At 42.2% G+C, this 528,608-nt stretch overlaps 8 protein-coding genes and 1 long non-coding RNA gene across 18 annotated transcripts; 4 read left to right on the forward strand and 5 right to left on the reverse strand.

Moving 5' to 3' along the window:
- Nucleotides 1-25,503: 25,503 nt before the first annotated feature.
- Nucleotides 25,504-202,584, reverse strand: Afg2a (AAA ATPase AFG2A). Of its 4 annotated transcripts, XM_048424809.3 has the most exons (17): nucleotides 201,975-202,584; nucleotides 197,890-198,014; nucleotides 196,077-196,234; nucleotides 191,309-191,367; nucleotides 189,269-189,913; nucleotides 188,101-188,230; nucleotides 187,654-187,710; nucleotides 184,800-184,923; nucleotides 182,066-182,321; nucleotides 176,678-176,832; nucleotides 162,861-163,070; nucleotides 157,867-157,920; nucleotides 156,392-156,471; nucleotides 149,558-149,684; nucleotides 78,712-78,876; nucleotides 76,687-76,725; nucleotides 25,716-25,855 (listed from the first exon to the last, which is right to left on the reverse strand). In XM_048424809.3, the coding sequence occupies exons 1-16, from the start codon at nucleotides 202,132-202,134 to the stop codon at nucleotides 76,687-76,689; spliced, it is 2,544 nt and encodes an 847-aa protein (XP_048280766.1). In that variant the 5' UTR covers nucleotides 202,135-202,584; the 3' UTR covers nucleotides 25,716-25,855. The 4 variants fall into 4 exon arrangements, with proteins under 4 accessions (XP_048280765.1, XP_048280764.1, XP_048280767.1 ...); XM_048424808.3 differs by lacking the exon at nucleotides 76,687-76,725 and having other exon boundaries at nucleotides 25,504-25,855; nucleotides 197,890-198,011; nucleotides 201,975-202,583; XM_048424807.3 differs by lacking the exon at nucleotides 76,687-76,725 and having other exon boundaries at nucleotides 25,504-25,855; nucleotides 201,975-202,583.
- A 148-nt stretch (nucleotides 202,585-202,732) lies between these two features.
- Nudt6 (nudix hydrolase 6) lies at nucleotides 202,733-220,662 on the forward strand. 5 transcript variants are annotated; one of them, XM_087899522.1, is made up of 6 exons: nucleotides 202,978-203,080; nucleotides 203,788-203,898; nucleotides 206,639-206,842; nucleotides 212,911-212,966; nucleotides 216,096-216,150; nucleotides 220,060-220,662. In XM_087899522.1, exons 2-6 carry the CDS (start codon nucleotides 203,841-203,843, stop codon nucleotides 220,458-220,460), a joined length of 774 nt encoding a protein of 257 aa, XP_087755648.1. In that variant the 5' UTR covers nucleotides 202,978-203,080; nucleotides 203,788-203,840; the 3' UTR covers nucleotides 220,461-220,662. The 5 variants fall into 5 exon arrangements, with proteins under 5 accessions (XP_048280770.3, XP_087755646.1, XP_087755648.1 ...); XM_048424813.3 differs by lacking the exons at nucleotides 202,978-203,080; nucleotides 203,788-203,898 and adding an exon at nucleotides 202,733-202,753; XM_087899520.1 differs by lacking the exon at nucleotides 203,788-203,898 and having other exon boundaries at nucleotides 202,839-203,076.
- Nucleotides 215,562-272,781, reverse strand: Fgf2 (fibroblast growth factor 2). Its single transcript, XM_085682398.2, has 3 exons — nucleotides 272,448-272,781; nucleotides 231,416-231,519; nucleotides 215,562-220,970 (listed from the first exon to the last, which is right to left on the reverse strand). The coding sequence occupies exons 1-3, from the start codon at nucleotides 272,620-272,622 to the stop codon at nucleotides 220,785-220,787; spliced, it is 465 nt and encodes a 154-aa protein (XP_085538524.2). The 5' UTR covers nucleotides 272,623-272,781; the 3' UTR covers nucleotides 215,562-220,784.
- Nucleotides 272,782-301,895: 29,114 nt separating this feature from the next.
- Bbs12 (Bardet-Biedl syndrome 12) lies at nucleotides 301,896-314,546 on the reverse strand. 3 transcript variants are annotated; one of them, XM_048424662.3, is made up of 3 exons: nucleotides 314,467-314,546; nucleotides 311,773-311,886; nucleotides 301,896-305,585 (listed from the first exon to the last, which is right to left on the reverse strand). In XM_048424662.3, the coding sequence occupies exon 3, from the start codon at nucleotides 305,567-305,569 to the stop codon at nucleotides 303,467-303,469; it is 2,103 nt and encodes a 700-aa protein (XP_048280619.3). In that variant the 5' UTR covers nucleotides 305,570-305,585; nucleotides 311,773-311,886; nucleotides 314,467-314,546; the 3' UTR covers nucleotides 301,896-303,466. The 3 variants fall into 3 exon arrangements, with proteins under 3 accessions (XP_048280619.3, XP_048280617.3, XP_048280616.3); XM_048424660.3 differs by lacking the exon at nucleotides 314,467-314,546 and adding an exon at nucleotides 314,309-314,460; XM_048424659.3 differs by lacking the exon at nucleotides 314,467-314,546 and adding an exon at nucleotides 314,072-314,291.
- A 73-nt stretch (nucleotides 314,547-314,619) lies between these two features.
- Nucleotides 314,620-317,746, forward strand: LOC125393974 (centrin-4). The gene is made up of 5 exons (XM_087899402.1): nucleotides 314,620-314,694; nucleotides 315,852-315,998; nucleotides 316,416-316,544; nucleotides 317,016-317,153; nucleotides 317,318-317,746. The coding sequence occupies exons 1-5, from the start codon at nucleotides 314,692-314,694 to the stop codon at nucleotides 317,405-317,407; spliced, it is 507 nt and encodes a 168-aa protein (XP_087755528.1). The 5' UTR covers nucleotides 314,620-314,691; the 3' UTR covers nucleotides 317,408-317,746.
- A 37,636-nt stretch (nucleotides 317,747-355,382) lies between these two features.
- Nucleotides 355,383-382,449, reverse strand: LOC125394072 (uncharacterized). The gene is made up of 2 exons (XR_007230077.3): nucleotides 382,031-382,449; nucleotides 355,383-355,627 (listed from the first exon to the last, which is right to left on the reverse strand). It is a non-coding gene; the product is annotated as an uncharacterized LOC125394072 (long non-coding RNA).
- Nucleotides 381,031-389,417, forward strand: Il21 (interleukin 21). Its single transcript, XM_048424770.3, has 5 exons — nucleotides 381,031-381,392; nucleotides 381,500-381,535; nucleotides 385,874-386,023; nucleotides 387,941-388,018; nucleotides 388,107-389,417. The coding sequence occupies exons 1-5, from the start codon at nucleotides 381,246-381,248 to the stop codon at nucleotides 388,128-388,130; spliced, it is 435 nt and encodes a 144-aa protein (XP_048280727.1). The 5' UTR covers nucleotides 381,031-381,245; the 3' UTR covers nucleotides 388,131-389,417.
- Nucleotides 389,418-473,343: 83,926 nt separating this feature from the next.
- On the forward strand, nucleotides 473,344-478,299 carry Il2 (interleukin 2). Its single transcript, XM_048424655.3, has 4 exons — nucleotides 473,344-473,557; nucleotides 473,648-473,707; nucleotides 476,091-476,237; nucleotides 477,839-478,299. The coding sequence occupies exons 1-4, from the start codon at nucleotides 473,411-473,413 to the stop codon at nucleotides 477,950-477,952; spliced, it is 468 nt and encodes a 155-aa protein (XP_048280612.1). The 5' UTR covers nucleotides 473,344-473,410; the 3' UTR covers nucleotides 477,953-478,299.
- Nucleotides 478,300-483,677: 5,378 nt separating this feature from the next.
- Adad1 (adenosine deaminase domain containing 1) lies at nucleotides 483,678-515,040 on the reverse strand. The gene is made up of 12 exons (XM_048424837.3): nucleotides 514,894-515,040; nucleotides 514,355-514,534; nucleotides 513,438-513,626; nucleotides 510,828-510,995; nucleotides 508,853-508,921; nucleotides 504,505-504,630; nucleotides 500,594-500,717; nucleotides 497,683-497,853; nucleotides 496,290-496,519; nucleotides 492,860-493,097; nucleotides 487,543-487,675; nucleotides 483,678-483,832 (listed from the first exon to the last, which is right to left on the reverse strand). Exons 1-12 carry the CDS (start codon nucleotides 515,009-515,011, stop codon nucleotides 483,719-483,721), a joined length of 1,860 nt encoding a protein of 619 aa, XP_048280794.1. The 5' UTR covers nucleotides 515,012-515,040; the 3' UTR covers nucleotides 483,678-483,718.
- Between the last annotated feature and the right edge of the window lie 13,568 nt (nucleotides 515,041-528,608).

Here is a 528,608-nt window from a genome sequence, read left to right on the forward strand (position 1 = left end):
GGAGCTGTAGTTACATACAGGCGGTTGTAGGCAGCCTGGTGTGGGTGCTGGGAACTGAAGTTGGGTCCTCTGCAAGAGCAGAAACTGCTGATCACACTGAGCCATCTCTCCAGCACTAAGAAAAAAATTTTTTTAAAGGATTCAAAGACTGAAGAATTGAAAAAAGGACATGAATAACCTACTGTCTCTGGGCAAGAAGCATCACCCTAGTTCCTACACCATTAAAAGAAAAATGAGGAAATCCATGAACAACTTCTTGATTATGAACCATACAACTTGGGAGAGACACGCCACTTTCAAAAACAAAACTAATATAAAATCCAACCACTGTGAAATAGATACCTAAACTGTCTTATGTCCTTTAGACTTACTTGTAGTGACACTACAAAACAGTCACACTAGTCAGCCATACAGGCCAGGCAGTGAAGGCATACACCTTAATCCCAACAGCCACACTGGTTAGCCATAGAGGCCGGGTAGTGGTGGTGCATGCCTTTAATCCCAGCACTAGAGAGGAATGTAAGGCAGGATGAGATGGAAATCACTTTCTTTCAGTACCAAGATTTCATTGAGGTAAGAGCTCTCTAGTGGCTTGGCTGCTTTGCTTTTCTGACATTCAGGTTGAACCCCAATATCTGTCTCTGGGTTTTTATTATCCGTTCAACATCTGCTGTTTGAGTGCTCCACAAAAAGAAATCTTGGCTGTACACTGAAACTCAAAAAGGAAAACTTTGGGGCTGGAGAGATGGCTCAGTGGTTAAGAGCACTGCCTGCTCTTCCAAAGGTCCTGAGTTCAATTCCCAGCAACCACATGGTGGCTCACAACCATCTGTAATGAGGCCTGGTGCCTTCTTCCGGCCTGCAGACATACGCACAGACAGAATATTGAATGCTACATAAATAAATATTAAAAAAAGGGAAAAGTTTGATGAGGTTGAGCCACCTTCGCCAACACCTGGCAGGTGTGAGGGAGGGAGACTTTCTGTGTTAGCGCCACACCGTGTGACAAATGACTGAGGAGAGTGGCCCCAAGAAGATTTATTTTTGCTCACAGTTTCAAGGATTTTGTCCCTAAGTCCTTGTCTCCATCCCTTCCCGTCTTATGGTGGGGCAGAACATCGTGGTGGCAGAAGTGCCTAAGATCATGGCAACTGGAAACTGGCAGGAATCCTCAGGGTCAATTCCTTCGGTTCTGCCTGTTCCAAGAGTCTATTGGGGTTTTTATTCCTCCACTGATCAAGCCTACTGAGGTCAGGGCCTCGGCATGGTGAAGGGACACTCCCCACAGACAGTTGAGTGTTACTCAGCTTCTAGGTTTTTTCCGTCTAGTCAGGCTGACAGCTAGGACAGACCCTCTAAATGGCCTTACATCTGTGTTCCGAGTGACTGCAGTCCGTGTGGTTGACTGAAATCAGAAAGTTGACAATGTGTGAGATAAGCCTTCAAATCTGTATCCTGTGCAGCCTTCATTTGGTTCTTTCTGGACAATTCTTTTTCGGATTCACACGATTTCCTGGCTTTTGTGCAATGTAATTATGATAACATGTGTTTGGCGTTTGTTTATCGTGAGTCATGGACCGTTATGTTCCTGTCCGATTCATGTCTTGTTTGTTTTTAAGTAGAAAATGTTCAGACAGCTGGAACTCTTAACCCTTGGAAGGTCACAGGCTGAAACCGGTCATTTACAGACGACCCCAGTTTCAGGAAGTGTTGGTCACTCACTCTGCCTGGCCCTTGGGAACTCTCCTGTGAAATTGCTTGGGATCCTGAGAATCTAGATAAGGACTACCAAATCTTCAGCAGCGACGCATTGCAAAGGACACATCAGTAACAGTTGCTGGTGCTGACACGATCCTCTGGGGCATGCACACACTCATGCACAGGCTTGCACACGTGCATGCCATGAGCACTTGCCTGGGAGTACACAGTGGAAGTGAGGGGTCCCCGTCAGGTGTCTTCCTCAATTGCTAGCCATCTTGATTGTTGAGACATGGTCTCCCACTTAGGATGGAGATTTCAGATTTACCTGGATTGTTTGGCCAGATGACCCCTGGGATCCATCTGCCTCCACCTCCCCAGCATGAGGTTACACACTGACTGCCAGGCCTAGCTTTTCCATGGATGCTGGGGTCTGAACTTGGTCCTCACGCCTGTACAGCATCTTGACCCGCTGAACCAGCTCCCCAGTCCCCATAAGGGACCTTTAAATTCTGGATGTTTTAATAGGGTCACACGAGCAGTCTGCTTCCATGCTTCCTGGAGCCTATTCTTGGGAAGTGCCTCCCCTCCTCCCCCGGGGAGAGGGGGGTTAGGAAGCCCTTGTAAAGTCTCAGTAGGAAAGAAACCAGGAACCTCCTGATCATTACCAAATTCAGAACTGCATGAATGCCTGATCTACCCTAAAGTCACAGGTCTAAGACACACGGAGCACAGGCAGAAAAGCTTCAACACCATTGGCGTTAGAAGGGGAATGTTGGCAAGGGTGTGGTCAACAGCAGGTGGGTACTCTGCCCAGCCTTGATTTACAAAAGTAAGGCGAAGTCTGATAAAACAAACAAACAAACAACCCACTCCTATCACACCTTGAGGGAGTTTATCGCACGAAGTCACATGCCTTCCCCTAATGTGATTTCACTTGGTGTTTAGAACAACCAACCACTGCCAACTGAAGCCGCCTTGCATGTTCTTTTCGGTTTGGTTTTTGAATTGTTTCGATACAACCCTGGCTGTCCCGAAACTTGCTCTGTAGACCAGGCTGGCCTCACCTCCTGAATGCTGGGATCAAAGGCCTGTGCCACCACCGCCTGGCAGACGTGGTTTGTTCTCGACACAACCTTGTTTTAATGACGTCAGAGCTCCAGACACTCCATAAACACCTACAGCTGCTGAGGGAAGAGGAAATGAGTGTCAGGGCGTACAGCCCGGGTCGGAGGATTCTTCGTGTGCTCATCATGGATTTTTGGTCTGGTTCACGGTCTAGGCTGTATTCCTGTGGACCAGAGAGAAAACGCTGCTTTGCTTGGTAGTAGGATCACGCTGTACCGTGGTGCTCCACATACTTAGCTGCTGGCTCCATGGCAACAGCGGTGAGCAGACTTTCATGTCGCTGGTGGACATGACCTCCACACACCGTACCCCAGTACCTCACTGCACAGCCTCTCCTTTCCTAGTTGGGCCTTCTTGCTACTTGTGTGTGGGATTCTGTGAGATCCTTGTATACATCCTCTTGCCGGGGTTCGCGTGGCCACCTGTCCTGTGTGGTCTGCAAATGGGCAGGTGAGGGACACTGATGGTGTCCTGTGTCATGTGTCATGTCATCCCCTGTCTGCTCACACTGCAGAGCCTCTCGTACCAGCTTCCAGCGGGGCCAGGCATGCTCCAGGAGATGCAGACATGCTGTGGGTATGCCACGAGGGGCTGGAGCAGGAACCAGTTCGTGCTGTCTCCTCCCAGAGAGACAGAGAGTATCAGAGAACACGGGCTTTGGGAAGCGGTAATGTGGGAGGGGACAGTCAGCCATGCTGCTGCGAAGTGGTGACCTCCTGATGGTATATTGGACGTCTGTAGCATGAATTCTACTTGGTCTTAATAATAAAAGCCCAGAGTCAGATACAGGGGTTAATGCTGGAGATCAGAGAAGCTGAGAGGCCAGCCATTAGAGAGACCTTTTACCTCTACTAAGGCTCAGACAGAAGGGGCGATCCTGCCCTCAGAGTGCATCTCCAGACTCCATCTGTCTCCACCAAACCTCAGACGTCCTGAGCTCCTGTCTCCTCCTGCCTTATAGTCCCCTCTCTGCCCAGCCATATCCCTCCTGTCTCCACCTCCCTAGTGCTGGAATTAAAGGCACGGGATCCCAAATTCTGTGATCGCCTTTGTGTGAGCTCTGTCTTTTAGAGAGATTCCTTCTTGTGTAGCTGACTAATAGAGATCTGTCTGCCTCTGTCTTCCGAGTCTTGAAATTAAAGGTATGTGCCACAGCTCCCTAGCCTCTAGTGGCTTGGCTCTGCCCTCTGATCTCCAGGTAAGTTCTATTTGTTCAGACATGAACAAAATATCACTACGGACATCTGTATCTTCCTGCCCACCTGACTGTCCTCTACCTGGCCTCATGCCCCCCAGTACTGCACTCCCCATGAAAATACATCCATGTGTCCTTATGTGGTAACTCTCTCCTAGAATACTGGGTCGAATTAGCTACATGTATTTTCCCCAGAAAAGCACACCCAAGCAGTTCTGAGAAATTAAGTGCCCATCATCCCCATTTATAATGGTAAAGATGAATCTTGGGTGTGAATGACTTAGACCAGCGATTAATGCCGATCAGGGTGCACTCAGCCGTCCTCACCAAACTCAGAATTACTTTTGAAATTCAAATGCTTCCACCTGGGAGACGGAGCCATAAGGAAAGTGTGTTGAGCGATCAGCAGATTCTAACATTGCCCTCTGCATTGCCCTCTTTTCCTCCATCACCGTTAACACTGCACTCTCCTGCTTTTTTTTTTCCATACAGAACAGAACACGAGAAACATTTTCCGTGTACTGATGTACAACTTGCCCAGCAAAAGGGAAAACCCTGCTAAATCTTCTATCATCCATACATCACATGGAAAGCTAGCTTAAACAAACCTGTGAGTCTGCCCTGTGGGTGTACCCAAGTGTCCTCGGAAGACTTAACCAAGGAAGGAGCCACTGTGGGTGCTGGCAGGATTTCGTCCTTTGTCTTCAGCTCCTTGCTGTGTGAAAGCTGGTCCTCACGGAGGGCACCCTGTGTGACTTAATGTCACAAGTGAATTAGTCACGGGCTATTAGGGACACATAGAAACAGATCCATTGTCTCATGACACAGAAGGGTCATGGTGGGTTATTAATAACAGCATTGCTCCCTTTTCTTGCTGTTGGAAATGTAGAATTAGTCAAAGGGGGAACATTTGACAATAAGGAACAGGAAGAAGTACTTCCGGGGCCTGGGAAGGAAGGGATGGTGCCCAGACACCAGGCCTGTGCAGGTGTTCCCGCAGAACAATGTGCCAGCACGGAAGGACTCCGCCCCTCGCAACCCTGACAAAGCTCTGTGATGCCGCCATGTGTACCACTGCGAATTCCCCAGACTGCTATTTTTAGTCCAACTGTTTACATAGACAGGGGACCCGGCCACACAGATGTCAGTGTCTGACTCCGCGATGTTCCCAAGCACACTCGCGCTCCACAGTTTGCAGTCTTTATTTCTCAGCATAGCAAGGTGGGAGCTGGCCTTGCCTTCTAAGTGTGAGGGCTTCGGTTCAATGGCCGGAGGGTGAATGAAAAGCATGAGTAAGTTCAGCATCTAGTTTAGTGAGGAAAACAAATCAGAACTTTGTTTAGAACCGGTGAAGTAAATGCAAAGTCCTTATGAGGTGTGAGAGCCAACTTGGGGATGAATGGGAAGTCCTTCCAGATTCAGGAAGAGAAGCCTCACTCCACTGTCTGTCTCTGGACCTGGACACAGGTACCTCCAGGGGTCACGTCTGGTGCTCTGCCTCAGTCTACCAACTTGGACCTTGAGAACTTGGGAACTTCTTCCCTTTCACGTAGTACTTCAATAAAACACTTACCCCCCAGAAAGAATCACTCAGAAACATAATTCGATTCGGAAACAAAATCATTTGCCGTATGGATCCCTGGCATCTGTAGCCTGTCCATGCCCCTGGATTCCAGGACAAAAGTTCTTCCTTTAGCTTTCTCAAAACAAATCTACCTTGCAATTAACCTCGGCTCTCACTGTCTCTAGACAGTTCCCCACCCCACCTTCTAAAACAGCAATTCCTGCAGGGCTGTGTCCCGACAAGCATGGTGGAGACTGAGCATGCGCTGGAGAGCTTCCCTCAAGTGGGTCGGGAGTAATCGTGTAACATGGTAAGCACATGCTCCTTTTCCAGACTCAACTGAACTTTTGCCAAAATAGCTAACTGCCCGTCCTTTTTACTGACCCACATAAAACTTGGTAGATGCATCACCGTGTTTGAACGGCACACTGAAAAACAAAATTTCACCACAAACCTGACTTTCAAATGACATCACAGCCTCCCAGGAGGCACCAGACTCTCACTGAGGAGTTCTGGGAAGGTGTCCAACCACCCTTAGGAAAGTTGGGGGAGAAGAAAAACAAAAAGCAAGGAAATAAAGAAACAGAACCAGCAACAAAGACCTACTTCCCTTGGCCCACTGACTTGGCCCCAATGACAAAAATGAGTAATTTGAATAAGCCACAAGCGCTCTAGAAAAGTCATAAAGATAGGCCCGTGTCTGTGTGCCTAAGGGCCTGCGGAGAAGCAGGTCACAGACGTGAAGAGGTTTGCAATTTCCTTCTTCTACTCACTCTCTGGTTTGCCGAGTTTTGGTTTTAAATGAGAAAGTCAGTATTGGCACAAGAGAAGCTCCTCCATCCTTCTAGGCAATGTTCCACTGAAAACGCAGGAGAGCAGCACCCGCGTGGAACTCGTGCCCACTTGGAGGAGGTCAGTGATGCGAGGTAGCGGACTCCGAGATGGGCGCAGCTCTCCCGAAATCCCTGACCAGAGAATTTCTCCGGTGGCTTGACCTCAGCCTGGAGATTTACCCTGTGGCAATGACGAGCATGAACCATCATGGCGCATGGACATGAAGAGACCGTGAAGTACTCATCAGCTCACCTACCGAGCAACAGTTCAGGCAAAATCCAAGACAGCTACACGGACAGGAGAGGCAGCTTGTTAGCGCCCTCGCGCACCGCTAACAAAAGCTAGCTAATCTTTGGGTCTTAGCACCAACAGAAAAGGTGTGACACAATCCTCTCGCGTTCTATCCTGGTTCACTCAACTTAGAGGGTTGTCATGAAACTTTAAGGTTAATATAGAAAGGGAAGGGAGCTTCATGGCATATGGAGGATACAGCCATCCCTTGGCCTCTGCCGAGTTATTACTTCTAGGCCCCGTGTGGATACCAAAGGAACACTCAAGAATCGATGTAAAATGGTGCCGTATGTGCATATTCGCACACATATGCTCATATCCTTCAAATCAGCACCATAGTGAGACTAACTCTATAGTAAATGGAGGAGACCCAAAGTGAGCAACGGTCTGAAGAGCTCCCTCAAGGGGCAGGTGGCTGCATGTTGCTCCCTTTGCACAGACGCAGTGCAGGAATTTCAAAAGATAGACTCATAAAGTCTCACCAACATGACCTAAACATAAGCCAAACATGGACAACGACAGACATGTTAATATAAACAGGGAACTCCCGAGAGGGCTCAGCTCTACACAAAGAGCTACAGGCGGTTAAAGAATGTTGAGATGGGCAGAAATAGTTGGTTATTCAGTACCAAATGGTCAGCCCAGAAAATATATATACAAGTAACATTATACAGACTGAGTGGGTTGTAGTTATATATTTAGGAGTATGTATGCATGTATGTACGTAACAACAATTAATGAAGAAGGGCCATGGATTTGGTATATGGAAGGGTTTAGAGGGAGGAAAGAGAAAGGGGAAATGATATTATTATATTATAATCTCAAAAAAGAAATTACTTAAAGGGTTTCTACAAATGACGCCATTCTGATCTGTTGACAGCAACTCTTTCTTCCTCTTCTTTGTTCTGTCTTCGACCAAAGTCAAGACAAGCGCTCTTGATCTGTGTGAATCAAGATCTGTTTGTTACCGGGAGTGGTGGCACACATCTTTAATGCCAGCATTTGGGAGGGAGAGGCAGGGAGATCTCCGAGTTTGAGAACAGCCTGGTCTCAAAGTCAACATCTCTACCTGGGGCATGTACCCTTACACACACACCAAAGACAGAACAAAACAAAACAAACAAACAAACAAACAAAAACTCATTTGTTTCTACAGAGGACCATTCTATGGGTGTGTGCAATGTGACCATGTTGAGCACTTGTCCCTTGACAGGGTGGATAGAATTGGGAGCACACAGCTTATAAAGGCAGCCTACCTTAAATTATTCAGATTGTCTACATTAGTCCATGACCTGGAAAATCACCTCATATGGTCTATTTTACAATGCAACTCTCTAACAGAATTCACTGAGCATTTGTGTCCAGATAAGCTCTGGCAACACCTTCCATACCCAGTGATCACCCGGTTGACCACAAGACTCAAGCCGGTTGGTTCTGTTGCCCAGACACGGAATAAGATAGTAACATATTGGGTTTAAACACGAAACAGCTCCCACAGACACATACGTTTAAGGCTTGGTCCCTGCCTAGCCCTGCTGGTTTTGAGGTGTGGCAACCGAGGAGGTGGGGCCTGCTTGGAGGAAGTGGAGGAAGTGGAGGAATGTGCCCGGAAGAGGTATCTTTTCCCTATGGCGATCTCTCTCCCTCTCCTTCTTCCCCTCCCTTTCTGCCCTTTCTCTTCCTGGATGCCATGCAGTGAGCACCTACGCTCCTCACCCCCTTTAGCCATTCTCCCTCAGCTGAGCAGCAACAGAGCCAGGCAACCATGGACTGAAACCTTTGAAACCGTGAGCCTAAGCAGTGTTTCCCCAGTAACAAAAAGCCATTACGTGGGTACGTCACTAGCCTGGGAAATGTTCAACAATCGCGTAGTTCTCACTGACCGTCCAGCATGGAGAGGTCGAGCAGTAGTTAAATCACTGAAGGCCCTCTGAATTAGTAAGTTCAGGAAATCAACAAGGCCCTGAAACATGCCTCAGAATCTCCAACTGCTTCCAAGTCCTCCTTCGCTGTACGAGCTACCACCTGACAAGATGTGGTAGCCACACTTTCGTTTCTGTGAATTACCAGAAAGTGGAAGCGACTAGGCAAAGACCCTTGTCAGGAAGGGAATGCGCGTGTCCCGGGCCTGTGGTCTCTCGTCTTGTCACATGTCCTGTGGCCCAGCTGGGCACTCGGGGTGAGAGGACGCCCCGACGAGGAAACGCTTGTGGAAAGGTGCAATCGAAACCCAAGTAAAAGTGTCTCCTCGCTAGGCCCTACCACACTTGTCTACAGGCAATTCAAATAGGAACCCCTAATTTCAGAAAAGCTATGATGTTCCGGCTGTTTTGCGTATTGACTTTTAGGGCAACCATTCCTTCTGCGTTCGTTTGTTTTCTGGCCATAGGCATCGGTGTCGGAGAGGCTAGTCAGAACAAGGGCTGAGATAACTGGGCCTGGTCTCTGCCCTTGATCAGAGCAACTTCTGCCCGAGCTTGGCCTTTTTCTGGTCAGGACAGCTATGGCCCCTCAGCAAGGCAAGCTTCCTGAATGCATTGACTGTCTTATAAAGCGCCACACAGATATGTGCACCGGCATGTCCCAGTGGCTAGCCAGGTGTGGAAGTGTGCACGCTCACACATGCTCACCCCCCAAACCGGGGATGAAGAATCTGGAGAACAGGTCCTAACCAGTTTTTATTTTCTCCTCGGAGACTCCTCAGTGGGAGTGAGGCACAGTGGCCCAGACAAGTGAATGTTTCCTTTGCCTCCAGGGACACATGTCCTCGGCAGAGTAGTGGAGGGGAGCGAGGTGGGGAAGGGTGGTTGTTGACTTCCTCCATCCTTGTCGCCCCACAGAAGGGAAAGCACACCGCCCATCATGGCTGCCTGCCAGCCCTGGCTCCCCCAATGCCTGGGTGAAGGAAAAGGCATCTCTTACTGAGCACAACACAGGATGGTTGAACATGCTTGCTAAGTGAAAACCTGTGGCTCCCAGGGGCTGCGGTGAGTGTTGGAGGGACTTGGGAGCAGCCCAAACACGCTGAGTGGACCACAGAACACAGAGACGAATGGGCACGACGTATTTTCTAGATTCCAGTGCTGCTACAGAAAGACAGATCTTCCAGTATGGCACATTGCAGGGGTGCAGAGAGCTGAACCTCACCAAGTGCATGGACCAGGAGTTAGACTCCAGCGATGCTGAAAGGGACCAGGGGCAGCTGGAAAGCCGAGCTGTGACAAGCTATAGTAACAGACAAGCTGATACTTCTGACAGTGGCCTGTTCCTGTGGTCCCATGGTCTCCATGACACCCTGTAGGGTGGTGCTGCTGCTACCCCCATCTTTACAGATGCAAACCCTGAGGTTCAGGCATGCAGCAACTTCTCTTGGTCAGAAAGCTGATCCATCAGTGAGCTGTGGTTGGGAGCCAGACTCTGGGGTCAGGACCCTAGCTTTGCTATCACTCTCTCATCCCATGCTACTTTCTGCCAATCACATAATCTTGTGTCTTAGGTTTCCCTATCTGTAAAGCTGGAGCTAATGACGGGACTTGCCTCCTGGAGTTGGACAATGGAAAAGGAAGGGCTTTACCAGTGAAAGCCCCAGGGTAAATGCAGGGTCAGTGTGGGCCGTGCTGTTTTCTCGTGTTTTCTCACTCTGAGGGAAACTCAGGAAACACTTCTCCAGTGCCAGATACACACAAGCAGGACAGATGTGGTGGGACAAGCTTCAAAGGTCCAGATCACACTGGCCTTGGGGAAAGGAAACACAAGCCCTTGCCAGTTTCATGATGCTCTCGTCACCAAGGCGGCAAAGCAAACAACAGGAACTTCTATTCTTGACTTCAGTTCTGATGAAAAAGAAACTGATGCGCCTCGCGCTACTTCCAGGAACTTGGAGGAGAAATGAGCAGGTCAGTGCGGGTCTGGTGATGAAGGGGATGTCCATCAGGCCAAGCTGACCTGAGGTCTGAATGAGCTTCAGGAGGTTCAGAGAAGTGAGCAGTAGGACACCTCTGCCGGGAATACAGTTCACAACGGAGGGAGTGAAACTCTGAAACAAACAAACAACAAAAATAAAAAGAGAGAGAAGGAGGGAGAGGAAGGGAGGGAAGGAGAGAAAAGAAGGAAGGGAGAGAGGGAGGGAAGGAGGGAGAAAGGGAGGGAGGGAGGGAAAGAGGGAGAGAGGGACAGAAAAAAAGAAAGAAAGAAAGAAAGAAAGAAAGAAAGAAAGAAAGAAAGAAAGAAAGAAGAGAGAGAAAGAAAGAGAGAGAAAGAGAGAGAGAGAAAGAGAGAGACAGGAAGGAAGAAAGGAAGGAAAGAAGGAAAGAAGGAAAGAAGGAAGGAAGGAAGGAAGGAAGGAAGGAAGGAAGGAAGGAAGGAAGGAAGGAAGGGTTGAGGTTCAAACCTGGGACAAATGGCTGAGGTGCCTATTTAACTTATCAAAGAGGACACTGGCTGCCAGGTTCTCTCTGTCCTCCTCTGTCCTGTTTCAGGCTCCTCCTGGCTGGCAACCCCCACTCGCTACCCTGAATTCTCCAGCCCAGAGGCTGGGCTGCCCTTCCCCCATGCCCTTTCCTATATCATGCAGCCATTTTGATTACCTGGTCCTTTTTGTCTACTCTGTGCCTCCTGGCTGCTGCACCTGGTTCCCCTCTCTCCCCTCCCCTTCCCCTCACAAAGTACAGTTCAGTCTGGTCAGGTCCACTCTGGACCCTTCCAGATGTCCCTACCTCTGGCTGTGCTTTTTCACACAGTCACAATAAACCTTCTCCACGATACCTCGGACTGGCCACTTCCTTTTTTATTTCGTTTTCATTCAGTGTGTTCCCCTGAACATTATAAAGTAGTTTCAGTGGAAAGGGGGCACAAGACAGGGGTGACAGAAAAGCTCCCGACCGCTCTGAGTTTAAAGTGCTGTACGTAAGGGACAAAGGACAGCCATTGGGCTGTGCCGCGGGTCGAGCATCTGCAGGAGAACGGGCCATGAGCTGCCATCAAAGGCCAGGCTGGGGTATATACGGTTTATCACTTCGCTTACACTTTGGTCTTAAGAAGTAGCTGCTTGGGGTGGAGAGAGAGAGACTCAGTGCAAAACAGCGCCTGCTGCTTTTGCAGAGGATCTGACTTCAATTCCCAGTGCCCTTGCCTGGGGCTCTTCGGTGGCTCACAAGTGTCTGTGACTTCAGCTGTGGGGACAGGGGTAACAGAGAGAATACAGCAAAGTGCTTGCTTTGGGGGCAAAAAGACTTGATTCAATTGGTACAACTGGAAAAAGTCAAGCCTGCTGTGGTGGCATGTGCTTGTCGTCTCGGTGCTGGAGCTGCAGAGGCGGGAGGATCCCAGGAACTCCCGTCAGCCAGTCTAGGCAAATCAGGGAGCACCGGGGCAAGCAAAGACCCCTTTCGAAACAAACAAACAAAAAGAGAAGATGGGGACTGAGAACAGCAGTTGGGATTGACCTCTGGCCCCACAGAGGTGTACACAACAGCATACACACACACACACACACACACACACACACACACACACACACCACTGGATGATATGTTTCATGTTTTGCAAGTAACAAATGTACTGCTACGCACATCTATAACTTCCTGAGGAAAATGACCTTGAGCCTAAGGGTCTGGAGAGGGATCAGGGATGTTTCTGATGCCAGGACACTGCTGTTCCTGTGACTTGGCTGGTGCCCTCCTTGTGCCCTATGCACTTGCGAGGGAAGGTCAGAGAGAACGAGTCCAGATCCAAACCCTCCATGTCTAGGGCTGAGCAGGCAGAAGGCACCAACACCGGACAGCACACACAGGAAGCCACACTGCCTTCGGGCGCCACTCTCTCCACACCGCCATGTCCCCAGACTTGCTGTAACCTAGAGCTTGTGTGCCGTGGCACCCTGGAGACTCTTACTGAGAACCCAGCTGCTGTCAGCTCTGAATCCCCTCCCTGATCCCTTTCATATGACAGACAAGGATGTCTCACGGAGCACCCCGCAATTGCTTCCTCCCGGCCTTGCCCATCTGATAGCTGTCTTAACTGCACCAGGAACGTTTCTTGTTTGCCTTCAAGGCTCTCCAGTAATCTCTCTTTCGATCTTTAAAACTTTTTGGTCTCTTTCCTCTGAAGTCTAACTGAGGCCATGGGCCACTGGGGTCTCAGAAGGACGGGGTTCAAGTGCTGACAAAGGGAACGAGAAACGTTTCTCTGAGACTTTAGAAATTCTCTGCAGTGATCCCCGCTCCTCCCAAGGCGTATGAAACCAGGAGATAAGCCCATGTAAGGAAAGGATACAAGAGGTGCAGATAGCACTGACTTTAGATTCAAACCAAGTCCAGGATCCCAGCAATTTCTCAGTCGAGCATGCGGGTACCTCCATATAGGTGGCCGCCAGGTGGTAGCCTGGAGACCTGACAGCAGTTTCCTAGCAATGGTCATGGGAAAGGATCTGTTCAGGGATAGGACACTGCTGTTGGGGCCTGGGCAAGTGGGTAAGAAGTATGCCCCTTGGGAAGAAAAGAGGATCAGTTGTAGGAGACACCAGGGATACCAAAGTCAACGGCTCCAGTTGCTTTGGGCTACTAACTACTGGCCATCTGCTCCCTCAGTCAGGATTGCTCCATCATGTTTACACTGAAGGAAGTTTGGTGTGGGAGGTACTTCTATCTATGTGTTGCCTTTATTGGTTAATGAATGAAGACACTGGCATGGCTTATAGCATGGGAGGAGGAAGGTGGAGCTAGAGAGATGCCATGAGCCACCCGAGATAGATGCTGGGAACTTTACCTGGTAAGCCACAGCCACGTGATATACAGATTAATAGAAACGGGTTAAATTAATATAAGATTAGCCAACAAGAAGCTAGAGCTAATGGGCCAAGCAGTGATTTAATTAATAACAGTTTCTGTGTGATTATTTCAGGTCTAAGCTAGCCGGGGATGGCCAGGAACCAACAATCGGCCTCCTCCAACAGCAGTTCATCACCTTGTATGACTCTGCCTCAGGCCAAATCCCCATAGGCTCAGGCATTTGAACACTTGGCCCTCAGTTGATGGCACTGTTTGGGAAGGTTATGAAACCTTCAGGAGGTGGAACCTTGCTGGAGGAAGTGTGTCAGCCGGGGCAGGCTCTGGGAATACATAGCCTTGCCCGTTCTCAGTTTTCTTGAAGACTGACTGCTCCTCTTCCTGATTGGCTGCCTACTGCCATGGCTCCCCTGCCATTACGGACTCCTTACCACCGGCTGCTTAAGCCAAAGCAAACACCTTTTTGGAGGTTGCTTTTGGTCACAGTGTTTTATCACAGAATAGAAAAGTAATGAATACAGGATCTTACCTTCAGGTAGTTAGCCTTTTTTATTTTTTAATTTTTAACAGAAATGAAACTGGATTTAACTGGAAGTAGTAGGTGCAAAAGGAGGGAAAGGATGCTCAGGAAGACAGAGATCCCTTCTCCTTTCCCTTCCCATCCTTTTCCTTCACCTTTCCTTCCATCCCGTGCCCACACCCTCCTGTCTTTTAGAATCGTCCACACCCCCACTGCTTTAGACTCACAGCCGAGTTCACATCTTGGTGGACCGTGCCTTAGCCTCTCTTACTCCTATGCCTCTGCCCTGACTCCCAGCTCTGCTACTTTACCAGTCGTGTATTCTTTGGCAACTCACTTTTCCTCTCAAGTCTCCCAAATCCCACTCTCCTCGGCTTGTCTAACATTACAATCCATTTCATTTAAAATAAACAGTATAGCTTCTGTTAGTTCTCTTAGGGCGTGTGGCTTTTATCTAATTCCACGTTACCCTGAAAACAATTGTGCAGCATTGGTCATAACCACTTGTTTCTTCCGGATACACACACAGGAAGTTTGCCATATTATCTCATCCTTACTAAGGCAATGCTATATGCAGTCTTGTTTATTAAACTTAAAAAAATTGTATTCCTACAGTAGGTTCCAGGAAGAGAAGAGTAATGCCTTGGCTGTGGTACATTTTCCTTTTTCTGTTTTCATATGTGTATGGTATACATGCATGTGTGTGTACACATGCATGAGGAGGCCTGAGGTTGATGTTCAGAGTAACCTTCCATTGATTCTACCTCATTTATTGAGGTGGGGTCTTTCAATCAAATCCAGAGCTTACTATCGTGGCCAGCTTGGTAACCAGAAAACCCCCTTGTCTGCCTATTCAGGCTGGCATTTTAGGTGGCGCTCCATGCTCACCTGGTATTTATTTGGGTTCTGGGGATTTGAACTCCAGTCCTCACACTTGCATGGCAAGCACTTTCCCCTACTGATCCTTGTCCCAGACCAGGAATTCGGCACATTTTAAGTGTGGACAGAGATTTGCAGTAGGAAACACAGTTGGGATGCAGTAATTGCTGTGAGGAAGGGGAGACTCCGGATTGCCTTAAAGACCTGTAAGCAACATCCAAAATCAATTCAAAGTTTCCTAGGTGACCAGAATGGTATTCAGAAAGCCCTTAACTGAACCTGTAGCCTGAAGTATAATCCCTACTCTTTCTCCTAGACGTTTCAGAGTTTCAGTGCTAATACTGAGGTCTTTGATCGATTTGGGATTGACTTGTTCAGGGCTAGAGGCAAGGCTCTAGCTCCACCTGTCTACACACAGACATGCAGTTTTCCAGCTCCATTGGTAAAGATGCCATCTTTTCTCCTGGGTGTGTTTTTGGCATCTGTCAAAAACCAGGTGGCAGCCAGGTGGTGGTGGTAGCGGTGGCACATACCTTTAATTCCACACTCAGGCTGGGCAGTGGTGGCATATGCCATTTATCCCAGCACTCGGGAGGCAGAGGCAGGCGGATCTCTGTGTGTTTGAGGCCAGCCTGGTCTACAAGAGCTATTTCCAGAACAGGCTCCAAAGCTACACAGAGAAACCCTGTCTTGAAAAGGCTGACAATAATAATAATAATAATAATAATAATAATAATAATAATAATAATAATAATAAATTCCACACTCAGAAGGCAGAGCAGGTGGTTCTCTGTGAGTCTGAGGCCAGCCTGGTCTACAAATTCCAGGACAGCCAGGACTTGTATAGAGAAATCCCGTTTTGAGAAACAAAAACCAAGACAAATAAAGGAACTCATGTGTTCATGGCTTTCACCTGGGCCCCTGAGTCTATTCGATTGATCAGTGTGCCTGCTTTTGCGTTCTGTAATATTTTCCCCCATGGCTCTGTAAGGCATCTGGAAATCAGGCATTGCGAGATACCTACCGAAGTGCTTTGTTCTTCAGGATTGTTTTGGCTATCTGTGTCTTTGTGCTTCTATATTAAGTTTACTATGTTTTCAATTTCTGTGAAGAATTGAGTTGGAATTTTGTGAGGATTTTTGCATTGAATTTATAAACTGTTTTTGGTAGGGTGTCCCATTTTCACAATTATTAATCCTATCAATGCATGTGCACAGAAGGCTTCTCTCTCTCCTGGTGTTTTCTTCAATTTCTTTCTTCAGTGCCTTAAAACTGTATAGGCCTTTTTCTTTCCAGGTTAGATAAATCCAAAGGTAACCTGGTTTCTTTCTCATTCTGCTTGTTTTTGGTATATAAGTATATATTCATAGAAAAGAGTTTAATTTGAGGTCCCTGCACTGTGGTTATGCTCACCCCAGAAGCCAAAGGTTGCTAAATAAAAAATCCAGTGCCAGGTGTGAACTACCTCTCCTAGAACCAGTGGTCAGAGGCTATGTACAAACCCCTAGAACAACACAGGCCATTGCCGTTGCTCTTATTTGCCCACCAGGACTTGATGCTTATAGCCCTAAGCTTGATGCTTATAGCCTTATAGCCTTATGCTTTAGCATAAGACACATTGGTCAAGGAGAAAACAAGCTGGCACTGCTGAGGAAGCTTCCCTCCCTGCTGCTGGCCGGTGCTATGCAGGCCGCTGCAGGGTAAATCATCAACGGGCTAGCATGCTTGTGTGAACCCCATGACCTGCAATGACTTGCATGACCAGATTGCCTACGGGTGCAGTACTAGCATAAAAATGATAGGGGTAACTGTGATAGTTTGAATGTAATTGGCCCCCGTAATCTCACAGGGAGTGGCACCATTAGGAGGTGTGGCATTGAAGGAGTGGGTGTGGCCTTTTTGGAGGAAGTGTGTCACTGTGGGGGTGGGTTTTGAGGTTTCCTATGCTCAGGAGAGCACCCAGTGTCTCAATCAACTTCCTGTTGCCTGAAAGATGTAGCACTCTCAGCTCCAGCATGTCTTCCTGGATGCCACCATGCTGTAAGTGAGCCACCCAATGAAATGTTTCCTTTATAAAAGTTGCCCTGGTCATGGAGTTTCTTCACAGCAATAAAAACTCTAAGACAGTAACCAATCATTTTCTGGGTGGAATTTAAGGTCTCTCCCACAGGAGGAAACACATGCCTGGAGCTGAAATCTGGCCACAAACTCATGGCTAAAGAGCTCAAAGACCCCAGGGCAAACCTTTTACCCTGATCCTCCTAAATGGACATGGCATTAACTACCCTCTAACTTAATCTCTATGATTTAGATTAATGCAACTCTCAGATTTTCTCAGAGATGATTCTTTGTGCAGTGAATAACAGTTAATAAAGAAACTCACAGCCAGTCAGAGTGCAGAGAATGAGTTGGTGTGCCCAGCCACACGTGGGCCATCTGTATCACACCTCTCCCCACAGCTCAGGGACCATCAAGGAGGAGGGATTGAAAAGATCCTAAAATCCAGGGCATAGGAAGGACCACAGTAAAATGGTGTGTTCCAGACGCGACAGACTGCTGAACTCCGGACTCCACAGCAGCTGTGCTTGCCTGCACATGATCTCTACAAGATCGAGCCAGTCAGCATTCTAGCACAGGGTGGGGAGGAATTCACGGACTCCCACCCTTAACTAAGGAGCTACGGACGGTTTCTGAAACTCACTCTGTAGTGTGAGTCTTGAACTCGGTGATCCACCTCTGAGTGTTGGGATTAAAGGTATGTACTACCACCATATTGTAACAATGTTTTGAAGAATGTGCTTTTAGTATGTCTACCAAAATCTCATGGGTGGCCCCGCCCCCAGGAGTATATGAGCAGTACAAATTGAAATCTACGGATTATTATGTTTTTTAAGGATACAAAGTCAGGGAATAGAGAGGTGGGGGCAGACTTGGGAGGAGTTGGGAGAGGAATCGGAAGTGAACATGATCAGGATACATTGTCTGGGATTCTCAAATAAGTAATAAAATGTCTTTAAAATAAAAAAGACTTTCAGAGAAAGATCCTCACCTCCCTGAGTAGTCTTTCTAAATTTCTCCAACTTCTTTTCACTGTTTTCTTCTATTCAAACATTTAAGGCAGCGATAAGAAAAAACAAACAAAAACCATGTCAAAACCTGCATTGCAGGGTGCAGGAGGAAACCATCTGCACCCCCCAACCCCACCCACTGCTGTCAGGGGCTGTAAAAGAACTCACTCCCAGTACTGTTAGGGACCAAATGTCCCCTCCCAGAAGAGATGTGGTGAAGTTCTGGCCACAGGTACCTCAGACTGTGACTTTAGAGAAAAGGTCTTCACAGAGGCAATTTAGGTGAAATGAAAGCAAGTATGGCTTTAATTCTACACTGGGTGTCTACTGCCTTTCTAAAAGAAGGGGATGGAGACATAGCAGAGGGCATAGGAGTCATGTGATGTCTGCCTGTAAGCTTCCCTGCGGCTGTAGGCAGAGAGAAGCAGCCTTGGGGCTCCTGAACATGTCCCTCCAGAGCTGTGTGACATGCCCCCTTCATGACGTTGGGCTACTTGCTTCAGGGTTCTTATATAATTGTCCTTTGCATAATTGTCCGTTAGTATGTATGGGTCAGTTAGGATCTTTGATTCATCCTTTGTCATTACGGGGATGGCAGGAACATCCGGTTTTTATTCAGTTATAAGGTCTACATATTCCTGGCTGTCCTGGGATTGCTGTCCTTGGAGTCGTGTAGACCAGGCTGGTCTGGACTTCACAGAGCTCTGCCTGTGTCTGCCTCCCAAGTGCTGGGGTTACGTGTGAATGCCACCACACCCAGCCTCACTTATCCTAAATGCAGTGCACATCTGTGTGATCACCACCAAAGAATTCCCATTTGATGGAACGTTATTTCATGCTAAGGCCCTCCCTTATATACAAAGAATATATAATATAAAAATAAAATATATTTGTATATTCAAAGAATATACAAAGAATTCACATTTGATGAAATGTTATTTCATGTTAAGGCCCTCCCTGATATACAAAGAATATATAATATAAAAATAAAATGTTTGTATATAAAAAGGATTCACATTTGATGGAAGGTTATTTCATGTTAAGGCCCTCCCTGTGTTTGAGTCCTCACTGTTTTCTGCTTTTGCCTTTGTGGTTTTTATTCCTAAAAGTGTTTATTAAACTGTTTAATAAGCTTTAGAATATACAAAGGGCATGAGGGTTCAGCCTTTGGGAACTCTTAGTTGCTAGACGACTGCCCTGTTGCTTTGTCATGCACAAAGTTTCTCACTGTTCCCCAGCAATGGACCTGAGTTCGGGCCCCATCCCTCTGCTCTTGCTGCTCCAGGGCAAAGGCCTGACGAAGACTCCGTGCGGTCACAGAAGGAATTCTCTGGTCTTCACACCATGGGGCTCACAACTGAGGGTCTGTTAGTTTTATCAACCACAACCAGAGGACCTACTTCTTAACCAGAGGACAGAATGTCAAGGGACCCATGCTGTCCAGCCTCTGATGGGGAGAAAAGGAAGCATCAATGTGAACCAGAGCTTACAGATTCATGTAAATAACCCCAAGTGTTCTTTCCTCTCCACGTTTCCCACAGGGAGGCAGATATGCGGCTGATGGGGACAGCAGGTACTGGTAGGGAGAGGGCCTAGTGGGGTGATGTGTGTGTTCAGCGACCCTTGGATTCTAATGCTAGGGTCAAGGTGGTCAAGGTGGCTGTAAGGGCCCTCACACCCTGCCTGTATGCCCAGGAGACTTTGGGAAGGCTGTCGCACTCTGTGTGCTACTGGGTGTTGCTTTCTAAAGGTTGCTTAAAAAGCATGTTCAGAGATAGGAAATGGAGGAAGAAAGTCTAACCAATACAAACGTCAAAATAACATGACCTCTTGGCCACAAATTAGGGGGCTGGAGAAATGGCTTTCTGCAGCTGGGGTATTTGATGTGCCGAATTTGCTGGGCTGGCAGATTAATCACGTTTGTACTGGGAAAGTATTCCCGGACATTAAAGGATTTATTTGTTTGCTAATCTGCTTCAGGCCCCAGAGGCCTTGTTACAAAATAAGGGGGCGGAAGGAGAAGGAAAGGGGCCGGAGGGAGGGACTGGGAACAGGACAGGGTTTCTTCCCCATTGGGCAGGCAGTTTTGTTAACCCAGGAGGCCAGACCTCAAACGCCATAGGAACCGTGCCATGACTGTTTATAAGACAGACAAAAGAGTTCGCTTGTTCTTTCCCCCAATATTAACATGGTCCTGCTCTGTAAACACATAAGCAAGATTACTTCTTCCTTGTTTTAAAAACTAGGATTTGGAAGTGCCTGCGTGACAGAGAAGCAGGTGGAAAAATACACGGAGAATTCTGTGAGATTTATTGAGGACTGCCAGTGGAGGCTTTCATTTGAGGCTGTTCCCTTTCTTCCCGTTTTGTAAAAAACAAAACTCTTTTCCCTCAAATACAAACAAACATTTGCTTCCCTGTTGCCTTTCCCCCTATGGACAGGCTACCAAGTGCACTAGCCAAACAGTCCCCTAATCGCTTTTCCAAAGACTATAACCTTCTTTTGGCAAAGCAGAGATTTTATTTTGTCCCCGGCACCTTGACAATGCTCAGAAAACATAATCCTCCCCTCACAATGGAACCTGAGCCTCGCAATCCAAGTGATGGTATTAAAGGACAGTTAAGCTTTTTCTAGCGAGGCACTTCCTTCCTTGTGGTCCTCACAGAAAAGTCTGCTTTATTTTTAGTACTATCCTGGCTCCTGGTATTGTGTTTGTGCACATAATCCCTTCACAATAACGATAGCTGTCTGGTGGCACGCCCCCCCCCCCCCCCCCGCCAAGGAGCTCAAAGGCCTTTACAGACGTTAATTAATTCTCCCAGCACCCGGGTGAGATGGGAGAGTGTTCCATTCCGATCTCTGTATTATTATTCCCATTTTGTGATTTTGCCAAAATTCTTTTGCCTCCTTCCCCGGTGTGCTTCCGAATGGAATTCATCCTCAGTGCTGAACTGGCTGGTCAAGTCCACAGGGAAGGCAGGAACCAGAGTAAAAGGAAACAAAAGAGGAGTTGGAGCTGCACTGTCAGGAAGGCTGGGCTGCGGGCACACGGGGTGCAGGGTGTGCCGGGTGTGCCGTCTCCCTGGCTTCTCCGCGGATGCACCAGGAAGTAGGAGAAGAGGGATGTACTGACCTCCCCTTCCCCCTGGCCAGTGCAGAGCAGAGTCTGGGAACAATGGTAGACGAGGTGCTCCTTAACTAACAAAGAAGCAGGAGTCAGAGACTTCTTAGATTCCCAAAGGACATTTTGGGAACTGCTGCTTCAGGGTCTCCGCCCTGCTGGGCCAGGTGACCCCTCCTGTTCTCATGGGTAATAGGCTCTCCTAAGGTGGAAATGTGTCTCTGGAACCCTGGTCAGGTGAAATGTACTGATGCCGTTGACTTTTCTCATGATAGAGGAAAAACTCTTTTGAGGGCAAGGATAGTTGGGTTAAAGAACTTAGTCCAGGGCTGGCAAGACGGCTCAGCTGTGGAAGCCTTCCCCGTGCAAGCCTGACAACCTGAGTTCAATTACCAGGACCTCCGGACAAAGGAGACAACAGAATCCTCCAGAAAGTTGTCCTCTGAACTCTAGATGCCCACTGTGGCACAAGCATGTTTGCACTACACAGGTACAAACACAACACTAGGGGTTGGAGAGGTGGCTCAGTGGTTAAGAGCATTGCCTGCTCTTCCAAAGGTCCTGAGTTCAATTCCCGGCAACCACATGGTGGCTCACAACCATCTGTAATGAGGTCTGGTGCCCTCTTCTGGCATGCAGATATACACACATGCAGAATATTGCATACATAAAAATAAATAAATATTAAAAAAAAACACAACACTAGTAACTTTCAGGTTTTTTTTTTTAAGTAAAAGCACAACTAATTCCTCTACAATAAAAACGGTTGAGACTATTGACAAGTGACATCATAATGGAGGGCACAATGGGCTCAGGGGTCCCAAGAAAGGTCACGGAGGCACACAGAGGAACAGATGTGTGAGCACGGGTAACCAAGATGGACAAATCCATCACAGGATTCACCAGGGAACTGGGAAAACACTTGAGGAGGTAAAATTTGCAGAATGAACCTCTGGATAGTATTCGGAAAAAAAGATGTGAATTGTTAGCTCACAGGATTGAAATGGGTCCTTAAGCCAAGTTGTGCTTCACTGAGGGGTTACTAAGTCAATCTGGACTCTAGAACTTTCTTGCCTTTTCCGGAACCCTGCTCTCCCTAGTTTGTAGCCCATCTTTCAAGTACAAAGCCAGCCGTGCATCTTCACATTCTTTGGGGCCTTGTGATCACAGCAGGCCTACCTGGGAAGTCCAGGACTATCACTTGGGCCAGGTGAGAGTGAGGCCTTGCATCCAGTTTAGGATAAGAGGACAGCAGGGTCTTTGTAAGGAGCTCATTCTAACTCACAGAGGAGCATGCTTTGGGGTTTTGCCTTCCAAAAAATGCACTGATGGCTGTCATTTCTATTGTTTTTCATGTGTTAATTTCTACTTTAATGTTCAGCTTCTCCCTGGGGCTAACTCCCCCGCCCATCACCACGAGTGGAATGCTTAATCCAGCCATGTCATTCACTGTATGGTACTCATGAATCCACTGATCTTCACATCCACATAATGGCTTTTCCTTTGACCAAGGGATCATTTAAATTGTTTATGTATTGATCCTATACCGGGTTTCGGTTTCTCTATTATGTAGTTAGAAAGCATGAATCACATATTTCTGCAAACAGCTGTGCTTGAGACTGTGAGGTGCTGGCTGGGGTTTGCCGTTCAAACACATTTGCCGTGGATTGCTATTCTATTTTGGGTTAAGGTATCAGGTCAGAGAACTTTTCTTCCCTTTTTAATAGTAGTGTACTGTTTTACTATGTGGATAAGATACATAGATTTAAATCACCTTTACATTAGGTAATGGAGCTGTTTAGAATATTGTCATTATGTAAATAAGGCTGTAAGCTTTCCCTTTCCCATTCCTCCCCAAGGATTTGCAGAAAGAAAAAGCAGGATTTCTGAATCAAAAGGTAGTGCCTGGAGGGATTATCTTTGTTAATTCTCATCCTTAGTTTGGCCTATTTTTTTCCTGTTTTTGTAAAATACCCCTCCCCTGCACTGTTAAAGGTGGGTTTTTGTTTTTGTTTTTCCTCTACTAGATTATTGGCACAGTCTCTGCTAGGTGCATGTGGGGGACTTCAATCTGTAGTTATTCCCCACTCAAAGATAATCTTAATTCTGTTAGCCACACCTCTCATGATGAGAACTGTGCTGGCACAGGAGTTTAGCTGCCCTACCCTTCCGGTACTCCTTCTCTTTCCACTGAGTCTTAGTGTGCACATGGGTCAGCTTCAAGGCCTAGGGTCAGGAGCTGTGAAATGCCACTACTGAAGCACAGCCGTCCTGTGGTTTTCAAATAAGGAATTTGTGTTTCTGAGATACACCCAGGTTGGCTTGGGAGGAACAAGCAAGTAAACAGAGCACTAAGCTGTCAAACATCCCTGAACTCATTCTAGAGAGTGATCCGGTGTGTGTTCGCACTTCCAGGCAGGACTCCAGGACGGCAAACAACCTAGGACCCAAGGTCTCCACTTTCAGAAAGTTACCTAGTGACAGACCAGAAGATAACTTCATTTCAGCTTTCTATAGTTGTCTTCTGATCAGGATATATCAGGCAGATACTCAAGGCTGTAATCCCAGAACTTTGGAGCCGGAGACAGGAGGCTTGCCTTGAGTTCAAGACCAGCTTGGGTCCTAAAGTGAGATCTAGTCTTAGGCAAAAACAAACTATACATTTCTCTGAAAACTATTTCACATATCAGAGATAAAACTGAGTAATTTTAAAGAAAGATCAGGGTGAGTTATCAGACACGAAGATAAAAGGTGGGAGCTGTTTTTTAAAATTTCAATGTTAGGAAATAGCCAGAAAAAAAAATCTAAATTATTTAAACCTTTTGGAATACTACTGACATCAATATCAATATCCCTGAAATGCCAAAAAAAAAAAAAAAAAAAAGTACAAGGACAAACTCCTGACCAGATGCAAAAAAGTAAACTGTATGAAGCCAAGAAGCTGGTCACTTTTGTGTTAAATAGGCCATGACCTATACTATGTATGCATTCCACCACAACAAACACAAATAGTAGGATCATGCATCATCTGTCCATAAACATGAGCCTCTGGGATCAGAAATGAAACCTTTAAGACAAAGCTTTATAACGGTATTGGTATAAAAAGGGCACAAGTCAAATAAGAATAAAGCTTTGGGGTGGGTTACTGCGCAGTTTGGGTCCTGGAACCTTGACTAGGGGTGAGGGGAAAATGGAGAAAAGACGAACACCCAGACACATGTGGCCAGGTGGGGGTGTGCATGCTGATGGAGGACCCAAAACCCACTGTTTGTTCTGTAGAGCACACGTGAAGGGGCTGGCTAGTCTTGGTAGGAAGTATTTAATAGGTGAGCAGGCTCAGGCTGTAAACACCAGGGAGAAGGAAGCTGCAGTCACTTGTTTACACTGGAAGCCCCAGCAAGTTTAGCCACTCATCTTGAGCATGGCCTGTAGGAATTGCTTTGCCAATTGACTATGGGGATAACGGCTTAGGAATCTTTATCATGGCTGTGTCTATGTCAATGATATAGTCACTCAGAGCTTCCTCATTCTTCAACAATTGGAGCTCTGAAATCTGAAATCTTAATACCACCACTGCCTGGTTCTAAAATCTGTTTAAACTCTTACCTTCCAACTCCTTTCTTTGCACTAACACCACACCACTACTGCCCCACCATTTTTGCAAGAGGGTTTATACAGTATTAAAGTGTCAAGGAATTTAGAGGATATACACCTAGAGGCATCAACACACGTATTTAGGATACAACAGAGTTATAGGTTAAAATTTGTTCGTTTTTAAACTACATTTATTTATGTGTGTGTGTTCATGCATGCTATGGCAAACATATGAAGGTGAAAGGACAGCTTGATGGGTTCTCTCTGTCCACCAGCCACCAACCTCAGGTTGTCAGGGTTGGTGGCAAATGCCTTTACTTGCTAGGCCATCTTGATAGCCCTGTTTGATTTCCTTACAATATTGTAGCAAAAGCTGAGGGTTCTGTTCTGGGCTCAAACTGGTCCTACACTTTAAATTTTCTAAGCCTTTTTGTATGTAATAATTTCATGCTTTCTGGCCATAAATGCAGGTGTCAACAGCAGCGAGAACTGCACTTTACTAAACCTGGCTAGCTTTTGAGAGTGCAGATTTGGGAGAGGAGATGTGGCTTGGCTGGCAGACCTGCCTAGTGTGTACTGGATATGGCCTGGGTTCAAGGTCCAGCACTGCATAAACAGCACAGTGAAAATATCTGTAATCCCAGCACTTGGGAAGCAGAGGCAGCAGACTCAGAAGTTTAAGGTCACCCCCCGGCTATACACAGAGTTGGAGGCCAACCTAGGCATCATAAAATCCTATCTTTAAAGCAATGACCTGGCTAATTCTGGAGTACAGAAATAACTTAAGGGGTGAACCCATGTTGTTGAAAATCAAGATGGTTTGAACTCATGCCCAGAGATATGTTTATTGTACTTGAATGATTCAAAAACATTTAGGTGAGGCTCTTCAATTCCAATGAGGACATTTCAAACATTTACTTATTAAGAAATTGTAAACACTCAAGACAAAATTTGCAAACAAACTTTTCTCTACAAAATATACGCATGTAAGTATGTATTTCTTAGATGGTGTGTAGCCCACTCTTTTCTTGGTAATCTTCATAAAAGCGCATCAGTGACTCTGGGATTCTAGGTGTCACAATGCTCAAGGCTTGAGTAAAATGTTTCTTCATAATGCGGTCAGCTTTAATGTCTTCTTCCAGGGCGAGGAGAGCGGCCTCCTTACAGACGGCTATGATCTGTAATTGAACAAGTAAAACGAGGGAGAAAGCAGTTAAGCACTCTTTTGTCAACAAACTTTTCAGCATATTTATTTGTGGTGTGACATCTAAAAAAACTTTAATATCTGTCTGATATTATACTATAATTACATCTTTCCCCCTTCCCTTTCTTGTCTCTCTAAAACCTACTATGTACCCCACCACCATCTTTCAAGTTCATGCCCTCTTTTCTTTGCTATTTGTGTGTGTGTGACGGGGGTAGGGGTGTGATTCTAAATATGTACATACAACTTGCTCAGACTATAGTCTTATTTGTATGTATGTTTTCATGGCTGACCAACTGGGTGCTCTTAGCATTGTTTAGCTGCTGTGTATGGTTGAGGTCTTGTGGGCTTTTCATGTTAGCATGTCTACAGGTATTGTCCTTGTTCAGGTCACATTCAGGCAGTCATGCTGATGAGACTTCATACTGGGTATAGCTTCTGACACGTGGTATGACTTCTGCATTATAAGCATATCCCTGTGGGAGTTACTCAACTTAAGGCTTGGTTTTTGATGGTGCAATAAATGGACCCAGGGCCTTACATATATTAGGCAAACCCTCTACTTTAAGCATACAAATCAGAGTGTTCTTTCCAGAGTAGACCAGAACCATCACAAAGACCAACAACCAGCATCTACTGTTAACTGTGTGGATTGGATGTGCCACCCTACTTCCATCCCCACTCCCAACACAGGATGGCCAAAGGCAGGCTGCCTGTGAGCTGGAGGGAGGGAACCCTTAGCAGAGGTACCGTGATGCACAGCGGGCCTGCTAATCAGCACCCTTTTCAGGCACAGGGTTTATACACTGCCTTGCTGTATGACCAGAATAGGCAGCATTCCTTTCTCGTATCTCTTTCATGAGCTCTTGACTCCTGGTAATATCAGAGGAGTGGACTGTTTCGTCAGGGAGGGAAGGTGAGCATGTGAGAGGGAAATGCAAGGGAAGAACAGTTCTCTGGATTTCAGAGAGCTGAAACAGGCCCAGGCCACTGTCATTCCAAACTGTATTGATGTAGTGAACAAGCTTACTGGACGAGAAGAGGATTTCAATTTTCAGGGCAATAGGGAAAACAATTAGCAATACCAACCACACCTTATATAGGTGAATGAAAGGCCGGGGAATGGGTTCCAGCCATGCAGCCACACAGTCTGCCCATTTACTGCAAATCGTTCCTCTGGTTAGCTGGGTTAATGGTGCCAAAGTGGTTGAATAGTTTTCTAGGGGATTTAGCAGCATGTTTAGACAGTTTTCAAACACACACACACAAGGCAGGGACTGATTGATTTGAGTGGCCTGGTCAAATTCCAATAATTTAACTATTAGTTCTGGGTGTCATTAATGAGCACATAGCTAACTGCATTGACATGATGTCAATGCTTTTCTGAAAATAGAGTGGTCACCAAATTGCTAAGGCAGAAAACACAGCAAACGATCCCTGGTGATCTCAGTGGAAATTTGAGCCTCCACAAAGGGAGGTGAGGGACCTCAACTAAGAAGCACATCTTTCATCTTGACAAGGCTTGAAGTGTCACTGGAGAAGCAGGAAATGCTGGGTGCCGGAGTATCCCTTCTGCATACTTCATAGCGCAGGGAATATCTCTAGAGTGTGGCTCTTTGATAAGGGAGAGAAAAGTGCTAGACCTTGGGTCCGTAACACATTTTCCTTACCTCACCTGAGTCTTATACCAGAAAACAGAGCCCAGCACGCAATTATTTTGAATATCTCCTATAAGTGCTAGACAGACACCACTTCTTTACTTCTTCATTTACTGTTACCGATACTCAGGTTTTGCACCCCGACTGAAGCATGTACTGAACCACAGGAAACATATGTGATGTGGTGTTGGGAAGGGGAACGTGGTAAGAAAAGAGATGCTAAAAAGGATGCCTGGAACCTGTAAGTTCTGGGTTCTCATGGTCAGAAGGTGGATGGATAGCACTGTGGAACACTGGGGCAAGGGAATCAATGGTCTGGTCTGGCAGGCTTCTTGAAAGCATGCAATGATTAAACTGGGACAGAAAGAAATGACTATCCTGGCTGCTTAAATGCAAATGCTTATAACTTGAGGTTCTTACTATGGATCATTATCTGAGATTGGCCTTGATTTAATAAATTTCATTTATGTTGTGGGATAGAACTTTGAAAGAGTCCACTGGGAAATATCTGGATTAGATGGGATGTTCTGTGGAACCTTTGAAGGAAGACAATGTGAGACAGGTGCTGAAGACAGGGCCTGATGGCCCCATGCTGCTACAGAGCCACGGGTGTGGCCCAGAGGAGTAAACTACAAGCTTTATGAGGTGTTCTGGTAACTCAACTCAAGGTTCTCAGTTCATCTCTAGATAAAATATTACCACAATGCACCAACTAGACACCTCTGGAAGGAGCTACTGCTGTATTTACTACTGGTAAGTTTAGCACTTACTTTGACAACTTTTACCTTGTTTCTTTATCACGATAGGGAATGCTTGAAAGAAGCAATTACATAATCCTTTCTGTAAAAAACCTCATCTTTTGCTTTTCTACCACATTTACTTAGCAATATACAACTAAAAATAGGACAGCATGGATTCCTTAGCCAGGCTTCCACTCCTTAGTCAATACCAAGGGGCTAGCTGCTCCGGGCAGCAACTACAGAAGGTCAACTGCAAGATTCAGGGTGTGAGGAACTGTATCTGTCTTCCTGTCCCCACACACCAGCAGGGGATAGACACAGATTGACTGCCAGGAAGGAAAAATCACGGTATTTTGTGTGGAAAGAAGACACTGTCATCTTGTAAACCCAAGTGTGAAGAACAAAATTTACACTTACACACACACACACACACACACACACACACACACACACACACACGTATCTGATTAGATGAAACAAAAGTGAGCAAAGATAGCTGGAGAAGTCTCTCAGTGGTAAAATCTCTATGCACGAGTCTGAGTTTAATCTCTAGAGCCCATGGTGGAAGGAGAGAACCGACTTCCATGTGTGCTATCGCTTCAGGAACCAAAAAAGAAAATTAGAGTAATTTTGAAAAGAGCTTTAGAAGTCACCAATAGCAGCAAAACTGATGATATTAGTCTCCTGAAGCCCTTAACCCAACCTGCTGACAGAGCAGGCACTGAGGTCCTCTTTGTTTTCACTTGTTCCTCACAGAAGACCTCCAGGAGGAATCCAAAGGAGAAGTGTTGTGATTACCAGCTCTTTTCTTCTAATTTAAATAATGGGAGGGTCTGGAAATGTAAATACTTCACAACCAGGGGTTTCCTCTTCTGTTCTAGAGACCACCCTGAGAAGACTTCCAAGATAGCACATTTCTCAAGAAAAATAAATGTAGCTCAGCTCCATGGACCAAGTCAACATGGGTGATAACAATGATCAGTACTCCATGAATAAAGAATTTAAGCCAACATAAAACACATTCTGTTCCACCCAGGAACAGGTAGAGGAAGGGAAGCTGACGGACTTTGTAGTTCAGCAATGACAGCTGCTCAGTCTGCTCTAACCCACTTATCTTAGTATTTTGTCCCCAAGTGTGGTGGTTTGAATGGAAATGGCCCCTATAGGCCGACAGGGAGTGGTACTTGTTGGAAAGAGTATGACATGGGTTGGGGGGGGAGGCAATTCAAATGCTCAAACCAAGCCTAGTGTAGCTCTCTTCCTGTTGCCTGAGGACCCAATTAATATTTTCCCTTGTAAGGAGAGTTGCTGAGGTCATGGTGTCTCTTCACAGCAATAGAACTTTGACTATGACACCAAGATTCACACGCTGGAGCCTAATCTCCAAGACAGTAGCACTGGGATGCAAACCACTAGATCTCCACCTGCATGGACAGGCCTAATACCCTATAGAAGGGTCCTCAGAGCTGGTTAGATCCGTCTACTACATGAAGACTCAAGTGAGAAAGTTCTGTCTTGGAGGAACAAATCCACGTGCCTGGTTTGGGGTTCCACAAGCACCCAAATAGCCAGTCAATCTAACACAGTACCTGAGATCAGGTAAGACCCAGTGCTTCCCACAGAACTCTTCTCCCCTCCTAATTTTAGCAGACCACCAATCGTTTTATTACTGACCTTATCTGTTTCCTTTTTATTATATTTGATTATTTTATCTGGAGGCGGTGTGTGCATGCTACAGCACAAGTGTGGAGGTCAGAGAACAAAGGGTAGATGTCAGTTCTTTCCTTCTATCATGCGTGCCCTGGGGATTGACCGCAGGTTGTCAGGTTTAGCAACAAGCCATCTTGTTGGTCCTTACTGGTGATCTTCAGCATGGCTATACCAGAAAACTTGCTCAATGCCAACAGTGCAGTTCTTTTCCATTTTATATCCTTTCAAACTCTGTTCTCTTGCATTTCAGAATAGAGACAAAAGGAAAGAGCTGAGGGCAGATGCAAGGGGAACGGACATGCTGAGTAGCTAAGGAGAGGACTACAGAGCCAGACAAGAGCCACAGCTCTCCCTCACTCATGCTTTGTACTGAGCATGTTTGGAACTATCATCAATTCTACATGTTCAGCTATGGCACTGTGGTCAGGGTCTGTAGAGCCTTTACATGTATTGTATATACGCTTGTCAATAATACTTTTAAGTTTCTGAAACAAAGAGGAATCAACAATAAACACTGTTTCTGACCACGCTGTGTTTTGGTCTGGAATGCTACTTTGGCTTCAGTCACTTCTGTGTAAGTTAAATGAGTTAGAAACTCTGTTGAGAACACAAGTGTGTTCTGAGGGTATTTCTTTGGGTTATCAAGATTTGTCACACAGGGACAGAGATGTTTCTGCAAAAAAGTGCAGTGATATATATTAGTTTGGAGAGCTTAAATGGAAGTTTGTTAAAAACAAAACATGCAGATGGATATTTCCCCTGGGGTAGGAACCCTGCAACAGGGAACCTGTCCTTGGCCTTCTTCCTGCAGTAAGCATTGGGAGGATGAGCACATTTTCTCAGATAAAGTTGCCCACATGTCCTCTGGGAATGAGAAATGACAAGGAAAAGCTTTCAATCTAACTACGATTGTATGGTAGTTTATATAATAAAGTCCATAAAAAGAAAACCCAGTGAGACGAGCTTGTGTGTGAGGTCTGGACTGACCACCTGACTGTTTCGACAAAGCACACATGCATTACCCATCATGCCCCAAACCAGACGTCCAGGTCTGTTTTAGTCACTGGGATTCATTTCAATTTTACCCTTTTCCCCTGAGGCCACAGAAGAACTCTGCTGAGAAGACGTGTAGATAAATGGATGACTTTGACTCATAGTCAGGAATATTTGATTAGACTGCTCAGAAAGAAAATCCTTGGCTATTTGAGTTTTCTAACTGCTTTAGCAAAGAGGGTTTTAGAAGCTAGCCTTAATTTCTTCAGCATCCTGCCCTTACCCCCGATAGTGCAGGCTACATATTTTAAAGGAGTTATCAGCAAGCTGTCAGAATGGTGTGTGTGTGTGTGTGGGGGGGGGGGGGGGTGGCTTTGCCAATAGGCTACAAAATGAGTGTGTAATATTCTCATTCAGTTTTGACTAAACAATCAATACCTAAACTTTCATATGTGCCTTGCTGTGAGGTTGAAAACATGTTTGTGAGAATAAGAAAATGAGACAAAAATTATTGGACTGTGCTAAGCTCTTTCTGTCAAATCCAGACTAAGATGTGTTTACTTCAGCAGCTACCACACACTTTATTTGATGTCTATAGAACACAAATTTTCTTTCCATTCATTTGGCAATTAAAATACATCTGCTGACCTAACAAGAATACAAGACAAACGGGAACACCATGTGAAAGAGTGAATTTGAGATGGACATCTAAGAGGAAAACTCTGTTATTAAAAACATCTACAAATTACCAGGTTCACCTAACAGAGAGGAAAGTAGTCAGCAGTGGAGACAGAGGCTTAAGCGAGTACAAATTTCATTTTCTGTGTGCGCTCTGCAGCAGCAGTACCCTTAGCAACACACAGTAATAGAGCTGCAGCAGGCACATGGCGAAGCAGTGCCCCAAGATGAGAAGGCGGTTGGCCACTGAGCCTTGGGAAATCTAATTACTTCACTTCTAGATGCAAAAGGACAAAAGAGGCAATTGTGTGGAATTCTGAATGCCATAAAGAATAAATAACGTTGTACTTCACTGTGGGAGAAAAAAAAATGAAATCTCTTATATATAAACTCTGGTTCTTTCCCCAATCTACCAGAGCAGTAGGGTTTGAACAGGGTGTCTTGGCATAGCAAATTAGAAGCAGGACAACAGCAAAAACTAAAACCAACACAGCTTCTGAGCAGACAGCAAAGGTTTTTAAAAACATGATAAAGAATAAGTCAAGGTCACCACTGTCTAGTAAAAAGTAGTCAATAGAAAGAACTTGACCATGCTTGGCAGTTTCCTGGACTTTATCCCCTGTGTGCTAGAGCCCTCTCTTTTATTGTTTGTTTCAGCTTCACAGTGGAACTGGCTTCTTTTCTGGTGCATTTAGCATCAGAAACGGTAACTTCAGCAGTTACCTCCATTTCCAGGCATGGCCTGGGTAAACCTGCTTCCTGCTACCAGACAAGCACAGGGAAACACAAGACAAACAGGGAAACACACACACATTCAACACAAGTAGGTTGAATGTGTGGGGATGTGGCAGGGTGGCGAACTTGCTTCCTGCCTTAAACACCAAGTGACACAATCAATAAGTGAGCAACCCTGCAGACCTTAGACTGGACAGAGAATAGGTAGATCTGGAGATAATAGAACCAGGTTCAACGGGCAGAAGAGAACAAGGTGACTTTAGATGGGAAAAGTCCTCCCTACCCCACCCCCTCTTTACACTCTGGCTGTCCTAGAACTCACAGAGATCAGACTGCCTCTGTCTCTCCAGTGCTAGGATTAATTCAAGGCGTGTGCCACCATGCCTGGCTACTTTTTTTTTTAAAAGGTTTATTTTATGCCTAAGAGTGTTTTGCCTAAATGTATGTCTATGTACTGTTGTGTGCCTGGTGCCTGAGAGGTCAGAAAGGGAAGCTGAATCCCCTGGAACTGGAGTTCTGTTATCTCTCTGGGTGCTGGAAACCAAACAAGTGCTGCTAACCACCGGACCATCTCTCCGGTTCCTTTTTTAATTTTTGATGGTGAATGAAGTGCCTCTGTTTCGTGTGCTCTATCACCAAGCTACATATTTTTAGTATATCAAAACAAATCTCCACCCACCAGGGTCTTATGTATCATAGTTGGCTCTGAACTTGCAGGTAGCTGAGGATAATGTTGATTCTCTTGCCTCCACTTCCCCAGTGCTGGGGTCACAGGCAAACTCCATCATGCCCTGTTGTGCTGGAGGCCAAACCCTGAGCCTCCTTCATGCTGGGCAAGCACTGTACCACTTGAGTTACATCTCAACCACCACACTTAGTTGGAAAAGTATTTCTTGATAGCTGAACTCATGCCCTTCTTAGTAGCACTCCTCAGGACAGTTTAGAACATACATGGCAGTTCAGCTTCCAGCGTACCGGCGTGATAGTGACTTCAGAGTGCAAAGGTACAGACATACTGCTGCTCCGTGCTGGAGCTGTCGAGCTGCCCCTTCAGGCTTCCGACTGCACTGAAGACAGACCCCTTCCTTCCCTTGCAGCTGCACAATGAACTCACAATGGCCCAGAAGCTGTCTGTGCTACTCCTGCTGTTTGGCAGGAAGAAAGCACACCATCTAGCGAGGCCTAATCTCAGCTTCTTTGTATTTCAAGTGTAGTAAATAGCTTTTAAAAAATCCACCAAAAGAAACAGGCCATGGTGCTTAAAAAATCTTGTATTCTCAGAAAGTGGTTTTGTTAAAAGCGTCTTCTGTCTGGAACACCTGTGACCTGTTGAGCTTAATTGGGCTGCAGCTGGCGCCGATTGTGGCGCTGCCGCTGGAGCACCGGCGCGGACATTGTGCTGTCCTGGCACGCCCACCCCCCTTCTCTTTGCTTTTCACTTTCACAGTCCTGAGACCTCCTTCCCCTGTGTGTTGGAGGGATTAGGAACCCAGTGAGAGTGGTGTCTTGCTGTTCCTGAACAGCATGCTTGGGAGGTGCTTCAAGGAGGCTACCTGGGAGATTATGCTCCTGTGCTGGGAGGGCGGGAGGGTCATTGAACTGCTGAACTGACTGAAAGGCTAGCTTGAAAGGTGGGTCTGGGGCAGCGCAGCAGGCTTGGCGGGAGTAGGGGCAGATGAAGTGGGGCTTTCACAGACACAGGGAGGCAAGCCCGGCACTGCCGCCAGCAGCTCAGGGACCCTCGCTGCCTTGCAGAGGGAACAAATTAATTAAGGGTCGCTCACAGCACCTATCCTTTAAAATGTTTCTTCACTGAAAAACTTCTAAGTGGTGAGGCAAGAACTGAAGTTTAGAGTAATAATACCTAACTATGATCTTATGCTGAATTCCCTTGCAAACAATCTTCACCACTTTAAGCTTGGGCTCAAAGTTATAGAATGCCATGCATAGCACTCCGTTCAAAATAAAGCAAAAATGTCTATAACACACATTCACACCCAATGACAGAGTGGGGAAAACATTTGGTGGTTTAACTTTGATGATTAGAAGTTACTCTGAGGTCTTTGGGACATGGTTAAATAACTCTGCTTTTGGAGCAAAACTTTTCATTATTTTTCACAAAGAAATGCCTGCAATGTTTTTTTTTTGTTTTTGTTTTTGTTTTTTTTTTACACATGATCTGGGCACTTGAGAAGGCTGATGCAGAAAGACTTAGTCTGAGGCTAGCCTGGTCTACACAGTGAGTCCTAGGCCAGCCTGGGCTCAAGACAAAAGAAAACACAAAAGAAAATTTACACACAGATCAAGAATCCTGCAGAAGTTCTGGGCTGCAAAGAGCGGAATACTATTTGTTCCTATGGAATTTCAAGAGTTTCTACTTTCAATGGAACCATCATAACAAGATAAAAGAGGGGTATTTTTGGTTTTGAAAAGAAACTATCATGGAATGAACAGGGCAGGAAACACTCCAGTGCAATGCTAAGATGGACCAGCTGGCAGGAGCCCCATTCTCTGGTCTCTCAAAGAATCTGACTGCCTACAAGGCAGCAGGATCCAGGGAACACATCAGTAAAACCCAAAGCTCATGTTAACGCAAGGTGTGCATAGGGCCTCTCTCTAGTCTTCCTTCAGTGTAGTACTGATGCCTCAGCGAGCAGGTGTTTCATGGCCCACAAATAACTCTGGTTTCAGATTCTAACTAATTGTCTGCTGCTTGAACTGTTTCCACTACCACAATTGTCAAGATTTAGAGTTACCTGTGCTAAATGGCTATTCCCTACAAGTTCTGTGAAGGCCTTGCAGGCTCAGCCCTGTTTTACTTCGAAGACACACTAGGTTAGAACATCAGACCTCCTGCTGTTCATTATCTCTGAAGATACACACGAGCAAGCTTTTGCCTTTTCAGTTGTCTTCAAGCTAATTTTACCTCGAGTATAAGAGAGCACCATCATCCTGGGCACAACAAACACCCCATGATGCTGTGTCATTTATGAGACCTTGTTTGCTGGGAGAGCCCTAAAGCAGGCACCAGAGTTTTTGTTGTTTCTGAGACAGGTACTCTTTATGTAGTCCAGGATTCCCTTATAAATCTGGAGGATCTGATCCTCTATACCAGTATTCTGGAACCGTGGATGGAGGCGGCTGCTGTTGAGGAAGTTTTAATGTGTGCTATGTTCTCATCTTTATTGCCAGTCATTCTCTTTTCTGTGTGCTGGCCTGATGATCAGCAACTGACTGGACACCACTCATTACACTCACTCAAGATGGATGTGGGATGTACTTCTGTATATGTATGACTTTTGTTGGTTGATGAATAAAGTTGTTTTGGCCAATGGCTTAGTAGAGTAAAGCTAGGTGGGAAATCCAAAGAGAGAAACATATAGAGTAGGCAGAGTTAAGAAGATGCCACATAGTTCCTGAAAGAGACAGAAGCCAGAACTTAAATGGTAATACACAGATTAAGAGAGATGGGTTAATTTAAGATGTAAGAGCTAGCTAGAAATAGACCTTACCCATCCACCAAACAGTGTTGCAATTAAGACAGTTTCTGTGTGATTATTCGGGTTTGGGTGGCCAAAAAGCAATCTTGGCTTATAATATAGCACCCACCATCTGACATGTATAAGACCTAAGGGAAAAAAAAAGTGCTTCTAGACCCACAAAAAAACGGGAGTCAATTGGAGCATCTTGGTAGCTACATTTTTTTTCAGACAGGCTCTGTTTGTTGGAGGCGAGCAGAGGCATGGTTCCTTTAAAAGAAGGCTTCCTGATTCAGCATTAGCAGCAAAACCTGTATGGTTTCTTTAAGAGACAGCTTCCTGGTTTGTGCTGGCAGCACCAACTCTGGATCTTTCAGGAGGTCCTGGGGTTTATGAGCAGTGAGTTAAAAGCTGCTTAAAGGCAACATAGACCCAATGCGTCCCTGGAGCTGGAGTGGTGAGCATGGCTAGTAGAGGCAGTGAACATTCTGCAGGACACAGAGAAGAAAGTGACTGACAATATAGGCAAAACAGTCTTTCAAATTTTCTGCTTCAAAGAAGTCTGCCAGACACTATGGGCCTATAGGTTGAATATGGAAGCTCCAACGTTACAGAAGAACTTTGAGTGACTGTCCAGGTAGTGAGATGTCTCTGTCAATTCTAGAGTTTTGAAAGTTGCTTACAATGTACTTCCTGTTTGCTTAGGTAATAGTGTATCCTTCTGGGGACTTTGGTGGAGTTGAAGACATATAAATTTTCTTAGTAATGATAAAAGGTAAATTAGATGTAAAACTTTAAACTTACAAAGATAGGATAGAATGATATTTTTCTTAATTTGACAAATATAAATAGACTGAATATTTTAACTGTAATTCTTGGTTAATTCTTAATGGTTTTAGTATAATTTTACTATGGTAAAATTAAAGCCTTCCTTTGTAATTAGACAAAAAAGAGGAGATGATGTGGGGTGTACTTTTGTATATGTGTTGCTTTTATTGGTTGATGAATAAAGTGGTTTTGGCCAATGGCTTAGCAGAGTAAAGTCAGGTAGAAAATCCAAACAGAGATCTACAGAGAGAGTAGGCAGAGTCAAGGACACACCATGTAGCTGCTGAAGGAAACAGGTGTCGGAATCTTAATGGTAGGCCACAGCCTCAAGGTGACACACAGATTAATAGTGATGGGTTAATTTAAGATGTAAGAGTTAGCTAGAAATATGCCTAAGCCACCAGCCAAAAAGAATTGTAATTAATATAGTTTCTGTGTCATTATTCGGGTCTGGGCCGTTGGGAAACCAAAGAGAAGTCTCTGTTTACACAAGACAGCTTGCTATGTAGCCCAGGCTGGCCTCAACTTCATGGTGATCTTTCTGCCTCAGCATCAGTATTGAGGTTGGAGGTTAGAGAGATATGCTTCCCTATCCTGAAATCATTTTTAGTATGGTATGGTATTTATGAATATTTGTGTTAAGCAGGAGGAGTCATGGAGAATTACTCCATGACACAGGGGCACTGTAAGGAAAAGGAGCCCATCACCCTAGAGTCTAGTTGGAGCCTCTTTCCAGCTGAAAGAGAATTAATACTTGCTTAAAGGTTATTGACACTGAGATAAAATACTGCTTTTATATACTAGTCATTTCATTTAAGATATCAGTGAACCATACTTACAGCCTACATGACCTTCAAGTGTGACCTTACTCTTCTCCCAGACATTCTTGGAAATCTCCAACAAGACTGTGAATTTGGCTTAGAGTGAAGAACACCCTGTTTCCTTCCTTGTGATCTAGATTTTTCCTTTGTCACCTGTAATTCTGTCAGGTACATCACAGGGATCACTTTGTGATCTCATTTATTTCCTCAGCAACCCTTTGAAGATATCAATTTCAAAACCAACCAAAAAAATTCAGTCAAAATCCAATACATGATTGCTGTAAAGACAGTGAGTTGAGACTCATCCTTGAGAAACCAACACCTATGCTCTGGGGTGTGTCTTATTTTCTTTCAGAGTACCTCTCTTTCTCTTAACCCCTGTGCTTAAAATCTGTGTTAGAACTTCTTTTTGTGTATGAGTGAATAATGTATGTATGTATGTATGTGTTCATGTGGGTGTGTGCACAAGCATGTGCCCATGGAGGCCGAGGTTGACACCAGGTGTCCTTTTCCATTGCTATTCAGTGTTGCATAATAACCTTTCTGTACACTGTGAAATGTGTCGTTGCCAAGGTGTCTTCTGATTGGCTAAAAAAAAAAAAAAAAGAGCTGAATGGCTAATAGGTAGGTAGGAAGAGATTAAGCAAGACTTCTGGGCAGAAAGAAGGAGGGGAGAAGAATCTAGGTGCAGGGAGAGACATCAGAGAACATGGAGAAGAAACAGGAGGTGCAAGATGGAAGAGATAAAAAGTCATGAAATAAAATGTAGATCAATACAAATGGGTTAAGTTCATAAGAGTTAGTGGGACAAGCGTAAGCTACTGGATGAACTTTCATAATTAATAAGTCTCCATGTCATTTTTTATGAGCTGGCAGGCCAAAGAAAAATTTGTCTACAATTCAACATTAAGTTTTTAAAGTTGTATTTTATTTTATGTGAAAGGTTGTTTTGCCTGCATGTATGGCTGTGTATCACATGCATGCAATACTCATAAAGGCCAGAAGAGGGCATCAGATTCTCTGGAACTGGAGTTACAGATGGTTGTGAGCCACCATGTGGAAGCTGGGAATTGACCCTGAGTCTCTAGGAAGAACCACCAAGCCAACTCACCAACTCCTCAACACATGTGTTGTTGTGTTCGGCTTCTACATGGGGGCCGGAGATCCGAATATAGGACCTCATATTTACCTGGCCAGCACTTTGCAGGCCACATCATCTCCCAGTCCTTTAAATTTTATTTTAATATAAAATAACTCTGCTTCATACTGGCTTGTCTTGAATTTTTTTTCTGGATTAAAGGCAAGCATCCTGAGCTTGCACTGTCCATGCTATCCCTACTCACAAGACTTCTCTACCTCACTGAGCCAGAATCCACATGCCTGTAATTATTGAGACTGGAGAATACAGAGTTAAAAGAGAATACAGAGTTAAAAAGTAAGTTGAGCAGTTTTCCCTTTCCTAGCTTCTACTTTCTGTGTCCAGAAAATTTCTACAATTATTCATACATAGAAATTAGTGCATTTATTTGGAAAGATTTATATCCTATTTTTATTCAAATAAAAAATGCTATGGCAGTAGACACTAAGATTACAAATTATACATAATAAGGGACTTATAAAACCAAATCAATGGTCAAGGTAAGATTAGAATTTACAAGTGGCAAGCATTAACAACGTGCAATTAGAGATAACCAGAGGGGGAAGGCACACACATGCCTTTTTTTTGCCAATTTGGTAACAAGATACACATTTAATAACCCAGAGTCTCATCTGAAAACTGTTAAGAATTCATGTAAACTTCAAATTATTTTCTAAATGTCAACTCGGAAGGAAAAAGGAAGTCTCCAATTTCAATGAGTTATAACCTAACAGTGAAATCCAGTTCTGCTTTTAACAATAAAAATGATAGTTACTGACATAATTTCAAAGATCATAACAAGCTTCAGGGACATTTCCAGTATTGTCCTGTTTTGCCCAAAGTGGGTTTTGAATGATCTTCAGGTAGAGAAAAGTCTTAACCAAAACACACTTTTCTCTTTTGGCCACTGAGTACAAGTCCATTACTTAATGGACAGGAAACTAACCAGTCTTTCCTGACTGCCTACTCAAATTTATCAAGAATCCTAATAAAAAGGTTTGTTCTGAGGTCCAATGGTGAAGAAGCCTAAGGATGCTTGCTGAGCATACAAGCAGATAAGGAACATCTCTCACAACTAATAGAAAGATGGACTAGGCTATTGGGAATGCGGCAGCTGCTGTCTCTAATGAGTTGAGGGTGAATTTTAGGACATACTGTTTATCTAATTCTAAAAATCTAAACATAAAAAATTAAGTGAATTTGAGTAAATCTTAGGCCTGTACCCATACATGTTATAGCATTTTAACTAGGTAAATATTCCTCAGACTTCTAACCACAGAAAAGAGCAGGGAGGAAAAAAAAAGAGGATCATTGGCAAGAGATCAGTAAACGTTCTTAACTATCTTTTCCATAGAAATATAAATTCACTGGGCACAGGGATCATGATACGACTGAAACTACTGACCTCCAGTGTATTCAACATGTTTTATAAAGACAAGTAAAAAATGCGAAAGCAAGCAGAGATTCTCCATTCCTTCATCAGTCTACCCTGCTCATTTTCCATCACTTCTGGTCTCTCTGAAGTAAGAATATCCATATTTATTTAGCACATACACATTCACTGGCGGACCAGAATGTGATATAGGCGGGCCTTCTGTTATGTGCTATTTTCATTGGTTAATAAAGAGACTGCCTTGGCCCTCTGATAGGACAGACAATTAGGTAGGCGGAGTAAACAGAACAGAATGCTGGGAAGAGGGCAATGAGGCAGACGCCATGGAACCAGCCACCAGGTCAGACATGCTGAATCTTTCCCGGTAAGCCACCAACTCGTGGTGCTACACAGATTATTAGAAATGGGTTAATCAAGATGTGAGAGTTAGCCAGTAACTAACTCTCTAGAGGTAACGGGCCAGGCAGTGTTTAAATGAATACAATTTGTGTGTTGTTATTTCTGGGGCTAAGCTAGCCATGCGGGAGCCGGGCAGGAAGAAAAGCAGGCTTGCCCACAGCTCCTCACTACAAGAATGCTCTGAAGATGTGGTATAATTTAACTATTGTGTGAGAGTGCAAGCAGTTGTCAAGTTCTGGAATTTGCCAATCATTTAAATGAACCAGACTGCCAAGCTCACACCTTTCTGGTAGCAACGCAACATAGTTGTACCTTTAACAAAAGAAGTCTGCCATAAAACATTTTAGTTGCTGAAACAAAACATTCTAAACATCTGAGAACTCCTCATTTTGGTAGTATTTGTAGATTTTGACCTCTTCTATACTTAAATCTTCCCATGTAAGTTATGTTAAATTCAGGGTTAACCTCAGAATTATGAATTTTTAAATCATTTTTAAACCAAGACTTGTGATTTATTTTATCTTAAAAGAAATCCAAATCCTTAAGTCTTTAACTGCACTGCAAATACAAACAGGAAAGTTATACTCAAAAGGTCCTCAGATGTGACCTCACACTGCATGTGCGCATACCCTTCTGCCAGCTGCTCTAGTTTCTGCTTCAACTTCTTTATTTCTTCAAATATATGCAATTAGTTGTTATATCTGTGGTGTGCTAGGATTTAACTGCCAGGGACAGAAATGTAACCTAAACTAAAGAAGTAATTTTTAGGACAGACTGGGTCTACTATAAACTAAGTATGGGGGTGGCAAGCTTCAGAGTGCCAACTGGAAGAAGTGCCCAGAATGCCACCAGGCCTTCTCTCAATTGTTTTTCTTCATGGGGAGAGGTCTCACTATGTTACCCAGGTTGTCTCAACCTCGGGAACAGGGAGGACTGTAGATGCATGCCACTACAACTGGTCCTCATCCACTGCTCTCTGTACTTTCTCCCCCCTCTGTGGTGGCAACTACAACCATGCATACTTCCTATGTTCATTTATTCACTCTTTTCCTTGGCAACCAGAGATATCTACATAAAAAGCAGACATGTGCCAACTATCTTTTTGTTGGGGGAAGTGGTCAAAATAGATTGATTCCAAAGTTCTAAAGTGAGGCTCTTCAGTTTGGAAGTTTATAGAAATTTTATATGGAAACAGTCTTTAAAACGAAATAAGATTACACATATAATCAGAAATGGATGCTGACAGAGCTTAAAACGAAGAATGAAGTGGACAGCATCCCAAGAAAAAGACCTCTGACTGCAAGCTGTAGTTTCTGAGTGTTAAATAACAGCAAATGTCCTTCACAACATTTTACCACTCTAGAAGCCAACCCTGCTGTGGAATAATCCTCTGTACACTGTGAAAATGTGCTGTCAATTTTCTCACTGTCAATAAAAAGCTGATTGGCCAGCCGATAGCAAGGCACAATTTCGAGGGCAGAGAGAATGCTGGGAAGAAGGGCATAGTATGAGAGTCTTGAGCCAGATGCTTGGAAAAAGCAACACGGAAGTTCATAGATAAGATGAACAAACCTGGGGGCGGCACAAGATGAACAGAAATGGGTTTATTTAAGTTAGAAGAGTTGGCTGGAGACAAGTCTAAGCTATTGGTCGAGTATTTATAATTAATATTAAGTCTCTTGTGGTTATTTGGAAGCAACTGCTGCGGGGACACAGAAAAACTCTGCCTACATAACCCACTTTTTTTTCAAGAAGTAAAAGGGAAGATAGAGGAGAGTTAAATTACCAATGACCATTTAGGGAGAGAAAACACTCTATGGAAACCTAGTACTTAACTATAAAAAACTTACACACACGCACATGGCTGTTGGGGCTGGAGAGGGGAGAGAGAGAGAGACAGAGAGAGAGAACACACAGAGAGCACTCGTTCACCTGTGAGCAGCTTTTATACCGACATACTCACAATTGATTTTCATTCTTCTAATCCCTAGGAACACATTGGATTTTAAAAAAAATCCAGAATCAGAATATCTAATTACTAAATACTTTAGTATATAACTTTAAAATAATTAACTTTCCATATTAAAAAGTGTAAAAAGTACTTAATATTATCAGTAATCAGTGATTTAGTAATCAGTGTTAAAATCTTGCCAATTAGCAACAAGCGTTTGAGTTAGGATTAAAATAGTTATAGCATACTGCATTGAGTGAATATAGCTCACATCTAGACTGAGTTTTAGCAGAGCTCACATCTACCGCACTGAGTTAGAATAGCTCACATCTTTCTCTTACCACTTTGTTAAAGGGACTGGTTCATGGCCTATGTATTTTCTCATGTCTACATTAATATTTTTTTACATTTATTTATTTTATGTGTATGCTTTTTAAAAATTTATGTATACAATATTCTTTCTGCGTGTATGCCTGCAGGCCAGAAAAGGGCACTAGACCTCATTAGAGATGGTTGTGAGCCACCATGTGGCTGCCTGGAATTGAACTCAGGACCTTTGGAAGAGCAGGTAATGCTCTTAACCGCTGAGCCATCTCTCCAGCCCCTTATGTGTATGTTTTTGCAAACATGTAGAGGACAATTTTGGGGAGTTACTTCTTTTCTTGTATTGTGTAGATTCTGCCCCCACTGCCCAAGTGTTGCAATTACATGTGTATGCCTTCATGCCTAGTTTTTGGCCATTGTCTCTAAAGGGAAGCTTTCCTGTTCCTAACTCCTTAGGCAAATGTTAGCACATTATCTTACATGCTCCCCTGTCTTGCCTCTTCAGATAACAGTGTACCCAGGAGCCCACTTCACATTATATGTAGAACAGGTTCTCATTCCTTCACAGGTGCAGCCTATTCAACCCAGTCCCATGTAAAAGGCATCTGAGCTGTTTCCAGTCCTTTGTTTCCCTTTTATCTTAAGACTTACTTATATGCCAAGAGTCAAGATATTAAACAAGACAAAGAGCCAAATCTAGTTAAATGCTCCCTTTCACTGAACATGAATATGCCTATATGATGCCCCTTCCCCAAGACAGTGCTTCTCCGGGAACACTGGTTGTCCTAGAACCAGCTCTATAGATCAGGATGGTTGAGAACTCAGAGATCTGCCTCCCAAGTGCTGGAATTAAAGGTGTGTGCCACCAACCCCCTCCTCCCATAACATTTTTATTTATTCTCTGGGAGTTTCACATCATGTATCCCATCAAAATCCCTTCACAGTTCTTCCATGTCTGCTCCCCTTGTGACCTCTCCAAAAGATGTTAAAAAAAAAAAAGTCCACTTTGTTCTGTTTGCTGGAGCATGACTGAGTTCTTAGTGTCCTGCCCCTTACACAGAATTGAATCCTTCTCCTCCCACACCTCCGCCAGCAGCCATCAACTGTGGAGAGCTACTCTTGAGCATCTCCATCACACTTTTTAGTGTTCTCTTTGGTGGCTTCCTGTCTAGAATGTTACTTTTTAGAGGTGGGGGTTAGTGAAGTCTTCCCAACCTGAATCTAGTTTTTATTCACAGTTCATCCAAAATTTTACAAAAGGTAATTTCAAAAATCATCCCCACCTGCCCACTTTCCTCTTTTTCTCACCAGTTTTCCAAGGCTTTGTGCCTGTCAGCTCTAGGCACACTTTGTCTCTACACTTCTCCAAGGAGTTTCTCTCTCTCTCTCTCTCTCTCTCTCTCTCTCTCTCTCACACACACACACACACACACACACACACACACACACGGCACTGACCTGGCCTTTCTCCTAGCATGGCTACTAGAGTTAGTCAGTCTTTAGGGGCTCACCATGGCTGCGGATGGTCTGCTGAAGCAGCCATGCTAATGAGGCTCAAGGTTGTCTCGGGTCAGCTTAGTCTGAGCTCAGAAGTTCTGGAGCAGCAATAATAGGCTTAGAAAGTGACAAGAGGAAGCTCAGAAAGGTACTGCTTAGAACCAGTGTGGCACAACCACATCGACTTATCATGTACAATGGTAATGTGCAGGTGTATCTTCTAACTTTCAGATGATCACACACTTTTGTACCACAGCTATGAACACAGGTAGGCATGTGATGCACAGTCATACAGAAAGGCAAACACCCATACACACAAAATAATAAAACAAAGTAATTTAAAAAGAGGATTTGGCAAAAACTAAAATAACTTCAGCACCACCGAACTATACAACAGTAAAGAGCTGCCTGTGACTAATTTGATGCTTGTGGTTGGTGGAGTTCTACAAAATTGAGTTGCGTTAAACATAGAAAATAAAAATTCTAGCAATTAAATAGGATTAGACTAAATGAATGTTAAATAAAGATCTCAACTTTGACACGATTTACACTCCACAGTGGTATAAATAATTTCTCCAAGTGTTCCAGTATGGATTCAGTGTGAACCTCAAGTAGGCCCCAGGTCCTGACCCACCCACCACTTTGCTGAGCGGCCTTTTTGAGCACTGATGAGCGCTTCTTCAGCAGCTGGCACGCTGGTACTTTTAGGAAGGTACTCTGTCAGTTGTACTTCTGTCTGATCTGTTTGCCAAATCCAAGTGGGCTCTGTCCTGGGACAAGTTCTGACTTGTGGAAACAGAGCCTTCACTCTACGAGCCTAACTAGTTCACTCAAACTAGCAGCAGAGCTAATCTACAGACTTAGCTTTTAGATGACAACCTAGTTGGCCATGTGTGATTTGTGAAGAGGTGTCACTTCTCCAAAGAAGAAAAGTTATGTTTCAGAAATATGCTAAAGAGAAGAAACAACATTTGTTTAAGAAAAAAAAAATGTAGATGGAAAAACTACTGGTATTTAAAAGCTGGCTGACCTTATAAAATAAAATAAAAAAACAAACTAAAAAGTAACTTAATGCTTGGATATATCTTATCTCAAATATTTTACTTCTGATAGCATTTGTAAATCAACTATAAAGTAGTTCTTTTAAAAGTTATATGTAATTGAGTGTGTGTGTATTAGAATGGGGGACAGACTCACACTAGTGGAGGTTAGAGAACAACTTGCTGGATCTGGGTCCCAGGAATGAAACCTGGGTCCCAGGTTCTCAGGCTTGGCAGCAGGTACCTTTACCCGCTGAGTCATCTAATGGGTACCAAAGTGGTTGTTTTAAAAGAATTGCTAGTTGGGCGTGCAATTAATCCCAGCACAGGCGAGGCAGAGGCAGGTGGATATCTGTGAGTCTGAGGTTGGCTTGGTCTACAAAGCAGTTCCAGGACAACTGGAGCTACACAGCAAGTATGTCTCAAAAGAAAAACAAAATTACTCAGAACAGATGTAAATTTAACTACAAAGTAATAAATTAAAAAGCTGATTTGTTTCAAGCTTCAGTATACTAACATAAAAGAAAACAGAACTGTAAACTTTCTACCTCTGAATTGTACTAGCACCATATAACCAGCATTTCCCTTGTGGAGAAGAGTTATTCTACTCACCTGAGCCCACTTATGAAAAACTTTGTGACAAGTCATTGTGTTACACACATGGGAAATGGATTAGAAGGAAAACCTCAACATCTGTGGAATGCAGATGGGAAAATAAGCCACCAATGCCTGTTCAGAATGTGTAACAATGTGGCCGACATGAGAAACATGGCTGCTGTTAAAGGAGAATAGTACTAATGGCAGTTAGGACTACTGAGAGCACCACCACATGGTGGTGACAAGTCTCAAGGGCCCTGGGCCTTTATCTAAGTTTTCCAACAATCCATCATGCAGACAGTATCTTCTCCAGATATAAACACACCTAATGAATGAAAACCAACAAACCAGGTTCTAATAAGGTATTTGAACAGATGGTCCCAAATCCCATAAAAGCTATGTTGTAGCCCTGGGTTTAGATGCATACATGCCCACCTACAGCAACTGTTCTCTCTCTAATCCAGCAGACTGCCCTGAGGTAAATTGAGTAGGGAGCATGTGCTGGGAGCTGAACAACATCCATGAGGAGCTCTTCAGGGCCTGAGCTTTAAAGAACCATGATGATGTGCAGATGGTGTTCACTCCCTGGGAAGTTGTTCTGTGTGACACACATAAGTAGCAGGGGCTAGACCATCTTCAAGCAGTAGAGGCTAGACAACCTTTAAGAAAGTCAGAAGCAGCTGGCTAGGACTGGAGTAGTTTTTCAACTATGCTTATCTGCAGGCTTCTTCTAAGCTTTTATGGTGCTGGCACCTGGGAAAGTGCAGCCACACTGGTGTGTCCAATCTGTGGGTGATGGGTCACATGCAGGCAAAGACTGCTATGAATGGGGCTCAATTCATCAATACAAAATTTTAAGCATTAAAATATTTCCATTTTGTGTGTGATGTATGCATGCTTGTGTATGTATATGCACAATGCACGTCCTTCTCAATTGCTCTCTACCTTATCTTTTGAGATAGGATCTTTCAATGAACCTGGAGTTCACAACCCCCAGTGCTGGGGATAGAGACATGGACCACTACTTTACCTAGTTTTACCTGGGTGCCAGGGAACTGAGCTCAGGCTCTCATATCAGACTCTCATATTTGCATGGCAAGTGCTGTACTGATGGAACCATCTCCCCAGCCTCTGCCATTTTCTTTTTGTGTAAGTGACCGAGCAGTTCTCATGTATGAACTTTGTCGAGGACAATGCTGTGATACAATGTCAAAAGTTTGAGCACACTGAGGAGAAAAGATGTCCAAAAAACAACCGTGGGAACATTTAAGCTCATCTCCATACTAGGGAATGGGGTCTGTATGAAAAAGAAAACAAAGGAACATGAAGCCTGAAGGTCTTCAGAAGGTTACCTGGTAGATGGGGTAAGGACAGGGAAACTAAGGTTAGCTAGGACTGATTCCCAGCAGGAAAGAGCTTCAGTGAGATAGGATCAGCAGTGTGGGGAGGGAGGTGTGAGCAGACAGTCCCCATCAGAAAGGTGCAGGCAGCAGGTGTTCCAGATCCTTAGGAATGTAGGTGGTGAATGAGGAGGTAGGCTGTAACCTCAGAGGAATCTGTCAAAAGGAATATGCCACCCCTAATCCCTTAGGAAGCACAGAATGTTAATTCCAGAATCCACTAACAGAAAAATTTCCAATCATTTCGGCACTCACATACATACTGGTGTGTGCAGTTGTGGAGGTAGAGGCAACAATGGTTCTAAGGAAAGGTTCTGGAACTGCAACTTAACCCAGGCCAGAGGGCACCCAACGAGCACACAAGTATGGCACAGACAACCTAAGCAATAGTGATTCAGAAACCTCAGCTCTTTTCTACTGGCACATACTTTTCCTTTGTATTAATAACCTGTATTTGTTTCACCTTAAGTCGCCCCCAATCACGCTGACATCTACTACTGATTATATTAAATCTAAAAGTGTTCTTAAACAAACGAAAACTACTCACTTCCATTCCTGAGGGCCCTGCTTTCAATTTTCAGGAGGAAATTAAATAATGTATAAATCAAATACTGGGCCAAAGCCCAGACAGCTGAACATCGTTTTGTCCTTTCAAGGCAAAGAGGAAGTGTCTGCTGAGGGAGGGACAAGCCAAAAGAAATAAAGCTTAACCTCAGTCCATGTGAAAGCGATCTCAGATAACTGGGCGTCTGCAAGTAGGTTAAAAATGAGACCACATACTAACACAGAACTTTCCATGAAGTGAAAGACCGTATCCGGATCTAACTCCCACTTGAAAATAAAAATATGCTGGGGAAAAAGGAGCCACCTTAGAAATTCTCCAGAAAGATAGAGGGGAGGGAGGCAGGCAACCACTCCTCTGAGTACTTACTGCAGAATCACAAAGGATTTCACTGTAATTGTAAACAATGCAAAAAGAATGAGATGTGTCCATGTGTGTACACATGTGAAGCCAAAGGGAGGGGAGAAGAAAAATCCAGTGTGTAGGTGAGGGTAGGGAATGGTAAAAAGATCAGTGGATGGCAAAATGATTCTGCGACACAGATCTGGCTTAGGGAAGAAACCCGTGTCTCCTATAAGCACTGTCCCTGCAGTGTGTCACAGGTGAAGCATGGTGCTGATGCAAAGATCAAGTGTGATGCGTTCCCATGAAACTTTATGACACTGATATTTGAATTTCACACATTTTTTAACATGTATTGCCTAGTTTTGTGTGTCAACTTGACAAAAGACAGTCATTAGAGAGAAGGAACCTCAGTTGAGGAAATGCTTTCACAAAGATCCAGCTCTAAAGCATTTTCTCAGTGATCAATGGCAGAGGGACTAGCCCAAGGTAGGTGGTGCCATCCCTGGGCTGGTGGTCATGAGTTCTATAAGAAAGTAGGCTGAGTCAGTCAGTAAATAGCTCTATGGTTTCTGCATCAGCTCCTGCTGAAGTTCCTGTCCTGACTTCCTTTGGTGATGAACAGCAATGTGGAAGGGTAAGCTGAATAGATCCTTTGCTCCCCAACTTGGTCATGGTGTTTGGTTGCAGAAATAGAAACCCTAACCATAAATATGTGTCACAAAATCTGTTGATTTTTCTCCACCTATTTAAAAATATAATTCTGTTTCTAGCTTTTGAAGTACAAAACAGGTTGCGGGCCATATTGGTTCCTCAGTCTTTGGTTACCTCCCTAGGATGTAGTAAAATCTTCCTATGGAACTGACTTGATCTTCACTGAAGATTCTGCATAAGAAAATTTATTCTTTTAATTCTTCTAAATTACCTGAATTAAAAGATGGCAGTAACAGAAGGAAAGAATTATTCGAAAGATATGATTTCCTTTCTAGCATCTCCATACACTAACATAAACATCAAAGTGTATGGATGAGAGATTATGAGGCGAACTACTACTTAACCATTAACACCATAGCATCACTCAGGGGCCAAGACTGATTTAAAAATGTTTCTCACTTAAAGCAGAATCTCACATTGTTCTGGTATTCCTTGTAGCCCAATGATGGATAGAAATAATACCCAGTGTCTTACTCTACAGAAACTAGAAAGCTGGTGCCCAGAAAAATTTTCTTGAACACATGGTGTTTCGATTACAGGGTGGTAAAACCTTTACAGACCACCTGACCTAGCTTCAGAAACCAAGCAATCATAAGATTGTGACACACTTATGTGGCTATGGTTCTTAGGAAGCAAATATTTTTTATATATTGTCTCTGATTAAAAAAACAAAGCACTGTTTTTCTTACTCTGTCTGTCAATGTAGAAAATCTTGTAAAGCACAGCAGCAGGTGCCTCAAAACCATGATGCAGAGAACATGGTGTCATACCTTTACCCCTTTTCTCCTCCCTCTCTCCAACCCTTTCTGTTCTGACCCTTCAGTCATGTATTTGTAAATAATTCTAGTAATTATTAGCTCCTGAACAAATGAGGCTGCCTTCTTTAAGAAACTGTCCTCAGCTACTCCTACCCTTCTTAAAGATCAGCCTTACAGCCTTGTTCTGTAAGACCATCTGGCCCAGGCTAATGGCCTCTGGGGGACAACAATGAAGAATGACTTTCCTGAATTGTTTTTATAGGCCAATCACTCAGGGCATACTGGTCCTCCGTGGGTAGAGTACACTTGCATTCCAGAGGAAGTAGACCATACATTAAAATGATAGCAAGTTCTTCCTCAGGAATGCAGTTCTTAGTTATGAGATAGCAGTTCTAGAAAGATAGGATTCTTTCTTTCAGAATCAACTTTGTGGTCATCTATCTGCTTTGTGACACTAAGAACCCAAAGGGTAGGAAAAGGCTTAATCAGCTACACTGAAGAGATAAAGCTGAGTGAGAAGACTGTGGGAAACTGGCAGTGGAGATGGGGACAGAGAGAGGTCTTCAACTTTCTCACCCACCCTCTAAATTTTTTTTAAAAAGGTGCTAAATACAGACTCCTCATGTATCCTCTGCCCTACACATACAGCACCCTCCTTCATCTACCCTGCCCGACCAGTACACACTGGTTATATCTGAGGCCATACCGATTGTCCCCCAGGCCCACGGCTTACATCAGAGTTCACTGTGTATGCTATTAGACAGCATCAGCTTCACTGTTTCTATTAGTCATACTTTTTGGCCCTGTGCAAATCACTTAAAAGAAATCATCTAAAGAAGGATTCATTATTTTGTTGCCTAGTTTTGAAAGGTTCAGTCAATGGTGAGGCAGGCCCGTGGTGAGGCAGAACCTCCTGGTGCTAAGGGCATGTGACTGGAGGCTACAGACCTCAGGAGAGCCAGGAAGCAAGGAGATGGATAGGAATGGGCTAGGAAACAAACACAACCTCAGGTGGCCGCCTTCTCCAACTAGATACTACTGCCTATCCCGTCCCCTCCCACATCATCAGACTATAAACCTGCTCATAGATTAAAATCACAACTAAGTCATCTCTCACCGATGGGTTCCAATGCCTGAGTACACCTGAGCTTGGGGGTGAGGGCATTTCATATTCAAACCATAACAGTGTCCCAAAAAATGCTTTTTCTCTGGCTTCTTACTCCTTCCTTCCCAAACCCTTCCACTCTCTCTTATTTTTTCCAGAATGCTGTATATTTGGAATCATAGTCTCTATATTGGATCATGAAATATGGCCTCTTTAGATTGGCTTTTATTACTTAGTAACATGCCCCTGAGGTTCTTGTGTGTATTTTCCTGGCATAAAAACTTGCTTATTTATAATGTATAATGATACTGCACTGTTTGAATGTATCACAGGTTATATGCCTGTTCATCTGCTAAAGAACATCTTTGTGGCTTTCACTGTTTTCAGTATTGTTCTTGCTTTGTCGTCAGTGTTGAATCAAAGGGCATCATGTAGATAAAGTTTTAGTGAGTCTTAACCTTTAGAGCAGGTCTGAGAAAATAAGCCCAGCAGGTAAGTGACTAAAACACAGACCTGCCCTCTTCACAGGTTAGTCAGTTAGGCCTAACCACAACTCATGGTGTTCCGTCTCCCTGCTGGTAAGCCTGGCAGTCTAAAGGTCTAATAATCTGTGAGTTCTGATGTTAGCGCAGGGTTGACACTCCAATTCACATCTGGTCTTTTTTGGGAGTCTAGGTGTTTAATGTAGGCCTTTAACCCAGCACTTGGGAGGTGCAGGCCAAGGCAGAGTTTGAGGCAGTCTGGTCTACATGACAATCTTTGGGCCAACCAGGATTATATAATGAGACCCTGTCTCAAACAACAAAAACAAAAGATTCATGTGTCTTTAAACAAATGTTTCTTAAGAGGCGCCAAGGTACCTTAGAAGGAAGATGCATTCATTCCCTATTAGCTTTGTAACTGCTGCTGAAAACAGGATCCAAATCCAGCCTTTATCTATAAAAGTTCCAAGTTTTACACACCAACACTTATGCAACTTTATCTTTCAGTCTTTAAAGATGGCACTAAGTAAAAGCAAGTAAGAGCTACTGTGAGCAAGAAAGTGAATTTTTACAATGATAGTAACATTAAAAGAAAGAAAGAAAGAAAGAAAGAAAGAAAGAAAGAAAGAAAGAAAGAAAGAAAGAAAGAAAGAAACCAAAGATGGAAGTATAAACTTTCAGTAAGGTCTGGAGATAGGTGGCACCAAATGAGCTCTATTTATTTACAAGTCTCTCAAGAAGGCTTGTTCAACAGCTGCCTTCTCTGACTATTTAGAAAGAGCACTATCTCCTTTGCCCACGAACAACTCCCAAGTGTCAGAGCCTGTGACTGTGTTATGGTCCAAGTAGCAAAACACCTGTATTGTCTGAGGAGCTATTTTGTGTAACTTGCTATAGTAGAAATAGGAAAAATTTATATATGTGAGAATATAACTTTATTAAATGAAAACAGCAGCATCTCTCAATAAAGGTAGTAATAATAAAAACAGCTATTTTCATTAAGTGTTCGACATATTACTGACAACCTTTAAAACTTGCCAAAGTATTACTATGCAATTTTACAGTGTTAGCAATGATTTACGCTATCTGTGCAGCACAAAACAACAACAGCAACTAACCCTGCTCCCCACAGCTAGCCTGTTTAGCTTAGCTGTGTATGAAATGTGTGGGGTTTTTTTGTTGTTTGTTTTGTTTTGTTTTGTTTTATGAGACAGGGTTTCTCTGGGTAGCTTTGGAGCCTCTCCTGAAACTCGCTCTGTACACCAGGCTGACCTTGAACTCACAGAGATGCTTCTGCCTGCTGAGATTAAAGAGGTGCACCACCACTGCCCAGCAAAATATTATTTTTATTCCTACTCACTAGATGATCACTTTTTTTAGAATTCTTCTTACTAAAAATTAAGATAATCAGTAAACTTGACTTTGACCACTGTTTCAGACCAGTGCTGCTTGAACTCTGCTCAAACAAATGGATGGGTCTATATTCTGAATTCTTGTCTCACAGTCATTAATAAAGGAATGATATCCTCTCATTACCAGAAAGCCTCTTAGAACATGGACTATTGACTAGGAGTCTAATCTAATTACCATTTCCAGATTAAATCAGCATCTAAAGCTTTGGATCAGAGAACTGGGTAACAGAATACACCAGGGTTTAACAAATCACTAACACTTAAATAACTGATCTGAACCTTGCCCAAGCCAGCAATTACCTAAACTTCTTATAATCCATCACCAGAACTTATAACCAAGGTAAAAGGAAATGACTATGCTTTATTTTTTCAAAAAACTTGACAGTCTTGGTGAATATCCAGATGTCACAAAAGCTAAGTACATGGATGCTAAGATTCTGACAAGATCCAGTGTCAGTGGTATCAGTGGTATAGTCTGCAGGAAGGCAGTAAGAAGGAGAAGCGTGTTTAAAAGGATCGGTCTAATAGGCTAATAGGAGGTCATGAAGTCAATGAAGGTGTGTCAGTCACAGGAAGATTGAGCACCAGCGAGCTTGCTTCTTCCTTTCTTTTGTCTAATGGTTGTGAGGTAAAGTAGCTTGGCTTTGCCACATTTCTGCCATGATTTCCTGTCTCATTACAGGTCCAAAAGTGATGTGGCCAAACAAACTGAAACTAACATGCTGTGAGCCCAAATAAACCTGTTTGTTAAGCTGAGCAACTCAGGGATTTGTAATGACAGAAAGTGAGTGTGAGTGTGAATGTGAATGGCTGCAGCTGTTCTAAAAAGAGCACATGGTACTTCTTCCCAAGTGAAGGTTAAAAAAGATTTTAAAAATTATTATTATTGCTTTTTAAAGACAGGGTCTCTCTATACAGCCCTGGTACTCACTATGTAGACCAGGGTGGCCTTGAACTCACAGACATCTGCTTGCCTCTGCCTCTTAAGTACTGGGATTAAAGGTGTACATTGTATTATACCACACCGTTTGAAATTATAATTTTTAATAAGAAAATTTCACAAAAAAGGAAACTGCATCCATGTGTCTACTCACCCACTCACCCATCATCCAACATTCATGAAGTGCAAAATATGGGCCCAACTCTCAGTCTTGTCTCTTCTTCCTTTTTAAAGACAAGGTCTCATATCCTGCCCCAAACTTGCTATGTAGACAGAGAAGACCCTGAGCTAGCTGGCAGTTCAAGTATGGAGCCACCATGCCTGGTTTATGTGGTGCTAGGGAGGACACAGGGCTTCTAGCATGCTAAGCAAGCACTTCACCACACTGAATTTCAGTTTTCTTTGAATTCTGAAGCATTAACATTGTATTACAGAGACATTAGGTCTGTAATGTGGAAATGGTTCTCAGATGACTGCAGAAAGTCAATCATTAAAACAGACAATTTTTAAACATTCTTTGTGATATATATGACTAGGCTGCACAACAGGTAAGAAAACAACAAAAAGTTAGAGTTTAAATTCATCAGAAGCATTACATGAACAATGTCTCTAGCACAGTAATTACAGAAAGCCAAAGTCTAGTGCTCAAAGTACACCCACTCCTAATTAACTGTAGAGAAACATTTATGAACTCCCACTAGTAGATTTCCACCAATACACACAGGACTGCTTTCTCCTTTCTCTTCATGGAATTGATCCATACAGTGACTAAAATTGCACAGATTGGATATTTACAAAGGAGTGGGGAAAAGGAAACAAAATGTTTGGACAGCTGGAGATAGAAGCTCAGTAGAATGCTTGCCCAGCATATGTAAAGTCATGAATACAATCCCTAAGCTCTTCCTCAACACACACATGCACACACGTATTCATGCATGCACGTACCACAGATACATAAACAGATGCATACAAACACAGGCATTGATCTGTACACACACACATACATGTACACACACAGAGTATGGAGTGTGGAGGACAAAGGTCAATGGTGGGTATCTTTTAAGACAGGGTCTCTCACTGAGCCTGGTGTTCACTGACTGGTTAGGTGGTTGGTCAGCATGTGCTATGCAGAGTTCCTCCTTCCCCCTCCCCCCACCACTAAAGACTATAGGTAGAGAGTCATACAATCATGTGCCCAGCTTTGCATATGACTGCTGGGATCTCAGCTCAGATCCTCCCTCTGTGCAGCAGGCGTTTACCGAGCTACTTCTTCAAGCCTATTAACTTAAGATTCTTGAACAAGGACTTTCTGTGCTCACTTCAGTTCTACAATCCAGATTCTCCCTTCACTCTTCCATGGGGACAGCTCTCAGTAAAGACGTCAACTACCTGCAGACTGCTTAGTACAGCAGACTCAAACCTTCTAGCTGTATGCTTACCTGATTTTACCTCACTTACATCTAGTTTCTAGTGTTTTATGTGTTCTGAGGTGTCCTTCTCGGGTGAATGACTCTTATTTTATACAGCACTTTGAGAGTACTCTACGATACCATTTTTGCTCTAATACAAGGGAATTACTACATTCATTTTATTCTCATACAAAGTAGTTCACTTCAGAAAAGTAGTTAACATAGCTACTGTATTATATTTATAGGCAAAAAGTTACAGGGTTTGTTGATTAACTGCAAATCTGATTTATTTTACAGTGATATAAAAGGAGGGGATTTGATGCTACTATTGTATTCTATAAACCAACAACTTCCAAGGCAGGATAGAATCAACAAAGTCATTGAACAAATGAGAACCACCAGAATATTACTAACCTGAAGAACAACAGTCCTGTGGTATCAAATAGGATGTTATTCCTCAGTTGGGGAGAAGAATATTATAGCTACTTATAGAATAAAGTGTATTAGTTACTTTTCTTGTTACTCTAACTAAATACAACTCAAGAAAGGGGAAATTTAAGAGGGGATGTAGTTTGTATTAGTTACATTTTGTTGCTGTGATAAGACACCATGACCAAAGCAGCATAGGAAAGACAAGAGTTTATTTTGGCTTTGGTTGCAGAGGAATAAGAGTCCATCATGGCAGGAAGCCAAAGTAGCTAGCTAAACTAGTATAGCAGCAGAAACAGGAAACGGTGAGTCCACAGATTCAAATGCAAGCACAAAGCAGAGCGCAAACTTTCTGAAAGGGGCTTGAGGCTTTAATATCAAAGCCTGTTCCCAGTGATATACTTCTTCTAAGAAGCCTGCATCACCTAAACCTCCCTGTACAGCACCAACTGGAATACCTGAGCCTTTGGGGACACTCCTCATTCAAGCTTCTACTTTCTACTTCCTGGATCCTATAATCTCCTAGCCATATCATGATGCAAAAACAAAACATTCAATCCAACTTCAAAAGTCTTCATCAGTCTTTCACAGTATCAACACAGTTTAAAAGTCTAAGGTCTCTTCTGAGACTCAAGACAACCTCTTAATTATCATCTTTTTGTTCATTTAAAAAAAAAAACCAAAGACTAACTATATACTTCCAACATACAACGGTATAGACTATACACTACCATTCCAAAAGGTAGGAAAGTGGGCATAGTGAGGAATACTGGACCAAAGCAAGACTGAAACCCAGCAGAGAAAACATGAAATCCTGTAGTTTTATGTTTGGTATTAAAGGACTTAGATGTCTCTGTCCTTCCAGCTTTGCTGCCTGCCAACATCCAATTCTCTCTATGGTTGGCTCTACTTCCTTATGCACCTCTCCATGGAAAATAATCCCACTATTCTGGCTTCTCCAGCACTTAGGTGTTTCTACTGCAAACCCAAGCTTCACTTTTCACTTTCTATGAAAGCCTCTTAGTGTTTTCATGCGGGATACCATCATGACTAGGTACTGAACAGAAAGATAAGTGTGCCTAATTTGTGAGCTCAGGGAAGAGAACACAAACACGTTGAATCAATGAGATAGGGCCTGTCTGACAATAAATTCTTTCTTGCTCAGATATGTCCTTAAAGATAGTATTCTAGAAGGTATAATCTTGTTCCTTAAGAATATTTAGAAGACAACCAATTGTCATGTGAACCAGAGAGCTTGTTACCTACTACTATGTCGGGAATCACTGACTCCGAGGTTTTGAACAAAGTTTTCACTGTTAGTACCTTTGTCACCTAAAGACAAAACCATTCTAAGTATATAATGCACACCAAGAAAATGTGGACTTCTGGACACAGACTGTGGAACTAGACCTTGGCTCACATCCTGCTTATACTGTGGGACTTTGAGAAAGTTACTCTAAGATGTAGTTTCCTGTTCTATAAGAACGAGTATCCTAATTTTGTACCTTAGCTGTAGTAAGTGGGATAACTTACAAAGTATACACAAAGATTGCAATAAACATCAGTAGTATCTATCATCAGCACAAAACTGGAGCTCAGCGGTTGTAGGGTTGCCTATAGCACTTTCCAACGAAAATCAGACATGAATGAATTTAAGTGGTTATCACGGTGACTCATGTAGGATGTTTACACCTCAGGAGTTATTTTAATACTTGGCAGGTGGATATATTCTTTTTGTTTGAACTTGTCTCCAATTCCTGAAGCTCAGGATATGCTGAAGCCTTTTTTCCCACTAGAGATGACAAAAACTGCTCAGTGGAAGCTCTGAGTTAAGATGACTACACTGCACACAGCAAGACCAAACCAGTTTTGTAGTCACAGCACAAACTGGTGAGACTTGAGAGTGAGCAACACCAGAAACAATGAAATTGTGCACACCAGGTTTTGCAGCTAATGAAAGTCTGGGTGGGCACTGAACACATTTTAAAGGAGGTCTGCAGAGCTCAAGGTAATACTTTGTCATTAGGCTTGGTAGAGCAGGCCTATAATCCCCACCATGAAAGAGCAAAGTTCAAGATCAGCCTGGGTGACTTGTGAGGCACTGTTTAAGATCATCCTTGCCAACTCCTTGAAGAGTTCCACTTGTAATACAGTATGACATTGTTTATATCATGAATCTTGGCATGTAAAATGCGAGCTGGACGGTGGTGATACACGTCTTTAATCCTAGCACTTGGGAGACAGAGGCAGGCAGATCTTTGTGAGTTCGAGGCCAGGATGGTCTACAGAATGAGTTCCAGGACAGGCTCCAAAACTACACAGAGAAACGCTCTGTGAAAAAACAACAAAAAAGCATGTGAAATGCTGATTAAGCCTTTCAAAATGAACGTTAGTAAATTTCATTCATGTGTCAATGAAAAAGAGAATCCTGTCCACACCTCTTGTGGACTGATTCCTCAGACCACACTCTCCTACTCCCACACAACTTCTTTTCCTGACTTATAGCTACGTCCCAGGCCCCAATTTAGGCAGACACCCCTAGCTCAGTCATAGGCCACACCTGCTAGATGATCAGGTAGGCCGCACATGGTCCTTCTCCACTATCTGTTCCTCAAGAAGCAATTTTCAAGGTTGCCCCTAGCACTGCAACAGGCCTGGCCTCCCCTTCCCTCAGCCTCCAACACCAGCAAGCATTCCCCACAAATATACCACACAAGCAGGCCAATGAAGCAAACACACAGCCAACACACTCTCTGAAAATCTAGAGAGGAAACAGAAACCAAGGGACAAACACCTACCCAAAACCCAACAAACCCAGAAATCAGTACCTAGACCTATCACCCCAAACCCAGATGCCTAGATGCCAGTGTGAGAACATACCAGCAATAACCAGTGCAACGTCTCCACCAGAGTTCAGCTAGCCTACCACAGAAGGCTCTGAATATTCCAAAGTAGGTGAAGCACAAGACAAAGACCTCAAAATCAACTTTATGAAGATGATAGAGGTCTTAAAGCAGAAACAAATAAATCTCTCAAAGAAAGCTAGGAAAACAGAAACAAATAATTGGAGAACATTAATTCCTTATAGAAAAACAAGAAACAAACACTAAACAGTTGGAAAAAAAAAACCAAAACTGTTCAAGACCCCAAAAACAAAAACATAAACAATGAAGAAAACAAAAACTGAGTGAAATCTGGAAAGGGAAAATTTAGGAATGTGAACAGGAACTATAGAGGCAAGCCTGACCAACATAATATAAGAGGTGAAAGATAGAATCTTAGGCACTGAAGATACGATGAAAGAAATGGATACATTGGTCAAAGAAAATGCTAAATCTAGAAATTCCTGACATAAAACATTCAGGAAATCTGAAACACTATGAAAAGACCAAATCAAAGAACAATAGGAATAGAAGATGGAGAATCCCAGCTCGAAAGTCGAGAAAATATTTTTCAACAAAATATAGAAGAAAAATTTCCTAACCTAGAGAAAGATATGCTGATAAAGGTACAAGAAGTTTACAGAACACTAAATAGATTAGACCAGAAAAGAAAGTACCCCTTACACATAATAATCAGAATGCTAAACATACAGAACAAAAAAAGAATATTAAAAGTTGCAAAGGAAAAAAGACCAAGTAACATATAAAAGCAGACCTGTTAGAATTACATCTGACTTCTCAATGGAGACTCTGAAGGTCAGAAGGGCTTGGACAGATGAGATCAAGACGAGAACACAGATGTCAGCCTAGATTACTATATTGAGCAAAACTGTCAATCATCACAGAGGGAGAAAATAAGATATCACATAATAAAAATAAAATTTAAGCAATATTTATCTACAAATCCAGCCCTACAAAAGGAGCAAGAAGGAAAAATCCAAACCAAGGAAGTAAAATAAACTCATGAAAATACAGAAAATAATCTAATACCAGCAAAACCAAAAGTACACACACACACACACCACACCACCACCAAGAACAACAACATAACAGGAATTAACAATCACTATTCATTGATATCTATTAATATCACTGGCCTCATTTCCCCTACTAAAAAGACATAAATTAACATATTCAAAGGAAAAATTCACCAAGATGAAATTTCAATTCTTAACATCTACACTCCAAACACAAGGGCACCCACTTTTATAAAAGAAAGACTACTACAGCTTAAATCATATACCGACTTTCACATATTGACAGTGAGAGACTCTCACCAACGAGCAGGTCATTCAGACAAAAACTAAACGGAGAAATTGCAGGAGCTAACTGATGTTATAAATCAACATGGATCTAACAGATATTTAGAACATTTCATCTAAACAAAAATAAGAATGTACTTTATTCTTTGTATCTCACGGAACTTTCTCCAAAGTTGATCATATGCTTAGACAAAAACAAGTCTCAACAGATACAAGAAAACTGAAGTAACTCCCCACATCCTGTCAGTCCAGCATGGATTAAAGCTGGATATCAACAATAACAGAAACAACCCTGACCTTCTAAACTCATGGACACTCAACAGTTCTCTACTGAATAAAAAAAAAAATGGGTCAAGACAGAAATAAAGAAACTAAAGACTTAATAGATTTAATGAAAATGAATACATAACATACCCAAATGTATGGAACACATGAAAAGCAGTGCTAAGAGGCAAGTTCATAGCACTAAGTGCCTACATTAAAAAAAAAAAAAAACAAACCATGGAGAGATCTCATTCTTGTATCATAAAAGCACATCTGAAATCTCTAGAACCAAAAGAACCAAAAGAAGAGCACACCCAAGAGGAGCAGATGGCAAGAAATACTCAAACTGAGGGCTGAAATCAATAGAACAGATAACACAAAGAATCAATGAAACAAAAGAGTCGGTTATTTGAGGAAATCTCCAGGATAGACAAACCCTTACCCAAACTCACTAAAAGATGGAGAGAGGATATCCAGACTACTAAACCGACAGGAGGGCACAACAACAGACAGCAAGGAAATCCAGAGAATCCTAAGGACACAGTCTGAAAACCTGTACTCTAACAAATTGGAAAATCTAAACAAATGAATAATTTTTCTTCATAGATACCACTAACAAAAGTTAAATCAAGATCAGATAAACAATGTAAATAGACATATAACCCCAGTAAAATAGAAGCAGTCATTAAAAGTCTCTCAACCAAAAAAAGCCCAGAACCAGATGGTTTCAGATGAATTCTATCAGAATTTCAAAGAAGAGCTAATGCCAATACTCCACAAATTATTCCACAAAATAAAAACAGAAGGGACACTGCCCAAACCAAATAAAGACTCAACAAAGAAAGATAATTATAGACCAATTTACCTTATGAACACAGAAGCAAAAATTCTCAATAAAATACTCGCAAACTGAATACATCAAAAGATCATCCACTATGACCAGGTAGGCTTCATCCCAGAGATGCAGGGATGGTTCAACATAGGAAAATCAGTAAATGTAATCCACCAAATAAATAAACTGAAAGAAAAAAAAAATCACACAATCATCTCATTAGATTCCTAAAAAGCCTCTGATAAACCCCACACTCTTTCATGATAAAAGTCCTAGGAGATACAAGGGACATATTATTAACATAATAAAGGCTATTCACAGCAAGCCTCTACCCAACATCAAATTAAATAAAGAGAAACTCAAGGCAATTCTACTAAAATCAGGAAAAAGACATGCTTGTTCATTCTCTCCCTACCTATTCAGTATAGTATTTTAAGTTGTAGCTAGAGCAATAAAACAACCAGAGGAGATAAAGGGGATACAAATTGAAAAGGAAGAGGTTAAAGTACCATTATTTGTAGATGATATGATAGTATACTTAAGTGACCCTAAAACTTCCACTAGGGGAACGCCTACATTTGATATAAACTTTCAACAAAGTGGCTAGATACAATATTAACTCAAGAATATAAGTAGCTCTCCTACATACAAATGACGAATGTACTGAGAAAGAAATCAGGGAAACACCTTTCACAATAGCCTCAAGCAATATAAAATGTTTTCGGGTAACTCTAACCAAACAAATGAAAGATCTGCATGACAAAACTTTTAAGTCTTTGAATAAAGAAATCGAAGATATCAGAAGATAAAAAGATCTTCTATGCTCACGCGTCAGTAGAATTAACATAATAAAAATGGCCATCATAATAAAAGCAATCTATAGACTCAGCAAAATCTCCATCAAAATTCCAATAATTCTTTACAGACCTTGAAAAGACAATTCTAATTTCATGTGGGAACACAAGAAACCCAGGACAGCTAAAACAATCCTGAACAATAAAAGAACTGCTTAAGGTATCCCTAATTTCAAATTGTGCTAGAGTTACAACAATAAAAACTGCTTAACACTGGTATAAAAACAGACACACTGATCGATGGAATTGAAGATCCAGACATAAAGTCACACATGTATAGACACCTGATTTTTCATAGAGAAGCCACCAGAAATACACACTGGAAAAAAGAAATCATCTTCAACAAATGGTGCTAGTTAAACTGAATGGTTGTATGTAGAAAAAATGTAAATAGATCCTATCTATCACCCTATATAAAACTTAAGTCCAAGTGGATTAAAGACCTCAATATAAAACCAGACACACTGAACTTGATAGAAGAGAAAGTGGGAACAGTCTTGAACGCATTGGCACAGGAGACAACTATCTGAACAACAACACCAATAACACAGGCACAAAGTTCAATGATTAATAAATGGAACTTCATGAAACTGAAAAGCCTCTGTAAGGCAAAAGACACTATCAATTGGATAAAGAGGAAGTCTACCAAAAGGAAAAAGATGTTTTTATCAACTCCACATTGAGTAGAAGTTTAACATTCAAAAAATATAAAGAACTCAAGAAATTAGACATCAAAAAACCCAAGTAATCCATTAAAAATGTGGTACAGATTTAAACGTAATTCTCAATAGCAGAAACATTTGAGTTTCTGCTATTGCTGAAAAACACTTAAAGAAAAATGAACAATATCCTTAGTCACCAGGGAAATGCAAATCAAAATTACTTAGAGATTCTATCTTACACCTGTCAGAATGACTAAGACCAAAACCATAAATGACAGTTCATACTAGTGGGGATGTGGAGCAATGGGAACACCTTCCATTGCTGATAGGAGTGCAAACTTGTACAACCACTAAGGAAATCAAAATGGTGGCTCCTCAGAAAATTGGGTCTTGAGCTACCTCAAGACATAACTGTAACACACTTGGCATAATAGCTAGAAACTGGAAACAGAGGCATCCTTCAAAGGAGGAATGAATAAAGAAAATGTGGTACATTTACACAATGGAGTATTACTCAGCACTTAAAAAATTAACATCATGAAATATGCATGCAAATGGATGCAACTATAAAAAAAAAGATTGAGTGATATAACTCAGACTCAGAAAGACAAATATGATATATACTCATTAATAAGTAGATGTTAGTTGTTAACTGTAGTGAGCTGCTTTGTGCCGCACCTTAAAGATGGCGCTGACCGCTGCTTTCCACCGCCCCCCCCCCCCGGTGGAATGTGCTTTTAACTGTAAATAACTCCATACATGGCTAAAACTAAGAATCTGGCTTGTTTCTATGTACCTGGGCCGAACCGTATTCCCCACGTGGCTTGCTGGAGTTGGCTACACAGGGACTATTTTAGATGTGGGCTGGCTTTCCCCGGGGTGAGAAGATTATTCAAGGTTTCCTGATTAAACAGCAATTGAGAAGAGTCCAGTGTTGCGTTTTCTTTGCTGGCCAAAGCTACGCGACAGTTAAGTAATGATAATTAAGCTACAATCCACAGACCCAGAGGGATGGTTGTGTGTGTTTGGGATATGCACAGATCTCACTGGAAATGGGAAATAGAATCAATTCTGCCGGTTGACTGGGCCTGGTTGGTGATTGAGGGAGAATATGGGGAGACAGCTGGAACTGAGGAGCATTAGGGAAAATGATGAAGATGCTTAGTGCAGTGGGAACCCTGTGGAATCTATGAAAAAGACCCTAGTGAGGACTCCTCGTAATGGAGGATATAAAATCTGAACTACCAGGCAAGGTTTCCAGAGGTTAAACTGGGTTGCAATAAGTTGGGTTTGCTGGTCAAGGGGTCCCATGGAGATTCCTAAAGAAGAACCCAGGCTGATGCTAGGACAGAAGGATGCTGTCTGATATAATTCCTCATAGTAATCTTCAAAGGTGTCTTCCCAAATATTCATCCCCAGACAGACTGAAAGAAAAATATATTTTCTATGTGTTCAACTTTTCATGGTATTCTAAATAAGTTATATCCTCTGCTGAAATGCGAACCTGTACTTCCACTTTTTATTTTAACATAAATAGTAACATCTCAAGCTATGATTCAGTGTTCTCATTGTACTCTGATCAAGCTTCAGGTTAAAATAATTTGCTTGCCAAGATAGGCACTTGCCCAAGGTTGTAATTCTCAAAAATTCTGAAAGACATGAAAGAATTCCAAATATTTCTTTCGTCTTTAGCTTCATGAAGGATATGTTCTACAAGATTTATTTAAAGACTCTAAGGAGAAATGGGTGAACAAGCAAAACATTAATTTAAAATTTTGAAGTCTAACAAATATTAACAAGTTGACAAAAATAGTTGGATAAGTTACTTCTCATTAAGTTCTTTACAGACAGTGAAAGTACTTTTAATATAAAGACGGTTGGCATTTTTAATATAAAGGACAAATATTTTTTAACACTCAATAGTCATGGCCAAGTTCTACTACCGTGGCCTTTGTATTTCCAAGGTGTAGAGGCGGATTCAATTATGATGTGAAAGACATCTCACAATGATCACAGCACAAAACCAAGTTTTTAAAGCATTGAGCTATCAATTTTTTTATAATTTAACTCCATGTTTTAGTTTTATTTACAAGAGAAGATTGTACCTGAAATACTTTCTAATCCATCTTTTAAATGTTGCTTTTACAGAAGTGTCATGGGAAAAAATAAAGAATTAAGAGGTTAAAGGGCCTGTTATAAGAAACACTGAAAACTCAGGTTCTCTCACCCCAAACATGGTGCTATTTAGGTGTTCTGTGTTCATTCCGTATCATTTTTTTAAAAGGGAAAATAAATTACTATCCTAATGTCCTTCAACAAATGAATGGATAATGAACATACAGCACATGAAATACAATATAGCTATAAAGGAAAATGCAATCATGAAATCTGCAGGTAAATGGATGGACCTAGAAAATACTATCCTGAGTGATAAAGACAAATGCCACATAATTCTTTCTCACCTCTGGTTCCTAGATCCAAATTCTCAAACAGGAAATTCTAAAGGAACAAAGTTTGGTAGAAACAAGGGCTTGAAAGAGCAGGATACAGGTGATATAAAGGGAGAGACAGAAGCATAGAAAGGGAACAGAAGTCTGTGGAGGCCGGTGTGTGTGTGTGTGTGGGGGGGGGGGGATTTAAAAGGAAGCTGGCCCAATTCCACCTTGTCTGATGGTCAGAGTTTGGAGATTGACAAGCAGAGTTGAAAGTCCTAACCTGGAGGTGATTCCTTGGTTCTTTTGAAATTAAGATAGCTCAATGCCATCCTGACAGGTGGTCAGAATATGCAAATGTACTTCTGCTCCTTCTTTTGTAACTATGAGGACACCCAGGGAAGGGAAGGGTAGTGATCTAGAGCAGCTTTGCTACCTAGACAACAAAATGCTAATGATTTAATACCTCAGAGTGATAAAGTCACTGACTGTGAGAGTTATCCTTTTGTATCATGTTGATAAAGTCTTTGTTACCTTCTCTCCCATTTATGTTGGGTATAAAAGCTGTGGGAAAATAAACGCGGGCAAATTTCAGGATTTCAGTCACGGGAATGTCCTCCTGATACTTTCTATGGTTTCTGTCCTGCTATTTTTTACGTGTCTTGATATTCTTTACTTATATTTCTTCAATTTCTACGTCCCTACCCTGGTAAGAAGAAGTATGTCATGGATGGTCCTCGACAGAAGTCAAATGACACTAAGGTTGTTTGATAAACATTTAATGAATCAAATTAACTTTTACACTTACCTAAAATTATACAAAATGCATTTAAGTGTATGCATTTCCATCTATAGCTTAAATGAAGTTATGCCACTTTGGAAGAATGACAATGACCCCCACAATACCACAGAATAACAAAAACCCCAGTATCAGTCATGAGAGACTTCCTCTTTAGTGGTTCAAATGGCTCCTCTAAAACAATACAGGGCCTTTGGATGTAGCCTTTGGATAACCTCTCAGAGGCTGGAGGTAAGCACCTATAGCTGAAAACAACACACACTTAGGAAACAGGACATGGATTAGAACTCTAACGTGAAAGTCTCCTGTCTGTGGTATAGCCTCCGGTGTACCAGAAAGTACTAAGTAAGCAGTCAAGGGAGGGCAGTAATTAACAGTACTATCCAGTTGTGGTAACTATGAAACATTGTCCAGCAGGGCAAGACAGCCACTAAGGTACAACAGAAACACTCACATGGTGGTGGTAAGTACCAGCTGTCTAAGTAAACGTAAGTCTTTAATCCCACTCAACAGGAAGGAAATCATGCCTGGTACTAGAAATGCAGTCGACTTCCCAGGACTTGTGAGGTCATGGATCTTAGAAGAGAATTTACTACTACCATTTTGATCAGTATAATTCCTTAACTAGATTTAAATTTTATCCTTATAGCCACAATTAAGTGTAGCTATCAAACCTTGTCAAAGGATTTTCTCTCCACAGCAAATGAAAACTGTTAAGTCAGGAGCACAGCCCCTGGAATCCATCTCAGCCCCCTGGCCTGGGAGTTGCATTGGTCTGGACTCCAAATCCCAGCATGCCAGTCAGGACCACTTCCACAGGGTATTTAAGTGGGCTCCCAGAGGAGGAACACGTGGTCCAGGGTTTGCATGTTCTCTCCGCGTTTCTGTCTCCCCTGCAAAGCTCTCGGCCACCCAAGAGTGCTGCTACTTAATAAAACATGGGCATTTAATTTGGTTTAATCTAACTTAATTGGATTTCTTTGCACTGGCGGAGCGGCTCATATTAGGATTTTTTCCTAATATAATGGAGGTCCCTGGAGATAACCTCAACTGGATACCATGCAAAGATCAGTGGATTGTGGGAGCCCAGCCACAACAGACACACCTGCAGCACAGCCCATGCATCTTTGGCTCAGGGAACATCATGGAAGCATTCAAGAATGATGAGTAGTGGTGCCTATTCTGGGCTAGGGATGAACACAGACAACTTTCTGGGAGGGATGATATGGGGTGGGGGGATTAAAAATCAGAGTTCCATAACGCTGCAATGTCTCTAACTATTCCTGTGTTTTCTCACCCAATTAAAAAAAAATCTAGCCATATGTAGATTAGGGTGGTGGTACACATCATTTAAAAAGTTACAGAATAACATCAGCAATCAAGACACTCATCCACAGTGAAGAAAGCAATGAGGACGGCTTTAAAAGTAAGGCCAGCAGAAATTTCAACCTTTAATCTTAAAACAGCAATAAAGCTTATTAGAGGAGAAGCAATGAAAGCTGTTATCAAGCCCCCAGAGAACATGAAGAGTGCTGGGGTAGGGAGGCTATTAGAGTGTCACACACTATTACAGATTTGTAGAGAAAGCATCTTTGGGTACTAGAGAAGGTGACAAGGCCTTTATAACTTAAGGAATGACTGAGTCAGTAATCAACACACTGTGTGTATTAAGTGAAATTTAGCTCTAGTTACAAAAATTTGTAAGCATTATTAGCATGGTTCCAGCAAAAATCAAATAAAGAACAACGTGTCATATCAGCATATGAAGTAAACAGAAGCCCAGTAGTTAGAGCATGTTTTTGTATCTTCTGGATGCTGTGTCTCTTTTGCTTCTTGGCTATTAAGTCTGCATCCCCCCGCTTTTGCTCATGGAGGAAACAAAGAATTCTGGTATAAAGGCCTTCTAATGTGGGCACAGTAATTAAAGAAAAATGAGTTCTGCTTCTTTATACACATGGAGATATATTCTATCACATGTTTAAAGGCCACTGTACTTCATGCATGTAGTCCCAGCTCTTAAAAGGCTAAGGTAGGAGGAGCATGTATTTGATTGAGTCTAGCCTCAGATAATGAGACCCCAGTATCCCAACCCCAAAAAGAAGTCTGTAGGAGGTGATGCCACTAAACACTTCTCAATTCTCTTTTAGGTTTCAGTAAGTAGAGGATAAATATCAGTATCTTTTTTTTTCTTACTCATTTTTATTTTTTAAAAAAAAAGAAAAAGAAAGAGAAAGAGAGAAAAAAAGAGAGAGAGAGAGACAGAGAGACAGACTGGCCTCAAACTCACTATATATCTAGTGAGTATTGAATTTATGTTCTTCCTGCCTCCTCCTCTTGAATGCTAGGATCATAGGTATGTACCATCACACTTGGCTTGACCAAATCATCTTAAAACAGGGCACTGCTAGAATTTATGTAGACAATTTCCCCAACATTAGCTCTGACATTATTACAAAAAGTAAGCAACATACAATATAAAAATCAAATACTGGATAGAAAACATTAAATGTAAACAATAAAAATTATCAAAGAGGTCATAAATTCAAGAACGGGGAAGCTGGAAGATTTAGAGGAGAGAGATAAAAATGATATAAATACTTCTCTAGGAAATTTAAAAAATAGTAATAAACATTCAAATTAAAAACAAAACCATGAAAATTTTTGTTTCTCAGGGAGGATTTCATTCAAGATAGAAAAGCTAAAGTAGAGTGTTAAGAGTTAACCAAGTCTGTCTCAAAAACAAAACAAAAAAGTTAACCAGGTCTTAACAGAGCGCGCGCTCCCTCTCCCTCTCTCTCTCTCAAAGTACTCTTTCTGTTGCCCAACAGAACAGTTAACCTGTATTTTAAGACATTTAAAGCCAAAAATTAAACCAAAAGTGATGTCTGGGATTGGGCAGGTGGAACGAGGATAAATAGACATAATGCAGGATTCTCAGGGCAGCAAAGCTGTTCTACATGGTACAGTTATGGTGGACACATAAAATACCTGTCAACACCCAAAGGATCTACAACAACAATAATGCTTATCTAAACTGTAATAAATGCAACATACAGACTAAAAAACTTAAAACCATCATAAGCCTAACAACACATGACATACACAGGACAGAAAAAACAAATGCTCAAGCAAATGCTAGAGGAAGACCGTGTCTCCGTGGAGGGGCAGATCATAGCAGGTATGCCTCTATCATGCCGTTTAGAATCAGCACAATGCCCGGAGCATGATGATTTGAGTTTTGCATTTTGGAACTGTTTGCATGTCTGGGGGATGTTTTTCCAAATTGCAGACACTAAGGGCTGCCTATCATTGCCAAGGTGACTTCCGCAAGAGGAATTTAATTTCTCATGTATCTTGGGACTGGAACACTCAGATCAAGTATGAGCATGACCAACTTCTGGTCAGGCCTCTGGTCTGGCTTGGAGAGAGCTGCTTACTGTGTTCTTCCAACTGTTGCTTTGACGTCCCTTATGGCTTTAATTAACTTAGTATCTTTCTATAGCCCTATGTTTAAAAACAATTAAAAGGGGAGAAGGGCTTCAGTATGAATTCGGTGAGGGTTCAATTCAGCCAATAGGGAATTCTTAGGAGCAATTACCATTAGAAAGAAAAAAGGCAAGAAAGCACCATAATTAGGTACTGATTCCTCTGTTTCCTCACTCTGGGGCTTTCTCTGTGAAGTACTACAAAAATATTCTTTCACTTTACCCTGCTTTTGTGTGTCTATAATATAACTATAAACATTAAGGACATATATCTTAAGTATTCGTTGCCAAAGAAGAAAACCTATGGTTGATTTTCCTGGGTGATTAGCTTATGGATGGTTGACACACAGAGCTATATTTAGACAAATCATTATGGACAGATTAGATTTCAGTAAATGTACATATTTCTCCACACCTACAGTTACGTTGCAGGTCATTATCAGAAAAACTGGTAAAAAATACTACAAGATACTACAGATATCAGTGCAAGGATCACAGTGAAGCTTTTACTTAATTTTATAAGTAAACAAGAAACCTATGTTCTGTTTCTCTTTAAAAAAAAAAAAGCCACCGATTTTGAATTTTCTTAGGACTGGATCAGACTGGGCACAGAAGCCCTATCACCACATCCTGTGTACAGCTCCTGTGGCTCCTGTCAAGTGAGTGAGACTATGTGAAGGGGTGACTTTTGCTACAACTCAAAGAATACCTTGAGTAAATGCTAAAAGGGTGACAACTTTTGCATTCTGAAGAGAAAATACCTCATTCATGAGGACTTCCCATGACAGCAAAGCACCATATGCATTGAATCTACTGGGCTAGTTAACACACAAAAATTATTGTAAACATAAATAATGTTGGAAATATCCAAGGCTCTCCAAGCATTTTAGAAGGATATCCAACCTGTGTTAAAGAACATCAGAAAAAATATAAACAAATAACAACAAAGAAACATAAAAGTTCTGTAAAGAGAAACAAACCACTTTTCTTTCTTAGCTCAAAGCAAAATTATATTACAGAGTAAGTAGACTAAAACTCCGAACAGCCACTGTAAGAGTTTTAGAGGAGATCAAACATGAGAACCTGCCCAACATACAACAGACAAGTGACACAACTCTGTTCGGCCCCTGAACACAGGGTTCAATTCCAGTCTAAAGGAAGAGTGTTGTAACTGAATGCTTATTTTCTAAACAACTATTTTTGTAGAATCAGAAATTCTCAGTTTTATAAAGTTACTAGTTGTAATAATTTTCTGAACTTAAAAAGACTCACATAAAAAGAGAACAAAATTAAGCTCCAAGTCAGGAAAATGGGATTCCTGAAAATATACTGAAAGAGGGATATTTAATAGTTTGTAAAGAAACATTAACTTTTGCTTTTAAGATATAAAGTATCACATATTTTCAACAAGGAAAGACTAAACTAAACATCACAAGTACTGATAAGACAGTTGGAATAAACACTACATTCAACTATGAAATATGAGCTTAGTGACTTAAAACTGAAAACAATACATGTAAAATGATTATGAATATTTAAAAATTCTAAGATAAGATAGAAAAAGCTTAGGGTAAGTTGCAAATTGATTTGCTGATTATAAAGCAATAATAATAGTTTTATTATAAAACACCATGCTTACAAAAAAGAGTACCTCTACAAGAACTGTGCTATGGAATCCGACAAGAACTCTGTGGGCAGGGTTGGTATCTGGTTCTACAATGTCCTCATTCCATAATCTAGGCACTTACACATCATGCAATTTCATGCAGTAAAAATGCTCTTAACACAAGGACCAGTTTTCATATAAAATGGGGACATGCTTTTCATATAAAAAGATTAGAGATATAACTGGAAATTAGCTTCCCATCACCTCAGAAAACCAAATAAAAAGAAATAATAATACAATGACTTGAGTGACAGAGCTAACATACTTTATTACACTTCGTAAAAAAGAAATCATAGGGTCTCATAACTTAAAAAAAATTCCTAAATTTTAAAATTCCTCTGAAGATGGAGAAGCAAGTACACATTAAGCGTACTTCAAGAATTTTGAAGACCTAGCCTGAAGAAATAGAAAATTTGGCACAAAATAAACAAGGGCGAGTATTAAAAAGCTAAGTCATTATCACCACAAGTTTAATCCTCTACAGATACAGGTTTACCTTGAATTCAAGCCTTGAGGTAGGTCCTAATTTGTTGCTGGGATAGGCTTTCCTACAGCAGGGTTTCTGTATCTGGTTATAAAATACTGTTTTAAACTTAGTGCTTATTCGTCATCCACTTCCTTTCTGACTAATACTTCCTGAAAGATGACAGCAGTGTTAAACAGCTGCCAAGCAGCCCACAGTACAGGTACAGCAGCACAAAGTGTTCTGGCAGGTGACTTGTTGTGGTGTAAACACACATCTAGAAGAGCCGCAGGAAAGTTCAAGTGGTGTGTTCTTTTCAGATTAAGTAAAAACTGAGGTGTGGAAATACAAAAAAGTGACTGTGAACTAGGTGCATGTTACAATATATTAAGTTTTAAAAATGAAGTTATAATGAACAATATCATAACCTTCATTTACTTCCTAAGAGACTGCAAGGAAAAAGTTGGCTGATACGTACTTCTATTTATATTATTTATTACACTATCTTCCAAACCATAACTATGAACCTGATCAGGTACTGAAGGATACTGAAGAGAAGAACCAAAGAACTCAGGACACAAAATGAACAAAACTAAATTGTACATTCAAAAAAGGAACTGAGATCTAGGCAAGTGAGAGAGCCACTTCTCTTTATTGTAGAAGTACTTAAGTGTCTTAAGGAGACTTTCATTGAAGTATGAGTGTCTTAAGGCTCTCACTCCTCTGCCATGATGGGGATCTATAAATCACACAAGAAGTATTTAGAGCATCAGTTTCCAAAAGCATCTTAAGCAAGGCCATGTCAAACATCCTTCATTCAAACTTCTAGTGGATTCCTATACAAGAATGATAATCCGTAATAATCATAGAATCATATTTTTAACACTGAAGAAGATCAAATAGACCACATCCTACTCCCCTTATTAAAATATGAGAAGACAGTCTAAGATGGGTCTTAATTTTTACCATGTTTGTTCACTTAACATGTAGACCATAAAGTATAAGAGAAGGGTGAAAAGAGGAGGGTGAGCTGGCTGAAAGTCATTCTGACATATCTACCTCTTGACGAGGGAAGCTTTGTTAACCAATCACCTTTAAGAAGTGGAGCCTAGGTAAGGCATGGCTACCTGGAGCCCAGGAAGAAAAACTGGGATGGACCAAGTGCGTGCTCTCTCTTGGAGTGATTCTTGTCCAACACAGGTGAACTTGGACTTCCCATTCTTGTGGCATGAGTTTTCCCTTATAACAATTAAAAATATAATTGTTTATCTTTAAGCTGGCCTGGTTATTTCCCGAATGGAGCTAGTTTCTACAACCTCTGGTACACAAACATACTAAAAAGCTGCCTTCCTGCTCTGAAGGATGCTTCTGTAATTCATTTACATCAAGGTTGCAAATGAAGTCTTTGCCATAGAAGTTATACTCGAAGTCTATGTTCTATACACATGTTCTATAATTAGCTGGTAATTCATGGCAGTATTGTGAATACATGGCAGGTTTGAGGTGTTAATACAGTTATGATTTCTTTACCTCTAAGGTCATAGAAGGCAAATCTTATAGCCAGAGTGTACTTTATCTACCTGAAATATAAAATATAAATTGGTCTGCTCAATGAACACTTACCATTCTATACAAGGTAGTGTGCTCAGTAATACGACTAACAAAACAAGACAAATGTAAACAAGACAAAAAGTACAGATTTCTCCACACATTTCTTACATAAAGGTGTCAGACAAGAGGTGAAAAGAACTGAAATACTCTAAATGTACTTAGTGATAGACAAGCTTTGTTTTTCAAGGAAACTCAACAACAATAACAAAAACCAAACAACACCCCCAAAACAAAGCAAAACAAACAAACAAAACCCCATATTTACATAAAGATGCTTAGCCAGCTAGCTACGTATGCCACTAGTCTAACAGTAACGTACATCTGGTAACAATCGCACATTTTCCCAAGGACCTCCACCAGGCAGACAGACTATAAGTTTCCTTCTAAGCCTGACCTACTTTTTCTGCCTCATCTTCTATTCCTTGCATATAATTCTTTCTTCCACTTATGTTCAGCCTGGATTGTTGGCCACTAAGAACAAATGTGCTTTTGAGTCCCCTTCTTTACTCCTGTGGCACTCGGCAACATAAACATGTCAGCACAGAATTTAGTTTTTACATTCCTTTTTCTCTAAACTGTAAATATTGTTCATAATGCTTGGAAAATTAAATAAATGAATTAAAACCCTTAGATTCTCAACTTCAAATAGGTTGTACATTTTTTGGGGGAAAGATTAAAAAAGGTAAAAGACAATTATTATAAAGAAAAATGTAAGTTCATTTATACATAGTAAACCCATTTCATCTATGTTTAGTTTGTTAAATTGCTATCATAACAATAGGCAAAACTTCATCAAATGTTTGGAGAGGCCAAAGGTGAACCAAACAGCTACAGAGATTCTACTGTTGAGGCCGAGGCATCAAGACATCATGAGTCTTTCAAAGGGAAGGCAAGATCTAATTTTGGTTGTTTTTGCTTAGCTCTAGCTCTTTTTAAAAGATTTATTTATTTTATGTGCATTGGTGTTATGCCTGTGTGTATGTCTATATGAGGGTGTCTCATATCCCCTCAAACTGAAGTTACAGACAGTTCTGACCTGCTATGTGGATACTGAGACTTGAACCTGGGTCCTCTGGAAGAAGAGTCAGTGCTCTTAACAGCTGAGCCCATCTCTTACATGGAGTCAGGGTACTCAGGTAACGTGAGAAAATATAAAACCAGAGTGCCATTTTAGCGAGTATTAAAGCCAACCAGTAGTTTTGGTTGAAAATGAGGTAAGAATCATCTATACCAAGAGGTAGAGACCTAGCCTCTGTCCAGAGAGTCCAGGGAAGATGAGGTAGCAGCTCATATAAGGCTGTGAACCATGAGCTAAGAGTGAAAAACGTCAAAGAGAAACAGGAGTCCAACAGCTTAGAGAAAAGGCTACTCTAGAGTAGGCGCTCCAGACGCTCTGAAGACATCACGCTGTTAGCAGACTGAGCAAGGAAAGAGCACTGAATTCTGGTGTTAGACTTTAGGATAAAAGCTCTGCGAAGAGCAGAGAGGAGTAAGGGAGATCTCAAACGTGAATGGAAGGCTAATCAGTTATGGCAGTGTTCTTCACAGGGTTCCTCCCTAGAGCTGGGAGAAGATTCAAAGAGGGCGGAGGGATGCTGCAGTGATGTGTTTTGCAAGCTGTGGAGATGGGCCCTGAAATCAGCCTTTTTTTTTTTTTTACTAGCACAAACAGAGAACCTGAGACACAAAAAGGCTTTCCTGTCCTGATGCTCAATTATTGTTTCAATCTAAGATGTGCTGTTAGGCAAACTATTCAGATGATCAGTGAATGCATACCAGATTCTCAGACTTAGTGTGCTAAGCAATGTTACCACAGGAGACTTTGGACAGGGTAAGAAAAGACATTCCTACCTGACAGTTAACTGTTTCTACTTTCACTCAATGGGAATGACGCTAACAGGAACAACAGTGAGACAAAAAAGGGCTTCTTTTGGCAGCTACCACAGCTCATCCACAGTTAACAGACATTCTTGAATTAATGAGGCCCACTGAGGCTCCATTCATGTCAAGGAGGTATGGAAACTTCAAGAACCCTTATTAGACCACAGGGGGTCATAAACTACAAAACAGGTTTTTAGATAAGACATATCATTTAAATATTGAAACAAAGATAAAAGGCTTTAGTTTTTTAAGAAGTGAAAGCTTTAAAAACCAATAAAGTGAATGATACAATAATTAATTCTGTTTTTAGAAAAGTTTAGCTATTGTGTCAACACAAAATATATTACCACTTCTTAACAACATCATGTGACATTTAAGTGGGAGACAGAGGCAAAATTATTATGCCCTGGAGCTAGCCTGGGCTACGAGTTCCCGGCCACGTCAAAAAAAGCTATCTAGCAAGATCATGTCTTAAAATACAAAACCAGATAGCAAATAAGCAAATGAATAAATAATCAAAACTAAAGGTGGAAGCATGGCTTGTGGCTTCTATCAAGTGATCATCATTTTTTTTTTCCCATCAATCAAGCTGAAAAACCTTGTGAAGTCATTCTAACTTGGGGAACCATTTTTACAAATGCCCCTTACTGAGATAACCACTGAAAAGAAGGTGACATCCAAATGCAAATAAGAATTCAACCCAAATGCCACAGACCCCCATGGCTATTGGCCTACACTAGCACTTTCTCTAAAACAGAGGAAATCATCACTTATCAAAACCAGCAAGGAGATCAGCTCTAGTTTACATGTCAGAAATAAAAGGCTTCCAAAACTAGCAGGAAAAACTTCATAAAAGAATGACTGACTGTTAGAAAAAACTTTAAACAAAATCAAAGCAAAAGAAAACAGCTCCCCTACCACCGGAAGAAAAAAAAAGATTTTCTTCCTTCCAAGATTAATTTCCATCTGCTTAAGGCAACACTGTCCCATTAGCCAGAGGGCGGCCAGAAGACAAATAACACCCTTACAGAGGAACTGAGGAGCTAGAGACAGAGTCCCAGACAGCTGAAAACGCCCCATTTCCTTCTGCTAGCAGTTTTCAACCTTCCTAATGGTACAACCTTTAACATAGTTCCTCATGTATTGACCCTAACCATAAAATAACTTTCATTCATTTTCATAACTGCAACTTTGCTACTGCTATGAACTGTAATGTAAATATCTGTGTTTTCCAATGGTCTTAGGGGATCCCTGTGAAAGGGTCTCTTAACCCCCAAAGGTTGAGAACTGGTGTGCTACCACTTCCTCTAGGATGCTACTAGGGCTTATAATAGACGTCATTTTTTTTTAAAATTTTTGTTGTTGTTGGTTTTTTTGTTTGTTTGTTTGTTTTTGCTTTTCAGTTTCTCAAGACAGGGTTTCTCTGTGTAGCATTCCTAGTTGTCCTGGAACTAGCTCTTGTAGACCAGGTTGGCTTGGAACTAACAGAGATCCTCCTGGCTCTGCCTCCAGAGTGTTGGGATTAAAGGCGTGTGCCACCACTGCCCAGCATAGATGTCATTTGCTAAGTCCCCTCCAGGAGGGAACATGGAGTGTCTCAGGACTTACAGGGTCTGCTTCATGACAAGGCTTTCATGGAACGACACTGACTGGGCAAATGAAGACACTCATTTGAAAGCAACCTTACTCAATCCCAGTCATTAAAACAGAATCATCTATACTTCAACCACAGTTATACTGTTTTAACTAGACATGAAAAGAAGAAAACGTTAATAGCTAAATATTTTAAAAAACACAACGTTAAGTGTCAGGAATTTACGCATCTCTACCCCTCATGTGGCTGACCATTGTCAAACACAATCAATCTTATGTAAGTACAAATTTCATTGGGCAGCTCCTGCTGACAAGTGGAAGCCCATTTTTCCCAACTGTAAGTTAAACCTTTTCTTTTCCCTCCCACTTCAGCAAGCATCTGTGAACACATTCTGTACTGCAGGAGATGACCTTACCCTAGGGAGAAAATCAATCACAACAGAGTTCACAAAGCACTGTCTGCGGTATCAGATGACTGAGGTTATCATCTTAAATTCAGTTTACTATAAAAAAAAAAAATCAAACCTAATTTTGGCCTTCAAACACTGTAGCACTGTTGTCATTCTGATAAAAAAGACAGACAAAAAAAAAAGAGAGAGAGAAAGAGAAAGATGAGATCTTACATTTTGGTCTAAATTTAAGTTTTGACTGTTAAATTTCCTGTTATCAGTCTTAAAACTTAAAAAAAAATTTCTTTTTAAATATGTCTGTGAAATTAACTATTTAACCAACCAACCAACCAACCAACCAACCAACCAACCAACCAATCAACCAACCAACCAGACAGATGGATATGTGATCTACCTTCCCATCCCATCAAATACCCCATTGTGGAAGAAGCCAGTCTCTTCTGTTTGTTTTGTACTGAAGTGTGAATATCATGAATTAGTTCAATATGAAAGGCACATTAACACCCTGTTAACTACTCTTCCACCTTGCTCAAATGAGGGATTTATACTTTCTTTTCCTTGTTTTTTCTTATAACTTGACATGTTATATACTCAATGCCAGAAAATGCTGGAATATTCTGTCATATTAACTACAAGCTCACGCTGACCTAATGACCAAAGAGATGATCATAAAGACCGTTGTTTCAAATGGGACTAGGTCAGTGCACTCCAACTGCCTCCTAAGCTACTTGCCACAGCTCCTAAGACAAAGTGGAGAGTAGATGTGATAGCTGTTATGGCTGCATGAGACACTAAAGATAGCTCTATGGAAATTTGCCTGATTATATGTGCTCATCACTTCTGATTTTATAAAGTTGGATGACAACATTAGATAAAACAGGGTATGGGGCCCTTGCCTACCAGCAACAAACAATTAAAAGAATATACATTTTTTTTAATTTAAAACATTAAATTACCAGCAAAATCCACCTGAGTGGTATTTTGAAGCTAATTCTCTGCTGCAGTATACGGTATATATACTTTTCAATATATATGTGTGTGCAGTATACGATATATATACTTTTCAACACACACACACAAACACAAAATGAGTTTGGAGATGTGGTTCAGTGGTAAAGTCCTTGCCTGGCATGCATGGGAGCTGGGTTCAAGTACCAGTAATGGGGGAGGGGGGAGGTGTTGAATAAAGAAAAGTTACAAAATTACTTCATGGAATTTTATTTTGTAACATAGACTAAGAGGAAGACTTTCTAAGGAAAGGAAAAATGCTTATCTTCCATATATAAAAGTGATCTTAGGGTTCTTAAGAGGTTCTGCAGTTACTGATAAGAGTTTTTTAAGAGCCCAGCAGTGGTGACGCACGCCTTTAATCCCAGCACTCGGGAGGCAGAGGCAGACGGATCTCTGTGAGTCGGAGGCCAACCTGGTCTACAGGCTCCAAAGCTACAGAGAAACCCTGTCTCGAAAAACCAAACCAAACAAAACAAAAAAACAAAAACAAACAAACAAACAAAAAGGTTGTTTACGATTAAGAGCAGATGGTCCCTTTCACTATTTTTTGAAATAATCTTTGTGACCAAAATTAGATCTGAATATTTAAAACTGTTCACAATGATAAAAATATTATCTCTCTGCAAAGTCCTTTACGTTTATGATATCCTAATATCCACAAAATACAGCTGAAAAATCTATTCTACTCTCCTAATTTGTAATTTAACAAAAGGAACCAAAGTTCAGTAAAGTGTATGTTAACTGACTAACTAGAAAACAGAGACAGGAAGCTCAATGGAGTCAGCTACTTCCAGTACTATGTTCTATCCACTCTGCTATGTGGTGTACTGAAAAGTTCAGTTTGAAAAATCCTCAGAGCCAGATAACAATGAGATTCAACAAAGGTCAAGTGTAATGTGACTCAGTGGTTTCTTGTTTTAAGATCTGATGGTTCACAGTAATTCAAAACAGGTGTTATTAGCAAGTAGCCTCTCTTTATGAAACTACTTCCCTTCCACCCCCAAGTTTTTTTCTTTTGGGGGTATGTGGAACGTGGGTGTGTGCTTGGGGACTGAACCCAGGAACCCCTTGCATGCTAAGCATGTATTCTACCTCTGAGCTACACATGCATTTTAGGGAATGATCTTACCTCTGCTCCTGAATAAGTGTCAGTCTGGAGAACTAGTTCATCCAGGTCAACCTCGTTACTGATTGGCATCGAGTGGAACTGCAGGTTCAGTATTTCCCTTCTTGTTGCAGCATCTGGTAAGGGCACGTAAATGATCCTGTCAATTCTTCCAGGCCGCATCAAAGCCTATACAGACGAAACAGCAAGGCTCAGAACTGACATTTCATATCAAAGGCAGGCAGAGAAAAGAGTACCTAGTTTTTCAGAAATAGCCAGGTAACTATTATCCTCAATTAACAAATAAGACAAGTACTGGCCACTCTATAATTTCAAGATATAAACAGTGTCAAGTTGATTTCTGGGGATAGGAAAACAGTGGTTTAAGGAAACTTTCTGTACAACTGCCAAAGTAAGTAGGAAATGATAACAATTAAGGAAATGTATGTATGACTTGTACTTTTATATGAAAAAACCCCACATTTTTAAAAACTTCCTTCAATAACTCTTAAAAATACATATTAGGCGATTTACTGTTTCAAAGAGTCCTAAAAATAGCACAGCCATGATAAAAGAATAGGCCCAGAGATTAATTTAGTCAGTTGAACATTTTTTAGCATTTTATTTTTGGCTAATGCCTCCAATATATTATGCCAGACTAATGAACTTACTCAGGAAGCTTACCAAGCATATGTTACTGGCCAGAAAGCTTTGGTATTAGGAAAAATAACAAATGTGTAAAGTATACATGTGAAAAGCTAATGTAGTAACAATTACACATACAAATACCTATGAATAAGAACTAATAAAGATGTTTTAAATGAGTGGGTTTTATGGTATATGGCTTATCTCAATAAAGAAACTGAAATAGATGTGTGTGTGTGTGTGTGTGTGTATATATATATATATATATATATATATATATATATAGGGAATGGGGTAAATAGGACAATCAGAAAAGCCTTGCTGAGAAGGCAATTATACAGATACCCAAAGCAGCCACACAAAGAGATGTGGGAAGACCATTTAAGGGAAAGAGGAGATCAAGTACAAAGGCAAACGAGTGGCACATGGTGGGAAGGAAAGAAACCCAACAGACCCAAAGCATAGTGAATAAAGAAAGCAAGACGTGAAGTCAGAGACACACAAACACATTGTAAAAAATAATCTACTGCTTAAGCTTGGAAGTTAAAAAAATGAAGTGATAAGATTTACATCAAAAGTATTCATGTGAAATAATATTTTAAAAGACTAGTATGTCATAATCAGAGATCTAGAGGAAAAAGAAAGAAAATTTGGCACAAAAAATATCTGTAGAACTAAGGGTCTCAAAGTTTCCCAAATAAGCAAGTAAAACACATTCAGAGTCAAGAAGCTCTAAGAGAGGGGCTGGAGAGATGGCTCAGCAGTTAAGAGCATTGCCTGCTCTTCCAAAGGTCCTGAGTTCAATTCCCAGCAACCACAAGGTGGCTCACAACCATCTGTAATGAGGTCTGGTGCCCTCTTCTGGCCTTCAGGCATACACACAGACAGAATATTGTATACATAATAAATAATTTTTTTTTTTAAAAAAAGAATCTCTAAGAGGATAAAAAGAAGTTGTTTCAAACTGCTAACATCAAACTCAAGAGTATCTTGAGCAGAGGTGTATAAGTGACACTGGACCCACTACTCATCAGAACACTGTCAAGAATGGAGCTGTTTGAGGAGAATTCTGAGTACTTGTGAGAAAATTCAAAAAAACAAACAAGAAAAACTCAGTTCATCAAAACACCGAATTGTTCTTCGAATGGGCTTTCATGCTCCTTGCATGTGTAGTGGATAGGAGTGAGTTTATTTCAGCTGCTATTCAAATGCCTCTTTGGAAAACATGGGTTTTTGTTTTTTTTTTTTTGCCACATGTGGTTTGTCCCTGTGAGTGTGTATACTTTACTCAGGTGATTCTTCGTAACCGGCAGAGTATAAACTGTCTGATGTTCTGAATAAAGTTGGCTATTGGCTGAGACTTTAGACCACCTCAATTTTAGGCCATGGTCCACCTTGCCAATTAGAGTGGTAAACAACTAATGACTTTCTAACCCAATACATAGGCAGTAATGTTTTTAAAGTGCTAAAACAGCAACAAAAAAATCTACCACAAAATTCTATTCCTAACAAAAATAGCCTTCAATAATGGACGAACAAGAGTCTTTTCAGAAAAAAGAAAAACAACAACAAAGGTCAAAGAAGATCTGTATCACAGAAATGGCCAAGAAGCTTTCAGATTGAAGGCAAATGGTACAAAACCTTCAGCAAGAAATGAAAAGTACCATGAAATAAATACTCCAAAAAGGGGGAAGTGCTCCTTCCCCTTTCAAAACCATTAAATTAAATTTACTGCTGGTATAATCAGAAATGATAGTTTTAAAGCTGGTCGTCTGACGAATGCCAGTCAGCCCTCCAACAATGGGAGCCAAGGTAGCATGCAAAAGTTCAAGACCCATCTAGACTACAGAAGTTCAAAACTAGCCAGGATAACTTAGTAAGCCCCATGTTAAGAAAAATGAAAGCGAGCTCCAATGCCCATAACAAAACAACAACAAACCAAATCCAAAAAATAAAACATTAAAATTATACAACCATTTCACAACACAGAAAGAGGTATACACATTAAATTGTTTTATAAGGATAGGCTAGCAACCTCAAACTTGGCAAAGAATGAAAATTACAGAAAAATGGCATTCATAAAGATAGACCCCCCCAAATTTTCAAAATACTGGCAAACAGAATCTGATTTACATACTGGATAAATAATCAAAACTAAGAATTATCTCTGGAAAGGCTGGGTTGTTAGCATTTAAAATTTAGTCATAGCACTTCACGGCATTGATTAAAAAAGTAGAAACGCTACAGTCATTTTGATATGTGCAGAAAAAGCACTTGACAATCAATTCAAGACCTGCTCAAGATGCTAAACTCTCAAGAAACGAAGAGCAGAAAGGATCTTCTTCAGTATGATAAAAGGTATTTTCTGACTGCACACTTGTAGCCAGCAACAAACTTAACACTAAAATAATGAATGCTATCTACCATCTCTTATACTGGAGATTCTAAAAAAGCAGTAAGGCAAAAAGACTGAATATACAGACCATGTAAAGTGATAAAGGACATTTAAAAAATCTTCAGAGGATGTGTTTATATGAAAATTCTTTTAAAAGGTATAAAACTATACAAAGACCACACAGTAAAAGTTTAGTGTTTTTTTTTTTAAAAATTAATTGGTGCTACATAATAAACAGCAAAAGATCTCTTAAATGAAATACACTATAAAACTCAAACACAACTTAGAAATAAAAATAAGCAAAGACTCCTTTACTGAAAAACACAGAACACTCTTGGGAGAAATTTAAAAAGATTTAAAAAACTATATGATGCTTATAGATTAGAATACTCAATGTTACTAAGGTAATTATTTCAAAATTTATCTATAGATTGTATACAATGTCCATAAGATACTTTAAATAAGAAACTGACACCAGGTGTGTTGACACACATCTTTATTGTTATGTTTTCTTCCTCTTTTTGAAAATACTATTTTCTTTGACTAAGCAGTTTCAGAATTTACCTAAGAATCACATAAGAGATGACAATTTCTAAGTGACTGTATGACTTGGCTGTAAGTGCAAGTGACAGCTATTACAACTGTTTCAATTCCACAGTAATCACTTCTTAATTTTCAATTAACCCACAATGCTAATACTCAAGAGTCTGCTAACATGCGTGGGTATTTTAGTGATAATAAAGTCTAATAAGTGCTAATAGGAGTAAGGCACTTTAGTTAAATGTGTATGTGAAACATTGGGCAGAAAAAAAACTTAAAGGTTTATGCTTCTAAATTTTTAACTACGTGTATGTATGTCTGCCTCTGTGTGGATATGTACATGTGAGTGCAGTTGCCCAAGGACTTCAGAAGAGGGAGTCAGATCCTCTGGAACTAGAATTACAAGTGGGAACTTAAAACAGATAGAGAAAGAAAGCAAAGGTTAAGTCTTTCCCTGTTGCCCAAATAACGACTTGGATTGGACATTGTTTAATTGTTGGGGATACAGCTATAAATAGGCTGGTCTTTTTTTTTAAAAAAAAACCTTTTCTTCTAAAAGAAAAAAAAAACCATAAATTCCTTGATAGTTTAAATTTTCCTTTCTAATGCTTAAAAACAAAAGAAAACAAACAGCAACAACAACAACAAACCCAAAAACCATGGCAATGAACACGGCCTAGTGCTGGATCGTCCAGCATGCACCTGTGCTCAGTTCTGTGGAGGTTGCTCCAGGGCAGTGCAGGCTGAGTGCATGTCAAAATGTCTGGGCCTATAGCCAGAGAGGCCTTTTCTGGTTTGATCTTGTCAGTGAAAGTCAGGCTTTAAAAAGAGCAGGAAAGAGCCTTCCTTCCTGTAGAACCATGAATGAGTTAACACCTTTCCTAGATTTTTTTTTTTAATTATTGTTCTGGGATATGAGGGTAGATATATTGAGTGATGAGTACTCTGTGAAATCAGCACAGTACTTGTTGAAGAAGCTGGCCAGGTCTTTTCTAATATTGAACTCTCCCAACTATGAAGTCACACTGGATCCTGTAGCGTCTTCATCAAAACAGGACTAAAAAAACCAATCAGAGAGCAAGCTGCTGCTTCTTTCTTTTTCCACTTTGCATGTACATGTGGTATGTGTGTTTTACAGGTGTGCAGTCACTGAAGAAGGGTCTCCCACTCAAACACAGAGCATGCTAATATGGCTAGTCTTGCCAGTCAGATTTTTCTGGGGATTTCATGTCTGTAATCTCACTGAATGGAGTTAGAGACAGGAGGGCTATCACAACAACCCAGCACTTACATGGGTTTCTGGGGATCAGAACAAGGCAAGAATGCTTTAATTGCTGAGCCATCTTCCCAGACCTTAACTGCATTTTCTGAGAACTCATTCAAGTTTTTGGGCAAGTTTGTATACCTCTAACAGCCTTGGTGTCTTTATGGATGAGAATAAAGGGGTACTAATCAGAGGGGCAGTGTGCATCTGACAGGCATCCTCAAATATTAAATATGCAAAGTTCTCACTTTTGTAAACACTTTGAGGGAGTGATTGAATTCTGCTTCTGTACCCAGATAAAGAATGACAGTATCACTACAAGACTTTGTATGTATTCATGTGTGTACATATATTAGGATTGTTTGTTTGTATTTTGCAGTACAGGAATGAAATCCAGGACTTTGTACATGTTAAGCAAGGGTTCTCTATCAGAGCCAGAAAGCCTTTGAAATGGGCTCCCAAGGCCCCAGTTGTAAGAGTCTACATGACATCCTACATAGCTTACAACACATGACCACTAAAGAAAACATGTTCTTTATAAAACAAATACCTATTCCCTTTCTGATTTGTACAAAAACAATTCAAAACAATGCAAATATTTTTGTAAAGCCTACTAGCAACTACACGGCTTCCATTTCTATTTCACAAGCTCTAAAATTTAACACTTGCAAATTTGGATTTTATCAAATTTACTCAGTATAGAAATACTCATGCAGTTCAAAGTAATAAAATAGATACTCTGAAACCAAAAATGGTGTTATTACACCTGTAATCTTAGTACTCAGGAGGCTGAGACAGGAAGACTGCTGTGAATATATGCTAGTGAGGGCTACATGTAGAGACCCTGTCTAGGGAAAAAAAAAGCAGAAAAATCAGGACCCACTGGCTTGGGTTCACTGAACGTGACAAGAAGCATTGTAGTACAGGGTGTGCACTCTTCAAGTACAGAAGGGAAGCCAGGCCTTCACCTCTCAATCAAAACAGACCAATGAGTCACCCACCGTTCATGGAGAAAACTTCCAGAACAGGGGAGAGGGTAAAGCTTGGTAACAGCTCTGGTCTGTTTCAGAGAAATCTTGGTGTTCTCTCTGTCACTCCTCTTTTTCTCTAAATCTAGTAAAGTAGTATGTGTGGTTAATGCCACTCCCAAGCCTCTATTGACATCATGGCTTCTACTGGGTCCTTCATTATATTTGTGTGTTTAATTATGATCTTTCTTTCCCAACAGACTGCAGGCTGAAAGGAATGGCAGAAACCACACTCACTCATCTGTTCAACCATGGCACACATGAGCCACTTAATAAATGCTTTCTCAGTTAAGCAAGCCAATAAAGCCGCTTGGAACACTAACTGCCTTGATGAACAGTATTCTGCCTGCAGTCTTTTTTTTCCTTGTCTCCCCTTTTCTTTATATGCATGACTATATAAAGTGATTGCTTTCACTGAAACATAAATTTCTTGTTTTCTAATCAAATACCAATCTGCAGCTCCTAATCTTTTCTTCTACTGAAGCTCCCGCTGCAAATTGACCACAGGATTTTCTGCCTCCCTGTCCTCACACACACTTCTCTACTCAGAATGAGATGTCCCTCTCCCCTGCTATCATGCAAGCACAATCTCTTGCATAAAAGCTCAATTTTACGTGTTTTCCTTTATAACAAATTCTCTGAATCTTTGTGAGTATATAACTGGACTTTAAACTTATACTCTAGCAGGCTACATTAAAAGTGAGGGCAAAAGATCCACCTAACTGAATTAACATTCTAGTTGAATCATTTAACAACTATATTTTCAGAAAACTCATTCCAACCTCTTTCTAATTCTTCACTTACAGCCTTCAAGTCAGCAGTCCTTCTCGAATCTGCAGTCTAACTCTAGAGCATTAGAGTGAGCAAGGAAAGTGTTTGTACTTTCCTTGGAGATTTCCATTTGAAAATAAAGGAAAAGTATCATCTATGGGAGAAACATGCTTCTTAACTCTTAGAACTGGAGGCACTGCTCACTAGCATTTTATTTGTTTTTTCTAGAAGTCCATCATTAGTCCAGAAAGCTCAGCAGAAAAAGGTGTTTAATATAAAGCTTGAGGATCTGAGGGTCCCCAGATGCTACATGGTGAAAGGAGAGAATTGACTCCTCTAAGTTGTCCTGTCCTCCACATGTATACACACACACACACACACACACACACAGAGAGAGAGAGAGAGAGAGAGTCTTAACCACTTTTCTATTCCTATGGCCACAATCAAAGCAACTTATAAAAGAGAATACTTGAGGCTTATGATTTCAGAAGGATGGAGTTCATGACCATCATGGCAACAGGCATGGTACCAGAGCAGTCTGAATATGAGATATAAGTACTAACATCTTGAGACACAACCAAAAGGCGGCAGAGGGAGATACTGGGAATGACTGGAGTCCTTTGAAACCTCCAAGTCCACTCCTAGTGACACACCTCCTCCAACAAGGCCACCCCTAACCTTCCACAAACATTTCCACCCACTGGGGACCATGTATTCAAACATATGAGCCTATTGGGGTCATTTTCATTCAAACCCCACCACCAATACTACCCCACATAAATAAATGTAATAAAAACTTAACAAGTATAAAATCATTATTGATATATTAGGTAATTAACATTAAAAACAAATTATTATAACTGGCTCAGAAAATACAAAGTAAGAACTTCTAAGTTAAGATTTATTTATTTAAGATACTCTGGAAACAAACAAAAAGGTCAATGAGATTTAAAATATCCACAAACATTTTCTACTGACAAGGAGTTAGGCCATAAATCACAAAGTGAAGATTACGTTGTTGAGAAGGCCAGGTGCTATGCTACAGAGGGAATTCTGTGAGCAAATGAACTTATACAGCAGCATGCAGTCCGTTCAGGGAGATATTCCACACCAACAATGGGCAGAGCAGGGCCAGAACACTTCCAAGAGACTGCTTCCTTCAGCTTCAGAAAACCAAGACAGTAATGGATGATGATTTCTATCTATGATGATGAACACATCTGGGAAACACTGGTAGAGGATCATGGAGGTACATTGTAGGCAGGTGGAAAAAATCCATAGGCATGAATGGCATTAGACATTAGGCAATCTCATGATTCACAGACAATTGTGGAGGATTTTTAAACAGGTGAGAGGTTTGGTTTTTGGTTCTATATGTAGTACGGAAGAAATACAGAAATAAAGCACAACACCATTTCAGGGAATAGGATTTAATTCATTACCAGACACTCCCTTCTGACCATACCTCTTCACTGTGAAAAGGAGATAAAGACACAGAAGCCTTCCTTCCTTTAAAGAAACTGGTAATTCTGCAAAGAAAATAGTGCTTGCCAATCAGAACCCTCATTAGCCACTTCACCTTCAATGTTAGTGAAACTTCCTTAGTACTGATATTCACGATACAGCACTTTAGGCAATAGCTCTGTCCAGCCAGAGGTTCCCAAAGCAGATCCACTGAGAGTCTACAATGTGCCAGGCATAGCACCAGGAGCTAGGGTTACATTGTTTTTGGAAAAACAATTTTTAAGAACGGATTTCTATGTGTCAACATCTGAGCATATGTTTGTACTAAAACAAATCAATCAATCTGTAGATTTCTGTCTACTGCTGGACTTGCTCAGGTCTGTAAAAACCCCATAGTACTCTGCAAGAAAAGACTTGATGCATGTGAGAGCAGGTGTTCAGAAGGAATGCACCTCAGAGCACTGCAGCCTTAAGGGTGAAAACCGAACAAGAGCAACTCAGTCTCCGATCTTCCTTTATTAACCTGACATGTTTTCACCTACATCCTAAGGACAGGTCCTTTTATAGAGTCAAGGTACCATACATCTAGAATTATTTTAATTTTTCCATTATATAATGGGAATCTGATTTTTGAAAAGCTATAGGAGGAGGAAAACGATGCCACTAATCTTTCAAGTATCCCTATAAACTTCACATTGTTAAACAGATTTCCAGAAGGTAGGAAGGAGCAGGAAAATCCCTCACAGGCTGTTAGTGGAATGAGTTCTCGGCTTAGCTCTCCACCACCCTCCATATTCTGACAGCTCCCAGAAGATAGGACTATTCTCCAGGAGTATCTGCTGGAGCAGTACTGTTCATACTCCATGTCCTGTCCTCCAACAGACTCCAGCCACTCCTCCAAACCACTGATGCAAACACGAAGAAGATGCCTTTCATTTTCTGTATCTCTTCTACACAATCACATTTCTATTGCACATGGTACAGAAATGTATTTGGGTCATGTTCTAAGGCCCACTGGAGAACAGTTATTCAAAGGACATGCTTGTTTCAACTTTAAGAGATGGATGAGGCTGCATGCATCTGCATTACTGACATTCCCACGGGTCTCTTTACCTCTGTGTCCCTATGCACACACAGCTGAAGACCAGCAATGAGCGATGTTCTTTACACAGCCATCCTCTGTTTTCTAAAGAAGGGCCTCTTGATGGCCCAGAATGCACAAATTCAGCTTTATTGGTTGGCCACCGCTCCAAAGAATCTTCCAGGCTTCTCAGTATTGAGACTGCAAGCAAATACCACCATGTTCAGTGGTTTTTGTTGGTTCTTGGTATCAAAGTCATGCCTCACAGGTTTCTGTGGCAAGCACTGGGCCATCTCTCTCAAGCCCCTAAACTTTGATCCAACTAAATTTTATTATGTTACTTTTTCTAATAATTTAAGTTTTTAATGCTAACGTCAAACTTTTGTTACATTAGCAAAAGTAACCTGAGTTCTTTTTCTTTGTTTTATTATAATTATTTAGAAAATATATAGCTATGTCCTTATATTAATACACTGTGTATAACAAAGAGGTACATATTAAAATGAGCACTGCCGAAAACTAATTACAAACCCAAATTGCTCTGTTTTTTTACCCTACTGTGTTCACATCCAAGACTCAGTTTCCAAGTGAAGTACAGACCAGAGCAAATGGCTTCACCTCTGTGTTTATAGAGCCATGCCATGATCTACACAGTCTATCATACTATATGCTATGGTTAAGAGGGAAGAAGGGGTGCAGAGTTATGATGATGGACAGCAAAAATACTATTTGGCTATGAAAATCTCCAGACTCCAAATGCTATTCTAAGCATTTCGCAATCCAGTTAATAGTCCCAAGGATGGGGCACTATTATTACTCCCACTTTACAAAGTGCCTAACTTGCCTAAAAGATACTTTTAAGTGATGAAGCCAGGACTGCAATGTGTCTGTCTTGCTCTAGAGTCCATATTTAACTATTGCACCACAATACAAATGAGTGAAGGCTCAAAGCCAAAGGAACAGAGATTCTCACACAAGCAGATGTGAGGTCTTTAACTCAAGGGGAAGTACTTTTCCTTCACTTGATATAAAAGTCATTATAGAACCACAGGGCATTACACCAACTGAGACAAGCAAGAGCCAGAAGGTAAAACTAACCACACTTGATTTAAGGAATGGAATAGATCAAGCATGATGAGCAATTAATTATAATAATGCCACCAAGCTTCCACTGCATATTCCAACTATGTTAAATTCTTTCCTGTGGTGTTTATGCAGTTTTCTCCACACACGCAGAAATAGTTTATAAAGAAAAAAAAGGAAGCCTAAAGAGATGAATTGTCAAGTCCAAAAGGACATGAGCAAGAGATTGAATACACCTTGATTCTGTGTCCTCAGCCCTAAACTGTACCTTCCCCATTCCAAGGTGCTATCACCTTAGACTGAGCGTTAAGTTAAAATATAATTTCTTTATAAAAGCAGGAGAAAAACTGTCTGTAGACTAGTTAGTATCGTCCCCTATTTTTCCTAAGAAGTGTTATACTTGGAATTGCATACTTCATCCTTTTTAGAGATGGGGCTAATAAAAGAACACTTTTAGAAAAGGCAACAATCCTAAGTGTGGAACACGTATAGTCTCAGAAGTGTCTGGCAATAGACTACCTGCTACAAACCTATGGGCTGCTTCTGTCATGTACCTGGGCTAGCTTAAAAAGAGTCTATGTTTAAAATCTTTTGAAGTTTCTTTTTGCGGGGAGTGAGGGGGCTGGTGGTGGTGGATCCAGACAGGATTTCTCTGTGTAGCCCTGGCTGGCCTCAAACTCAAAGACATCCTCCTGTCTCTGCCTCCCAAGTGCTGGAATTAAAGACATGCACCACCATCACCCAGCTATTTCGAAGTATTTTAACATATTCACACTAGTATGTATACATGCAGAAATAATGACAATAGATTTTTGCAATATAAACACAGAAACACACCCTGTGTGTGGAAATGAAGAAATCATCTTATCGCATAAAAATGTACTCAGAAGTAAAATGAATCTTTCCTTTCCAGCAACAGAAAGCTACCTACCCTTTAGTAGAGATGTTTCCTGTTTTTAAAGCAGTAGGGAAGGAATAGTTTCCAAACTAAATACTCAACTTGGCATGCTGGTGCTATGGGGGAAGATGATTTTTACTAACTATTTTTCTTTTTGCCTAAATTTCAGTAAGAAAGAAGAAATAAGTTTCTTATTCTTTAAAAAAAAAAGTAGGAAGGGCAGAAGAGAGAGCTGAGAGAGAAGGGGAGACAAGTGTTATCTGAAGGGACAGATGCTAGAGGCCAGTGACATTCTGACAGAAGTAGTGGCAAGTAAACATCTTCTGAAGTTGGAGATAGTGATCTCTCTCCCTCTCCTTCCTTTCCCCCTCCCCGTGTGTGTGTGTGTGTGTGTGTGTGTGTGTGTGTGTGTGTGTGTGAACTCTAGCCAAATACTTCAAATCTTCAATAGGTCTGGAAGCTTTGAAACTGTATGTGTTACAAACAACACATTCTCTTAATAAGGCATTTAAAAACATCTTCTACATGGGTCATTATATTAACACTGCTCAGGGCACTAAAATTAATAGGACTATGGATATGAACATTTCCACCACACAGAAATTTGTGAATGGATTTGTTTTTCATTAGTCAGTTTTTCTTCTTGATGTCATTTCAGTGATCATTTACTTTTGGTTCACTTAAATAAGGTTTTTATATAAATATAAGGTTTTCACTTAAAACTACAGCTTTAAATATTTATCCACTTTTACAAAAGGTCAACAATTTCTATCAAAAGCATTCTTTTGTATACTCACCAACTACCACATGGATACAGTGCTCAGCTCCCTTGGCTGTGGCAGTTCTCAGCTTTCCAGGTTGTTCTCTATTGGTGTCTACTGTTACTAGAAGTCTTGGTCTAACATTTCACCTTGTCTCAGCTACTGCTCGACCGACTCTTACACTAACAACTGAAGACGTGAATAAGTGATAGCTTTCTCCAGACTCTTTCCTCATGCAATGCAATTTCTCCTTGGAAATTGCAGGCCTGTGTGTCAAACTGCCTATCTGACAGGCACAAAGTTACTATAAACACACAGTTCACAATTTTCCTGCAACTGTGCCATTTCTAACTTTCAGAAAGTTGTCATTTCCATCAACTCACTCAGCAACTGTGCATCTAATGTTTCATTATCTATACCTAAGCTTTGTGAATTTGAGGATCTCTACCCACTTTATTCTACTTTATGTTCTCACATCGATCTGGTGACTATTCTTGTGTCATATCCTCTAAAGCTGAATTATAGTTCTGCTCATTAGGACTGTTCCAAATGCTTAAATAATATTTGAAATCAGACTTCCAGTCATCTATATCACACTGGTAACCTCTGTCTTTTCAAAAGTTGGAGGCTCTGAATAGAGTTTCATTCTGTACCACATTTTGCTCTTGGCCAATAGTTTATTTATACTTCAGATTTTGCTTTAAATCCACTGGCAAAGTCTTCCATCTGTTTAGAGGGCTCCAAGTTTTGAAAGGACAGAGGTCAGACACAGTGATATCAACACTTGAAAATTTATATTTAAATATTATTTAATCATTTAAGTAATCTCAATTATGTAAATAAGGACAAAGAACAAATAGTGAAACATTTCACTTGTGGGAGACAAGGCAAGCTGCCACTTAAAGAGACTCACAGAGTGAATGGTAGCTGCCAAAGGCTAGGAAAGAAGGAACATGGAGAATTGGTAATCAACAGGCACAGGTTCAGTTAAACAAAGTATGTACTGTCCCTTAAGTCACCAACACCTTAGAAATTTAAAAAGTTAGACCTCATATCAAGTGATTTTTATTACAGTAAGTTAACCAAAAAATATTTCTCTTTTTCAATATTTGAACACAATTCATTCTAATGTGCCCATACAACTTTCCTCATATAGGTCCAGTATAGTATTTGTTGAAGAACCTCCTTTTTTACCATCTCTGGAGATTTTGTGGCTGTTAATTTATTCAATAAATCTGAGACACTGGGAGAATTTCAGCTTCAACGAGAGGTTCTATCTCAAAAATAAGATGGAAAAATTTGAAAATAAAGTAAAAATTGTTTTTGTTTTTTTTTAAAAAAAGGCAACTGGAAAAAAAGAATGGAAAGCAACAGAGGAAGACTCCTGACAATAATCTCTAGCCTACACAAGAATCTGCATGTGTGAATGCACTCTATCTACATGTGCACACACATGAACATGTACATAGACATAATAAAGAAAAGCAAAAAAAAAACAAATTTAACATGATTTAATATGGTGCTAGATTAATAAAACCACCTCTGTCAAAAAGAGATAATAATGCAAGGATCACCTCTTAGAGAAACTGAAAGTTTATTTTTCAAGGCAAAATGGGTAACTTTCCATAGCAAACACCTCTAGATACTTTTAAAGTTCATAGACAGACCAATGTGTAGCTCAATAAAGTGAAATTCTTATTTTCTTGTATTAGTTGCTAGCTTTTATCACACGTAAATAAAAGTCAGATCATACAGCAAATCTATGTAGTACTTTCTGTAAGACTCACAGCTGTACCTCACGGCAAGAATGTTACAGAAAGTTTAACGTCTTCAGGGGCAGATGTGGAGATGGTAATCTTAGCCGAGAATCTAATACATCACCCCCACCCTCTGATTTTCTTATTCCTTGCTTTTGAAAAAGAGGCACTTTAAACAAACTTTTTCATGCACTTGCATGCACACTGCAGGCCATCTTACACAATACTTCAGATTTTACTGTCTTGTGTAGAGGAAGTCTGGTGTCAATTCAGGGTTTACTTTAAGTCCCAAAAGAACATCTGCAGCTCCAGCTGTTAATTATGCTACTTTCTTCTTTCTCAATAATTCAGAAATAGACTTTTATTGCCTCATATTACATAAGATGAGGTAGGGGAGTCCATAATGCTCAAAATTACATGCTGCATGCTAGGATAGTTTTTAACCCCTCAGAGTAGATGACAGTGTACTATTTTAAGAATTTTATGATTTCTTAGAATAGCCAGAGAAAAATCACTTTTGTTTTAAGTTAGAGGTTCTGGAGTAAGCAAGAAGAACATGACTCACAAGGACACACCTTCAGGTCAAACACTGCTTCTGTCAGCTCCTGCATTAAGGCTTTCCTTTGTTATTTCACTGTTTTTTAAAGTGTCTATTTGGCTTACAATTCCACAGCACTGTTCACCATAGAAGAAAGTCAGGATGGGAACTCAAACAGGGCAAGAACCTGGAGGCAGGGGCTGATGCAGAGGCCATGGAAGGGTGCTGCTTACTGGTTTGCTCCTCATGGCTTGTGCAGCCTGCTTTCTTATAGAAGCTGGGACCACTAGTCCAGGGATGGCACTACCCACAATGGGCTAGGAAGGCCTTGCCCCACCAATCACTAACTAAGAAAGTGTCTTACAGGCTGGCAAACAACCTAATCTTATGAGGGCATTTTCTCAATCGAGGTTTTTTTCCTCTCAGATGAATACGGCTTGTGTCAAGTTGACAAAAAAAATTAGCCAGCCCAAAATCTGAATATTTTGTTACATTGCTATTTCACATTTAATCAAGTGATTTTTTTTTCCTCTGTAACTTTCTGGAAACAAAACTGTAAGTGAATAGAGAAATGTTTTTCTTTTCTGACTTCAGTAAGAGAGTTACACTGCAATGTGAGATCGAGATGCAGGGTGCAGGGTTGGTAGCCTGAGTTCAGACTCTCAGAACCCACTAAGTTGAACACTGTAGTGCAAACCTCGACACGTTCAGCATGCTCTAATGGAGATAGGAAGTAGACAATCTCAGGAAACTTGTAAGGAAAGTAAGGACTGACACCTAGGGTTGTCACCTGACTTCCAGGTACAGGGTCTCAATATGAACATAGACTAAGACTAAAAACAGTCCTCAATGGCCGGTATCGTTCTAACCTGTGCCAACGATGCTTTGGCATCTCACTGAAGCTGGTCCACTTTTTGGGTCCATTGATCTTTCCAATCCTGGTCAGCATTTACTGCTGACAAAAAGTCTGGGCCTCTGTGAAAGCATGTGACGGCAGAATGGGAATATGCCTGACATTTACACTCAAGACTTTATCATTACCTTCCTCTCACATGCACAAAAGTTAAAAGTTTCATTGTTAATAACCTGCAAGGCTATGCACATTTAGTTAAAAAAAAACATTTTATCTACTTAAAATCACACTTGTACAAAGACATTTAATTGTGTGTGTGTGTGTGAGAGAGAGAGAGAGAGAGAGAGAGAGAGAGAGAGAGAGAGAGAGAGAGTATTTGAATGAGATGTCCTCTGTTAAATCTCAGACTTCTGAATACTTGGTCCCTCATTGGTGAGTATGTATTTGTTCTGCCATCAAGTATTCTAACCCACAAAGAACCATAAAATCAAATAAACACTGTCTTTTATAAGATAACTTGGTCGTGGAGTTTTATCTTTTATCACAGCAATAAAAAAGTAACTGTAGAATATATGCATATGGGTATGGGTGCCAAAAGAGGCCAGAGGCATCAGATTTCCCTGGAGCTGGAGATACAGGCAGTTGCAAGTGACCTGACCTGGGTGCTGGGAACCAAACTCTAAGCTACTGTAAGCGGTACACATTCTTAACCATTGGGCCATCTCTTCAGTCCCTCTTTTATTTTTAAAGATTTAGTTTTAATTAAATGTGTGTTTGTGTAGGTATGCTCATATGAATGCAGATTATTTATTCTATGTAAGTATGTGTACACGGAGGTCAGAGGACAATTTGTGGAGTTGGATCTCTACTTTTACCTTTCAGGGATCGAACCCTGGTTGTCGGGTTTGTACTGTAACAATGTTTAACCCTGAGCCCTATCACTAATACAACATTTGGTTTTAAAACAATTTCATGGTTTCTCTGAACATAAAGTTAATTCATATTTATCATAAAGGATATTAATATGTGTTAACAGTAAAAAAAGGCTCCATTAATATTTTGAGAAAAGTTTTCTCCAAACATAGTTTTATATAATGCATTTATAACTTTGTACATACATGGTTTGTGTGTGCCTGTGTGGCTTTTTCAATTGTTTACTACCTAATTTTAGACAAGATCTCTCACTGAACCCAGAGATCATATGACACAATTAAGGCTCAAAGAGGTATAATCCCTTGATCAAGGTCAAGTATAGGGCTTTGAGAAAGCCCTGAGGAGTGAAGTCCTCTCAAGAATGTATACTGTTGACATAGGCACAGCCATAACAAAGACCAAGGGCTCACACTGATGTTAAATAGGCAAAGCTATTCCTGTTATGTGCCAGGCTCAAGAGAGATGGACCCCCAGAAAATGTAAATAGTATGAGTGAATGCTAAGAAATCTGAAGGCCAGAATGTGATTTGACACTGAAGAAAATAATGTTTTTGTTTTGGTTTTTAAATCTAGAACTTTTGAGTGAAATAGAAGTGAATTTTCAATAGAACTTTCTGGTATACATCGTCTTAATCCACATGTTCCTTCCCCATCACCTCATTTCCCTACTGAAAGACTCATTTCTTTTGTAACCTATGCCTCTAGCAGGATGGTATGCTTGGCGCAACAAGCAGACTTTCTTTTGAGTCAAATTCTTCAGTACATGAAATGTATCAGACAGTAAAAGAAAAACAATCTACAAACTTTTCAGTACTTTTCATCATCATCACTTTTCTGCGAATATATAGAAAAAAGATATAGTTGGGGTAAATAACTGTACAGTATATGAGAAGAAAGCTTAAGTTAGACTAAAGAGTAAAAGTTTGCTAATTCTATGTCACACAATGGCACTAACAGACAGGAAGTAAAGCCTACTGCAGAGCAGAAAGGGAGGCAGGACACTAATCTACCATATCAACATTAGAACTGCTTGAGACAATGCAGAAAATTTTCTTTGCTGTGTTTCAAGTTTTATAATAGCTCTTCCATACTATTACCCAGGTTAGGAGACCTCAATAAGCACACAAAACTATGCCAACTTTTGCAAAATTAAAAGTCACTGGTTCCTATTTTCTAATTGAAGATACTATGATAATAAGTACATTTTAAAATTGTGCAACATTATTCATGCATTTTTTTTTGTTATACTGTACTTCATCCAGTTAAGTGAACAACATATAGCAGACAAGTACATGTAATATACGTCCTGTTATCCTCAGGAGAGAACGCCACCCGATCTTAAACTATGTCTCTCAACACTGCAACTGTCAGGAAATAATTTATAAGTATATTCCTCGAATGTAACATAACATTTTAAACAAAAGGACACAAGGACAAACATCTCAAGTTACAGTCTCAATAGAATCGGAAAGGTTGAGTCACAGTCTGTCAACCAAGCAAATGCTCCTTTAGAGTTAGGATCTGTACAACCTTGAAGGTGACCATAACAATATGGCACAGTGGTACTATAGTGAGTCAAAGTATGTTAAATGCGGGGCTGGAGAGATGGCTCAGCGGTTAAGAGCATTGCCTGCTCTTCCAAAGGTCCTGAGTTCAATTCCCAGCAACCACATGGTGGCTTACAACCATCTGTAATGAGGTCTGGTGCCCTCTTCTGGCCTTCAGGCATACATGCAGACAGAATATTGTATACATAATAAAATAAATAAATATAAAAAAAAAGTATGTTAAATGCTTTACAAATACCACCTTTACATACACTTCATCATTACCACAATCTTACATTTGAGTCAGTATTGTCAATGTCATATGGCTACCAAATTAATATGAAAATTGAATCAAGAATATGATTATGAAGTTCATGATCTAATACACACCACTAAATTACTTAACATATCAGTATGCTGTTACTATATTCTAAAAAGTTATCATTTTGAATAAAATTGAACAAACACAAATTTAAGTTAATCAAACCATAAAGCAAGAGGATACTGTCATAATTACCCACAATATTTACCTCAATGGGCACTGAAAAAGAAAAACAAACTTCAATTTTCTTCTTTCGGTTTTTAAATTTTTTTTAATTATTATTCTATGTGTATGGATATTTTACCTAAATGACTGTGTACCATGTGTGTAGACCAGAAGAGGGAATCAGATCCCCTGGAATTGGAGTTACAGACAAGTATAATTATGAGCTGCCATGTGGGTGCTAGGAATTGAACCAAGATCCTCTGGAAGAGCAGCCAGTGTTTCTGCTGAGAAATCTCTCAATGCCCTCAATTACTTTCTTCCACAGTTCTTGGCTCTTTCTACTAGTAAAGGGCTATGAATATTTTTTCACATTATGTTTTTTTTTTCACTGTAGGGGAGACAACACTAATTCAGAATGAGTACCAGCTACCCTAACATGTAATACTCCTCGCAACGTGGCTACTAACTGTTTAAAAATAGACTTGCAGAATTTCTGAAAGTTTAAAAAGTGCCTCTGGCAATGTAGAGGAAACAGTTTAAGCACCTAATTGGGTCAAATTTTAAATATATCCAGACACTCACAAAACTCGAACAGTTCTAAGTCATGACTACTTCCCAAGCAACTGGAAGGTCTATAAGTCCTTATGAGAAAGTCAATTGTAGCAAAGTAGTGTAACTCAATGAGTAATGAATTCTTTAGAACAGTGGTTCCTAACCTGTGTTTCATGACCTCTTTGGAGATCAAATAATCCTTTCACAGGGATAGCATATCAGATATTTATATTACGATTCATAACAGTAGCAAAATCAGTTGTGAAATAGAAATGAAAATAATTTTACGGTGGGGGGGGTCACCACAGCATGAGGAACTATAATAAAGGGTCACAGTGTTAGAAAGACTGTGAAAAATAGCTTTAGAAGATAAGGCAAATATATAGAGAGCAATATTGAAAACCTGCAAACATCCAGCCAAGGATGTATATTTAAAATACACGATGGACTCTCAAAACAAAAGTAGATGAATGAACAGCTTAGTTAGCAAATGGGCTAAAGCCATAAAAACATTTAAACACCTAGGAAATATAAGTGGTGTATGTGTGTGTGTTTTACTTTTTGGAGATAGGTCTCAGTATTCCAGACTAGCATCAAATTCATAACAAACTTCTAGCCTGAGCCTTGTAGGAAATGTGATTAAAGGCTTGAGCCATATGGCTTTTTCTTTTTCCTCCCCCTCCCTTTTTCCCCCCCAGTCTGTATGACTCAGGGTTAATGCAACCAACAATTCTGGAAATCAGCAGAACTCACAGAACTAAAAGTCAAACATCCAGGTTTTGCTCAGCAAAGCATGATTGTAAAACATACTTGCAAAGTCCTGAGCTAATTGATAAACACTGGCAAACTCAAGTGCAACATATTTATAGGCTATTTTATTCCCAATAAAATAGTGTTTGTATTTAACCAGTGATTGAGAAATTCTACTGCCTTAATGAAAAAGTCCAACTCATGAATTTGGAATAGGACCTGCCAAATAAGGATTATTGTTAAATATTAATAAATTAATAAGACTAAGTTGCAGGTATGTGAGGAACTGCTCGGAGTAAATTTAACGTAGTCCCCCCAAATTTCTAACTTGTGGGTGAACATATAGCAAATGTTATACTGTTTACAACAGAGTTTCTTGAAATATTTAAATATTATAATTACTTCTTAAATACAAAAATGCTCCCACCATGACTTATATTTCCTGATTTGGTAAAGAAAACACCAGATAGAATTTCAAATGTATCTTCATTTTTTTCCCCCTTCAGCTCATGTGGTTAAAAACAGCTTAGTGTTCTATTAGTGTTTTTCCTCTGGGTACTAGGCTGTCTAAAATGTACTTTTAAAATGTTCTACTTTGAAGGTAGAATATTCACCAAAAAGCTTATGATTCAAAATTATGGAATGAGAAAGTCATGTGAGGATACTGGATCATTGCTTTTAGGATGAAACTCAAAGTCTGTGATTTATTTACTGTTGAAAGTAACTGACACCTTGTCATAGCTCCCCTGCCTTGGAGAGGTTAACAAGCTATCCGAGCTGCAGACAGGCAAAGAGCAGCTCTGTCAAGAGTACAGCGTGCTTGGGCAGGAACTTTCTTCATACGTGAACTAACAGGCTTGCTTTCTCAGCACGACCCAAGTCAAACAATGAAGGAGCCATTCCAAACCCAGAGTCACAACAGACTGAGAACACAGTACTTAGCTGAGTAACCAGTGGCAAACATATTTCCAAAGAAATGTTCTAACAGATTTTGCTTATGTATCAGCCCCCCAGATGCTCTCAGCTCTGTCAAATCAGGATTTATAAGGACTGTTTAAAATACAAGCTGATAAGTAACAGACACTGCTATTCTGAACACATAAGGCCCCCAGGCTCTCAGATGATTCTCAGGGAAGCTGTAGAAAGCAATGCAACTTCCCTCTTGACTCAGTGCCACGGGCAATGCTGCCAACAGGACTAATGAAGACAAACCTAGCCTTGCTTCTGCAACAGAGAAACCTGCCCCATGTCTCATTCTCATGGAATCGCCATACTGTTCCTTGAACAAACAAACTTGATTCTACTTACAGCATTCAATCAAGAAAATATTTGGACTTCAGAAATAACAGTCTTAGATGCAAAAACGTTTTTTATTTGTGGCACGCTCAGGAAAATTATACTAAGTTACTATAAGAACTACCAACAACTCCCATATACATGTAAGAGGCACTATGTGTTTTAAGATAGGCACAGAGGAACTGGGGATGGTGAGATAAATCACTAGCATCTCTAGAGAGAGAAAGCGTGTGGGTTTCTGTCAGGTCAGACTGGCTGTCGCCACCGACACTGACAGGAACAGTTGGAGTGATGCTTTAGCAAAGGCAAGGGATGCAGAGAAAGCAAGAGAGAGAAATCCTACACCAAATGCCCTGTTGGCAGGGCTTTGCTTTGTTTTTCTTTCCATAAAGAAATAAGATGTTCATCTGAATAAGGTATTAATCAACTTGAATTTTATTAGTTATATAATGTAGATTATAAAACTGTGGACACAATAAATATATAATCCCTCGCTTTACATATATTTTGAAATTTCTACTATTGATATTTCACCTACCAAGAATTACTTAATAGTAATTTTTAATGAACAATTTTTAATGAACATTTTAAATAATTTATTTTAGTGTCAGAAATTTTTAATGCTGACTTGACAGAGCTTTGTTTTTGTGAGAGGTTGTAGAGTGATTCTCATCAGTCAACAACAGAGATTACATTCTGAGGTCAGAAAGCAAGTATAAGAAAAAGGAACAATTTTGATCAAATACTCAGCAGTTTGCCACATTTATTTCTTTGCTTTTTACTTGACTGACATGATTAGAGAACTGTGCCAACCGTTCATGTGTTTGTTTCAGTTTCTTAACTATCTACTCAAGCCACTATATGTTGTTTTAGACTATACAAGAAAGTAGAAATAAATAAAAGAAGCAAATGAATGAAAGAATGAGAAAAGATAAAGGTTTTTTTTTGTTTTTGGATTATTTTCCCATTTGCTCTTTAGGAACAGCAGTGTCATGGAAAGCATTCTGAAAGAAGATGGATAAGTAAGGAACATTATTCTGAACTCAGGTTTCCCATTTTACAACTACTACTTGGAGCACACAAACCTGTCTTGCTACAATCATGAAAAGAGGTGATTTTGTATATAACATAATGCTTCAATCATCCACTTTGAATTTAACATTAAAAATAGAAACATCACTCAGAAATTCAAATAACCAAGACTGTAATGAAAACGTAACCAAAATTCTTTGTATTCTTTATTTCCTCACAGAGGAAAACATCTTTTACAAAATGGCTCAATTGAACACAATTTCAGGTATTGTACAGAAAGGTACTAGAAAAACTACGGTGGGGATTCCACTGCGTCTGTTCTCTAGGCCTCATCCATACTTGCTCTCTCCTTCCCAGCCCTGTTGTTTCCTATGGTAGCAAGCAGATGGCTGAGGATACTTCACAACATTGGTCAATAAAGCTGAGTGAGGATGACCTTGAACGTCTTGATCTTTCTGCCTCAATCTCCTGAGGACCAGGCCTATAGATGTGCACCACCACTCGGTTTATGCAGTGCTGGAGCTTGACTTCACAGTGTTGCACATGCCTGAAGAGCACTCTACTAGCTGATCTACACTCCGACAGTATACTGCTTGTTAAAAGCTAGGCACAGTAAAATCTTAAGTGTATTTACACCAATGACAGCCTTACTGAAAATCAGCAACACTGTGTTTATCTGCAGATCTTATAACTCCATAGAATCATGTTTCAGCAAAGTTTTACTAAAATCTTCAGGTTTCCAAAACCTCTTATATTCACAAGGAATTTATTTGTATTCTCAGAAGAATTAAAGACTGAACAAGCAAAGAATATAAAAATAAATGAACCATGCATTTTTTCCAGATAATGACTATATTTATTTCTTATTTACTAACATGAGTAAGACAAACATTACAATTTATGTTTGAAGTTAATGCTGACTTTAACATTATTTAAACTGTTTTCTTACACAAGCCCAAATCAAAGGTAGAATGTAAAAAAACTGGATTTGAATTTAAAATTCCCTTAAAAATAAAATCCAATTTAGAGTAAGCTCAAAATGAAAAAATAAAAGACTCAAATTGTTAATGATTTGAAGAATCTAATTACTTTGAAGAATCTAAGCTTGAGGTTGGGGCTCTGGCTCACTTAGGAGAGTGCTTGGCCAACATGCCAATGCCCCAGTTTGATCCCCAGCACCACATAAACTAGTGGAATGGTGCACATCTGCAATTCTAGTACTCCAGAGAAGGAACAAGGAGACAGAGGCATTCAAGACCCACCTCAGTTATATTTCTAGGACTAGAAGCAAGCCTGGGCTACATGAGAACTTGTTTCAAAACAAAAAGAGACAATAACACCAAACCCTGATGAACTAACAAATTAAGAAAGCTAGCATAGAATGATGGTGCCCAGGACTAGAATAAAGGGTTACCTTTTATGTGACAGCAGTTCTAATATTTGGAAGGAGCTAATAAAGGATGGAAAAATAGCTCCACTTTCAACACACTTCTAGGTCCAGGAAGAAAAAAAAAGGCATCACGGCACAAGGCCATCTAGGTTAAAAAACAAACAAACAACCCCCTACCCACCAAAATCAAGCATGGAGAAGACTGCATCTGCACTACAGAGAGCAGGCACACCCCCACATTCTACAGTCCATAGCTGCATGGGGAGATGTGTAAATAAGTTAGTAGCAAAAAACCCCAGACTGATTAAGAACATAAAAATGCAGTACTTTAAAGATGTTTTTGTTGTTGTTGTTTGGAAGTCTAACTCTGGCACTGTTTGTTGCTTTGGAAGTCTAACTCTGGCACTGTTTGTTGCTTTGGAAGTCTAACTCTGGCATTGTTTGTTGCTTTCAGAGGACTGGAATTTCATTTCCAGAACCCACATCTAGTGGCTCTCAAGTGTTTGCAATTCTAGGTCCAGAGTATTCAATATCATCTACTGGTCCCTATAGGAATATCATTATGCATGCATGCATACACACAGACTCATAAATAAAAATGATTGAAATGTATAATTTTAATGTAAAGGGATTATAAAGACAAAAATAAAAACCGTAAGGTAAAAGATTGCTAAATTTAAATATAGTGATGAACTCTTCTATAGTAAAAGACAACATTAAACAAAGAACAAAAACAATAGGATAAGAAAACAATTATCTTCATATATCTGGAAAAGTATTACTAACCATTAATATACAAAAAACCTCAAATTGATAGGAAAAAGTCATTGGAAAGAAGGAAACAAAAATGGCAAAGAGAATGGGTAATGTTTGGGGACAAGGAGCATTAAAAAAATAATCTTACCTTCCCATCCAGGCTGTGGGAGCACACACCTTTAATCCTAGATTTGGGAGGAAGAGGCAGGAGGATATCTGAGTTTGGGGCAAGCTTAGTCTATGAAGCAAGTTCCAGGACAGCCAGGGCTACACAAAGAAACCCTGTCTCGAATCCCCCACTCCATCCTATCTTCCCTATTTGAACACAAGAGTAAAAGTGGGGTCAGTGGTCAGGGTAGATAGACAGATAGACAGAAAAAGAGTGGGCGTGATGTGAGAGATATGGATAGATATGAGGATAAGACTATAGAGGGTCTGTGATCAAGCATTAAAACACAGTATTAATTATGATTGGCAGATGTAGCTCACATCCACAGCTATGAGGATTTTACCTTCAAATTACATAATCACAGGTGCTAGCTTCTGATTTCCTTCTCTGGCATGGGATATAGTAGGTATCAGAGAAACTGTGGGGCTCTAGGTTGTTCCGAGAGTTAAGGCAGTCAGACGCTTAAAAGAAATCCCACAATAGCTCAGAAATAAGGAATAGGCATTTATTAAAGGGTAAACTCACAAATTAGAATTTTCCACTTGACCAGTTGAATCATGTGACCCAAAGGAGCAGCGGATCGTGAGGCTAGAGATAATGGGCCAGGCTGTGTTTAAATGAATAGTTTCTGTGTAATTATTTCGGGTGAAAGTTAGCTGGGCGGCCGGGACAAAGGCCTCCACTCCCTTCAACACTAGGTAGCACCAGAAACAGCCAATAATGGGTCAAAATGAGCATGACCAAGTCCTTTGCCCAACACAATCCATCAGTTAAGAAGTTCCTTTAAAAACAAATATTCGTTTTGTTATGTAGTCCAGTCTGACCTCAAATCCAGGATCTTCCTGCTTCGGCCTTTTGAGTGCTGGAATTCCAGACATGCCCCACCACACACAACTAGCTGAACATTTATTATTATAGTTGATACTTAAAGAATGGAGCTAGTTAATATGTGAAGACAGGCTTCTGCATGGTACCATTTTTATGAATCACAACACAATGAACAGTGTATTTATTGACTGAAGTCACCCTATGCAGTTAACTACAATTGATGTAGCTACATGAGAAGTTAAAGTACTTCTGAGATGGCTAGGTAAAAGCATTGCTTAGTGCAAAGCATCACGGTATGGAAGCTTGATGTGGGATTACCCTCTGTATGCTATGAATGTTACTTATTATCACGGGTTAATAAAGAATCTCCTTGGGCCTGTGGCAGGGCAGAATAGAGCCAGGCAGAATAGAGCTAGGCAGAAAAACTAAAATGAATAGTGAGAGAAAGTAGGCAGGGTCAGAAGACACCATGCAGATGCCAAAAGAGACAGGCGCTGGAACTTTACCCAGTAAACCACAGCCTGTGGTGATACACAAAAAAATAGAAATGGGTTAATTTTATATGTTAGAGGTAGTTAAGAAGAAGCCCTAGCAAATAGGTCGAGCAGTGCTTCAATTATAGTTTCCGATTATTTCAGGTTTAGGTGCCCAGGAAGGAATGAGCAGTCTCCACCTACAAAATGGCACCCAAATGTTCGGCAATGTACATTCACATAAAGCCTAAGAAAGCTTAAAAAGAGTGCTTCTAGACACACAAAAACAGGAGCCAAGCACAGCTTCTTGGTAGTCGCATTATTTTCAGATACGTTCTATTTGCTGGTGACAAAGATACACAGCTCCTCGAAGAGAGGTCTTCCTGATTCAACAACAGTAGCAAAAAACCACAACAGGTTGAAAAGGTAGCTTCTTGGTTCATCCTAGTTGCAGAAACAGCTCTGGCTCTTTCAGGAGGCCGAGCATTTAAATGGGGTCTGTGAGCAATATGTTACAAATTGCTTAATGGAGACATAGACCCACTGTGTCCCTGGAGTTGGGGCAGAGAGAATGCCTTGTAGAGTTGGTGGAAAAAAAGAACCTCTGCCTGGTGAACTGGGTGGAGCAAGCAGGCAAGGCCATGAAGCTAGTGCTAGCCACACCCACTAAGCAATCAAATATTTTTAAGAAAAAGAAGTCCACCTGGTCAAAAAATAATTACAGATATGTAATAAAGACAGATTCAGATGAAAAAGACCTCAAATGAGTCATGGTGTTTGATAAATGTACATAGGCGTGGGAGAGAGAATAGTTATAAAAAGAAGTAAATTGTTTGTTTTTTAAAGTAAAGTCTTTGACAAGCCATAGATTAAAGGAGTAAAAAAGTCACATAATGATAAGAAATAAACAGAGAATCTGGATTATGTGTATTATTGTTTCATTTGAATTTCTTGACTGTGAATGAGCTAAGTACAGAGAAACATTTCATTGTACAGAAATGCTAAGCTAAACTAACATACCTATTTTAAAGATATCTTGACTTCAAAATTTTGGTCTAAGGATATAGTGCTTTGGAAAAGAGGTTGTTTTTGCTTCCATAGAATATGAGAAATATTAGTTTTTCCAGACTAATGTGGTTTGATGGACCAAGAACCGCCCCACCCCAGAAAGGTCTCTGTAAACCACCTAAAATACTTCGCCCAACAAAAAGTAGAAAGCAGTTTGGAAAGAACTACGCCCAAGTTTTCAAATACTGTTTATAAATGTTTGTTTTCATTTAAAGGGGGAAATGATATAGAGTTGAATACTTTGCATTGGTATGGATCTTGGTTTACTGATACAAATTGAAGGTTAATTTTGTTATACATATATTAACACTTTTGTTTAAGGTATTGTGTTTGTGTAACTCATTTAAAAATGTAATGTATAATTAAAAAATACAAATTAATAGTCATTTATAATAACCAAACTTTTAGTCATGTTGGTTAGGTTTTCAAGATGTACAGAGATATATTTCATATGGATTAATATTCTTCAAAATTTCAAAGACTTATAGAATATGGCATTTAAAATATTTTAAGAACCTAGACTTTCCTTCTCAGTGAGAAACATCTGCTTCTGACTGCACCAATTACTTCAGAGAAGCTGGTGGGCATTGAAGAAACTAGTTATGGAATTTGCCTTCAATGTGACAAATTACCTCTTGCCTGGACTGCTTGATGGTATGCTGTATAAACTGGACATGCAGGATCCACAGAAAAAATGATTGCTGAGCTTGCCTAAAGAAGGTAAGACAGTCCTTCAGGGTTCCTGCTTCATCAAAGAGTCTGCAAGACATACTACAGGACACAGAAAAACGTGATTGACAGACTGCCAATATAGGCAAAACTGACTTTGAAATTTTATGCTTAATGGAAAAGTCTGTCAGATATTATGGGTCTGAAGGCTGAAGATGAATGCACCAGTGGTCCAGAAAATTTTGGGTGACTGTCTAGGCAGCAAAATGTCTATATCAATTCTAGAGATTTGGAAGTTTCTTACAATTGCACTTCCTGTTAACTTAGGTAATATTTTTTTAAAGATTTATTTGTTATGTATACAGTGTTCTGCCTGCATGTATGCCTATACACTAGAAGAGGGCACCAGATTTCATTATAGATGGTTGTGAGGCACCATGTGGTGACTGGGAATTGAACTCAGAACCTCTGGAAGAGTAACCAGTGCTTTTAACCACTGAGTCATCTCTCCAGTCCTAACTTAGGTAATATTATATTCCTCTGAGGTCTTTGATGGAATTGAAGAATAGGTAGTTATAATTATAGCTTTCCTTAGTTATGATAAAAGATAAAGTATATATAAATACAACTGTAATTTTCACTTGATACCTGTTTTGTTATATGCAATTTTACTATGCTAAAGTTAAAACCTTCCTTTTTATTTAGACAGAAAAGGAGAGGTGATGTGGGATTCCCCTCTGTATGCCGTGAATGTGTTTTATTATCATGGGTTAATAAAGAAGCTGCTTGGGCCTTGGCAGAGTAGAATAGAGAAAGATGGAAAAACTAAACTGAATGCGGAGTCAGGAGTTGCCATGTAGCTGCTGAAGAAGACAGACACTAGAACTTTACCCAGTAAGCTACAGCCTTGTGGTGATACACAAAATAATAGAAATGACTTAATTTAAGATGTAAGAGTTAGTTAATAAGAAGCCTGAGCTAATAGGTTGAGCAGTGTTTTAATTAATACAGTTTCTGCATGATTATTTCAGGTCTGGGTAGCTGGGAACAAACAAGCAGCCTTCGTCAACAGAAGCTGATTTTAAAATCTACACTTTCTAGATGATTTCAGGCAATAATGGACAGAGTTACTGCCAACAGGTAGAGAAAGGAATGAACTGTGATTTGGAAGCATGGGTCTTCAAGAAACTAGGCTGTCCTCATGTGCAAACTGGCTTGGTTTCTTCTTATTATAAATGATACGTTGTAAAAAAAACAAACAAAAACCAAAAACAAAAAAGGAAAAAGGGAAAAAATATTAAGAGACTCCTCCATTATGACTATGCATTATAGAAAACATGACTGAAAAATTTATCTGTAGCACCCAATTTCCTTTAACTCTAGTCAATTCCTCCTTCACTCCTGTGCATAACAGAATTATTAGCCCCAGCTGACCACTTATCATGAGAGAAAGTCCTTTCAGTGGAGAAGAGAGAGAGAAGATAGAGGCACTCCTCAGGCGTGTCTCATTCTGTTGTTCTATTAAACAAGCACAAGAAAGATAGAAATCTAGAAAACTGATACTTCAAAGTCTTCTATTCATCTCTGTGAAATCTGGCCTGACTATGAAATCAGGTGAGTTTAGATAAAGAAAGTAGATTGCTTTAAGTCCTTTATCATTAGTGCTAAGACAAAGAGTAGACAAAATAAAACGTGACATCTACTTTTCTGAAATCAATTTTTATGTTGGTGTGTCGCCAAATGTAATTAATGAAGAAGAGATGTATCTCCTACATTAGCAAAAAGAGTGTTCCACAGAACAAGGCCTGGAACTGCTATTAAACATTTCAATCAACATGTACTTTTGAAAGAACGAGTAATCAATATGGTGATAATATCACAGGCCTAAGAACAATTCATTTATAATATTCAAAAATCTTAGTAAATGAATAAAATATACTCAAATCAAATTAACAAAATTCAACTAGGCAGTAAGTCAGAACAGAAAAAGCAAAACAGAGAAGTACAAAGAAGAGTCAAGGGAGCAGCCATGATCAGGGATCTGGGGAGAAAGACAGAAAGCCAACAGAATGGCAGCTTTTTCAACATCAAGGGACAAAGCACAAGTTCCCTATTTGTGGTTTAAAACTAGAAATAATTAAGACCAGTGTAACCTGGTCACTAGGTTGGAAAAGCCAATCAGAGAAAGCACTTGAGTTAGCAGGTGTGTGGTCTACAAGTTTGGAAGATGACAAAGAACAAACAAAGCAGACATAAACATTCCCAGGTAATAGAGTTTCTCTAAGTGGCAGGGAAGTAAGAAACCAAATACCAGAAAGCCATCTTTCTCAATCCAACAGTATTGCATGGGCCAGATAAGCTGCCTTGAGAGGCCAGCTTGTCTGTGCACAGAAAGATCCTTAGTAGGTGCCATAATACACTATGTTGACAGCTAAAAGTATCTCTAGATATTCAAGAAAGAGGGGCAATCGTCCCCCCAGTTACAACCATTTCAGTAGAAGAAAAAGTACTAATTTTAGAAATCTCTTCCTCTCAGAGGTGATGCTTGTACTAACCATTTTCTTAGTAATTCGGTATGAATAATATCAGACCACCAGAGTTCATAGGACAACCTGTGGGGATCAGTTCTCTCCTTCTAACATGATGATTCCATCATACTGGTTCCAGCCTTTCAGGTTTGGTGGCAAGTGCCCTTACTTGCTGAGCCATTTCACTGGAGCTGTCTTTAATTTTTAAAATTAAATTATCGTTCTCCCTCCTCACGTGTATGCGTGCGTGCATGTGTGCGTGTCTTTACATGTGCAGACATGCAAGACAGGAGGCACATTTCTATTTTTTTTAAGTTTTAAAAGTAGCTAGGTGTTAAAACATGCCTTACTGTATCATGAACTTAATCTCAAAACAGACCTGCTCTGATTGCCTCCTTCATCTTATCTCTGCAGAGTGTGTTCCTGCTGTGCTATGACTGCACATGCTGCATACAATGATGGTAAATGGATGACCATCTGAAACACACATGTAAAGATAAAGTGTGCATTTCAGAATCTGTGGTAGGAGCACATTCACAGCCCTTCATTTATCTGTGCACAGCAATATTAAACTGAGCACATCCTATGTCAAGCAAGTCAAAGTATTAAGGTTAATAGATAAAGACAAATTTGGTCATTGCCCAGATGGAGCATGCGGCTTAGTGACAAAGACATGTAAGAGAAATGGACAAAAAAATAAGCAGCATAAATAAAGGAAGTTACCACAAATCTACTCACAAGGTATAAAAAGGGAAGGGAGTTGCTATAGAAGGCAGACTCCTAGCTAGGAGTGGTAGCATGCACCTTTAATCCCAGTTCTAGGTGAAAAAGGCCAGCTTGGTCTACATAGTGTTTCAGCATGACCAAGGCTATATACAAAGACCATGTCTCAAAAACAACAACAACAATAATAAAAGAAATATAAAACTTAAAAGATTTATAAAATGCGTGAGGCGTGTTAGGCAGGTTAACGGGCAGGACATTACAGAAAAGGATCAGTAGTACTATGAACTCAGGAAAAGTCAAGAAGATGGAATTGCCATTCTTTTCTGAACCCAAGGACAGGCAATTGAAGATTTAAATTTTTTTATGTAACTCTGAAAGGCACTAAGACCCACTTTATTATACAGTGAAATAATGAAATCAAGGGAGACGAGGATTGTCTTTAAGAAGTTTTAAATTCTAACTCCTAGTAATTAGCTATTTAATAATGTTCTCTGGAACTCAAATTAAAAAAAAAATCATCAAACTAAAACACATTCCAACACGTGGACTCTGAAACAGGATTTGTATCAAAAAATAAATATATAACCCGGTAGGAAAATCTGTGGCCAGAAAAAATTTTAATAGTTTTAATAGTTAACACTATTTTCTGTTATTTTAATTTACTATGGGTTTATACTGGATTTTGCTCAAAAACCAAGTTAGGATACCAACAAGCAACTTTTTTCTTTTATTGAAAAATACATTTTTTTCATAGAATATAGCCTGATTACAGTTTCCCCTCTCTACTCCTCCCTGTTCTTCCCACCTACCTTCCCATCTGGATTCACCCCCTTTCTGTCTCTTATTAGAAAACAAATAGGCATCTAAAGGTTACTAATAAAATAAAATAAACAAACAAACAAAAAACAACTACCACTGGAATAGGAGAAAACAAACAGAAGGAAAAGAACACAAGAAAATGCCCCCAAATCAGGTATAAATGCAGAGACCCATTCGTTTGCAGACACAGAAATCCTCCCCCTCCAAAAACAAACAAACAAACAAAACAAAACAAAACAAAACACCCCAAAAAGACAGAAGCTGTAATAAATATGCAAAGGACCATGGTATAAAAGAGAGAGAGGGAAAAAAAATAATTTTGGAGGGGCTGCGGAGGGAGAAAGAGTCCCTGACAAGACCTTCTGAGACAAGGAATCTCCAAAGATGCTGTTGAGTTTGTTTTCTGTTGGCTGTCTACTGGGCACACCTAAGAGTACATTGGTTCCCCCAGAAAGAGGTGCAGACCTGTGCTACACATGCATGGGCAAACAATTTCTAATACTTTCTTGTATCGCCTCTTCTATTCAAAGGTTTTACTTTTCTTTATATTTAAGTGGGCTACCAAGGGATGATTAGAAAGACAAAATGTATGTGGGCTGATGTACGCAGTACTTCTTAGCATTTGGTAATACCAGGGAGAAAACCAACGAATAAGACAGTGCATGGAGATGGAAACAAAACATGGATTTCACTGATCATGCAGAAAGAGACTGAGTTTCAAAAAGATGTCAGTGAAGCTGAAGCCAATCACACCAAATGTTCAAACTTAGTCTGGAGAAAAGCTGCATCAAGAAATAAGGCTTCAAAATGAGTAGCTAGAAGCATACTATAACATACTCAAGTTTAAAATATATATCAGAAGAAGAGAAGATTTTGCAGAAATCATATGTGGTCCACACAGCCTCAAGTATTTATTTATTCACTCATTAAAGAAACAAAACAAAATAAATGAACAAAATCCCCTCAGAGTTTCTATGTGTAGCCCTGGCTGCCCTGGAACTCGCTCTGTAGTCTACGATAACCACAAACTCATAGATGGGCCTGGCGTGCCCCACTTGCTGGTATGTGGAATGTGTACTTATCATGGGGCCCTTTACAGAAGAGTCTGTTGGCCTCTGTTTACCAGAAAAACATCTTATGAAGGGTGAGACTACAGAGCAGTACCCACACTCCTGTGTGTAGGACAATGAAAAACTTCTTTATAGAGTATTAGTATAAAGTCAATTTCTCTTTCAAAACTCTTGAAATATTTTAAGACAAACTGAATATGGATTTTAAACACTTTACTCTCAATAATTTCTCTGAGTGGACAAGCCATATTTACTACTTATAAAGTACAGATCACAAGAATCAGGATTCTCCTACGAACGCATAAGGATTCACCATCTATAACAGAAATCTATTTCGTCCTCAGAACAGACTGTCCTATGCTCCCTGCTATCCCAAATGTGCTACCTAAGAACCACTAAGAATATGAAACCTGTCTCCTACTACTAAAGGCTGAAGGAGTTTTGGAGAAAAGTCAACCTTAGCTCCCAAAATGAACCTAAAAATAGCTAAGGAAATGGCTATATCGCCAAGTTATTCATTGTTTTTTCCCCTTCCTTTGGAGTTACATGGTTTGACTGCCCTACACTCTTTGTAAAACTCCCCTGGGGGAAAAAAGCAACACCATTTTAGACTCATGATTTTAACAGAACATACAGTGGTTATAAGCTTTTATAAATAAAGTTACAAGAAGATGATGTTTATTTTGTTTGTTCATGAATGTAAAATTGTATCAAGTTTTATCCTGATAAGCAAATAACTTACATTATGTTCTACTTAAAGTGAGTGTGAGTCAGTTAGTCAGTCATTCAGTCAAGGAAACAACTGGTTTGCTCTGCACTTCTCTCCTGACAGTCCTAGGAAAAGATGCCATGGCCCTTGTCCAGCAATGCATGCTAGCTTGAAACAAACAAACAAACATTCATAAAAACTCGCTCCCAACACGTTCATTTGTTTTGGTTTCTTCCTGAGCTTTAAACTGGGACAAATGTTATAGCTGATGTTATATAAATGTTATATACAGTAGATGTAAACGATATATTTAAAAAAGAAAAATCTGGTGGGTATGCATACAATCATGACACCATCATTTCCCTTTGTTTCATAAGCTCAATGACACATCTTTTAATGGCAATAACCTTAGATGTCCAGCATGGGGGAAGCTGTCTGCAGAAATGCATAGAAGTAAAGGAGCAGGGCGAAGTGCTGGCCTCTACTCTTGCAGCACTAGTTTTCTACAAATCTTTGTTGCAAATAAAGTATGTCAGTCATATTATATGTCTCCAAGGAGATATAATTCATCTCTTTATTATCATTTTTAAAATTACAATCTTGTTTTGTAGCACAGGCTACCCTCGAAGTTTGAATACTTTTCTACCTTAGCTTCCAGGGTATTAGAATTTAGGTGTATGTCATTATGTCTGGCTATATTAGTTACTTTCCTATTGTGATGATAAAATGCTATGATCAGGGCAACTTATAAAAAAATTTATTTGAGATTACAGTTCCAGAGGCATAAGAATTACCATCATGGTAGGGAAGTGTGGCAATAGGCAGAATGGCAATCATGGAAGCAAGGATCACATCCTTGATTTGCAAGCTGAAAGCAGAGAAAAAGAGGCCAGGGAGAGAGCAGGCAAACTAGAGATAGAACATGACTTCCAAAAACATCAACTGGGGATCAAGTACTAAGAAGTCTGCGACTAAGGAACATCTCAAACCCCCACAACTGCCTTCTTTGTAATATTTTAAGAGATAAACAAGCTGTCATACTACATACATAATCTGAGCACGCAAAAGCTGTGGCAGGAGAATAACAAGTTTGCTGCTAGTTGGACTACACACTAGGTTCTAGGCCATCCTGGGGCTATAGGAAGACACCACAACGACTTCGCTCAAAAGTGCCTTTACCTACTGAACCATCTTGCTCGTCCATGAACATATTTTTAAGAAACAATATAGTATCTTAAGAAAACATACATCTTGGGTTAAAGACATAGCTCAGTTGGGAGAGAGCTTGTCTAGCACTAACTCTCATTTCTAGCAGCCTAAAAAAACCTGGTCTCAGTAGTCCAGCATGTCTGTGACCCCAGCACTTGGATGGCAGAAGTATTTCAATGTCATCCTCAGCCACCTAATGAGTTTCTAAGTTTAAGGTCAAGCTGGAATTATATAAGATCCTGCCTGGAAGGGAGGAAGGATGGTAGATTTTATACAGAGTAAGATTTTACAGCTTTTATTTTAATAGACAAAACTACAGAGTAATTCACCAGTTACCAATCAAAAGTACTGCTGAAGAATGTGAATAAAGATAAGAAATAAGGAACAGAATCTAGATTTAATTTTTTTTCTTTTAAAGAATTCTTTTTACTTCATGTGTATAAATGTTTTGTATATATGACTACATGTATGCAACGGGTGTGCATGGCTGGTATTCAAAGAGACCAGAAGAGGTAACTTGGATTCCCTAGAACAGGGGTTACAGATTGTTGTATGCCACCCTGTAGGTGCTTGGAACAGATTCTCTGAAAAAGCAGCAAGTACTCTTACCTGCTGAGTCATCTCTCTAAGCCCTAACTAGTTTTTAATCCTCAAAGGGAAATTTCTGTGATTTCCTCCTATATAATATTACCAACTAAGCAAGGTTTGAAGGGGGGAAAAAAACCTAATACAGTATACCTTCCCCTGTCTTGGCTATAAAACAACACAAATTAAGAGAAAAAAAATTTGTAAGAAGGGACTAGGTTTAGTGAATTAGAGCACAAGATCTGAAAGCATGATATGGATTTGAATCCTCAGTCAAACATAGCTGTGTGTTCTTATAACCCCAGCAACGTGGGGTGGAGACAGGTGGAGCCTAGGCGCTAACTGGTCAGCCAAACTAGCAAGTACTGGGTTCAATGAGATAACCTGTCCTGTCTCAAGGAGATAGACAGTAAGTAACAAGACACCCTTTCCAAAACACCACCAATGAAGAATAATAGCAAGATACTACAGGAAGGCAACCCTGGATGTTCATGAATGGGGACTATTCCTCTGAGACCAGCAGTCAATATGGCTGAGACACTAGAAAGTCGAAGGAAAGGTCCTGAGGAGCCACAGTGCTGCAAACTACATACTACCTTTTAGCAACCGAGCGGATGTGTTCAAGTCAAGATTCCTTTCTTGTCCGGAAGCAGCAATACAATTACTATCCACAACCCTGACTCTATTTATGAAAGAAACAAAAGGCAATTCATTGGAGACAATCAGAACCTTAGTTTTAGACAATCACATCTAAGACCACACAAGTTTTTCCAAAGAAGTAAACAATGACATAACATGGCTACCAGCAACAACTTCAAGTTTTATGAAAAGATCCTTTACTGAATTATAATAAGCTATGTTTCTCTGAGCTGAGTTTGGTTTATTCTTACTTCTTTCTTACTTCTTCATTTGATTTTAAACTTTCAAAGCTTTTGAGTATGGTTAAAGTTATGTTAAGTTTCCACATGAAATATTAAAGCTTCATCTTTTCTTTTCTTTTTTTTCTTTACTAGTGGGCATGTTTTATTTCGAGAAGCACCAACATGCTTATCATTACTGAAGTTCATTCCTGCTAGGGGAAATGAGAGATTTGGGAAAAGCTAAAAGCACGCTCTTCTTCTCTACCAGGCAAGAGGCAGTAAATACAGCAGATGCTAGGCCACAAGAACCACCCTTTTCTGTGGAAGTGCAGACTGGCTTTGATGTTGGCTACCGAGATATTCTTACCTCTGTCGTACAGAACATTACAATTACAAGATAGATATCAATCCCACTTCCATGTGATAGAGAAACTGAAGTACAAAGAAGTTCCTATGATCACAAAAGGTAAAAAAACAATGTTATCATATGGTGATCTTGAGATCATTTAGTTTCAGCTTGACTGCTAATCATTTCATGATCTCATCCAAACCTCACTATATACTCATTAAATAGACAGGTGATAATGGGAAGAAAGTAAATGGTAATTGAATAAGCTAAGAGATGTCTCCTTGCATTAACTAACATCTGGAAAAGGAGCAAAAAAAGCAAAAATTTCAAATTCAAGAAGACAAAAATAAAGTACATCATCTTTATTTTTAGGAGATGGGATTCCCTTGGCCAAGATCTTGGATAAAAATAAATCGGGTCAATATAGTGTCACCAGTCAAAGAAATTGATGTTTTCTCTTTGAGTTACTTGCTCTTTTTCAGATGCACTCACTCAACAGTTTAATGTGTAACTTTCCCATCAAAATTCATTTTTATTATCTTCTCTGTTAGAATTGCTACGAAAACTCAGGTAACAGCATGTCAAAGAGGTCCAGGGCCATATGATTTGTTCTTTGTAGGTTGAATCTGACAAAACAAATCCTCTTTATAGTGTTTACATTTTCTAACTAATTATACAAGTACCTTCAAATCACTTTAACTTGCCTCCTTATATACAAGCAAATGCTTAGTGAGTTTCATGAAAATAAGACACACCCATTTATTTGTGTGGTTAAAAGGTTACAAACACCAAAAATTCCTCTAAAAAACACTAACTCAAGATCCAGTTTCCTGCATTATGAAGTAAAAGCCTTCCCAATGATTGGGAAGTCTTCTCAGAATACAAGAATCACTAATTCAAAGGCACACCAGATGTAGATTAGGGAAAGAAGGTAATTAGTGCCTGCCGCTTTGTTTAGGGTTCTCAGTGCCAAGAACTTTGGTCAGAACATATGCAACCAGTCCTTGCACATTGTAATTAGAAGAAGGAACGGATGCAACTCTATATTATGATTACTAAAAACACCAAGAGTCATAACTGCTGAAAGGAACTCATCAACTTTCCCACCACATCACCTTCCAGCTTTTTCTTTGTAAATACTTTCCTAAGCATTCTTTAGAAGAATTTTGATGTATATATTGCTCACCTACTGTTCAATATGAATGCCCAGGACGCAAATAAAGCAAGACTTGTTAACTTGAAAAAAAGACTTGGTACCAGTGAGATTGATGTATTAGATTGAAAATGGTGAGCATTAAGGCATAATTATTTGCTCTGTCTGTACTTCAGATTTTAAAACAGAGAAAAACTATAACAGATACAATTCAAATTGGCTTCTCAAGTTTCAAATTGGTCTCTGTTACTTATCATTCAGCTGATCTTTGAAATAATCTATTTAACTGGCACCAGTGGTTTAAAAACCCTTTCACTATCCTCAAACCATCATGTCAAACTGCATCCTTCCAAGACAGCGGACACATCCTGTGTTGACTTATTTTATCAATGGCAGGGGCAACAGTCCACATAACATGGTAAAGTTAGAGCAGGAAGTGGTGGAGCTGTGTATGAATTCAGGTATGCCTGAGGTCAGTCAATTGTTTTACAAACAATGCCATGGTGACCTATTATAAATGAAGTTTGTTGTTATTTGTATTCATTTTAAGACAGATTTACTATTAAATACATGAGCATCTAAAAGTCTAGGTATGTCTTTATATTATGATTATTAGAGAATTATAAGTGAAGTACCCATGCAATAATACAAGTCAGTTTAAAGCTATTAGTAGTCCATTGACTATTTTTTCTTTCTTCTTTTTTTTTTTTTGTAGGATTACCAATAGATGCAACACATTCATAGTTTGACCTTTTGAAACATTTGGTACTGTCAACATTCTCTTCTCATATACCATTTTCTGTATTTCTGATAGCCAGCTCACATTGATAGTGAATATTTAATGTTAAAACGTGTGGTAAGAGAGACAGCTTAGCAGTTAAGAGAGCCTGCTGTGCAAGTATGAGGATCAGAATGACCCCAGTACGTACACAATTAGATGGGTAGGGGATGGGACAGTGACAGGACAGTAATGGGACGGATCATGACAACTGGGAGCCAAGTACTTGTTGGCTCTAAGACTCATTTAAAAAAATAAAAAGGCAAACTTTAGGTTCAAGGAGAGACTCTGCCTCAAATATAAAGAAGGATATTGGACATCCTTCTTTGGTCTCTGTGCACAGTACTTCACATCCCACCCCCACATTCAAATACAACATACTCAAATATACAGTTAAAGGATGGATGGATGGATGGATGGATGGATGGATGGATGGATGGATGGATGGATGGATGGAAGAAAGTGAAGGAGAAAGGAAGGTTATATACAACTTACAAAAGAGTTTTTATGTATGAAGGTAGTTTAATATATTTAAATCTTTTCCTACACGGCAAACCTTGCAAGTACCTAAAGATGAGAATTCAAATTTATTACAGGACTCCTTTATCATAAACATAAACTAAATATTTGCTATTTGGCACAGACCACTTATCATGTTTCATTCTGGCTCTCTGGAATTAACTGAAGAGGGTGCTGTCTCTTCTAGATAATTGTCCTAACACCTGAATTTATCTGACAATCTTTTCTTCAAGTGTTTTCTCTCTTCTAGATACTCAAGAACTGTACAGCTAACCTGGATAAAGATGCTACTTCTCTTTACCACTCAAATAATGATGACTTTCATTTGGATTTACACTGAGCTGCTATTGTTTTCCTTAAAATCAGAGATGAAATGTGAGTTGACCAGCAGGTAGTACAGACCCTTTTGTTTTTATTTAACTTCTTGTTTTCATCTTCTAAATTAACTACTAATGACTTACCTCTAGCCTTTAGTTTCTGGCTCTTCTAGTTTAGTACAACACTTAATAGCTTTCATAAAATGAGTTTAGTTTAGAAATTATTTTCCAATGGCCTACTAAATTTCAAACTGTTTCCCAATGTAATTTCAGCTTATTTTCCAGCTTTATCAGCTACAGTAACAATTATCAGCTATAGTAACAATTCTGACCACAAAACTCAGAATATACACCACTCTCTAAACATATTTGTTTTCATTAATAGTGTAATGACTGACTAACTCTCTCTCTCTCTCTCTCTCTCTCTCTCTCTCTATCTCGCTCTCGCTCTATCTCTCACCATCAGTTAGTAGGTACAAACAAAACAATCTACTATGAACAGCTACTGGCATTATCACTTCATGGCAATTACATATCCTTGTTTGCTAGCTTAGCTTCATAAAAAGTTACTGTAAGGTTAAGTAAGTGCTTTACACAGGCATTAAATCATTTCACATTGTTTGTAAGCTTCAAGATTTTGATAAGTGCTCTCCCATTTTCATCACTCATTCTATTTCTTTCTTTTGTGTGTATGTGGTTGGTAGCAGAAGTTATTAGTAGGGATGGACCTCACAGCTTAGGAAAGGAACCAATTCAACCACAGCCCCCTCCCTCGACTTTTACTGCGCTCACTGTTGAACAAAACCAAAAGGCAGAAGCTCCAGACATCTTGCTCTCTTCTGTACCTTGTCCTTTGTCTTAGTCTCCCACAAAGGGAGACACTTAATTGGGGTGGCTCTCTTACAGTTTCAGAGGGAGCATGGCAGCATATAGGCACACATGGGACTGGAAAGGTAGCTGAGAGTCCTACATCTTACAGGCAACAGGAAGTTGGCAGATACACTGAAATACCGGTATCCTGAGCATAAGAAACCTCCAAGTCTGCCCTCACAGTAACACATTTCCTCCAAAAAGGCTACACTCCGTCCAACAACACCATACCCACTACAACAAAGCCATGCCTCCTAACAGTGCCATTCCCTATGAGATTATGTGTGCTAAATACATTCAAACTACCATATCTTTACTATCTGCACCTCCTAGCCCAACAGCCTCCAACCTTTCATTTATCTTACTGTGCTCCCTCACAAGCTTGCTCGATCTGAGAGCCCTATTGCTTCTCTGCTGCCTTCCCTTCAGGAAGGATTCGACCCTACCTAGCCTTCTATGTTCTGTATCTAAATGAAATAGTGGAGTACATTTCTTATCTATGAGCACCTAGGACTCAGATCAACACACATTATGGTATAACTAGGTGACTTTTTTCTTTATAATCTATAAACAGTGATTCTTATAAGTAACGGATCACAACTGAAAACACATGTGTGACTTCAACTTGACTGCACTAAACTATTACAACACTTTCCTATAAATCCATGCTAACTTATCAAAGCTGGAATTGAGGAAGAAATATGAATTTACTAGAAAGAACTAAAAGGAACACCTGATCCACATGGTCAAATGACCGAACCTAAAATTATGGAGTTAAAAAGCTGTAGATGAGAGCCAAATTACTTCTGGCTATCTATCTTAATTAAGGCCAATCATTCTCCACTTCTGTATTTGACCTAACATTCTAGAGATTATAAAAATCTATAAAATGTATTCTTAGCAGAACATAAGCTTTTGCCAATCTAACAGCTAAGAATGCTTTTGCTCTGTTCTAAACCCCATACCTGTGGTCCCTACCAATGTATTTGTTAAATGCCTAGATTTATGATTTGTTGTGTAACTAAACTCATATAACCACTCTTACAGTGGAACATGCTTTGGGCAAACTTAATCCCTGTTCTTGGATCATGGTTACTAATATCTAGTTCAAAACTACACTGTATTTATTCCCTTGGAGGTCAAGGCTATTTTGAACAGACAACTGGGACTTTGTGAGTATATACACTGGAACACTGGATTAAAAACTTAAAAACAAAAAAACACCTACTAACAAATTATTTGCACATCTGTAAAAACTATCTCTTCAGAATCGTGGAACAGCTATCAGTAAGTGGCATGGAAACTTGCTTCTTACTGGAGAATTAACTGCCTGAATTCTGAAAGCAATCTGTCAGAATGACTCTTCTTCCCACAGCACAAACGACAGAATGCTGAAGCAGGGAAAACAACACTCACTGATTCAATATTAACATCAACTGAAAACAGAAGGGGTAAACAGGATTTCCAAAGTTTCTTTTAATGCTATCCTGTACTTTATTAGTATTAAATAAATTTTGAAATCTACACCTTTGTAATTAGAGCAGCTGAGTTTGAAGTCTGCTCTCCTATAGGAATCTGGTTCTCTTGTGCTGCAGTGCTGAGACACTTTGGCATTCTTCCTGGCTGACTTCCTTCCTGATTGTGGCAGGCAGGCTATAGCAGGCATTGTTTTCTTTGGAGGTTTACTGTGCTAAAATGTTGTGTCTGTGTTTTTTCCCACTGACATAAAGCAACAGTTGCTGTGTTTATATTCTACCTGTGTGCTATATTTCTTGACTCAGCTATCTTTGAGAAGCTACTATACAATAGTTATTAGCACACCTTGAATTTGAAAATGAAATGTTGAAAGGATGTTTTATTCATCCCTACTGTTATCAAACTACATGGAAGTTAAGACTACACCAGTAAAACTGCATTTTTATAGTATGTTTATATGAAATTGCATCAAGAACCAAGATTGGTCTTTTGGAAAGACTCCCCAAATTGAAATGTCAAAAGTTGACGGATATGGAGACAGATGGAGGACAGAAATTAATCTATGATCCAGGTTAGTCATTTTCTTTGCCAAAGTGGTTTTAGACAAGTTCTTTCATCTTCTCATCTTCTCAGAGCTGTAATTGTCACATTGATGTAAAAACGAGGATTCAGACTGGAAGCAATTTCAATCTGTTCTTTGCTGTAACACGCCAGCAACATCACCCATCACTGCTGCCATTCAGTTCCTTCCCTAGCAGTGCTGTGCATTAAGAGAAGGCTGTGGTGGGGCTGGTTTATGTGTCCATGAAGACCCCAGGTGTACCTGATAAACCTAGAGGAGTAAATGTCCCTGGGGGCTAGAGTCTATTTGAACTTCTCACTGTTTCTACTGCTGGGGACTAGTTCAGGTCCAGTTTCCAAGACAGGAAAGGATTTCCACAACAGCATACTTCAGTTTACCATGAATGAATGGGCTTTGTTCCTTCAGAGTTGGTGATGTTTACTTACATTTGATGATAAAGGAAGCTGTCCTTCTTAGTAAAAACTACATAGCCTGTGATGTTGGAATATGTGAGCTTAACTAGGGATTAGTTTTATGTTAATAGGATGTGCCTGAGTAATACTTTGTTATATAAATCAGGCGTTAGAATTCTTTTCAGGGTGACTTAATCTTAACAGCAGCTTGAGAAAACAATGAGTTCATTACTGTGCCCATCAGGCAGGAAAAGTAGAGCTCTTTCTAATAAAAAGGCTCTTGCAAAAAGCTTTTTATTTCTTCTTTCCAGAACATTCTTTCACAGGGGTTCTTCACCTTTTTATTGTTAACATGCCCTTTTAAAATCTTGGAAACTGAAAGGTATAGCCAGTAACAGAATATTATACAGCTAAATTCAAAAAAGAAAACCCCATATCCTTTTCCTGGGATCTAGAGTCTACTCAAGAGCCTCTGCTCTATTCACTTTTATCATTAACAGAAAAGACAAAGTTTAGGGTTCCACACATCAAGTGAGCCTGAGGGGAGGGAGAAGGAATATAGGCAAAGGAGATCAGTGGAGAGAAAAAGATTAAGGCTGCGCAGTTTCAAAGTACTCAGCCATACCTTCTGATCCCCCTTTCTGAGGTCTCTGCCAGAACTTGCTCTAACTTTTTACCCCCATTAACAACAGCAAACACCCATGCCAGCACCAGACTTTATCTATGTTCTGCTTTGTGTTCCTGGCCACTGTAATCCTAACCCACAATAACCATGCCACAATCTAAATACTTGCTGATGTCAAAGTTACACCAGCAAATCTGACTGTCACATTTTTAAAGGACTTCCACAAGGATTCAGAACATAAAGCCTAGACCAATTCCATGTCAGAATCTAAAATAAATGACTTCAAGTCCAACCCCCACCCCACCCAAGAGTCACTGCTCTTTTCTTAAACGTCATAAGCACAGTCTTTTCTGCGTGCCTGTCTACTGGAATTCTGGTCTTCTACAGCCCCACGAGAATTTCTCATTTAGATCTGATTCTCTACCTCAAGCTGCAAAACCTTCCAAGTTCATCCTGAAATAACAGTTCCAAAGGTCTAAGAACCACATGAACAGGTTTAATCACAGTGGTCTCATTTCTTTGTCCTAATTTCTGCTTTCATTTTTCTTGTTACTGTGATAAATGACTTTACTGATAGCATTAACAACAAAAAAACAACAAAAACCCACCTTAGGACAGGTAGGATTTGTTTGCTTATGGTTTCAGAAGGGAAGGTCTGGCAACACAGCTCCTATCATGATGCAGAGGCAGGGCAAGATGATTTTAAGAGGAGGTTCCTTTGTGCTTGTTCATTCTGCATATTCTTTGAATTACTGCTATATACCGCATTGCTATTTCTACGAAAACTTGAGGAATTACTGCCTGAAGCTTGTTTTCTGATCTTATTCCCACTCCAGTGCCAGAAATCTAATGTCATCTTTGTTAAATCACCAATTCAGTGTCCTGCTTTACTGTTGCTGTTTGTCTCTTCTCTGAGGGCACCACTAACTGCAAACAAGGTCACTGCTAACAGCTCATCTGTTTACTGTTCTTTATTTTGCATTGTCTCATCTGCTATTTAATAGTGAATATTTCATTTTCAATTGTGATTTTTAATATCTAACAGTATCTGTCATATGATCCCCTTTCAAAAAGCAAGAGTTCAGAAAGGAAAAGTGAAGGAGGGTCCTGCCTTCTTTGTGGCCTTTCCTATTTTAATTTTTTTTAAAGGCAGCTTCACTTCATCTCAATAAAGCAGACAGTTTCTGGAAAGCATTGGAATGAAGTAACTGCAACCTCCCTTCTACCACATTCCTTAAAATGAATTGCTTTAATGTCAACACTGAGAGAAGATTCCTGCATGATCCAAACTGCACACACACCCATTTATTCTTTATCTTCACCTCTTTAACATGCTCTCATATTAAGACATTATCCTATTATCAGATATTCCTTAAAAACTGCCATAGGCAGGGCACATACAAATCAGGCTCGAATCACAAATAAACTCGGTAAAGAGACCTCTAGTAGAATCTAACAATAACGACAGTACAGAAAGCTACCATTGATCAGAGACCGACTCTGTTCTCCTCTCATTCAGTCTTGTGATCAAACACTTGACAAAGAAAAAATGGACAAAATGACAGCATAGATGCTCAGTAGGATATTGCATGACCTGAAACCTGTAGGGTGATTTTTTACTTTCTTTTTTCTTTTTATTTTGTTTAAATAAATTATTTTTATTTTATGTGCATTACTCTTTTGCCTCTGGGTACGTCTGAACGTAGGCATCGAATTCCCTTGAACAGAAGTGACAGACAGCAGTGAGCTGCCATGTGGATGCTGGAAATTGAACCTGGGTCATCAGGAAGAGTAGCTAAGCCATCTCTCCAGCTCCTTCAGGGTGATTTCTTATCATCATGAGACACTTGGCTACTATGCCTAAGAAGCACAAACTGAACAAAGGTCATGCAGAGGTGCTTGCTCCAAGGTGTAACAGGGAGTTGCCAAGATGAACCTGACATAGACACATAGGTGGATTACAGCAAACATTTTAGCATACTAAGTTTCTAATAAAAAGAGAAAGCAGAAGCTGGGGAAAAGATGCAATGGGCAAAGCATTTACTAGACAAGCATGAGGGTGAGAGTGCAGAGTCTCCATTCATGTAAAGTTAAGACAGGATTGGTGACCACCTTCAATCGCCCAGGGAAATCTGGGTTGCCAGAATAGCTGAATCTGTGAAACTGGTTTCAACTGAGACCCTACCTCAATATTTAAGACAGAGAGTGACTAGGGAAGATTCCTGTTATCAATCTTGGACCTACACATGCAAAAGGATCCATGTGCATCCATTCACCCACATGTGAACATGTATATAAATGTGACATACACACACATACACACACGTACAAGATAAAAGGAAGCCCTGAGTAACAGGGCTTTGTTACTCAGACAAAAATAAAGTTAATTCATTTTCTGAAAGATAAAAGCAAGCAGGAAGAACACTGGAATATTTTTATAAAGTAAGATAAGTACATGGTCAATACTGTGAAGACAATTCAGCATTTGTAAGTTATTCAGGACAGTATGTTTAAGAAATGTCTACTTTTACAACTAGTTGTTTAAAAAATTCTCAAATTATCCCTTAAATTTATTATTTTAACTATGAAATGTCAGCTGTTGTCTTATATTATTGGGTGATTTGGCCAAAAGAAGCTTTCTCTTTTCAAATGTGCCTAAATGCACCCATCACAAGTCCACACTCAAAGCATTCCATCCCATCTTCCTTTCCCTTTAAAAATGATGGAGACCTGGGCCAAGGAGATGGTTTGGAGGGTAGAAGCGCTTCGCCACCACAATCTTTAGCACCCACATGGTGGAAAGAAACAACTGACTCTCTTTTGTTCACTGACCTCCACCATGACCATTGTGGTATGTGTGCACACAGATAGATGCCCTCTCTCCCAATAAATAAATGTAACAAAATTTTTCTAAAGATTATATATATTATATGGATGCTATGTTTCTTTCTTCTTATGTGGCTTGCACTTCAGTTAAATGATTATTGCCAAAATTACTGTCAAGAAGAGAGGCATTTAGGGCACTTTTTTTCTTTCAGCAGTTCCCAGTCACATAACCTCCTCCATCATTAGTTTCTTCCAGAGAAGTAGACATTTACATGGGTGCTCCTGGAGTTGTAGTCTACAGGCTTAGAGAAAAGCACAGTGACACATATCCATGGTATGCATCATGACATCATACAAAGTAGTCCACTGCACTACTAAATATGCTCAATACTACTGCTGACCCTCCTCCCTCAGCTTCTGGGAGGGTCTACTGTTCCTACAATCTCTTTCACTATGTACTTTAAGCTACTCCCATGTATTTTCATGGCTTACTATCTCTGCTCTACTGGGGTAAAATGTAAACCAACATTATTTTTAGAAGCGTGTGTGTGTGTGTGTGTGTGTGCGCGCGCGTGTGTGTGTTCTGCACTATCATAAGCTTTTGTCAAGACATATTCTTTTTACTGAAAATTGGAACTGTCAGCCTCCTATCTCAAATTAGAAAAGCACAGTAAACTAGAAAAGGTTAGGCTACAAACAATGAGTCAGTGAAGTCAAGTCTCATTACTATAGTCAGCCATTCTGGTAGAAAGTAGAAAGAAACAAAAGACACTAATGGCATATACAGTACTAAAATTGAATACAGCAGTTGCTCTAGTCTGGCCAATGATCACCTTCGTTGTTCTGTGCTTTTTTGTAACATCCACCTTTCCAGTAGATCTGCTTCCAAAACTCAGTTTGTAACCACCCACTGTGCACCATGTCCCAGAAAAGTCTCACTGCAGCCTCTTTCTGCTCGACTCCATTCTCCAGAAACTCACAGTTCCGCTAGGAACCCTGCATACATGTAATTTGTTAGCAGTGCTGAGAAAGAACAGTGTGCAGACCTAAATAAGAAAACTGAGATTATTGTTTCTTTATATATGTGTGTGGTTAAGTAACTATAAAGGGTGTGATTTCCAGCTTTACACTTCAACTTAAATGGAAGAGCTTTACACAGTCTTTCTAAAGCATTCACGAGATTTCAGTCCACAGTGACATTCCATCTTAGCATAACTCATTTAAACCTGGCTTAGAAAACTTTTAAATGCCTCTTTTTTTCCTTGAATTTGATTTGCGGATCTAAAGCAAATCACACGACAATGGGAAAGGCAGGAATGGGAGAGGAAGAGAACAATGTTGTTGCTAGGCCAGTATGGAGCTACTAATAGAATAAAAACCCACGGAAAATGTGGATGATGAACGGGATTCTTCAATTGTCAGTCTTCCTTTATTTTACCTAGATACTTTCCAGTCTATTCTACTCAAAGTAGACTTGCATCAACACAGGATAGCTAAAAATAAAAGTTACTCATCAAGTTAAGGTGGTCAGAAGAAACAATCCACTGAAGCACTTGCCAAAAGTTGAAAAGCTCACATGAAATTGGACTTCTAATATAATGAAAACACCACACATATGGAATTTCAGACAGTCTGAGCAGCCTGTCATTAACTTGCACACTGAGAGAAACAGGTGCTGAGAGGCCCCAAAGGAATATTTGTAGTTTACTAACAGTGATTGCTCTGAAAACAGCTGATGCACACTGAGATGAAAACTTTCAGTAACACAAATGAAAGATAAAGTGAAACATAAGATGAAGTACAATTTAATATTCAATTAAAATACAATTTAAAACTCAAACAAGCATAAAATCAGGTATTTATCCATGATATTTTCATTCTCCACCCCCTACCAAAAGAGAATCAATAACTACTATGTCTTACAGATGCACTTTGTAACAGTCTCTAAGCTCACTGATTCACATGAGTTGCCTCCGCGCAATTCTCCGACACTCCTGCCAAGGAGCTATTCTTATTTTATAGACAGTAATCCTCTTCTCACACAAAGTCCAAACTAGAACTAAAATCTAGCTTCAAGTGACTGAAAACCCATTTCTAGTGTAGACTATCTATATAAGAAAAAAACAAGCAAAGGAAGCTGGTCATGCTGTGCTGTGGAAAGCTACACTGTTCATAATTAGTTTGGGCTATTTAATTGTTAGGAGGTTTACACTAAGAGGCCATCTAAATTAAAGAATGAGCATTACTTGTTCTTGGGGACTGTATGGATAAATGGTCACAAGAATGAAGACTGGCTATTTATCAAATGAATGGTGACACTGCAATTCAGGGAGGACAGGATCCCTCAACCGCAATCACCTTCTAAGGAAATTGTGACATAATAGACTAAGTCATAATCCTATGAGAATCAATTCACATCATTTTCTGTTGAGGAGCTCAATACAAAGAAAAAAGAAACCAGAATTCTAACAGTAAAATGCACAGGAATATGTAGACTTAACATTCCCAACAACAGAAGCTAACCGCAGAGTCGATCTGAAAAGTAGAATTTAAGGGCAGTTGAAAAAAGGCTTTCCTCAAATGTGCACATCATGAAGCCACAGTACAAATCCTCGCTCTAACACATTTTAGATGGAGGACCTGGAGCAACAAAAGCTTTGCCTCTAGGATTCTTATCTGTTAACAATAATCTCACACTAAATTAAAAACAAATCTTAAGAAGGAAGACATGGATATAAGGTATTTTCCATTTATTTCTATACTATAAGCTGAAAATAAAACCACACGAATTAGAGTCCCTAATAGAAGGCCAGGGCAGGGAGGCTGAAGGGCACAGTGGACAGAATGCAGCCAGTATTCCTCACGTGCTCTTCCTATTTTCTTGACCTAGATAGTTGCAAGATTTTTATACGTTATTTCTAATAAAAGATTCTTAATGCTAAGTTACCCTTGAAAGCTTAACTATGAACATAACTACAAAACTAATAAAAGTGCACACAAAGAGATATGACAAAAAGGATTACTGAAAAATTAAAACGGGAAGATGAAAATTATTCCAGTCATTCATAAGAAAATAGAAAACAAAAAAATTAGAAATAAGGGGATAAGCAGAAATAAGTAGTAATATCTTAGATATATACAGGCAGAAATCCTAAATATTAGCATAACACAAATAAAACTGCAACATAATCACTGTGTTAGCAGCCCTGTAACAGAACAGTCTTCTCTTTGAAAGACTTAAGAAAAAGTACTGCAGCTCCAACACTTAGGATTCGCTGTAACAGTTTTAGCAGAATGGGCATTCATATTTATTATGATGAATAATATTCAATGTATTTGAAGTAAATAGAGGGGTGTAAGGCCAGTGTTCTCAACCTGTAGTCTGGGACCCCATTGGTACACCTCTCTCTCCAAAAATATTTATTTATGGCCCATAGTAGCAGCAAAATTATAGCTATAAAGTAGCAACAAAAATAATTTTATGGTTGGGGGTGTCTCACAACCTGAAAAACAAAGGGTCGCAGCATTAGGAAGGTTGAGAACCACTGGTGGAAAGTATGTTTCTTTATATATATATAAAATCTGATCATGTTAAGTATGCAATAATTTTCTAAAATTATCGATAAGCATTTACAATCCTGCATCTGGACATTATTACAGATCACTCTCTATTTTGCTATGCTTTTGCTTTGATTTCTATTTCTCAGACTGGACCCTTCCTGTCTCAGCTCCCAGAGAACTGGTATTACAGGTACATGGTGTGTCATCAGGGCTGGAACATGCTACTGAGTTGTAAAAGAAGAGTTGAAGTAGAGATCATTATTAAGCAATGAGATAAGTTACTGAAGAGAGTTCATAAGGAAGAAGAAAAGTAACTACAAACACAGGAAACTGGACATAATTCTAGTTTATAATTTTTTGCTAATTGCTTAAAAAGTCTAGCCATAACCAATTTTCAGTCATTAAAAAGAATCTTCAATACAATTTTAAGTGAATTATTAACTATCATAATTCAACATATAAAAAGTCATTCATTAAACATTTTTAAGGTTAAACTTACACAATTAATTTTAATAAGATAAATAAAGTTTCATCACACGAAACTTGAAAAGAATATAACCTATATGTTAAAAAGTACTTTCCCATTCCCATGTTATTTCTCTGGTGCAAGTTCTAAATTGAAGTAGTAGATGCTATATTCTTTAAGTCTGCAAAGATTTATCAAAAGTTTCTATGCCAAGAGAACAAAGAATAGCAAATTCTTACTAAAATATTTTAATGTCTACCATAAGATTTCGACCAATGATTTCAAAAAAAAAACCTACCAAGAAGATGTATTTTCAAACACAATGCTTTTCCCCCCTAATTAAATTCATTTCTGAACTATGTGCATGCAAAGTTAATAAATAGAAGGAAACACAAACAGAGCTGTCATTTGAAAATTACATTCTTAAAAAGTTAAGGGCTATCATTTGTGGAACACAAAAGGGATTTTCTTCTCAGCAACATTTCAAGACACAGCTCTTTCCTGCCCATAGCAGACAGGACTGCATTTGTCTGGGACCCACTCAAGTGTTTACACAAAGGCAGTTTTCCTGAATCTTCTTATTGTATATACAAAACAGGAGATACAAGGGTACCTCAAGTATATGATAAATTCTGTTTAGAATAAACTTTTTCTCCCTCAGAAGAGCCAGACTAACATGGTGGAATGTTATCTGTATCACTAGTAGACAAAAACTGCGAGGAAAGCCTCGGGAAGAAAACAAATATGACCAAAAGAATCAGCCATATTAACAGTGTTATGCCACAGCTTCTAAAAGACTATGCCCAAATTCACAGGAAAAAAAAAGAAAATACTATAATAATTTTAACAAAAAAGGATTAATATAAAAAAGTTGCTAAGCTAAAAAAATGTATTCTAAGTAGTGGTCACCTACTTAGAAATAAAACAAAACAAAAACTAAGAAAAAACCAACACCAAAATCTAGTGGTTCCACGGGACTCCTCCCTGCCCCCACTGCTGCCGCCCTTTTGTCTCCTGGGTCCTTGGAATACCAGCTGACCCTGTTTCAATGCTGAGGAGTTCTATCCAGAGAGGTGAGTGGGTGCTGGCTGGGGCAGTCTGTCCCGGAAGACTGCACAGCCCCGCCATCAGATTCTGTGGCAGGGTCTTCGGTGTTCCACGGGACTCTTACCTGCCCCCACTGCCACCGCCCTTTTGTCTCCTCTGTCCTTGGAAAACCAGATGTCCCTGTTTCAGTGCTGAGGAGTTCTATCCAGAGAGTGCTGAGGAGTTCTATCCAGAGAGTGCTGAGGAGTTTCATCCAGAGAGGAGGAGATGGGCAGGCGCCAATGCAAGAATTCCTCCAACAACATGAAAGGCAACATGACATCACCAGAATCCAGGGATCACAAATCTAGAAGAATTGAACACCCTACTCCAGAAGAAATAGAAGAAATCGACTCTAAGCAGATATTTATGAAAATAGTAGAGGAACTTAAACAGGTGGTGAAAATCTGCCATAAAGAATTGGAAGATAAGTATAACAAAAAGATTGAGGAAATAAGTAAAGAAATGGAAGAGAAATATAACAAAAAGATTGAAGAAATGAGTAAATCCGTGAATGAAATTCTCGGAAACCAAGAAAAAACAATCAAACAGGTAATGAAAACAGTTCAAGATTTGAAAACTGAAATGGAGGCAATGAAGAAAACACAAACCGAGGGCTGGCTGGCTATGGAAAATCTAGGTAAACGAACAGAGACTTCAGAAACAAGCATAACCAACAGAATACAAGAGATAGAAGATAGAATCTCAGACTCTGAAGACACCATAAAGAAAATAAACACTCTGACTAAAGAAAACAGCAAATTCAACAAATTCTCATCACAAAACATGCAGGAAATCCGGGACACAATAAAAAAATCAAATCTAAGAATAACAGGGGTAGAATAAGGAGAAGAATTGCAAATCAAAGGTCCAGAAAATATATTCAACAGAATTATAGAAGAAAACTTCCCCAACCTAAAGAACGATATCCCTATGAAGGTTCAAGAAGCAAACAGAACACCGAATAGACTGGATCAAAAAAAAAAAAATCCCCTTGCCATATAATAATCAAAACACAAAACGTTCAGATTAAAGAAAGAATATTAAGAGCTGCAAAGGAAAAAGGTCAAGTAACTTATGAAGGTAAACCTATCAGACTTACACCAGACTTCTCTATGGACACCATGAAAGCCAGAAGGTCCTGGATAGAGGTACTGCAGAAACTAAGACACCATGGATGCAAGACCAGACTACTATACCCAGCCAAGCTATCGTGCACTATCAACAGAGAAAACAAAATATTACAGGATAAAAACAAATTTAAACAATACGTAGCTACAAATCCAGCCTTATAGAAAGTAATAGAAGGAAAATCACAACCCAAGGAATCCAACATTCCCAACACCGTCTACCATAACTCAGACATCTAGCGACCCTTCACAAGCACAACTCAAAGAAGGGAAACACATACACTCTACTACCCAAAAAAATGACCGGAGTCATCAATCACTGGTCATTAATATCACTTAATATCAAAGGACTCAACTCACCTATAAAGAGGCACAGACTTAGAGATTGGATACGAAAACAGGATCCAACATTCTGCTGTTTACAAGAAACACACCTCAACCACAAAGAGAGACGTCTACTCAGAGTAAAGGGTTGAGAAAAGATTTTCAAAGCAAATGGACCTAAGAAGCAAGCAGGTGTGGCCATTCTAATATCTAACAAAATTGACTTCAAACTAAAATCAATCAGAAGAGATGGAGATGGACATTTCATACTCATAACAGGAACAATTCATCAGGAGGAAGTCTCAATCCTGAATATCTATGCCCCTAATATAAAGGCACCCACTTATGTAAAAGAAACACTTCTAGAACTCAAGGCAGTCATCAAACCACACACACTAATAGTAGGAGACTTCAACACTCCTCTCTCACCAATGGACAGGTCAATCAGACAGAAACCTAACAGAGAAATAAGAGAATTATTGGAGGTATTGAATCAAATGGACTTAACAGACACCTATAGAACACTCCGACCAAATAGGAAAGAATATACCTTCTTCTCTGCAGCCCATGGAACCTTCTCAAAAATTGACCACATACTCGGTAACAAAGCAAACTTCCACAGATACAAAAAAATATTAGTAACCACCTGTGTCTTGTCAGATCACTTAAGAATTCAACAACAATGCTACCCCCAGGAAGCCAACAAACTCATGGAAGCTGAACAGTCAACTACTGAATCACCCCTGGGTCAAGGAAGAAATAAAGAAAGAAATTAAAGTCTTCCTTGAATTTAATGAAAATAAAGACACAACATACTCAAACCTATGGGACACTATGAAAGCAGTGCTAAGAGGAAAGTTCATAGCACTAAGTGCCCAATTAAAGAAAACAGAAAAAGCACACATTGGAGACTTAACAACACACTTGAAAGCTCTAGAAAAAAAAGAAGTTGATTCACCCAGGAGTAGAAGATTGGAAATAATCAAACTGAGGGCTGACATCAACAAAATAGAAACACAGAAAACAATCCAAAGAATCAATAAAGCAAAAACCTGGTTCTTGGAGAAAAAAAATCAACAAGATTGATAAACCCTTATTCAAACTAATCAAATGGCAGAGAGAGAACATGTAAATTAATAAGATCAGAAACGAAAAGGGGGACATAACCACAGACACAGAGGAAATTCAGAGAATCATTAGATCTTACTACAAAAGACTGTATGCCACAAAATTGGAAAATGTAAAAGAAATGGACATTTTATTAGATAAGTACCATATACCAAAGTTGAACCAAGACCAGGTGAACAATTTAAATAGACTTGTCAGTCGTGAAGAATTAGATGCTGTTATTAAAAGCTTCCCTACCAAGAAAAGCCCAGGACCAGATGGTTTCAATACAGAATTCTACCAGAACTTCCAGGATGAGCTAATACCTACACTCCTTAATGTATTTCACAATATAGAAACAGAAGAGTCATTGCCAAACTCTTTGTAAGAAGCTACAGTTACCCTGATACTAAAACCACACAAAGACACAACCAAGAAAGAGAATTACAGGCCAATCTCACTCATGAACATCGACGCAAAAATTCTCAACAAAATACTGGCAAACCAAATCCAAGAACACATTAGAAAAATCATCCATTATGATCAAGTGGACTTCATTCCAGAGATGCAGGGCTGGTTCAACATACGCAAATCTATCAATGTAATCCATCATATAAATAAACTGAAAGAAAAAAACCATATGATCACTTCATTGGATGCTGAAAAAGCATTTGACAAAATTCAACACCCCTTTATGATAAAGGAGTTGGAGAGATTGGGGATACAAGGATCATACCTAAATATAATAAAAGCAATATACAGCAAGCCGACAGCTAACATCAAACTGAATGGAGAGAAACTCAAAGCCATTCCACTAAAATCAGGAACACGACAAGGCTGTCCACTCTCTCCATACCTCTTCAATAAAGTGCGTGAAGTTCTAGCAATAGCAATAAGACAACATAAGGGGATCAAGGGGATTCGAATTGGAAAGGATGAAGTTAAATTTTCGTTATTTGCAGACGATATGACAGTGTACATAAGCGACCCCAAAAACTCTACCAAAGAACTACAGCTGATAAACACCTTTAGTAATGTGGCAGGATACATGATCAACTCCAAAATATCGGTTGCCCTCCTATACACAAAGGATAAAGAAGCAGAGAGGGAAATCAGAGAAACATCACCTTTCACGATCACCACAAATAGCATAAAATATCTTGGGGTAACTCTGACCAAGGAAGTGAAAGACCTATTTGACAAGAACTTTAAGTCTTTGAAGAAAGAAATTGAGCAGGATACCAGAAAATGGAAAGGCCTTGAGAGAACAATAATCAAGTTTATATGACAAAACAAAAACCCAGGATAGCCAAAACAATCTTATACAATAAAGGAACTTCTGGAGGCATTATCATCCCTGACTTCAAACTCTATTATAGAGCGACAGTATTGAAAACAGCTTGGTATTGGCATAACAACAGAGAAGTCGACCTATAGAATCGAATGGAAGATCCGGATATTAACCCACAAACCTATGAAAACCTGATTTTTGAAAAGGGAGCTAAAGGTATACAATGGAAGAAGGAAAGCATCTTTAACAAATGGTGCTGGCATAACTGGATGTAAACCTATAGAAGAATGAAAGTAGATCCATATCTATCACCATGCACAAAACTCAAGTCCAAATGGATTAAAGGCATCAACATTAATCTGTCCACTTTGAACCTGATAGAAGAGAAAGTTGGAAGTAGTCTACAAGATATAGGCACAGGAGGCCACTTCCTAAGTAGAACCCCAGTAGCACAGACAGTAAGAGAATCAATGAATAAATGGGACCCCCTGAAACTGAGAAGCTTCTGTAAAGCAAAGGACACTGTCAGTAAGACAAAAAGGCTGCCTTCTGACTTGGAGAAGATCTTCACCAACCCCTCAACAGACAAAGGTCTGATCTCCAAAATATACGAAGAGCTCAAGAAACTAGACACTAAAACTCTAATTAACCCAATTAAAAAATGGGGTACTGAACTGAACAGAGAATTCACAACAGATGAACTTTGAATGGCCAAAAGACACTTAAGGTCATGCTCAACCTCCTTAGCGATCAGGGAAATGCAAATCAAAACAACTTGGAGATAACATATTACACCTGTCAGAATAGCTAAACTTAAAAACACCAATGATAGCCTATGTGGAGTGAGGGGAACTCTCATCCATTGTTGGTGGGAATGCAAACTTGTGCAGTCACTGTGGAAATCAGTGTGGCGGTTTTCAGAAACTGGGAGTCAACCTACCTCAGGACCCAGCAATTCCACTCTTGGGAATATACCCAAGAGATGCCCTATCATACTACAAAAGCATTTGTTCAACTATGTTCATAGCTGCGCTATTTGTAATAGCCAGAACATAGAAACAACCTTGGTGCCCCTCAATAGAAGAATGGTTAAAAAAGGTGTGGAACATATACACATTAGAGTTTTACTCAGCGGTAAAAAACAATGACATCTTGAATTCTGCATGCAAATGGATGAAAATTGAAAACGCTTTACTGAGTGAGGTAACCCAGATCCAAAAAGAGGAAAATGGTATGTACTCACTCATAAGTGGATTCTAGCCATAGTTAAAGGTCTTTGAGCCTATAATTCGTGATCCTAGAGAAGCTAAATAAGAAGGTGAACCTGAAGAAAATCATATAGTTATCCTCCTGGATATTGGAAGTAGACAAGATTGCCAGGCAAACTTGGGTGCACGGGGGGTGGGGGGGATGGAAGTAAGGGGAGATGGTTAGGGAGAAGGGAGAGGGGAGGATTGGGGATGGCTTGGGGGAATGAGATGGGGGGAAGGAAGGATGGATATGGGAGCAGGGAAGTATATATCTCAACTAAGGGAGCCATTTTAGGGTTTGCAAGAGACTAGAGGCCTCAAGGTTCTCAGGCCCAAGGAGAGGTCCCCAGATTCTTCCCTGGGCAGCAGAGGAGAGGGTGCCTGAACTGGCCTTGGTCCATAACCATACTGATGAATATTCTGCTTATCACCACAGAACCTTCATCTGGCGATGGATGGAGATAGAGACAGAGACACATATTGGAACACTGGACTTAACTCCCTAGGTCCAAATGAGAAGCAGAGGGAGGGAAAACGTGAGCAAGATAGGCAGGACCAGAGGGAACCTTCATCCGATGATGGATGGCGATAGAGACGGAGACCCACATTGGAGCACTGGACTGAGCCTCCTAGGTCCAAATGAGGAGCAGACGGAGGGAGAACATGAAAAAGGAAATCAGGACCGCAAGGGGTGCGTTCACCCTCTGATACAAGGGGACTGATTGAATGAAAGCTCACCAAGGCCAGCTGGACTGGGACTGAACAAGCATGTGATCAAACCGGATTCTCTGAATGTGGCTGACATGGGGGCTGACTGAGAAGCCATTGACAATGGCACTGGGTCTTGTTTTGTCTGCATGGACTGGCTGTTTGGGATCCTAGTCTGTTGGATGCTCACCTTCCTAGACCTGGAGGGAGCGGGGAGGAACTTGAACTTCCCACAGGGCATGAAACCCTGACTGCTCTTAGGACTGGAGAGGGAGGAGGAGAGGGAGTGGGGGGGGGGGAGTGGGGGGAATGGGAGGGTATGGGGAGAAGTGGAGGAAATGGAAATTTTTATAAACAAATAATAAAAAAAAATGGGAAAAAATCTAGCACATAAATAGACAGTTAAATTAAAAAGAGGAAATTGACAAATGTAACAAGAAAAAAGACTATGTTTTGCAGCTAATCATATTTAATACAGTTCTAAGAGATCCAGCAATAGAGAGTTCTGAATTCTGTTCATACATACATTATAGATGCAGTTCACGTCCAATATAGAACAACTCTTCTAGAAATAAAAACTTAATGTTTTCATAAGCTAGCAGAATGAAATTTTGCTTTCGCTACCCCGTGCTGATTCAAAATTTCTAGAACTATACAAGAGATAAAACTGAGATTCTCTTTTGAAACAGTTTTTCCTAATTGTTGATTTCATTAGAATTCCTAAGAAAAGTAAGGGCTTAATATTTCATGTTAAAAAATTATGTGATAGTAATAGCATTTTTTTTAAAAAAAATTTATTTATTTATTTAGTATAATAATATTCTGTCCCAGGCCAGAAGAGGGCACCAGACCTCATTATAAATGGTTGTGCGCCACCATGTGGTTGCTGGAAATTGAACTCAGGACCTTTGGAAGAGCAGGCAGTGCTCTTAACCGCTGAGCCATCTCTCCAGCCCCAGTAGCATTTGAATGTTTTATGTCTTCATTCAGTGGGCAAATAGTCAGATAACAGCAGCTATCTGGGAGTTATTCAGAACGATTTTGTCTTCTGACTTCAAGAAAAGCAAAGGATAAACAAGGTCAGAAAATCAATGAGTGGACACCACACAGAAGCAAGGGGGAAAACAGATATACCAAGTGAGAAAAACAGCAAAGCAACACCAAAACCTCAGGACAGAAACTAGGTAATGTCAAGGTTATTAAGTGTGAACAACAGGTGTTTAGCTGTTCAACAGGTCTTCAAGTAAGTAGGGAGGAAATAAATAAGCTCAGCAGGTGCAGGACCCCTGACTGCAGTCACAACTGTTAAGGTAAGGAGGCAAGGACAGGGTGGTACACGTCTGTCAACAGTGAGAGCCAGGAGAGCTAGACTTGAGCAGTCCAAAGAGGATTTTAAGTCGTTCAGCACGCAATGCTGTCATAGCAGACACTCTTTCAGAAATAATGGTATGAAACAGAATCATGATAAAGTGGAAGAGGAAGAAACCAGTATCAGAGAAACCAATACAGAGCAACCACAATAACCCTGGGAAAGAACTGAACCAGAACAGCAGCATGATGGGGAAGAAAAAATGGAATATGTTTTAAAGTAAAAAGGACAACCAGTGACCTAACTGGATTCAAATTTGTGTCTAATTACTACATTATAATGACTATTAATAAATTCAATTGAGATCAAAGAGCAGAGTTTACAGAACAGAAAACTGTCATTGGAGCTAATGACAATTCTAGGGATGGGTAGAAAGCAGTACTGAATTTTTCTATAATCACTGGTGTCTTTGCAAGTATACTTTTAACACAGTTAGGAAAATGAAAGATTTTTAAATGGACATAAGCTACAAAAACTAAACAAAATGATTCATCTTGGGGAGAAAATGTCTTCAGGGGCAAAAGAAAGAGGAAAACAACAAAAAGCAGGCTGCTGCCATGTTCTACAGAAGACATCATACTCACAGCACTGTGAAACAACAATGCAAACACTGCTGATGCCTGCATGTAGAACCTGAGTGTTCAGAACACTAGGTATTAGAACAAGCTTTAAGTTTATGGATGAGATGTGCTCACTCTCTTGCTTCCCTTGAAAACAGCCCTGGTCATGTTCAGTCTACTTTCCTTCTATTGTCTGATCTGGACTCCTCATATGCCTCTAGATAGTCTCTCTCCTAAAACCTTCGCTTTAACCACCATAGACCAGCCATTTCTGTAGTTCTTTACTGTTCCCCTTATGCACAGAGATTCCAATTTTTTTGTTGTTGTTGCTGTTGTTTTTGAGACAGGGCTTTTCTGTATAGTTTTGGTGCCTGCAGAGAAAAAAAATTTAACATTTAAAAAAGTAAAATGTCTTCAAAATATTGTTTAATTGCAATGTACCTATCATGGTATATCTTCGATGTTTTTTATTTCTCATCTCTAAGTTCTTGACAAAATATATTCCTTTCAAATCTGGCTCTGAGGTGGTGGGAATTTTACAGTCCATCTGGCCTCTCAAAATAGAAATGTGTTGCTAGCCCTAGGCTAACCTGATCCACTGTTCATGGTTTTTGGGTAACTGATACAGTAATAACTTTGGCTTCTGTGCCTGAATTAAAATCATTGAGGAGTTAATTTTTACTCTGAGGTTACATCAAAAAGCATTAGCCAATAAATCAAAAGAAAATGTCTGTATCCTGTGGTTTTTAAAGGATGATCTTTTGAAAGTATATAAAACATAAGATAAAGATGCTAATGTTTGGCAATAGAAAATTTAGAAAATATACTATTTTGTGTATCCGTTTTTATGCTAGTACTGTATAATTTTAGCCTATCATATAGACAGAATGATTCCTTATTATTAGTCTCTGCTGGGAGGGAAAATGAACCTAGAAAAACAGAAATAACTAAGACACACAGACTTAAATGTGGTATGTAAATATATAAAGTATAAAAACTTCACATCTTTCCTGGTTAAGTGGAAAACAGTAAGTTTAAAGTCAGCCTGGGTTAAAGAACACAAGCCTGTCTCAAACACAAATCAAATAAGCACCTCCTTAAACCAAAGAACCATCAGTGTTGTCTGATAAGAGACTCTTCAAAGTAACTCAAGAAAAGAAGACACACATGGACATGCATATACATGTATGCATGCACGCACGCACACACACACCAGCAGAGGGCTGAGGTCCTCACAGATGAATTTACATCATTAGTGTGATGCCTGACTTGTTATATCGTGCTGGGATAAAAACCTAGGTTCTCAAGATCTCACAGCAAAACAAAATTAAGTCATCTTTACTGCCTGTCTGAATTTTAATTTTAATCTCAATGACCTGAGGCAAACATAAAGGAAAATTAACAGGAGAATTCAACAAGATATTTGCTTTTTTTTTCTTTCTTTGGGTATAGGGGGAGATTATAATTTCCTTTTTGCAATTATATACACACATGGCATGTTATCTTTTAGCTTAATTATTTTAAACTAAGAGGAAAATTTTTACTCTAAAGGAGGCTCTAGGGTTTGGTCAAGCTCTGACTAGTTATTTAGTAAATAAATAAAGACATAAGATGATCTCAGATATTAATGAACAGTGTCTACAAGTTCCTCTTTGTAAACTTACTTTGATAAATCCAGTGTCAATGTTTTGAGTCTAATGAAAAGACTCATCACATTTATTATAATTGATCTTTACTTCTTTTCTGGTGGTAAATTTCTACCACGAAGGGGAAAAGTTAAATTTGTGAAGAATAAATGTAAAGTGTAAAAATGAAGATATTTGATTAAAAATATAATCTAAGTATAATATTGAAAAAAATCTTCTAGTTTTTCCATTGTATCGTTTTCATATGCTGTCACAGACATTCATATACAAACTTTATGACCAGAAATGTTCACTTCTTTCTCTGTGGTTTTCCCTCATTTTCATAATGAATAGTAACACATCCTCTCTATTATCCTGTTAAATGTGAAATCTGGGGGAGTTAAAAACTTGGGTGCTCAAAACAACCACAGAACACCAAATTTTAGGATAAATCAGAATATAAGTATGTTGAGGAATGCTATTTTAAGGTGTGTGTGACTTTTGTTTATGCTTAATGTTTAACTCTGTGAAGCTGTGATTCTTTGTCTAAAACACCTGATGGCCCTAATAGAGAGCTGAATGGCCAACACCAAGGCAGAAACAAGATAGGTAAGGCTGGCAGGCAAAGAATATAAATAGAAGAAGCAAGGAGAAAAAAAGGCGAGGAGGACTCAAGGGGCAGTCACCAGCCAGCCAGAGTAAAAGTGAAAGTGAAGATACACAGAAGGAAGAAAAAGGTAAAGCCCAGAGGCAAAGGTAATCAGGTTAATTTACATTAATGAAAGCTGGCAAGAAACAAGCCAAGATAAGACCAGGCATTCATAAGAGTAAGGCTCTGTGTGTGATTTCTTTGGGAGTTGAGTGGTACCCCCTCCACCCCCCGCCAAAAAAGCCAAAAGAATAAAACACTATACTAGTGCTCTTTGGTCACATTCCTGTAAATCACAACGAAGGAAACACATTAAACAATTAATGTCTTAAAACAATGAAACTTGATTAAATGCAGTACATGAACTAAACATCTGACTTAAGACAACAAGAGATGACAAAATGAAGTAATGGCCAACTCTTGGCTCACATGTAATCCCTGTTAATGATACAAATAAAATAGTGCTTAAAAAGTTCCAAATAAAATCAGCTTTGATTATTTTTTGCATGTGTAACATGGTTATATAAGGTCAATTGCAAGCTCCTTGAGGGGGTGAGCAAGACAAAAAGCAAATGAGATCTGTCAGACTGCTTTAAGAGAAGTTCAACAGTGGTAGCGCATGCCTTTTAACCCTAGCACTCAGGAGGGAAGACAGGCAGGTCTCTGAGTTCGAGGACAAGGCTCCAAAGCTACAGAGAAACCTAAGTACTAACTTCAAAATGAATTTATTACTCTCTGGAATTAGCAACTCATTTCTACTGTACAACTCTCAGATTATTTTAAAGTATGCTACAGTATAGAAATTTAAATGTTAAAGCAATGAAGGTTAAGAAATAAGTAGCATTGTGGTAATTAATACTGAGAAACTAACACCATATGATTAAAATAAAAGGCAAATTTCGACACAAGTCAACTTACATTACTTACTAATTTTTCACCTACGGAAACTAATCTCTCTAAACAGTAATTTTCTTGTTTTCATAACTGAAAAACAAGTTTACTTACCTAGAGAAGCTAAATAAGAAGATGAACCTGATGAAGATTATTTAGCTATCCACCTGGAGGTAGGAAATAGACAAGAGTCCCAGGTAACCTCGGGTGCATGGGGGGGTGGGAGGATCGATGGAAGGGGAGAGGGTTAGAGAGAAGGGAGTAGGGGAGGAACGAGGAAAGCTTAGTGGCCTGGGATGGGGGGGAGGAAGGATGAATATGGGATCAGGGAAGAATATATTTCAACTAAGGGAGCCATTTTAGGGTTTACAGGAGACTTGATTATATATGGGATCCCAGGTCCAAGGAGAGATCCCCCAGATTGCTCTCTGGACAGAGGAGAGGGTGCCTGAATCGGCCGTGGCCCATGACCATACTGATGTATATTTTGCTTATCACCATAGATCCTTCATCTGGCGAAGGACGGCGATACAGTCGGAGACCCACATTGGAGCACCGGACTGAGCCCCCCGAGGTCCAAAGGAGGAGCAGAAGGAGGAAGAACATGAAAAACGAAATCAGTACTGCGAGGGATGCTATCACCCACTGATACAAGGGAACGGATCTGATGAGAGTTTACCAAGGCCAGTTGGACTGGGACTGAACGAGGACGTGATCTAATCAGATTCTTAGAATTTGGCCGGATTCTATGACTGTGGCTGGCCCGAAGTCTTTCTGAAAAGCCACTGACTATGACACTGGGACCTGTTTCCTCTACATATACTGGATTTTGGGGATCCAGTCTGTTTGGACGCTCACCTTCCTGGTCCTGGAGGGAGGGGGAAGGAACTGGAACTTCCCACAGGGCAGGAAACCCTGACTGCCCTGGGGGACGAAGAGGGAGGAGGAGGGGGAGTGGGGGGAGTGGGAGGGTGTTGGGAGGGGGGGCGGAAATGGAAACTTTTATAATTTAATAAAATTTACTAAAAAATAAAAATAAAAAAATAAATTGCTCTATCTCTAGATTGTTCTAATTATTTTCAAGAACAAGTTGCTATATAATATCTCTAGATTGGTCTAATTATTTTCAAGGACTCAATTTCATGTTTTAGGATATTAATAAGTATAGTAATAAATATACTTTGGTTATAATTAAACTGTACTCTTGTTTTCCATAAAGAAAGTTCTGATGGCTTATGGGACATATATTAGTGTGCATTGTATTACTATGATAAACACCATGACAAAACAGCATGGGGAGAAAAGGGATTATTTTGACTCACAGTCCATCATGAAGAGAAATCAGGTCAGGAACTGGCCATGCAGGAATGCTGCTTACTGGCTTGCATGCTCTGAGCTTGTTCAGCCTGCTATCTTATACAACCAAGAACCACCTGAAGAGCGGCATCCCAGCCCACAGTGGGCTAGGCCCTCCCACTATGAGAAACTGTGAGAAACTGCTCACAGACCTACCTACTGGCAAGCTGATGGAGGCGTTTTCTCCTCCCAGATGACTTAAGCTTCTGTCAAGTTGACAAAACATTATCCTTTCTCGCTATCTGAAGGACATGGGTTTAGACCACAAAGGTGAACATGAAACATCAATTCATAAAACCCTAGCTGCAGAATACTATTCTCCTCACTAACTTGGCAGCTAGATAGGCAAAGTGATGGATTACCAAAATATAATAACAACAGTAATAGAAAGAAAGCTAACTTCCATGAGACACTTCATAGCTAACGGTGGTAAAATTCTCTACTTTTTATTACTTCCTCAGAGCCATCGTGGTTAATGTAAGCTTTAATCATAAGCATTCAATAAAGTATTTCTGAACTACTCAAAGTATAACATACCAAACAATCTCCAAGAAAATCACTACATATATATCATGTAACTTAATTAAGGGATAAATTAAAAAAATAGGAAATACAATTTTTTTTCAATGAAGTACACATGACACAATCTAGTTTGGTAAAATTATAGCTGATGTATGAAAAGCGGATGCTTTCCAAATGCAATAAGCTAAGAAGAACATGTAAGGCAGGTCTCTCTCCTACTAACTAGTGCTATGTGTTTTAGGTTCTAAACGTATCAGTGAACACAAGAGTCCTTCCAAGTAGAGTCAGATATCCTGTATGCTAACAAATAGTGTAAGAACCTAGGAGAGCCAGAAAGAGAGAAGAGGTTACAACATCTGCGTAATGTCAGGCACTTGCTGTGCTTCAGATGAAGAAGCACTGCTATGCGAGCATGCACAGCTCTTTTCCTAAGTATCAGCTTCCTGTGAGCTACTGTAACTGGTTAAAAAATAAAAAGTGAACATTTTGTACGGCACGGTTGGCTTCCTTTCTCTAGAACCTTATTTATTGCACATCACACACAGGTACTAAACAGATATTTGGTGAATGATCTAATAATAGCCAGAAATTAAACAGTTCATCCAAAAAGTTATGGTCCACAAGACTTCACTTTCTTTGGTTCTGGAAACTGTATTCTTTTTTGTCTTAAAGGGCAAGCAACTACATAACTTTAGTTGTCAGCTATACAGTCTATATAGGAACTATTTATCATTGTCATGATTCATGAAAATGAGATACAACAGTATATGAACAAGTGTGTCTGAGCTCCAAAAATACCACAAACATGGGCACCAACTACAGTGGTGTGCCAATTTCTACTTAGCTTGTTTGATATGTAGCTCACTGCTTTCAGTCTTCTGCTACATTTTCCTTGGAGCATAAACAAAACTTATCAACTGTTTTAGAAATGCTTACTCATAAGTTGCCAGATATGTAAGGTCACAGAAATAGAAAAATGGCTACAGAATTTCACCCTTCCTCTGCCTTTCACACCCCCCATCTTTTGTCCTTTGCCTCACACTGTATGTAGGTCATCAGGTAATACAATGTGAATGTTGAAGATTATATTGACATTTTACAGAAGTTTAGAATAAATCTCACAAAGTTATTACACTCATAAAATATCATGCCTCTACCAACGTCTGAAAAGGGGGCAGAAACTTCATTAAAGAGGAAGCAGAGTGTCAAGTCCTCAAATATGGTATTAATGAAAGAAATTTTTTAAAGTCCAATAAATATACTTGAAATGATCCTGCTCACCTTGCTCAGTGCTTTTTATTGTGTTCACATTTCTAATTAATTAATACCTGTTTTAAATGTACTATCATAAATACTTTTCTGCATTTTAACACACAAATTGAGGGATAAGAACAGACATCTTAAAGGCAATCTTACAACTGGCTTGCTATTTTATTTTTGCTTTCTAAAAACAAAAGATAGCCCTGAGAAAGCTTGCTACATAGGTCACACACTTCACTCTGTATCACAGACTGAAAGCCATGGAAGGTTAAACTGTTTGCTACTCACTATTCTAGTTCCCCTGTCCTACCTGCTCTATAAAATTAGAAGATGATCTTGCAGTAAGCTAGTGGGGAAAGAAGAGAGATACTGTATTATACCACACACAACATACAAGAATGCAATCAAAACAAAACTAAACAGACTCATGTTACAAAGACTGGTAAAATCTCTAGTTCTAGTCCAATGTATTAACAATGCACACCATTCTCTAAGAATCTTTGTAACATTACAACTCTTACGACTTGAGAGTCGAACTCCGGGCAGTATAGTTTGAAAGAAAGTGCCTTTCTTGTAGACAGATGTAGCTTTGAACTCAGTAAGACAGGTAATGTGAGGTCTGGGTAAGCAAAAATAATCAAAGGCTTGGAGAAAGCTAAGGAGTACAAAGCCTCACCTTCACCCAATTTGCTAAAATTTTCTTTGCTGTTTCAATTTAAAACTTTTTTGTTTAGTGCCAGGCAGTGGTGGTACATGCCTTTAATTCTAGCACTCAGGAGGTAGAGGCAGGTGGATCTCTGGGTTGAGTTTGAGGCCAGCCTGGTCAACAAGAGCTAGTTCCAGGACAGGCTCCAAAGCTACAGAGAAACCCTGTCTCAAAAAAAACCAACCAAACAAACAAACAAAAAACACTAAAATCAAACCAAAAACAACACTTTTTTGTTCAAGAATATTTCCTTACTGATAAAATTTATTGATATAATTTGTAATATTAGAAAGCCTGCACATTCTTGTGCAAGAATCTCAGAATTCTGATACATATACACAGCCTGGAAATCATCTCACACCCAAATCACAGGATTATTTATATAATCTCAAAAAGGTTTGGTGTACCATTTTGTTACAAATTCTGTAAGACTCAAATCTAATTTTTTGTTTGTTTTTAAGAGACAGGATTTCACTGTGCAGCCCTGGCTGTCCTAGAACTAGCTCTGTCAACCAAGCTAGCCTTGAATTAACAGAGATCCACGTACCTCTGCCTCCAGAGTGCTGGTACTAAAGGTGTGTGCCACCATGACCTGGCTCCTAGATCTTATTTTTAATTTATATGCATGAGTCCTTTACCTGCATGCATGTGTGCACCACATGCACACCATTCCTTGGCGATCAGAAGAAGGCACTGGAGTCCCTGGAACTAGAGTTACAGATCTTTGAACTGCAACGTGGGTACTGAGAATTGAATGTAGGTACTCTGGAAAAGTAGCAAGCATTCTCACTGCTGACCCATCTGTGCACCTCCCCCACGTCTATTTTTAGACACTAAAAGTCCTGCTGTTTCTGAATGTCACATAAATGGAATCAATAAGTACACATTGGTGTGCCTTTTACATCTGAATTCTTTCATTTAGCCTAACACATGATAAACTGATTAATCACTTCACCATTCAACTTTGCCCTTTCCTAAAGCTCACATCTCCTTTATCTCTAATTCATATAAATCGAAACATAAATCTCTCACTTTCTGTTACATAAATTACACAGTGAACACATCAACACAGAGGGATTGACTATTCTGAAAGCAGAGCAATTTCCACTCAAAGCATTTCAAGTGAGGATCACCACCTTGTGTTAAAACAGAGTAACTGCAACACCAAATCCATTGTCAGAAACCTCTGATCTGTTCATATCACTAATATATGGCAAAGTCTGGAGCACTAACAGTTCATGATTATAGTGCATCAAAATGTCTAGATAGTCAAATGAGACTGTACATATTAAAAGAAGCTTCTTAAAATTACACGTTCACCTTTAATATTTCAAATATTCCATACACACACACAAAATGAGTACCACACAGAAAAAAGCATTTCATTACTATTAATATTCTATTAAGTTTGAAAACATTATCAAATTAATTCTACTAATGATTCTAAAATATTCAATATATGACTTTGTTTCCTGGCTAATTTCAGTTTTCCTGTAACATCAGTTACAAAATTCAGGAATCTCGGAATATTTGCAATAAAAAGGAAGGAGTTTTATTTAAATTTAAAAGCGATCGAACTTTAAGCAATTATACAACTAGCTACTTTTGATCTAAATAAAAATTGTTTTTAAATTTGCAGTTTTCAGGATAGCATATTAAACAGAATCTAAATCTTGTAAGCTCAACAAACAACCACGAAAACATAAAATATGTAGCTTTTGACAAGTCATCTTTGCAATAATTTTAAATAAAAAAGTTAAAGTGTTCTACGCTCAATCAAAGGGTTTTTTGTTTGCTTGTTTTAACACAACCACCAGCTTAAGGGTAATAGTTAAAGAAAGAAAAGTCACTTTTCCACCCCTAGATAAGACTTGTTTTTTTTAATGAAGTCTTTAAAAAGAAACTTATAATCTTAAGTATAAAAAGGTAGTATTCAAAATGAAAACCTTCCAACCAACCAACCCATAACGACAATGAAACAGAAAGCACAAACTTTGCTATACTACACCATTTTGGGTAGCATTTGGAATGTTTTATTATTATATGTTTCAGTTAAAAAAATAAACTGTAGACTTTAATGATGTATAGGATTGTCTACTGCATTTTCAAAAGACACAGAAAACTAATAAGCTGTATACTTTTCATGAATACTGGAAGCTAAGTTCACTGCATGTCTTTCAAATTCTTCCAAAGTTGATGTCTCTTGTCGATTTCAAGCAACTCTATTTCCTGCAGCCACTGTTCTGATCCTGGCCATATACATTATCTGAATTTTGATGTTAGATTGTGTAAAGGCCCTGTGGTGATAATGTGTATCTTCTAAAAACTACATGAAAATAACCTTAAACATCCATAACTAGGAGGAAAATGCACAACAAAACTAAACTAGGGTTCTACATCACACAAGTCAGAAAGACAATCCTAAGAAAACAACAAACACCGGAAAAGACAAGGGCACAGGGGCACTTAAACCCTGCTGGTGGGAATGTACAAGTAGCACAGGCCACTTTGGAAATCAGTATCCAGGCTTCACAAAACTAAAAGCAGAACTAATATGATTTGCTTCACGCCTGGGAACATACCTAAAGGCAGTTAACTAAGGTTTCTATTGCTGTGGTGAAACACATGATCAAAGCAACTTGGGGAGAAATGGGTTTATTTGGCTTATGCTTCCAAATTACTGTTCTTTATTAAAGAAAAGTCAGGACAGGAACTCAAACAGCAGGAACCTGGAGGCAGGAGCTGATGCAGAGGCTATGAAGGCATGCTGCTTACTGGCTTGCTCCTTCTGGTTTACTCAGTCACTGTTGGTAGTGTTATCCCAGGGCAGGTGGTCCTAAGTTTTAAATCATTAATTAAGAAAAAGCCCTACAAGGTTGCCTACAGCCCAAATTTATGGAGGCAGTTTCTTAATTGTGGTTCCCTCCTCTCAGATGGCTTTAGCTTGTGTAAAGTTGACATAAACTATCCTATTCGAGCACAACATCCATGTTTACTGCTACACAACTCAAGAGTAATCAAGATATGGACCCACCTTAGCAATATATCAACAGATGAATGGATAACAAAAACCACGTTTACATACACAAGGGAAGTTTATTTAGCTGTAAAAAAGAAATGTCATTTATAAGACAATAGACAGAACTGGGGATCATGGTATAAAGTGAAAGACTCTAAACTCAGAAAGACAAAGATCAATGTGACATGCAAATTTAAATACAATGGCAGGGCAGGAAACAAAACTGGACAGTAGCAATTACCATAACCAAGCATTCAACATGTATAAGGGAAAACACTAAAATGAAAACTACTATTTTATAAGCTAAAACAAATGCAGTAAATTTTAATAAGCTTACACATGTATTTCAAAAAATAAAGAATGCTGAAGATAGAATAAAAATAACGAAAGATGTTAAAATCTGAAAAGGAAAAGACTGAGACAGTACAAAGACAAGACACATTTTTTACAAATAAGGAAGGGGAAGGGAAAAGGAAAGTGAATAAGAACAATTCACACAAAGTGGATCAAGGCCATCAACAGATATATGCAGAAGTTCTCAGACTTTAAATAGCATTGGTTTTACAGTAGCAGATGCATAAGTAGTAGTTCTAGCTAGCAGTCTGAGTCCAGAATGTGAAGTCTACATATGAATGGACACCTATCAATGTAGATTAGAAAAAAGGATGGACTATGAGTTGGAACTTTACATCAGGGCTCAGTGCATCAGGAGAGTTACATAGTGGAAAAGCACACTTATCTCTAAGTATATCTCTGTTCATATGCTGACATCACAAGACAATATTGCTCATCAAGACAACTAAACACAGAATCTCAACTTTCCAAACTTAAATATCTAAATGTCAATTCTTAGTGATCACAAATATCAAAAAGTGAATTCCACCAACTCTCAATCTAAGTCCCAATGCCACTTTAATAAGAGTCATTAGTAAATACTTATTATTGTCACATAATAAAATTACACATATAAGGATTTTGAGGACTTGCCCAGTTGAACACTAGCCTAAGAAATTGTATTGTAAAAAGATGAAGTGCTAAGAGAACAAGAAGTGGTGTAGTGACCTTGAAACTATTACAGCCGTCCAGTAGAACACCACATCAATGCTCCTAGTACAGTCACTTTTCTGTGACAGCCTACTACAAGCAGAGCAGTGTATCACTACTCATGTAAATCACCAAACAGATCTCAATTCATAGAAAAAGGGAAGGTAAACTGTCTTTTGACAGTTTGTTACACAAGAAAACTTTAATGAAAGCTGTCACAAGGCTAATAATAGCAAATGCTATTTAGTTGCATTCAGAAGAACACAGAGAAAATTTACCAAACACTCAAAATCCTACTTCACGAAACAGAATTAACATTGAAGGCACTCAACAGCAGGGAACCAAAGGTATCCATAGGAGTTAGTGATGACAAAAATGAAAACCTTAACAGGTTAAACAAAAACCACAGTATTTCTACTGGGGGTGGCAAGAGTGGAGAAGGGTCTGAATGAGGTAATCTTTGAGGGTTGCATCACCACGTTCCATACTCCTTGATAAAATTTATTCCTACCTTTCATACAAATCTGTGAGATATTCAGCACTCACACATATCCTACAAATGTTCAGACATCAGCTGGCTTGTGCAAACACAGCAGCAGTAAAGGAAAGCAAGTCCACTTACCTTCTGTTGACCAAAGCCTTCACTACACAGCCAAAGGCCTAATTGAACTAAATAAAAATGCTCTTCTAGCAGAAAGGATCCTTCTTACCTTTAAAGGCTCTTTTAAAAGTCACAATTTAAAAACTGCAGAGAATTACATCTGAGGTACATATTGTGAGAACAGAATTCATTACTATTTTCGTTCTAATACAGTGAAAGCAATGGTTAAGACAAGATTTCTATAAAGTTATAGTAGGTACATGATTCTCTCAAGTACGAAATGGTTTAGACATTTACCATGACATAGAGGAAAAAGCTAAAAAAAAAATCCTCAAGAAGCCTGAACTAGCTAAAAAAAATGCACTGAATATTTAATTTTCTAGAGATATAAAAGAAAAGTTTGTGGCAGCAGTGAGGGAGTAGAGGGGATGCTGGAGAGTTGCAAAATACTTTCATTAACAGAGTAGCTCCCTGGGTGGCCTTCGACCTAGCCATTCTCCCTATTTTTCATTGTAATTCTCAATGAAAGGGTATGACATTCTGCGCTAGTAAAAGGCTGGCTAGTCCATTCCAACTCTAGTTCATCTACACTCAAGAGAGTAAAACCTGGGATCAGACTTTTCTAATACCCTTAGTGGAAGTACAAATGTGTCATGCATAGTCAAAATTCCACTCAAAACTTTCCTGAACATTGGGAGACTAGTTCACCAAAAACCCTAGGTTTCTCTTGTCCTCTAACAGGAAGTAGTAAATCTGTAGCATGTAACTAAAACACTTAACAATGTATTAAGTGTTAAGAGGACCTCCAATGTCCTCTTCATGAAAAACTCAAAAGAGTGATACAACAAAACAAACTTAATACAATACAATACAAAAAGACACAAACCCAATAACTACAATACCCATATCACCTCCTTTCTTACCTTGTCAATTCTGTCTGGGCGATTAGTAGCTGCCAAAACAGTTACATCTTTTAGCTGTTCAATCCCATCCATCTCTGTTAACAGCTGAGCCAATACACGGTCTGCAACATTCCCAGCACCTGAAGAACTAATAGTTTGAAAACAGTTTTAAAAATCTTCTTTCCTATCCTAAATACACTTACTATTTTAAAAGTTCTTTATTATAAAAGAAAAAAAGATATGTTTGCAAATGTGTGCTTGAAAAGTCCTTAGTAACTGAATTATTATATCAAAAACTATATTCCAATTGTTTCCTTTCCTATAACATCAAATATGGTGATTTTTCTAAAACTAAAATAGTAAATGAAACTAGGATTGGGAAGCGAGATGTAAGATTACTTTAACCAGGTCCTCAAATACACAAAAAATTTAAGGCAGTCAAAATTTATATCTGCAACATATCTATTGACAGGGATAGGTACTGAAATTAAGTTTCTTATGATATAGACTCATTGCTCAAAAGAAGGCTGAAAACTCTGCATATCTCCCAGGAATGGAATGTCTCTATCTCTCTAGATGCATAATGATGGAGGAGGGTTATCTGTCTATTGTGTTATTTTCATTGGTCAATAAAGAAACTGCCTTGGCCCTTTGATAGGACAGAAAATTAGGTAGGCGGAGTAAACAGAACAGAACGCTGGGAAGAGGGCTGTGAGGCAGATGCCATGGAGTCAGCCACCAGGTCAGACATGCTGAATCTTTTCCGGTAAGCCACCACCTCGTGGTGCTATACAGATTATTAGAAATGGGTTAATATCAAGATATGAGAGTTAGTCAGTAACTAACTCTCTAGAGATAATGGGCCAGGCAGTGCTTAAATGAATACAATTTGTGTGTTGTTATTTCTGGGACTAAGCTAGCCGTGCGGGAGTCGGGTGAGGCGAAAAGCAGGCCTGCTCGCAGCTCCTCACTACAGCATAGAAATTACCAAGTATTTTAAAAACACAGCAGCAGGTGGGTGGTCACCACAGTCCTCATTTCTGAACAAACTGGCTCATTTATGAAGTCATTCACAAAGCCAGTTCTACAGATACAAAACCCTTAAATCAAGTAAGAAAACTCTAAGAGAACCCTTTATCAAGATCAAGAGATAACAATTCTCATCCATATTCACACTGATTTCTTCAGATCTACTCAGAACTATGAATTATCTAATCTACGGAATGAAATAGCACTGTGTGTATATTAACACACAGATATCCAGTGAAATGTACTGGGGAGGAACAGAAAAGAACAGAGTCTTCTGTCCTAGGATGAATATCATCTTCACACATTTAACATATGCTAAATGTGACAGAACATTTAGCATATCACCATGTATAGTTACTGACAGGACTCAGATTTCAACATACAGTAGAAGCTTAAAAACTTGACTGACCATCCACAGGACAGAATCAACAGACCCACAGCTTACAAGTGGACATGAGGTATTGTACATAAGTATTGATGCCAAGTGCCAAGTTGACTTCAAGTGGTCCTTTGCAGTATTTAAACTCTTCAAGATCAGAGAGTATGTGAAAATACTAAGTCCTAGTCCTTTCGTATTAGTTGACTATTAGGTAAATAGATCTGCAACCTAACTCTAGTTAAAAGTAAATTTTGAACAGTTTAAATAGTCTATATCCTTCACAAAATTCTTCACAATACAAAATTTCCACGAATCTTTTGCAATCAAATAGCAACATTAGCAAAAATTCCAAGAGTTCATAATTACTAGATAAATAGTCAAAGCAGAAAGAACAGATTAAAGTATAAGTCAATAAATTTAAAAATTAACAGCAGAAAAATGAAATTCAAATAGTTAAAAATATCAGTAACAGCCATAGACATAAATTAAAAAAACAAGATTTATTTGGATATTCTGTTACAGCACACCAACTGAATTAATTTATTTTAAAGATTAAATACAACATGGAAGGCCTCCAGCAGAGTATTCAGCACAAAGGATATACCAGTAGGTAGTAGTTACAAGTACCACCATAATTACCATCCTCACAATCTAATAAAGATACATGTCATCATTTAAAGTTACCCTAAAGAATCGAAATGGAATGTGGTCCATAAATGTATGTATGTATGTATTTATGAATGTATGTATGTATGTATGTATGTATGTATGAATGAATGTGTGTATGTATGTATATCAATCACGGATAGGAGCTGGAGATTTAACTCAGCTAGTTTTCTTGTATGCCAAGACCTCCTAGGGTTGATCTTCAGAACACACAATCACACACACACACACACACACACAAACACACACACTCAAGAACCACGGAAAAGAGGAAGGACAGGAAAGGACAGGAAGTAAAGGACAGTAGCAATGAGGAGAACATAATGTAAGATTTTCAGAATCTTAGAAATAACACACTTCGGGGTCGACAAAATCAAATCCATATTGCCAGTTTCCACTGGCAATGTGTTGATGCATGCCTTTAATCCCAGCATTTGGGAGGCAGAGGCAGGTGGAGCTCTGTGAGTTTCAGACCAGACTAGTCTACAGAGTGAGTTCCAGGACAGTCAGGGCCAAAACAGCAGCCCACATTGAACAGAGGTATGACCTCCAAAATATACAAAGAACTCAAGAAATTGATCATCAAAAGAATCAAATAAAAAATGGGCTACAGACCTAAACAGAGAACTCTCAACAGACAAATCTGAAACGGGTGAAAAACACTTAAGGAAATGCTCAACATCCTTAGTCATCAGAGAAATGCAAATCAAAACAACTCAGATTCCATCTTACACCTTAAGAATGGCCAAGATCAAAAACACTGATGACAACTTATGCTGGAGAGGATGTGGAGTAAAGGGAACACTCCTCCACTATGGTGGGAGTGCAAACTGGTACAGCCTCTTTGGATTTTAGTATGGCAATTTCTCAGAAAATTAGGAAACAACCTTCTTTAATACCACTTTTGGGTATATATCCAAAGGATACTCAACCGTAACGAAAGGACATGTGCTCAACCATGTTCATGCAGCATTGTTTATCATAGCCAGAACCTGGAAACAAACTAACTGCTCCTTGACCGAAGAATGGATAAGGAAAATGTGGTACACTTACACAATGGAGTACTACACAGCAGAAAAAAATAACGACATCTTGAAATTTGCAGGCAAATAGATGGAGCTAGAACATCATATTGAGTGAAAATAACCCAGACCCAGAAAGACAAATATCATATGCACTCACTCATAAGTGGTTTTTAGACATAAAACAGGAAGAAAGAAAGGAGAGAGAGAGAGAGAGAGAGAGAGAGAGAGAGAGAGAGAAAGAAAGAAAACAAAAAACACAGGACAGTCAGGGCTACACAGAGAAACTTTGTCTGAAGAAAACAAATCAAAACAAGAAAACAATTGCCAGTTCCCTTAAAGCCTTCATTATGAAATAGTAGAAAGCATCCCTTAATCTTGCTATGGAAGCCATCAATCCAGTACTGAGAAGAGTTCCTCTGACATGCTTTCTAACAACCAGCACGGATAAAATGGATGTATTCAATATACTACAAAAAAGCCTTCATTCCTGGGTGTTTGAGGAAACCACTGTCATCGACTTATAGAGTTCCTTACACTTAGTTTCCTTTATTCAATACACTACTAAAGGCCTTCGTCCTGGGTGTCTGAGCGGACCACTGTCATAGACTTATAGAGTTCCACACATTTAGTTTCAACAGTTTATTTCATGCTCAAGTGCTCTGTGAGTCCTCGAGGAATGACTTATTTTGAAAACCTAAGGATTTATATATAGTATATACTTTTCAGAGTTTTGCAATGTAAAAGTAAAATGTAAATCCCTCCAAACCTGACAAAGTGTTTTATAAGACTATATACTCAGATACAGTAATGCTTCCCTCAGGAAATAAACTATGTTTAAAAAAAAATTCCTACTCCCTTAGCTTCTTGTTGTTTAACTTCAACAGTTCTCATTACTTAGCTAAAAAAAAAAGGGTGTGTGTGTGTGTGTGTGTGTGTGTGTGTGTGTGTGTATTTTTAGGAGGATAATTCTACCCAGCATTTGCATGTAATGCTTCAAGATCATACCCTTTAAGCTTTTAGGTTAGTTTCGGCACATAACATTTGGACCTACTAACTTGGGCATTTATCTACTTTTTTTTTAAAAAAAAGAGTATTAGATTTCTCTATAGCAAAAACATTTTTAAGTGCAAAAGAATGACCCTTGGGTAGAAGGTAATACAATGCCTTTTCTATAAAATAAATTAGTACTACTCATGATTGGATGGCATCTCTTTTGAAATGTTTTCTCTTTGGCCCAAGAAGCACAGTGCTCCAATTGAAGAGAGGCTCAGAGTTTAAGAGCATATTCTCTTACAGAGAATCTGGGTTCAGTTCCCAATGCCCATGTCAGGTGGCTCGGAATTGCTTTTAACTTATGTATTCACAGACAGATATACACACACACTCATGCACATACTTGAAAATAATACAAATAAGGTTTAAAAAGAGCACAGTCCTCATTTCATTGCTAACCTTTATCCTTTAATTACTAATCAATTCTGTGTATTTAGCACAAATGACAAAGGTTTTCAATTCAGGCCCACTTCTCAATTTAGTTTGCAAAAATACCTGGGATTTTTTGCTGTTTTAGTTCTGTTTTCCAGTTTTGCTTAGCATTCTATTCTTTCTTTCTTTTCCCTTCCTCCCTCCCTCCCTCTTTTTGGTGGTGGTGGTCAGACAGGGTTTCTCTATGTAACAACTCTAGCTGTCCTGGCTCTGTAGAAGAGGCTGGCCTTGAACTCATAAAGATCCATCTACCTCTGCCTCTCAAAAGCTGGAATTAAAGGCATGCACTACTACCACCCAGCACATTCTGTTCTTTTTTTCTTTGGGGGGGGGGGGGGGAAGGGGGCTCTGATAGGGTGAATTACTGCAAAGCTTCTAAGAGAGTCTATACCAAAAAAGAAAAGGTTTCATAAACAGAAATGCTACAATAAAATTTCATAAGAAGTCTATCTAAATACAACAGAAAATCTGTTAACCAACGACAGGAAAGCCTATGAGCAGAAGCTGAACTCAGGGGCTCCTAAGTACCCAGATGAATTAAAACCACAAGCTCCTCCGACCCTCTGGCCCCTCATTCTTATTAGTCAATATTTTGATTACTTGACTGTGTGCCTGTGGTTCTCTTGAGGATTTCACAACTATAATCTAGGAACTTAATTTAATCTAACTATGCAAATGTCCTTTCAGATTAAAAATTTTGTGGTTCTACGCTGTTATATAGTACCTATGGGAAACTACTTAGTATTTTTATTTAAATCACATATATTTAGAAACATATTATTGACATCTCTTGTTACTTCTACACAGTAGGGAGGGTTAACACATCCAATCACTATCTTATAGGAAAAAGTTTAAGAGTACGAGGGGAATTCTTCCATTCTTAATACCCATATCATTTCTGCCTTTATTTCCACATAACCACTTAGACCTAGTCTGAGAACAACTTGGTGAAAACATTTCATAGGCCAAGAAAACAGCTTGGTAGACTTTTTAAACATCAGTAGGAAACAAAATCCATAAAACTCACATCCTAGGAAGTCAAAACCAACATTAATGAAAAGCTTAACTACAAACATTTAAGTCACTAAAATAATGAAATACTATAAAACTTTATTATCTGCTAGGGAAAGGCAACAGGGCATTCAAAACCATTCAGCAATAGGAAGTACTAGTTAGAAATTTATAATATAGTAATTCCTCTTTCCTTTCATAAGTCAAGACTGCTGTGCAAATTATTCTCAAAAGACATACAATAGCATGAGGCATTTAATACAATCAAAGGGTTATATTAAAACACAGAACAGACACAGGCAAACAATACACAGACTATGCGGCTAGCCAGCTGTTTTCCCACTATTGTGTATCTGTTGTGGATATCTTCGTACTACAGAACAGAAAACCTGTTAACAGAAACTTGACATGTACTAACTGGTTCTGTTACAGAAAGTATTTGTTGGGCAAGAGATTTAATTCAGGGGTAGAATCTATGCACAACAAAGCCAAAGTCTTAGGTTTGGTTCCCAGCACCAAAAAAAGTGACAAAATGATGCACTGAAATCTATCTTCAAGGAAAGCTCACTGCCATGATAATTATTAAGCTGATTTTTGGAAAGCTGATAAATAACACATCTGAAATGCTCCAGGACTTAAAACTCTTTGAGCATCTTGTCATCAAGGTCTAAATAATAAAAAAAAAAAAAAAAATCCCAAAACTTGAAAGAAAAAATCCTGAAATTTAAGGCATTTTTGGTTCAATCATTTTAGGTAATTTACATTCTATTTAATTACAACAGTTTATTCTAAAGAATTCTAAAATCTATATTTTTCTTTCTTTCAAGCCTTTTATATTTCAACACTGTTTAAAAGATGTGCTTTATCAATACAAAGCAAGAAACATGAAAATGGTTTTGTGTGGGTCATATAGTAACAACTTATATAACTTACTTCTATACCAAATAACTGTATTTAATTAAATTTTTGTTTTAACATTTAACTATATGTTTATATCAATACTATTATTTCTAATATATATACTAAGGGAACTTTATAAGCAAACTAAAAATTAATTCAAATGCTTCAATTTTATCAGTTTTTTCCAATTGTATAAAAATTACTATACAGAGTGATTAGATGAAAAAAGTACATAAAGGAGAAATTAACTGCACAGATTCAGAAATGATTTCTTCTAGAAAAATATAGTATTAAGTAAAATTTTCATCAAAATGATATTAACTACTATTACTTAACATGCTAATATTTAAGAATTCTTACCTGCCCCTTTCAACTGCCAAAGCATCAAGTTCATCAAAGAAGATAATGGAAGGTGCCACTGCTCTTGCTTTACGGAATATCTAGAGGAAAGAATACCAAAGTAGACAAGATTAACAAATGCTAGAAAATTCCAAAGTTGGTTTCCTTCTGAAAACCATGTAGAATCAAATCTATCATGTACAAAACTACTAGCCTGATCACGTCATTTATACCTCATAACAGGTTCAGAAAAAAACACTTAGTGTCTTACGAGTAACTTCCTTAGTGGTGAGCAGACTACCAATTAATACATTACAGGAGGAAAACGTTACATAGTCAGAGAAATTCAGCTAAATACCAGCTCCACCAAGTACTATATGAGCTTCAGCAGACCTCAATTTCCACATCTAGAAAACGATGATGGTAATAAGTCATATAGATCTCGGGAAGATTAGGAAATGAGTAACAAACAGGGGCATAAAACATTTGGCTCAATACCTGAATCTTAACGAATAACACTATCATAAAACATATTAAAATAAAAGACATATAAAACGCTCATACATCTCAAAGTTAAAATCATTTTAAGAATGTACAGGAAAATGGTTGACATAAAACCCAGGTAAGAAAAATGTTTAGATGTTAAGGACTATAGACTGGACTGAACGTAAGTCAGTGTCTTACCCAATGGAACAGTCAATAAAACAGTGTATGAAAACGAGCTTGGAAAAAGGCAGCATGGGAAGAAAAAAAAATCCAAATATGTATCTCTTGTAACTTAGACCATTATTTTTTGTTCATCTGTCACATGATCATAAAGATACAGGGACCAATTCAACATTAGTAAATACTGCTATTTTTCACGCTATTATTTCAACAAACTACCATCATCTATATTTTAAGCAGAAAAGACAAAACGTAATTTTAAATAGTTTCTTGTGACAAAATATTTGAAACCCCATTTCTCCTGATTAGCACTGAAGTCTTCACAAACAAGAGCCAATATCCCATTTTTATTTGTGTGTTCTATGAACAAAGGGGGAAAAGTAGTAAAGTTGGACCAACTTTAACAGCAAGAATGAAAAAGTCAGGAGCTAAATTTAAAAGTCAGTCAACACAAGGAAGATACACCGCCTAAACCACAAGGCAGAAGTAAGATAAGTTAGTAAGGCCAAAATTTCAAATACAGTGCTTATTCAAAATAAAAAGCTACCTTATATAAAAGCTTAAAATTTCATATAAGACTGACCGCCCTTCAGAAAGATAGACATTTCCTTTTACAAACATGGGAAGGGATGATAGTTATTAAAATTAATTTTGGGGAAAATAAAAGTTAGGATAGTATGATAGGTAAGAACAAACAAAAATATTAAAGAGTACTCAAAATTGCATTTTAAATCATAAAACAGCATTTGATTGAAGATTTATACCACTTTCCATTGCTCAAAACTAAGTAAGAACTACACAAAAGAATGGAAGTGTGAGTCTCTCCTTACCTCTCTAACTGCTCTTTCAGATTCACCAACATACTTATTCATTAACTCAGGCCCCTGTAAGGAAAGAAGCCAGTGCTTTAGTGTCTTCACACAGTCACCCATATTTTCTTTTTATTAAGGAGTGGGAAAAACCATAAAGAGAAAGTAAACAAAAAGCAAAATAAAAAAATCAAAACAAAACCCCCCAACGCACCACTTTTATTTAAATTAGTTCCAAAAGCATACTTATTGCCCTTAGGTGTTATTTATGCCTCAAATATTAATGCCACATGTTCTAAAGTCACACATGAATACAAAGGAGAGGCTGTGACAAGTATGTTTGATAGCAAGTTGCTCACTGACTGTCCACCTATGGGTAGTTGTATGATATACCAGGCATGGTGTAAGCACCAAAGATATAACGGGCTAATTTAGAAGACCAACAAAGAAGTCACATGTATAGATTCCTAAACCCAGTCACATCTATTTATTACTTTATACCTAAATTTACTAGATAAAGACCTATCTGGCAAGAAGTAAAGAATGCAGAAATAGTCTTCTTATAATTTCATGACAAACCCTAAAAACTAAGCAAACAGAAGATCCAAGTAATCTATGATAAAAAGTCCTTGAATGTTTCCAGTCTCAGCACTGCCCTCAACATGGCAAGGCCATACAGGCACTTCTTAGCCACTTAGCCACACCCTTATCGAGGAGTCTCAAGACCATCCAGACCGTTAATTACCCCAGAAACACATTCTCATAACCACCTTGTGGTAAAGGCTCATAGTGTCTAGTCACAATCTGCTGCCCCTGTCTGAATTGCTTTTTAGTTAGCTATTTCTTTCCTGTCTCAAGGTATTATATAAGAGAAATCGAATTCTATCAAATTGTACTAATTGATTTTAACAAGAGAATTTCTAACCTGCCTTTTCAAGCAAAAATTAATCACATTAAAAATAACACAATAGTACAGTTATTTATACATTTTAGGCTCTGGAAATAACAGTCTAGATATTATTCTTCCTCTTCATTTTTGAAAAGAAATCCCTTAAAAATATGAAATTTATTGTTAGAAGTCTGAACCAAAACATTCTGTCTAAAGTTGTCTGAGTCTGCTATAGATTTATCTACTACAATTTTAAAGAACTCATCTCTGTCTGAAATACTCAAAACCATCTACAATATCAGCGGTTTGACTGCTGCAGAGCAAACATGGACTTCAATATATTAAGAAAATTCACGAGACATTGAGAAAAAAAACCTGTAACATACCAAAATAAGGCAATTTCAAAATATCTAGTACTATTAAGAACATTCATATGCAACGGTCAGGACTTCTACATATATAGATACTCTAAGGAGACCATTACATACATACAAGGAAACATGTGAAAGAGGATTACTAACGCACTAGTTACGGCAACAAAAACAAAATCTGAAAAAAAAATCTCATAATAATATAAAACAGGTAAATAAATTTGTAAGGTGCTCATTAAGTGGAGACCAGGGTGTCGAGGACTGAGTGAAGGACAGGAAGAGAAAGATGCCAAGAAAAGCCAGCAAAGAAGCTGCCCTAAGACCAAAGTACTGCCCTGCACCAGTGCAAGCAATGAGTGTTCAGAATGTTCTGATGGAAAATTGAAGGATGGTGTGACATTCCTAACCTCCCCACTGATTAGTAAGACCATTTTGCATGGTTTTATCTGGCAAGATTATTTCTATAGTCCCAGAAAATGACAAAACATAAGTACTGTCCTTTCATGATATGGCAAAGAGTGCTTTTCATTCACACGTGCTACATTATTATCTTAAATATGACTACAGAAAGGCATTACCAAAGTGAATCAGACAAACCTCAAGCCCCAACCAATGAAACAGAATTAATTAGTACAATGGGTTTTTGTTGGAGGAAGGATTTGGTATGAAGTTTGAATGTCAATTTTATTCAGTTTAGGGCAAATAATTATGCAACGTGTGTCCTGACAAAAATCAGAAAGAAAAATATTGGAGTCACCATTTTTATTGGATGTACATGCTAACTCAGTATTACTACTGTTATTCTGGTAACAACTATCTATAAAAGTAAAGAATATGACATAAAATACTAGTATAATGAAGATAATTTTTTAAAAAAGCAATGTAAACCCAGGCATATTATTACACATCTTTTTAATCAAGCTTAAGTAAGAGCATTTAGAGAATATTAAGAAAGGTCTTCATTTTTTCATAGGTAAGGGTTCTAATCTTCAACTTCAATATCAGTGCTGGAAAGAATATGATTCTGTGATGCATCCTCTCTGCTGAGTAATATGTCAGTGTCTTAGCACCACTAGCAGAAATATAAGCATGACATAAATCCATTGTATAAATAGACTTGAAAACATACAGGAAATGTGAAAGCATGCCAAACAGTTGAACCGTCTGTGGACCGTCTGAGGATCCTTCATACCTCATAGTAGTTATGTAGAAGCAGATCACCAGGAGCCCAGGAAAGAAACAAAGGAAAGGGGAGGGAGAAAGAAGGGATGTGGGGGAGGGGAGGGAGATGAGAAGGTGAACAACACAGATCTGAAGTTAACCTAATTATTTAGCATTATGAGAAAAACTGGGCCAGAACAATTCAAGTCAGGCATTACTAACAAGTAATGGCAGCAATGGAAGACAGGCCCAAAAGAGTCTGTGATTGTGTACTGAATTACAGGCTCCTGAACCTCAGCCAGATGAGTGCCAGTACGATGCAACACAGAATGCTAAATTGCTATGCCTCATTGCTCTAGAATTCAATCTATCAGAGCAGTTTCAACACCAAGAAAGGTTACTTTGAGGTTGAAGTTCAAGCTGTTAAATACACTATATTCTAGTACAAAGTAACAAGTTCATATTCAGTTTTAAAGACAGCTCTTATATTTAAAAAAAATAGTTCACAATCTGCTACCACACTTTTTGATCAATGAGATCATCCCCCTCTCAGGAGGAATGTCAGTTCTTGTAAGAGTTTGACTTTCTGGAGGATGAGTTGTTACAAGAAGAAGCTCAGCCACTGACTCTCAGTCTCTGGCTACCTGCTTTATAATGAACTTTATAATGAACTTCCCTGTGCTTTTGTCAAGATGCCTAACAATACTTCCTCCAGAATTTTAGCCTCAAAATTGATATGGTAAATCAGGCATCAGCTTGCTTCCGGCACTTTTCATAATAATTTTAATCTTAAAAAAATGGATCATAATCCTGCTTTCATCATGGTATCTCTATATAAACATATATATGCATGTCATAATTTTAACTATAAATATTAAATACAAAGTGAAGTAAAGGGCCAAAGTCACACAGGCTAAATGGCAATATGGGGTTCATAGCTCATAAATGTTACAGTTGACAGAGAACTGCTGGGGAACATTATTTTAAGGTGTGTGACTTTTGTTTATTGCATTTGTTTAACTCTGAAGTTGTGATTTTTTTTTTTTTGCCTGTCTAAAACACCTGATGGTCCTAATAAAGAGTTGAATCACCAATAGCAAGGCAGGAACAAGGACAGGCAGGACTGGCAGGCAGAGAGTGTAAATAGAAGAACTGAGGAAGAGAAGGAGCAGCCAGAGGAAAGGAGAAAAAGAGGAGGATGTTAGGAACCAGCCACCCAGACAGCCATGGAGTAAGAAGGAAAGTAAGATATACAGAAATAAGAAAAGGAAAAAGCTCAGAGGCAAAAAAGGCAGTCAGGATAATTTAACAAAAGCTGGCAAGAAACAAGCCAAGCTAAGGCTGGGCATTCACAACTAAGAATAAGCCTCTGTGTGTGATTTATTTGGGAGCTGGGTGGTGGGCCCCAGAAAAAAACCAAAAGAGTAAAAAACCAGCATACTGCTACAGAGAACTGCACCAAACTTCTCACTGGGCAGGTTTTACTCAAGTAAACAAAAGGACACAGAAGCTGAGTAACAGGCTCAAAGTCCCAGCAAGAGCTAAAAGCGATAGTGTGCAGGGCTGCACTTCACACACAATGCTGTTTCTGGAACTCTTCATATCCAGAAAGGAAAAAGGTAATGTCTCTTTCACTGCATAAAGTGCCAGTGCTGCAACTTAAAAGGCAGTGAACAGATCAAGTTGTAAGGAAGACTTCTAAATCTAAGTAACTACATGGCTAATTTGAAACTTCTGTGCTATAAATAAGACACCCATTTGTACCTAACTATCCAGTTGGGATGAAAACAGTACAGTCTGGATACTGTTAAGATCACAGGAGGTTTTTGTTTAACAATTTTAGTTACCAAATAACCTCAGCAACTTGGTTCTGACACATTTAACGCACTAGACAAAAAAAAAAAAAAAAAAAAAAAACCCATCCAAGGGATAGAATTACACAAAAGCACTGTGAGCAAAAGCACTGTGAGGAAAGGATCCACACACACAGAAGACCATTCCCGAGAAACTCCTTAAAGAGCAGGAAGACAGACAGCAAGTCTGAGTCAGACATGCTGCAGGCAAGCTCTGAAAAGGGAGAGGGATTAGCAGGAAAGGGAAGGTAATTTAAACTGTTCTCTCAAAAATGTATACTTCTGGGCTGGAGAGATGGCTCAGTAGTTAAGAGCATTGCCTGCTCTTCCAAAGGTCCTGAGTTCAATTCCCAGCAACCATATGGTGGCTCACAACCACCTGTCATGAGGTCTGGTGCCCTCTGCTGACCTGCAAGCATAATGCAGACAGAATATTGTACACATAATAAATAAATAAATATTTAAAAAAAACCAAAAATGTATACTTCTTAACCATTCATTTGGGGGAGGCAAGACAGGGAAAGACACATATCCTCAGAATTTTGATTATACCAAGAATAGCTCTAATTAAACTGGGTATTTGCTCCAACTTATGTTTTTATCTTCTCTACCTATTATTTTACTGTCGTCTATCTCAGATAAAGAAATCAAATCAACTGCTGCTTATAGAACAGGCATCATACAGGATGTAATGGAAAGAAGCCAGAAGAGAGAGTAGCCATTGAAACTCCAATATCTTACCTTTACAGCTAGAAAGTTCAGCCCGCTTTCATTGGCCAAAGCCTTTGCTATCATTGTTTTAGAGCATCCAGGGGGACCATACAAGAGAACTCCTTTAGGTGGCTGAATACCCATTCTGATGAAAGATTTAGGATGTTTCAAGGGCCATTCCACAGCCTGTTTCAATTTCAGTTTGATATTTTCCAGTCCTCCAATATCTGACCAGGATACCTACAAAATAAAATCGTTTTTTATTCTTCTTATCATTAATTTTAACAAAACATTTGTCTTTGAAGGACAAATGAAGTCTCTTTAAGTAAATATATTATGTTCGCAGCATTAGGCTAACATGTGCTTAATAAGTATAACATGACCTTTATGATATTCATCTCAAGTTAGTCAACACAGGACTCCTGCTCAAAATAAAAGTAACATCTCATCAAAATATCTTATTTATTACTGGTAATTCCGCATGAGTACTGTAGTTATACCATTGCTCCCCTCCCTCTCCATCCATCTCCACTGTCACCCCCCCACTGCCTAATACTTCTCAAATTCACTGCCTCTTCCTCTTTACTTATCATCATTTATACATACAAAATTATAAATACAACTTGTTGGGTTCATTTGGTGTTGAGTAATATACACATGTGTTTAGGGCTGACCATCTAAAAGCCAGTTGATTCTCCTCTCATAGCCATTGTCTACAGCTCTTCATCTGGCGGTAGATCCTTGTGAGAACCCCCATCCATATGAGCATGTCAACTGATAATGTACTGCACAAAGTACCACCAATTTAACAAAATGATTTTAAAGACTGATGTTATCCTAGTTAGGAGTTCTACTGCTACAAAGAAAGATCGTGATTCAAGAAACAAGTTGGGAAGGAAAGGGTTTATACTGCTATAGCACTGTTCACCTTAGAAGGAAGTCAGGACAGGAACTCAAACAGGGCAGGCTCAGGGAAGCAGGAACTGATGCAGAAGCCATAAAAGAATGATGCTTACCTGCCTTCCCTGGTTTGCACAGTCTGCTTTCTTACAGAACAGAGACCACCAGCCAAAAGATGGCACTACCCACTGTGGGCTGGGCCCTCCCCAGTTGATCACTAATTCAGAAAACGCTGGGTGGATCTCAAGGACACATTTCTAGTTTGTGTCAAGCTGAAACACAAAACCAGTCAGTACAAGTTTTGTCCTTTGGTATAAAGCATCTTCACACCTGCTTCTTTTCTCGACTAAGAAATAGCTCTGAAACAAAGCTAGTTTGTTTTTGTTTTTCTCCAGGGGAATAGGAGGGAGAAGGCCTTTGCTATTCTGGTACTCACTATGTAGACCACACTAGGTTGGAATCCATAAAGATTTGTCTGCCTCAGTCTTTCCAAAAATTCATGGTTTTGGAGCTCATAGTCCCTTTGGATGAACCAACAATAACTACTCTGCAAAATGGACTTAGTAAAAAAAAACTGCCTTCTCCACTCCTGTCTCTGTGCCATAGATTAGTCAGCTCTCAGGCACTATCACAGAAATGTCGCACAACTAATCAACACTCAAGAGACTGTCAGTAAAGTGCTCATGCATAAATAAGACAATATCTACAACACGTTGACTCCCCTGCAAGGTTCAGGTACCAGCAATGGGAAGCAGACAGAAATTTTTTAGAGCCACAGGTCAGAGAGAACCAGAGCACAACAGTGTTTTGACTGGGATACCTAGATCTACTGCATTACTTTCATCAATTGTCATGTGAGTTCGTAAGCAGCAGCTGTGGTTGCCTACCAGAACTGGCAGTTAGCTAACTTCTAGCATCAAGGGGAAAAAGGTTCACAAGACCCAACTTCTAACTGAAAAACTATGGATCATTGATGGCTTTTGGGGAAGGAAGAGTCAGTTTTCTTTAAGGGTACAGCCCCTGGTAGAAGAGCCATAACTCCTGTGGTTGACCCCATACCCAATGGGCAAAATAAACTGGATACCTTGGATTATATATATAAAAAAAAGAGAACATGGAGTTAGGAAATGGAGTGTGAAAAGGGGAAGATATTGGAGGAGTCATGGAAAGGTTATGTGGATTGAATATGATCAAAATACACTATAAGAAACTCTCAAAATTTAAAAAAGGGTCATATTCAAAAAATATACAAAAGATGACACTGAGGCACTGTGATCAGAGTGTACATTTACTTAAAGTAAAATAAACACACAAACACACACACACACACACACACACACACACACACACACAAATCAGTCTGCCCCTGCCTCTGTCTCAGAGTGTTGGAATTAAAGACATGCACCACTGTACCTTAATAAAGTATTCTTTATAAATTTACATATAAATACAGGTCAGGACACACTCTATGCACTAGATAAAGTACAAAGGAAATAGGAGAGTAAGCTATAAATACAAAGTTTGAAAAACAATATACATGTACAAAACTAAGTGCACTAAAAGAAAAAGAAACTTCAGGAACTCCCCAGGAAGAAAACATCAATTCCAGCTGGAAGATCATTTGCAAGCTTGAATGAGAGTAAGATGTGACAAAATGGAGGGAGGGAGGGAGGGAAGGAAAAGGGTGGAAGGGAAGGAGAGAGAGAGGCTCAAATGAAGGAGGAAGGAAGGAAGTTACAGAACAGAGGACCATAAAGGCTAAATAAAGCAGATCAATATATTTTGAACATACTGAGATGTCACTGAAAGCTTTTAATCTGGATATAGTCTTATCTAAACTTCAGGAAAGCTTCTACAAGATTCATTCAGACAAAAGGGCTAAGGGATGGAGGTGGTAAAACACTCAGATGATGTACATGCCAGATTTCAAAATGCTTAGACAGTATTTGCTGAGATCAGTAAAAGTCTCAAGAAAGGCAAAGACACAGCTGTCTAAGTCTGGTTATAATCTGTGTCTCATGCTTTCTGAGCATGTAGTCACTATTAGATACTTTAAAAGCAGGTGGTGCTGGAATGTAGATTTGCATAAATTCCGCTGTAGACCCAGAGACATATTAAACAGAAACTTTGGTAGGCTGTTTAGGCATAACAGATTCATTTTATTCATGAGGCTGTGGCTGTCAGCACATTCCTAGTTCAAAAACAAGCACTTCTTGTTTCTCCCAGGGTGTGCTTCGAATACCAATGAACCATTTATACCAAAGGTTCATATATTTGAAAGTTCAATCACCAGGGAACGGCACTATTTGAGAAGGATTAGGTGGTGTGGCCTTGTTGGAATAGGCATAGCCTTGTTGGAGGATATATATCACTGTGGGTGGGTTTTGAAGTTTCAAAGGCCCATGTCAGGTCTAGTCTATGCCTGCCACCTACAGATCAGGATATAGGTCTCAGGTATGGTTCAGTGCCTACCTGAGTGCTGCCATACTGCCCACTATGAGAAAGAACTAACCCTCTCAACTGTAAGCAAGTCTACAATTAAATGTTTTCTTTTATAAGAGTTGCCTTGGTCTTGGAATCTCTTTACAGAAACAGAACAGTGACTAAGACACGCTGGAAAACTCAATAAATAATATGAATGAACTTACTTTTGCCTCCCTAACCCCATTTGCTGATTTTACAAATTATTAAAACTAAAATTAGCCTTGATACTGGTACACATAAGCCTAGAACCTAAACCAATGACTGGCAGAATCACACTTACCATTTACCAGAGAAGGCAACAATTAGTATAAAATAGTGTGTGTTTGGCAGAAGTACAACAGGGTTGTTACACCCTGATGAGCAGTTCCTTCCTGTACGTTCTATTTTTTGATTTGTTCTTTTTAATTTTATTCAAACCTATACAAAAGATGAACAAGTACACATAAGAACTATCTTCTAAATGACTCACCATTTCCCACATTTGATTTAGTGAACACTGTTTTTTAAAGAGGGACTTTGGGTTCCAGCCTCAAAGTCTTCTTCAGGGTTCAGATTGGATGGCACAGCAAGTAAAAGGAACCTTTTTCTTAGGATATTTAAGGGCAAATGAACTCTCTCATGCATGTGCTATTCTGAACAAGTCTCTTTGTTTTTCTGCCTCCATTCTCATTCTCCTGTCCTACTTCTAATTCCTCCTAGCTTCTGCTCCTCTAGCCTAAAAACTCTTCTTCTTAGCAGGGCAGTGACAGTGCACGGCTTTAATCCCAGCACTCAAGAGGCAGGGGCAGGCGGATCTCTGTGTGTTTGAGGCCAGAGTGATCTATAAGAGCTAGTTCCAGGACAGCTGGGGCTGTTACACAGAGAAACCCTGTCTCAAATAACGAAACAAAACACAAAAAGCAAGCAAGCAAGCAAACAAACAAACAAAAAAAAAAAAAAACCCTCTTCTTCTTACAGGAGCCTTGAAGGAATAAAAGACGATTGTAAGAGTTACCTCTCATTGGCCAAAAAGCACATTCCTAGAGTAAGCGATAAGGAGCTGAGCCACTGCCATGGCAATACAAAGTTCCAAAGTTACAGGAGTTTTACCAACCAGACTGAGGGGGTGAGAGGACCACACAGTGCCCAGTGACAAACTTTGAGACCCAAGTCTATTGCCAGCAGACTGGCAAGTGAAGAATAGGCATGCTTTTCTTAGGGTGCATTGTGCAGTCACCTTGTTAGACACCTGTGACTCTGACTTTGCGCACAGCCGGAAAGTTTTAAACTGATTGTATAAAGTTAGTTTGAGCAAAATGAACAAAGCAGGGTTTTAAGTGTCCACAGCCCTCGTGGAACAAATAGATCTGGTTATGAAGTATATCCTAGTATATATTCTATATATCAAAATCATGAAGTTTAATGAAAAGCCATCTTCCTGACCATCCACAGATACATGTGCCCATAAGATTGAGATGTAATAGTGAGATTACATATACACATCACATGAGATTACGCACTACAGTGCAGGTATTGGGGAGACCCCAAGCTGCCTTAGCAAAAGTGAGCAACAGTTTCCAGAGTCAATGGTCCTGCAAACCTTGCCTGGACAGGAATAACCTCCATCAGAGAGTCACTCCTCTGGTAGGTTAACATCTAAATTATCAATTGTCCATATGTTGCAGTATTTCCATGCCTTCTGACAGTTTTTTTCTATACACAAAACAGTAAACATACTGGCATAATCAGTTTTTGAATTTCTGCAGATCTTTCTTAAAAGTAAGTTGGAGAGATCTCACTTTTTTCTAGATATATTAATACGATATTGCTCGGTTAATTTGATATCAAGGCATGGAAAGATGATCTCACCAGAATGCTTTTCAGTTCAATGCTTTGCCAGCGGATACATATATATGCGCATGCCTCTCAGCACACGTACACACTAGAGAGTGTGAAGAGTAAATGAGCTGCACTGCAGCACAGCATACATGTGCAAGTCAAAGAAGAACTTCTTCAACTTCCAAGAACAAAAATGATAATGTATTCTGAACCCTGCAAGTCATTCACTTTTGACTCTATAGTTACATGTACATAGCAAGAACATCAACATATTCCAGGAGCAGAATCCCACGCCTTGGAGCACAGGAGTTATACATTAAGTTTTCTTACTATGCAGCAGAATAAGAGCTTATGCCAATTTAGGAAGTACATAAACAGATAAAAGATTTTAAAGGTTAATACAGAACAGCCTGCTTTGTAATAGATAACCTTCAAAATAGTTCAAGCCAGGCAGTGGTGGCGCATGCCTTTAATCCCAGCACTCGGGAGGCAGAGGCAGGTGGATCTCTGTGAGTTCAGGCCAGCCTGGTCTACAAGAGCTAGTTCCAGGACAGGCTCCAAAGCTACAAAGAAACCTGTCTCAAAACAAAAAACAAAAAAAACAACCAACCAACCAAACAAAAAACCTTATTTTATATTCATAAAATGCAGAGGCAGGGTTTGTTTTCTCCTGCCTATAAACCTGTCTAGCAATACAACCTGATAGTCTCCAGTAAAATTTTGTCTTCAATATATCCTCAGGATGCTTGGTTTCCAGAAAGTCTTTAATAGTTTGTTGCTCCAACCTGTAGTAATTTGGAGTAACTCTTCCTTTTATTGCAGCGTATCTTGGAACTAGGAACAATGTGCAGATAAGTCTTACCTGGTTTTGGATATATTCTATGCAGAAGGGCAAACTGTGTCCTTTAAGTTAACTTTTAAAGAAAATCCCATTTATCCTCTGATGCCTATGCATAACTGGGCACACATATGATTAAATCAGATTTTCACGGTAAATAATACAGTGAATATAGGTTTATTCTATAACCCAAACCTATCAATTAAAACATAAAACTATCCTGATCCTACCCCTAATTATTATTACACTTAATTTACCTTTATATTCTTTCTAACTTGTATTATGACTGAAACTTATAAGCGATAAATTCAATTTTTAAAAATTATTTTGTATATGTCCTAAGGGTCACAAGAGCACAGTATCTTTAGAAATCTATACGCTGCAAAGAAAAGATAGTCTCAGTCGAAATAAAGAAGATATATTTTAACTCTAGTAACCAGCTTAAATTTTTTGCAATTGTGAAAACTATGAGAAAATATACAGTTGAAAACTAGCTGTACAAGACTTTTATAGAAAGAGATGAGAATGTTAAATAATCATGTCCACTTTCTTGCCAGACTATAAAGATAGCTGACAGAAGAATAAGCTATAAGAAATTATGGAAGAATCTAAAAATTACCTGTATTTCTGTTTTAAAAGTTGTCATTACCAGCACTGGGGTGTAATACACATTGACAATTTTGTTTTTTGTTTCTTTTTAGTTTCATGCTTTTTAAACATACTATTTTCTAAACTTGAGAATAGTTAAAAGAGCTTAAATCTCGAAGATACTACTCAAAGTAACTTTGGATCTTTTATTCCATCTCTTTAAATTTCTTTTTAATTTAGAAGATAAAAATAGCACCTCAGATTTATTTTGAGATTTTAGGATAGCATATATCAAATTAATTATATATGCTGGAGTATTTACTAAGTATCCCTATATTCAGATGTCTGAGAGACAGTCACTATTATGTTTTGAGAGACCAGTGACAAAAGACAGAAAAGTCACTGTATTTGTAATTTCATGAGTAATATTTAACTATTATAATTATTCTACATCTTTGGGGCTTTTTTGTGTGTGGTATGTTTGTTATAATCACTACAATCCTTAAACTAAGGAATGTCTTTTGATTGTCGCACTTCGAAGTCAAAAAATTGATTCACATTTCTATGTACTAAGAAAATAATTTAAAAATAAAAAAGTCTTAACATAAGCTTTCACAGTTTACTTTTGCAGTAGCAAAAATCCTAAGGAACAGAAAGAAGTTGTGGGAAAAGCCGGTTGTGCCAGAAGGATTAATGCCACCATGAAATCATAAAGTACTGAAACTGGCTGATTACCACCTTAACTTCAGACAATAATATTAACTTTCAATATTTCATCTTTCAATAAATACTATGTTAAGCTTTTTAGGTCTGTCTTAGTAAGTAAGTCTCTATGGCTGGGCCATTTCTTCTTTTGCTCCTATCCTGGTCAACATGGCTTTAAAATATATTTAAATGCTAATACAGTTGCGAGTAAAGAAACAGCTGTGGGAAAACAAGCAGATAAGTGAGAGAAAACTTCACAACATCTTTCTTCCTAAATAAGCACTCTAGCAGAACATTTTAGTTACATAGCCACACAAGCCCAAGAACTCAATAATCAGATTAAAAACATAAAACAAATTTAAAAAAACAAAAACATTTAAAGGACAAGTTCCAAAGGGGAAAGGAAAACTAAAAGAGCCTTGGGGTTACTGAGGGGACTGTGACAGCTCCAGAGAGATTGCTCATCTTTAATCTGGAGCCAAGGTTCACAATGTCAGGCACAAAAATGCTCTTAAAGGTGGTATTTTACAGAACATGACAAAAGTACTTCACACTTTGTCGTTTTGCACTAATAAGTGCCAACATAAATGCAAAAGACAGGCAGTGGGTTAGTACCTGTTCTAAAGCTCTTCAGGGGCCAACATTAACTTTGCAACATTAAAATACACAAATCTGTCACAAAAAAAAGTAAACCTAACTTTTAAATTCCAGAAAAATCAAAAAACAAACTAAATCTCTAGATGTTTCTTCAGTAGAGATAAAGCAAGAAAATGCAATGAGAGAGTGTGCTCTTTCATACCAATGGATAAAGTAAAGAAGGAAAGCCCCACACCCTACAAGCAGAGCTTTCTAGTCCATAAGGATAGCAATGATGCTTCCCCAATAAGAGCCTGTGTTATAAGTTCACTGTGATGCCAGGAGGCTTCTTTAGATCTCTCTCCTGTTCTTAAAATACACACACAACACACTCTCTTAGCAACAGTCACTAAGAGTGTGCTGAGTACTATAAATACATATACAGGTGTAGTATATGCCACCTGTACTTCAACACTTGTACAAATACAAGGGATAACTATCAGGTACTGAAGACTAAGTTTTCCACTCATAATGTGAAAGTGAAGCTATTTGATTTCAGCACAGTAAAATTAGAATTTCAAGCAACAGTAACAGTCTTCCCACTAACTTTTGTACTGTCTCTCATTTCACCTAAAAAGGTATAAAAAGGCAGAATGAAGGTGTCAAAACCTTAAACTATTTCATAAGATTGAAATTACATTCTTGTTTTTGGCAGTGCATATTTCCTGGTTAAAATTAATCTATTTCCCAAATGTGTTTTCCTGTTCAATTTATTACTCAAAATCATAAAAACGTAAGAGACAAACTGCCAGGAAGACTAGAGTCTTGGGAGTGATAGAAGACACTTTTCTGTCTAGACAACAATAAGCAAAGTCAAAACAAAATTAAAAAGGTCTGCTAAGAATCAACATGGACTTAGCAGTTTCTACTGGGTGTATCATCTATTCCAAAAAAGTAAATCTCATAAAAACCTTCAATTCAAGGAGTCTGTTGAAAGAGAAAGGAAGAAAGGAAAGAAGGAAGGAAGGGAGGGACGGAGGGTTGGTTCATGGCAGCTAAAAAAAAAAAATAGAAACTCAAGATTCCTCACAATTATCCTGAGGGCACATGAAGAATGAAACATAATTACAGTCAATTAAACTGTTTCATTCAAACTTTACAGCAGGAAAGAGCTGCTAATGAGTTCATCTGATGAAATGCAACTGAAAAGTCACATCCAGAGGTAGGCTCACCTGAAAAGGAGCCAGAAAAAAATACTTGTAAGACAGGACTCAATGTTTACTTCCTAAGTGACATTAATTTGATGGCCATCTCTCTCAAGTTGATGTGGGCTTATTGAGCTGATGGAGCTTTACATTTAGCCTAAAGGCACTCATGTACCTTATGATCATAACCCCAAACTTCAAACAGCTCTCACAGTCCCAGGCAGGCCTTAAGCTTTAAGTCTTTCTCTATAGCTTTTCTCTAGACTACCCTAGCACTGGGTCAGTCTTCAGGGTTCGGGCTCCAGGCCTGTCTCTATGGATTCAGGCTCCAGTCCTATTAGTCCATCATCAACTCCAAGTTCCATAGACCCAGTTTCTAGGCCAGAACTCACAGAACAAGATGTTAGATCTACTCATCTGCTGATTCAAAAACCAGGCCAGAACATATGAGGCTTGAACAGCAAACTAGTATGTAGAACATGAGATCTCCTAAAAGGGTCAACTGGTAAAGATGTTTTTTAAAGAAGTTAATCTTCAAAATTCTATAAAAATCTATAATCTATAAAAATCAAGAAGTCTACTTCCTTGCCTATACACATACCAGCAAAAGGTCACAATAATCACAAATAATTAGAAAAATACCACCAAAGGCAAAATAAAAACAGGATTCAGCAATGTTTACTTCCTAAGTGACATTAACTATATGGCCATGTCTCTCAAGTTGATGTGGGCTTATTGAGGTATTAAGAGCTTTACAGTTAGCCTAAAAGCACTGATGTACTACTGGGCCTTTATCTTGTACTGTATCTGAAAGAATTGGATATCAAGAACTGGTGCGGGAGAATTGTCTGTAATCTGTCAATCATATTTTAAATAAATGCTGGCCAGGCAGGAAGTATAGGCAGGAAAACCAGACAGGAAGTAGAGGTGATGCAATGAGAACAGGAGAATTCTGGGAAGCAGGAAGCTCCCTCCACTATTCCTGCCCAGACCACCAAAGAAGCAACATGTGAACTGACAGCTGAAAAAGGTACTGAGCCACATGACTAACATAGACAAGAATTATGGGTTACCATAAGATGAAAGAATTAGTTAATAAGAAGACTGAGCTAATGAATGGGCCAATCAGTTTATAACCTAATGTAGACTCTGTGTGATTTTCTTTGGGGCTTGCCAGCTGTGGGGTACTGGACGGGACAGATACCCAAACAAGCAGACCCCTTCATGTTACAAATGGTGCCCATGTGGATAACTGAATCCACAGAAAGTCTGAGAAAGCTTGGGAAAGAGTAGAGTAAAGCATGTTTTCTTGATAGAAGCAATTTCTCAGATCTGCTCTGCTTGCCTCTAGCAGGCAGTGCAGACCTGCCAAGAAAATATGCTTTTTTTTTTTAAAAGAGGGGGAAGTGGTGCAGGAGAATTATCTGTATTCTGTCAATCATGTATTTTAATAAAACACTGATTGGCCAGGCAGGAAGTATAAGCGGGTTAACCAGACAAGAAGTAGAGACGGGACAATGAGAACAGGAGAAGGCTAGGAAGGAGGAAGCCCATTCCTCCATTCCTGCCCAGACCACCAAGAAGCAAGATGTAACCTGCCCAGATGTGAGAGGTACCGAGCCGTATGGCTAGCATAGATAAGAACAATGGGTTAATATAGGCTACAAGAGCTAATAAGAAGACTGAGCTAATAGGCCAATCAGTTTATAACCTAACGTAGACTCCATGTGATTTTCTTTGGGGTATGCCGGCTGTGGGATACCGGGCGGGACAGAAACCCAAACAAGCTGACCCTCATGTTACAAAGAACCACAAGATGGCTCAATGGATAAAGGTGCTTGTACACAAACACATGCACACTAAACAAAACAATAATAATACTGGGAAACTCAAACTCATAAACAAAAACCTCAAAATAGTCATGCTACAAAGATCAGTGAATTATTATAGGAGACCATAAATAAACAATTGCATAATATCAGGAAAGCAATATGTAAGTAAGGGAATTCAAGAGAGACACTCTGAGAAAAGAGCTGAACAGAGATTCTAATGCTGAAGAACATAGTGACTACAATCCGTAAACTCTGAGAAGTTAGATATATAGAGGAAAAGTCTAGGGTGGACACATGGATATCCCTGGGAAAGAGAAAGAAAATAGACTTTTCAGGTGGACAGGGGCAAGTGGGAAGGGAACAGGAAGATCAGATGGGAAAGTAGAAGGAAGATAGGGTAGAAAGAAAGAATGCAGGAAGAAACAGCTGGAATTGAGGGGCATTTGAGGGTTGATATGGAAACCAAGTGCAGTGGAAACTTCCTAAAATACACGAAGGTAATTCTAATGAGGTTTCCTAATAATGGAGATACAGAGTCTCGACTAGTCATCTCTGTTACCAAACAAGAATCCAGTAGTGAGACTGGGTTGCATTCAACTGAGTTGTTGACCAAAAAGGTCACATGGAAATCCCCAAACAACCAAGGCTGTTGTTAAGACAATGGGCTGCACTCCACAAATGAGAGGTAAGCATAGTCACAAAAAAAGAAACCTGTAACAGACACAGATATCAAGAGTAAGGAATCAAAAAAAAAATCCTCACAATACAAAGAACAACAAAAGAACAAAGGAACCATAATATAGAAAACAAACAACATGGCAGCAATAAGCCCATATCTAGTCTAGTAATAATTATTATTACTAACCATCCAGATCACGTTTTTCTTCTCTTTTCTTTTTTGAACATCAGGCATTGCTGGGTCATGAGGGACATTAACAAAACCAACACATAATTGGTTCTTTCTTTTCCTGTGAAACTATGCACAATAAGCCCTGAAGAATTTGATCATTAGTTGATAATGAACAAATTTGATTAGACTCACTGATGTTTTCCAACAAAACTAAACTTACAACAAAATGTTTTATATATAACCTAACCTAGCAATTAAATTTTACTCTTAGACCAGATGGTGGTGGCATACACCTTTAATCCCAGCAATCAGGAGGCAGAGGTAGGTGGATCTCTGTGAGTTTGAGGCTAGTCTGGTCTCCAAGAGCGAGTTCCAGGACAGGCTCCAAAGTTACAGAGAATCCATGTCTGGAACCTCCCCCCAAAACAAAATTCTTTTTTACTTTTGGTCATCATCTATTCAAGAAAAAGGAAAACTTACATTCATAGAATACCAGCCCATACCAGCTTCAAGCACAGCAGTAAAACTGGAGACAACCAAGATGTCGTCAATAAATGCATTTATTATAGAATATTGCTATAGCTTCTATCTTAAAACTTTCTTCAAAGACCAATGTATTAAAGGCTTCTTTCCCAATTAAGCAACCTGGGGCAGTGGTGGAAATATTACAGGACAGAGCCTAATGAGGGTTTTAAGTCACAAGGATCTGCTTTTCAGATGGATTGCAGTCCTTTCTCACTTTCAATTCCTAACGTGTACAGGCAAGAAATGCTCTCTATCATGCACTACTACCACTCTGCCTCATCACAAGTCTGAAAACAATGAAACCATAAAACCTGAGGTAAGGCATGAGGAACTGGCTACATAGATCAAGTATGTAAGACACAAGCATGAGGACCTGAGTTTGGACATCACTTGTGACATAACTTCTCCAATATAAAAGAACAAACTGAAAAATGTAACTACTTAAGAGTAGTGGTTCTCAACCTTCCTAATGCTGTAACCCCATACAGTCCCTCATGCTTTGTGGTGACCTCCAACCATAAAATTGTATTGCTACTTCATAACTGTAATTTTGCTGTTATGAACCAACACGTAAATATCTGATATACAGGGTATATGATATGCAAACCCTGTGAAAAGGTCTTTTGAACCCCAAGGGTCAAAGATAGAGAACTACTGATTTAGAAGAATTTCCATGGAATTATGTTAAGTGAAAAAGCTAATTCTAAAAGGTTGTGTCTCATATAATTCCATTTATATATCCATTTAACTTTTTAAAGTTAAGCAGGATGAGGACACTTTGGTAATTCTGTGATCACTTGAATATGATAAACACAAGTGTTTCCATCTGACAAAACCCAATATGCCTCAATACACCAAATACTCAGATTCCAACTGACAGTGAGGAAGTTCAAGTCAGAGGCAGCAGAGTTTAGCAATGTGCATACTCCATCTGTTTGCAGGATGCTATCACCAGAGAAAACTAGGCAAAGGATATATAACACAGGGCCTCTCCGAGTTATCAAAGAACTTCCCTGGTGATGTGGGACAACTCTGTATTCTGTCAATTATGTTTTATATAAATGCTGATTGGTCAGTAGCCAGGCAGGAAGTATAGGCAAGACAACCAGACAGGAAGTAGAAGCAGATCAAAGAGAACAGGAGAATTCTGGGAAGGAGGAAGCCCATTCCTCCCCAGTCCTGTCCAGACACTGAAGAAGGAAGATGTGGCCTGCCCCGATGAAAAAGGTACCGAGACATGTGGCTAACATATACTAGAATAATGGGCTAATAAGTTTATAACTTATGGAGACCTCTGTGTGATTTTCTTTGGGGCTAAACAGCTATGGGACCTGGTGAGAGGACAGAAGCCCCAACAAGCAGGCCCTCATGTTACACCCTGTATTTATAACTATCTCAAGAGAACATTTAATTTTAAATGTCTATTTTAAAAAGGTTAGCCTAGTTAAGTCAGTCATCCCGGAGTCTCAGTTTCCTTAAGAACAGTATTCAAATAGTAAGGGTGGCATAGAGTATAAATTACTTACATTTGGGACATCAATTGCTACCTCTCTCATAGCACTAGGTCTGATGTCATTCATTCCTTGTAAGAAATCATTGAGGGTAATTTTCACCATACCAGCCACCTTGCTATCAGGGAGATTAGGCTGTTTCCTCAAAACTCTTCGCAAGGCATACAGACCTATGAAGAGGAAAATAACACAAAATTGATCACTTATTCTGTAAATACCAACTAAATAACAATACTACTAACCCCAAACTCTGTGGGTATTATAGCATTTACAGTATTTTGTACTTATAGGTATGTATGAAATGGAGAGAGGAATTAATGGTGATGGGGACAGAAATAAAAGGAAGATTAAAACACAACTCAAGTGCTTATATTAGGCAGTAGAAAGATGACAAACTGAAATTACATACTAGAGAACAGGTATTTTACAAGCATAAAACGATTTACAAATAACATTTACGAAGAAAATCAAAGAATAGCATTGATAGGGTGTCATTAAAACAAGTACAACAGTCGCATGCCTTTTGCTACTGCCCTTTTCCTGAATGCACTAAAATCAAGCCATGATTTTAGAGAGACTGGGAGAAGATCTGGAAGGAGGTAGAACACAAGACAGAAGATGACTTGAGAGTTAGATGCACATAACATAATCTGTAATGAGAGATAATTTTACAAGGGTACTGAGGGAGACTGAAGATGAAAAGAAAAGGTAAAAGGCTGGCTCAAGAAAGTTTATGGTATGGAGAACAGAAAAGCTAGAAAAGAACTAGAAAGCAAATGGCTTTTGGGTAAATTCATACCCCAAACATCAGGTGTCAGATGTAGCAAGAATAATAACCCAGAGACAGATACAGGGGTTAAAGCTGAAGATGAGAGAAGCAGAGCAGTAAGCCACTAGAGAGATCTTTTACCTCTATCAGTGCTCAGACCAAAAGGGGCGATCCTCAGACTGTCTAGAGTGCACTGCGTCTCCACACTCCAGTGTCTTCCTGTCTCTTCCCCTATGTCGGCTCAGCTATATTCCTTCCTGTCTCCACCTCCCTAGTGCCAGGATTAAAGGTGTGTGACTTCCAAACACTGGGATTAAAGGTGTGAGCCACCACTCCCTAGCCTGTATGGTCAACTAGTATGGCTGCTTTGCCCTCTGATCTTAGAATACAAATAAAGTTTCACTACACTTAAAATCTATTCAAATAAACACATTGAATCCCTGTGGATCTGGATAAAGAAAGCATGTCTATCTCTTCCAGCATAGCACTAATAGTAAATAAGACAGATATGTACAACAGGCTAACTGTATCTCCCCTATTTAACTTCTGAAGAAACAGAACTCAAGAGGTAGAATGGATTGCCCTACCTCTTAGCTGATAAAGTATAAAACTACCATTTTAACCCAGAGCTCTGCAAGCTTTCTTCTAGTAAACCATGTTATTTATTTCCCTGGTCTTTAAAATGTGGAATTTTTATTAACTCAATATTTTAGTTCAAATAAAGATTAAATTGGTAGAATTCAAAATTTGGTGAAAAAATATCAGAAACAGGTTCTTTCAGGCACAAAGCAGATGCTCCAAAAATTTCTGCTAAAAAAAAAAAAAGAAGAAGAAGAAGAAGCAAGTAATAACATCTCACAGCTCTGGATACCATAGGTTAAGAATTTCTGAGTCACAAAAATCAGATTGCTATTAAACCAATTTAAGTGCCATAACAATAATATCAATGGAAATAAGTTTTAATTCCTTCTGTTTTGTGATGCTATTTTACAAGGACCCCAGTTTGATATGGACACGTTGAAACAATGTGTAATTAACATGAATGCTAAGATAAATTCTCAGCAATATAAAGCAAATTCTTCCTTTCTCTATTAAAAAAAAACCAACAGCACACTCCTTGGAGAAATAAAGTTCTATTTCATAATATAGTCAGGCAGTCTTAAAAAGTAAATTTATAAATCTCTATATATGAGAAACACTGCTGCTAAGCATCTTCCAACATTCAGAATAGTTTACATAATTAATATTTTATGTTTTCCAAAAGAGGTTATTCTGCTTGTCTATGTTGTTACTTTAGAACATTATAAAATAAGGGAATAAAAAGCTATGCAGCTGGTTAGTCAGAAAGGCCATCAGAAAGTGTCAGGATAAGGCAGTCTAGGTTGTAAGCAGAATGTCCATTTGAGATAAAAATACTTCAAAAAGCTGCTCTTTGCTTACAAGGGTTAGCTACAAAACAAAGTCTTGGACAAGTTGTGCACAGCACATCACACTACCTCAAAAATTAACATCTGAAATAAGTTTGACCTCCAACTATCAACATTAAATATTACAACTGGTAGGACATCAAAAGATCCAGTTGTTAGGTACATACTACTGCAGTATTTCCAATTTTCATATTTAGATAGTAACCAACTTAAGAGACAGACACAGAGAAGAACTAGATCAGAAGTTACAGCCAGTGTGGCGTTAAGTACTTCACAAGAGATGCAGCCTCAGTCCTACAGACTGGGACAGCCTGGAAATCCATATTCTGTATGAGGCCACAGCAGGCTTAGTAAGTAACTCAAGTGTTTCTGTTATCTCCCCCCTTTCTCTTACCTAACCAATGTCATGGTTGCAACAGCACCTCAATATCATCTCCCCTAAGCTACTCAATTCACAAATGGAGAAGAATAAGGCTCAAACTTGACTAAGATCACAAAAGGGATTTTAAATGCAAACCTACCCAACCCTTCCTCAAAACCTATTCACTGTCTGGAAAGAAGTTCTCAGCAGTACAGCACTGGCTGCTTTTCCAGAAGACAGGGGTTTGATTCCCAGCAGACACACGGCAGCTCACAACTATCTCTAACTCCAGTCCCAGGGGATTTGACATCCTTTTCAGGCCTCTCTACAGGTACCAGACACATGTGATACAAACAAACATGCAAGCAAAACACCCATACATATAAAATTAAGTATTTTTTAAAAATTAAGAAGTTATTCACTTGTTATCCTGCCTCTAAGAAAATTTCTTGTAGAAACATTCTGGCACTGTTCTTAAAAGTTTGTTTATTCTGCTATATGAAGATAAAAATGACATCAATGGTGTAACATTAATTTAACAGACTGGTAATTCTACCATCAATCTTTCTAAAATCAATCTATCTTCTCACAGTTGAGAAAGTTAATAGCCTAGAGTAAAACAGATCAGGTCCTAGGAAAGACAGATCAGAAAATATTTGTATATATTTTTTCTTTTTTTTTTAAACTTTATACAGATTCTATTATTGAACTGTATGTAAAGCCATACTATCCTGGCTGTAATGTGTTCTATTACATGACTTCTAGAGGAACTGCCACAAGCTTCCCTCAGAGGGCTGGTGTAGAGAGCTGAACAGACATTTTCTCTTTCTCAATCCATTTGAAACTCCTCTTTTTTCTTTAGGGTTCATGGAAGCTACCTTTTCTATATAACCACATTGATGACTACTTCATTATTGAACTAATAGTTCTTTATACATCTCTTCCTTTGTTAGATTCTTTTTGGAAAGCAAGAAACATGCAGCCTCCCTTAGTACAGCTGAATAAAGTATAAAGTCAGAAAATATCTGATAAAGGACTGGAGACTAAATCCCTGTCTGGGCATCACAGGCAAGCCTACAGATCAACAAAGGAATCCAGACTCTTAATCAGCACTGAAGAGACAAAAGAAGCAAGGTTATCCACTGATACATCTGTTTCATGGATCACAGGAAATTTATTTCTACATCAAGACCCATCGCTCCCTATAAAACTACAAGCAGCACAGAAAGAAAAAAAAATGATCTTCCTTATGCCCTATCATACTAAAGAATGTTTCTATTTACCAACTCCCCCACCCAGTAGTCCTCCAATTTGGAAATTATGGCAACTTTGAGAAAATGAAAAAATTATTTTTTCCATCAAAAGAAAGAAATTCAAGCACTCTAATCTGTCTCATCTGAATTTATTTTCCTGTATTTCCTTCTTTTCCCATACTTACATGGGACAGGTAAAAAGAATAAAACAAGTGGCTGGAGTGATGGCTCAGCATTTAAGCATCTGCTACAGAGGACCACAGTCCCCAGCATACCCATCAGTTGGCTCACAACTACCTGTAACTTAGGTCCAAAGGATCACATGCCCTCTTCTGGCCTCTGAGGGTACCAGTACTCGTGCCCATATGCAAAAAGACACAAACACAAAATTAAATATAAAATAAATCATTTTTTAAAGGGTTAAAAGATTAAAGAAATCTTCAAAGCATAATAAATTATATAAATATAAAAATTGGCTACACAAAAGTTGCCTGCCATTCAAAATTAAAGCTCAAAATAATGAAATTTCTCATTTCCATTACAAGAATTAAACCTTTTATTAAAAAGTACGATATGAAAATATAAGGTGGATGTTAAAACATATATGAAAATATAAGGTGGATTAATTGACATAATGCCACAGTAGAAAAAGAGTCTAGTATAGGAAAAAATGTAAAAACATGCCGTACCTGGGGATACATCTAAGATTACAGACATGCCTGATCTTTAAAAGTTTAAGAGGATGAAATCCTTCAGAAAAACAAAATGGACTTCTTTCAATAAATTATTTGTTGAATCAACTATTTCTAAGTTACCTTGACTTAAACATACTTTCCATAGTTGAAAATACTCTAAACTATTGCCCAGAAGAGCTTCAAAAGTAAGTACAGGGGCTGCAAAGACGGCCCAGTTGGGTAGAGCATGAAGACCCAAGTCTTGAGTCCTAAAACTCGTGTACAGCTGGATGTAGTAGCACGTGTTTGGAATCTCAATACTTGCAGCAGCATGAGACAGAGAAAGGAGAATAATCACCAGAAACTCCAGGGCCATCTAGCCTAGAAAAAGGGAGCAGACACTTGACGGCTTCCTTTGACCTCCTCACATGCATGATGCACGTGTGTACAAACATTCTCTAGTATGTCCTTTTGACGCTCTTATGCAGGCAGTGGATGAGTTAACTAACAGCCCTCACACATTTTCAGTTAAAATGTCTCTGTAACACACATTCTTGAGTTTTGATATGATGGTTCTAACACAAACACCAGACTACTCTGTAAATAAACTGTAACTTCCTGAGTTCCAAAACAAAGTAATAGCAATGTCACCATTTCTAATACCTACACATCTTTCTATGTTTGCAAGCACACACATGTTGAGGAAAATTCCAAGAGTATGTTCTACTAGAGGTGATGAACTTGAAAGGGTAAAAATCAAAGTGTTTTTTCTTCATAGTTGTCTAAGTTTTGTAAATTTTTATTTAATACATACACTTTATGACTAAACAAGATACAGCTATTTCTAATAAGAAGCAACCAAATTATCAGTATATACATAAACTGTCAATAAAGACTCATCAGAGACAATCACTCTCACCTGCCTCATTACACAAAGCCTTCAAGTCTGCACCAACATATCCATGGGCATTATTTGCCAGCCTCAGAAGCTCAGCTTTAGTGAGCAAGTGTGGCACCCTTCGGAGCAGCTTCTGGAGAATATCAAGCCGGTCCTGGGCATTAGGAACCCCGATCTCAATCTCTTTATCAAATCGTCCAGGTCTTCTGAGTGCAGCATCTAGCGCTTGAGGGCGATTTGTGGCCCCAAGAACTAATACCCGTCCTTCACTTCCTTCCTAACAAAATAAAATAAGAACGAATTACATATTTGCTTTAAGAAAAAATAGAGATGAAAACTGACTCTGGAAAAGAATGACTAGGATGGTCTAGAGTATTAAGCATTAATCTTATGCTTCTACTAAAAAATTTTCAAATTTTATTTCTAATAAACTTTTATTAAACACTTATTAACTATTTCAAAGTTTGCTCTAAATGCTTTTTACCTGATAAAGCTTTCTAGTAGTTAAGTAGTTTTTCCCCTACTTAGAAGTGAAGGCTACAACCTGAATAGTATTCATAGAGAACCAGGCTTAACTACCAACTTATCTAAAAATTCTTTCTCACACAACAACTGTTTTCTTTCAGAGACCAGAATTTTTAAGAGTGTGCTGTGAAATAATCTTTTTATAGACTGCAAATATGTATTACTCTTCTTGATTAATAAAATGCTGACTGGCCGGTGGCTGGGCAGTGTCTCAGGAGTCGGAGGAGATGCCATGAGAAGCAGAGCGAGCAGGATGGTAAGTACATCTGTGATGTAAACGAGCCTCAGGGCAGCACGTGATTATCAGAAATGGTTAATTTAACTTCAAAGAGTTAGCTAAAAAACAAGTCTAAGCTATTGGTCAAGTATTTAAAATTAGTATTAAGTCTCTGTGTGGTTATTTGGGAGCAGCTGCCAGGACACAGAGAAGTCTGCCTACAAGAACAGGTCTTTTCCTCCTACCATGTAAGTTGTAGGGATGGAACTCGGGTTGTCAGGCTTGGCAGCTAGTCTATACCTGCTGAGCCAGCCATCTTGCCAATCCTGGCTTTTAATTGTAATAAATTTTTAAATTCCAGAAAATATGGAACCATAACCAATATCCCTGAATCTGAAGATAAGGTTGAGAATAGCAAATTATAAAGAACTACGATCACCATGTTTAGTAAATTTCAGACATTATCCAATGTTTTAATCAGATGATCCAAGTGTAATTTCAGAGATAAGAATTAATAGAATCTAGTGATTTTTCATAAGAAAAGAAAAAAATATTATCAATTAATACCAGCAGAAAATGTATAAACTACTATGAACTTATAAATTTAAAAGTAAACATCCAGGCGCTTTAAATGTTTGCAGAATAAAATATCCGTGTCTGCCGGGTGGCGTTGGCGCACACCTTTAATCCCAGCACTCGGGAGGCGGAGACAGGTGGATCTCTATGAGTTCAGGCCAGCCTGGTCTACAAGAGCTAATTCCAGGACAGGCTCCAAAAGCTAGAGAAACCCTGTCTCAAAAAAACAAAAAACAAAAAAATCCGTGTCATGTGGTTCTAGTCCTGTCAAAGGCAAGAACACATTCCACATATGGCTTGTCCCAGTTGCGAAGAAAAAGCCACCAACAGCCCCGATGTCTAAGATTCTCCAACACTGACCCCAACACACCTTTCTTACCAAAGACCTTAGATCCAAATATAATGCAGCTCTTTGTATTACAGTCATCCAGAACCAGACACATGGCCTGCTTAAAAAAAAAATCTGACTGAATACAAAGATTCACATTATTTTCACATATTCATCTCCCACCAATGGGAAATAAAAATCAAACATTCCTTTTGCTTTTTACAGTGCAAAAGGAAGGTGTGGGACTATGTGCTGTCTAAGATTTCTCTTGGTGCTAACATACTGTGAAGCTAAGAATGTTGGCCATTTTCAATCTAAACTAAGAAGTACATTTTTCTGGTTAACAGATGTCAAAAGTCTGAGAGAATTTTCCTTCACTCCTGTTCCATATTAGTCATTTTCTGAATTAGCACATCATAGCTTTGACTAATACACAAATATAAAGCAGGCTGTAGTCATGGCACTTCAGAGGCTGTGAGAAAAGAACTGAGTTTTTAAGACACTTGAGTTATACAGCAAGGCTCTACCTCAAGAAGAGAAAGAGACTCACGAGTTACAAGAATAACTCAGTTTTTAGGACACCTTGGGCTACACAGCAAAACATATCTCAAGGCAAAAAAAAAAAAAACCTCATGAACTTATTAAAATTTAGTTTATTGAGACATAATCTCACTTAGACAAGGCTGGCCTTATATTCACTACATACCTGGTCTTGGAATGATCGTCCTTCCTCAGCCTCCTTAAGTACTGGGACTATAAGCATATACCAGGGAAACTTAAAAAAATTCACTATAAGCATATAATATCCAGGGAAACTTAATAAAATTCACTAAGATCTAATAAGGAATCTTCTTTACTGACATGTGTCTTGGGTTTTAAATTAATATCACATGACACACACATGCAAATATATCATGGTTAATTATTTTATGTAACAGAAAAACATGCCAGGCTATGTGGGCCTCTTAGTTACTAAGCAATTTACGGAAGCTAATTACTTGAGTGTTAACCCAGCTTCATGCTTCGTTTTCCCTCACCCTGAGATACACACCCAGATACATTTGGTAGGTGTTGCTATTCCATACTCTAAATGCCAGTGTTAGACTTACTGAGCCAATGCCATCCATCAATGTTAAGAGTGAGGCTACAACTCTCTTTTCCACTTCATTCTGAGCACCTTCTCTTTTAGGGCAAAGTGCATCCAGTTCATCAATAAAAATAATTGATGGGTGCCTAAAAACAAATGCATTACATTTCAATTTTATTTATCAGTATTAAAAACAAAATCACTCAAATGCTAAATAAAAAAAAAACTTCCATTATTTCTAGTGCAAAGTTATCAACCTCACATTCTAGCCTATTTGCCTTTCATAAAAGGTCTCTGTGTGACCTGGGGAAGGGTAAGAGTAAGTAAAAGAAAAACCAGACTATTCCAAAGATTCAAAGTAGTGGCGAGATGCTTCAAAGACATAGATAAAATGACAGGAGATATAGCTCCAGTCACTTGTCTCTGAGCCAAAGGAGGAAAAACAGAAGAACCACCTGCAACCCCCACTTTCAAAGGGAGACTAGTGAAAAGACACAAGCAATGGTCCTACACTTTAGAACAAGCCCAGAGCTTGCACAAATCTGAAAGCCAGTTGTGGTTGCCAGGGATACAGCATTTCTTTCAGCAGATGGGTCAGCAAAGAGAAACCCCACTTTATCTATGACACTAAGGGCAAAGACTGGGGAAGATCTTGAGACCTATTATTCGGAACTGACGGAAAGTGAGGCAAAGCCCTAAGAGGCAGTTATGGAAAGACTGAGATCAAATACTAACAAGCTGAAGCAGCTCTGCTCTGGCAATGGAGTGCACAGAGAAAGACAGGCCTGCCTCGGGCCAAGAGTAGAATTTATATACTTGTAATAACTCTGGCATGTCATACCATAGCCCTGAGCCTAATAGGTAGACCAACTTAGGGCATATAATGAAGCCAAAAAAGCCCTTGGTCAAACACAACACAAAATGGGGGAAACTGAAAGCATTTCCTCTAAAATCAGGAGCAATACAAATGTATTTACCCTCACTACTCCTTTTCAACATAGTACTCAGACACAGGTACAGCAGTAAGCTAAGAAAAACAAGAGGGGCAGCTGGGGCTGTAACTCAGTAGTAGTCTGTTTGCATCCATGAAGCCCTAGGATCAATCATCAGTATCATCAAAAAGGAAAGAGAAAGGAAAAGGGAAAAGGAAAGAGGTGCAAACGAAAAGGAAAAAGTTCCAAGAATCCCCACTCCCAAATTACATAATCCACATATAAGAACTTAGAAACTACAGCAGGCAACTTAACACATGGTGAGCAGCTTCAGCAAAGTACCAATACAAAATTTACAGGAAAACCAGTACCTTTCTATACAGTGATAACAAACTTTCCCAAGAATCAGAACAACTAAACAAACTCACATCCACTTACAGTGATTTAGACAAAGAAAAACAACCTAGGAAAAGAATCTAGCCAAGGAGGTGAAAAGACTATATGAAAACTTCAAGACACTGAAAAAGATAAAGGCAAGAGAATAATATGAAAGACCTTCCATGTTATGGATTGACAGTTAATACTATTAAATCGTTATAAAGGTCACTAAAAGCAACCTATAGATTTCATGTACTCCCTATCAAATTCTAGTGACATTCTTCATAGAACTAAAAAAAAAAAAAAAAAACCAAAAAAAAAACCCTAGCATCCATAGAAAATAAGACTCCATAATGGCTAGCTATAAATGGCAACACAACCTAGAATCACTCTAGAATTTCAATGAGATCTAAATTGAATTGGTCCATGGGCATGTCTCTGAGGAACTCTGTCTGAAGTAAGTCCATAGGAAAGACACCATTCCCTACATGTCCTGAAGCGTTAAGAGTGGAAAACTCAAGCTGAGTACAAGCAGGCAAATGTTTATACACTCATGTCTCTCTGTTCTTGACCACAGACATGACATAAACAGCTGAGCTGGTCATAATGGACTACAACCTAGAACTGTGAGCTTAAGGAAAAAATAAAAATAAAAAACTCCTTGCCCCACTTAGTTGCTTTCTATCTGAGTATTTCACCACAGTAGCAGAAATAAAGGTTACGACAGACCTCTGTGGCACACTATCACATCCAAAGTCATAGTAAACGCTGGCGCTCCCAGGCTCTAATCTCAGACTACTTCAGAACCACAGTGACAAAAACAGCATGAACGCCTTGCAGATGAACTGGGCTTGATACTTCAGTACCCTGGGGGCTTACAACAGTCTGCAATTCCTTTTCTAGGGGATCAGACGCCCTCTTCTGAGGCACTGCAAGCATGTGGTAGACAGACATACATGCAGGGAAAACATTTATACACATAAAAATAAACAAATCTTGAAAAGCAAAACAAAACAACAACAAAAAAACCCAGCATAGTACTGACATAAAAACAGACACACAGACTAATGAAATAAAGGACATAGCAATACTCATACAATTTTTAACAAACATGTCTAAAACAACTGCTGGATTTAAAAAAAAAAAACTGGAAAAGTAAATACCCACATGTAGAATGAAGATATTTCGTATACTACACCAAAACCTATGTAAAGGTTTCAAAACTATTAGACCTGAATCCTGAAAATGCTAGAGGAAATAATGGGCAAATACTTTTAAGGGTCAGTACAGACAAAGACTTTCTGGAAAAGACTAACAGCACAGGAAATGTTACCAAGAACCAATAAAAGCTAAGTTTCCTTCACTGTCTTAATTCTTCTACTTTATGTCATGTAGTAACTTCTTTACCAAACTTCCACAAACAGGTAACATTTCCTTAAGTCTCCCATCAATCTTTAAGGCCATCACTATCTTTTGTGCTACTCCTTAGTTTTACATAAAGTGTCACTATTTTTCACTAAAAAGAGTTTGAATTATTAATTCCAAAACAACAAATATTAACAGTACCGTAGAGTGGCTTCAGCAAATATCTGGCGTAACCTTGCTTCAGTCTCACCATAGAATCTGTAAGGAATAAAAAACATGTAGTGTTTTACATTTCTTACTATTTATAAAACTTTTTCTATAAAAGGTGGTCTGAATTTTCAAGTATTTCTAAAATACTTAAAATTACTTTCAAAATTTATTTTCAAATTCTGTGCATACTATAAAGCAAATTTAGAAGGGCATATATAATATCAGCATTTGGAGAATGAAGACAAAAAGATCGAAAGTAAAGGTCAGGCTAGGCTACGTAGGCAAGACCGTGCCTCAGAAAAAGAGGGGCAAATTTAAAATACTCAAAAACAGTTTAAAGCATGGACTATCTAGGCAAACTTATAACAACTATTTAAGAAACCACACCTGAAATATATAAACTTAGTAGTGAACATTTACTTTAAATCATATACCTACTTGCTTATAATTTCTGGACCATTAATTACAGAAACGTAAGCTCCAACTTCATTAGCAACAGCCCTAGCAATCATTGTCTTCCCTGTGCCGGGAGGACCATAGAGTAACAACCCTCTAGGTGCTGGAATTCCTACAAGGAAAAAAAAAAACACAAAAATACCCAGTGCATTCAGTATAATTATTCATTTTCTTGTTAAATTGCCATACAACTTCCAACGTAAGTTAGAAATGGAATCCTACCTCTCCCTACTTCCCAGAAAGATGCACTATCTATCCCAAATCCTGAGCCCAGAAATGACTTTCTCTGTCTCTACAAATCACACAGTGAGGGAAACATGAATTTTTTTGGTGTTTTTGTTTGTTTGTTTTTAAAAACAGAGCCCTTGTCTTGTGCCATCTCAGGCAGCACAGTTCAGCAATCAGAACACAACATAATTTCTTCCAACTTGTACTCTTAATATAAAAATTACTAAAAAAAAAAAATACACAAATCCATGAGTTCCTTTAACATATGTGAAGATTCATAATAAAGGGGAAAAATGGGTGGTACTACATAAGAAATAGAAGCAAAGAATTTGTACAACAACATGCAGAAGTAGCTCTGAGTTTCCTAGGAGTGAGTTACTTTGTAAACCACTTGCTTTAAGGCAGACACACAAAGAACTAAATTTTCTAACAAGGTTTAACTGAACCATGACTCTCTGCTTATTTCTCTAGACATTATGGCTTATCTAGCAGAACAAGATACTTTTTAGCCAGGTGATGGTAGCACACACTTCATTCCCAGCACTCAGGGAGGCAGAGGCAGGCGGATCTCTGTGAGTTTGAGGTTAGCCTGGTCTACAGAGCAAGTTCCAGGACAGCCAGCTGGAGATACACAGAGAATCCTGTGTTGAAAAACCAAAAATAAAATAAAATAAAATAAAGGTATTTTCTGAAGATCCAGTCCACCAACAAGCAGATAATATGCTAACACAGTGGACACACCTGTCACTCATACAAATCACAACTTAAAAGACCAACCATCGAGAAAAGCCATTTAACTATCATCTCCCAAAAGTACAACACACGACACAGAAACTAAGGACAAGAGGATGAGAAATTGTATTGGAGAGTGGGGCTAACCAACTGCCTGGAACATGGATATAGTAAACTAAAGGAGACATACCGTAACTCTTGAAAAGTTCAGGCTGCTTGAGAGGCAGTTCAATTATTTCTCTTATTGCCTTCAGCTGATTGTTTAAGCCTCCAATCATGTCGTAAGTTACTTTGAATTGGCTATCTTGTTCTTTTGAATTTGTACAAATTTTTTTAAGATTGATTCTTGTTGTTGAAGAAATAAAATAAAATGTATCAGTATTGTTCTTTGACCCTGCACTGGTAGACTTCAGTAGTTTCTCTTCACTGATAGGTCGTGTATTTCCTTCTCTGGATGAATCAAAACTACATTTAAGACCTGTGGCTTCCTTTAGTCCAAGTCCACTGCCATCTCTGGGGCTCTGTGTAACATCCAACAAAACTTCACCAGCTTCATTCATAATTCTGTCATTAACGGATTTACAGGGGGTGCTCTGTGACACTGGGCTCTGAGGTTCTTTCAGATCTAACTGGCTTAGCTGGAAAGATATATCCCCGTCACTGCTTTCCACGCTACAATGTCCAGAGGCCACTCCCTGGGTGTCAGTGTCAGAGGCACTCTGAGGCTTTCCCAATGTTGTACCATCTGTCCCTTTTACTTGCAACACTTGTAACTTGCAGAGTCGTCCATAGAATGTACAGTATAGGAAGTTGCCTGGTAAAACAATCTTGCCATCTAAAAAACAATTGATTAAATATATAGACATTAGCATAATTTTCCCATTTAACAGTTTTAACAGCAACTTACTTGCTATTAACAAACCAGGAACATTAATAAAGAAATTGTCACAAAAAATAGAGGGGACAAATTCCCGACACAGTATCAGCTGTATAAAAAACTCATTCTTTCAAATCCTATACATCAATAAATCTAAAATTCTAGAAATCATAGCAAAAAAGATCCATTTTTACCAACTAAGCTTAAATGGCACACTCAAACCAACACTGCAATGCTTCTCATTGAAAAATGTACAAGCACAAACGTTAAAAATCTCAGTTTAGTCACTTATGTGGTGTACATACACATACGCAGACAAACATTCGTACACAACACAATCACAATAAATAAGTTAGTCTTTAAAAATTAAAAAAAAAAGTCTCAGTAAAGTGCTTACTGAGCAAACACAAGGACCTGAGCACAGATCCCTAGCATCTTTATGCACCCCTGTAATCTCAGTCCTGGGGAAGCAAACAGGAGGCTGCCTTTGGCTTGCTCATCAACTAGTCTAGCTGAACCCACCGACTTCAGGTTCAGTCAAAGACTCTAAATAAATAACGAAGGTGGGGACTGAAACACCCAGTGTCGACCTCTGGCCTCCATGTATACTCAAGCACACACATGCATGTACACACAAGCATGTACTTACTGGTGTATGAAGAAGAGAAGGTCCTGAGTGACTGATGCCTTGAGTCAATGTGTATTACTGACATGTGCACAGCTATGAGAAGGACTCCAAAGTCTCAAACCCATTTTAAATTAGCAAAGTTATTTACCTTATGGACCAGGTTCAGAAGGAGGATAGCAAAGCTTTCCTAGGGGTCCAGGTGAGAGTGTGTTTAAACTAGCAACTGCAGCTTCCTCTTCCTCCCAGATGTTTACAGCCTGAGACTGTCTACCTACAGACACTTCCTCCTGAGATTAGCCCTCTTTGTTGGACCTAATAAAATACTGAGATTTCTGCCTGGTGGAAGTAGCAACTGCTACTTCATCAGAGTGAGCACATTAGACCCAAGCTTTTCTGTATATGTTTGTGCTTGTCTTTTCTTCATCCCCTTACCCCTATTTAGGGTGTCAGAACCCAAACCATTGCGGCACAATACACGCATGCCCCCCCACAAGGGAGGGGGTGACGGAGAGGGAGAGGGAGAGAGCGTGAGAGCGCTTTACTTCTACCACCAGCTTTGTCTTCAAATGGGTATTTGAAGAATGAAAATAGTCTGGGCCGGAGAGATGGACAAAAATAAGAGAATAGTCACTCAGTTATTTTTTTTTTAAAAAAGTCTACAAGTACTGTTTGTTGCTCCTTTGTTGCTTAAAACTGAAGAAGACAATTTAAAATACTATTCTCACCTAATTTTCTCAGAATACAACCAGTCAGTTCTTCTTCATTAATTTCCTTATCTTTGTCACTACAGAGAGGAAAGAAAAACAAACAGAAATCAGCATTAGGTACATTAAAAACTAAACCATAGAAAAAGTGCCATGCATGGCTATTATAGACCATAAGAATAATTTGTCTAAAACCTAAAAGCAAAAGGCACAATTTAGACAGTTTTTAAATACTTTTCAGACACATTTCTTGCAGGAAAATATCTTCAGTTTGATGCTACAGAAGGTTAAGGGCAGTGATCTTCAAAACATAAGGTAATATTCATTAGGAGACCCCGAAACCATAAAAGCCAATCCCATATGAAATGTCAGAGCACACGGCATGGAAATGGTAAATTCTGTTCTGTAAAACATTTTCTTATACATGTATACTTCATGTACATGTATCATATACATGTGTATGTATAGCTATCCATCTATCTAGATACATTCATGAACAAATATACCATGCATGTTAAATCATAATGAGAAGGGTATTTCTGTGTGAATCAGTCAAACACATCTGAAAACACACTTGCCTAAACTGATTACTCCATTTCTGAACTTGCCTAGAACAGAGAAAGGGTTTTATTCATAGCTAACTTCATCCCTTTTGCATTAATTTACACATTAGATCTTCAGGAAAATCAAATCCTGTATAGTGCATTACCTGAAGAGGTGCAAGTAGGGAAAAATAGGTACTGACTGCAATGAAAATTGATTCTGAGGGATATGCCTAAGGAAAACAGAGGGCTCATATATTTGAATGCTTCTGTTGAAGGGTCTCTGGTTAGTAGAACAGTTTGGGATCGTCCTAGTAATTACTGTCTCCACCAGAAGAGCTGTATACAGGAAGTACAGGAAGTAGGCACATCTAATACTACTGCACCTACTTTTAAAAGCCTGCTTACGAACAGTTTTCAAAGGGCTAAAGAGACGGTTCGGACGGTATCTGTTGCCCAGCACCCACATAAAAGTTGGGCTTGTAACCCCAACACTGCAAAGGAAGATATAATAGATGAAAGCCTTGGAACTTTCTGGCCAGCAAATCTACCCAAAATGGCACACTCCAGATTCAGTGAAAGAGAAATAAATGGAAAGATAGACACAAACAAACAAAAATAGAGTGAGATGATTGAGAAAGACATCCACACTTGTACACAAGTGAGCACACCTCCAACCCCACATACATTTGTATACACATGCACACACACCCCACAAAAGAAATATTTTAAATAATGAAGTAAATAAAGTCTTCAAACACTCTCTCCCTCTTCCATGTGTCAGCAGGAATGTGTAAACAGAGGAAGCCACAATTGTTCAACTGTCAGGGACCCATAGAACAGAGGTAGTTTTGTGCCAGGGGAGACTGACTAACAAGCTCATTTAATCAAAATATAAACTGTATTAATATGGCCAAGACTCCTACCTGTGAATGCTATGCTACAAATTCATTTTACTGAAGATTAATTTTACATGCAGAATTCACAGAGTAATTGTGGTTACTATGGATGTACCACAGCACCCCAAAGTTTGAGTCACCCGTTAACTATATCGTCAACTGAAGTAGACTAAGGTGATATTCTCTGCCTTTCGTTTCAGCTCTGACTCAGAGGTAATGTAGGACGAATGTGGTACAGTGCAAAATCTAACTATGGGGCCAGAGGGGGTTTGAACTCAACTCCACATGGAGATAGCCTTGGACAAATTTCTTAACATAATGGTGCTCCCATTCCGATGCAGTATACACAGAATCCTATCAGAACTAAGTATTCAAGATCACAGTCTATATAAGAGATACATAGCTATACAAATTCCTCACCAAGAACAATGGTTCTGTCTTCTCTCTCAGTGTAAAGGAAACCTCAAGAGAACATAACTACCACAAATAAACAATGAGAATCAACTACATACTTAGTTTAACTTAAATTGAATTCTATTTGTAAAGCACCAATTCAAGTTATACTTATATTACTTTTAAGATTTGTTTTTTAATATATGTGTATTTTGCCCTCATATATGCAGACACACAATCTAAGTGTCTGATGTCCGTGGAGGCCAGAAGGCACTGAATATCCTAGAACTAGAAAAACAGGTGACTGTGAGCTACCACGTGGGTGCTGAGAACAAAACCTGAGCCATCTTACAAGAGCAGCAAATACTCCAACCTTACTTATTACTTTATTAAGTGACTAAGAGACAGTTACAAATTTGAAGAACAGGTAGAGATAAAAGTCATTTCCTAGAAAGAGCTCCAATATCACTAATAAAATTCTTTGGCTACCCTGATTTAAATGACTGATATTCCTAAGTGGAAATTAACTTTCTTGTTTACATTCTGCTGCCCTATTTAAAATGTAATTTTTTTAAGAAATTAAAATTTAAAAACCAAGATATCATTTAAGTTCAGTCTTTTAAAATCATTCAACACTGCTCAGCCCCAATAAGATGAGACTAGTTCACAGACAATGACCAGTGCTAACTCCAGTCAACAATGACTACTTCTTGTGTCGCTATTTCAACACATTCGGATGATAACCTGCTTTAACAGCAATAGTGCCACCAAGTACTTCATGAAACACACAACTTACCCATTTCATTTGGCTCAAAGGGGTAAATAAACCAGTCACAGACTTATGAGCCCAGCAATTGAGAGTAAGACAAGAGGATCATGAGATGGATGCCAGTCTGGGCTACCAAGTGAGATCCTGAATCAGGGAGGGGTACACAGATGGAAATAGATACCTTGAAAGGCATAACAAGAAAATAAAAATCAAAAGAATAAATGCCATGTTCGTTCATTCTTACAAATGTGTGCAAGTGATGTGTTCTTAGCTACTTTTCTACTGTGGTGATAAAGCACCATGACCGAGGCAACTTATAAAAGCAAGCATTTAATTTGGAGGTTCCAGAGGGCTAGAGTCCATGACCATCATGATGGGAGCACAGCAGCAGGCATGTTAGCCATGGTGCTGGAAAAGGGGCTGAGAGCTCACAACTGATCCATAAGCACAAGGCAGAGAGAGAGCTAGCTGGAAATGGTGTGGGATCTTGAAACCTCAAAGCCCACCCTCATGACGTACTTCCTCCAACAAGGCCAAACCTCCTAAGCATTCCTAAATAGTTCCACCAACTGAGGACAAGTATTCAAATATATGAGACCATGGGGGTCAATCTCATTCAAACCATCATACATGTATAAGCATCTAATATATAAAACTGATTCTCAATATTACATTCTTTGCTTTTGCTATCTAAAACCATGTCCATTAAGAGGTTACTGTTTGTTCTGAAAACAGTTTCCTGTTTTCAAAGGGGGCAGAGGGATGATGCCAAAACCCAAGCTCAGAATATACAAAAAAGAAAACATTTTAAACTCAAGATGACAACTAAAATTTTTTTGGATTCTTACGCATACATTACCTAAATTACTACTAAGCTGGTATTAATTATCAAAAGGCTCTTTTATTAAAGCAAATTTAGGTCAGGCTTTCATTAGCAATCAATCTAACTCAAAATTCTATTGCAGGATGGGCGAGACACCCTTCAGCAGGAGGAATTTAAAACTCTTGAAAGTAACAGGTCTTTTGTTTTTACTTGGTTCAATGTGAGCAAACAAGTTCTTTGCTTGAACTATCATAGTTAAAATTATCTCTTGAGCTGCCTACATATATAAAAAGGAGGTAGGAGCAAGTCAGACTGAGCTAAAAAGTTGAAGTAAAACTGCCTCAATACACAGACAAATAAAAACACATGGAGACAGTTCAGTTGCTAAGAGAACTTGCTCCTATTCTAGAGTCCTGTGTTCAGGTTCCAGTACAACCACCTGCAATTCCAGTTTCAAGGAATCCTATTCTTTCTTCTGGCCTCGGCAGGCACCAGGCACAGGCACACACATGATGCACATACATACACACAAGCAAGATCTCATACATTTCATATTAGAAATACATTTTCATATTAGAAAAATATTCTACAGTGGCAAAGAGAAAAAAATCGATTTCTTAGCTATTCACAATAAGCTGTAAGTGCCTTGATTTAACTGCAAGTTAAGATGAAAGACACTGCTAAGTATTCATCAGTTATAATCCCTTCACTTAAAATGTCAGGTCTACTTAACTACAGGGCATCAGAGTTGCTTATACATAAATTGTATCCACCCATTTGGCCAACGTTATCATAATATATCACTACTCATTTAACATGTGGCTATCAAGGCTAGAAATGGGAGTATGAGTATATGCAAAGCCCTGGTTTCCACCCCAAATACAAAGGAGAAACTTTCCAGTATCTACTGGCTATGCCAGGTGGATCATAAGTTCAAGGTCAGCCTGGACTATATGGTAAGACCTTGCTTCAAACAGACAAATGGGTTACAAATATAACAGACATGTTGGATTTTAAAGATTTGATTTAGAAAAGGAGCCAGAGTGTGTATGTGTGGATAAATCCATTTCTTCATCTATTTAGAAACCCAAAATGAACATGCTTATATTTCTCTTTTTATTTGCTAGCTTGTATGTCGTGTACCACATTTGTACCTCGTGTTCCCCAAGGTCAAAATAGAGCTTTGGATTCAATGGAACCAGAGTAATGGATGATTGTGATCCATCGTGTGGGTGCCGGGAACCAAAGCTGGGTCTTTGCAAGAACACGAACTCTTGACCACTGAGCCATCTCTCCAATCCCCTTCACTACATTTCCTCTGGGCAGCTTTGAGCTAGATAGTCACCAAAGAAAAGAACCAAACCTCAGTGCCAAGTCCATTTCCTGAGCCTGAAGCACAGCTCCCAAAAGAGGCTGGACTCGGATGGTCTCTCCAGCTTTCACACCCACGTTCTTCTGTGCCATTTCGCTCAAGCCTACTTTGCCTCCAGGAAATCCTGCAACCGGCCAGGCTGTATAAACCTACTCAGAGAAAAAAATAACAATATCAGAAAATCAGTACATATATATAAGGAAGGAAATGTTAAGCACATCCACTACACAGAAAACAATCATTATTCCCAAACAGTAGCTCACACAACCTGTAGTGCGATAAACTGCAATTCAAAACTATAAAACTAAATCCTATGTAAGTTTGCAAATTATTTTTAATGACTATTATATCTTCTCTGAAGATCAGAAAGCTCATAGTGAGATGACAGAAGGCAGACTTAAAAAAAAGACAAAAGCATTAATAGACGGTAATAAGGAGAAAAATATTAAAAGCAGAATAATTTGTAATGAATGTAGCTGGTACTTCCTCTCCATGGCACATTGCAAATAGTGTAAGAGTCTCAGCCGGGTGGTGGTGGCGCACGTCTTTAATCCCAGCACTCGGGAAGCAGAGGCAGGGGGATCTCTTTGAGTTTGAGGCCAGCCTGGTCTACAAGAACTAGTTCCAGGACAGGCACCAAAGCTACAAAGAAACCTTGTCTCAAAAACAAAACAAAACAAACAGAGTCTCTTTAATCCTGGGTCTTAGGGCTGGAGAGATAGCTCAGTCTGTAAAGTGTTTGCTATGCAAGTATGAGGACCTGGGTTCAACTTCCATAACACAGGGAAAAAGCCAGATGTGGTGGCTCACATTTGTAATCTCAGTGCTGAGGAGGACACAAGCCAAACAGCACAGACGTTATCTATGAGTTCCAGGTCAAATGACAGGACCCATCTCAAAAAGTGAGGTGGGGCAACCAAAGAAACATCTGCCGTCTCTACATGCATAGGAACACATGCACACACATACTCATAAAAGAACACACAAACATCTCCCATGGATTAAAGAAGCAGGGGACAGGGGGGTGGGGTTATGGCAGAGGCAGGAATTGGCAACAGGCAGTCAGGCTGCTGAAAATCTGGGGAAAGCTCTGGTTTTGGAGTCCTCAGATTCCACATGACATCAAGGAGAAATATGGGCAAATCCAGGGAGACTCAGTAAGTATTTGTATGTAGGGCAGATGATGTTCTTACCTCAACACCACATTTCTGCACAGAAATGTACTTAACGACTAGGAGAAACAAAGCTTAAAGCGACATGTGTCACTACCTTCCTGTAAAAAAAAACCATAAAAGCAATGGCCCTTTCTCTATGGTATTTAACTGACTACTATGTACATAACAGACTTATTTTTCTAAAGATTTATTACTTTAATTATGTATATGTACATATGTGTGGTGTAATGTGCACATGGGCTGGTGTTCACAAAAGCCAAAGGCATCAGTTCCCCGAGAGCTGGAGTTATAAGCAATTGTGAGCTGCCCAATGTGAGTGCTGGGAACTGAACTCAGATCCTTCGGAAGAACAGTGCACATTATAACTACTGAGCCATCTCTCCAGCACCCATACAACTGTCTTTAAAAGTACATTTTTTCTGGAGTCAGCAAGTGGTTCAATAGGCAAAGACACTTACCCCCAAGCCTGACAACCTGAGTCTGACTCCTGAGACAGACATCATGGAAGGAAAGAACCAACTCCTGATTCACATACACAATTAAAAACTTCTGTCCACTGACTCCTGACTATTCAATGTTAAAACCAGAACGATTTCCAATGCTTCTAGTAAAAGGATAAGGAATTTTACCTCCTGCTTTCCATCCAAACTGGTAAGGAGCACTGGTCGGCCTATACATATGTTTGCAGACTTCATAGTATTAAGTCCAAGATGAACAAGGGAATTCTGGAATGTCTTAGGAACTTTGCCATCTACTATAAAAGAAAAGAGAATTTATTTTATACTATCTTATAACTGAAATTAAGGCACTTTTAGAGTAAATGAAAATCCTATATTCATATAAACATACTAATGAGTTTATCATATCCTGAAGAAATCCTCTTTTTTTAAACATACTAACATAAAACCAAACTTTTTGGAATGCTTACTGAAAAAGTGTGAGAATAACCTACAAAGTTTAACGTAAGGAGAAGAAATCTCTTGGCTCATTAAGGACATACTGTTGCTGGGGTCTATTAACTCAGAGTAGAGCGCTTCTCTAGCATGGCCAAGGCCTCGGGTTCCGTCCTCAGCACTGTCACAAACAGCACCAACTACGATAACTAACTGTATTTCCAAGAGTCTCTGCACTTTCTACAGAAAGAACCAAGTCAGGTGCTAGATTTCAAAGACTACAACCGGAACGTGTATCTGGCTTCAGAGGCTTGTTTTCACTTCTGAACCACATAATCCAGGATTTTAAAACCTTCCTTAAAAAAAAAAAAAAAAAAAAAAACAAAAAACAAAAAACCCACACTTCCCTGCTAATGGAGCTCATGTACAAATTTTCAGCCAAGTCCTTGTGTCTTAATATAGCACTATTATACACTTCTCTGCTTATAACATCCAAATCTACTAAAGCTGAACACAGAATTCTACCAGTCCTTTTTAGTAGGTGCATTCATACACAGGGTAGTAGAAGATAATTTTAGGGAATCTATTCTTTCCTTCATACCATGCAAGTTCCAAGGATCAAACTCGCACTCACAGCTTAGAGCAGCTAATAATCACATTACATTCACAATCAAAAGGAAGCTATGAACACACACAAGAATTTACTGTTCTCTATTCTGACTGTGGATGTAACGTGGACAGTTCTCTTAAGGTCCTGCCACTGTGACTTCCTGCGATGATGAACTATAACCTGAAATTGTGAGCCATAATAAATCCATTCTCCTTTAATCTGCTTTTCCAGGGTATCTTATCATCGCAATGAAAAGGAAACTAAGACAGCCTCCGCATGCACCACAGGCACGCATCACTACATTATAACTCTGTGTTATGGGCCTTACTCGATCAGAAAGAACCTTGATAGTTTTTGGCTACTGTGGGCCAGTGAGCTCAAGATACACCTGTTTCTAGGTCCCAATTACAAGACACACCCAACCATACTTGGCTTTTTAAATGGGTGCTCGGGATTCAAACTCAGGTCCTCGTGCTTGCAAAGCAAGTGCTCTTACCCACTGAATTATCTTTCCCGCCTCCACATCCAGCTTTTTACACGGGTGCTTGATATCTGAAATCTGGTCCTTACGTCTGTGCCACAAGATCTTCACCCAGTCATTTCACCAGCTCAGAAAGTCAATTTCAAACAACCATCTACCCTTGCTCCACTGCCTCAAGGAGTTTGTAATCTAGTAGGACTAGCTATCCAATGAGTTCTGAGTAACTGTATAGTTACAAACTAAGACCATACAAACTCAAATTGACTGAGAGACCTAGCAATAGCGACCTAGCCTATTTTGTGTGATCTGACCTAATTTGGAAGAATTAGAGAATGCTAATCAAAGAAAGTGCTGTTAAAATTCAGGTATGGAGGATGCGGAAGAAATAACTAATTATGAAGAACAGATTATTTTTCTTAAGGGAAAAAGCAAGCACAGATGCTGTGGACAGACAGGGGTATGATCCATTCTTCAGAGACTAAAAAAGATGAGCGACAAAGAAAGTTGCTTAAGGAAGGCAAAAGCCATGCGTGGCAGTGTACTGCATCAAGATTTCAGTCATAACCCTAATAAAATAACCATGGAAGCCCATGGGGAAGAACAGTAGTGTCACATAGGATTTCCAAAACATCATTCTGACTACAAAGTAGAAAAAAGAGTAAGAGAACAAAATTGCAAACAGAAAAATCATACAAAGGCCATTGCAGCAGTTCAGGTGAAAGATGATGGTGTCTGGGTTTGAAACAGGAGCAGCAGGAATGCTGTGAGAAGGAATACAGAAAATATCTGGATAAGACAATTCAGTAAAGGAGCAGATATAGATGTGAGAAAGCTGTGTTATGCTAGCCCTTAGATTCCATTTCTTTTTTGTTTTTTTCAAGACAGGGTTTCTCTGTGTGACCCTGGCTGTCCTGAAACTCACTCTATAGACCAGGCTGACTCAGAGATCCACCTGCCTCTGCCTTCTGAGTGCTGGTTTTAGAGATGTGCGCCACCACCCCCCCAGCGGTTTCTTAATGATTTAAGGACTAAAGTTTGTATTACTGGAAGAAGTAGACTTAGGAAATTGATTCTACAGGGACTTTGAAAAACTAAGGGAAGAAGTAATGGATAATATTATTCAAGATATAGTCTACAAACTACTTGTTACAAGTTCATAATAAGGTTAAGTACAAAACCAATCATTTAGAAACTTTTACTGCAAGCAGATAAAATTTTGTGTCTGTGAACCCAATAAATATCATTAGTTTGGTTTTTAAATTTATTTTTCTAATTGCACTATTTTACAAAACTGTCAATATGTGACCTATTGGCCATTTTTAACTTTGCCACAGGAAGCGCTTGAGAAATTCTGATATAAAAACCAGAATGCTTTACAAAAATTAATCAAAACTGAAGATGATATAAATGAGAAACTTAACTTTGGATAGTCTCGCCATAACTTAGAGAAAAAAAAAAGAGGATATGAGACTTAAAAAGAAGCTTCACTATTTCGGAATCAGATGGAAGAGGTTAAACCTGCAAAGAAAATGATCACCAAGGCACATGGAGAAAAATTATGAAAGTCTAACGATAAAGTAAGCAGCAAAGTGCTTTGAGGAAAAGACCTACAATGCCAAAGGCTACCGGCATCAAAAGGCAAGTATTGAAAACCGTCCACTCGACTTGCCAACACAGACGAGCTGTGACCATTAGAGAGCAGTTCCCAAGGGACGATGGCATGCAAGTCAAATAGGACCAGGAGAATGGGATTGACAAGGAGGCAGAGAACACTCCATTTAATGAGCAGGCAGTGAGAAAGGTGTGCAGAGTGTGGTGGCAGGTTCTGAGAAATCGTGGAACTTTCGCAGAGGTTTGAACTAGAAGAAACATGAACGTATGTACATGACAGTGGGGAGGGTCGAGCCTACAGAACAGAGCTAGTTGTATTCTAATTTCTATGTCAGAATAAAAACACTATGCTAACGCTAAGATTGTCTTTAAAGTCTTACCGGACATAAAAACCATGTTCCTAGTCAGTCTCCTCCAGTTTTGACTTTTCAGATCTTTTCAGTCTGTTCATTCACCCAAGTCAACAAAACTGATCTAAGACTACGGCTCTGGAATCAAAGAGATCTATCTGAACTCAAACATGGACCCTGCCCCTAGTAGTTGTGGAACCCAGATGGAACTCCGTGAGCTTTCTCTACTCTGTAAAACGGCCATCGTTCCGTGCTCATCCATCAGCGCTTCTGCGAAAACTGGATGAGCTCGTGCGTGGGACACTGACCACTAGTGTGCAATTCACCAACAGCAACAACTAGATATCAGAACCTGCGTGGGCAATGAAGAAACCCCCGTCCTTCCTAAAGTCACGACGCTGTCTGCTCGGCAGCACCAATTCCCCATCAAAAACCGCTATCTGGCTTTTTAGCGTCAGCCTGCTGAGTAAGAACCATTTCTGTAGGGTTAGCTGGGCAGTAAACTCTCCAAGCAGCCGAGGCCATGTCGAGCGCGGCCACAGCGGAGCTGCCAGTCTCGCTCGGCAAGGCCCAGGGACTCGCTCTCCGGTGCCGCTGCCCGAGGAAGCAGACGAAGGACGAATAGTAAGAGGAAAATTCGGAATATTGTGCAAAGAGCGTCGGAGCGGCCGGGCTCGCCGTCGCCCGCGGGCTCCCGGGTCACGCCCACCTGCACACGCCGCACCGCCCTCGGGCGCCTCAGCCTCGCCGCTGCCCGCGCTTTCCTCACCTTTCTCGAGGAAGTTGGTCACCACCAGCATTCCCGGCGCCGCCACGTCAGGCCGGGCCAGTGGACCCGGCGTCCCCGAGCGAGACGAAGCAGCAGACAGCGAAGGCGACGTGCCCTCGGCGCCCTCCTTCTGCCGCTTTCGGTTCTTCTTGGAAGACATGACCGCAGGCTGTCGGTAACAAACCCGAGCCAAAGCCGGCTCAACGTGCGCGGCTCGGGGAGAAAACTTCCGGGTCAGAGGTCAGCGGCTCGGCGCGCTCGTCCGTAATGCTCCACGTAGAGCGCAGCCCGCGAGTCTGAGGCGGTGAGAGAGGGGCTCTCGTGACGCTTTCGTAAAGGACGACGGGCGTGGAACGGGAACCTTCGCTGACGCTATGAACCCCTGAGAAGCGGACTGCGGATGCTCCGCCGCTTTGCCGAGACCCGAAGCAAGTGTCGGCTGGCTTAAAGTAGCCAAAAAAACTCACGAAAATTTCTCCCCTATGTCCGGAGCCACCGAAGACACTCCACGGCCGAGTCCGCCGAGCTCTGTCCGCCGAAGGAGAAGCCCGGCTCAGTCTCGGCCGGTGGCGACACTTTTCTAGAGTTTACGGTCAGCCCTCCTCCCGGCGAGAGGGGCGGAGCGAGCGCCGGAAGACGCCGCGGCGAGATGGGGCGGGGCGATCGCCGGAAGAAGAGGGGAGGCTGTGCCGGACGACGAAGAGGGGGCGGGAGGGGGCGGGGCGTTTCGCGGACAGACTGCGGGGGAGAGCCAGGAGGCGTGGGCGGGACGATGAGAGGTTAGCGTGGCTCGGCGAGATGGGCGTGGGCGGGACGAAGCGGGCGTGGGCGGGGCGGGCGGGGCTGAGGCGTACGTCACGAGCGTCGGACGGGTTAGGCGCAGCAATGAGGTGGCTGCAGGGAGCCGGCTGCTGGCGGTCGCCGCTGCTCCGCGCCGGCTTAGCTTGGCTCCGAGCAGGGGCGCGCGCAGCTTCAGGCAACCCGCGAGTCGAGGGCGAGCTGCAAGGCGAGCTGGACAGATTTGGGGGCGTCTCGGTGCATCTGGCGCGGCACCGCGCGCTGCATGGGGTGGACGCTGCCGCCTTCCGGAGGCTCTTGCAGGGCAAGTGCGGGTCTCGGGCCCCGGAAACTAGGGCGGAGCGTGCGGGCTCTGAAGTGAATGCTGAAAGGACACCCCGCGGTCCTCTAGCTGTGACCTGGAAGTTCCCTCAGCCACGTCCGGGTCTAAACCCTGGGTCCTCGTCCTTGCGATTGTCGCTGGTTCGCTGCACCCACACTTTTAACTCTCAGTAAATGCTGATAAGCTCACTGTTTAATACCTTGCATCCTTAGTTTTGCTGGCACTTAGATTCTGTCACGGTCTTTGCTAGGCAAAACCGTCTCCCAGTCGGGGTAGATAGGAGCTGACAGGTCAAGAACCAGTGCTTGTTTCTACCCGCAGAGCTTTGCCGTTTCCGATAGGAACATATGATGAGCCCAAGTAGCTGAAAGGAAGCTTGAGTGATGGAGCCCTAACTTTGGGATAAGTGTGGTTTATTCGAGCACTCTGTTTTTCTTTTTTTAATATTTATTTATTATGTATACAACATTCTGCCTTCATGTATGCCTGCAGGCCAGAAGAGGGCGCCAGATCTCATTACAGATGGTCGTGAGCCACCATATGGTTGCTGGGAATTGAACTCAGGTCCTTTGGAAGAACAGTCAATGCTGTTAACCACTGAGCCATCTCTCCAGCCCCGAGCAGTCTGTTTTTCAAACTGAAAACACAATATGGAAGTTCGGCTATGGAAAGGTTTTTTTTGCACACAGCCAGGCAACCACAGATGAACCTTACCCTGTGAGCAGCATGGCAAGTGAGCATCTCTAATGCTGTGTCACCTTCCTCGTCAAACCAGTCTGCTTCACATCATCTTCTCTCCTGCTAGTAAGTGCTGAGAAGCCCCAGTAGGAGAATCAGATCCATGCATCCGCTGGATTTGTAGTGCCGGTGACCAGTGCTAACAAGCACCACTCCAGAAAGTGGGCTGGATTTGGAAACATGTCCAGTGTTTAAGTCCCAGATTGTTCCACGAGCTTTCCCAGGCACTAATCAGATGACCGCTGGAAAGACTTCTTAGTGAATAACGCTAGCCAGCCCTAGTTACTGGGTACGGATGATCAAAAGACACCCTGACTGAAATCCCTCAGCTATGAAGTACAATTTTTCTGCATTTCTTTAATAAAACATTTCACTATAATTATCGTTTTAAGACTCTAACAAATAGGAGTTCATTTCATCTTCATAACCTGAAGCGTACATGCTCATCCCAGTTGATGACGGCGCCAAGGCACGGAGGCAGTGTGTACCTTCCCCTGGCTCTGGGTCTATGTTTTCTCCACGCTGCTCTATGAGTTACTTGTAGTTTGTTGTGATGGAGTCATACAGAGCTAACCGGCAGTGCCTGTAAAGAAGAACTAATCAGAGAAGAAAGCCCAATAGGATGCCTGTCTCTTGGAGGAGACTCAGCATTGTGTTAGTGATGGCTGCTAAAGCATGTTTGCACGAGAAGGTCGCTATTCCATCACTGCTGTTTTGTTACGGACAGCTCAGATGTTAGGATTATAGTGTGCTATAACCCTATATATTATAGCCCTACGTAGACTATTCCTTGGCAGAGGAGTTTTGAGGCAGGTATATGTTATCGGTAGCTCAAACTGCCTATGCTCTGATGACCCTCCTACCTCTGCTTCCAGAGCACCAGGATTACAGAAGTAATTATCATGCCTGGCATCGCATACGATTTGCAGTGGTGGTGAAATAGCCCTGCTTCTGCTTCGAGGATTGCAAGTTCATGACATTTTAACTAGAAATAGAAAGCTAGCACGCAGGTTAGGTGGTGTGCAATACATTCTAGCGAGCCACACAGACAGAATGTGTTTTCCAGTTCACGCAATAGTAACACCTGCGGAGTGGTTAAGAAAGACTTGTTGGAGAAGTCATACAGGAGCTGGGCTGCCAGGAACAGGTACAAGATGCGGAGATGCAGGGAGGAGCCACGCCTCTTAGAGGGGGAAAGAAAGGAAGGACAGCATTCTTGACAGGACGTGGTCTGAGATTTCCAAGTCTGCTGTGAGGAATGAGCATGAACAGGCCTCTGAACAAAGCTCCGTGGGCACTGGGTTCAGTTTTGAGATGGTTTGAGGTAACAAGTGGAGAGAAAAAGTTAAGACTTAAGCGAGGCCAGAACTGGGCAGCCTCATATTTTAGTTGAAGCAGTGGTAACACAGATGGTCCAAGGTGAAGTTTAAAGGGAAAATCAAAAGCCACAGCTTTAGAAGGTAGCCTTTTCATTTGGTTGGAAGGATTGCCTGGGAAGGAGCACGGGGTGGGGGGGTGGAGAAGTGGGGGACACGACTGTATGGTAGAAATGTTCTCAATGGAGATGTTGGTTATGGTATCTGCAGAGGTCAGAATTCTTCAAATGCACCTTGCTCTTTGTCATTATACCTCAACTAAAAAGGATTCAGTTAGAGAAAACAAGGTAGAAGAATCTGAATCTGATTCTATAGCTACAGTTCATGCTGGATCAAATCAAGAAGTCTGTTTAAGGACCAACAACTTGTCACACTGTTAGGAAAATGGACCTCCAGAGAGGGTGAGCCCATGGTCCTTAGCAGGGAGGAGCTTGCATAAGCAAGGCCAAGGAAGAGAAGAGAAAGGCAGGTGACCAGGAAATGGATAATGACATACCTGGGAACAAGTAGAGAGGGTGGGATGAAGGGTGGGGGAGTGGTCAGTGATTGAGAGGCTTTGCTGAGGTCTCAGCTGTGACGTGGGATTTCCCCACCAACAAGTTACCTGTCTTTCAAGGTCTGAGCTCTTGGGTGACGTTAAGCATCTGAGACACCTAAGGCTCAAGTAAGTGAGGCCCTCCCCGCCGCTACTCCTGGCTTAATCCCACAGGAAAATAAAAAAAAATTTAAAGATTTCTAAGATAGAAAACCTATCTATATTCAGAATGGTGTTTATAATAAAGAGAGTAAAAGTTAGCTGGGTAGAATGTAGGATACATGAGGGAAGCTGCTGCTGTTGAGAAATCCACTTCCACTGTAGGAATTGTATGGATAGACTGCTTACTATGTAACGTATTATAAAGGGCATAATATAAGCTATAGACATTATGTGAAAGTCAAAAATCACAAGAAAAAGAACTTAAAAGCTTCTTCAGGCTAGTAATAGGGAATTCTGACTTTTTTTTTACTTCTATTTTTAACCACCTTGCAGTTTGTAAACCAAAAAGGTTTACAGGAAGGGTTAAAAAATTCATTATCATTATGAATGTTAAAATTAAGGGCATTGAAAGAAACAGAATGGGCTGGAGATGTGGCTCAGTGGTGGCATGCCCTGTCGCACATGCAGAACCCCAGCTTTGATCCCCAACACTGGGAAGAAGAAACTAGGAAAGCATCAAGCCCGTATTTATTTGAAGTCAGTTCCTTTGTCCACTCTATGATGACTGAACGCCTGTTGTGTGCTGACCTGTACTTAGGAGGTATGGTTATAAACACCAGCACGGTGATGGGCGAAGAAGAATCGCATAACTGGGCTGTAGTAATGCAGAGAGACATGACTGCTCATGTCCCAGAAAAGATTTACAGATTGTCTTCCTCCCTCTCCGTTCTAGCTGCCGTCCAACGGTGGCGATCTGAAGGAAGGGTAGCTGCATGGCTGCACGTCCCCATCCTGCAGAGCCACCTCATCGCCCCTGCCGCTTCCCTGGGCTTTCACTTCCACCACGCAGAATCCGATTCCTCCACGCTGACCCTCTGGCTGGGAGAAGGACCCAGCAGACTGCCAGGATACGCTACACACCAAGTAGGGGTTGCAGGTCAGTTTCAGAGCCTCGCCGACCAGAAATACCTTTTCATAGGTTTACCATGTCTTCTGGCAGCTTAGCTGCGAGTTTGTCTGTGGATGCTGGTTCAGTGAGCACTGTGTGACTGTGGCATCGTGCTTTTAAAACAATAAAGGCTGTCTGTCCTGTGAGTCACAGGGTGGCACACAGAACGAGGGGAGGAGCGGGCTTCCCAAAGGCCACAGTTAGCATGCTCCATACAGATGACTGAATGCCACTTCTCAGGGGTGGCAGTGAATTGGGATAAGGAAATAAAGCATATGTCACCCCAAATAAACAATGATATTCTCCAGAAAGTAACTTTTTTTGTGTGATTCAAGTGTATTTCAGTAGAACATACGTGTCATAGTAAATTTGGAGCATCTTCAAGGAGGCAAGAATAAGTTTTAAAAGATAAAATTGAGGGAATTGAACTCGGGTTCTGGAAGAGCAAGGAGTGCTCTTAACCTCTGAGCCATCTCTCCAGCCCTTGGCCTCCTTTTCAATTACACATTTTTTTGAGACAAGGTCTGTGTTACCCTGGCTGGCTTGAAACTCGCTATGTCTGTCAGGCTAGCCTCCATCCCACAGCATCCTCCTGCCTATGTTTCCAGGGTGTTGGGATTGAAGGCGTGTGCCACCACACCCAGCCAGTTGTTTTTATGTGTATGAGTGTTTTACAGTATGCATGTAAGCACACCACATGCATGTCTGAAGCTGGCAGAGGACAGAAGAGGGTGTCAGATCATATGGAACTAGAGTTCCTGGCAGTTGTGAGTCCCCATGTGGGTTCTGGGAACTAACCTTAGGTCCTTTGCAAGAACAACAGTAATCTCACAATTGACCCTTCTCTTCAGCCCTCAGATTTATTTTTGTGTATGAATGTTTTGTTTAACAGTGCCTGAACCCTGCTTTGCAAATCTTTAAACCCAAAATCACAATCTCCCAGGTCTTCCTTGCATTATATGTTTGTAGTACATGAGATATTCTTTCAGCCAGGATGCTGGGCTCAGTGTCCTTGGGTTCTTTGAGACACGGGCGTGCTCAGAACACACACACACACACACACACACACACACACTCAGAGCCATCTGCTCTGTCTTCCTAGTGGATATGACCTACCTTTCCCATGCTCTGACTGGAAGGTGGGGAGCAGGGTGACAGCAAGAAGCCAGATTTCCCTACCCGGGATAGCCAGAGAAACAGGGCAGGGGTTAGGTCTGTCTTCTCACATATGCATGGTGTCTTGGCCATGGTATCACTTTATGGGCCTCTCTGGAGGTAGGCACAGTCAAGACAGCTGTCAACTGGAACTTGGCCCATGTACCATCCTGGCTTAGCAGCTGCTCCCTCCTAACCCACTGCTTCTCTCTAGGAGCCAAGTAGAGATGTATTGTAGCATCATGGCCAGAGTCTCATACCCTGGGGGGAAAAAGATAAAATTGAGACTATTAGAGCAGGTACTTAAAACAGTAATTCCTGCACACAGACAGTAAGGATAATGGTGGCATCAGTCAAAGACTGAGCGTGTCCACATGGAGCGCTCTTTGCGCTGGCTTCAGCCAGCTCTGGTTCCTGCAGTCCTTTGTAGTCGTTACTATCAGGCATTCATACTAAGAACTTTTCTGCCTAATCTCCCAGCTTTATTTCCTTTTGTTAGGATTGTCACAAGGAACCCCATTTTGATTATGACAAAGTTCATGGTTGTTTCACACATCCTAATATTAAATATACACTAAATGTGTAAAGTTATGCAGGATAACTTCTAGGTAGAGCTTGAGGCCAGGCAGTTGTTTGACTGTTACATCCTAACACTTTGACATTGTTTTTGTGCCGAATGGTAGTGGTTTGAGAGAACAATATAACTAGTGTAGAGTCTTGAACTCCCCACTGGCTTCAGAACAGCAAAGTCTCATTGCCAACAGCATTGAAATCGCCTAGAGGGTTTGCCAAAATGAGCGGCTACCTCCATCCCCAAGATCCTGACTCCTGCTGATTTCTCTGCGCCGGCTGTTGTTGCTGCAGCTCTCAGGACCATCCTTTGTGACCATGATTAAGGGAATTCTTAGGTTTCCAGAAAAAAAATAGAAAGGAATTCTTAAATAAATGAAAGAACAATGCAGGTTAATGATTACCTTAGTAATCTGGGTTTTGCATGTAATCTGTATGTGGTCTTAGGCTGGTTTGCATATCAAAAGTATTGTAAGTGAGCTGGTGAGAATGTCCAGTACTATATACTCTAGCTGTAGCCTTCTTCCCCTGCAGCAAGTAGACATTCAGAAACTTTCCGTGGGCTCTACCTCAGAGGATTCTACCCAGTCATTTGGTGATAGGCTGATGCTTCCTTGGAAGTCATGCAGAGCCGTGTGTGTGTGTGTGTGTGTGTGTGTGTGTGTGTATGTGTGTGTGTAGGCCACCTTGGGTGCCATCTGCCTTGTGTTTTATAACCAAGAACAACTGATTTGGCTAGGCTGGTGAGGTCGCAAGCCAAGAGGATCTTCCACCTTCTAGCACTGGGTCTACAGATGCACTGTGCCTGAAGCTAAGGATCTGGACCCAGCTCCCTGTACTTGCATTGGAAGCATTTTGCTGACTTCAGGAAAGCTCTCAAATTTCCTATCTAAGATAGGGACCTCCTCCATGCCTATTCCACCAGTCTATGACACTTTATCCAGATCTGTTTCTCTTTATACCATCCAATGCAACCCAAAGTTATATATGTACTTACTATCCTCAACAATATGCAAACTTCCTGAAGCCAGACATTTTGTTCACCATTGTTTCTTCAAGTTAATACAGAGCCACGTACAAAGTAGTATACCATGAATGATGGATAGATGGATGGGTGGGTGGGTGGGTGGGTGTAAGGATGATGAATGGTGGATGGATGGAAGGATAGATAGATTGATGGATGAGTGGATGGATAGATGGGTGGGTGAGTGGATGGATAGGTAGGTGGGTGGATGGATAGGTAAGTGGGTGGATGTTAGCCTCCGCACTTTCTGTGGATACCCAGGCCTAATCCAGGAGCGCGCTTTCCTGAACCAGGGCCACGAGAATGGACGATTGTCCTAAGGGTTTAAACAGACAAACACAAGAGACCTGCTCGCTTGCCAAAGAGCAAAAAAGCCCTTTATTAAACTCAAGTCGGATATTTATACCAGGAGGCAAGAGGGTTCAAAAGGGCATGGCCCCCTCCCATCAGGAGCAGTAGAATAGATTGATACATTCCCAGCGCCTCAGGCAGAATCAGCTACAGGGGGAGGGGGGGAGGCAGGCGTGGGAGGCGTGGGAGGCGTGTAGGGCCCCCGCAGCTGCAACCTTGTTTACAGGTGGAATTACCATAACAAAGACAGCCAAGTTCTTTCTAAGCTACCCTCAAGCCAGTGCTAGTGCAGAATCTCCAGGGGCCAGAGGTCAAACAGCCCTGGGAAATGCCAAGAAAGAAAAGGGAAAAAGACCTCGGTACCTACAGGTGGATGGATGGGTGGGTGTAAGGGTGGGTGGGTGGATGGATGGGTAGGTGGGTGGGTGGGTGTAAGGATGAATAATGGATGGTGGGTGTAAGGATGATGGATGGTGGATGGATGGATGGAAGGATAGATAGATAGAGGGATGATGGATGAGTGGATGGATAGATGGGTGGGTGGGTGGGTGATGGATGAGTGGATGGATAGATGGGTGGGTGGGTGTAAGGATGAATAATGGATGGTCGATTGATGGATGAGTAGATGAGTGAATGGCTGGATGGATAGATGGGTGGGTAGGTATAAGGATGCTGGATGGATGGATGGATGGATGGATGGATGGATGGATGGATGGATGATGACATCGTTAAGTACAGAACAGTTGCTGTCCATAAGAGTGCCCACTTGAAATGAAGCGTGACTATTAAGCCCAGCTCTCCCACAGATGGCTGTGTGAACTTGGTCTCTTCTTAGGACACTCATGTGACTGTATGACAGATGCCTGAGCTACTGCACAATGTCTATCTAATGTTCTAGAAAGGAATTTCTGTTTAATCCCAGTCTTGTGTTGCTTTAAGCTTTGTCCTGTGACCAGCAGGGGCCGCTCCAATTGTGCTTAATATCTTCTCACTCTATATTTATGATGTTAGTGAACACATTAAAGAAAAGAGATGCTAGGGAATCACAAAATCTTCAGATCTAAAAATAGGTTTCTTGGCATTCTAACCCTTGAGAAATCCAATTAGACTTGCATCTTACGACCCCTCCCTCACTGGAGTTAATTACAATTACTGGTGTCCTTTCCTGCCTCCAAGTACCAAGTACAGTGTTTCATTTCAGGTATTTTTTTTAACGTTGAATTTTTAAAATAAATTTTATTCATAGCATGTGTGTGTTTTCATGTCTGCCATGTGTGAGCAGATACCCTTAGAGACCAGGGAAGGGCATCAGATCCCGGGAACCGGAGTTACAAGTAGTTGTAAGGCATCTGAAATGAGTGCTGCGAACTGAACTCGGGGCCTCTGCAAGGACGGTATAGGTTCTTAACCTCTGAGCATCTCTCTGGCGCTTAGTTACAAACAAGCTTGCTCCTTCACAAGCGTGGCCTCTCTGACAGTCTGTGTAGCTTACCTTCAGTTTGTCTCCCCTCCACACACACAGCAGACTGTGAGGTCAGGGTCAGGAGGTGTTCCGTGTTTACCACTGTATCCCCAGCACCTGGTAAAATGCCTCCTGCATAACAGGAGCTCAGTTAATGCACAAAGGACTTCTGTCTGTGACTCAATGAATGTTGAAAGAATGGGTAAGTATATAGAAAATGCCTTCACATATGGATATGGTTAACTTAGCCCATGTCAAGAAATCTAGTACAGATCATTAAAGTGTTATTTATGGTTTTGACCCAGGATTTCCCAAATAAAAAATACTAAAAACAGGGGCTGGAGAGATGGCTCAGCAGTTAAAAGCGCTTGGTGCTCCTCCAGAGGATCTGAGTTCGATTCCTGACACATACAGGGTAACTCACAATACTCTGTAACTCCAGTCCTAGGGTATCCACCGCCCTCTCTGGCCTCCTTAGGTACTGCATGCACATGGTACAGACATACATGCAGGCAAAACACCCATACAAATAAAATAAAAAGGGAAGAAGTATTTAAATACTAAAGAAATATTTGGTTTGGGTCCTAACATCTAGTAAAGTCCACAGTGTACTGAGAAGTGTGCATGAGGAATGGGTGAATGAAAGGGCTAGATTGGAACTTAGAGCACACAGAGAGAGCAAAGCTTTCCATGTATGAGTGTGCTAGAAAATATATGCGCACACAGTAAGGAAACGGAACTGGCCTCAGACAGGTCTTGATGAATATCAAGATAGTCGGGATCTCTCTCAGGAAGCAGAGGCCTGCACTGTGCTTCAGGAGTAAGAATTAGAGCAAGAAGTACAGTTGTGTCTTCAGTGCTCTGAGTCCTGAGGGATGAATGCTTGTGTCAGGTTAGAGACCCAGCCCCCAGGTGGTGCATGAATAGGTGAGGCCTGCACAGATGGCTAGGTCCCGTGGGCAGAACTTCAGCAAGGCATTAGAGCCCCGTCCCCCTGTGGGGGCTCTCTATGCGGAGCAGCCCTTCCGAGACACTACATGTATCGGCATTTTGATCCTGGACTTCTTAGCTTCTAGATTTGTGAGGCAGAGAAAGTTCTAAACAATCAATAGATGGTGTCTCACAACCGTTTGAACACCAAAGAAAATTATTAAAGTATGAAAAAGATGTTCATGAGACATAGACATTCTATAGTAAAAGTTATGCAGATGATTCTAGTACAAGTTTAACATAGGCTGTAACTACTCTGGGAATTCCAAATTGTTGAGGGCAGGAAGGAAAGAAAACAAAAAGGGAGAAAGGAGGAGAGAAGAGAAAAAGAAAGAAAACTGGTCAACTGAGCAATGCTCTCCTTAGCGGAGAAGTGTTTTACAGTCTTCTTGGTTGAGGTATCTGGACCTTCAAATATGGGTGGGAGTCTAATGACCACAAGTGACTATGGGAGGAGTTGAAGGTGAATGGAATTAATGTTTTGCAATTATTTTTCCCCCAAAGGTGCTGTGTTTGATGATAGCACCAGAAAAGTGCTGGTTGTACAAGATCGAAATAAAGTAAGTTGTTCCTGCCTTGTAGATTGCTTTCTAGATATTCTCCCTAGGGAAAAAGATCATGTAGAAGAAATGTTGAGCTGGCTAAAGGAATGCTGAAAGATACTTTAATAGTTATTTGTGAGCAGTTATGGAACACTTAGATTGTCCCGCGCTACCGTCTCGCCCGCAAGAACGACGCGGGACACTTAGGATTCTTCTGCAGTAAAGCTTTATGCGTCTTGAGAGGGAGAGCATAAGCTTACATGGGGGAGACCCCGAATGAGGGGAACCCAGCCCTTATAAAGGAAACAGTCCTCGCTTCTGACGAGTCACTCTTGGATTGGTCCACTGCCCATTATCCCAGATGATGCCTTGGGAGTAGGCAGGGACGCAGCGGTAGAGAGTTACAAGCACGTGCGCTGGGATTAAAGGCGTGCGCTACATCACCTTGAACTCACAGAGATCTGCCTGTCTCTGCCTCCCAGGCATTGGGACCAAAGGCGTATACTACCACGCCTTGAGGTCACAGAGGTCAATCTGCCTCTGCCGCCCAGGCATCAGGACTAAAGGCGTGTACCGCCACACCTTGGGGTCACAGAGGTCAATCTCTACCTTTGTTCCTAGAAGCAATGGAGAATGTGGTCCGGCCCTCCACATTAGATATTTAAATCGAGTCGAGATAGAGGCCTGTAACTGCCAGTGAGATCCTCAGTGTCATGCTTACACATGACTATAGGATATCATAGCTGACAGTGTTTAACTGGGAAGACCCATTACTGAGGGAGCATCCTGAGCATTGCCAGGCGCTCTGCCCCCAGTATGGCGAGGACAGAGATTGGGGACATGCCATCCTGACAGCCCTGCAGATCAATGTCTAGACAGTTGTAGAATGGATTATTTGCCGTAAGAGCCTCCAGAGATGCTTCAGAGGATGTGACATTTCAAACTCAGACTGGTAGAATTTCTTACTCGGTACACGATCCAGGCTTTCCATCCTTCTGTGTCCAGCTCTGGCCTGACATGAACTTATGAAGCATGCTATGCCTCACTTTGCTAGCACAGAGATCTCCCACATCTGCAAGGATACATTGTCTTTTGGGTCACACTTTGAAATGATTCTGGAAGCTTTGCTTTTCTGGAAACTCATATCTGTAATAAGAATGAACGATGCAATAGGGCACTTAAGAACTTGGTATTATTACAACATTGGCTGCCCATACACCGTCATCCTGTCCTCACAGCAAAGACTGTCAGTGTCTACGATTTGCATTTCAAACCTAAACCCATGTCTGGCTCCCAGGGTCCCACACATGGGTCCTACCACGTCTGTCAAATCACATTCCCTGCTCTCTAGTCATTACCATTAAATGGATATATTTATGTCCAACCCAAACATAAACCTTACTAAAGGCTAGGTCCAGTACTACCTTAGGAACTGCGTAAGTTTATGTTGGTGGTAGAAAGTGTTGTTTGGGCCAGAGATGTGACTTTAAGTCTCATAAGTTACTTAGAATAATTTCAGATAGCATTTCTGAGAAATTACAATGCTGTAAGTATATATAATAAGGAAAATGTTTAATTTTGTCCAGCAGTATTTAAGGAAGCATCAGAAAGTGTGAAGTTAATGCTCTCGCTGGGCTGGCTGTGGCTCAGAGGCAGCACTGGCCCCAACTTGATTCCCAGCATCACTGACATCAATGCCAAGCGTGAAAGCATTTCTTTTTTTTGATTATTTATTTAACTTTAATTTATGTGCATTGGTGTGAAGGTGTCAGAGTCCCTGGAATTGGAATTACAGACAATTGTGAACTGCCACGTGGGTGCTGGGAATTGAACTTGGGTCCTCTGGAAGAGCAGCCGGTGCTCTTACCCACTGAGCCAACTCTCCAGCCCATGAAAACATTTCTAATTGTGTTCTCTTAATCTTTGATGCTTCTAGTAGCCTGGACTCCCCCTTTGACCTTTATGGACTGTTGCTGGTCTCTCAGGTCAAATCCCACCGCCAGCATTCCTGACCACAGTGATGGTTTCTGCGTGGCATCCAATGTGACAGCCACTGGTTGAACTCTGCCTTCACACAGACAATTCTAATTTCTCAGTTTATTTTTTCTATCCTTTAAATTTTTAAAAAATTATTTTTAATTTTTATTTATGGGTTCTCTCTCTCTCTCTCTCTCTCTTTTCTTCCCTCCCTCCCTCCCTCCGTGTGTGTGTGTGCGTGTGTGTGCCACATGGATGAGGGCGCCTGAAGAGGTCAAAGGTCAAAGAAGGCATCAGATTCCCACAAGCCAGAGATAGAGGTGATTGTGAGTCTCACAGAAACACACTTCCAGGAAGCCAGAGGGCACAGCGTACAGTGGAAGGTCCACAAAGGTTTTACGTATGAAGAGTATGAAATCTGCTGGTTTATGAGGTCACTTCATTCTTGAGATTTATTGTATGATGAACACTTACAGCAGAATTCTACAAGGAGACAAATCATGTCAGCCTTGAGTAAACTGTCTGGTGCCAGCTCATAATTATCTCACTCTGTCCTTATTGCTTCTCGAGAGCAGGTACCTCCTTAGCATCCTCCCACCAAAAAAAAAAAAAAAAAATTAGAAAAACACAAAGAAATGATAGTCAAGAAACCAAAGTAACTTTATTCACACTACTCATAAAAAGCAATAACATTTTACATAAAACTATCAACACGCAGAAGTCTTGAGTAATCTCTGAACAGAAACAGATACAGTAAATGCATGTAAAAGTCTAGAGTAGCAAACCTTGGTGGTTACATTTATTCTGTACTCTACTTATAGCAGCATCTGTAAGATCCTATTGTTCATATTCAACTAGCAGCCAAGTTCTGTAAAGTACACAAATCAATAGATATTTCCCTCCAAAGGTTCAGTAATACAAGGTTATCACATTAGCTGAATAACACCACTTCTGCTTCCTGAAGAGTAAGAGGAAAAGAGTTCATCAACCGCCATCATCCTCAGACGAGAAAAAATGCAGCAGTAAGAAAGCTGGGGAAATGGGGTAAAATAGACAAGGTTTTACCACCGTAACCAGCTGCGGGGGGACTAGGGTAGAAGCCGGCAGAGAGAGGCAGGAGAGAATGAGAGCGAATCATGTCATGAGCTATTTGTTTACTTTGTACTGCAGTTGAAAAATATGTGGAAGTTTCCAGGAGGCCTGTCAGAGCCCGGAGAAGATATCGGTATGTATTTATATATTCCTGATATGATTGAAAATGTTCGGAAAATTTGTATGTTTTCTTTCCTGCTTTGTAGCTAAGAATAAGAGTTTAAATTTTCTAATTGGATCAGACCAAGTCAGAAAATTTTAGGCAGATTTCTTGAGTGCTGATGCACAGTGAGCGTGAGTTTTCTGGCACAAGTCAGCCCTAGGGGAGCGTTAACACCCTGTCCAGGGTGCTCTGGGGCCATCGGGGAAGGAGCAACTTGAGACGTTTGTCAATAAAGTTCATTATAAAGCTTTTTCAAATAGGGCTAAAATTATTATATTTGAATTCTTGACAACATTATGGACACATATGGGTAAATAATAATTTAAAAATGAACTTGAAATATAATAAAGCCAGCTAGAAGGAAATAGTGATACAATTCTCTTTTAAAAATTTTGACAACTATTTATGAATAATCTAAAACATAATAAAATACCTTATGAGGAATCTCAAGTGAGAAATGACGTATCTCCCCTCCCACCAAATCAGCTTATAGGGAGATAGGACGGAAGCTAAGGACTCAGTCACTGATCTACAAAGTATAGAATTAGGCTGTTCCTTAAACCATTAGGTTAAGTTCAGTATTATCCTGATCAACAAATAATATATTAGATATTAATATTATTTCTCAAAGATCTTTCCTTTAACATGCACATTCCTCATTTCTCTTTAACCAGCACTGTATGGAGCAGTCTCCTGCGTATGTTTACATTTGAGTGTATGTTCATGGAGTCTGAGTTTACACGTTACATAGATTCAAATGCCCTGTATGTATTTACATGGCCAGCTCCTAACAACCCATAAGCACGTTGATGACATTCAGATATGTGAAACAAACCTTGGTTTTAGATTCTCATTGACTGCTGAGTTCTCTTGCGGGCAGTCTATTGACATCGTGTACTCTGGGGATCTTGGCGTGATGGCACATGCCTATTTAGGCTAGTACTAAGGAGGTTGAGGCAGGAGGATGGTGTGTCAGGCCACCCTGTGCTACTTAGACCATGTCTTCAAAAATATCTGTATTTTGTAGGGGTGCCAAATACTGAGAGCCAAAGCCATTTTTCTGTAAGGCCACCTTCTTCATTTTCTCCCATTGCCTATGTGGTATGTTAGTGTGTGTGAACAAGGTAACTCAAGTCTAGCTTTCTCACCCTGCACAGAGGGGAAGCCGTCTGCTGCCCCATGTGCCTTTCCTTCCTGGGACCTGCCTTTTCAAATGAATTGAAGTGGGTTTTTTTTTCCTTTGAACTCCAGTAGATCCTAAGAATTTCAGACAGACTTAGATGTAAATGAAAAAACACATTTTCAAGTTAAGTATGTATAAATTCAGGTTTAAGTATAATTCCAGAGTCTTACCTTTAAGCCTAAATCATTTTAAATGTCCTACTAGTTTCTTTAAGTATTTGCGGTTAACAAAATAACTTATCTGAACTAAAACTAAAGCTGAAGGTGGTATTCACCGTAGCCTTGGAACTCTCTTCTACAGCCTGTTTCTACTGATCTCCAGGACAAAGTACAAGTACTCTAATGAAGAGGTCAGATTGTTTAGACCACCTGGAGATTAGATTCTTGGAACCTCTGTTTAGGAAAGCATGAACTGCCCTTTTGGAATGCTGCCATTCTGAACAGTTCAATATTTACTGTTTGTTAATTAGTCAGTTAAATACCAGTAAATAAATGCTAGTTCATTTGGGAACTCATTTGTTTGGAATCTTTCATTCTCTGATAATGGTAGGTAGGTAAAACATTGATATGCCAAGAGTTTTTTAAGAAATTGAATTGGGAAAATGCAAAACAAATCGAAGTCCTTAAGTATAGAGTCTAAAGGTGTCTTATACAGTTCAAAGGAACAAAATGCCTTCCTAAAATATAGTATTAACCATGGGTGAAAAACAAATTCTGCTTCAGCTAACCAGAGATGTTCAGCAGGGCCCAAGAGAGCTCAAAGAGACCCACATGCTGAAAGTTTCCCATCACTTAGACCATCTCAAGACATCTTTCATTACCTCCTACAAAACAGGAGAAATTGGAACCAGTCTGACAGTCAAACATGTACCTCTTCCGCAGCAAAAATGAGCTTCTAGATTCTTCACACACAGTAACTGTTATTTCAGCTGAGTTTAGAGTCTGTTAAAAATAATTGGAAAGAAACAACAGTTTATCCTGATAAATTTAAATTCACGTTGAAACTGAGGGGGAGGCTTCCATTTTGAAGTGTAAGGGGAGGATGTCCCACATCTCAGAAACAAAAGTACTGGCTTGCATTTTCTGGTTTCGGCTAGTTGGTGATTCAACTTAACTGATTCAAGTTAAACTACCCAAGCAGTGTCTATCCTGTCGCCACCATGCACTGTAGTGACTGCTAAGCAGGACTCCCATTCTCCTATTTACCCTGTCCTGTTTCTGTCATTTACAGACAGCTGGTCAGATTAGTGGTGCTAAGAAATGAGCAGGATCCCCAAGGTTATTTTCCAGAGCATTTAAAGAATACATACATACATACATACACACATGTATATATGTAAATATATGCATATTAAAGACTATATATATTTAAACAAGAGTTAGAAGCCACTATATAAACATTTAAGACTAGTGCCACAATTTTAATAATAAATTTAATAATGTATTGTATGCTGGATGAAAACTATTTTCTTACCAGAGACTTTGTGAGCCTAGAATGTTCTTTGATGCCACTGTTCCCTCCCTCTCATTATGTGGTACCAGGAACCGAACCCAGCATCTCACACATACCGAAGCAGGTATCTACATGGTGAGCTGTGTGCCTTGTCTTGGTGCTTTCAGTTATGAAATGCAGTTTCTGACCATGCTTAACCTATGGACAAATCTCAGTCATGGGGGAAGGTAGTATATAATTAAAGAATGGTGGGTAGATGTCTTGTGTTTTAGACTAAGTTATTGTTCCTGTGAGCCTTTCTAGGACTGTTTCTTAGAAACAAGAGCATGTCTTAGGGGCGGGTATGTGTCCAGGGGCAGGGAAGACAGTCTATGGTTTGTGTGCATAGGAACTATGTGCTTTTGATAGCTCTTCATTGCATCGACATTATCAGTAGAATTACTGGCAAGACAAACTTATATGCTACTTGGTGAACATCCAGCAAGGCATTAGAAGGTGTTATACAATCTATAATAATTCTAAAGAGTACCAGAAAAACAATTAGGGCAGGGAGCATCAGAACTAGTAAAGTCCATTCAGGCAGTCTTCCTGGGTGTCTAGATAAACTGGACATAAACCTATGTTAATGGCAATAAAAGTCCTGCCATGGAAATTTATATTCAATTAAAAATATTTACAAAATGTAAAAACCCTTGTTGTATTATAAAATTATGTGTATTTCTAGCCTTATGAAAATGTTTGTTTAAACATCTATTGCATTTTGGTGTTGAGGGGTTGAATCCCAAGTTCTCTGGAATCTGATCTCAAGAGAAAGCAGTTTCCAAATCAGGCAAGGCTCCACCGGCGACTAGGAGGGGGCATAACCATGGTGAAGGGCCTTGCCCTGTGGAGCAGTGGGCTTAGACCACAAACAAGTCAGAGTCAATTCACAGCTCACTCAAGTACACTCAGCACTACAGATTCCTGAAGGATTTAGCAGAAGGGTAACTGCCACTGTGTTTGCAAGTGTCTTCTTGCCTTTGGGAAACAGAGCAGGAAGAGGTTAAGAAGATGTGGTAACGCATGCATAGCCTCCAAGGAGGCCCTCAGTGTCTTAAAGGCGTCTTAAATACAAAGTACATCTCACAACATCAAGAAAGCAGTTTGAAGACAAAGTTTTGCTTTTAACCTTCCAGATTTTCACTGAAAACCTTTGACAGCATCTCTAGGAACGAAATCTCTGTTTGTTCCTCTCTTTCACGTAGGTGACACGGCAGTCCGAGAGGTGTTTGAAGAGACTGGGGTGAAGTCAGAATTCAGGTCTCTGCTGAGCATCCGGCAGCAGCACAGGCACCCTGGAGCCTTCGGGAAGTCAGACATGTACCTGATCTGCCGCCTGCAGCCGTGTTCCTTCACTATCAACTTCTGCCAGCAGGAATGCTTGACGTGTGAATGGATGGATCTAGAAAACCTGGCCAGGACTAAAAACACAACCCCCATCACCAGCCGGGTAGCTAGGCTATTGCTGTACGGACACAGGGAAGGGTTTGACAAAATTGACCTCAGCATGGAGGAACTCCCGGCAGTGTACACAGGCCTGTTCTACAAACTCTATCACAGGGAGCTGCCGGAGAGTTACACAGCCACAGCGGGGACAGATGAGTGAGCCAAAGGTGGACACGGTCTGCGGCTAATACCCGGCACCAGCTTTCTCACATACATGATTTCCATGATGGAAATTTGTAAATGCACATAGTTTTAAATCCTCTTTTCTAATCAAGAAAATAAGTGAAAAATATTGTGGCTCTAATCATCACTGGGTCACAACCAAAGCTATAAAAGGGAGAATTCTAAACTTTTTCCAAAAATTGTTGCTTTTCTTTACTGAGGTAACGGTTAAGTGTCTTACTGTTACATAATGAGTTTTTATCCAGGCGTCCAAACTTAGTTGCGTACATTCGTGTCTCTCGTTAACAGTTTCTAAAGTGAATCAGCTCTTAGCAGACATCGGGAGAAACAGTATGGCCTTCTGCCCAGGTCCCGTTTTGGATCCGAGTTTATACTGCCCAGTTCGTTTCAGTGCCACATACCAACCGGAGTATTTCCTTGACCGGTAAGTATTGTAGTTATTAGATTCCAGTCGTTCAAAAAAGAAACACTCTTCTGTAACGCACTTCTGAAAAAGAAGGACAGCAAGATAACCAAATGAGCAAGGCTATAGGTGAAGATGTGGCGGGACAGTAGGTCGGCACCTCCTGAACAGTAGTAGCCCAGGGACCACGCCAGCCCTAGGATCAGGCAGCTGGGTAGGAGCAGCCACATGGAGGGAAAGGACCAGACTGCCCCAGACTCAGAACTTCACACCTACTCAGGGACCCGCAGGAGGGTACCATGCTGTACAAGAACCACCCCAGGAGGCTACATGCTGACTGAGAACCACCCCAGGAGGGCCACATCCTGTACCTAGAATCACCGGAGGCAGGTCACATGCTGTACCTAGAACCACCCCAGGCGGGTCACATGTTGTACCTAGAACCACTCCAGGCGGGTCACATGCTGTACAAGAATCACAGGGAGGGAAGTTCCTCCAGGTTTATTTAGTATAACACAGACTGAGATAACTTTATAGAGAGATAGTCATACATACGCGTATAAGAAGGTTGGTAATATACATTTCTCTGACAGAGCTTGGAAGCAACAACAGCTCTAGAAGCAGCAAGCACACTAAGTCATGTATGATTCCACTTTCTAATAAAAAGATCAAGACTCCTTGGAGAAATAAGTCACTCTAGGTCACACTGGGTCGGGGGTTACATGTGAGTCTTGGTGCCCAAGAAGTAATGGAGTGCTCAAAATAAACACATTGAGAGGTATCAAGAGCACAGAGCCAAACGCAAGGGTTCTCAAACGTTTCAGCAACAAAATCAGTCTTTGGTTAAATACTTATCAAAATAATTGAAATAAAAAATAGAGAATAGACAAATGCTCTACATAAAGAAATTTCAAATAATTTATCTAAGTAACACTTCTCACCCTCAATGATATAAAGCAAAACCACCATATTTCACCCTGTAAGAGTGATTGTCTACATAGTGACACCTCCCCTAGGTGTGAACTGCTGCATGGTGACTTCCTACCCGCAACACACCATCCCCTAGGTGTGACCAGCTGCATGGTAATATCCTACCTGCAACACACCATCCCTTAGGTGTAAACTGCTGCACGGTGATATCCTACCTGCAACACACCATCCCCTAGGTGTGAACTGCTGCGTGGTGACTTCCTACCCGCAACACACCATCCCCTAGGTGTGACCAGCTGCATGGTGACTTCCTACCCGCAACACACCATCCCCTAGGTGTGACCAGCTGCATGGTGACTTCCTACCCGCAACACACCATCCCCTAGGTGTGACCAGCTGCATGGTGACTTCCTACCCGCAACACACCATCCCCTAGGTGTGACCAGCTGCATGGTGACTTCCTACCCGCAACACACCATCCCCTAGGTGTGACCAGCTGCATGGTGACTTCCTACCCGCAACACACCATCCCCTAGGTGTGACCAGCTGCATGGTGACTTCCTACCCACAACACACCATCCCCTAGGTGTGAACTGCATGGTGATATCCTACCTGCAACACACCATCCCCTAGGTGTGAACTGCATGGTGATATCCTACCTGCAACACACCATTTCCTAGGTGTGACCAGCTGCATGGTGACTTCCTACCCACAACACACCATCCCCTAGGTGTGAACTGCATGGTGATATCCTACCTGCAACACACTATCCCCTAGGTGTGAACTGCATGGTGATATCCTACCTGCAACACACCATCCCCTAGGTGTGACCAGCTGCATGGTGACTTCCTACCCACAACACACCATCCCCTAGGTGTGAACTGCATGGTGATATCCTACCTGCAACACACCATCCCCTAGGTGTGAACTGCATGGTGATATCCTACCTGCAACACACCATCCCCTAGGTGTGACCAGCTGCATGGTGACTTCCTGTCTGCAAAAAGCCCCCCCCAGGTGTGGATAGCTGCCTGATGACTTCCTACTTGCAACACACTATCTCCTATGTGTGAACGGCTGCATAGCGACACCCTTCCTGCAACAACCTCCCCTAGGTGTGAACTGCTGCATGGTGACTTCCTTATGATGCCCCATCCCTTAACAATGAACTCCTTCTTAGTGACTCCCTTTCCAAGGAAAGGAAAGACTAACTTCAGAGCGGAGACACCCACTCTCTCAGCACACCCACTCTCTCAGCCAGATGATGAAGTCTGTACTTCTGCGGTTGTCCTCTCAAACTTTTGGGACTCTGTCTAGCCACAAGAAAAACACCAGGAAATCCCAAACTGGAGGATCCTTAAATTGCCTGAATGTCAAAGTAGTGAAAAATAAGGAGAGTCTAAGAAATGGTCACTGTCTAGAGGAAACTCCAGAGACAGGATGACCAAAGCTGGCTCTGAATAGGATCTTCAGGGAAAAATTAAAGTTTTGTAAGTCAGTGTGGACTTTAGCTACTGGTATCACAGTGTGACAGGCAGCCAGCTGCCCTGGTGCGAGATACATAGTGGACTATCTTGCTGACTTTCCTGCAAACTTAAAACTGTTATAAAAGCAAATTGTATTTTTAAGAAAAGTTTACCCTGACGTGATCATTATACAGTATATAACTACACCAGACATGCACTGTCCCCCCTAAATGTGTAAAGCCACACGACAAAGTTAAAACACAAGTGATACAAAAAGACCAATCCTAGACCTGCTAATGTTACCAGGAAAGAACTCCTCTGCCTGGAGGGACATCTTAGTGGAGAAAGTATTGCTAGGCAAGTATGAGGACAAAAGTTGAGAAGTCCAGAACCTACATAAAAGCCAGGTGGAAGTGGTAGTCACCTGTAAGCCCAGCACAGGGAAGACAGATTCCCCAGAGCAAGCTGGCTAGCTACACTAGCAAACTCGCTCCAGATTCAGCAAGAAATCTTGTGCCTTCATTATTGTTTCTATTGCTGTGATAGCACACCATGACCAAAAGCAACTTTGGGAGAAAAGGGTTTATTTTAGCTTATAGTTCCACATCACAGTCCAGGACTGTGGGAGGTTGGGAGAGGACTCTAGAGGCAGGAACTGATGCAGAGGTCATGCGGGGGGGCTACTCACTAACTTTCTCCCATATGGATTTCTCAGTCTGCTTTATAAGAACACCAAGGACCACCAGCCCAGGGCCAGCACTGCCCACAGTAAGCTGGGCCCTTCCACATCAATCAACAATCAAGAAAACACACCATAATGGGTTAATCTGTGGGGGGGGGCATTTTCTCAACCAAGGTTCCCTCTTCCCAAATGACTAGAGTTTCTATCAAGTTGACATAAAAGTGCCCTGACACCCTGCCTTGGTACATAAGGTGGACAGTGATCAAGGAAGATACGAGATGTCAACCTTGGGCCTCTGTCTGCACGTGCACACACTTGCACCACCCACACCACCTCCATCACACGTACACATGCAGAAAATAATTTCTCCAGGGGCTGAATGTAATCATCCCTAAAGAGTATGAGCTACTTTCCCAGCTGCTGTCGCTGCCTGCACAAGATTAACACAAGATCAAGCCAGTCTGCATTCTACGCAGGAGGAAGGAGGGGCTTGCCAGCCTCCACCCCTGACAGTGATGACTTCTAGGGCAGAGAACCAGTTTTCCTAAAGGGTGTGACCCCTGATACTCCATTGTATGACCCACACCCAGGAGTGTATGAGCAGCACAAATTGAACTCAGTGGGTTTTTAAGAAATACAGTATAAAGTTGGGAGGGGTGGGAAGGTGGGGATAGATATTGGAGAGGTTAGGGGAAAGAATGGGGAACGAATATGATCAAAATATAAGGAATTCTCAAAGAATTAATAAAACTAGCATAGTAAGAGAGTAAACTGCAGCTAGATGGTGGTGCACACCTTTAGTACCAGCACTTGGGAGGCAGAGGCAGGCAGATGTCTGAGTTCGAGGCCAGCCTGATCTACATGACTTAGTTCCAGGACAGCCAGGACTGTTACACAGAGAAACTCTGTCTCGAAATAATCAGAGAGAGAGTGAGAGAGAGAGAGAGAGAGAGAGAGAGAGAGAGAGAGAGAGCAAACTGCTACTTGGTGGCACCCTTCCTATAAAATCCATGTGGAATTTTGATTTAGTATATCTGTTATGGTATCCATGCCCACCACATAGTAAGTGGTCAATAAACATCTCCTAAATTAATGAGCAAATAAAATATTTTAGATAGGTCAAAGCTACACTGATGTTGCAGAATCTGAATAGGGGAGAAACAGAGCCAGAGAAAGCCAGCTTTGAGTTGAAATATAGACTGTGGTTTATCTGTACTGACTACAGACTCTCTGGGGAAACTCAGATGGCTTTTTCCAAGAGTCTAACATCCACGACGGCTTCCAGCCAGTCAGGCAGCCTGGGTTTCAGCTTTGCCTCACCCCCTAGCTCATGTGTACAATTTCTGAACAAGCTCTGTCCCTTCTCCAGGCCTCACTGGATCGGATGACATCCAGAGTTAGAGAGATCTGTGACACAGCAAGATGCCCTGCGGCTTCCCAGTACCTCTCCTGTGTGCATGTTGGCTCTGGTCCTCTGCTCAGTTGTAGGTTTGAACCTTAGAGCCACTTCCCCATGCTCTGTTTTCTGAGTTATTTACTCATTTACAGTACTTTGATTTCTGCAATTTTGGCTTATGAAGACGTTTGCTCAATAGGAATCTCAAAATGCATTTGATTGTGCCAGTTCTGAGAATTCAAAGCAGATGTGGTGCAAGTATCCCTGTTGAGGATTTCAAAACTAAATAAAAACCACAAATGGGAAAAATTAAGAGCCTATGTGGTCTCAATCTTATAAAAAGGCTGTGGAGAATTGTTGGGAGTGGCTTCTGAGAGCAGTGATTCTTACTTGACCATACTTTCTGCATTCAATCAAGCAGTTCATCTTTTTACAATGATGCAGCTTAAAAAAAAAACAACTCTTGTTTCTGACAGATTTGATTAGTGTAGACGTTCAAGCTGCATACTGAACCCTAAAACACTATTTTCCCTACTTTTTTGCATTATAGAATCCATCTCACTGTTAAAACCCCTCAAGTATGCCAGGTAGTGGTAGCACGTGCCTTTAATCCTAGCAGGCAGAGGCAGGTGGCTCTTTGTGAGTTCAAGGCCAGCCTGGTCTACAGACAGGACAGCCAGGGTTACACAGAGAAACCCTGTCTCAAACAAAATAACAAACAAAAAGAAACTGAGTAAGAAGCCTGCCATGTATCAAAAAACTACAACTCTATCTCCAAATACAGGCCTTTGCAGTGGGGTACAGCCGCTGTTTGGACATTCATATTTCCTTGCTTTGAAAAGAGGAACATCTCTTTTAACAAATGTTTTCCAGGGCTGGAGAGATGCCGGCAAAGAGTTTGCCATGCAAGCATGAGGACCTGCATCTGAGCTCCAGACTCACATTTAAAAAGCCTGCCACTGCCAGGCATAGTAGCACCTGTCTCTAATCACAGTACTTAGGAGACAGAGGCATCAGAGGTCAGCCTGATCTACAAAGGCGATGTGGGATGTCCTTCTGTATATGTGAGACTTTTATTGGCTGATAAATTAAGCTGATTTTGCCAATGGAAAGATAGAATAGAGCTAGGTGGGAAATCCAAACAGAGATATGGAGGAGAAGGCGGAGTCAGGAGACACCATGTAGCCACCCAAGGAAAAAAATGTCTGAGCATTACCAAAAAGTCACAGCCTCATGGTGCTACACAGATCAATAGAAATGGGTTAATTTATATGTAGAGCTAGCTAATAAAAAGTCTGAGCTATTGACCAAACAATAGTAATTGATATTAAGCCTCAGAGTGGTTAATCAGGAAAAGGAGGGTGGGACAGAAAGCCTCCAGCTATATCTGCGCCAACGTGAGGCACATACATTCACATGACCTGTGAAAGTTTAAAAAAAAAGGGGTGGGTTCTGGAGTTCATGGACAGAGCTAAGAATAGCTTCCTGGTTTTGTTTCTTGTGCAGGCTGTGATGCACAGATGCCACAGTATTCAAGCCTAAGCACAGCATTGCAGATTCCTGCTAATGGGCCAAGCAGTTTTATAACTTATGGAGATCTCTGTGTGATTTTCTTTGGGGCTTGCTGGCTGTGGGGAACTGGGCAGGACATAAACCCCAACAAGCAGGTCCCCTCATGTTACAGGATGGTCCTTAATGATTCCTGCTTCATAGGAAAAACTGCCAGACACTCTGCAGAACACAGAAGAAAGCAACTGATAAACTTTGCCAGTACAAGATAGAACAGATGTTCAAATTTACTGCTTCATTAATAAATCTGAAATATACTATGGGCCTATAGGCTGAAGTTGGATGCCCCAACATTACAGAAGAACTTTAGGTGACTCTCCAGGCAGCTAGATGTCATTTCTAGAGTTTTGGAAGTTGTTTACAATGCACTTCCTGTTTAGTTAGGTAATATTATATCCTTCTGGGGTCTTTGATGGAGTTAAAGACTAGACAGTTATATACTTTTCCTTATTAATGACAAAAGATAAATAGGTATGAAACTTTAGACTCACAAAGATAAGATAGATGATAGAGTATTTTCCTTTGTTTTGCCTAATACAAATAGACTAAATGTTGTAGCTGTAATTCTTGCTTGGTAACTGTTTTTGTTATATGTAGTTTTACTATGTTAAAGTTAAAACCTTCCTTTTTAATTAAACAGAAAAGGGAAGATGGTGTAGGATGTCCTTCTGTATATGTGTTGTTTTTATTGACTGATAAACAAATCCGATTTGGCCGATGGCAAGATTGAATAGAGCCAGGCAGAAAATCCAAAAATGGAGGAGAGAGAAAAATCAGGGGGACTCCATGTAGCTGCCAAAGAAGAAAGATGTTCAAGCATTACCAATAAGCCATAGCCTCATGGCACTACAAGGATCAATAGAAATGGGGTTAATTTATATGTAGATCTAGGCAGTAAGAGGTCTGAACCATTGGTCAAACAATTGTAATTGATATTAAGCCTCAGAATGGTTAATCAGAAACGGGTTTCTGGGTGGGACAGAAAGCCTCAGCTACACATAGGCAGTCCCAGGCTAGCCAAGGCTATGTAGTCGGACCTGATTTTATATGTGTGTGTGTGTGTGTGTGTGTGTGTGTATGTGTATGTGTGTGTGTGTATGTGTGTGTGTGTATGTGTGTGTGTATATACGTGTGTGTGTATGTGTGTGTGTGTGTATATATATGTGTGTGTGTATGTGTGTGTATATATATGTGTGTGTGTATATATGTGTGTGTGTATATATATATATATATATATATATATATATATATATATATGACAAAAAAGGCATGGTGTCATGTGCTTGCAATCCCTGCATTGTTGAAGTGGAGGCTGAGGACCCTGGGGCTTTCAGTTCAGTCAGCTTAGCCTACTTGGCAAGCTCGAGCAAGAGATCCTGGGCAAAACAAGGTGCACAACTGTCTATTGACTCCAGTTCCAGGAGATCTGCTTCCCTTTGTGGTCTCCACAAGAACTGCACACAGTGATACATGCACAAGCAAATCAGACCATTGTCATGTAAAGGTGCCGCAGTCCTTTCTTGTACCTTCAGCCAGCAGTGAAGCCAGCACAGCTCTCTGAGTGCCGTTGCCTCCAAGAGGATGTGTTTGGGAGCGGATGTTAGGTCCCAAAGAAACTCAAGACAAACAGCTAATTGGGGAGCCTATTAACACATCAGAGTGGACCCTGGCTGCCAGGCTCTGTCTGCACCACAAGACCAGCTACAGAATCCTGGCTCTCAACTCTTCTCATCCCCTACCCCGAAACCCCAGCCCTGAGCTTCCCTTCCCTTCCTCAGCTCCTCTTTTATAGAACCCAGCCCTTTTGGCCCTGTGCTCTTTCCCTCCTCCTGGCCTCCTTCTTGGCGCTCTCAGTCCTCGTGCTCTTGGTTCTCCACTCTTGGCTCCTGGTCCCTCCCCTCACTTGCTCCCCCCTCTCTTCTCTTCCTTGCTTGCTCTCTACCCTCCCTCCTCTCATGGCCTGGTCTATTCTGCTGGCCGTGTTCAGTCTGGACTCTTCCAGATGCCCCCTCCGTCTGTTCTCTTCTCCTACGCACAATAAGCCTTCTCAACTATCCCTAGAAGCGGTAATGTCCCCATTTTCTCTCAGTGGGTGACATTCACAGCAATCCTGTGTTGGCCTCACACACACAGGGTGACATGGGGCCAGCTAGAAGGTGGCCAGTCTTAAGCCTGAGCAAGCACAAGCTTACAACAGCTTCTCCAGACACAAGGCCCACGCACATCCCCAAGTGATGGTTCCCCGATCGGGACCCTGGAGTTACTCCAGAAGTCATTACTGTTGACACTCAGTATGGCAGATCAGACTCAGGGAGAAGGGCCCCTTAGCAAGGCCATCGGCACCTCTCCTGCTGTGAGGGACAGCACCTACTTCTTCACTAGAAGACTCGGCCCACCCTGACCAGCAGAGAAGAGGGACTTTCTGAGACTGCACGGCAGCCAGCCATCTGAACTAGATGCTGAGTCCAGAGAGTAGCTCGTGACTTGGCGGGGCAGAGCCTCGGATGGGGGCTGGAACACACGCCAGCTGTTACCACAGCTGATCTGGCTGGTGCCCTGCTCAGAAGAGCCTGAAAAATCTTGAACTGTCCGTGTGTGTGTGTGTGTGTGTGTGTGTGTGTGTGTGTGTGTGTGTTTAACAACTGGATTTTGTCCCAGCTGGGAGTTTGTGACAGTTTCCTAAACTTTCCTAAACTGACTTTTACTCTATCAACTTAGTGGCAATGTGTCGCATCATGAAGAGTTGTCACACACTAAGGGGACAGAAATCCAGAAAGACTCAGTAGGGCAAGACGGCCTTCACCTTGCAACGCCTTTGCTGAGGAAGGGACTTGGAAACACTGCCTAGTTTTAGTACATTAGGAAGTTTGACACCCATTTGTCAAGAGAAACAGAAATCTCTGCGATTTCTGTTGAACACAACTCCATGTTCAACGCTATCATCTTTGATTTCTTTCCTCTCATTTGTGACCCAGTTGTCACAGAGATGGTGGTGGCAGGTGGGTGGCTTCCATCTCCAGAGCTCTTGACAGCCATGGTGCTTTCTAATCATTGCAGACGAACCAGCCAACCCACCTGAGTTCTTGAGACCGGTTCCTTTCATGATTGCCGTCTAGGCTCCCCAGGATCCAGTTACACGCCAGGTTAAAACAAAGGGAAGGATGGAGCCTCAAGGCTCCCGGGCTAGTGCTGTCCACAGCCAGTTATGATCAAAACAAGGCCAGCCCTGCAAACGCTGCTTGTGTTTTGGTGGCGTCCAGAGAGTCTGCAGTTCCTTTATCAGGAAGAAACTTTGGTCCTGTGACTGCAGAGAAACCGCTGGTAAAGCCTAGGAGGAATGTCCTCCAGCACAAAACAAGGCCACGGAGGCAGGGAATGCAGAAGAATGCAGATAAGGGGGTAAAAGATAGCTTGCTGGAGGCTGCTTAGTGTTCTCTCCAACAGCTAGCTTCGCCATATGTGAACGGCAGCGGGCAGCATAAATAGTGCTTTAATGTGAGCCCAGAGTCATGTGCCTCTGTCTACCTCACCCTCCTTCCCCGGTCCCTACGAGATGCCCTCGATTGTTCTGGCCATAGCAGTGTTTCCTCTTTAACTCTGATTAGCCTCTCAGGCTCCTCTAAGCCACTGTGCCAGAGTGCTCTCCCCCAGAGGCAACCCCTGCTGGCCCGGGGAACTCTGTAGCCTCAGCAGGGAGCTTGGTTAGCATGATGTAAGACTTGACAGCAGGCTTGGCTGGTTGCCTTGCCAGCCTTCTCTGGTCCCTTTAATTGTGTTCTGTCCTCTCCTGTTCACACCCCAGCTGTGGTGAGCAGCATGTAATTTGAGAGATATGCTAAGTGGCCTCTTGGATCCACAGGTTCAGCTCAACCTCTGCCTGGGATCCTTTTCACCTCAGACCCTGCGTAGAAGCCACCTCCCTGCATTCTCCACAAGCTGGTCCCTGTCTTCCCTAAACTACTTCCAACCTTCTCCTGTATGTATACTATGTATATGTGTGAAATACAGAAGGAACTCAATAAAGCACCCACACACTACTTCCTCTGCCTTCCTGCACAGTGGACCCATTAGGGGCAGAGAACGCACAATACTTGCTTTGAAAGGCTGCTGTCCAGCGCATCTGCCATACTGTACACTACAGGCATGGGCTACTCTAGTAGAGGGTCTTAAAACACTTTTAGCTACCAAACGACTATTGTGGGCCCAGCACATTGCCAGCCTTGTCGATTATCCTGCCAAGGCCAGCTTGTAGCGATTTGGAGTCTGGAGTCAACGGGACTGCACAATGCCTGGCCTTGCCCTCACGTGAACTGTGTATCCCTCCCTACTGGAGTCCCAAAGTCTGTGAAATGCAGAGAATGCTGTTACCTAGGGGAATCCGAAGATTAAAGTGATGCACATAAAACCTAAACAAAGACTCAGTTCCAATGCTAGTAAAGAATCGCACAAAACAAATGAAAGAAAACCCCAAGAAAGGACTACTCACAGAAGCCAGCAGCCGTCCATCTTCCTTCATAGCAAGGTACCGGTTTGCACACACTCCCTTGATCGACACAACCCCTCTCTCTTCTGCTTGGAGCTGTAGTTTGACTGTAAGTAACACAGAAAAATTATCTTTATGGCACCAGAAAGTAAAGAGGGAATATGACTATACACGGAATACACACACACACACACACACACCACAAACATACACAACACACACCATACCACATAGCACACATACACAAAACACACATAGCATACCACACACACACATAACACACATAAACAAACACACACCATACCACACACACAAACCAATATACTCTATACATACATAACACACCACACATTAACACACATCACACACACACACATGCCACATACCACACCACAAACATCACACCACACACACATCATACAACACACACACCATACACATCACACATAAATACACATCATACAACACACACACCATACACATCACACATAAATACACATCACACAACACACACACCATACACATCACACACAGATACACACACACACACACACACACACACACACACATACATACACGCACACCGTGCCAGCAAGGTACTGATCTAATGTGAAGATCAGCAAGTATAGAAGGAGCTGAGAGGATGTCACTTGAGCTGGGCTACAGAGGACAAAGGAGGGAATGGGTGGAGAACAAGTACCCTCGCTGGCCTTCTTTGACCCTGTTAACCATTCATGTTTTTAAACAGTCACCATATGCTCCAGCTACTCTACTCCTGGGCATATCCGCAGAATGCTTGACAGCCGACCACAGAGAGCCTGGCACACCCGTGTGTCTGCTGCTGTTTACTACAGCAAAGAAACTACCCAGCCTAGGTATCCTCATCAAACAGATGGATATTATTCTGCTGTAAAGAAGAAACCCATGAAAATCTCAGAACAGGTGGAGTTTTAAAGCGTAATGTTAAGTAAGGCCGCCCGGACTCAGAGAAAACCCTCCCGCTTTCCCTCCCATGCAGACCCTGCCCTGTGGTTCTAAGTGTGTGTACAAAAGGAGCAGGCCTGGGGATAGCATTCACAAGGGGGAATGAGCAGGCACTGGGTGATGAGGAAAGACCGGGCACAGCGGAGGCATCAGAGAGGACAGAAGGCTAAGTTTCCTAACTTCAGGTCGGTCCTCATCTTTTCCCCGGGGTAGACATGTGAATGAACACGCAGCTGGTACTCAGTGTGAGACTCCACGCGAAGCTCTATGGCTTCAGCATGGCCACTCTAACCGGACAGAACTGGGAAAGCCTTGAATGGCTTTCTTAAACCGGCTCTGTGGTGTTTCTACTTATGAGTTAATTAGAACAAAGTTTCTGTTGGGTTTTTGTTTTTAACAAAATAAATGTATTTTAAGACTACGTGGAAATGAGGACATTTGCAAGATGTCTGTGCAACTGCTTAAACAATTTTAAAGCCGTGATTGACCAATTTCTCACAAATAAAGAGCAATTCAGTCCACTGCTGTTCCTGGACGGTCTCCCTGGCTTCCTCACATCTTATTTCTACCTTTTCTTTCCATTTCTCAATGTATTATTTTTCCTCTTGAGGGACTTTCTGTTTAGCTATTCTTATTTTATAAGTATCGGTGGAAATCCAATATGTTCACACATGATTCGCCCATGCAGTGTGGCCTAGCACACTACACTACATTATGTAGATTTCAGGAAAACAGAACGACGTATTACCTGATTTTGATAATGTGGTTTGGACAAAAAGTTATCCAATTAATTGAGAGTAAAATGAAGTTAAACACTTCTATTTTGCCATTTCAAGGGAACATTTGCCTGCTAGGACAGCCTTTCCAAAAATGTATTTTGGATAACAAATGTTACCTAAAAACAAGTCCTGAGGTTAAATAAATCTTTGTGAATTCTTTTGTTTGTCTTTCAAGACAGAGTTTCTCTGTGTGTAGCCCCGAACGTTGTTGAGTTCTTTCTGTAGACCAAGCTGGCCTTGAACTCACGGAGATCCACCTTCCTCTGCCTCCCAATTGCTGGGATTAAAGTTGTACACCACCATCACCCGGCAATTTTGTGAATTCTTAACAAAGCCCAGACCGTGACAAAATACCAGAGAGAAGCAAACTAAAGGAAGGAAAGTTTATTGTTGCAATGATCTGTTCTGTCTCTTTAAGAAACAAGCCACGCCCACTCCCCCGACCCCAGTCCACTGAGGCAGGCAGGCCTTCCTTTCTGCTTGCAGCCTGAGTCCCTTCCTTTTCTGTCTCCCTCTCGAAGAAGCAGCTTCTGCCTCTCCTCTCTCTCTGTCTCTGTCTCTGTCTCTGTCTCTCTTTCTCTCTCCCCCTCTCTCCCTCTCTCCCTCTTTCATTTCAATTGTAGCTCAAGGTTTCAGGGGGTGTAGTCCTTTGTACCAGGAAGGTGTGGTGGGCAGTTCAGTGAGACAACGTGACAGCCACCTTGGTAGATCAATAGGACCAGAAGCAGGGCCAGGCCCTCTCCTCCAGTGACCCACCCATACCAGCAGAGTCCCCAAACAGCACCCAGCTGGGGACAAGATAGTCAAACATGTGAGCCCAGGATGGCCATTTCAAACTCAAAATAATACCAAATTTTACTGCCAAAGTTCTTACAACTCTGCCCAGTAAAAACCTATGATGTAAGTCATTATAACAGGGTCGGGTACAGAGTGTTCATCAGATGTGTTTGGTCCCAGGAAAAAAGGAAGTCGTAAGTCCTCCAGTACAAACAGCCCACAGGTCCATCTGGGCACTACTTACAGGAGTAGAAAACCCTAATGACATTTCAAAATTTTAGAAGCCAATGAAATATGATTGTAAGGTAAATTTAATTTCCCTACTGTTTATAAGTAGCTAACGAAGCAGCACAGAACAGCTTCTGAAAGACTCTAAAATAATTATTAAAATTGCTAGATATGACTATGTTTCAGTGATTATATCACACAGTTGTTCCGATCAGAAAATCATTATATATACAAAATGAGACCTAATATAGGAGATTAGTATTAAAATACTCCTGCAGTCTGTGTCTGACTGTATGGAGGAGGTAGGGGAAGTAAAACACAATTGATGTGCTTCAAGTCTATGCAAAACATGGTATTTCATGATTCTACTCTATCTTATGTGTGTTTGAGAATTCATATTCTAAAACAGTAGTTCTGCTGGGTATGTCATTTCCAGCTCTCTCTGTGCAAGTCACCCCTGGCTCCAGAGAGCATTGGCCCAGTAAAGCACAAAGTTCCCCGGGCCAAACTCTTCTACTGAGTTTAAAAGATAATATAAAATGAAGAGAAGACTATCAAAACACAGAACCTAAACATGTAATAGGAGTGGGAAATCTCACACTATCACTGGGAAAAGCAAGGGAGGTAGATTTTAGTGCTCTCATGTTCCAGTGACCAGGCTAGGTCCGAGGTACTCCAGAACAGGTGACCTGCAAAGATTTAGGCTCTAGCTTGTGCTTTGTGCCAGGTTGTCACCAATCCGCCCTTCTGCTCCTGTCAACAAACTCAGCCTCAGTTCCAGCTCACCCTTCCTAATGTGCATTTCCACTCCCAATGGTGACTGTGGATGGATCAGTGTTAGCCTCAGGGTAAATGTCATCACTCAGGGTCACTCACTCAGCTTCCTTCAAAGACCTCTCAGGTGACACGTTCTTAGATGCTGTCAGCCATTTACCCACTGAGCAGTGGACATTAATGTAGAGACTTAAAAAAATAGCCGGCTCCGTCATTGAACTGTGCTCAAACCGAAACATAAGTCCAAGCACAGATGGTCCATTCACAGTAGCTGGTGCACAGCCGTGATCATCCCTTTTACCCTAAGGGGATATCCGCCTTTGTCTTTGGTGGTGAGGTGTGTTTCTTGGATACAGCAGAAAGATGAACTTTGTTTTCTAATCCAAGCCGTTAGTCTGCGTCTTTTAATTAGGGAATCGAGATCATTAATGTGGAGAGTTGTCAGTAAGCAGTGTTTACTGATGCCTGTTATTTTGCTGTTATGGTGAGGGTGAAAAGATGCAAGCAAGTTGAAAGTGAGAATAGATGTGGAAGATGTGAAATAAACGCCTCCACCCAAGCTGACGTGGCAACACATGACAACCCAGACCAAGGCAAGAGGCTCAACCAGAGATGATCAATACAGTGCACAATGGTATGAGGTCAGACATTTTACACAGGCAGTGTATGGCAGAACGCTAAAGTATTTGAAACAAAAACTGACATATAGATTAAATGCATCAATCTTATGACATTATCAATAAAGCTTGGCCTTTTAGCTAGGGTGGACATCATCTAATACATCTTTATCCTGTCAGTACCACAATTTCAATAGGATGTGTAAAAATACTAACCCCACCAGGATGGCAAGCCATCCTTTCTGATGTGCCCACTGTACTTTGAATGGTCCAAATTAATGATTCTATCCAAGAAGTTTTCTCATAGAATCAACATGATATTCAGTGACACTGAAGACCGAGGGGATGCTTTCAGTAAAAGAGCTTGACCTAACACAAGGACCTGTGCTCCAACTCCAGGACCCGCATATAAACTGGGCGTGGTGCTGTGTCCTTGTAATCCCAGTCCTGGGGAGCTGGAGACAAGCAGGTCCCTGAGTTCCAAGGCCAGCCAGCCTACTTTACTTGTTGAGATCCAAGCCAGTGAGAGACTTGTCGCCAAAAGAAGATGAGACAACAACTCACAGCGGAAAAGATAATTTGGCTCAGACTCAAAGGGTTGAGTCAGCTGATGACCCAGTGTGATTTTTCTGCCGCCGTCAGAAAACACTGACCAAGAGCAACTTAGGTGGGGTGGTTTGAAAAAGAATGGGCCCCACAGGCTCATAGAATTGAATGCTTGGTCACCAGGGAGTGGCTCTATTAGGAAGATGTAGCCTTGTTGGAGGAAATGTGTCACTAGGGTGGGCTTTGAGGTTTCAGAAGCTCAAACTAGGCCTGGTGGCTCATAGTTTTCTCCCTGCTGCCCAAGGATCAAGATGTAAACTCTCAGTTACCTCTCCAGCATCGTGTCTACTTGCCTGCTGGCAGGCTTCCGCCCATGACGATAATGGATTAAACCTCTGAAACTGTGAGCCAGCCCCAATTAAATGCTTTCTTTTGTAAGAGCTGCCGTAGCCATGGTGTCTCTTCACAGCAATAGAATGTTGACTTAGATGTCAGGGGAGGAAAGGGTTTACTCTGCTTACAACTTATGGTCCATCCTTGAGGGAAGTTCAGGCAGGAACTGAAGCAGGGACTATAGAGAAACATTACTCACTGGCTTGCTCTCCCTGACTTGCTCAGTCTGCCCAGGGGTGGTACCACCGTGTTAATCATTAATAAGAAAATGCCCCCCCACAGACTAATCCAATGGAGGAAATTCTCTCTCCCCAGCTAACGCTAGTTTATATTAAGCTGACAAAAACAGGCCAGCACAGTTAGCTCTGTTGCTTTGTGGCCATAAGGAGGCAGGATATCGTGGCAAAGAAGGTGGGATGGAGTAGAGCCGCTCACCTTGCGTCAGTGGAAAGCTGAGAGGCAGCAGAAAGGGTGACCAAGAAGAGTATGTGACCAGCCTCCTGTCACTGGGTCCTAGTCTCCTGCTAGTCCATTCAGCCATGGAGTCGTTCCTTGGTGAAGTCACAGCCTTCAAGATCCAGTCACCTTTTCTGGAGCCCATGAGCTGGTGACCAAGCATTTGATACATGAGCTGACAACGGTGGTGGTGGTGGTGCTGGGGGTCTATCCAAACCGTGACATGGATAAGAGATAGGAACGCTGCACATCAGAAGATGCCTAAGCTAGCCTGAGATCAGAGGTTTCCTGGGAACTGAAAAAACTGGATGGAAAGGGAAGTAACAGTTGCTCAGGAAAAGAGACAACCAACAAGAGAGCATCTCATAGAAGACACATGGCAGAAAGGATGAAGCTAGAAGACCTGGCCCACACTGATGGAGTATGAGGCAGTCAGGCCTGGCTGCATGAGATGTATGCTGGGATCAAAGGCTGCTCTGGATTCTGTGTCAAGGAGCTTCCTAGTATGACATGAGATCAGGAAAAGAGAGTTCAGAAGAAACAGTGAGGCTGAATGGTAGTCAACACGTATGAGAGGGTTCATGAGTGGAGACAGAGGAGAAGGGGAAGGAAAAGAAGGAAAAGGGAGGCAGAGAACAGGGAAGAGAGAGAGCTCAGAGGAGCGACGTGGGTACATTTCTGTTTGAATAGCTGGGAGAGGGCTAACGGTTAGGTGACTAGAGACGGCAGAAAGACATTTCCAATGACACTGACATCAGAACACACATAGGAAATCCCAGATGTCAGTTACAGAAATGTGCGCCTCACACAAGACACACTGACAGTGGAGGTTGGGTTCCTGGGGAGCACAGGCTGCACCCAAAGCAGATGGGGACTGTAAAGTGGGTGACACCTCCCAGAAGAGGGAATGAGCAGGATCTGCAGAGCTCACGTGTGTGAAAGGAACAGAGAGAGCTGAACCTACAGGAGAGAAGTCGTTCGGTCGATCTGGGACAAGAGTACAGTGCACGCCACACACACATACATACACATATACATACCACATGCACCACACACACATACACCGTACACACACACATACACCATACACACACACACACACCACACACATACATACACGTACCACACGCACATATACACACCACACATACACCATACACATACATACACCACGTCCATACACACACACATATACCATACACGCATACATACACTACACACATACATACACACACATATACACACCATACACACATACACAGTGTACACCACATACACACATATACAGTACACACACCACACACATGCAAATCACAAGTAAACCATACACACCATACATATACCACACATACACATCACACATATACACACATACCACATACACTCACACACCATACATACACACACCACGCCCATGCATACAGATTTGGAAACTAACGAAAAGGCATGATTATTTGCAGATGGGACCATTTTCTACGTTAAAAATCAAGAGGCTCAATTTCATAGCGGTCGGCTGGCCTGGGAGCTAGACCAGAGAAGCTGACACCAGTGGGAGGAGAGGAGAACCCCAAATAAGGCTGGGGTTAGTTCACTCTGTTACATCCCTGTCTTTCAGTTTTGGAAACAGCAATCATTGCATAAGAGACCAGTCTAGAGAAAGGGTTAGGAAAGGGTACAGAGCCACTGTGAAATCACATGATGCTCCATAATCTAAAATTATTCCAAAGTAAAGATTTTCAAGATCAAGTGCAGAATGAGCGGAGCTAGTTAGCAAGACTGTCTACCATGACAGCAGGTAACGGCCATTCTCTGCACACATCCCAGACTGTCGCTTAGGAAAATGATAGCAGCAACGGGCTGACGAGGACTCCGAGAACAAAGCTGCTGAGGCTGAGGACCCGAGTTCAAGTCTAGGACCTACATGGTGGAAGGAGAGAAATGACTCTCAAAAACTGTCCCTGTCTGGCCTCCATAAGCACACTGTGGCTTGTGGCTTGCTACGTAAATAAATGTAATTTCTTTACAAAATAAAAATGGTAATAGCCAAGTGTCTAGGGCTTGCTTGGAGAAAATTGTTACTTAAAAGTCACTCCTCTCCCTTGGGTAGCATTGACCTGAGAAGTCAAGAGTACGAGTCGGGAGTGGTAAGGAGCCCACTGAAGTCAGGATCCTTGGAGACCTCAGAGACCCTCGTCACCACAGCTTGGAAGTCGACTGCTAGCCTTGACCTCCGCAAGGCCTTTGGAACCATGACCACAAACAACCCTGAGGGGGGGACTAGACTGCAACAACCAGAAACATAACCCGGAAGGATGTCGGACACAGGAAACTTGAAGAAATGATGAGGGTAGATTTTAACAAAAGCCTGGATTTGACAGCCGGGCTGGACACTGCAGCAGCATTGCCCCTTCCTTAGCAGAGGCACCCTCTCCTCTCACCCTCCCACCTGCAGAGAGAACACCTGCTATGGCGGAAGATTGTCTGGGGAAGTGGGGAGATGGGAAGAAAAGAGACAGAGGACTTGATTTTAAGCACCATAGCCTGCTATGTTAGCTACTTTGCTTTATTATTTGGGGAATTGCTATTTGTTAGGAAACCTTACATTTAATCGGGGGCAAGAGACTTTGTAGGAGAGAGCAAGTATGATCTACAAACCATGTCAGGGACATTCTTTTTAATGTTTCTTTTCTGGCCATACGTGGTGGTACACACCTTTAATCCCAGGACTCAGAAGGCAGGTAGCTCTCTGCAAGTTTGGTGTTAGCCTGGTCTACATAATGAGTTTTAGGCTAGACAATGCTACATAGTAAGACCCTTCCTCCTCTCCCATCCCACACATCAAGAAATCTGTGCATAATCTTATCATAGGAAGTCCCATTGTCATTTCTCAGCCAAGGACTTTGAAACCCAAGCAAAACTTCTCACATGGCACACAAAGACAGTCTGAAAGCAGCTAAAACTATATATACATCAAGGTCACTGTCTTGACCCTACAGCGACAGGCCGTATAACACAAGACATCCTCACTGCAAAGCACACCCACACACTTGTTCTTTCCTCGTTCAGAAAGACGCTGTGTCTCGCTGAGTGGTGGCCTGTGCTGGTGCACTTGAGTCAACAGATAACTAAACCAAGTTTGCTTGCCTCCTTGGAACGAAAGTTCATCAGTCCCTGATAACTAAACTGTACAGCGCGGCCACCGTTCACCCGGGAGCCACTGTGTGTCTTTGATCAGGATCTGCCACTGGGATCCCTTGAACATGTGAATAACAAAGAGTGAAAGCAGGCCAGACCACTGCTGCAGAGGGAAGCTGTCAGCGCTGTGCGTGTGTGTGGCATGCACAACAACACGCATGTGTGTAAGCGGATCCGGCTTAGAGGCTTCGCAAGGCTCCTCTCAGTAAAAGGCTTTCTAAAAACTCTTCATTGGTCTACCATCCCAAACCCTACTCATGACTCAACCAGAAAACTAAATTTTATCAATCATATCAGACACACAGAACGTTTATTTTAAAAATTGTGTTTGCACACAAGGTAGAGTTGGTGTCATAGAGGAAAACAGGGGAAGAAGGGACCAGAGAAAGGGGAAAGGAAAGCCAAGCAGCTTAGAAATCTGAGTTCTCCCATCACTGCCCAGCCAGAACATAGGAGTTTATGTTAACCATTAACTCTTTCTGGTTATCAACCCTAATAATGACAAAATAAAATGAAACTATCAATGATAATAATCTACATAAAATTTTAATCAAAATTAGCACAATTTAACATGCTTGAAATTCTGAATCTCCTGCCATAATTATCCTACTTCTAGGGTACACCATTTAATCTATACATTAAAATACTGTGACACTGTTTATCTGATTCATGCCAAGAACAAGGCCATTACAGGCCATTCTGACCAATAAAAATCCACAGAAAATCAGTTTCCCACAGGAGCGCCTCTGTCAGGCTGTCCCTCCCTTCCCTACAGTAGACACGCTCAGGCTATCTGTCTACAGAGAAAAACTGGTACAAGTCTAGACACATGTCTGAGGAGGCCCGACTCTTTTCTCCTTGAGACAAAGTCTCACTAGAGCGGCATCCCTCCACTAGCACAGTGGCTTGTGTGCTATGACAAAGGCTCTAGACCGCCAGTGCCAACATCTAATCAGAGTGTGGGATCCCAAAGCTCTGGATGCAACACAGAGTCAAGCAGACACAGTGCAGAGAGAGACAAGAGAACCCTGGTCTGTCTCACAGTCACGAGCTGTTGGAGAATCCTTCCTTTACTTTCCTTTTCTGTAAATTGTGTTTAATTATGTATACACATGGAAAAGGGGTTTGGATGTGCATGTGAGTGCCCACAGAGGCTAGAAGAAGGCATCAGATCCCCTGGGGTTGGAGTTGCAGGAAGTTGGGAACTTCCCCACCTGGGGATAGAACTCAGGTCTTCTGGGAGAGCAGCAAGTGTTCACAACCACCAAGCCATCTCTCCAGGCCCTTCCCTTACCCTTTCCTCGGTGACTAGTTCAGAGACACGAGAGCCCCAAATGCAACCACCATGGACTCTCTCTGGCCCGCTTTGTGGGAGTCATATAGTTTAAGTGAGAGAATGCTGTCAGCCTCTGGCAGGGGCATTTTATGGCAAAAAAAAAAAAAAAATAGCTGTAATATTGACGCCTCAAGAATTTAGACTTCAGGACCCTACGCTGTCTTCTGGAAGGGCAAAACAAGGCAGTGCCAAGCACAGGAAGCTAAAAATAAACACCTGGCTTCCCCTATAAAAGTCATTAGTCCTGTATGTGTTCAATGGAGAAATGTTTCTAAAGCGTTTCTAAAAATACGTGGCCCGGGAACCACTGTAATGGGAAACAGACTGTAGCTGCCAGGCATGGTGCTGGGGAGTTAGCTGAGCGGCATGACAGCGTGCGGAGGGGCCCCCGTGATGGTGGAACTGTGGTTTCGGTGCAACGCCCTCATGGGCTTGTGTATTTCAACACTCGGTCCCCGGCTATTGAAGAGGTTGTGGGACATTTAGGGAATGGAGCCTCGCTGGAGGAAGTGGGTCATCAGGGTCCGGACTTGAGACCGTAGAGCCTGGCCGCACTTCCTGTTCACCCTCTGCTTCTTGGGTGTGGCTGCAATGTGACCATTCATCCTCTGGTCCTGCCACCATGCGTTCCCCATCTTCTCATGTCTTCCCTGCCCTACGAACTGTATCTCTTCAACTGTGAGCCAACAGAAACCCTGTCTCTTAAGTCGCTTGTTTCTGGGTATTTTATCATGGTCACAGAAAAAGAACTAAGACAGGAGTAGTCTATGTATGTCTTCACTGTGCTGATGTCAGCGTCGTGGCTGGGATCCTGGACAACAGCTTTGCAAATTCTTACACGGGGGAGCTGGAGGGCAGGAGATGAAATCTACGTTATTCCTTACCACTGCATCTGAATTCATCTTCGGCTCTCCCAAAGTTTAAAATTTAACATAAACAGTTAGTCAACTGTTCAAAATCTCTATTTACAGTTTGATAATCAATGTTTTTGTGTCTGGGCATCAAGGTCTACAGATTCTTTGAGAGCAGTTATGTTACACGAGGCAGGAAGTTTCCTCTAGGTGTTATTTTTCTACTGGCTTCAGTTTCCATTGAAGGAGAATGGAAGGAAGTGGGGAATCAGGGCCAGAGTCACACCCAGACCAAAGGCTTTGCCCCCATGGCCTGTAGATTCTTTTGCCCTAGAGCCATTGTTGCCCAAAGACCTCAGCCAGGCTCCGTTTAGATAGATGGGCCCTGCTATCAGGTCCTTAAACACATGCTGGTCACAAAAGCACAACATAATGCAAAACCCTGATGAGAAGTTTTAGTTGATTAAATACATTTTAATGATTTCATCTTTCTTATCATCATAGGAATATGTACAAAATGAATGTGTCATTGTGGGGTTTTTTTTTATCTCTCCCAATGGTTTATTCTACTTACTAAGCCCTCAATTACTCAGAACTCACCATGGATTCTAGGGTCTCTGCTTTCACCCAAGACAAACGAGGGCCAGGCAGAAGGGACTGTGTTTCAGACACCTCTCTGCCCCCATGTGTTGTTATGTTAGCTTCAGGAGGTGCAGGGTTGTGGGTTAAGGGTCAACAAGACGACTCTCTGTGCCTCAGACAGCTGGGGGTTTAAAAACTCTTATTAGTAACTAACCCCAGAGGACTTCTCTGGTGGCTCCAGAACATTTGATCCCCACACATTCTTCACACGCAGCACACAGCATGCTTGGGCTACCCAGAAGGCAATGTCTTCCGGAAGAGGCCTTAGGAAGCTGTGGTGGACACTGGCTCCCTTGTCTGAGAAGCCCAGCAACAGGAGGCCCTGAGCAAGTCAGCAGTCCTCACAGGAATAAACCGTGTGAAGTCGGAGTGTTAGTCAGGGTTGGCAGCTACCAGCAGCTGAGGAATATATTCGCTGAAAACAATGGCTGGTATTTTTAAAGTTTCATTTCATGACATAAATTAATTCTTGAAAATTCCTTGCCAACCCCGTTGGTTGTCTCAGCATTCAAGGACACGAAAGCGAGTCCAAAAGCGAGTAACACCTCCAAAGAAGTTGAAAACTTTGGGATACTCACTGCAACTTTATTTATGCTACAAGGTGACTGCGGGCATGATATCTTTATATTAATCACAGACAGAACAAACTGGTACATGGAATAAAACTCAGAACTAAAAAGAAATGAGGGACTAGCTACAGAAAGCATTAGAACCATGCGGAAAGGGAGGGAGAGGGGTTGTGGCCTTGGGAGACTGGGGTAAATATGCAGGGCTCAGGATTCCCAGGACAGTGAGATGACCTCATGAGACATAGTGACAGAAATGGTGTCACCTTGCAAATGTCCAAAGCCCTGCAATGCACAGCACCTTCGCTGACATGAAAGGCAGACTCAGTGTCGGTGATGAGAGTGGGTTTACTGTGACCAAGGTTGAGTGCAGTGTAGGATACCAGTGATGGACAGGCTATGGATGAAGGCAGGGATTGTGAGACATCTCCAGGTCTTCCTCCTAATGTTGCGAACCTGAACCCTCTCCTAAAAATCAATGGCTCCTAATTGACTTAAAATAGAGCAACCAAAGCACAGATGGGGCCACACAGGAAACACTTAACAGTGAAGAATGCTTGTGGTTAAGACTTAAGAGTAGGAACGCACAGTGGGAACTCTGACACCGTAGAAAACAATATCCAACTGACAGCCCCCGATGGGGTCCAATCACACACACACACACACACACACACACACACACACACACACATCTGTTATTGGCATTTAGCTTGTGGTCACCAATATGTTTGAAACCTCTTCATTAAAAGCTAGAATATCTTAAACTCATAAGAGGCTCAGAAAGATATTAGCCAGAAACACAAGCTGCAAGCAAATATTTCTGCAACGGATCCAATGTACCCAAGAGAGGACCGACTCCAGCCTGTTCCTGGCAGCTCTTTCTTCCCTTTTGAAATGCTCTTGGACACTGCCACAGTGCCTGAGTCTTCTCTCAGGGTTAGGTAAGGGTTCCGGGGAGATAATGCAAGCGGTTTGGCTGGCCCCGGACCTCCCCTCGGGTAAGTGCCAGGTAGCTGGGCTGTTTGTGTTCCTGGCACTTCCTTCTGGATTAGAACCAACATTCATCTACAAAACTCAATGCAGGCGGCTCCAGAACAGCGGAGTGGTGGGTGCGGGAGACAGGCAGAGGCCAGGGTAGACGGGAAGCTGCCCAACGTGTTCCAGCAACTGAACAGCCATTCTGTGTGACTGGGGAAATCATTAGGAAAACACCTTCCAAAGCAGCCTGGAGACAAGAGAGTTTTATTTGACTCTCATGAAAATAGCCCTGCAGCACGTCCCTCAATCACGGACGAGCCCCACTCTGGAAAACCCTGCTCCCTGCCAAGAGCCCGAGGTCCGGCTCCAAGATTTCCGAGGCCCTTGCATGGAAAACCTTCTTCGTCCTTCCTTTCGTGAGAGACACTGGGTAGATGCAGGGGAGAGCCTGAAAACTATTTTCTTGCCTCAAAGTCTCCAGGAAGAAATGGCCCCCTCTTTGGCAGGGCTGAACTAACCATTCTCCCTTCTGTTGCAGCGGCCTGGGATTGACTGTCAGGAGGCTGCCTCCTCATGCGGACAGCTTTAAGGTAGACGCCATCTTGTCTTTGGCTGCTCCTGAGTTGAACACACAGCTGACGCTCACAGACTAGGACCAATAGCCTATGGTTAAACTTGTTAGACTTGTACTAGCCTGTAGGTCTACTTGGTAAAGTCTTGTATTGTTCTATATTTATCTTGTCTTATCCTGAAGTCTCAGAGATCTACGAGAGAAGAGGCAGGCCAGATTGCCTTTCCTTGTCCCCCAGCAGCGGGAAGAGGCACTCCTGTCTGCAGCATCGCTAGCCAAGCCTTCATGGACCGGGGACTAAGGTACACAGCAAGTCTGCGTGAAGAGGAAGAGAATTTACAGGCACAGAAGCCTCCCCTTGCTTTGCCTCAGTGTTGCCTGCTTGTGTTTGTAAGAGCTCGACTCTGATTTGGCTTTGGCTATATCCTCCACACAGCATCGTGTACCTCTGTGGACCTAGCTCAGTACCACGGCACACTCCCCCCAGAAACAGACCCGCTGAGGCAGGAGACCGATGGTCAGCAGAAAAGGTATAGGAAAGCTGGAGCCATCTTACTTCTGGCCTCCTTTTCGGCTTCCTCCTTAATCCTTAGTAACAGGCAAAGCCATAACAGAACCTTCCTTCACACTCGGCCTTCAGGGTTGTCAGGCAACCTGTATCCTAGCATATTCCTGAACATGGATGCTCGTCAGCTTTCTTAAGTAACTTCCTTCCCATTGTGGTTTGAATGTGAAATGCCCCTGTAGATTCACATGTTTGAACACTTGGCTCCCAGCTGGGGGTGCTGTTTGGGAGGTTATAGAACATACATAAGGTGGAACCTTCCTTGGGGAACAGGTCATTGGGGGCGGGCTTTGAGGACTTACAGTCTGGCCCTACTTCCTGTTCTTCTTCTTGTGTGCAGATGAGGTATGATGTCACCTTCCTGACTGCCAGGTGAGGCCTCACACCCCTCCTTTCCCACCGTGATGACCCTGTCCCCTCTGGAACTGCAAGCCCCTATTAATAAATGCTTTCTCCCCTACATTGTGGTTTGCTGAGGTACTCTATCCCCTCCTCATTCTGGCTCTGGGGCATGGATAACATGCTCTAGCTTTGAATTCTATAAACAGAGTAGAAAAAGATGAACGAGGTTTCTGAGGTGTGGGACAGGAAGAGTGAGTTTTATATAATCAGAACCATAAAGACACTTCAGGCTCTTTGAAAGAATACCATTGAACTGAAAGCATTTGAAGAATCGGTACTGGGGATTACAGTTCTGCTCAAGTGTTAGAGAACACAACGTGATTTTGATGGTGCCAGAGAGTGTCCAACACTGGACGGAATGCCTGGCTTCCATGAAGTCTGCATGTTGGTAAAGAATGAGAAGGTGAAAGGGGAGTTCATGCTGGTCATGTCAAGAGCGACACAGGACAGCCTGGAGTTTCCGCTTCGACGGCAGCACCGCTCGTTAGCCCTTGGTACATTAGCAGTGCCTGTAATGGAGCTGCCACAGCTGTACCCACATAGAGATGCTTTCAAACAGGGAAGGGGGCCTCTGAATGGCCCCCGACAGCCTTGCCCTGGGGCTGCACCAAACCAGAACCCCTGGGCTTTGCAGTATTGTCGTCCTCCCCACACTTGACATGGTACTGACACACTGTGGGATTTAGTCAAAGGGATGAAGGCAGACGTCGTGTGAGCATCCTCACTCTCTGAACCTCTGCTCTTCAGATCAGACACCCTGTAAGGACACTCAGGCCCACCTCAGAGAAAGGCCTCATGAGCAAGAAGAGCCTTGGGCTCCCATTGCCCTCTCAAGGTGCCAGACATAAGAAAAGCCATTTCGGATGTCATGGGGAAGGGCATGTGTGTTTGCGGCTATGTAAGAACCCTGGGCCAGCAGAGCTGCACCTGGCACAGCTGAGCGCCATCCACCCATGATTAACAATGAAATGCTTACTTTAGGGAGCTGGGCTTAGAGATCTCTGTTACCCAGAATTGTCTAATAGGGCACTGGGAACTGTGAGGCACCAGACTCTTAGAAGGGAGATTCCAGGATAGAAAGTCCAACAAGTATGTATCCTAAGGACTCTGTTTGGGTTATTATCTTAGTTACTTTTCTATTGCTATGGCCATGATGAAGAAACACCATGACAAAGGCAATTCACAGAAGAATTTATATAGGGCTTATAGTTTCAGAGGATGAGTCCATGACGATCGTGGTGGGGAGTATGACAGCAGGCAGACAGGTGTGGTGCCGGAGCAGCAGCTCAGAGCTCACCTCGTAAGACAAAACCCATGAGGCAGAGAGAGCGATCTGAGGATGGTGAGCCTTTCAAAACCTCAATACGTAATTACCCACAGTGACACCTCCTAATCCTTCCCAAACAGTTCCACCAACTGGGACCCAAGCATTCAAATATACAAGCCTTCAGGGGTCAGTTTTATTCAAACCACGGCGGTTATTAGGCTGACATCCATGGAAATGTAGTAGCTGCACAGGTGAAGAGGTGAGTTATGACAGCCTCACCAGAGGAAAGCCAGTGAGGCCAGACAAGTGTGGGCGGAAGTGAGGGCAGGGCAGCCAAGCAATACATTCCACCTCGGCTCCCCCACCCAACTCTGCCAAAGACAGCAGCTCCCCGAGTCCCATGAACCCGCATTTGAGATGATGGTCTCGTTTCAAGACTTTCCAATACAGAAGCACACTTAATACTCCCAGGCAAGCCCCAGTGCCTCTCTAACGTAAGACCATTCTTTTCTGTGACCCGTTTCATTCCTTTCCCGACACTTGTGAGCCTTCAAAGTCCAAAGTCCCTATGTCCCAGCCCAGAGTCATGCAGTTTTTCCAAAACCATCAAGGAAGCAGGAGCCAGTTTGGTAAATTACCACGCTCAAGACCACAGTGTCCTGGGGTCAGAGCTGAGCATTTTCACCTTCCTCAGTGGCTGGGTATGGAACAACAGCCAGTTGCCTCCATGAGGCATACCATGCTACCCTTCTTGATGGTGTCTTGAGATACCATCCATTAAGGATTAGGCCTCCTGGAAATTGCAAAACCTGTGCCTTGGCTTCTATCAAAAGGATAAAAAATAACGAGGATATAGAGAAAGTGAAGCTCTTATGCTGAGGAAGGAAATGTAAATTTAGCTCAGTCACACAAACAACTGTACAGGAGTTCTCTAAACACTAGACCCTCTGCCCCATAGAATGCAGTGATCCTACCAGAGACCTCTGCCTGCAGGGAGAGTCAGTGTGCCAGAAATGCCATCCCTAGCAAGTTTATTGCAGCGCTGTTTACAACAGCAAGAGGCGGATTTGCCTCAGGCGTCACTGACAAAAAAGATATATAGATGCCATAGTCTACATATATGAAAAACTCAGGTAACAAAATCCTGACATTTGTAGACCTTACTCAGAGCACGTGAAACAAACACGTGCAGCAAGTCATGTGACATGCCGGAGGCGTAAAGATGGAGAGAAGCGACTGGTAAAACCATCACCTCACCTAGTTAACATTCCTTCCTGTTAGGAACGCCACCCTTCTTTACCAGACAATTGGGACTATGCAGTTAATCTGTGCCGGCCACAGGTACCCGAGAAGCTAGCCCTTCTACCCAGCATCCAGCTCTACCCCAGTAGCCATGGCCTGCGTCCTTCCATGCTCTTCCAGGTCCCACGACTACTGTGCATCTTTTTGTTGTGAACATGTACTGAAATGTCACTATTTACTCCATAAATATGTTCAATTATGCGTCAATTTTAATATGCTTTTTAAAGAATTATACTACAAAGAAACATAAGAGCATGCTTTGACCCAGGCAATTGTTCGCCTTGGTCTTTGGCTGGGGTTGGGAGGACTGAAGAGAACCCCACGACTTGAGAGGCATCCTCCCACTGAGGCGGCCTTCTTGACCTGACTCCATTTCTAGAGTGGGCAGAGGCAACTGCTGGAGCTTATAAAATTTTCTTAAAATGCCATAAAATAGGCGCAGGAGGAGAATGGCAAATAGCCGCTGGCTCCACTACAGACACTTCCACCCTAGCCGAGGAGCCCGAAACCACAACGGGGCGGGCGGGAGTAGGGGCAGGGGGCGGGCTCTCTTCCCTCCCCTGCTGTGAGAACAAATCACTCTGTTTTCTTTCACTGATCTCCTCCTGTCACATTTGGAGCCACTGTGAAGACAGAGCCAAGAGCACTAAACACGGAAGGCTCAAGAGCCTGAGCAAGCACGCTTCCACCCACATCCCGCTTGCTTGCTCTTCACTTGTTTTCCGTGCCCCCAAACCCCAACTACTACTCCCAGGTCTACTTCCCTTAACCTGCTTATCCCCAGTTTAAATCATCTTTTCCGATTCCTCCAGACAATATGTCTGCTATCTGTAAGATGCCTCTCTATCCTGCCCCACTTCTCAAATCATCCTGTCTGAGACGCTCCGCGCTGAACTATTTCAGGTGAGAGGAAATTTCACCCCTGCAAATAAATTATCCTAAGACCAGAAATACATACACACGTAGAATGTTGCTCAATTCACACCTTGTATCCTATTTTCTTAAGACTGTCCTGGAGCATCCTACTGTCTGGATCCAGGGCGATGGTCATTTGCATATGAAGAAAGAAGCAACCAAGAAAACAAAACAGTGATGAATGGGGGCTGGGTGGGTGGGTCTACTGTTGTTCGGAGTGCATATTAGTTTGAATATTAAAAGACAAAAAACAAAAAACAAAAGCAAACAAACCTCAAAAGACAGCTAGCACACCCAAAGGGATCAGACTAGGCATGCCTTAGAAAGCTCTGCACACCCAAGCTCCCCATGCAGGGTCCACGAGACTAATTCGATCTTTCACTGCTTAGCTTAAATCTCTGAGCCAAGGACCTAAGGTCCCAGCCACCGATGGTCACCAAAGACTGACCTGGGACAGTGGATCCGATTCACTGTTTTACACAAATGAAAATCAAAGAGAAGGATTCTCATATGCAAAGTGGGGCAAGCTTTATTAAGAGTTATGGAAAAAAATAAAAGTGAGAAAAGCTTCTGAGTGGGAGGGGATAGGAAAAGGCTGCTGAGTTTCCTTCATCTGGTGGTTTTTGTAGGACCATGGCTGAGCTGCCTGAAGACTGAGGTCATTTCTATTGAGATTGTTCTTTTCCTCTGAGCTATCACGGGCTGAGTCAATGGGGGGGGGTCCTACTATATAGTAGGCCTGTCCCACAAGCACAACAAGGGCATGCTCATGCATTACTCATGTGTCATCCACTCAGTTATGACTGGCTGCAGACTCCTCTGCCCACCTCTGACTCTGGTTTATTGACTGTGACTATCTCTTGGCTGCCAATCACTCGGCTACCGTTCCTCCCTTCCCACCTTGCATGTGGCTTGCTGTCAATCAATCACATTAAGCTCTCTGGCACTATTAGTCGTGACCTTGACTCCCGGATGGTGATTAGACTCTTGGTGTAGGAGGTTCTTCTGTTCATGTGTTGCTTTCATTGGTTAATGAATAAAGAAACTGCTTTGGACCTGATAGGGCAGAACTTAGGTAGGCAGAGAAGACAGAACTGAATGCTGGGAAGAAGGGCAGAGTCAGAGAAACCATGAATCCTCCTCTGCCTCAGACAGACGCTAGTTTGAATTTTGCCGGTCAGCCACAGTTATGTGGCGATACACAGATTAATAGAGATGGGTTAAACTAATATGTAAGAGTTAGCCAATAAGAAGTTAGAGCTAATGGTCAAGCAGTGTTTTAATTAAAACAGTTTCTGTGTGGTTATTTCAGGTGTAAGCTAGCTGGGCAGCCGAGACAAACAAGCGGCCCTCTCCCTACAACAGACTCTGGCTGGTGTTGCCTTCTCTGATGCTGCAGGCATCTCAAGTGCTGTTAGCTATGTGGAGCTCTTTGGTCTCACAACTACCAAAAAGCAGCTGCAGGGTTCTTAGTTATCGCCTTGCCTAATATGGCTTGGAGTTCCTGAAACAGGGCTGGCTTGTTGTCAACCATCCTAACTACACCTCAGACTACTGAACGAGCTGCACCAGAAGCAATGTATTAAAGCAAGACTATGTAATAAGGAATAGGACCTAGAGTGTGTTTCCCAAAGGGGAAAGTTCGCACGGAAGCCAGCCAGCAAGGCTGCCGTCACTGGCCTTGCTTCTTAAAGCCTGTTTGCCTTTTATGGTCCGCGTGTGTATCTCCCATGCAGCTGCAAGTGCCTTTGTTTCTATCCCCAGTGTTTACAATGTTCTCACCTCAGGCCCTGTTCTGTGACTCCCACTGTACTCTCTCCCTGCCTCACCGCACAGCACTAACCCTATCCACCCCATGTGGAGACAGCTTAGATGCCCACCACTAAACTGATGGACAAAGAAAACATGGAGGATGTGCACAATGGAGTATTCTTCAGCCATAGAAGAGAACGCAGGATATCTGCAGGAAAATGAGTTGAGCTGGAGATAGTTACAGCATAAGGCAGATAAAGGTGAGCATATTGTATTTTCTCTCATTCGCTGAAGCTAGAGATAAACAAAAAGATGAAAGCAGAATGGGACTGTAAAGGAAGAGAAAGAATAGCCCAGGGCTGAGATGGGAGAGAAAGGAGAGCCCAGGGCTGTGATGGGAGAGAGAGGAGAGCCCAGGTGTGTGTGTGTGTGTGTGTGTGTTGGGGTTGTAATTAAAGATAATGCAGGGGATATGAAAGTGCATCATATTCATGTATGAAACTGTCACAGTGAAGCCCATCATTCTGAGGAATAAACACATGCTAATAAAAACCGTGGAAAAGATGGTTACTGGACCATACCCCATCAGAGCACCAGGGCCAAGACCCACCATCTGCACTTTTTAGACTCATGGGAAGAACTTGTAAACCTGGAAGCAATCTACAATTTTCACGTTCCAATAGGATCCATGCTGGACCCCTGCCTGTGACACTGCAGATCGACGGTGCTGCTGGCGGAGCCTCTTCCTACAGCTGTGTCCCTTAGCTCCGAAGGGGCAGTGTCTGCTCCTCCCTTCCGTCCATTCAGTGTGACTCCAGCTCCATCTTTCTCTTAGAAACCACTGCCTTCCCGCTTCCCATCCCTGCAACCTAACTCTGTGGGCTGCCACTCAGTCCCTCAGCTTTTTCCTCCTAGTAACTACAATGTTCAGCTAGCGTCACAAGGCCACCTGGCCTTTTCTGTCCTACGCTAGCATAGCTGAGCATAGTAGAAACATATTGGCAATAATGGGTGTCCAGGCTGGTGTGATCAGCAGCGTGGGAGACCTTCAGGCCATTAGGGACCCTGCCCTTGACAGCATCAAGGTTCATAGCTCACTGGCCACTCTCTTTTCACCCTGGCCTAAGGCAAACAGCGGTGTTTCTCACACACTCCTGCCACAGCACGCTACCTTCCGACAGCAGCAGGACAAACAGTACCAATCAGCCCATCATGGACCGGGACCTCTAAACTGTCAGCCAATGCCAATCTTTGTCCCTCATGTATTGACCTTCTCTGACTGTTGCAGGAGCAGGAAGCTGACTAACACAGGCAGCCTGGGCTAACTCAGTTTCCTCTTGGGACACTCAAGTCTAGGTCTATTCTGACCTTGTGTGGGCTGGCCTCATTCAGCCAAAAAGACCTGACTTAAAAGGACAGACTTTGACAACAATGGCTCTTGGGCTCGGACCACCTCAGACCCCCTCTTGTTTCCTTTCCAGGCTGCCTCTATAATCTCTATAATCTAATACACCATTCCTTTAAATGTACCTATCCATCCATTACTCTGTTGCCCGCCTCTCTGCAGAACTGTAATTAACAAAGACTTCCTGTAAGCGGAGCTGTTCTGCAATCAGGTGCCCAGACATGGGAGAGATGGAGGAGCATGAAGTATGCTTCTTGTCTACTTCTTGGTCCCCTTCACCGGGTGACTGAGCAGAATACTTGGGCCAAACCTCCACGTGTTCACTGCTGCCTAGCTCTCCACAGCACATTCCAGTATTCCAGGGTAATGTGAAGCATTTCCCCCACGGCTCGCCCACTGTTCAGCCATCTCAGAACATCCCACACATCTATAGAGACATTCTCTCTGGAATTGCACATCCGTGAGCACAGAGGAGTTGCCTTTACCTCTTCCTCCCTAATCCCAGCTCCCTCCAAAGTTATCAGACTTTGATTGCAGCTCAGTATGTGCCCTTTCCATGTCTCCATCTATGCATTTATCGTGTGAGCACATAGCTGGAGTGTATATGCATTTCATAACGGGGTGGTGTTTTCAGAACTAATCCTCCCTTGAGAGCTGGAGAAATTTCCATCACAGAGCAGATGCAGGTGAATATGCACACTGCTCTGCAGGAAGCAATGGTCTGGCAGACATACTCATCTCACCAGGAACTTGCCAACTCTGCCGCTCCCACCCTCCGTCCAAAAGCCCAGGTCTAATTGGCCACCCCTCTGATAAGACTTCATTACTGTAGACTGTAAGAGTAGACTCGCTACTGCCTTAAGATGAACACTGAGCCACTCAGCAAGGTTGGCTGGGCCTATACCAGTCCAGTACAAGAGTGGTCTTGCTTCTCACCTCACTTCAGCATCCCAAATGCATCCGAGTTTCTGGAATACAACACATTTAACCCTACTTCCTGAGCTTCCTGAGCCTTCAGGCCCTTACCCACCCTGTGTGCCTGCTGACTTCCAACACTCTGCTCAGAGGGTGTTCCTATCTGAACCATGCCTCATTTTCCCCACTGGAATGTACCATTTTAGCTGGACATGCACTTTTAATCCTAGTGCTTGGGAAGCTGAGGCAGGAAGATTTCAAGTTCAAGGTCACTCTGGGCTACATAAGAACACTTGTCTCCAATATTTTATCACCTTTATTGACTCACATCTCTTTCTTGCCTTGTCAGACAATACATACAAGCCATAAAGTCCTTATCTTATTTGATTTTTAAATCCCAAGTATCTAGTGGTGCATGTAATAATAATGGACAATTTCTGGTTACAAATAACTAATTTATTTTGTATTTTTAAAATTGAAGTATGACTTGTTTGATCCCAAATAACATTTAAGGTGAATTTGAAAAGATACTGATACTAAAACGACATCAACACTTTTAAAAGTAATTTTTCAATACGGCAAGAAGAAAATAAAGGGTTGGAGGCTGGGAAAGCCAGGGGCGTCATTATTACACTCCCTGGGAGTGAGTCACATGCTTGGCTTTCTGGCAGCCAATAGCTAAAGCAGATGCTTACCAGAGACCATCAGGTAAAAGGCCCCGGTTGCTAGAAGTGCAACTAGACCTGATTTGGTTATGAAACAGAAAGCTCTCCCTAGGAACATTGAGAGGTATTACTATGTGATGGAGGAAATAGCAGCTGGAAATGTCTTTAATTTTTTTGGGGTGTGTGTGCAGGGTGATATCTCTAATCATGAGTGCAACATGTAGCATTAGCTCAGGTAATGCTGGTACACTGGTACACTTCTCACCTTACCCACCTTTCGCCACTTCATGTTGAGAATGCAAAATTCTGTGTAGTAGTGGTGCATGCATCCCAGTGCTAGGGAGGCAAAGGCAGGCAGATCTCTGTGAGTTCAAGGCCAGCCTGGTCTACAAAGGGAGTTCCAGGACAGCCAGAGCTACACAGAGAAACCCTATCTCGAAAAACAACAGCAACAGAAACAATAAAAGCAAAATGCAAGCTTCCCAGCTATTCTGAAAGATGGCACAAGTGTTCTCAGCCACCATCAATATGTGCTATGGACACTAGAAGTCGTTCTTCCCACGAGACTGCATGTGGTATCTGAGTGTCAGGCCCCTGCACACCCTTCCTAGCAAACCCATCTCACAGTTCACAGAGAACCACGTTTCCTGGGGCTGTTCATCATGGACTCATTCACCATGCAGGCTCACACCAGCACACAATCTAATGACTCCATTTTCAGAGTGATGCAGTTCCAAAGATTAGCAGAGACAGCCAGCTGGGAGCGAGAAAGCTGCTTTTTCACATCTGTGGCCCTCTCCTCTTACTGGAGTTTGGACTGTGGATGACCATGAGAACCTGGTAAGAGACCATGCACCTGCTCAGAGAAATGGCTTGCATCTGTTTTCAAGGCCTTGAGGCCACCCGAGGGTAACCCTTGTTAAACTCCCAAGCTGGGAGAAGATGCAACCTGGTGCAACCCACCCTCAACACCACTCTACCGGAGGACCCTATAGAGGTTCTGTTCTTTGGCCTTGTGGGAAAGCAGAGCGTGAGCTTCCCCTGTCAGCCAGGGGTGTGTTAGGCTCCTTCCAGAAAAACAGTGCTCCCTCCGGGAACACCCGTCCCCTTGTGGAAGCGGTGCACAGGCCCTGGTTCTCCGGAACTCTGAAACACAAAAGCTCTCCAGTTCTACCTCATTAAACACGGCCAAAAGTAACTTAGGTCTGGAAAATATTCAAAGTAGGTGTAACCAAAACAGATATCCCAACTGTTTTTCCTTTAAATTTCATGAACAAATGGAGAAAAAAAAAAAGCTACCCTGGGTAACACAACCCCTTGTGGTGCCTTCCAAGAAAAATGAATTGCAAGACGTATACACAAACAACCAAAGAAATGGCCTGTATAGGAATATTACTTTGCTGGTAAAATTGGGTGGAAACGTCTAGCAAAAAAAACCACTAACTTGGATTTGCAATAACACCCTAAAGCCTGTCTGGGGTTCTGGGTTGAACCCTCAGTAAGAAAAACAACAGGGAAACATCAGCTCCCTGTGAACCCAATCAAACTGGAGCGCTCCCAGGTTGTTGTGTGTGGAGGGCATTGATGTCGTTTCTTCCTGCAGCAGGGTTTCTCATCCCAGTATCTGTTCTCTCCTCACGTCCTCTCCTTGCTAAGGTATCCACAGGCTTCCCCATCCCAACAGACTCCCTGGTATTTCAGGCTGCAACCAATCTTCTGAGAGGCCAGAGGCTGGACTTTTGAGCCTGTCTTCTCCTTGACTCCTACAGGGAAGAATATTTCTTCTCTCTCTCGCTCACTGTACCCCAGGAGAAGGGTTCACTTCTCCTGGAGCTCAAGGATGAGCTCTGAAAGGGAAAGGAGTTAGTTGACTTCCTGGTGAGATGCCTGAAGGTTTCTGATTGGTGAAATGGGAAGTGCTTCCATTCAAGGAGGAGCGGATAGTCTCTTCCAGGGTCCATTCAAGAAGAAGAAGATGGCCTCCACCAGGGTCCATTCAAGAACGAGAAGATGGCCTAACAATCAAGATGGTCCCTCACAGACATTCTCAGCGCTGTGCTGGAGGCCCTACCTCCTAGACATCAAGTTAACAGTTACACAGAGACCTAACGCTCCAGAAAGCCACAGAGGCTAGGCAAGGTGCAGCTGGGCCAGATGCCCTATAAGATGGCCCTCAGGGGCTGTTGTGTAAAGCCGTGCTGTGAGGGAAGCCTGGCTGTAGGGGAGAGCCTAGGGTATAATAGATGCCCGGGATGCAGGCCATGTGCCAAGGAGAGGTGCAGGTACTAAGTGTAGCTAAGAGAAAGGCCATAGGCTTTGGGCGGCAGAGCAGGACGGGTGGGACCACCCAAGCCTATTGCAGTCCTGGACACCAGACAGGGGTCTGTTTTCCCTGCTGGGTTTTATTTTGCTGAATGCAGTCTTTCCTTGCCCTGCCCGTTCCTCTGTCTTGGGCTTTGGCCTCTAATCAGTGTTGGAAGAACACGACTATGACAGTTTTTGAAGTTGGACTGAATGCACATTATGACATGAGATGGCTGGGAGCCCATGGCAGCCACAGGTAGGAGGTTAGGATTTGAATGTGGAATGCCCCACGGGTCCGTATGCTCAAATACTCTCCAGCTGGTGACACAGTCATGGGAAGTTGAGCAACCTTTAGGAGCTGAAGCATCCTTAGATGATGTGGGTTGCTGGGGGGTGGGGCTGAGAGGTGTTTTATGGGTTATAGCCCTAATTTTGACCTAACCATTCTGTTTCTCCCCATGTGCCTCCAAATAAGCAAACAGCTTGACTTTCTTGCCACCACAATCACAGGCCACTCCCCCCACAATGCATCCTTGCCCTGGTATACTGCATGTCCCCAAAGCGAGAGCCCAAAGTCTTCCTCCCTCTGGCTGCTTTGCATATGGCATTTTGTCACAGTGAGAAGTAGTCAACACACCAGATTGCACGAGGTCATGAGTTCAAGCAGTTCCCAAAGGCAGTGGCGGTAGAGTGGGCGTGGCCTTGTTGAAGGGAGTGTGTCACTGTGGAGGTGGGCTTTGAGGTCTCCTATGGGCTCACAGCACACCCAGTGCCTCAGTTTGCTTCCTGTTGCCTTCTGAATCAAGATGTAGTGATCCCAGCACTCAGGAGGCAGACGCAGGCAGACCTCTGTGAATTGGAAGACAGCCTGGTCTACAGAGGGAGTTCCAGGACAGTCAGGGCTGTTACACAGAGAAACACTGTCTAGAAAAACAAAATAACAAAAAAGACGTAGGAATCTCAGCTCTTCTTCCTGCATACTTCTGCCTGCATACTGCTATGCTCCCCACCATAAAGATAATGGAATGAACCTCTGAGACTGTAAGCCACCATCTCAATTAAATGTTTTCCTTTATAAGAGTTGCTGTGATCAAGGTGTCTCTTCACAACAATAGAAACCCTAAGACACTCTAGTATAATAAATAGATAAATAAGTTAGTATCACCATTTTAGCTCTTATACATTTAGTGAGAAATGTGCTTCCAATGGCATTATCTAGATGACATTAGATAATGAATAAACACTTTAAAATAAGAAATCAGTCTGGAAATATCAATTTTGCCCATACACAAAAGGCTGAGGAACAAAAGCCATGACCTTGTTACATCAGATTTAATAGTAGAAATAGGAGTAACACCATAGTCAAGAAATCAAAATCAAAATAGAAAGAAAACCCAAGGGCTATATAATAAAAACTTGAGGCTTTGATGGGCATCGATAGGTAACATCTAAACAAATGAGGTGGGATCTGGCCTAAGAAGCTAACACATGAAGCTCTCCTGAAGGGAACATAGTTCTCCCATAGAGCACAGCTCTGAGAAAGGCAAATATCCCATTGCAGCTGATGGATGTCGCCACTCTTCCACGTCGTACCTCAGTGACTCCTCATGCTTTATGCTTTCCTCCGTATTCTCACGCCTACCCCTAGAACACTGTGCTGTTTACTACTACCGCCCACATACTCGGTTTCCTGTCCTGTGCTTCTGCCTCCTAGGGACCCACTAGTGGCTAGGGGATTGTGCACCAGGGTTTGCCTTGAGAGGGTCATTTGTTCTTCTGAACAGAAGAGAATCAGGCCCGGCTGTAACCACTAGTCAGGGTATCTGAATAAATACTCCAGCAAAGCATAAAGCTCAGCTACTAAGATGGTGCTAAGTTATATTTGTGAGCTCAAACGTTAAATCCCAAAGGACCCGAGTACTGCAGCAATACGACCATATTTGGGGACAGGGCCTCTAAAGGAGTGCTTACCTCCAAATGAGGTTATGGTGACAGGACTATGAAGCCATTTGCTTATCTTGGTGGATCAAGAAACAGAGGCCAGGATGGAATAGGAAAGAATCACTTCGCAGTGCCACACCTCCTTCTCCAAACCCCTACCCCATAATGGTTCTAGAACCACCCCCAAAAAAGTACCACCAGATGGGAACCAAGTGATCCAGCACATGAGCCTGTGGGGACATTACACATTCAGACCACAGCACATGGTAAGTGTTCTACCTTGTTCTGTGTTTTTTAAATGTCAAAGCAAGGTCTTGTTCTATGGCTCAGGCTGGCCTTGAAGATGCTGGGTAGTTCAGGATGACCTGGACCTGTCTCGGTCTCTGGAGTAGCTCAGTGTGAAGGCCTGAGCCTACCTGCCTGACTGAAGCTGATAATTTTGAGGTGAGCAAACACTCATGCTACTGATGATGTTACCTGAGGAAGTGGAACAGAAAGACATAGCAGCAGGTTCACCGGGCCTGAGGGATAGATGGACCGGCTCCATGTCCAGGAGAGGTGAATGCCTACTTGTCTTCAGCTCTTATAAGAATGGTGTCCTCATAACAGGAAATTGGGATGTCTAGGGACACAGGGGTCTGTACACCAAGTGTGAAGGTGGGAAGAGGGCACCTGACCCACACCCAGGAGAGTGGTCTAGGAGCAATCTAAATCAGTCAACACCTTGATTCAGACTTCCAGCTTACAAAATTTGTGAAGGTAAGTGTGCATCGTCTAAGCTGGCGTTTTGTTGTGGCCTCAGAAACTAGCACAAATGGGGCGGGTTGGGCAGCAAGGACGTCGGGATTTGGGGCTAGAAGTGGAATGGCATGGTAAGCGGGCAGATGCCAGCATGAGGAAAGGCCATGCAGACCAGACATGGGTGGCTTAATCAGGAAGCAAGGATGGTGGAGACACCACCCTAGGGACTGATCCACAGGGAAGATGGCAATGATATCATACATGGTAGAAGACGCCGAGCAAAGAGCAATTTGCCTTGGGGACGTCTTATGGGTGCAGGCAGTACAGCTTTTTCTTGATGTCTCTTCGTCTGTCTTGGGCTTCCCTTCCTTACAGACACCTTCAACACATTTGCATGGTACAGGAAACTGAATAAGGGGGATCCAAGTGTGTCTACTTTCAAGTTATTTTGAATCGCTTATAAATCTGACACCATGTTTTTATAGTAAGGCTATCTCAAATTCCTTGAAAGACTCTTACTATGCCTTTACAATAGCCATTAGTAACTTTGCATTTTTGCAGGACCATCCTACCCAGGGTTCTCACCGTCCAGATCCTGGCTTCAGCGTTCACTCCATGCTCCTGTAGCTTTGCTCCTTAATTATTCCTAATTTTAGAATGGCATTTGAAAGCTTCAGTTCCAAGGGTCGGAGAGATGGCCCAGGCGTTAAGGGTGCCTGCTGCTCTCTGATGAGAACGAGAGTATGGACCCCAGCACGTACACTGGACAGCTCACTAATGTCCGTAACTCCAGCTCTGGAGGCTCCTGTGTGTCTTCTGGGGGCACACCCGCTCACACAGACACAGACACACACATGCAAATTAACAATAAATCTTATTTTACAAGGAAAAAGAGTTCTTTAGAAAACAACTCATCAATAGTGAAGAAATATTTAGTACTAAGACAGCTATTTCCTAAGAGAAGGAACGTGCAAGAGCCAAATGACCAGAGGCCAGACGGTCGAATCCTCCAACTCTGGCATACCACAGCCCCAGAATTACTTCAAACCAGTTCTTAAATAGAGCCAACAGTTAAATTAGCTTAACAATTTCTCCCATCCAAAAGGCAATGTCAAAACTTCAAAGACTAAGGATATATATTTGGGTATCTACCCCTACAAACTCAGACAACCTAAAAGAGAAAAGTCATCTTTGCTTCTGGAGGGCACTCCCATGCCCCGTGTTATGATCTTCACCGGACAGACAGCCACCTGGGCCTTCATCCTCAGCCGGCCCCTGAGCCTGGATTCTTACTTGCCATACTCCTTAACATGGATATAGTTTTCAGTATGTCAAGCAAAATCAGAAGTTGGATCTCACTGCTACAAAACCAGCTTTTATTTCTGTTCATGTGGAACTCTGCTGTGAGCCTGTATTCTCAACAGGAAGATTCTAGAATGCACAATCCATCACTTGCTATCATAGAAACTATGGCTTGAAAAGTCTAAAGTTAAACAAAACAAAACAAAACTCTTCTTACTTGTAAAATGAGGAATAATCTTTGACTTAAAAGTTTGTATTTTAGGTTTAAAAGATTCTATTTCTAAAGATGAAACAGAGCATGCCCTCAAATTTTCCATTCCGTCATTCATTCATTCCTCAGTTATGGTCCTGAGATGGAGTAGTGACAGTTGAACACCTGGCCCTTCCTCCCCCTGTAGGACAGAGGGAATCTGCTACTCGTGTGTAGGAATCTCCATTATCTGAACAGAACTAGGTAGATCCATGAATCCATCATGACTTTCATATGAACCTCTCCAAAAATCAACATGTGTCTTGCCTTCCTGCCCTTTAATTGTTGAGGCACCTTCTGAAGATTGTTTCTTCACACATTCGTAAACTCGACCAAAGCAAGGCTACCTTTCCCATCCCACTTAAATTATATTCCAGTTCTGCATTACTGGGTTTTGAATAGCTGATAGAAATAAGAAATAAGGTTACGAGGTTTCACATTCAAAATGAAAGTTTTAAACATGGCTCACACAAAGGATCTATAAACATCTATTTCTAGTCAGCTGTAGAGTAACAGAAAACACCAACTATGTAAAATGCAAGAGCATACCATCCAAGAACCCAAAGCCAAAGGGGCCTGCCCCATCCAGTGAGTCCCCACCATCCAGGGAGTAAATGACACCGTCCCCAACATAGATAAGCAAACGCAACATCCGAGTGTATCCTATGCACATACCACCTTTGAATGAGACCAAGGCTAGAAACCGCTGTGAGAAAAGTTTCGCACACCCCGCCACTGTCCCCTGCAAAGGAACTTTGTTATGAAGGAGCTGCTCTACCCATTCACGCTCTTCCGGTTCCTGTTTGTATAATGACCCTTACAAAACCTGTGAACTGTTTCCTGTTTGTAAAATGATTCAGCACCAAGAGGAGGCAGAGGAGACAGTTATTCAGGGTGGTCACTCAGCCCTCTCGCCCCCACCCTCCCCTGCAGACATCCCATCACAAAGAGGCTGACTCACCGTCACAGCCGCTTGGCAGATTGTTTGCGGATTGTTATGATGAATACTGGCTCATAAATCTGAATGGAGCTCTCTGTGCCATTTCCTCGCAGCCCAAAAGGATACCAGCGGCCGTGCCAGATGTCCTCAGCCTCCTTTCTGAAGTGGTTCTGGTTTGCCACTGGGAGGAAAAGTGACTTAGGCATTGAGGTGCCCGAGTCAAGTGTGCACCCCGGGTCTGCGCTCCTCGGTCAGGTTATGGGGAAGCACTCAGGACCCGAGCGCAGAGATCTGTGAGCAGGCAGTGGAGCCGAGCTTCACGATCAAATAGAAACATCTCTCCTCCAGAGCTGAGGAGACAGTCTTCCTCAGTAGCAAGTGACAGGGACAGAGGACCACTTTCCCAGCGTTGCTTCCTCAGACTAATGAGAAAGATGTCCGCACAAAAGAACGGCGGGGCTGCCCTGGCCACTCACATTTCACACACCTCACACGCCACAGTTCTGTGGGGGAATGCTCGCCTGGGATGAGGTAAAGAAAGATGAGGCAGAAAGGGAGAGAAAGAGAGAGAAAGTGAACGCAGAAGGAAAGAATTCCAGGGACAGATAAGGGAGATAAGAACGAAGGGAGGGAAGGCAACGGGAGGGGAGCTTGGCTGAACCCTCGTACACCTCACACTGACCCTGCCTTCAGCTGCTGAGGTACAAGGAGCCTCAGGGAGTAACTGACCCTCAGACTCCCAGAACATGCGGGGCTCCTGGGGAACATCGAGAATTACCTTCGCGTTTTAAAAACCCCATTATCAGCTCAATCCAAGGGCGATCTATGGCAGGAACTCAGTGACCCGACTGAGTTGTGAATGGTGCACAGGACTTGGCTGGGAGGGAAAGGTGACGGGGTCCAGGTATAGAGGTCATCTTGGCCAAACTAAGAAAGGGACGTGACCAGGAAGTCGGAAAGCAGGCGAAAAGCCCAGACTGGCTTGTTAGGTAGAACAGTTAACACGGCAGACATCTTTGCGTGGTCACTGTGTGTGAGGGTGGATAAAGAAACCTGACCTACTCCTTCCCCTCAAGGAGCTCACAGACCCAGCTCAATAGACAGACACAGACCATCAGATACGGAAAAGGAGCCAAGCACTATGGGAAAAAGCAGATTCCATGAGGTCTCCCCAGGAGGACAGAGGAAAGGGCCATAGAAGACTGTTGAGGTATTAAACAGGATTTTCCCAGAGAAAGTTAAGAATAGTGTGTGTGTGGGGGGGTGTGAAGGTGAGAGAGGGAATTGAGAAGAAAAAGAGTCTTTGGAAAACGAGAATTGCATTAGAAAAGACCAAATATGGAAAGAGATGGCTCTACCATGTTGGAGACATCAAGGGACCAAGCCTGGGCACCTGACAGGGACAAAGATGCTGAAGGTCCCAGAATTTAAAATGATTTTGAATCAAGGAGGAAGGGAGTCTCAGTGAGAAACTGTCTGATCAGAGGGGTCTGTGGGCGTGTCTGCGGGTCTGTGGGGCGACCTTGATTACGTTAACTGCTGTGAAGGCTGGGTCACCATTCTCTGGTCTAGGTCCTAGACTGTGTTAAGAGTGTCAGGAAAGGGAGCTGAGCAGCAATCCTGCAGGCCTCCACTTCTCTCTACCGGACTGTGGATGCGATTTGATTAGTTGCTCTCGGTTCCTGCCATGTTTAGCTTCTTGCTAACCTGGAATTTTGAGCTAAACTAACCTTTCCCTCCTTGAGTTGCCTTTCGTCGAGTAGTGTAACGGAGCAGCTGAAACGGAACTAGCACAGCCATATTTGAGACTATCAGCAGGGTGAGTTAAGTTCCAGGAAAGGAGTCGGAGATAGGAAGCGTAGGGTTTGCCACAAGGCTGAGTGTCAGACCCACGCATGTGCACGCATGCGCACCTGCACACTGAGGAAAGCGTAAGGCAGCTGACAGCTTTCTGGCCTCTGGAAAAGCAGCTTAAGTAGACATGGAACTCGGTGGGGAAAGGAGCCCACCTGAGGCAATGATGTGTTCACTGAGGCTGTGCTGGGGCGTCTGTCCTTAGACGGGAAACAGGAGCTGGTATCACAGGCTGTGCTGGGGCGTCTGTCCTTAGACAGGGAAACACAGAAGGAGCTGGTATCACAGGCTGTGGTGGGGTGCATGCCCTTAGACAGGGAAACACAGAAGGAGCTGGTATCACAGGCTGTGGTGGGGCGTCTGTCCTTAGACAGGACAAACACAGGAGCTGGTATCACAAGAGACTAAAAATGACATGCTGAAGAAATTCTAGAACATACACAGAAAGAAGGAGGGAGGGAGAGCCACAGCAGAGACACGGGGAACAGGCAAACTACCGAGCAGGCTCAAGAGAGCACGCAGGAAGATCAGCTGTGCAGGAGCATCCTGTAGCGTCATGAAAGCAAAGGCTTCCTTAGAGGCAGGCGATAGGGCCACATGTCACAGGAGGGTGACAAACTGGGAAAGGCTACACGGCTGAACTGGAAGCAAGCCTCTCAGTGATTGACACAGAATCCTAGCACCAGAATGAGCTTAAAGGAGTTTATCAAAGGAAAATCAAGTAAAGTGGAAGAAAGCACAGAACTCCGGGGTGTGAGCCGCTGAGAAAGAATCAACAACTCTCAGACCCCTGAGGAAAATTTATCCTACAACACATAACTCAAAAACAAAAATCCTAAATGCTGCTGGCTATGGTGACTCATAACTGCAATTCCAACACTTGGGGAGGTTGAGGCAAGGGGATCACCAAGGGTTCCAGACCAGCTTGTGCTACAGGGTAAGACTCGTATCTCAAACAAAACAAAATGCTGGGGCTGGACAGAGAGCTCAGCGGCTGAGAGCACTCGTTCTGTTTCAGAGGCCCAAAGTTCAGTGGCCAGCACTTGTCGCACACATCTGTAGCTCCAGCTCCAGGACATCTACCCTCTCTTCTGGCCTCAGTGGGCATGCAGGTACATGACACACACACGCACGCACGCGCGCACACACACACACACACATACACACTCACACACACGATATAATCTGATATTCCATCAGATACAAAACATAAATCATAAATGCTTTTAAAGAAATCAGAACCGCTAATAAAAGTTGTAACATTCATTTTCACCGAGCAATGTGTTATCTTTCCATCGACGACCCTTAGAAAAACCAGTCTCCAAGATTCCCTAAGTTTCCCCACTGTAACAGTGGTAGATAAAATTATCTCGAGTGAAGTCTCAGCAAGTGTCTGAATGCACATTGGAGACTATAACTCTTGGCGGAGCAGACATCCCTGGGGAATGATTGCCTCTATTACTCTCCGACACTCAGGATGTATGAATCAAACCCATCTCGCAGAGGATGCGGGGCCCCTCCCAGCATTCTCTCACAGGGCCTGAGTTACAAACAAAGCACTCTAAGCTCACAGAACCCGGCTGGATCACTGCTCCTCTGGAAATACTTCTTTTAGACAAACCATCCCTTTAGGGGTCTGAATTATTAGTAAAACAAATTACTATTATAAACGAATATAGGGTTAATTATTAATTGAGAGCATTCTTTGTGATAGTTCAGTTGCACCTGGGATGTAACCCTTACTTTCCACCTGTCTTCCTTTATATTGTTAATATCCACAATATCTTGAAAACCTGAAACTTTTACTGAGGAATTCTCTGGATAATCCAAGACAGAGGTTAGACTGGGGCCAATAGCCCCCTGAAAGGACACACACACACACACACACACACACACACACACACACACACTCCAGGTTTCTGTAAACAGGTGGACAGGCAGCAGGGTCACAGCAGGCAGGTCGCCCTGCCTGTGTCAGAAGAGTAACAGAGGTCGGGCAGGATGAGACATAAGTTAAACACTGGCTACTGGCTCACCGTTGCTACATTTCCTCTGGCTAAAATCTCAGACAAGGGTTAAAGAGAGTCCAGTGTGACTTCTAAGAGCCACAGGCTGCGGCTCAAAAGGAAAGTCACAACCTGTTCTCAACCCCTCCCAAGTTCCAGAGGATCCCCAGACACAGTTAATAAGAATAACTTCGACAGGCGGATAACCGGCTGCTGAGCTAACTGTGGGCAGGAGGAGGAAACACCCAAAATCGCAGCCAGTTCTTACTCCCTAATGCTTAACTGGAGTCCTGTAGGTGTAAGAATGATTTCTAATTTGTTACTGACATGAGTGAAGCCATTTTATGTAGCTTGAAAACCATTTTCTGTGACTTGGAATAATGTAATGCCTTCAAGATAGGCGAAAACTACAAAGTAGCTCCAGGATGAGCCAAGCCCAAGACAGACTTCGGTATGCATGCTAATGAACCGGCCCCACGCTGGGCACTTCAGTTGCCCAAAACTACAAAAACTGGAACTCTGTAGACAGTTCCTAAGATTGCACTGCCATGCTCCCGAGACACACCATCCCAAGCCCCTGTGCAGGTTTCCATTGGCAAGGGGACTTTGCGACTGGCCACTGTGTGACTCTGGCTTGCTTAGTTCGCACATACACACCCACCAGCTCTAGTCCCTGTGCCACGCTCTCAAGGACCTCCTGGGACCTCCAATGGTGCCATCCTCCTGACCTGTTACACCTAAAGGACCTTTTAGTGGCTTGGCTTTCTCCCAAAACATTCTCACCAGAGAGGATTTCCCCGTGAAAACCTGCAGGCTTTTCTACTGGGAACCAACCGGTAGCGCCCTACTTGGTGAGATGTCTGTTTACATGAGATCGCCATGACCTTTATAAGAACATGGTATTGTAAGAAAGGTTTGGGTGAATAAAGTAGATCATCTTCAACTGACAAATGCCCTGTGGACATCCTAATTACCAAGCACATGACAGCCCACTGGCCCAGACTCTGCATTATTGTTTTGCTAAACACACACACACACACACAACACACACACACACACACAGAGACACATACAGTATAAGTACTAAATGAATAGTGACAAAAGTATAAGACCAGATCCTTGATATTAAAACATAGGAAATGAACACAGACACACACACACGCACAGGGAGAGACACAAACACACATACGCACAGGTTTGTTTGCACAGAATATGCTAATGAGGTTAGGATGTGTGCTCCAGATGTGCACATTTCATGATCACAGGCTTTTGCCCCAGGCCAGCCGCCTTACAAATGTGTCAGGGCAAAGAGGCCCGGGAAGAGTGCTGGAAAATCAACAAGGACAGGAATTGAGAAAAGGCGAGAAGACTCCCGACATGTGCAGCGGCCATCCCACTGTTAGCATCCCCTGGGAGAGGAGGCTGTGTTCTGTAGCAGGGACCCTAAATGCCTCTGCCAGCCCCGCTGATGACAGCTTCCCAGCATCTCTATGGACTTTCCTTTGTGATGTACAAAGCTTAGATCTGGTTTGTTTACTGTATCTACAAGACTCTGTTTTCAAACTGAACTTTAAAATCATGTCTGTCCGTGTTGTATGACATAATCAGAGAACACTCAGATTGCTGTGGTGTCAGAGGTCTGGTTATATAACGGATGTTTTATAAATCCAACAAAAGCCCTCAGGGCACATCAGAGGGGGATGCTGCCTTCTCTAGGCTGAAGTCACTTGGCATCGAGTGCATCTTTAAAGAGTCCTAAGGTGTGGTAATATCTGTGACTCATGAATTGTCCTTTCTCTTTGTGCAGATTACATGATTTCCAGGATTCATAAGCTCCAAGAGTCTGACCTCATTTGTTTACTGCACACAAGCAGCATTACAGTAAATACCATGCTTATTAAGGCAAATTGGCAGGAACCACTTGCCAGATATGACCAAAGGAGGGGAAGGCCAAAACATTAAGAATCATTAATGAAAGGATGCATTTACACAGGGCAATGGAAAAAGCTAAGACTGCTTTGCCCAGAATCCTCAGAAAACAGCAATATTGGGCTCTGGAATCAACTGGTCCTCAGTGTCCTGAGGAAGCTTGGCCACAGGCATCCAGAGGGTACCAGGACTACCGAACGGGAGAGAGCGAGGAGGCTGTAGAAGCAGGCCAGCAGTCAGATGGGCAAGAAGCTGGGTCAGGAGAGTGAATCAGGGGGTAACTCAGTCAACTGGCTACCACTCCAAGCCTCTATAAAACGAGATCTGTGAATTTCACAATCCATGTTTTTATTTTTGGTGCGGCGTGGAGTGTGCGCAGTGGGAAAGAGTGCAGGGAGCAAGCTGACCTGGCCATCACCCCCACTCCTCGTGGGTGTGGGCTAGCCATCAGCCTCTGCCCATCTCAGGTCATCCCCCTCCCCCGCCCCCATGCCTGGAAGCAGAGAATGGTTCCCAAGGAGCAGTCGGGATTAGCTCAGGGTGGATCCAGCATTTCTAACTGCGTTCATTTCCTCTAAGGGAGAGCATCTGGGATAGAGCCACTGCTAGCAGGTCCCTAAGCAGCCCGCATCTCGCACTCCTCCACATGCCGGACGTGCTGCTTGGGATAAAAATGTTCTCTCCCTTGGGCCATCTCACAGGAGAGCTTCAGAGCAGACGCGATGCCAGGCATCCCCAGGGGCATGAGAGGAGGCCTGCTGAGATCGAGATCAAGGATGCCAAAGGAAGGCGTGTGCACACCACGGGAGCTGGAGGAGCAGACTTGCAGCCGCTCTCAGCACCTTGCTTTCACCCCAGCTCCCACAGCAAATACAGATCTTCTGGGTCTATAAATGAAAAGATGCAGAAAGCAGGCCCCTCTGGGTGAAAGAACGTGAGGATTGGCCAGGAGTGGCGCACCACTGGCCATGGGCAACTCTGTGACCCTGGACACACCCGTGTTTGGTTGTCATCTCTGGCCTCCCTTCAGGGACATTTCACCCCTGTCCCGACCTTGCCAGCGCCCACTGTGTAGAGCACAGTCTTCGAAGCATGCTTCCCACAACTCCATGACTTTCACAATTTCTTTCCGAGTCTCTGTCTTAGTTAGGGTTACTATTGCTGCGGCGAAACACCATAACCAAAAGCAACTTGGGGAGGAAAGGATTTATTTGGCTGACATAGCTTGGATCACAGTCCATTGTGGGAAGCCAAGGCAGGAACTCAAATTGGATGGGAACCTGGAGGCAGGAGCTGATGCACAGGTCACGAAGGGGTGTTGCTTACTGGCTTGCTCAGGCTGCTTTCTTATAGAACCCAGGACCACCAGCCCAGAGGATGGCACCACCCATCATGGGCTGCACCCTCTCCCATCAATCACTATAAGACAGTGCCTTACAGGTCTGCTTAGACCCGACCTTACAGAGGTATTTCCTCAAAGGGGAAAACACTGCCAACTCCAGCTGCTGTCAACACCAGCCAGCAGCGGCACCATCAGATTGTGCCCGTCTTCCAGAGCTTTCTGCAACTTGGAAGAGATACCCAGGAAGGAATACATCTTGGATGATATAGTTTTGGGCCAACTGGACACTTTGAGGACTGAGAACACAAAGAGTTGAGAATCAGAGCCATTACTGCAGCGGGAAAGCAGCTGCTTTTATTTCTCCGTTTGTTTGGGGGAAGTGTGCGGTTGAGGAGATACCGCCAATTTGCCCTTACCTACGCTATCCTGTATCTGTCCCTTGAGCCTCATCCTGATCTACTCAACCATCAGTGTACCTTTCACGTGCTAGGAAAATACACCGTACATAAGGTCATGTCCACGGGAGACCACACAAAAGGGATCTACTAGGTATTCTTTTAGGTTGGTATTCTTGTTGGGAGAAAGATGTCCTTTAGGAGAGCTAGCTGTCGGCACACATTCTACTCCTGACTGCCAGACTGTCTTAATTGTCAGCATCCTGTCTTTGCTAATGATAAAGTCAGGAAGATCCCAGACCTTAGTTTTGGGATGTTTTAGCTGTGTGTATGTCCTGAGTGCAGCATGATGTTTAACATTATGGGTCCCTACCCACTGAAGATCCAGAATGGTCCCCACTAACCACACAGGAGTGCCATTCACTAAACACCCCGAGTACTCCCTCACTAATCACTCATCCAGGAGTGCTCCCCCACTAAACACCCAGGAGTGTCCCACATTAAATACCAAGGAGTATCCCCAGGAGTGCTCCCCCACTAAACACACAGAAAGGGTTCCCACCAAAAACCCAGGAGTAACATTCATTGAGCCCGATGAATATACCCCATTAAACACCAGGAATGCCCCCAATAAATCCCAGAAATACCATTTTAGGTTATGAAGTCTACAAATGCCTCTAAGAGTTGCCAGATTACTCCACTTGAGAATCACGGAGTTAAAGACTACAAAATTGGAGGGATGGCTCAGCAGTTAAGAGCATTTGCTGCTCTGTAAGAGGACTTGGGTTCAGATCCCAGCACCCACATGATAGTAGCTCACAGTAATCCTAATTCCAATTCCAGGAAATCCAATGCCCTCTTCTGACCTCCACAAGCACTGCATACAGGTGCCACACATGCACCCAAGCAGGCAAAACCCTCACATAAATAAGATAAATCTAAATGGTAAAATTTAAAAAAATTACAAATTGAGCTGGGCATAATGACACAGGGCCAATCCCAAGATTATAAAGCCTACAATCCTGTAAAAACTCAAGAGGTAGAAGGCCAAAGCAGAAAAATCTATAGAAAGAAAAAAGAAAGAAAGAAAAAGAAAAGAAAAAAATGGTACAATAACCCACGCGATACTCGGGGGAATGCACAACTGTTTTTTGCAGTATGGCAATATGCTATGCAATTCAGAATTATCCCTACTCACCTCTGTCTTATAAGGTAAACAGCTTCAAAGAAAGAATAATCCTGCAATTAATACAGCATTCAAAAACAAGAGCATTAGGTAAAACTCCAAACAGAACCCAGACTGGAAGATATTTCTTCTGCCCTTAGTCATGACAGGCTTTCAAACAACACATGCCTTGGGAAAGAATAAAACCACTTGGGACACATGTGCAGCTTGTCCTAGCAGCTGAGCCAGTAGCAGACAAATCTCAAAGCAAAGATACTTTTTCTTTTAAACATCCACTCTACACTAACATAGAGACCCAGTGCTAACTCATACCATAGCTTTCAAGCATCTTTTCCAAATTACTGTGGGCCCAAAAAAAATACATGTACAATCTCGTAGTGGTCTCTACGAAGCGAGAGGTGGCAACAAGATGTCTCACTGTGTGGGCACAGCAGCGGTGACAGAAAACACTGTGCCACATTTCAAGGGAGATGAAAGCATTGGGATAAGGTCTGACCACAAAAAATGTAAGTGAGGAGACGAGGATTTTTAAAAACCCATTTAAACATCTCACAGTGTGCGGGAAATCACCCTATCTCATTAATATGCCCAACTTTTATATTTTATATGTCGGTTAAAAATTCTATTATTATGTTTTAAAAGTATTCAGCAAATATGAAAGTGTATACTGCATACGCAGGGCAGCTCCTTTTGTTCATGGGGCATTCTGGTCTTCCTGTTCCTTACATAGCAAATAGAATTCCCTAGCCATCTTAAGATAAAGTCAAAGCTCCTGAACGGAAAACCTCAGGACCTGGGAGCTAGGAAATCAGGCTCTTGGCCACTCTTCTTTCAGGAAAAAGAAAAAGAAAGAAAGAAAGAAAGGAAGGAAGAAAGAAAGAAAGAACCCCCCAACCTCCCCCCCAAACTCTTATTAGAATGCAGCTTGCAACCCCCTCCCCCTCCCCTCTGTGTAACAACCCTAGCTGCTAGTCCTGAAACTAGTTCTTGTAGATCAGGCTGGCCTTGAACTCACAGAGATCCACCTACCTCTACCTCTTCGACTGTCGGGATTAAAGTCCTGCACTACCACCTCCCGGCCTAAGCAGACGTTTTAATGTTTGTTTTTAACCTCAGGTCACCTCTCTCACCTCCAACCCTTAGATACCTAAACTAGCCCTCTTGGACCTTTTCCAGACAGTGGCTCCCCAAGTGTGGTTTCTGGGGGGGCACTGTTGAGAATACAAACTCAGAAATCCAACCTGTTAGAGGAAATACTGCAGGTTATGTCCTGCAGCCCTTACAGTTGAGCCTACTGACTTAGGCCTGTTTCTAAGGTATATTTTTATTCCACAAATTGAGGTTGTAATTCTTATCTCACCATCACTCCACCACAAAGCCTGTAACCCCACTTCAGCGCTGTCTATGGATCTGCACTTCACACTGAAACAAGATCTGTCGCTCTCTCTAAGGAAGCCAAAGGTTGGTTTGCTAGTCTTTTGTCTGTTTTGACTTCATTAGCTTCTCTCTTTGGAATAACCTAGAGAAGCTGGGTGCTGGAAGAGAGTGATAGCTGTGAGGACAGGGTCCATATCGCTCTGGTCACCAAGTCCGAATTGAAGTTCAGGGCTCAGTTGAAGAACATGTCCTCCTGCCTCTATTTCCCTGAGTGACTGCAGAATGCCAAGGAGTTCTAGAGCCCTTGAGGAGACACGCCTACCCCCACCCCAAGAGCCGCGGACCCCTCGCCTCAAGCGTCCTAGCAACCCTGCTGCAGTGGGTGACCCGTGAGGGACCAGAGGCTAGGGAGCCAGCGCCCCTGGAGCTGCTAAGAGGTGCACAGCGGGGACTCTAATCCTGAGGGCACGGGAATGGATCTGCTTCCCGTGCCTAGGGACTGAAGGGCGCCTCGTCTCAGTGTCCTCAGGTCCCTGAAGGAGAGGGAGCAGGTCGGTCTAGACCACGGGTGGGAGGTGACGGCTCACCGTGTGGGTCGCTCTTCTCGCGGACTCCGTCCACGCGACCGTCGGGGTGGATGCGCAGGAAGAAGCCGCCGTTCTTGCAGTAGAGCCGCTTGGGGTCCTTGAAGTGGCCGGGCGGGAAGGCGGCGCCGCCATCCTCGGGCAGTGCGGGAAGCGTGGTGATGCCGCCGGCAGCCATGGCCCCTCCGCTGCCCCGGGACCCCGCTGTGGCTGATCGCGGGGCTCCCCGGCCCCGACCCCGGCCTCGGCCTCCCAGCGCGCCTCGCCCGTGGGCAGCCAGCCTCCCGGTCCGCGTCCCGCCGCCGCACACGCAGTCCCGAACAGGACTCTGCCGGAAGCCGAGAACCCCTGTGTGCCACAGCGGCCCGGGACCGCGTCACCCCAAGTCCCCGCCTGCACCCCAGCCCCGCGCGCCCCCGCCCCGCGCGCCGCCTCCTCCCCACGCCTGGCGCCTGAAAGCTTCAAGGAATCTGTCCTGCTCTGAGGAGCTTTCTCTAGGCGACTGCGCTGACGCAGCTCCTAAAGTTTAAATGCAACTTTCTCGCTTGCTTTCTGTCTTCTAACGCGGCGCTGGCCTTCCACCCGCAAAACAGCAGAAAGGGTCTGATCCCGGGAGGGATCGAGTCAGGCTTTGAAAATCTCTAGTCCCTGCAGAATGTAAACTGTGGAAAGATAGGGTGCAGGAGACAGAAGCCGAGAAGGGGGCGCCTGGGTTCCCTTTCTGGGCGCCTAACCCGAGACAGCGTGGGAAGATGAAAACGACTTCGGAGTTCTCAACACGTAAAAGCGCAGAGCTGGCGCTTGCCCTGCCTCAGTTGTTAGATGTTTCTTGGGAAGAACTGAGTTTCACAAAATTACAGTTAATTGCGATTGGTGATTTTCAGTAGATCCTAAAAGGTTGTAGATTCAGATTCTCCGCACTCTGTATTCTGAAACGAGGTGCTTCTCACCCCTAAGTCCTTCTCTCCTGGGGACACACCTTTCCAGTGAAGGTGATTATCAAATACCAGTTGGAAAATCTGCACACCGCCAGGTCTCTGCTTGAAGCACCTGAGATGTGCGGTCCACGGTGGCACACGTACAGAAAGGTTAAGGCCGGGAGGGTGAACAGGAGTAACTGCTCCGAGGACTCAGACACAGCTGAGTACCCTGCCTTGGGGAAGTGCGGGCTTAGGGAAGCTTCTAGAGGTGCCACTGTATGCTAGCTGTAAAAGGGCATCCTGAAGAGCCGTTAGTCTCCACGGATGTCTTGACTCAAGTGTGTGACGGGCATTAGAAATTTCCCCAAAGCTTTAAGATCAAACCTTTTCTCCAGCAATCAGAGGAGTGTGCGCAGGATCGTTTTCCCCTTGCCTCCTGCTAGGCTCGTGGCTGAAGCCCCCATGGCATGAGACAAATTAACATGAGAAAATTACTAACTTATCTAATGTAAATCTGAAATCCTGAAAAGGAAACAAAAGCCCCATGCTACACAGGAACCTGTGTCTTTCGGTTGGGACTTGTGTATAATTGTGGAGAACAGTGATTGAAGGGAGTGCCATCTAATGGGCATAAGCTGGTGTAGTTATTTTTTATTCTTTCTTTCTTTCTTTTTTTTACTCTTTATTCTTTTGGGGGCCCACAATCCAGCTCCCAAATAATCACACAGAGACTTATTCTTACCTGTGAATGCCTCGCCTTAGCTTGGCTTGTTTCTAGCCAGTTTTTCTAAATTAGATTATCTCATTTCCCTTTAACAACATTTTGTCTTGGGTCTTTTTACCTCTCTTTATTTTATATATCTTGCTTTCCTTCTCACTCTGTGGCTGGCTGGGTGGCTAGGAGGCTAGCCCCTCACATCTGCCTCTATTTCTCCTTTTCTCCCCTCTTCTATTTATTCTCTCTGCCTGGCAGCCCCGCCTATTTTTCTCTCCTACCTAGCTACTGGCCGTTCAGCTCTTTATTAGACCAACCAGGTATTTTAGACAGACAAAGTAGCACAGCTTCACAGAGTCAAACAAATGCAACCTAAGAGTTAAACAAATGCCACATAGAAGAATCCAACACATCCTAGTATCGTTAAACAAGTGTTCCACAGAATAAACAAATGCATCATATCTTCAACTAATGTTCCACAACAAGCTGGTGTGAGGAACTTAGCAAGTCTTCGTTGTTCTGGCTCTCTGTGACCCTGTCCTCAGAGATGGGAACTCCCTGACCTGAAGGTAGAGGGTGGACACCTCTCAAATGCGGGTTTTAAAACTGAATAAGAGAACACTAAGGGGTTGTGAGAGTGCCTGTTCTGCTTTTTTCTTTTCCTTCCTTTGTTTTGTTTTGTTTTCAAAGCCGGGTTTCTCTGTGAAGCCTTATAGTAGCTGTCCTAGAACTCATTCTGCAGACCAGGCTGGCCTGGAACTCAAGGATCCATCTGCCTCTGCTTCCTGAGTGCACCAGCACTGGCCAGTCTTGCTGTATGTAATACTGGCCCTTCTTAAATGTTGCTGTATTCTTAAATGATGAGGTGCCATTTGGGGACAACATCCTCGACCCCATCAGCTCTCTGACATCTGTCTCCAGAATGCATTACTCTCATCATCACTGAGGATCCACTGAGACAAGCGGTTCCCTTCCAGATGTTGAGAATGGCCTAGGGAATGTATAATAGGACCATACCCAGCACTACATCTGCAAGGCATACAAGATAAGGGATAGGGGGCTGGAGAGATGGCTCAGAGGTTAAGAGCATTGCCTGCTCTTCCAAAGGTCCTGAGTTCAATTCCCAGCAACCACATGGTGGCTCACAACCATCTGTAATGAGGTCTGGTGCCCTCTTCTGGCCTGCAGGCATACACACAAACAGAATATTGTATACATAATAAATAAATAAATAAATAAATATTAAAAAAAAGATAAGGGATAGTAATTCCACACAAATTTCAGGAACAGCAATGCCTAATAGTTAACTGGCTGGTGTCGGCCATGGATTTATGGAATTACATTCCATTCCACACCTAGTTCCCTCCAAAGTCAGGAAAGGGGGTGTAACTGGAGTTTTCTCTCCCATTTGCCAGTTCCTGAATATCCACTCAAAGGCTTAATATTAATTACAATTATTTGGTCAATGGCTCAGGCTTATTACTAACTAGCTTTTACATCTTAAATGAACCCATTTCTGTTCATCTATGTATTGCCTCGTGGCTGTGGTGTTATATGGCCCTGACATTTGTTATTTCACATCTTGCTTCTCCAGTGGCTGCTGGCATCTCCCAGACTCTGCCTTCTTTTTCCTTTTATCTTTGCCTGAGTTTCCCACCTGGCTCTATTCTGCCTGGCTATTGGCCAAATTAGTTTCTTTATTAACCAATGGCAACAAAACATATTTACAGCGTACAGAAAGGTAATCCATATCAGGGGGGAATATCTATTCAAATATTTCCTCATCCTAAAAATCCCAACCATGCTGGTTGGTGGTGGCACACACCTTTAATCCCAGAACTCTGGAGGCAGAGGTAGGTGGATTTCTGTGAGTTTGAGGCCAGCCTGGTTTATAAGAGCTAGTTCTAGGACAGGGTCCAAAGCTACAGAGAACCCTCTCTTGAAAAATAAAAAACAAACAAACAAAAAATACCAACCATATTTTAGAAAATGGTTAAACTAATTCTATGAAAATCCAGGTTTCCAGGATAAATTGCTTATAGTCAAGAGCAACTTGAAGTTAAAGCATGAATGGTTATCAATAGGAGCACATTCAATGAAATGACTTAAGTAATAAGTATTAATTGGTGAGTATAGTAATTCACTTAAGAAAGCTTTGTGAGTCTGTCATTACCAGATATACTTCAATGAACTACTGTTGCTTTTTTAAGAAATGATTTCTACATGTACTGAGAAACTGGGGAGCAAGTGAAAAATATAAGATGCCCTGCCATGTATCCCACACAAGTCATTTTTTTGAAGTGACCCTCTTTTCAACATACATACAGGATGTCCACTGCCCAGGCAAGCTATATTTCAGAAATACCTGCCTCTAAGCATCCACAGAGGAAGAGTTCCCATCAAACTGTGTTTATACTCTTTGGCTTTTAAAGACACACCTAATACAAGTACCATTGTTTTCTACTTACATAGCTTATGTTAACATACAGATAATAAAGAAATAAAATAATCTGGTATGAAATCTTCAAGAAAAACATAAAGCTCCCCTGTCAGGGGTTACTGTACAGAGACACTCAGAAAGGACCAGTCTAGACCTCTCCACAATACAACTTCCAGCAAAAGCCAGGTTGATGGATTGGTTACAGAAATCTTTATTATACACCAGGAAGGTTAGAGAATACTAGAATCCTCAAATATTCTGGGCTCAGGAAAACCTGGAAAGATTCTACCAAGAGCCCTATGGTGCTTGTGAGGTTGTCTTAAAGGAAAAAGAGCACAGCAGTATGCCGAGGGGAGCCTGTGTGTGCCGAAGCCTGCTTGTGTGACCATATGTGCGTCAGAACCCTTCATGGTGTATGTGAGCATGGAGGTACAATCACTGTTATTTAAGGCTAGGTCAGAAAATGAATATTTGGAAAGACAGCAAAGGAAATGGAGAGAGAGAGAGAGAGAGAGAGAGAGAGAGAGAGAGAGAGAGAAGACATCAAGCAGACGGTCCAGAAAATAGAGCTCCCATGAGTCACCTGTAGCCCTCTAGCCATGTCCTATAAATTGCCAGGGATACACACACACACACACACACACACACACACATTCCCTTTCTCTCTCTCTCCCTCTAATGACTTCTGAGCTTCCTCTTATCCTTTCACCTAGAAAAACAAAATGGTTCCCCTTATATTCCGAGAGACTTTGGTATCTCTCTATTTGCTTTTTGCCTCGCTCATCCGAGGTTCATGTGTTTGACGTTCAGTTCCACAGTAGCAGTGAAACAGAGACAAAGACAATGTGTGGTGGCTTCGTGCCTGGTCTCAAACCTTCACAAGGGCACAGGGGACTCCTCAAGTGGGCAGTGCCCCAACCCTTTCCATGGACCTAGTATTCTAATATGGGTTTCTTATTTTTTTAACTTAGTATTGTATTTATTTTTAAAAAGATTTATTTACTTTTATTTTGTATGTATGATTGCTTTGCCTGAATGTCTGTTTGTCCATGCAACACGTGTCTGCCTGCCGTCCAGGCAGGAAGTCGTGAGCCACTGTATGTGGGTGCTCAGAACCAAACTTGAGTCCGCAAGAGCACCACTAAGTGCTCTCTCCAGCAGCCCATACATTTAGTATTTTATTAAAGGAACAATTAAAACACAAGCTTAAAGCTGTGTTCCTTTGAAATACTTCATTGAAAACTTGAGTTAGATTGATTTTTATCTTTTATGCCAGCTTTTAGTTACTTAAGATATATTTTTGCTTAAAAAAATCCACAGGCAAAAACAAAACAAAACAAAAACCCAAAAGTTAACAAATAATGAGGATGCCCTTGGGTCCATCCAAATCCACCTCTTCTCTTTGGTTGAGCTCCTTTTTCCGAGTTCACTTCACACCTTTCTCTGTGTGTTTGCAACCATGCTGCTCCCACAGGAAACAAGCAACGCGGTGTGTGCACACAGAGCTGGCCCAGGGCTGTCAGCATCTCTCAGTGGCTGTCACTCATTCCAGCTGTGTCTTAGATGTTCTATGGCTCTGCTCGGCTCACTCTAGCTGCCAGGTACCTAGAGCACAGCATGGCCATACACTGAGGCTCCAGTGCTGATCCCCATGCAAGCTACACATGTGTTTGCTACGATAATGTTCTTGGTACTTGTCTCCATGTGCATGGACGTTAAACATTCTTCCCCAAACTTTGCTCAATAGAGTCATCCAATCTTAAAGACACTGTCAAGTCCAGCTCTAAGACCAACCACGAACACAACTTCATGTCATGTCCAAGCATCCACACTAGAAAGCTGAGGATGCTAATAAGTAGACAGACGACAAAATTAAAGTTGAAAAGCCATTCCACAAATTGGAAGGTTAAACTAAAATTAACAGTGTGGATCTAAGAAGGGCTCTGCAGCTAAGGTTAAAAGAAAAGACTTGGTCAGGGGAACATGGCAGACACCTGGTAAGCAGAGACCAAAAGGAGCTGCCACACCTACCTATGCAAAGAACTAACATTACCCAGCTTTGTAACTGTTGTTTTCAGACAAGATCTTGGTGAGGGAGAATTGTCTGTATTCTGTCAATCATGTATTTTAATAAAACGCTGATTGGCCAGGCAGGAAGTATAGGTGGGTCAACCAGACAGGAAGTAGAGGCGGGGCAATGAGAATAGGATAAGGCTAGGGAGGAGGAAACTCCCTTAGCCACTCCTGCGCAGACCACTGGAGAGGAAACATGTAAGCTGCCCAGCTGGAAAAGGTACTGAGCCATTATGGCTAACATAGATAATGATAATGGATTAATATAAGTTACAAGGACTAATAATAAGCCTGACCTATTGGGCCAATCAGTTCATAATCTTATGGAGTCTTGTGTGTGATTTTCTTTGGGGTTTGCCGGCTGTGGAGTACCAGGCGGGACAGATACCCCAACAAGCCGGCCCTCATGTTACAAGATCTTGTGTTTCTAAGGCCGGTTATGAATTTGCTAAAGAAGACCTTAAATTCCCTGTCCTGTTGTTCCCATCTCCCAAGCGTTGATAGTACAAGCACAAGCTACCATTCTGAGGTTGATACAGTGCTGGGGGTTGAACTCGGGGCCTCTGGCATGCTCGATGAGCACTCTACCAACTGGAGAACATCCCCAGACAATACAGAAATACAGATGGCATTAAAGACAGAGGTGCTACGTGGCCACCATGCAGGATAAAGAGCATGTACAGGTGCCTATGTAGCAGCAGGGTCTTGTTCAGGGACAGAGTGATGCTGCACAGAGCAAGAGAAAGGAATACTCCTGCTGCTGGTCTCCAAGCAGAACATGCAGTCACCATGACCCTTCCAGGGCTCAGCCTTTTGGGACAAAAGGATCCCAACCACTGCAGGCTTCTTCCATCTCTACAGTTCAAAGTTCTGTTCCCTGAGAGACATTTTTGCTTTTCCAGACATGTCCCAGACATCAGTAGCTGCACCCTGACCACACACGGGCAATCCGCACACCAGGCTCAGGAACATGACAAACGCTGGCCATCCAGACGGTGCTCCTGCACAGTGTTTGCCTTGACACAGGGGAAATGGGGCTTTTTTCTTTCATCACTACGGAAGCGCTGGCTTTGTCTGGAGTCCAAGTTTACTTTCCTTCAGCCAAAATTATGACTTTGTTTGTAATTTTCCAGCCAGTGACCTCAGTCCTGACCTACAGCAGTCACCCACTCCCCACCGGCATAGAAAAGGTCATTTAGTCACCTCAGCCTGCAGTCCTCGGGAGAATACAGTATTCCAGTTCGGTGCAGTCTTCCGAAGGCCGAGGCCTTCTCTCAAACCACCAGAAAAAAATGAGTAGTAATTTTTTGAAAGTTGGAATAAGATTTGGCGAGATTTGAAAATTTCATTTTTATTTATTTATTTTTTTACATTAGGAAAGTACATGTCACTAAAGTATCTGAAACAATATACTGTTGGGAAAGTTACTATTTCTTAATGAAATTATAGTAAAAGTTCAATGAGAGCCATAGGCTAGGCTCATGCACATAAGAGAATAATACGCAGGACACACTGATGGCCACAAGGACAACTGTTTAAACCCCAATCTTATAAATACATGTGGACAGCTAAAATCATTAATTTTCCATTTTTTTATTTGCTATAGAATATTTGGAAGTCTCAGAACTTACCTGTCTACTTTGAGAAATATTTTGAGAAGAACTGACTATCAAAAACATGACAGAAGACTGAAAAATTTAAAACAAGGGCCTAGAGAAATGGCTAATTGAATAAATTGCTTGCCATGCACACACAAGTGTGAGGGCTGGAGTGCGATTCTCATCACCTACATGAATGTGAGGTGATTGTGATGGTCCACCTGTAATCTCAGGGCTTTGAAGGAAGAGAAAGAGGATCTCTGGAGCAGGCTGGCTGCTGCATCAGCCATACTAGTGAGCTCTAGGTTCAGGGGAAAGACTCCACCTTAGAAAGATAGAAAAATGACAAAGACAACACTTTCAACATTAGCCTTGGACTTCCATATGCCCAAATACGCGCATGCACCCATATACATGTGCCAACACATAACATACATACACGTATGTGTGTACATGCACATGCACACTTTAATTTTAAGTAAAATTAAGAGTGTGTATAATGTATCAGTTAAAAGGCTAGCACTTAATTATACAAGATTGTAGCCAGCTATTTACATCTGTTAGCACAGGGAGGCAGGGGAAAGAAGGAAGTAATATGTGCTTTATGTGCTCTATGAGGAAAGCTCACTAAAAGGTGATCTCTTTGTGGCAAGGCTCCTGGACCCTGGGTAGCCACTCTTTACAAGAGTAGTGAGTAGCAGAAGAGCCAGTGATTGCAACTATGATTTTGCAAAAGAAAAAGAAAATGTTCTTTATTTCATCTTAATAAAAACCAAGGGTTCAGTACTTACTCATGGCTATGCAACAGCATTCCTTCAGGGGATTAAAGTGATGCTCGAAGAACATTACTTTCTGTTGATCTAATCTAAGAAGACAGACTTCAGCTAACTTAAAGGGGAGGGTGATCAATGTGTCTCTCAGCTCCTCTCACTGCCGGCTCTCTTATGTCCAGTTATACGGTCTTTTATGCCGATAAACGAGCTGACATGAAGGTAAGCTAAATGCCTCTAGCCAAAAATTGTTATTGATGCATTTTGCTGGCAAACCTGTCATAGATAGATGAAGAGGAAATTACAGAAATATACACGTAGATTTTATTTTGCTTTGTTTCTACAAAATTTAGTCCTATGAAATACACCATTTTATAGCCTTATTTTCCATTTATCAATATATTATGAAGATAATATATTCTATATATTATGATGTAGTTTTCTGGGTAAGGGAGATGACTCAGTGGTTATAGTGCATGATGCTCTTCCACTCCCAGAGGGCGTGAGCTTGGTTCCCAACCTAAAATCAGACAGCTCAAACTACACAAAACTCCCAGGAATCTGATGCCCTCTTGTGACCTCGTGGGCACCTGTACTCACATGCACATACCCACACAACCCCACACACACTTAAACATAATTTAAAATCAATACAAATCTTCTTTAGAGGTGGGTGGTGGTGGCGCATGCCTTCAATCCCAGCACTCAGGAGGCAGAGGCAGGCAGATCTCTGTGAGTTCGAGGCCAGCCTGGTCTACAAGAGCTAGTTCCAGGTCAGGCTCCAAAAGCTACAGAGAAACCCTGTCTCGAAGAAACAAAAAACAAACAAAAAACCAAAAACATAAAACAAAACAAAACAAAGAAATCTTTAAATGCAGTTTTCTGTAGCTTTATTACTGAATCTGCTCTGTATTCTCGAGCCTTATTCAAAAGCAGGATGTGAAGTTGCTTCCTCTGTCTCCCTTCAACACTAGATGTTGTCTTAGAAGCTGTCTTTGAACAACTTCATACACAGGGGCAGTTCTTTAATGATTTTATGTAGATTTTTAAATTACCGAGGAAAAATTAAACATTTTTCTTGTATATGTATGTATTTTTGTTCTGTAATTTATTAGGTTTAAGTCTGGCTAGTTCTAGGAAACAGTTCTGTTACCCACGGAGGGCCCAAACGGAGACAGGCGTCATCTCAGGCTAAAATCACTCAGTATCAACTTGCAGACTGGAAGGGAAGAGCTGCCAATTCTGCAGAGAGATGGGCCCTGCGGTGGATATTCAAGAACAGAAAAGAAACCCAAAGGAGAACAGATTAGCTGTGTTTGCATGGCGGTAACCACTTAAGGGAGGAAGGGATTATTCTGTTTTACAGTTCAAGAAGATGTAATCCATCACGGCAGCCGTGGTTAGTTGCTTGGTTCCCCCTGGAATCCCTCCCACCTGCCTTGGTCTGGGACTCTCTTCCAACAGCTACAACCCAAGGTCAAATCCTTGCTTAGCTTATGCTGCGGAGACAATGTAACCAACCAGGGCAGAGTTTCCTCAGCTTCTGCCATCTAGGACCCAACCCTCCCGCATCCCTTCAGTACCCTCTCCCTTCCTGGAGCCCTTGGCTCCTACTACTCTGCTCCCTGTAACACCAGGTCCCCCTCCTGGCAGCTCATTCTCATCAGCCTTCAAACATCTGTGTTGCTTATCTCAAAACAGCCTTTCCCTTCCCGGAGCCCACTCCCCTTTCCAGACAATGCCCCATTTTCTGTTTCCTTCTACAGCAAAATTCCTCAGGCATTCTCTAATAGCTGTTGTCGCTCCCGCCCATTTATTTCCTATTTTTAAGTGTTTGATTTCATTTATTGCTTAAGCAACTTCATGACAACAAGATAATGAACACAATAAATACTTCACTCACATTCCACTCGCCTAAGACAACAATTATTCATTTGTTTGTGCACTGCTGCAACCATGGCTAAGATTATTTTTACAAAAATATTTTAGTATTCTTCTTATTTAGCCTTATAGCCTCCTACCTCGCAACTTAATTTGTAGAATTAGTATTTTAAGGATCAAATTTTAAGTTCTTGTCTACAGGAAAATGGATGCAATTGGAGATATTGATATTAAGTGAATTAAGGCAGTCTCAGAAAGCTAAATAGCTCATGTTGTCTCTTATCTGGGATCTCTAGACTTTTTACAAATACATATCCATGTACTTTCATATGAACATACGTATGTATCATTGGAAGGTGTAACTGAGAGTATCTAAAGCAGGGCCATGACCCTTTAGCCTCACATTGTGGTGACCCCCAACCATAACATTATTTTCATTGCTAAATCATAGCTATAATTTTGCTACTATTATGAATTGTAATGTAAATATCTGTCTTTTCCCACAGTCTTAGGCAACCCCTGTGAAAGGCTGGTTCCAAAGGGGTAACGAGCCACAGGTTGAGAACAGTTGCTCTAGGAGGAGAACGAGGACCAGCAGGAGGTGGAGATAAAGGCCAGGGTAGCAGAGGATGGAGAGATGCTCGATGCACAGCGATTTGTGCAAAAATGTCCTAATTTATCCCAATACTGTGTACAATGAAAATAGATTTTTGATAGGACTTTTTGTTAAGCATTAAATTTCATCAAATGGGTATGTGGATAACTCATTTCCTCCTCCTGATATTTCTGGCCATTTAAGTTCTTTTTCCCAAAGTTTATGTACTTTAGATACATAAATGACATTTGCTTTTTCACACATATTTTAGTGGAATAAACTAAATAAAATAAATTTAAAAAAATAAAATAAACCCTATTTACTTGGACTCAAGTATTTACAACTCATGTGTCCCAGGTTGGCCTCGAACTTGCTATATAGACAAAGCGTAGCCTGGAACTTCTGATCCTTCGGCCTGAGCACTAGGGTTACAGGCATGCACCATTGGAACTGGGTTATGCAGTACTGGCGTGCTAGGCACAGGAGCTACATCTCCAGCCTAGAATATTTCCAACAGTGGTCTGCACCTAAGCTGTAAGCGCCAACAGTTCACTGCTGAAAAGGTATTGAGATCCCTATGTAGTATCACAGTCCGCTGGAGCCAGCACCAGGAGAAGTGCTTCCCTGTCTTCTTAGGTATTTTCTTCTGCCCCAGCCTTCCTACCATGACTGCCATCTTGGCCTTAAGACCAGAGGCAGTCACCCTGTCCATGGCCCTGCATGGCCCACACTTCTCTCTCTTGAGCTCCCAAGGTTCTCTGACCAGCATTGCTTTGGAAGCACCACCCGGTTGAACCTGCGTATGCTCATTTCAACAATCTTGCAGTCATAAAGAAATACAAGTCCTTACCTTCCAGGTACTTCTGGACTCCTTCAAGGGCCTCTCACCCAAAGCACCTATTTAACCAAGGCCCACAAATCACTGACCTCCCTGTTTTCCCTTCCATATGAACTTGGGCGATGGATATTAGTTGATGTGCCCCAAGCAGTCTAGCTGCTAGATTCTAGCAGTCTATTGTATCTCCTTGGTTTGAGAGTGGTTCTTTTGAATGGACATTCAGTAACACCACCCCCAACATAAATTTCATGACTTTTGACTGATAGGAAAAATCTCGCATGCTGTTGAGTTCTACTAACATTGTCTTCCAGTCTCTCATCATCATGATTAAACCCATGCACTTCTGGCCAAAGGAACAACTTTGACCACTTTGGGTTTTGACTGTTTATCTAGTTCTGGGCTGCTTTCTCCACTTCTGTTGAAATAAGACCTCAGAACTTCCCGCTCATCCTCTTGATTGACCAAATCTGGAGTTGATTACAGGACTTCAATCCCAGACACAATTACAGGCTTCCATAGAGAGTCAGAGTGTAATTCCCAATGAACCATCATCACCCACTTAGAGCATTGCAAGCTTCATTGTTCACTGGTGTTTTGGGAAATTTTCATTTTTCTTATCATAAAATTGTTTTCCACTTGATGGGATCATTTCTCAGAGTGATACCTGGTCATGCACTTTCAGAGGACATGCCAAGTCGAAGACTTTACTTTGCACATACATGTTGGGGATAACACTTGCTGATGTAGGAGTACTGCTAAGAGCTATGTGTTGGGCACATAAATGTAACAGTCTGACTCAGTGAGGTCACATAAACAAGTCTGTGACCAGCCCACTGTCTTTTCTGGAAATTTACATTTGAAAGCGGTCTCTTTGCTTAGAAGCATGAGGTTCTTGCATGATGCTGAACAGCATTTCCTTCACTTGCTGGTTGATGTTACTGTAAGGAAAAGCTTCCTTTCCTACACCCATTTATCCGCCTGCTTGTATACAGCATAGACTCACGACTGTTTATTCAGTTAGGCGATGTATTTTCCTATCATTGTTTAAAGACAGCTGAATTATGCCCAAATTGCCTAGCCCCTCAAGTTGGCTTTGGGTTCTTTTAACATTCCAGTCATCCATTTAACATGGCTTGCTAGTTTCTGACACCATGAAACTCATCTGAATATGACTTATCCTGCCCCATCCCTGAAAGTAAGAGGTTTGTGTTTGTGAGATTTTGAGATGTTTGTTCTTATTTGGGGGGGAGTCTGCATGGGACAGAATTTAGACACAGATGTGGATGCGAGATCAGCTCTGCACTATTGAAAAGATTTTGTTCTCGGCCTTCTTAATGGGGAATGTGCAGGCGCGCGCGCGCACACACACACACACACACACACACACACACACCTCACACTTATTTTATGGACAACACTAAGTGAAACATCCAGTTTGGATCTTATACACATTATACTGTCACCAGTGTTCTCCCTCTCTATATGTGCAGTTCTTTATAACAGTGAGAAACGCTACTCCAAATGTTGTTACGTGTTTGCTCTTCAGATCTCTCCACAAGGAACCAATCTCTTCTCCTCAAAACTTTTCCCAAATGTGCTTCTTCCTCACCCCACTGCACCTCCATGTGCTAAGGTGGGCGACTGTCCCCTTCTGTGGGTGTTCTCTTCATCTAGCCTGGGCACAAGGGTGCCATCCTCGTACCATGGAGAAACCCTTCTCACCCCTCTCAGATTCCATCTTCAATATAGGCATATTTTGCTCACACAACTTCCTGATATGAAGGCTTTTCTCAGACTCTCTAGCTGCTTTTAGAATCAAATTATTGAGGCAATGTCTTGTATTGTTGTTATTATTTCTACTTTTATTATTTCTATTTATTATTCTTTGTGGATTTCACATCATGCTGATTGCTGAATTGTAGAATATGAGGGGATGGCAGGGTCAGCTCTCCTGTTTTCATGCCCTCAGGGCTGGCTCACCTGTACCCCCCCCCCCACCACAACAGGGTCAGCTCTGGTGTGCTGCGCAGGTGGGGTGCTGGGCCTGTTCTCCTTTGTGTGGCAGCTGAAGTGGGGCAGGGCTAGTCTCACTCCCATGACCCTGGGGCCAGTTCTCTCACTTGCCACAGGTAGCAAGGGGCAGAGCAAGGAGGACATCTTTCCTTCACCCATGCCACTACATGGCAGACAGGGGTGGAGGCGTCAGTTTTGTTGCTCTCCCGCCCTCTGGGCTGGGTTTCCCTGCATCCCTGACAACAGGGTCAGCTCTTGCACAGCCTAGATGGAGAGCAGAGGCTGCTTTCTGACGAGCTGCAGCCTGTGAGGTCAGGGCTGGCTCTCCCACTCTGTGTTCCTGGGGCTAGCTCCCTCACCCATGCTACCACATGGCAGATGGGGGGAGGCGGGAGGCTGGGTTCAGCTCTCCTACTCTCAAGGGCTGGCTCCCGTGTTCCCAGCCACAGAGTCAGTTCTAGTGTGCTTCCCAGGTGAGGTTCACGCCTATGGTGAGGGGTGGGGCCGTCTTTCCTGAGTGGAGTGTCAGGGCAAGCTCTCCCGAGGGGCAGGGCCAGCTAGCCTGCTGCAGTATCCAACAAGGAGCAGGGACAGCCATCTCAGGGACAGTGAAGGGTGGGGCTGGTTCAACAAAGCGTAGTTCCAAGGACCCCCGTGCTAAAATGGGCCATGGGCATTATCACAGACCCCAGCTGCACAACAGGACCATGGGCCCAGACATGGCACTTTGCAGCAGTTCAGGCCCAAACACCGCCACGACCCAGTGGCAGCACAGGTCACCCAGATCAGCACAGCTCCAGCAGAAGCATGGCCCCCGGGGAGCCAACATGGTTCCAGGTGAATGACCAAACTGCGAGCATCTACAGAGCCCTCACTGGCAACTGGAGTCACAGACACTACCCCAGTCTCTGCAGGGCCTTGAACCCAGAGACCCAGACATGGAGCTAGGCAGTGGTCCGTGCCTGGACATCTCCAAGGCTCCAGGTGGCAGCATCAGCTACCCAGAGCAGCATGGCCCAGGATATGGCACGGTCCTTGGTCTGAAGTGACCAACCAGAACCCGGTCATCTGCAGGGCCCTCTGTGACAATGGGAATGCTGGATCAACTCCGACCAGACCCTGGCTGTTGTAGGACCACAGGTCCAGACATGGCATGGTCCCGGATGACAGCACAGGCCCTTGGACACCCTCATGGCCACAGGTTGCAGCCCAGACACCAGGCATCTATATTGCCTTTGGTGGCTATATGAACCACGGACATCAATACAGCCCCTGGTTGTAGAAGGACCACAGACCCAGACATGATTCCAGGTGGCAATGCAACTACCCCACCCCTGGCATGGCATGGCTCCCTCAGCAGCTTGGCTCTAGAACACCAATGACCCCAGGTGGAGGCTCAGAACCCTGGCATGGTCTCAGAAATCACAGACATCAATGCAGACCCTGGCTGTGGCAAGGCTATGGACCCAGACACGGACCTCGGCGATAGCCCTGGTGCGGACAATACTATGATCCCAGCCTTGGCCACCCAAACTGGCCTGGCCCTGGTGGCATCACAGCTTTCAGGCACCAACATGGCCTCAGGTGTCAGTCCAGTCCACAGGCCCGGGCACTGCTCCCAGTAACAATAGGAGACACAGACATCAACACAGGCCCCCTTATCTACTCCAGGGTCCGGGACCAAGACCTGGCTTTGGTCACAGCCCAGGCCCAGACATCTCCCTGGACTCAGGTGACCACCATCTGTCCATTCACGTCATCCCATTCCCCACCACCCTCCCCTTTCCAGACCCACCTCTCTCCCCAGCCCACCAACCATTCCACTTCTCCTTCCCTTCCTCCTCCCCACCCTGTACTCTTTCACTACAACAGTGTCTGACTGCCCAGCACCAGAGTTCTTGGTTGGCTCACAAGCATCTTTGGTTGAGTACTTCCTGCCCCAGCCATGAGGGATGGCACAGAGCTGTTGCCTTTCCTCTCTCCCATGCCTGGGCCTAGAGAGACCGGGCAGCACTTGGTATTATGGTACTTCGGTATGATGGCTCCTGGTTGGTCGTGACCCCCATCCCCAGGCCAAGAAGTCTGGGGAGGTGTCAACTATGTCCTCTGCTAATTCAGGCTTAGGGCAGAGGGGAGTGGTGATGGCTCCTGGTTGATTATGACCCCCATCCCCAGACCAAGAAGTCTGGGGGAGTACCATCTGTGTCTCCCATTGATTTAGACCTGGGAGTGACCAGCAGCTCCTGGTTAACTGTGACCCCCCTTACACACACCAAAACTTTTGGGGGAGCATTATTTAGGCAATATCTTAATCTGCCTTGTGTTACTGTCATGAAATACCTAAGGCTGGATGATTTTTAAGGCTCACAGTTAATTACTCTGACACCAATGTTTGGTGAGAGCTTCATGGCAGATGGCACCACATAGCAAAATCATGCATGTGAGATAAAGAGATTGTGTGGCAAGAAGCAGCAATGTATTGGGTGAGAAAGTCACACCTCTGTACAGCAGCCTGCTCTCTCCTAGTAAGTCCAGTCCCAGAAGAACTAATGTCCCCAGAAGGACATTCATCCCTCCCAAGGTAACCCAATCTCTCCCACCAGGTCCTACTGGGTCTTAAAGGTTCACCACCCCTCATGGCCCCTCTAGTTGGGACCAACATGTGGACCTTTAGGAAGCTACAGTATTTACACTAGAGCAGGTAGGAAAGGGAGAAAGAGGTAGGCAGCAAAGACGGTAAAGTGTCATGTGGGTCCCTGTAGTCACAAAGGTGTGCTCCAGTTACCACCCTACTTGACAACTTTTATCCTGTTGTTTATTGCTTTGTTATTATCAAAGCAAGAAACACAATTTGTTTAACAATGACAAACAAAAGAAGGACAGGAAGAGTTGTTTAGACACAGACTGTTGTTTAGAGAGGACTCTGTACTCAGGTCCAGCTTGCTATTGCCATCTTAAAATTAATTTTTGAGCAAGAGCATATTTTAAGTTTGCCTCTATGTTCTTTCCTAAGAAAATGGGCATGCATTTTTATTGACTTTTAATATAAAACTAGACTATACATACATTGTTACTTGTCTTTTTGTTTATATTTTTACAGACACTGTGAATAAGGCCCTTGGCACCTGGAGTGCAGTGAAACTTCCTTACCTTCCTCATTATACAATGGGCATGCTACACTAAATGAGCTATCACATGTATAGTTAGCATTCTAACCCTCTAAATGCTGATGTGATCAGTAGCTAAAAGCCAATTTAGAACTACCCTACTGAAGATACACTACTAGTTAAAAGGACAAAATGTTTAAAAAAACAGCATTTGTTTAGAAACAAAAACACTTATGTAGGAATAAGTTGGCAAAGTCTTTCTGATCCAGCTTTCTAGAGCTGAGAGGAATTAGGTGTCCTCACTCTACCCTGGTGATTTTCTGGAACACATTTGTTCATTTAAATTACAAAGCCTGTTCTTAATTGTACAGTAATTTCTATTTATAAAACTGGAATCAAGCAATGCTCCCTCACGGTAAGTGTGCTATCAGAAACACAGACAAACATGTTTGTGTCTTTCTGTCAAATCATGTCAGAATTTATTTATTGATGGGTATTTTTAAAGATTTAAAAAATACTATGTCAATGTCTGTGTTTCTGTGTGGGGGGTGCGCACATGAGTGCAGGCACACACAGAAGCTCCAAGAGGGCATTGGGTCTCTTAGAGCTGGAGTTACAGGAGGTCATGAGCCACCCAATGTGGGTGCTGAGAACTGAACTTTCCACTGCAAGAGCAGGATGCGATCTTAACCAATGAACCATCTCTAGCCTCCAGAATTTATTGAATAGCAATTAATTTAAAAGGTACAATGGTTTTATTGGTTGTACTCTTCCATATAATCCCAACTTCCTGGATATGTTCTTTTATTTTAATCTTAATTACTAATATTAACTCTTGGGCCATACATTACATATCACAGAGTAAATATATCTATATTACATCTGTAGGTTTCACAACGGTTTCAACGGGAAGAGGCCACAGCAGAGTTCAAGGAGCACCAACAGGCCCAAAAAGCAGAGCAGAGGAAGCTGACAGAGTCCCCGTGAGAACGTCAGGCAAAAGAGCCCTGTTAGACATCTGCCAGAAACTCTGCTGCAGGATCAAAGTCGAGCCGAGACTCGGGGTCTAATTAAACAGCAGAGTCAAGGACTGCGGATGTCACAGACGCAAAGGGCAGCACTGGGTCCAGATGGACAAGCTGGTCGGCAGATGGACAACGGCAGGAATGGAGCCAGCCAGAGCTCTCTGCCTGCCGTTCCTCGACAAACACATCAAGTTCTTAGATGACATATATGTGTTGGAAACTGCCACTGCAGGACCATCTGTCTTCCTCTTCACCGAGGTCAGGTGAGGGAGTTGTATCCCTTCCTTGGTTTGGAACACTACATCCATGTGCTCATATGTCCCTAACTGACTTAATAAGCTTATAAGTCGGCAACTTCTTCCAGAAGTAAGTTCCCAGTCTGTGCCTCCTGGGTGGTATTTATATACTACGGTGCGGGGCTGGCCTGTCTCTATGTTTACACTCGAAATGGAGCCACGTTGCTTGTAACATGGAGTAACTCAGGGCAAGGTGCAGCCTGAAAGCCAGCCACAGTTCTGATTGGAAGCTTTACTACAGCAGCGGCAGCTGAATGGCAAAGGGCTAGGGAGTAACAGAAGGACTGACTGGTGCTGGCAAATCTCTCAAGAGAGTGAGTGGTGAAGGAAAGAAGGGAACTGGAGTGGAAGGGAGTGGTTTGAAATACTGAAGCCCCAGGTATGCTGTAGGCCTGGGGAGAAAACCATAGGAAGGAGAAAACACACATGAAGGTGTCAGCAGGAGCAGAGAACGGGACAGGACTCTACAGTGTAATCAACAGCAACCTGAGGGACCTCAGTTCACGTAGAACCAAATCTTTGGCTTCAGTTTTCTACAGAAAACTGTTTCAGGACAAGCCAGTATGAAGGAGAGACTTTGAACATAGATGAAGGGTTAAGAGAAGAAAAATACTTAGAACACACTCTTAAGGGCATTCGAGTGGGCTTCTCTAGCTCTAGGGCCCTTTTCGGTTTCACACACACACACACACACACACACACACCCTACCCTGGGTCTCTGGGTGAGGCCTATGCCTGCAGCTAGTCTCTGTAGCCAAATGATGACTACTCCGTAATCTCTTCAAAGAACTTGTCTGCTGAAGATTCTCCAAGGGATCTGCACTGCCTTCTACATCTCTGGCTCCTCCCACCCTTCCTGCCCATAAGTCTTGCCACTTTTAACACTGCCTCTGCATAGAGGGACAGTTTGTAACTCTTCTAGGCATGGGGCCTGAGTCAGGCCCATGATGCAAATCTCACACCAAGCCTCACAATTTTTCTGTCATTTGTATCCAAACTTCAGCCTCCTGCAGAGTCCACACTAAACAATACTTGATCTGTCTGAGTTTTTCCATTTCTCCAAGCAAATGGCATCATCTTGAACTCCTACACCAAAGTCTTGTGGCTTCTATTCTCTTCTAGTTTTGTTTCAGTCATTTCCATCACTACCCTGCAAGTTCTTGGAAGCAATGTCTTGATTAACCTGACGACCCTCTTCCTATATATAACTGGTTACTCAGAGGCCACCGCAGCACACACTGGTGGAAGGTAACTGAATCAGGAAATACCCTCAAGTACACAGGACACAGGGAACCTGAGTGTGGGAGTGAGGGGCGGGGGGCGGGGCAAGATTCATATTCTCACAAATGCCTTTCACACATATTTGAAAAACTGAGTTAACGCCCACATCACACATTAATTCAAGATCCTGTTAGCATCACTGACAACACATGTCTAGTCCAGTTCAGCAGCTGATGAATCAGAATGCAGAGAGTTTGTATCACTCAGACAATGCTGATTTCCTATCTCTCCTAAACTGGCCCTTTGTTTTGTGATTTGTCTGTGTTCGAGTTCCTGTGTGCATGAGTATGTAGCGACCGGAAGGTCCCTTCCTCTGCTCCTCTCTCTACCTTCTATATCGAGATAGGGTCTTTCGCCGAACCTGGAAATCACTGACTGGCTAGGCTGGGTGGCCAGAGAGCCCCCAGCCTCTCCTGCAGCCCCTCCCCTTCCCCCAGCATAGCACTGGGTTAGATGTGCACTATGCTCAGCTTTCATGTGGGTACCAAGGATCCAAACTCAGGCCCTAATGCTTGCACGGCAGATACTTTGCCCAGAGCCATCTCCCCAGTCCCCGAACTGCCTCTTTTCTTGAGAATTAAAAAAAAAAAGTACTGGTATTCAAGAAGATTTAAAGTATTATTAAAAGTAACCCTCCATAAAAATATTTTTTGTTTAAAATAAATAAAATAAGAATTGTATGTATTTTTCCATTTTATTTAAATGTTACCAATGAGTTTTCATGAGTGTTGATTTTTACAAAGCAAATACCAAGCAGATGAGCAGGGGTTACTAACAGAAAATCTGGCTACCAGATTATGTAATATCCAGATGGAAAATGTGTATTTCATTTTATTGTGATGTGGTCTTTACACATCTTTATCTCATTTCCTGATGAGTCCCCCCACTTTACTTCCCATTCCAGGTAGACAGTAGAGCAAGAACCAAGAGTAGGAAGCAGAACCATTTGGAAGGCCATAATGCCAGTCTTCCCAGAAGGCCTTCCTCATGGCCTGAGGTTATGGCAAAGCATAACCAAACATGCTTTAAACCAATGCTGATATGTGAGCCATTGTATCACGTCAAGGCTTGCTCCAACACCAGCGAATGTTTACAGTTGAGGAGATCAAAATGGCCAGACGTCAGGAAAACAACAACAAAGCAAACGCAAAGGACTTTTAACAGGAAAGAATATCCTAAGCGAAAGAACCCTGGCACTGTTCCTCCATACCAGTCTTGTCAAGATAAACAGAAAAGGGGCGCAGATGAGCTGAGGCCCCAAAGCTGAGCACCATGCACATTCTCTAGCCAAATGACAGGTTTCAAACTCTGGCACTGTCCAATGCTCTCAAATATACACCCAGGAAAGCAGCAGGGAGAGAGGTCAATTTCCAGTATAATGTTAAACAGTTTTTAATAATCCAGAAAGAAAAGCACAAACCTGAGATTACTGAAATCACCCAGCAACACAGCAATAGGCCAATTTCAGATGCTGGCTTTCTCCTTCTGCATGTTTAATATACAAAGTGTGTGTTTTCTGGTATCATATCTAAGAATCCTCTGGGCCAGTGGTTTTCAGCCATCCTAGTACTGTGTGACCCTTTAATACAGTTCCTCGTGCTGTGGTGACCCCCCCCCAGCCATAACATTATTTTCTTTGCTACTTCATAACTGTAATTTTGCTACTGTTATGAAGAGTAATGTAAATATATGAAGTTCAGGAGATCTGATATGCGACTTTCGTGGCCCACAGGCTCTAGCATTAGAGACAAGCCAAGTGCACACAACTACCCGTGTCTGTGGTCATCTGACATGCTCTGGATGTTGTTACTTTCTTTCACTCACACAACCCCTGTCTACCAAAGATTTGCGTTTAAACACAGTAAGAATAATCCTAAAGTTGTGCTAATACTGTGTTGTAGGGCACTTAAGTGCTTAGCTTGAACAACTGGTACAAAAAAGAAGACAAACACTCTGCTAAAAAGTTTTAAATAACAGAGTATTCGTGTTAGATGTACTGTTAGCGTGTTAACACTCCTTAGAGAAAAAGATAAAGACACAATAAAGGGATGCTGAAATGTGGATAAAAATGACCTAAGTAGGAATTACCGATTCCTCTAGTCTCAGTCTTCTTATCTGTAAAGGGGGGAGATTAAAGGAGGAAACCTAGTTTCTTCTCGCTATGAAAGCATTTCTTCCACAGGCCATCTGAGGATCAAGATGCACTGCTCTGTATGTGATTCTGTTTTCCTTAAATTAAAATAAAATGTATCATTAATAAAAGAGTTAACAGTTTTGTCAATCAGTGATACAACTATTAGAACAACTAACAAGCAGAAAAAGTTAATATTATACATTCTTATGTTGATATCCTGGCCAAGGGGAACAGAGAAAGGTTTAAATTGCCATGCTTTTTTTTTTAAAAAAAATAAAATAAATAAAAACTTGTATATAACAATAAAAGGTATAGTATACAAGTGGTTAACAGAATAGAGTTCTGGATATTCATGACATTTCAAAGGGAATGCTTTGCATTTAAAGTAGATTATGAAATCAGTGGCAATGTGAGAGTCAGCTCCACAGACAGAAGCAGGAGTCAGCCCTGAACAATGTTGAGGCGTACAAATACCTCTCCAGAAGGAAGTTATTTTCCAGAACTCAGTATTTTATCGTCATTTCTGGAAACTGAAGCTCTTAGAAATACGAGAAGAGCCAGAGAAATATGAAAGGTGGTATGAAGTTGGGAGGAAAGGAGCAGAAAGAACCAGCCCCAGTCTGGAAAAGTCATCAATGAAGAAGGAAGCAGAGTCTAGGGCTGTCAAATTAGCACCAAGTGGGCAAAGTCATGGAAACTGTTTCTGGTTTATCACTACTAAACAACAACAAAGTGTGGGAAATTTCTAAGCAAGAACCCTAGTGTTAGGTATGGATGTGAAATGCCCGCACAGGCTTGTCACTTGGTCCCTGGTGGTGGTATTGTTTGGGAGGTTGTGGATCCTTCAGGATATGGGATATATCTAAGAAAGTGAGTTGGTTGGAAATCCAGCCTGCAGGGTTATAGTTCCACCCCACTGCTAGCCAGTATCTCTGGGTTTTGGTTAGAAAGAAGAGTTCCAGCCACCTGCACCACAACTATGAACTCCACTGTATTTCCCCCACTATGGTAGTGTCAAATCAAACCCTCCCTCAAAATGCTTCTTGTCATGCCTCTGTGGTCATAGCAATGAGAAAAATAACCCATATACCTGGTGTGGAAATCCAAGCATCTTTGAATTTTATCTTGTTCTTGTTTTGATTTATAGAATTGAAAAAGTAGAGTTAAAAGCAGGCTAGATTAAGTCTCAAATATTATCTGACCAGCTTCCCTAAGGTCCTAAAAGAGAACTGATTTTTACAAAGTAAGCTGTTCATCTGAGTTCAGAGACATTCTGCAAACTTCTCCGTGAAACGTTCTGACATTACATGCTGTTTGATGTGGGATGTACTTCTGTATATATGTTGCTTTTATTGACTAATGAATAAAGCTGTTTTGGCCAATGGCTTAGCAGAGTAAAGCCAGGTGGGAAATCCAAGCAGAGATACAGAAAAATAGTAGGCAGAGTCAAGCAGACACCAGCTGGCCACCAAGGAAACAAGACAAGTAGGAAATGAGGTAAATCCATGGCCACGTGGCAATACATAGACTAATAGAAATGGGTTAATTTAAGGCATAAGAGCTAGGAACTTGCCTGAACCATTGGCCAAACAGTGTTGTAATTAATATAGTTCCTGTGTGATTATTCTGGTCTGGGCAGCTGGGAAATGAAAGTGCAGTCTCTGTTTACAAATGACGCCCAAACATTTGGCAAGAATTTCCACATAAAGCCTGAGAAAGCTTTTTCTTTTCTGTTTTGTTTCATTTTTTTTTAAAAAAAGGATTCTAGACAGACAAGAACAGAATCAAGTGCAGTTTCTTGGTAACTGTTTTTTCTCTAGTAGGCTCTGTTTGCTGGCAGCAAGTAAAAGCATGGCTCCTCTAAGAGAGGCTTCCTGACTCCGCTTTAGCTGCAAAACGTTGCAGCTCTTTTAAAAGGCCCTGCCACCAAATACTTAAATGGTGTTAATGAGTAGCTGGCAGTATGCTTCTTGGTGGTGGCAGGGACCTTGAAACCCCACAGTGTTGTGGCAATAAGCATGGCTCCTGCCATTACCTCTACCATAAAGCTAGACTCTTAGGAAGCTAAGAAATGGACAAATCCAGCCACCAAAGCCACAGCTTTAACCCTAGCTTAGCAAATTAAAGACTCATGTGGTCAGAAAAAGATAAAAGATCTATACAATAAAGACAGATTTGGATGAAAAAAAACCCTCTAAACAGTTTACAGTGTATTTAAAAATATATGTAGGCTTGGGAGAGAAAAGGAAAAGGATAGAGAAAGTCCTTTTGAAAAAGAAATATAGTTGGGCATGGTATCACATGTATTTAATCCCAAAACTTGGGAGGCAGAGGCAGGTTGATCTCTGTAAGTTCAAGGCCAGTCTGGTCTACAGGGTGAGATGTGGAACAGACAAAGATACATAGATAAACCCTGTCTCAAAAAACCAAAAATTAAAAAATAAAAATAAAATAGTTAAAAAAAAGCCATGGAAAGAGGGAAAAAAATCAGAGAATCTGGATACTGTATGTTATTGTGTTTCCTTTGAATTTTTTTGACTGTAGGGAGACATTTGATTCTGGGGGCTGCTAAGCTAAACCAAAATACATATTTAAAAGGTATCTTGATTTCAAAATTTGAGCCTAAGGATGCGTTACTTTGGGAAAGAGGGTCTACTTTCCACAGAAGATGGAAACCTGTGGATTCCTTTCAGGCTAATGTGGTTTGATGGAAAAATACCCCCCTCAAAGGTCTCTGTGAACCTTAAAAATACTTCATGCAACAAACAACAGAAAGCAGTTGGGAGAAAACTATGCTCAAATTCCCAAAATGATTGTTTATAAATGTTTATTTTCATTTAAAAGGGGTTGGGTGTAAATGGTTAATAGTCATAGTCAATCTCTTTCTACAAAAGGTGGGGCATATGATACAGAAATGAATATTTTACATTGGTAAGAACTTTGGTTTATTGATACAAATTTATGGTCAATTTTGTTATATGTATATTTCTACTCTTGTTTAAGGTATTATGATTATACAGTTCATTTAAAAATGTAATATATAATTAAAATACAGAGTTATAACCATCTATAATAATCAAACTTTTAGTTACATTAGGTTTTCTAGATATACAGATATATTTCAGTTAGATAGATAATCTTCAACACTTCAAAGACCTACAAAACATGGCATTTAAAGGTTTTAAAAACTTCGACTTTTCTCGACAGTGAGACATGTCTGCTTCTAGCAGCAACAGTTTTCAGAGAGGTCGCTGGGCACTGAAGAAACTTGTTATGGAATTTGCCTTCAATGTGACAAGGCTTGCCATTTGGGCAAGAAATTGCTCTTGTCTAGACTGCTTAATGGTGTGCTGTACGAACTGGACATGCAAGACCAACAGAAAAGTAACTACAGAACTTTCCAAACACCAGGATGTTCCTTTAGGGTTCCTGCTTCACAGAAGAAACTGCCAGACATTCTGCAGGACACAGAAGAAAGCAGCTCATGAACTCTGCCAATACAAGACCAAACAGATCTTCAAATTTCCTGCCTCACTGAAAAGTCACCCAGATATTATGGGGCTATAGGCTGAAGATGGATGCCCAAACATTACAAAAATACTTTGAGTGACTGGCAACAAGATGTCTCTGTCAATTCAAGAACTGTGGAAGTTGCTTACAATGCACTGCCTGTTTACTTAGGTAATATTATATCCTTTTGGAGTCTTTGATGAAGTTGAAGATTAGACAGTTATAGTTTTCCTTAGCTATAATAAAAAAATAAATTAGATACGAAACTTTAGACTCACAAAGATAGATGATAGAATATTTTCTTTAATTTCTGCCTAAAACAGACTAAATATTGTTACTGTAATTCTTGCTTGATAACCATTTTGTTATATGCAATTTTACTATGTTAAAATTAAAACGTTCCCTTTTATTTAGACAGAAAAAGGGAAATGATATGAGATGTCCTTCTGTATATGTGTTGCTTTTACTGGCTAATGCATAAAGCTGTTTTGACCAATAGCTTAGCTGAGTAAAGCCAAAAGGGAAATCTGAGCAGAGACACAGAGAAAAAGTAGGCAGAGTCAAGTAGACGCCAGCCAGCAAGCTATGGGGGAAACAAGACACGTAGAAAATGAGGTAACACCACAGTGACATGGCAATACATAGGCTAATAGAAATGGGTTAAGATGTAACAGCTAGCTAGAAATATACCCAAGCCATCAGCCAAGCAGCGTTCTAATTAATATAGTTTTTGTGCAATTATTCCGGTCTGGGTGGCCAGGACATGAAAGTGTGGTCTCTGTTTACAGTTACCTACTATCTAAAGTTGCTATCATCTCTCAGGAAACTTTCTGTGTTATATGTTAAAGTGGAATCTGGGTCAGTCTCTCCTTCATTATCAGGAGGAAGTTGAATTTCTTTAAATCATTCCTTGTCTTTCCAAAGCACAAATCATGAATATGTAGGGCAAAATGACCACAAAGCTAGTTCATCTTGTACCCACACCAGGTAAGAAGTCTGACAGGCAGCTCCTAGAACTTGTCTTGTTTTCCTAGTTTCCTTCCTCCCCCCAGACAGCTGTTAACCCCGAGTCTAGCCCTTTGGCTCAGAAATTATAAAAATGGTCTTAGTGAGTTTATATATATATAAAATATATATAATATATATATATTAAATTCTCCACCTTAAATGCTCATTTCAATGGTTTTTAGCCCATCTACATCTAGCATATAATCCTAGAATGCTCCCATCTCTCTTCTGACCCCCTGGAAGCTGGCGTTTATTAACACGTGGCCATCATTACTGGGCACTCTTCTGGGTGTTTTGCCCAACCTGAGGCTGGTGCACTCCACATGCTCTCAGCGCCAACCTGTTTCAAAGGAAGCCCACGGAGCTCAGTGAAGGCTTTCCTAACTGCACTCCCAATGCAATGCCAGGAGTTTTCTGGTTTTGTTTTGTTATTAGTTTGTTTGTTTGTTTGTATGCTTTTTTATTCCTTTTGTTACACACTAGTAGTAGCCACGGAGAGAACAAACTATTTCTGTGAGGCTGGGGATGTGGCTCAGCTGGCAGAGCTCTTATCTGGCATGTACGCGGCTCTGGGTTCCATGTCCAGGACAGCACAAAGTGGACATAGTGGTGCACACCTACACTCCCAGCACGTGCAAGGTGAAGACGTGAGACCGGCGTAAGGTCTCTTCATCCTTACCCCTTCATCAAATGTGAAGACCCTAGGATACCCACAATGCTGCCTTAAAAACAAACAAAAACAAAACCCCCAAATCAACTGTATGTATTTCCTCCCTAGAATAAGAAAGGTCATTGGCTCTGATCAGCTGTAAAAGCAGGTAACCCTGCAGCACAATCAGGCTAAGCTACTGCAGAAATCCTGGCTGCCCAAGAGGCTCCGGCTCAAGAGTCAGGCTCTGGGTCTGGGTTCTGAAGTTGGACAGATGCCCCACCAGATCCTTATTCTCCTGAAACATGTTAGGAAATCTGTGGTTATTTTACTCAAGCAAGAGATAAAGGAAAAATGTATTATATCTACATTTGTCCCCTTTTCCCCCCTTGGAGACAAGATCTTTCCATGTATCCCATGTGATCCTCCTGCCTCAGTCTCCCGAGGGCTGGAATTGTACTATTACACCTAGCTTGTCTTAGGTCTAATATGACATTTATTCCGAAGTGGAAACATATTGGGAAATAGCTTTTCCCCACCTCCTACTCAAGAGGTCAGCATAGGAAACAGTTCTACCCAAACCACACTGCTCAGTACTGCTAATAGGTCAGGAACGTCTTAGCTTTCTTTAATTCATGCACCATGTATAAAGAATTTTCTTCAGAACACCAGATAAATACACTGGAAATTTTTCTAATGCAATTACCAAGATGGAAAAAAAATTCAGAAAAGGCAAACAAATGTCAGAATAGTCTGAAATAGGCTGAATGATGTGTTGCGGTCAAATAGGCACAACTTCACATTGACACATACAGACGTGGACGTCAGAGGTGGCATTCTGCTCTTAGGAAATATTCCTGCTATTTGCTACTGTGGGCGACAGCCAAGGATAAGGTTTAGCTCTTTACACAGTACGGATGCCCTTAGCTCACAATGAGCTATATCTCGATGAACTATGGCAACTGGAAGCTTTGTGTGCATTTAAACATCTCACCTGCTTACCATCATAACTGAGCTCTCCTAACCATGCTCAGAAGGCAAAACCATTTAACACAAGAGACCATTTTAAAGAAAAGAATACATCATGCAATTATCAAATGCCTGCTGGAGGGGAAGACACGGCTTTGCAGTTAAGAGTACTTCTGGCTTTTCCAGAGAACCCAAGCTCAGTTCCTAACCTCTAAATCTCACAGCATTAAGCTCACTCACATTTTCAAGACTAGTGTTATTTAAGGGGGAAAAAAAGGCTCTATGTTTTACTCCCTTAAATGAGCTTTACTATAAAAGCTATATATCAGCATCAGAGCTGGAGGTCAGAGTAAGAATGATGTGGTCAACTATCATTTCAAGGCCTGGGAGTTTGAGGAAACTCGATTCACTTTCCCAAGCCAACGCTTGCTAACGGCAGAGGAAGGCCTACCAAGCAGGGCACAAAGAACTGCCCACAGGACCCCGGTTAGTGAATGCCCTGCAGACTGGTGCTACCCTCATCTGAAACAGTCTCCTTTCGTTCTAGGCGTTTTAAACTTGACGACAAATTTGGGGATCACAGGAGAGGAAGTCTGCCACCTACAGGTCAGAGGAAAGAAGGCCTCACTAGGTCTTTTTAGAACTAAGTACTGACAAGTACTGAGTGTTCTAAGAGTGACTTCAGGAGAGTAACCGGGGGCAACACAGAAAGAGGCTTTGGGAAAGGATGCTGCCTTCACGTTTCTGCTGTGTTAACTTTTTCATTAACACGTGGCACTGCGTTCGTGGTGGCCATAAACAGATAAATAAATGAATAAATGAATAGCTAAACGTTATGAATCCCTGGGTAAAAAGAATAGAAATGGTAATGTGGGCTCTCTTCCATACCCCTAGCATTTCCTTCTCATTGCTACAAATTATCTGAAGGAATAACCAAAACCTAATATTGTGGGTAAATTCTAGAAAAGGTTTAGGTTCTTAGTCTACCAAGATAAAGTCCAGATGAATTATGTATATAAAAGCTTGGGAGAATTAACAGCCTTTATGAGACTGCAACAAAGTCTTACAGCTGCAAAGATCTTTCTACGTCTTCTGATGTGGGTATCTGTTTACTGTGTGAAGATGTATTTGCTATGACTGGTGTGACAAAAGACTGAACAGCCAATACTAGGCAGGAGGTATAGGTGCGGTTTCTAGAGAGAGAAAGGAAGAGGAGGAATCTAGGCTCACAGAAGGCAGGGGACACAGAGAGGAAACAGAAGGTACAAGATGGAAGAGAGGTAATGCTACATGAGAGAACACAGATGAATATAAATGGGTTAATTTTAAGTTATAAGAGCTAGTTAGGAACAAGCCTAAGCTATAGGCCGAGCTTTTGTAATAAGTCCCCACGTCACTATTTGGGAGCAGACTGGTGGGACAGAAGACTTGTTACAGTCTTCCAAACCAGGACTGGCTGAACAGAGAAGAACTCACATAAACAGTGGTGAGTCACTGTGCGGGAGTGATGGTGGCACCACCGAACTCTTAAGAATATTAGGTAAAACACTGAATACATTAATCTACAGAAGTAGACAATTTGTAATATATACAGTTGATGCAAGATTAATAAAAACTCAGGGTCAGAAATTGGGGTTCAACCTGAAGATCTGAAAAGCAAAACAGCCAGTCACTGGCTCTTACCTCAACCTTAGTCTGAAATGGTGATCCTGCCTCCTAGAATCTCAGCATGAGACTGTGTGAGAGCTGTCTCTGCCATCTCCCCTCCTCACCCCCATTTTATAGCCTTCTCTAGGGCTGGGATCAAAGGCATGCACCACCCTATGGCAACTAGTGTGGCTACTGGGACTAAAGGTGTGTGTTACCATAACCTGGTCTATAAGGCTGACCAGTGGGACTGTTTTACTCTCAGATCTTTAGGCAGTCTTTATTTATTAAAATACAGTTGAAATGTCACTACATACAGTGATGTCACCGTATCAAAATGTATTTACACAGACATATAAATTTAAGAAGCCTTAGAAAACCATCCCCTAAATGTTAATAATGATTATACTGTGGGGATTGAGGATGAAAGACTAAAAAGACTAAGACAGTGCTCTAAAGATGTGCTTACAGAATAATGGAAAGAAGGCAGGCATGGTGGAAGTATTTGGGATGGTCTGGAACATGTGGCCTTTTGGAGAAGGTGTGTTACATTGGGTGAGGTCACTGCACTATCCCTTCAACTCCCCACCTCCTCCTAGGGGACCAAGATGTAGGCTCACAGATGTCTCTGCACTATCCCCTCAACTCCCCACCTCCTACTAGGGGACCAAGATGTGAGCTCACAGATGTCTCTGCACTATCCCCTCAACTCCCCACCTCTTAGGGGACCAAGATGTGACCTCACAGACGTCACTGCCACCATGCTTTTGTTCTGTCATCATGGGCTCTAACTCTCTGAACCACAAATCCAAATTAAACTCTTTTATAAGTTGCCTTGGTCTGTCTTATTACAGCAATAGAAAAGTAACTGAGACAGCATCTTTATACTTACTATAGATGCAAAAATATAAGGGCTTGACCAATCTTTAGCTAGTCCATGTCCATGTCTGGTTTGACGTAAGCACTGTTGAAGGATGTAATCATTCCTGTTGGACAAGTAAGCGGATTTATTTCTGCTTTAGCAGTAAATATCACACACGTTCAGCATTTTCCAGGTCCTGCCACTGGCCCTCTGTGCTGCTCTTGGGGGACAGAAAAGCCAAGGAACTGATAAAACCAACACAATACTCTGAATGCAGATTCTGCTGTGGTTGGCAAAAGCGCTCTGCTTCTAATCTAGGTGTATCCTGTAGCACCTGTAAAAAAGCTAATTTGTTAGCTTATAAATAGGGCAAAATTCAGAACTGTAGCTATTGATAGACATCAACTCATTCTTGGCAATTGCTAATAATTTAGATGCTATGATCTGACTATAAATATGTATTACAACTGGAGAAATGGCCAAAAGGTTAAGAGTGCTTGCTGCCCTTGCATAGTTGGGTTCCCAGCACCAACACTGGTCAGTTTATAAACCTCCAACTGTGGTTCCAGGGGATCCTGTGCCCTCTTCTGGCCTCCTTGGACATGCACATGCATGTACACGAGCTCCCACACATACACACCTTAAAATTTATTAAAACGATATTGCTTATTTCCCAAAGATTTAGCTAACCCTACAAAAATAAAACTCCATCTAATTCCTGTGAATTTATCTGTGTGTGTTCAAGTCCAGTAATTATTTCACTGTCTGTCTGAAGCACTAAGAGCACTAAGTTCAATGCTCGGTGCCATGCTTCGGTCTTTGGGGTAACAGTATCATAAACTCTTGGAACTAGCTCCAGGTTATCTGAAATACCTGAATGAAAAAGTTCACTACTTAGTTTACTGTATTTACTCAAGATATAAGATGAAGGGGAGCCAGAGTTGGTGGCCTTTTGCACATGATGTTGAATGCACGTGCTGGCTTCCACTGCTGATGGGCGAGTGGCAGTGTTACACATGACAGCTGACAGGTATTCATGCCACCCACTTGCCATGCACTTCAACACAGTTGGTCTATAGACGGACAGAGATGAGGCCATCCAAGAGGAAGAATCAGGAAGCCATCCTGAACAAGCATTATTCTCTTTATTTAAAGGTTGTTCAGCAAGAATTTGAAGATGACTAAGACATAAAAATTCAACAGCACCACCTCCAAGGAAGACCTTCTCCTCTTTTAGGGCATGAGATAAACGATATACACAAGACCAAAATCTGTCTTCCTTTGCTTCCATCTGAGCACTTACTGGGCTGGTGAGTACAGCTGTAATCAAATTAATTCTTTCTGTTTTTAACAAGATTGCCATTCTGTTGCTCCTGTTCACATCATGAGGACTTGTCCAGGAGGTCACGGAGACCTCAGAGCCCACACAGTCTTCGTTCACTTGTGTAACATAGGCTACTGGTGTTGCTCTTGTAGCCTCTGCAAACGCTTGCAACACACTGCCATTCACTGACCCAATCACCAGTCGCTTACTGTGCAAGCATTTTTCAGTTAAGTGTTCAGATACATTTCCTTGTACCAGGACGAGGCTCACATTGAACTGGGTTAACACCTGCAACACACTTTTTGCCCACAGTTCTTCTGCACTATCTTCTGGAAGCTTTCCACTATCTAACTTAGTCTTAATATTTACGGACTTATTAAATCCCAGGTGGCGGTAACTCTCTGTGAGGTCACCCTCGATGAGAATCACCCGGAAAGGTTGATCCTGCAATTCCTTTATCAGAGTAAGACTAGACATGGGTACAACAGTGACATATCCTAAACAAACACAAGAAAAAGCTTCAGGTAAGCCGGGGAGACAGCAAGTGAGGAGTCTTGATGCATCAAACATAAATGGTGCCTTATAGTTGTCTTGAAGGTACACACTCTGCCACTGCAGCCTCACAGCTGCTTCTGCCAATGCCATGCTGCTGTGGTCTCCATGGCTCAAGCCGACTGCTAACTCCACCAAATCATTACACCTAGAAGCTTTGGGAGTTGACCCACACTGTTCTAGAAATCCATCAGGTCTGCTTATCCTGTGGCTATTATCTGCCCTATTAAAATGCCTACTGTGAGTTAATGCTGACTTTCTGCAGAAGGAATCTGCAAGCAGGCTGTTTCGCAGAGTCTGTGGTATATTTTCTTCCGTTTCAACCTTAGCCTGAGTTTTGAAGAATTTGAGTGATGCAGCATGTCTCCCAGAAAGACTGTAAGACGACAGTAACTGAGATGTAGCATCTTTGAAATCACGCTTTTCCTGTAACAAGCCGGGACCTGAAGGACGCAAGTTGACATCAACTGTTTCAAGTTTGTAAACTATACTTGAGTTGTCCATGTGGTCAAATACATTGCATATGGGTACTTGAAGGGAAACTACTGCTTCAATGCAAGAGTTCAAGCCTTCGGACATTACTGACACTATTACTGTAGTGGGAACACCCAGATGGAGACATTCTTCAACAGCTCTGCTCCAAGCACCAACAAGAAACAAGAGAGTGCTGGTTCCAATTCTATATGCACCATTCTGTGCTTGAACTGCTTCATTGAGAAGCTGCCCCACTGCACAGGTTAAATCCAAACCTTCAAGAAGTCTGACTGTTGAGCTGATTAACACACTTTCATGACACTCTGCATCTGTAATAAACTTGGTGGCTTTTACTGGGCCCAGGAAACTTCTTCCTGTTTGTGCGAATGATGAAAGCTGCTGAAGTCCCACGTGCCTTCTTTTGTTTATGATGCTGCAAGCCATCACCACGAGTAATTATCTGCAAATAAAACAACACTTGAAACTTTCCTGGGTGACTGATGACAAGGGCTCTATAAAGAGAAGAAAACACAGCTCACACTTTTGGACAGAGTTTCAATGACTGTGATCAGTGTGATGATGCAGAAGAGTAAATCAAGGGCGTGGGACAGGGTGGTGGAGAGAGGGCTGACCACTCCACAAGGGAGAGGAAATAGGAGTACCGGCAACAAGCAAGGTTTCCAGAAGGCAATCTGCAGAATGAGACTTAAAACATTTGTGCTATGATTCTTTTGAGACGGGGTTTTACTATACAGGATGGTCTTAAATCTGTGATCACCCTGTCTCCACCTTGAAAGTGCTAGAATTACAGGTGTGTTCCATCATGTCATCTGCAGGATAACTGTGCAAACTGAGCAAGAGGGTGGTAGTGAATGTACAACTATGTTAAAAAAAGAAAGAAAAAAAGAAAAGGAAAAGCACTGTGTACTAGGAGCCTGGTATTATGAGAATATGGCGTACACGGCAAGGAGCTGAAGGACTTAAGGCTCCAGTAGAGGAGGAATTGGGTTATGAGCACATTTCATGTTATGTTAAGAAATAAGCTTTATTCTATAATGGAAACCACTTGTGTTAAGAATAAGAACTCACTTGATGTAGCGTTTGAAAGCTTTTTAAACCTGAGCCCGGGCTTGAATTTTGCTCTACTGCTAACAGGCAGCTAGCCCTTCAGTTTACACATCTGGGAAATGAGACTAATCACAGAAGCTACTTCACAGCTAGCATGAGGAGACAGTGCTCGGAAGAGTGGAGAGCACAGTTTTATGTATGTTCAGTTATGCTGCCATCCTTGTGAAGGACCCCAACTTCATTGGGGTCACAGTTAAAACTGTGGTTTTAACTTTAACCACAGTTATAACGCTCTGCAAAGGTTTTCAGATAGCAAGCTCCATTAAGGCCTCCGGAGTCAGGACCTCCAGAGTGCTGAACAAATAACAGGCTTAATTCAGGACCTCCACAATGCTAAAGCAAAGACACCTGAGATTAGAGCGAGGACAGCCTTATCTGGCAGCAGGACAGGAGATTTATGAACTGACATGAGTAGGAACAAAGACTTCAAGGGAGGAAGAGAGGATTGCGAGGCCTGAGTCACGTACAGAGCGGGCCTCTCACGAGTCAGGGGCTGTGCAAATCAGACATCTAGTCGCCAGCCAAGCTAGGAAGGCAGGAAGAGATAAGAAAAACAGGTAGCACAGCCCCCTCCTTGGTATCCAGGTGGGTCTGGACAACCCCCTCCTTGGTATTTAGGTAAAAGGTCAAGAATGTGCCACCCAGCTTAGCCTTATTTGAACTGACCAATGAAATGAAAGCTTTTCTGCTTCTGTACCCGCGCTTTTGCTCCCCTATAAAAACCCCTCATCCCCAACCTGCAGGCGCGCAAGTTCTTCGAGAGACTTGTCGCCCAGGTACCTGTGTATCCACCAATAAACCTCCTGCTGTTTGCATCCGGCTGCGTGTTTTCGACTGATCTTTGGGCACGGGGTCTTTCCCGAGGGAAGACGCCCACGAGGGAGTCTTTCACTTGCAAGTTTGACTGACTAGCTAAGTACCAGACTCAAAGGAAAACAGCCACTTAATCTTCTAAAATTATGAAGCCAGATAATGGGGAGAAAGATTTGGGAATTGATTACATTATGAAGAAAAAAGGGTACTATTTAAAGGGAAATCCAAAGGCCATTGGAATTATTCAAGATAATATTTTAGAAGTCACCTCCAAAATGAGTATCATCAAGAGAAAGATTATTCAATACTAAAAAGTTTTTAAACAATGGTGCTTTCTTAATTTTTTTTAAATTTTTTTTCTTTTGGTTTTTTTGAGACTGGGTTTCTCTGTGTAGTTCTGGCTGTTTGGGAACTCATTCTGAAGACCAGGTTGGCCTCAAATTTATAGAGATCTGCCTGCCTCTGCCCCCTGAGTGCTGGGATTAAAGCTAGGATTAAAGGTGTGTACCCAGGTAACAATGGTACTTTCTAACTGAAAAACCATCTACAATAAAACTACTGCCTGAGGAGGTGTGAACTCCATTAGGTGAGGAACTGAAGCTAGATGACACTATAAGGCTTTCACGATTCTTTGAAAATTTTTAATCAGAATCTTGTTCTAATACGGATCGTAACTCTGGTAACTTTGTTTCTGAACTAGCGACACTCATCTGTGAAGGGAAGCGTGCTCCAGTCCACACAGCTTTTAGGCTGGAGCACAGGTTTTATTACTCCAGAACAGCTTCCTACAGGCTTTCAAGGACTAACAAAAGTAGAAAGGATGGGCAGGCCCTGCAATAATTATGGCATTATATGAACTTACTCCCAAGTCCTTTTTTTTTCAATGAAATTTTCTGTGTTATATAACAAACAGTTACAATATACTCACACATATTCCTTGATAAGATCAAAACATGATATTAAAATATACCCTCGGACTCAACTTGAGCAATCCTTAGATTCATCGTATCTATCTGGCCTTACTTTTTCTGTCCTTCACTTCCTTCCCCTGTACTATCATCTCCCTACTAAACTCTAATTCTATTTGTCAATGATTTCAATCATTCTATTGATCATATCCTTCAATCCTCTGACTCTCTGACTTCATCTTACTTACCTTGAAAGGCTACTGATCTTGATAAAATGAAGCGACCTTAACTTAAAGAATACAATTTAGATTTAGCACATCCACAATGTTATATAACTGCCACCTCTATCTTGCTCCAAAAGATTTAACAGTCACAAAAGAAAATCTGAAAGCTGCTAAGCAGTAACTCTGTTTCTTTCTATAACTGGTAATCGCTAATTTACTTGCAGTCTATTTTGACCTATTCTTGGTATTTTATATAAAAGGAATCATGAAACATGTGACCTTTCTACATTTTATTTAGCATATTTTTGGAGTTCTTCCACATTTATTACTTAACAATAATTCACTTAGTGGGATAATATTCCTTGGTAGGTACCACATTTTATACACCTATTTACCACTGCTACACATTTGGGTGTTTCCACCTTTTAGCTACTGAGCTTGTGTGCTTCACCTGCTGTGAACTTTTCTGTACACGTACATTTTTGAACCTGTTTCTAGATCTTTCAGCTATAAATCTAGAAGTAAAACTCCTGGGTCATTTGGTAACTCTATGTTTAGCTTAGGGAACTGCCCAGATGTTTTCCCAAACAGAAGAGCATTGCCAGTAGCAATGGACAAAGGTTTTGATTTCTCCACATTCTTACTGTATTAGTTTTCCTGGGCTGCTACTCCAGATTACAGGAGGCTACAATACAGTCATACTCGCGAGAGGACGGCACTGCAGGGCGGTGCTTTCTCTCAGGACTCCAGGGAAGGATACTTTTTTTTTTCTCTTCCAACTCCTAGTTGCTCCTGGCATTCCTTGGCTTTTGGTTGCATAACTTTAATATCTGGCTGCTTCAATTGTCCTCTTTGTTAATTAAAACACCAGTTATTGCACTTACAGCCTATCCTGACCCAGTATGACTTCATCTCAACTAATTGCATCTACAAAGACTACTTTCAAACAAAACCACATTCTGGGTGGGTATGAGTTTTGCGTGTTCGTGTGTGACAGCACTATTCAGTCACTAGTATGTTCAACAACTCTGCTTTTGTCAGATTTTAAACACACTAGTGTAGGGCCCTGTCCTCCCTGTTTCTTGAGGCCAAAACACAGGATGCAAGTAATGTTTATGCTAACCAGCTAAGCTTTTTGCTAAGTTTTGTCCTTGTTTTTGCTACAGCCTGGTACATTAGCCTAAGGGATCTATATTGCTTTAAAATGGTAATTTCCCAACCTGCCTAAAAGAAGCTCAGGGCCAAGGTCCATCTAACCTGTCTGACATTGCCTTGAACCCTTGACCACCTGCCTGGGGAGAAGCTCCCACAGAGGCCAGTTTCCCCAGCCCCCTCTGGGTGGGAGGAGTTTTCCTTTACTAGGGCCAAAGGTATTTAACCCTGGATCAAGTTAAATAAATTGGGCATTCTCTTCTTGAGGATGACTGGAACGAACTCTGTATCTGTGTGTGTGCGTCTTGTGTTTCAACCCCTAGGACAATATGGAACTCACGGAAGATGGATGGCGCGAACGGCGACCCCTACACACTAGCAGATGTGAAAAGAGTTCATTGTGGTTTTGACTTCCATTTTCCTAATGACTAATGCTATTAAACATCTTTTCATGGGCCTAGAACATGTGTCTGTCTGCTTTGGAGAAATGCCGACTGAAGTTCTCTGCCTATTTTAAGAGCGGGCTTTAAAAGATTTCTGTTGCTGAGTTGCAAGCATTCTTTACGCATCAGAGAGCAAACCCTCAGGAAACAACAGCTAACCTCACACCTGTGGATCCAAACAACCACGAATCAGACAGTGTTTGAAGAACACAAAAATAAACTGCATCTGTTTTGAACATGTAACTTATATTCTGTCATCATTCCTTAAGCAATGTATTATAACAACTATGAAGCTAGTGTTACTATTTTCTTAGTTTCTTATTATATTAATTTTAAGGATAATATATACCTAAGTATGTGTGTAGGCTAGATTTAAGTACTCCACCATTTTATGTAAATCACTTATGTACGTGTGGACTTTTTTCTACAACGGAATCTTAGAACCGTTCCCCTATGGACGCTGACGGGCTATGCTATCTGATTTGCATACAATCTATTGTTCTATAGGACACCTCTGCTGTTTGATAATGCTCTTTCACTCAGAAAAACATGTAACTTTCGGTTAAGTTCTGAAGCCTGGAAATTTCTGTTTCAAATACTGTTCTTTTAGTGTTGGTAAAATTTATCACTTATTTGTGGATGCTGTTGCTCATGTTCTTGGTGTTATATGAAGAATCCATTGCCAAATCCAAGGCGATACATATTTAGCCCAGTATTTTCTTCAGAGGTCTATCCTTTATTTAGCTTACTGATTGATTTGAGACTAACTTTTGCATATGGTGTGAGGCGGGGGTTCCAGGTGTCTCAGTACCTCCTGTTAAATGAACTATTTTTTCTCTTGTATGTTCTTAGTACCTTTATCAAAAATGAACTTGCTATACATACGTGGATTTATTACTGGGCTGTCAATGCAATCGCACTGGAGGATGTAATCATTTTATGCCAACACCACATTGTTGCAAAAGCTGTAACTTTCAATTAAGTTCTGAAGCCAGGAAATTTCTGTTTTAAATACTGTTCTTTTCTTTATATTTATAATTTTCCATAATCTGATTTTTGGGGACAGTGGTCTACTTCTCCCTTCATGAATATGCAGTTGATGGAGAAAAATTTGTTGAAAGGACAAGTTTAAAAAGTCTGGCAGTTTTTCACTGCTAACAAAATTTGAGTTTACCTTGGATAAAATGCTTGAAACATATCATAAATAAAATCACAACAAAAATATAAGGTTGATACTAAAATAATTAACCTATTTGTGGAAAATGAAGCATGATATTGGGTACAATGGGTAAAATCTCCTCACATTAAGTAAAAGGGTAACCCCCTGTAACCACGGTCCAAGTTTACACTGTCAATTCCTGCACCAGCTACATTTTGCTTCACTTTCATCCCAACTCATTCTCTCTTCTTTAGACTCTTCGTTTTCCTCTTTCAAATCCTCTGACTGCTTCGAAGCCCTGTGGAGACCCTTGCCTCACCGCAGTCTATGCCTTTGAAGCCCTGTGAAGACCCTTGCCTTGTTGGGGTCTATGTCTTTTACGGGGGTGGGGGTTGTGATGGAGCTCTGCTTATGGTCTCTTTCTAGATCACGATTAAAGACACTGCTCTCTGAGTGGAAAACTATCTGGAACAAGAGGAAAAACCCATAGGTATCTCAAACTCAGTCTGTTTGGAATTATGTTACAAAGGTTTGTCCAGACACAGGATAGATCTCAACCATCTACAAGGAAAAAGTCATATATAACAGATATCAAAGTTAATACTCAAAAGAGGTCTTTTAGCATTTGAATCTATTTCCAGTTTGAGCAGTAACTGAAGAACCTGCCTTAGCAGTCCTAACTTTGGAAGAAGTCCTAAATGGTTCTGAAGAGGTTGCAATGGGCTAATCACTAACACAAACTCAAAATAAGGCTGGGAATAAAAAGACGGTAACAGTGAAGAGGATGAAAAGACGGGCGATTTCAAAAGTGATTAAATACCTCTGGTAACTGTTCTCGGCACTGCACCACCACAACCCGACTGTCATCCTGCGGTGCCCTGCACTGATGCCTCCACAAGCAGGTCAATGTCAGAATACTGTTTCCTTAATTTATCTGCAATGAGAGGAAGAATCAGATTATTTAACTGGGACGTTGACTTCAGAAATCTTCTTTCGAAAGACTGTACCTCGCCTTGTCTAAATATTCAGGTTAGAACACTTGGGCATGCCTTTCAGGGGTTCGACTTTATTTCTTGATGGGTGTAACTAGAATTTTCATCATCAGGGCCAAGTTTGTTCACCTCCAGTCTACAGCTAACACAGCAGTCTAACCACAACATCTCCTGCTTGGAAGCTCTCAGAATAGTCTTCAGCCCTTTGTCCAGCATCGGCGCTCCCATGAAAGGGAGTCACACCCCTTCTACGCTAGAATCTGAGTCTCCCTCACTCACTCCAAGTAAAGGCCATGTCCTCACAGCACCAAGACCCACGCTTCCTCCTCCCCGACTTATCTATTATGCCCTGCTCAGGCCTCCTGCGTGCTTTCAGAATATGTAAGGCATGTTCCCTACCTCAGGATTTCTACATGTCTTAACTATCTTGAAATCTACTGCCTTAACTATCTTGAAATGCTTCCCCAAATTTTCTTTTCAGGGAAGTCTATCCTGGTCAACCTATTACAAACCACAAACCTTTTCCCTTCCATATGCCAGATACTGCTTATCTGTACTAAGGAGATAAACTTTCCTCTTCTTCTCTGAAACTTTACAAAATGAGCACTGTACATTTATGATGCACAGGCCAGTGTTTTCTGTTGACATGATTTTCCAGATGACAATTCTAGTCACTGAGACATTCCCGGTATCTAGAACACTGCTGACAACTTAGCATAGCATTCAGCAAACATTTGGCAAGTGCCAGCTCATCCCAAAGTTGAGTATAAATATTAAAGGCGCAAAAGGATGTTTCAAGTAACTTTGGATCCCTTAGTTGGGGCCCTTTGATTGCTTTTAAAGGGGCCTCCTCCTTCAAATGATAATTAGAACTGTCTCTGGGAAAAACAAAAAACATAACTAAATGATCAACTGCTCCAAAGTAAACACCTACTTTTTACTAAGTTTTTTCAAGCTCACCAGTAGCCATCATGGCACATGACAGGTAGAATACACTGGGTAAATTCAGTAGTTTAATAATGCGCACGGAAAGTCCTCCAGAGCGGAGGGACTCTCACCCAAGTCTCAGGCTAACACGACCCCCCAGGAACTCACGAAAGACCATCCTTGCTGCAATCACATGAGGTTTATTGACAGGACAGGAACCAGTGCACTGGGGCCGAAATTCATCTCCCACGCAGGGGTAGAGCGTTCCACCCCGAGTAACTGGGAGAAAGAGTATTTAAGGGAAGAAACCATTCAAAGGGGGTAGGGAGGGCGTCATTGGAAAATTCCAAAAATACCAGTGATCATTGAAAAATTCCAAAAATACCAGTGATAATCACAAGGGGGTAACTCCCTGTTTCTCAAGATTATAATCTAATTTTATCTTCAGCTAGTTCCTGAAACAGAGTCACTGACCGGCTCATCTAGATTTTTGATTCTTCTCTCCCTGTTTAGATTTTTGGCTCTATATTTTCTATTTTCTGCTAGAGGGGTCTGGATTTATCCAAGTCTTTCAGTATGGCTTTACTATCTTGCTTAGCTATTATTAAAGTTTTATGTACAGAAGAGAATGGTCACTTTTCAAGACTGGGGTATCCTAATCAAGATCTAGAAATTAGAATCTGAACTTAGCATTACTTTTTTTTTTTTTAAGCTGGGTGTACTGGCAGGTGGATCTCTTTGAGTCTGAGTCTACTTAGTGAGTTCCAGGATAACCAGAGCTTCATAGTGAAACCCAGTCTCGAAAAATAATAATAAAATTTAAAACTAGAATATCCAAATTCCTAAAGCATAGTGATCTAAAATTTGTTTAACTGTAACAGTCATATATATATATTATTTGTATATAAGTAATATATGTACATATATGTACACATGTGCTCATATATATATATATGATATATATGTGATATATATCATATATATATATATTCGCTTTTGGGTTTCAGAAGTTTTTTTTTAAAATTAGTGTTAAATAGTACTTTGAAAACTTGGCAACTTTCCAGATGAGATACAAATGGATTACAGCTAAATGACTTAACACTACCTCATTCACAAAATATTTTGAATTTGCATCATCTGAATTCACACTGAGAAAACTTAAGACGGGAAAAATGGCTTCTAATATCAGGATAAACTTACCTATTCCCCCAGAAGACCAAGGAGAGATTTAAAGACTACAACCTGTGTCTGCGAGGTGAGACGGCGGCTTTGGGGGGAAATGTGCCTGCTTTACTCAGGACACTAGGAAGCGATTGCTTCGCATTCTCCCGCCGAGGAGAAAGCCTGGCTCTAGCCACCCTCGGTCCCCGGGGACCCCGCGAGGACTCCGCGCGGCGAGCACCACCCCCGTCCCCGTCTGCGAGCGCCACGCAGCACCTCGGGTTTCACGCCGCCGCGTCCCTCGAGCGGCTCTGAGGCGGGAAGGCCGTGGGACGGTTGCTCCAGTGTGCGGAGGGTCTGAGGGCACGCGAGCCAGGGCTCTCGCTCCCACCCTCCCTGCCCTTCCGGCCCGAGGGGCCCACGACCATCCTCACCGCGCGCCGCTCCACACAGCGCCGGAACCCAGCCAGGCCAGCGGCGGCTTGCGAGCAAAGCACTCGTTCCTTTCCATTGGGCGCAATGCCCGTCAATCACGGGAGCAAGTGGGAGGGCCTGCGCACCCTGCGCGCCCTTAGCAACGGCCCGCCCCCAGCGCCAGCCAGGAAAGGGAGGGTGGCTGTTGGGCTGCCCTGGCTCAGGCTGGGGAGCGGGTTGGGGTCATGGTGAGTGCTGCGGGACTCAGGTGTTTTTCCCAGTTTTCTGACTTTCGTGCCAGGATCCTTGGATGCCCTGGGGACAGAGGACAGAGGACAGAGGACAGAGATAGGTCCCCCTTTTCGTTTATCCTTCAATGCCAGTAGTGTATAGGAATGGTCCACATAAAGATACACCGCCCGGGAGACACAGGGGCCGGTGCCCAAATTGAGGAGCTTCAAGATAGGGATGCAAGAATGCGGGGCCACCAACAGCCAGTGGGCCATCAACTCAACGACAGATGGGAAGGGGCCATTGACTCAGTCCTGATGGTCAGGGTTCCACCAACTCAGGCCACTCACAGATAAGGGACCACTGACTTCTGAGAAAAGGCAGACTCAGATGGCTGCCCTAGGATCTAAGAAGACTACTCATCAAAATTCGCAGCTCTAGAACCAAGAATCCACAGCAAATAACTAATATAAAGCAGGCCACTTAGATCCACAGTCACTTCCAGGACTTTCTCACTTCCGCCTGCAGAAAGAAGAATCTATAGTGGTTCTGTGGCCCTGCTTGGTGATAGAATGAAGCAAACAGCAGAAGGACCTTCACTTCCACATCATTAAACCAAACATTCTCATCCAGATCTGTGGAGTGGCTGTTCACCAAAACCATGGTTTTTCACTTTTGGGCTTCTGTAGCGTAGGACCCTTGCTAGTGGAGAGTAGGGGGTGATAACTGTGTTCTCGTAAACATTCCTCTGGCAAACACTGTGCTACATATGTGAGCACACCTTCCTCAAGTTAATACTTTTCCGATAAACTGAGACTAACTGCTTTGTGAGACAACGCCACACAGTCCTGTGCTGTCTTCCTTAGCTGCTGCTTCTCTCTTCAGAGGCTCTGGTTTTATGAGGAAAATCTAAATGATAAAGAAATAACACCACACTTTCAATCAAGAGATTAATAACCCTACCTAGGGGGTTTAGGCAGGAGGATTGAGAGTTCCAAGCCAGTCTGGGCTCCATAGGAAAACCTTGTCTCAAAAGACGGGAAAAAAAAAGATATTAGTAACCACAATCATTAACAAGGTGGGGGGGGGAAGCTCATTCTATAGGAGGGAATGGGATACTTGAATTTGCACATTGTAGTAATATAGTTTCCATCCACTTGTATGCTTATTGCAGGCATCCAGCTATCGAACAACTTTAGACCAATGGAAGAAAAAAGCAGCAAAAGTAGAATTGAGTGATGACCAAAAAAGAGAAATAAAAGAGGCCTTTGACTTATTCGACGTGGATGGGTCTGGGACCATAGATGTGAAAGAGCTGAAGGTTCTGGAATTATTTTCAGGACATTTGAAAAACCACGTGTGTGTGTGTGTGTGTGTGTGTGTGTGTGTGTGTGTGTGTGTGTGTGTGTTTGGCTTGTGGGGATGGAACCCAGGGCTCTCCCACTAGGCTTGCCCATAACCTGTATCTGTGGTACTCTTTACACCTTAACGGCAGTCTTCTGGAAAGTATGTATGTTTACCTGCCCTGAGTCAACAACACAGTATCTTTTAACGTTTTAGTTGTGCCCTTGGTTGATGGGTACGTCAAGACCCAGAATAATCAAGGTTGTGTACTCTGCCACAGTAGGGTTGGCTCTATGCTCAGATTTTGTTAGAGAACAAAGAAGCTATTAATTAGTAACTGAAAAGCTCAAAATGAGATCACGGCATATTAAAATAAATTCCCTTCCTGTTGCAGATTGCAATGCGGGCCTTAGGATTTGAGCCAAAGAAAGAAGAAATTAGACAAATGATAGCAGAAATCGACAAAGAAGGGACTGGCACGATTTGTTTTGAAGATTTTTTTGCCATTATAAGTGTGAAAATGGTATAGTCACTCTACTTTTCAAAGAAATGCTCTCAGAGCCCTATGCATGTCTGGGTATGGAACATAGAGATTTCATGGAGGGGTTGGAAATGGGTGCTCACGGGTGGGTGGGATATGATAACACTGCAAGAACGGATGTTTTCAGGGTGGTAAAGACCGTAGAGAAGACTTCTCTCGGGAAATACTGACATAGGGCAAAATGGAAGGAGCCCAAACTTGAAACCTTGTCCCTGGCAATCACTGAGTGCCCACTTTTGCCACTGCCCCTGAAAACAGCCCTGGATAAGCTTGCTGTCTTATGTGCTTCAACGGCGGGTGTGGGCTCGTCGGAATAATTGTGAAAGAGCTCTAGGCTGAGAACTCAGCCTCCTGCTACAAATACGCACATACAGCTCTAGAATTACAGACCTACTAAGTCCAGCGTGATAGAACAAATAAACAAATTAACCAATGACATTTCGTTTCCTAAAGAATGAAAAGGATGAGAAAGAAGAAATCCTGAAGGCTTTTAAATTAATTGATGACGACGCTACTGGCACCATATCACTGAATAACATCAAGAGGGTCGCCAAGGAACTGGGGGAAAACGTAACAGAAGAAGAATTGCAGGTAAATCTTGTTTACTTTGTAATTATGACGTGTGTGTGTGTGTGATTTCACACGTTTTGTGTAGCTTAGTTGAACTGACACAGTCAAGCAAAAATTCTCGCCGCGTTTCCATCGTTATGTGTTTTCAGTGGTTTCCGGCTACCGTGTCACGTTTCGTGTTACAGGAAATGCTCGATGAAGCCGACCGTGATGGTGACGGAGAGATTAACGAGGAAGAGTTTTTGAGGATGATGAAGAAGACCAGTCTTTATTAGCTCTGCTTTCTGGCTTCGAGGACGTGTGCACAGTTTGCCTGTTAAGTAGTTCAGTAATGTAGTACTTTATAGCTCATTCATCTCCGTTTCTAGTTTATATGCTCAGGTTAGTCCCTTGGTGTCTAATCCATGCAAGAAGTTATGTGTCCCCACCAATGAATGCCATTAAGTCTGTAACAGTAAGAATAAAAAAAAAGCATGACTTATTTGAACCTTGACCCCCCCCCCCAAAACAGTATTTTCACATGCTATTTTTAAAGCTCTAGGTTCCAAAGACATTTAAATTTTTATTTTTCAGTTTAATAAACTTGGCTCCCTGGTGTGGGAAGTCCTTCTGTATATGTGTTGCTTTTATTGGTTAATGAATAAAACTGCTTTGGCCTATGGCAGAGCAGGATAGAGTAAGGCAGAAATTCCAAGTAAAAAGAGGAGGAAAAAAGGCAGAGTCAGGGAGACGCCCTGTAGCCACCGAAGGAGACAGAAACACCGGAACCTTGCCGGTAAACCACAAGCCTTGTGGTTATACACAAAATAATAGGAATGGGCTAATTTAAGATGTAAGAGTTAGTTAAAAAGAAGCCTAAGCTATTGGCCAAGCAGTGTTGTAATTAATATAGTTTCTGTGTAGTTATTTCGGGTCTGGGCAGCTGGGAACAAGCAAGCGGTCTTTGCCTGCAGCTCCCACATCCCAGTGAAATTGTTCATAACAAACCTGAAAGCAATATTTTCCATTGTTTCCTTTTGTGTGACTTTTTTAAAAAAAATTGACAATTTGTTTTGTTAATAATTTCTTCAAATATGTAAATTATTAATAAAACTACGGATATTCAGTGTTTCTAATTTTCTTCTAGTAATTACGGCTGTGTTTTGAAGGAGACTTTCTACCCCAGTTCAAGCAACATGGTAATGGGTTCTTTAAGAGATGAGGCCATTAGAGTTCCCCCTTTATTAATGAGGTTAAGACACCTTTAAAGAGTCTGCAAGCCTTATGGGATGACTCAGCAGGTCAGACACTTGTCACCATGCCTGACAACCTGAATTTGGTCTTACAGTGTGTGACCTCAGTGTTACAGTGTGTGAGCGCACATAACACATAAATATAATTTAAATTTATTATTAAGTGTATGGGTGTTTTTACCTGTATATAAGTCTGTGTACCACTTGAGGGTCTGGTGCCGGCAGAGGCCAGAAGAGGGCTTTAGAATTTTAGGTTTTGAGTTGCTATGTGGGTGCTGAGAATTGAACCCCAGCCTGTGTTCTTAACTGCTGAGTCGTCTGTCCAATCCCCATAAATGTAATTTTAAAAAATTAAGTATACTTAAAGAGGTGCTTGCACCCTTGTGTTCTGTCGTGGGTGCTCATAGAGAAGTCATCACAGACTAACATCAGTCCTTTTGTCATGGACTACCTAGCATGTGACACTTGGCTGTGAACAAAACTGAAGGACAAACATAGTTAGGATCACCCAGGAACTATTTTGAATGCTGTTTAAGGTGAGTTCTGTAGACAGAAGTTTCTGTCCCACCAGCAGCTCCCAAATACATACTGAGGCTTAGTTGCAAATGCTTGGCCAATAGCTCAGGCTTGTTTAGCTAACTCTTACATTTAAATTAACTCATTTCTTTTCTACCCTCTGTCATGTGACTCATGGCTTGTTACCTTATTTTCTGCACATCTTGCTTCCTCTGTGTCTGCTGGTGTCTCCTCTGACTCTGCCTTTCTTCCTCCCAGCTCTCTGAGTTTGGATTTCCTGTCTAACTTCATCCTGTTCAGTCACTGGCCAATTAGCTTCTTTAGTAAACAATCAGAATAATATATATTCGCAGTGTACAGAAGGATTATTTCACAGCATTTACCCACTTTTGTCTAATTAAAAAGAAAGGTTTTAACCTTAACAAGGTACAGCTATATATAAAACAAAACATTTATTAAGTAAGAATTGCAGTTACAACATTCAGTCCATCTGTATTTGGCAAAATTAGAGACAATGTTCTATTATTTATCTTATCTTTGTGAGTCTAACATTTTATACCTAATTTACCTTTAATCATTACTAAGGAAAACTTTAACTATGAGTATCCAGTCTTCAACTTTGTCAAACACCACAGAAGGGTGAAATATTACCTGATGACAGAGACATCTGATTGGATAATCACTCTAGGTTCTTCAGTACTATTGGGTCATCCAACTTTGGTCTACACACCTGGTATAGCTGACAGACATTTCTGAGAAACAGGGAATTGGGAAGGACTGTCCTACCTAGTCTTGGCAAAGATTGTAGTCTCTTTTGTTTCTTGCAGGTTCAGTTTGGACAATATATTGCCAGCAATTGAGGAAAGAGCCGTTTCTTTTCCTGAATGACTGGCTTTTATCTTAAAGAAAGCAAACTCTATATGGAGTTTCTTTGATGCCCATCATCTTCCCTGAAGTAGATTGGTACTGCCAGGAGCAGATATGTCTCATTGTCATGAAAAGCCTTAGGTTCTAAAACATATTTTGTAGGCCTTTGAAGTGTTTGAAGTCTCTATATATCTGTCTAGATATATCTGTTTAACCTTGAAAAGATTCCTAACATAACTACAAGTTTGACTATTATAGATGACCATTAGTCTGTATTTCTTAATTATACATTACATTTTAATACCCTAAACAAGAGTAGAAACATATATACAGCATAACAAAATTAACCTTAAATTTGTATCTATATACCAAAATCCATACCAATGTAAAATATTTAAGATTAGTAGTTGGTTTTTTTTTTAGTTTAAAAGTAGATTCAATAATCTACCATTGGATCCTATCATTTCTCTCTCCCCTTTTCTTTTTAGAATTAGATCTCTGAACCTAATCTCTTCAATTTAGCTTTTACTCTTTTTTTTGACTAAGACAAATAAAAACTTGTAACTAACCCCTCTTATGCCATAATAAACATCCATAACATATTTTTGGGGAATGTGGGCATTGTTCTCTAGACTGTTTCCTGTTGTTTGGGGGTGCTGGTAATCTTTGGACCCTGAGAAAATTTAGGATAATTGTTAAGTCTTGACTGCAGTATTCTGTGAGGCTGGATCATCTTAGTCAGCAACCTTGAAGCTGTTCTGGATGCTAGATCACCTGGGTCATTTGTTTTTATTGGTGTCTGGTCCCCTTGTTCTGAAAATACATAAACTTTTAAAGGTAACATACATATCTGCACTAATAGATGTATAGACTGTACATTGTAGATTATTAAGCCAAAGATGATTTTTTTTGTTATGTGTTTGAGCAGGTAAAATACACATCCTGTGCCTTGTAGTTCTTCTAGGTTTATTTCTTTATTTGGAGCCAGGATTTCATGGGGATTTTTCCTCAATAAAACCTGATCATCTTAATTTTGAGTAAATCCACAATCTTTTATTTTCTGTGGAAATAAAAGCATAACCCCTTCCCCAAAGTAACATATCTTTTGACTTAAATTTTGAAGTCAAAATATTTTTAAAATATGTCGGCTGGTTTAATCTAGCACCTTTTATAAACCAGTGTCCCTTAGCAGTCAAAAAACATTTAAAGACAACACAATAGCACACAGGATCCAGACTCTGTGCATTTTTCATCTTTATGTGACTTATTTTTTTCTATCACTTTACTCCTTTTTAAAGGACTTTACTAATATTTTAAAATTATATGCTTCTTTTCTATAACTATCTATACCTTCTCTTTTCTCTCCCAACTCCATGGATCTTTTTTTCATCAGAATCTCTTTTTATTGTGTATCTGTAATCTTTTTCTGGCAGAATGAGCCTTTAACCTGTTGATCTGCATGGCTAGGACCAAAGCCTCTGCTTTGGTGGCTGGCTCTGCCCCTCTTGGTTCCCTGGGAACCTCACTTCCTTGTGGAGCGATGCCATGTTTATTGCCCCAACTCTGGGGAGTCTTTGAGCCCATGCTGTCACTGAGTAGTGCACAGCCTGGTGCTCATAAATTCCATTTAATTGTTCAGTAGCAGGGCCTCTTAAAAGAGCCGTACTGGTTTTTGCCACTAGCATGGAGACAGGAAGCTGTCTCTTAAAGGAAGCACGTCTCTGCTTACCACTAGCAAACAGAACCTGCCTTTAAAAAGTCAGTTACCAAGAAGCCATGCATGACTCCATTTTTGCGTGTTTAGAATCCTTATTTAAACTTTGGCAGATTTTACGTGGTAATTCCAGACCCACATTGGAATGCCATTTGTTTGCAGAAGTTTCTGCCCCACCATTAGCTCCCAAATAAACACTCTGAGATTTATATTAATTACAAACGCTCAGCCAATCGCCCAGGCTTGTTACTAGCCAACTCTTAGACTTAAATTAACCCATATTTCTTATGGACCCTTTGCTATGTGGCTTTTGCCTCATTTTCTACATATCCTGCTTTCTCTGTATCTGCTGGTGTCTCCTCTGACTTCATCCTTCATCCTCCCAGAATTCTGAGTTTGGCTTTCCAGCCTAATCTTATTCTGTTCAGTTATTGGCCAGTCAGTTTCTTTATTAAACAGTCAGAATAATATATATTCACAGTGTACAAAAGGATTATTGCACAGTAGAGTCCCATCTAAATTTTTTTTTACTGGACTCAACTACCAGCCAATTTAAATCAGATCCAGTATGGTATATAACATATTTTTTTCTCATTATGAAACCTAGTTTAGCCTTGGGCTCATGATCTCCTCCTGCCTCATTCTTGTAGGCATTTGGATTGTAAATTTGTGTACCACACCACATTTGATGTTTAAGAGATTAAACTAATTTTCCTTTGAGTGTTCATGGTTGAGCATTGAGCTTTATTCTACTTCCAGCCATTTTAATGAAGGTTTGTAAACTGACCATAGTCTATGGATTAGTTCAGTATCTTCTGATCCAAAGAGAAATGTAAATGTTTTAGAAAAATAATTTGTCTGGTACCAATGTACTGGAGTTGCTGGGCGACAGCTTGCAGGAAAAACCTGTTAGGAGAGTGTTTATCCCTCCAGGGGCGGTGGGACCTGGGGTTGCGGAGCCTAAAAATAAGGTGTGGGCTAAAGTCCCATGCAATAGCCAGCTTTGTTCAGAGCATCAGAGAGTTTTCTCTAAGGGTTAAGAAGAGTCACCTGAGTAGAGTGTGCAGTCACAAGGGCAAGCTGGAAATGATGGGCAAGCCACACGTGGCAAAAACATGTTCCACAGAGGCAGCATATAAGCAAATACCAACAGCCAGTTGTAAAGAACAGTCTGAAGTGAGCTCACTCCTGTGCGCTACACCTGGGAGGAGCATGAAAACCCATCCCAAGAGCAATTCCATGTTCTGAAGAAACTGAGGTGGCAAGACTTGTTTTCTTGGAGTTTTTTCATAAGCACCCAGAATTCTTGCATGATTCCGTTCTTGGACTGTGTTCCAACAAGCCAGGAAGGCAGGACTAAGTCCCCTTGGCTTAGAAAATGAGTTCCATTCAAACCTCTCCTCACTTGGCCTTGTTTTAGCTACTCTGAGGAAATGTTCCTGTGGAGCCACAGCGCGGTGCTGATAACTTAGCTGAAGTCCCTCCTCCTTCCACCCTCTGGGGAACTGGGATCAGGGAGTCTGAATGACTAGAAGTCAGACCCTAGACCCCTAACTCTGCTGCACTCACCAGATCCCGAAACTGGAGTTTTCTCTCTAACAAACAATGCCGATAGTTTATACTTCCAAGGGAAGAAAAAAACCAGAATTTTGTTATTTGGAGCAAGAAAGGAAGGGACACTTCAGAAAATGACTATAGTGAGAAAAAATGAAGCTAAACAGAAAAACATTTTTAAAATAGTATTTGTAAATTCAGTGGTAGGGAGGTGTGATGTGGCAGTAAGAGTCAAGACAAATACTTGGAAGTTCAGTGGTGTGTTCTCTTCAGAACATGAGATACTTAATGTCTTGTATCAAAACATTCTCCCTCAGTTTTACCTGGTTTTCTTGGGACAGTTCACTTTGGCTTGATTTATTTTTTAAAACAAGGTTAGTATTTGTCCAATGAGTAAAACCACGGAGAGCGACACTAACAGCATTAGGTGAGCACAAGTTTCAACACTGGAATTAGTGGCTTTGTTGAGCGCGCTGGGGGACCAAACTCTCCCACTAGAGGGCATTAAGGTCGTGTCTCAGTGCCCAGTGAGGGTGTGGCCTGATTTATGCTCATCAGGACAGCTTTGTTAAAGTGGTGATGCTTTTAGAGACAGACCAATGTGAAAACTGTAACTCATCCAGTAAGCTGCATTATTCTTTAACCTACTTCCCTGATAACTGATCATTTATGCAAATGCCGTCAACTGTTTCCCTTACAATCCTATTCTATCCTATAATTATAGTCACTGAATATTCAGGGGAAAATATTTGACAATTTGAGGCAGAATTTCCCTCCTAACACACTTGCAAAGATGCCTGCTGTTTCCTCTGAGTGTAAGTAGGAGGAACTAAATTACTTGATATGAATATAGCTTTAAAGGAGTTTCATTAGACAGTTGACAAGCACATGATTTGAGAAAGCAGGGAGATGTGTGAGCTTTATTTGCCACACTTCTGTGTTATTTGAATTTTTATGAACAAAATTTTTAAAACTGTAAGCTAAAAAGGAAAACTCAATTACATGTACAAATGAGGCTAAAGCAATACTTATTAAAGTGAATTTTAACATTTAGATATATAATCTGCCTAGATATGGAGAAACAGAGCACCAGCAGGTCATTAGTAGACATTCCTCAACAGCCCAAAAGAAGCGTGTGTTACACTGATCTTCAGGGGGGCTTTTCTCTTTCTCTGTATGGCACTGGGAGAGAATAGGAGCTATTTTTCATTCTAATTTTGAAATGAGGAAATGAGAAGTATTGTAAATAAATAAGCTATTTATTTAATATAAAATTTAAAAAGAAATATATTTGATTCGGTGTTATTCTAAATATACCAGTTTATTTGACAATTAAACATGTTTTCCACATTTCATAAATGAGTTAGAACTTGGCATGGTGGTACATACCTTTAATTCCAGCTCTCAGGAGGCCGAGGCAGATGGAGCTCTGTGAGTTCAAGGCCAGTCTGGTCTACAAAGCAAGTTCTAGGATAGCCAAAGCTATTACACATAGAAACCCTGTTTTGAAGAGAGAGAGAGTTAGTAAAAGGATATATAACTCAATTCGAAGAAATCTAACAAGTACAAAGAAGAAAGAATATAGAATTAAGAAACATTCATAGTCAAAATATATTATGTTCATCATAAGGTTCTTTATATTAATTTTAAGCTGATGGAAATATATGCATATGTAATATATATATATATATATATATATATATATATATATATATATATAATTTTTGAGACAGGGTTTCTTCTTGTAACATCCTTAGCTGCCCTGCAATTAGTTCTGTAGCCCAGGCTGGCCTCAAACTCACAGAGATCTGCCTGCCTCTGCCTCCTGAGTGCTGGCATTGAAGGCGTGTGCCACCACAACCTGGCCAGTATATTACTTTTTAATAAAAACCTGTAAGTACTTTTTAACTTCTCTTAGACATGTATCATGAACATATTAAATGCCAAACCATGTAAATATGATAAAGTCCAAATGTACAAATGTAAATAGCTACCGCGTAATCCCACCCACAGACGTCCAGCAGGGCATTCAATGTGATATAAGAAGGAACATCGCCTGACTGTTCTCAATGCTAACCCGAGTGACAAGCCTCCTTCCCAAAGCACTGGAGTTAAACCATCCTTGCCAGAAGGGGATTATCATGGCAGCATCTGAGTGGAGAACTCAGGGAATCCTGGGACAAGAGTGAGCCTTCAGCGTTGCCATGATGGGATTTTAAATGGAGTCTGAATAAATAGTTAAGCAGGAAAACAAACTTCGCTTTTTCCCATAAATAAAGGTTCTGGTGATGGAACTTTGGGACATACTAGAAAATCAGCCAAACGTGAACAATAGGAAAAGATAATGATCTAACGAGCGAGAGCCCATTTTTAAATCCACATTAGCTAAGCTTGTGGTAGGTGTGATAGATAATAATGTTTAACATCATCTTCTCAATAAACTTGTAGTATGAACTTAAACATAAGCTACATATTTAGATGTAATCTCTCGGCATAATTTAGTCATTCTTTGAGGCATCCTTCACTTCATGAAATTGAGTTAAAGAATCCCACCAGGTATCTTACATGGCTGATTCTAATTGATGGCAAAATTCTGAGGTGTCTACTATGTCAAACATGATGGGCAAGTATTTTACTGGTAAGCGTATTCTTAAAGTCCTTGTGATTTTTCTTGCCTATGCAAGTATATATCTAGAGATTATAAACTATTGTTTTATTCATGTCAAATTTCACACAACATCATTTCTCAGAATCCTTTCCATTTTACCTTTTCTGGATTTTATAGTTTCTTTACAGGGGTATGTGCTATAGAATTCCTCTAAAGTGCGGTTCAGAATTCTGTTAGATGAACCACATGGCTCACTTCACACTATCTGATCCCCTTTCTCTGATTTACAGAGGTGAATATGACTTCTCCTCGTGACAATGAGGAGGGTTTATTTGTCGTCTGAGGTGCTTGAAGGTGAATCGAGACAAGATGGTTTCTCGTGTTTCAGTCAGGCAGACAGTCTATGAATCAAAGGGACTTTTTTCCTTAGATGAGTTGAGCAGTCTCTCTTCATTCCCATGTGTCACCATGTTCCTGGAAACTCTTACTCGCTAGGTGACACTTTACTCAGGTAGGTTCTCCGCCAGCTCGGTGTGACTCTGCGCAGGATCTCCCACAACCAGGCTAGAAAGCTGAAAGTGTTGCTCCGGTGTCCATGGCAACTATCTGAGGGGCCAAATACAGGATCATCGATTGATGTAGGACCAGGCAGGGAAGGAAGCGAGTGGTTGAGGAAAACCCCTTTTAGTCACAGACTTTTTTTGAGGAGGTCAAGCCCTCTGAAAATTTAATGGAAAAGTACCCAATAGTACCTTTATGTGAAAAAAAAAAAAGAGGCTCTGAGTGTTCTTGAGGGAATTTCACACTATGTGTCACAGTGGATCCATTTCCTCTCACCTCCCCTCTTCCTGCCTCTGTTCATACCTGGCAGCCCACCGGCCTTCTCTTTACAGTCACTGTGACATTTTTCTGGGTTGGCAGGAATGGCTTCAGCATCTGCCAACTAAAAGATAAGGCTGTTTTGGGGTGATCTACATATATGTATGATCTTAGTGAGGGACCAACAAATGCTGCCAAGTTGCACTATGCTCCTTCCTGGGAGCACTTGGGATAAAGCCTCAGAGTTGGCACCAGTAGCTGAGCCTCCTTCCAGCTCTTTCTAACCTGAAGCTCTGTGATTTAATCACTGGCACTGATTGCCAGAAGTTCAAAGCGCGTCTGTCGTACTCACACACAAACACGATTGTACCACGCTAAAGACTGAAACGGTGCTCTTCTATCATGCTTGACTTGAAGTATCTACGTCACCACAATGCCCTCCTCGGGGGGGGGGGGGGGAGAAAGGTGTTGTTCCAAACTGTCAGGCAAATGTGTGCAGTGCTGGCAAAAGAGATTCCGATCTAGGCTGTTACACCTTCAGGGGAAAATTACCAAACAGGACCATTTTTAGAAATCGAGGTGTTTGGCTGTTGGTGGCACCTTGGTCTCTACTCCAAGCTGACACCATAAAAATATCTCAGAGCTTTGAAAGAAACTAAACATATTGGAGATGGTATTTTTATTACAATCATGATTAAGACATTCATTTTGAAGTCTCCAAGAAGCCAGTAAAAATCTAGGCCCTTTATATTTTCTTTAACAAGGGGAAGGTCAGAGAGATAAAGAGAATTAAGGCGGTTACCCGCCAGAGCAAAGTTACTTACTATTACAACATAGTTGATTTTTTATTATTAACATAATTTTTCATTGATTCCTCGGGAATGTCACAGCATGCACCTCAGTCCCACCCATCTCCCTGTCCCCTCCCCCGTATCAGCCCTTCCCCCTTGTAGTGTCACCACACCCCCAAAAATGAAAACTGAAAAAGAAATAATAAAAACGAGATAAAAAACAAACACAGCTTTCTTTGTAAATGTTCATGTAGTGTGTTGTTGGTCGGGCCCAAGGCCTCTGGCCTCTGGCACAGCAATGCTGGGTACTCATCCAAACTCCTCACAGATATTCTGCAGTTGCTCCAGTCATGGAGAACCTGTGGCTTTGATTCTGTAGGCCCAGTCCCTTCGTGCCCTCCAGCAGGTCATAGATGGGGTGGATGTTGGGGAGTGCCAGTTCCAAGTCCTGGATGTGTGTCTGAGTGGTAGTTGGGTGGTTCTGACCCAGCCACTGGGATCACTCCCTTTAGGTGAGGGGTGAAACCAGCTCTCCCACTTTCTCACACTTGTGAGGGGTAGGGCCAGCTTTCCCAAGTGCGGGGGTGTGGCTCTCCTATTAGGGACAGGGCTAGCTTTCCTGTGGGTCATCTGGTCATTATCCCAGGGTGCTCAAGAGGAGGGATCAGTTTTCTGGTGAGAGGGGGGTGTTGGTCAGCTCTCCCTGGGCCCTTCTATTTCAACACATGGCTCAACATGTGATTTGCCAGGGCCCCTGTGGTAACACAGGCAATAGACATCCACACAGATCCAAGCTTCAGTGGGACCATGGACCCAGACATGGCCCTCAACAACAGCTTGGGCCTGGTTGTCACCATGGCCCCAGATAGCAGTGTGGGCCTCTCAGATCAGAATGGGCCCAGCAGCAGCCTGGTCCTTTTGACTTCAACATGGCCCCAAGGGGCAGCAAAAACCCTAGGCAGTCACACTGTCTTCAATGGTAATGGACTTCAACATAGACCCTAGCTGTGGTAGGACCACAGACCCAGACATAGTCTCTAGCCACAGATTTGTCCCTGATGTCAATATGACCCCAGATGGCAGCAAAGGCCACCACCATCTGTAATGGCCCTAGTGGGAGCAAGACCCTAGGCACCAATGTAGCCTTAGAAGTTGCCCTAGATTCTCAGCATCTGCCACATCCATGGCTATCTCGCCTGTGTGACAAAATGCCTCTCAGGTGGTGGCCGTCTCGAAATGAGGGGCTCGTGCTTCTTGGAGCTTGGCCCCCGGCGGCTCCCTGGCTGCCTACTCGAGCTGTGGTGCCTGATCAGCCTCAGCGACCGCGTTCACTTTGTTTCTGGCGATGGTTTCTTGCAATGGCTCTGCTATTTTCTTCTTCTGTTCTATTTTTCTCTTGACAAAAACCTAATCTGTTCAAGGAACCAGGAAATATTCCCAAAGACTCCTTGAATATGGAGGAACTGATGCGCCAGTCCCCTCCCTTGATTCAGGCCATTAATGTTCTGATTAAGACTCCGGCTCGCTCTCTGGGGGAATTTATGGATACCCTAAAACAGAAAGAGCTCATGATGGTAGAAAATAGGTAAATTATGAAGGAGAACATATGGAGTGGCATGAGTTAACATTTATGGAGAGGCTAGCCAGAATGAGAAACCCCTGGTGCATTTTAGAAAGGAAAGAGAGGCAGGCTATTCTTGACAACATGAAGCCAGCCATTCAGTATTGGAGCAAACCCTGGGGGCGGAATCCTGAAGAATGGTATCTAGGTTACCTTAAGGGCAGATATGATTTAGAGCCATGAGAAAGCGCAGTTGGTTAGTGGCGTGAGACGAATTTCAAAGAAAAGCTCTGCCCACCTGGCCCTGACCACAAGACTTGCTGAGAATAATCGATTGCCTGTAATCATTTTTTTCTATGTAAGCTTTTGTGTCTGCCAACTTCCTTCTGTAATCTCATAAAAGTGATGCTTGAATTTTAGTAAAGTTGCAGCAGATTCAAACCTCATTCGAGTTGTGTCTGTCTGTCATTCGCCGAATCCTGGGTTCTCCTTAGCCTTCACCCCTGTTCCCCCTCGGTCATCGATCTCCAAGAGAGTCGGTCCGCGGCAAGCATCTGCACTGCCTTTGCTTCTAATCGGACGTAGACACAGATCCCAGCCACAGTAGGTCATGAACCCAGACATGGCCCTCGGCAGCAGCTCAGGCCTGGACAACACCATAGCCTTGGGTGGAAGCTCAGGCCACTCAGGTCGGCCTGGCTTTAGCAGCAGCAATGCCCCTTAGATCCCGACATAACCACAACAGCCTAGAAACCGGGCATCAACACAGACACCCCCCCCCCCCCCGCCCACACACATTAGGATCACAGGCCCAGACATGGTCCTCAGCAGCATCCCAGGCCTGAATGTCACCATGGCCACGGGCAGCTCTGCAGGCCACTCAGATCAGCATCAGCCCAGCCGCAAGGTGGCCCTCAGACAACAGCATGGCCCCAGGTGGCAGCCCAGACCTCCGGGATCTGCACAGCCTTCAGTGGTACCAGGAGTCATGGATATCAACACAGACCTTGCCTGTGGCGGGGCCACAGACCCAGACATAGTCCTTGGCAGCAGACCAGGATTGGAAGGACTGGGTGTCACCGTGGCCCCAGACGGCAAGCAGGCCTTGCACGCCAGCCTGTTGCTCACCACTTTTGTCTCTTCCAATCTGTCTCTCTCTACAGAACACACGCCATTCTCCGCCATTCTCCCCCCTCCTTCCCTTTCTGTCTCTCTCTATGTCTCTGTCTCTCTCTGTGTCTTTGTCTGTGTCTGTCTCTCTTTCTCTCTCTCTCTCTCTCTCTCTCTCTCTCTCTCTCTCGTACCCCACCAGATATTTGCTCACCATAATGGCTCGCTGCCTTATGGCACCAGGTGGCCCCATGGTTTCTTCTTCCCTAGGGCAAACAGCTCCAGGTGGGCGTGTTTGTCTCCATCTTCTTCTGCTTGGTCCTAATGGCTCTAAGCAGCAAGCAGGCTTGTGGAGTCTCTCCCCACACTTGATTTTTAATATACGCTTTAACCTCTCTGTTAACCTCTCTTAGAGCGAACATTTCTTAACTTCATTTCAGTTTATAATAATTTTCTAGAAACACTGAATAATAATAATATTAAATAATAAAATAAAATAAAAATAATAATAAATTGCCTTTGTAAGTCCCAAAGGGAAGTTCCTACATAAATGGGCCAAAATTGTGCTCGTAAGTAAACAAAATTCTTCCCCAAAGTTATTTTCTGTGAAGCAGTTAAGTTGGTAGATGCATTTTTCTTAACCACTCAGCCACTGTGATGTCAGAAACAAACTGTCCCCACAGGCTCCTGTGTCGAGCACTTGGTCCCCAGTTGGTGGTTCTGTCTTGGAAGTTGTGCTTCTGGAAGTGGGGCCTACCTGGCGGAAGTGGGTTGCTGGAGAACTCACCCACCTGGAGGTTTGTAACCAGCCCCTGCTCCTGGTTCCTCTGGGATTCCAGAAGTTCTAGATGTCGCATATACCCTCAAGCCATGTACCCACCCCTTCCTTAAGTTCCTTCTTGTCAGGAATTTAATCAAGATGATGAGAAAAGAAACGAATACAGTTACTAAAATGGAATTGCCTGCCTATAGCTCTCATCTGCCTAGTATGTTCTGATTGATGAGTGTACATATTGGTGTGCACATGTGTGCACCTATGTGTACACACACATACTCCGGAAACAACCTGCTTTTACTTTTGTTCTCGGTGTTGTTTTACTTGCTTGGGTACATGTTTCCTGCCTTTAAAAACCCCAAATGTCAAATATTTGACTAGTCTTCCTAGTGTTTGCAACCGCTTGCTGATAGTTGTAAGAAAGTCCTGGTTTGATGGAAATATTTATAAATTAACATTTCTTTGTAAAACTGCATTCCAAATTCTATAAGACAATGAAGGTGAGCTCACCGTGATATACAAAGTATTTCTGTTACAACCAGACTCTCTAAGATCCATGCCCCACACCAGTCTCTCTCTGTCTTCTTCCTGTGCTGCTGGGGAACAACGCTTCTCACACACTAGGTAAGAACTTCACCACCAGCCCTTGATTTTTTGAAACAGTGCCTTGCTGTGCAGCCCAGGCTGGCCTCCTGCCTCAATACTGGGGTTATGCAGCCCCAGTCAGATTCTGCTGTGTTCTCTTTCCTTTCTTCGTCCCTACCACTCTTGGGACGCTTACACTCTCCACAGCAGGGAGGGCGAATGTGTCCACACAGCAGAAGCCAGCCTCCGCCACCACATCAGCACCTCCCACCCTGACTGAAGGAGAGCTAGGACCCATGCAATCATGTCGCTAGAGACAGAGCTTCCGCTGATCCAGTAGTGGGGGGAATTTTAAAAGTTTGATCCACTGAGCCCTCTCTCTCCATCTCAGAATTGTAATAAATAGAATAAGCCATGAACTTTCCCATCAAGTCAAGTTAAGAGGAGGATGGATGTTCAACCGCGGGAACATGTTGGGAGCAATGGGAAATAGATACCCATTCTGATCAGCTTAAGGGAGTCCCAATGCCTGGGACTTGCCCTGGATCTGTCCTCCTCTCCTCTCTTCTAACTGTATTTAAGTAGAAACGAGGGAAGCCAAATAAATAGACTTCTTTTCGACTGACCATGGCTTCCATTCATTGTTTGCATGGACTGGTGAAGAGTTTCAAAACCCTTTGCAAATGAGGGACTTATTCCGGTCAAGCTATTTCAGTAGCGGTTTTTCTTAATGAGGTTCATTTTTGGCGTCTCCCAGTTGGTGTTATTGAGCTACCATGACACGTCTCACTGTCAGCTTCCTCCTCCCCGCCACACACACGTTCATTCATTGTAGACGTCACCTGAGAACGCAGTGCCACACCCATCCTTCAACAGCCAAGCCAGCGGGCGTGACACGTGAAGGACAGCGTGGCCTTTGGACCTTGAGATGCTGTCTCTCTCCAAACCTCTGCCCCCATTTGAATCTTTTGGGAGCTAAGCAACAAGTCTATCTGGGAACAAGTCTCTACCATGGGGATGGAAATGTCGGTCTCTTCTTGGAGGCTGAAGACACAGCAATGCTTTCCTTTCCTTGGCTTCGGAGAGGAAGGGGCTCCACTTTCCCTCTCAGCCCTGTTGGTGGAAGAAAGTTGGGGGGGGGATACCATGGGCAGAAGGAGCAGTTCAGCCACCTTAGCCTGGGAGGATGTGCTTGGCTCCAGGGCATGGCAGATCTTGGCATTTGAAATGTGGGATACTTGTTGGGTTTTGGCTTTAGTTTGAGATCCTAGATGCAACTCCAGGGCAGCGAATAAAGTCTTATGTTTGTTACTAGAGCTAGGGTTAGAGCCTGAGCCCCGGCAGCTCTAACAAACCAGATTTGGTCACGTGTCCTCAATAGGCCACGCAGAGAGGAGAATTATTGGAGAGAAACAGAAGAAGATTTATTCAATGTGAAAAAAGCAACATAGAGATTTAGTGACATCTCCCCACCCGCACCCCCAGTCCATCTTCAGGGTTCTAGATTAGAGTAAGGTTTCAACAAAAGGCAAGAAATAAACATAACTAAGCAGTCCTTCAGGGTGAGGTCTGTTGTCTCAATCGCTGATGGGAGAGGAAGGGGTCCAAGTGTTCCTTAAAAATATGTTCATTTGCTGGCCTGGGGTGGTGTACTCCTTTAATGCCAGCACTGGGGAGGCAGAGGCAGGCGGGTACCTGTGACTTTGGGGCCAGCCTGGTTTACAGAGTTCCAGGACAGTCAGGGCTGTGACACAGAGAAACCCACTCCAACAAACAAACACAAACAAAGAAACAAAAACCAAAAGACCAAAGAAACCCCAAACAAACAAAACTATGTTCATTCCGGACAGGACAGCCACACGTCCTGTCTTCTCAAGGTTTCAGCTGCTTCAGAACGGGGTTCCGCTACTGACTATTGAGACACACTTTTCTCATCTGTGAAGTCGTCACTGGGGACTGTTCCAGGGTTATTTCAGCAAGGAGATGGATAAATGGGTGTCACCTGGCATCCACACCAGAGGTGCTCATCACTATTAATTCTCTTCTCCACCTCAGTCCTTCACTCCCAACCCCACGGCTTACTTACAATCATGATTGTGCACGTGCACACCCACGTGGCTCTAACTGTGTGTGTGTGTGTACGGGTGCAAGGCTAGGCTTGTGATCCGCCTCCCCTCCCCCTTGGGTCGGTGCCCTCTGTTACTGCTGCAGCACACACAGTTGAGACGAAATCTTCGACATTAGTAACAACAGTCCTACATTCGCAGATGACTCATCAAGTTGTGAGCTGCGCTGGCCACCAGGTATGAGCTCCACTTCCTGAGATGCGCGGTGTAGGTGCACAGTTACCAGAAACCCTCCCCAGCCCAGTCATAACAGTCTCCGTTGCTCCAGCAGTGACTAGGATGAAAGAGAAGAAAGACTGAAACAAAGAAAGGTGATTGTTTTTATATTTTGCCATCAAGAACACCCTTTGAGTTAAAAAGAAATCTCTCAACTGAGAACAAACAAATTTAAATAAAAATAAAAGTTTTGATGCTGATTTCTAAACTGAACTGGGTTTGTAGATAAAAATCTACAAAGCAGAACATTTACCCTCAAAATTGTCATCTCTGCATGTAATATTCATCTCTCGAATTTTCACACCTTCAAAGAAGGTAGATTTTTTTTATGACCTGAATACACTCAGAGCTCTTTGAGGTGCATGAAGTCTATGGCTATAGGAAGAAACACATAGTTCAATTTTTCATTCAATGAACATACAGAAGAACAATTATGTAGTTAAAGAGTTTATGATCTTCTGTTTCATTGTCTTAAAATCTAGAGGCTAAAGTTTAATAGAGAAGAAATGAAATCACACACACATACACTACACACATACCACACACACACACATACCCCACACACACACATACACTACACACACACACTACACACACATACACTACACACATACACTACACACACACTACACATATACACTACACACACTACACACACACAATACACACATACACTACACACACTACACACACACAATACACACATACACTACACACACATACACTATACACACACTACACACATACACTATACACACTACACACACTACACATACACACTACACACACATACACTACACACACTACACACACACTACACACACTACACACTACACACACACACTACACACACCACACACACATACACTACACACACACTACACACTACACACACACTACACACACACACACCACACACACACTACACACACACACCACACACACACACTACACACACACACTACACACACACCACACACATACACTACACACACTACACACACACTACACACACACTACACACACTACACACACTACACACACACTACACACACACTACACACACACACACCACACACATACACTACACACACACTACACACACACACACACTACACACACACACACACACACACACTTTCAGTTTCTTCCTCTGCTCCATAACTTGGCCCATCTCAGCATCATCAGTTTTTAACACCCCAACTGTAAAGCAGCTTCACTGGGCAGCATAGCCAGCTTGTCTGAGCAGAGTGCAGAACTCACACACGCCGTGAGCTCCACTTAGAGCTCCACAGCAAGGGCAACAGAAACCGGAGACTCACTGAGAGCTGGTCCCCAAGACTCAGGGAAACTGCCTGAGCTGGACCCCAGTGACGGGACCTCAAAAACAGCCTGCCTGCAACTTATACATCAGGCCACATAACTGGCTGGGCAAAGGCACCAGAGACAGCCTGCTCTGAATGGTTGGAGCAGAAGGCAGAAAGAACTCGGCTGTTCCGCCCACCATCTCCCTGTCCCAGGATGCTAAGTGCCCTGTGTACCCTCCTGTTAGTCTCAAGAACATTTCCACAAAGAGACTGGGCCAACCTGAGGTCATGCCCAGCACAATCCTGCACCCACTGCCATTACTATCTCCATGGTTACAAACCATCTCATGAAGGTCTGCTGTATTTGTGCACCAAGAATTAGGGAGGTCTCCCCCAGTTTTTCCATCTGTAGGATCCACAGAGTCACGTTAAGCGACTGGTAAGCAAGTAGGCCTCCATGACTTCTGCTAAGGTTCCGCTTCCTTCCCATGTGTGCATGCCCCACGGCTACACAGCCTGTGTTAGGGTGTCTATTGCTCTGGTAGAATAACAATCAAAAGCAACTCCGGGCGGAAAGGGTTATTTCACTCACACTTCCATAGATAAGGCAGACCGGGGCAGCTCCAGTAGGGTAGGAATGTGGAGGCAGGAGCTGATGAAGAGGCCATGGAAGGGTGCTGCTGACTGGCTCAGTCTTCATGATTTGCTCAGCCTGCTTCCTTACACAAATGAGGACCACCAGCCCAGGGTTGGCACCACCCACCATGGGCTGGGCCCTCCCACATCAATCACTAAGAAAATGCTCTAGCCCAATCTTGTGGAGGCATTTTCTCAGTTGAGGTTCCCTCCCCTCAGAAGAGTATAGCTGGGTCAAATTGGCATAAATCTAGTCAGAACACAGCCTGAAAGTATCCTATGAGAGGCAGAATTTTTATTTTGTTTGTAAGTGGAGGACAAGAGGAAGCAAGCCTCCCTCATAGGTATGCCCGATTTCAACCCATAGAAAGGACCGCTGCAGCTTTGGCAGGCACCATGTGTAGACATGGCCAGGGAATCAGATAACAGCATGGTGGAACTCAGGCCTCGTCAATCACTGATTCCCAGCTCTCAGTTCACCAAGGAAATGTAGTTCTCTGGATCAGGACAGCTTTCTCAAGGCGGCTGGTTGGGGGGGGGTCAGCAAGCTTCATCTAACGGGTGTTTCTAAGTTGTTTACTGTCATTTCTGAGTAAGAATTTCCATACAGGGTAAGCGGGGAGCTGTGGACACTGATTGGTCCTCTCCACTGGCTTGCAACTTGTGTGTGTGTGTGTGTGTGTGTGTGTGCATGTATGTGAGTGTGTATGTGTGTGTATGTGTGTGCATGTCTGTGAGTATGTATTGTGTGTGTGTGTGTGTGTGTGTGTGTGAGAGAGAGAGAGAGAGAGAGAGAGAGAGAGAGAGAGAGAGAGAGAAAGAGAGAGAGGAGCTAGCTTACACAATGGTCATCATCTTCCTGACTTCCCCTAATGAGGGAGCTAATTCTCTAATATATTCTTATTTTATATTTGTCCAAGAATCTTAATTTTATACATCAGAAAATAGCCTTTAAAAATAACCTGCAATGTCCTAACATAAACACAAAGGCAGAGTGTTGACTGTGGTTGGCAAAGCTGAGGCTGCCTGTGTTACTATATTCCTAGTCTAACATATTCCTCTCCTCCCTCTTTCTTCATCTATTTTCCTCTCTTCCTTCAGTTCTTCCTTCCTTCTTCCTTTTCTCCTCCCCTCCCTTCCTTCCTCCCTCTCTTCTCCTCCCTCCTCCTTTCTTACCTCCCTCCCTCCCTCCCTCCCTCCCTCCCTCCTTCCCTCCCTCCCTTTTAATTTACTTTTGGACAGTCTTTACACACAGGCCAGGCTGACCTTGAACAGGCAGTCCTCTGGTCAGCCTCCCGAGGGCTAGGCTCACAGTCCTGCCACCACACCTGTTTGTTTATCTCACCGTCATCATCACTGTCTGTAGCTCTGCTAACACCACACCACTCCAGAGCTGCTGTGTTTGAAGTCCGACTCTCCACTGCATGCAAGATGAACACTGAAGTCAGGGAGGCTGTGCCGGAGGAAGACACCTCTTTGATTTTACAGAGGCAAACCTGAGTTACAGGCACTCAAGATGCAGCAGGTGGCACCCAAAGACTGCATGATTCTCTTTCTGGGGACAACTGAGCCCAGAGGCTGCAGCAGGGCATCTGCAAAGGGACCTCAGTATTAATTCTTCCCACATACTCACTTTCTCACGTTTCCCTGTCTTTGGGACCCGAAAGCCATTTGCCTTTGTCCTTATGATCTCTACAGATTTGTGTGCCAGAGGGTTAATTTTAATTTAAAATTTTTATGTGTATGTGTGCATTCATTTTCGTATGCCATACCTATGTGGGTGCCCGCAGAGGCCAGAGGAGGTCAAAGTCCCGGAGCTAAAGTTCCAGGGAGTTGTGAGCCACCTGGTGTGGATGCTGGGAACCAACTCAGGTTCTCCAGGGAGCAGTGAGTATTCTTAGCTGCTGAGGCAGCTCTCTAGCCCCTGTTGGCCAGAGTACCTGCCACGCCACTGCCTTGGATCTCTCTCACTGAGCAGTCTCCTGTAAGGAGTGTGTTCTATGGGGGTCAATAAACTAGACTGCTTTTTTTTCCCCCTGATTCTTTGGTTATGGTGATACGTCCCAACCGTGAATTTATAAGACTTGAGGAGAAATTATATGTCTACACAACAAAGCATGCTCTCTTTGAGGTGTATTAATGGAAAGGAAGTACTAAGGGTGAGAAGCATAAAAAGATTGTCCGCTGCAGGTCTTTTCGGACTCTTCCCCTAGAAGCAGCAGACGTGTGTCAAGGTCAAATCCCACTTACAGACACTGGCTTCTCAATAAAAATCCCAATTTATAAATTTCATAAATCTTGTAAGGAGTAAGTGAATTACTATTTTTGCAGTCTTAAAATATTACGAAGTGGGAAGCATTCAGAATCTTGATGAGTTGCTTTAGATTCTGACAGGGAACACAGAATACGTTGTTAAAAGCAAATGAAGATTTAAAGTCTGTTTAAATTTCCCTGTCAAATTTTAAACTATTAACACAAAAATAAAATTATATTACTTGAAAAAGTTGTATTATTTTCCAAACTGATGCCTGGGAGTTATTTTCTTTCAAGGTAATGTTTGGATCTGGCGCTGGCTTAATTGGCTTTTGGGAAGGAACATACTTCACCACCTAAACAATGTACTGAAAGATTACAGTCCAGAGGAGGAAAGAGAATAAGGGGGCCTCTTTTTGCAGAGATGAGAGTGGGAGAGGAGTCGGGAAGGGCACCCACAATCTCAAGAGACCCACCGATCAGATTAAGGCTGGATCACTATCTATCGCTGTCTTAAAACCACCAGAAAATTTGGTGGTTTCACACAACCCTTATTTTATCTGCTCACAGTTCTGCGATCTCAGCTGCCATGAGCCCTCTTGGCAACTCTTCTGCTGGTTTTATCTGTCACACCTGTGCCTGAAGTCACCTGCAGTTTGGGAGTCTAAGGGGCGGTTGAGGGGGGCTTACTTATGTCTGGTGGTTCGTTGAAACTGTTGGCTGTGTCCTCTCGGGCAGTCTCTCCTTAGGAGGTTTTGTCTGGGCTAGCTCCCATAGCAGAAGAGAAGGAAAGAAACACTGTGGGGCCGCTAAGTGAAGAGACGTTCAGAAGGTGTAGCCACCGCCTGCACAGAGTTCTGTTGGGGGGGGGGGGTCTGTGGCAAGGTAAGCCAAAGGAGAAATGGCTCTGCCACTGGGATCAGGTTGTCAAAGACCTGGGCAGGGTGAAGTTAGAGTCACTGCTACAACCTTTGCTAGCCACCTTGCAGCAAGTCCTTTTCCTCTGTAGGACAGAGGAACAAAAGAAATGGAAGGGGACCAGCCATACATGGGGTCTTTTTCCTCTGTACCCTCACCAGTTTTATAACCGTGTCTTCTAATTATTAAAAATAATAATCAATGTATTGAATCACGATCCTTGGTTACATATGGCACAATTATGCATATATGGCATAATTCCAGAATTAAAAAAAATATTTCCTATAGTTTGTCTCTTAAATGTCTCCCAAAGATTCATGTCTATCAGGCTTGGTCTCTCTCCCCCAGTGTTATTGGGGGAGGGAGAGAAACCTCTTAGAGGTGGGTTCTGGAAAGTTAGGTCTCTGGGGCATGCCCTTGAAGGGGAGTTAGGACTTTGACTCTCCTGCTTCCTGGCTTCCGTGACACAAATAATCTTTCTTCGCTGTGTGTCCCCCACTCTGACGCACCATGCTACCAACAGCCCAAAGCAACAGGAAACCCTGCGGGATGAATCCTCTGGAGTTGTGAACCGAAGCAAACCATTCCTCTTTGCAAGTTGCTTGTGTGTATGTGGCATGTGTTTCTAGGAGAGAATGTTCATGTGGGTACACGTGTGTGGATGCCAGTAGTCAGCTCCCTGGGTGTTGCTTCCCAGGAGCCATTTTTTAATACAAGCTCTTTTTCTGGCCTGGAGCTCAGGAGTAGGCTAGGCTGGCTCCAGGCACCCATCTGCAGGCCCCAGAGATCTTCCTGCCTTTCAAGAGCTGGGGTTACAAGAATGTACCACCGCTGCTTCTTTACCGCCATCGCTCTTTCTTTTAAACCTGGGTTCAAGCAGAGTTAACCTAGCTTATCATTAATAAAAATCACTTCTAACCCATCCGTCCCCATTGTTGAATGTGGACTGCTTCCCATAGGTTCGTGTTTTGAGTGCTTTGTCCCTGGCTTATGGGATTATTTTGAGGGCTGTGGAGGCTTTAGGAGGTGGGTCTAAGTGGTGGAAGTTGGTTACTCGAGGAGGACCTTTGGGGACAATACATTCCCGGTCCCAGGCCACTTTGTCTGCTTTCTGGCCCAATGTTTTGTGAACGCCCAGTGTCTCATACCCCTATTGCTACGGGTTGAATGGCTTCATCACAATGAAGCTCCTCACTGTGGTGACAGAGAGCCCCCAAAATTGTGAGCCAAATAAATCTCTCCCCCTTGAAGTTGCTTCCCTGAGGTACTTGTTCCCAACGATGTGAAAGGTCACAGAAAATCAACACAACAAAATGTGGGTATTACCGTGAACAAACTGACCATGTGGTTCTTTGAGCTCTCAAGTGGGCACGTGGGAGGGAAGCGAGAGAGTTTGGCAATCTGAATTAGGGAAGCCCAAGGGTGCCGCAGCTTCACTGAATGGGCCAGGATGGTGGGAGTTTGGGAAACCAGAGGACTGACAGAAATGAATGCAAGAAAGAACACCATGGGGCTTCAGATGACAGGAAGGATCCAGAGGAACCGGACGAAAGGTCATTAGTGTTATTCTGGGAAAGAACTTACCTGTTTCCAGCTGTGTCCTAACAACTGCTTGAGGGCGAATGTAAAAGCAACGGGCTAATGCACCACGCAGTGTCCTCATATGTGTCTGGCACAAAGCTCCCTAATCTCTGCCCCAGTCTGGCCAGCAGAGACACTGTCCTGATTTAAAACAAAATAATACTAGCAGCAGTAAAGCCTACCTCAGTCCTCTTGGGTAAATCCTACCACTCTCCGGCAAGGAGGAATTGGAAGCAAAGAAAGAACAAGCAACTTTCCCAGCATGAAACGGGGCAGGTTATGAAGCCATGGGCTCATCACCCTGTACTGTGCCTCATGCCTAGTCAAGCCGTGGAGAGAACTCCACTTCCATTATCCTTCATGCTAACAGGCGAACATGCAGGCATGTCAGAATGTTTGAAAACTGTTGAGAAATAGATTAAAATGAGAGCAACACAGCAAAACACCCAGTGTAATCATCTCTGTTGTGTGGCGTCCCCGCTTCTTTACAGTATTACACCTAAGTGACTGATCAGACTGGTCAGCAAAGTGAGGAGTCATTAAACATGGCGTATGAACACCCAGAGTCGTGTATTTGGCTGCTATGCCCGCGCTTGGAGCCACAGCCTCCTCTGAGGCAGAGGCGTCTGTGGAATTCAGAGGTGTCTAACCACACTCGGGCTGCAACATCCTATTATCAGAAGCCTCATTTCTTTAAAGTGGATAAAACCTTAAAGGTTGTGTCTTCTTGTGAAGAAATCTAAGCTCAGAAACTTCCTGGGGCTTTGCATACTTTACCTCCCTGCCCCCACCGTGCACATGCACGCATGTGGTATGTGTGTGTGTGTGTGTGTGTGTGTGTGTGTGTGTGTGTGTGTGTGTAGGTCAGAGGCTGTCTTGGGTGTCGAATGGCCATCTTTCTTTGAACACAGTCTGTTTTTGGAATTCAGAGCTTACCCACTAGCCTAAGCTAGCCAGCCAGTGAGCCCAGGTATCTGCCCCCACCCCACCAGGGCTGGGATTATGAAAGCACAGTCTTATGATGGCTTTTTACGTGGGTGCTGAGGATCAAACTCAGGTCTTCCCTGAAGTTAAAGGTGAGAGCAGAAATGCCTGACGCTGTGCTCAGACACAGGAGGAGCAAATTCCACTGAGGGACCCAATAACAAACATAGACTACCTAAGGAGCTCACTGGTTGGCTATCCACCAATAATGATTGAGCCTTTGTCAAAATCTGGTGGTCATCTCTACACATGCAAAAAAGACCAACTTCCCTTCATGATAAAAGTCCAGACAAAAGTAGGAATAGAAGACTATACCCTAACCTAATGAAACTGTATACAGCAAACCCATCACCAACACTACAGTTACAGGGAAAGCCGAAAACGCTTTCTCTCAAACCAGGAAGGAGACAACAATCTCTTCCTCTCCACCCATAGTCAACATCATGGGAGCCCCCTGACTAAGTCTATTCATTTCTGTATTCCCAACACAAGGTATGGGGCCGGTCTCTAGCGAGACCCCCAGATGCTTGTGGAACGGAACACCCTTCTCTTGAGTCTGGAGGCCCGGAGCCTCTCTTTGTCATCTCTGCCTCCAGCTTCAGGGAGGAAAGTGTGCACAGACATGATGCGCACAATTCCCTTCTCCTCCCCTTCTTACATGCCCATGCTCTTTACAGGCAACCTGTTGCATGACAACAGCCTTCTCACTCTCTGGGGTGAAGACAACAGCTTATCGTTTGTAGAAGAGGAGAAAGGATAAATGAAGCCAAATATAACATCCATTTGGATAGGTTTAATTTTTGTAATGGACTTTGTGAAGCTTTGGGTAAGAACAAACTTTAATGTCCCCTCCAGTGGAAGGAAAAGGAGGAGGAAGAGAGGGTAGAGAAGGGAATGGATCAGAGAAGCAGTCGAGGACGCAGACAGAGAAAAAATGATGAAAATGAACAATCGGTCTTCAAGAGAAATCTAAACCAAAAAGTGGCACCTCTCCAGAACGAATCAGGATTAGTCAAGCCCTTTTCTAGTAAGACGGTCTTCTGTTGAGAGAAAAGCAACCACAAAGGTTTGTGTGTTTCCCCGCTCATTGTCTGAAGCGCTCGCTGTCTTGTACTTTGTGCGCCGTCTACTTCAGCCTTATTTAAGCTCTCTACGACAGACCTTCTCCCATGGAAAGCTTTCTTAGTGGTGCCAGTGAAACACTTCTCCGATCTTTCAAGTCCTTAATGTTCCTCAGCATTCAGCATCGAATGGATTGGCTAAAAACTGCTCCTTGCGAATGCTGCTGAGAACCGCAACAAGACAGGCATTTTCCATGGACTGGTGTGATGCTTGCAAGGGACAGAAAGGGACACTGTCTACTATAATACATAAAAAAGTCCTAAATTGGGAGCCACAAGACCAAGACCTCAGTCTAAGCTAGAGTCACCGAGTCATCTCAAAGGAAGCTGCCTGCTGTCCGTGACCCTCAGCTGTCATTTTGCCCACACTGACAACTGTCTCTGTGAGCAGGAAAGAGCATTTTATGAGCCTCTTCAAGCATTGAGGCTGTACCTGCATGGATGGGACTCAGGGAGGCATGGCAGTCATAGAATTCATAGAGAGTTTGTGGGGGGAAGACATGAGAGGGTCAAGAGGGTATCACCAGGGTCTCGTCCAGGAGACCTCACGGGGAAGAACTATAGTGTCCTGTTGGGCAAAAAAGAAAGTCTAGAAATCGGGTGAGCCCCTGGCGAGGATGTGGGAGGAAAGCACAGAATGTGGCTGAACCAAGTGAGAGCTCACCACATAGCCTGGGGGTCAGTTCAAGCCCTTTGGTGGCAGATGACCGGCTACCAAGAGTGCAGAAGCAGCCGCTGACCAGTGGGGGCCCGGGGGCTGTGGTCTACATACCCAGCTCTCCCAAGTGGCTTGTTTCAAGGGAGGGCCAACTCTTCAAGAACCTTGTCTTGGAAGAAATAACTCTTGCTATCTCGAAACACTCAGAACTGGGTGGTGGTCATGGCACCTGCCTTTAATTTAAGCACTCAGGAGGCAGAGGCAGGTGAGTTTCTGGAGTTCAAGGACAGCCAAAGTTATGTGCTATCTGTCTAAACCAAACAAACAAACAAACACAAGAACGGGTGAACAAAAGTACAAAAAGCACAACTTCCCCAAATTGTGGGAGGGACCAGTGTGCACAAAGGACCTCGTACAGGGCTCAGCGTGAGCGAATCAACAGTAGCCGTCCTTGTGCTCTGCCGTCGTTATATCGATAATTATAAAACTGGAGAACCTGGGGAAGATAAAGTCACGGCCAAGGAGAGCTAACGGGGTGATTTCCGAATTACTCTAGAGAGGATTGGAATGTCTCTGGATACGAGAACACAGTCATAAGCTGCTGTAGTTCTCGGGGTTCTTCTTCTACTGTACCTTCTGATCTGCGCCTGGTGGGAGTGGGCGAGGAAGTGAAGACGTGAGGCTGGGGCATCCAGCCTACTCCCAAGCTTGCTGGCATCTCCAGTGCACAGCTGGGGCATCCAGCCTACTCCCAAGCTTGCTGGCATCTCCAGTGCACAGCTGGGGCATCCAGCCTACTCCCAAGCTTGCCGGTATCTCCAGTGCACAGCTGGGGCATCCAGCCTACTCCCAAGCTTGCTGGCATCTCCAGTGCACAGCTGGGGCATCCAGCCTACTCCCAAGCTTGCTGGCATCTCCAGTGCACAGCTGGGGCATCCAGCCTACTCCCAAGCTTGCCGGTATCTCCAGTGCACAGCTGGGGCATCCAGCCTACTCCCAAGCTTGCTGGCATCTCCAGTGCACAGCTGGGGCATCCAGCCTACTCCCAAGCTTGCCGGCATCTCCAGTGCACAGCTGGGGCATCCAGCCTACTCCCAAGCTTGCCGGTATCTCCAGTGCACAGCTGGGGCATCCAGCCTACTCCCAAGCTTGCTGGCATCTCCAGTGCACAGCTGGGGCATCCAGCCTACTCCCAAGCTTGCTGGCATCTCCAGTGCACAGCTGGGGCATCCAGCCTACTCCCAAGCTTGCCGGTATCTCCAGTGCACAGCTGGGGCATCCAGCCTACTCCCAAGCTTGCCCGCATCTCCAGTGCACATTAAACTACATGTTTCTGTTAACAAATTTTATCTACACACACATATGTGTTAATGTGTTTTACTAGAAATCCTAGCAGAGGAGGCTAAGGAGTCCTCCCAAAGACTGGGCAAGAACTTGGCCCTCAATTCTCTTCCTCAGTCCTCCCTGAGGCTGTCGTCACTCCTCCCTCCTACCTGAGCAGGCAAGAACAGAGACCTGGGAGGCTTGAGCCAACTGGGTTGGAAACCCAGAGGTGTCATCCCCAGAGTCTCCACGTTTATCCTCACGCCTTTTCGTTCTGACCATGTCACAGCCTTCTGTGACACCCTGTCACTAAGCATCCATGTTTCCTAAACACTCCTTATTCACTCCTTATTCGGAGGTGAAGTTAATTCTGCATGGTGCTCTGGTGTAAAACTGTCCTCTTGGGAAGACGGACCTGAGTTTTTGGAGTGGTTTTCCTGTGAGTACTCACCGCTGGCTCCCAGCTACACTTGTCAAAGTTCTGAATGTGGGTGACTGGCACAGAGTGGCCTAACCTATTTTTCTGTGTGAATTGCTCTTCCTCCCTACAGGAGAGAGAATAAAGGGAGACCACCACGTGTCCATTCAGGGCACAGATGTGAAAGGCAGAAGACTGGAAATGGTTCATCTGACTGGGTGGTGGGGACGCTCTTGTAAGACACAATCTTCTTCTGTCTCATTGACAAGCGGATCATGTACTCATTAGCATACAGTCTAAGCCCTGTTCATTAAGTTGGATTATCTTTCATTTGAAAGACTCACCCAAACATAGCATGATATTAAGATATCCATCTTCCGTGCCGACAATCTCTCCAGTTCTGGGTATTTTAAAAATGCAGCTAGCCAGGCAGTGGAGGTGCACACCTTTAATCCCAGCACTTGGGAGGCAGAAGCAGGTGGATTTCTGTGAGTTCAAGGCCATTCTGGTCTACAGAGTGAATTCCAGAACAGTTTTGATCCAAAGTTTTACAGAGAAACCCTGACTCAAAAAAGAAAAAAAAAAAGAAAAAGAAAAAGCGGGGCAGTGGTAGCACACACCTTTAATCCCAGCATTCAGGGAGACAGAGGCAGGTGGATCTCTGTAAATTCAAGGTCAGCCTAATCTACAAAGTGAGTTCCAGGACAGCCAGAGACACACAGAGAAATCCTGTCTTGAAAATCCAAAAAAAGGACAAAAAGAAAAAAATGCAGCTAGTCAGAAAAAAATTCTAGTTAAATCAGTAAGATATGCCTTTTTTTAAAAAAGTAAATATGTTCAATTTATATCCTATTGTATTTTATTGATTCTTGTTTCAATACTCCACTTCATCAGAAAGTATCATTTAAGCATTCTGTCATTTCAAAATATATTCATTTTTAGTTAGAAGTATTTCTAGTTAACTAGAATTAGGTCATGCCAAACTTTCCAAAATATTGCACTTGAAGTTTTGATTGACTGTTGACATTCCCCAAAACATTAATATACAGAGAGAGTGTAGTCCTGATCAATACTTTTAGTCATTTTTATTCAGAAAAGAAAACCTCCCACAGTTACTGGAGGTTCTGATGGGCCCTAGAGGTTCGCAAAGTGATTGCTTTCAGAGAGAAATGTTCAAGGAATGTATGAGTCGTTTTCCAGACAATCACCCACTCCTTTCTCTGAGAGTTAACAGGTTCAGAATCTCACAAGTGAAAACATCACTTTTTCTTCTTGTTACGGAGCCTGGGGCGTGAGCATCATGCCCCAGTGCAGCAGAGACCTGTAGGCAAAGCGTGAGATGCCAGAGACCCCTCCGCCGCTTGCGTTCAGTGTCTCCCCACCCCTTGCTCACGGAGGGGGTGTGTGCTCCCAGACAGCCACCTGCGCAACTTTCCACTGCGTGGAATCCCACCTCCTTAATCAAAACGAAACAAAAGGTAGTGTCGAGGTCCTTGGACCTTAAAAGATTTCCTTCCTGATACATTATCTTGTTAACCCATTGCATCATTCAGAAAACCAAATACCCCAGCTCAGCACACAGGAAATGCAAGAGAAAGAGGAAATAGAAAATCCAATGCTATACACATGTGTATAGCCACACACCGAGAACACAAAAAGTCAGTTTTTATTAGGCGTGTCTAAGGACATTTAGTGCATTTGAAATCATAAACCTTGTCAATTAATTTTCTAATTTTTCAGAGAAAGTAATAGATGGTAGAATCCTACCTTGGTGGCAGAATTACGTCACAGGTACACACTCCCATGCACAGAACATGTATGTGGCTTGTTCAGCTCTCCGTCATAGATGCTATCTTCCTGTGATCCCAGGTTCTGCTGGAACAAGGGAGACTTAGACACATCGTGGAATAACTAACCAATAGCACAGTATCCCCGTGACTCTCAGTCTGTTTAAATGCCTGACAAATGGCAATCCCAGCAGCTTCTGACAGTTGCAGTCTTTGATATAGGCCCAGCTCTCAGGATTTCTCCCTTCTGGGTGATGATGTGAGGAGCTTTTGTATGCTCTGAGGCACCACAATGGAGATGGGCATCCTGGTGCCAGAAGAGCTGGTGTCCTCTGAGAGTGGGCTGCCTGGGTGCATGCCTGTTCTGAGGTCTGAGTGTTGTCTGTTCTGGGCTCTCTCGGCTTGGTGTGATCTCCAAGCCGATCTCTAGCTTGGCTTCAACCTGGCTTCAGAGTCCTGTTGGACAGCCAACACCATCAGCTGCCTTCTGTAGCCCTCTTCCTGCCAGCTGGGATTTCTGAGTTTTGGGCTGTTTAAGTGCCAAGGGAAACTCAGGAGAACTGGTCCAGCCAGGACCGCAAGCCACGAGGACAGTGAGAGGCGCAGAGAAGCCAGCAGCTCCTTCCTGTCTGGGCCTTCAGCCAGGGAGCCAGGACTTCTCCTCGCTGGCCTCTCTTCCCTAGCCAGGCCCATTCACACTTCTTCCCACCTTCTGAAGTTTTCTGCTGAGTTCCTCTTCTCTAACACTAATCTCAAGAGAAGGCTCTTCACGTGCTATGACTAGAAGGCTCTCAAAGCCAGTTTTGTTTACAAATGGCAGGTTTTCTTGCCTCAGCCAAACAACCCTATTTTTACTTTTTTAGTAGAGCAATTAATTTGCAATTGGCCCCATGTACACAAATTCCTAATCTAATCTTTTCCATTCCCCTGTCCAGTGCCATTCCAAGAGTCTGTTGGCCAATAAATAAATAAATAAATAAATGAATCACATTTTAGTTTGAAAGTTAGCAAGTCCTAAAATTGGAGCCCTCTCCGCACATGGCTTGGGTTCACTCTGATATGCATGTACAGATCTGGGAAGGGTTTGAAATTTTGGCATCTGAAGGAATTGTTTTTCACTGTGTTCTATAGGATTGCTTTCCTTCCACTTCCTGTTTGGATGTCCTAAAATAGTCTATGACCTAGATTTCAGCATCATGCTCTTGATGTTGCCATAGATTTCTTATAACTCAAAAGACTTCAAAAGGCTCAACACCACACACAGCATTTGGGAGGTGTGCTCAGAACTTGCTGCTAAAATGAGAATCTGAACCAGTTATTTTAGAACTCCGTAGGTTATAGGTGAGTCCCCAAGGCTCTGCACACAATTTTCTTTAAAAAAAAAAAGCCCAAATCTGTCAAAACAAAACTACCAATGAATTACTTCTATAGCCTTTAAATTCAGGGATTTTTTTTTTTAAACAGAAGTCCCGTTAACTTCCTGGAATTGCATGTGATATTTTACATCTACAATAATTTTTCACATCTATTTACCTGCCATAGTATGTATGTGGAGGTCAGGGGACAATCTGTGGGAATCAGTTGTCTCCTTCTACCATGCGGGTCTTATAGATGGAGCTCGACTTGTCACTGTGGAAACAAACACCTTTATTTACGAAGCCATCTTGATGGCTCTATACATCTACATTTTACGGGAGGAAAATAGTTCTCATCAGCTTCTCAAACATGGGACTTTGCTTTCCAAAAGGCCTGATTTTCTTCTACATTTTCTGCTCAGTTACCTAGAGTAGCAAATTATTTTATTAACATAGATAACCATAGAAAATTCTGCTTTGCTGTGAGAAACCTGCAAAGGGTTCTTACGTCTGGGAAAGAGCTTAGCTGGGAAAGTACTCCCACTTACGCATGCCGGCCTTGTGTTGAGCTTGAGAACTCACCTTTAAAAATAAAAAATAAAGACTGAACATAATCCCAGCCCTGACATGGAAACAGCAGATCTAAGAGACTCACTGACCCCACCAGCCTAATTTACTTCATCTCAAAAACAAGGTGGATGATTCTCAAGGAATGACATCCAAGGTTGTGTAGCTGACTTACACACAGACACACACACACACACACACACACACAGACACACACACATGCATACACACCACCACCGCTACTATCACCACCATGTGCACACACATATTAAAAATAATTATTACAAGCAAATTATTAATTTGTTAAAGGTTAAAAAAAAGTAGTTATCTACACTTTCCTTTAAATGTCTTTAAAATCAAATGGAATTCTGGTTCTTTGGTACCTTGTTTGTGACTAGACAGAGAATAGCACACTATTCTGGGCAGCAAGGTCCCTCCTGGCCTTTGTAGGTTGGTCTTGGCCACTTGGTCTTCGCTCTCTACTTACGCCAAACCCAAGGCCTCATATCCATTTTCCAGTTCGTGTTTGCACAGCTCCGTGCTGTTCAGAACCCTCCCTGGGCACGCTTCTCCCTCCCCTCATGTTGTTCCTTCTTCCCTTTGTGGAGCCAGTTCCTGTCATGGCGCTGTGTGTAACCGTGAACACTCTGGATTATAACTGTTCACGTCTATGTTCGAATCTACTGCTGACAGTGAAGAGCCGGGCAAACACACCCATCTCGTCAGCCCAGAGCTGGACGTTGTGAGGGAGGCAGAGAGACACCACACAGATGTGGGGGGAAAGCTATAGAACTTGAGCTGAGCGTAGCCCGGAATAGACTTTAACTCTGTACCGTGAAACTCATCTGGGAGGATATGTAGATGGATAATGGCTGCTGAGTATAATCAGATATTATAAAACTCTTTTGTTGCTATAAAGGTGAAAACCAAAAAATGTATGAGAGACAGTAACGTAAAATAGAAACGGGTCCCTTCTTTGGTCCCAAGAATCCATTCCTGCTCTTCTAAGACTACAATGAAAGATCTTGCCTGCATCATCCAAAACCATTTTCAGTGTCTATGTGCGTGTACACATAGATATCCACATCACATCAAAATACATATTTAAGTTTATGTAACTAGAGATAGGTATACTGGAAATGCACACACACACACACGTGTGTGTGTGTGTGTGTGTGTGTGGTATAAGACTATTATCATTCAAAACAAAGTATAGATAACTATATAAAATTTATTTCTATGTGGTCTCTGTGTATATGTGTGTATGTATATATGTTGATCTATCCTCTCTTTATATATACATATATGTGTGTGTGTGTGTGTGATCTGTCTATTGCAGTCATCCTTGCAGATGTATCCCCAAATGACCAGATACTCATGTCTCTTATACAACTGCATATACTGCCATATACTTTGCATATACTTTATGTACATCCTCCTGTGTTTGAAATCATCTCTGGATTATTTACACCAGTTGTACTAGTCTATATTGCATTGAACTGCACATTGGGGGTAAGGCAAGAAGAACTTCAATGGTGAAGAGTGCATGTTGCCCTTGTAGAGGATCTGAGTTCAGTTCCCAGCACCCCCGCATTCAGCTCACAACTGCTTGTAAAGCCAACTCCAGGGAATCTGATGCGGTCTTCTGGACACGGTGTGAGTGCATGCGGTTGGTGTACATGTACACAGTCATGTGACACACGCACTTAAATGACAACATAAAAGTCTTTAAAAATCTGCACATGTTTAGTACAGACTTGGCCTTGTCTCAATTTTTTTTGACTGGTGGTTGGTTGAATTAATGGATGCAGAATTCATGGATAGAGGTCTCCATGTGTCTTTGCATGTATGTGCATGTATCTGTGTTTGTGTGTATATATATATGTATGTATGTGTGTTTGTGTATATGTTTGTATTAATATTGTGTATATGTGTTTGTATGTATGTATAGTGCACATGTGTTTGTATGTGCATATATGAACGTGTTTGTGCTTGTATATGTGTATATATTTTTGAGTTTATATGTGTGTGTGTGTGTGTGTGTGTGTGTGGTCAACTGTAGATCTAGCATTGTACTTAGTACTGGGTGTTAGTGGTGGGGTGCCTCTACACAGATGGTCGTGCTGATTTTGAATGTCGGGGAATATTATTTTAAGGTGTGTTGCTTTTGTTTATGCTGCATTTGTTTAACTCTGTGAAGCTGTGAGTCTTTGCCTGTCTAAAACACCCGATGGTCTAATAAAGAGCTGAATGGCCAAAAGCGAGGCAGGAGAAATGATAGGTGGGGCTGACAGGCAGAGAGAATAAATAGAAGGGGAAACGAGGAAGAGGGGAGCAATGAGAGGACAAGGGGAGGAGGACATAAAGGGTCAGCTACCCAGATACACAGCAAGTCACGGAGAAAGAAATAAAGAAAGGTATAGAGAAATAGCAGGGTGAAAGCCCAGAGGCAAAGGATCGTCGGGATAACTTAAGAAAAGTTGACAAGGACAAGCCAAGCTAAGGCTGGGCATTCTTTACTAAAAACAAGCCTCTGTGTGTGATTTATTTGGGAGCTAAATAGTGGGTACCTCAAAAAGACAAAAGAGTAAAACGTCACACAACGTTTGATCACATGCTAAAGCTGGTGAAGTGAATCAGCTATCATCAGTCCTTGTGTGTGCAAAGACAGTCACTGGTTTATCAGTGGTACCCAGAACTCCCAGAGTTGGCAGAAATCATCTCGGTGCAAAGTTTTCAAAGGAAAACCTGGCTCCTTTGCTGGTGACTGCAGGTTGAGAACAATTTATTGGTTTTCTGCTGTCCAGCATAGACCCCTCTGGCATCTGCTGATTTGATCAGAAGGTATAACGTCTCCACCCACGTGGAAGAGAACCTCTCTTCTAGACACCATTTTGCAGTACCTCATTCATCTCCAGGGCTTCTAAGTTCCCCTTTTACTTGCAATATACTTTTGAACTGTCAGACTGAAGCAAGCCACTTAGAGATTTCTGTGCTTAGGCCTGGGGGAGGAGAAAGGTGCTTACTTTATGTGCTGGTACACTGACACAATCTGTGCAATTGTTGCTCTGCTGGAGAAGACATAGGAACACTTTTTGGGAGTGCATAGTGCAAAAACAAAATCGGGGGGCTGGGGCATAGCTCAGTAGGTTTGGTCTCCATCAAGACAGAGAGGGAAGAGGAAGAGGTGGGGATAAGACTAAAACAAGGGACCACAACAAAGGAAGATCAAATGTAAGACTACGGAACTCAACTCTAAAAACTTTTTTTTTCAGTGCTGAGGATGGAACCCAGAGCCTCATGCTGGATAAGCTCTCTACCACTGAGCTAAAGTCTGAACTTCTAGAGAGAAGAATCATTAAAATTGCCCTGTTTATATGGTGTGTGTGTGTGTGTGTGTGTGTGTGTGTGTGTGTGTGTATGTGTGTAAGGGTGGTGGACAGGATTTTTGATTCCTTGGGAAGAACTTTCTAACACAAACTTCTCTAAGAGTGGAATGGCCCTCTTTGCGAGGTGGCAAGAAGAACGGCGATTTACCTTCCGGGCGCTTTGCCATTTCAGTGTGACTGGTTAGTATGTGGGCAGACTGTCCTGTGGGCTCCCTGTAGTGGTGGGGTTATTCTGCTCAAAACGGTGTGATGTGACAGTAGCCAGCCACGGTGCTTCTTGAGCGCTTTCAAGACGGGAGACTGACTTACGGATTTAACATAACTTGAATTAGTTTATCCTTAGACAGTTGCAGTGGCTCATTGCGCGCTCTGCGCCAGACACCACGTTAAAATTGCTCTACCTAAGATACGTTTCCGCGTTAGAAGAAATATCCTTCAGAGAGAGAAAGGCTCTTGATATTTCTACTTATTCTACATAAGCAAAAATCAGATAGCAGTCTAAGAGTGACTAGCGGACAAACTCATGTCCTCTCAGGAAGCCCACATGGGTAGAGACTCCACAGCACGGCCAAGACGGGAGCCCGGTGTGTTTAGGAAGCAGGTAGGTGTACCGAAGCGCCTGTCCTCTCCTGTCTGGGATGGAAAGGAAGCAACTCTGGGCTCAACAACTAAAGGTTTGCTGCTGCCATTAAAGAATGCTGGAGAGATGGCTCAGCGGATAAGGGCGCTGGCTGCTCTCCCAGAGCTCCCGAGTTCAATTCCCAGCAACCACCTGGTGGCTCACAACCATCCATAACGAGAGCTGGTGCCCTCTTTCGGTCTGGTCTGCAGACAGAACATTGTACACATAATAAACAAATCTTGAAGAAAAAAAAAAAGAACGCTGTCAGACTGCTCCCTCCGTGGCGTGCTAGGTTTTTCAATAATGGTAGAGATTTACTCCGATGCGATAAAGTAACCTCAAGATTCATGTCGCTTTGCCAGAAACAGGAAGTTATTCTTGAATTTGTTGTTTCAGGTCAGAAAGAGACTTCAGAGATTATATAACCGAGCCCTACATTGGAGAGAGAAGAAAACAAAAGCCTAAAGCAGACTCGTGACTTGCCAAGATCATGTGTGTTTTTTTTTCAATGGACCGTTTCTTTTGCGTAAATAAAGAGGTAGCACACAAGAGATAACAACTAATGGGAAGACTGGCCTTTTCCTTAGAAATAAAGACAAAAATTGTGCCTCTTAAATGCGGGGACCATCGAAGAGGTCCGAGGGTGCTCTCTGGGTTCCAGCATTCTGGGGCTCCAGAGACCCTTTACTGGAACCTGGGTATTAACAGGACTGGACTCGGGCGCGTGCCCGCCTCAACAAGGACATCACCAGATGTGGGCAAGGAAACACTGCTTCCTGTGCGTCGTTCACACTGGGGCCGTGTTCTCCCCAAGAGACTCAGCGTTCCCAGAAAGGGACTTCCCAGGACCCTGTACTTGCGAGCTGCGCTAGCCCTGCGCTACACCAGCCACCAAGAAGAAAATTCTCCCCCCACTGAACCACCCTTAAACCTCCCACAGAACTGTACAATCTAAACAAACAGCTTGTGTTTTCAGTTTGTCTCCTTTAAACCAAACTTCACCCACGTGAAACTGGCTGGCATGCTTCAAACAGCAAAGTCTGCTAGGTGCTTTCTGAGCTGCTTCTGACTCACGCCTTAGGCACCTCTTGATTCTCTGAGACACGAGGACTCTCTGGTCAATGGAACCAATGGGTCCTTGCCATAGCCCCGTTGTTTCTCCATGATTGTGTAAGCCTTCCCCTAACTCCTGGAACGGTTAGGAATCTTGAAAACACTTCTTTGGAGGATTGTTTAATGCAACACTCAGATTTTTGAAGTTCAGAAATTTGATAAAAGCTTTTATCATGTGAAGAGCTGTGACATACTCTATACTCAGATTTCTTCTTACCATTGCCAGTTGATTTTCATGGGGCCGCTGACCTTCTGCTGGCATCCTTTGGACCTAGGACAATCCTCTAAGACCGGTAGCTTCTCAGTAACTCCTTCTTCCCTCTACCTGGCAAATATCATCTTAGTTTGCTCTCTGTCCTACCTAATGCATCATCTTCTCAGCCAGGATTCTCTCCTCACCGTACCCTCTTGTTTGTGGCCGTTTTCAGAGGGTCCCTGTGTAGCATCCCACACCCCGGTCCCACTCACCACAGCCATTAGCTCCTCCAAGAACCAGCTTAAAGATGCTTCTTATAGAAAGGCTCCTTACCTAAGCTATCAAGGCATGGGATAATTGTACTTGTTCATCGGTTGTCACACTGTGTCACCATCTCCAACCTTTCTAGTAGCTGATGCCCCTTCGTCACTGAAATCTAGCGAGCCATGTACTATAGAAGTCAAGCATGTGCTTCTAGGCCTGGCCCACAAATGCCTCTTCTGCAAGCATCCACACTCTTCCTTCTCCTAGTAAGCATGTCAGCATCCTAGGTAATCTGGAAAGTTCACATAGAAGCTGGTAGAGTCATTGGAGAGAATGGTATTTGTCCTTAGTCACAACTCAGAAGAGAACTGACTGGGAACTGACCACCACTGTGTTCAATCACTGAGATCTGGATTAGCATTTACTCAGATTGGTATGTATTATTATTTAATTCTTTTTTATTTTATTTTATTTTATTTTGAGACAGGGTTTCTTTGTGCAACAACCTAGCTGTCCTGGAACTAGCTCTTGTAGACCAGGCTGGCCTCGAGCTCACAGAGATCTGCCTACCTCTGCCTCTCAAGTTCTGGGGTTAAAGGCGTGCACCACCACCGCCTGGCAAATCCGTATAACATCTCTATGAACTGGACAGCATTCCCATTAACGATGGGAAGCAAAGAGTGTTTAGTTACACTGGTGCTGCTGATATTTGGACGGCTCTAATTCTTCATGTAATCGCTGTTTTCTTTCTCTTCCTTCTCTCCTTGCTGTCCCCCTCGCCTCCCTTCCTTCTTTCCTCACAGAGTGTCCCATATTTAAGGACTTGCCTAGAATGAACCTTTTCATGCCCCTAGGAGGAGATGCATCACTTCCGCACACTGCCAACAGATGGCAGTAACGGCCCCTTGTAGGTTAGCGTACTCAGAAAACAAAATCAGGAATGCCTGGAAGAGACCATAAGCTGTGGATGCATAGAGCCACACGAAGTCCTCTGTCTATGCTTTGGGAAGTCTTCTTGAGAATTATAGTTTTCAGGTTATTCGGACAACCGGGACATCTATAGTCCGCTCTTCTCAAGTGAGCAAGTTGGTCCAGAATCATTTAGTAATCCGTTGGCTCCTACTAAATTCTGACATTACATTGTGTGCACACGAAGACATATAGAGAGTGGGACCCCTGTAAGGAATGGTGTACTCACATTGGTCTGTTAATCTCTCCCTAGGGGGACAGAGTAGGAGAGACAGGACAGTTATTCTCAATAAAAAGTACGGTGCTGCGCTGAGGTCAAATTTAAACGGTGGTTTTAATTGTGATTCTCTATGTTAAAAAATTCCTCCAGTAAACACCTGTAATCATTGAATTTAAAAACAAATAGATATAAAAATGAAACAGACAGACAGTCTAGACTACATCCGCGATGATCAGGTGAAGGTGAGGACGGGCTTGGAAGGGCGGAATGGCTGTTGAAATGATCCTGTTGTCATTCACCCACACCGTGGCTTTTGGAGACGGTCTTCTATGTCACTCACCTGCAAAGAAGAGACGTCAATACATCCACACCCTCGCATGAACCAGAGGACTTGGGAAGGAGATATTGGGGGTGCGAACAGATAAATTAGATGGAAGTATGTTAACATGGGCCCCAGCCATTCGGAGGAGTTATATGATATTTACCGTCACTGTGTTTACATAGGTTACTTTCTGGTGTCCATATAATAACATGTCATGAAAGAAAAGACTGGTGAGACCCTGTGTGTGTGTGTGTGTGTGTGTGTGTGTGTGTGTGTGTGTACACGTGAAACCAGAAACCAGGAAAAAATCTTGGCTTAATCTCCCTTGGGCATTTACCCACTGCTTCTAATAGTTTAAATGCCCAGTTCTGGCTTCGTGAACAACGGTCACTGCTTCCTCAGTGCACCTATTAGGAGCTCTAGGCAAAAGGATCGGTGGCTTTTCCTCCTTCAAACATTGCTCATCCCCCTCCATTTTCTCTCTTGTGTGCATTCTTTGAATTCTTCTACACCAGCTTCACCTGAGCACGAGGCTTACACCCCCACATGTAATTCACTGACTCAGTCACCCACACAGTTACTCATTACACGCCCTTGACATGCCTATCTCTACAGACGCCTGGGCTGCCTCTTGGTTCTCCATTCTTAGCAGCCGTGGTCTGCAGCTCTGCACACACATTCAAGTCCAAAGCAGTTAGACCAACCCCATGACCAAGGTGACTGGTGTTTAGTAAGGATCAGTCTGCCCGGCAATGGCACTGGTGGACAGCTGAAGGAGCCGGTGATAACAGAAAAGCCCTTTCCCCTTAGGTTGCTTCTGTCACGGTGTTTTTATTTTTTATTTTTATTTATTTGTTTATTTTGGGTTTTTGAAACAGGGTTTCTCTGTGGCTTTGGAGCCTGTCCTGGAACTAGCTCTTGTAGACCAGGCTGGCTTCGAATTCACAAAGATCCACCTGCCTCTGCCTCCCGAGTTCTGGGATTAAACGCGTGCACCACCACCACCCAGCTTTGATAATGGAAAAGCAAGGATAGAGTTTGAAAGTGAATTTTAAAGCTAGACCACCATATCTAACAAAACTGTTGACCTAACATTTAATATCAGAAGATATCACAGCCTCTTTCATGGACTGCTATGTCTGCATTGAGGCCAGGTGATGATTGGCTACTGTGCCCGTTAGGTAGGACATGTGTCCCTGTCTGCCAGAGGCCCCATCGCCCTCATTTACCCTAGCTCCCTGCCCATTTGTCATTTATGATTCCTGGGAAGATCGTGGAGGCATCTTCTGTCCCCAGATTTGCTGGTAGTTGTGAAGAAGGAAGAGCAATCTACATTGCGTCCTGAACTTTTGGGTACAATCTGCAAAGGACTTGCTTTGGGAGAAAATCCTCACGGATCTGAGTCTAAGATCCACTGCTTGCTAATGGTTTAACTGAGTAGTCCCCTTGGCTGCTGTCAACTTGAATTTTCTTTCATGAAATACTCCCATTTCACGAAACCTTGAGGTGTGGCTCTGAGTTGCCATGCGCAACATATTCCCCGCATATTGGCTACTAGAACCCTTTCTGCTCCCCCCTTGACGTCTGCATTCTCGGAAACTAGTGAGTTAACATGCAGAGCAGGCGTGAGTGTGTATTAGCTGGGGACACAGGGCAATGCCAGCCCACCAGACCAGTTTAAGAGTCTTCAAGAGACTCTTGGATATCCCAGTGAGTGAGGGCGACCTCAAATGGCCTTCTGAAACAGCTACAACCAGGACTCCACGCTCCTCAAATGTCTTCTTTCTCCGTCACGATAGACTATGAGAGACAGGCCAGGATCTTCATCAGAAGCATCTCACTCTACCCGCGGGGCTTCGTCTTCAGGGCCGTCCACCTCCAGTGACCCGATTCTTCACCCATCTGGGAACGGCAGAAGGCCAGTGGAGGCTGCATGCGCATTCTGAAACTTCTTTTTTCCACTTTATGAGAGCAAATTGTGCAATTTGAGGTGATGCTTAAATGGTGGATGTGCAGCTTTCACATCATGAGGATGCAGGTGCTGAGTATCTGGTGTGCACTGCACTCCTACGCAAAAGCCAGCACTGAAGCTAGGCCAGCACATTCTGATCTCCACAGAGTGTGGAGGGGAATCACGGTGAGGGTGGATGCACAGAGCAGGGGTCAAGCCCTGGACTCAACGACAGGAGGTTTCAAAGCCTGGATGACAATAAAAAAGACAGCAAGTTTTCCTTAATTCAACTTTCCACTTCCAAGATTTTTACCCTTTCCCTAGTGCCTGTCCTCACACCCTAATGGAGAAAATTCTGAAAACTCATTAAGGATGTGCTAGATTTTAAAAGGAATGGTTTGGTCCTAATTTTCTTGGGTCAGGAATGTTTTCAAATGCAGAAAACCTTCCCTGACCCAGCATGCGTTAACTTGCCAGCTCACTAAAATTACCTAGAGAATCTAAAAGGTCATGGTTTTCTGGACCCCAACGAAAAGCAGTTAAATTTGTCTGGTTCCCGAGAGGGAAGGGCATGGTGACTGTATACACAGTGAGGGCTGAGGTTAGGTGCCTGGAATGGACCATAGTGGAGAAGCATTGGAAGGAAGGATAAAGAAACTTGGCTCCCCAAACACCCGACAGAAAGCATGTACGCTAAAAGCTGAAAAGAAGGCGAGCAAAGATCTCAAACATCTTGCGACTGATTGCTGACTCCAGATCATTCTTGTCCTTGCTTGGAAAATTAAACGTGCTTTGAACAAGATGCTACAAGGCTCTGGCATGACCACTTTTCCTCTTACGGTGCCCTGTCACCCAAGTTCCTTTCCCTCACCTCTTGAAAGTGTAGCTACGAGCTATCACCCACTCTCCACAACATGGCTCCCGACAATCGGTGACGTAAACATTCACACCACACTAGCATTCTAGTCTGCCAGTCCTCTGACCTTGACTCTATCAAAGGTTTTGCCTACCAGGATTGCCCAACATTTGGGTACTGTTGGGTACTGTGACATGATGCCGTCACCTATAAAGTTCACATGGGAGAACTGGAGTTACCAAATCGAGTTACCAAAAGAAATAATAATATTTGCAAAATAGTCCATGTTTAAGTGAGATTACAGTTCTGGTTTGCACTGCATTTGTAGGTATCCACTGTCTCGAGTGGAAGCACCATCCATGCTTCCCAGGCCATGGCCTCTATGTGGTCTTCCTAACCATTGCCGGAGTGGCTTAAAACCCAACTCCAGCTACCCAGTTCACCTGCCACTGCCTCCCGTCCCCACAGTTTCTTTTCTCTGGTATTCCGTCTTCAAACACCCTTCATTCTGCTTTCAATGTAGTGCTCCTCCTGCCTGTGGGTTGTTCCTGCCTTCCCATGTTCCCATGTTGCCGCCCCACCCCCACCTCTCTCTCTCCAGTGTTATCAGCTCATTTCTCAACTCATTTCCTCTACTTGGTAAAAGCACAACCATAGCTAAATTTATCTCACACCTACAGCTGAGCTTGACCGGAGAAAAAGATGCAGCCATGCCAAGTGGCTTCCATAAAATGGTGTAACCACCATCCTCAAATGGGCGGGAAGACAGAGGCGTCCGCTATAAGGCTGTCTCACATCCTGTCTTCTCTTTCTCCTTTCTTCCATTTTCTCTTGGGAGATAGAAGCAACCACAATGTCTTTAATTTAAAAAAAAATTGCTAAAGATAAGGTTGCAATATAGAGCCCAGAATGGCCTTGAACTCACAGGGATCCTCCTGCCCCAGCCTCCTGAATTCTGGGACTGGAGACATGAGTCCTTACTCCTAGCTGCCACATTGCTGTACCAGCATTGTGTGGTCCCTGCTGCTGCCTGTGCTCTCAACTCCCTCTTCACTTCCTTAGGTGTTTCAAGAGTTTGCCCCACTCTGCTACCTTCGACTTCACTTCTTGCAGTCACTCCCATGAGCACACGGGCGCTATTTTTCCATCTTGAAGACGTTTGACCACTGTACCTTCTCTAACATTTTATTTCTGTGCTCTCATTCCGGCAAACTCTTCAAACCAACAGCTCCACAGCTGTCTCTCTTCCTTTTCTTCTATTCCTTCTTGACCTCCTGCCCCAATGAGTTTTATCCTCACCTGGGTGGCTCCTTACATCCAGCTCCCGTTCCACCATTGTCCTTCTCCCAGTGATGTATGCTCGCTCACTGAGTTCTTTGGGTTCCTTTTTTGATTTTTCTCCTGTCTGTAGGCAATCTTTTTTCATTTTCTTTGCTGATGGCTCTTCATCACCACCAACTTGTAAAGGTTTAAACTCTAAGGCTTGTTGCGAACACTTCCCCTATTCATAATCTACACAGAGTCCTCTGGTAGTATAAAAACAATTCAGATTTGAACATCAGATGCAGGCGGGTCACATTTCCATTTCCAGCCCCAAAGTCTCCCAAACTTGAGACTTGTGCATCTAGCTTGTCCTCAGAGCCTCAACTGTCAATCCCTTTGTCAGGGATGTCTGTTCTCCTGGCAGGTATAACATTCTCACTGCCTGTCTTCATCCAACTAGAAAACAGTTCCTAACTCCATTCCCCTTTCTCTATGATTCTGGACCATTTTATCCTAGACATTTGACAGTTTCTGGTTATACTTCCTATTTTGTATTATTAAAGATTTATTTTCTATCTCTATCAGTCAGACTACAAGCTCGGAATGGATAGGGATTCTTTGTCTTTTATTCTGGCACAAAAATATTCCATGAACATTTGTTTAAAAATGAACAAATGATGCAAAACACTAGATTATGAAAATTAGCGAGAGAAGAGGTAGAAGTGTTTGCGTTTGCATGTTGGGTGACTCTATCAATTACTTTGCTTATTGCTGTAATAAAAAATCTTCTAATAAGCAATTAAGGGCACTAAGGGTTTATTGTGGCTCTCAATGTGAGAGGACTGGAGTCTCTAGGCAGCAGGAATCTGAGGCAGCAGTCACACTGCACCGGCAGCCAGGAAGCATGAGTTCTACTTTTGAAATTCTGTTTGGAAATTCAGCCCATGAGATGGTGCTGCCCACACTCAGGAACTATCTTCTCCCCCAGTTGATCCGCTCTGGGTAAGTCCTCATAGGCAAGTCCAAAAGCGTGCCTCATTAACGCCCTAAGCATTTCTTAGTCTGATCAAGTTGACAACTGATCACCTAGCATAGTCACTACTAGCAGAGAAATGTACAGGCATTTACAGAACCTCCTCACTTGCCTTGAGGGATGGAAGATAAAAGTGACCCTGAGACCCAGTGGCTGGAAGAAACCTGGGCGGGTAGAGTTTGCTCTGTTGAACATTGGTCCTTGAGAAGAAGTGGCGGTCTGGGACAGGATGAGACTGTGATGAGTTGTACCAGAGTTCTCAGCATGGATCCCTTAGGACTCTGCCCATCCTAGCTCCGTGGGAAACTTGTGCAAGGTCACATACTCACGTTGGGAGACAACAGCACAAAGCATATTAGACAGACTGAAAAGGGCCCCAGTAGCCTTGTCTTCACTCTCTTCCAAAGCATAAGAAACTGCATTGAGCAGGGCTTGATGCAGCGGCAGAACCAATAGGATATATATTAGTATTACAAAGGGGTTCTATTAGATTGGCTTATGTAGTAGGGGCTCGGTGGATCAACAATGGCCGTTGGATACTAGAGAGACTAAGAACCTGGTAGCTGCTCAGTCCACAAAGACTTAGCAATCCCAACCTGGCGGTGAAAGCCTGGAGCCCCAGAAAGAGGTTCTGGTGTTCAATACACAATGGAAGGATGGAGACAGAGATGCAGTGACATGGTGGTGGCAGCTTTAGAGCCAAGGGTGTTGGAGGGAAAAGCAGGCAGCTAAAGCCAACGTTTTCTTGGGAATTGACAGTTAAAAGGTACTACTCAATTTGGGGGTAGGTCCCTGCCCCTACTAGTTGCTCCTCTCTGGAAATACCACAGAAAGTATGACCCTAGTCTAATTCTAAAACCTGTCAAAACGAGACCAACTTTCACAGTATGACAGAAAACTTTTGTGATCACTCTTTTCTATGCAATACACTTTCAGAAACTAAATTCAACAGAACAGGCTGAAGTAACACAGTTATGACACATAGGGTTGGGTACACCTCCTCTACATGCAACCAACCCACCCAGGTACTTATATGAAAGAGTGTTAAGGTTTGAGGAGAGAGAGAGAGAGAGAGAGAGAGAGAGAGAAAGAAAGAGAGAGAAGGAGAAGAGGAGGAGAGGGGAGGGGAGAGGAAAGGAGAAGAGGAGAGGAGAGGGGAGAAGAGAGGAAAGGAGAAGAGGAGAGGAGAGGAGAGGGGAGAAGAGGAAAGGAGAGAAAAGGAGGGGAGGGAAGGGGAAGGGAGGGGAGGAGAGGAGAAGAGAGGGGAGGGGAGGGGAAGGAAGGAGAGGAAAGGAAAGGAGAGAGGAGAAGAGAAGGGAGGAGAGGAGGGCAAGGAAGGGGAGGGGAGGGGAAGGGAGGAGAAGACAGGGGAGGGGAGGGGAGGGGAGAGGAGAGAAGAGGAGAGACAAGGAGAACAAGGACTGAGGTTGACTAGCCCAAAGCCGAATGTGATCTAAAGGGAAACTGAGGCAGGTTGCATTGTTTGAAAAACCACCAGTAGAACTTGTGCACCTCTGGATTGGCTTTGTCATGGTCAGAGTCACCACATGTTTTGGTTACCTCTTGGTATATATCAACTTCCTTCCCCTTGAGACACTCCCTCAAGGGAGGAGGGGAGAAGTCAAGCACTGGTCATGGGTGCATGACCAAACCAGCTGAGGTCAGCTGGTTGCATTAGCAAGCCACCCACAGTCTCGCAGAGGGGTGAAGGATGGTGAATGGCGGTTTTGCTTGTTGCTTTCAATGCTGGAGATCAAACCTAAGAACCCAGGCATGCTAATCAAGACCTCTGTCCGCGAGCAAACCCCGGTCCTGGGATGGTTGCTGTCCTAGTTAGGTTTACTATTGCTGCGGTAAAAAGTCAGGACCAAAGCAGCTTAGGGAGAAAAGTATTTCTTCAGCCCACACTTCCATGTTACTGTTCATCACTGACGGGAGTCAGGACAGAAGCTCAACAAGCCAGGAACTTGGAAGCAGGAGCTGGTGGAGGGGCGCTGTTTAGTAGCTTGCTCATCATAGCTCGCTTCGCCTACTTTCTTATAGAACCAAGGACCACCAGCCCAGGGATAACACCACCTAGAATGGGCTAGGCCCTCCTTCATCAAGCAATTAAGAAAGCGTGCTCCAGCTGGCTCTTATGGAGACATTTTCTCAACTGTCCTTTCCCATGGTTGTGGTGTGTGTCAGGCTGACAAAATTTTCCAGGACAATTGTTTCTAACCACTAGGTTTTGGAGCCACTGACTATAGAGACAAGATTGACTGATGTATTGTCTTGTGTAGAAAGGATACCTGGAATCCCCCTGAGACATGATCTCTTAAGAATCCATAGGGGCTATTGTTGAGAGCTTACTGAGGTATCCTTATAGGCACCCATCTTTTAATTCAGGCAAAACCCTCAAAAAGGCAGCAAGTGTCTACCAGAGTATTAGAGTAGTATCTGGCAGGATCAGCCTGGTTAAAGAGTATAGGATGAATTATCATGTTATCATAAGCATGAGACCTGAGTCAGGAGTATGTGGCCATTGGGTGAGGAGCGTGTGGGTAGGCTACACGCGGTAGCGGAGTCAAGTGATGCTACAACTCTATCGGGTGGGGTTGGATGTGCTGGTTCTCTGGAGATATAGATTCACAATGGCTGCATGATGATGATAACCCTAATGGCTGATTTATTATTATTATTATTATTATTACTATTATTATGTTATTGAGCTCTTGAAATCACAAGGACTATGGGTTGATGATGACGGCAGCTAACGGTTATTGAGCCCAGGGATGGACAATGATTGTGTGATGCTGATGACGATGACAATGATGGCGGATAGTTATTGAGTACTTGACATCACGGTGACTGCATGATTGATGATGATCACTGATGGCCATTGAGGATTTGCTGAGCTTCATCTAGTCCTTGTACTGAATGCTTTCTACACACCATTATAATTTTATGAGCTGGGTACCAACTAGAATCATCATCTCCATCTAACAAATAAAGGCAAAGCTCAGAAAGTCCTTCAGAGTCCACTCATGGGACATCATACAGTCAGGCACAAAATCAGGCAGCCAGAACCCGCAGCCTTGTCTCCTGACCTCTGTGCTACAGAGCCCCAGTCTGTATTTGGGTAAAAGATTAACTCCTGTCCTGCCCTCTGATTTGGCATATGGACCAGTGAGACCCAAAACTTTTTGGGTGTTTTTTTAACTAAGAAGATTTGAAGGTATTCTTCCTACTCTTAGTCCAAGCTATCAAAAGCAGAATAAAACTCAAAGCACTTTTGCAAAGATTCACAGAAGACCACCACGTGCCTCCCGTGCTTGTGAAATGATATGAGAATGGAGTCGGACCTGGCTTTCCAGCCCAGGCATTTGTCTTCTTCTAAGGAGACATTCTGTTGAAAATGACTTTTTCGCAGACCTGCAAGTTGTGCCCTAAGAAACACCCTGTTTTCACACATGCCAAAGTATAGGCATAAGGATGATTAGTTGTTACATGAATACAACTTAAGTAAACAAAGATGCTGTCACTCTACACAGACACGTAAGACTCCAGATACAAGGGAACACAAGTGTCCAACTTCATGGTACCAAGTCATCTATGGGAGCTGGTTGACACAATTACTTCAGCCATAGGAGGTGGTTGACAGAATTACTTCAACCACAGGAGGTGAACATCACAATCCCTCATCTATGGGAGGTGATTGACACTTAGTATGATTTAAAGGAGAAAAGGAAACACAATCTATTTTCTGCACATATTTTTTTAAAAAAATGAAAAGAAGCATTCTTAAGACATTCCTTTACTCCTGTAAGTTAAATTTTCATGGGATTCAAACTCTGGGTTGCTAGTCTCCATTTGAAGCACTCCGTGGTGTTTGGCATTATAAATTTTTTTGCTTCAGCAGAAGCAGAGGCCAACCAATACCCTCCTCCTCTCTCACATCCTCCCCTTCCGAGGCCCACACCTCTGCTGACTGTAGCTGTCTGAACAGAGGGCTCCCGAAGACCACCCTTCTCTCTGCTTCTAATGAACAGTGAAACAGCCCCGGTGAATAATTTCCTTACTGCTTCTGCTGCTAACAAACACTAACAGCAAGCACTGCCCAGATCAAGCTGCTCCTGACAGGGAAACTGTCCCTGTTTTGTTCTAGAGCAATCTTCGGAAACTACTCTTTAGCAGGAACAGTTTCTAACTGTTCAAGGTACTTGCCCGGCTTACTCAGGTGACCCTCTCTTGTTAATGAGCAATGAGTCTAGCTCATACCCGGAAACTTTATTTTATCTGGAATGCCTTAGCAAGCTTTCTCTGGGTCAATGTGACAACAGAGGAGTCACCACCCTGCATTGTCTGGAAGCAATGCTTGGTTCATAGACACCGAATCTGACTGTTTTGCAGAACCCAGCACTGAGCCAGAAACTATTTTCTTACTCTATATTTCTTTATATCCTATAAGCACTTGCTGACTATACAAGCTGATCATTCATTCAATCATTCACACGTAAGGATCAAAAGATCTCTTCATGCTGTGCACTGTGAAAAGACAAGCATTGAGCAGAACAGTAGGACCGGTCTTCACATCACCCTGTGACATGGCTTTCCAGCCACGAACCAAGAGAGAAAAATGACCACGGAATTTTTGCCAACATTGTCAAGATGGATTCCTGCAGATAAACCGTATGGTCTTGTCCCATAGCGGTGCATCACTGGGTATTCCCAGATAGGTATTTTCAGAAGTAACGAACTCAAGTTTCCATCCACATCTTGCCAATATTTTACACTAATACTTAAAAAAAAAAGTAAACCTTTCCCCCAAATTCCCACACCTACATTTTATTTGCTAAGGCTTCAACTAACGTGCTAGCTAATGGTCCTGATTTCTACTGAGATCCTGCAGACCGAAAGCATGTGATGTGCTGAGATTGTACAATGAAGCATGGGCTGCAAGTTGGCAGTGTGCGACAGAGGCGAGGGAAGACAAGTGTGACCTAGAGAGACACCTCAAGTCATGCGGTTCTCATCTCGACTGTCATTTCACACACAGACCAGCTCACTTTCCTTTTCCCCAGCAGATGGATTGCAGGTTAGTTTAGTCTTTCACAGAGTGACCTGATAGCATCTAGAGACATACCGAGTCTGTGTGGCTCAATCATGTTTGCCTGATGATGTAATGCTTCCTATTTATTGTTTTAGGTAGCAGGTTGCTTTTCTTTTGTTTTTAGGTTAGTGCCCTTTGTTGACTGAAAGCTGAGCGGGGAGTTCACGGATCTTCAACTCGCTGTTAAAGAAATTCCTTGAAAGCATTGACTTCTGGTTTTCAGAACAGCACTCAGTCTGCCCATGACCGAGCTGTTAGGTAAGGGAAAAGGGGTGGCAAGGATGAGGTCTGGTTTGGGTTCCTGATTTGGCTTGTCAGAGGGGAAAGAGGATGTCCCCGCCTCCCCAGACTGGGATGTGAGCTCGGTCTCCCCACACAGGGATGACAGTTGGCTCAGAATCCCATTTTTGGGGAAGTCCACTCTCACGGTAGTGTAAATTCCTAAGTAACAAATTGACTCAGCATGTTCCTAAGCCACAGACATCTTAGGTGACAAACGCCAAACACGTCATTTGCTCATCTGCTTTTGATAAGTGACAGGGAAACCATGTATTTTCCCCACCTCATGCACACATGAACCGGAAGTACACCATGCTTCCCTGTCAGTCTTGTTCTTAATCATTTCTGTAACAGCCAGGGTGCTCTGCTTTTGTGGCCCAAGCTGTTCACGTTGCCTTCCTCCCCGTTCCTCCAGGCGTTGCTATGACAGGTACACGATTGTCCTGGAACTTTTTTTTCTTGCCAAATAGACTCTTCCTGACTCTCACGTAGCCAGGGAAATTTGCTTCATGCGTCATTCCCTGGGATGACCAATGCTCTAGTCGTAATGACCCCAAAGCTCACACATCCAACCTTAGAGGTGACAGCCATCACTAGGACACTCAGAAAGGATGATTCATGAAAAAGATTCTTTTTTTAGAATTCCTGTTAGCTATGTCATTGAAGGCTGGTAATTTTCACTGTGAATAGTGCAGGTAGACAGAGAGGCTGAATAGATAGGAAATAAACAGAAATGGTCAGTGATAGGCTGTTTTATATGATGCTAGCAATGTGTGGCTGGTCCTCAGGACAAGGAGGTTCTTCCTAGCCTGTCTTTGCCTTGGATGCAAAATGACCAGAAGTAACCTTAGACAAGCTCACAACGCTCTTTGAACCTCTGGGTTTTCACTGTAAGTGTGTGTGTGTGTGTGTGTGTGTGTGTATGTATGTATGTAGGCTCATGCACATGAATGGAGGAGCATGCATGTAGAGGCCAGAGGCTAACACCTGCATCTGATGACTTCCTCAGTTCTTTATTTCTTATTTATTTATATTATTATTATTTTTTGAGACAGGTTCTCTCACGGAAACTTATTCCTCACCAGGGTATAAGATGCTAGCCAAACAGTCCTCGGCATCTCCCTGCCTCTGCCCACCCAGCACTGAAGTTATAGACATCCATGTTACTGGGCCTGGATCCTGGGGGTTATAACCTAGGCTCTCATGCTTGCAGGGCAAGGACTTTATCAGGGGAGCCAACCCACCAGCCTCTGGTTTCTTATCCTCAAAATGGATGGTGATTATGACTGTCATTGCCTCACATATGTTGGGATTGATTAGTTTATTGTACGTCATTGACCTAATATGCACTGAGTGCTAGAGGCAGCCTGGCTTCAGAGATAGAAGTAGATAAACGTGGTGTTTAGGACCTAGTGAAACACAGAAGTAGCCCAAACACATGTGGGCACGAATAACGCTTGCCATGCTGCATGTGAGCAGTAAGTGTGAAAGTGTCTGTCAGTAACCCATGATACATGATGGAGAGGAGACCCAGGGACACCATAGCTTGTCCGTGTGTGGTTAGCCAGAAAAGACAGCTCTACCGTTCTGAGAGGGCCTCTGTACATGGGCAAAATGAGTCATTCTAATACATTTTTTTTTCATAGCAAGTAGCTGTCCGAACTAAATCTTACACAGGACTGGAGTGTAAAGTCAAGGGATAGTCGTAGCCCTCCGAATTAAATCTTACATAGGACTTGGTGTGCAGAGGTAGAAGAGATTTTGCTGTGGTTTGGGCTTGGGCAGGAGGGAGGCAGGCATAGACCTCTGCTTGTTACTTCTCTTAGTTCCTTCAGCGCAGCCTCCAGAGTCTACTCAGGACAGCGATTTGTGCGCTGTCATGTAGTAAGATAAGGAAACTCATACATGTCCTGTCAATGCTGGTGGATTAATGTCTCCCAACCTGGCCACCGTCTAGAGTGGAGATGCTTCTTCCCCAGTGTGTCTAGGGCACAGAACACACCATGTACTTTCTCACTTTCCCTCTCCTGTCTCCGCTGTCTGACAGACTCTTTCAGTGTGACTAAGACCACTCTTCATCTCCCCCAGGGGATCTCAGGTTTGAACCCCCTCGAAGTATGCTGATTGTGCCCCCTCAAAGGGCTACCAGCCCCAGAACTTTTCAATCTAATGTCATTCTTTTGCTACCCCTCTCCCACCCACCAGTGAATTCTGGTACAGGAAATCACTCTCCAGTAAAAACGTCAACGGTAGTAACTATATTTTATATTCCAACTGTGGACCTGTGGGGGGGTATATACCTTTCATGTAAGTGTCTCTCTCGAATTATATAAAACTTAGCAGATAAGTGAAAACAAAACCACGCTCGTCCTTATCCTAAACAAACTGTACGGAAATGTTTCCTCTCTGTGGTCCCTGCAGGACTAGTGGGTGACTGACGGATAGCTCTACCGCGTCTGCCGTGGAGAAGAAGCTGTGGAGCAGCTTTGTGGACAGTTCAGAACGAGAGCAACTCCGACTTTTAAATAGCAACTAGTTACAGACAAGAGATGCTTTCTAAAGTAGAAAGGGCCCCTTAACAGAGTCAGCAGCTAGGATGACCCCATGCTGTCTCACGTCTAGAAACGCAGTAGGCGTTACTTTCTTACTCTCCCCAACCTGCGTCTATCGAGACAAACAATCTTTTCTACTTTTCTGTTAAAAGATCATTAATTCAAGGTGGGGAGAGGGAACCCCATATCTCAAATCAAAATTCTCTCTTCCCTAGAAAAAAAGCAAGGCTCAATAAATTTTGCTTTAAACAAACATTTAAGATAAACATTTGGATGAGTAATCTAATCAGTGACAATTCAAGTGTGTCTTGGTTTCACACTGTGAGGGTTTGAGGAAGACATGAAGTAGGATGGAAAAACACAATGGGGGGCAGTAGTAGGGGAAGCCTGGAGGCAAGGGATGAGAGGGGACACCAGAGCTTCCCAGGCTTGTGTGTGTGCATGCATGAATGAGAGAGAGAGAGAGAGAGAGAGAGAGAGAGAGAGAGAGAGAGAGATTGGGGGCATGGTTTGCTACCTATCATTATCATTCTCCTTGATTACATCTGGTTTCCCTAGGCTGTTGGAATCAATGATGAATATATATATGTATATATATATATATATATATATATATATATATATATATATATATCATTCTTCTTTTCTTTTCCTTTCTTTTTTTTTTTTTTCAAGACAGGGTTTCTCCATATGTAGCTTTGGAGCCTGTCTTGAAACTTGCTTTATAGACCAGGCTGACTTTGGACTCACAGAGATCCACATGCCTCTGACTCTCGAGTGCTGAGATTAAAGGTGTGTGCCACCTTTGCCTGACTTTTTCCATGTTGACCAGAACATCCGTTAAATTAAAAATTGCTCCCTGAGCTGGAAATAAAGTTCAGTAGTTCAGTGTGTGACATTTAGTACAAAAGAATTCAGGATTCAGGCCCAAGAACATGAGAAAAAAAATCTGTTCCCCGAGAACAGCAGTAACCATTAGGTGGACGGTCTGAGAGATGGAAGACCAAAGAGTTTCTCATCCCAGTCTTGCCATTGAAGTTGCTGGCCGTGCACTCAGATGGCAGACTTGGCAGCTTTGGCTAAATAAGTGACATGAAGCGGCTATGGTGACCATGCCTTTGGTCCCAGCACTCAGGAGGCATTTTCTTTGGCTGATGCTACAGTCAGACCCCACCCTAGAAAAGGAAATGGGCCATTCTCAACACCAGACAGAAGAGGGGACTAGGAGAGGCCAAGACCCACCTTGTGCGTGGGCGTGTGTGCGTCTCACTGCTACGTCATTAGAATGTAGGCATATGTCACTAAGATCTAAGGAGAGAGATCCACATGGCTGCTGGGGACAGCCCTCTGGACCAGATCTTCTGCAGCAGGAAGAGACTTCCAGAATACATGTCAGTGACAAATAAGAGACCTGTCCCCAGAGAGCCCATCACTGATGCACCCTCCCAAGGTCCCCATGAGAAAAGAAGCTCTAAGCCCTAGGAATGAATACAGCTGTACTTGAACAGCTGGGCGGGGTGACTTTTCTGCCATACCAACCACCAGACCCAAGTAGCATGATCCCTCAGCAATAGGGACTAGAGGGTGTGGAGTTAGAGAAAGCTTCTGCTCCCCTGGAGTTAACAGTGAAGGGAGACCGCCTTACTGGCCTGCTTGGTGTGATCCCAGGAGACCCTGGAGTGGAAAGGGACGTCCTGGTGTGAATACACAAGAGAGTGATCCAGAAGTTAGAGCTGGGTTCTGGGAGAGCTGACCTCCTTAGATTCGAGGAGCTTGCAAGTGTACAATACACTTTTTAGATGCTTCAGTTAAAAGTGATCAAGTCCGTATGAACACATGCGCAGAATCTGGGGTAAGAAGAGAAGAGAATGAAGTCTATCGGAAGGCAGAGTATGTATAGAGTATAGAGCCAGGACCTTAGCAAATTCTGGCGAGCTTGTTCAGACTTCTCTCTCTCCAGTCAAGCATGAATATTTCAGGGATTTCTCGAATATTGTTGGGAAGTGTAAAACTTGCCTGGAATTATTCTAGTGAAAATGTTCCCAGGTGTACACAGGCCTACAGAAGGCCCAGGCCCACCTAGAACATGCATGGTATCTTCATGAATTCCTCCTCTGCAGGGTCAGTCCATATCATAAGGTCAGATCACCCAACCCTCGGGAAGCTCTTTCCAGGGCCAGGAAAGCAAGACATAAAGGTTCACCCTGCGAGTCCATGTAAATGAAGGAAGAAATGAAGTCTGGCAACTAGGGGTGAGAGGAAGAGCCTGCAGATGGGGTGCAGGAGTTAGGTGCCCCCAGCCCGACAGCGTAGAAATCTGCAAAGTTTTCCTCAATGGCTCAGCTCACACGGTTCATTCCATTTGCTGTCCCTGGGTGGAACTAACCTGGCACCTTCCCTTGGCCGTATTTTCGCCCTGTTCTCTAAGCATGACTGTCACAGAGAGTGCCTGAAATGTGGCCATGAATCTCTTCATAAAGTTTCTGTCTTCTCTCTTTCAAGCTTTCAGAGTGACATCCAAGGAAATTTGCCGCCTGACATTGATGTTCTAAGCAGTCGTAAGAGTAAGGACACTGTGGGCCAGTGTCAGGCCCAGGCCAGGCTTTCCAAGCCCGGTTACCCCAGCTTTTGCTGGGCCAAATCTCTGGTGCTGTTGAAGTTGGCAAAAGGCTCTGTCTGGAGTCTGGGAGATAGAATAGCAGGGGCAGGATGATTTCTCTGAGAAGCCAGCCGATGAAATTGAAGACCATTCTCCCCTACGATAGGAACACCAAATTCTGAAAATGGCTTCAGGAGGCTTGTGAATGTCAGGGAACACCCCAGCCAAGACTGCCAAGGAGGGGCTATAATTCCAGCTGCTTGAGAGACAGGGGAGGATGATGTCAAGTTTAAGGCCAGGTTGGGCTACTAGTGAGCTCAGGGCTAGCCTGGACTCAGCTAGCTAGGACAGCTTGGCAAGATTATATCTCAATTAAAAACCTGCAAATGGGCCTGAATATGCGTCTATGGGCAGTAGAGTGCTTATGCACAGGACCCGGGATTCAATCTCTAGAACTGAAGAAAAAAAGGGATAAAACAAATACAATCCTTGCCTTTGACCTGGATTTAAACAGTTACTGATAAGACTTAAGCGTGACGCTTCAAACAAAATACAGTCAATTCTACTATAAGATGGCGTGTGTGTGCAAAAGTCACTGTGCCATGCAAAAAGAAAACCATTAAAACCACAGGCTTAGGAGAAAATAGGGTTAAGGAGCAAGACTAAAACCTGAGACTGAAAGAGAGGTAGGAGCTTGATATAAAAGATTGTAATATAGCATAAAGGATTTAAGCGCATTAAACCACCATGAAGCAGTATATGCTACAAGCATAATGTGCTTTATCTAAAGGAGACCGACTTTGGCCCCCAGGTGCAGGCCTCGGAAAGGGTGCCACTGTGGTTCACGACGGTTGTGTGGAAGTCTGGGACACGGAAGCCCTTGGCACCAAAGTCGATGGGCGTGGCTTATCACATCAGGGCCGAAGCCTGAGGCAAGCGTACTCGGTGCCGTTTTCTGAGCTGCTTTCTGTTAATAGTGCTGACTACAGTCACCCTCTGCTTCTTACAGACAAAAAGCACACACGAGACAACGCAAAATTCATGCTGTATTCCAAGTATTCTCCCTCTCATCCCATTGAGGAAAATGCTCATTTTGCAAGCAGGTGTTACAGCAGGCTTCCACGTTACACAAATGACTGCGGATCCGTGAGCCGAAGCCGCTGAGAGGTGACAAGAAGCAACGGGCTACATTTTAAGTAGATATGTATCTTTGCCTATATAACTAGATAAATCTGGCATTACTACTCACAGAGTGGTAAATTCAAATAAAAGACAAGGCTAGTTCCGTGGCCTGGAGCATACCGCGGGTTCTGCCGTAAGACTTCTCAGAACCGAGAACGCGAGACTCACGTTTTCGTCTCTGACTCGCACACGGCATGGCAGCAGCGCGCAGCTGTCCTCTCATAGTCGCCCTTCCTTGTTCCTCTGTCCGCACGCTCCACAAGCCCAACACTGCCACGGTCTGTGCTGGTTCTCCTCCCTCCCATAGGATTTTTCTACCTTTTCCCCAAGAGTAAACACTATAGGACTGGGACATAATTCTGTTGTCAGAGTGCTTGCCTAGGGTGCGGGAGACCTCAGATTCCACACCCGGGCTGACATATGCCAGGTATGGTAGCCACACCTGTTAATCCTGCTGCTTGGGAGGTGAAATCAGGGGGACCAGAAGTTCAAGCTTATTTTGGGGTTATATAACAAGTCCGTGGCCAGTCTGAGATATTTGAGACCCTTGTCTAAAATTAAACAAAATCTGTGCCAAGCATTTTATTTTCCTTTTGCTTCCACAGCAAATTTTCACATACTCAATGACCCAGTAAAAAGGCACAGATGAACAGAACGAATGAAAACAAGATCCATCCTTCTGTTGCATCCAAGGAACAAACACACCTTAAGATCAAGGATAGACATCACCTCAAGGAAAAGGATTAAAAAAAAATATTCCATGCAAATGGACGTAAGAAGCAAGATAATGTAGCCGCTTTTAATATCCAAAGAGAATAGATTTTAAACCAAAACCAATCAAAAGAGATGTAAAGGACACCTCATACTCATCAAAGCAAAACCTACGAAAGTGACATTGCAATTCTTAACATTTGTGCCCCAAACACAAGGGTGCCTGAGTTTATAAAAGAAACACCACTACAGCTTAAATCACATACTGACCCTCACACTGAGAGTGGGAGACTTCAATACCCCACTCTCACCAATAGACAGGTCATCCAGACCAAAAAAACTAAACAGAGAAATGTTGAACCTAATTGACATTATGAACCAAATGAACCTAACAGATATTTATAGAATGTTTCATGCAAATGAGAGATTATACCTTCTTCTCTGCACCACATGGAACTATGGCCAAAACTGCCCACATACTCAGACACAAAGTAAGTGTCAACAGATACAAGAAAATTAAAATAATGCCTTAATCTTACCTGACTATTAATAAGGAAGTAAATAAGACTGATAAACCCTTAAGCAAATTAATGGAAAGGCAGAGAGGGAATATCCAAACTGACAAAATTAGAAAGCAAAGAGGGACATAACAACAGACCCCGAGAAAATCCAGAGAATACAAGGGCATATTTTCAAAATCTGTACTCCATCAACTGGAAAATCTAAAAGAAATGGATAGCTTTCTCCATACATATCACTTACCAAAGTTACACTATGATCTGAAGAGTCGTTTAAAAAGACCCACAATGCCGAGTGAAATAGAAGCCGTCATTAAAAGCCCAGGACCAGATGATTTTCGTACAGAATTTCAAGGAAGAGTTGATGTGCATGCTCTTCAAGTCATCCCACAAAATACAAACAGAAGGAAGATTGCGCAGCTCATTTATGGGGCCACAGTTACCCTGATACACAAACCACACATGAAGACAAAACAAAGAATTACAGACCAATTTCCCTTATGAACAATAAAATGCAAAAGTTCTCAACCGAATACCTTCATACTGAATTTAAGAACATATCAAAAAGATCATTCCCATCATCAAATGGGCTTCATCTCAGAGATGCTGGAACGGTGTAGTACTCATAAATCAATAAATGAAATCTACCATATAAACACACGGAAAGACAGAAATCACATGATCATCTCATTAGATGCAGGAAAAGCCTTTGACAAAATCCAATACCCTTTCATGATAAAAGTCCTGGAGAGATCAGGGATACAAGGGGCATACCTAAACACAACAAAGGCAATTTGCAGCAAGTCTATAGCCAACATCAACTTAAATGGAAAGAAACTCAAAGCAATTTCATTAAAGTCAGGAACAAGATAAGGTTTTCCACTCCATATCTATTCAGTAGAGTACTTGAAGTTCTAGCTAGAACAAAAAGACAATTGAGGGAGATCAAGAAAGGGGATACAAATTGGAAAGGAAGAAGTCAAAGGATTCTTAGTTTCAGATTATATGATAGTGTACATAAGGGACATAAAATTTACTTTGGGAAACTCCTAAATCTGATAAACACTTTCAGTCAGGTAGATGATACAAAAATTAACTCACAGAAATCAGGGGCCCTCCAATATATGAATAACAAACGGACTGAGAAAGAAATCAGGTAAACAACACCTTTCCCAATAGCCTAAACTAATATAAAATATTTTGAGGTAACTCTAACCAAACAAATGAAAGACTTATATGATAAAAAACTTGAAGAAACTTGAAGAAAATATTGAAGAAGCTATCAGAGGATGAGAAGATCTCGCAAGCTCACAGGTCAATAGACATAACATGATAGAAATAGTCACCCTACTGAAAACAGTCTAGAGATTCAGTGTGATCTCTATCGAATTTCCACCACAATTCTTCATAGATCTCAAAAGAATAATCTTCAGCTTCATATGGAAACATGAGAAACCCAGGATGGCTAAAACAATGCTGGCTAATAAAAGAACTGACAGAGGCAGCGCTATCCCCTTTTCAAGTTGTTCTACAGAACTGCGGTAATAAAGAATGTGTGGTATTGGCTTAAAAACAGGTATGCTGATCGATGAAACTGAGTTGATTAATGAAACAGACATAAGTCCACATGCCTATGGAAACCAATTTTTGATAAAGAAGCAGGAAATACATACTGAAAAAAAATCTTCAACAAGCAGTGTTGATCGAACTGGTTAGCTACATATAGAAGAATCCAAATAGATCCATACTTATCACTCTGTGCAAAACTCAACTCCAAATGGACCTAAGACCTCAACATAAAATCAGACACACTGAACCTTATAGGAGAGAAAGGGGCAGTAATCTTGAAGTCACTAGCATATGAGAAAACTTCCTGAACAGAACACAGATGGCACAGGTACTAAGATCAACAATTAACAAATGGGACCTTGTGAAACTGAAAAGCTTCTATGGGCAAAAGACACAATCAGACAAAGCAGCAGCCTATGGAATGGGAAAAGATTTTCACCACCCCCGCATCTGATAGAGGACTAATATCCAAAATATATAAAGAACTCAAGAAACTAGATATCAAGAAAAAATAACTCAGTTAAAAATGGACCACAGTAGCTGTGTGGCAATGGTGCACGCCTTTAATCCCAGCATTTGGGAGGCAGAGTCAGGTAGACCTCAGGGAGTTCGTGACCAGCCTGGTCTACAAAGAGAGTTTTAGGACAGCCAAGACTGTTACACAGAAAAACCCTGTCTTTAAAAACAAAACAAAACAAAACAAAACAACAATAACAACAAAATAGGCCATAGAAACAAACAGAGAACTGTCTTTTGAGGAAACTCAAATGACTAAGAAACACTTAAAGAAATGTTTGGCACCCTTTGTCATCAGAGAAATGCAAATCAGACTGCTCTGAGATTTCATGTTACACTCATCAGAATGACAAAGATCAATAAAACAAGAGACAGCTCATATTGATGAGGATGTGGAGGAAGAGGAACACTCACCCATTGCTGGTAGGAGTGTAAACTTGCACAGCAGCTGTGGAAATCAGTGTGGCAGTTCCTCAGGAAGATGAGAATTGACCTACCTCAAGGTCCAGCTATATCACTCTTGGCCATATACCCAAAGGATGCTTGATTCTACCACAGAGACACTTGCTCAACCATGCTCACTACTGCTCTTTTCAGAATAGCCAGAAACTGGAAACAACCTAGATATCCCTCAGCAGATGATTAATAGATAAAGAAAATGTGGCATGTTTACCCAATGGAATATTACTCAGCCTTTAAAAGGAACAAAACCATGAAAATTGCAAGTAAATGGATGGAACTAGAAAAAAAATGATTCTGAATGAGATAACCCAGGCCCAGAAAGACAAATATGGTAAATATTCATTTATATATGGATTTAACCATTAAGTCAATGATAGCTAAGTTACAATCCATAGACCCACAGAGGTTAGGTATAAACTAAGGGACTAGTGGAGGTCATACAGATTTCTTAAGAAAGTTAAATAGAATAGATTGTTATGAATGGATGGAGGGTACCTGGAATGGGAGGATCAAGCAGAGAGGGAGAAGAGAGAGGGGAATGAGGGAGGGAATATGGGAAAAGACAACTGAAATTAAGGGCCATTCAAGAGGTATTATGGAAACCTAATACAGTAGATGTTTCCTAAAATATGTACATATATGAAAGAGATCTAAATGAAATCACCAAGTAATGGGGTAGATAGAATCTCAGCTGGATAGCTCATAACTTCAAATAAAGCTTCCGTTATGGGGATTGAGTTATACCTATTTGAGCTGTTGGCCAAAAGGTTCCCATGGGAACTACCAAACAACTGATAGTATGAATATTAAAAACCCAGAGACAGAATTGGGGTACAACCTGAAAACCTGAAAAAACAAAGCAGTTAAGCCACTAGAGAAGTCTTCCCTCTACCAAGGTTGGACGACCGCAAACAAGGCAGACTAAGCCTCTCTCTCCTTTCATTTTATATTCACTCTATTGTTGGGATTAAAGGCATGTGACTCCCTAGTGCTGGGATTAAAAGTGTAGGCCACCACTACCTGGACTGGTTTCTGCACTGATCTAGTATTGCCCAGGTGGCCTTGAACTCCTAGGGATCCTTCTGGTCCTGTCTCCCAAATTCTGGGATTAAAGGTGTGTGGCACAATTACCTGAACTCTAGTGGCTTTAGCTTTGCCTCTGGTCTTCAGGCAAGATTTATTTATTAAAATGCAAACAATATACCACTCTGTAACCCAGGCTGTTGCTAAGACTATACTTTGTGCTTCACAAACTGAGAGCAAAACTCCATGGTTGAAGACAGGAACATGGAGAAGTTGAGCTGGTGCCTACAAAGAAACTTCACCCCTAACAGACGTGTTAGTGTCTGTGGTATAGGAAGGCACTCTTCATGCTTCCAAAGGAGAACCATAAGCACCAACCCAGCCACAGATACTTTGATCTACAATAACGTCCTGCCTACAAGATATACTAGTGCAATGTTGACACAAATCTTATGGGAGTAACCAACCAAAATTTGGTTTGACTTAAGGCCCAATCCATGAGATAAAACCCATTCCTGATATACTGGTTGGGTAACCAAGAACCTGAGTCTAGATAGCCCAGGGACCTGGGCTAAAACCAAATGTTACTGTTTTGAAGCAAATAAGCAACAAAGAGCTCCTAACAATAAAATGACATTCTCCCAATGACATTCTGCTATACTCATAGATCAGTGCCTTGCTCAGCCATAGTTGAAGAAATTTCTCCCTACAACAGAACAAATGCAGACATTCACAGCCAGACAGTACGCAGAGAGTGAGGGACCTTGGAACCAAACTCTAAGTGGGATGTCTCCATCAGATCCTCTCCTTAGCCTCAGGGAACCTTGCAGAAGAGGAGGTGGGAAGAATGTAAAAGCTAGAGGACAGAGAAGAAACACGGCCTGACACACACATGAATTTAGAGGTTGTCGTAGCATACACAGAGCTTGCATGGGCCTGCAAAAGGTGGGGACCTAGAGCTGAAAGAAGAAGTGGACACATGCCCTGATCCCTAACCCAGAAACAATCTCCGGTTGATAACCACTTTCAAATGAAAATGTAGTTTCCTCCGAGGGGGTCTCACTGGGGAACAAATACTCTTCAGGGCAGGCTGCATGCCCAGCCGTAGATGGCCAACAGGAAGTGAACCCAACATCACCTTTGCAGGTTCCTCGTCTCATACGGTCACGTCAGGGCTTTTCTTCTCTTTCTTAAATTTTATCTTTTCTAAAATTTCTATTATTATTACTTTTCCCTCTCTTTTTTCCCTTCAGGTCCTTTGCGTATATATGGTGTTTTTATGTTTATGTGTTTATTTTAGCACATAGTTAGTGTTTTGTGGAATTCCTGAGTGTGCAAACAAGGGGGTCTCTGTTTCTGTCTGTTTCTTATGCCCTGTCTTAGAACCTTTTCCTTCTGTTTGCTTGTTTTGTCGTTTTCCAATATGTTAGTTTTTGCTTTATTTTATTATAGTTTATTTCATCACTATCCCTTAGATGTCTGTTTTTTTCTAATAAGAGACGGAAATGGGGTAGATCTGGATGGCAGAGGAGGTGGGGAGGATCTAGGAAGAGTAGGGGGAGGGAAAACCATAATCAGGATATATTATATGAGGAAAAAAAATCTATTTTCAATAAAAGGGGAAAATAAAGTAATATCATATTGCTAGCCAAACAAAAACAAACCAAAAACAACAGCAAAAAACAAACCAAAGCAAGTATCTTGCATTTCCAAAGGTCAGGAGTGCGAAATGGGCTGATGGGACAAAGTCAGCACACGGTAGGGCTGCGTTCCTTCTGAAAGTTCTGTTCCAGTGGTTCTCAGCCTTCCTAACACTGTAACCCTTTAATACAGTTCCTCGTGTTGTGGTGGCCTCAACCATAAACTTAATTTCGTTGTGACTCCATGACAGGAACTCCCTTGTGATTCACAGGTTGAGAGCCGTGACTCTAGTCAGTCATACCTCGGTTTCCCGACTTCTGAGGACACGAGTCTCCCATGACTCTGGCCTGTGTGCCACACCATCTTGCTTTGGTAATCACATCTGCTTTGATCATGACCGTTTGCCTTCTTTCCTGTGAGTCCCATGATGCTAACCTGCTCAGTGCTGCCGAACTTTCTCTAGGGATTCCCACGGGAAGGTCCTAGGTTGGGATGTAGGAGCGAGGCGCTTGAGTCCTGCTATTGGCAGGCGGCTTGTAGCAAGGGCTAAGAGGTTTTTGGATATGATGGAGGATTTGCATTGAGACCAAGAACAGTGCTTTTCTGTGGGCAGCCTGACTTCAGGTGTTCAAACCACCACTAAGAACATGCCACACATGTGATTTACCATTGATCCAGCCCTTCTCTCTGTGGGCCTGTATGTTCTTTCCACCCGCATCCAGGATCAGTCAATGTCATGGGACTTTATCGTGTATTTTACCTAGCCCTTTCCTTTGGCTTGTAAGCTTTAAGGCTCCTATCTTCCCTTTACCAGAACTTGCCTGGGTAATACGGCAATTCATTGTTAGCATCTAGATTTGAACTCAGGAACTCTGCTTTTGAAAATGAACTCTTAATCACCATGGATAGTGATTTCAGGAAAGGACATCCATTGAGGTGGATTGGGAAAACAGATAGTAGAAAAGACCACGTGGGCAAAGCAATGGAATTTAAGTGGAGAGCCTTGGTCCTTATTGGTTAATAAGCTTATACGGCAAATTCCTTATGGAATTTAATGATTACAGGAAGTGCTTCTTCACCGTACTGTAAGAATGTACAACTCTTGATAAGATCAAGGCTTGAATAGCTATTCCATGAGAAAACTTCACAGTCCAAGCTTCAGAGCAAGTCAGCTACAAACTCTAGATTGGCATAATAACATTCTGGAATAAGAGTCAACAGTCAAGGGGATTATTTTATGGATTATTAAGCCATTTGACTGTGGCTTAAATGTCCGTGAGCTAGAGTATTATGCTCAACTTATCCCAATGGCTGAAGGGTCACAGGACAAGAAATTCAGAAGAGGCAGGTGCTAAAAACCACTTCTGGCCTCTGAGTCTTTATCAGCCTCTGCCTGGTCACAAGTGCAGCTCTAAGCCTGATGACGAGACCCGGTGAAGACAATGCCCTGCAGAATGCTTCCGCACTTCATGTTTGCAGATACTGTTTGAACCCGGACAGATAGGAACATTTGCCTTTTCCATTTGTTAAACTGATGCCTTAAATACAAACAATAGACACCCCAGAATTTGTGGGTCCTTACTTTATTGAAGACAGAGTAAGATCTTGATGGAGAAGACCCTGTCTACAAGTTCATGCAGTTTATTATATTTACAAACCAGATTATTACATCAAGTGTCAGGGAGCACCAGAGTGCGTTTTAAAGATGCATTGGTGAAAACTGGAAGCAAATCCTGTTTTAACACCTGGAACCTGATAAGGATCTAAAGTCTTCTTGCTAGTTAGGAAACTACCTTATCACTTAATTTTCCCTAGAAGTTAACCTTGTCCATTTTTTGCAATGGGATACAGGATGGTTGTTCAGTCAAGAGGCGCAGTCGTTACCCTATGAAAAGTTCCTGCAGAAAAGGCCAAGCTGGCCCTTTACTCATTGTGCAAGTCTCTTTCTGACTGTCAGACAAACCAGGTAAGGTGCCAGGGATCAAAGTGTTTGTGTTTACGTCTTTGAAATCTGGTTGTGTCTCCTGTGTGCCACACACACACACACACACACACACACACACACACACACTTCTTGGTGAGTACTGAAAACTGGAATTCACCCATGTCTCTCTTTTTCCTGTCTAAGATGCAGATGGGGCACATTCTGTGGAGTCTGTCCATCCCTGCCCCCACACGCACACGTCTACCTAGCCAATGGAAAAGAAAAACGACTTACTCACACTCATCCACTGTACGAAGATTTCCAGGCTGCAATGGGAGGGCTCTGCCTCTCCTTGAAGGATGAATAAATAGGTAGCTGCAGAGACAACCTGTCCACAGTCAGGCTGAAGTGAAAACCAGACCCAGGCCCTGCTCATCTGGTAGCTGGAGACCCAGTTCTGGTGGTATGGAGAAGACCCTTCTCTGTCTGATAGTCATCTGCTTGGGGACAGTGGCTCATAAAACAAGCCCCCAAGGGCCAGATCGCCTCCTGATTAGACTTCGTCACCTGATAGACATTGTGGAACAGCTGAAAATTTATGTGAATGACTTGGTAAGACCATGCTTGCCACAATGCAATTTAAATAATATTTCTCAACTAATGCAAAAGCAGCCTTTTGACTTATATCACTAACTCAGAACTAATTCTCTTTCGGCTAGGATCCTGACCTTCTGCCAGCTCCACACGATGTAAAGGTAAGATCAGCTGAATTAAATACTGCAAATGTATTTTATGCAAACTTTAAAGTCTCACGAAGCTCTAAAATGATGATTTAGGTGGATACTTCTTTTCAATGATTTGGGGGATTAATAATTGATTGGTAAAATACTTATTTGCATTTTGGCTATGTATCCAAACATTTACCAGCAAACCATGCAATGACATATCATATTGTAGCCTCTAAGCCTCTAAGAATGCTCCTAACCAATGTTACTAAGACAAACCCACAAGGATTAAAAAAAAAAAAAATTCTGTGCTGGGATCAGTTTCTAAACAAGAAACAGATAATCATATTTTCAGAACCTTAGGCGTGAAAGCTCTGTGACCCTCTTTGTAATCTCGTTTAAGATAAGAGGCAACATTTGCATCTGAATAACAAATCTTTAAAAAGAAAGAAAGATTCAGATTGTAAGGAAGGCACAGAGACTGAGTGCGGAAATCAAAAGTCTCTGGGTGCAATTCCCGTGTACCTTGGCCTCAGTGAGTCTTCTGGTCTTTAGCCTTTGGCGAGGTCTTTCAAAGAGGTCCCTTCCAACAGCTCAGTCCGCCTCGGGTCCTAGTCCCTCGGAGGAGAGGCTCGGCACACAGTGCAGAGGGGCTTCTGCCAATCTTTTCCCCAAGAACTTCTTAGGTCTGATCTTCGGCTTGGTACCAAACGTTGTGAATGAAACTGGGGAAATGCTCGCTCTGCTAGACTTTAACAACATAAGTTAGGAAGCCCAGGAAAGGGTTGCCAGTAACTGGAGCACCACATAGGTGCATTCGCAGAGGAGTTATGGTAAATGGCAGTGTAAAAGGTTAGAAAGTGGATGAGTCACAGCCTCTGCTCGCCCTACAGCTCGTTCTAGCTCGGAATGCGACCAGCGACCACTCTTGGGTTTACTAGGGCCTTCCTAATCAGCCACCGCTAAAATGAAAGTAGCACATGCGACTTATTGAAAGGACATTTCCAATAAGCAAAAAAAAATATTTCTTATTATGTCTGTGTCTCAGCCTCTCACGCACTGTGTTGATGGCTGCGGGTAGAGGGCTTTCCGGGGTTTCCTGCCTGCAGTCTACCCTTCGCAAAGTAAAAATTAGGAAAAGTCCTTGTTTTCAGCTGGGTTGACCCAATGACTACTTTGTGCATGTGCTTTTTTAGTGAAGGTGTCTTTTTAAGTCTGAATTTCCCAGTGGCTACTTTAATGTTTATTACCATCACATTGCTAATGCGCAGTGCTCACACGAGTTGATCGGATATCTGCGATTGTATACATGCATGCATCTTGACCACCGGCCCTCTCACCCTCTTCATCTGCCCCCTCCCAGCCTCTAGTGATCCATCTTCTATGGGAGGATTTTTAAAAATCTTACATCTCCCTGAGAAGATTGCATCTTTCTGATGATCTGATCAGGCAGTGCTAAGTGGATCTCTAACTACCATCTCCAGACTATGCTGGCAGACAGACTCAAGGCAGAGAGGAAGGCAGTGAGAACCACGGAAGTTGTATAGCAAGTTTTCAAAGCCAGCATCCAAAGAAGGAGCTGGAGCAAACTCTACCAAGCTACAGAGATCTGTAATGGGCACCCCCTCTTTTGTTCTTTCTTTTCTTCTCTCTCCAGGGGTTTGCTGTCCCTCGCTAAGTAGGCACTTGACAGTATGTAGGGAAACTTTGGTTGGCACAATTAGGAATGTGGATGAGAGCACTACCAGCGTTTGGTCATTAGAGGTCGGGAATGCTAGTGAATGTTCTAGAATGTGTAGAATGAATCTGACAGCCAAGTAATCAGCAATGCTGCCATTAGGAACCCCCATCTGTGAGCAGAGCCAGTCCGTGAGAGCGAAGGCAAGTCTCCTAACAGCTGGTGAGAGACTTTGTGCTCAAGGGCTATGGCTTTCCTTCCAAAAGATAAGACTCTAACCAGGTCAGAAACAGGCTTTAAGAAATTAATCTTATTCTTTTCAGATATCCAGTTGCAGAGTTAGCGAGCCAGTGCGGCTTTTATTAAAATCTCTGGCTAAAGAGGGGCTGGCTCCGTAACTCCTTTCTGGGGCTTCTTTCTGTACCTTTCATGTAGAAACCATGCAGGTTTAGAAAATTCCCCCACATTCTCCGGCGAGAGCCACTGAGGACAGCATCTGGGAGCACTTGGCATTGTCCTCTGACTCTGAGCCTCCTGGGAGCCCTGAGACTCTAGATTCCCTCCAGGTCTCCACACAGCTCCACATTCCTCAGGCAGCAGGCTGGGCCTGCTTCCTCACGGCCTTTCTGCCTTTGCTTCAGCTGATTCTTGTACCTGATCACACATTTCCTGTAGGACAAGAACCAAAGCAGGGCAGTGTCTGTCCGTGGTGGCTGGAGAAGGGTGGCAACAGCCGTGTAGCCACATCCTGAAGTCACATCTCCGTTCTAGTCTGTCTGTGGAGCTTTGCTGGCTGGGCCTGGTCACTCCTGGCAGGATAGTCTCAGGGAGTTTGCTCTTAGGACCCCTCCCCAAGCTCCTTTGGAACCTAATTTTCTTTCAGTGTACAAATGAAAATGTCAACTCAGCAAAATGAACCTCTGTGAGAAATGATGGTTTCTCAGATCATCACGGGTGAGGCAGTTAGCATTTTCAGTTTCAGCTGGAAAATTTACCTCTTTAAATATGAATATTATTTTTTTCCAGTAAGTTAAGCCGGTTGTGGTCAAAAAGAAGAGAAAAGAAAAAACTTCAACAAACATGAACATGTGGTTTTCAAGGAAAAAAAAGTGCTATAATTAACATTTATAAATAGTTTCTATTAAATAAGCATTTTGGCAAACATGGGAAGGCCAGCACCTTGCCCTGGTGACAGGCAAGCTACCCTGATAGAAGGAACTAGATAAGGCCTGCTGGGCTTGCGGCTACCTATGCAAAGCAAGGCGGATGGGCTTGTGTTATTAGTCAACATTCATAGCGGGCGAGTGCGCAGCTTGGAAAAATGCAAAGCAGGCGGCTCTTTCAGCTGATTGTCCCTGAGAAGACGCAGGCTCTCTCCGCAGCTGGGAAGGAGGGAGGCCTTTGGTTGGAAGTTAGTGGCTTCCGTGCATAGCGGTGAAGAGAAGATGTGCCAACTTCAGGGGGAGAACAACACCTCACAGACATTTGCTGAAGGAAGCAGCAGTGTGGGCGAAAAGAACCCCGGAAGGAGCTCTTGGAGGAGAGTTAGGCCAGTTTCAGGCGTTGCCCTTCCAGAGCCAAGGCTGTATGTAGCTCAGCAGGTGAAACTCTTTCCTGGTGTTGCCTTCCAGGGGATTCCGTTGCTAAGACGTGGCCTTCTTTACTGCCCAGTACTGATTTGGCCAAACCAAAGAGAAGGCTTTGCTCCCAAATCTTTCTTCTTCTCCGATCTCTGTGGTGCTGCTCTGCCGAAGAGGCCCTCCTTCCTTCCACTGGCTAAGCAAGTCTTGCTTTCTGTATTTGGATCTTGATGCATGGGGAACCCTGTCCTACCCAGACATGATGTGACTGGGGTTTGCTAGCCTGAGCAGGTGCAACGACTCTCTGGGGTACTGCAGTGCTCTTAACTCGTTCACCAACTATCCCACAAATAGTAACCGAGCAACTTACGGATGACCAGGCCGGCAGCAGGCACTACACCAGGCATATCACCCATGGAGACTCCTGTGTGCATAGTGGACAGAACTGGCAGATTCTTAGCCAGACTGTTGGGTCGCGTTCCCAGAGTTAGTTCCCACTGGTCACAATTACAGCCTCAGAATTCAGCAACTGGGCTCTTAAACTAATTTCTGTCACAGATAGAAAGACTGGTCTGTTAACTCAGTGGTAGACTGCTTGCCTAGTAAATGTGTGGGGGTCCTGGGTTCTCACCACACACACACACACACACACACAGACACACAGACACACACACACACACACACAAACAACACACACACGCACAATCCCATAAAGCTCGTGCCCACCACTTTAACCTCAGAGGGCATCAGCACAGCGCCGGGCACAGGAAATTGTGAAGGGTGAGGCCCCTGCCCATCTCTGTGCAGCAGGAAGAGGCTGCTTCTTCTCCCAGACACTGGAGCTGTGTGAGTGGAACTTCTGTCTTCAGCAGAGTTTAAGTGGAGATAGAACCAGACCTAATGCAGCCACTAAAACAAATGTCCAAGATAGGACACGCAGAAACTGCGGTCTGGATGGTCATTTTTAACCTTTGGAGCAACATTCATGAACATACGCTAATTAGTCATCTCTTTCAGGTTATTAACACATGCTGATCATCTCTTTCAGGACATTAACATACGCTAATCGTCTCTTGGAGTATTCACATATGTTAATTATCTCTCCTTCAGGAGCACTGTGAGCGGTCAGCTTTTGCCTGTTTTCAGAAGGCCAAACTCAAGCCAGCAAGCCCGGGAAACAAAACGCTCATCAGCGACTTGGTCACTCAGCTGAGGAGGAGGCTGCCGGCCACGAAGGGGAGGAAGCCGAGGAGCACAGCTGTAAGACGGTCCTTTGCCATCTCTCGTCTTTGCAGTGTGTTGCCTGTCTTGTTTTAACTTATCCGCTCTGGCATCCTGGGCTCCCCCCCCCCACACAGCTAGAGCCCTTCATAGAAGGCACATTTTCGTGAGGTGCTGTCACCTGCCAAGGCTTCACACTCTGTTTGGAAACCCAACTAGCTGCCACTCCCTGGCAGCCAACGGAAGCTTTCAGAGGAAAGAAACCGTTAGACAGAGATGTTAATATTTTCCTTTCCCTCCTGTGCTGGCATTGCTTGTGCCGTTGTCATCAGGGACTACATCCCAACTTTCTGACAAGAAAGGAGATAGCCTACGAGATGCCAGGGTTAGAATATTACTGTCCCAGGCAAAAGCAGAGTTAGCATTGGATTTAAGGGGGACACGTGGAGATTTTCCAGGTTCCTCCTTTGGGACTCTGAATTCTTCTTGACTGTCTTTTCTTTGACCAGCTCACCTGCAATTCAGAGACTCAAGAATTGAGTAACTCAAGCATTAATCAAAAGCAGCAGAGATAGCATAAAAGAAGTTGCTTTGCTTTGTTTACCAGTCATCTGTCCGTCAAGAAATTCCACATGGACTAAAATTAAGTAGTGATTACATTATGAAAAGGAGTCTGGTTTCTTTTGATTGCTTCACCAGGTTGTTATGTGGAAATGTCCCTCTGAAACTTTCTTTACAACGAAAGGAACTGCTTAAGATGGTAGTGCATGCCTGTGAGACCAGTACCTAGAGACTGAGGCAGGAGGATTGAGAGTTCCAGGACAGTCTGGGTTATGAGTGTTCAAGAAGGTGGAAGGAAGGAAGGAAGAAAGGAAGGAAGGAAGGAAGGGAGGGAGGAAGAAAGGGAGGGAAGAAGGAAGGGAGGAAGGAAGGAAGGAAGGAAAGAAGGAAGAAAGGAAGGGAGGGAGGGAGGGAAGAAGGAAGGAAGGAAGGAAGAAAGGGAAGGAGGGAGGGAGGAAGGAAGGAAGGACAGAAGGAGGAGAAACGAAGACAAGAGGGTAGGGAGAAAGGACGGAAAAAAGTAAGGAACTAAACCCAGTTATGAAACTCGGGGTCAGAGACTGTGTAGACCTGGAGCTCAACCCTTCTGGGTTAAGCGCCTTCACGCCTTCATTCACGGGCGAGGAAAGTGAGGTCTTCTGAAAAGGCCGACTTTCTCCAGGTTTCAGCCGTGTCAGGAAGAACACCGCTGCTGTGTTTCCACCGGATGTTCTCACTGTAATAGCACGTGAGCGAGCACCAGAAACGGCCTGGCGTCTTGGTGTCAGAACAGGACTAAGCATGAAGCTGAGGGAGAAAGGGGGAGGGAGTGAGAGAGTACGACAAGGAGGAAAGCTAACAACATTCATAAGGGTTTGCTCTCCTTGATAAACTTCAAGGAATGTATCAGGTCAAACGAAGATGCGATGTGAAATATGATCTGGGGAGATAACCTCTGTAGAACTGGTCTTAAGGGGGGGATGCTAGACACCACTTCTGTATCCGAAAATAGTGCGAGCACCATTCTGTGCCAGAAAACAGAGCAGCCGCCTCATATCCTGTACTGAAAGCGTATCTAGTTCTTAGGAAACGCTTGTGATTGACTAAACAAATAAATGAGGAGATAAAAGTAACAACAGAGCATGTATCAACCCGGGTAGCAAGAAGCAAAGAAAACAGAACAAAAGGAGCAAAAAGGATATCATATTTTAAACACCAAAACATGACAGTTGTCTCTGACGGTGAAATCACAAATGAATTCCAGAACAATTTTGCAAATTTTTCCTAATGTTTGTTACTGCACATGACTTATGCTTTCAATAGAAGAAATACGCTCTGCATAAGTATTTTATGAGACAGGAAAACTTTTAAAGCCTGTAACCTTTTCTCTGCTTGTTTATTTATTCTGATTTCCAGAAATGTCCTTCCTGTGATTCTTATGAGAAAAAAGCACCCAAGGAATTCCTAGAAAGACTAAAATGGCTCCTTCAAAAGGTATGCACCTCCACTCTGTTTATTTCTCCTTTTGTTGCCTCCGCGTTGCCTCTTGTGCCCTGTGACTCATGGGCCATTGTTTCCACAGATGACACATCAGCAGCTTTCCTAGAACGCACAGGACCTGAAGATTCCCAAGGACCCGAGGAGACACTGGACACTATAGACACTCACAAGCGCAGGAGTGCACCTTGCTTCCTGGACTGTGACTGGAGAAGTACAATATATTACGATAGGAATGACTCATAAAAGCTGTAGGCTAAGATCCTTTGCCAAAGTACTACACAGATACTGCGTTCACTGACAGGTTCCATGCTGTCAACATGGGAAATCTCTCCTCGGAGAGCTCAGCTTCCCGCGTCGTGGATTTCTGTGGCTTCTCATCTTATTTCCCAACGGGGACATGCTTTGATTGGAAGGGAAAAAAACTAAAGATTTTAACTAAAAATACAGCTAGGGAATTTGTCGGTCTGCAAGAATAAGATCTTTTGTGATCCTAACGGAATGATGTAAGCTGAAAATACAGAAGCGGAGGATGAAATCGGAAATTGAAGTCTTTATTCTTTAAGGAAAACCTTGTACTTAAAAGCATGTCTGAAGGGCTTGCTCGTTCTAATCAAACATCCAGCATGCGGATGTCTAGTCTATTGATGCTCTAGGGGAGAGTTTTCCTAGACGGGTACGAGCAAGTTTTCTTTTTTATTAGGGCTATCAAAATATTTAAATAGTTAGAATTTAACCCATTCATGAACTTCTCTCCCGGTCTTCCTTGTCTTTCTAAAGTGGCAATGGCATATTAAGAAGCAGGCTTCACTTGCCTTCCCCCAATGTCAAGCCATTTTATAAGCTAATACTTTAAACTTGTGAGGATGGTAACTAAAACCTGTGGTAGGGCTAACATCAGCAGAATCTTCGGGAGCCAATCGAGTTTCGAAGTTTTGTAGCTCTCATCTCAAATGGTGTGGGTGTCTTGTGATCAGTCTGCTAACTCCAGCCTTCAGACTCCTTTCCCACCCCTGCTCTTTCCTTTCCTCTTTGTAGAGCAGGTCTTCTGAGATACAGACATTTCAAACATGTGGAGCATTTAAGAAACGTTGCGTGAACCCTTTTGATAAGTTAAATTCGACCATTTGTTTAAAGTCAAAATCAGGAGATAAACTAAGAGACCAGAGGTTCTGTCCCAGTTTTAAACAGACTTTTACTTAACCTTTCAATCTTTTAACCCGAGATGGTAAAAATAAGCAAAGGGTTCTGCCATTTAATGTAAATTCTGACAGTCTGTTTCAATGTGAGGTTAAAGTCTAGTAAGCTATTTGCCCTGGAATAGTACAACCTCTTTGAGAATTTCTTATTGTTAAAATGGACCTGAGAGCCCAGGAGCATGTACCGGGGCAGGAGGTGGAGGATGGGGTGGGGGTAGGGGTGGGGGCTTTGAGCCAAGGAAGAAATGTCTGTATGTAGAAGTGCTTTTGAAACAACACCGAGACAGTGTACAGCTCTAATCTACAGCTGATTATTTAATTCCCAGCAAAGTGTCGCAATCAGAAACAATGTACTCTCTTAAAAGTTTAAAATATCTTTATTGTAAAGAAATTGTGCAAATGCGCAACTCGTGATGCCCTTATATACAGAGAGCCCACCTAAGTGTCAAATGGTGCTAGCACAGGCTGCTGAACTCGAGGCTTGGACGCTGAAGCAGAAATGCAAACCTTCAGGAAGAAATGGTGGAGAGAGAGGGTGTCTACACGTTTTATGTTGTTGTTGTTGTTGTTGTTGTTGTTTCTGGCTTTGTAACTGTCGACTTCTTGACACTGTGGTTTTATATTTAAGACAACATATTTATTTTGGTGTGTTTATCGTTTAAAATATCTGTTCTAGCCTCTTAGATCATTGAGCATTTCTAACTCTGGAAGTAAGAATAATTCAGTGGTGCCCAGCAGAGAGCTTGGATAGTTTGAAAGCTCCAGCAAAAGGTCCACCACCAGTCAAGGGAAAGTCAGACTTTAAAGCAAGTCCTAGACGGCAGGACCTCTACCTCTCTGTGTCTGAGACTCAGCCAGTCCTTGAGAGGGTTGTAAGGACGTCCTTGTCCACCTGCGGGTGATAGCGCGTAGATCTGACATACTGTTGCCCACGAAACGTGGCCACTTGCTTACATTCTTTTGGCTTTCATTTCCTTATCTGTACAACAGGACTACAGGGCTTTCCTAGGTCTATTCTGTGTTTTTTTTTTTTTGTTTTCTGATCTTTGTATGTCTGAGTATTAATGACCTGGGTACTCTTACAGAAACATCTGACCCCACTTCTGAGTTAAATTTCAGCTCAAGTATAATATTCAGTTCCTCAATAAGGAAAGAAGGAAGGAAGGAAGAAATGAAGGAAGGAAGGAAGGAAGGAAGGAAGGAAGGAAGAAAGGAAGGAAGGAAGGAACGGATGAAGGGTTGCGGTGGGTCATAAGGGTTCAGAGAAAATTAGTTATGACTGTTAGTATTTTAGCTGAAGGTGTCTCCTTCATACTCGTGAATAAATTCATAGCATTATTAATCTACATTATTGCTCTGTTTTATTTACAGTTACACCTGAGAATTTAGTTTTAATATGAATGATGTACTTTATAACTTAATGATTATTTATTATGTATTTGGTTTGGAATGTTTGTGTTCATGGCTTCTTATTTAAGACCTGGTCATATTAAATACTACCCAGTCAGTACAACCGTCTGTTGTGATTCTCTGAAAACCCTTAATCCCGGCAGAAAAGGTGAGCATGCAGCTTTTATATGGCTGTGATGAAGATGGCCTTTTCTTCCTACCCCCGGCCGCTGAAATGAGAAGATCCCCAGTTCTAGGTCAGGGATCCCCTTTCCTTTGCAGCCCCGTTTCTGAGGGCCCAGCAGGTTTGGAAGGGGTTGAGAGTTGCCTGCCTCTGCCATCACACCTGAGCTGCGTGCAGAAACCACTCCCCGGTTCATGTTGGCCCCACGTGTCTTTCAGCTTCTTGTTCTCAGTGTCCCTTGCCGTGGGTCACTATGCCGTGCTCATTGCTAAGCTATGGGAAGGCTCTCGTTAGGAAACTCCCCAGAACCTCGGACGACTGTCTGAGCACTTGGGCCTTTCACCCCACTTATTCTCACGGCCACGAGCCTGAATCCTGCCGTCTCTAAACTGTCCCACATGTAACCCACCACCTGTTAGTTAGGCACCCAGAACCGCCGTGTTCTTCCCTCCTCTGCACCCAAAACCAGGCCTCCACTCTTCCCGAATCTCTCAGTACTTTCCCTCAGTCACGTAACCCCGGCCACGTGAGTCCCTGGAGCCACCGGCCTGGCAGCACGTGGTCCCTCCCCCTGCTTGAGAAACTGCCCACGAAGTCCCCTCCTGTCTGCCTCATCCTTGCTGTTCTGCTTCGGATTCAAGACTGACTCTGGCTGCTTACCTCTGCAAACATTTAAAAGGCGCTCCACAGCTCCTGGAGTCGCGTTCTCTCTAGCTACACCGCCATGAGCTCTTGCTTTGAGGCCGCCAAGAACTCCCACTTGGGTAGTTGGAGGGCCTAAGCATTTCTCTGCTTCTGTACGTCCCCCTCACCAACATCTATTTGTAACAACTAACTTGTCTAATCCTTTGAAAACCCAACCTCGGGGGCCGTGAGATGTCTCAGTGGCTACCAACAGTTGTGGTGGGGCCTGATGACCTGAATCTGACTCCCGGAACCCACGCACGCTGGAAGGAGAGAAATGACTCTTGAAAGTTGTCTCTGACCCTCCACGTGTACACTGTGCTACAGACAGAAAAAAAGTCACAACTCACCACTCTCTCAACCCAGAGGTCCCAGGGGCTCCCATGCCACCTAGGGCTACTTTGTCTCCCTGCCCCTCTATACCCTGGGCCACTTTGCCATGGACTCCAGGCACATTGGTGTTCTTTCTCCAACATTCCCCGGAACTCCATTTAAGGCTTTTGTACTTTAAACATTTTTGTTTTCCTCTCTGGAGACAGGGCCTTACCCAGGCTGCCAGCCTGGTACTCAGCATGAAGCTCGTGCTGGTCTCAAACTTACGGCAATCCTCCTGGCTCAACCTCTCCAAATGTTGGGATGACAAAATTTTTTTTTTTTTTTCGAAAGAAAAGTTTTGTATTTATAGTGGGCAGAATTCTTTTACTGATAGGTCAAGCAACTTAATGTTCTTAATGTTTTCTAATCATTTGATCAAAGCTGCTTGATATATCAGAAAAATGACTCTATTTTGAGTCTTAATACTTTAGTAAATCAGGGAGCGAAGTGTGTATGTGTGTGTGTGTGTGTGTGTGTGTGTGTGTGTGTGTGTCTGAGCGCGAACGTGCACATGCATGTGTGTGTGGTGTCTGGTTCCTCGGGAGAGGTAGGAGGCAGTAATCCCTTGCGGGAAGAGAATGTGAAGGCAGAGTTGGCTAGCTAGCTGAATAGCTAACACGCGGTCACAGCAGGTACAACCCCAGATCACCCTGACTCTCTGCTGGGAACCTGAGGCTTGTTAGCTCCCTCCGAGGCAAGAGGGTCTAGGTGTCTGTCTACTCCCCTGACAGCCAATTATACCTGCTGGCTTCCAGGTATAGTGAGAGCGCTCCCGTGTCAAAGAATAGTCTCCAGAATGTCCTAACTCCAAGATGTCAAAGTGCACAGAAGACCAGGCTACAAGGCTCCCAGAACTGGCGGAGCAGACTTTTGAGGACATCAACCCTCACTGATATTGTCACAGTGACTTCTAAGTATATTTTTCAAAGCTTAAAAGTAGGTAAGAGATTAATTATGTAGTCACCATGGGAAGGCTTTCGGCAGCATTAGGGTATGCCTGAGCCTCTGAACTGATGTGTAATGTGCATCCATTATGTTTTATCTAGGTAACTGCCATCTGCACCACAATTCAATTCTCTCCCAAAGGAGCCCAGTTTCTAGTGTTAGACTTCCACCCTAAAGAGAGAATTCTCAGTAACAGAATCTGACACTACTCGTGGGCACCTCAAGTCCTTCCCACCCGAGGTCCTCCCTCCCCCTCTCCAACCCACCCTGCGGGCCACAGACACAACTCCCGGGCTGCACACAGACTGGCCCCCTCACAAACATTCACGTTCTTGGAAGACAGCGGCTTCGAGACTTCCAGTCATCCTCCCCCTTTCTTGTTTGACTCACAGGAGGCCAATCATTCTTCGTGGAGGCCTGGGGGAGACTGGATGGAGTTACCACACCACCGTCAGCGGGTGGATAAACCCACCCCGAAGAGAGAGAGGAGACCAGCATAGTGTAGAATAGAGGCGGGGTTGGGGGGGGGGGGAACGTGGGGGACGGACGGGGACGGACTGACGGAGTGAGGATGTAGAGTCGCCAAGGGAGGGAAGGCACGCAGTATCTGTCCACAGCTTCTGCAGCACCCGTGCTCCCAGTGATAAGGGCACCAAATAGCTTCCCAGCGTGACGCGGAAGCTTCACAACATGGCCTTGTTCTAAAGTGATTGACGATGGTTAAGAGTTGGTCAAGGGACTGCAGCTGTGACCACGGATGTCACATTCATTGTGTCACAAGGATAGAAGGCAACTTTGGCCTCTGCTACCAACAGCATTGCCTATTTCCCCACAAGAGCGCGACACCTCGGCCCTCCACTCTGAGACTCTGCTGCCACCTGTCGGGAGAATGCGAGCACTTCACGTGCCCAGGTTCCAAGGATAAACCTTGTCAACCACACACCTGCCAAAAGCGATTAGCTTATATTCTCAGAGATACTTTCTGCTGTAATGGCAGCTCCGCAGTCAGGCAAAGGGCGTGGGAGAAGAGCTGGCGTGTTGACTCAGTTGATAAAGTTCATTTTTTTTATTTTTATTTTTATTTTTTTGTAATCCCAGTGCTAGGGAGGCAGACAAGTGGATCCCAGGAGTTGACTGGCCAGCCAACCTAGCTGAAGCCAAATTGTTGTGTCCAGGTCTCAAGAGTGAGACCTGGTCTCAAAAGTCAAGATTTATGGTGAGCTGAATGAGATCTCCATATGATCACATTTGCTTGAGTCACACACTCATGCAGGAGTGCACACACACATGTGCTTCTGCACACATACAATTCTGTAATACATGCTTTTACAATACACATGCACTTCTGCACAAACAAATGCACGTTGGTACTCAGACAGGCTTCTCACACACATGCATTTGCACACACACACACACAAACACACCTAAATAAATCAGGGTGAAAAGGGAGACTTGGGTGTGGAAATACTGCTGTCATGCCACATGTGACATGACATGTCCTTCTGTGTAAGGACAGAGCTCATAGTTCCTCATACAGGCAGATTGCCTGGCTATTGGCTTTCGGTTCTTTAGCAGAAGTCCTAAGCAGGAAACCGCCATCGGTCCTTTCATTTGTGTGAATCCAGAAAGGTACTGCAGACCTCAGCCTGAGATGGTCTTGACGTTTCATGACCCCTTAAGATCACAGAACTCTCACAAAGGTGAGATGGAGCACGGAGTCGGAAAGCCTTGGACGTGTCCACACATCTGGCAGTGCAGCGGTTTACCTGAGACTGGTTCTGTCTCTGGTAGCAACGGCTTGCGCTGAACTTACACTTACTTCATCCTCAAAGCATTTCTTCCAGGGCAGAGCCCTTGTGAGAAGCCCCTTCCTCTGTGCTGGCCTCGTGGGGTTGTGTCTTTATACAGTTTCCTATGAAGCAGAAAGTCATTAAAGTGTCCCCAGGGCTACTAGAGAAGAAAGGGACAAGGAAGCCATAGCTGAACTAAACACTGTAGACAGAGACTGTTCGTTCATTTCCTGGCTGCCTGAATAATCAATCACCTGAATAATCACCAGACACTATATTAATTACAACACTGTTTGACCAATAGCTTAGGCATATTCCTAGCTAGCTCTTACATCTTAAATGAACCCATTTCTATTAATCTGTGTATCTCCACGAGGCTGTGGCCTACCAGTAAGGTTCTGACATCCCTCTCCTTTGACAGCTACATGGTGTCTCTTTGACTCTGCCTCTTCTCTCTCTATATCTCTGTTTTTGGATTTCCTGGCTTTACTCTGCTAAGCCATTGGCTGAAATAGCTTAATTCCAATAAAGCAACACATATATGGAAGGCCATCCCACGTCAAAACACACCAAGCAAGTCCTCTTCTGCAGGTGCCCCACCACGCCTTCCTGTTTAAAGATCATCTTTACTTTCTATCTGGTGGAGGGTTCTTCAACATTGTCTCAGTTTCTGCACCACTTCAGTATTATTTAGTATCCCGTATGCTCCATTTTCTCTGTTTTAGGGAATGGAACCAAAGGCCTGCAATGAAGCCATATTCCCAGCTTTCTTCTTTTAGAGAGTGGGGAAAAAGCAAGTAAAAACCCAAGCCACTTTCTGCTGGCCTTGTCCTGCCTCTGGTGTTAGCATGCCACACTTTCTTTAGGAGCCTCCAACTCAACTGGGACAGTCTTCACCTCAGCTCAGCTCAGCTCAGCTCAGCTAGGGCAGCACGTGGCCTTCTGTTACTTTTGTCCCAATGATGCAAAGAGAGAAATTCTGCCCCCCCCCCCCCGCCCAGGCTGCTAAGATCTGGGCTTCCATGCCAGCGTGCATCAGCGCACAAATTGATCTCTGTCCTTTCCCGCACAAGGAAAGCCGTGAGCACCTAGCCAGGCATTTCATGGGAGAGGGTTGTTCTAAAACTAACATATCAAACACCAACAATGGGTCATTATTTTTATTGACCACATTAACTCATGATCTCAGAATAATTGCGGAAGACCTGGGTTTTGTTATTATTTTACTGGGACAGAACAGGATCTCACCATGCCTTCTACTGCAGCCCCCTGAGTTCTAGGATCACAGGTGAGAGCCAACCTTGGTTGGTTTTATCGACATCACCAAAAGTGGCACAACGGGAGCTGAGGCAGTGAGTCAGTGGGTAGAGTGCGTGCCTGGCGCGCACGAAGCCCTGTGGTTCAGTCTCCAGCACCGCATAAAATGGCACGTAGTGGTGCACACCTGTAATCCCTGCACTGCAGAGATGGAACAGGAGGATCAGGGAGGGATTCATGGTCATCCTGGGCTGCGAATTTGAAGCTAGCCTGGGCTATATGAGACACTGTTTCAAAAAAAAACAAAGCAAAGTCAAAAGACAAAATCTTGAAACCTAGATAACAGCTATGTAACTTGCCCCTTCAGTCCTCAGAAAACCAGAACTCTCCAGTGATTGACCAGGGGATAGATGAGGTGCTCACAACAGCTCAGCAGCAGTGTCTCCTGCCCCATCCATCAAACTTGTTAGGATTTTGCTTGTTTTGCTTGTTTGTTTTGGGTTTGGTTTTTCGAGACAGGGTTTCTCTATAGCTTTGGAGCCTGTCCTGGAACTCGCTCTTGTAGACCAGGCTGGCCTCCATACAGTATTCTAGATACTACTGTGCTAAGCATTAATGATACCCGCTAAAGTAGATTATGTTCCTAAGAGTAGACCGTCGAGCAGGAGAGACAGGTATTAACGTTCCTTATGATGTGACCCTCCCTGTTTACAACGCTGTGGCAAAAGCTCTAACTTCACCGACTGGCCATCCAAAGGAAACAGGACAAACTTTGGAAATGAAAAGCCGTCATTTGTATCTGATTAAAAGTAACCCAAAGTGGGGCTCTTAGCAGATAGCTCAGGAGACAACACGCTTCCTCTGCAAACTCGAGAACCTGAGTTTGATTCCCAGAACCCACAGTTGAAAAGTCAAATATTGCTACCCGTGCTTATAAGCCCAACACTGTGAACAGCTCACTGAGCCTTGTTGATCCGCCAGTCTAGATAAATCATCAGGTTCCAGGACAGTGAGAGACCTTGACTCAAAAACTACAAGGTAGGTTATGCTGGGGAATGACATCTGAGGCCGTCCTCTGGATCTACTGTCTGCTCACATGTGTGCCTACACACATGAACACACCTACACACACACACAAACACACACACACACACACACACACACACAAAACATGCACACAGCAGGGTCAAAGTGGGAAAAATAAGATTTTGAAAGGCAATTGTATTGAGGATTATGTATTCCTGGCTTTACCTTGGAGGCCCTACCCAAATCACTGAGTGTTGGGGGTGGGATCAGACTGGAAGCAGAAAGCTTCGGGCTATAGTCGGGAAGCATCAGAGAACATAGTTCGGGGGGCAGAGTGTCTGGGAATTGTGAAAGTGAGGGAAGACGCTTCTGAAATTGCACACAGCTGTCTCAGAAATTGAAACAGTCCCTGAGCTGTGCACAGGGACAGTGCAAGGAGCCTGTGGACAGAAGACCTGGAAGGGCACACAGAGATTTCAGCTGGTGTTTGTGTCTGTACAGAGAGCTGGCATTTGAGTTCCCCAGGCTTAGAGGACTTGGTAAATACCCTGGGCTTTTCACCGAAAACTCGAAGAGGCTGGACCTTGGTAGAAAAACTTACAATCCACTCAAGATGCAGACAGACAAAAGTAAGCCTGCCTAGTAAGATAGAAAATCAAGTCTCTACAATGAGTCAAAACTTCAATATTCTGTTTAAAAGCACCATTTCCCATGGGAAGATGATAGAATGTGGAATTTGTACAAAAGACCCCAGGTCATCCCAGATTGACCATCCTTTACCAGAAAGACAGACGAACAGACAAAGACAGGAGGAGGGTGTGAAGAAGGAGAGGGGAGAAAATACTACTTATTGCCAGGAGAACGAGATGCCAGCGTAACCCGAACAGCAGTGCTGGGAGGTTGTAGTTTCAAAGCAACTAAGAGGGACGTTTCAAGCATGCAGAGAAAATGTCACAAGGATCTAACACAGTCTCCGCAGGAAACGTGGGGAGCTGTGGGCCTTTTCCACCCAAAGCTATAACACCAGAGGGGAAAATCTCATCAATGGACCTAGCAGGTTGGACATAGCAGAATGAAAAGCCAACGGATTTGAAGTTGTATATGGGTGTGGCGTGGTTCCTCTTTGAGGAATGACATGGAAGAACGAGTAGACCCTGGGTTTGTAGCGATGCTGGCTGTTCTGACGTGTGAAGACAGACGTTGAGGCGTGCTTCCCATGTGCAACAGAAGGATGGATTCTGTTTTTGTATCCAATCTGTTAGTCTGTGTCTTTTTATAGGTATGTTAAGGCCATTTATATTAAAGGATATTAATGACCAGTGACTGCCAGCTCCTGTTATTTAGTTTTGTTGGTGATGTTATTGTGTGTCATTTTCCCTTCTTTGTGATTTCCTTTCATTGAGATTTGGGATCATCTATTGTCTGTATTTTTGTAGGTACAACTTCCTTGGGTTGGAGTTTTCTTTCTAGTACTTTGTGTAGGACTGAGTTTGTGGCTTGATATTGGCTAAATCTGGTTCTGTCATGGAATACTGTTTTCTCCATCTTTGGTGACTGAAAGTTTTGCTGGGTATAGTAGGGGCTGGCATTAGTGGTCTCTTAATGTCTGCATAACACTTGGCCAGGACCTTCTGACTTTTATTGTCTAGAGCTTGCTCCCTCCTACCTGCTGTTGTAGAGGTTGGTGACTCGGGCCTGTTCCTGCAGGTGTACCTGGCCTGGGCCTGCTCCCATGGAGTCCACTGGCCTGGGCCTGCTCCCGTGGAGTCCACTGTCCTGGGCCTGCTCCCGTGGAGTCCACTGACCTGGGCCTGCTCCCGTGGAGGTTTTTCTCTTGGACCTGCTCTTACAGAGGATGCTGGCTCGGGCCTGCTCCGATGGAGGTCATTGGTTCGGGTTGGTCGTGTGGAGGTCTCTGGCTCAGGCCTGCTCCCTCACAGGTTATTCCCTTGGAGGTTGCTCTCTCGTACCTGGTCCTGTCGAGGTCACTGGCTTGAGCCTGCTCCTGCAGAGGCCGCTGGCCTGGTCCTAGCCCCGTGGAGGTTGCTGGGCTCGGGCCCAGTCCCACAGAGGTCACTGGCTCACCTGCTCAGGAGGAGGTCGCTGACTTGGACCTGTTCCCAAGGGTGTACCTGGCTGGTCCCTGCTCCCATAGAGACTGCTGGCCCAGGGCTATTTTAGACATTTAATGTAAATACAGCCATATTCATAATGTTCACAGGTACTTTTAATGTTTTCAGTTGTTTTGTGTCATGTGCATACAACAGTACATGCGTGGAATTCAGAGAACAGTGGTATTCACCATCCACCACTTGAGCTTCAGAGATTGAATCTAGGCTGTGGGGCTTAGGAGCAAGTATTTTTTTAATTAAATAACTCTTTTTTTAAAATAATCTTTTCTCATTTTACATACCAACTCCAGTTCCTACTCCCTCCACTCCTCCTGCTCCCTCCACCTTCCCCTCACAACACTTCCCATCCATCCACTCCTCAGAGTGGGTAAGGCTCCCATGGGGAGTCAATGAAGTCTAGCACATCACTTTGAGGACCAAAGTCCTCCCCACTATATTGAGGCTGAGCAAGGTATCCCTCCAAAGAGAATGGGTTCCAAAAAGTCATTACAAGCAATAGGGATAAATCCTGGTCTCGTTGCCAGTGGCCCCACAGTCTATCCCAGACACACAACTGTCAGCCACATTCAGAGGGCCTAGTTTGGTCCTAGACTTGCTACCCCACTGTCAGTCTGGAGTCAGTGAGCTCCCATTAGCTCAGGTTGGCTGTTTCATTGGGTATCCCCATCATGGTCTTGACTCCTTTGCTCACATTATTGGAGAGCAAGTACTTTTACCCACCAAACCATCTCACTGCCTTTCCCCAGGCACTTTTTGATAGAGATAGTCAAATGAATGCAAAATTTATATATAAATACAACATAGCAGCGATTGCCAAAACACTTTAGAAGAGCAAGACCGAAGGCCTTGTGCAACCTGAATTCAGTACTTAGTGTGAAGCTGTGGAGTCAGGACCATGTAGCCTTGGTTCCTGCCTGCGGTCTGAGAGTTTGGAGGCTGAAGCAAGTGAACAGTTGTAAGTTCCAGCTCAATCTGAACTATAATGTAAGTTTCAGGCCAGCCTTGACTATGGGGCAAGATCCTGTATCAAAAAGCACACACAGCAGGATGAATCTCCCTAGCAGCTGAAGAACTCATGATAGCCAAAGTACATAAGGAATTCAAACACTTGTTACTAGGCCCCTACAGGTTTAAACAAATTGCAGCATGTCTATAAGACAAAGTCCTGGGTGAGTTAAAAAGAGAACAAGCTACTGAAACACAGAATGGGCATGGCTCCCTTCTCGAACTTCTCATCTCTAAGTGTCAAACACCAATGGATACACTGACAAGAGAAAAAGTTGAAAACTTTACAACATGCACATAAAATTTGCAGATTCAAAGGGTGGCCAGATGACTGAGACTTCTATACCTCTTCTTGAGACAGGGGAAGAGACCTGTTGGAGATTTTAGAGGGGTAGTTTATGATATTTAGGGGAATGGATGTGCTCTCAAAACAGACACTGATGTAGGACAGGTTCTGGGAGCCAGCTGCATTTGCTGCATAGCTCCTGGCTAGTGAGATTTCATAACAAATGCTTTCTTTGTGTGAAGGGAACACCTTCAATTGAGAAAGATTCATCTTGTACTTCAGGAGAGTAAAGGGGTTGGAGAGGATGGGAGCCAGGAGCCAGGATGGGGAGCCAGGAGCCAGGATGGGGAGATAGGAGCCCAGATGGGGAGGATCATGTGGACATGCTCTGAGACTCTTACTCGATTCCAAACACCATGCTCCGTGTTTTGGAGTGCCAACTTTGGAGTCTTTACAGATGAATTATAACACTGCCTTGTTAAACTTGTCAGACACATAGAAGTATATTCCATATTAACCCATTCATACAAAGTTTAAGAGGTAAAAACCATTCCAAAGAATAGTGTGATGGATAACTCATGCCTGTAACTCCAGCACTCAGGAAGTGGAGGCAGGAGGATTTCCATACGTTTGAGTTCAGTCTGGGCTACACAATAAGATCTTGTCTCAAAACCCTAACAAAGCTAAATCAATATGAGGGAATAGAAAATAGGAAAGTGGATGCCTGTGATGGTTAGAGCTGGGGTTGACTAAGGGCAGACATGGGGGAGTTTCCTGTGTTTTGATTGGTGTAGTGGTTACATGGGTATATATAAACTTATTCAAATTATTAGGATTATAAACCTAAGATTGGTGTACTTCCCTAAACGCAAATTTTCTTCAATGTTTGGAATATACAATAGCTACTGTTGGAGGCTGGGGAGTGAAGAGAGCTTCCTGGCAGAGGTGGGTATTTGAAGAAAAGTGGGCAGAGCTGGCAAGGTGAAGGATGGAAAGTAAGGACCTGAGTGTGAAAAGACATCCACTGTGGATAACGTCAAATGAGGTCAGAGCGGAGAGGCTGCAAACGGCGCTCCCAGCTCAGGGAAGCCAGTTCTTCAGCCAGTTCTAACAGGTTCTAAAGGTATCGTCCAGGGAGAAAGAGTTTGTGGGGAAAGAATAACGAGAGAGAGAGAGAGAGAGAGAGAGAGACAGACAGACAGACAGACAGACAGACAGACAGACAGACAGAGACAGAAAGACAGACATGGGGAACTGCACGTTCAGTTTAGGAGGGGATGTTAGCCTGGATGATGGAGAGGATATGATCTGTAGAGGGAAGGACCCCATTCCTCTCAGTTCCCATCAGCCTGTCATTTATTTTGAGACCTGGTAGTTCACAGGACATCATGGTAGGGGGTTGTGAGTAAAATCTGGATATAACCAGTTCTTAGGTTCTTTAGAATGTCAACCAAGAGGAAAGACTTAAAAAGCAAAATGTATTTTGTCTTGCAAAGTTTTCATTCCGAGAAAGAAAAAGAAACTTCATTTTAACATTTAAAAAAAGTCCAACTTACTAAGAAAAACAAAACAAAACACCAACAGCCAAAACATCAATGTGAATTGAATAATTGCTGTATACCGGGAACTCTGCTCAGAATGCGTCATGCTTAGAGGAGGAATGGGCGGAAGGATGTTTAAACGTAAATTTCAGGCTAATGGGCTCCTAAACATCATGAGAAAGGGCTCTCGCTTTGACACCATTGACACTTTAGACCGCATGATTGGCAACGTCCCGCTTTCTGATTCTTGGATGTCACGTGCACCATTTTGCCCTAAGCTATGACAATCCAATGTCTCTAGAGGCTTCCCCATATCCCCCAAGAGACACACTGTCTACCCGATCTGGCAGATGGAAAGGCCTTCCAGCTAGGTGGACATTCAGTAGAACCAGGCCACAGACAGTACAGCCCTTCAGAAGCCCATGAGCATCTCTGGTCACAGAGAAGCCACAGCTGAAGGAGCAAAGACTCAGTAACCCGTGAAGGACGTGCGTGAAACAGTGTCACGAAAGCCGATGCAGCCAATGGAGGCTGCAGAAACAAAGGCCTGAAGAACTTCATGCTATGTTTGTAGGAGAGAGTGAAGAAAAACACCAAGCCTTTCATGGTCAGGCGCTCGAACCTGTGGGTCACCAGTATGTGGAGGGTTTCTTTCCAGCGCTGGGACTAACACCGTATCTGAGGGCTGGCCTAAATCTGAGACTGTGAGGACTGTGGTCCCCAGGAACATCTTCTCAGGACATGTTACAAGTGATGCCTTGGAGATTACTAACGACCCCATGGCTGTGTGTGTAGGGAAGCATGTGCCCATGTATAGGCAGAAATGTTCCAGGTCACCTACCCAGGTCACCGATACGTTGACTGATACGGTTTGAGAAAGAGACTGCCTCCCTGGGTCTGTATACCAGGGCACTTTGAGCCACACCAATCAGGCACGAAAGGACTCTGTGTTCCCCACTCCTAGCAAGAGCCACTTACTGGACACAGACAGCCTGCATCAAGCAGGTCTGATACCACAGATGATAAGCCGTTTTGACGGACAGGACACTTAGAGGCATGATGACGTCAGTGCAGACCGCCCGTTCCTGTCGGCTGTCACGGCGATGAGACTGCCCAGGTTCCAGTCATAAGTGTTGGCTACGGCAGCACACTCTGCTGATGAGTTGCTACGAGATCCCCCCAGAAACTGCTCTTTACCCACTGCACACTAGTGAACTGTTATTGGGGATGAGGAACACGTGTCAGGTAGGCAGACACTGTGTTTGCTTGTTGTGAAGGGGTCAGAGTGCACTACTCTAAATTATGCTACTTTGGCACAAGTACTTTATCTGGTTAGTCTTCCTTCCAATAACTCCGAGTTCTGTACCTGTATTTTGAAAATTGACCCACAACAACTTGCCAATGTTTTCCATTACTCTGACATATTTTTACTTATTTATTTTGAGACAGGGTTTTTCTGTGTAGTCCTGGCTATCCTGGAACTCGCTCTGTAGAACAGGCTGGCCTCAAACTCAAAGATCCACCTGCCTCTGCCTCTTAAGTGCTGGGATTAAAGTCATATGCCACCATGCTCAGCCACTCCGACATTTTTGAGGAACCCTTTGATAACTGTCATCTGAATGAGCCTGATTAGTGAGGCTCAGATGAGCTGTTTTGGGCAAGAATACACATAGGGGACACTCTGCCCTTCTCAGTATGAAATATTAGAAGGCACGTGACTTTAAGTGGTCATCGACTGTCTTTTCTGAGCACCTAGCCCAGGCAGGAATGGTGTCAACAACAAGCCAGGGGCTTCGCCTGCAAAATGGAAGCAGAGAGGGGGACGCTGGGATACTGATGTTCCTCAGAAAGTCTCTCATCTCTGTCTCTAATCCAGACCCCAGTGATGTAAAGGTGTTGCAGCTTTGTTTGTGCAAGAGGCACCGTACTAAAGGTGAATTACTGGTTTATCTTGGAAATGAAAAGAAGACTGAATCAGACAAATGTTGTTGTCAAAAATACCTCACAGAGGATGTTACAAGCCAAAACAGAAAGCAAGGCAAAGCTTGCAGAGAAATGCCAGGGTGTTATGAGAAATCTACAGAAGCTGTTTTGAAGATAAATATGGCAACAGCACTTGAATCACTTCTGGAAAACGTCAACAGTTCAGGGCAAAGCACTAACTCACTTTCAAAGGCAGAGTCAGAATAGAGTGAGACTCTTTGGGTCTAAAGACATGTGTTTCACAGAGAGGGTCTGTGGAAAGCATGGTTGAAGATCAAAATTAGCACAATTATTGTGATGAATGAGGCACTGAAATAGAATAACTGGTGAACACCATACAGCTTGACATGTTAAAGGAAAACAGAGACAGACAGACAGACAGACAGACAGACAGACACACACACACACACACACACAGCGACAGAGAGAGTTGTAAAGCTGGTGAAAGGACATGCAGCAGACATACATGGCTTAAGTAGCTTAGCTGTCACCTCGCAGGTAGTAACCAGCCAAGCCACAATCTTGGCCAAGCCAGTTTTCTACCAATAATGTATCGCCATTTTTTGGACAGCTTTCAAAAAACGTTTGCCTATTTATTTTGGCTGGGAAGAAGGGGAGGGGGCTTGTGCCATAGCATACACGTGGAATCTGAAGACAACCCCCAGAAATCCCTTCTCTCTGGCTGCTCTCGTGTGGGTTCTGGGGCTGGAAGGCCGGTCATTAGGCTGATTGGGCAACACTTTTACCTACCAACATTCTATGTAGCCGAAGCTTGCCTTGAACTTGCATGCAGCTGAAGCTGGACTTTCATTTCTGATTCTCCTGCCTCTGCCTCCTGAGTACTGGGATTATAGGCATGTACTACCATGCCCAGGTTTATGCATTCTTATTTTTATACATTTTGCCAAACTCTTCCATCGATATGTTATTCCATCAATGATTTGGGAAAGTGATGAAATGTCTCTCACGCTGAATAAAGACATTGTTTTGAACCTTTGTTTAAAGAAAAAAAATTCATTTTAGCATTAATTGCTAGTGGGTTGCACATACTCAAGTTTTTTGTTTTGTTTTGTTTTTTGAAGTTCCAGCTTGTCTCTTAGCATAGTTTCCCATCACTGAGTAAAGCGTGCATCCATCTTTGCCTAACTGATGCCTGGGGCATCACCCAGCACATAGAGGGCACTCAGTGTGTTTTGAACCTCCCTCGGGGCTGCAAAGGGATCCATTTCCACAGAGCGTGAGGCCGGGTGGGGTTGTATCTTTGAATCCCGACTCTGACGAGAACTTGAAATGAGTTTGTTGGAGTCTCAGTCGGCCTCACACATACGTCTGTTCCTGTAACCCAGACGTTAGGGGGAGAGCTGCTCAGAAACACTCTACTGATGGACACATGGAGCCCCGCAAAGGCATCCTCTCCCTGCTACACCCAAGGGGAACTCCACTGAGGTGGAAAAGCAGGGTAGAAAGTGAGGTTCAGAAACCCTTCCTAGAGGCTGTAAAATCAGCATGCAGGAAAAGCCTACTGACAAGGGGAAGGCTGGAAGAAAAATTTGAGCAAGAGCTAACCATGGGCACAGGAACAGAGGCACTGTGGGGTGTCTGGAGGTGACCTGTGGTTCCTGGCAGCACGAAAACACGCATCCGGGTGGGAGTTAAGAAGCCGTGAGTCATGGGATGCTTGGAGCTGTGTGTAGAACTCCACTTGACAGGCTGTGTGAGAAGCCTAGGCTATGTGAATGAGCTCAAAAGCCCAAGAAATGATACAACAGCCTCATCTTCACCAGACTTTGCTCTGCTCTGAAGAGCCTCCTCCTGTGGAGTATCTTTTCTTAATAAAGCGCCTGCTTTGCTTGCTACCATCCACGTGTCTCTGTCCAATTCCTTGTTCTGGGACACAAGGACACAGAACCCCTTTGAGACTTCCTACTAACCCCAATATCCACCACCACCAACACCAAGCTGGCCTGTCCTTCAAACTTCCCTTTTCTGTATCTCTCAGAAAACCACCACCCATTATGTGCTAAGCAGGCCCAACCTGTAGACTGCAGGTCAAAGAGAGCTATAAATGTGGACCAACACAGAATTGTAAGAAGATTATGAGGCATGTCCAGACTTTTTTCGTAACTAAATTATATTATTCTCAAGTGTGAGCTTTATAAACAACAGTGTTCTATTACAATGCCAAAGATTGGATGTGCTTGTTAGCAGATCCTGGAGCAATAAGAGCTCCTTTACTCTTTATACGATAGTTAGGAAAGCTAAACGTTATTTTCTATCAAAGTATCACCAGATTCGTATTTTAAGAAGGCCAAGCCTTCATTCCATACAGAAAATTCTCAAAGGAAACATTTGCAGATGTTTATATTGAGAGATGGCACTTCCAAAGGTCCTGAGATCAATTCCCAGAAACCACAAGGTGGCTCACAACCACCTATAATGAGATTCTGGTGCCCTCTTGAGGAAGAGACCTTGCAGATGTCTATATTGAGAGATGGCACTTCCAAAGGTCCTGAGATCAAGTCCCAGAAACCACAAGGTGGCTCACAACTACCTATAATGAGATTCTGGTGCCCTGGTCAGTCATCGGCTTAGACCATGAGACACTCTACGGGCTGCCCATGCATGCTTCAACATTGCCAGGGCATACATTTCATTCCTTCATTTAAATATCTTCAACAGATTTTGAGGCAGGTTAGTTAGAGACTCTCAGACTTGAAAGTCTCTAAGGACAAACCCCTTCTTCAGTCATCTTTGGGACCCACCTCCAGTGTCCCTGGTAACACATTAATTTTAAGGAAGAAGAAAGCCCCTCAAGATTTAAAACTGTATGGAAGGGAGGTAGAACCAGGAGGTAGGGCTTTATTGAGGTTTATCAAGAGAGGATCATTTCCTCTGGGTAAAAATCGGCTATTCTTAGAGATGTTTTTTTGTTTTTAATTTTCACAAATTTACTCTATTACATGAGTTTTGGCCAACAAAATGGAACCTCAGTTTTATCTCTGTCTCTGGGAGGAATTTGGGGCTTTCTGACACAGAACAAAGGCATGCCATTGTCCTTTCCCTTAAAGAGTTAATCCAAATGGGCCTGTCAGTCACCTGAAGAGTGAGATGCCCCTCAGGAAATGTCTCAGGTACTTTTGAAAGTAGTATAAAGCTTGCATAAACCTGCCTGCCGGTGTCCTCTTTCCCACTAAGAGCACTTTCTCCCACAGTGGCCTCTCTGGCCCCTGACCACTCTCGTCCCTTGTTCCTTTGCAGTGAACTCCTTGTCATGTGCTCTGCACCACACTCTATGTCTCAGCTCAATCAATTCAACAGAGGAAACAAGCCAGCAAGCTGAGAGGAGACCCCAGTGGGATACCATAGCCACACGACCTGGAACACACACACTTCATGTTTAGCGTTGGATTTTCAGGTTCGGTAGCATTCTCTCCCTCTCCATCTTAGTTTAAGATTCCCAGAAGCTTCTGATGTCAAGGTTTTTCAGTGGTGGAACTCACCTTCCCAGGATGCACCTCGGGAAAGTAGTGGTCCACGCCACAGTGAGGGAGCCTGACAGGGCCCCCAGACTCACTTAAGCCCCTGGACAGGATATCAGGCCTCCGCAGGAAGTCTGGTTCTCTCACACTTGCTCACATGGACCTGTGAGGTAGACGAAAAACCTTTATTTTTTTATTTCTGTGAGTCCATTGTGAGTCTATTCATTTGGAAGATAAACAGCTATACAGAACGCCTTCTTGAGATTAAAAAAGACATTACTATGTTAAATGTACAGATTTAAAAACGATTCAAGCTTTCAGGATTGTTATAATGATATATATATATATATGTATGTATATAACACATATATATGTTCTAAAGAATCGAGCAGCTAAGATGTGGCACTGGTTCCATTTCATACAAGGAACAGAAAGAGGTGGGCTGCCTAACCCTAAGAATCAAGTTGTAAATACCATCTTTTTGGTCCAGTGGCCAGATGACAGGTGTGCTTGAGAAAGGGGTTAAACAAGAACTCATAGTGTGAGGTAAAGACACTGAGAGGAAGGAGGGGAAACTGATGTCGGGTCACATCCACAGATGCTGTACACTTGGCATTTTGCCTTTGTGTCCGAATCCATCTTGGTCCCTCATTCTCTACCTTCTGCCTGTCCGGCATCCCCTCATCTCCTGATTGCTGCCCTCTCCCCCACCTCTCTTCCAACAGACCCACCCAGGCATTCTGAGAAAGACTCAGACACAGACGGACTTCCAGTTGGAGACTTTAAGAACTGTGGTTGTGAAAGCCACAGCTGAGGCTGTCAGTCAGATTGTGTTCATTCAGTGAGCTCTCAGAGCTACAGATAAACTACCTGTGACCTTAGCACTTACATACGGAAGCCGTCTTCAGGATGGGCAGTTGTTTTACAGCCCTACTGAACCAGGTGATACAGAAACACCACCCAACTTCCCTCCTGTGAGGTTTTCGGCAGACACATCAAAGCTTCAAAACCTTGTCCTCTAAGAACCAAGTTGGTCATGTGACTGAGAACATGATGGCTACCACCCAAGCCTTGATTCAGGAGCTAACCTGGCTCAATTCCCTGCTCTGGGCCCCAGGGCTGTTGAAGGTCAGCCAGTAGGTGACAGTAGCTCTCTGTGAGCATCTCTAGCAGCTCAGGGGCCCCTTGCAATAAGAGAGAACTTGCCAGAATGTGATTTTGCCGTTGTAAATTCTGCCCCAATTGTAGCCCGACTTCCTCCCTCTCACCTAGCGTTTCAAAAGCGTAGAGACTTTGTCTGATCAAGTCTTCCTTTGCCCACATGAAAGCACAGTGTTTGTCTCTGTTGGAGCGATCTCCAACTTACTGAAGAGCAGTTGTCTGCGAAGACAACCACAGCCTGAGCGTTTGGGCCACTGGTCCCATAGCTGCCTCTCTTCCTACTTCTGTCTGAACAGTTCTCGAGCCCACTCCAGAACCCCAAGATGTTACTTCTGAAATCACAACAGGACGCTTAGGTTTCCTGAGCCAGGTGTGTGGGGTAGCAAGACCGGAGGTTCTGTTGGGCCTCCAGAAGCCACAAACTGGTTCCAGAACAAAGCCCCGGAGAATCAGAGCAACTGGCTGCTCCTGGACCTCATTTCAGAACAGGAAAATGTTTGCTGAGACTGTGTCTGGGGATGAGTGGGACCTGCTCCTGCCACAAGATCACTGGAACTTTGCAATACTTGTGCCCTCCACAAGGGGTCTCCCTGATGGTGGGATCCTGTTCCCAGGGAGCACTCCCCACACACAGGACGCTTTCCAACCCTGTATTTATGAGTTCAGAGTTACTGTGATAAGCTGATTTAAGAATTCAGTGCCCAAACTGGACTTTACAAGTCAGTTTTCTTTCTTTTCTTTTTCTCTTTTCTTTTTCTCTCGGTGGTGCAAACAACACAATTTCCCGTCTTAGCAGATTTTCCTTCACAGAGGAGAGAATTAGAGGTAGGGCCGTGTACAATCCCCTCCTGGCTTCTGTTCTTCTTCAGAACAGTTTCCAGTCTTCCTCTCCTTGTCCGCGTGATGGTCACAAGCCTTCTGTGTCTCACTGGAGACTGGGGGGACATCACAAACAGTAACAGGACCTTCTTTGGGAACGTCCAGAGCAGCTGGCCAAGGAAACGCGCTCCTGGCAGGACCTCCCCACGAGCCCCTGAGCGCTACAGCTAACGTCTTTGCCAGTTGCCTACTGTGGACTGTGTAACCCTCCTAGGCTACACTGCTCAGAAGTGACGTCCAGGGTCAGTGTGGGGCAACGACGGCCGCCTCTCACAGAGCCACAGAGCACAGAACAGGAAGCTCATGCAGGGCAAGGCTCCCCACAAGCTCCGTGGACACTGGCAGCTCTTTTGGGAAGCCTTGACCTTCCTTCTTTGCTGTATGGTTGCCTCCTGTTTCTGTTCTGACCAGTCTTCTTTCCTATCATCTTTTTACCAAGCACCAATGGCTTCCCACCACAAGGGGGCAGTGCAGGGGAGGAAACCAGACAACGGTCTTTATGCTTCTATTAGGAAATTCTTGTGTACCGCACAAGCTTGACATTCTTTTGTACTTCCTCCCTCCCTATGTCCTCTCTCCCCTCTCCTTACAAGTAAACCTATATTCAGCCAGTGTTTCCGGTAAGAGCTCTGCCACCTACTACGTGACTCTGCAGCACAGCTCTGAAATAGCGACTTGCATTTGACTAAGGCATCTTTTGAATACAAGACACAAATTATGATCATGAAGTATTTATCAGAATCAGCTGCTTCAGGCGGTATCGTCAGGGGCCACAGGGTAAGGAAGCCAGCTATTCTCTGTATAAATATACATCTGCTGAGTAAAATCCCCTGTCGGCTGCGAGTTTGCTTAGTCGGAGATAGACCCCCTAAGCTGGCACACCCGGGTGTTCTCTGAAGTCTCCAGCTATAGGATATGGAGGTGACATTCTGGTCCCTATGTGACTGTTCTTATAATATGGGCAAAGTGTTTGGATTGACTTTAAGTATCACTCTTCCAAACGGGGCTGGCAAAGATAATATATTATGACCATTTGCTCAGTCATGAAAGTAAGCTGTAGCTATTATTTAGAGAATACACTGGGATTTTATAGAAAACAGATTTAAAAAAACAGGTTTGCAAGCTTATTAGATAAGAAAGCGCCGGTAACAACTTAACTAAAGCAGCAACTAAAGCTTTGGCTCTTTAAAAGAAGCCTGGACAGAGTGGCCAAGGATCTCACCAGGGAGGGATGCCCAGAAACGCAAAAGGAACTGCTCGAAAGAGACAGTAAAGATGCATGGATGCCCTAGCAGAGCGAGGTTTCCCCAGCGTCTAATCCAGCATAGCATCAAAGATGCACGGAGACAGAAAGCAAAGGGAGTGTTGGAGCAAATCACACCTAGTGGCAAGGGGAGGCCAAGAAGGGTGCAGTTTAGGGAGAGAGGGGAGCGGGCTCCAGCAGGCGCTGAAGCTGGTCCCAAGCTTAGGCATACAAATACCTGTGAGAATGCACCCTCAGCCCGAGGAAGGGAAAATGGAGTACAGAGGTGCGGGGAAGAGGTGGACCGTGAACGTAGCTGTTGTGACTGATGGCTGCCGGGCAGACTCTGGGCCTGTGCTTTTTACTATGTTGCTGGCCTCTCAGGGTAAGGTGTGCTTCTAGAAGCAAGCAAAGAAAGCAGGACGGGGTTCCACTGGGGCGTTTGGTTCTGCCACTGAATGCGGAGTATAGTTAAGATCTTCCTCCCTGGTAATAAGTCTCTTGTTCCAGGGCTGTTCCTCGGGCCTCTTCAGCCCAGCTATCCTGGCAGTTCTCAAGAGAGCCTGAGGCAGAGATGTTGAGCTCTGTAGCCTCAAACCTGGTGATAAGGAAATCCATGTACGGTTTAATAGCAGGTTCGTCTCTGGGAACCGAGATAGAGAGCGGCTGCTTTCAGGAGCTCAGTCAAGATTATGCAAATAAGACCACAGGTAATAAAAGAAGGCAGCTGTTTGATGAGACCAAAATGATCGGAATTTGTGGTTAAAAACAATTGCAGTGATTCAGAATAGGTATTAGAAATAACCGAGATACTCGCAGCGAAAGCATAAAGTCCAGGAGCGAATGCCATTCGCACGGAGCGATCAAGGACGGCACGGACGGAAGCTGGGTGGCTTTAGGCAACATACATCTGTGCAGAAACGGTCACATGTAGTTTACAAGAGCAAAATTTCAGTTTAAATAGGGTGACATTAGCTAGCACGCCGGTGAGTCATTGGGAGCGTCTATCACAATGCGGACCGCTGAGGTACGAGCGTCGGGGCCCAGCTTGTCGCTGCATGCTTGCCTTCCTGTGTGTTCTGCAAACTCTTTCCTTCCACTGTGTCGACAGGTCTCAGCACTATGTTCTCTCCAGCAGCGACCGCTCGTGCAGACATGTAGTGTGACAGCCATGTATCTCCCTGTGACTCCCTGACACCAAGTCTGTCCCTGGAACGGTTGGTGGTGTGAAGTGTTGTGACTCGGGAGTTGCTCTGGTCACGTGGGGTCTGGTTTCAGGAGAGTTAAAGTCCTCTTTGTGTGTTAGCTGAGACGTGTGAACTGGCAGCTACTGGAAGCTCTCTTCCCATCACATGGCCTTGGTATGTTCTCTTTAGGAGGACAAGCAGAGGTCTGAAAAGGAGAAAACCGCAGGGAGCCTGCATGCCAAGACCACTAACTGAGTGCTCCCTGACACTTCCGTTCCCTCCTGAGTCAGAAGAGCCCCGATTTACTCCCATGTCCTGATTAGACATCTGCATGTTTCCTTTTGATTTTTGCAACCTTCTCCTGAACATCATCTTTTCAGTCATCGGTTTTGGGTGGAACAGACCTCAAGCCTGGGCTCTGGAGAGGGTCAGACTGAGGCCAGTTGGTATAGCCTGCTCTCCCAGACAGCTGTGTGCACAATTGGGCACACAGTCTGTTGCCAGCTGACCCAGCTGTTGAGAAAAATGTTTCCTTTTTTTTTATTCTTAAGTGACACCAAATAAAAGAAAGACAGAAATTGGGATTTTTTTTTTTTTTTTTTTTACAAACCTGGATTAAGCTTTTCCTAAAGCCATGTCACGGACACTTCCTATATTTTAAAAGTTAATTTGAGTTAGGCTTCTAGTTACAATTAAAAGAGTGTGAATCTAGCTGGGTGGGGGCAGGCATCTTTAATCTCAGCACTTGGAGGCAGAGGTAGGGGGATCTCTATGAGTTTGAGGCTAGCGTGCTCTACAGAGTGAGTTCCGGGACAGACAAGGTAATACACAGTGAAACTCTGTCTCTAAAAACAAAACAAAAAAAAGTGTCTGAATTTATAAGCCATTTTAAGGAGATTTCTGTCATTTCTCAAGAAAAGCACATGAACTGTTGTTGGGAGTCCTCCTTGCTGTAGCTGTGCTCTGAGGAGTGTTTCTGGGAATCAGAGCAGTTCTACACCAGGAGAGAGCCCAGGGACTGCCCTGTGACGTGGTCAGGGTGTGTGCTATGTGCCAGCGTAGAGCCCGGGGCCGTGGTCAGGGTGTGTGCCATGTGCCAGTGTAGAGCCCGGGGCCGTGGTCAGGGTGTGTGCTATGTGCCAGCGTAGAGCCCGGGGCCGTGGTCAGGGTGTGTGCCATGTGCCAGTGTAGAGCCCGGGGCCGTGGTCAGGGTGTGTGCCATGTGCCAGTGTAGAGCCCGGGGCCGTGGTCAGGGTGTGTGCTATGTGCCAGTGTAGAGCCCGGGGCCGTGGTCAGGGTGTGTGCCATGTGCCAGCATAGAGCCCGGGGCCGTGGTCAGGGTGTGTGCCATGTGCCAGCGTAGAGCCCGGGGCCGTGGTCAGGGTGTGTGCCATGTGCCAGCGTATGTGCCTTAGTGTGAGGGCTCCTGTCGGCTCACTGCGGATTCAGTTTTCTCTAATTGCAAGGCTACAACATAAAGGAATATTTGGGTAAATCTCACAGTATTTTAGCAACAAGAGCAGACCTTAGGAAGAAGAGCAAATATTTCAGATACAGCAGGCTCCTTGGGCTCCATATTTACAGTCCAACCAATTCCAGATTTAAAAAACAAAGCAAAATAAGACAAAATAAGGTGTTAAAAATACAATCCTGAGTATGCACAAAACTTTCCCTTGTCTCTGTGTCTTATACATTAGAGCATAGCAATTACTCACAAGGATTTGTATAGCATTGGGTGCCATAAATAACCCAGGAAGCATTTTAGGTGTGTGGGAGGATGCAGGTAAGGCTCTGTGCAAACAGCACACCATGTTACAGAGGAGGCTGGAGGCTTTCGGCCTTTCACCCTCTGTGGATACCAGGGAAGGACTGAAATCTGCTTCATCATAACCTACGGACGCTATCATAATTTCCTATGCTAATTAATAGCATATAACTATATATTTTTACAATTATAACAATTTCCATATTGCATACCTCAGGTGACTTCTTTCATTGCCTGAAAGTTTCACATCAAGCTAAGAATTGGTGCGGGACAATTCTGTATTCTGTCAATTATGTTTTAAATAAATGCTGATTGGCCAGTAGCCAGGAAGGAAGTATAGGTGGGACAACCAGTAGAGGCAGGGAAATGAGAACAGGAATATTCTGGAAAGGAGGGAGCCCATTGCTCCTGAGTCTTGCCCAGATCACGGAAGAAGCAAGATGTGACCTACCCTGCCAAAAAAGGTACCGAGCCATGTGGCTAACATAGATAAGAATAATGCGCGTGCACACACATACACCCTTTTGTCTTCCCTTCATTTCCCCCTCCTCTTGCCCTCTCTCTTGGTCTCATTTGCTCTCTCTCTCTCTCTCTCTCTCTCTCTCTCACACACACACACACACACACACACACACACACACTCACACACACCCTTTTGCCTTCCCCCACACCCATTCCCTCTCCTCTCATAGTCTGGTCCAGTCTGCTGGCCGTGTTCAGTTAACTACTTTCTTCCCTCGCTCTGGACCCTTCGAGATGCCTCTGGCTGTTCCCTCCCTCTTATCTCCAATGACCTCACTTCTCAGTCAAACTTGGAGTGAGCGCCCATGTCTGCAGTCTCTGTGTCTGGACCTAAACATACAGTATGCAAGTTTCGAGCCCTGCCTCAGCTCCAAACGGACAGAGATGAGAAGGGAGGAATTCTAATAGGATCAAAGATGTAAATTTCGATTTTTGGATTAAACTGGCCTCCCTAAGAGTATAAAATAGGTCATGATGATATCCCACAAAGTTTGGAAATGATTTGGAGTCTGCTTCAGATATTATCAAGATAAGGGTATAAAACAGACCACACATTGTTCCAAGGGCAGAATGGAAAGGAGAGATCTGCTTAGCTGATTAAGGAAATTGATAATCATAATATCATCAGTATAAGATGACATACAACAGCATGGTATATTTGGGGACAGAACAGAAATAAAGCCAGGTAAACAAATTCAAGCTGCAGGTCCGATGTTTTACTAATTCATGCTATTAGCAATATAGGATAGATGGGAAATGTCCACTCAGCCGTACCCGTGCTAGGAATATGAAGCACGGTGCCCGCACCTTCGAGGATGTCCATGTTTCAATTCACCTTTTCTCTTACCCCTAACTCTGATTTAAAATGCTTAGATGACGTGAGTATCGAGTTTGGATTAACTGCAAAAACCAGGAAAGTAAATGGGAGTCATGGATAGGGAGAATTAGTACTAGGGAGGGGACTAGCAGGCTTTAAGTGATTTGCAGGGGGAAGTAGGAAAATTGGGGCAGGCAGGGCTTTAACTAGGAGGGAAGAAGAGAAACACAGAAGAAGGAGGGAGAGGGTAAAGTAACAGTAAGGACATAAGGAGTCCACCCAACGCCAGGCATGAGCAGTCTCCTTTTGAGTTGTTGGTCAGGGTTGTCCAAGGTACTCCCAAAGCATTATAGGCTATTGCTCTTGGTCACTCCCTAGAGGTGGACACAAGTTTCTATTGCTGAAGATGCCATGCACTTCAGACACAGGACCCAGAGGCCCTGAGCTGGATCTGACAGAAAGCCTCCTCCCCGAGGACTGGCTTTCAGGGGACCACAAAGTTCTGAACAAACTCTCAAGGGAGGGAAGCCATCAATGGTCCCACCCGGCTGTGACCCACAACAACGGCCGGCAGGCGTGATAACCTTAAAGATACATTAGGGGCACACTTGTCTCGGTGGTAACCAATAGCTCTCTAATTGGACGTAAGGTTTGCTCAGCTGGAAACCCAGCCAACCACTCAGGGCTGGTGAAGTCGCAGATCTTTAAGCAAAAACTGCTGCTGCCATGTTAGTAAGCCAGTATAATTCCTACTACATTATACATGCGGATGTTTATACCCACAGATAAGTATAGTTCTTACCTCCCCACCCCCGTCAAAAAGCTTCTCTTTGCAACAGGTGGAGACCATTTCAGAAAACTATAACCCGTTGAAATGCAGAGAACAGGAGACGACATGATTTTAAGTCCCAACTGATTTATAAACAACACAGTTCCAGTCCCTAAGCCTCGGAGATAAGTGTGGAAGATGGAGCAGAAAGGTTTTAAGAGTCAGAGGAATAAGAGGTTGCTGCGAGATTGTGCCCCTTAGAAATGTCAGGAAAGTTACACCCATGAGGTCTCCTCAACATGACTGCCTAAACAAGACCTGGACAGTGGGGACACCATGCTCCTCACAGGACGGGCCTCAGCCTTAGGCAGAGAGCGGCAGACAGCTGGAGAATTCTAAGGGTGGGTGGAATGGGCCTCCCTGAGAAGAGAGCCCCCGATGGCTTACCTAATAGTAAGTGGTCAGCCTTGAGATCACATAAATACCAGTAACACTGTATGGACTCTGCAGGCTGTATTTATGGATTTACAAATGTATCTATACCTGTATCTGTATATGTCACAACAATTAAGGAAAAAGAGGCCGTGGGTTTGACAAGGAAGAGCAAAAGGGGCGTGCATGGGAGGAGGGGGAGGGAAGACCAGGAGGGAGGAAACAATGTCATTACAATCTCAAAAAATAGTACAAATAAAAAGTAGTTAAATGAATATTATAAAATTTAGTAATAATATCAAACACAGGTCTGATTTGGCTCTCCAGCCTCTTTACTGTCTGTCAAGAAGGTTCTTTGGAACTTTGAAGTGTTGTAAATTACAGTATTAGTTGCTATACTTATGGCCTATGAGTAAATATTGGCTAAGTTATGTAAAATAGAATAAATGTGAATCTTTAGTTTTTTTGTTGTTGTACCAGGGATGAACCTGGACCTCACACCTGATGGGCAACAGCTTACCTCTGGGCCACACCCCCAGATCTTTACTCTTGTCTATATGGGCCAGGACAGGAAAGGCCTGCTTAAAATCCAATTTCTGTGTTTGGTATTTTATTCTTTTTCTTTTTAGATTTATTTATTTATTATGTATACAGTGTTCTGTCCGCATGCATGTTGCATGGCAAAAGAGGGCATCAGATCCTATTATAGATGGTTATGAACTGCCATGTAGTTGCTGAGACTTGAACTCAGGACCTCTAGAAGAGCAATCAGTACTTTTAACCTCTGAGCCACCTCTCCAGCCCTTGGTATTTTATTCTAAACTCCCTTATTGGGGTCTTGCATTGTAAAAGATGGTAGTAGGTATTTTATATTTGGGCAAATATATTTTATTGTGGATATATATTGGTATTGTATGCATGAAAGTATCTCTCTGAATTCCCAGGACGCTGTCTCACCTGTAATACAAAATACTGCATCCGGGGAATTAGCTCTTGTAGACCAGGCTGACCTAAAACTCACAGAGATCTACCTACCTCTGTCTCCTGAGTGCTGGGATTAAAGGTTTGCATCACCACCGCCTGGCCCACCTTTGTTTTTAATTCTGTAGCTCCATATAAATTATTCATTACATCATCACAAATTAAGGATCAAGACATGCTGTTACAGAGGCCATGGCAGAGGGCCTTGTGACTCCCAGACCAGCATGAGCTACGAATTAAGATCCTGTCTCGAAAGAAAGAAAACGAGACAAGACGCAGGCACAGATACGGTGTGTTCCCCTGTAACTACAAAGCTTGGGAACATGCAAGTTTACCAGCCTTTCAGTAGTAGTGAATAAAACCAAGGTTGCTGTTTAATTTTGTATTATGTAGGAAATTCACTTACAGCCCAAATGTTCTTCAGTTTAAATGATGGTAATATTAATGGAATGAATTTTTAATATAGTAACTCTGTATTAGCACAGAGAAAAAGGGGATGCTGGGGAGATGGCTCCTTCAGGAATGTTCTTGCTCTTCAAGCCTGGGGCCCTGGGTTCCTACCCTAGACCCCACTTACACAGCCTGGTAGCACAAACTTGTGAGCCTAGTACTGGGGAAGCAAAGGCAGGAGGATCTCCGGGGTTTACCGGCCAGAGAGTCTGGCCTCGTTGGCAAACATCAGGACAATGAATCTGACTCTCTCCCTTTTCTCTTGCTCCTCTCTCTGTCTCTCCCCTTCCCAACAGTGGGTAACGCCTAATGAACAACACTAAAGACTGACTTCTGGTCTCCACATGCACACACGTGTGTCCCTGCACACACATGAACACAGACACAAAGAATAAGGGGAATTACACTTTTGCGGACAGTTCTTGCTGGTTCTGAACACTGTTGTTTTGCTCTGTGTCTGTTTGTGCAGTTGGAGTTTCAGTGATGGGAAACACTCTGGCGATGGAGCCTCTCTAGGCAGTATGCCCGTTTTAACCAATGCTCTAAGTGTCTGAACACAAACCTGTGTATAATACAAAGGTAGTGTGATTGTATTGTTTGGAATCCACTAAAACCATCAAATCCATCTATCAGCTTCAGTAGAGCCGCAGGAATTCAATGTTTTTCGCACAGAATATTTTTGTTCTATCACCTAAGGCCCTTGTCAAAATTCAGCATGAAACAATTCATGAAGTTCTGTGGCTTGCATTATTCTCAGATCAAAGAGAACTAGAAAAATGTAAGCCCCAGGTTTTCCAAACCACTAAGTAAATGAGCAAAATCCACGAGAACCGATGAACAGGTTTGTTTCCTACGCTGTGAAACTTCTGTGTTTTGGCAAGCACGTAACCGTCATCTCATTGGTTAATGCTGTGGACGTAACCGTCATCTCATTGGTTAATGCTGTGGCCCCCTTTCTGGTTCCCCTCTGTGGGTTCCCGGATGTTATCCTATCCCTCTTTTTACCTCTGTGGTTCTGCCTTCTTCGTTCGTGTGTTTGGCTTTTGTTGTTGGTGCCTCTCTTACCAACCTTGAGTTTGTATTATTTAGATTATGTTAAGCTGAAAGTAAAACCCAACTGCACTACCTTATACACACAAGAGTTCAGTCTCTCTAGTAGCAGAGATCTGAACACCCCACTTCACAAAGTCAGTGGACTTCACATCCTCTATCCAGTTCTCATCTAGTATGGCTTCCTCACAGCCAACAGACAGTCTGAGCTGTCTGTTATGTGTCCAGTACAATCAGGAGGCAGGACAATGGAGAAGGTCCCCTACTTTCCCAATCATCCCCTACAGCATTTTTAGGATAGTTAACTGAATAGACTTTGTCCAATGGATGTCAACCAAAGAGCAGACTGAGAAAAACAGTCATTCACTTCAGCTCATGCCTGGCTAAAAAGTTCACAGTCGATTACTGAGGATAAGGGAGAATGGGTGTTTGTAGACAGGCAGCAGTCTCTGCAGACCCTTCTGTCACCATGGACTGGGCAGTGGTCACCTTAACCAACCTCACATGGAAGGATCAAGAATTGCCGCTGAGTTCTCAGATCTCCAGTGAGGTATCTCTTCAGCCACCGGAAGAGCATACCCGTAAGAACGGGGCTTGCTCAGTCACACATTCCTGTACAGTTCCCACTGCAAGTCAGAATTTCACCTTCACAATTGTGACTAAACCCCCAAGCCACGCCCGACAGAGCCCTCTGAAGCTTGAGCCTGCAGCATCTCCCGGGCCTCCCAAGTCCTGCCAGTGTTTCCTGCTCTCAGCCTAATCAGCAGAGGCCAGAACCTGAACCAGGTTTCCTATTTAAACAGGTTTCTCGGCTGGGATTCCCACGGCATTTTCTAAAAAGATTTTTTTTTCTGTATTTCTTGATAATTCTTCTCCGTTTCCCAACAGGTAGGATTTGGTTCACCGTGCGCTTTTATAAGTCTCTGTCAGAAGGATCATGTGACTGGATGTACAGCTTTGTACCTGGTTCCCAGTTTTTACCGATTTGTCTTTGTCTACAATTTCTTTGAGAACTGTCACATGCATTATGGCCTTGTGGGTGGACCAAAGACTTGATGGGTGTGCCCTTCGCAAAGCTGTTCGTGCCAACACGTGTTCAGGTGAGAGCCGTTCCTTTTTCCACAGCATGATGCTTAGAAGCCAGGGAAGCCGTGGACGGTAGAGATGTGGAGAGGAGAGCAGGCAGTTTCCACAGGAGGGGGAGAGGCCTCTCAGTGTGTTCAGGGCAGAGAATGAAGAAAGAAAAGGAAAATGTTTACTCCTTTGCTCCTTCATTCCCCATGAACCCTGCACGGCAGCCACTTCTGCACTGCGTTGGTCTCCTGCGCATGCATACATCTCAAAGATCAGCAAATACCCGAGGATTCTGCTGGGTGAATTCCAGAGTGAACTCCAGGTCTCTGCTCTACCTGCTTGATCTAACAGGAAGATACCTGCACTGTGGGTTAGAGCTCATCTGGACAGATTTCAGTTTGTGTGAAGAAGTCAAACCCACTTTGCTCTTCAAAGAGAGTGCAAAGAGAAAGGTTCCATGCAAATGTCACAACATCAAACTTGCCAGAGAATTCTAGTGAAGACTGCTTTTCTTTCTCCTGAGGTAGAAGCCTCAGCGAGGCAGTGAGTTCAACACGTTTGTGTGTGGATCCCAGGAAGCAGGAGTGCTAAAGAAAGTGAATCACAGAGGGGAAACCAGGAAATGGGTTGTCAGCTGGTTCCACCTCTCCATGGTGCCCTGTGGGAGCCTGCAGAACACCCTGTAGGGGCTCCACGGAACTGAAGACTGTTTGGGCATGGTCTGCTGACTTCTACATGTCCCTGAGGAGAGCCATCTCCAGGAACACAGATATCCTCACACTACTGGGAAGTTGTTCCTCAAGGTTGATGTGTCCTTTGGTTGGATTAAAAGCACAGCACAGGGACTGGGCCTATATGGCTCCACTGGTGAAATCTTTCTTAGAATGTGGGAAAATATTCCTTATTAGGCCCTTCTGGATGGTGTTATTCTGCTGACAAAAACGAGAGAAAATCAGTTGAGAGCAGTTCTGCTGCCCTTTCCTCTCCTGTTGTGTGGATAATGGTGAAGATGATGTTCAGGTGTGGGAAGAGGTTTTTGTCCCACCCAGTCCCACAGCTATTCAGTTCCAAGCACACAGAGGCTTATATTAATTATAAACTGTTTGACCTATTAGCTCAGACTTATTATTAACTAGCTTTTACAACTTAAATTAACCCATAATTCTTGTCTATGTTAGCCACATGGCTTGATACCTTTTTTCAGTGAGGCATTCTCTCATCTTGCTTCCTCTGCATCTGGCTTGTGACTACAGACTGAGCCCTTCCTCATCCCAGAATTCTCCTTTGTCTGGTTGACCCTGCTATACTTCCTGCCTGGCTACTGGCCAATCAGCATTTTATTAAACCAATACAAGGGACAAATCTTTACAGGGTACAAGAGCATTATCCCACAGAATTCAGGGTTGCAGCATCTGTGCTAATTGGGAGCCAAGAGCCCTCTATCTGCTCAGTCCAAGGCTGCCTGGTCATGCTGGGTCACTCCTGCTATGAACCAGGGCCTAGCTCAGAGAAGATGCCCGAGATGTCAAACTCCATCCCCTTGCCACAGAGCTATCAATCAGAAACACCTTATGTATCTAGTCTTGGGCCTGAATCTTTCACTATATTCTTTCCACTTGTGCCACTTACCATTCACTGTTCCTGAATCTACTGTCTGATGGATTCCCACTCAGCCATTCTATCGGCCCTAGCCTGGTCACTCTGTCCCCACGGGTCACCCCGTCTGCATGGTGGTGACAATACAAAATGGGGAAGGAGAGTCTCAGAGAGATGAGAACCTCAGTCCAGCATCCCTTCTCAAATTCTGATCAAAATCCACCTTTCTTGGGTTTCCCAGAGGCAGCATGTGTTAATGACACCACATCCTAATCACGGCAGAATCCGAAGAACCCCAGAACTCAGAGCTATACGATATGCAGAAGCAAGTCTTTACACAGCCAGGCATAAGGAATTTACTAGGCTTGTTCTTTTGAAATGACCTTACCTTTTTGTATTCGGCCCATGCAATAATAATTATTAAATTCTTAAGTTTGAGGATTGTTTTCTAAAACCAACAGTTGATTTTCCTCTAAGGAGAAGCCCCATAACTCACAAACCAAGAGATAAAACTTGCCTGAATCTCCATGGGCCACCTTGGAACTAATTCTCCTGTTCCTGATATGGACTTTCCCCCTTCATATAGGAGCAATTCTTTGAGGGTCCAGGAAAGGAAATTCTAATCATTTGTTACTCACAAGGACTCTAGTACAAAAACAGGCCACATTTAGAAGCTAAGCAAGGCCTTACTGAGTGGGTCTGTGGATCATCATCATTTTGTTCTGGTTTGAGCGTCTTCCAAGGTGGTTGATGCCTCTTGCTAAATGGTAATCTTCAGATGGAAATGGAAAATTCCTGTTCTTCTGCAGTTTTTGAGCCAACAAGCCGTTCTTTGGTAGGTGGTTTCTGTTTAGTTACTGTAGGTAGACAGCTTCTCTTTTGAAGACATTGCCTTTTACAGTAATTAACACTCCTGGTGTTTTTGGTTGGGAGGCTGAATGAGTCATGGGGACCTCAGGTCACAACTGAAGCAGGTTCCAAAACCACATGGGAAAACACTTTACCAAGGAAACTGAGCACAGAACTGTCCATAATGACATCACTGTCCAGCTACTGAACTGACAACGAAGCACCTACTGGGTGCCAGATCACATGTGCTGGACACTGGGACAGGAAGAGTAAGATGAACAGTTAGCTGTCTTTGCAGCTTACAGTGGACACAGCCAGAAACGTGGTTAAGTGTGATTATAAAATTAATAGAAGGGTAATTATAATAAAATTAATAAAATTCTGTGTCTATAGCATGTTAAAAGACAGTCTGATCTGAGAATCCTTGAACTTGAGAGGGTGAGGTGGAGACGCATAAGCAAACCTCCACACAGTACTTGGGAGAGATGGATGCGGACTCTGGAGTTTTGTCCGCACAACCATCACAATGCCAGGAGGTGTTCGCGCTTAAGAATCGCAGGAAAAGTTCAGAACTACTGGAGCAGGCGTCCCATCATTTATTCTAGACAGTGACCCTTCTGGGCAGCACAGCTGCAAGCCTTTCAGAAGGGGACATGGCTGGGGGAAGCTGTGCTCCTTGGTGGAAATGACAGGCAGCACACACACCATGCTCGCTGGGGGCACAGCGCATCCTGTGACTTCCCAATCACAGTCGTTTCCTAAAGCAGTTCTTGTGTTCACGAATACCGTACATAAGAATTCTTCTACAAACAGGAACACAACTTACCAAAGACAGAAGTATCTTATGAGAAATGACTTGGGCACTGAGTAAGAGCCAGGCGGGGCTGCTTAGAAATTTCAGGTCTCACTTTCTTTTATCTTGGAATTCTTTTTAAGTTTCCAATTTTAAAATGTTCCGCTCTCTCCTACATGGGAAAAAAAAAATAAAACCTGCCTTTCTATTTTAAGCCTGAAAAACACATGTTCACTGATCTTTTATATTGTAGAAAACAGTCCCGGGCTCGTGAGTCGTGATACAGCCATATCAGCTGGGCTTCCTTGCCGGGAGACCAACACAGTTACGTGAGGCCCTATTGATTCTCAAAACACATTTTTTAATTATAGTACCATCATCTAACACCATCGCTAAATTCAATTTTCCTTTCAGGCATAGAGATAAATGAAAACCCATCGGTTCTGTGTATAATGTCACCATCAAATGGTCACTATTTCTGCACACTGGGGACAGCTTAGACACACTTTTATTTTCTGTCAAGATGTTTATAAAATGAATTTTCTAAAGGTTTTTCATATTAAAGAGTTAGGATTATAAATTGATGACTTACTGAGGTCATTTTCGATTATTCGCAATGTTTTCCGACATTATTGCAATGCAATCAACACTTCACAAAAGACTCTATCTCGAAAATATAATTTATTTAAAAAATGAAGTATCATGTGTGAGAAGCCCACACTCTTGAAGTTCCCGGAGAGATGAGTGTGTCTAAGCTTCCTCAGCCTCTTCCAGGGTCTTTCATCAGTCTCTCCTTTGGACCTGCCGTGATGGAGAAGAATGCCGTCATACCACGTTTGCCCAGTGTGCTGCAGAGGCTCTGTGAGGACCCTTCCCTGTGATCTCCTTTCCTGACAAGTTGGCACCAGCCCTTATGTGGTACTGAGGGCTTCATCCTGGTGTCTGTATCCTGTTCCTTCTCCCCTCCTCACCCTGTCACATGGAGAGAGTGACACTGGAACGGTGCGAACATTTAGGAGGACATGCTTTCTCACAGGAGGTGATATTGCAATAGCAAAAAGTGTTCTTCCTACACATGAAGTACAGCTATACACACACTGAACAATCTGGGGTGCTGTGCTGCTAACATTTCATGGTGGGGTGAGAAGGGAAACGTGAAGTGGGTTCTTTGGAGAAGGTTGATAACTGGAATGGGCCGAGACTCAGTGGAAATTAAGCTGGAAATATATTTAGTTCAGGAGTAGCCACACCAATGCTGTTGACCACCTTTTACCTAAGTTATAGTCCAGAAATGGTCCTGGCACCTTGTATGCTGGCTGTTTGCTCAGTCTGTCCACTTCCTTCTCTGTGACAAACACCAGGGGTAAGCAACTCGCAATGAGGAGAGATACATTTTGGTTCATGACTTTAGAGAGTCCAGTCCGGGGGAAGAACTGAGGCTGCACACTCTCCTCTAGGGCATGCCCCCAGTGACCCAAGACTTCCCACTAGGCTCCATCTCTTAGAGACTCCCCACCTCTCAACAGTGCAACACTGGGGACCAAATCTTTGACATATGGACCTTGGAGGGACATTTAAGGTCACATAATAGAACCTATTATGACCAAAAGAGACGGTGCTAGAGGCCGCATCATAATTCTGTATCAGAAGATGTAGCAACAGGTGTGTGTGTGTGTGTGTGTGTGTGTGTGTGTGTGTAATCCCACCAACAGCAGTATTAAAACCAACAAGGATGACCGCAAGAACACCGAGAGTTCCAGGGTGTGTACTTAACTACCAGTAAGAAAAAAACCAAAGTCAGTCCGTTATAACAAACAGAATCTGATATCTTCCATTTCCTCCATGGAGAGAAACGCTGGAAGCCCCACAGTGGTTGACTCTGTGAACTGCTTTTACTTAGACCATTTTCTGCTTAGTCTCAGCTGGTGGAGAATTGAATGTGTACAGATGCTGTCTTCCCTGAGTGTGAGGTTTCCTCAGTTCCCTCTCAGGCCCCTGCTCAGCTCAATGCCTCCCCTGTCCAAGCAGCATCGAGTTAATGCTGAATTCAGCACCCACCAATGAAGAGCAGGAACTGCAGGCCTTGCAGCTCGACTTAGCCACACGGTGCCTCAGTCTTCTTGTCTACAAAATGGGGATATTGAAACCTGCATTCGGGATCCACTAGTGAAAGTGGTCCAGACATCTAGCAACTTTCAGATAGCCATTCCTCCATCGAAAGGCAGTGTGAGGGGTCATGGCAGCTAGTTTTGCAGCTATTCCTCGCCAGCTCACGCATCTGGTACACGTCGGGAAGTAGCATCTGCCCAGATGCTCTCCACACCCTCCCCCTCTCCTGTGTCGTTCACATACAACCAAGTTAGCGCCTGCTTCCTTCGTGTGTTTTCCTTAGGGCTTTCATAATAAGCCACTGTGAAGCAGACGTAGTAAAACGAACACGTCACCTTTCACTTCTAGAGTCTAGGTCAAGGGTCACGCCCATCCTGACGTCTACAGAGGAATTCTTCCTTCTTAGCTTTTGGTTTGCTGTGGCTCTTCAGTACCCATTGGCTGTATCTGTCCACTCCCACAGTCCCTTTCGTCATCCATTCTCACACGACATTTGCCAGCTCCACTTTCCGTAGCCCTTCTTGTAAAGATGCCAGTTGTTCTGGGTCAGTGTGCCGATTCTCCAGTGTGATCTCAAGTAATTACATGTGTGGAAACCCTGTTTCCAGGCAAGATCACCGTCTGAGGTTAGGTCTCTAGTGTGTGTTTTGGGGAGGCATGGGGGTACAATGGAGTCTACACCACTGAGCTGTAGGCTGTTCAAAACCCTGCACTGATCCACCGTGAATCTCCTCAACCTGGACGTTCCCTTGTGTCAAGGTATCTTGCTCTATTTCAGTTGCCTTGGAAATCATCTTAGGAATTAAATTAGATAAACTGAAATTATATTGACTACACATGGACTTTGATTGTAAAAACAATGTGTGTAAGATAAATGGTGTGCCAAGCATGACTGAGGAAGAGCTGAACTCAGCGGATCTAAGTCACAATGTTGACTTCATAGAGAGTCCTTAGGTTCACGGGGTTGGCAACAGATGGGACTCTTGTTCTAGCCAGGGAGTCTGGCAGGAGAGTGAGCAATACGTTTTGCAAAGGATAACATGTATTGTACCCTCATTATTCCAAGTGGCCTGTTTCTCTGGCTGCCCTGTCTTCCCCCTTTCCACCTTCCTTCCCTTCCTCCCTCTCTTCCTCCCTCCCTCCCTCCCTCCCACCCTCCCTTTCTCCTTTTTACTTTCCCTCCCTCCCTCCCTCCCCTCCCTCCCTCCCTTTCTGATACTATTATTATCTGATTTTGTAGTCATATAAGCACCACGAGGTTAACTGATTTTCCTAAGATTGAGGGTCTCAGGACTGGGGTTGGATTGGGGTCGGAGCTCTTAAGAGCCTGTGCTCTTAACCACTAAACCCTCCTCTAAATGAAAGTAGAGGGCTCTGTGAAAACTGAACACAAATCAAACGACTCTGATGGTGACAGAGTGAGGCTCGCTCTGAAACACGTCAGGATGAAGAATGTCTCCAGCATCCCCAGCCTCGTCAGAAGCAAGCAACTGAGGCCTCATGGGACAGAGGGGTCAGTCAGTTGAAGTTTCAAAGAACAGAGCGGGGAGATCAATCCCAAGGTCTACGTCAAAGGTGACTTAGGAAAGTTTGTCTGGGATGGCCTGGCCCCTAGGCTTGTTTCCAACGCTCCTGATTAGGTTCCGGGGAGCAGACATGTTAAGAAAGGGCTCCCGACACCCTGGAAGCTCCTGGCATTACCTGTTAAACACTTGTCCTGGAGCCGACTGGAAACTTAGCTTTAGTGGGGTGTCCCCAGCTGTCTTCACTCTGAGCCCTGGGCCTCTGTGCTTCCTAGAGGAGTGTCCTCCACAGCCATAGTCCCTTCACCTGGCATCAAGATGACTGTACTCTCAGACCAACAGGAGCTGGGGCTGGAACACAACTAAGGATTCCAAAGCTGGCTTCTTAATGCTCTCTGTCTGGTGTCCCTCCCAAGGGAATGTACAATTGGTGGGCTGGGGGCTTCCCATGCACCTGGAACCCAGGGTCCCCTATGAGTGAGGAAGAAGCTGTCTACGTCTGCTCAGCTCATTATTTCGGTCCTGATCTTCTGAGGATCTTAAACAAACTGTTCCACCCTCTAACCCTGTATCAGCTAACTTTCTCACTGATGGGACAACAGAGCTGATTGGAGTCAACTGAAGGAAGGAAGGAAGGAAGGAAGGAAGGAAGGAAGGAAGAAAGGAAGGAAGAAAGGAAGGAAGGAAGGGTTTCCCAGTGACAACCAGGCAGCTTGCGTGTGAGGCGTCAGGGCAATGGGAGCAGAGAAAGATGAACGCTGGTGCTCACATCACGGGTCATAGTCTCCTTTGTATTCAGTCCAGAACCCTAACTCGAGGAATGGTGCCACCTACAATCAAGGTGGGCTTCCCATTACAGAGTTATCCGACTTGGTCAGGAGTCCACCCCACAGGAAATCTAATTCCCCTGAAGAATTATCCCCTAAGGAGACGATTGTCTTCCCAGAATCCCCCCCATGCCCTTCAGTGCTTCCATGAGGCAGTAAAGACTCAGTCATTTTTGACCCTGTCTGCTTTCCTGAAGACACAGCTCTCTCTTCGCCTTCTCTGTCTCCCTCCACCTGACTGCTGTCAAGATTTCCAGCCTGTCTGCTCTGTTGCTTTTCCCTCAGGGTCTAATAAAACTGTCTACCTGCTTCCTTCCATTTTCAGTATTTTATTAATGAGTTTAAGAACTCCAAAAGGTAATTCCAAATTTTCCTGGTAACATTCCCACATCAATGCCCTCAATGTAGAGACTCCCTCAAAAGCGTGCTCAAGGGCTCATTTCTTGGGAGACTTTAGAGTCTGTCAAGTGGACAATCAAAATAAACCATCACAGACCCCCCTTCTTTAAATGCCACCTACATGATCACTTAAAAAATGATCTTACCACCGGGTGGTGGTGGCGCACACCTTTAATCCCAGCACTCAAGAGACAGAGGCAGGAGGATCTCTGTGAGTTCAAGGACAGCCTGGTCTACAAGAGCTAGTTCCAGGACAGGCTCCAAAGCAGCAGGGAAACCCTATCCCAAAAACAAACAAACAAACAAACAAACAAAACCAAAATAAAAATGATTTTACCTTTAAACACGATCTTACCTTAAAAATCCCATCGGGATAGGTCTGACTTTATAACCACGTCTATGATGGCGCTTACCCAGGAGGCCTTTGCTGTGGAGAGACGGTGGGGGCAAGGAGAGCACCGTCGAAGGTGCAGGCTGTGGCATGCCTCTAGAGTTCATTTTCCAAAAGAAGAGGAGGCTGAAAGCTTCTCACCGTGAGGAAGTCATGGTTTTCTGGCTAGTTTTTCTGGTTTTCTAGCACAGTTGGTAGATTGCTAATTTAACATGCACTAGGCCCCAAGACTCAATCCCCAGCATGGCAAAAGCATTAGAGGCCTGTGATGGCCCAAACCTGCCATCCTAGCACTCGGGGAAGGAGGCTGTGATAGCCCAAACCTGTCATCCTAGCATGGGGAACGAGACTGTGATAGCCCAAACCTATCACCCTAGCAATCGGGGAATGAGCCTGTGATAGCCCAAACCTGCCATCCTAGCACTCAGGGAACGAGCCTGTGATAGCCCAAACCTGCCATCCTAGCACTCAGGGAACAAGGCTGTATGAGCTCAGGCTCTAGGCTGTCTTCAACTCCATGGGATTTGAGTTTAGCCAGGGAGGGACACATCCAACCTTATCTCAAGCAAAATAGAAACAGCTAGAATAACAAAAGGAAGACAGGGTTTTCCTTAGGGAATTAACCTGTTCTCTTTCAGGAGTGAAAATGGGGGAAAGTGGTTTCTTCCTGTTCTCATGACACAAAGAAAGAACCAAACGAGAGAAGGAAAAAAAAAATCCCCTCTCAGGGAAAGTTGGTCCATGGCATAAAACCCAAAAAGGCAGCAACTGACTCTCAGTATAGGTTTTGCAAGTTTGGAATTTTTTTTTTTTCATTTTCGAGTGTAAAGATTCCAGGTAAAAGAAAAAGCAAGAAAAGTCTACAGAGACCAGAGGGAGAAGTGCTAAGATTAAATAAGGGTAAATAATGATTAACAACAAGCAAAAATTTGTGAAGTGCCTCATTTTTCACGTGTGATTTTATTTGTTTGATCAACTTCTATGTTTTTAACCCCATGACTCATATAGAGATTTCTTTTTGCTTTGGGTTGCTCATTCACATCACGAATTTATAATGGTGCAAACACTGTGCTTGCATGATTCATTCCTGTAGAAAGCCGAACTGTGTGAAAGTCAGCGCTGCATCAAGATTTGCTATTTAGAGCCCTGGCCACACTCAGCCACCAATCCCTTCCTGACGGAGCAGTTAACTTTGAAGGGCTTCGCCCTCGGGACAAAGAGAGGAATGGCTAGTGTGTTAGATTCCATCAAACTCCGGAGGAAGCCAGTTCATGGGGAGAGAAGGGTATTATTCCATGGAGAACACGCCCGAGGTGCTCACGAGCCGGGCAGCTCGATCGTGAGCAGGGACGCGGGGTTCAACAGTCCCCTTTGTAAATCCACCTAAAATCTCCCCCTTGACTGGCCTCTTAAAGTTTCTCCCATCTTCTAACAGCATCAAGGCGCCTTGGACAATGTTCAGCCTTCAATGTTCAGAGGACAGCAGCCAGGAGGGACCTTAAACCCCGGGAGGGACCTCCTCCCGCCGCCTCCCACTGTGCTGTATTTGCCCATCACGTCCGACTGTGATCTGACATTCATTCTTTTAGCAACTGCAGTCAGCCATGGAATAAATTCACACCCCTGTGCTGGGTAGATTCACCATAAAGCCTCACAGTGGACACCCGGCTGGACCCTGACGTGACGATCGATCGATCCTTTCCCTAACAGATGCAGTGCCACAGCCTTTGGGACCTTTTCTTCTAGACCTTTCCTCCTGAATATGCACCCAGCGGACAGTTCCTGGGAAACTTGCTGTGGGCAACGGGTGCCCTGTATGAAGCCTTTCGGCTCGTGCTGCCTGGGGCCGGTGCCTAGAGTGTTCCCATCCTCTCCTGTCCTCTCTGGGAGACTGGCTCACCGCATTTTCCTCAGAACTCATCCCCTTGACTGCTCTTGACTCTTCCCTGTCAGGAAGAATGCAGGAGAACCGGCTTCATCCCACATCCCTCTGCCAGGCTAGCCGTGAATCTCATTCTAGCGACATTATCTTCTCAAAACCCTGTTTTCTCTTGAGTCTTTAGCACCCACCCACATATTCTCTTGTATCCGCAGTATGTTCTTGCGCGTTCCAGTCACAGGAAAATGGCCATTTATGATTAGCTCACGTTCATCTATGCTGAGTGTCTGTCTTGGTCTAAGCGTGCTGTGTACCCCTTAATTCTACCTCACACTCATCTATGCTGAGTGTCTGTCTCTGGCTATGTTTGGTGTGTATTCCTTAATTCTAGCTCTTGGAGATGGAAGCAGAAGAATCAGAAGTTCAAGATCAACCTTGGATTCGCAACAAGTTCAAGACCATCCTGGATTAGATGAAACCCTGTCTCAAAAGTTTAATTTTTTTTTAAATAGATGCAGGACTTACATCCTTTAGCAGACTGAAATACAAATTTCTCCATCTCTTTCTCAGAATCTAACATGATCTTACCTACAGTATTGCCCAATGACTGTGCCCTGTTGGAGCACACATTTAGACCTATCTAAGGCCTTTTCTGGGTCTCTGAAAATGAATGAATGAATAATAAATAAATAAATAAACCCCAAACAAAAACAAACAAACCCTCTGTAGAGTTCTCTGAAGTCAGCTTGGGTAGAGTTTAAACCCTTCAGTCAGGGTTTAAAATGTCTGACAATGCCAGGGGGTGGGGGTGCAACCTTTAATGCCAGCACTTGGGAGGCAGAGACAGGCGGATCTCTGTGAGTTCGAGGCACCTGTTCTCCAGAGTGAATTCCAGGACAGACTCCAAAGCTACAAAGTAACCCTGTCTCAAAAACAAAAGCAAAAGCAAAACAACAACAGTAACAGTAACAACAACAACAACAGCAGCAACAACAAAAACAAGAAAAAAGTCTGATAACGGCTCTGCACCCAGTCCAGGGAGCACTTTTCTAGTTCTTACTGCCTCGGAGACTGGAGAGATGTGTGAATTCTGGAACCTCCCAATTAGCAATTATTTACTTTGATTTATGTCTTTTTAAAACTTGAAACTTTACCTGGGAGAGATAATTCCTTGAGAATAAATAATTCTCCTGATAGAAGAAAAGAAACATCACCCTTTCTCTGTGGAGTCATGATTGGAAGCTGCCAAGGCAGGGTGGCATGCTGCCTACTCTCTGCAGGGCCCGTGACAGCCGCAGGCCTTCTCAGCATGTATCCATGTTGCCTGGCTTTCCCGTGGTGTGAAGGCCAGGTGCTCTCCTTGACCTGTGGAGAAGAGCAGAGGCACTGTCTGCAGAAGGCCAACGTTATGACCAGCTAGACTTCACCCTGGCTTCTGATGGTAGCCATCCAAGAGGAAAATGTCCTGTAGCTTGGGGATGCTCTCAACCTTGATTTCTCGGGCCTTCTAATTCTAGGTTATGCTTTTCAGAATGGGCCCAGAACTGGAAGGTCTCATGCCCCGTACAAAAGGCTCACCGAGGTGCCTATTAACAAACACCTCAGAGTGGATTCTGGCTACCAGGCCCTCCCAGCACTCCCGTCCCTAGCTGTTACTGGGTCCTCCTAGCTGGCACATGCGACAACCTTCTCTAAACTTCTACAGCCCAGGAACTGGGCAGGACTGCCCTTCCCTTTATAGATCAGTCATTTGAGCTAGGCTGGTCTCTTGGCCCAGGCCACCTCTCTTGGTCAGAGGCTCCTCCCTTGCTCTCTCATGGTGGAGTTTTGTCTGCCCGCCATGTTTAGCCTGGACTCTTCCCTCTGCCTGCTTTCTCTCTTATGCCAACAACAAAAACCTCCATATGTCAGGAGTAACCATGTCCTCTTTCTAGTTCATTTTTTCATTCAAGAACAAGGTATGATCATGATATTTGCCTTCTCCTCCTCCTCCTCCTCCTCCTCTTCCTCCTTCTTCTCCTTCTTCTGTTTCTTTGGTTTTTTATGAGACAGGATATCTCTGTAGCTTGGAGCCTGTCCTGGAACTTGCTCTGTAGACCAGGCTGGCCTCGAACTCACAGAGATCCTCCTGAGTGCTGGGATTAAAGGTGTGAGAAATCTCCATGTTTTCAAACATTTTCACTCCACAGCTTGCACTTTTCCAGAGAGTAAAGCAAGAGTCCATGATGCATAAACTATATGGGTGGTGATGGTGGAACAGAAGCATCTTTCAGTGTAACAAGTTTTTCCTAGAACAGGTTTTACTGGAGCACTCCCGACAGCCCATCAGTTTATAACCTTATGTTTACATCATCTCTACCCACTTAGTTATCTTCAGAAAGACCAGAAACAAATAATCCAAATGGAAAGTAAAGAAGCCTTCCGCTGCACGCAATCATGTAGGATCTGAAGCCCTGACCACGCTCAACACACAGGCACACAGCGGGCCAGGGTACATCTGGTTTTTCTAACAGGCACACAGTGGTCAGAATATGTCTGGTTTTCCTAACAGGCATTGTCAGGCTTCCTTGGAACTTAAAGATGCTGTGACATTATTAATAGGTTTTCTGTACCCCCAAAACAGGTTTCTCTGATGACACAGTAAGTCAGATCAAGACAAATTAAAAAGTAAAAGACCAGGTTTATTCTGAGCAAAGCCCGGGTGACTCCTTCAGCCCCCAGAGATCAAGGTGGGGGGAAGGGGAAGAAAAAAAATCACATAGCCGATCTAAAGCAGAGAGCTTAAGTACTTTGTAGGCATGGGGTGATGACAGGTTCTTCACAGGCTGGTTTATAACGCTTTAGGCAGGGACTAGGCCAAGAGATGCCCAATCATACTACAAAAGCATTTGTTTAACTATGTTCATAGCAGCACTATTTGTAATAGCCAGAACCTGGAAACAACCTAGGTGCTCCTCAATAGAAGAATGGATAGAGAAGATATGGAACATATACACTTTAGAGTTTTACTCAGCGGTAAAAAACAATGACATCTTGAATTTTGCATGCAAATGGATGGAAATAGAAAACACTTTACTGAGTGAGATAACCCAGACCCAAAAAAGATGAATATGGTATGTACTCACTCATAAGTGGATTCTAACCATAATTAAAGGACATTGAGCCTTTAATTCGTGATCCTAGAGAAGCTAAATAAGAAGGTGAACCCAAAGAAAATCATATAGTTATCCTCCTGGATATTAGAAGTAGACAAGATTGCCAGGCAAAACTTGGGTGCACAGGGGTGGGGGTAGGGTGAGTGTAAGGGGAGATGGGAAGGGAGAAGGGAGAAGGGGAGGATTGGGGAGAGCTTGGAGGAATGGGATGGGTGGGATGGAGGAAGGGTGGATATGGGAACAGGGAAGTAGATATCTTAATTAAGGGAGCCATTTTAGGGTTGGCAAGAGATTTGACTCTAGAGGGGTTCCCAGGTCCAAGGAGATGTCCCCAGCTTGTTCCTTGGGCAGCAGAGGAGAGGGTACCTGAACTGGCCTTGTCCCATAGCCACACTGATGAATATCTTGCATATCACCATAGAACCTTCATCTGGCGATGGATGGAGATAGAGACAGAGACCCACATTGGAGCACTGGACTGAACTCCCAAGGTCCAAATGAGGAGCAGAAGGAGGGAGAACATGAGCAAGGAAGTCAGGACCGTGAGGGGTGCATCCACCCACTGAGATGGTGGGTCTGATCTAATGGGAGCTCACCAAGGCCAGCTGAACTGAGACTGATGGAGCATGTGATCAAACCGGACTCTCTGAACATGGCTGACAATGAGGGCTGAGTGAGAAACCAAGGACAATGGCACCGGATTTTGATTCTACCGCATGAACTGGCTTTGTGGGAGACTGGTTTGTTCGGATGCTCACCTTCATGGACCTGGATGGAGCGGGGAGGACCTTGGACTTTCCAAGGGGCAGGGAACCCTGATTACTCTTAGGACTGGAGAGGGAGGGGGGGGGAGTAGAGGGAGTGGGAGGGAAATTGGAGGTGGGGAGGAGGTGGAAATTTTTAATAAATAAATAAAAAGATAAAAAATTACAACAAGAGAGGGAAATGATTACATTTTAATTTTAAAAGTTGTGAACAAACAAAATAACCCAAGGCTTCTGGTAGCAGCATTATTTACCCATGAAGAGTATCTCTGTAGAGGCATTTCAATTGTATTTTAGTAAATAAAGCCTGCCTGAAGATCTGAGAGTAAAACAGTCCCATTGGTCAGTCTTACAGGCCAGGTAGTGGTAACACACACCTTTAACCCCAGTAGCCACAATGACACACGCCTTTAATTCCAGTGGTACACGCCTTTAATCCCAGCCCTAGAGAGGAATATAAAATGGGAGAAGACAGCTCTCAGACACAGTCTCATTCTGAGATTCCTGGAGGTAGGATCGCCATTTCAGATTGAGGTCGAGGTAAGAGTCAGTGGCTGATTGCTTTGCTTTCCAGATCGTCGCGTTGAACCCTGATTTCTTTTTCTGAGTTTTTATTAACCGTGCTTCAAACCTCTGTTCAAACTCCTTTCACAAAAATTATATTTTAAAATTAGATCGAAAAATAGTTGGTTTCCATATGGCTTTTTCATAATCCTTAATTTGGTTATTCCTCTCCTCCTCTGGCCCCGTCCTCAATCCGCTCCCAGTGTCCCCTCCCTGACCTGTCATATGACATATATCCCTTACCTACCCTTCTTTGTAGCTCAGATGTGCTACTCTCGGCCATGTGCTCGAAGGACTCTGTGTCTTAGCGGAGCGATACTTCACATCCATAACCATTCCTGATCTATTGGCAATAGCTAGAAATGGACCAACCTAGATGTCCATCCACTGACTAATAAGTGATAAAAGGTGGTACTAATACACAGAGGGATTCGATTCATCTGCAAAAAAAAAAAGGTGTAATTATGAAATCTGCAGGAAAATGTCTGGAACTGGAAAGTGTTATCCCGAGTGACGTCATCCTGAAAGCAAAAGACCAACAATAAATGCTCTCTCTCATACACGAGCCCAGACTTTGGCTTTTCAGATTTACGTGTTTAGAAGTACCTATAGAGGCCAGCAAGCTAGATAGGAGCCAGGGTGGAGGGGAGACCTTAAGAGAAGGGAATACTGGAACCTGTCTGACTTCCTAAAGGGGCCATGAGGGTAGAGAGCCTGAAGATACACGGCAGCGTAAGAACGCAGTGCGGAGCAGGCGCAGTGCGGAACAGGCGCAGGGCGGAGCAGGCGCAGTGTGAGGAAGGGAACGTGAGGCAATCCAGAGGACAACTGTCCCCGTGGTGCTGATTCTAACACCCAGGACCACTTAGGAGCCATTGCAAAGATGCGGCTCAAGGAAGCAAGGGCTCCTCTCTCCGTTGGTTGCTACAGCTACACTCCTAGCAGAAATAATCCGTTCTGCTCACTTCCCCTCAAATCACGTTGCAACTAGTCTTAAACAACTCCCATTAAGTGGGGTTCCAATACAGCCTTGAACTGGTCTCTGGAGAGAGCGCCTCGCAGCGAGTAGCCCTGTTTAGGGGTGGTCAGCACCTGGAAGGAAACCCTCTGCCTGGTCTTTACAGCCTTGGAAAGCAATCAGATTAATAAAGCCAAATAGAAACTGCGAGACCACTGGCACCTGGCTGAAGTCCGGAAGGGGTTTTTTGGGCATCCTTACCAAAGAAAGTCAATAAGTTATAGTAATCTCCCACGGATATCTGAAGCCAAGAATGAATCACGAGGTTATAAATACTGTAGTCGTAAAACTGCTCATTTCCTTCTCCGTGCTACATTCTCAAGAGGCCACGGAGTACTTGCGCTTTAGCGTTGAAAACAGGATGGGGCATGGAGCCCTTGAGAACAGCTTGTGAAGTTAGCGCCAGTCTCCACTCTCAGTTCTATCTGCTCTACCACAGTGCAGAACAGCAAGTTCACAACGAGGAGACAGTGTCAGCTGCAAATGCAAGGGGCCCTTAGCTGAGGAGGACACAGCTCCACCGACTGCTTGGCTCTTTTCCAATCAAAGTTGTGAGGACAGCACTACCTTAGGGTTTAGTCTCCCGCAAATCTCCCCACTGTTGCTGAGAGCCCAGGACTGTCTAACTCGGCAGATTGGGGTGGCACTGAGTACCCAGCTCTTGCTCCTAACCCTGATCTACTCCCATAGCCCCATTCCTGAGCTATACCACAACTCATAGGGGCTTTAAGAGAACCATATATGTAGTGGGAAGCCTGTATTGTCGATGCGTTTTGCGAAAACCTGAAATCTTCAGGGTAACTGTTCATTCCCAGTAAGAATTCACAGTCTAACCAACGCAACCCCGGTACAAGAAGCTGACTGACTCCACGCATATAGATGCAGAGGGGAGTTCACTCCGAGGGGTGGAGTTAGCACCACACTACTTAGCGCTGTGTGCAGCAGTCAGGAGTGACAGGCAGGTATCTCTCCTTGCTTCCTTCTCAGACAAACTTCCCTGAGGACCCCTGTGCTTTCGAGAACCTGGAAGTCGTGAGAGGCAATCCCAGCGTTGGAAACACACGTCTACTTTTAGGCCAGAGGACTTCTGTCTGGTGTCAGACAATTGCGAAATCATCGCTGGAGTTTTTGTTTTGGTCGAGTCAAGTGTGCTTGTGAACTCTAATTTAGCTACATTTCTCTTGACCATATGGGTCTCAGGCAGTAATCCTGCCCATAATCCAATGGAAAGCGTGGGCTCTAGACTCCTCGTGGTAGATTCTTTCTCTCTATTTGGTCACACTCTAGACTGCAGTGTTCAGTTGTGTTCAGAGTTTCAGTGTTCAGTGTTCAGAGTGGCCTCGGTTGCTATCTTGGCTTGATTCTCTGAGCATTGCTCCTCTAATCAGAGTTCTCAGAGTACAGGCTGTGTCTACGACGTTGGTATGTTCTTCTTTTGGTTCACTTTTATAGTCAGGATTTTAGCCTAAGGACTTATGCAGGCTCCCCCCACACACATACCCCGTCACACCAGTATAGTCGATCCTGGTATCTTAGGCAATGCTAGTTGTGTGATTCTCCTTCTACCATAATCTTAAGACAGGAAACCACAAATTACCTCATTTTGCACGGTAATTCTGGGCTCTGACTCACGTAGAGGGAGCGATTAGAATCACAGAATTTCAGTCTTGAAGGGAACAGAGAGGTCACATCCGTGACTTAACATGGGAGTCACCAAGGTTGGTTCTCATTTTTTTTTTTTTTAAACACACGATTCCCTTTCTCCTTTCCCCACCCCCAGAGACTTCTCTGGGTTTGACTGGACTCCAGACTGTATTTTTAGAAGGTTCCCTGGTGAATCAGACAAGCTCGGTGTGTGACCCACTGGCCTGCTCACCTTCAGAGGGAGGAATGTCTGCTGGAACATTCTGGGTTTTACAAGCCTCTGGCTGGCGTAGGGTGTGGGCTCAGAACGTTTCCCTACACGCTGACCCTACCTTACATGGGTTATTTACCCTACACGCCCCTGTGAGTGTCTGTGTAGAGCCGGTCCTCATATGAACAGCTGGCAAGTGTCCCCAGGATCTGTCTGACTACGGAGAATGTAGTTTACAATAGGCTGTTTGCACAACAGCCTCACGAGATATCTCAGGTGGCCTGCAGTGTCAGGAGTTAGACCCACATCTCTTATGGGCGCAGTGGCTCAGTTTTCTCCATCAAGTCCCACAGCAGTGTCTAACAGCTCAGTGACTGGCTCTGTTACTCATTAATTAAGAAAAGCTAGCTTAAAATTAAAAAAAAAACCCAAACCTCCAAGATACTTTCTTCTGCTGACACCCTGAGTTTAGAGAGCTCAATCTAATGGAGGAATCACACGCACATGCACACACGCACACGCACACACACACACACACACACACTCGGGGGTGGGGTGGGTGGGAATGACCAAATGTATATATTAGGCTGACCTTGAATTCACAATTCTTCAGCCCCAGCCTCCCAAAAGCTGGGATTATAAGTGTGCACAATTTGTGCCATTAGAAATTAGCCAGTGCACATTATTTACTGGTTCCAATGCCATAAGCCCTTTTCTTATTTTTTTATTATTTTTGTGGTGTTGGAGATCAAATCCGAGACCATGGGCATGGTAAATAAGTCCTCTGCCCTTGGGGATTATCATATGATAATTACTTATATTAATCCATTTAAGTTTAGTTTCCAAACAAACTCGGCATCATTCCCAATTTGCAGATGAAAAAAAAATAGATAAGGCTTAGAGAAGGCAAATAACCTGCCCCATCTCAGCTCCAATTTGAACCCAAGCAGTCCTTAAATTGGAAAGCTTCGTCTCTGGCTGCTGTGCTGCGCCACAGGGGAGCGCGTGAGCACCCGTTGTCACTTGCTGCCCTGCAGGGTCAACAGCCAAGCGAGGCGGTGTTGGTTACTATGGATGAATTAGCAGCATTGCTGTTTGTCCGATGTCGTCCGCTCCACGTAGGTGTGCTCACATCCCCGGATACAGCAGCCGAAGAAGAGACGGACCTAGTTTGTGTGTTTGAATATTCACTATTTTATTTATGCCCAGGTCAGAATGAAATGCACACTGCTGGCTTTGGAGAAGCTATGTAAAACATACTTAGCGTACCTCATTTTCAAAAGAGCATACTGGTAAAGATGACACTGTCTTATGCCCAGGGATGATTTAGAATAATTCTTAGTGTACTTCAGCTCATTTTGTGATCTAGCATAATGTATTAGTGTATTTCACTAATATAAATACTAATATAGACACTAATATAATGACTAATATAAGTGAGAATAAAATACACTAATAGATTAGTAGATTTCAGTTCATTGAATATATTGTAACTCATATTGTTGAAAAAAAAAGCATCCCCTACAAATCTAAACTACACCCACCCAGTACTTTTTCCCCCTCAATGACCCAAGTTTTTAAGTAATTCAGATAAATCTAGGACATGGAAATAAGAGTTGGGATTTATCCTGAATGATCAAAGTCTTGGGTGGTGATTGGGTTTGGGTAGCAGCCACAGAGGCTTCCTGGCACAGCATGGCGGGCACATCTTGTGGCTACTGTGGGAGTATTTCTCTGAACTCACATCAGGAACAGAAGAGGTCTGCCAATCAGCCGGCCATACTGGAGCCATCTAAATTTGAGTCCTTATCCGATACCAACCTTTCCCAGTAGCTTCAGGGAGGCAGGCTTTCATGTGCTTACGGGAAACAAAAGGAGATCCAAGACACTGAAGATGACTCCCTAGATCCCATTTTTCCTGCCAGAAGGCATTTTCGGGTCCAGAATAAGATCTAGGATCTCTAAAAGAGATTTGGAAGGCTTCTTTCATATGGGAGGAGGCAATCAAGACATAAAGTATCTTCATTTAACGCCTCAAATCACATTTCCCAAGGATCCAGGCTCTGAATGTGTATAGATTCTCTCTCATTTTTCTCCAACTACAACCGCCCCGACCTCCACTCCTACGGATTCATCCTCCAGACTCACTGCTCCTCCATTTCCTTTCAGAAAAGAGCGGGCCTCCCAGTGATATTAGCTGAACACGGCATAACGAGATGTGGTAAGACTAGGCACAAACCTAGTCTTATAGTCATATCGGGGCTGGCCCATAGGAGAAAAGGGTCTCAACAGCTGGCAAAAGAGTCAAGAGACACCCCAACTCCCACTGGTAGGAGTCCCACAAACACCCCGACCTAAAGAATCACAGCGTGTATAAAGAGGACCTAGTGGAGACTACACAGGCTCCCATAATTGCTGCTTTCGTCTCTGTGAGCCCCTATGAGCCCTGCTTAATTGTTTCTCTGGGCCTTGTTATCCTGGTGTCGTTGACCCCTCTGCCACCTACAATCCTTCTTCCCCCTCTTCTGTGGGGTTCCCCAAGCTTTGCCTAATGTTTGGGTGTGGATCTCTGCATCTGCTCCCATCAGCTGCCCAGAGGCACCCATCTATGAGTATAGTATTGGTCTCTGACCTATTTAGCTCAGAAGTTGTCCATCTAGGCAGCACTGGACGTTGGCTCCCTCTTGTAACCTGGGCTTCAAGTTGGGTCAGGCTCTGTACAGCATAGATTCCTTTTTCACTTGGTGCAAATCAAGCCAGGGATGCCGCTGAAGCTGCCCAACAGGTGAGCTCTCTTCCTGTTAGCAATGGTCAGGTTAGGTTACTTGCCTTCCTTCCTTTCTCTCTGGTAACAGTGGCTACAGGATCTCAGACGTGACTGCCTTCTTCCCTGGAGATAGTGATGGATTAAGCAGAGAAAGCCTGGGATGGCTGGCGGTGGACCAGTCCAGAACAACAGACAAGAATCATGCTTCAAGCTGGGCCACATTCTACTTCAACGGATACGACCATACAACTGAGTAAATCTCTGAAAAATAAAAACTGTGATGTCTTTGCATTCTCCATGAAGGCAATCCCATATGCCGACTTTATAAGCTTGCATGTACAAATACACTCAGGTACATACATTGTATTGGCCACTCATACCAGGTCCACTAGGCTAAGGAAGTGGTTTCTGGCACTAGGGTTACACTGCTACCCAGGGGTATTTGGGATGGGTGGTGGCACCGCTTGGGTTGTCATAATAACCAAGAGCTGCAGCAAGGGACATTATACAACTGAGAACAGTCACTCAAAATGCCAGAGAGTACTCGGCTGAGAAAACGCTGTGAGAAACCACAGACGAGCCACCCATTGTGCTCTGTATGATGGTGTACACGAAGCTCTCCCCACGAAACATTGTGGTTTCCCAACCCACCACAAATGGTGGGGTGATATGCATCCACACATCTTCAGAATAACTCTGAATTTTCACACCTTCATGAGATCTTGGCAGGGACATACAAAGACATGCACACAATCCTGGTTCTAAACTCTCCACCGTTTCATAGGCCTTTAAGAGAGGGCAGATTCTTACATGCTGAGGGTGGCCCAACATTAGAGACCGGGTGAACTGATCTCCGCAAGTCCCTGCTGGCCATTCGAGCCTGCCCGTCCTGCAAGGGGGCGAGTGTGTGGGGAGGAGTTCAGAGAGTTCATCTGCTGCAATCCCTTCTGCTTCCTGTCATAATCAGACATGTTTCCGGTACATTCATGGATTGAACGCTCTGATTACAATGGCTCACTTTTCCCATGAGTTCAGTAGGTTGTATTTTTAGCAGTTTTCTGAAGTCAGAAAGTCACCCCAAAATCCCAGTAGTACCAAAGGGCTGGTTTCAAAAGAGAGACTTGCCCACAAGTAGTGGACTATTTTTCAAATAACTATTTGGAACAATTACACGTATCTACTGTTTTTCTGTTCAAATTAAGGAAAATGAAAACACCTAGATAAGCCAGAGATATCTCTTTACTACTAAGAATAGTTGCCATCTTGAGTTTATCTTTTATATATGCATGTATTTTAATATTTGAAATAATGTCTCACTATAACCTAAACTGACTTTGAATCTATGATTTTTCCTACCTAATACATAAACGGTTTGTTAGCTCAGCAAATACTTCCTTGGGGCCTGTGATGTGCCAAGATTCATGCCAGCCACTGACTATGATGGCTCTGCTCTCAAGATGTTTCAACTAGGCCACACCTACTCCTTCAAGGCCATTTCTCCTACACCATACCACTCCCTAAACATTCGAATATAGGAGCATATTTCTGCATAGGACGAAACTCTTCCTGGTATTAGGATGGAATATTGATCCTTTCTGGACTTGGGACTCCAACTGAGGTGTTGGTATATCCTGGGTCTCAAGACTTCTGGGTTTCGGGTGGAAACATATAATTAGCTCTCTTGAGTCTCTGACTTCTGAGTACAACTATGGAACTCAGGGAGAGGCATGAATTAATTCTTTATTAAGATATGGTAATACAAATCTATACATGTGTGCATAACACCATCCCATTGCTGCTACTTCTCTGCAGATTGTAGAATGCTGATCAATAGGACATCTGCCATTTACCTGGTGAAATTAACAAGAACTTAATTAAATACAATATAATTTAAATAGAAGAAGATATCTAATCTTTAAAATAGTTTATTAGTATAATCTTCCAAAAGCTCTGAACTGCATATGTGTGCATAAAATAAAATCCAAACGAAGCAACTAACTCCACCAAGTTAGGTATGTAGAGGCCGAGGCCGAGGAGTACCCTGTTCCTGAGGATTGCTGCAAGCCCACCTTCACATTAATTTGGGGTACATTTCCTTTTTGTTCAACAGCTATCAAGTAGGAAGTTAATATAGATCTCAGCTGCAACATATTTGGGACAGTAGAGTAAATACGAACTTCTCCAAAGAGTCTCAAGCATGGCGTGGTCCACACCAGAGTGTCACCAAACCCCATCTAAGATGCGGTCATCGCTCAAATTCAAAACCACATGAGAAAGCCCTCCCTATGAGATCAACAGCAGACATAAATTCTGCTTTATATCAGATGTTCCTGAAGCTGAAGTCCAGAGGAGGCTCTTGTCCAAGGCCACTCTCCTGGTTCCGATGGCAAACATTACCTCCCTTTAAGGGTCCCTACCACACATTTTTTTTCTAAATTTCCACAGGGCAAATGTCCAAGGTCTCTCCTTTAGTCTCAATACAATTTTTAGTAAATTTAATTTCTCCTCTTGGAAAGGAATGATTATCAGAGGAAGGGCAGGAAGATCAAGTGATAGAACTAAAGATCTCAAAAATAAAAATAATTTGAAAACAACATAAAACGTTGAGGTCTTTCACTGGCTCTATTCTTAGTAGGCAGGGCAGGTTCTACTGTGGAAAGCATTGGAGCTTGGGTTTAGAGCCGCTGACTGAGAGAAGCTTGTGTAAGTACCTGGGTCCCAAGAGCAAGCAGACGGTGTGTGTGCTCAGAGCATTCTGTGTGGGTGTCCCTGTCTCCCTGCTTGTTTCCCTCCCTCGGGTAAATTCTTGTCACTCGGGGCTCCTGATCACAAGGCTCCTCCATCCTTAGCCCCAGCGGCCGCTCTAGGCTTCCCTGGACGCCAGGGCCCTTTCTTCCTCTTCTTTATCACTCCACCTGCCACTACTTTCTTCAGTTGCTTCTCGCTTTACTGGGGTCCAGCTCTTGTTCTTTTACGGCTTGCAAAATGTTTTGGAGTCGTGTTCTCACAGCCCCCTCTCCACATACGTGCGGTGTTACCTTTATCTCCGTGCTCCACATTGCGTGTTATCCGACCTCCAGGGCAACACGCCTTCCTCTCTGCACCCCAACTTGTGCTTCTTTAGTAGCATCTCCGCCTTTTCCAGTGGCTTCTCACACTTCCTGATCTGTAGATAGATGTCCAGAGAGCCCCCAAGGGTGTGGGTCGGTCTCCTGAAGAGAGCCGATGTCATTTCCCCAAAGTCATACATATTATATTTATTTGGCTTAAATTTATGGCATCCTTTATAAGCAAAATTAGGTCTCTCACAAAATCCTCACGTCTGTTTTATGATCAGGAAGCGCTCTAGCGTGAGACTGTGAGGAGTGGGCACCCACTTTGAGAACAGCTCCCTGACGACTGGCGCACACCCGGGAGACGGGTCCTCACGGGGGTCTGGGCGTGCCCCTCCCCCCACCTCGCTTGATGGTTTCCAGTACTTCCAGATTCTCTCGAACTCCGTACTGTAATTGGGGGTGCCTGCTGCTTCAGTAGTCCCCGCTCCCGGGGTTCACACCACTCTGGACGCTTAGAGCCCTAGAGTCTCACACCGTGCTGGGCTTCTATATCGTGCACTTCGTGGCTGGTCTCTAAGTGCTACCTCCCTTCTTCATGCTTTGAAGATCAACTCATGAATCTTCGAAGCTGGGCACGGTGGTGTTCTGGAATTCTGGTGCAGAGGCAGGAGGATACAATGTCAGTTTGAGGTCAGCCTAGGCTGCACAGCGAGACTCTGTTTCAAAATAAAAAAGAGAATGAGAGGGAAAAGGAGGGAATGAGGGAGGGAGAAAATATAAAGAAAATTAAAAGCTGCCTCTATCAGCTCCCAAGAAGAAAAGTAGCAGGGCATCCTAAAAGTTGCATTTCTTATAATAAATATTCAAAGATTTTATTTATTTATTTATTTTTAATATTTATTATTTTAATATTTTATCATTTTAATACTTAATATTTACTTATTATAATGCCAAAACATGCTAGCCCTACCTTCTAGCAGACATCTACTTTGTTCCCAGAGAGGAGTCTTATCTTGTGACTTGATTTACCAAAGTGTTAAAGAACTATGAGAAAGGAGTGGCTAACTTTCCCTCCCTATTGCTTGGTGGCAAATTAATATCTGAAAAAAAACCCCTGAAAATGAAAATGAAAAGTGAGAGAAAGTACCTAGTAGCCAAAAAAAGAAAGAGGGAATTAGCGAAAGCCTGGCAGCGTTGAGCAACTGTGACTCAATAAGCAGAGGGAACCAAGTGAATAATTCTCTACCCGAAGAAACTGTTTCTGCTTCATAAGTTTGCCTGCTCTATCAGCTTTTAGTCCCGTAAGAGGCCATTAGAACCATCACTTGGTGAGAGACCCCGCTGTTGCCTGTTAAACCATGTTCTAAGCATGTCCGAAAGGGAGAGCCTGTCCTCTTTGCCCTGAAACATGATCCATAGCAAGAGCTCTGCCCTAACCTAACGAGGTCACAGTGGCAACCCCTTTAATGTCATTCCTTTCTTCCTGAGCAGGACCCTAGCCTGCTTTATCCCTAGGCTCTCGCAGACTACTGAGACTGCCCGGGACCAGGATGTAGTTCTCCCTATACAAGGCCTAGTGTTTAACCCCCATGGCACACACTCCTGACAGAATTAGGAATTCATAGATTAAAAAAAAGGCAACAGGGCAAATAGACATACAAGAGAGGTTTCAACTCACTAATGGGTGAAAGAAATTAAAATCAGAATAACAGGAAAACGTTCTCCTCCATCATGAACAATATCCAATCTTGTCTGAGTTGGGGGGCCCTCATATGTTGGTCACGTGTTGGTAGTCAGCAGACATATTCTGAAGAGGGCATCTCTGCTAGATCTCTCTTCACAGACTAGCTGCCCCTCCCCTCACAAAGACGAACAGCAAAAACAAATCTTCAGGTTTGAAATCTCAGAAAACTTTGCTTTTCTTTCTTTTTTCTTTTTCTTTTCTTTTCTTTTTTTTTTTCAGTTTGGCAGCTTTGTCCTGTAAGCAAGACACAGCTGCCCTGACTTAGCAAAGCCCTTTGAGAATTTTATCACAAAACCTCGCCACAAGCTTGCACACGGGGCAGTTTTCTGCATGACTAAAATAGATGTCACGGGGGGAAAAGATGGTTTCTGAGTCTGGGCAGGGGATCCCTAGATGAGCAAACCACTAGGCTGGTCTCAGGGTTTTGAGTTGGGAGGGAATCTCAGTCCCCCTGCGCCGAGTTTCCTGCCTTTGTTGATCGCTTTCGATCTTAATGCCATTGAAAACTGAACTTTTTTTTACAAATGACTTCTGAACATGGAAAAACCAAACTGCTCGATCATTCTCATTCCAGCGGCGGAAGGTATGATCACAGTCACGGCGAGCCCTCCCCTCCTTTACTTTCAGTTTTCCCCTCTTGAAGATGTGGAAAATCGCAGATGCTAATTTAAATGAAGGTGGGAAGGCCAGATCGCAAGCTCATCTCTCCACCGTACCGAGCTGCTCCGTGCGTCAGGAGGTCCGCACCTTTCCATTGTATCAAGGCCCTTGTCCACCTCTGGCTCCCCCACTTTGAAGGGGGAGCACACAGCACCATTCGACACAAATCGTAACACTCAAGTTTTCCATTTTTTTTTCAACTTTCTAAAATCACAACTATGAGTTACAAATACTTTAAGGCTAAATTCATCTGGAGAGAAATAAATTAACTAACACGTGCATCTCAAAATTGTTACAAACAGCATCCATACCAACAGCATTGTTTGTTTCTTAATACATAACGTATGGAAGGACTACGCAGTCGGATACTCGTACTGCGCAGGTGAGGAGCTGGATTGCAAACAGCTCAGACCAAGTACATTGATACGAGCCCCACAGAGCACCGCGGCCCGTCAGTCCTGGCTCCAGGGGACACCCTGGGACTCACTTCACCTGTGGACACTAAGGGGCAGGGAAAGTGGGTGTGGCCTAATGGCTGGGCTGTGATGAGATGATTTAGAACAGGTGGGTGAGAATCTAGGCGAGCCTGGAGACAGCAGATGGCCTCAGACCAAAGAACTGGAGACCCCAGCAAGAGCAGGTGACTAAAGCCAGACAATGACAGGGGTCAACTCTGACACCCCGACTCTGAGTCCAGGTCCCTAAGGAACCCAGGGACCACATGGGTCTAGTTCCCTGAAGATATCAGGGCTGGGAGAAGAACCACATTCAGCTGCACTTCTGAGAGTCAGAATTATGTAATTTGGGAGGAATTGCAGTTTAACTCTGAACACACCCCCCGTATTAGAACATTAGCTTATAGAGGATAATCTTATTATCTAAGGAGGGAACCCATTCTCTCTGCTCATAAAACCCATACGATTGGCTTCCTCAGAATTTTCTTTCTGTTTTCTGCTGCCACACATCAGGACCCAGCACACTGAGCCAGAGAAGAGACAAGGACAGGAAGTGCTAAGTGGAAGTCCAGCCCCCTCCTTACCTCCTCCACCAGGTACCCAAAACCTCCCCCACCTCCTTCACACAGGTGCTCCCCTCCTCCACCCAGATGCCCACCTCCCTTCCCACCGTTAATCTTGAAAAGAGTTTTCATAAGTCCCAAGCTTACATAGCCTTACTGCTTGTGTTTATAGCTTGTGATTTAATCCAAACACTTGCCTATCCATTTAAAAAATAGTGCCCAGCCTTGAACCTACGGCCTGATGTAAGCTAGGCACGCACTACTCCACTGAGCAACATCCCCAGCCTTGATTGTTCTGCTGCATTGTTGATTTTGGTTTGTGAGACAGGGTCCTACAAACAGCTCAGGCTGTCTCGGACTCCAAGTTCATATGCCATCACCCCTCAAGTTCTGGGGCTCCGGGTGGCCCTGACTCTTCAGAGCTTCCTAGGCAGCATCACTAGTGAGCACAGCAGCTGCCATGCCGCTCGCGATGGCTTTCTGTTCGGATTGTTCGCATTTTTACTGACTGATCTCTTCGAACACTCTGGTCTGTCTTCTTTCAATCTTTCTCTTGTCAGGGAAGAACAGAAAGCAGCCGCAGGGGCTCACCTATGAAGACAAGCCACAGTCATGAAAGAGAAGGCCGGAGCTGTTCTTCCAAAAGCAAATAGTTTTGCTGTTGCTTTTAAAAAGGTAATACTTGTTTAAAAGTAGGACTTATGCCAGGATTTAAATTAAAATATATACAGCGATATAAAGGAAAATAAAACACTCCCCAGATTATAACATTTAGAAGGTAATCATCATTAATGTTAAAGATACATCACAATTGTGTCCCTTTATATGGACATTAATTTGGTTGAGGAGAGAGAGAGATCCTGTCTTTCTCTAAGTCCTCAAGCCAAATCTGGTACCGTCCCTCGATTTGGTGCTTGAATGCTGTCACCTAGGGAAGATAGATAAGTACACCCCGTGTTTCAAAATTACCCACAGCGTAGTAGCTCTACAGATCAAATTAACCACAGGACAGCCCTAAAGATCACTCAGGAAAATTGCTAGAACCACACTGTTATCTTGTTTCCAGAACAATTCAGAGCCCCTCTAAGGAAACTGGTGAGCTGTGAAGCCGTCTGACGTACACAATCATCTGATGGAGCCGGGCTCCCTCCGAGTGGCCCCAAATGCCACAGCAGTGGGTGGGGGAGAATCTCTGCAGTGTCTCCCTGCATGGGACGCGGGAGAGAGCCTGCTTCAGCCGCTTTGCTTCGCCTTTACTCACAGAGGGAGGTGTTCAAGGAAACCCCAAGCAGAACTTTTGGAATCTCGCGGCAGCAGGCTCAAGGACCGTGCTCATTTTTCTACCTTTTGTTGTTGTTGTTGTTGTTGTGTGTTTGAGCAAAGGGTTTCACTATGTAGCCCAGGCTGCCTCTCGTCTCCACCTTGGGTTCCAGTGTACTCAGGGTTCTAACCGCTGTTCTCTCTACCCGCATGTTCCAGAGCAAGAAAACTTTAGCTTTTGGGAAAATCTGTTTGTACGTTAACGTAGACATACAAAATAAAACTGTTTACTAACCAGGGCTGAGGTTCATGTTGGCAGTGTGCCCAAGCAGAGGTTCAGGTACGTCCTGTGCTTCTGGTTATTGGGTCTGGTAACCCTCCCCCCGCTCATGGATGCTGCACAGGCACTTTCTAGAAGCTTTAGCTCAGAACCTGTCTGACCCAACAAATAACCTGTTGTGTGGTTCCGGGATCAGTCGGCATTCATTAGGAAGGTGTCTGTGGCCACTCAGTAAACAGCAGCCATCCCCCAAAGATGACTGCCGAACAGGCCCTCTCTCTTAACTGTGTGATGCCCTTCTACAACAGACAGCTTCGTGGTGGCCATTCCACCATGTATGCTTGCATCCAGCAAGACACTATGCGGCATAAATACAGTTTTCATTTGTCAATTCTACTTCAATAAATAAGAACACAAATCTTTCTTTGAAAAAAAATGGCACTAGAACTTTAATGTATATATCCAAATGTGTGTCCTTGACGTACCTATAATGTCAGTACCCTATCTCCTCTAAACCTGTTTCCCTAACCCTTGTTTTGTTTGATTTTTTTGCGCAGGCTGGCCTTGAACTACCAATCCTCCTGTGTCGGCTTCTGAGTGGTGGATTTATAGGTGTATATACCAGGCCCGTGCTGACCTGTGCTCCATGTTCTTAACCCTCAGTTACTGGGGCACTTGCTACCCATTGACTGCCCATGTGGGGGCCCTGGCCATTTAAAACTCACTATAACAGTGGTAGGTACTATTATGTTTAAAACCAGTTTTCTGTTTGATCTCCATTTTTGTTCCCTCCTCCCTCACTGTGTATGAGGATCTTTTGATATGGTCCTAACCAGGTAGGATGCTGCAAGCCCCGACCCCGTGACTCTGAGCCATTGTGGTTTTATGCATCTGTCTGCTATTCAGGCTGTGACCTCTGACTGTCCCTACTTCCTCCTCAGCAAACCCCGTCCTTCAAGACTGTGTATGGCTACCTCCAGGAAGTCTCTTGTAGGGGAAGCCAGACAAAGCTGGGGCCTGCTGGTGATGTTGAGTCCTTTGAGAAAACCTCAGAGTTTTGGGACTGTCTCAGAGATCTGGCCCACCATGTCCACTAGCCCACATCTACCACCTTGGTAAGGTTAATCATAACGGGGAGAGCCACCAAACTCAAAGACTGCCACAGGTAGATTGGCCCTGCTCAAGAGTTCTATTCTGAGCTCCCTTTGTCTTCAGCAGGGCAAAGATGACATGACTCTCCTGGCAAACTTGAATGGAACAGTGCTAGCTCTCAGAGAGGGGCGGGAAGGAGGCAGGAATGGGGCTCTGATGGATAACTGTAATTGCTAGTCTTCATGAGACACTATGCCTGAAAGCCTTGGCTCCCCATATGTGCATTTCTCTGTGTGTGCATGTGTGGGTGTGTATGGCCTTCCATGCATATGTGGGGGATTAAAAAAAAAAGAAACCTCCAGGCGGTGGTGGCACATGCCTTTAATCCCAGCACGTGGGAGGTGGATCTCAATGAGTTCAAGGCCAGCCTGGTCTACAAGAGCTAGTTCCAGGACAGGCTCCAAAGCTACAGAGAAACCCTGTCTTGAAAAAAAGAAAAGAAAAAAGCCACCACAGGTACTCGCTGTCTTGGTCAGTTCCCTATCTTCATGACAAAGTGTCTGAAATGAACAGCATCAAGTAAGGGAGATTTATTTGGGCCCGTGACTGCTTTGATTTTGTTGCACTGGGACACGGAGGGTGACTAAGCACACGCTGATGCCGTCTGCTTTCCTCTTTGAAGACAGGATCATCCCACTTCACTGGCACACCTGAGAGAGGTGGCCCTTGAGGTGCCAGCAGCACTCTAAGCTATGGAATCGACAAGCAGGGGACACGGTCCTAAAGCCATAGTCAACCCTGTTCACTGTGATTCGAGGAGATAAGAAGTTAACGTAGAGGGGGGAGCCACAGGGTTACACCCCCTGCCTAGCCAACTAAGCATCGCTGCAGAGACCAGAGGAGAAGCCAATAGACCAGCGGAGCCTCTTCCGGACAACCCAAGACTCCAGATGGATGGAATGTCAGGGCCACGTTGGAGCTTGCCAAAGCTCACCACTAACCTCAGGCCCTGTAAATAATACAGGCAGCAATTAAAGCAGGGTGAAGCCCAGGGCTTCACTGATACAGTGTGCAGATAATGTGAGACAGCTGTTGGGTGGCGCTGGACACAGATACTGAGGACCAGGCAGCAGCAAAATATTGAAGAAAAATGACTCCTTTTGATAACGATGGGTAGGAAAGGCAGTGGTAAAATCATGTTCTCTCACAGTATGATATGAAAAGGTTATGTTGGGCTAAAATGCTAGATTGCTATCTTCCTAGTTTTGCAAAGGCTGTGAACACACATGTGGGAGGTGGGTGCTAACTGGAAAGAGCCAGTCAGGAGTTACTACAGCTGATGTCATCTTCTTGGCACTATCCCTTGTTTTACAATGAGTGTGCAGCTCTCTCTAATGATAAAGCTATGCTCTCTTGCTGGATAGAACTGTGATCTTGGCCAGGCTCTTACTAGAGACGGGGATCAGCCAAATGACTCCAAAGTTCCTCTCTCTGCCTGCTGTGGTGCCTTAAGGTTCACTCCTGGGCAGCAGGTAACCTATTCAGGGGCATCAGAACTGTCTTAGAAGCAAGGACATACCACATCTTCCCAATAATAGATAGTACTAAGAAGGCTGGGCCTACAGCTATCGAAGAGCCTGGGAAACATGGGGCTGGATAAGCCCAGCACTGGAGAAAAATGCCTTGTATGAATTCAGTCCTTCTGGGATGTCACAAGGTCAAGCCAGTCAACATTCTAGCACGGAGTGGAAAGATGATCACAGGTCCCACCCCTAACTGAGGAGCTATGGACAGTTAGTTGATGGGTTGATCTGTGGGGATGAAAGTTAGTTTTCCTTGATGACGTGATGTCTGGTAGGTCGATCAAACTCCAGTCGACGGCCCTGCATCCAGGAGCATATGGGCAGCTTGATTAGATTTGGTTAGAGACAGAGGAGGAGACAGAGTAAGGTAAGCTGGAAGAAGGGGCAGGTCTGGGAGAAGTTAGAGAAAGAAATGGGGGTGGGGGGCTGAATATGACCAAAATACATTGCATGAGATCCTCAGAAAGAATAGATTTCGTTCCTCCTCCTCCTTCTCCTTCTTTCTCTTCCTCTTCTTCCTCTTCCTCCTCCTCTTCCTCCTTCGAAAGAAATCCATGTCTGTTTTGTACTCAGTACCCTGGCCAAAACCTGAAATGTTTTCTAGCTTCTGGGATGTCTGGATTCTGTTCCCCACATCTCCCCCAAACCCGGGTGCTTCCTGCAGCCTGGTTCTTGCTACACTAAGTGGTGAGCTCCCAAGGGTGCGTGTGGATTTCCTGAGACCTGGGTTGTTGATTTCTACTTACAAACCACATTTCATTTAAAACAAAACAAAACAAAACAAAACCCCGAGAACACAGGTCATTTTCCCTCTCAAGATCCATTCTGGAACAAAACTAGCTATTCTCTATATTTGGAGATATCCAGTAAATTCCCATTTCTGTTCTCGGATCCTCTGGAGGCTGAAATGTATTTCATGGCAGCATGCTAGAAGCCAGCTTGGAAAGTCTGTTCCTGTGCGGGCTGGTGTTCTGTTCCAACAGGGCAAAGGAGGATGAAAAAATAAAGGTTAAAAAGAGAAACTGCTTCCTCTTGGCTGCCTCTGGAATTCCAGAGATCCTGGGCAATTTTGACATTGTAAGAGTCTTAATCCTTACTCTGCTAAGATGAGGCTAGCCTAGGAATCATGGCAGCAGGGCAAGCAGGTCTTTTGGCTTGCCCTATCCTGTGATCATATCCTAGGTGCTGCAAGAACCAATCAGGACAGAAGGCTAAGCTGAAGCCCTCTGCTCTGACCCCTCCTCCCTGAGCTGCAGTTGCTTCAGTATCTCTGCCAGTGAGAACAGAGATGTAGAGATGGGGAGGGGGGATCCAGAGGGAGGGAGGCAGAAAGAGGAGTCAGAGCAAGAAGGGGACAGCTCTTTACAGGAAGGCAAAGCCCTTTCCGCAGGCCACTGCCTGAGCTACCAAAGCTAACACAGCAGAGCCACTGACTCATGGGAGCGAGGAGGGAAACACTCATCCCCACACTGGCCAGTGTGAAGAAGCTATGGTAGCAGACCTGTAGGCTGTTTGTGGGGTAACAGGAAACCAAACTAACCACGGCTTCCTGCACCTCTATTGCAACTTACTTCAAACCGATTGGACTTTTTCTGGACAGGAACCCAGGAAGTTTGAAAGCAAACCCCAGGGCAACAGAGACCCAAGCCCATGCATGGCCTATGGTGCTGGGGAAATACCACCAGCAGGCAACACAGTGAATTCTAACTAGGCTGTGTTTATATTCTTGTGTTTACTGCCACTCTCAAGTTCATTTCCAGATCCTGAAACTACTTTACACTGAGCTAAATATCCACGGACTTCAACAGTGTGATCTGTAGAGCAGATACCACGTTTGGTTTGCCCAGACCTTGTCTCATAGCTGCCTGCCAACAAGAGATAGTCATGGGACATTACTCTCTGGCTCACAATATGTAAATAGAATTACTAACCCTCCTGTTTTGTACCTAGAACCTAAGCTTGACATCTTGAGCAGGAGCATTCATTTTGTGATCACGAGGCCACACGATTTGCACAGAGTTTAATGTGTGTACGTGCAAAAGGCCAAGAAGCACAGATACAAGTCATGGTGTCGAGCCACAGGGCCAGCACAGCAAATCCACGTGGTCAGATTCCTTATGTGGCACCGATAAGGTTTGTTTAAGCCACTATATTGAGGTTTTATTACTTTCAGTCTTCAACACCCCCTAACTGGTTTGGGGAGCGCAGCTAACTGGGTGTGGTAGTTAGGTATGGAGGTTTCACTTTCTGTTGTTTCAGTTACCCACAGTTAACTCTGCACTGAGAGTATCTAATGGAAAATCCTAGGCGTAAACAATTCAAAGCGAGGCTTCTGTTACCGCCGAGGAGCATCGAACTTGACACTAAATTTGGACATGAAACTGAAGTAATGTTAAGTCTCAGAGCTAAATGTGAGATGCAGTTTATTGAGTGGAATAGCAGTGAGCGTCCGCGGCTGAGAGCTTGAAACTCAGCGGGGAAATAGTTGGTAGAAACATGGACCCTAGTGGGTAAGCAAGTACCCACTGAAGCTGGGATGCGGGGGAAATGATTTGAAACAGAAGTGGGAGCTGCTTTGCAGCTTCCTGCGAACAGAGTAAGTCCCTTGTCGGGCAGAGCACTGGGGCCAGGATGGCCCAGCTGAGCGGGAGTTTCTCTCTCCAAATCCTGTGGGTTGCCTGTAATCCACATGGCTGAGAAGCCTGTGTTGTCAGGACTACTTGTTGAAAAATAAAGACAAAAGGAGCAGGAGAGGCAGGAGACTGACATGCAGCCGTCTCTGGACGTCACTGGGGCGGTGGCGGACATCTTCACTGCCTCACCCATCTTGATTTCTCTTGAAGCAAAAGACACAATCTCATAAGTAAGAAAAACAGGCTTCTTGTCTTACAGGGGAGGAACAAAGCTCTTGTTTGTCTACCCATACTATTACATCAGCTGGCTAGAATCTGTATATTAAAGTAGCAGAAAAAAAGAAAAGAAACAAGCCAATTACCAAGTGCATTGCACAGACATGCAGGCACTCAGTAGCTCTGCGCGGGGTCAGAAGGATGTGAGACAGAACCTGACAGAATGCTAACTTTATAGGGAAGCTGAACTTCTAGGGATCGTAAAGTGTGGCAAGGTGAAAATATTGGGCAGAATGGACAGTAATCATTGTTTTCCTTGCAAGTTTCTTTGCACATGTCTGGCTATGGGGAAAGCATAAACTTCCATTCCAGTTTTTCTTTTGATGGATAGCCATCAAAAGAAAAAGGGAAACACGGTGACACCCACCAGGAGTTGTATATAATTTATTTTAAACTTTGTTTTTTTAAAAAGCCTTACAAAGAAAATAACAGTTAAATTAACCAAACTCAAGGCCCATACAATCCAACAAACTGCTACTCAGTTGAGTCACCGTTGAGATGGGAGTTGTAAGCGTCTCTCTGGATTTTAACTTTCACTACTGAATATGTGTTATGCATTTATCCACCACCAAAACCAAACAAAGCCCACACAGAGGTAAACTAGAGAAGCAATCAGCTTTGTGTCCTCTCTTGTAATTCATTCCTGTCCATTCAGTCCTTCCTCATCCCTTCATGTTTAGCCTTTTCTGTTCTCGTTTCTACATGCTATGCTGTGCCCAAGTGTACATCTGCCTAATATGCACATTTATTATTGACTAGAATCTACACATTTAGGAGAACATGGGTTTCTTTCTTTCTGAGATTTTGCGACATTTCTAAGTCCATCCATTTTCTTGCAAATTTTGTGATTTCATATTTCTTTAGAGCTGACTAGTATTCATACAGACACACATTTTAATTATCTATTCATTTTACAGACAACTAGGTCAATTCTTTGCAATAGCAAACATGTGGGGTGCAAATATCTCTACGGTAGGGTGTGGAGTCCCCTGGGTATAAATAAGCCTAATAGTAAAATAGTGGAGTTTAGAGGAGGAGTTCTCGCTTACATGTTTTGGGACTTCTTCAAACTATTTCCACAATGACTGTATTAATTCACCACCAGTAGTAAGTAAGGATCCCTCTCTCCATCCTGTGTCTTCAGATTCATTGATGACAGCCATTCTGACGGTGAAGAGAAAGTTGTTTTGATTTGTACTTCTCTGATTGTTTGAGATAGCGAACACTTTTAAAACTAGTTACTGGCCATTTGTCTTTCTTCTTCTCTCTTTTGAAAACCGCTTAGTTCATTTGTTGATTGTAAGTTTTATTTCCTTGGTATTTAACTTCTGTCATTCTTTGTGAACTTGGAATGTCAATGCCTGGTCTGCCTTGTGGCAGGACATCAAGATGATGCTGGTATCCACATTTCTCTTTTACTAGAAGTCCCCCCAGGAAGACCTCAACACTTGGACTAAGTCAACCTTCACAACGCTCTTGTTTCATTACGAGTGTTTTAAGATGATTAGGTAGCCATGTAAAAATTAGCTGAATCGAAAGCGACAGGGAGTGTACCTTCCCCCTAGTCACCAGCGGCTTGTAAACCTGATCTGAAACTGCAGACTCTCATCCCTGACCTAAAGACTGAGGTCAGAGTATACCCCTGGTCTTCCACTGAGATACAATAAGCTGGGCTGCTAGCATTTAAGAGGTCTTAAATCCTGAGCTGCCAGGACTTAAGACTGCTATCTAGCCAGAGTTTCTCTGGTAAAGTCTCCCATAAGAGTTGATCCAAATAGGCCTATCAATCAGTGGGCAGGAAAATGCCCCCCAGGAAAGCTGTCTGTCCTAGAGATCGTAAGAACAGTAAATGTAGCATGTATATATATATAGCACACCTAAATGTGTGGGTCAATGCAGTGGTCTCTGGTTGTTCCCAGTCTCACCCTCTAACCCCGCTTCTCTCCACCTTGTAATCAACGCCTCTGTCACTGACACTGTCGCCGCTGAATTGTTTCAGTACAAGTCTTGAAGACTGACTAAGCCAAAGCTGGTGTATCTGGGCAACAGCGAGCGGGGATTTGCACACCACTTCAGTGGTGACTTCCACGCTGAAACGACAGGTGGCCAGCAAGCTTACCCAAGCAAGCCCACGTTGTCTTCCCAAACTAAGTTCGGCTCCGAGCAGAGTGTTTCTCAGCAATCTGTAGGAGCTCCCCCACCGGTGACCCTCTCCGTGTTGCTTCTGTAGGAATCTCTATAAAGTGCACAGAAGTTCTCCACGGCACTCAGGAAAAGCTCACTTCTTTAGAAGGACACCCGGAGAGAATCTGTGGAGTGGCCACCATGTACCAGAAACTGTTACCCGTCCTGGAGTTTGAAACAAAGAAAGCCACTGCCTTCCCTGAGTTGGGATTTACAGTAAAAGAACACAGATGAGTACAGAGAAACAAGAAAATTAGGTTGTGTTGGAAGGTGGTAATGAGCCATATAGGAGAGAAAAAACAAAGAAGAGAAATTGTTATTTGCCCGGAAAAATCAATGTTACTAACATCATAAAAGTTCTCACTAGGAGGAAGACATTACAGGAGGTGAGGAAATTAGCCAAGGGAGGGATGTTATTGGGGACCCATCAGTGAATTAGCCATCTGTTAAAGTTAAAGCTTCCTTTTTTGTGTAAACAGAACAAGCCAAGAGAGAGATGTTACTGGGGACCCAGAAGAACATCTTTGATGGCCAATTAAAGACTTTGGCTTTTATTTTTGGGAAGCCACTCAAGGGTTCTTTGCAGAATCATGTGCTTTGACTGGGGTTCTAGGAGGATGGCTCTGTCTTCCATGTGGAAACAGACTTGCTGAGGTAGAGCATGGCTGGAAGGCAGACACGAGTTACTGGCACATTTAAACAAATGATGACTGTGCTGAGACCCGAACGATAAAATCTGTGAAGCTTAGACATGGTAGTTTAAGGATCAATTCTCAAAATAGAATAGACAAGATTGTGTGTGTGTGTGTGTGTGTGTGTGTGTGTGTGTGTGTGTGTATGGGTGTACATCATGTGTTTTCAATGTATGTGTACACAGTCACATGTGTGTATTGAGGCCAGAGGATAATCTTAGGTGCTGTCCCTCAGGAGCTACCCACTTACATTTATTTATTCTTTTAATTTCATTTTACTTTTGAGATAATGTCTCACCCTGGTTTGGAATATGTCAAGGAGACTAGGCTGACAGGCGTGAGCCCTAGGGCTCTGCCTGCCTCCATCTGGCTGCACTACAATTACAAGGGTACCACCATGCTTGGCTGTTCTGTGGGCACTGAGGATCACATCACAATGGATACAATGCAGAGATCAACAGATTATGGGGAGCCCAATCACAATGAATGAATCTACACCACAGCTCCAGCCTCTAAGGCTCAGGTAACATCATAGAAGGGGGGCAGGAAGACTGTAAGAGCCAGAGGAGCAGGATCTGCTCCTAAACAGTCACTCCTGCATAAACAAGACTGGAACAATGGTGACACCAACAGACATGATAACATGGAAGGGGCCAAACTCTGCAGGGTCCTACCCCTAGATAGAGAACAGTCGGCATCTAAGGAGGATTAGGCCTTCTGGGGATGATCCTTCTAACTGAATATACAGTACAGCCCTGAAACCACGTACCCACAAACAACACAGATTAACTCAGCAGGTTGTACTTGTAGATTTGCACATGTGCATGTACACATACACACATATGTAACACTAATAAAGAAAATGAAGCTGTTAACCTGGGTGAGGGGTCATGAGGGGTCGAGGAAGGGTAGTTGAGAGAGGCTGGAGGAAGAGGGGAAGTGATATAATCCTATTTTTACTTAAAACATAAAAATAAATCTCAAGCTAATTTAACATGCATTATTAATAATATTAGTCCTTAGGTAATGTAATTATTTTTCTTGCATTTCTTTGACTATTATAAAATGGATTATCTTAAAACATTTTTAAAGTTAATTTTTTTCTTCTAACTTAAGTCTACTAGTACTGAGTTGGGGTATGACCTTATGACCCTGCTTATTAGATATTTATTCTTCTTTGGAGAATCTTACAGGAAAAGTTCCCAGTCACTTGGGTAATCACCAACTCTTGGCAAAAATGTGTATTGACAAAAAAAGGCTAATCTCAATTTAATTTATATTTAAACAGGAATTGTATTAGGTGCTCATCAATAGTATCCAACAAGTGACAAAATCCTATTTGTGAAACTTAAGACCTTAAAGGAGACTAAGTGCAAACCAATATTTTATTTCCTATTATAAACTATGCTCTTGCAGACCCCAGAGTTTGTACTTGCAGAATGTATCTGCAGACTCCCTCTCCTGAGGAATGAGGCCGTAGAAAACTCACAGACCCTGCCACCGGGTCTACCAACCTGAAGACCCAGTTGCCAGCCCACCTGTGGACTGTGGTGATGGGCTAACTGCCATCTGATTGAAGCTTGGTTGCCAAGAACGGCTGGTTAGCTGACTGGTCAGGGACTGTCCTGGTAAGTCTAGTCTCAAAAAAAAAAAAAAATTCACTGCCTCTTTAGATGCGCAGGCATCGAGGCAAGGTTCCAATCAATAATCAGGAGGAATCAGGGAAACAAGGCACCTTGAAGGAAGAAAATGAAACCGCAATTCCTGAACCTAAAGAAAGGGAGAACTGGGAACTACCTGATGCGTTCAGGTCTGAAACACCTCAGGGAGTCACGAGGTCAGACAAACAACTAACCAAGTCAGGATGGCAATAGAACATAGGTTCAACACAGACAGAAACCACAAAGAGAGCCAGGCACGAGTTCTGGAACTAAAAATTATTAATTTTTATTATCTAAATGAAAAATGAACATAGAATTTTGACCACAGCCTTCATCCGGAAGCAGAAAGGACCAGTGGGGTCAGAATTGCACAGGGAGAATGGCAAAAGAGGGATAAAGAAGCAAACAGAGCCAAGCGTGCACTCTTCCCCTTGGCGTGTGTGTACTGGTGGGAGCTGCGTTGGGGGAACTCACTCGTGAGTGAGATAGTGTTGTGTTGCAAGAGTGAGTCAGGCTTGGTGGGAGTGGATTAGCTCCTATGAAACATCAAGCTGACCCACCTTGCCTGGTTGCTTACGCATGCTCATCGGATGTCCAGAGCTACTTCCCTTTCCACGTCCCTGCCATGCACTGATGTAGCTGCCTGGACCACAAAAGGACCCTGGCACCATATACTTTGGACCTTGAAGCTCCTGGACTCGTGAGTAAATAAACCTTTTTTACTCGTAGTCAGCAACCCAAAATTGACTTCCTAAAGAGCACATAGAACCGTTGCTGCGGCAATCAAATGTTAGGTCACAAAACAAATATTAACAAGTGATTCTTACTCGAACCATCTCAAATATCTTTTCTGATCGTATGGAGAAAAGTTAGCGAGATAAAAGAAGGGGGACGGGAAAATTCTCAGATGAATGGAAATGGACCAACACACTCTTGAATGGCCACCGACACAAACAACAGCAACAAAACACGAGGTTTAGGAACAATTCAAGAAAAAAAAGCGATAATATACAGGAAATTTAAGAGAGAGTCACTATTTTGGAAAGATGAGAGCCACGCATGAAGGTAGGCAAGTAGACACCAGACACATGAAAAGATGCAGTATCAAAGAAATGCAGATCAAATCTCAGTGAGGTATCCTCCCACACCTGACAGAATGACAGTCATTAAGGGACAAGAAGGTTAACTGCTGGTGGCATGGGGTGTGTTGAATTACGAGGGAAAACTGTAGATTGTCCCCTAAAGATTAAATCTAGGACTATCAAATGATAACTGTCTTCAGTATATAGTATCCAAAAGAAAGGTCAAGTACATTACACAGCTCACGGCAGCTGAGTAAGGAAATAACCTGAGTGTCCACCAAGGATAAAGAATATATATATCTGGGGGGTGGGATTTTAGCTAGTCTAGTACAGTCCTTAAAAAGAAGCAAATACTGTCCCTTGGAGCTAGATGCATGATCGTGGAGTTCACACTGCCAAGTAGACATAAAGAAAATGCTGAAAGGTAAACTCCGTAAGACCTCACTTGAATGTGGAATTTAAGACAGCCGTACTTGGAGAATGGTCCTTGCCAGAGACTAGAGAGGCAGGTGGAACAGAACGCTGCTTTTCACAGGTGTAAGGACTTAGTTGTGCAAGATGAATTAGTCGTGGAGTTGTAGGGGCAGCGAGGTGACTTTTGTTAAGGACGTCCTACTGTACCCTTGAAATTTGCAATGAGAGTATATCATAAGTATTCATACCGCACACATGAAGAAAACAGTTATGTGAAAAGATTGATATGCTTTCTTTTGATGAAATTTGATGAAATGTATATATTGCACAATGTATACATACAAGCAAGTTGTACATATTGAAATATACCATATATTGGTTTATATGTGGTATATATATCATACGGCTTTTATTTATTGAACCATTTATTGCTGCTTTAATTTTAGGTATTCTACACTCATTAGTATTATGGGAGCCATTTTGCATCTCCACCTGCCTTAGTACAACAGGTTCACACTGCAGAGCATGCTAATCGACTCTCATAAAGTATGTCCCTGGCACTTACCACTCAAGAAAGACTGATAAAAATCTAGAGGATAGGATAAATGCTTTGGGAGAAGCCATCTTATATATGAATAAACAAATTCAAAACATTAAAGTTAGATCAATTGTTTCCTGTTATTCACAATTTAAGTGGATTTGTGCCACCCCACTTCCACACAAGGCTTCTAAGATGACCTGGACACAGGTTAGACCCCAGCACCATGGCCTATGGAATAATTCTGAGCTATAAACATTCAGTCGTCACATCAGAAAATTATAGCCATTGGTTCAGCTCAACTGGAGTCCACCTCAGCATATGAGGTTGCAAATAGATCCTTAATAGATTCCTACCATTCTTCATTTCTTTTGTGCCGGGACAGGGCTTCTGGCCTATTGTCATCAATTTGGGAGTGATCCTGGGAGCTGTGCTTATCTCTGTGCTTGTCCTTCCAGTCTTCTTCCAGGGGCTGAGAAAGGCACTGCGTGCCACGTAAGGTCTGCAGACCCTTAAGTTAACGAATAAAGCAGGGGAGAAGCTGCAGCCACATCTGATGGGAATGGCAGACGTCATAAAGTCAGCACAGATGCCGAGCCGCGTGAGGCCACCATGCCACTTTTGGTTTTGATCTCCATGTGTGGCATGCTTGGGGAGCTTTCAATATTTGTACAGCTGGGGATACTGGATTGATGGGAACTTTCTTAGGAATCATTCATGCCTTCTCCCAGGAGTGCTGCTTCTAAGCTTCCCGGGGAAAATCCTGAACATATTACCCCTCCCGCTTTTAGGGAGATATCCTTACCTACTTGAAGGTCTTCCTTATGCCTGGAAGTTGTGACAGACATAAAGAAAGCAGAGATCTCTTTATGAGGTCCTGAGATATTCTTGAAACATCTACCCCTGTACTTACTCAGGAACAAGTAATCAGAACAAAGTATTAGTCTCTTCCTACTATCCGCTCAGGCGATTGTGGCATATTCTGTACATAGAGCTGGGGTTACCTCTGCCCTGCACAGGGGTTATATTGAGGGACAAAAAACAAAAAAACAAAAAACAAACAAAAAAAAAACAGTGTGAAGAATGATAAAAGAATGAGGAACCTGGACCTCCCTTTCTTAGAAAAGTCATTAGTCATTGTGATGTTATATGACCAAGGAGCAAAGAATGCCAGGATTAGACATACAAGTAAATTCTTTCTATATATAAGGTAATCATTATACTGTGCCAGCAGGTTTGGCCTGGGCATTTTTTCTTGGGCCTACTAGCACTTTGATCATTAAGAGTTAATAAGACACTGCTTGGGGCTTGGCAATCTCCCAGAGCTGGCTTGGAAATCTTCTTTCTAGTGTCCTTGAAACCATAAGAGCTACCTAGAAGTTGGGTTCTGAGGTTGATGAGGAAAACCGACCGTAAAATATAACTCTGTTCTGTTACGTTTTTCAATGATGACCAAAAAGTATTGCAAGAGGAAGTTAAACATGTGTCTGGGAACAGAAATGATATGATCTGTGTTTTGGAACATGACTCTATCCCTGCTTATTGAATTTTGTACGGATACAGAAGCTTGTTGACTGACAGCTGGTCAGCAGCAAGCTTCTCCCAGCAACCCAGGGCCTGACTTACTTCTTCCCCTGCTTACTCCCTGTATCCTCCCCGGAACCTGTCAACTGTCCCCCACCCATAAGCCTGGGGAGGAAGGACACTGGTGAGGTGATCAGGCTGGAGATTTCACAGCCATCAAAAGCGAATCATACAGATGTCTGGACAGGAGAGCCCTGTGTAGCTATATTAGCGCTCATAGCAGGCGGGAATGCTGTCTGTTCGACAGATGGCAAATCTGCCTGTAGACATAAAGGAGACTGATGAGGTCATCAGCAGTTTTGATTTAAGATCCAACCAAATGTTTCCTGTCTTACTGTTTTTCTGTGGTTATCACAAAACTCCCATAGCTAGGCAATACAGAACAGCTCTGTTGCGATGGTCAAACACTCTCTCTCAAAGTAATTTATGGAAGGAAAGGGTTTATTTCAACTTACAAGTTATAGTCCCTTGCTGAGCAAAGTCAGAGCAGGAATCAAGCAGTAACTTGGCTTTCCATGAAGAGCCCCACTTGCTGGCTTGCTTACAGGCTTTGCTTAGCTAGCTTCCTGATACAGTTAAGAACCACCTGCCCAGGGGATGGCGAGGCCAACAGTGAAAGCTCCCCCCACATCAATTAGCAATCACAACAATCTCCTGCAGGCAGACCCACAGGCCAGTTTGATCTGGCTCGCTCTCAATTAAGACTCCTCTCTCAGGTAAGCCGGAGCTGTGTCAAGTTGACAGCGAAAGCTAACATGGACAGGAGCTAAATCAAAGATCAGCAGCCCCACTGGCCTTTGGCAAAGATTTCACAGCAGATGGCATTGGCATAGGGTATGCAAAAGAGATTCCGGTGTAAGGCAAGACACAAATCCAGGGATCAGGTTCTCCCCGCCTCCCCCCCTTTTAAAAAGGACAACTCACTAGCCCTCCTTCTGACGAAGGCACTCCCAGTGACTATTTCTCACCAGTCCCCACCCCACCTCACAGAAGTTTCTATAGCTCAGCATTTCCCCAGGGGAGGCAGGCATCTGGCACATGAATGTCTAGGGAACATTTCAAACTATACCCAAACCACTGCACTTACAAAGTCAGAACTGAAATATAATGACTGAAGTGGCCATCTGTAACCATTGCATGAGGGCGTTTAAGGGGACAACAGTTCCTAGCACCGGCATATGAAGGTCAGTGAGGCCATATCTTTAGATTTTCAAAAAAAAAAAAAGGTATAGTAGAGGATTCTAAGTTAAATAGCTCAAATTAAAAATATTGTCTTAATTGAATTATAAAATGAACATCATAAGGCTAAACACATACAGATAAACTCTGAAACCACAGACTTAGGCTTCATTTTTCTCCATGTTCTGCTGCTCCTATACCAGTCAGAGGGTAGAAGAGTCAGACATTCATCATATCTTCTCATGTAGAGAGTTGAAGTAACTGTTACCTAATATTAAGTATAACGGTTTGAGGTAGCATGTATCGTACTGATGACTGCCATCCTTTCACTGACCACATCCACCTTCCTATAGTATTTGTTAAAACTTTGATTTCTGTATCAGTAAACTTTTAAGCATTTCAGATACGCTAAGTTAAAGGGTACAATTTCTGTTTACTATCATTTTATCTCTTCCATTTATGCTCATGAGCCGTTTTTGATCTGAAGGTGAAATAAAGACCCAACCTCTTTCTTTCGCATGCACGTATCTGTTTCCCCAGGGCTACATGCTACAAATGCCATTCTCCCATATAATCTTGGCATTCTTGTCAAACTCAGTCACAAAGGTAACAGTTTATGTTTGACCTGTCAATCATATATTACCCACCTATATGTCCAAATGCAAGCCAGGAGAAACTAGAGCATTTTGCACTTCGGAATTAAGTACTTCCCCATCCTATTACAGCCATTGTCTTGTAGGGGAGCAACCCCAGGTGTCTGTCTTTTACTAAAATATGCCACTCTTAGGTCAGAAAGAACTATTCATTTTTATGTCCCATAGCCAATGGTGACATTTAATATTCCTTAAACATTGTGAAATCACCAAATGTGTATTTCTAAAAAGAACATGACCTTATGTACCCACAGTACTGCCATCATGTACAAAACCGTGATCAGCCTGATTGTTTTCCCAAGAGAGATGCACAGAAGGCTTGTCCAGGGTAGCAGTGTCGGAAAAAAGTGGAATCTTGAGAGCTGAAACCTTGTGGGAGGTCCTTGAGTCACCAGGAGTCGTGTTTCCATTTCTTCCTTTTCCTTCCATTTCTAGGCTTCTAAAGCAAATGGTTGCTCCACCATATACTCCCATCAAGATGTGCCGTCCTCCCTAGGGGCCCCCAAAATGGACTGTAACTTCTAGAACAATGAGTCCAAATAGACTTTTTTTTTTAAATAATTGAACCGTCTAAGGTATGTGGCTACAGCAGAAGAAAGACCAGTTCAATGAGGAACCCAAAATAAAAGTGGCTTAAATAGTCGCTCATTTGCCACTCACGAGAGAATTTAGGAGCCAGAACTAGAGTTTATTAGCAGCTCCATGCAGTTGTCTGTGTTGTCCCTAGAGAGTGGTAGGTGCCCTGTCCTCATGATCTAGAAGAATCATTAGCGCTTCAGTTATTAAACCCGTCCAGAACGCATTGCAAAGATCAGAGGAGATCATGGCATTTAATGAGGCGCAGCAAATCCATCCAGTTAAACACCAGGATTCTGTTTCCAACTAGGAAGGAAATTGAATGCTAGTAGGGGAAATTGGCATTCTCCACAACAGAAATGAGAAGTTCACTTTTAACATTCCATTGGGTCTAATGAAAGTGGGGAGTTTAGGGATTTCTAGAGCGCAGGAGCAATGGACGAGAAGTTTGATGTGAGTCTGGATGGGTGTGGAGCCTGTTCTTTCTTTCTCCAGGCTATGGGGGCTCTAGAGGAGCCTGTGTGTCTCTTCCTGGTGGGGTCTGACACTTGAATTGATATTCCTTAAGAAGCAGCATCATTTTATGTCAATCTAAATCTTCCCTAAATGGTGACATTTAATATTCCTTAAACATTGTGAAATCACCAAATGTGTATTTCTAAAAAGAACATGACCTTATGTACCCACAGCACGAAACAGGTTGCTGGGGTTGGAGAGATGGCTCAGCAGCTAAGAAGGAGTGCTACTTTCACAGAGGACCTAGGTGACTTCCCAGTACTGACATCAGGTGGCTCACGACCACTTGTAACTTCAGCTCCAGAGGGATCTGACACTGAAGACTCCCACATTCATGGACACCAGCATTCACTTGCATGTATCCCCCAACACACACACATAACTAAAAATAATCTTTTGAAATAGGTTCTTGATATTCCATTCTCCCACTAATTACTCTACGATAGAAAACATTTAAATAAAAGTTTCTGAAACATACAAGATTCTAAAAGTTTATTATATTATTAGAAGTAGTGTATAATTATGTCAGCAGAACTTTCAGTGATGTTCAGCCACCAAAATGTTTCTAGTAATTGAATATTTAGCTACTACAGTCAACATAGCTGCCCATGAAAAATGAATTTAGGACCAAACAATGTTATGTTGGATTAAAGAGCATCCTCTCAGTATAAAGTAACAAAAATTCTTTCTCTTCTGTGTATTAAACAAAGAAAATATGTTCTCCCCCTTACCTATAATTGCAGTTCTCAAGAAGGCTTTGCATTTTGATAATAACCACTAACCTCCCCATAGGGCTTGATTTTGTTTACAGACAAGATGTACTATGTTGTTCAGGCTGGCTTTGAACCCACACTCACCATGTCTCAGCCTCCTAAGTAGCTGGGATTACAGGCAGATGCCACTCTGCCCAGCTAAGGTCTACTAAATCAAAGAACAATAATTCCTTACTTGAAAAGAAAAGACAATTCTTAAGAATTATAATCTTACCTCCTGCTAATGTTCATAATACCACAGAAATAAGGGGATAAATCAGACCATCAAAGCACAGAAACTAAGCAAGACCGAGACTCAGAATTTCCAAGGTTCTTTCAAACAATTCTGAGGCTCAGGAAGTGACCATGCTGCTTTGCCTAGGCTCTGTGCTGAATGCTGTCTCCTGAAAGTCACGCTCAAACTTAGAATAACAAAATGTCTAACATGCCTTCCAACTCACTCCTACCACACCAAAGGGTTATTCTTTAAACGTTTTTCTCCTTTCTTTCTAAAATTTCATATAACCAACCCTTACTTCGCAACTTATTTTTTTAAATTTTATTTTTATGTGTATGGCTGTTTTGTCTGCGTGTGTATCTATCTGTTTATCATGTGTGTGCTGATAGAAGCTGGAGGAAGGCATCAGATCCCTGGAACCAGAGTTACAGGCAGCTGTAAGTTGCATGTGGGAACTGGAAATCAAACCTGGGTCCTCTGAAAGAACAGTCAGTTCTCTTAACTACTGAACCATCTCTTCAGCCCCTGTAACTTAAAAGTGTGAGAGATATGAGTATGTGAGTATGGCATATTTGTATGTGGGTATGAAGGCCAGAAAAGGCCATCTGGTGTCCTGCTGCCACACTGGGCCTTCTTTTCTTGAGACAGGGTCTTACTTATCGGTAGAGTGGCGGCCCTCAGGCCTTAGTGATCCTCCTGGATATACCCCACAGTGTTGAAGTTACAGGCCCATGCAGACACATCGTTTTTAATGTGGGCTCTGGGGATTTGAATTGTCTTCATGCATGTCTAGCAAGTTCTTTCACCTGCTGAACCATTTCTCCAGTCACCTGAAGAAAAGATATTATAAATAATGTGTTTTGACTATACTCTAGAATTAAACTATCTCAATGGTTTTTGTAAGAACCACCTAACCTATTCTATTTTGGCTTAGAATATGGAAAGTATATAAGGAGAAAGTGAGGCAGGCAGAGAGAAGAGAGGAGAATCTCAATTTTTCTGGGCTAATGCTACACAAAGTATTATTGATATGAATATTTTCAGGGATTGTATACTTTTAATACAGGAAGTCACTTTTTGTGAAGGTTGATATTATGGCATCAAAATGACAACATTTTATTCCTAGGATAAATACTTGAAGTAAAAGGTATTGATCACAATCTATGGATTCTATTAAATTGTCTCATGGATTTGCCAACTCCTGAGTCCACTGGTTACAAAGAAACAAACACATACACACACATGTTTTTACTTTTGGGTGCTGTCAGTTGCTAATAAGCTAACCCAAGAAATTCATTGTATTATTTTCTTCTGGTGTTTGCAGAAATGGTTGTACCATAAATTGAGGGTTTGTGTCTCTTGGAAGGAATGCAGAGGCAACCTAGAACCTCAAAGGGCAGAGATGGGGCAGACCAAGACTTGGAGTTTCCAGGGCTCTTTCAGACCAGAAACACAGTTTCCCCAGGTTTTGCTGCTGACTCTAGCTCAGTACATTACCTAACAGATTGCTGCAGCAAAAGCATGTAACAGCCGGAGCCAACTATCAGAAAAGAGAGCCATTGCTTGGACTGAGTGGAACTGGCGTGGAAATCAGACTGTGGTTCTTGGAAAGATTCTGATCCCATCCATTGTGTTCTTTCCTCTGGCAATCTTAAATCATGAAACCCTTTTCATTCTCTCTGTACTAATACAGACCACCAGTTTGGCAAAGGAACCCAATTCATCATGTCAGTGATTTAGGCTATTCTGCTGTCCTCACTGAAGTACTTAACAATGAGACATACAAGTTTTCCTTATGAGAACTGACATCAGATAATCCAAGTCAACTCTGTCCTAGTGGTCCAAGCTGGAGGAAGTAGAGGTCCTGACTCTGTGGTGGAGAGGAGCTCTGCATAGGTAATCTGTAAACAAAAGCCCGACACAAAGCGAGCTCTACAAGAACTCTAACGTCATCAGCCGAGGAGTACAGGCGTGTTTGTCCAGTGTTGTGGGACTATGCTGGAGGTGGTCGAGGACAGAGATGAGAATTAAGAATGAGGCATAGACTGATAATCTTCACAATTATATAAGAGGCAAATGGATTAAACTGAAAAACATGTTTTCAAACAATATATTCTGATCATGCTTTTCCCCATCTCTTATCCTCCCCAGATCCTTCTATTTCCCTACTCATAGAACTCAAAACCCTGTTTTTCTATATCCACAAAACACTCCAAAAAGTATACAAAAAGAATCTCTCTCTCTCTCTCTCTCTCTCTCTCTCTCTCTCTCTCTCTCACTCACACACACACACACACACACACGAAGTCCACAAAAACACAAAACTAGAAACCAAAATATTCAGTAGGACAAAAAAAATCCTTAAAGTTATATGAAACTAAAGGTCTACAAAAATACCATTGAGTTCATTTTGTGTTGGCCCCACATCTACTAGGTGTAAGACCTAGACCTACCCTGAAGTTTGGTTAATATGCCTTAACTTTAAAATTAGTGACCCATGTAGCTTTAGTTGGAAACCCTAGGCATAGTCTATGAGTGCCCCTAAGTGATGGGCACTCTGCTCTCTCCAGAGCAGGAGCTACCTCTGTTTGTCGCTTGCAAAGTCTGATGCCTCCTAACACCTCCATGGGTTCTGGCAGACAGGTCCAGCTTCCTTCACTTCCTCCTCTTCTCCAGCATACTATTTTTTCTTTTTAATTTTCTTTATTATTTATTTATTTATTTCTACATACTAATAATCCCAGTTCCCCATCCCTCCTCTCCTCTGATATCCCCTTTTTCTTCACCCTGCTCCCATCTGCTCCTCAGAAAGGTTAAGGTCTTCCCATCACATCGTTGAGAAAAGATTGGTGGTGGACCAAGCACCACCACCACCCCTGTGCCACACACACACCCTGTGCCTAGGCTGAGCAAGGTCTTGCTCCATAAAAAATAGATTCCTCATAGTCTGCTTATACATTAGAGTTAGATCCTGGTGCTACTGCCAGCAGCCCCATATATGGCCCAAGCCACAACATTGTCACTTGTATTCAGGGGACCTAGTTAGATCCCATGCAGGTTCCCCAGTTGTCCTATTGAGTCAGTGATCTCCCACTAGTTCAGGTCAGCTGATTCTGTAGGTTTCTCCATCATGGTCTTGACCCCTTTGTTCATACTATCTCTCCTTCCTCTCTTCGACTGAGGCATGGCCCAGTGGTTAGCTGTGGATCTCTGCATCTGCTTCCCTCTGCTTCTGGAAAAGGGTTCTAGCTTCTCTGGGGTTGTGGACTGTAGGCTGGTTATCCTTTGTGTTATGTCTGGTATCCACTTATGAGTGAGTACCTGCTGTATTTGTCTTTCTGGGTCTGGGTTACCTCACTCAGGCCCAGAGTAGTAATTGTATCATAATAATAATTTCCCCTAATCTTCAAAATTATGAAGCAAAATAAGCTAACAATTGCTAGCTCGAGTGGGAAAGAAATTATAAGAGATTTTTTGATTTAGATGTTTTAGAAGACTTTGCATTTCTGAAATTTTCTATAATAAACGTGTATTGTTTTATTTAGAAAAAAGGTTTTATGAAATATTAAATAACTGGGCTAGATTGCTGTAAGAACATATTCTTTAGAGTGGCACTCCAATGACTCTTGTCATTAGTCTATCCAAACCACTGTAGAAAAAAGGAAAGAACTGTCAAAGGAGCTTGGAGCAAGTTCTGACAGAAAGCGTCAAGTACAGAAGAGCTGTACAACCTCTAATAACTTTATTCTCACAAGATTTTGACAAATTCACTTACCCTGAAGGAGAGAAATGCTAATATTTATATGTGTTTCTTAATATTAAAGAAAGTTCCTGACCGTATGAAACTGTCTCCTCAACCACTTGTAGTGAAGTGAGATAAGATAAAGGATGAGCTATTGGATGTGAAGACCTTCATGCACTTGCCGTGTTTTGCAAACCTATCACAACCTCCAGGAGAGGAGCACATTCAGCCTCCAGGCACGGCCTGGGACCTAACGCACAGCTCTCTATGTCCTGGAGATTCCTCGGGGTAGTAGCAGGGTTCTCCTGGCTATGTTAAAGCAATCACCAGCATGTCTTCATGTCAGCTTTAGAGCGTCACACACCTAAGAGCACCGTGAGACTTGGATGCACCGGGAATACAATCATTACCTTACTTTAGGTACAGGAGAAAATGTAAGGATCACCAAGGGCTCTAGCACTCCGGACTTGATCTGAATAGGCAATAAGGGAATGAAGAAGGGTCAAGCCACACAGATACACGCATGGGAAAGCTGAGATGGGGTGGTTGTACCTGCTCTGGTAGAGGAAACCTACACTGCCACAACCCAGGACAGCATCAGGAGGCAAGTTAGCTAGTCTCAGTGTGGGTGTCCTAAGGGGAGCAATCATCTGGGAGGAGGAAGCTATGGTCGCTAGTTTTTGTGCACACTGGCCCATCACTGTTTTCACTGACGATAGATGGAATGGTGTGGGGTCGGGAGTATTCGGGTTTTTACTACAACCCTACCACCAACTAAGAAAAGAATCATAGAACCAATCAACCTCCTCAAACATCAGGTTTCTTATCCATTAAAATGTGAGTCAGTGAGAATGAACTGGAAAACTTCTAAAAATTGAAAGTACAAAAGAAATTTTAAAAAGTTTCCATTTTTTTTTTTTAGGTCATAAACATCATTAAAAATTGCCTGGAAGACCAAATCCGAGCACCACCCTGAGGAAATGCAGATTTCACAAACAGAACATCCTACTTTTAAAGGTAAAGGACAGGATCTGAACTGAAAGGCAAAGGAACTTTAGAGAAACCAATGAGATGAATTAACACTGGCCTCACACAGTGAGCAAGAAACACCGAAGCTGGCAGGTTGTCAGGTAGCCTGCTCTCACAGACCAAACTGAAACTTTAAGCCCATGAAAGATCAGTGGAAAGAAATTCGTGTGGAAGACAGAGTCCTCAGAAGTAGTTCACACGGATGGACAATGTGTGCGATGGCTAATTGTCTTCCTGGTCGGCAGCTCTAGGGACTGAGGCTGCCTTCACAGAGGTCTCTAGGAGCAGCTAACACAGCCAATGCTGAGCGGCACAGCTCTGTGGGTTATGACGCACGTGGGAGTCAGGCTACTACTGATTATATCACCGCTTCAGGCAGAAAGCCCAGCTGCTGTGTCAAGTCTGATAAAAATGGAAAGTGCACCCCACTTGCTGGTAGCTTTCTCCCCAAGCACTTCAAGAAACTGTGAGGCCAGCTTTTGTAATGGTGCCTATTATGCAATGGTAGACAGGGGTAAACTATGGCCCCAGGAACTCAATTTTCTACAGGCTTTTTAGAAATGTAGCCATGTAAATTTCTCTAATGGAAACAGCTGGAGAAATAGAGATATCAAGCCCATGAGGACATCAAAGCCCTCATTGTGGGGGAAAGCCCCCACACAGGAAAATATGTGGGCCTGATTTCTTCCATTCTGGAAGGGGGAGACCTGAGTTTCTTGGGCTTGGATGAGAGACTGAAGATCTGAGAAGCGAGACAAGAACACTGAAGCCGGCAGGTCGGCAGGTAGCCCGCTCTCACAATGGCATGCTTTAGTCTGAAAGGTACAGAAGAAACTTCTGAATTCTTAGATGGTGACAATCAAGATCAGGAGACCTGCCTCTGACCTGTCTCCCTTCAATCCTGCCACCTAAGGAGCTGTCACACTTACTGCAAGATACATGCAGAGTTTTGTTTTGTTTTTCAGAATATTGCCCAATGTATGGAGAAGCGTCCCAGAACCATTCTCTTTGTTCTTTGTGAGAGATTACAAGCTAGTATTTCTTACAGTGCTTAACCTTCCAGCCTCCACTATCCCCAGTGTCAAAAATCAGTTGAAAGTAATTGTTTGATTTTCAAAATTCTTTACAACACTCAACATGCACCATTTCCTCAGAATCTTACATGTCTTTGTCCAAGCATTAGGTCAACAGGGACACAGATGACAAGAGAGTGGGTTTTGGAGTCAGAACATTCTAGTTTCAAATCTTCATCCTACCCCTTTACTGGCAGTAATGACTGAGTAACCTCAAACAATAACTTCTCTGATTGTTTTTTTCTTTTTTAAAAAATGAATTGTATCCATTGTTGTTTCTTATATGTAAACATGAAGTGTATGTGGCTATACGTATCCACAGTGTGTGTGTAGCAGTCAGAAGGCAACTTTGTGGAGACTGCTCTCACTTCCACCTTTATGTGAGTTCTGGGATCAGGATGCAAGGTTCCCACAGCAAAATCTTTGCCCCTCTGAGTCATATGATCAGCCCTGACACTCAGTTTTTTGACCTACAAAGTGGGATCATGTCACAGGTATGTGGTAAGGCACATATATTTTCTCTTTCTATGTACCCAGGGGTGGTTTAGACACTAGATAAATGTCTGCATAAAGACTAGACCAGTACAAGGCCTAAAATGGAGATATCACAGGCAACCCCTTTGAGAAGGATCTCATCTTTATCAGTTAATTGGAACTGTGTTCCCCTTCCATCACACAGCCACTGAGGATGAGGAATTGGATGTATTCTTCTCAATCTACCCACTGAGAGCACACAGTAATATTCCCTTGCTTTTACTCTCACAGTGCCCCAGGTACTTTTGAGGAGAAATCCAAGACTATTAAAGAAGAGAAAACAAGGTTGTTGAGATGGCTCATTTGCACATAGGTCAGATGACTCGAGTTCAAGTTCCTGGGTCACACACGGTGACAGAAGAGACCTGGCTAGCAAGAGTTTTCTGACTTCCACAAGTGAACTGTGGCCTGCACGCATGGCACACATACACACACACATGAAAATATTCTAAAAGAATGAAAGTGCAACTAGAAACATAAAAATAACATCAACATCCTTAGATGCTAACCCTAGTGAGAATTTGTTAGACATCATACTCTTTTTAAAAAGCATAATAAACATTAAGCCTTTTGAACAGACACACAAGCATGTTAAATTTAAAACAAAATAGTGCCTCAAACTCAAAAGTGTTTTAAGGGTCCTGATCTTACTATTTCTCTGGCTAACTGTAGGAAGCCACCTATCTATCACCTTGTGTGCAATTAGCTTATTGTGTAGATAAGAAGGTAAAACCATCCTGAAACAGGAAACCAATATTCTTCCTGTCTAATCAACAAATCTAAAAGATTTATTCTTTTCATCTATCTTCTCTTGCTCTTGTCCACCACAACAGGCTGCTTACAGGCTCAGGATGGTTTTGACAAAGAGCATTTTCATGAGTTACTTTTGTATCTCCACCCCCTCTTAAAGAAAAGAGGAAAATTTGTTTCATACAGAAGGCGTTCATTGTATGAATGAAAACTGCCACCTAAGTGTGGGCTAACTCAACCAAGAGGGATTTCACCTACATCCATTCAGTCAGTTTATGGGGGTTTAAAGAAATTCCAGAGAGTCATCAGAAGAGGAAAAACAAAGGTGATGCTTTCTGCCACTCAGGTAGTCTTTGAAAATATGTGTAATATGTAAAACATTCTGACACCCCCGTATTATTTTTCCAGCATTAACAGTATAAATTGCCTCCCATGCTGAAGTGCTGCCTATCACCCTTGCTAATCACTACTTGCAGTGACCTCAAGTACTGCAGGCATGTTCAAAATGCAGCTTGCATCCTGTGTTGTACTGATGTTCGCACTCCTCGTCAACAGCGCGCCCACTTCAAGCCCTACAAAGGAAACACAGCAGCACCTCACGCAGTTATTGCGGGACTTACAGATGCTTCTGGGAGAGATCAATGTAAGTGCCTGTCTTTCCTATCTGTAGACATTACCTTCAGCTTTATCGCCAAAGGTTGTGTTTTAATAACAATGTGTTATGCTTTCTCAGGATGACAGGAATCCGAAACTCCCCATGATGCTCACGTTTAAATTTTACATGCCCAAGAAGGTAAGCAGGTTTCTGTGTTCAACTGGTGCTTTAATGAACTCAAAGTTATATGCTTGTTTGCACACTGATCAGATGAATAAACCCTCATCTGAAGAAAAAAGTTACTTTAATATCTCTGTGTAAAAGTTCTTGTTTAATAATGGCATTGATTTTAAATGATTATGTCTACATGTTTCTTTTGAATTTGTTATCTGTGTGTTGGGGAAGAGGAAAGGAGAAGAAGGCATTTTGATGCTGGGATAAGTTAGACTGTACTTATCTCTATTTTATGCTCACCCTAGAGATATTTGAATAGGAGGCATTATTTTATGTTGTGAAATGTCAAAACCGACTTCAGAGATACTCACTTTATAAACACTTTACTGTTTTAAGGAAGATTCCTAAGACTCTATGTTTAAGGAACAGTGTATCCAGTATTCACAGACGGTAGGACAGATGATATGAAATGAAGGCCCAGCTCTGCTAGACCCTAACTCTCATGGCCTCAGGAAGTTGCCTATATTCATTCACCTACTTACATAATGATAATTGTATGCTTATAGCTCGATAGGCTTCAGAACAGTGTCTGGACAACACCACATAAGCATGCTGTGAGGACTAGTGAAGAAAAGGTCTGAGGCATATAAACAATTTTGGATTTATGTAGTCTTTTTCTAACCAGGGGAGCCAGAGAGCTGTAATATTTCTATACAATACTATCTCCCAATACTGAAAGTTTGTATGATAAGAAACAGCTTCCCCAGGCTCTTAGAGCTCCCTCAAGGGTAGAAGTTTGCTAGAGTCCTGACAGCCAAAAGATAACTAACAACTCTGACGCTGGAAAAAGCTTGTCACAGGATAAATCCAAGCCTAGAGCAAAATGGGATCTGAGGGACCAAAAGGGCAACGCTGCTGACCCACTTCTATCAAGTCAGGAGCTCTCTCTGGCTGTTCTACTGGAGATGGAAAGGAAATGGCCTCTAAGAGCTAATCTGCTTAACCAGATTAGCTTTACTAATATATAACTTTCAAGTCCAACAATAACAACTAGATAGTTCTGTGAGGGAAAGAGCTCCACACTGAGCATGCGGAACTCCTCCTAACAAGTCGGAGGAAAACAGGTGGACAGATCCGGAAATACATGCTGTCTGATCAGACCTCCCTCTCTAGGGATCCCTAGAGAGACATGAGGTCATGTCAGAGAGTGGTGAAATTCCTAGAAATCTAAGTTTTTAAACAACTATTGGAAACAAGAGTAATGTGATAAAGTCTGTTGTGTTTTTTTCATTTAACCTCCATTTTGTATAAATGTAAGATTTTAAAAATGATAGAAACATTTAATTCGAAGGGTGCAGTTAATGAGAAGGAGTGCCCATGCCACCCTTGATCCACCTACTCTTGTGACTGTGGTACTGAGACTTAGTAAAATGAAGATGACCCAGGTCACAGCTTGCTTCTAGAGGACCTCAAGACTTAAAGTGGCTTTTATGGAAATCATAGTGCACTATAGTACTAGACAGTATTCTTTCTCATTGCCTATATGCATAAATATGCATGACATATGTATTTATATATTCTTTCAGAAATATACAGGAAACTTCTCCAAATAGTCTGTCCAAGTACTGTGACTTATTATTTCTTGGGGACAAATAGTTTTTAAATTACATATTTGTGCTTGTATGTGTGGAGGTGCATGTGTACCAGAGTGTACCTGTGGAAGCCAGAGAACAAAATGTGAGAGCTGGGTCACTCCTTCCCCAATGTGGGTCACTGAGGTTGAATTCAGGTCATCAAGTCTGGTGGCAAATGTTTTTACCTGTAGAGCCATCTTTCTAGCCCTGACAAATAGGGTTTTTTTTTTTAAATCATTTTTAGTAATTGCAGAGAAATAAAAATTTAAGAAATACTAAACATGTCTTCCTGGACATTTTGACAGTCATCATTCTGGGTCACGATAAGGTCTGTACGATTTGGGTCTGTGACAGCAGGGTTCCAAGGACTCCTGTTCCTCACCGTCTGTGTTCTCAACTCTGAGATTATTAGACATTAGAGTGTAGACTGGGAATCTTGCACTTCCACATTCTTTGATTTCTCTGCTGATAGGAAATGTAGTCTGTACCTTTGATGTGCATTGTGATAGGGAAATACAGACTTTTTACAAAGTCTAATGAAGCTAGATCAAAGCACTCACTAGAGTGACCTAACAGCTAATGTTAACCACAGGGCTTTGTGCTCTTGCTCCACTAGATTTAGGATATCCACTATTTCAGTTTCTCTTTACACTGAGAACAGGGAGTGGGTAAAAGCTATGTGCTGTCTACTCTTGGTTAGATAAGCTGCATATTGCCTTCTGGCTCCTCTTATAAGGTGAGCTGAGCTAAGAGTTATGCTTATTATCCTCCAGGCCACAGAACTAAAACATCTTAACTGCCTAGAAGAAGAGCTCGGGGCTCTGCAGAGTGTGCTGGATTTGGCTCAGAGCAAAAGCTTTCACTTGAAAGATGCTGAGAATTCCATCAGCAACATCAGAATAACAGTTGGGAAACTGAAGGTAAGATGTTGCTTGATTTGCTGAACTGGAAATAAAATAAAGGAAAGAAGAATTGCACTCTGAAGTGGCATGACATTTCTGGTCTTTGTCAGGTTCCATGCATTTTATCAGACAAAATTTAAAGTCTGCTGAGAGCATGAATCCTTCTACTGCAGGATGATGCTAGAGTCCCCACCCACCATCACCTGCAAGGAAATTCTGGGAGCACCCACCCTGCTTACTCTCACACTAGCATAAAATTGGAAGCGAGAGAAAGTACTGAATAGAATTCCACAAGGAACAGGCAACGTTCGTTGCCTTCAAATGTTTATCAGACCAGGACCAACGATCTGAAAGGCTTTTCCAGAGAGGTGTGCTGTCACTGGTGGAAGAACAGAGATTTCTCTCCAAAAATAGTAGCCATTAAAATGTCAGAGGAGGACAGTGAGCACCCATTTCAGGGATTTATTTTTAAATGCACAAGAAACACTGAATTTGGTGAGGCAAGGGAGAATTGCAGTTCTCTTTTCTCAATCCATCTGTTAAACAAAATTGCTGAGTTGACAGGTATCCTGAACAAGGAGCATCATTTTGATTTCTGCAGTAGCAAGTCTCCAAGAGGGTGTCAGGCTAGTCCTTTTCAAACAAAACTTAATTTTTCTTTGCACTGCTTTCATCTGATACTTGTAAAATAGGCTGAGAACTACATCTAGGTGTTGAAAGTCTCGGGTCTTATCTATGCAAAAAAAGTCTGCTCTAAGAGCTCTGGCCAACACCAGAAGTCACCCTAAACGAGTGGTATACATTTTCGAGGTGCGTAAAAACTAGGAAGGCATGTTTCAAGAGTCACATACTTAAGAAAAAAACCCCAAGATATTAGAACATTAAAGTAACTATGCAAAATAAGATCACGGTAACTTGCTTTAAAAGGAACATTTATTCAGAAGAAATGCTCTGCGCCTCACTGACTTACAAGGGATTGCTCAGATTTGGAAAAACTGTTCCCGAAACCTGTCAAAATATTTTCTTCTCAGCTTTTTATCTAGAAACAGAGTTAAAATATTTCCTTAGCAAAGGAGGTTAGCTTCCAGAAAGTCCATCTACACAACAAATTTAGAATATTTCTACTTGCACAAACTGGAGAATCATCTGCATTGATATCAAGGCATATATCTATATTTATGAAATGTTCTTCTCCAAATTTCCCTCACTAGTCTTCTGTCCTAACCTACTCTGGGTTGTTCCTATCCTGATTTGGGAAAATAAGAGAAAGCTCTAGAATGCTTCTCAGCTCCTTAAGGTTTAGAATTTTAAGGTTTAGAGAAGAACATATATCAGTACATAGCTGTGTACACTTACCAGAGAAAAAGAGGTCCAAACCACTGCATTCTATAAAGTGCTCAGTGTTTTCATTCAAACATTCAGTTGTACTCAACTCAGGGAAATTTTATCTCGGATGGTTTATCATTTGGCATCACAATAAAACACAATCTGACAATTATGATCACTCAAGAAGTGTGAATGACTAATACAAGTGTTAAATGGATGCCTATAGAACGTTGGTGAGAAACAGCTGCACGTAAAGTAAACTCCGTAGCCTAAAGCTTACTGTTCTTTTTCAGGGCTCTGAAAACACATCCTCATGTGAATTCGATGATGAGACAGTAACTGTGGTGGAATTTCTGAGCAGATGGATCACCTTCTGTCAAAGTATCATCGCAACAATGACTCAATAATTATGTGCCTCCTTCCTACAACACAGGGCTTTCTATTTATTTAAATATTTAAAGTTATATTTATTTTGGATGTATTGTTTACTATCTTTGTAATTATTAGTCTTCAGATGATAAATATGGATCTTTAAAGATTCTGTTTGTAGGCCCCAAGGGCTTTAAAATGTCTTAAATTATTTATCTGAAATTATTTATTATATTGAATTGTTAAATAGCATGTCTGTGTAGATTCATTAATAAAAGCATTTAGAAGAGTTGGTGAATATAAATAAGCTCAGGTGTCTGTCATTTTGAGGACAACGTGGTGTAAGTTCTAGAATGCTTCTCAGTTCCATGAATTCTATGATGGTCATAGCATGCTTACAAGAATCACTCTACCCCAGAGAAGGATGTAAAATGAGACAGGAATGTGCACTCTCCTGTAAGCATTGATTGGCTCTTTAGTTCCTTTCCTTTAAATTTTAACAGGACACTAAACAAAAATTCTTGAAACCTTTTGTCATAGTCTGCTTTGTGTCGTAACAAAACAAAGTTTTGATACTTTATACAGAGAAGTTTAGCTCACAGTTTTGGACATTCAGGAGCATGTGAGGATATCATGGCAACATGGCATCTCCATAGTTGGGAGTATGTGAAGAAGACAAATGGTGTGTGTGGGTGTGCATGTGTATGTGACTGATAAGAACCCATTCTTTCAGGAAACAGTCCCCCTTCCATACAAACTTAAACAGCATTATTCATAAGGTCATCATTGGGCCATAGCATAATTACCCTGCACCAACCCTACCATTTCCCACCACGTTCACACTGCCACATTTTACACATGAACCTTTGAAGGACAAATCAGCACATCTCACAGAATAATGTGCTTGCCCTCTACAGTTTAACACTGCTCTTGGCTTGTACGAGCCTCACCTGGCTAAATCAAAAGGCTTCTGTTCTCTGGTTTTTCTCTGGGTTCAGTATCATGGGAGGTGTAAGATTCAAAGGAAGATCTTCCTACCTTTGGCTGTGCATCTTGGCTAGAGTCCACCTTCTCTCGAGGTGATTTTATGGGTATATTTTCTTCCTGGATCTTACTTTTCCTTCCATGTCTCCTTTAAAGCTGCGGGTGCTCATTAGCTGTTGCCAGGCATAGGGTACCTGTGCTGTCCTTTACAGACCAGCACTTCAAAAGCCACCCCTTTCCAATCTCCAATCTCCCTTCTGGGGAATGCCACCTGCTTCCGGCTGAGGCTCACATGTACTAATTGTATTAGAAATAGCACCGGGAAATACATCCCCAAATTGGACTCTGGAGTTGTACTGCTCATATATGGAAGGAACACAGCAATAGCATCACATGGTATGTCCCGGATTCATGCTACGCCAATGGTAGCATGTGATGAAGTGAAGCTAAAAGACAAGCACTACATGGAATGTTCTGATTTCATGGTGTGCTAATACCATTTATATAACTATCTGTATAATCTCTTTTTTACTTAAAATACTTTAAATAGTAGAATGAACTCTTGAAGAGGGAATAGAATATGCTACACAAATACTAATCCTGAACAACAGCAGCAACAACACCACCAACAGAAAAGCAGAACAAAAACTACAGGTAGCCAGAGTATACTTTAAAGCAAGAAGAGCAGAGACAAAGTCATGACTTTATACTGATCAGTGAGTTCATTCAACAAAGCATATACCAGTTCTAAATGTGATCCATCTAACTGTAGCACAGCTTCCAAGTACACAGACCAAAGCTTCTGCATCCACCCTTGATAGAGCATGTTACCAGAGCAGCCCTCTTGTGACCATCCATGAAAAGGGGACTCTGACTCACAGGCAGGACATGTGACACTAATAAAGTAGGCACAGTTGAGCTCACACACACACACACACACACACACACACACACACACACACACAAAACCACTGAAATTTTACTGACTTGAAACAGTTTAGAGTTTAGGTTCACTAACGCAATCTTGAAGAATGTGTGAACTATAGTAACAGAAAAGCGGCAACTATAAACAGTGGCTACAGAAATATAAATAAAACATCTAATTTTTGTTTTCTGGGCAACAAACTTAGAAGCACCAGAATCTACAACTCCAAACCAAGAATAATAATCAGGGGAAGAACGTACACTGGAATACCATAGCCACAAAAGCTAATGATGCTGAAACTGTAAAGCATCTAGGTTCAATAAATCAGGATGGAGAAAGGCTTGGGCCACCCTGGGGATGTGCCACAAACCAAGAAGGCTGGGTCTTAGAAATCGAGAGCCACGCAGCCTCCCTAACCTGGAGCAGGAGTAGTCTAACTTCTGGGCACAGACCAGCAGGAGAGCTCCACAGTGAAGGCACTTGTGGCAAAGCCTGGTGACTCAATTAGAGGAGAGAGCTGCCTTTTGCACGTTGTCCTATGACCTCCATAAGGGTGTTATACATAGCACTGTGTGTCACTATGTAGCCCAGCCTGGCTCCTGCCCGCGAGTGCTGGGCTACATATATAATACCACCATGCTGGTTTTAGCACCATTTTTGTTCAGTTGTCTAATACGGGTTTAAACAAGTGTGGTGAAAGGGAAAGGGTTGAAAGGAATAGGTTAAAATATTACTATAGAGGCCAGACAGGTGGAGCACCCCTTTAATCTTAGCACTCTGGGAGGCAGAGACAGGAAGATCTCTGTGAGTTTGAGGCCAGCGTGGACAGCCAGGGCTCTTACATAGAGAAACCCTGTCTCGAAAAACAACAACAAGAAAAAGTTTACCACTCACAGATGGTAAAGGAAAGATATAAAGTGAAAAATACTAGGATTAATGGGTGAGTTTAATAGGATTACTAATAATATGGCCAATATACATGTGCAGTCAATTGTATTTTTATATGCCAGCATCACAAGAAATGTATCTGAAAACAATACCATGTACACTAGAACCCCAAACATCAGAAATCTGGGAATAATTGTAATAAATATATGGTTGTTAAAATAAGAAGATATTAAGCAACATTAAGAGCCAAATAAATTGAGTGAGCTAATCGATTACTGAATTATAAGGCCTGGTATCTTAAGATGTTAATTCTTCATAAGTCTATAAAATTAATGAAATTACACCTAAATATTCAGTAAATTTTATATGGATGTATACAACAAAGAAAAAGAAGGGCTCAGGTGTTGGTATTAGATGTGTTAATGACTTTAATGCTTAGGTCTTTTCACTACAGCTATATAAGGAAAGGTATGCCAGTTAAAGGCTACCAGTAGTTAGACGAGATGATGAAAATGGAAGGGGTTTGATTTTTCTTTTTAGTAGACTACCTAATCTTAGGTTGTCTTGTTCATCATTAGAATGTGAATAACGTGATCCTGAGCACATGAAAAGCAGAGCTTTGAAGAACATCATGTGAAGATTTGAAGGAAAGTTAGATAGGGTTGATTTACACCTAAAGTTACTATAAGGCCTAGTCAGCTGGATGTAGAAAAGGCTACATTTTTTAATGTACTATTATTTGAAATAAGTGTGTAAAATCAGATTGTTAAGCAGATCCCTGCAACAGCTATATTACTCAGTACTTGAGTGAAGGAGTGCTGAGACCGGGGTAGGGCCATCTATGGCTGATGGGAGTCAGGAGAGGAAGCCAAGTTGTTTGCCTGGGGCTGTTATTAGAAGGCCCAGGAGAGGAATTAAATTGATGTTTTCTTTTTTTTTTGAAGTTCTCAGGAGTTGATGTCTGGAGAATCATGTTATAACTAAAATGAACCCAATGCCTCTAATGTGATTAATAAGATTGCTTAGAGGGTTATGATGCTTGTGTCGGCTCAACCAAATCATCAGCTAATAAGAAGAAATAATACAGTACCTATGCCTTTCCTAACCAATAGTTGTTGGCTGAAGTAAGGATAATTAGGTGATTAAAATAGGAGATATTTGATCAGACAGTTTAGGTGGGCCTCGGAATAAATATACCATGAGAAAACTCTATTATTGATCAGATTACAAATAAAAAAGTCAAAGGTAAAAAGAGGAGACAGAAATAGTCAACTTTTGAACAGATAGTCTAAAAGAATTAATAGCAATTCAGTGTCAGTATTCAGGAGTGTTAGAGTAGAAGAATATTAGGGGTGACAGGCTCGGAAGAAAAGCATATTTAATAGATGAAGTTATATATAAGGGAAAATTAATTGATTTAATAATGTCAGCTACAGATATAAAAATTGGAACACTAAGAAGATGGAAGATGAGGTCATATTTATTAGTTTTATTTGGTGTTACACCAAGTTTTTGACTCCTAAGGTCAAGATATTACTTCTATCCTATAAAAGCAAGAAAGCCATATGTTTTTATATGGAAGCAGGGATTAGCAGTTCATAGTTTATTGATAAATAAGAAGCTGACAACTCCTATTATTATATTCAGTCTAATGTTTTTTGTAAACTGTATTTACAGAAGGTGTATTCTATAATGAATTTGGAGTTAATATAATTAATAAAATTAGTTTGCCTCATTGAGCTGCAATAATTATGTACATAGAGTATATGGTGGTAATAAGAATATTTATGCCTATAAGGATATGAGGCTTAGGCCAATAAAGATATGCATATGAGGAAAACATTAGAAAATCAACAATCTAAGCCTTAAAATTTTATAGACATATACAAACTTAAAATAGTCAAGATATTTTTGAAAAACAAAGCATTCGTGCAAGCACCACATGGCTGGTGCCTTCTCTTGAAACAACACTGGGCCAACACTGGCTCCGTGGGTGAGGGCTCTTGTCCTGAAAGCCTGACTGTCTGGGTTCCACCCGAGGAACACAGGATGGAAGGAGAAGACTAGATCCATTTGGGGGTGGAGGGGGACTTACTCCCAAGTTGTCACCTGACCTCCACACACATGCACACACAATATAGCACATGACACTGTCCAAAAGTACTCTTGTTTAACAACCTGACACTGAATTTGAGGACTCTAGATTCAATATTGGTTTTAGAAAATGAAACAGACTGGTAAATGTTATTGTGGAGATGAAAGAGACAAAACTAATGTGGAAAACTCTACATAAGAGTCAGTATTTTGGGCATATTCAGTTAAAAAAAAGAGTAATAGGAAACCTATAGACTGATACTCAGCAGCTAAATCCCGCTATACACACCATGTCAATTCTGGTGCCAGCAGTCTGCATACACAATGAATACTACTGTTACGGTGTACTAACTGACTCATAGTTATGCGCCCAAACATACTTTTACCTTTTACTGTTCATGAAGTAACATGTTGCTCAACATGAAACAGTTGAGGAAGTTTATGTGATCTAATATTACCTATATTTAAAAACTGTTAAAGCAAAATGATGGGTACTTGAAGACTCATTTGCTCTTCTCTAGTTTATCAATCCTCACAATTTCTGAGATGAGGAAGGGCTGGGGGTATACTCAGTTAGTATAGCTTGCCAAGAGTGCACGGAATTCTAGGTTCAGTTCTCAGCACTATATAACCCAAGTGTGGTGGTGCACGTCTTTAATCCCTGCAGTCGGGAGGCAGAGGTAGGAGGATCTCTTTGAGTTTAGTCTGGTAATTATTTCTATAAAATGGTAAAGGAGCATGATGTTTCAATGCAAGGTGACACGACATGAGTACTCATACATGTTTAACAGTATCTGGGCAATGCTGCTGCAAGACTTCTACTGTGAAGGCTGAAACCCCATATTTTAAAACATTTTTACCAGTCAAACACATCAAAAATAGAAGATTTTAATATGACAATGTGTTGTCTAAATCACATACTAAACTGCTCTATACAGGGAGACTTCACAATCCAGGAGCCATAGCCGTGCTGCTGTAAGTAGGACTTCAACAGTGCTTTAGCTTCTTGATAGGGCCCAGACATACGCTAGGGAGAGAGAAAGTGTAACTGAATCAAATTGGCTAATAAAGTAAATAACCCCAGACTGTCTAACTTTATGTTTAAAAAAAATGAAAAACTCTAAATTCCTGCGCTAACTTAAAACAATTATTTTCAAACATGCCTAAAAAGGCAATTTTACTTGTTATTTAATATTTTAATTAAGAGCAAAATTCACAGCAGAAAAACTGAAAGAGCATAAAAAGTATGACCTATGACCTATAACACCCAAACTATAGATAACTACTATCCCTATTTTCATGTGTTCTAATATTCTAGAAACACACACATACACCTTTAAAAAGCTACCTTTTATGAGCTATTATAAAACTCACCCACAGCAAGTGTATAATTTGGTCTTTGTTAAAGTTTTTGAGATGTGCAAATGCCAGCAAAATCCAGTGGTAAACTCTACCACCTCTAAATCGCCCATTGCGCCTGCCTGGAGTCAGTCTATACCCCTACCTTTGGCCCTAGCCCCAGGCAACAACACATTTTTCTGTCTCTAGATTTATTTTTCTGGAAGTCTCATATAAGTTGATTAACACAGTAAGCATTCTATAATGTCAGGCTAGCACATTTCCCAATTCATGTTATTCCATGTGTCAGGGTTAGGTTTTATTGTAGATTAAAACCACTGTAATACAGTATATTACACAATTTACTGAGGGTAAATCAACCTTGTAAACCTGACATAACAAATCTTGAACATAGAGCAGAATTTCCATATGCTGCTAGATGGTCTTTTAGTACCTTGCTAAGTTCTTTACACATTTATGTTTGCATTATAATTTTATTCTATGATGTTTTTTATTATTTTGGGTGTTAAGGAAGTACTGGTCTTGTTCTTATAAAATTCTACAATACATAACATTTCCCCAATCTTCTATAACAAGTTAACAATTCACAGCTTCTCTATGTGATTAAGTTACAGTTGGATATTCTGTTTTTCAGTCAGATTTTTTTTCAAATTTATTTATTTATTTGTTTATAAAAATTTCCACTTCTTCCCCTCCTCCCCATACCCTCCCATTCCCCCCACTTCCTCTCCTCCTCCCCCACACTCCCTCTCCAGTCCTATGAGCAGTCAGGATTTCCTGCCCTGTGGGAAGTTCAAGTTCCTCCCCTCTCCCTCCAGGTCTAGGAAGGTGAGCATCCAACCAGACTAGGATCCCAAAAAGCCAGTACATGCAGACAAAACAAGACCCAGTGTCACTGTCTATGGCTTCTCAGTCAGCCCCCATGTCAGCCACATTCAGAGACTCCAGTTTGATCACATGCTCATTCAGTCCCAGTCCAGCTGGCCTCTCATTCAATCAGTCCCCTTGTATCAGAGGGTGAACGCACCCCTCGCGGTCCTGATTTCCTTTTTTCATGGTCTCCCTCCTTCTGCTCCTCATTTGGACCTTGGGGGCTGATGAATATTTTGCATATCACCATAGAACCTTCATCTGGTGATGGATGGAGATAGAGACAGAGACACATATTGGAACACTGGACTTAACTCCCTAGGTCCAAATGAGAAGCAGAAGGAGGGAGAACGTGAACAAGAAAGGCAGGACCAGAGGGAACCCTCATCTGACGATAGATGAAGATAGAGACAGAGACCCACATTGGAGCACTGGACAGATTTTTTATTTATGTCACTCTAGCAGCATGTCCCTTTTACCTAACTTGTTAACAAACAGCTGCTGGAAATTCAATGGCTCCTTGTGGTCTATAACAATGACCTTTTTTTCCATTCCAGCTTTCAATAATTTCTGTTCTCATTTATACTCCTTTATCACTAAGAGATTAAATTTTAATTCTCTTAATGAACCAATTTTATATTTCATTTACTTAATTTTTGTTTCACATTTCATTGATTTCTACTCTTGTCCATATTATTTATTCCATTTTACTTATTTTTGTGTTCTAGCCCCCCCCTTTTATTTTAACCAGTTCTTGAGTCAGAAGCTTAAATAACTGATTTTAGGATTCTTTTGTAATATATGCATTCAAAGCTATACAATTTCACTATTTATTTAATCATCCATGAATTTCAATATGTTGTGTTTTTTAACTCATTCTAAGGTATTTCTTCGTTTTCCCGAAAGTTGTTTCCTATGAACGATTGTTAATCCATAAGCTAATTTCCAAATATATGGCAATTCCTCAGATTTCATTCTACTGTTAATTGATATTTTAATGCCACAGTGGCCAGAACCTATTTTCTGTGATAGTTAAGTTTTATTTGTAAGTTCTCTTGCTTTTACTGTAAGGTCTGTCTTCATTAGGTATATAGCTTCGATGGTCTCATCCTAGCTTTTTATTCTATCTTATTTTTAATTTTTACACTAGGCCCAACATTCCAGTGGTTACTGTGTTTCTATAACTTAGAGATAAACTATTCAGTAACAGCAGACATTATACTCAGACACATTAGGCCTGTAAAGCTTCTGCCATCTTCTGGCAAACTTACATCAAGAATATTTTATATATATCTTAAGCGTCCTTTGGTTTTTGTTCATTGCCTGATCTCTTGAACCTGTCCTGTATATAACTCTGTAGTTCCCCATCAGTCAGAGAACACAGAGAATTCAAATTTATTCCAGTCTTTCAATTTCCCCATTATCATTTTGGTAACCAGAGTTAGCACTTGTCTCCAACAAGGGCTCCAATTTGTGCCAGTGAACTCAACAGATTTCCTATTCATTTTCTACCAAGTTGGGCCCCTTAAACTGAAAAAAAAATCCACAAATTGTCATCCTCTGACACGCTGAGGCCTTTTCTTCTGACAGTAACTCTATGACTTTATAGGTGTGAACTACACTCCCCACCACTCCGACTAGAGACATGAAAACAAGAGAAAGAAAAGAGCTCCAAGCAGGATATGAACTTGTTATTCTTACTTAAAATCCTAGCACTTTTTCAAGAACATACAGTTTTGATATTTAAATTTTACTACCTTAAATTCATTTCTACAGTTATAAAATACTGGTTTTTTGACATTATCAAGGCTTTTTTATATTTGTTCTTACGGAAATACATATAGCTTCTAGACATCACTGAATACAATAATGATCTTATTTTTTAAAAAGCTTATATTTAGTTGTAGGTGGGAATATGCACACAGGTTTGTAGTTGATATGACTGCAGGTGGGAATGTGTGCACAGGTTTGTAGTTGATATGACTGTGAGAATGTGCACACAGGCTTGTAGTTGACATGTCATGTCATATTACGTGAAAGTAGAAAAATAAAATTCAGTATGTGCTGTGACTTTAGCTTAGTGCTTGCCTTGCATGTGCAAACAATCTTTTTTGTTTATTTTGTTTTTCGAGACAGGGTTTCTCTGTGCAGCTTTGGAGCCTGTCCTGGAACTAGCTTCAGGGATTGAAGGTGTGCACTAATACCGCCCAAATATACACGCAATCTTAACTATTAATCTACCCCTCCCATCCCCAAAAATTTGTTTAGAAAGAAAAAAATCTAAATCATCTGCTAAGTCATGTCTAAATTAGAGTTTGGAATTAAACTTACTTTGAGTAATGTATTATTGTAAGACTTAACATTCTCTAGTTAATAATGCCATGCACAGTATATATTGTCAGAATAAGTTTGATAATATGTTATATTCAGAACTACTTAACCAATTTTTATTGTCTCTATAGATTCATCACATTACTGTCTTTAGCTGCATTTCTATGGTCACCTTACCTTAGCTGCATGGTACGTACGAGCTTCAAGTAAATCATCTGTTTTAGCTTCCTTGGCAAGCAGATTAAATCGACTTAACATTGCAGCCTTACAAAGCCGACTTGCCATTGACAAACCACTTTTAAATGGGGAACTAAAGTTGAAAGGAATGAAACATGCAATAATCATAGTTAATGATTTATGTTGGCAATTGTAGGGATTAAATGGCAGTTCATAGACATTTATGATCCTGATTAGGCAGAAGAATGCATGTACTGAAGCTCTATTTTAGATAAGAAGCAACTTGAGTTACGTAACTGCTGTCAGAAGCTAATTTAACTTAAATTAGTTTAACTTATTACTATACTGCATCAAAAGTTCAAACAATATTTGTATTTGAATATTTCTATTATTTAAAGTAAAATTAATCTATGGTAATACAAATTAAAACAGTTATTCTCCTATGATTGAAGAAAGGGAGTGTGGAAATACCTTCTGGAGTGGTGACAGCCACTGAATTTTGACTAGAGTAATAGGTAACCTGGATGAATATATGTATCAAATCTCCTGAAATTGTACAATGCATTCTCTGCAAGCAAACTTTAATTTAGAAAACACTACTTTGAAACCATCCATCCATGTATATGTGTGTGCATACACATGAATACATTATTCATATGTCGTAACAGAAGTACGTTCACAGATCACAAACCTTTTTACTAAGTAACTTTCCCCTTCATTATAATGTAATAGCTGTTCTTGTGACAGATGATTAAAACTGTAAAAATCCTCAATTCTTCTGGTTTCCATGTAGCTTTCAGGGTCACACACCTCCTTGAATGTGTGCTAGCCTTGTGATTTGTTATGGAGAAAATGTGCAAGTTCAGAGTCTAGGTTTCAGGGGAACCCTGCCTTCTTCTCCTGAGACCCCTTCATGTTCAGGTAAGTGTGCTGTGACTAGCCTACTAACGGGTAAAGGACAGTTATTCCTCTAAGAGATCAACCAAAGTGACATTTTATTTGACCCACACCTGACTCCAGATGCCTACAGGAGTTCTAACTAGATCCAGAAGAACCGCTCAGCTGACCCAAACATTTATTGCAATATATAGTGTTGCTTTAAAGCACTGAATCTGAGGTAGCTTATATGTAGCAAATGTTAGTATGCACTCATGTATGCAAAATCTATTAATCTCTGTATATTAATTTTCTACCATGATAGTGTTGGTAGATTTTCTGTAAATTCCTTGGGCTTTTCAGCAGAACTGGGGAACACAAAAGAATATATGCCTAGTGTTTGTAAGGTAATAGCTTCAAACTATAAAATCCCCTTAACAGTGGTCATTTTACCTCCATTCCCCCATATTTTATGTCTACTTTTTTATTCAACATATTGATGTTATGTACAGCAGTAACAGCAAACATCACCAATCATGATAGTGTTCTGAGTCAATAAAGCTGTATTGTACTCTTCAACAAGCCACCTACTACTCTCCTTAGTAGGTCCCTGTTATGTGCTCTAGTAGAGCGATGATAGGAAAAATGGTGATAAATATAAATTTCTAATTTGGTGTCATCTATACTACCACATTTACATGTTGTAGAATATTCTTTTAAGATGTGTTACCTTTGTTTATGTTGTTGACTGTTTAATGATACAAAAATGTGTTGTATTCTTTAATGTTGCATTTGTTTAACTCTGTGAAGTTGTGATTCTTTGCCTGTCTAAAGCACCTGATGGTCTAATAAAGAGCTGAACGGCCAATAGTGAGGCAGGAGAAAGGAGAGGTTGGGCTGGCAGACAGAGAGAATAAATAGAAGGAAAAAAGGAAGAGTAGAGAGATCAAGAAATGAGAAAAGGAGGAGAAGAGGACTCAAGGGGTCAGACAACCAGTTACACAGGAAGCTGTGGAGTAAGAAGTAAAAAAAGATATGCAGAAATAGAGAAAGGGAAAGGCCCAGAGGCAGAAGATAGTTGGGATAATTTAAGAAAAGCTGGTTAGAAAAAAGCCAAGCTAAGGCCAGGCATTCATAAGTAATAATAAGCCTCCATGTGTGGTTCATCTGGTAGCTAGGTGGCAGCCCTTGCAAGACCCAAAAGAGAAAAAAAAAGCAAATAATATTTACACTTGTGGAAAAACTTCAATTAGTACTGTTGTATACAATATCTACGTGTTGTAATATGCTGCCAACTTTTTTTTGTTGTTGCAGTTTTTATTATCAGCAAGCGTTCTTTGTAAGTTTTGTGTGTATGTTGGGAAAGAAATAATCTTTCAACATGTTTCATGATGCAAGATACATCTGCTTCATGCAAGGATTGATGGATTCCTAACAGATATAGTGACCCATGCCTGTATCCCTAACACTTAGCAGGCTGAGACAAGAAAACTGAAAACCTGAGGCTAACCTACATAGACTCTTTCTTAAAACACACACATGCACGCACGCATGCACGTACACACACGGTTGGATACACTTAAAATTATTTATATGTGTATGTCTGCATGTGTATATTAATATATGTACATGTGCATGTTAAAGTAGCCTTGGAATCCAGACATGGGAGTCAAATTATCTGGAGTTGGAGTTACAGGTGGTGGTGAGCCACCCTATGTGGGTGCTGGGATTCAAACTCCCATCCTCTGCAAAATCAGCAACTGCTCTTGGTCATTACGCCATCTCCCCAGCACTCAGGTGTTCTTTCTTCCTTTTCTTTCTTTCCTTCTTCCTTCCTTCACCTCATTTTTTTTTCTTTTCCAAGAAAAGGTTTCTCTGTGTAGAAGCTGTCCTGGAACTCACTCTGTAGACCAGGCTGGCCTCAAACTCACAGAGCTCAATACCTCAGTTCTTTGTTGTTTTTAATCAAAATAAAATGGCCTCCCTTTTCCTTCCCTAAGGCCCTTCCATGTCACCATCTCAAGCTGATACATTACTATTATTATTATTATTTAGTGTGTATATATATGTGTATGTCATACTCTAACTACAGCCATGTGATATTTGACAAAGAGGTAAAACACATACACCGAAGAAAAGACAGCATCTTCAACAAATGGCACTGGGAAAACTGAATGTCCACATGCAGAAAAATTAGACCTTTATCTATCATGCAGCACAAAAATTAGATTCAGGTGGGTCAAAGATCTCAATTTGAAACCTGAAACACTAAAACCGCCAAGGGAATATGTAGACAATACGCTATAAGATACAGGTATAAAAAATAACTTTTGGATAAGACTCCATTTGCTGAGCTATCATTGTGAACGACTGACAAGTGGGACCTCATAAAACTAGAAAGTGCCTGTACAGATAAGGAAACAACCAAGTGGCTAAAGAAGAAACCCATAAAATGGGAGAGAGTCTTTTCCAGCTATACATTGGCAAAAGACTAATACCCAGTATATATAAAACTCCAACAAGCAAGAACAAAACAAAACAAGAATCAAGGAAACTAATGACCAAATTTTTAAAAATGGGCTAGGGAGTTTTCAGTAAGAAAAAAAAAGTGGTTAAGAAATACTTCAAAAAATGTTCATTATCCTTACCAGATAGGAAAATGCAAACTGAAACAACTCTGAGATTTCATCCCACTCTAGGCAGAATGGCTAATTTAAACAATACAACTGACAACAAAGGCTGGGAAAGCTGTGGAGAAAGCAGAACCCTTAATAACTTTGGATGGGAATGCAAATTGATGGAATCACTCTGGACATCAGTAATGAAAATCATCAGACTCAGTCAACCTACCATATGACCCACTATATGACTCCTGGGTATATACCTAAAGGACTCGGTACCCTCCTACTCCACAGATACTTGGTCAGCCATGTTCATTGCTGCTCTATTTGCAACAGCCAGGAAAACAACCTAAACCTAAACTCCCTTTAACAGAAGAATGAGTAATAAAAATGTGATATATACATAACTCAACTAAAAAAAAATGTAAGACCTTTTTGGGAACCTGGGTATGGTAGCACACACCCTTTAACCTCAGCACTCTGGAGGCAGAGACCAGTGGATTGCTAAGTTCCAGGCCAGGGTTAGATAGTGAGACCATGATTTTAAATATCTTTTTATTTTATTTTATTTTATTTTTTGATAGAGTCTTTGAGATACAGCTCAAAAATCCAATTTGCTAGAAGCCTGGACTGGTCTAACTCAGGACCCTCCCTGCTTTTTTCTCCTGGGATCAGAGTTACAGGGTTGGCACCAGGAGATTTTCTTTGCTTCACTGATTCTTTGGGGGCTAAAACTCACAGTCTATAGTTGGACACATCCACTGTCTTATTTGTAATTATTTGCAAATATTGGACCATAGTTATACTATGTTTCCATAGTAATTTCCAAGAAATTATACTAGTTTCCTATTATTTATTCCATTTTGTCATGCCATTATTTTCTGAGTTTTAAAATATCTTATATTTATTTGTATGTGTAAGGCATTTATAATCCAAAGCCCAGACAATATATTTGTTGTGCTACAGTCTGTACTATTCTTGACTTTATTCTGCGTATTACCCCAAGACTATTATGCTTGATGATATTCATGCCAAGAAAGAGCTGCATGAGTATTGATTAAATGTCCTTTCAAGAGGAAGATATTTAAAGTGTGTAAATTTGAAAAAAAAGCCACCCTAAAAGAATACTGGGTTTACTCAGGTCTGCCTGTGTGTGCATGAGTAAGGGTTATTTACTAGATCCTAGATAACTTTCCATGGCTATAGTTCCAAAGAGAAAAACGCCTCCCTGGGCAGTAAGCTTTTAGCATTACTCACTGCTCATTTAAAAAGTATATAGCCATTACTAGAAGGTTTTACTTTTATTCAATAATGAATTACATGAATATCACAAAGAAATATCCAACAGGCACAGAATATTATGATTAACAATAATACCTTTGGAAATAAAATGTCTACATTAGGGTTCCAGTTTGAAATCCTTATGACAGGGGTGCCCACATAGTATCATAATAGAATAGTTCTTACACTTGTGTGTTTGTAAAATTTGGGACAGAATGTGAAAAATGCAGCTTCTTAATCCCAGATCCAAAAATTTAGATTTAGTAGAACCAATTCTATGATTCTAATATTTTAACAAACACAAGGTCTAAAACCAGATTTCTTGGGTTTGAATGCTGGCTTCACCATTTACTATATAACTTTGTAAGCTTGTATTATTCAAAAAGGAAGTTATAATAAATATGATGTCAGAAATCTGGCCACACTCAATACAATTGTTCAGAATCCAATAAATAATGTACAAAATTGTTAAGAATAAAATTTCAATAAAAACCTTCTTTTGCTTAATATATGATTTTAGAGAAAGTATCAATTCTAACCTTTCAGTGATCTTCCCACTCAGGCCATCCACAATCTCCAAAGAATTGTCCCCTTGTGCCCAGTTCAGACTGAGTGATTTGTGGTCCAAATTTATTTGCAGAGGATATGCAGTGGGCACTAAGCTAATGTGAGGTCTGTTGACCAAGTAAAACATGGGGAGTTTTGAAGTGAGTGCATCATCAACACGTTGGTTTACTGCGATTTCTAAGCCTCTAGTATCACTGCAATTCCCATCACCTAGAAAGCAAAAACAAAACACACTCAGAAATTTAAGGTCAAAAGAAAAGATTGTGCTAAAAAAAAAAGGTATAAAATGAGAATAGGTTAATTATAAATACTCCAAAGCTCCCTTCTCCTATACTTTTCTCTAACCCACACTTCATTTGTTTTAAAATCATTAAGCTTGCCTGAAGATCAGCCATAAAGACCAGGGACCAGGCAGTGGTGACACACACCTTTAATCCCAGTAGCCACACTAGTTTTCCATAGAAACCAGGCAGGGCACGCCTTTAATCCCAGCCAGAGAAAGAATTATAAAAGGAAGGAAACAGCTCTCAGGCTCAGTTTTATTCTGAGATTCCTGGAGGCAGGATTGTAATTTTGGACTGAGATTGAGGTAAGAGCGAGTGGCTGGCTGTTTTGCTTTTCAGGTTTCAGGTTGAACCTCAATCTTTCCCTCTGAGTTTTTATCAATCGTGCTTCATATTAACTGCAAATACCCTAAAGCTCACTTCTCTTTTAATTTTCTCTACCCCACATCTATCCTCTTCGCAGTTATTTCCATACATGTGACCAGAATCAGGATATGGTAATGACAAAATTTCCATCGAGGAATGATCAAAAAGGAAAAAAAGCAATAGTGACTAAAAGTAAAGAACCAGGGACTGGAGCATGCCCAGGGGTTAAGAACCATGGACTGGAGCATGCCCAGGGGTTAAGAGCACTGACTGTTCTTCCAGAGGACCAGAGTTAGACTCCCAGCATCCACACAGCAGCTCACAACCTTCTGTAACTTCAGTACTAGAAGATCTGATGATTTCTGGCTCATCCAGGCACTGCAGGCCCAGTACACAGACACACATGCAGGCAAAACACTCACATAAAATAAAAAACAAATTTAAAAAATGCAAAGAACCAGTACTGAACCACAAAGAAATGGTACTTTTTACAGAGTTCTGCCAGAAAAAATCTGTTCACTCTGTTTTGATTTTTAGGTTTCCACATGAAATCAGCATCTGATTGTTGGTGAAATAATTTTTTATACCTAATGAGCACAAATTATAGCTGTTATAGAACCACAATGTTCTAATTTAAGGATGCAAAGTAATTCATAGAATGACCATTTTTGGTTAACATTATGAACAGTAACAAAAGCTTTCTTTGTATTTGCATAATATTGTTGAAAAGAGTGAAGGCATTCTGAAGAGACCCAAATGTGTCTCTATTGTAGCTCACTTTGACTATCAGCCAGGGAAAGGGTGGGAGTTGTCTCTCAGAAGAAATTTCACACTGTTTGACAACTTGTCAGACAATCTTGCAGAGAAACTAGAATTGAGACAATGATGGGTGGGACAGATCCTAACAAGGGACTGGTAATGCATACCTCTTACCCTTTACTTAAGTCTAAACCTCCTATTAAAGACCCTGAAAACCTCTCCAAAACTAAAATGAAAATTTAAACACACTGTTCTTTGCATTCATATTCTATTAAGTTAACATAGGCTTGGAAGAATCAATATAAAGAATTGTATGGTATCTGACATAATTCTTAATGAGTTTGGTCCCAGAACCCACATAGTGGAAGGAGATAACCTACTCTTGCAAGATCCCTTCTGACCTCCAAATGTACATATATACTATGACATGTGAACACACAGACACAAATGAAATGTAATTATAAAAAGGGCTTTAGAGAAAAGATAAATTTCAAAGAATTAAATTTAATCTGTAATGCTCCCTTCTACAGAATTAAAAGGGAAGCAAAGTTCAATTATATAAAAGGAAGAAGTCTGTAAAGAACTGGAGCTGCTGGATTAACATAACTGGCTGTGCTCACACCTATATTCCACTTTACTGACTGTTTTAACAACAGGCTTAGATGAATACCTATTTAGAATGGCATTTAGTAAATGCTATATGTATTAGGTAAGAAACTGTATGATACAACAAATAAAGTTCAATTATCTCTCAAGATGTCCTAGGTATCAAATCACTCTCTTTTAAGTGAGAATTGCTAAAAGTGTGAGCCCCCCGAAGAGTCTCTAAAATGTATGCTTCTGGGTTTATAGGGCAGATTCCAAGAGTCCTGGAAACCTTTATTTTCTTATTCATACACATAAGACTTTTTTAGGTTAGACCAGACCGCCAATTATTTTCATGTGGGACCCACAGAGATTGTGAGATGAAAAACCTGAAGCAATTTTCCAGTACCATTTTCTTTTTATTGTCTGTGCACCACCACCATAAACTGCCAGGTGTAAGATGGCAGTCACATGACCAGATATCTAATTCTTCTGCTCCTGCTCCAAACCACTAACCAACTACATAAAGGAATCAATGTCTGTTCTCTTAAACAACATTATAACTACAGGGTAAAGTTACATCATACAAATGACAAGTTTTTAAAAATATTATCATAAAACTTAACAAAAGCTCTGGCCATCAAGTCTGTGATTCCAGAGAATGCACACAAATTTCTTAGATCTCAAACTCATATTTATCAAAAACAAAGAGAAACTGCTACAGAAGATTTAGAAAAATTCAAAATGCCTTGAGAAAGTATCTGAATTGACTAAAACTGTAAACATAGTAAGACTATTAGTCAACCATATGATCTTAAAAAGTATCAAATAGCAGTTCCCCATGGAGCATAGGGAATGAGCATGTATTCTCACCCACAGTTACTGGAGAGTTGACTGGGGCTATTTGGTAATATTTTAAAAAGTCTCACATCTTTGACTTGGTCTATAAAATAGAAAGGGATGAAACACTACCAAGCTCATTCTGTGATATCAAAGACCAGACAAGGACATAATGATCAAATGTTTAAGATAATGTAAAGATAAAAAGGAGCCAAAATGGACATTCAATTTCTTATATCAGAGAAGATAAAATGTAGTACGAGCTTTTAAATTTAGGAGGTTCAAAACAACATCTTTTCCATAAAGAAATGGGGTTCATTATGAGGTAGAAGCTGTAAATTCCAGATGGAATAAATCTAAGTGACTAGTATGTTAATTCTTGGCCTCCAATAAGATTATAGAAGTCATACAGTAAGTGTAAATTCCAGTCATTATAAAACAACAGCTCAACAAAGCAGATAATATATCTGCTTTTACTTTAGTTTCACGTATGCAAAAACTGGCTATATACTGGTAAGTCAAATAAGGGCATTTTTATTGACCATATCCAAACTGTGCTACAACTCACCAACAAGTATACTGCTGATATAAACAGGCTGGATAAAGTGACTCAGCAATGCTCCCTGTACACCCAGCACCTCCCATCTTGTTAATTTGTCACTTGAGGACATACTGTTTACTCTATTAATTCCATCAGCAGAACAGTAAACTGTAAGATAAATTTTGCCTTCAACAGCCACATGGAGACTCAGTTCTTCATTGGCTTCAAATGCAGAAATAGAATGTGGATTAAGGCGTCTAGAGAGAGGAAAAAAGTTTTATTTTTTTTTTAAAGAAACACAAATTTGTTAAAAGTAAAATGTGCATGTTCTCAAGATTTGTCTCTAACAGGTTTAATTTACCAGGACACACTTCATTCCAATAACATGAACAGATGCAAATACAAAGAAAATAGGAATGCATTCATCGCCTCCCTGCAAATGATAATGAACAACAAATCACCAACACACAGAGTCGCAGGACAATTTTCCTATTTTCAGCATTGTTTATGTCCTAACATAGGACGGTAAGGCCTAGTACGGTGGCGGACTCCTTTAACTCCAGCACTTGGATGGCAGAGGCAGGCAGATTCCCGTGAGTTCAAAGCCAGTCTTGTCTACTTAACAAGTTCAAGGCCAGCCAGGGGTATATAGTGAGCTGCTATCTAAACCCCCTGACTCTTGCAAAGAAGTTTAAGACCAGCTTTGCCTATATAATGAGGATATATTATTCAAGGGTAGTCTGGGCCACATGAGACCCTATCTTAAAAAACCAGTTATAATAACAAAGAAAATTTTTGTTCTTGCAATTTGTGAGCTAGTTTCTTCTATATATAAAAAGATTTAGAACTACAAAATGATGAAATGGAAAAAGTTTTATTCAAGATTCACCTATGATAAAATGTTAATAAAATCTAAAGTTATTTTTCTTGAATTATATCTATCCATAGTTCTTATTTTCAAAGTGATTTATAGAATCTTTTATAAAAATATTGCCTGTGGTTATTTCTAGATGGTCAGACTTGGGGTATGTTTTTCTTTCTTCACTGTGCCTGTCTGTACTGTTCAGCATTCACCTTACCTGATACTATATATTCATCACAGTAATGACATTTTGGCCACAGAGCAGTTTTTAATCTGTATGTGAATATGAGAACCGACTGCACAGACCCACAGTCTCCTAAAGCTCCTGCAGTAGAGTGGAAGGAGTGGTGAAGCAAGAGTCCCTTCAGAACTGACCTCGGTAGGAGTGAATGGAGAGGGGAGGTTTGTGGTGCTCTGAAACCCACAAATAACTCAAGGCTGCAATATGGATACAAATTTGTACCAATACGGATTGAGCTTACTCTGTTTGAGACAGGCATTCAGAACATATATACAGTTATCATCCTACTGTCTTAAAAAAACTTTCATAATACTTACAACTGTGACTTAATCTGGGCTGATCCTTTAGGCAACTGGTTCATGTAGAGGTAAATGTTGATGTTCTGTTTCAGAGTAAGCAGATTAGAAGCTGGTTCTGTACAAAAGATGGACTTTTCCATCATAGCAGGATTTTTGCTATAGAAGAGTAGAAGTTGTCTATAAAAGTACCTAAAATAAATGTGACTTTGTTAAGTAATAAAATTTAATGCAGATGTTATCTTAATGAGTATCATAACCAAATGTAACATGAGCAATGTCTCTGTATGTCCAAAGTTTTGATACTGACAAAAGTCTGATCATAACTTTAGCTTTATCTATTGAAAAATTAAGCACCTCAAGAAGTTCTCATCTTGGACTGCCCTGTAACTTATATTAAAGCATTACTGTTTGATTACTATCCTACACTTTATATTTGTAAAGAACCCCTGATTCCAGGTTCCTCCCTTCTTCCTGAGATAGCTCTGGAAAGCCAACTTGTGGCTTTTCCCTATGAAAACGAGTCACTCCTCCTACCTTACTACTGCTGTCACCAACAGTGGCGCCTGTGTCCAAGGGCACAGATATAACACACGGAACATTACACTGTACTAGAAATGTACTCCACACTTAAGAAGATCAGATAATTCCTTCAGCATCAAAGAAAGACGGACAACCATGAGTTGCAGTGTCCTAAAGGGCTTCCACAGTAATGCTGTATCTGTCTGTGTGTGATTTATGTGCATATGTGTGCAAGACAGTGCACATGCAAAGGCTAGAACAGAGCCATGGGTGTCTTCCTCAACTGCTCTCCCTTATTTCCTCGAGAAAGAAAGCTTGGCTTACAGTTTAGGCTAGGTTAGGTGGCAAATGAGCTCTGAGAATTTGACTGTCTCCACTCCCGAAAGCTAGGGTCACAGGAGCATGCAGCCATGACCACATTTATATTTGAGTTCCAGAGATTTGTAAGCAGGTTCTCATGCTTGCAGAGCAAACATACTGACCCATCTATCTCCTCAGCACTTTTCTCTAACAAATTTTAAGATTATACAATTCTTTCTTTATTAGAGTTAGCTATTGCATTTTTTCCAGGTAAAACAGGTCTAAATTTGTTTTTAAATATTTCAGCAAAGAAACGAGCAACAGTGAGAATACAGAATAAACAAGAGTAGCAAGTAGTAGTTATTAGAATACTAATAACTAAAAAGTTGGATGAGGACACTTACTTAGAGTTGGATTAGATATTTGCTATAATGGAAGTTTGTAAGAGGTTTCGTTGGGGAATATTATTTTAAGGTGTGTTGCTTTTGTTTATGCTGCATTTATTTAACTCTGTAAAGCTGTGATTCTTTGCCTGTCTAAAACACCTGATGGTCTGATAAAAAGATAAACGGACAATAGTGAGGCAGGAACAAGGACAGGTGGGGCTGCAGGGCAGAGAGAATAAATAAAAGGAGAAACAAGGAAGGGAAGGAGGTGCAAGGAGAGAACAAAGGAAGGAGGATGTCACAGTCCAGCCACCCAGCCATTCACAGAATAAGAATGAAAGTGAGATATACAGAAGTAAGAAAAGGAAAAAGCCCAGAGGTAAAAGGTAGTAGGGATAATTTAAGAAAAGCTAGCAAGAAAAAAGCTAAGGCTAGGCATTATTAAGTAAGAATAAGATTCTGTGTATGATTTATTTGGGAGCTGGGTGGTGGGCCCCTAAAAGGTCAAAAGAGAAAAGATCAAAAAAGTAAAACAACTGACAACAAAGTTTAATGGCTTAAAAGAATCAAAAGTTGGTGTACATCATGGGATGTAACACTCAGTTCTCACTGTTAAATGTTTTATAAATAGTAACTTCTAAAGAGAACAACCATTCTTGGCCATTTTGAACCACATGCTACTCCTTCTGAGGAGCAGAATGATCAGTCTGGGAAAAAAAGGAGAGGGAAATCTGACTTCAGCTCCTTTCATTCTCTTTTGATTTATCAGTCTAAGGCAGTGGCTCTCAACCCTTCAATACAGCTCTTCAAGGTTGTGGTGACCCCAACCATAAAATTATTTCATTGCTACTTCGTAACTGTAATTCTGCTACTGTTATTAATTCTAACATATCTGATATGGACCTCATCATCCACATGTTGAGAACCATTTGTCTAGAGGATATATTGTTTATATTCTGCTAATCAGTAGACCATGCCTGGAATTTGTAACTGGAAAGCTGTGCTCTTCTGCTGCCACCTTTGGGTAATGTGGTAGTTTGAATGTAACTGGCCCCTATAATTTCAGAGGGAGTAGCATTAGAAGGTGTGGTTTTGTTGGAGTGAGTATGAGCTTACTAGAAGAAGTGTTCACTGTTGGGGCAGGCTGTGAGGTTTCCTATGCTCAGGATATCACCCAGTGTCTCAGTCGACTTCCTGTTGCCTGCAAGATGTAGGACTCTCAGGTCCAGTACATCTGCCTACATGCTACAGTGCTCCCCGTCAAGGTAATAAGGGACTGTACCTCTGAAACTCTAAGTGAGTCACCCCAATTAAATGTTTTCTTAATAAGAGTTGCTGTGGTCATGGTGTCTCTTCACAGCAATAGAAACCCTAAGACAGATACGTATATCTAATTTAGAAGTGAAGTAAGATTAAGTTTATTTTGTGCAAACCTAAGTTACACTTCCAGTTATCATTTAAAGATGGTTATTTCTAACTTTAAAAAATCTTGTAGGGCTCTTAAAATTTAGTTCACAAGGAAGTCACCAAAATCTACACAAGACAGTGTAATTACTATGGTGAGGTTACTATAGCAACACAAAATGTCAGATGACTTGGATTAGAGGCTATCAAATCCTTTGCTTTATTCTAAGTATTGCTCTACTTGTAACAGAAATTTCTATGCAGTTACTTTGGTCTGAGAACATTAATATTTGAAGGCTTTAATACATTCTTTAACTTACCTAAGCAGAGACCTTCTTGCTGTAACAACTGCATGAGTATCATGCAGCACTCTCCCATTTGGCTTGATGCACTGGCTGTAGTTGTATTCACCTGTGCCTACAGCCACAACTTCATGATGTCCAGCTGAAAACAGCAGCAAGCTATTAGTTTAGTCTCCCTCTTTAGTTGCCCAAATTCTACCTTTATCATCATTTTAAAAGATTTTATACATATATTTGTGTGTGTGTGTGTGTGTGTGTGTGTGTGTGTGTGTGTGTGTTTTACATGTACACCAGTGCCCCCAAAAGGCCAGAAGGTGTTGGAGCCCTTGGAAGTGGAGAGTCACCCAAAGTGGGCCCTGGGAACCAAACTCAGGTCCTCCACAAAGGCAGTAGGGCTGTTAACTGCTGAACCATCTCTCAGTCCCTATCCTCAATTTTCAGTCAGATAAAACAAATAGCAAATACAGTTCCAACAGCCTTAGGACGTTTTCAGAAATTAGATTTCAAAGTAGCTATCTTAACTTAAGTGGCAACTATCTTATGCCACAGTACATCATCTAAATTTTTAATATAAACAATAGAATTACCACAAAACCTTAACCTTCAATATGTACCACAATTAACAAGACTCCATTTACTATTCTACTTCTGTCCTGAACACTCTTTATATAATGCTTCCAATTTTTTTCAGTCCACTCAATCTCTCTATAAACTGAATTAGCTTTTTTTTTCTGTTGGATTGAAGCTGACTTGTTTTTAAATAAAGAAGATCTCTATGCATTTCTCAGTAGTCTTTTTTCCCATCCACATTTTGCTGTGTTCATATTTGAAATTCCATGCTTTGAAAATGGACAATTCAATTGGCAGTCTTTTCTTTTCCCGCATCCTAGTTATGGGTCCTGTCAATATTCTAGTGAGAAGCTCACTACTTTTCCTTCAAAACAACACAATTCACCTGTCTTCCTCTTTCCATCTCTTACTTCTGTGTTGATGATTTCAGATAAACTAATCTTCACCCTTCAAACAAAGTTCAACTTATACCTGAAATCTGAGGGACTTACTAATGCAACATAAATTAGAAATGTCCTGATCTATACCGGGCCTGAATAGATGTTAGGGTGAAATGTTGAAAAAGACATACTTTCACTAAGCATGCAGGAGACAAGGGCGGGGGGAAGCTAAACAAGTCCCACATTATAATACGTGCTTTGAAGGAAACAAAAACTGACATGAAGAATAAGAGGTTATCGTGCAAGGTGGGTACTAAATCTTTTCCAAATAAGCTGGAATTAAAGGTGCAACCTAAGGGGTACAGAGCATCCACTTTAGATGGAAGCATGCAAGGTATCACCCTGAGGAAACAGGCAGCCAGCACAGCTGCCCTAGGAAGTGTGAGTGTATGCTCACGTGTGTGGGGTTATGTGCATGCTTGTGCATGTGCTCATGTTCAGAAACCAGAAGACGATGTCAAGTCTGTGCCTCCATTACTCTCTGCCTGATCTGAGGTAGGGTCTCTTCCTGAACCTGGAGATCATTTCTTGATTAGGCTGGAAGTCAGCAGACCCCAGCAATCCTCCTGTTTCAGCTCTGCTTGGAGCAGGGGTTACAGGCATTTAAAGGGAACACTCAGCTTATTACATGGGTCCTGGGGTTAAAACTCTAGTCCTCATGATTGCAGACCAAGTGCTCTTAGCTGCTGAGACATCTCCCCAGTCTGCTTCTTTTTAAAAATTTTCATTGTGAAATGTGCACAGAATTCATATCTATGATAATAATCCCTGTGGTACATGAACGACAAGGGTTTATCTACATGAACAGCATACCAAAGCCAGAATATACTCTTTCTCATTTTTTATCATGATATTTTTCAAACAAAATTTGTTTTTTGTTTGTTTCTTGTTTTTTCCTCCTTCCATCCCCTTCTCTACCCAATAGCTTTCCACCTCCGTAGGTTCCTTTCTGTTTCTATGTTACGTGTATCCTTTGGTCCTTCCTCCCTTCCTTAACACTACTCTAGTTTCCTCTCGTGGTCTCCTATCTAGTTTCACAATCTATACCCACACCCACTTATTTACGCACATGCAAACACTAAAAGTTAAGATCTGCACATAAGAGAGAATGTGATTTTCTTCCTGGGCCTTTGTCAGATCATTTAACTACTTTCCAGACCTATCTATTTTCCTGTTAGCCTCTGACAACCCAGCTGCAACAATAAGGCAAGGAAGGGAAGTCTAGAAACACAGAGGTTACTGCAGGAATACTCACTCGATGTCCCTCGGATTTTACTAGCCCACATATACACTTGTATTTTCTAGAACGTTCTTATTCTCTCTCATATTCTTCATTCAACTTCATGTCACCTTCCAGAATTTCTGGGATCACGAAGACACTATTCTACCATGTGAACTTGAAGTGATGTTTTTACCCATTCTAGTTTATTATTAACATGTTCATATTATCAATTTAAATGTTTAATATGGATTTAAATATTAAAATTTAAATATGGATTTTTTTTATGTTCATATTCTTAGTTCTTACACAGGAACTCCAGTATAATAGCTTCAGCTGTGATCACCTAATCCAGGTTTAGCTTCCATCATCTTTAAATATTTTCAACCACTAAACATAAATTTACCTTAAGTTTTTATTAATAGTGTAAATTAGTAAATTCAGTCAATTACTAAATTTCAAATATTGGGCTAAATTATTTACATCATAATATTTAATTCAACCAACTCAATAATATACACAGGTTATTATTTCCATTATCTCTATTTTTAAAAATGAGAAGAAAATTAAAGCACAGAGATGCTAATTATGTAATTTACCCAAAGTAATTTTTAATTGTAGATCTGTCTGATGCCAATGTCCCCAATAATTATATATGTCAAGTATTCCTGATGTAAATACCTTTGGCATTGTCAATCTTATTAAACAAATTTTTAGCTGACTTTTAATCTCTTAGTACTGTCTTATCAATATAAATTTTACTTCTTTATATATAAATTCATCTCCTTGTGGTCCTATAAATATTTTTTTCCTTTTCCTTATGCTTCCCTCTGTCTAAAAATATTTCCTTCTCTCTTCTCAGGGAAGCCTCATTAGCATTTAAAGTCCTAGCTTAACTCTTGCCTATTGCAGAAGATTTTCATTCAGTTACTTCTTTCCTATCTATGAATTCTCAATAATCGTTTTTTGAGATAAGGCTTCACTATGTAATTCCAGGCTAACTATGAAGTCATGATCCTCCACTCAAATTCCTGAGTTCTGGGATTACAGGGGTTTCCTAATTCAGCTTGTCATACATGTTTGCATTATTAAAAATAGTTTTTCATTTTTCATCATCTTAGATTTTCAACTTACATATATATAAATATTATGTATTAAGCTCTCTCTATATATGATATATATATAGATATGTGTATATATAAGGTATATATATTGTATCTTATATATGTCTGTAATCTAGGTGGCAAGAGAAGATATATATGCTGCATGCCTTAAGAATTCCTTAAGCATATATCGAATATCAAAAAATGTTTTATCAATATCTCTAAAACAAAGTTTGGGGATTGGCATGAAAATAAAACTCTAAATGTTAAAAGGCTGAATAAAGTTAAAATAGAGCTGCAACATCAAAATGTCCACAGGAACATACTCTTCCCTATATCTCTCTTTTCGGTGTCTGCTATACTGAGACCTAGATTTGGAGATGGCAGAGCTTCTGGTCATTATTCTTCAATCTGCAGCTCTCTACCATTGAGAAGTTTTGCATTTAATGACTCGCCTACCAGAAAAGATCACTTCAAATCAATGCAACACTACTGTGTACAAAAGCAAAGACAGTTACTCTTTTACTGAAGTGTAGTTCAAATCACTGAGGTATAAATTCTTCTGCAAAGTAACATATACCAAATATATGGACTTACCTCTTTCAATTATAAAAGCAGCCAAGGAGCTGCTACATTTCAGATATTGCGAGTGAGCGGAAATTAGTTGATTAAATGTTTCCTTAACAAGCTGTGAAATCTTGGCATACTGGACTTGTCTTCCTTCTAGAAAAAATAAAAAGCAGTATGAATTTGAAGAGCACTGTGATTTTTCCAAGAAATGCTTTATTTTACAGTTACATTAGTTATTAATTTATAGAGACACATAGACAAATTTACAATTTTTGTTATGCTTATATTCAATTGTAAAAGAATAAAAATTACAGAACTTTGCTCCTATGAAAGATATGTTATCAACCTCAATACGTAAACACTACTGTTTATGTTTGCAGACTTCAGTCTAGACATGACATTCAAACTCATGGTACACAGGGAATTGTTTCTGCTGTGCAGTACTCTCTATCCTACATATTTCAATATACCACTTAATGACCTGAATCTTCCTCAACTTACGGCAGTCAAAATATATTCATCATAGTCATCAAGACACAAAATGCTTAGCTCGCCCAATGAGGACCATTGCAAACCAAAAAGCATTTGGACTTCTGATATAATTTCATATTCCCACTAAAAAACTTCCTGACCTTGAAAGATGGTTCAAATAATTCCAAGTAATAACCGAAATCAGCACAGAACAGTATATATAGCCAAGAATATAAATTAATTACCCAAAAAAGCTTTATTTATTTTTAAACATGATGGAGCCTGAAACTGCAAGGCAGAGTCCTGGAGATCTGATATTTTGTTCATTTACAACTGTGCATTGCTAATCACAGTTCATGTGTTCCAGTGGCTAAGAAACTGCAGACACCACTGGTTCATTACTCCTGAGAGCTGGCTGTGCAGCACGTCTTTTATCTGTCTATTTTGTTTTTAAGACAGCATCTCACTGTATAGGCCAGGCTGGTCTTAAACTCATGATCCTGTTGCCTTTACCTCCAGAGCTCTGGGGTTACATGCATTTGCCAACATGCCCAGACCACTAAAAAAGGTTCTTGATGCTCCATAGTAGATGTTAATGGTTGATCAGGTGGTTCATAGTTCATTTAATATTTTCAAAGCAAACGGAAATGATTTTGCATTTGTGCAATGCATGTATATGAAATGTATGGCTATTTAATTTTTTAATAAGTTCTCTTAATAATCATAATTTTCTAAAAGGCACACACATGTGTTCAGTCTCAGTATCCTGGTAAGTGGATATGACTATTTCAAGTCCATTTATCTGTTTGCATTTTCATTTGTTCATATTATTAACACTATACTTGAAATAACAAAAAAGATAAAGAGTAAAAGGACAGTCATGAAATTAGAAAATTCAACTTTGAGTTAAAACTAAGTGAACTAGTGGTTCTGTTTATCACCCAGAATTCACAGTACAGAAAAAGATTTTTTAATTATTCCTTTTTATAAAAATAAGATATAAATTCATAAGTTCCCCTCTCCAGATGCAGAACCACTGCCACCAATTCTCTACAATTATTTTTAGACACAATTAGTAAGTTTAAACATACTTCATTTATAAAAATCAAACCAAGACCATGCTAAAACCCACTCTTTGTATTTACTTAGTCATGAGCATTCATTGGTTCACCTTCATGGTGGTTGTTAATGGATTTCAATCTCTCTAATCATTCCAAGAATGAATTACTGTATGGTTTGCAATTATTTTATGTCTTATTTTATGATGCAGAAAAGTATAACTGCAATAAGTACCAATAGGATACAAATCATGGATATGGCAAGAAAATGCTTTGCTGTATATTAAAAACATAAAGAACATTTGAGACTCATCTGTGCCAATGTGAGATGAGGATATAGCCTAGGAGTAAAGCGCTTGAAATGTACTCCCTGGTTCAATCCTCAACTCCACAGAAAACAAAACAATATGCTAAAATAGCCCTTCTCTTAAAGATCTGTTTTTATTTATGAGTATGCATATCTGTTTTTCTGTGTGAATGTGCATGTGTGTAGGGGGACTCATGGAGGCCAGAAGAGGATGTCAGATCCCCTGGAGCTGGGATTACAGGCAGATGGGAGCCACCCAATATGGGTGTTGGGAAACAAACTCCACTCCAGTCTTCTGCAAAAGCTCAGATGGCTGCTGAGCCATCTCTTCAGCCCCCTTATCTTAATGTTGAAAGAAATGGGATTTTGAATATAACCAAATCAAATAGTTATTAAATATACCTCTCAGCATATAAATGAAAAAATGAACAAGAACAATACTATTTTCCCTGTACATGTGTGCTACAAGGGAATCATCACAAAGGATTTGGAATAATGAGATGAAACCGTGACACACACAAAATCTGTTCACACTAATTTTTAAAAGATATTTATTGTGTGTGTGGTGGGGTTGTATATGTGAGTGCAGGTACCAGTAGGAATCAGATCTTGAATGCTCTTGAAGCTGGAATGACAGGCAGCTGTGAGTGCTGGGAACTGAATTGGTGTCCTCTACAGTAAGCAGAGTAGTAAGCAGGAGATTGTAACTACTGAACCATCTCTCCAGCCTTCTTACAGCCTTTGACTACGAGTTGCTAACTTCAAGTGATACCCATTATCATGAATAATCTGAATCCATTTTCAGAGCTGGTATACTACTGTTTTCGTAAAGGTATAGTCCACTAGAAATGTACTGCGAAGTAGACAGGTTGGAACTATCAACCTTGATAACTGGCCCTACATGAAATATTCAGTAATTTTTTGTCTCATATTTTTTCTTCAAAAGTTTTAATAGTCAATTCTTATTTTAGCCCCATATATTTGTTTGCTCACCTTTTTCTGACATTTGACTCTAAAACTCAATTCCCAAAACTGGACTCTACTTTTACATTATTTTAAAACTATCCTTTCTGACTCACATGCCCATTTATTAGGGTAACGTGATCCAGATCATTTATCAATTCTTTGAAATTTATCCCCTTTAGTCATTACAGAATCTAGAGGTTGATAGGGAATGACAAAACCTTTTCCTAAGAGTGATTAAGCAATCACTCTTATAGACAGAGCCATCAAGGATGTTCATGAACTATTACACCCCTAGGTCATGTTACCATGCCTATTTCTTGGTGGATTTTGTCTTTTGAATACGCTTATTTTCCCTGGTCTCTTCATGCAAGCACAGAAATAACTGAGACCCCTTTTCTTTGTCTTAGAAAGAGAACTAGAACAGCAAGGCTGACTGGAACCAAAGCCTAACATCCAGGCCTAGAAAAATGAAAGGAAAGCTCTTTTCATTTTACAAATGCCTTAAAGTCTGAAGTGTTTCTCAAATATCATCAGTATAGAAAATTAAGAAGAATGTCCTGCCTTCCAGGAGACAACAGTCTACAGTCAAGGACACAGCTGCCTACAATACTGAATGTGACAATGTCATGATAAAACAATGACAATTCTGATTTGAGACTTTCTGTATTCTAGACACTAATGTATTGTGTGCCTATCAACTCAGTCCTCACAATAATTAATGAGGTAATTGTTGTAATGGCAATTTTAAAAGTGAAAAGATAGAGCCAGACGGTGGTGGCACACACCTTTAATCCCAGCACTCGGGAGGCAGGGGCAGGCGGATCTCTGTGAGTTCCGAGACCAGTCTGGTTAAGAGCTAGTTCCAGGACAGGCTCCAAAAGTTATAGAGAAACCCTGTCTCAGAAAAAAAAAAGTGAAGAAACCAAAATGCAATGAGAATTAATTAGTTCATGGTCTTATAAATAGTAATTTCGACTGAAGATTTATATCTACACACATATATGTATACTTATCTATTTAATTATATATCACATATGGTAATATATATATATCTATGTATAATGCATATGTGAGTTTTAAAGATTTTGTGTTTTATCTACATGTGTATATATATATGTATGTATATGTACCATGTACATGCCTTATTAATCTATCTTCTTATTAAAATGGTCCTGTCTACCAGTATTTCATGTGGTTCTGACAAATGACTCAAAGTTCCCACACCATCTAGGCAAACAGTTGACCACCCAGTCATACCCCTTTCCCATTTCTAGACAAGCCTCATTACATTGACAGGCTACTTGGTGAACTGACAAATCTTGAACTTGCTATCCTCCTGTCTCAGCCCCCAGAGCAGTTAGGATTTATATATGCTGTACCATCGGAACTAGATAAAATCCCTTTAAAAATCTTTCCTCTCCAATCTCATTTCTCTCACTACAAGCAATTTGTTAAGGAAAATTTCCCCTTTAATAGAAGCATGAAAGGTCTGAATAAAATGTTTAGGCACATTTTCATATCTGTGGATTTTAATTTTTCAATGGGTTAATTTTTTAAAAAGAACATTTCCTACCATATTGTACTTTTGAAACATATGCAGCCTCAGGTGTAGCAACAGGCTCTGCAGGGATGGGAGGAGGTCCTGTAAAGAAAACAAAACCAAACATAGCAGACGATGAAACAGCAACCTTCTAAAGAACTGGGAGCCAGAACTTTTCTATTCTGCAGTGACAGTAATCCAAAAATGCACTCTAAAAATAATAACCCAAGAACAGTGGTACACAATGGTTTTATTTTCTTTATACTTCCATCGACTCTGTACACAATGGTTTTATTTTCTTTATACTTCCATCGACTCTGCACACAATGGTTTTATTTTCTTTACACTTCCATCGACTCTGTCATCATCAAGCTCACTGGCTCAGCTGATCTTCCTATTTTGACATCAGCTGTGCAAATGAGTTTCTGAGTTTCCTGATCTCACCAGCACAACCTAGCTTCCTTTGTAAAAGCTGCAACATTCTGAAATTCAGCTTACTTCATAAACTTAGGAACAATTTTCTGTTTACAATAATACTATGTAAAGCATTTAAAATTAACATTTTATCAAAATGAGTAAAATTATTTAGAATGCTCTTATTAGGCTTTTAACAAGCCAAGGCTACAAATTTTCTAATATTATTTCTATTCTTTACAAATGTTTTCTAGGTCAGACCTAGAAACTAAAGAGCACATAAAAACTGGACCAGAGGGACACGAAAAAATACTCAGGATGATGTGAAGAAGCTCTGAAAGTTAAGGTTTTTAACCTAGTTAAAAGAAAACAAAAAGAATTCCTCCAAGCTTATTTCAAGGTGAAAACCCAGTTAAAGATCCAGATACAAGCAAGGAGAGAGTGGTGACGTCACCTGCCGTCTCACACTAGAGAGAGTGCTAGCTAGAGTGACAGCTACTCCCTGGACTTGAGAAAAGCAAGTTGAAAATTCAGGAAGGACTTAAAATTCATAAACTCAAGAGAATATGGCTCAAGCAGAAGGAAAACTAGAGATATTAAATTCTGCTTACTATGAACAAATAATCTCAATAAGTTAAAAAAACTGTACAAGGAAAACTTTATTGTAAAATACAAGGTACAAATAGCAAAACAAAGTTGAGCAAGAATAAAATTAGAGAATTCACATACCCAGATTAAAAAAATTATTCCAAAGCTGTGTAATCAAAACAGTGGCAGTAATTAAAATAGTGTATTATTGCCATAAGGACAGATACAGAGACCTAAGAACCCAGAAGAAGCCCAGAAAGATAACATCTAGTTGTTTTTAACAGGGGTATCACGGGAAATTTTTTGACAAATTCTCCTGGGAAAACAAACATTCACAAACAATAGAATGAAGTTGTACACTAGCTTTGTATACAAAAATAAAAATTTATCAAAAAATTTTAAACATAATAGCTAAAACTACAAGGCTATAAAAAAGAAACCATAGGGGGTAACTTCACGACATTGAATTTGGCAATAACTTCTTGGGTATGACATCAAAGATTACGTAAGACAACAAAAGAAAACTGGATCTATCTAAAGTAAAATGTTTTATAAACCAAAGGATACTAACAATAAAGTTAAAAGGTAACCCACAGGATGGAATGTTATTTGTACATCATGTATTTTTTAAGTGCCCAGGGTAGAGTTTAAAAGTCAGTAATGATAAAATTAATTTAAAATGGAAGAAATGACTTGAACAGTATTTGTCTCCTTAAAAAGATAATATCCAATAAACACATGAAAAGGTTTTTATCATCACACAAATCACAAATGATACTACTTTATATTCTTTAGTGTGACTGCTGACTGGCAAAACATAGTTATATGTTTTGGTGATGAAAATACAAGATCAGTGCAATGATAAAACAATGCAGCCAATAGCAACTGAAAGAAATTATTCAAATTCTGTAATTTTGTAGTTGTTAAGTGATCCTACATTAAGTCTTTCAGATGACTCCTTCTGGAAAATGACATGTTCAAACACATGGTAGCCAGTGGAATTTACCTGCTGGTTCTATAACTCTTGGCTCAGGCTCATCCAATTGTAGAAGCTCATCAAGAGCTAACTTTGCTGCATTGGATCTAGATTCCTTTTTATTTTGTCCCAGTCCAGTCTTGTATTGAACACCATCCACCACAGCACAAAAAGCAAAATACGGTCCCATAACATTACCTTGAAAAAGAACCCAAAATGAATGCTACAATAATTCACAAAATAGTCTTGCAATTAATGTCTAAATGTTAGAAAAAGATTCCAGTATAAATTTCTAGAGATCTATTTAGTATTAAATTATCTCCTTCTAGCATAAACTCAAATTAGGGATTAAAATTACAATTCTATCAGTCTCTAATTCTGTGGTTTCAAGCGACTGTATTGGCTGCAGATATAATACAAACAATAAAGACAGCTTCAGGTTACAGTATAATGGATAGTAATGGTTAGCCCTCAAATATTTACTGAACTACTTGAGAGGTAGTAAAACATTTGAAGACTTCTATCAATATTCAAAACTTCAATACAAATAAAATTAATTTCTCTCATCTCTGGATTGTCCTATTAATTTTATGAGCTCCAAATTCAAAGGGATACCTTTGAAGAAACTTTGCCCATTAAAGCATCATAGTACGTAACTGAATCCATTATCACTCAGAAAAGGGAAAGTCAGAAAACATACGGCAAGAGCCAAAGTAACCGAGAAAAGCATCTTCTTGAATTAAACTGAATGCCCATTCTTCCACAAACTCCCCAGCAGGATCACCTTTACACTATTACCTTTACATGGATTTTGGATTTGTCTCATGAAAAATGAAATTTAATCATCTTCCAAATTTACAGGTAGAACATTCTAATGTTAGAAATCTCTTCTAAATCTCTAAACTGCTACTCTTTGGTTAGGGATGACTAGGGAGAGATGGTGCGGGAGAATTGTCTGTATTCTGTCAATCATATTTTAATAAAACGCTGATTGGTCAGGCAGGCAGTATAGGCGGGAAAGCCAGACAGGACCTAGGGGTGGAGCAAAGAGACTGGGAGTATTCTGGGACACAGGAAGCCCTCAGCCACTCCTGCGCAGACCACTGAAGAGGCAGCATGTAACTTGCCCAGCTGAGAAAGGTACAGAGCCATTATGGCTAACATAGATGAGAATAATGGGTTAATATAAGTTATAAGAGTTAATAAGAAGCCTGACCTAATGGGCTAATCAGTTTATAACCTTATGGAATCCTGTGTGTGATTTTCTCTTTGGGGCATGCCGACTGTGGGGTATCAGGCGGGACAGATACCCCAACAAGCCGGCCCTCATACTACAGAGAGATAACTATGCACACCCCTATCTTATTTTCTCACATATTTACAACCATGCTACAATAATTGTTTTGAAAAGTCACACTCAAGATTTTACTAGGAACTTAAATCTATACATGGCTAACCTTGCCTTTTCTCCCTTACCTAAACATCTCAATTTACCATTTTTTCATGTTTACCTGTATTTCAATCTAAACTGCTAAGTCAGAGAACGTTTTACATTCTTAACAAGTGGCTCCGATGATTCTTATGTGTGTTTCACATTAAATGTGTTAGAAAGTGTTCTGTATTAGAATACTGAACTTTGAACCTCAAGTTATTTATATTACAGCTTCACAAACTTACTGAATCATATTTGTAACAAAAACGAACACCATTGGCAATCTTCAGACCAGTGAAGCACTTTCACTGGGCATTTTTATCTTTTTACTAATAGCTTACATTTTCCAAGTCTGTTCTATTTGAGAATAATGTGGGAAAGCTAAGAGTTAAAAAAAAGATTGAGATTACAAGTTTACTGGTATTTCACCCAAACAAACTTATTAAAAATCTTTAGCAAAATTTCCAGAGCTTTAAATTATGTTGCAAATCTTTGATAAACATATAGGAACATACAGGCAAAAGTTGGAAAAAATAAACAAAACTCTATGCATACACACAAATATTCCAAAGTTGTGTTTCTAGTATCATGTTTTTAGTCAATGTTTTTTTTTTTTTGAGAAAGGATTTCTTTGTGTAACCCTAGCTGTCCTGAAATTCTCACTGTAGACCAGGCTGGCCTAAAAGCTCAGAGATTCGCCTGCCTCTGCCTCCCAAGTGCTGGATTAAAGATGTGCGCCACCACACACAGAACAGTGCTTCTTAAAAGCACCTATTCTTTCCCCAAGTTCCTAAAATTCTTACTTATTGTCAACAACACAAAGAGATTAGAAGCCTCTTTCTGGTTCTGACTCGTTATATTCCTGTAGTTGCCCACAAGTACAACATGGTGAGACCTTTTTCAGGGTTAAGAGAGTGGAAGAAATAAATGTTCAGACAAGTCTGCGCATACAGTGCCAACATGGAAGCGCTCCTTTCAGATCAAATCCTTAGGTTTCTGGGGCCAAATCTGAGCACATTGTTTCCTTAGGCACCATAGTCACAGAGGCTTTCTCATGACCATGACAAATACCTAACATTGCTACCATGTACATCACAAAATACCTGTTAACTCTGATAGCACATACCATAAGCGGCAGAACCACTAACGTGCCCTACTTTTGAGGAAAACACTAGTACTGGGACGATTAGACGCAACTTCAGACTTGCCTGTTGTTACAGTCTCCTTAAGGTCAAGCTGAACACGCTGCATTTGTGCAAATTGGTGCAAGGCCGACACAGGATTTATCTCTCCGCGTTTGTATTTCATTATAAATTCTTTAGGTATTTTTTTTGGAGGAAGGACAGGATTTGAAATGGACGAAAGACCTTTGGAAAGCAATGGCTCTGGAAAATTACCTATGGAACAGATGTTTATACTGGTCAATTTGGTTTAAAGAAAACGAGCAAAACTACTAAATCCTTCTTAAATAAGTATATGCTTCCCCCAAGTCCCTACTAGACTGTCTGGACACACACACAGGCACAACCTGCTATTGGAAAGGCAACTTTTGGCATACTGAGGGCACACTGTACCAAAATATTAATGATAGAAAAGATACCAGAATTTCAGTGCTGTTTTCAGAGATAAGCCATTTTTACAGCTGGCTCACTAAGGCCTATATGGAAACAATACAAATCTGGCTTTGTTGGGACCACAATCTTGTTTGGAGCTCTAGTCTGCTCTTATAATGCCTATTCCACTGAGTCACTGAAATCCGTGTTTTACAGTGTGTTTGCCTCGCTTTGTAGTACCATTAAGTGATGTGTAGGATACAAAGAACTTGTTAGCCTAGTTCTTTCCCTGACACCTCATGGCGGTGGGGATGGAGGAAATCATACTTTAACAGTGAAGGTGAGGTTATTATACTAATAATTGATCTGCAAGGCTAAAGAGTTCTACAGGCCGCCTACTGTCTTCTATGTCAACAATTATACAAATGTGACAGGGTCATAGAGATACACACAGACCACACATACATACATACACCCCAAACACCACAGTTACCTGCCATCCCAGGGTCTTAATGAACCAAGGCACTTCTAAAAAAAATAATAAAAATAAAAAATTTTAAAAAAAGTTGTACCTGTCACTTGTGTAACCTTGGATGCCATATTCGACAGGCTACAACTTTCTGAGGAATAACCGGTGGGCAAAGTGACCGTCTGGGCTGATGACTGAACTGGTAAGTTCTTTTTCAGCATCTGAGCAAAGCTAGGAACCCTGGTACTCTGAAACCAGTCATTGTTTCCAGAAGTTTTCTCACCTGTTTAGGATGAAATTGGCAGAAAATGAAAACCCTAGGTAAACAACAAGTTCCCAGAAGGAGGAAGAGAAACCCACGAAAACTTTTAAAGCCATAGCTTTTTCTCCGCCATACGCATAGCCATGCTACCGCCAAATCCCTCTTTGATTAACCGCAAAGCTGTGTTGTCTTTTAACAGACAATGAAGTCTTGAGAATTCCTCCCCGAAGCTCAACTACAAAAGGGAATGGCGGGACCGCTTAGTGGCTGAGGGAAGAAACCATCAATCCCCTCAGGATGGAGGGGCCTCATTAGCAAGGACCAGAGAGGTGAGAACAGGAGAGGACAGAACCAAACCGGCGGCCTCCCGGCCAGCGCACCCCCGAGGCTGTCCTTCGCCGACTCCCCGCCCAGGCTCGCCGGTAGGTGAGCGGCTAGAGGCAGGCCGAGCCGAGGGCCCGGGACCGGGGCTCGGCGGCTGCCGCCCGCGGTCGCCATCGCTGAGCTGCCACCGTCGACCTCTCGTCTCAGGCCTCTGTGGGGCACGCGGCCGGGCGCGTCTTTCAAAAGGCCCTCGTGCTGACCCTGAGGGGTGGGGCTGGCGCCCTCGCGGCGCCCGTCGTCCAATCAGCAGGGACCTCCCGCCCTCGGCCCCACCCCTGCGTCCCCGAGCACGTAGTCTGGTCCTGTCCCCGCGAATGCTGCCCAGGTTCCAGGCCTCACGCCGTTCTCCTGGCCACGGTGGCGGTCCACAGCTTTCTGTCTCTGGAAGACAAGGCCCCGAGGTTCAGCCGCTTCTCCTACCCTGCCCCACTCACCTCCTCATGTGGCAGCTTGTCCTCACCCCAGTTCACTAAGAGTGACCCCAACCTTCAAGAGCATCACATGACTGCTTATCCCCGTCTCACGTAGGGGTGACCCCACCTCACGTAGGGTGGCCCCAACCCACTTAGTAGACAACTGGTGCCAGCCCTCCCAAACCCCCAGATGCTCCTTGACCTCATGCATCTAGGAGGACTTCCTGTATCTAGGAGGACTTCCCCTCCTACATACTTCGAGACAGCCAGGATACCCGAGACTTGTTTCAAAGACACCTTCACTTTATGTCCAGGTAGGAACTGAGAAGGGCCCAGGGGTTAGACCATTGAAAAGCAGAAGCTCCACTAGTGCGGCCCCAAAGAACAATCTGGAAGTCAGATGTGAGGCTGTATGGCTGATTCCCTCCAACACGCACACTTTCTAGTCTTTTTTTCCTTATACAAGTCGAAAGAGAACCTAACTAAGGTGTTAGCTGACAGGTGGTTTGAAAATATTTTAAACAGTAAATTACCAAGTGTTGACTTGCAATCGAGAAGGAATTCAAAGTATTGAGTTTTGTTAGTACAAAACTCACATTTTTGATGACATCTACTCTTTTATATGTGTGGGCAGATTTTCTCAAGATGGCTTGAGCAAAAGCCCACTAATAACTAATAATCCAGGAATTTTACTGATAAGAATAAAGACAAGAGTAAAATGTTTAATAACAACCTTCAATTATATTAGGGTCAAATATAAAGGGAGATATGAAACAGAAGTTGAAGGAACAAAGAAGAGAGAGAGTCAGTGGGTAAAGGCACCTGCTGCAAATAAGTTTGAACCTTAGAAGGAGAGAACTGACTCCTGTAGATTCTTCTCTAACCATCATATGTGCGCGCACACACACACACACACACACACACACACACACACACACACACCAAGGGAAATCTTAAAATACGCAATTTACAGAAAAATTATGACAGTAGAACTCCTCTGGTTCCCCTTGTGTTACCTTGCATAACCATGGCAAATCTATCAAAACTAAGAAATTAACACTGACATAAAACATTCATTAGGATTTTAGTTTCCCAAATGTTTAGTTTTTCTTTTAGGACTCAGGTTGCCACATGCATTTAAAAATCGTTTTCTTTGTCTCCTGTGGCCTCTGCTAGTTTTAAAGTCTTGTTTCTCATGCTTAGATATGTTTGAAGAGTGCAGGTCAGGTATGTTGTAGAATGCCCTCTCTAGAGAAATAATATTTATTGAAACTTACTAACTGGAAGGCTAACTAGGTAGATAAAGTTACTAAGAGTCAAAGGCCCGGTGATTACAGGACTGGACAGGTAGCACATGTCTACCATGACCTCACATGGCCTTAAATCAGAAAGTCCCTGGTTAACACAGATAGAATCTTTCTCCTCATTTTGCTCTGAAGGCTAAGACAGTAGTATTTCTCTTTCATAGTGGTTCTCTTCAAGAGACTTGCTGTAATGTAACTTCCACTATGAAAGGCGAGAGTCCTCAAATAACCTTTATCCAAACATTTCGATCTTGGCCAGCATTTATTGTTCCCTTGTCTGGGGATAGTAAAGGCATTCCAGGAACGTGGTGATTAAAGTCCTCCCTGCCGTTGGCCGTGCCAGAGGAGCAGCAAGCTGCAATTGAAGTTCCAGGTGCCAGCCCAGCAGAAGAGAATCTCCCGATAGGCCATTCTGGTTTAGGCAAGGCCGCGGGACTGCAGACACCAGGGTATCTTTTGCTTTTGCTGTACCGTTGCATGTTTGCTGCCCCAATCTTTCTCTGGTATCTGGCATGGTGTGAGTGGGTATGGGGAGAGCACCACTACGTGTAATGTAGTGTGTGTTTATCTCTTGGAAATATCCTGTTCTACTGGGCATTTTTACCTGTGGACTCTGAAGAAGATGACTCCTCCGCAAGCTGTACTGTCTAATTTGATAACAATAATAATGATAGCTTATACCAAATTTTGATGATTACAAATAAATACACGGAAATGTTTCACAGTCAGGGCCCGTGAGTCTCACCTAAGGAGCTGCATGGATTGTAACTCAGGTTAATGACTAACAATTGAATCCCAGAAGCCCAGCTAGTTTAAATTCTTTAAACCTTAATGTCGGGAGATGTGTTCACAGGTCTCGGAGTTATCACAGCTGAAGCAAAGCTTTGAAAATAACAAAGTTAGACTAAGATGTTTTCGTTAATAACTTTGAGGTGAAAAACCCAAGAACAATCTAAAGTTTTAGAAAGGCACATGGTTGAATGAGAAACTCTTTAAGGTCAGGGAACAAGAACAAAGCAACCCCATTATTACTGGCTGTTACACTCTCCTTTCTAGGTTTGGTTGATGACCAAAGGTGATGATTAATTCCATATAACCATTTCTGCCCTCAATCTCCTGATGCAAAAAGCTACTGATGAGTGGGTATGTACCCTAAAGATTTAAAGTAGAACTTTTCAAGTTAAGTAATAGAGTAGTTGACCCTTTCTTTGTAACTGTAAAATGCAGCCTGCCAGTAAAAGACCTGACAAAAATCCCTTGCTTGCCACATGGTTAATCTATAACAAGTTGCTTGGGTATGAATGTATGTGTGTTCTTAAGATAATTTGTTTTTCACTTGTAATATATAAAATGTTTAATCATGCAAGGGAGATGAAAACGTGTTCTTACCCATAATCATTCACTTAAAAAATGGAATGCAACCGTTTTGACTCTTGTACTGCTTGGAAGATTCTGTTGGGGTATAAAGCTGTAGAACAATGTGAGATAGGGGAGAGAGAATAAAGAGAGGGAGAATAAAGAAGAGAAAGAATAAAGAATTAAACCATCAAGAGAGTTTGTGAGTGTCTTTTCCCCTGACCCCCATCAGATAGAAAAGATTAGCTTTGTCAACTCTCAATTCCTATCAAAGCCCTGTACAGGCTGCTAAAGATGGCCCGGCCCCAGAAAGCGGTATTTCCCCATTTCTATGATCACACACCCTCAATTTTTGTTGGTCTGATGCTTTCTCATAATTATACAAAGTTATAGAAATTATGTACAGGTGAAGGAGAAAGTGAAAGTATACTAGTATCATAAAGGATTTATCACTAAGTTTGCTTAGAAAATATTAAGTTCCACAGAATCAAGTTAGTTGAAGAAACATTGCCTTAACCATAACTCCAGAAAAACAGCATGCGAAACTGACCCCCTAGAAAACTAGAGGAAGATAATAATAATACAGGTGAACTTCACATATAACTAGGCTTTAGATGTGCCAAGGATGCTTCTGCTGAGATTCCTTCCCCAAGACAGCCCTTAGCTCTGTTCACATATCAAAAGGAATAGACCCCTGCCAGCTGACCATTAAAATCCTGTGCTTCTTACCATGGAGGAGCACAATTCTGCCAGGCAGCAGTGACCCTGGTTAACAGCTGCCCCAAAGAACAGCCGTGGCTTATGTTACATTACTGTGACAATGCCTTACTTTGTCAATCTCTTGCAGGTCTAACTGACCAAAGTGAAACTGGGAGCCTTGAATCTAAAGGCAGCTCACCTATATAGGCCATAAGGGAATTCTCTTCAGAACTAGTACCCCTTTGTGCATTAACAAGAATTAGTCCTGGGTGATGTGGGGTTCCCCTCTGTATGCTGTGAATATCATTGGTTAATAAAGGAACTGCTTTGGGCCTATAACAGAGCTATAGGGGAACAGAGCTAAGCAGGGAAAACTAAACTGAATGCTGGGAAGAAGAAGGTGGAGTCAGAGAGAAGCCGTGTAGCCCTGCTGGAGACAGATGCTGGAACTTTAGCCAGTAAGCCAGTCACATGGCAATACAAAGATTAATAGAAATGGGTTAAATTAATATGTAAGAGTTAGTCAATAAGAAGCTAGAGCTAATGGGCTGAGAAGTGATTTAATTAATACAGTTTCTGTGTGATTATTTCGGTTCTGGGCATCTAGGACAAACAAGCAGCCTCCTTGTAACACCTGAGCTATTATTTTTTTTTAATTCCTTTATTAATCTCCAAGTGCTTGAAGTGATCTCTCAGTAGTAGACACAATAATGCTATGACAGAGGATTACAGAAACAGAAGACAGAAGGGTTCTCTCAGCACAGTCCTGTGCTTACCATACAGAGTTTATCATCCTCAGCCTTCTCTCCTGAGAAAGCTCCTCCTTCTCCTGTCAATAACTCATCTGTGTTTCTCTTCTGTGTTTATAGTTTTTTAAAATAATGTTTTGTAATTATTAGTAAGTAACATTTGGGCTCTGGCTTTTTTTTTAATTTAGGTAAATTAAGATTCATGTATATGGACTGAAGAGTTAAGAGCATTGGCTTCTCTTCCAGAGGATTTGGGTTCAATTCTCAGCTTCCACATGGCAGCTCACAACTGTCTGTGACTCCAGATCCAGGACCCCTGACACCCTCACACACATACATGCAAGCAAAACACCAGTGTACATAAAATAAAAATAATTTATTAAAACAAAGTTTCACCATGTTGTGTAGGACTTTTTCTTTCTTATAAAGTAAAACATTTAATATGGGTGACTGGCTTACAGTTTCAGAGGTTCAGTCCATTATCATCATGATGGGGGAGTATGGCAGCATGCAGGCAGGTGTGCTGGAGCTGAGAGTCCTAAATCTTGCAGGCAACAGGAAGTCAACTGACACACCTGGGTGCTATCCTGAGCATAGGAAACCTGAAAGCCCATCCTCACAGAGATACTTCCTTAAAGCAAAGCCACACCTCCTAATAGTTCCACTCCCTATGAGATTTTGGGGGCCAATTACTTTCAAACTATTGTGTAGGACTTTTTGACTACAGAGTTGTAATCCTTTGCGGTGTATTGTTCCAAGGCTTATAAATACACTTGTTAAAGTATATCTTGGTTGTTTGCGTTTGGGCAGTTATGAACATGTCATTATAAAAAATTATATAAGAAATTTTCACTTATTTAAGTAAGTACCTAGGAGTGTTGCTGGGGAATTTGGTAAAAGTATATTGAAGTTTATATGACACTGCCAAACTTTCAAAATGATATAATTTTTGCATCATTAAAAGTAATCAGTGATAAATCATATTTTTACATTAAATAGGTATATAATTGCAGTTTAAATATGCATTTTCCTAATTATCAGAACTTTTTCATCAAGACAGATGTATGAAATCTTGGTAACACCTGGCTTTAAAGCCTGTTGGGAGTTGAGGTGGTTTGAGGACATCCCTAACAACATAGTGAGACTGTAGCCTGGCAGTAGTTTTGGAATGAGTGAGGCAAGCCCTAATGGTGTGAAACAAACAAACTGTCAAAATGAAACTTCTAGAAAATTCCTAGATGATAAAATATATTCTATATTACCAAACATTTTAAATTTAAATGTTATTGCCATGTTGCTGTGCAAGAATAGCAAGAAAATGAAGTGGTAATGGGAAGAAAAGGAAAAGAGATCTCTCTTGTCCGGTGATCCAATTTACTTTTCCTGTTGTCAGGAAACTTTGGACATCTCTGATAAAGTCAAAATTACCACAGAGAAGATATCTCAAAATGTTAAAGAAAATAATGAATGATGTTGACTTAAGTCCAAAATGATTTATGACTATGAATTTTAACATGTTTTGTGAGGGCTAAGTTATGCTTTAAGTTTAGATTGTTGTACTTAAGAGATTTATAAAATAGAAATGTCTCTAACCTATAAGACCCACTTGACCAAGGACAGATAACTTCCTGGAATTCTGGGGGCTATCTGTAAGACGCCGCACTTTTCAGTGGACATCCACACCCGACCCAGGCGCGCGCTTTCCCCGATCTCGGGCCCACGAGAATGGGCGACTGTCCTGAGGGTTAAAAGAGATACACACAAAAGAGACCTTTGCTCATTTACCAGAGTAAATGGCAACTTTATTAAACTCAAGTCGGGTATTTATACCAGTGGACAACCAGGATCAAAAAGGGCAAGGCCTCCTCCCAACAAAAGCAGGAAGGAGAATAAAGGCCCCAGTAAAGGAAAACTCCTCCCACCCCAGAGGGGGCTGGGGAACTGGCCTCTGTGGGAGTTTTTCCCCAGGCAGGTGGTCGAGGGTACAAGGCAATGTCAGACAGGTTAGATGGGCCTTGGCACCTGAGCTTCTTTGAGGCAGGTTGAGAAATTACCATTTTAAAGTAAAATAGATCCCTCAGGCTAATGTACCAGGCTGTAGCAGAACCAAGGACGGAACTAGCAGGAAGCTTAGCTGGTTAGTGTAAACATTATTGGCATCCAGTATTTTGGTCTCAAGGATCAGGGAGGACAGGGTCCCACAGCTATCCTTCATGTAAGATAACAAACTCAATGTTTTCACTTCTGTAAACAAGGTTGGTTGCCTCAGTTGCACACAGGATATGCTTTGTTATACATAGGTGGGAGGTATGTAGGCAAGAAGGATGTCAGGATGTATGCTTGCCCATGATTGATGAAGACATGAAGTACATAGCCTTCTGGATTTCACCATTATAAGCTTCTGACTAGTGTAATTTCCACCACTATATTCTGGGAATCTAAGGTATGGACCTGGCCAATGCCCATCACCCCGGTCATTATTTAATAAAGCTTGCTTCAACTTTGTCTCAAAAGATTGTGGCAGGGGTCTTATTCTCCTCTGGTGGAATTAACAGTTTCTCTCATTCTCATATCTAAATCACATCTCTCATAAATCTACCTTACAAGTTTTGTTTTAAATAAAAAGATTTTTTTTTAATTTTTAAAAAATAACTCACAGGATTCTTATATAGCCATTGTAAAGATACCTAATAACAGTTTCTTTGATAATCCTATACCAACATCTGGGTATGTCCCTGTTTTCTTTGAGTTTCCATTAACCTCGGTGCTTAAAGTCTATATTAAAAATGCCTTTTAATAAACTCACAACTCTTGTACTAACTTGTCATGAGTCACCCCTAACATCTTTAAATTTTATGCCATGGGAATATGGAAGCTATCATCCATAATCAAATAGGATCAACCTAACACAAGAATCAGCCTTTACCTGTGTCTAATGTGAAATTCTTCCTAGCTAGACCTGGGGTTGGGGGAGACCAACTGTTTTAGAACCCACATTTTAAATGTGTTTGCATGTAGAAACAACCTAAAAAACTTAGTGAGTGCCCTCCCTCCTAAATAAAAAACAAAACAAAAAATTAAAACAAACAGCAGAAAAACTTATGTTTTGATCTTCACTTTTTCAACTTTCAGTTCAAGCTTAGTTCAGGCTCAAATGCAGAAAAATATCAGGCTACTATTTTAGGTCCATAGGTCAAATGATGGGATGAGTTGCCTATCTGTAAGATCAAAGATGTTTCTTTTGATCTCTTCTTTATCCTTTCCTCATGAGCAGGCATGAGAAAAAGACCCCTAATCAATGTGTCCTTCCCACCCTATGACCTTGTTGAAAGATCCCCACATTTTGTCTGGTTAACTTCAACTGAGTGGTAGAAAAATGTGCAATAAACTTTGGGGACAAATCATTAAACCTGGGAATCAGCTGTAGCATGCACCACTTAATCCCAGAGCTTCTTTGGTTGACAAAAGAGACCCAAGACCCAAAGGTTTACAAGGAGTCAGGGTCATTTTGGAGATACCTTAGTCCCCAGGTACTAAGTAAGCTTCCAGACATGTAGGCTCAGTCCCTACAAGGTGCCTTGATTTGCACTGAGCAAGCTTTATTCTGTCCTTTTCACATAAAAAAGGTATGATTGCCCCTCTCAGATCTTGTTTTTCTTCTTGGAATGATCAGAAGGGATCCCAAAAGTAAGAACTGCTTATTTTGACAGGACGTGTTGAAGGCACAAGGACAACAACTTCCCTTCAAGACAACAGTTGGTTTTGATTTGCATTTCCCTGATCATTAAGGAGGTTGAGCATGACCTTAAGTGTCTTTTGGCCATTCGAAGTTCATCTGTTGTGAATTCTCTGTTCAGTTCAGTACCCCATTTTTTAATTGGGTTAATTAGAGTTTTAGTGTCTAGTTTCTTGAGTTCTTTGTATATTTTGGAGATCAGACCTTTGTCTGATGAGGGGTTGGTGAAGATCTTCTCCCAGTCCGAAGGTAGCCTTTTTGTCTTAGTGACAGTGTCCTTTGCTTTACAGAAGCTTCTCAGTTTCAGTAGGTCCCATTTATTCATTGGTTCTCTTATTGTCTGTGCTACTGTGGTTCTACTTAGGAAGTGGTCTCCTGTGCCTATATCTTGTAGACTACTTCCCACTTTCTCTTCTATCAGGTTCAAAGTGGACAGATTAATGTTGATGTCTTTAATCCATTTGGACTTGAGTTTTGTGCATGGTGACAGATATGGATCTACTTTCATTCTTCTATAGGTTGACATCCAGTTATGCCAGCACCATTTGTTAAAGATGCTGTCCTTCTTCCATTGTATACCTTTAGCTCCCTTGTCGAAAATTAGGTGCTCATAGGTTTGTGGGTTAATATCCGGGTCTTCTATTCAATTCCATAGGTCGACTGCTCTGATCTTATGCCAATACCAAGCTGTTTCAATACTGTCGCTCTGTAATAGAGTTTGAAGTCAGGGATGGTAATGCCTCCAAAAGTTCCTTTATTGTATAAGATTGTTTTGACTATCCTGGGTTTTTTGTTTTGCCATATAAACTTGATTATTGTTCTCTCAAGGTCTGTGAAGAAGTTTGATGGGATTTTGATGGGGATTGCATTGAATCTATAGATTGCTTTTGGTAGAATTGCCATTTTTACTATGTTGATTCTCCCAATCCAAGAGCAGGGGAGGTCTTTCCATTTTCTGGTATCCTCCTCAATTTCCTTCTTCAAAGACTTAAAGTTCTTGTCAAATAGGTCTTTCACTTCCTTGGTTAGAGTTACCCCAAGATATTTTATGCTATTTGTGACTATCATGAAAGGTGATGTTTCTCTGATTTCCCTCTCTGCTTCTTTATCCTTTGTGTATAGAAGGGCAACCGATTTTTTGGAGTTGATCTTGTATCCTGCCACATTACTAAAGGTGTTTATCAGCTGTAGGAGTTCTTTGGTAGAGTTTTTGGGGTCGCTTATGTACACTATCATATCGTCTGCAAATAACGAAAGTTTAACTTCATCCTTTCCAATTCGAATCCCCTTATGTTGTTTTATTGCTATTGCTAGAACTTCAAGCACTATATTGAAGAGGTATGGAGAGAGTGGACAGCCTTGTCGTGTTCCTGATTTTAGTGGAAAGGCTTTGAGTTTCTCTCCATTCAATTTGATGTTAACTGTCGGCTTGCTGTATATTGCTTTTATTATATTTAGGTATGATCCTTGTATCCCCAGTCTCTCCAACACCTTTATTATAAATGGGTGTTGAATTTTGTCAAATGCTTTTTCAGCATCCAATGAAATGATCATATGGTTTTTTTCTTTCAGTTTATTTATATGATGGATTACATTGATAGATTTGCGTATGTTGAACCAGCCCTGCATCTCTGGGATGAAGCCTACTTGATCATAATGGATAATTTTTCTAATGTGTTCTTGGATTCGGTTTGCCAGTATTTTATTGAGAAGAGGGGTTCCCAGGCCCAAGGAGAGGTCCCCAGATTGTTCCCTGGGCAGCAGAGGAGAGGGTGCCTGAACTGGCCTTGGCCCATAACCATACTGATGAATATTTTGCATGTCACCACAGAACCTTCTAATGGCGAAGGATGGAGATAGAGACAGAGACACATATTGGAACACTGGACTTAACTCCCTAGGTCCAAATGAGAAGCAGAGGGAGGGAGATCGTGAGCAAGGAAGGCAGAACCAGAGGGAACCTTCATCCGACGATGGATGGAGATAGAGAGGGAGACCCACATTGGAGCACTGGACTGAGGCCCCAAGGTCCAAATGAAGAGCAGAAGGAAGGAGAACATGAAAAAGGAAGTCAGGACCACGAAGGGTGCATTCACCCACTGATACAAGGGGACTTATCAATGAGAGCACACCAAGGCCAGCTGGACTGGGACTGAATGAGCATGTGATCAAACAGGGTTCTCTGAATGTGGCTGACATGGGGGCTGACTGAGAAGTCATTGACAATGGCACTGGGTCTTGTTTCGTCTGCATGTACTGGCTTTTTGGGATCCTGGTCTATTTGGATGCTCACCTTCTTGGACCTGGAGGGAGGGGGGAGGAACTTGGATTTCCCACAGGGCAGGAAACCCTGACTGCTCTTGGGAATGGTGAGGGAGGAGGAAAGGGAGTGGGGGGAGCGGGAGCGTATTGGGAGGAGGGAAGGAAGTGGAAATTCTTTAAATAAATAAATAAATAAATAAAAGACACCAGTTGGTACACTGTATAAATTATCTTAAAAATCAAAGGAATCCATCTTAGACATAGGGTATTGCCTCTTTAGTCTAATACAGGAAATTACTGTATCATTGGACAATAGGGGCACCTAGAAAATCTGATTACAGCCTACCTTTAAAAAAACAACAAACAACAAACAAACAAACAAACAAACAAAAACCATACAAGAAAACTGAGCACCCAAGTTACCATACCACAGATCTAGCAGGAATACATTCAGAACAGGGAACATAACATTGAGGTATGAAGTCCCAAAATTGCAAAGTAAGGAAATTGAGGAGACAGTAAAGAGCAAGGAACTCCATGGTCTCAATATAAGAAAGGGTGTCCATATGCTGTACCATAAGTGGTAACCAAAAATACCAAAATATGTCATTGTGTTTTGTTTGCTCTCTGTATGGCTCCCGAGTCATCTGGGACAAGAGCCCTTGAAAGAGTTGGGGTGGGCAATGTGCACACATCCACATTGGCACTGTTGTTTTGTACATGGGGAAACTCAGAAGAAGAAAGCATTCCATGGTGCCATTCTGTTCCATTCAAGTGAAATAATCAAGGTAACGCCATCCTGTCCCAACTTTATGCCTGCCTGGTCATATCTCAGTCTTCCACCCCCTAACAGATACTTCTGCTTTGTGAATGCTTCAGGGATTGTCTATGACCTTGACCATGGCTCAAAAGTGAGTCTAGAAGATCCCTCTGAGCCCTGCAAGGACAGCAGATGTAAAGAAGCTGCTCTAAATCCCTCACTAATATAATACATGCCACCCAGCACTGATGTAATTATGTATTTTTCTTTTATAACACGGTACCCCTGAACTTGGGCACCAAGAGACTTTTCAGAGTGATGAGCCCACTCTTGGTCTGGCCATTAATAAAGTTAATTTCAAGATGAAAAACCAGTTATTTAAAGATACAGATATAAGCAAGGAAAGAGCAGTGATGTTAACTTTTAATTGGCGTGATCAGCATGGCCATCAGTAACTATCTCATGTGGATTATTACACAAGGATAATGTGGGCTGAGACAGTATCTTTCACTTTGTGTTATCAGACATTTCTTTCCTTTAGAAACCCACTGTTAGAAACAGTTAAACCTGACTTAAAGTTGCAGCAGTCTTATGTGTACATCTACCCACTTAGATGATCAACTGCCTAGGGACCACATGATTTAAAGGGCTAAGTCACTGGTCCTGTGGGTCATGATCCCTTTGGGAGTTGCATATCAGATATTCTGTATACAACGTATTTACATTATGGTTCAAAACTAGCAAAATTAGAGTTATGAAGTAGCAATGAAAAATTTTGTGAGTTAGTACAACATGAAGAACTGTTTTAAAGGGTCACAGCATTAGAAAGATTGAGACCCACTGGCTAAGTGCTGGTGTTACAGGGAGCTCACCAGAGATGACCACTTAGACAGTTTGTAGCTATTTAAAAGTCGTTATTCCAGCTGTCTAGGACTACACTCAGGTACTCAGTACCTAAGTGTTTAGGTTATGGGGTTTTTGAAGGCAAAAACCACATCCTGGTTATCTTGCTTGACAGCTGCAAGGGGAAGTTTTGGACAAGGAAGCAGTTTACAGAAGCTAAGATAAGCAGTAAGCAGGAGGGGATGGTTTGCACAACAGAAGCTAAGCTAGGTGGGGCATCTTGACCTCCTAGTATAGAGTTGGGTAATTCTCACAAGATATTCCATCAAGATCAAATTTTAGTTAGCCTAAAATGGCCTCTGCAATACAAGATGAAGGAACCTCTGCACTGTCTTGCCCTGTCTCACTGGCACCCTCTTTTTTGCCCAGGGACTTGAGGCCTAACAGTGCCAAAATGCTTTGCTCTCCTTTCTTCCCCTAAACAGCATGACCCAAGATCTCCCCAGAACTGAGAGATAGTAGTTTAATGAAAGAAGTGGGAATCCAGAATCTTGGAATATGCTCACATGTTCTGTCCTCAGAACTTTTAAGATTCCATCTTGGTTGCTATGTTACAGAAAACTTTAGGAAAGCCCCATGTTGGATGCTAGATGGTATCAGGAAAATCGGTGTTCCCTGTCATAGGTTCTTAGTTTGTTAATAAAAGAATTTTAAAAAATGAACTCAGAAGGAAGTTTGGGGACAATTTTAGTCTAGGAAAAACAACAGGGAATGGAGGTCAGCAAGTAGACTCATGATAAACAGCAGCCACGTGGCATGGCAGAAAGGAAAAAGACCTGTTAGCTCCAGAAAAGAATGAGAAAGTCCACTGTTCATGAAAGCATGCTGAACAAATTGAAAAGGAAAAGAAGAAAAAGGAAGCTTAATACTTCCCGAGTAAAAAAAAGTTTCTGAAAGGAGGTAGGATTAGCAGAGCTATATAGAGGCAGCTCTGGAAGCAACTGTATGGCAGTAGTTCCTAGGGAAGGTCAAATATATAATATCATTAGATAATATTAGATAATAAATAATTTATAATAGATAACAATATAATAGAAAATATTTAGATAATTATATAATAATAATTAGATAATTCCTATTTCCTTCCCATGAATTCAGTGAATCAGGATTCAGGGGTGGTCTCCTGGAGAGATGATAGGCACAGCTGAAGTAACTTTAAAAAGTATTTTCTGAGGATTTCATATGTGAATGCTTTCTGAGACTACTGTAACAGTGTGGCCAAGAATCTTGGTTTTGTCTGAGTTTAGGTCCCTAAAAGGCAAGGGAACACCTTAGGCTGCAGGTGACAGCATGGAGCTAGGCTTCTGCCTCTGTCACCACTGACTCTGTGTGTGATTGTGTGAATTTCTTAACCTATGACCTTGATACCAATAATAATGAAAATCCTATACGAACTATAGAAGAAAAAGAAAAATATATGCTAGCAAAACAACAGAAATGAATGTTGTTTGGCACAGCACAGAACACTCTTAACCAGCGGCACTGGGCAGAAAACCAACATTCTACTTGGAACTTGCATTCATTCTCAG

Source organism: Myodes glareolus, chromosome 20, assembly GCF_982192425.1.
Source record: "Myodes glareolus chromosome 20, mMyoGla1.1, whole genome shotgun sequence".
NCBI classification, from domain to species: Eukaryota; Metazoa; Chordata; class Mammalia; order Rodentia; family Cricetidae; genus Myodes; species Myodes glareolus.

Bases quoted from the DNA above. Each gene is read 5' to 3' on its own strand.
- Fgf2 (XM_085682398.2), bottom strand. From the start codon at position 272,622: ATGGCTGCCGGCGGCATCACCACGCTTCCCGCACTGCCCGAGGATGGC. The intron at 231,520-272,447 runs GTGAGCCGTCAC...TGTTACTTACAG, and splicing joins CGAGAAGAGCGACCCACACG to TCAAACTACAGCTCCAAGCA. The intron at 220,971-231,415 runs GTGAGTAGTCCT...CTTCTTTTTCAG, and splicing joins ATGGACGGCTGCTGGCTTCT to AAGTGCGTTACAGAAGAGTG.
- Afg2a (XM_048424807.3), bottom strand. From the start codon at position 202,134: ATGTCTTCCAAGAAGAACCGAAAGCGGCAGAAGGAGGGCGCCGAGGGC. The intron at 187,711-188,100 runs GTAGGTATATGA...TATTCCTTACAG, and splicing joins GGTCCAGAAATTATAAGCAA to ATTCTATGGTGAGACTGAAG. The intron at 156,472-157,866 runs GTAAGGAGAGAC...TCTTTCCTCTAG, and splicing joins CTGAAAGAGCAGTTAGAGAG to ATATTCCGTAAAGCAAGAGC.
- LOC125393974 (XM_087899402.1), top strand. The intron at 315,999-316,415 runs GTTCTGGAATTA...TTCCTGTTGCAG, and splicing joins TAGATGTGAAAGAGCTGAAG to ATTGCAATGCGGGCCTTAGG. The intron at 317,154-317,317 runs GTAAATCTTGTT...TTCGTGTTACAG, and splicing joins TAACAGAAGAAGAATTGCAG to GAAATGCTCGATGAAGCCGA.
- Adad1 (XM_048424837.3), bottom strand. From the start codon at position 515,011: ATGGCGACCGCGGGCGGCAGCCGCCGAGCCCCGGTCCCGGGCCCTCGG. The intron at 504,631-508,852 runs GTAGGAAATGTT...TATTTTTTCTAG, and splicing joins TGTTTCAAAAGTACAATATG to AAGGAAGACAAGTCCAGTAT. The intron at 496,520-497,682 runs GTAAGTATTATG...TCCTCTCTCTAG, and splicing joins GCCCAGATTAAGTCACAGTT to ACGCCTTAATCCACATTCTA.
- Il21 (XM_048424770.3), top strand. From the start codon at position 381,246: ATGGAGAAGACCCTTCTCTGTCTGATAGTCATCTGCTTGGGGACAGTG. The intron at 381,393-381,499 runs GTAAGACCATGC...TCTTTCGGCTAG, and splicing joins AAATTTATGTGAATGACTTG to GATCCTGACCTTCTGCCAGC. The intron at 386,024-387,940 runs GTAAGACGGTCC...TCTGATTTCCAG, and splicing joins GGAAGCCGAGGAGCACAGCT to AAATGTCCTTCCTGTGATTC.
- Bbs12 (XM_048424662.3), bottom strand. From the start codon at position 305,569: ATGGCTTGCAGCATCATAAACAAAAGAAGGCACGTGGGACTTCAGCAG.
- Il2 (XM_048424655.3), top strand. From the start codon at position 473,411: ATGTTCAAAATGCAGCTTGCATCCTGTGTTGTACTGATGTTCGCACTC. The intron at 473,558-473,647 runs GTAAGTGCCTGT...ATGCTTTCTCAG, and splicing joins TGCTTCTGGGAGAGATCAAT to GATGACAGGAATCCGAAACT. The intron at 476,238-477,838 runs GTAAGATGTTGC...GTTCTTTTTCAG, and splicing joins TAACAGTTGGGAAACTGAAG to GGCTCTGAAAACACATCCTC.
- Nudt6 (XM_087899520.1), top strand. From the start codon at position 202,860: ATGAGGTGGCTGCAGGGAGCCGGCTGCTGGCGGTCGCCGCTGCTCCGC. The intron at 203,077-206,638 runs GCAAGTGCGGGT...TCTCCGTTCTAG, and splicing joins CTTCCGGAGGCTCTTGCAGG to CTGCCGTCCAACGGTGGCGA. The intron at 206,843-212,910 runs GTCAGTTTCAGA...TTTCCCCCAAAG, and splicing joins ACACCAAGTAGGGGTTGCAG to GTGCTGTGTTTGATGATAGC.